Source organism: Pan paniscus, chromosome 5 (genome assembly GCF_029289425.2).
Source record: "Pan paniscus chromosome 5, NHGRI_mPanPan1-v2.0_pri, whole genome shotgun sequence".
NCBI lineage: Eukaryota > Metazoa > Chordata > Mammalia > Primates > Hominidae > Pan > Pan paniscus.
The window spans coordinates 139538375-140115090 of NC_073254.2; positions in this window are offsets into that span (position 1 = coordinate 139538375).

The following is a 576716-nucleotide window of genomic DNA, read 5'->3' on the forward strand; positions in this document are numbered from 1 at the left end:
TTTAAAGTGTGACATATCTGCGCTCTCTCTTGCCTTCCACCATGCCTTGCTTCCCCTTCACCTTCTGCCAAAATTGTAAGTTTCCTGAGGTCTCCACAGCCATGCAAAACTGTGAGTCAATTAAACCTCTTTCCTTTATAAATTAACCAGTCTTAGGTAGTATCTTTATAGCAGTGTGAAAACAGACTAATATAGTGGGTGAGTTAAGGAGGATAAAGGGAGACGTGAAATATTGAGGAGAGGAGACATCAGTGAATGTTTCAAAAATGTTCTTACAATATATAGCCATGAAAGATATTTTATTCTATCACACTTAAGAAACTGTACACACTAGATAAACAATAAATGACTGTTCAGTGACTGATCCCAATGACCTAGACATCCATAGGAGCTCAGCTGTGTAGGTAGTATTGTGCCCAATAGACAGTGCCACTATTGAGGTGAGAAGAATAAAGCTGGGGAAAGAGGAAAATAGCTTTGAAAAATGTACAATTTGTGTGTTTGAATTTAAGAAACTCAGCTGTCTCATCATTCTTTAAGGAGGATGATCAAATACAGTAAAATGATTGGGTTGGATAGGAAGAACTCTCAGGTACTCTTTTCTAAAATCAAACGATCCTATTATGCTAAGCATAACTGGCAAGTTCGATTATATGATCCCTCAAATTGCTAATTTCTTTTGTTTTGTTGTTATACTGAATGGATAAAGCATGTGTACATTTTAATATTTGTTGCAAGGAAATATGTTCAATCTTTCTAGAAAGTAATTTATAGTAAATATTTATTGTAGTAGTGGAGAGCTTACCACTTGAGAGGACTGGACAGAATCCTCTCTTTAGCAACAGCAGCAGTAATATTTATCAAGGGCTTTCTATCTGCCAGTCTCTGTCTTAGTTTACATGTATTAACTTATTTTTGCCTTGAAATAATCCTGGGACTTAGGCATTATTTCTTCTATTCTAGAGATGAGGAAGCTGAAGCATAAAAAGATTAGCCCAGATTACACAACTAGTCTATGATCAGACTAGAATTCAAACCAGGTAGATTCAAGCTTTTAACCACTATGCCAAATGCACATTATTATATCATTTAATACTCCTAGGACTGTGCCACATGAATTATTATTCCCTGATTTGCAGATGAAGAAATAGAGCCTCAGAGAGGATAAGTAATATACCTAAAAGCAGAAATCTCATAATTTTGGTGGATTCGGGATTCCATATAGGGTATATCTGACTTTAAAAATTCATGCACTTAATCATGAAGCTATAACATCAAGAATGGTAAAATGTTAAAGCACTTTGACCTAGCAATTTAACTTTTCTATACTGCGGGAGTAATCAGAATTTTTGGTAAATTTGAACATACAAAATATTACATACAAATTAAAATGTTTAAAGTATTCTAACTGATCATGGTTAAATAAACTATGTACATTCATATAATATTTTGGAATTATTGAAATGATATTTATAGAACATTTTTAATAATATGAAGAGTGTTCAGATTATAATGATAAATTGGAAGAAATCCAGGATATAAAATTAAATGGTTATTTTGTTGCAAATGTTTTCAAAATTGAGCAGAGAAAAAAGAATGGAAGAAAATACATCAAAATGTTAATGAATAATAAAAATATTAGAATGGTTGGGTTATGGACAATTTTAATTTTATTCAGAATTTTCCTTATCATAAAATTTTGTCTTAATAATTGAAGATCAGTGTTGAGTTTTCCGTTTTATATTTGCTTTGATATAAATTTCTCACAAAAGTGCAGTTGTTGAGAACAAATTTTTAAAAATATTTACCATTAATACTCTCCTAAGTATACCAAAAAAGCAAGTTATTTAAATTTGTCAGTACGGTATGTTTAGTAATTAAGTATAATTCTTCCTGTGAGGATCTCCTTGTGGAAGCAAATTAAATTTGGTATGTAACCTCTGCACTTTAATAACATTTGATCTACAGCTGACCAAATAGAAAGTGCAATCTCTTGTTGAGAGACAAAAGCTGAATTCTACCCTGTATCAATTATACATGTAAATTTACCTCACCAAGTCCTGCAGATGATGGGTCTTGCTTTAAACCCTAGTGATTGATGAAAGCAGACAAAACTTTCAGATTTCCTGTGTGAGTTAGAAGCATTGCCACCCCTTGTCCTGGATCCCCAGCCTGAGTTACAGAACACAGTTATAGGGAAACATCCCAAATTCCCAAACCGGCTGAATTGACTGAATTTCTGCTTACATTTTACTTTCATTTAGTGATTTTGGGTAGGTCACTTGCTTTTGAGAGTTTAGCACAAACACAAGATTTGTTTGAAGAATACTACTATGGAAAACAATATATTAGCAGAATTGGGCACTTTGAGGTTGGAATTGGGAAGAAAGTCTTTAGCACAAAGGACAAGACATAGAATAATTACTTTCTGTCCTGAATGGGCCTGGAGAGAAATATTGCTAGAGGAATGATCTGTAAGAAAGCAGACGAAGGAGGGAGAGGGAGGCCAGAGGAAGGCCCAGTGGCACCTCTGCTATCTGTATAATTATGACATTAAATTTCAGTCAGTCTACAGCACATTTCCTAAAATTAAAACAAAGTTTTTGATGACTGTTTTCAGAAATGAATCATACGGCATCTGGGGAAGTGCCTCTAGGGGTTTTAAACAAATCCTCTATTAGTCATGAGCAATAGGCTGAGTTATAAAACCACATCTGGAGAATTACATTTCAAAAGACTCATCCTTTTACCTTTTATGTTACCAGGTGCTGAGCCAGGTGTTCTACATAAATTATCTCATTTGTTTTTTCGGACAACATAATAAGGTAAGTATTATAAATCCCATTTTATAGATGAGGGAATGAAAGCTCAAACAGTTCAACAGTTGCTCAGTGTCACTCAACTCACACTGGGATTTGACAGGTGATCTGCTCAACTCCAACGTCCTCCAATGTCCTTGCCATCCTCCTGTAGCCCTCACAGGAAGGCAGGCATGGTATTTAAAGGTGCACAGAACACGAAAGGCACATGGCCATGAGCTCACAGAAGGTAGTGATTATATGGCCAGGAAATAGAGGACATGAAGTAAATATATGCAGTAGGATCTATTTTTAGTACTATTACATAACAAATAGGTGAAAATATTTGATAGACGTGTATGGGGATGAAGCTATCTGGAAATAATAACACAGAAGAATTTAGTAGGTTGGAAAGAAGTCCAGATTCTACCAGGTAAATAGGCAGATCTAGGAAAATTACAGATGTGGCTTAAGGACCTTATTACAGGCGTAATACCTTCTGATGGATGTAGTTTCAAGTGCATGCAGGTTTAAAATAATTTACATTCGATTACTTATGGATGGAAGTGAGTTTTGGGGAGGCAAAATGTATTTTGTTTCCTCTTGGGAGCCTTGTGCACTGTATCAAACAGCCTAAATTAAAATAATTTTAGTGGCCTGTGTGTGTTGATAAAATTACTATTTAAAGCAAACAGGCACCTTCAGTTTTTCAGAAGAGGAGGGAATTAGAGATAGAAAATCGGTAAGCTGTGACACCTGCACAGAATCCTTGTTTGAAATTCAGAAAGGGAATGAGCTACGTAAAAACTTGGTTTTTAAATTTTTTTAAAAAAGAGATGTGATATGTTACTGCTGTAGTCTAAATGAACAGAACAGGAAGCGTAATGAATTAACTAAATAATTTCCGTATAGTCTAGTTTCCAGGAATAAAAGAGACATTTAATTGGGATGTGCATAGCAAGGTGATTCAGACAGATGGGTATAGGAATGTAAGACAATGTAGACCAAAGATGACTCCTGTTTGGAGCTCCAAACTAGCTTGGCAGAGTCAGACAGGAACATTAGGGGGCTCTGAGTTAGCACCAGGTATAAATGGGAAAGTCAGTTACTTGCTACTCTTGAGAAAAGAATACTGAGGTCCTTGGGCTGTTGATGGGAAAGGCTGAGGCTGAGTATGTAGAGTTCAGATGCAGCCTACACTATTAACCTACCTTCTGGAGAATGGAATCTGGAAAGTACTTTGTGATTAGCAGCTTGTGCCAGGTGGTCCAGGCCAACAGAGGTGTATCAGTCAGAAACCACTCTAGCTAGTTAAGAGAAAGGATTAATTACAGTAATTATAATCACTAAATTGATTATAGAATCAGTGATAAAATAGTGGAAACAGAAAATTAAGCTTTCAGAGACCACTTCGAATTCATATCATGGAACTAGGTTATCAAAAGAGCTATTGCCTTTCCTATGATCAGTAAAGTTGTCATGATCAGGGAACAGCCATGATCTGGAAGACCAAGAGAAGCCATGGAGGTACAGCCTCATTTTCAGTTCCACCTTTCAGTTATTGTACAAGTGTTGGGGGAACTTAATCATATCTGGAGTCCTAGCCCAAGGCATGTACTCTGACTGCAGAAAAGTGCACAAAAGGAGGTTGCATGGGTCATGTGCCTGTTCACCACACCCAGCACAAGAAGCATTGTGTGTTTGGAGGGACATGCCTGCTGTGGGCCAGATAACTACCGGAGATGATGTTCCTTGTCTGTCACTTTTTGTTGTATTTTTTCTTGAAGGAAAATTCTCCATGCAAAACATAGACAAAAAACAAAAATAACTAAATTTTATGTTTTACAGTGTATGCAGCTAAATGATTAATTACATTTTCCTCATTTTTCTGGAAGAAAATATTTTGATATTGTGTTACTTTTAGGGAGAGTTATAGAAAGTGTAGGGCCAAGTGTATATTTTTCCTTTATAGGAATTAGTCTTCTACCCCAAATGCTATACTCCTCTTGAATAATACTGTAGATGCTGTTGTCCAAAGAGAATGTGTTCTGACCCAGGTCATGGAAACAGAGCCACTCACGAGCTGTTATTTCACTATTTTTAGTATTATTTTTTAAGACAGAGTCTCACTCTGTCACCCAGGCCGGAGTGCAGTGGCGCGATCTCGGCTCGCTGCAACCTCCGCTCCCGGGTTCAAGTGATTCTGCTGCCTCAGCCTCCTATGTAGCTGGGATTACAGGCGTGTACCACCATGCCCGGCTAATTTTTGCATTTTTATTAGAGACAGGGTTCCGCCATCTTGGCCAGGCTGGTCTGGAAGTCCTGACCTCAGATGATCCACCAGCCTTGGTCTCCCAAAGTGCTGGGATAACAGGCGTGAGCCACTGCGCCCAGCCAGCTGTGATGTTTTAGTAAAGGGAGGGGTGTTTCTGATGTAACCAGTAAGTTTCTCATTTTATATAGTTTCTACTTCTTTTCTTCCTGGAAAATTCTTAGGTACTAAGGTTGCAGGTGTTACCTGAAATATGTTTAAATGTGCAGAAAAACATGTATATTCTTTGTTTTGTTTTCTGAACCCTTGCCCATGGGGAGAAATCTTAAGTACTCCCTCATACATTTTGAGGTTAATATCTACGTTTTTAAAAATCATAATTACATATTGTTGCAAAAGATGTACTTTTGGTTATAATTACTGATATTTTAAAAGAAAACGGTTACATCACTCAAATATATCCAATAGAATCAAAGTTAGAAAAAAGGTATAAATTTAGAACAATTCTATGGAACTATCAAATGGTTTCAGATAATACTCAAAATCTCGGGTTTATCATATTTCTGTGCTCCTCTGCCCACGCCCTTGCTGAGATGTTGCTGGGTGGGTTATGTGTGTGTAGGAGGGAGAGGATTCACTCAACCTCCTGGCAGAGGGGAGGAGTCACTTCCCAGAGGACCAGTTGGTGAGAGGAGAAGAGAGAGCCTGACCCACTGCAGATATCTAACCTACTTTCCTCTGAATAGTACCAACAGTGCCAGAGACGGGGAAGTCAGGATATGGCTGGCTGTTTCACATTCTTTGCGTGTTCAAAAGAGGAAGACTTCTTTTTTTCCTCCTGTCGTATCCTTCTACCACAGAGCTCTATGCTTCATAGCTTAGCTATCATAATCTTCTCTCTTCTGGTAGTCTTCAACTTCTTTTATTTCAATAACCTCAAAATGATTTTCAAAATCTGTAAACCTCATCATACATTTTCAAGTTATTGTCTAAAATTTATCACTTTAACTTTAATAGTTACAAAGAATGTAATTTCTGGAGCATGGTAAGTATTGATATTTTTAAAGAAACCGTTAAAACGCTTTTTAAAATGTGTCCAATAGAATCTAAATATGATTGTAATTTGACCTGCTATTATCCAATTATAAAATATGAGCAAGTTCTTCCTTAACAATAATTTTACATTGTTTCTTTTTCTTCTAAAATTTTTATTTTCATTTAGTTTCTCTCCTAAGATTCTACCATACTCTTTAGGATAAAAATGCCTAATGTTTAGGGTAAAACATCCTATTGTTATAATATTATTAATATGTGTTATTATGGGCATATACTTCTATGATAACATATTTTATTTCTAATCAAATATGTAAATTGAAATTTATTTTATTTCCTGTAGCTTTAAGTCTCATTTCACTGTCTGTCTGGTTTTGGTATTGGTGTAATACTGCCCTCATAGAATGAGTTGGGAAGTGATTCCTCTTATGCTATTTTTTGGAAGTAGACCATTAGCTTTTAATAAAATTATTGAAATGACTGGATTTAAGTCTACCATTTTATTATTTGTTCTCTATCCCCTGAATTTTCTGTTTCTCAGCTATTTTCCCCCACTCCACTTCTTTCTACCATCTTTTGCATTATTTGAACATTGAATTTTTGGCTATACATCTTTGTATTATTTCTCAGTAATTGCTTTAGGTATTACAACATAAATACCTAACTTTTCATAGTCTAATATGGCTAATATTATACAACTTTATGTTAAATGTAGAAAACTTGCAACCATATAGCTCTTTAACCTGTTTGTCCTTCATGGTAAAATATCATATAACATCTCCATACATTGAAAATCCAGAGTAGAATGTTATAATTTTTGCTTTCAGCAGAACTTAAAAGAGAAAAAGTCTTTTAAATTATACATATATTTATCATTTCTGTTGTTCTTTATTTCTAAAGAGTCCAATAATCTTGTGGTATTATTCCCCTTCAATTTGAAGAATCTTGTTCTATCATTTCTTGTAGATAATATCTGCTGTGGATAGATTTTGTTAGATTTTTTTTTTCATTTGAGAATGTCATCCTTTCTCCATTTTTGATGGACATTTTTGCAGAATATGGAATTCTGGGTTGACTTTTATTCAGCAGTTTAAAGATGTTTTCCCACTGCATTCTGGCCCCCAATTATTTCTGATGGGAAACCCAGGGTAATTAAAATCATTGTTCCACTGTGTGTCATCGTTTTTTTTCTCTAGCTACTTTCAAGATTTTTTCTTTATGTTTGGTTTCAAAATTTAGATTATAATGAATCCAGGAATGATTTTTATTTTTGAGGTTATCTTGTTTGGCAGTAGTTAATAACTGTGAAGGGTCTGAGATTTTTACCTTACCTGCAAGCTAACAATTTCATGGATGCTGGTAGAAGATACAATACTCCTGGGTAAGAGACAAAGGACTTTATTATTCATGGCACTGCAGGCAGCATGAGCTTCATATACTCATTGGTTTACCTGCCTCCAAAGTCCCATAGTGTGATATGGAGTAGCCCAGGAAAACGCTGTATGCATAATAGAGTTGAATTATAGCTGAGGAAAGCCTGAAATTTGAGAGGGTACTGATAACAGATATACCCAACTTTTGCCTGAAAAAAGACATTATCTTTTATTATAATGGTCATGAAACAAATCTGCCCTGTGCCTCAGAGGGAGATACTGTCTCTATTACTCAAGGTTATTTGCTATACAGACATGCTTGAAAATATAATCTGAAATGAAAGCTGATATAAAATGTGCATAAATGCCATAGAGAATTGTTTTCCAATAAGGACATGCTGGACTTCTTGAATCTGTTAACATATATCTTTTTCCAATACTTACTAAATTTTTGGCCATGAGTGTTTTCAAGTAATCTACCTGAATCTTTTTCTCCTCTCCTTTTGGGATTCCAATGTCCTGTATGGAGACCTTTTGATAATGTCTCATGGGTCTCTAAGGCCTGCTAATTAAAAAATATAGTTTTATCTCTTTTCTTCAGATTAGATAATGATGGCAGCTGCAGCTCCAGATGGCCTGCTGCTGCCATCATGCCAGCTGCAGCAGGGAAGCACCACCAGGGTTGAGGAATCCATGGAGCTGGAAGGGAAAAGCAACATCCCTGCCTCTTCTGAGTTGGGGTGGGAGCTCCCCAGGTGCCACAGCAGCCACCCAAATTGTGGCTGCAGACTTAGGCCTCCCACTACATGGAGCAGGAAGAAGCTCCACCCACCAGAGCACAACTGCAGCCTCCCAAATTGCTCTTGGGGGCCGGGGAAGGCACCCCTGACCTTGCAGGCTTGGAAGTGCCTGCTCCCACTGCCTGGCTTCTCCCTGCTGTCATCCCTGGCTCTGATCTTGGAGCAAAGTTGGGGCCAGGCCAGGGCACCATGAATGGCAGCAGGAGGAGATAGATTCCTGAGCAGAAGGGGGCAGGTCCCTGTTGAGGACCCACCTTCAGGCCAGGGGGAGCCTGAAGGCTGGGAGCTGGGCTACCTGTCCTACAGACCAGAGTGGGAATTTGTAGTGCCTTTTCTGGGCTGCCCATGACTGTCAATGGGCCAATCAGTGTGTACTTCCTCACCACTGATGTCCATAAAAGCCTAAGGCTCAGCCAGAGCTGAATGGACAACAGGAGGACCAGTGGCAGAGAGGAGCTACTCTCTCTGCTGATAGCAGGAAATGTTGGGATGACCAACTACAGAGAGGAACTACCCACACTAGGGCCTCCTCTCTGCTGAGGTCTTCAGAGACTTGCAGAGATGTCTGGGCTACCAACTGCAGAGAGGAGCAACTCACTACAGGGCATCCTCTCTGCTAGGAGCTAGGAAGACAATGGGATCACCTGCCTGCAGAGAGGAGCAACCCATTCCAGGGCCTCCTCTTAGCTAGGAGCTGGGAAGACAATAGGATGACCTGCCTGCAGAGAGGAGCAACCCACTCCAGGGCCTCCTCTCTGCTAGGAGTTGAACACTTGTCAGGACACCTGGCTGTGGAAAGGAGCTACCCACTGTGGACCTCCTTTGAGCTATTCTGTTACTCAATGAAGCTCTTCTTCAATTTGCTCACCCCCAACTTGTCGGCATACTTCATTCTTCCTGGTTGCAGGACAAGAACTCAGGACCTGCTGAATGGTGGAGCTAAAAGAGCTGTAACACAAACAGAGCTGACACATGCCCCTTGCTTGCCACATTGTAGGTGAAGAGAAGGAGAGAAGAGCTGTGGCCCCTCATGGATACCAGACCTAGGAGCTTTCCAAGCCAGGGCTGTGACTCTCTCTTTGGGATCCTGTGGTACCTGGCATGTACAAGCTTCCAGGCACCACTGCATTCCCCGGTGCCAGCTGGGAAGCTGCTTTCAGTGTACCTGGTCCAGCCACAGCCTCGCAGAGAGCTGGTGTCCATGCTGGCACGTGGGGCACCTGACCAGCTGCAGCAGCCAGTGTGTCTGTGCAGCGGCTGGACCCTGCGCTTGCTCACACACCCCTCGCTGCTGCACACCTGACTCACCCTTGGCAGGTGTGGAACCCAGACCGGTAGTGTGAGCTGAGCACAATCTGCCAGGCTGAATGGGTGGAATGCGCCCAGTGGACCCTAGCAAAGCTTGTGCTAAGGTGCCACTGGCCAGAGGTTTCAGGCCAGAAAAGTGACACCCCAAAGATCCTTTAACAATAACTTCTATTGATTCATCTTTGAATGCACTGATTTCTTTCCTCTCTTGTTTCCAAACTTCTGCTGAGCCCATCTGGTAATTTTTTAAATTTCAGATATTGTTTTTTCAGTTCCAAAATGTCCATTCGGTTATTTTTTGTAGTATGCACTCCTCTAAGAACTCTTACCTTTCGTTCTTTTTAAATGTGTTATTCTTTAACTCACAGAGCATAACTATCACAGCTGCTTTAAAGCCTTTGCCTAATAGTTCCAACATCGAGTCATCTTGGGAATGGCATCTGTTTATTGTATCTTCCCTTGAGAATTGGTCAGACTTTCCTGGTTCTTGCCATGTTGAGTAATCTTGGCTTTTATCCTGGATGATGTGAATGTTATAATGTACAGTCTCTGGATCTGGTTATAATCCTCTGGGGAATGTTGATGAATAATCCTCTGGAGAAGGCAAACAACTTGCGTTGGTTAAGATCAAGTGTTCTGTCCAATCTTTTATGGCTGTGGTTTATATCTCAGTTCAGTTCTCAAAGCATTTTCAATGCTAGTTTGAGTGTGTGCCTGACATGAAAAACTCAGATGCTAGTCTGAGATATGGGCAGTGGTTTAAATCTCAGTTTATTTCTCAAAGCCTTACTGTGCTGGTTTGGGTTTGCCCCACACATGCACAGATGAGGAGTAAGCCTGAGCCTTATATAGATTTACAGATTTAGTAGATCTCCTTTTCTAGGTCTCAATATCCTGGGATTCCCTGACACTCTCCAGCATGCAGGACTTCCAGGCAGAAATATGGGGTTCTCCTAGAAGTTTTGTGGCTGCTGCCACTGCCAAACCACTCTATGACTGGAGTTCACCCTGGATACAAAGTTGTGAGAATGAACAACAACAAAAGAAAATATTGCCCAGTTTTCTTTTATCTCTGGCATCTGCCTGATTTGTTTGCTTTTCAGAACCTTCAGTAGTTTTTTTCAGCTGTTCTCAGTTAATTGACAACAAATTTCTAGTTCTAGTTCACTAGAGGAGTGAACTTTGGTGTTTATATCTGGTGCTGGTTCTGAAACAACTCCCACCCCTTAACTATTTTAATGTGCATAATAATTTTCTCTGTAAGCTTCATCCTGAGAAGAGTTTTTGGTCAGTTATAGAAAAAATGGTGATTATATCTTTGCTTTTCTTCTCTTTTCTGATTTCTTGTCTTATCTTATATTATCCCATCTTTCCCTAAAACACACAATACCCTTATGTTTTATGCTTTCTAGTGCCTGTGATTAAAAATCTTACCTAGGCCAGTTCTCATCTCTTTCTTAGTATTTTCACCACTCTGTTAAGAATCCCATTTTCTCAGTAATCTACTTGAACTTAGTTATCAGGTGAAGCACATTTGATAATCTAATTCTCTTGAAGGTGCTGTTGTCTGATAATGGTTATCGCTGCAGTCAGTGTTCCACTGAAATACTTTAAGGTATTTTTGGAAAATGACTTTGTATCAAATCTAAAGCCTCATCTCTGATACTAGAATTTTAAATTTCAGTATCAGATAATTATAGACATACTTTCATACAGAGTAAATCAGTAGTAAAATTTTACCCATATATAAGGGTAATCATGGTTGATTATTTATATGTGACAATTCTTATATTTATATTTTATAATAAAAACATGTATGATAATTTTTAAAAACCATGCTAGTAATAAAAGTGAATATATATTTTAGTAATGGTTTAAACTTTTAACTAATAATTTTTTGGTAATTTAGTTATATTTAGTAATTTTTAAAATTCAGCAATAAAATATAGAAATTCTCTCAGGAACAGCTGGGATTATTGTTTTGTTATTACTATCATGACACCCTTTAAGACATCATTAAATACTTTTACTAAATAAAAGGAAAATGGTAAATATAATGACCTGTGAAAAACAGATAAAAGTCTTAATTATGTTTTAAAAATTCTAAAAACAACAGATTTTTCTACCTTCTCCTCAAGTCACCCAAACCTACCTGAGTGAAATTTCTAGGATGTAAATCTAATGTTACAAGTTCTCTTTTTCATATTGCCTGGAAGTAATGTATGAAAACATTGGCCAATAGCATAGCATTTAGGCAAAATAATTGATAGTCCTTAAAATTTAGGTCAGACATCATCATCTGCTTTGTAGCTTTTTCCCTGCCTTTGCTCAGAAGAATGAAGCAATTCACTGTGTATATATCAAGAAAATATTTATCATATTGTGTGCTAACAGCTTGTTTAATTGGCAGTCTCTTTCATTGGATTATGACTTCTTTGAAGTAAAAAACTCTGTCTTCCTCAATTTTGCTTCTTTAGAGTAACAGTAAATCCTCATTTAATGTCTGTCCAAAAGGAGCATGAAAAGTAGAGAAGGAAGGATGAAAAGAAGGAAAGATCATGGATAGCACCAGGGTTATTATGGTCCAAAGGAGCCAGGCATGGAACAGCCAAATATAATTCAAGTGAGTGGTAAAAAGTACAGTTTGGAAATCTAGAGCCCAGGGTCCTATGACATGGCAAGAGGAAGCCAGTTTGTTTGTGTTTGCTCTGGGTTAGGAGGTAAAGCATTCATCCAATCAACAAGAGAGGCAAGGCAAGCAAAGAGAGAATCCACCATGACATGCCATGACCAACTGGATTGAGGTCCAGGTGGTTAGAGTTCAAGGCGAGCCAGATACTTACCACAGGAAACCATAAATGTGAAGAAACTCTGCTTTCAGGGGCATATTCTGACACAGTGGTTGAGGAGAAGGTGCGATGGCTGTTGGCATCCCTTCTTTGGTACCTTCTTTAAAAACAGCTTTGGAGATTTTATTTCATCCCTAGACTTGGGTTATTTGAAAGAGTCTCTCAGGAGTCTGCTTAAAACAGCAAAGTATGTATTAAATGTCCAATGTGAGCAGACAGCTATGCAAGATGCTAGGAGCTGTGCTAAGCAAAAGCTCAACAGACAAAGCATGTGCTTTAGGGAAAAATAATATGAGGTGTGTGTGTGTGAATTCAACTAGGCTGAAATAATGTGTTTCAAGCTTGGCCTGGTAGAAATTCATGTTGTGAAAAAGTCTTAAATTATATTGGGAGAGAAAATGCAACAAAGACTTGAAAATCAATGAAGGTTTAGAGGTTAGCGTAGGTGAAGCATTTTTCCCTTGTGCTTTACACTGTTTTCTTTTATCCATCAAGACATTGGGCTAGATTCTACCATATGATAAATAGAAATTTACTAACCCCATTTGGGAAACTAGTCATTCAATCAATTCAGTTAAATAAATATTTTCAAATACCTTCATGTGTCCAGTGTTGTGGCAAATGTGGAGGAGAAAAGAGAATTATTGGCATCATCTTGCTTTTGAAAATTTATTGGCAGAGGACAAATGAAGCAGTATGAAATAACAAGAAGAAGGCTTATCACAAAGATCTTGAATGAATTTAATGAAAAGCCATGAAGAGCACCGGTATACAAAGCTACTTCTTGCTTTCTCAGATTATCTGTTGCAGGGTTAGTCAAGGACTTGGATGACCATTGCGATGACTTTTGAATTGAGTTCCCTGCTTGATTTTGCTTCTGTTCCCCAGATTCCTTTCTTTCTCTTGAGTTCCTGGACAGTGCTGGGTAATTTGATATCATTGTCATGGCTTCTGTGCTGGTAATCTGGCTATGTCTCCCCCAGTGCTGGGCCTGTGAGACAGTCCTAGGGATGGCTGGGCTTCCTACCTTCTAACTGGCAGTAGGAAAGTAACAGAGCAGTCTGTAAGCACTGAGTGGATGCCTTTGAAACAGCTGTAATGGGCACCATTAAGAAGCAAATGTTTTTTTCAGCTTATATTAGGCGGTTATAATTGACTCTGTTTCTTTGGAGGTTGAGAAAACACATCTTTTTCTGCTCTAACGTCAGCTCTTATGGCCAACCCCAGATGATCTTATCTTGGGTGATCCCAGCTGTTGGTGTTTTAATTTCTCAGTAAATGTTATCGAAGAACTTAGAATACACTTTTTAGGAATGGTGTACTAGACCTTTGATTGCAAGAAACAAAGCTAGCTGAGTGAAAGGATATTTACTTAATATATAAACATGGAAATAAGCTGGGTCTTGTGAGAATGAAGTTGGAAACTGGAAAGCTTTAGGAATGGAGACAGATAATCCCTCTGCTTCTCTCTGCATTTCTGGCTTTTGCTTCTCTCAGCACATCTGCTTTAATCCCTTGTTTCACTGTGCACTTTGGCTTTTTCTAACTTAAACATTAGTTCATACAATGGTCAGGCAGGTCACCCCAGCTCCACCTCTATGTGACCTGTCAGTGGAAGTTCCTGCTATCTGACTCTAGCTTTGTAAGTCTTAGTTCAAAATGTCAGAGAAGGAGCTTTCCTGGAGACATGTGCCCACATACTGCTCAATCACTGTGGCCATAGGAGCAGAGTCATATGGTAAATATGTGGCCACCAAGCTCATCCCTACAGCCGATGTTGTGCTATAACAAATAATATGATACCAGCTGTGCAAGAATCCCCAGACCTACCTACAGAAGTGCATAGGAGTGAGATCCAGCCTTGGAGCAATCCTTCTTGCCCAAGTCAAGTCACCTTGCTAGCTCTTCCTGAAACAGGATGACTCACTGCCTTTCTAGATCCAGAGTTTGAGAGTTCTCTCTTTGTTCAAGGGGTTCAGGGGTCTAACTGCCAAATTTCCAAGTTACCTTTTTTTATTTTCTTAAAGAATATTTATGGATATGGGTCCTCATGTATAAGGAGTTCTGGTGGCCTGCCACCTGGATATCCCAAGGTTCTCTGGATGTGCTCAGCCTGCATTGGATATCAGCGTAACCCTGGTCACATACAGTTTAATAAATTGCATGTTGTTAAAAAAGGGGAAGAGATTAATATGGCTAAGTTGATATGGGAAAATATTTTCAGTGGCAGAAAATTCCCTTCTTTGATTGTTTCTTCCCCCATAGGCTTGAAAGAAAGTCAACTCTTTGGAGCAGACCAAAATCTGTCCTGAAAATTAGGGAGTAAATTTTATTTAATTCATTCAATGAACATTTGCCATTCCATGCATCAGACACTGTGTGAAGTCCTATGCCAATAGAGATGATGTTCCTGGATTTGTAATGGGCCTCTCTGTATGCAGGATGGGCTACACAATTTTGAGGGGCCCAAAATTAAATGAAAATGCAGGGTTCCTCCTTCGAAAATTATGAAGACTCTTCAAGTTGGTGATAGAGCATTAGATTAAGGGCAGGGCCTTTCTGAGTGTGAGACCCTGTGCGTTGTGCAACTTGCATGTGCACAAAACCATCCCTGGCTGTATGAGCATGGGCGTACTTTAACTATGTTCCTCACCATGCCATGAAGAAAATAGGGGACACTTTATTTCCTTCCTATGGAGTAGATATATGAGGTAGCCCCAATTATTCCTCTCCTTCTTCAGACTGTTTGCACCATAGGCAAAGAACAACAACAGCAACAGTAACTTCACAGTTTGTAATTATTTTAAACAGTAAAACTCATTGCTTTTAATTATAATCTATCATAATTTAGTTACAATATGGAATAATGAGTAGTCATTAGTTAATTATAAATATGTATTCCCTATAGCAGTTTTCATGTTAAATCTCCCTTTTTCTTGTTATTATGTAAAACTTTCAGGTGGTATGTTTATAAGCTCCTCTGTAATAGATTTTACATACAGTTAATTTTGGTTTAGTTTGTATCCTGGATTATAATAGTCTACAAAATAGCAACTCAATACATTTTAGCTGAGAAAGACAAAATTGACCGGTTGTGTTTCAAAGGGATACAGTGATTTATAATGCCTGAATTTGCGAATTTCAAGTCTTTATTATGCTAAACCAGAGGGAAGTGGTTTATTCTGAGGGGAAAATGGCAGATTTCTACAAGCTGTATAATGTACCTTAAAATAATTTAAGTAATAAGTTTCATCTCAGGATTTTCATTAACTCAAGCAGCATGTATTATAAAACACATCAGGTTGATGTATTATAAAAATTCTGAATTTTTTTTAAGAAAGAAGGGCTTATGTAAAATATTTAGATGAAAAAGTTTCTAAAGCGAGAATAAAGTGTCTTGGGAATTATTCATAAAAATTACAATAAAATTATCCTTTGTAGCATCAATATTTGGCCTGAAATTTAATACATAATCATATTGTGAAGGTCATTTTATTTTTCAAGGCTGGACTTCTGAACTGATCTATCTTCCCTTATGTATTCTTTATCCTGCTGTGATGCTCCTGTGGACCTGGGCTCTGCTCTCTGCAGGACTGTCTCACTCTCCCATTTGCAGATGCCATCATTTCAGGGGCAAGGAAAGGCTCCACATTAGATGCAGGCAGAAACTGAAGCTCTGGGTATTCCAGCCTGCCATCCACAGGCTTGTTTCACCCTGCTTGGTTCCCGCAGTGGTGGGAACTTGAGAAACAATACACTGAGAGTCCCTTTCCTACCATTGAGAACGATCTGTAAATCGTCTGTTAATTTGAGCTCATTGTCTGGTACATGAGAAAGATTCAGCTCTGGCTAAGCAGAGGTCTGCATCTTCCATTATTCTTGCAATCCCATTGGAAGTATGGCCAATCTGCTGTATAGATCTGCTTGATGGGCTCCTGCCTTCTGGTTCCTACTCTAATTTTTTCCTGGGACTGGATCCTAGGCCATGGGGTTGCCTGGTACTCAACCTGATTTCCAAGTTCCTGTCAGGTTCTTCTCTCTGCTTCAAGCATTTATTAGAGAGACTTGAGTATCTATCAAGTCTAATCTGACTCTGCCTGCCAGTTGACTGGACAACTCTTCCATTGACTGGACATTCTTCTGTGCTCGTTCCCCTGCCCCTTGGAATTAGATGTTGGTAATGTTGTAGCCTAACCAGACACATGCAAGCATTTGCAATGCTCCAGTGAGATTGCTGATCTCTTCCCATAGTGGCCTCACCTTATTGGTAGATTTCTCTCAGCTCCTACTCTATGCTGCTCTTAAAGGCTCCAGATTGTTACCAGGGCTTGGGCAACTATAACAGCAACCAGGAAATTGATTGAGATTAATCATTAGTTGCAGTGGCTTATCAAAGTGCCTTGGATGTGATCTGAGTTGAGTGGTTGTGACCGAATTGATCTCCTCTATTGACAAAATATAAAAAATATTCCATCTATTTGCAGAACAATTCTTGTGAGGTAACAAAGAAAAGAAAGTACCATTATATGAGCACTTAGCCTACCTTCACCCCTCCTGTGGGGTAAAAATCAAAGTGTGCCTGCTTTTCTTTTAGCCACAGAGGCTGATGATCCACGATCCTCTCTGGTTTAGTGGCTCCAAGAGACTAAGAAGTTCTAGAGTTGACATGGGCTTCTGTTCTTTTCTTTGGTGGCTCCCTGACTAAGAATTGGCTCCAGAGCTTGCTCCAGAACACTCAGGGGGAACTGAATTTCAACTCTCATTAGGCAATCCCCTGACTACTAAGGACCTACTACTCTCCTTTATCTCTCTCTTCTCCATTCTGAGCCTGCTCAGAAACAGAGATTTTCCCTGGACAAAGTTGCCTGGTAGTAAATGTAACAAAGAAGGGTCCTTTCAGCATCCACCATCTCCCCTCCGGGCCCTGGTTTTTTTGTTCCCTATACCCTCCAGGTTCCTTGTTTCATGTGAAGACCCATTTTCAGGTTCCATTTGGGAAGAAGTAGTACACTTTCATTGTAAAGTGTAAATAAATAATAGCTAGCTATTGTCTTATTTGTATTAGATATGTACATATGTATAAATGTGTATATCAAATATGATATTATCTATATGTATTGTACTTATGAACAAAAAAGACATGAATTATCTTTAATGCTAGGTGCATAAGTAAAACAATCATTTGAATGAAGTTAACAAATCAAAACCCAAATAGTGAGGATGAGGAAATTTGAAGTTGGGTGAGAAAATTTGACTGAAAACATAGGTTAAGAATACTAATGTAATTGAGAATTAATGTTCTCTCTGAGCTTTCTGATATCTGAGGGCAAAATGATGGTATGATTGGGTTCATAGATCTTATTTTGTCCTTGATCAAAGGAAACACATACGTTTAAAGGAGAGATAAAATGATAAAATATCTATAATCTCTATACTATGAGAAAAATTTAAACTCACAAATCCTCTTATGTAAGGGTTATGAATATATATTACACATTACTGAATGTTTATGAAATATATACATGGACTATACATAGTGTATATGTATGAATATACATATTTATAGAGGGTATATATATGACTATAATTTTTAAAATTTTATTAGGGAATAATTATTGAGCCCAAAAGGAGTGTGAAAGGATATTTAGGTGGTGTGCATTGTTCCTTATCTCCTCAGATCACACCACCAACACTACCCTTGGAGCCATGATTTTCTCTGCAAGAAGCAGAATGCTTCTCACCAAGTAGGAAGCACATTCCCATGATGCCCTTCTCCAGTACAGTGTCTAGGGGTTTCAGGACATGTCTAGTCCCAAAGCTGTACAAACAATTCAGTAACTTCTCAAGTTATGAGATTACCCTCTGGTGAAGTCACCTGGGCTTGAGGGTTGGTTTGGCACAGATCATTGTTAGTAGTTATTTGTCATTGGTCTTTTAGTGTATTACCTTTTTAGTGTAGATTTTATATTTCAGGTCAATCCTGGCAGCCAGATTGGCTGCTGTAATGAAGATGTGTGGATATATTTTCTATTCAGGGTTAGTGACATAACTGAATAGGCTTTCTTTGGGTTAAGAGTGACAAGTTAATCTTAGCAACTTTAAAATTATTTTCTGCTTGCTATATTAGAAGATATAAATACCTAAATGGGATTTTTTTTTGTTTATTCTTATTTTTCTTCCAATACTTAAGTAAAATGCCATTAGTAGGACTGATTTTCCGTTAGAAAACATTTTAATCTGTGCACGCATATATTCTTTCTAGAAAAAGAAAAACATCCATTCATGAGAGTTCAGGGATACGTGAAAATGAAGCAAATGAGGAAAGACCCATTCACATTCCTCCAAAAGGTAATAGAATATTAATACTGAAAGGAGTATCAGCTAATACATAGAGATAAAAATCAGTAGTATTCTGCCTACAGTTCTTTCATTTTAAAATAATATTTATGAAGAATTTGATAAAGATAATCAGCCATAAAGTAATGAATCAAAGTACTTAGACTTCTAGAAGTATTTGGCTTGGGGTAAATATGACTTAGCAATGGGTATTTCCTTGGTCCTGGAGAATGCCACTGTGCTCACAAATGGGAACACACAGCTCTGAAAAGCTAATCACACCTGCGATGTTGGTGGCTGTTTCTCTTAGAAATTCTTTCTGATGTCTATGTCATGTCCTCTTTCCAGATCTGCGGCTCACTGGAATCATGTTACTGGCTCCTGGTAGTCCCTGACTTTACCTGTTTGTTCCAGGAACTTGCTTTATGGCCATTTGTTCTGATGATCAGTTTGGACAATCAACCTTTATTCCTCCACCTCAGACAATATTCAACATCCTGTAATCATCATAGCGGTAAGTAAGTACTTATTTCTTCCCTCATAGACTGCTTTATTTTAAAACCATTTTTCAGATGGGGTCTTTCTTGGACAAGCAGAGGATGCTTGGAAGCATTCCTCGCATACATTGTGTTGGGTCATTCTTATCTTCATAACATATCTCAAATGTAGGCAAAATCTATAGGTGTCTAAACCTACCAGTGCTTCTTTTCATGTTTGATGCTCCCTTAAGAGGAGAATTAAATGGAGAACAGGAATATCTATCACATAATTAGGGATAAACTCTAAAGGGCAAATATTTCAGAGAGATACTAAATATGGGGTTGAATTCATCCTAGGTGTAAGTGACTGATACCTGATCTTTTCCCTAGTCATATGGGTGGTGATGAGTGGAGGCAGAAACAGACAGGTAACAAGGGAAATGAATGTGTTCAGAGGAAATCTGGGATAATGTGGAGAAAAAAATTTGGGATGGGTTGGGGAAGAGGCAAACCTGGAGACTGGGAAACTTCATAAATTTTACCTACCTCAAAATAGCCCCTGAAATCAGCTCTGCATAAAACTTAAAATAAGTTTTGGATTGCCATTCTGGTTACATGCCTCCTCTGGCCAAAATATTAATAATTGGAAGTTGATGAGACATGAAAATTTAGGTGGAAATCCCTAAAGATAAAAGTGTGTAAATGCTAATCATCATTCTACAATGCGATACAGGTACCCACTGATTCTTAATTCACGTCTCCCTCTCAGTGCCAACTTGCTTTTCCCCTGGTTTTTCTCATGTCATTAAATGGCACTTCTTTTATTCCAAGACTCAGGCTGAAAACTTTGTAGTCATCGTGATTCCTCTCTTTCCTTCAGATTATGGGGTCAGCATAAAATGCAAATTTGTTTCCATAGCTGATGGGCCCTTCAGGGTCTGGCTCCTGGTTAATCCCTGACCTTGTCTCCTTCCATCCTCCCCTTGCTCACCACACTCCAGTGCCATGGACTTTCTGCTGTTCTTGGCAGATATGTGCTCCACCTCAAGGCCTTTGCACATGCACTTCTCTCTGTGTTACTCTTTTCCTGGATATCCCTCTGGTTCACTCCAATCAGGTCTCTGCCCACATAGCATATTACAGAGGTCTTCCCTGGCTACTGTATCTTAATTAGCACCTCCCATTACTATCTGTTTATTTTGCCTTTTTTTAATTATAGCATTTACTATTACCTGACATAACATAGTATTACATGCCATGATGTTATGTATTTATACATGTATTGATGTATTGATCAATTGTGTCTCTCCCACTAAAAGGTGTTATATCAATTTTTCATATCTGTTATTTGTTTCTCTTTTGTAATCTCAAGATTTGTTGAATGAATAAGTAAATGAACAAGAGGTGATGTTTTTGGAAAGTAGCCATAATCTAGAACTATGTACATTAAAATGACTTTATGGTTCAGGCAAGGGTAAATAGCAGGCAACTACATAATTTTCAGGGTGCTAGGTGTGGAAGCCACTTACTTTTTAACCCTAGGTGCTGCCTGCTTTCCTTGGCCACCAAGTGGAGGTGTTACCATCTGGTAGGTCAGAGGTAAGAAACTATATCCTGGTGCCTCCCTGGGGAAACCCGTCCCCATGCAGAAGGAGATGACAATAAATCTAGGGAAGGTCTTTTTCAACTTCTTGAACCACAGTTTTTTTTTTTTTATGAACTAGATTACTGTCAGGTGCTTTTCTAAGGAAACTCACATCACAAACACTTAAAAATAACAGAAGTAAACCCAGCAGTGACAGTGACTATACATTCCTGAGGAACTTGGGGGAGGAAGGAGACAAGTTTCAAGCCAGAGTTTTGTGGTGACTAAGTATCCCATAACTTTGTCTGACAACCCTCCCAAACTGTGGGGGTGGCCTATGGGGACTGCTTCCAGTCTCGGCTACTTGGTACAATGGTATGAATACATTAACAATAGACAATATAGACAAATTACGTACTTGTATAAGGTAAAACTATATGATCCTTGTAAACAGAGAAGTTTCTCTTCTTTCTCAAGTAAAAGACAGACTTGAAATAGACCAATAAGTTGATAAAATGAACCAACAAGGGTATGGTGTATAGAATTTGTGGGGCCATGAGTGGCCAGACTCTTATTGTGAAAGCATGGAAGGTGTGAATTTCGGAGACATGGAAGGGCTCAGCGACAACAGCGAAAAAATAATTTAAAAAACACAATCCAGGAAGAATACAATTGAAATTTGAGCCAGTAGCTGTTTAATTATTTATAAAGGGGTCTTTTGCAGAAAATATGGAACTGCTATTTTCACTGCCTTGTTTTTGAAGTCCCCATGACAATCTATTCCTGTGAAACTCATACCCAACTTTCAGAGCAGTTCCTCGACTATGTGATGGTTGAACTTTGCAGCCTGGAATGTCCTTCATCTCCTTTTGTTATCTGTTATTTAGATTTCAAGGTAGGCACCTCCCCAACCCTTCTATAAAAACAAATGCTCTGTGTTCTTTTCTTCCATGGCGTTGTAACTTGTTTACACCATCACTGTGCCACATTGGCCCACAGTAGTGCTTTCAAGACCTGCTCCCCGATAGCCTGTGATTTTTCATCAAGGCAGTATTGCCTTATTCATTTGTCTTAGTTTGGCACAGAGTAGAATTGTTAGTGGATTTCACCTTCTCTACCAGTATTTTCATTGCTTCAGTTTTCTCCTATTATTTATTTATATATTTATTTTTAAATTTTAGATTCAAGGGGTACATGTGCAGGTTTGTTATATGGGATATATTGTATAATGCTGAAGTTTAGACTTCTATTGATGCCATCACCCAAGTAGTGAATATAGTACCTGATAGATAGTTTTTCAACGCTTGCTGCCTCTCTCCATCCTCCTTTTTGGAGTCTCCAGTGTCTATCATTCCCATTTTTGTGTCCATGTGTACTCAATGTTTAGCTCCCACTTACAAGTGAGAACATTTGGTATTTGGTTTTCTGTTTCTGCCTGAATTCACTTAGAATGATGGCCTTCGGCTGCATCCATGTTGCTACAAAGGACATAATTTTGTTCTTTTTTATGGCTGTGTAGTAGTCCCTGGCGTATATATACCACATTTTCTTTCCAATCCGTCATTGATGGGCACCATTCTGTTGTGGGAAGTCAGGGACCCTGAATGGAGGGACCAGCTGAAGCCATGGCAGAAGAACATAAATTGTGAGGATTTCATGGACATTTATTAGTTCCCCAAATTAATAGTTTTATAATTTCTTATGCCTGTCTTTACTGTAATCTCTGAACATAAATTGTGAAGATTTCATGGACACTTATCACTTCCCCAGTCAATACCCTTGTGATTTCCTATGCCTGTCTTTACTTTAATCTCTTAATCCCATCATCTTCGTAAGCTGAGGAGGATGTATGTCACCTCAAGACCCTCTGATGATTGCGTTAACTGCACAAATTGTTTGTAGAGCATGTGTGTTTGAACAATATGAAATCTGGGCACCTTGAAAAAAGAACAGGATAACAGCAATGTTCAGGGAACGAGGGAGATAACCTTAAACTCTGACTGCCGGTGAGCCGGGCGGAACAGAGCCATATTTCTCTTCTTTCAAAAGCAGATGGGAGAAATATTGCTGAATTCTTTTTCTCAGTGAGGAACATCCCTGAGAAAGAGAATGCGTCCCTGTGGGGAGGCCTCTGAAATGGCCGCTTCAGGGACAGCTGTCTTTTACGGTTGTAGCGGAGGGATGAAATAAGCCCTGGTCTCCCGTAGCGCTCCCAGGCTTATTAGGACTAGGAAATTCTCGCCTAATAAATTTTGGTCAGACCAGTTGTCTGCTCTCAAGCCCCGTCTCCTGATAAGATGTTATCAATGACAATGCATGCCTGAAACTTCATTAGCAATTTTAATTTCACCCCAGTCCTGTGGTCCTGTCATTTCTCCCTGCCTCCATTTACCTTGTGATATCTTATTACTTTGTGAACCATGTGATCTCTGTGACCCACACCCTATTCGTACACTCCCTCCCCTTTTGAAAATCACTAATAAAAACTTGCTGGTTTTACGGCTCAGGGGGCATCACAGAAACTGCCAACATGTGATGTCTCCCCTGGACACTCAGCTTTAAAATTTCTCTCTTTTGTATTCTGTCCCTTTATTTCTCAGACCGGTCGACACTTAGGGAAACTAGAAAAGAACCTACGTGAAATATCGGGGGTGAATTTTGCCCGATAGATTCCATGTCTTTGCTATTATGAATAATGCTGTGATAAATATACAAGAGCATGTGTCTTTTTGGTAAAATGTTTTATTTTCCTTTAGGTATATGCCCAATAATGGATTTCTTGGTGGTAAGGTAGTTCTATTTTCAGTTCTTTAAGAAATCTCCAAACTGCTTTCTACAGGTCACTCTCCCAATTTTAAAGTAATCCATGTCTCCACTAACATTGTGTTTGTATTTCTCCTGCTGCATTTGTCATAGTCTGTGCTGCCTTGGAACTACCTGAATTTATGTGGGACCCTCTTGAGGGCAAGAGCCAAGTCTGATCTTGTATTCTCTAACAGGCCTAGCGCAGTAGCTGGTCCTTAGTGAAGGCTCAAAAACAATTTCTACATTGTACTGAAGGAGCTATTGATGTAGTTGAAAACTTTTTTTTTTACTTAGGTAAGACATTGCCTGACTGTGATGGTTGTTAATCATTGGTTTAGGTAATATGATGTGTCATTTATTTTTTGAAGATTATGTAATTAAAAATGGAATAAGTTCATATCTTTGAAGGGGGAAGAATGGATATCATGACCTTACAACTTACTTCATTTTACATCCAAAATTTAGTAAATGTCTAATTTTAAAATGATATTTGTACTCTGCCTTAATAATTTCAAGCATGCTAACCTAAACATGCATGTGAAGTTCTATAGCAAATGGAAATTCAGAAATACCAAAGGCTATTACAACTACAAGAAGCTTGGCCACAAGAGACCATAGTACTTTTAAAATAAAAATCCTATAAGATCCAAAAGATTGAATTGCTAATAGTGGAATTTCAGGCACAGAGGAGGAAAAGGGTGGATTTCATGATAAGATTTGTTCAGCCTTTCAAATCATACCATGAATGATAAGTGTCTACTCATATTCTAGGCTGGTAAGAAGACAACCAATTATGCCATCATTTCCTTACATGATTGAAAGTAATTTCTTCAGATAAAGGGACTTATGATTAAACTATAAAAATGTAGAGCAATCTATGGAGTCTTTTCTGCATCCTTGCTTGCTCTATTGTTTTACTCACAGTAAGTCACTCAGCCAACCTTATTAGATGGTTGTGTGACGGATTTTGCTCCTCTATATAAGCAAATTTAATATTTTACTCTTTCCTTCATTCAAATGTTAGATATAATATTATAGCAGAGCAGCTTTTTCTCATTGGAAGAATGTGAAATACATGTTCTATGTGTTTGGGGCCAGTGGAGAATACTCTCCTATTTCTAATAAGATAAATCGTTCATTGAAGTAAAAGAAAAGTCGAGGAAAATCTCCCTTTAGGTATTCATTTTGAAAATCTTACTGAATCAATGTGGTTAAAATTTTTCACTTTATTTTATAGATCACATAAACATACTTCCCTCTTTTCTCCAAGCCCCATTTGTCACGTACCCGTTAAGATACTATATGCATTGTTAGTGATATCTAATAGGCAATATCTAATATTTCTGTTAGTGATATCTAAGGCAATCTCTAATATTTCTGTTAGTGATATCTAAGGCAATATCTAGTATTTCTGCTGAGGAGAAACAACATTGACATATTTTGTTAGTCCCTTCAAGTAGAAGCTTAAGAAATTTCAGTATTTGGGAATTTAATCAACCCTAAAACAGATATTCCTTGAGGCCTGTTTTATTTTAAGGGTAGTATTTTTGTTTTTGCACATAGTATATTCTAAATTAGCTGGCAGAGAAGATATTATAAAAATGGATTCATTTTGGAGTTGCACTGTGAGCTTCTTATTCTGTAGATGGCTCTGTTTATTAATCAATCCAAGTTCCATATTTTTACTATAAAAAGGATTGTGTTTCTTCAGAATTATGCTAACTTGTAACATAAATGCCTTTCTATGAGGCACCTGCCATAAAATAAAACTCCTCTAGGAAGAGCATAAGGATGGTGATGCTGAGTTATTCTGTATCTTCCAGGAAATCTCAAGAAGTATATGTTTCTCTGAAGGTCACATGCCTCATTGCTCTTGGAGAATAGGTTGACTTCAAGTTCATGTTCTTCTCTGTTACTGAAGTTGCATTTATTGGTCTTAGATTATCTGTCAAGAAGGATGGGAAGGAAAATTAAAATGCAAGCTCCAAGAGGGTACATGCTGTTTTGTTCATCATTTTCCAAGTGTCTAGCATAGCTTGAAGCATAAATAGGAATTTAATAAATGCTTATTGAATGAACGAAGATCAGTGGTTTTCAGGTTCATAATTTCATTCTTTATACAGGAGATTCTTTATGTTCATAATCTCATTCTTAATTACTTCACTAAATCACAGAGATTAAGAATAAGAGTTTTGGCATCAAGCAGGCCTGGATTAATTGTTGACTTTGGTTAAGTTACTAAATATTCCTTTAAACCTCAATCTCTTCTTCTGAAAAGGTGAAAAATAGGGTTGTGTATGTGAAGTGCTCTGAAGTATTTGGCACACAATGAATTCATGATAGATGGGCTTTATTATGAGTAGTAGATTTTACAGGACATTTGCTTGTATTTATGCATATGAAAATCTACTTCAACTAAATAAAAAGTATCTAAATAAAGTGAGAGATTTTTCTTTTTTTCTTACTTATTCTGTTACATAAAAATCGGCAGTCCCCGCCTGAGCTTAAACTGTATTTTATTCTTGAATTAATACTTCTCCATGTATGTCTGGAGAACTGAGTAAGGGTCTTGTCTGGGGATTATGTATAGTGTACAAAGCACAGAAGTGCTTCTTGGAAAAGGCCATTATAGCGGAAGTGAAATTTGAGGCATATTGCCTTGGTCAAAGTCAAAGGCAAAAGATTAGAGTATGATTTTCCAGTTGCTCAGCCAGCTCAAGATTGAGTGCTAGATTAAAACTCTTAAATAAGAGTGAGCAAATACTACTAAAAGCCAAAAGCAAACATTAAAAACACTATCGATTTCTCAGCAAAATCTCCATTAGTCTTTTAAAACATAAGACACCTTCAGCATCATTGGTTCTAGCAGTGTCTGCAGCTGCGGAGAAGGGTATGACTTGGGGAAATGGTACCATCAGAACACAGGATGCCTGGCCAGTCTGAAATAGCAACCTCAGTGGAGATATCTTTAGCCTCCCCAGCAGCACCGTCAGCATGGCCACTCTTATTTGTGTATCACCAGTGGCATTGATGACCCAAGTATTATCATGACAGTGATATGGTGCAACAAAAGTAGGAAATGTGGGTTGCCAGCCACATGGTAACCAAGAACACTAGTTCAGATGTATTAATACTAGGAACTTGTTAGGAATGGCACCTAACAAGTTTTGTGAAATTTGTGAAAAAGTTGAGGAAAAATTAAAGTTCCTGCATGATTGTAAGTAAATTCAAATAAAATAGAGTTTTGAGATTTTTAGTGTGCCCTTAGATTTTGCCTGTAGACTGTGACGTATGGTCCACTTTGAGAGGAAATAAGTCAATGTAAATTGTGGTCAAAAAAACCTTTAGATGATCTTGACTTGTTAAATATTCAGTGTTATATAAATTTCTGTGGGTACAAAGAAAGTGCATGATTATCATCCCTGAACAAAAATTGCTTTGGAAGAAAACAAGATTAATATTTCAGAGTTTTTAAAAACTAAATTTCTCATTTTGTTCTGTGGAATCAATTATAAAATTCCTACTAGAATTACTGAATAAAAATCTGATTGTCATAATCCCTAGTTTTAGAGGGAGAAAGGGAATTATAAGTCACCTACAATTAGTGTTGCTCTATATTCTCTTTGGGATCACCTTTATTAGATGATGCTCATGAAGTACGAGTGGATTAAAATTTGTTGGTTCTGCAGGAAGTGAAAAAAGTATGACATTATGCTGCATATTCCAAAGATGAAGAAATTAGTTTATAAATTAGTTGTTTAGGAGTTTGGATGCAAACAACAGAAACTGACTATGGTTAGTAGATATAAATTTTGTTTTTCTAAAGATATAATGTAGGTCACAGAATTGATAGAAAAATCTTGATATTACTCCTATGATCCTCTTGATAGAGCATTATCCTGTGTCAGTTAACTATTGCTGTGCAAAAGCCATCTAAAACTTAATGATTTAAAAAATAGGAGTTTTGTAATTGATCATGAGTTTATAAGTCAGATGGATGACTTTCTGATCTGCTCCAAACTTGGCTGACCTTGGCTAGGCTCACTCATGCATCTGTTGTCAGCAGGGGCATCTGACATGTTTAGGGGCTAACCGGCTAATGTCTGTAGTGATGGTGATAACTCAGCCATATGTCTTTCCAGTGAGCTAACTTAAGCTTTTTCTTATAGTAGCCATATACATATGTAGTTCTTATGGTAGGTGTATACATCTATATGTATGTAGCTACTGTAAGACTAGTGTGTATACACACACACATACACAGTCACACACATACACATGTATATTAACTCTTGAGATCGAGGTTCAAGATTGGCATACCATCACTTCCGCCACTTGGCCAAATTAAGTCAATGGAGAAAATAAAGTCTACCTCTTGCTGGGAGGGGCTCAAAGCTACATTGAGAATTGAATAGATAAAGATGAGGGCGACAGGGAAAGAACTGGGAACATTCTATTTAAGCCCACCTTTAGTTCCCTAATTCCAGGATCCCCAGATGACATCAAACTTGAATTCCAGAGATGAATGATCTTAATCAGGTTCAGATATGGCTCCTTAGATATAGCTCCTTTGATTCAGAGATGTATGAACTAAAAAGCAAGTTAGCTCTCTTTCCCTCAGCTAACATACAGTGGTGAGATAGGGACAGATAACTGCAAATGACACTTCCATCAAAAACAGGAAGCATGGGAGTCACTGGTTTGTAGCAGCTATGAAATCGAGCTGGAAACTTTTGCAGGTCCTCCTGTACTAGGAGCTGAGAATGCCCCTTAATTGGACATGGGTTTTTTTCCCTGGGAATATCTTCTCAGCCCACTTGTCTCTACTGCTTCTTAGAAGTGGTGGGTTGCAGTCCACTGGCTTTTCTCATTCTTTACCCTGTCATCCTTCCTTGTCCATCACCTCTTTGGCTGCTTCTGAAGAAACAGTTCACCTTTGCCAGCTAATATGATTTTTGAAACTGATTCTTTCCCATAGAAAGTTGAAGGCTAAAACCCTTTTGCAATTTGAACAATTTCAGTTCCTTTTAGTCCAAGCTGGTGGTATTTTCACATGTGTACTTCCTAAAAAATCTTCCTATGAATTGAATCAAAATCCATTCCTTCTGACAAAAGATAAGCATGCCTCTTTTGAGTTACTGCTACTTTGGGATGACTTCTGTGGAACCACAGTCTTAAGATTCCTGATGTCCTTTTGCCTATATGAGAAAACCTGTAAACCGCCTTAATTCTTTTTTAGGTTTTGACTCTTGGTTTAGTCTTTGTCCTCAGGCTGGGGACACTGGTAATGAGAAGTTCTATTTTCCAACTAGCCAAATTATGGCTCATTATATTCTCTCCAAATTCTACTTTCAAATTTGTCAGTGATTTCTTTACGTTATCTTTTTTTTCCACCTCTGTATAATATCACACACAGCTAGAACACTTTTAACATTTTTCCTGGAGATTTCTTTAGTCAAATCCAAAAGTTCACTACATACACTTTTCATCTTTCAAGTAAGGCAGGCAACTGTTCTGTCACCTGCTTCACTACCCCATAATACAGGCCACCACATTTTCATCCTCTAGTATTATTTTCTCACCATTTTTCTGACTTTTGCTAACAGTCTGCCCACTATTTTCCAGCCTCTGCTTCTTACCCAGTCCCCAAACCAATGGTGTCTTATGTGTTTTTAAGGCAGCATCCCATTTCAGGTATCAATTTTCTGTATTCTTTAGATATTGCTGCATAATAAATCACTCCAAAAAATAGTATGAAAAGCCCTGGCATTTTATTATTGGTCACAAGTCTATGGGTCTGCTCGGCAGTTTTGATCTTGGCTGGCCTTGCGCACATGTGCATCATTCAGTGCAATGGCTGAGTGAAAAAGGATGTCTGGAGGTTGGTTGCTGTTGGCTGATAGGGGTGACTTATTATTCAGCAGATGAGTCTGGAATTATTCTCATGATGCTGGACAGAGTTTCAGGAGAGAGAAAGTAGAAACATGAAAGGCTTTTGGATGTCCAGGCTTGGAAGTGGCACGCAGCCACTTTGGTCCATTCCAAGAGCCACATCGAATCATAGGGCCAAACTAGATTCAGGTGGGGAAATAGATTTTACTGCTTGATGAAAGAAACTTAAAAGTCACATTGCAGAGGCATGAATAAAGGAAAGGGTGAAGAATTTGGGCCATTTTTGACATCAATTCTGGCTCTTGGGGATCTATGGAGTCAATTCTATAAGTTGTTGGCTGATTCCTGGCTCTTCCTATCTTCTCTTGGAGGAAGTACAGCAATGCTCAGTGAATGCATTGGAGTGTGGCCGCATATGGGTTCCTTGCCTGCTGCTGATAGTAGTGGATAACTCCTAAAATACAATTTATCTCCATTGTTATAGCTAACAGCTCAGATCTTTGGGATTAGAGGACATCTTTGAAGTGCTTTGCCAACCCTACAACTTACTCCAAAAAATTATGCACCTAGCAAATTTAACCCAAGATATGGTTAGGCACAACCCCTTCAGGTGTTTTAGGGAGAATGTGGGCCAGATTTCATAGGATTACTGTTTTAGTGGTACAGTACTACCCCCTTATCTGTGATTTCACTTTCTGTGATTTCACCCACCTATGGGCAACTGCTCTCTGAAAATAGGTATGGTACAATAAGATAATTGAGAGAGAGAGAAGGAGAGACTACATTTGTGTGACTTTTATTATAATATATTGTTATAATTTTTCTAGTTTATTATTTGTTATTGTTATTAATCTCTTACTATGCCTAATTTTAAATTAAAATGTATCATAGGCATGTATGGATATAGGAAAAAGCATAGTATATATGGAGTTTGGTACTATCTGTGGTTTTAGGCATCCACTGTGGGGGTCTTAGGAAGCATTCCCGTGGATAAAGGGTTACTATTACTGTATTGTATTTTGGCATGTTAACTTAAGACTTTTTTCTCTTGTTTCTACTACTCACCTTTCTTATTCCTTTCTCCTCAGCTTTCTGTATGAGCTGGCTTCAGGGTGAGTGATTATTCAGAGCAAGAAAAGCATAAAATCGTTAGCATTTGAATTTCTGGGGAGACATTTGTACATCATCAAAAGCCATGATTCTGGCATAAACAAGAGGTTAGTCTGAACAGTTAGGCAGATTGTTGTGCCTTTGGGAATAAAGATAAATCAGTTGACCTAGGGTGGGAGTGAAGTTGAGAGAAGAGAAGAATAAAATTGGTTATTGTGAGTTCCTGGGAAAGGAATATACACCTGGCTTGTCTTTGGGGTTGAAGCCCTTTGTGTTAGCGGGGCAATAGAAATGTGAAACAAGTTTGGGGTTCTCCAAGAAGAGGGATCTATACCTTCCTCTCCAGGTTGCAATCAGGAGAAATTACAGGTCTCTCTGAAAAACCCTCGGTGTAGCATGGGGTCAGGACAGGAGTATGGCCCTAGTTGACAGAGATGTGTAATCTGATGGGTCCTATATCTCACTGTAGGGTGGGAAAGGCAGCTGGGAGTGTCTGAGGTTCCCTAGTGATGGACAAAAAAGCTGACTGACTTGCAGGCATCTTGCAGTGTTGGTCATGCCAGACACAGAACACCTGGACTGGGAGAATAGAGACCTTGAAAGGGTTCCAGATGACCACAGCAGATTGTATTACATGTCAGCTGAGATCCTGTGGTCTGAGCAGAACTATGGCACTCTCCCTTGTGAAATTAAGAAAACAGCCCCTCTCTCTGAACTATCTCTAGGAGAATTCTGTTTATCCAGATGAGACTGAGTAAAATCCAGAAAAGACAGAGTTTACTTTGAACTGGAAAGATGAATGTGTCTGTTATCATCATTAAAAAAGGAGTTTGAGAGTTAAGTATACTTATAGAAATACTTTAGTTCACTGATTCCAAGATGAACATTTTTTCACATCTTAACATATCTGAAATTGAGATACGGCTCAAAAATCCATGGTGTATCATAGTTTAGTTGGCAGTGATTTCTCTTTCTTAATAGTACACAAAATAACACTGCATCTTACAAATGATGGTGTCTTAAATTCTATGAAATACAGTATAATGGAATTTATATCTTTGCATACTTGGGATTTGTAAATCTCACTTTTTGCCAGTGAAAATGCTAGTAATTCAAGACCTGTAGCTCAGCTATTCTTGGCATTCCTAACTCTTCCTTTATTCACAGTGACACCTTTACTTTTAGTCCCACAAGCCTAGGGAATGACAGCTTAAGGTTGTGGGGGCACCTAAGATCGAAGGAGCTGGTCACAGCTGCTTGGAGCTGAATGCCACTTGGGGCTAGGGCAGCAATGGCATAGGGGTCACAGGCCTACTTCTGATCTATCTTTAACATTTTTGCATGTTGTCAAACTTTATTGAGGGACCCTCTGAGATTCACCTGCACATGCAGTTCTTCCCCACATTGGTAATTGCCATGGAGCCTCCCCTTCACCACTATGAGGAATCCCAGGATGCTCAGATCCTTGAACAATCCCGTGAAAATCTGCCTGAAAGCCAGCATCCTGTGGGGTATGGGAGTGGAATGAAATCTTCTTAACTTTCACCATGCACCATCTTTAAAGACAGGGCCCTCCAAGACTAAATAATCTGACAGCCTTTTCATTCTTTAGAATGAATGGACTATTCTCTGGCATAGTCCACTGCTGTAACAATTCCATTGTAAAGTAAACATACAATTCATTTTTTTTTCACGGCATTTACTCTACATACAAATTTCAGAACTTTGGCACCTAGTGTCATGATCTTAACATGGGCAGTGCCTGATTAACACTGGCTTGGATTCTCTTCTTAATTCCATCATTTCTCTCTGGTAATATCCCTAGAAATAATCTTTTCCAATAACACCAGAAATAAGCTTTTCCAGAAATAATCTATCTTTCTCCACAGTTCTGCATTCAAGGATGCAAAAGTATAGGTAATTCTCCGTGAGTCCATTTTCTCATACCCTCTGCATGAAATTTCCTTTAGAGATTAACCTCATAAATCCATTCCATATTGCAAATCTCAGCTTTCTGGTTCTGAACTTTATTCTCCTAGAGTGTCCATGGTGCTTTGATCATATTTTTCTCCACTACATTATTCTCCCATTGAAGAAGCATTCCTATTCCCATGACTACCCAAGCTGAATCTACCCCATTCCTTGACACCACCTTCTAATAGTGCAACTTCTATAGTGAAGTGTTCCTGGATCTGTTCTATGCTGTCACTTTATTTGGGCCTGGTCAGACACTGCTTGTATCTCAATAATCCAAGATATTGGTTCTCCCAAATATAACCCCTTTATCATACCCACAACATCTCAAAGAGAATGCAGGTATATCCATTGGCAGAAAAATAAAATTATGCCATTAGGTAATTATAAATACACAGGAAGCCTGAGGATGATGCAAGACATTACTTTTCCCATCAAGTCATCTTCAAATCCAGAGACTCTACCTCAGGTAGATGCCTAAAGTTCCTTTGTTTGTGGGAGCATGGCACCAGGTTCTTGAACTTCTCAGGGTTTCTCTCAGTGCCACTCTAGAAAGTTAATATAAGAGCCTTACCACGAAGAGCTGGAAGAAGATTTTCTTTTCTTTTCTTTCCCTTTTTTTTTTTTTTGTGATAGAGTCTCACCCTGTCACCCAGGCTGGAGTGCAATGCGCGATCTCGGCTCACTGCAAGCTCCGCCTCCTGGGTTCAAGCGACTCTCCTGCCCCAGCCTCCTGAGTAGCTGGGATTACAGGCATACACCACCACGCCCGGCTAATTTTTGTATTTTTAATGGAGATGGGGTTTCACCATGTTGGTCAGGCTGGTCTCGAACCCCTGACCCACGATCAGCCCACCTTGGCCTCCCAAAGTGCCAGGATTACAGGTGTGAGCCACCACGCCCAGCCAGAAGTGTTAAACCCTTCAAGTTTAAGTGAAGAATATGAAAAAAAAAAAAAAAAACTGTATTTGGAAAATGTTGACTTTATCTTCACATAACTCAATGGGCTCTTAGTCTAGCAGTCTCAGTATCTTTACTATGTTTTACCAAAGAGCTTCCCAAACCTCCTCAACATGACAAGAAGGATGTGTTCAGAAAAGGGTGATGAGAAAAGAAAATTCTATTCTAGAAAAATTAGTTTCATTTTCTTTATGATAATTATAGTTTCCCCCTTCCTCAGAAAAAAAGTTTCCAAGTCTTATAAGTTACCTTTCCTTTGTAACTTGTACTTTTTCTTCATTGATGTCTCCAAAGTAAATATGTTTGATTAGGTCATTGGGATTATATCATAAATTATCCAAGCTATAGAAAATTAGCTATGGCATTTTCCTATTACAAGAGTGCAAAAAAATTTAGTGAGTTTGAAAATAATGCTGTTTCTCCACATAGTTGAATTTTGCATAAATGTATTTTATTTTGGACCTCATAAAAGAGACTTAGCTACTGAGAAACCCAAAGTATCTTGTTCTTATAAAACTACTTCACCTATAAAGTGTGGTCTTGTAGCATGGACTTCAAGGATAATATTACAGTAAAATTTATTTCTTCTTATTTTTTTAAGACAGAGTTTCACTCTGGCACCAGGCTGGAGTGCAGTGGTGCAATCTTGGCTCACTGCAACCTTTGCCTCCTGGATTCAAGTGATTCTTGTGTCTCAGCCTCCTGAGTAGCTGGGACTACAGGAGTGGACCACCATGCCTAGCTTAATTTTATATTTTTGGTAGAGGCAGGGTTTAACCATGTTGACCAGGCTAGTCTCGAACTCCTGACCTCAAGTGATCTGCCCGCCTTGGCCTCCCAAAGTGCTGGGATGACAGGCATGAACCACCACTCCTGGCCATATTACAGTAAAATTTAGAGGCTATGTTAGCTGAAAGTAAGCAATATTTGTCTCAAATAAAATGGAAGAAAAAAGTTCTGGGATGCATATTGCTGGTGAAAGGGGATTGCTATAGTATTTCTACCAAATTTGGCAATGCATATTAAATCCTTAAATGTAGCCATAGCTCTTGACACAGCAATTCTTACCTTATGAGAATTTATCCTAAAGAAACCATTAAAAGTACACACAAAGTTTTACATATAAGGATATTCCTCACTGTATTATTTATAGCAGCTAAAATCTAGAAACAACATACATGTTTGACAAGAGGTATGGTAGATTGCAAATGGTCACAAATTCTTTGCAGTTGTCTCCCATAAAGAAGTGGAATCCATTTCCTCACCCCCTTGAATCTTAACTGACCTTGTGACTTGGTTTGACCAATAGAATGAGGCAAGAATGACATATAAATTCCAAGCACAGGCCTGAAGAGACTTTGCAGCTTCTGCTCTGTCTCTCAGAACCCTGCTACGACATGAACAAGCCAGGGCTAGCCTCCTTGAGGGTGAGAGACTTCAGGGCAAGTGAGGCCCAGCCATTTGAGCTGGCTCAGCAGGGCCCTGGCATGGGAGTAAGCCCAGCTAACATTACACGGAGCTACTGAGACATCTCAGGTGTGCTCAGCCCAAATCGCTGATCTACAGAATTGTGAGCAAATAAATAATTATCATTTTAAAGCTACTAAGTCTTAGGGTAGGTTGTTGTGCAGCAAAGACTAACTGATATGCAGAAGAATATTTTAGTTCAGTGTTTCCCACATTATGTTGTATAGCCCACTAGTATCTTATAAGATATTAATAGAAATCTTAAAATGGATTATATAAGACTAATATAATGGATATGCATTATCTAATGTAGAGATATAATAATGTGTAAGAATAGATTATATAATAATAATAAAATCATGAAAAAGGATACCATTGGTAGTCAAATAAGCATGGGAAAAATTTAAATTTACTACTGATATGGGGTTAAGGAGAAATTATTTAGGCAGACAGTGAGGATAAATAAGTCCTTGGTAAGGTTTTCCTTTTTATGAAAAGCAGCCCCCAAGTCATTTTCTTTTATAACAAGGAGTAGCTTGTAAAATCGAGCTGCAGACATAGACAAACAAGTTCAAAGCTTGCGTGGGTGAATGCTGGCAGTTGTACCAATAGGAAAAAGCCACTTGGGACTAGGCATGTTCAAAATGGTGGCTCCATTTTCCCTTCTTTTTGCAGGCCACGTGTACAGTAAGGAACAGAAAACGTAGTGCTGCCAAGTGGAAAGTCCATTTGCATAATAATATTAGGGTGGGGTGTCCAGCCTTCCCCACACGCTATGTAAACGTCACACCTGGTCCAGCCAATCTCTGGGCCCTATGTAACTCAGACACCGCCTCCTCAAGCCTGTCTATAAAATCCGGTGCACTCTGCTGCAGACCGGAATTCCCAGTCCGGCGTCCCTCTCTCTCGCAAGAGAGAGTCGTTCTCCTTTCTCTTTCTTTTGACTATTATATATCTTATCTGAAACTCACTACCTACGTGTGCTCCTTCCCTAATTTTCTTGGCGCGAGATAACGAACCTCGGGTATTTACCCTAGACAAAGATGCGGCTGCACTACTCTCTTTCAGTCTGGTCATGCACATTAACGTATTATAACTCTGAGAATTTCTTCGTAAAACACTTATTAACAGTGTTTGTCAGATTTATTAAGACTGCTCTCTTTTTTTGTGTAATATCCTCTAACATCACACCAGATGGTACTGTTTCAAGGAACACTGTATGGGTGAAGCAGTTTTTGTAAACTATTATTATTTACATAATAAAATACTTGGCACCATTAACAACATTATTTTGCAGCGTTTTTAATAAAGGTAAATATTCTTACAGTATATATAACGTGACTACATTTTGTGAAATATATTTTGTACTATATATTATATGTATTCTATACACTGAAAACAGTTTGCAAATATATTTTAATAGTAATGTATGCTGGATAGTAGAGTTATGAGTAATTTTAATTTTCATTTTAATAATCCTATCATTTCAAAATTTTCATAATTGCTATGTTCTTTAAAAAATTGTAAAAGATGATTTTTAAAAAATTACAATGGACCTTATGGACAATCTCCCAGCCACTACTGCTCCCTTCATCTCTTTACTTCATAGGCCACAAACAAAGGAGTGCACGCCCTCTGCAATGTACATACCCTTAGCATTCCATGAACTATTGCTTTTAATGAGGCTCACATGCCAACAACACTCCTTATTTTCTTCTTCTTCTTTAATAACGCTAAAGTAGTTAGTAATGCTAGTTAATTGGTCAGCTAAACATTGTGTGTGGGAATTTTGAAGAAATTGCAAATCATACCCTCTAGAAAATATACTGGACATCGAAATATTTTTACATAATTTGCTCTGTAATATTTAGTAATTGCAATCTCAGAATACTAAGCATATTGCACCTCTAATAGGATTTACTTTCTTTCAGCTCAGTTAATTACTTTGTTTTGTAGTTTGTTTAATCCCTGATTAATAAATTTCAAAACGCTAGATAAGCCATTCTAAAATAATGTCTGATTAACTATGCTTGTAAAATATCAGGGTGAGGGACTCCACGCACCTTCAAATCTGTGTTTCACAATGTTCACCCTTTTATTATTGTCTTCTCACATACTATATATTCAATAAGCTATTACTGAACAAAGTGTAATGTCTAAACTAATACTCTACACTATAAAATTGTATTACATATTATGCTATAATGCTGGAATTTTATGCTCCCATAAAATTGTTTTAGGAAATGATTTTGGGGTCCAAGCTTCAGGCCCTTTTTCTTCCAGCACATCTCATTTGAAAAGCAGTTTAGTTGGCATTTATTTTTCTTAAAGATCAAACATCATGAAACATGGTAGAATATTGATCACCTCCATTTACTATTTTCAGAATCCATTGTCTCTGTTGTGACAGGAAACTGTTAACACTGCATGGTTTGGTAGCTCACCAAGATTCATAGAAAGATTTTAGCAGAGGCCTCATGCAATGCACAGGATGGCATCCAGGGCACTTACAGGGAACTTCTTGGATTCCTCTCTGAACCCCAGTACGAGCTCAGATAGAGTATGACTTTTGTCAAAATTTTTATTCATTCCTAAATACAAACAATTTTGATGACTCTACAAGTTTCTCAACCTTTATTCTGCATACATGTCTACTGAATTTTACATTCATGGTCCAATTAAAAAATATTTGTAGAGCAAGTAAAACCATTCTAAAACAGTTGAGAGGAAGTAAAAACAACAAATAAAATAATAAAAAAAATCACACAGATCACATATTAGTATAATGTTTATACAAATTTTGTCTGAAACAGGACCTCAAAAGATGGCTTAGAACAAGGAAAAATGGTTACTCTCTTTATTAGAAAAATTCTAAAGGATATTTTATCTTTTTCTAGATGCCTACTCAACAAATAATATAAATTTAGACGAGAACATATTTCTACATACACTATTGAAGAAAAATCACGAATGCACATTATGTTACTTGTTTCTTAGAAATTAAAGAGATGTTGAACTTTATTAAAATTAAAACTTTTGTAGTTCAAAGGAGTTTATTAACAAGGGGAAAAGAACTTACAAAATTGGAGGAAATATTTGCAAATCATATATCTGATAAGTTACTGGTATGTGGAATATATAAAGAATTTCACAACTCAATTATAAAAGGACAAACAACCCAATTACAAAATGGGCAAAGGATCCGAATGGACATTTCTCCAAAAAGATATACAAATTACCAATAAACACATGGAAAGATGTTCAATGTTATTAGTCACCAAATAAATGAAAATCAAAACAACATGCACTACAATGGCTGTAATCGAAACGACATAATAACAAGTGATGGCAAGGATGTGAAGAAATTGGAACCTTCATACACCACTGGTGGGAATGTAAAATGGTATAGGCACTTTGGAAAACAGTCTGGCAGCTCTTCAAAAGAAGAAAAAGAGTTGTTATAAGACCCACTAATTCTTCCCTTAGGTATGTACTCAAAGAAATAAAAAAGTCTACAAAGAAAACCTGTACACAATTGTTTATAGCGCCTTATTCATTATGGCCCCAAAATGGAAGCAGCCCAAGTGTCCTTCAACTGATGAATGGATAAATAGAACTAGTATCTCTATACAATGGAATATTATTTAGCCATAAAAGGGAATGAAGTATTGATAAATGCTACACTGTGGATGAACCTTGAAAACATTATGCTAAGTGAAGAAGCCATTCATTAAATACTGGCTTTATATAATCCCATTTATGTGAAATGACTAAAATAGACAAATCTATTGAGTTAGAAAGTAGATTAGTGATTGCCTAGGGCTAGGGAGTTCAAGGGAAACAGAGAGTGACTGCTAATCTATATGGAGTTTTTTGGGGGGCATGATGAAATGTTTTAAGACTGATTGTGGTGTGCCTACTTCTGTGAATATACTAAAACCATAGAATTATGCTTTTTTTTTTTTTTTTTTTGACAGAGTCTCACTCTGTCACCCAGGCTGGAGTGCAGTGGCGCGATCTTAGCTCACTGCAATCTCCACCTCCCAGGTTCAAGCGATTCTCTGCCTAAGCCTCCCAGGTAGCTGGGATTACAGGTGCATGCCACCATGCCAGGCTTATTTTTGTATTTTTAGTAGAGACGGGGTTTTACCATGTTGGCCAGGCTGGTCTTGAATTCCTGGCCTCAAGTGATCCATCCACCTTGGATTCCCAAAGTGCTGGGATTATAGATGTGAGCCATCGTGCCCTGCCAAATTATACACTTTTAGTAAGTAAATTGCATGGTATGTGAATTATATCTCAAGAAAATTATTAAATTGTATCTCTATTAAAAATTGAAGCAAATACTTCTGGTTCTGCTGAAAAGCAGGATTTCTAGTTCCACCAAAAATTGATAGGTCCATTATTCCTCTCTTGTTCTCCTTACAACTAAATGTACTCTAGACGTAATTCAAAAAGCATAGAAATACTCTGAAGAGTGGAAATAAGAAGGTGAGCAACTGAGGTACCTCAGGACTTTAGGAATGACATGGCAGTGATATAGCTGGGTTTACTTATTGCCTCCCATACATCACAGACAGAGCATCACGGAAGCCTCCAATCCAGAAATGGCAAGAGACAAAATTGGCTCCAAAAACAGCTTTTCCTTTTAGGTAAGGGATAAAAAAATGTGGTCTAACAGCAGAAAACCAATTCGGCAATTCCCACCCTACTCCAGCCAAACATCAGTGGAAAAAACATCCTGTGCCTTCTACAGTTTCAACTTTGCCATATTGGGAGTTGATTTTCCACCATCCCTTCCGCCCCTTCACCCTGAAGAAGAAGGCAGCAATTCTGATTCCCCCATGGTGTGGTGTTAGTGGGACCAAGCTGGGAGCTGTTTTTCCATCTTCTGCCCAGCAGAAGCAGTCAGCAGTTATCTGATTCCCCTACTGATGGATTATTGGCAGAATGAAGGGGGGCAGCTGATCTTCTATCCTCCACCAGGGAGAAGCAGGCAGCCCTCTGATTCTCCTGCCGGGATAGCATTAGTGAGGCTGTGGGAAGTGGATCTTGTATTTTCACCTGGTAGAAGCACATGATGCTAAGATTCACCTTGTCAGGGTAGTGTCAACAGGGTCCAGTGGCATGCTGAACATATACTCCCACTCAGCAGTGACAAGACTTAAGGCAGTGTAAGGCAAGGCTAGTGAGGCAAGGCTAGTTGACAACACTAGGCTTTAAACACCTACTATCCCATGTTAACAGAACCCGGTGGGGAACTGATCCTACATCCATGAGGTGGAAGGAGGTGGAGGCAAGTAAGGTTAGTTGGCACCTTGATTTTCCATCATCTCCTTTGATTCAGTGGAGAGCTGTTTCTGACTCCATAATGCAGGAACAAAGAGGTGTGAGTCAGTCCTCTATTCTAGTGGCAGTGGAACTCAGATTAGAGGTGATCTTACAAATCCACTCAGAGCCAACAAGGCAGTGCAAGTCAGCGGTACACTTTTGCTGTCAGGGCCCAGAGGGAAGCTGATCATACACACCTACCCATCCATTATGTTACACCTAAAAAGAGGGACTGCCTGCTGAAAAAAATGATTCAATAGCATCCAGAGTGTCATAACATAATATACAGAAAGTCCAGAATATTATAGAAAGTTGTTATCATACCAAGAACTAGAAAAATAACAACATGAATGAAAGAAAAATCTATAGACACCAACACTGAGATTAATCATATATTAAAATTATCCAGCAAGGATTTTAAGTGGTTCATAATAAAAATATTTAAACAACCAGTTATTAATTTTTGAAACAAATGAAAAGATAGAAAATCTCAGCATAGAAATAGAAATTGTAAGAAAGAACCAAACAGAAATTTTAGAACTGACAAATATAAGAACTAGCGTAAAAGCTCTCTTGATAGCCACAGTAATACAGTGGAGATGAAAAGGACAGAATCAGTAAAATACAGATCAATAGAAATTACTCAATCTAAAAAACAGAAAGAAAACAGAATAACAACTCACTCCCCCAACCCCCCCAAAGCCCCCAGAATTTCGGAAGCTAGTGGGACAATAGCAATAAAGCAAGCATTCATTCTAAGCACATTTCCAGAAGGAGATGAGAGAGTGAACCTGAAAAATTTATTGAAGAAATAAAGGCTGAAAATCCCCCAAATTTGGCAAAAGACATAAATCTATGAAAAAAGAAGCTAAGAAAATACCAAATTAGATAAATCCCAAGAAATCTATGCCAAGCTACATCATATTTGTACTTCTGAAAACTGAAGACAAAAAGAAAAAAAAACTTGAAAACAGCCTGAGACAAGCAACACACTACTTATATGGGAGTATCAATTTGAATGACAGTGGATTTTTCATCTGATACCATGGAGGCCAGAAGTAAGTGGCATAATTTTTTTCAAGTACTAAAAGAAAATAAATATAATCCATGAATCCCATATTCAGGAAAAAATATTGTCAGAAATGGAGGAGAAGCAAAGACATTCTCAGTTGAAGGCAACCTAAGAAAATTTGTTGCCAGCAAATCTAACTTTAAAAATGACTGAATAAAGTTCTTTAAATAGAAAGAAGATGGTAACAGAGTAAGATTTGAAGGTTTTAAAAGGAAAGAAGAGTATCAGAATGTGTAAAAATAGAGACGAATATAATGCAGTGATCCCCAACCTTTTTGGCACCAGGGACCAGTTTTGTGGAAGACAAATTTTCCATAGACTGGGTTAGTGGGGGATGGTTTCAGGATGAAACTGTTCTGCCTCAGCTCATCAGGCATTTGATTCTCATAAGGAGTGCACAGCCTACATCCCTTGCATGTGCAGTTCACAGTAGACTTCATGCTCCTGTGAGAACCTAATGCTGCCGCTGATCTGACATGAGGCAGAGCTCAGGAGGTAACGCTTTCTCGCTTGCCACTCACCTCCTGCTGTGAGGCCTGGTTCCTAACAGGTGATGGAACTGGTACTGGTCTGCAGCCTGGGGGTTAGGGACCCCTGATATAATGGACTGTCCTACTTGTCATAAGTTTTTAAAATTATATTTGATAGTTGAAGAAAAAGTTATAACAGCAACTGATCTGGTATTCAATGTATGTAAAGGGAACTACTTAGGACAATCATATTTGAAAAATAGAGAGGAAAAAGGACCTAAATAGAAGTTTTCTACATTTCACTTGAAATGGTAAAATGTTGTGAAAATTTATGTATGTGTATTGTAATACCTAGAGCAACTACTGAGAAAGCTCTACAAAGTGATATTCTCAAAAACTATAAATAAATCAGGATGAAATCTTAAAATATATTCAAATAATTCACTGGAAGGTAAGAGAAGAGAAACAGAGGAAACAAACAGAAAACAAATGATATAATGGTAGAATGTAAGCCCTAACATGTTAATAATGACAGATATTGACTGAGGTTGTGTCCCCTGCACATTCATATGTTGAAGCTTTAATGTTATAGTATTTGGAGGTGAAGATGTTGGGAGGTGATGAGGTCATGAATATAGAGCTCTCTGATGGGATTAATATCCTCATAAGAAAAGGAAGGGAGCTAGTTCTTTCTCTCTCTCTGTCAAGTGAAAATACAAAATAATCGGGAACTTCAAGACTTTACTCAGCAATTGATAGAAATACTACACAGAAACTCAGCAAGGATATAGAATTGTACAATAAAATCAACCAAAAGGATTTATTTAACTTATATAGAATACATCATGCAATAATAGCACAATAAACATTTTCTTCAAATGCTCTTGGAACATTTACTAAGATAGACCATATACTATGCCATAAAACAAAATTTCACATATTTAAAAGAAATGAAATTATACAGTTTGTTCTCTGGTTATAGTAAAAGCAAACTAGAAATCAGTAACAGATAACAGGAAAGTCTCTACACGTGAATAAATTAAACAACAGAATTCTAAATAATCCATGAATCAAAGAGGAAATGGCAAAGTAAATAGAAAAATAGGTAAAATTGAATGAAAGTAAAATAAAATATATCAAAATATGTGGGATGTAACTAAGGCAGTGCTGATGAAAAAATTTATAGTTCTAAATGCTTACATTAGAAAAAAGGAAGGTCTGAAATGAATAATCTAAGTAGATAAATCTGAAAATTAGAAAAAGAAGAGCAAAATAAACCCAAAGCAAACAGAAAGATGAAATAACAAAGAGAAGAAATCAGTGAAATAAAAAACATGAAAACCATAGAGAAAACCAATGAAGATATTTCTAAATGACAAGAAAGACTCCAATAAAGTCAATAATTTCTAGCAAGACTGACAAAAATCCATATCAGGAATGAATAGGTGATATAATGACATGTCACACAGACACTAAAAGGATAACAAAATACTATGAATAATGTAATACTCATAACTTTGACAACATGGAAGAAATGGATGAAAAAAATCTCAAAAACACAAACTATGAAACTTCAACCAAGATGAAATAAGCAACCTAAATGATACTATCACCATCAAAGAAATTAAATTTGTAACTAAGAACTCCTGAAAAATAATTCACCAAAAATAGTTTCACTGGTGAATTCTATCTGGCTTTTAAAAATTAACACTAATTTGGCCAGGCGTGGTGGCTCACGGCTGTAATCCCAGCACTTTGGGAGGCTGAGGTGAGTGGATCACGAGGTCAGGAGTTAAAGACCAGCTTGGCCAAAATAATGAAACCCCGTCTCTACTAAAACTACAAAAATTAGCTGGGCGTGGTGGCAAGTGCCTGTAGTCTCAGCTACTCGGGAGACTGAGGCAGGAGAATTGCTTGAACCCAGGTGGCAGAGGTTGCAGTGAGCCAAGATCGTGCCACTGCACTCCAGCCTGGGCGACAGAGTGAGACTCCATCTCAGACAAAACAAAACAAAACAAAACACTAATTTTTTACACAATTTATTTCAGAAGATGAAATGAAAGAAAAATCTTCTCACTCATTTTATGAGGCTACTATTACCTGAATATTAAAAGCAGATAAAGACAGTATCAACCCCACCCTTCAAAAAGAAAGAAAAAAACTACAGACACAATATCTTCCATGAACTTAGACACAAAATCTTCAACAAAGTATTAGCAAATTAAATCATGTAATGTATAGGAGTAATGTCATTAAGGTCATCAAATGTTGCAGAGTGGGAAGTCCTAGACTCTCTTTTCCTCCACAAACACATCAATTCAACAACAATTCATGGACAAATTCCCTGTATAGGCAATTCAGAAAGTAATTGAAAGTCTCCTGCACCCTTGTCAAATGTGAAACTATACTCACCAAAGCTGATAGGGAAATTTGGGACACCCTCTTACCGGAATCCTTACCCCAGGCACACCACCATATGATTAGAAAGAGACTGCCAAACCCTCAGCTTTTCCGCAGAGAAAGAATTGGTTCATGCCTCTAGCACATTCAGGAGCTCAGAGTAGCTTGTCTTGCCAGCCACATGGGGGGAGAATAGAGATGGCTGTTTGGCCTTGTAGATTCTACAGTTCCTCCTTTCCCATCAGCACAGAGAGATCAGATGAAAAATCTCAGCTCTCAACTTCCTCCTGGGAGAGAAAGAGTTGATCCTTGTGTCCAGCGTTCTAACTTCTCTGGGGCTGCCCCAGAGAACTGGTATCTGTTTTGCCAGCCTTAGACCTCTAACAGGTGTTGTGCAGTCTAACTGCCTGGGGGAGAACAGAGACAGTGGCTTGGGTTGGTAGATGCCATAGTGCCTTCCCCTGACTCAGCACAGAGTGAGCAGACAAAAACCACAGTTATCTGCCTCTCTCTGTGGAGGAAAATAATTGATCTCAGTGAATGATGACACAACATTTCCAAGGGCTTCTCAAAGGATTGGCCTCTGACTTGCCTGACTTGAAGTGTTGAAGGGACCTGAAGTAGTCTAGCCATGCAGGGGAAAGTTAGAGGAGAAATGGAGATTTGTGCTGGCAGTCACCATAGACCCACTTCCTGGCTTAGCACATAGCAAGTGGGCAAAAATCCCCAGCATATAGCTTCTCCCTGGGGAGGAAAAGAGTTAGGCATAGCATCCAATGATCCAACTTTTCTGGGGGCTGCCAAAAGAACTAGCTTTAGTCTCACTTGGCCTGGTGCACTGTGAGGACCCAGAATACCCTAGACACCTGGGGTGTTAGAACAATGAAGCGGGTTGGACCAGCATGAAGGATTGAGAGGCTCCCAGAATCTCTGACTGGTGGGGGTCTTGTTCTCTATGAGGGCAATCTGTACAGTTTAGGAGAAAAGGTTGCTTTACCTAATGTACAGACACCAACACAGAGTGTCAAAGAAAATAAAAGTCAGGCAAAGATGTATCCAACAAAGGAACAAGATAGAACTCCAGAAACAGACACTAACAAAACAGAGGTATATGATTTACTTGTCAGAGAATTCAAAATAACAGTCATAAAGGTGCTCATGGAGGTCAAGAGAACAATGCATGACAAAGCAAGCATTTCAACAAAGAGATAGGAAATATAAAAAAGTACTAACAAGAAATCATAGAGCTGAAGAACATATAACTGAACTAAAAAATTCACTATAAGTGTTCAACAGCAGACTATATGAAGCAAGAGAATCAGGGAACTCAAAAAACAGGCCACTGTAAATAATTCAATCAAAGGAGCAAAAAGAAAAAAGCAATGAAAAATTGTGAAGAAAACCTAAGGGAATATGGGACACCATCAAGTGGACCAATATACATATTATAGAAGTATCAGGAGAAGAGATAAAGGACCAGAAAGCTTATCCAAAAAAAAATAATGTCTTAAGTTCTACAGGTAAGTTTCCAAATCTGGGGAAAATACACAGACATCCAGATCCAAGAATTCTAAAGGACACTAAATAAAATAAATCTATACCAGGACACATAATCAAATTGTTAAAGTCAGGCAAAGACAGAATTTTGAAAACAATTTTGTACCTTTATAAAGGTACAAAAGAACCTTTAAAAAACTGTCAGTGGGTTTTCCAGCAGAAACCTTGTAGTCTGGAAGTAAGAAGGATGATATATTCAAAGCACAGAAAGAACAAACTGCCAACCAAGAATACCGTGTCCTACAAAACTGTCTTAAAAAATAAAGGAGAGTTAAATACTTTCCCAGGCAAAGAAAAGCTGAGGGATTTCATCATTATTAGAACTGCTTTACAAGAAATGCTACAGAGAGTTCTTAAAGTTGAAAGACAAAAACACTAAATGGTAACACAATATCATAAGCATAAAAATTGTAAAGGTAAACAATTGTAAGTATTAGACAAATACAGGACACTGTATTACTGTAATGGTGTTGAGGAAATCACTTTTAATTCTAACATAAAAGTTAAAAGACAAAAGTATTAAAATACCTATAACTAAAATATGTTAAAGATATACAATATAAATAGATGTGAATTATGACAACTATGGCATAAAGTATATGTGTGGAGGGGGACAAGCTAAAGTGTAGTGTTATTGTGTGTGACATAAATTAAGTCGTTATCAGCTTTAAATGGATTTATGTCTAAGATATTTTATGTAAACCTCAAGGTAACCACATACATACACAAAAACCCATGCACACAGTTACACACACAGAAAACATAAAAGAACCAAAACATACCAATAGAAAAAACTCAACAAAATACAAAGAGAGACAGCAAGAGAGGAAAAGACAAAAGAATTACAAGAAATTGTCAATTAAGAATGCTATATCCCACAAAACTGTCTTAAAAAATAAAAGAGAGTTAAACACTTTCCCAGGCAAAGAAAAGCTGAGGGAGTTCATCACTATTAGACCTCCCTCACAAGAAATCCTACAGAGAGTGCTAACAGAAAACAACAATATGACAATAGTACATTCTTCCATATAAATAATTACTTTTAATAAAAATGAATTAAACTCTATAATAACAAGACATAGAATGGCTGAATGGATGAAAAAACAAGGCCTAACTATGTGCTGTTTATAAGAAACTCACCTTAGATTTAAGGACATACATAGGCTGAAAGTAAAGAGATGGAAAAGGATATTTCATAGAAATGGTAACCAAAAGAGAGCAGGGGTGGCTATATTGACATAAGACGAAATGGACTTTAAGACAAAAACTGCCACAAGAGGTTAAAAAATGATATTATATAATGATAAAAGGGCCAATCTACCAGGAAGATATAACAATTATATATGCACCCAATATCAGAACATCTAAATATATAAAGCAGACATTGACAGCACTGAATGGAAAATAGACATCAATATAATAATAGTAGACTTCAATAACCTACCTTCCGTAATTGATAGAACATTCAGACAGAAGATCAATAAGGAAACAGTGTAACTGAACACTATAAAACAAATGGACCTAACAGATTATACAGAACATTCTACCCAAAAGCTGAAGAATACACATTCTTCTCGAATGCACAGAGAACTTTTCCCAGGATAAATCACACATTAGGTCACAAAACAAAGCATAACAAATTTAAGAAGACTGAGATCAGATCAAGTATCTTTTCTGACCACAATAGAATGTAATAGGAAATCAATAGCAGAAAGAAAATTGGAAAATTCACAAATATGTGAAAATTAAACAACACACTCTTGTACAATCATTGGGTCAAAGAAGAAATAAAAAAAGAGTTTAGAAAATACCATAAGACAAATGAAAACAAAAACACAAAATACTAAAACTTAAGGAATACAACAAAGGCAGCACTAAGAGGAAAATTTATAGTGATAAAAGCCTGCATTAAACAGGAAGGAAGATCTCAAACAACCAACCTAACTTTATGCCTCAAGAAGGTACAAACAGAAAAATAAACTAAGCCCAAAGTTAGCAGAAAGAAAAAAATAACAAAAATTACAGCAGATATTAATAAAATAGAAAATAGAGAATAATAGAAAACAACAAATAAGTGTTGATTTTTCAAAAAATTAAACAAAACTGACAAACTTTTATTAATAGCTAGAATAACTGAAAAAGGTAAAAGACTCACATAAATAAAAAATAAAAAATGAAAGAAAAAACATTACAATTGATGCCACAAAAATAAAAAAGACCATAGAGAAAATTAAGAAAAATTGCATACTAACAAATTGGATAAATTGGAAAAAATGGATACATTTGAAAAAACATACAACCTGCCAAAACTGAATCATGAATAAATAGAAAGTGTGACCAACCTATAACTAATATGGAGATTGAATCAGTAATTAAAAACCTCCCAACAAATAAAATCTTCAGACCAGGTAGCTTTAATGGTAAATTCTACCAAATGTTTAAAGAATTAATTCTCAAACTCTTCTAAAATTCAAGAAAAGGGAATCTCATTTTATGAAGCCAGTGTTATCCAGATACCAAAGTAAGACAAAGATACCACAAGAAAAGAAGCAATAAGCCATATTCTTGATGAGTATAGATACAAAAATTCTCAACAAAATACTAGCAAATAAAATCTAACAGCACATTAAAAGGCTCATACACCAGGACCAAATGGAATTTACCCCTGGGATGCAAGGATTGTTCAACATGTAAAAATCAATTAATATAATATACCATGTTAATAGAGTGTTGTATAAAAAATCACATGACTGTCTTAGATGCAGAAAAAAACACTCCACAAAGTTCAACATCCTTTCAGGATTAAAAACTCTAAACAAACTAGGAATCAAAGGGAAGTTTCTAGACATTATAAGGCTATGTAAGAAAAAGTCAAAGATAACATCATACTCAGTTGTGACAAACTGAAAGCTTTTCCCCCCAAGATAAATAACAAGACAAATATGGCCAATCTCACTCCTTCTATTCAACATGGTACTGGAAGTCTTAGCCAGAGAAAATAGGCAAGAAAAAGAAAGAAAGGGCATCCAAATTGGAGAGGAAAAAGTAAAATTGTCCCTGTCTTGTTTGCAGATGACATAATGTTATATATAGAAAACTTTAAAGCTTCCACCAAAAGAACTGTTAGAACTAATAAATTTAGTAAATTGCAGGATACAAAGTCACTCACCATCAAAAATCAGTTGTGTTTCTGTACACTAAGGATGAGTGATTGGAAAAGAAAATTAGAATAAGGCTTTCATTTACAATAGCACCAAAAATAATAAATTACATAGTAATAAACTAAACTAAGTAGGCAGAAGACTTTTGTATTGAAAACTACAAAACATTGGTGAAAAAATTAAAGAAGACACAAAGAGAAAGGCATCTTGTATTCATAGATTGGAAGACTTGGTGTGGTTAAAACGTTCACACTACTAAAAGTGATCTACAGATGCAATGCAATCCCTATCAAAATCCCAAGGGCATTTTATACAGAAATAGAGACAAAGTTCTGAAATTCATATGGAATTACAAAAGATTACAAAAAGCCAAATTACTCTGTAGAAAGAAGGACAAAACTGGAGGCATCACATTTCTTGGTTTCAAACTATATTATGAAGCTCCAATAATCAAAACAGGATAATATGGGCATAAGACAGACTTCTGGACCAAAGGAACAGAATAGAGAGCGTAGAAATACATAAATGCATATAAGACCAAGTGATCTTTGACAAGGATGTCAAGAATACATTATGAGGGTCAGGCATGGTGGCTCATACCTAGAATTCCAGCACTTTGGGAGACTGAGGTGAGAGGACTGCTTGAGCCCAGGAGTTTGAGACCAACCTGGGAAACATAGTGAAACCTTTCTACAAAAAAAATAAAAATAATTAGCCAGGTGTGGTTGAATGTGTCTGTGGTCCCAGCTACTCGGGAAGCTGAGGTGGGAGGATCACTTGAGCCCAGGAGGTTGAGGCTTCAGTGAGCTGAGTTCATGACACTGCACTCCAGCCTAAGCAACACAGCGAGACCCTGCCTCAAAATAACTAACTAACTAAATAAAATAAAATAATAAAAAATAAAAACAATCAAACAATAAAAAAACACAACAAGGAAAAGAGAGTCTATTCAAAAAATGGTTTTGAGAAAACTGAATATCCACTTGCAAAAGAATGAAATTAGACCTTTATTTTACACCATAAACAAAAATCAACTCAAACTAAAGACTTAAAAGTAAGGCCTGAAATTGTAAAAGACATAGAACAAAACAGGGGAAAAGCTTTATGCATTGGTCTTGGCACTGATTTCATGAATATGACATCAAAAGCATAGGCAACAAAAGTAAAAATTGATGAGTGGGATTACATCAAACTAAAAAACCTTTTGCAGAACAAAGGAAATAATCAACAGAATGAAATAGTAATGTATGGAATGGGAGAAAATATTTGCTGACTATACCCGATTAACAAGTAATATCCAAAATATATGAGAAACTCCTAGAACTCGACAGCCAAAAAAACCCCTGGTAACTTGATTTAAAAATGGGCTAAGGACTTAAAAAGACATTTCTCCAAAGAAGACATGCAAACAGTCAGCAGGTATATGAAAAAAAATACTGTCACTAATTATCAGTGAAGGCAAATCAAAACCACAATGAGATATTACCTCATACCTCTCAAGACGTATATCATCAAAAAGAAAAAGATAAGTGTTAACAAAGGTGTGAAAATTGAAACTCTTTTACATTTGGGAATGCAAAATGGTGCAGCCAATATGAAAAACAGTAGTGATTCCTAAAATATTAGAAACAGAACTACTATATAATCCAGTGATTCCACTTCTGGGCAAAAACCACTTGTACCCCCAAGGCTATTGAAATAAAAATTTGAAATATAAAAATAAAAGAGTTGAAATCAAGATCTTGAAGAGACAGTAGCATACTTCCATGCTTATGGCAGCATTATTCACAACTGTCAAGATGTGGAAATGACCTACGTGTTCATCAATGGATTAATGGATAAAGAAAATGTGGTATCTGTACATATAATAAAGTATTATTCAATCTTTAGAAAGAATAGAAATTCTGCAATATGACACTATATGAATAAATTTTGAGGTTACTATGCTAAGTGAAATAAGTCAGTCACAGAAAGACAAATAATGCATGATTCCTCTTATATGTGAGTAGAGTGGTAGTTGTCAGGGTCTGGGCAGTTACTAATCAAGGAGCATAAAATTTCAGTTAAGCAAGATGAATAAGTTCTAGAGCTCTTCTATACAACATTATACCTATAGTCAACAATACTGCATTGCACACTTAAAAATTGAAGAGGGTTGATTTCATGTTAAATGCTCTTGCCACAATAAACTGAAATTAATAAGGTAAAAACAAAATGACAAAAAATAAAAAACTCAAATCTAATAATGGATAAAACTGACTATGTATTATGAACAAGTGGGATGTATTCTAGCAGTACAAGGCTAGGTGAATATTTGAAAATCAATCAGTATAATCTACCCTATCAATAAGCTAAAAAAAGAAAAATCACATGAATACATTAATTAATGCAGAAAATGTACTTGACAATATTTGATAAGCCCTCATATTAAAAACTTTCAGCATACAAGGAATGGATGGGGAACTTCCTTGTATTCATAAACGGTTTCTACAAAACACTTATAACTAACATCATACTTAATGATGAATAATGGAATGATTTCCTTCTAAGATCAAGATGAAAGCAAGGAAGCCCACCTTCACTTCAATAAAAGCCCACCTTCACCTCAATATGACAAGAAGAAGAAACGAAAGGCATACAGATTGGAAATGAACAAATAAATTAGTTTATATTTGTAAATGATATGATTATGTATGTAGCGATGGAATCAACATAAAATCTCCTGTTAGTAAGTTTGTTCAGTAAGTTCACTGTATATAAGAGATCAACTATATTTATACATACTAATAATGGTCACGTGAAACCAAAATTAAAAATATAATACCATTTATAATCACCCAAGAGAATATGACATATTAGGTATAAACTTAACAAAGCATGTATAATATCTGTATACTGAAAATTACAAAATGCTGATGAAAGAATAAAAGGACACCTAAATAAAGGTAGAGATTATATATATCATGTTCATGGATTGGAAGACTTCACGTAGTAAAGATGTTAATTTTTCCCAAATTTATCATAGGATTAATGAGATTCCTATCAAAATCCAAGCAAGTCTTTCTGTAGATACAGATAAGATTTTTCCAAAAGTTACGTGGAAAAGTACAGTCCCTAGTATAGCTAAATCAATCTTGAAATAGAAGAATAAATGGGAGAAATTATTCTACCCAATATTAAGGCCTACTATATAGCTACTGCAATCAAGACCACATGGTTTTTGTGAAGGGATAGACATCATTGGAAAATAATAGAGAATCCAGAACTGGATCTACACAAATACACCCAGCTGATTTTTTGATAAAGGTACAAAGCAATTAAATGGAGAAAAGATAGATTTTTCAACAAATGGTGCCACAGTAAGTGGACACCCACAAAAATAAACACAAAAGAAAACAAAATAAATAAAAAACCCTTAACATGAACCTCACACTTTCATGGATTTTTTTTTTTCAATTTTTGTATCAAGATTGGCCTAGTCTCGCAAAATGATTTGATTTCTTCCCTTCCCTTTCCTTCTCTTTTTAGAAATTATGTAAGGCTCTTGTTGTTTCTTCCTTAAAAATTTAATATAGTTCATCAAGAATGGTGGAAGCTTGGTTTTAGGCATTGTTAGATAGGTCTTTATTTGATTTGCTCTTGATTCTTAAGACATGCTTCATTTTTGTTTCAATGGAAAGTCACTCTAACTTGGCAAAATATGAACTCTAAAGTGTATCTATCTCTCTCGTGGGAAGCTGCAGAAATTTCTGCTCAGCTTTTTAAAACTCTCAGCTGTTGATAACCTCCCTGGGCTCTTTGGAGTCCTGTCTCACCATGTGTTCTGGAGTCAACCAAGGATTTGAGAGAAGTTTCTACACAGTTTTTGGTATTCACTGCCATGGGTCCCTCAATTTCCAGTCTCTGTCTTCCCCTAAATGTGTCTTCTGACTTCCCAGGGCAGCTTTATTTTTTTATTTATATTTCTGTCTTGGGCTGGGAAATGCCCCTAGGAAAAGCTGAACAAATATTATCTTACCTAACCTGTCCCTTTCTCTCAAGAATTGAATCCCTTCCAGTCTTAATCTGCTGTTGGCTGCTGCCTTTAATTACAGCAGATTAATCTACTGTAATCTGCTGATGTGCTGCCTTTACACAGTTGTACTTTGTCCTTCTTTTATAGCTTATGATTTTCTGGGCAAGAGGATCACTCTGATAACAAGCTGTTCCACCATTACCCTTAGTGAGGACATAGTAAACTTCATTTATGGTTAACATTACACTAGAGAATTTACTGATTTTTATCTTATTATTATTGTAAACATTATTGTCAACAATTTCACTTCCATTTCTTCATTTTAATTTTGTCTTTAGAAAATGGAATTGTTGTGCTTTTATTAATAGAAGTGTTTTGGCATCATTCTTACATGGTTGCAAACTGGATGCAGATTTATTAGAGGTATTTTATCCATTCATTTTTTTCCTTACTAAAAGTTAATCCATGGGTAAGATAAAAAAGAAACCACCAAAAATAAGAATCCCAGAACTCACAAGCATTTAATTCCTATGTCTATTAATTCACACCAGTAACTTGATGACTGTTAAATACTATTAACAGTACTTATAAATATTGCCCACCATGATCAAGAAGCTGGACGTGAAGATGTCAGCATGACAGATGATATGGGCTTTCATTTTTTTTTTGCCTTCTCACTTTGGCTTCATAATCCCATTGCTAGTCATGATTAGGGCCTTTTTGTCTTCAAGCTTCAATGAGCTGTGTTCATAAAGAAGCAGAACAATGGCAGAAGAATGAGGGGATAAATGAAGAGGCCATGGAGGAGGGAGTCTATTCTTGAACAATTATGAACTGTTCATGGGGAATGGTTGGATATATATATTAGTACTCTTGACTTTTGGCAACACATTTACTGAGAAAATAGCTCCTATTACTCTACAATGAGAGTGTCCAACATATTAACTGCTCACAGCTCCACTTCATGTTCTTTTCAAATTAATCTCCTCAAAGTCTTTCTTCAAGAATCCATTAGCAGGTCAGAAGGCCTAACATCAGTTTCATTCTCTATTATTCTTTTTCCTCCCATGGCTTTTTTTCCTCCCTTGCTTTGATTCTGTTTTTCTTCCTCCTTTTAGAGACTGTAAAATATCTCCAGGATATAATTTTTTCCTTGAAGTTAGAATCCAGAGTATTAGTAATTAGGTGCTTATGGTACTTAGTAATGACATTATTATCGTTTAGTAAAATGGTTGTTTGTAAGGTAAAAAGAACATTGTTAATAACTAACATAGATTTTTCTAAGTAATCTGGGGCATTGCTAGTATAAATCTAAATATAAATATTTTAGGTGGAGGAAAATATTTGCAGGAAATTCAAATTTTCAAACCACCACTCTTTCATCAGGCTTGTAATTTTCAGTAGGTGTGTTGAAAAGTTAATGTATGTAAGACTTGCCATTATAACTTATTCAGTTTAATACTAATGAGCAGTGTTTTTATCTACTTGAAAAACGGAACAGTATTTAAGTGTTCTTAAGGAGAAACGCTGCATTTCATTGTTTGTAAAACTTATAAGGCAGATCCTTTATTAATCTCCTTACAAAGTTTCCTATCTAATATTTCTCATCTTTTAATAAATATAAATAGGACTTTGAAAACTTTGTTAGGATAAAAGAAAGCTAGATAGTCACATGGACCTGGCCAAAAGTTTTAAACCATGAATTTTGGCCTAAAGAGAGAGTATACGTGGAAGACAAAACTCTAACCCAAACCTAGAATTATAGACTCAATAATAGACATGAATATCTATATATCCAAATAAAAAGAGTACCACCAAAGAGTCTATAGGGTAGATCCTTCACCTGTTTCTCTGTATCTTATCCTCTAGCTGCCTGGCAATGAAATAAACTTAAGTTAGATTTGGACTAAAAGACAAAATGCTTCCTCAGATAATTTTATTTGTATCTGAATATATTTGATTTCTTATCATTGCTTTATCTATTGTGAATTACTATTACACTTTTTTATATTGATGTGTACATATACAATTGTGGTATGTATCATTTTTAGAGTACTATAAATAACATAAGGACCAAGATATTGGAATGATGTAGCTGCAGCAGTGCTAAACCCATTAATTTACAATTTGATCCATTTACCTAAGTGGTTGCCTTCCTGCCTCAAAAGTCCTTGTGGATTTCTTTCAAAGCAGTACATTTGTGTGAAGAGGGCTACCCTTTCAGAGATTTTCTTTCATGAATGGTATGTGGGTAATTGCACTCTATTGCTAGACTCTCAAAGACAGCACAAAATGTTTGGTTTTCTAGCTACTAAATTTGAAGTGGTTTTTTTTTTAGATACATAGGTGAAACTTCTAGTTTTATGTAACAGTTAAAATTTGAAATTGTAATGAGGTGAAGAATTCTCCAGAAAGTCCTCACAAGAATGTCTCATGAGATAGGAGTGATACTAAGGGGAAGTGAGAAGGGATGATGTATCGGAAGAGCACAAAGTAAAGGGCACCTCCAGCGGCCCTGCAGCAGCTGGCAGGTGGAGAGTGGGTGGGAGCTGAAATCATCTTGGTCTCTTCCTGTTCTGGAAGTGATGCTCAGTAAATTAGGGAAAATGAGGAAGTGAGATGGAGAGGTAAAACACAGAAGGGCAGAGTGCTGGAAAATCTTGGTAATAACATTGAAAATTTTTCTGGATTGGTGGATGAGGCAATAGAGAATAATTGCAGTGCAAGAGAATGGAAGAGAAAAAAATGATTTTTATAACATTGCTGTGGGTTGTAAATTAAGTCTCAATTTTTATTTGATATGCAAGGAAAGACTGTGATTATTTCAAAATTACTTTTCATTGCTGTGCTGTGCTGCTTTGAATGTGACTTTGAGTTAAGCCTGAGCCACATGGGGTCCTAGATTTATTTTATTCACAAAATTCCTGGTTTCTAAGTGTGAAAAAGATACATTAAAAGCTGACTTATCTTTTAGAATAAGAGGTTCAAAACTGAGAATAGAAAGAACAACAGACTCCTTGAGTTCTAGCTCTGAGTCTTCCACCACGTGCCTGTAGGACTTACTTTGGGGAGTTTTAAACAGTTCTGGACCACGTTTTCTTAATTTGTAAAAGAAAAGATCACATGAGGCAATTGAAAGGTTAACTCTCAGCTCTGAAAGCTTGTGCTCCTTGAGTTAAAAATGTCAGCATGAGCAAATGCAATTATTGTATTGTTAATGGCTGTTAGCATGCTTATAAAACAATAATTTCAATAATAAAACATTATCCCTCAATGAGTCCTTTTTTCTAATCAGAAATTATCTATGTATTATTTAAGTATGTCTCATTTAATTTTGACAATAGTCTTACAAGGTGGAGGTTGTTATCCTCATTTTATAGTTGAGGAATGGAGACTTAGGAAATTTAAATTAGCTGAGACCAGAAGGTTTTAGCTAATTGGTACAAGAAGTGAGATTTGAAACAGGTCTGCCTGAGTCAGAGGTCAGGCTGACCAGCATCATGGGAATTTCCCAGCAATTCCCAGAACAGGGTTTCTCATGGAACTGTCACTGAGTCACCTGGAGCCCCATTGTGGCATCCAGGTTAACCTTCTCTAGCGCTGTAGCATTCGCTGAGTCAAGACCGGCTGCTGTTTCCTTCCTCCTCGAAAAAATCACTATCCATATTCAAGGTATGCCTACAGCTTCCAGTGTTCTGTGCAAGGTTAGCACCCAGCAACTCCTGGGTTCTATGTACAGAGGTGCAGAAGGGCATTCTTAAAAATGTCAGACTTTTTTTTTTTAAACTTCAGGGTTAAAGCATTTTGCTTGTGTCCATTACTACTCTTGAAAGATATTATTAGGGTTTCCCTATTATGATTTGCCCAGAATCACAGTACATATCAGGAAAAACAGTTCTGAGGGTCTGAGGGTGTGAAATATATACATATATATGTAGGTATATATTTTATATATGTATGTATATATATGCATGTACGTGTGTGTATGTGTATATATATACACACACATATGTGTATATATGTGTGTGTGTATGTGTGTGTGTGTGTATATATATATATATAAAAACAGAATCCTGCCCTGTCACCAGGCTGGCGTGCAGTGACATGATCTCGGCTCACTGCAACCTCTGCGTCCTGAGTGGCTGGGATTACAGGTGTGCGTCACCATGTGCAGCTAATTTTTGTGTTTTTAGTAGAGAGAGGGTTTTGCCATCTTTACCAGGCTGGGCTTTAACTGCTGACTTCAAGTGATCTGCCTGCCTTGGCCTCCCAAACTGCTGGGACCACAGGCATGAGGAACCGCACCTGACCTTTTTTTTTTTTTTTTGCCAAATACGATTTAAAACCAGTCCACAGGCCAGACAGGTTGTAAATAAACTATGATGGTCATCCTTCTCTCATCTGCCCCTTCTACCCTAAGGCAAACACATTCCTCCATTCTCTAGTTACAAAACCCAAGCTCCCATGCATTTCTAGGTCCTTCCCTGATGGGAAAGGGAGAATGATGTGTGAAGCTGTCTGCATTTATTTTAGCCAGCCAAAATGCCACCTTCCACCCAAATCAAATTTATGGAGGAGATATCTCAGCTGAGTCCTGGACACAAAGAGTTTGTTGTTTTGACATCTAAATCAGGCCATGTAAGTTTAGGGAATACATCACAGTCTTCTCCCACGTAAATTTTTATGCATAATTATGATCTTTCCACATAGAATTAATTGCTTTCTCTTCTGTAGTCTTATACTATATTTATTTATAACTCTATTATAATATGGATCCTACTTTTTTCTTGCATGACCATGATTTATGTATTTGCCTTATCTCTCCTTCCGGATTGTAAATTTCTTAAGGCCAGGTACCATATTTATAAACCTAAACTGAATATTTAAATCTTTAGAAAGATAGCTTAAATATTTATGATATGCTTCTATCATATATCTGTGAAACATCTAAAGTTAAGTTTTAAAGTTCAGAATAATGACTTTAACTTAGAATTCAAGGTTGGCTAAGATACTTTGAATTATTTCTTTATAGTAAACAGAATTTTAGGAAAGAAGATTATTAAGATATATAACATGTTCTTACCACTCAGCCAGGTCAGATCCTAACAGCAGGAGCAATTCTGTGAAATAGAAAAGAAAGGCATATTTCTTTTTCTACTGACAGATAATCTCACTCCACAAAGCCAGGATACTTTCTTATTCTGGTGCACAGAATGGTGTACCTACAGCCATTCTAGGCTTATGAAAGATGCAGTTATCATTTCTGTCTCAAATTCAGTCTCTAAAAGGATAAAGACATACAGGATAAATAACATACTTCAAGCAAAGTGAGACCATCACTTTATTAGAATATATATGTTGTTTAAAATTTTAAACTTTATTTACTTTGACTCAGTCAGAGATGATTAGTCTTATTGTCATTCCAAAGCACTTTGGAGTTATTTATCCTGTTATTTGTTGTTTGGAATATGTCATTTTCCTCTCGCTCCAGAAAAGATCAATGTATGAAGTTTTAGAAGTTTTGGCTGATAAATTCTGAAAGGTCAATAAAGTGACACTTACATTAGAGATCCTGACAATTAAGTTGTATCAGGAGTTCTCTCTCTCTCTCATCAATCATCTGTCTATCCATCCATCCATCCATCCATCCATCCATCCATCCATCCATCCACCTACGTATCTATCCATCCTTCAATTTATGTGCATTCTTAGTCCAAGAAGCTGCCTTAGATAACCAAATAATCCTCAAATTTTGCAAGCATAGTCTTCCTCCTTTCCTTCCTTGTTCCTCCTTCCTCGCCTCTCTTCCTTCTTTCATTCAATTTTTCTGTCCTTGAGTTCCTACTTTTGGCCAGGTACTGTATACAAAGGAAATAAAAACCTTAATAATATCAAGTTTGGAGGACTTTACAGCATAGCCATGATGCAAACTGGAAAACAAGCCATTTTACAAAACAATAAGATAAGCAGCTCTCATGGTTATCTTCAAGGTAAAATGAGAACAGAGGAAAAAAAGCAGGCACGAAAAAGAGATAACATTTGAGTTGAAATTTGAAAGATGAGTGAGTAGGAGTTTTTATACAGACATTTCAGGCACAGTAAATTATATATGCCAAGATATAGAGGAGGGGTGTGAGTCAACAGGGCATGTTCGAAGTATTAGAGACATTCAGTATTGCCTATGAGGCAAATTGTGTAGGAGGCATGGGGGATGGGATGTGGAGATGGTGACCTTGGATGTCATGCTAAGCAGTTTGTTCTTTATCCCAAAGGCTCAGGGAGCCCTTGGAAGATTTTAAGCAGGGAATGATAAACTCAGATTAGCATTTTAGATGGATGGCAGGGCAAGACTGGAGGAAAGGTACAGGAAAGTAAAGTTGGCCTTTCTCCTTATATCCTTATACATCATTATATTATCTCACTCCAGGTAAGACATGTTTGAGGGACTGAATAAGGGCAGTGGTAATGAGATGGAAAGCAGGGAAAGTTAAAGAGTTGCTTAGGAAATAAAGTTAACCTAAGTCAGTGATGGGATAAGGGGGAAAGCAAGAGAGACTGTATAGTTCTTTTTAGCCCTTACTGCATTCTGTATATTTCTCATTTGAATTGTTTTATTAAACATTGAACTTTGGCATTTCATATGCTCTCAAATAATCTATTGACCAGAATAACCTATGTGCATTAGTTGAAAAAGTTTTATTTTGAGCTCTACCATCAAATCATACATGGACTTCCACTAAATTTCCAATAGTTTAGATTTGGAGTGAGAGATTTTCTTTCAGAGATCTCTGGAGTACCTCATAGGTCTGTATTCCTGGTAGACTGCGCTGAGATGACTTGCTTTTTACAAGTTTTGCCCATCAGGTGGGTGGTCTCCAGCTAGCACTCTTAAACCTTTTGAGGTAGTCTTATTTATGAGCATGTAAACTCTTTTAAAAATATCTGATTTGTCAGAGCAAACACTCCAGGAAGCCTCTTGAGTTCTTGTGGTCTTTTCAGCATACCATAAAGATGTATGTTACCTCTGGCAAGATTAGAAAACATATTGGTTAATTGTCAGATATTCCGATTTGAAACAATTAGATCTATGAGATTCCTGTAATTATTAACACAAAACTTTTTGGCAGTTTTAAAATAATTTTTTTTGAGAAAATGCTGTAGTTGGCGTGATTCCTGTTTTTAACTTGTGTTTAACATTCTCCTTTTGTTCCATCCTGAATAGTTGGAGGAGTGCATGATTGAGCCTGTCAATTTGAAATATGGTTTTTAGATTTCAGGATATGGTAGAGATATTTTTTCCTCTTTTCTTCACATGAATGCAAGAGTTAAGTAGCTATTTTGGATGATATTTTTGTTCCCATTTTGTGAGACATTCCACTCAGAATATTCAACTCTTACTCATTCCAATAATAATAATAATAACAATAATAATGCTAGCTAAAGTTTATTGAAATATAGGTATATTTTGGTGCTACATAAATTTATGTTTTATATGATTTATCTCATATAAGCTTCACAATAAGACTATGAGTTAATGTTATTATAGTCATTTACAGATGAAGAAACTGAGGCATAGAAAGTTTGAGAAATTTCTTTAATGCTAAATAGCTAATACAAACAGAGCTGGGATTTGAAACCAGTCTGTCTGACTCTAGGATCTTAATCACTTTACTATATCAGACTCTCTATATTTTTTCTTAAATGTGGGTGTATATATACATAATCTTAGAAATAAACATTTTCAAGACTGGCCATCAGATAACTTCATCTTGCACTTTGTTTCTCGTGTTTCTAGCTAGGTGTGTAATTTTATAGCATCATTGATTTGCTTAAGGTAAAATTCTATTTGTTGAAAACAGTAACAAATGAATATACATGTGACAAACAGGTAGGGTTTTCCTTAGATAAATAGATTCAAGTTTTAACTTTTACAGGGTTTGGGCAGAAGAGTTCTAAAATGTGCATTCAACTTAGTGAGAACCTTTTAACAGTGACAAGTCTGATGTTTTCAACCTATAACCACAGCTCTGTTGAAAACCTCAGGCACTTTTTCACTTCAATTGGTAGTGCATAAAATAGTTTTAAAAGTAGGTGTCTTCTGACTGGGGGAATTGCAAATATCCATTTTTATTCAAAAACTTGAATTATAGGTTATATCTTACACATATGAGAAATATGGCTTAATTAAAAAAATTTCCTGAAGTATTCAAACTCAGAAAGTAGAGAATATCACTAAAATTCAGGAACATTAGGGATGGAAACTAGTTGGAAGGAAAATTGTGAAGTAGGCAGCTTGCTCTCTTGGTTGTCAGCTTTCCCAGTGCGCACCCTCTCCTTTTTGTCTGGGACAGCAAGTGTCTTTGGGCCTCACATCCACTAAGATTGTCTTCCTGATTCTTTGTAGGTCTGGCTTCCAAATGATTGAAAATAAGGGTATTGAAAGGGTAAGATACCCTTCCAATGATATTTTTGTTTTAAAGAAATAGAGATTTTACCTAAAAGGATGAATATATAACAAATTTTAGGCAGCAACCAGGAAATAAAGGTAGTTATTTATGCTCATGGGGCCTTCTGGTCCTTCTAAAAAGCACAGCAATATTTGTCTATATGTGGAGCTGGCCCTGTCTCTTTAGCTAATTCTTCATTAGTCAAATTAGTCAACCACATTCAAATGTCCAGTGTATACAAAGGAGATCATAGCAATGGTTCATGTCCTTTAATTTCAAACTAATGTGAGATAAAGGAACTAAAGATAATAAAAATTACAATTAACGCTTGTTTAATGTGTCACAGTTTGCAGAAAACACTTTTTATATGCATCATCTGATTTCATTATTTCCACTTTATAGACAATGACTTTAGAAAGAATCTGAGCCAGTCTCAAGTCATCTGCAAACTGAGAGCTTGAACCATTGTCACAGCCTCTTACGGTTCTTGGGACATGGTAGCTAAGTAAATATTGATTTTCTTTCTTATTTCTCACTTGCTTTCTGCCTTCTTGCCCCCATTAATTGTTCCCTTCCTTTCTTCTTTAAACCTGTCAACTCATCAATTCTCCCTCCCTATGATTTATATGAAATAAAAACCATATAAATGTGTAATATCGGTAGTATCACATAAATTTTTAATAATAATTTGTCAATAAAACTGTGTGTGAAAAAATAAGTGTGTGTGTGTACATATATATACATAGATATATACATATATACATGTATATATGTATGTATGTATACATACATATATACGTATATACATATGTACATATATGTATGTATATATGTGTATATATACATATGTACATATATGTATGTATATATGTGTATATATACATATATACATAGTTATATATGTGTATATACACATATATACATAGTTATATATGTATATATACACATATATACATAGTTATATATGTGTATATATGTGTATATATACACATATATACATAGTTATATATGTGTATATATACTATATATGTATATACACACACATATATATATAATCCTTAGCAAATATAAGTTTGTGATGAAAATTAATGAGGGAATGTATGGTGAATGAATGAGTACATCAACCAATTAGAGCAGTGGAGAAATCTAGGCAAATCGAGAGCTTGTCAGCTCAAGAGAAGTAATAGTGTGGGCATCTGGAAGACTTTCTGGCCTCCTCCCGTCTCTTAATGCATGCCTAGTCACTGTCTAGTGAAGATCTCATTTACTTTGTCCCTTAATGAGCCATTTACTCAAAGACAGCTTTCACAAAGCCTCTAATTTAGAACTGAGTTTCTTATATGTTTTAGTTGTGGGAAGTCATAAAAATTAGGGCAACATCTGTATAATCAGAAAATTGTCATTTTTGATCTTGCTCCTTCCCTCTGCCATATGCTTCATTGTGTTGTGGAGTCTGGAAGGCAGAGGCTGATGCTGTACATGTGTTGGACGGTAGGATGGTTTCATAGCTCATGGCCTGGTAAAAGTGACCTTGTAGGTTGGTCCTTCAGCATCATCATGTTGTCTCCATGTGAGGCACGGGGAGGGAGGAAGTGATGATAGGGGGGACTGGAAGGCCCAACACTATGGCTGGGAGTTGGACAGGAGACAGGTGAGAGTGTTGTATAGAGCAGAAAGCACAAAGAGGTGTGTCAAAGTTAGGCAGGCAGGACAATCAGACGTGTCACATGAAAGCCAAGAGGACACAGCAACAGAGACAGATAAAAGTTAGAACACCTGGGTTCAAGGCTCAGCCCCCCACAGCTCGTTTCCCATATGGACTCAAGCAAGTCCTTTTGTGTGTAATAAACCTCAATTTCCTTGAAAAGAAATACAAAAGGATATCGGTATCTTTGCTTCTTATCATGAAGATGGTCTCAAAATCAGAAGAAATAATGCAATCCACACTTGTTTACCAAGACCACTTGAAATATAAAATGGGATAGATCCCAAAGGAAAACGAGGGTGTCTTACCAGTAGAATTGGAAAAAGATACTGTGCAAGCAAAAACAAAAGGTGTTCACTAGTGGAGAGGACAGTAGGGATCTCTTTGTTAGATTTTCCTTATTAATAAAATAATAATGAAAGCAGTGGGTTAGCAAGTGTTCAAAAACTGGTTCCCCTCCTCCCTAAATACATACACTCACATACAATTATATAATTATATATTTATAGTATAAAGGATATGTAGCCCCAAATTTACAAATAATAATACAAAATATAATACTCTTTATTGGAAATCTCAAGTGGCCAAGTGATTCCCATAAAATGCTTTCATTGATTTTTGTCAAATTTTTATATCCATAGCCAACTTATGACTGCAATTGATGAATGAATGTAGTTCCAACAGGTATGTTGGTTCACATTTATATTTATGTTAATGATTAAGATGAAAGCAAAACAAAAAGCTTGTATGCTTGAACTTCATTTGTCTTTTAAAGATATGAGTGAGTTCTTTGCCAAATTAGCCTTCAAATAAAGATAACAGCCTTCAAATACAGGTATACCTCAGAGATATTATGGGCTCTGTTTCAGACCACTACAATAAAGTGAGTCACACAAATTTCTGGTTTCCCAGAGAACATAAAAGTTGTGTTTATACTACTGTAGCCTATTAAGGATGCATTAGCATTATGTATAATTAACAATGTCTGTACCCTAATTTAAAAATACTTTATTGCTAAAAAATGCTAGTGATTATCTGAGACTTCAGCTAGTCATAATTTTTTTTTGTTTTTTGAGATGGAGTCTCACTTTGTTGCCCAGGCTGGAGTGCAGTGGCGCAATCTTGGCTCACTGCAACCTCTGCCTCCTGGGTTCAAGCGATTCTCCTGCCTCAGCCTCCTGAGTAGCTGGGATTACAGGCGTTTGCCACCACATCTGTCTAATTTTGTATTTGTAGTAGAGACAGTGTTTCACCATGTTGGCAGGCTGGTCTTGAACTCCTGACCTCAAGTGATCCGCCCACCTTGGCCTCCCAAAGTGCTGGTATTACAGGTGTGAGCCACCGCACTCAGCCTAGTCATAATCTTTTTGCTGGGGGAGGGTCTTGCCTTGATGCTGAAGGGCGCTGACTGATCAGGGCGATGGTTGAAGTCATTGTGGCAATTTCTTAAGATAACAATGAAGTTTGCCACATTGACTGACTTTTCCTTTCACAGAATATTTCTCTGTAGTATGCGATGCTGTTTGATAGCATTTCACCCACAGTATAACTTCTTTCAAAATTGGAGTCTATCCTGTCATACCCTGCTACTGCTCTCCATCAACTAAGTTTATGGAATATTCTAAATCCTTTGTTGTCATTTCAATGATATTCATAGCATCTGCACCAGGAGTATATTCCATCTCAAGAAACCACTTTCTTTGCTCATCCACAAGAAGAAACTTATCTGTTCAAGTTTTTTATCATGAGATTGTAGCAATTCAGTCACATATTCAGGCCTCACTCTTATCTCTAGTTCTGTTGTTAATTCACCACATTTGCAATTACTTCCTCCTCTGAAGCCTTCAACTACTCAAAGTCATCCAGGAGGATTAAAATCAACTTCTTTCTGAGTCCTATTAATGTTGATATTTTAACTTCCTTCCATGAATCATGAATGTTCTTAATCTAGAATGATTAATACTTTCTAGAAGGTTTTCAATTTACTTTACCCAGATCCATTGGAGGAATCACCATCTCTGGCAGCTATAGTATAATGAAATATATTTTTAAATAATAAAATTTAAAAGTTAAAATGACTCCTTGATCCATCGGCTGCAGAATGGATGTTGTTTTAGCAGGCATGAAAACAATTGTCTTATACATCTGCATCAGAGCTCTTGGGTGACTATGTGCATTGTCAATGAGCAGTAATATTTTGAAAGGAATGTTTTTTCTGAGCAGTAGTTCTCAACAGTGGGCTTAAAAGATTCAGTAAGTTATGCTGTCAACAAATCGTTATCCAGGCTTCGTTGTTCCATTTACAGAACACAAGCAGAGTATAATAGATTTAGCATAATTCTTAAAGACCTACGATTTTCAGAATGGTAAAAGAACATTAGCTTTAACTTAAAGTCACCAGTTGCACTATTCCCTAACAAGAAAGTCAGCCTTTTCTTTGAAGCTTTGAAGCCAGCCATTTTCTCTCTAGCTATGCAAGTCCTAGATAACTTCTTCTTCCAATAGAAGGCTTTGTCTACATTGAAAATCTATTGTTGAGTATAGCTACCTTCATCAATCATCTTACCTAGATCTTCTGGATGACTTGCTGCAGCTTCTACACTAGCACTTGCTGCTTCACCTTGTGCTTTTAAGTTATGGAGACAGCTTCTTTCCTTCAACTTTATGAACCATCTTCTGCTAGCTTCATACTTTTCTTCTGCCACTTCCTCACTTCTCTCAGCCTTCATAAAATTAAAGAGATCTAGGACTTTGCTCTGAATTAGACTTTGGCATAAGAAACTGTTGTAGCTGGTTTAATCTTCTTTCCAGACCATTAAAACTTTCTCCGTATCATCAGTAAGGCTGTTTTGTTTTCTTATCATTCACATATTCACTAGAGTAGCAGTTTTTTTCCATTAAAAAATGTTATGGATACATAATAGTTGTACTTATGGGATACATGTGATATTTTGCTACAAGCATACATTGTGTAGTAATCAAATCTGGGTAATTGGGACATCCATTATCTTAAACATTTGTGATGAGAACATCCCAAATCTACTTTTCTAGCTATTCTAAAATATACAATACATTTATTTCTAGTTATAGTCACTCTATTGTTCATTGGAGCACTAGGTCAATTTTTTCTAACTGTATTTTTTAATCCATTAACCAGCCCCTCTTAAATCCCCTCTCCTTACTACCCTTCCCAATGTCTCATAACCACCATCCTATTCACTACCTCCATGAGATCAGTTTTTTTTGGCTCCCACATATGACATTTGTCTCTCTCTGCCTGGCTTATTTCATTTAACATAATGTTCTCATTCTCCATTTACATCCATGTTGTTGAAATGACAAGATTTTATTCTTTTAATGGCAGAGTAATATTCCATTGTGTGTATATATCACATTTTAAAAATTCATTCATTCATTGATGGGTACTTAGGTTGATTCCATTTCTTGACTATTATGAATAGTGCTGCAATAAACCTGGGAGTGCATATATCTCTTTGATATAATGATTTCTTTTCTTTTGGGTATATACTCAGTAGGGGGATTGCTGGATCATATGATAGCTCTATTTTTAGTTTTTTTGAGGAACTTCCATACTGTTCTCCACAGTGGTTATACTAATTTACCTTTTCACTGGCAGCATGTGTGCATTCCCCTTTCTCTGCATCCTCACCAACGTTTGTCATTTTTCTGTCTTTCTGATAATAGCCATTTCAACTGGGGTGAGATGATAGCTCATTGTGATTTCAATTCACATTTCCCTGATGGTTAGTAACATTGAACATTTTTTAATATACCTGTTGGCCATTCATAAGTCTTCTTTTGAGAAATTCTATTCAGATCTTTTGCCCATTTTTAATGAGATTATTTAATTTTTTTGCAATTGAGTTGTTTAAGTCCCTTATACATTCACACTGTTAATTCCCTTCAAGAAATTTGTATTTGCAGTCACAATTTGGCTAACAGTTTGGCACAAGAAGTCTAGCTTTCAGTCTGTCTCAGTTTTTGATATGCATTTCTCACTGAGCTCAATGATTTCCAGCTTTTAATATAAATTGAGAGATGCACAACTTCCTTTCACTCAAACGCTTAGAGGCCATTATAGGGTTATCAACTGGCATAATTTCAGTATTGTCGTGTCTAAGGGAGTAAGGAGGCACAAGGAGAAGGAGAAGGGGAATGGCCCATTGGGGGGCCAGTCAGAACACACACAACATTTATCAATTAAGTTCACCATCTAATATGGGTGTGGTTCATGGTGCCCCCCAAACAATTACAACAGCAACATCAAAGATCACTGATCACAGATCATTATAACAAAGATCACTGATTACAGATTACCATTGTTATTGTTTAATAACAATTAAAATTTTGAAATAGTGCAAGAATTACCAAAATGTGATACAGAGACACAAAATGAGTACATTTTGGAGAAATGGTGCTCATAGATGCTTGATGCAGTGTTGCTACAAACCTTTAATTTGTAAAAAATCCAATATCTACGAAGCACAATAAAGTGTAGTACAATAAAATTAAGCATGCTTGTACTGGAAAAACGTATTCTTATAATGTGATGGCTACAGAATGACATACCTTAAAGTTTAATCTGCTTTAGTAATATTTTCTATATCACTTTGTGCTGTAGACTGAATTGTGCCCCCTGAATATTTATATGTTGAAGCCCTAACCCCTGATGTAAATGCATTTGGAGATAGGGGCTATACAGAGGTAACAGATTAAGTTATGAGTGGGGCTGTATTACAAGACACATGAGAGCTTGCTCTCTCTCTCTCTGTGTCTCTCTCTCTCTATCATACAAGACTACCGTGAGAAGGTGCCATCTGCAAGCCAGGAAGAGAGCCCTTACCAGAAACCAAACCCTCCTGGACTTTGATCTTGGGTTTTCTAGCCTCTGGAAATGTGAGAAAATAAATTTCTGTTTTTTAAGCCACCCAGTCTATGGTCCTTTCTTTATCATTACTTTATGTAAGTAGATTAATTAATACACATTCTTAAGTCTAGTTCAGGTTTTGGCAAGTTATGATCCTCAGGACAAACCTGGCTCACCAAGGGTGAAATTCTGCCATACTAATTTATTTACATATATATGATATGTACATATATATGATATTTGATATATATATTTGATATATGGGATATATTTGATATATATTACATATATGTGATATTTACATATATTTACATATATATCTGATAACTTTTGTGAAACAATGGCAGAATTGACGAGTTGTGACAGATATTACATGGCCTTAAACACCTAAAGTATTTGCTATGTGGCCTTTTACAGAAAACATTTGCCAACCCTGGTGTAGGCAATCAAGACTTGTAAGTAGCATTTGCTGATTTCCTTGGTATAAATATTCACACTATGGCAGATTTCAAGCTGTCCATGTAATATCATTGAACAGAGTTGGGATGAGATGTGCAGTAGTAGTGTTTCCACCATAGTTAAAATAGATATAAATAACTTCAAAAGCACGTAATACTAATGTGTTCTAAAATAATTGGAAATTGATAACTTTAAGTATTTACCTTTGTTTTTAACATTATTAACTTGCAAGTTTGTATAATTTTTAATAATAGCTGTGTTTAACAAGTCGTTTGCAAAATTCCTACATAACTAACAATTGACTCTCGTGAGCCAATGTGAGCCAGTTTTAGCTCATCACAGCTCCCTTTAAATTCCAGGTAGTATTTAAATTTTCTTTTAGAGCTACATTGCAGTAGCCTTAAATCTTTATGTTTAGCATAGTCCATAACGTGGATTTTCTAAAACAGAAGAAAAAATATTAATTTAGAAATTTACTTTTGAGTGTTTTTTTAAAGGCACAAATTAGTTTCATATCTTTCTTCTAATTGTTTTCCAAACTTTCCTGATCATAAGTATCACTTGGAGTGCTTGTTAAAAAGATAAAGATGCCTGCCTGTGGAAAAGAAGGGATACAGGAAAAAAAAAATTTCTCTCACCAGGTTACCTAAGATAAAAATAATGGCAAAACTTTAAATCAATAAAAGTATGGGAAAAACTTTGAGACTATGTACTGTTAGTGGTAAATTGGAAAAACTCTTCGAAGGAGTGCTTCAAAATGTGAAATATTCATGGATTTGATTCAACAATTTCATCTCATTAATTTTTTTTTTTACTTTAAAGAGATAATGACACAAACTTGAACTCAATGAAGTGATTTTTTTTTTTTTTTTTTTGAGATGGAATCTTGCTCTGTCGCCATGCTAGAGTGCAGTGGCGCCATCTCGGCTCACTGCAACTTCCACCTCCTGGGGTCAAGTGATCCTCCTGCCTCAGCCTCCCAAGTAACTGGGACTGTAGCTAATTTTTTGTATTTGTAGTAGATATGGGGTTTCACCATATTGGCCAGGATGGTCTCGATCTCTTGACCTCATGATCCACCTGCCTCGACCTGCCAAAGTGCTGGGATTACAGGAGCAAGCCACCATGCCTGGCTGAAGTGATGTTTTAATGGAAAAAAATTGGAGCAAACTTTAATGCCAGTTCATAAGGCACATGTATACCAAAGAGCCATTCTGACAGGCAACTTACATTATAACATATACCTTTATTATAATGAAATAGAGTTTGCCTGTGGTTATTAACATTTCCAGGTAAAATCCAGGGCTGGCTGCTGAACTTTTACACTGGGAAGTTTAAAGGAGCAAACTAGTTGAAAGTGAATGGTGAGGACTTCAAAGAACAATATATTTTAACCTTGATTGTTGCTTATTTAGGGTGGTTTTTGGAAGGAAATGCTTGTAGAGATAATTGGTGTTATTGATCAATTCCAAATTATCCAATACTTTCTAGGATCCAATTTTGCTAATGTAAGTTTTACCATACTTTGCCTTATTTGCAGGCCTAGACCCCTCAAAAACCTCCAAAGTCAGTTAATCATACTACACTGGCCTCTTTTAAGCTAGGAATTTTATCCTTATAAATGTTTTAAATTCTAAACTGAATATGTACTATGTGTTCTCCCAAGATTGATCATATCTTTTTTAGCCCCCTTTTGTCCTGGCCTGACACTTAAGAGACAGTGATCTCTAAGTCCCTTGAGCAGACTTTTTCTATACTTATAGTGGACCCTTTTCCTCCACCAAATCATCTTATTAAGGAGAAGATTCGACCACTGATGTATTATCTACCTCATATTTTGTCTTTAAAGACTGAGTCCAAGTAGGTTAGAGGCCTGCTTCTTAGATTGGTAGTTTGGTGCCCTCGGTGCACATGGGATAAACATGCAAAGCTTTATTCTATGAAAAATGATAGTCGAATTGGTTTATATTACAACCAATAATCATTCATTACAGAGTGTATTACATATTTCTTTTGGATTTTATGGTAAACCAGGAGAATTCAAAGATATTTTGAAATTGTTGCTAATAGAACTTAGGGATCTTTCACAATTCCTAATCAACCCATCCTAACTGAGACTATAGTAGGTTCATGTTTTCACTCTTCTGTGCCATTAGGGAGTTCATGGAAGATTTAGAAACGTATTGGGTTGGAGGCCTGATTTCTGCTTTCTAGAGTGTTACACTATCCAGCTTGCTGTTGGATTCCTTTCCTTTATACTTGGCCAGCCCACCCATGTTGATGTATAGGCACACATGGACTTACTCCCTGATACCTTCTCATAGCCACAGAGCTTCCTTAAGATTCACCTGTCAGATCTGTTCAAGGTAGTGCTGATCCCTCATGTGAAGTGTGTTTTCATGCTTGCTTAGGGGCTTTACTGAGTTTTCAAGGCAGACATTGTCTGCACGGCTGGTGTCCTCCAGCTTTGATTAAAGTAATTCATATAATTCAAATGAACTAATGTGAACATAGGTACCCAACTCACATTATCTTCCCATTCTTGTTTCATGGATGCTAAAGAGCAACTTAAAGAGATAGGGGTTGTAGCAGTTGGAGGAACCAATAGAGGAAGCTGGCAGCATTTCTTCAGATATTCCTTCTCTGGAAACTGCTAAGTTTAGAGAGGACTTGAAGGGCACTAAAGTTCTTCCATGATTACAGATACCTGCAAGAGACTTAACCTGCCCATCTGTGACACCAGCACAGGCGACAGTCATATCCTCACTCTTATCACACCAGCAACAACTTTTTATTGATTTTTTTTCATGGTTCAGAGAGTAGAGTTTAACTGTTAGACTTATCTCTGTCTTTGTGTTGCTAGGCTATTTGGATTGGAAGTCATAGGAGCAGAAACTCTTGGTAATGTTGAAAAAAAGTTCCGTTAGCTTTCAAGTATTTCACTCAGTGGGTGAATCAAAAAATTATTTTGAATCTGAAGGTTACTCATGTAATAATTAAGATGACACATTTCAAACTCACCCTTCCTGACAAGTGTTTCTTTAAAGAGACACTGATGCCTCATAGAAAACTTGCAAGACATGACACATCAGCAGAAATTGTTTCTGTACAGAATGTTTTCCAAAGATTTTTTCCTGAGTAATCACTGGCATTTCCCCCCTTTTTTCTATAGTCTTTGCAAAACCTTCTGTTACTTCATGCTTCTTATTTTTTGTGCTGTTAGTAAAGGTTTCATTTTTTAAACAACTTCTAAAACCACAGTATAGGTAAAATTGGGTTTAAAATAAGTCAAATGCTCTGATTTGAATACTGATTAGGATAACACACACTCATCAATAAACATGGAGCCACAATGACCTCAGGAGGACAAGGAGCTTGTGATGTGCATCAGTTGTGTTTGGCAAATAGCTTTTACTTATGACTCTGAAGTCTGCTTAAATCCAGGTTCCCAAATGTAAAGGACATGAAGCTTCTACCTCAACTGCCAGCACTGCATCAGGCAAAGCTTCTATTTTTGTTAGGAAGTCAAGCAGCATAATAACAACATAGTCAGTTCTCTAGATCCTCTTTCTCGTCTTCCTACTCCAAATTGCTTTTTAGGGGTTTTAGGAGAGGTTTTCCATCCTGGACATGCACTTAGGGAGGTAATGAATCAGTATTCCTAAGCCATATTCTTGTTCTATTGCACAGATTTAAAAACAGAAGAAAAAAATCAAAATGCACTAATTTCCTGTGAGAGGAATAGGATGGTTTCATGCAGTATGACTAGATATTGATCCTGTAATAGGCTGATGAAGGGCAGCGGCTGGGAATTCAATGCAATTGATGTGATTGCTGCAGGAAGGGTCTATTTAGGTGCCCTGGAAAGGAGTTAGGGAGCATCTGATAGCACCAAGCGTTTCAGCCTCTGTTTGGGGAGCTCATGGGCACAACTTTTGTAGTGTGTCCCACTGGGCTTCGGTGGCGAACAGAATATAAGTCAGCTGGAAGCTTTCCCTCATCCTGGAAGCCCAGCTCCAACAGCCTAAGGCTATGTGCCTTGGACTAGGATGGATGCCAGCCCCAGGAGGAAGAGGAGTGGGTGTGCAGGTCAGAGTGGGCAGCTCCATTCTGCCCCATTGGTAACTGGAGCCCCAGGGGGGACACTAAATTTGTGCAGAGGAAAACCTTATCTAGAAATTTGTGCCTGCTGGGTGCTGCTCTCCCACTCATGTACCCAAACCCGGCATTTCTCTCTCGCCCCTTTCCTCTTCTTCCTAGTTGGTGTTACCTCTCTCATGAAAGCTAAGACTCAGAGCAGAAATTTTCCTTGTTTGTTGCTGGAGAAACCTTCCACGATGTGATAATTTCAGTACTAATTTGAAACTGAAAAAAAAATAATATGGTGGTTGGGAGGAGGTAAGGAAGAGGGCAGAAAGAGATTAAAGATTTAAAAAGAGATTAAAAAAGAGAGAAGCCACATGAAATCAGGAGAAATTCCTGAAAGCAGCAACCCTTTGAGGAATTTACAGCTCTACTGATGCCTATTTAGCCACCCATCTGAAAGATCCTGGCAGGTTAATAAGCTTTGACAACTGGCGGCTCTATCTCATTTTTTTTCACAGCTTTATGAAATACTCTACAGACCCCAGCTTATTGATAATTGATATTAATGTTGTAACAGCTGCCCTGGCTCACCTGGTGTGTTATCAAATGCTGTGTGCTCAGCCCTGCCATGTGCCATGCCCTTGAGCTGCTTCCTATTCTGCACACAGGCCTGACTAGCAGGAGCCATCCCACACCTTTTGCAGGTGTCTAGGGCAAAGCTGTCAGCACAGGTACCCTCATGTCACTTCCAAATTGGGATCCTGGTGATTCGTTCAGATTTGACACAATTTGGTAGATTTCAAGGTGTAAAATGTCCTGAAACACAGGTGCTGGGGAAAAGATGTGCTTTGTTTTAGTCCCAGGCAGCTTTTGGCTACATTCTCATGAAGGAAATAACTCATGGGAAAGTAGTTAAATGGGTTTGCCTCATTCAGAAAGGGAGAGGTGAGAATATCTTCTTTTAGCAAGTTCAGTAGGCACAGTTGGGACGCACAAAGTAATGCTTCACACTGTAAACACAGCCCTGAGAAGTACATTGACTTACTTCTAAATTTTAAGCATTCTCCAAGACTGAGTTTATGACTGAGTTCTTATGAAACAGCAAATTATATTGGATTTACTAAAAATCACTTAATAAAGAGTAGCTGTGGGGAGGAGACAGTCCTACTAGTGAATGATCTCAATATTGATTTCTGTTTGTGTTTCCTAATGGAAAATAGCTGCAGTGAAATGCAATAAACATTGATGGAGAAAGATCATTATAACTAGAGGGTGTTACGATAATAAATTAGTGATTATCCTATGATATCAACAGCAGCTGATAGAAGGTGGGCAGGCAAAGAGCAATGGCCAGTGGATTACAACTATTAGTGATCCCAGATGGGGTACCGGCAAGTTTGGAATCATCTTAATCTTTCTTGGTGACCTTTCTTTACTATGTGGCTTTTGTTATGGAAATTTGTTGCTTTGACATAGAAGTATGAAGACATTTATATGATACACAGAAGTCTGTACTGTGGTACAGTGAATAAAAGAGAATCTAGAGGCTGAAGCATACTCTGAAGGAAGATGGCAAAATGATGATATAATGCATTTGCTACTAGGGAGAGCTATGCCTCAGGAGAAATTTCTCTCCACGAATAGGCCTCTGTTCTTTCTTGCTCATGTGCTATAGTTCACTCTCTCATGGTGGAACATGAGGCAGTTCATCTCATAGTTGATTTCCTCATCTGTAGAATGGAAATAACCACATTTGCCTAACTCTTAGGGTAATTATGCAGTTCAGGTGAGGTAATAGGAGAAAATGCCTTTGAAAAATTATAAAGCCTCCTATAAATAACAGGGACTGCCTTACTCCTTTTGGCCACTATGACAAAAATATCTTAGACTAGGTAATTTATAAGCAATGGTAATTTATTGCTCTCAATTCTGGAGGCTCCCAAAGTCCAAGATCAAGTCTCCCAAATATTCAGTGTCTGGTGAGGGCCTGTTCCTCATAAATGGCACCTTCTCTGTGTCCCCACATGGCTAAGGGCAAGAAAGCTTTCTTGGACCTTTCTTATAAGGGCAGTAATCCCCTTCATGAGGGAGAGTCCTCTTGACTTAATTGCCTCCCAAAGTCCCCACCTTCCTGATACCATCACCTTGGTGATTAGGTTTCAATATATGAATTTTGGAGAGACACAAATATTCAGACCACAGCAGTGACCTGAGTTTGAAGATCTGTAATGTGTACATTACCTTGAATGTGCCCATCTGAAATGGGGTGAGGCAATATGAGAATGGGTGATGGATGTCTGTTTCCATTCTCAGCCCATAGCAAAGACAAAGAGTCATGAATAACAACATGCTGGATCCATTCACTAATCAATAGGTGAATGGTTTCCTGAAGTCTGGAGGGACTGATCATTGAAGAATGAATATAATTTTACCAGATATCTAGAGGAGGTGAGAAGGGGAAGGGCACTGGAGCACCTGTTCATATTTCTAAAAGCTTGGGGTGCTTCCTGCTATGAATAATTTCTCAAGCCTTTAGTAAAACTGACCCCTCCTACTTCTCTGTCCCATGTGTACCCTGTGTGAGATTTTTATAACAGAACTTATACCATATTTTAAAACGTACTATTTACATGTCTGAGGTGCTCTACTCAATTGAGATACTGAAAGTTGCAGAGTGTGATTTATTTTTAAATGGCTCATTTCTAGTATAATGCCTGGCATGTGGTGAGTGTCCAATATTTATTTCTTGAATAAATTCATAAATGAGGTCAAAGGCATGGGAGCCTAGAACACAAGATGTGAAGCTAGCATATTCATGAAACTGTAGTGCAGCAAGTCTAGTTTGTAGGCTACTTGGGTTGGGGAAAACAGAGTTACGAATAGGAACTCGTGGACAATCAGGTTAAAACGGGAAGATGGATCAGATTAAAAATTTATGTTTAAGGAGTTGAGGTTTAATTTTATGAACCTTAGAATCTATAAGAGTTATTAAGTAGGAGAGTAAGAAGATCAGAAAAGTCTGACAATGAGGAAGATGGATGGAAGGGAGAAAAACTAGAGGTGAAGAAACCAGTCAGGATACTATTCCAGTGGCCCTGGGAAAGATGATGGGATGATGAGTGTTTGAATGAGAGCAGTAACAGCTCTGAAGAAATAGGAAGGGAGAAGAAGGCATAGATTTGACAGCCATTTCAGGATGAAGCTGGTTAATTTCTGTAATACTTCCTCTTGATTGTCATCATACATGCCTATTGAAGCAAATTTGGTTCACACTGTGTTATGGGTTGAATTGTGTCCCCTACCCTACCCCTGCTCCCAAAGATATACTTAAGTCTTAATTCCCAGTACCTCCCAATGTGACCTTATGTGGAAACAGGGTCTTTAAGAGGTAATCAAGTTAAAATGATGTCATTAAAATGGGTCCCAATACAGTATGACTGGTGTTTATAAAAAAGGAAAATTTGAACACAGAGAAAGATATGCCCAAGGGAAGATAATGTGAAGACACATAGGGAGAAGATGGCTATTGGACTGCAGTGATGTGTCAAGGGCACATCCCTTGACAAGGGATGTCAAGGATTGCCACAAACACCAGAAGTTACAAGAGGCAAGGAAGGATTGCCATCGGAGGGAGCATGGCCCTGCCGAAACCTTGCTCTTGGACTTCTAGCCTCCAGGCTGTAAGACAAATTTTTGTTGTTTTAAGCCCCTCAGTTTTCGGTACTTTGTTACAGGAGCCCTAGGAAACTAATACATATACAATAGTATGTGAAACTAGGGAAAAAAACCTTAATACTAACTCACTGAAATAATTGCTATTAACATTTTGCTACATTTCCTTCAAATCTTTTTCAAGCCTCTATCAGGAGTAAATGAAAGTGCTCGATTTGCCACATTCTGTCTAGCACAGATCATCATATTTTGTGTTTATTTTGCTGATTTTATAGGTAAAAGTAATTTATGCCCTTTCCAACCGGGGCCTTTTGTATAAAAAATGTCAAAGTATTACAGAGGATGAAGATCCCACTTCTCATACCAGTCATTCATAATTCCATGCTTTTGTGTCAATTAATCTCAATATTTTAACACTTTCTTTCAGTTTCATGTAAATATTTTCACAATTGAGTTTGTTATATTTAAATAAATTGAATTTTACTTTTAAAAGGAAATATTAAATTATATTTACTTTCCCATGTCATGGAGACTTCAGAAACTTGCTATTCTATCATCTATTAGAATATTCTGTTAATAGATGTACCATGACATATTAAGCAATTACTTAATGGGGAGCATTCATGTTGTTCCTATAATAAATACCCTTTTACTTTACAGAAATGATCTACATTTCTGGTTATCTCCTTGGGACATTTCACAGAAGAGTGATTACCTGGTGAAAAGAAAATGAACAATGATAAGACTCTTGATACCTATTGCCACTTACTGCTTTCTGGTATTGTACCAATTTGTTCTCTCACAAGCAGTATATGAGGGAATCTATCTCGTCCAATATCATTAGATGCTTTCATTAAAAAAAAAACTTGGCTAATTTGACAGGAAAAAACCACTGTATATTATTGCTCTTTTAAGTAACAATCCTTTCATTAATGGTAAGTCTGAATATTTTCCTGTATCTTATTTAGATATTTTCATTTTCACTTTTTAATTTGTTCACATTCTTTGTACTGCAATTTTAATCTTTTTCTTATCAGTTTGTTTGACTTTATTATACATTTAAGATATCAACACGGCCAGGTGCGGTGGCTCAAGCCTGTAATCCCAGCACTTTGGGAGGCCGAGGCGGGCAGATCACGAGGTCAGGAGATCGAGACCACGGTGAAACCCCATCTCTACTAAAAATAAAAAAATTAGCCGGGCGTGGTGGTGGGCACCTGTAGTCCCAGCTACTCAGGAGGCTGAGGCAGGAGAATGGCGTGAACCCGGAAGGCGGAGCTTGCAGTGAGCCGAGATTGCGCCACTGCACTCCAGCCTGGGCGACAGAGCGAGACTCTGTCTCAAAAAAAAAAAAAAAAAAAAAAGATATCAACCCTTCGTAATATTGTTGCACATACACACACAATTTCCCTTTAATTCTTTCTTTTTTTTTTTTACACAAAGGAGTTAATGAATTTTAGAAAAAAAATTATTTTCTGTTTTTTTCCATGTATTCATGTCTCAAAGAAATGTAGTAGGGTCTCCTAGGTAACCTAAACTGGGATTCTGTTTCACTGTTTGTGGATCTTGTGAATGGTGCCATCTCATTTATGGAGCATGTGTTTATTAAAGCTGATATTTATTTTAGTTTGGGGAATTGGCTAGACAAAGAATGAGAAGGTTATCTTTGCAAGCTCATTGACTAGTCTAATAGAGAGAATGGAACACCACTGGTTTCCTCCCTGATCTTGAGCCCGAGTGGTAGTTCTAGGGAGTGAAGGGTGAGAAAGAGGATGGGGTAGATTTCTGAGAGGCACTGTGAGAACGGAGTGCCTGTAATGCTGCTTCTAGTTCAGGAAACAGCATGCAGCCTGAGGGGGGAGGAGGGCCCTGTCTTCACATGCATATGAAACCTGACATTCTCTGCTGTCTCAAAGTGTATGGCTTTAGGAAACCTGTGGGAGAGGATTCTAGGCAGCATCATTCATTTTCCGTGATTGGGCACCATCCACAGTGGCAATTATGAAGCACTTAAAGGTGGCACCATGGGCAGGCCTCACGTTCATAAGGAGACACTAATGCAGGGAAGAGCAAACCTTGAAGTTGGTTTGTGAGCACATGCGAGGCTCTCCCTTAGAAAATTATGGATACTGGGAGATCTATGTTCAGAGATTGTAAAGAGAAAAGGAACTTGGGTGATTGCACCTGCAGGTGGGTGAATCCCAGAACATTATTAACATTTAGAAAACCTTCCACAATTCAGATCAAGTTAATATTGAGAGATATTTTAAATGTGGATTGACAAGATTTAGTGACTGATTGGCCCCAACAGGTAAGAAAAGGCAGCTTCGCAGGACTGGCCATGCTGGAGTTTCTAGTTTGAGCAACTGGGTACATTCTTGCCTAAATCTTTTCTGTGGTTCCATGATATGTCCAGATAGAGGGTAAGAGAAAGGCCTTGGAACATAGTGAGTTGAGTTAGGAGAAAGATAGTACCAGAAGTACTTTTGGAAGTCATGGAATATGGTGAAAAGTTAAAGCCATGAAAATAAATTAGATCAATGATGGAGAATAACTTCTATTCATGCATTCATCTTGTCTTTTATTCCATGATTCATTCTTTGGCTTTTGCAGAAAAAAGTTTAAATCTGTGAAATGCAGAGCATTTAGAAGTCTTAGTTTCATTTCTGAGAGATGTTTCAGTGGAGTGAGCAGAGAGAAGCCAGATTGTAGTGGGCTGAGAAGCAAATGAGAAAAGAGGAACCGTGGGTACAGAATTTAGGGTTTGGAAGGAAAGGGAGGAAAGAGAGAATGTTGTAGTCAAAAATGGGAAGCAGAGCCTTGAAAGTGATTTGATTTTGGATGGGAAGAAGGAAAGGAGAAGGATGTATATTTCTTAGAGTGAGCATATGTACCAGGCATTGGGCTGAATGCTTTATGTACAGCATCTCATTTAATTATCCCCTAAAATCTTGTGAGGCATGGATTATTACTCCCATTTTGTAGAAGAGAAAATTGAGGTTAGAGAGGTTGCCCATGGTCACATATCTAGAAATTAATATCATAGCTAGAAAGATCTGTTGGCTTCATACCTCTCTCAGTGGATACAGAGAAAATGAAAGTTTAAGAATAAGGTGGCTAAACATGGTCACATTTCTAGAAATTAATATCATAGCTAGAAAGATCTATTGGCTTCATACTTCTCTCAGTGGATACAGAGAAAATGAAAGTCTAAGAATAAGGTGGCTGATTGATGGAGAGAAACCCTGGAAGATGTTGAAAGGGAGGGAATCCATATATGACATTACCTTGTGAGAAAACAGCAGGAGAGAAAAAAAATAAAGATAGAGTTAAATAAGGAGGAAAGAAAGTTTAGAAGAAAGAAATCGAAGAAATTTGTAATTTGATGGCCTCTATTTTTTAGTAGGATATTATGACATCTGTTGATAGATTTTGGAAGTGATTTCAGGGGATTTGGGATAAGATTAAAAGTTTGAAACAGCTGCATGGGGCACGGGGATAGGCCACAGAGTGGGAAAAGTGATAGAACTGCAGGCTATCACCAAAGGCCCTGAAGTTGAAACATGTTTAGAATAGGTCTTATTAGCATGTGCATGTGATTATTCATCAGCTCTGTCAGATGCAAGCAAGAATAGATATTTTAGTTCCTTTAGGAAATACTCCTAATTCATTCATCAGACACTTGTTGAGTACTAGAACCTGTGTTAAATGCTAGGGATATATGCACACATGAGTCAAAGGTCTTTTGTTAGAACACTGCCTGTGAAGGAAAGTTGACTTTAAAGTTACAATATCAAGCTTTAAGGATTGTGTTAAACAACATTGCAGTGGAAGAAGCTGTCTGGGAAGTAGGGAAAGTCCTCAGAGAGGCAATTATTTAAGGTGGGCCTTGAAAGCATTCTAAGAATCTCTTATTTCTAGGCCTACTTGACTTAATTATTATCTTGGATGACTTTCTCCTTTGTCCTGCAACAATCAAAGAGTTCCAAGTGAACTATTGGTTTCTGGCCGTTCCTTAACCAGCCCAAACATGCAAGGCTCTTCCTAAGTACACTTGGCCTTAAAAAGGTGAAGACTCTCCCTTCATTGACTCCTAGCTTAGAGACCTGCATTTAGTGTTCACTAGAAAGTATGAAATAGACCAGGTAAGACCTAACTTATGATGTGGAGGGCTAAAATTAAATAAAGCACTCACTGTGTTTAGGAAAGAGGGAGAATTCACTGAATACCCCAGGGTAACCCAGGAAACTGGAACACATTTCCCTCCACTCTCCTCTCGGTATTTTGCTCCTTAACAGGAGTCATCTGCTGCCTAAAGTAAATGCTATGTGATGGCTATTTGAGAGTAAGCTGGAGCGGGAAATGTGATTTTGCCTGAATGCTGGATAGCTAACGTCCTTCAGTGATTTTTATAGCCTTCAGTCAGTACGTTCCAGGCAGAGGCTGTAGAACTGTGGACAAACATTCCTCTCTAGGGCAGACAGGCAGAAAACATTCATTCTATCTCATAATAACAAAACATCCTTAAAAGGCGGCCTTGGAATGATGGAGGGAGGCGTTGAGTTGAATAGCTATTTCTTGCTTCCCTTAAACACAGTGCTAATATTCTTCTCAAAACTTTCTATATAAAGGCTATGGTATATTTTTCTTCCCTCTTTTCTCTGAGAATGAATATTTTCTAGAATATGCTTTAATGGTGAAACAGACTTCAAGCTTCTCATTTGCATTGTTGTGCTATGTTCTTTCATAGTTTCATGAACAATAACCTCCCACTTCTCCACAGGCTGATGGGATAATTTGCTCTGCTAAGAAGATGAAAATCAAAATGTAGAGATTTTTTTTTTAAAGAGTGTTGTTCAATGGAAAAGTTTCCAGCAGTGCAGGCAGTGAAGTTTTAGGTGTTTTAGATTATAGACTGGGATAAAAGATCTTCCAGTAAGGAAGACTATGTACATTGCATGTGATGGATTGTTTCAGACTTAAAATCTTTTAACAATACAGCTGTTTCTCCTGTGGTTTCCTGGCAGTGATACTGAGGGAAACAATATGTCTCCCAGGCTTGGTTTCAACTTTGCCTGCTACTGGAATAATGATGGCAAGGGAAGATTCCCTCTATTCTTCACTTATGATCTGGTGTTTCCTAAATTTCCTTTATGATTTACAGTCATGATGAAAAGGGAAAGTTAGACCATGGAAGACTGCCCTTGGGAGAAGAATTTAGCTCTGAGGGTCTTGTGCTTGAGTTTCAGGATTCTGACCAACTGCCTCTTCTTGGGTGCTCCCTCTTGGTGTCAGGGTTGAGAGCTGCAACATGCAATTCTATCTGCTCACACTGTCCTCTGAAAGCTACATCACAAGGCCAGTGGGAGCATAGAGAAAAATCTGTGGAATTTTGTGATGTCCTGCTTAGAAGTATTGTCCGTGTTCATAATACTGGGTAGGTAAAAGGCTGTTCTGTTCAGCTTTTGCCTCTGAGACTAGTGCAAAACAGATAAAGGGAGACCCTTGACTTGCTCCCGTCCTTAGTGACTGGTGGTAAGAAGACACTTGCCTTCATTTCTCTAACACAGTCATTGTTAACTTTTTTCAGGGGAAGAAATTATGATTCCCCAGGTGACATTTTTATTAGTGCTCACAGGAGAGTCTAGGCAACCCTAGGAAAGCATAATGCCAAGAACCAGTAATAAGGGATTATGCTTCAGATTAACTTTGGGTGTTCAAGGTTTGTTTTGCTTGAGTGACTGACTCATGTGGTACTCTAATGGGAGCATTCTGTAATCATTACTGTTGTGCTTTCTGTAGGAAATGCCATAATCTTAACAGATGCAATTCATATTTATGGAAATGTCTAATGCTTTCTTTGAGTTTCACTAAGCCCCACACTCTGTAACAGTGAAGTCAGCAGGTGAGCACAGGGCATAGCTGGCTTCTCATGCTGCAATTCTTCATTTCCAGTCCTCCCACCCCTGACTCCCTGGCAGAAATGCTGCAGTCAATTTGACACCTCAAAACACCCACTTAGAACACCAGAGGAGTAGAAGAGATGTAGATGAGACTGATGTGACAATACACATATGTCCTTCTGGAAAAAAAAGCTTCTTTAATACTTAATAACTGATTTTCTCCAGAATTCAACAAGGCTTCTGAGTGAATTAAATCTGTTGCCCAGAGATTTCAGTTAGAGTAGGCAAGGCTGTAGTAACAAATAGATTTCTGTTCTCTATTTCTCTTTCTTTGTGAAAGTTTTGAGGCTGTTATTGTTAGGTACATTAAAATTTTGTCTCTTTGATCAATTGAAATTTTTAGGTGAAATGACCCACTTTATCTCAAGAGAGCTTTGTGTCTTAGAATCTATTTTCTATTTGTATTTGTAGTTTATATAGCCAAACCATCTTTCTTTTGATTAGTTCTTATTAGACGCATCTTTCTCTTATCTTTTGTGATGTTTTCCTTTGTCGTTTAACATTCAAACTTTCTTCATTTATGTTTTAGCTGTGTCTTTCATTCAGTTTAAGATCTTCCTGATTCTTGGTAAGGTGAGTGATCTTTGACTGAAACCTGTACATTTTGGGTATTGTGAAATTCTGGGTATTATTTAAAACTTCTGTTTTAACAGGTCTTTTCTGGCAGTGTTCTGACAACGGAAGTAGGGGTGAGGTTGAGACAGCTTTGTTACTGCAGAGTGGGGAGTGAGAGTGGAATTTCAGGTTCCCCATTTGGCTTTTGTTTAACACTCAAGGATGGGTGTTCCTTGTTATTGCTGGGCAAGAGTGAGGGTTCTGGCTCCCTGTTACCCTACACTGGTACCTCCATGGCTGGGGGGTATAGGAGTGCCTTTTTACTACTCCCCACATCTAGGGAAATGGGTGATGGTGAAAATCTTGACTGTCTGCTAAGACTCACTTACACCATCCCAGTGGGGGTGGGAAAGGGTGCTTTGGTACTGTAGGTTGGGGATGGAATTCCAGGCTCCCCGTGTGGTTTCTGATGACACCACAGAGTGGGTGATTCCCTGTTTGTTGTTATCTGACACCACTCTTGCAGAGTGGGAGGCTGGAGTGCCATATTACCTTTATTATAGCCCAATAAGGGTGGAATTCTAGGCTCCCCACAAGTCCTTTGCTGGCATGGGTAGGGCCACAGTGTTTTCTGTAGTGTTTGTCTGGACTTGAACAGTTACTCTCTAAAAGTTTTCGCCCTGCTAGGCTGCTCCTTTCTTTGTCCTTTGGCTAGAGCAAGCGGTATTTTTGTTGTTGTTATTTGCACTTTTAGTGTTTTCCAATTGCTAGCTTCTTTGGCAAGAAATCTGAGATATATGAAAGAAAAAGAAAACCTAGGGAGCTCTCTATTGTGTTGTCCTGGGGTCTTGAGGTCCCTAGTTGTTCTGCCTTTTTCTTTCCACTGTATAGGATCATCTTATGCTTGTTTTATATTTAATGCCCAAACTTTTTAGTTGCACTTAGTAGGACAAGGAAGGGAAAGTAAGTCTACTCCATCTTCCTGGAAGAGAAAGTCTCCAACCTGCCTTTTATAAACAGCATTTAGCTTTTGTTTTTTCAAAATCCATTTTGAAGACGTGTGTTGTAAATGAAGCATTTAGTCCTTTTACATTTAATGTAATTACTGATGCAACTGTATATACTGTACTGTCTTATTTTGGGCTTTCTGTTTGTTGCCTCTCTTATGTGTTTCTCTTCCTCTTTGTATTTCCTAAGATTAATTTTTCTCCTTTGTTTTTCATCTACCTGTTTAGAAATTATATACTTCACTTCTATTATTTTTTGTAATGACAATATACATGCTTAACTTAACAAAAAAAGACCTTAGATGTGCTAATCCTATTCACCCTTCTCTTTGTTAATTTTTTTTTGGTGATTGTCTATTTTAATTGTCTTATTTACTGTATAACACATTGTTATTGTAGTTTCAAATAATTAATGTTTATTTGACTGTGTTCATCAGTTTCTGTGTACCTCATTTCTTCTTAGTGATCAGGCCATCCCTCTAGGATCACTTGCCTTCTTCCTGAAATGCATCCATCTATGTCTCACTCTGGACTCCAAGTAGACATATGTAATACTTTCTCATTTTAATTGTTTGTGTCTCTTAAGTTTTGTTTTCCACCACTTTATCTTTCTGTGCTACCTTTAGCCTGGGTAAATTCTTCACATCTGTCTGCCGGTTACAAGTTGTCTCTTTATCATTTATTTGCTGTTAAACCTATCCACTGTGTTTTGAAATTTCACTCATTTTATTTGGTTTCTAGAAATTATATTTGATTGGTTTTACATATGATTTTCCTATCATGCATATATTTGTTCTGGCTTAAAAAATTTTTAAACATATTAAACATAATCATTTCATGGTCTGTGTCTGTTGTCTGAATGAAGTCCTTTTGGATTTCATGTTCTTTCTGCCGGCTCTCAAGCATGGTGCCTCTTTTCCTTTTGTTTTTAGTTAATATTTGTGAGCTGATGATTTCTGTGAAATAAGGGCAATTTCTTTTGAGAAGATTTTTATTTGCTTTTGTCTGACAGCTAGGGGCAATTCCATTCCAGGTTAACTAATTTTAATTATTAATTTGAAGCTTTTCCAAACACTGAGGCAGTGTGCATTTGTTCTGTGGACATTTGCGAGGGTTTGGCTTGAGGTTCTAAATTCTCCATGCAGATTTTTCCCCCTCTATTTTGAGATAGGCAAATTTTCTTGAAGGCCTCTGGGGTTGAGGGGCAGAGTATTCTTTTTGGTTGCCTATTACACTTAAGGTTTACCTCTCTGGGGTTACAACTCCTAAAATCTCACGAGTCTAAAATTGAAGCTTAAATATACTTAGGCAAATGACCTCAGCACAAAATAAGGCTTCAGTATTCTGCTTACTTCGAGTTCTCGTTCTTAATTAGGATTTTTTTTTTCTGCTTGAGTTTTTTTTTTTTCATTCTAGCCAGCTCATTGTTCCTTTTAGAATGTTTAAAAATATTTATTATAGCTAGGATGATTGGTTATTTTCAACAAAAGATTGTTCCAGATGCTTAACTCAATGTATTACAAAAACAGCAGCAAAACCATATTTGAATCTGAACTATAGGAATTATATTGGCCGTATTTGAAGTATATTTGTATTGTTCTTTTCATTGGTTTGGATTTTTCTTTATTTTTTCCGTCTTAGCTTATGTTGATCCCTTCAGTTATTTTTCTTTTTCTTTTTATTTGTCTACTTAAAGCCCACCAATTCTAATACATAAATATTCTATGTATGTATTTCTTATGTCTGGGACTATGTCATAGTACCTGAAGAGCCAAGACAGTTATTTTTGTCTCTTTGATTCCCAAAAAATCTTTGATTCAAAATATATTTGGCTAAGGAGTGTCTTCCAGAAGGTTATAATAGTATTGTTTAAATAATATTGCTAAGCCGTGATAGCATTTACTTAAAAAAGTAATACAGCATTTAAGAAGATCAAAGTAAGTTGATTTAGTCTCCTCACTCAAGGAACTCTGAAAGAGTCGATTAAAATCTTAATTTGTAAATCTATAAAATCTGTTCATATGCAAACACTAGAAATATGTAGGTTTTACTTCACTATAAGATTTTATAGAGGCATGAGATTTGTTCAACAACCTGAAGTATGAGCCACTTAAACATAACTTAGATGCTTATGTTACTAGAAACTTGATATAACTTCTGAAAGGATGGTTATTCAAAAACTCATTCATCACTTAATGCCTAAAGTTCATTCATCATGAGTACTTTATGTAATTCTTAAAAAGAAAAAATAACTTTATCAGAGATTCAAATTTCTGCAAGGCACATTGTGATATGTCCATATGGTGCATTTTGCAACTAACAAAAGAAGAAGGAAATAATATCCTAATCTGTTTCATTCATTCATCTGCTCTCTTTATGTCACTCAGGAGATTTTCAACAGAAGAGCTTCAGTGATGGTGGAAGCTGCAAAAATAATGTCCAGAATGCATTATTGGATGCAAATTTTAGAGAAGAGAGAGGAGCCTAAATATTTCTTCCTGTTTTGCTCTGCATGGCTAGGTCTATGTTCCTATCAGAAAGGGAGAGAGGTTTTCTCATAATATTTTCTATAGGAAGAAACAAAACAGGGGTTTTATTTTTTGCAGTGGAATTCTCAGGTTAAAATACTAATTTAGAGTGTTTGGGGACAAACTCTTATAGAAAACGATATAGCTCAAAATATAGTAAGGCAATTGAATGAGCATAGTTCATCTAAACTAGCATGCCCATTAGAATATAATTCAAACCACATAGGAAATTTTAAATTATCAAATAGTCACATTAAAAAAGGTGAAAATAAACAGATAAAACTAACTTTTGTACTATATAATTTTTGCCCAATGTACACAAAATATTACTTCAGGATGTGAACAACATAAACTATTAGTGAGATATTTTACATTCTTTTTTTTTTGTACTTAGTCTTCAAAACGCAATGTGTATTTTACCCTTACAGCACATCTTAATACTAATATCAGAAATATTTTTCTGCATTTAGATTTCATAAAACATACAGCAGAAAAAGTAGATTTACATACCTGAGTTGTTCCAAAATTACTTAAAATTTCCCCAAAACTGAAAGCAATACCAGTTTTTTAATTTAAATCTCAATTAAAATTAAAATTAAATAAAATCAAAATTATACTAGCCACATTTGAAGCATTCAAGAGCCCCCTGAGCTAGAGGCTCCTTTATTGAACATTATAGCTCTGAGCCAGTGTTAGATCTGAGAAACGAAACCTTATTTAGTACATACAAAAGATGTTTAGACTAATGTTTTGATAATGACTTGGCAAACAATATAACTTATATAAAATTGCATAATTTATATCAAGTATATGACAATTCATGCAGCAATTTTTATGGTGATCTTGTCCTCAAGTCTAAAAGTTCTATGTCTAATTTTGGCAGGAGCATAGAGGCAGCCACTTGTTCTAGATTTGCTATTTTCAGGCTAATCAGAGTCAGAGCTCATAGCAACAACAAAGCGAAATCTATATTAGGTGTGGGGCCTGGGTCAGAACCTCGGAGGTCAGGGTCCAGGGTGGGGTGAGGCAGTGGCAAAGAAGCCACAGAGAAAAGGGGCTTGCCTTTCACCCCAGAAACACTAAGGCTCAGAATGGTGTTAACCCCTAATTTCTAACTAGCCTGCTACACTGTACTGTCAGGTCTGTGAAGCTAGCTGGTAGGCAACCCAGCAATCAGTATTGTTTATTAACAAATTGATTAATGAAACAAATAAACATATTGTACCTCCCAGGCTTCATGTTGGAGGTGACTTACCTAGAATCACCAGATAAGGTATTTTGATATTGCATCTCTGCAGATAAAATTTTGAATGACAGAAGAGAATACACATCTGCTAAAATTCCCAATTTGTTTAACCAAGGCTACATAACATAACCTCATGGAGTGGGGTTACTATATGGAGCAGCAGCAGAAGCAACATATTTTGCATAGCTTTTGCCTTGCCCCTTTTTTTACATGAGATATGCTGCAGCTGGTGATAATTTCTTCTCAGCTAAGATCTTGCCAAAGTGAAAATGAAGGTGGGTTTTTTATAAGCCACTGTTCTTTTTACTGGGGCTTATAAAACTATTTTAGAAGAATTACACTAACAATGTTGGCATTTCCATTTAAAAAATGTCTAAAAACATTAGCCAGTCATTTTCAGTTCTTGAACCAATCTAATGTCAACAAGTCCCCTTCCTTGCCAGGGCCCAGGTAACTCTGCATACATTCTGCTCTCTCAGTGAACTGGAAAGTCCATCTCCCCATAGATATGTTGCCCAATTTAGTTGATGTTGTTCCTCTCAGTAATTTCTCTTTATCCTTTGACTAGAATATGGAATGAAAATATGGGGAAAGAAGGTGGCAAAGAGCCTTAATTGACAAAGATCCCATTTCCATCACCTAGCAGAATGGGCACTCAAAATATAAAGTAAATTAAGCCATAAAAGAAAATTATTTCTCTTGAACACCTAAGATTGTTGACCTAAGATTAACCATACTTGTTACAAGTGGTAGCCTGTCCAGAATTTCTAAGAATCCTCATTGTCACCCATCTCTGAACCATAGACTTATTATAAACCTGAGTCCAAAGTCACCTAGAGGCAATGGATGTTATTCCGTGAGGGATTTCATGTGTGACAGATGAGGGGGACTTAGGGGGTCACTACAGATTTCAGTGAAAATTTTAGTATGAAATGTCCTAGATTTCCCTTTTAAAGGAATTCGTAGATATAGGAGAACTGGCAAAAAGAAGGAATGTAGAAGGTGATTTTTAAGGCTATCATGGACTCTGAATTTCTAAAATAGCTAAATCTCTTCCTGGCAAAAGAAGAATCCTTCTAGCAGTGTCAGCTAAACTGCTCCCCGCCGCCCATTGAATCTGCTGTAAGCATACCAGCCTGCATATATGGGGAGAGGCATTCATTTTATGATATGTTTTTTTCATTTCCAGAAATTATTTTTAAACGTGTTCTTCCTCCACTTAAAATAGAATTTGTAAAGCATTCACTGCCACAGGACAAAGCACCAAAACACAGAAAGGAAATTTGGGATTTTTAAAATCTAGGCTATTGAATGTCAAAAGTCAAGACTGCATAGTAGGTCCTGACCAAACAACAGATTCAGAATAATATGCATTTTATTAATAAGAACTGTTTTTCCCAACCTAAAATCTAGATACATTTTTCCAAATGAGAGGCAAGGGTAAGAGGCAAAGGTATCTGTAGGGCCATAAGACAATGTAGATTTTATTGGGTCCTTGTGAAGGGGCATCGTGTTGGCCTATCTTAAACAGTCCTGTGCATGAGATATATAATATGATGACAGTGGCTTGAACAGTGGTGGAAAAGGGTCGTATATGGACATGTTTTAACAAAATAGACAACCAAATTTGCATAAGGATTGAGCAAATGGTGTTAAAAAAAAAAAAAGAAAGGAGTCAAGGATGACCCTAAGGTTTTTGACTTGAGTTTTAGCAAGGAATTGTTAACATTTGTGCCACAGAAGGCTGCAGGCAGAAGCAGATATTTTGTTGCTGTTGTTTTATTCTTTTGGTGAGGGAGTGAAGATCAATGATTTAGTTCTAGGCAAGTTAAAAATGAGGTGGTCATGGCCGGGTGCGGTGGCTCACGCCTGTAATCCCAGCACTTTGGGAAGCCAAGGTGGGCGGATCATGAGGTCAGGTGATCGAGACCATCCTGGCTAACACGGTGAAACCCCCCGTCTCTACTAAAAAAAATACAAAAAATTGGCCAGGCATGGTGGTGGGTGCCTGTAGTCCCAGCTACTCGGGAGGCTGAGGCAGGAGAATGGCGTGAACTCGGGAGGCGGAGCTTGCAGTGAGCCGAGATTGCACCACTGCACTCCAGCCTGGGCCACAGAGTGAGACTCTGTCTCAAAATAAAAATAAAAATAAAAATAAAAATGAGGTGGTCATTAGGTATCCAAAGGGAGTTGTTGAGTAGGCAGTAGGCCAGGAGTCAACATAAAAATTTGAGAGTCACTGTCATATAGGTAGGGGGTAAAGCCCTGAGACTGGGTAAGGTAGCCAAGAAAGTGAATGTAAATAGAAAACAAAGAAGAACAAAGAAACACATCATGGGACCTTCCAAAATTCTGAGGTGTATGGAAGAAAAGGATCCAGTAAAGAGGATGGAGGAAGAGCAATCAGTGAGGTAACAGGAAAACCAGGAGTCCCCTGAGGGACATACTCACCCAACAACCCCCACACTCTAACACTTTTATGTTCTTGTGTAATCTTTATTACTTGAAAAGAAGCCATTTTATACATAGGAGGAGAAAAAAATGGAAAAATGTTGCCAGTCCTCCCTACCCTAGCCCCAAACACACTTTGCTGGTTTTCCATGAAAATACATGGATTTGTGGGCTGATTTTTTCTATATAAAACCCCCAGGTCTGATTCAGCATCTGCTCTTGGCAGATCAATCTTTCTGTTTGCTGCCTGCCTTCTCCATGAGTCACTGGCAGAATTTTTTGTGGCTTTAGGAGAGGCCTCTCATAATTCAAGTCCAAACGATGAATACCTCAATCTTTCTATATACTGGAATTGTCTCATGCTACCATTTCCAGACATTTTTACAGCTCTGCTTCTTGAACTGTTTCTCGTCATGAAGTTTCCTAAACACATCTCAAAAAAGGATCTCCCATTCTTAATGAATTTTCTGCTTCTAGAATAAACTTGATTTAGTTAAGACAGATAATGTTTCTCATTCTTTTTCCCTTGTAGTAACTTCTTGTTTAGGTACATTTGAATTCTACATATAAAGAGCACATGCTAACAAATTATTACTAAATCTATTGATTCAATATCTGAACGCAATATTTAAAAAATAAGATAGACTATTTAGAAAATAAATGAGGATTACAAGTCATGCCATTTTCTAGTATATTATGGAGGAACATTTTATCTGAATGAAAGAGTTCTTGAGCCCAATGGCTCAAGTGGATGCATCAGAAGCCTTAAAGGTAATCAAATGGATTCTGACACTTATGAAAAGTTGACTTCTAGAGAACAGAATGCCCTTTGCTGGCTCACTGATAAGGCAAAACTAGTAACTATCAAAAGCATTCCCTGCCTGTGCAATCCTTTGTATTTCCTCCATGCCTTATTTTGACCTTTTTGCCCCTAGGAAATAATACATTTAAGAGCTAACATCATTTTACAAAAGGACAGAGCCATTTCTCTTCTTTTTATGCACAAATTCAGTTACCAATATATTTAGAACACAAATAACTGACCCTGAAAATAGAAAAAAAATCTTTAAAAATCTTTCATAGTATTAACTATTTGTGTATTACACAGAAGTGTGTCTTTCAATGCATATAGCAATGTTGTCATTCATTTGAGCTCTGGAAGGAAAGGATTATGTCTCCTTCATGCGATTTGTAAAATACCTAAGCATCGTATTTTACCTCTACTTGAATTAAAATATAACTTAGTGATGACATTATGCTTGGATACATTAATGATATTTAATACTGCATTGAATAATAATGGGTATTTACCTGTCAAATGCAGACCATGTCTCTTTGTTTGATCGCCATTTCTACACAAGTTAATAATTAGGATGATTTTTCTATCTTTTCTTTGCAGAAATTGCCTTCAAGCCTTAGCTAAATCTTTAGCTGTATCTTGTGCACTGTGACATAGTCTATGGCACTGGAGTCTGAGCGTTATAGTATTTGCCAAGCAGACACAAAGGTTAATTGAAAATCTGTAATAGCTACAATACTACACGGACAAAATCCTCATAGCTATTTTCTTCATTTATAAAGGCTTGAGCCTGTCTTACCATTAATGTCAGAAGCACAAATGATTCCTCTGAATGGGATTTTAGAGCACAGCAATCTGCAAAGAGGAAAGAGTTGATGCATGTGGATTGCTTTCCAGGAGGTATGCAATTCCTTTCATAGGCTTACTTCAAAAATGCCTTCCTTACATTTGCTTACAACAGATAAATATGTACTAATAGTGGAGAAAGAAATCAATTGTAAGACTAATGTAAGGTATAAGTAAGTCACATTTAGGTTATCTTGCAGATCATCAACTTTTAATTAGGCCTTTCAGATGATGTTCTAAGATGAATATTCAATTTTGTATGTGAGAACAAAAGGTGCCGTGACCAAAAAAATAAATAAATAAATAAAACAACGAAAAACAAAACAAAAAAACAAACAACAGAACTAAACTGAGAGCTCACAAATCTTGAGCCTTAGTGTTTTCATGATGTTTTCTCACATAATACTCGGAGAATTCACCCTCTGGGTTGAGACGGTCAATTGAGACTTGAAAGGCTCTGATTTTGAGATTGTTTGCTTACTGACATTTGATCTTGGCTAAATCACAGAACCAGTTCTGCTTTATTTTCTCATGATAAAAGAAAGATGATCCTTGACACCTACTTAGCTCATGAGATGCCATTAGAGTACCTTTGATTAATGTGTTATTGAAGAACGTTTTTGATATCTTAAAAATCTAGGAAAAAGTCTCTATTATTGTTATGTTGTTGCTATTGAGTTTTTGTGTATATAGGAAGAATTTATGTTAGGTCTATACTTGACTCTATAATTCTTTGAAAATCACATGAACTACAATATACTCTTGGTTTTATAAAGAACAACTAATGTAGAATATATGAAGTCAGGAAGAATTGCTCCTTGTGGCAGTCCATTAATTAATCAAATATTTTTCTTATCCTTCTGCTGAAATTTGAAAAGTATTTGCTTCTTTTAAAATCCCTAACTAGTTCCTGTCATCAGTTTGAATTAAAGCCTTTAACTTCACAGTAGAGAAATTGCCATGTAAATACTTTAAGTTGTAAGTTACCATCTTAAGCCAACAAGTGATTATCCTTCACAGTAGAGCTACAAATGGTGTCTTAATTAATGAATATCTTAAGTGCCTTTCCCTGTTTCTGTGACCTAAAGGAAGAAGGCCTAAATAGATGAGATAATCTCTCAGAAAAGAAAAAAGGAAAACCAAATAAAATACATCTGAGAACTAATCTCAAGTGTGCTCAAGACAGTCTCTCAGTCATTCGATTCACCTTGCAGTTTGAAACATTGTAATGCTTTTGTGCTATTACTGCCCATTTTGAGTGTTTCCTAAGATTTCCATTTCTTTTGTTACGACTTTACTGCTGAGAATTGCTTTATTCTGTGATACTGAGATTATTTTTCATTGTGCTTTTCCTTACAACTTCATAACTGTAGAATTTGTTCCCCTCAGCAGAAACTAGTTCCTTGTTATTTTCCCATCTTCACTTATTTCCAATATACTAGTCAGCCAGGCAACCAGTAAAATGAAAGGCCTGTTGGCATCATTATGTGTGAGAATTTCTATGGGAAAGATTTTCTTTCACTCACTTTTTTTTTATGGTGCCTAAGATGAGGACATGAGGCAAAAAACTCAAATTGGATTTTTAAAAATAAAAATATAGGAAAAGGCACCAGCTCACAAACACAGGAGTCTAAAATGCCATCTTCATTCTCAGAACGGAGTATAGTTCTCAGATTGAATTCAAAGGTTCTTCTTTTTGGGGTCAACTCAGCTTAGAGAACAGAAGGCACCATATGGAACAGGCTCTAAATCAATTATACCAATCAGAGTTTGTAGTGGAATGGTTTAGAAATAATAAAAATCTAGATTAACTGAGACCCAGTTAACTGGAACTTTCAATTATCCATTTTTTAGTCTGCTTTTTCTCTTTTAGAAGAATAGCTAAGAGATGATTAAACAAACTTATAAAGTTAAAAATCCTTTCTTTTGTTATAGTGGAGGAAAATAAGGCCATGGCCTAATGATTACTACCCATTTTTCTGCCTAAATTCAAAGTTCTAGCAACTGTCTCTTATTAGAGATGTGTTAGAACAGGAAAACTCCTAATTTGAAGATATCAAAGATCATTATAAAGTCAGTCTACTTATCTATAATTTTACAGTTGTATCTGCTATACTGTACAAAAGGGACTAGACAAGGTGCCAAGACTGGATTGAAGGTCTACCACTATCTAAGTGGCACTGGGCAAGTGACTTCCCTCCTGTATCTATCAAAGTCCTCGTCTGTAGAATAAGGTTGGTCCTATCCCTTTCAAACACTAAAATTATTTTTTGAATCTGGTAAGCACTGATCTTCAGAACGGTCACCCCACGGCACTGCCAGATTCTCAACAAAGATGAGTGATCTTTTTGATTCACAATAGTTATAATGTATCATGTGCCAGGGAAATTGCATACATCATCCTTTTTACAGAGAAAACAGCTCAGAGAGGCTAGATAACTGAACCCATGTTCACCTTGCCAGTTACAGCATCAGAATTGGGATAAGGACCCAGAACTAAGTCTTTTTCACAAAATCAATAGATACATCCCAATGACTCTGTTGAATTTGAAATACTGAAATGGGAAATAAATATGAATGTAAACTGAAGATGTGCTGAAATACCCACTAAAATCCCATGAATTTGATCTGAAGTTTAGGGATTGCAGGAAATAGGGTAATTAATTCAACATAAATCAATGATACAATATAATGTGATAGGTTTTTAATAAACATTTATTCAGTTTCAAATATACAGTTATATAGTTTGAGCATCCAAATAGGTGTTACTGCTTCTAAATTATGATTACTTGCTTCATTGTTGTTTGGAATAGTCTTAGAGGATTTTATCTAAAGCCAACAACACATTTAAAAAAATGTACCAGTCTTAATGAAAAATTCTCATCTTTTGAAGATGGCTTATATTTTGAGTTGGTGAAATGTTGATAAATCCCTTAAGAGAAAAGGCTATATCTTCCTTGTGTTATGTCTCACCATGCCTATCCTAGTGTCTTTTACTTTATAGACAGCCAGTAAACAATTTTTAAAAATTTGATTTTTTTTTTTTTACCGTACTAAAGTGTGAGAACTTTGTAAAATTCTCACTTTTAATGGATTTATATGGCAGGGCAAGGAGAGTTGTTTAGGATAAGACATTATGTTTGTTATTTGGATTATATCCAGGAATATTCTTTTTTGTCTTTTTGAGAAGGAGTCTCCCTCTGTCGCCCAGGCTGGAGTGCAGTGGCGTGATCTCGGCTCACTGCAAGCTCCGCCTCCCGGCTTCACGCCATTCTCCTGCCTCAGCCTCCCCAGTAGCTGGGACTACAAGCGCCTGCCACCACGCCCGGCTAATTTTATTTTTGTATTTTTAGTGGACACAGGGTTTCACCGTGTTAGCCAGGATGTTCTCGATCTCCTGACCTTGTGATCCGCCCACTTCGGCCTCCCAAAGTGCTGGGATTACAGGCCAATATCCAGGAATATTCTTAAACCACTGTTAGCAACTACCAAAACTGAAGTACGTTTTGTCTGATATTTGTATCTGGATCCACAAAGGCAGGTTTCAGAGGCAAGAACAAATACTTGCCCCATAGAAAATGGGTTTCCTCAGCCTAAGTATGCAACAATGGATGAACAGATTTTGCAAATGTGATTTGTATACACAATGGAATCCTATTCGGCCTTTAAAAATCAGGAAATTCTGTCATTTGCAACAACATGGATGAACCTAGAGGACATTATGTTAAGTGAAACAAGCCAGGCACAGAGACATGAATACTGTATGTTCTCACTTACGTGTGGAAGCTAAAAAAAAGTCAAACTGATAGAAGCAGAGAGTAGAACAGTGGTTCCAGGGGTGGTAGGGGCAGGGGATTGGGGAGTTGCGTGGAATATGGAATATGTAGAAAGAGGAGATACTGGTCAACAAGTACAAATTTATAGTTAGGAGCAATAAGTTCTGGGGTTCTATTGCACAACAAAATGACTATAGTTAATTAAAATGTATTGTATATTAACAAAAGAAAATGGGTTTCCTTTTTATTGGAAACATGAAAATAATACATTTACTATTTATATAGTCTTTTAGGTCACAGATGCATAGTGGGCCTTCTCATTTTCCATGTGACTCATTAGATGAAAAGCGTGCAATAAAAAATTTAAATTAAAAATGGCTGTTTATGCCAGGAGGTTAGCTCACCTTGTGAAAATCCTAAGGATGACCTGAGGATGACTTGCCTTGTAAAAGCTGCACTTGTGGGTTCTACACCTGTTATGAATAGGCAGTGACTTTGTCTATCTGTGCTCAAATGTCATTCCCAGAAACAAGCTCATGTAGGCCACAGGACACCTGAGCAATTTAGACCTAGGCCTGAGGGACAAGACATTTTCTTTGATTTTACTTGATAACAGTCACTCCCCCTTTATTTTCTCGTGGGCAAAACAAACCCAATTGTATATTTTTTATGATGGTGTTTTAAACATTTCAAATTATTTATTGCAGGTCTGAAGGATTTTAAGCAAAGGTAGAACCCTCAGAGATCCCCATGATCCTAGAAGGACAAGAAGAATTTTTAGGGACAGAGGACACTATGTTATTTGCCACTAAAGGAGAATCACATGATTATTTTGCAAACTGAAAAGTCATATGCTCATATTTTTCCTCTGGAAGAGTCCAAGCATGGGTATAAGGCTCCCATTAAGGTTAATCTTTCTGAAACGGAGCTGGAAGGGTCAGAATTGCTGTGGCAGATAGGCAGATTCTGGGTGTTATTCCTCCTGCCTGTGAATCAGCACATTCTATTATGTTTGAAGGAATCACATTTTGCTGCTCCTGCAGTCTTGCAGCATTTCCAATTAAAAGTGCCTGCTCTACTGAATAGGTTTTGTAAGTTTTCAAAAGACACTTTTGTGTTTATTTTCCTTAATTTGTGTTTTTAAGGTCTTTTTTTTAAATATATTGCCTTTAGCAAAGTAGTAATATGGAATGCTTATGTATACTGCTGCCAAAGGGCTTATAGCAGGAGTATGTGGTTTCTTACACAAATAGATATGAAACATTTGTTGGAATCTAGGAAGTTTCACCTGGACCAAAGGCTTTTTGAGGGCAGTGTTTGGAGTGAAGGCATGTAGATTGGGATGAACGTCGATCTAAGACAGATTTTAATAAGGAATTGGAAATATTGAAGTACAATTCAGGAGAGAGTAGGAGCTGAAGCTGGAAGGAGTGAAATAAAAGGAAGCAGTAACAGATAAAGGAGAATCTGAAATGAGCAGAGTGGAACTGAAAAGGCCAAATTGTGGGGAGACTTGGGCACCTATCAGTGAATTGAGACATCTGGGGCTGACGAGATCTGACTCAGTCACTGCACTTATTTTCCCAGATGTTGGAATGGAACACAGGGACATTAAGGCATTTTCCCCAGATCATATGATTGAAGGATGATGGACCTGGGATTCAAAAGCAGGAGATCTGAAACAATTTTACTTTCACTGTAAAAAATGCATTTGGGATATGTGTCCTGCGTTATACCGTCTCTATTTTGATATGAAATTCCTCCATGATCATACTCTCATTTGTGCCCCTTACTGCCAGCAAAAAAAAACTTCATTAGCTATTTGTGTTTGATACGTCTCTTCATCTTGAAGAGAGTGTGGGTATTTTCTGCCTTCTACCTTTCCTGTGCCGGGGGATGATGGCCCTCTGGTGATGATCTCACCTTATGACTCAAATTCCTGCAACTCCTTTCTAAGAGTAATTAGCCTGGGACCTTGTTCCTAAGCTCAAACCCCAGGCTTTCCCTATCTCTCTGTCTCATTGCTGCATCAGCCTACTTCTGACAAGTAGAATATATTACCAAAGGTAGCAGAGGGAGCAATAATTTGAATACCTTAAAGAGAAGGAAATAACCTTATATGCAGGCAGAGGGGACTAAATTAATATTGGGGACCAGCACTATTTCCCTGAGAGATGATTTTTATTTGTTTAACAGTGTTTATGCATAAGAGTGTTATTTATAATAGTTTCCCTTAGAATACCCCTGAGTTCTCTTTCACCTTCTTAATCTATTTGTTTGATTATGTTGGCTTGGCAGGAGAAAGTGTTTGAACACAGTAATGTTCAAATATTCTTATTTGAAAAACAAGCCAGCAGAACAAACTATACCCGACTTGTGTTACTACATTCATAAATCTCCTTATTTTGAAAGTCATAATACGTTTATTACCACTGCCCCTTGATCTCACCCACTCCAAGCTTTTGCGAGAATATAAAGGTTACTATATGTTAGATACAAGAGAACGCAGTACTGTACATTTGTTTCACCAATTTATTGCCATAATATGAATAATATTAAAAGGAAATTGCTGGTCAACAATGGTGAATAGATTGCTAGAAAAACTCTTCAGTAGATAACAATTATAAACACTGAACAAAATGAACACACCACACACGCGTGCGCGCGCACACACACACACCCATTTAAAGGCATGGAGGGCAACCCTAAGCAGGCAGCAACTGAAGGTATTTCTGCCTTAAAAGAGGGCAAGTGCTTAGAGTGCAGTCCATATTTACAAGCATCTTTCTCCTGAGGACATCCCCCATTGAGTGTGGCCTGCAAAGAAGCCAGAACTCAAGGAGAAAGCTGCATTTTTCTCAGCTTGAGGTGTCAGTGGCAGAGTTTGGAAGTGCAAGAGAGACTGGTAATTAAAGAGGAAACTCCTGGAGTAAATGGAGCCCTCAAATCTTAATATAATTTCCCTAAAATACTTGGCTGAACCCTACAGAATGCTTTTAGAGGACTCCAAGCTCCAAGGAGCTCAGCAGAAAACCACAGATAGAGAGCAAAAAGGATTTATGAGGGATTTTAGCAGCTAGATGTCACAGAAAAGGTTGATGTTTGAATCCCACCAAATTAGAGCACCTTGGTAAAGTAAACCAAGCCTCCGCAAGTTCAAAGTGATAAGCCAGTAATCCCACTGCCTGTTTGAATACAAGTCAATACTCTTTACAAGACGAAAACAGAATTCAGTGTCTGAAATGTTTTATCTAAAATCTCCAATATATAATAGCAACGATAAGATATGCAAAGACATATATGATTCATTGTTGAGGGGAAAAAAAAGCAGTCCATAGAAACAGGCTCAATCATGACCAAGAATTTGGAATTAGAAGACAGGGACTTTGAAGTTGCTATTTTAAATACGATAAGGATCTAAAGAGGAGGTCATAATGGTTTAAGAGACAAGGAAATTCAAGTAGAAAAGCGTAATTGACAAAACTAACCAAATAGAAAATTAAAAACACAAAACCCACAATATCTGAAATAAAAAATTTACTGGATGGGCTTAATTGTAGAGTGGAGAGAGATAAAGAAAGGGTCACCACACTTGGAGATAGATCAGTGAAAATTATCAAATGTGAAAAACAGAGAGAAAAATTATTGAAAAATAATCCAAGGCTCTTCTAATCTGTGAGACAATATTAAACAGTCTCACATACTTGTAATTCAATTTCCGGAAAAAAAACAGAGGCTTTTCCCTAAAGGACACTCCCTTTTCTGGTTATCAGTAAGGCAGAACCCAAACTGCTACAGTCCAAGTTTGGCCAAAAACTTTAAAAATTTGTTGAAAAATATCAGTTTAGAAACAAGAATCTCAGCAATAATTTACATAGAATAAATACAAATAAAACTATATAGAGGCACATGTGGAATATTACTGAAAATAAATGAAAAAGAAAAACTCTTCAAAGCAATGAGAGATAAAAGACACATTGCCTATGGGTAAACAACTGTATGATTATGATTGGATTCTTATTAGAAACAATGGGGACTAGAAGCCAATGGAATGACATTTTTTAGGACCTTGATCAAATAGTATTTTTATTTTTAATTTTTTAATAATTTCAACTTTTATTTTAGATTTAGGGGGCACATGGGAAGGTTTGCTACATGGGTATATTGCGTAATGCTGAGGTTTGTGGTACAATTGATCTCATCACTCAAGTAATAAGCAGAGTACCTAAGAGTTAGTTGTTCAACACCCTCTACCCCCTCTAGTAGTCCCCAGTGTTTGTTGTTCCCATCTTTACGTCCACGTGTGCTCAGTGTTTAGCTTCCACTTATATATGAGAACATGCAGTATTTCATTATCTGTTCCTGCATTAATTCACTTAGGATAATGGCCTCCAGCTGCATCCCTGTTGCTGCAAAGACATGATTTCATTCTTTTTTATGACTGCATAGTATTCCATGGTGCATATGTACCACATTTTCTTTATCCAATCCACCGTTGATGGGCACCTAGGTTGATTCCATGTATTTGCTATTGTAAATAGTGCTGTGATGAACATACAAGTGCATGTGTTTTTTTGACAGGATGATTTATTTTCCTTTGGATATATACCCAGTAATGGGATTGCTGGGTTGAATGGTAATTATATTTTAAGTTCTTTGAGAAATCTCCAAACTGCTTTCTACAGTGGCTGAACTCATTTACAGTTCCACCCAAAGTGTATAAGTGTTCCCTTTCCTCTGCAGCCTTGCCAGCATCTGTTGTTTTTGACTTTTTAATAGTAGACGTGGAATGGCATTTTTAATGTACCTAAAAATGTCAATTCAGAATTCTATATCCAGTAGAAACACTTGTCAAAAATGAAGATGAAATCAAGATATTTTCAGATATATGGAAGCTGGGAAAATACATTGCCAGCAGATCTGCACTATGAGAAATGCTAAAGGAATTTCACGACAGGATACAAGATGCAACTGATCTACAGGAAGAAACAGCACAACTTAATAGTATATGCAACAAAAATACAAAAGGCTGTTATTCTCTTTTTACAATAAAACTGACTGTGTAGAGCAAAACCCATTACATTGTTTTGTGGAGTTACGTATATCTTATGTATGATAACAAAACCAGGGAATCAGGGTTGGGAGGAGGAATTATAAGGTTTAAAGTTTTTTTTTCATTTTCCACGATGTGGTATAATAACTCTAGGTAGACTATGGGGAACTGGGGATACATATTGTAATCCCTCAAGCAACAATTAAAAATAATACAGAGCGTTAGGGCTAAAAATCTCACGGATAAGATAAAGGGTACTATTTAAAAAATTCTGTTAACCCAGAAGGGCAGAAAAGAAGGAACAGAGAAAAAACAAATAAGACAAAAAGAAAGCAAATAGAAAAACAGTACAGTTAAAACCAACCATGTAAATAATTACATTAAATATAAGTTGATTAAATATTTGGATTAAAAGTCAGAGATTATCAGAATGGACAAAAAACAAAACCTAATAATATGTTCTATACAAGAGACATACGTTACATCTAGAAGCATAAATAAGTTTAGTCAAAGGATAAGAAAAGATATGCCATGTCACATTAAACATATTAAGATGAGAGTGGCTATTTAAGTATATCGGACAGAGTAGACTTCAAGATAAGAAATGTTACCAGAAATAGAGAAGAACATTTTACAATAACAGATTAATTCATCAGGAAGACAAAGGAACCCTTAATGTGTATGAGTCCAATACAGCTTAAAAATGCATAAAGCAAGAATGGACAGAACTAAAGAGTGAAATTGAAAATGTCAAATTATAACTAGAGATTTTAATGTATCTAAGTAACTGATAAAACAAATAGACAAATTGTAAAATGATAAATAACATTATCAACCAACACAACCTATTTGACACTTATAGAGCATTATATATAACAATGCAAAATAGTCATTCTTTACAATTGCAACATTCAATCGAATGTTCACTAAAATAGACCATCTTCTAGGTCATAAAACAAGCCTTAATATATTTTGAAAGATAAAAAATTATAGAATATGTTCTCTGTCCACAGAAAAATTAAATTAGCATTTCATAACAATAGATAGCTAGAAAAACCCTAAAGACTTGGAAAAAATCACTTCTAAATAAAACATGAGTCAAAATAGAAATCACAAGGGTAATTATAAAATATTTTAACCAGATGATAAGAAAAATACAATACATCAAAATTTTGAATGGAGCTAAAGAAGTTATTAAAGGGGAACTTATAGCTTTCAAAGCTTATAAAAGAAAAGAAAAAAGGCTTAAAATCAATGCTTCAAATTTCCTCTTGAAAAATATAAGAAGAAGAGCAGGTTAAACACAAAGTTCAAGAAGGAAACAATAGAGGTAAGAGTAAAATCAATGAAATAGAAAATGGAAAAATAATAGAGAAAAATCAAGAAAGTAAAAAGTTGCTTATTTGAAAACATTAATATTTATTACAGGTTAAATATCCCTTATCTGAAATGCTTGGGACCAGAACGATTTTGGATTTTTAAATATTTGCATATACATAATGAGATGTATTGGGGATGAGACCCAAATTTATTGCAGCTGAAGGGGCTGGGAAAGTCTTTTTTCCCCTGGGGATGTTGAATAAACTGTGTGTTTTGTACCTGCATTTTGACTGAGATTCATCACCTTAGGTCAGGTGTGGAATTTCCACTTGTGGCATCATGCACTCAAAAAGGTTTGGATTTTGGAGCATTTCAGAGTTCAGATTTTCAAATTAGGAATTCTCAACCTGTAAACCTCTAAATCAATGTATTAAGGAAAGAAACACATATTACCAATGGAAGTAATAAAAAAACAGGATGTCACTACAGATAGCATAGATATTAAAATATAATAAGGGAATATTATAAAGTTATGCCAATAAATTTAACAACTTAGATGAAGTAGACAAATTCTTTAAAAGCACAACATGCCAAAACCAACACAAGAAAAAAAAATCTGATAGCCCTTTAATGTTAAAGAAAAACAATGGATAATAAAATTCCCACAAAGAAAAATGCGGTTGACTCTTGAACAATACAGGTTTGAATTGTGTCAGTCCACTTGTACAAATATTTTCTTTTGCTTCTGTTACCAATGAGATAGCAATAACAACCGTTCCTCTTCCCCCTCTTCCTCAGGCTACTCAACATGAAGACAACAAAGACCTTGATGATGATCCACTTCCGCTTAATGAATAGTATATATATTTTTATTCCTTATGATTTTCTTAACAACGCTTTCTTTTCTTTATATTACTTTATTGTAAGAATACAGTAGGTAATACATATACCATATAAAAAGTGTTAATTAGCTGTTCATGTTGTTGGTAAGGCTTCCAGTCAATGGTAGGCTATTAGTAGTTAAGTTTTGGGGAGTCAAAAGTTATATGTGGATTTTCTACTGCATGAGGCAGGTGGCACCCCTAACCCCCACATTGTTTAAGAGTCAACTGTACAGGCCCAAATGTTTTCACTGCTGAGTTTTATAAAACATTTAAGAAAAAAGTAATATCAAACTTACCAAACTCTTTTGGAAAACTGAGTTGAGGACACTTCACAACTCATTTTATGAGGATACCACAACCTTGAGACTAAAACACGATAAAGATATTACCAAAAAATTATGGAACTAATATTGTGTATGGAAATTCCACAAAAGCCCTTGACAAAATATACCAAATTGACTCAAATGATGTATAAAGAAGATCATACATGATGATCAATGAGATTTATCCGAGGAGTATAAGATTAGTTTAACATTTAAAAATCAATTAATGTAATTTACATCTTGGCCAAATAAAAAAATAAAATTGAGTATCTCAAAATACACAGAACAAAGTATTTGATCAAATTAAACATCAATTCAGGAATTAGGAATAGAAGGGAATTCTCTTAATCAAATAAAAGACATCTACACAAAACTACAACTACAGCTAACTCCATACTTAATGGAAAAACCTGAAACATTTGATTTTAAAAATTGGGAACAAGTGTAGTTTTTCTGCTCTCACCTTTTTTGCTTAACATTGTACTGGAAGTTGTAGCCAGTGCAATAAGTAAAGAAAAAAATTAACAGTATACGGATTTTAAAGGAAGTTGTAAAAATGAATCTATTCACCAATTGTCCACATAGAACACCTTACCACGAAATCTACCAGAAAAAAAAAAAAGCCAAGCCCCAAACATACAAGCAAACAAAATATCAGCAAAAACAAAATACGATTACAACTTACAAATATGTTTAGCAAGTTCTCAGGATACATGGTCTATATAAATAATAAATTGTATTTCTATATATTAACTGCAAACAATTTAAAAATTCAATTTAAAAAATTTTATTTTCTAAAGAATCAATAAAAATAAACATGTTAGGAATAAATGTAACAAAGGGATATCTAAGGCCTCTTTACATTGAAATTTATAAAACTTTGCTGAGTGAAACTTAAGACACTTCAAATAAATAAAGGAGCCTTACCATATTCATGGATTGGAAGACTAATAGATTTAATATTATCTCTCTGAAAATCTCAGCCAACTTTTTAAATAGAAATGGACAAGTTGATTCCACAATTTATATGGAAATGACAAGAACTAAGAATAGCCAAAACAATTATGAAAAATAACAAAGTTGGAGGACTCAAAATACCGGATATTAACTCTTAATATAAGCTATTGTAATTAAGACAATATAGTACTGGAATAAAGATAGGTAAATGATCAATGTAACAGAACAGGGAGTCCAGAAATAGGTCCATAATTATACATTCAAGTGATTTTCAACAAAAGTACCAATGTAGTTTAATGGGGATGGGCCACGCTTTTATAGCCGTGGGGCTGGAGCAACTGGATACTTGTATCAAAACAAATAATCCATGATTACTGCTTCATAACCCACACAATAATTGATTTAAATTGGATCAAGGCTTAAAGGTAAAACTAAAACTATAACGGTTGTAGAAGAATACATAGACAAATATCTTCAACATCTTGTGCCAAACAAAGTTTCCTAGACAAAATAGAAGGTACTGAAGATGAAATTAAAAACTAATAAATTTTACCAAATTTTAAAAATGTTTGCTTGTCAAAATACATGCTAAGAAAGTAATGACAAGCCAGTACAATTGGGAGAAATAGTCTTAACACATATATCTACCATCTGGACTTGTATCCAGAATATATAAAGAACTCCTAAAACTCCATAATATATAAAAAAATTAAAAATGGGTAAGAGACTGGGATAATTTACAAAAGAAGATATACCAATGGTCAATGAGGGCATGCATAGATACTCAACATCATTAGATGACAGAGAGATGCAAATTAAATAATTTCATGCCCACCAGGATGGCTAAAATAAAGAAGACTAATAATTGAAAATGTCGGCAAGGATATAAATTAACTTGAATAGTCATTCAATGTGGGAGGGAGTGTAAAATAGTACAACCACTCTGTACAACTTCTGTGCCAGTCTCTTTGAAATAAATATATGACCCAGCAATTCCAATGCTAGGTATTTACCTAAGATAAATGAAAGCCTATGTCCAAAAAAAGAATTGTACAAAAATATTTACAGTGGCTTTATTCATAAAAGTCTCAAAATAGAAACAACCCAATGTCCCTTTGAGTATGCATAAACAAATGTCACAGTAATAAAATAGAGTACTACTCAGCAATAAAAAATGCTAACTGCTATATATGCAATGACATCTCAAAAAACTTTATGTTAAGTGAAAACATCAGTATTATATGAAAGGGTACATATGATATAATTCCACTCAAATGAAGTTCAAGAAGTAGCAAAACTAAGATATAATACAAATTAGAACAAATGGTTGGTTGTGGGGATTAACTGGTAGGGAGTGCATGAGAATTTTTTGGAGTGATGAAAATGCTTTATAGTCTTGATGCAGGTGTTAGTTACACAGCTGTGTGCATTTATCAAAACTAATTTTTTGTACACTGAAGATTCATGAATTTTACGATATATAAATTTTAAAAAGAAACTCTTAGTTTCCTGTATGCTAGAACCAGCTCTAGACCTGCATTTGATTAACTAGCTATCCAATCCTTATTTGTCTGTGTCCTGTCTGATGTTTATAGATCACACTTAGCACTTTGCTGAGGGCTTTTATATGCACTGTGTGGTTTAATCATCATGGCCTCATGAAGTAGGTGTTGTAGGAGCTTTTTCCATCTGACTGTCCACACCTGTTGCCTGACTTGGCCTCTATCACCTGATCCTATTTCTTGCACTGGTTTTACTTGGTTCACTCTAATTCTAAAGTCCGCTGAGGGCCAATCAGACAAAATTTGTTTTCCTTATCAGTTCAATCACAAGGAATGTCAAACTCCTTATTTAAGGGGCTTTCTCAATTGAATGCTGACTTTCTACTGTCCAAATCACTTCATCTTGCTCTGCCTCACCTTTTCTGTTTTTAATGAGGCAGAAATGCATCCTTACTGAATGTGTGTGTTGAGGAATACGGAAACAATGGCTTTCAATGGTGGGATGAAAAATTATATGATGCCGGGTGCGGTGGCTCACGCCTGTAATCCCAGCACTTTGGGAGGCCGAGGTGGGCGGATCACGAGGTCAGGAGATCAAGATCATCCTGGCTAACACGGTGAAACCCCGTCTTTAAGAAAAATACAAAAAAATTAGCCGGGCGTGGTGGTGGGCACTCGTAGTCCCAGCTCCTCGGAAGGCTGAGGCAGGAGAATGGTGTGAACCCGGGAGGCGGAGCTTGCAGTGAGGCGAGATCGCGCCGCTATACTCCAGCCTGGGCGACAGAGTGAGACTCTGTCTCAAAAAAAAAAAAAAAGAAAAAAAAAAAAAAGAAAAAAATTATGTGACTATCTATAGAAATTTCGAATATATACTTTTATTGTTTATTAATAATAATGACTTAGTTCATGCTCTTTAACACCAAATAGCACCAAATTTGTACAACCTAAATATCTAGTAAAAAGAAAAGACTGCCTTTACTGCTATATTTGTAGAAAATTCCAAAATGACTGCATGCTTTCGAAATGGACTACAGCTTGTTGGGGTGATTTCTCTAGAAGCCAAGTTTTAGGAAATCATTAAATAAAAGAAAGAGATTATAGCTGAGCAGCAAGATAGAAGCCTTGCAGCCAGCTCCACACGAATGGCTTCTGATACATAGAGGAAAATAGCAATTTCCCATCTCATTGAGGGGGGAAACAGGCAAGTGGTATTACATTCTCCTGTGCCTAATCAAGGGACCAAAACAGGAAAAGTTATGTATTCTCATCAGGAAAGCTGTTGGGTGGTGTGGTTGATGAGGGACAGATTATGACTTTCAAAAGAGGGAAATTTACAAATGTAGTAACACAAAGGTAGTGACAGATGCAGAATCAAAGAACCGCAGGGTAGAGGGAGGCTTTTTAGCTGTTGCTTATTAAAATACTGTGTGGGAAGTGAGAAACTTTTCATTCTACACCAACACATTCATCTAAGGGTATTTGTCTTTGTGATGCAAAGGAAGCAAAATCCTGTGATTCTTAAAATTTTCTACCAAAGGCCTGAACAGTAGATGAAATCACACATTTATTCAGGCATCTAAGGTGAGGGTAACAGAGGGACAGAGCAGAGCGTAAGAAAGCTTGGTGGAGGGAAAGGATAGAGTCTACAATGATCCTGTGCCAGTGGGAAAGTTTCTTGAAATCCTGTTTATCTTTAAAAAGTTACATAAATAGCAACACATTTAATATAATCCGATTATTATTAGATAATGCTTTAAATTATTCTCAAAGTTAACTTGTTACATTTGTCATGTGGATTATTTTTTGGTATCTTAGATTAGAAAACTGGATGAAGGTATTATCAATGGTCTTCATTTTCCTGCTAAGCTTTCCCATGCTTTAAGAGGACCATAAGAAGTCCACGTTGTTTCTTTTTCTACTATTTCCCTAATGTGCCCAACCTTGGACAGGTGGGGGTGATGGTTGGGAGGTGGGTGTGGTAGTGGTAAAGGTTGGAGGGCAGGCAAGCAATAGAGAGTGAGACCCAACTTCTTCCAGTTGTGGGTCCCTGACATCCATATTTTCCTTCCACTCATCAGTGCTGGCAAGTGAGCTGGTTGAGACAGCATGGAAATATAACTTTAAAATTTATTGCTTAATACTGATGTCATCCAAAATTATCGGAAGGAGCTATAGATCACCAGTCTCAGGATGCTTTCTCGAGCAACAGGCTCAAGTTAGCCTTTTATAGTATGTCATATTCCTTTTTTTTATGGCATCATTCTTTGTCTGAGACACAAATTCTTCCAAGAGTTCTCCCAGATGGCTCTTGAAGACATCATCCATAACTACATTTCATTTGCATCTATATTTATAATTCTAATGTGGGTAGCATAGGTGTGGATGCTATAGGCAGGGAAAGCAGCAACAGCACACACACAGAGAAGCTTTGCCTGAGCCTTTATGTCTATGTGATCATGTTCCATGATGATTTTGCTTCTCTTACTCTGTGATTTAAAAAATGAAAGTAATTTCACTATTCTCTCCTTTTCCTCTCTTTGTTTGGTCTTATTCCCTTGTTACGGCCTGCTTACAGATCTTCTTTCTCTCTTTCTTTCTCTGTGCTACCTCAAGGTCAGCATAATTTGATTTTTTTCCCCTGAATTTACTAAGTTAACTTCTATACTTGAACCTTGATGCTTTGTCTTTCTTGCTCTAATATATATTTTTCTTCTCTGATCAATATTTCCACACAATAGTCTTACGTGTGTTACAGCAGCAGCTATAATAATAATAATAACAATAATACTTTCTATTTGTGAACTTTGCAGGCACAGAGTACAGTACTTGTGTATATAATATTTAACAAATAAATGGATAATGATATTTAACAAATGGATAATGATAATAGCCAACACATATTGGGCATTTGTTGTATGCCAGACACTCATTACATATATTTATTTAATGTTTATAACTTTTTGAATTTACAGTAATTATTATCATAGATTGCAGATGAGGAAACAAACACAAGGAACTTAGCAATTTATAAAGGGTCAGAGTTCTCATAGCAGTAATTGTAGAGCTGGGATTTGAACATAAGTCAGTTTGATTAAATATATTTTGGGTCTGCCGCCATCAACACTAGTTCTAAGTGTATTATGATGGTGGCCATCTTGATTGTTCTCTTTTATAAGGCTTTGCTAAAATAGTCAACACTGAGTTCTGGTAATCAAGTATATTTTAATTTCCCTGTGGATTTCTCATTGTAGTATACCAATAGTCTAAAAATTAGAGCTCACTATTAGGAAACCTACTTATGTTAGTAGGCAAACAAATTATCAGTTCAGTGTTTACTTGAGTCTTCAAGTAAGAATGTATTCAGAGATTGATGATGCTATTGAATGTGCTGTCATAAAATCATTGACTTTTACACCTGAAAAGAATATTAGATAATGATGATAATAATAATAATAACAATAGTAGTAATGATAATAATACCTGTCAGGCATACCAAGTTTTCTATATTCTGGGTCTTTTGTGATGATCATTATATACATTGTTTCATTAAATTCTTAGAATGACACTATGAAGTAGGCTATCATTTTGCACTATGATGATTTTACCAGTGAGAAAATAGACTTGTTATAGTTAGATAACTTCCTAAGTGATAATTGGCCAAGCTAAGATTCAAATACTGCAGAGCTTGTGCTCTTAAACATTGTTATTTGTTACAGTTTATTATACCCACAAATTTTCACAAATGCTAAAGTTGATGTTTAGAGAAGTTACTTGGCTTTTGCAGACCCTAAAGCTAGTCAGCATCTGCATCAGTCTATTTTCACACTGTGATAAAGAACTGCCTGAGACTGGATAATTTAGAAAGAAAAGAGGTTTAATCAACTCACAGTTCTTCAGGCTTAACAGGAAGCTTGACTGGGAGGACTCAGGAAACTTACAATCATGGCAAAAGGTGATGGGGAAGCAAGCACCTTCTTCACATGGTGGTGGGAGGGAGAGAGAGAGCAAGGGGGAAAGTGCCATACACTTTTAAACCATCAGATCTTGTGAGAACTCACTATCATGAGAACAGCATGGAGGAAATCAGTCCCCCATGATCCAATCACCTCCCACCAGGTCCCTTCCCCAACATTGGGAATTACAATTCAACATGAGGTTTGGGTGGGGACATATAGCCAAACCATATCAGTGTCTACCACTGGCTTTTAGTTGAAGATTTTTCCCATTACTGGTCACATTTTCTTTCATGCCACTTTGCTTTTTCAACAAAGCTTCAACTATTACCATCTTCTTCAGTCATTCTTTCAACTAATCCAAAACTGAAGGTTAGGTTTATGCAGAGAATAAAGTATAATAGAGAATACATAGATGAATATGTCCTCTAAGATCTTATAAACTAATTATGATAGAGAAAAAAACTATATAAGCAGCTAATTATGCTTCAAAGAAAGAACTATACAATATATTAAAAATCCAAGCAGTCTTAAGTTGGACTTGGAAAAAGTATTCGGATGATGTGGAATTTGAAATGAGCCTTGAAGGAAGGGTAGGGAGTTTGAAGGTAGAGTATTCCATCCAGATAGTTATGGATGAGAGCCAGCTAGGTGCTGTGAGAGGCACAGAGGCAGTCCAAGAAACAATCTGTCATCATGAGGACGTAAATGCTACCTGATGAGGCAAGACTTACATATGTGGCATGAAAGTGCCCAGCATAGTGTTAAAGAGCTTGTAGAAGGTCAGAGACAGATAAATATTTGAGAGCCAGAGTAGCCAGGGAAGGTCTACACAGGGAGCAGAGCCTGAATTGAACTTTGAAACCTTGAAAGATAGGCAGTACTTTTATATGAGAAGAGGGGCAGTGCAGGCAAGGGGAGGGTCCCAGGTACAGTCAGGTAAGAGTGCATGAGGGTGTTGATGGCATAGTGAGCAGACACACAATAGTGTGTGTTTGTGTGTGTATGTTTAGGTGGGTACACACAGGTGATGGCTAAAGAATAACTGTGGCAGACCAGAAGCTGGGTAAGTGATGCCAGCAGGCAGTATGACAACATGTTAGCAAGTAGAGATGGGTGACCTAGTGCAGTGTTCTGTAGACTACAAAATAATGACAGGTCCTGGAGAAGGTTATATAGCCCTGAGTGATCGCAGCTTATGCATCCGTCATGTGAGTGCTGCTGGCTGAGTGTAATCTTGTTAACATCTTCATCTTTAAATAAGATTAGGAAAAATAGTCCATGGCAATACAAGTTGTTTATTTTTAAAGGCTATCTTCATTTTTTTAATAGAGAAAAAATAATATTGTTATGTGCAAAATCTAAACATACTGGAGAAGTCGGTATCAGCTTACATTACTTTTTCATCATTATTCATTCACACGGTCTCTAATACACTTGCATGAAAATTTAAATTAGATCACTAGTGATAACGATATTTGAATTCTGGCATACAAAAGTAGTGGAGTAGGAGAGACAGCAGAGAGACAAAACTGACTTAGGTTAAGAATCTGTTATGAGGAGTGTTAGGAGCTGACAACCTCCATCTGCCACACTGTTGGGATCTGCTTCAGCATTCACTTTGAGGCTATACTCCCATGAGCTGCTCCCAGCTGATGCTTGAGCATAGAGCCTGGCAATTTCTGCCCAATATGGGGCTTCTATATGTGTGATCTTTGCACTGGTGTTTCCCATTGGGTTGGCTGAAACTTTCTCAAAGCCCTACTGTGTCTGAGATGCTTCCTAATGAGTCCCCCTTCCTCCCCTCTCTCCTTTTGCAGGTATCAGCTTTGCATCTTGGCCTGAAGGCTTTCCCTGATTACTTCTACTTCCTATCCCCCCAATCAATCTCTTGCCCTTGAATTCTTTCTTGGTATCTGTTTGCTAGAGGACCCAAACTTACCCAGCATCTTTGTGATTATATAAATCAAATAAATAGAGCTATAGTTGAGAATAGAGGTCAGCAAACTTTTCCATAAAGGGGTAGCTAGTAAATATTTTAGGCCTGGTGGGCCACACATGGTCTCAGTCATATGTTATTCTTTATTTTTTCTTACAACCTCTAAAACTGTAAAAGCCATTTTTAACTTGTGGGCTGTAAAAAACTGGCAATAGTTTGCCTACTCCTGATATAGGGTATAAGGCATTTAATTTTAAAAGTATTTGCTTATTTTCTCCATGTTTCAATTTTACTAACTATAAAATAAAGCTAGATCTGCCCACTACGCTCGCAGGGACTTTCTTTTAGCTTTATCAGTGGCAGTGAATAATTTCAATCTGGCCTTCGAGTCTGAAGAAGGAGGAGACTGAGATGTGGTAGAAATTCAGGAAGTGGAGGGGGTGCCAATGGAAATATGTGGATCTAAGGCAGGTAGTCTCTGATGAAGAGAGAAAAATCATAGAAACAGAAAAAGTGAAATCATCAGAAGCCCTTCCTTCCAAAACTTCCATAAGCCAGCCATGCATGAGAACTTTGAATAAGAGGAAAGGCAGGGCGGAGGTAGAGAATAAGAATGGATGGAGAAAGAAAGGCAAGGAGACAATGAGAAGGGCAAGAAAAGGGAGAGAAGTAGAGGCTGTTATGTTATTTTATTTTATTTTTACATAACAAAATGGTTGAGAAAATATAGAAATAAAAATATCCAACCTCTGGGAGTGGAGTAGACAACCTAAAATTTGATTGAAAGGAGTAATTGTCCAGAAGTCATATTTTTCACTGCATAAAAGTAGCTCTCTGGGAAGACAGCAGTATGTAATGGAACCCTGATTAAAGTCAATTATAATAAACCCAAGGAACATATTCTTAATAATTCAGATTTGATGTCAATGTTAGCTTTCAGAAAACTGATGCTATTTTAATGACAGCCATTAGAAGAAAAAGGGATTTAGAGCACTTAATAGAACACTGTACAGAACAGTTCTGTTCATTCCCTCCAGGAAAATGTATCAGGATGTAGGAATCTTTGTTCTCTATTAAATGTCATAGGGGAAGGAACATAGGGTGTGGTTTTAGACTAGAGGATATAAGTATGAAATCAAACCAAAGCGAGGGTCTAAATGGTATTAACTCTGAAGCAGATGCCTGTTGTGCTTAATTACACCATTTCCTTTTTCTGGGTACTTAAGTTGGGGCAATACCTCTGAGTTTTAGCTAGTGAGATGAAGGCAGAAATGTCCCTTAAAACATTTCTTTTGACCTCTCTCTCCACTACTCTCTACTTCTGCAGTGATCTTGAAGGTCAAGCATTGCAGTTGCAATAGCTACAAGTTGAAGGAGGGCAGCCCTATCAATGCCATGCTATGTCCAAATGAGAAATAAATTGAAATTAGACTAAACCAATAATATTTTGTGGTTTATTTGCTACTTTAACAGAGGCTAGCCTATAGTGACCAGCAGAGATTCTGCAGGCATGAAGCCGTGGTCAATGACTTGCTACACGCAGAGCTCAGGAAAATATTTGAATGTTACATTTGGTAAGCCAGCGTGGTTAAAGGGGGACATACAGGGCCGCAAGAATGCCTTCTGTTGAAAAGCAGATTAAGAGGGAAGCAGATGTTGCTGGAGTCATTTCAAGGTTTCAGAATTTGTTTAAAGCAGAGCCCAAAGAATGATACCTGCCCAGATGAATTCAAGCAAGCCTTTCAAGGCTATCGGAAAAGAAAGAAAATCAGACCCGATGTACCATCGATAGCAACACTGAGGCAGCATCTGAGGCCAATTGCTGGTGCTGTTGGGTTCTGATTGAGATTCTGTTTCCTATTGTTTAAAAATTAGTGAATAGGGAAGGTTTTCCTGAAGAGAAATTATTGTAGAAAATAGAGAGTGGGTAATACAGAAAAGGTAGATAGCTGTGCATTGGAGGCCTGATACAGTCAGTTACCTGCTCTGATCTTTCCTGGCCCCTGCTAAAAATTGTAATGGGTCCTCTGTCTTCTCCCTAAAGCCCCATACATGTTTACCATACTGGATTATTTCCTGTTGCCCAAATGAATCTTCCATTCTCCTAGTTTAATGGCTTCACTTATCTTGGTTTCCCTGATGGACATGCTCTTCTTTCTCACTTTTTCCTGATGAAATCCCAGCTCTTTTTCAAGGCCTAGATCAAATGCCATCTTCTACACAAAGGATTTCCTGTTGATTCTAGTCTATCATTTTCTTCCTCCATTCTCTCATAGAACCACATAACTTTCTGATACCACTTTCCTTCTACTTGTACTGTAGTTATTTGTATTTATGTCTTTTCTCTCCAACTATTTTGTAAACTTCTTGATATCATGTTGAATTTATTTTTTTGTGTGCCACATAGTACAAATGAGAATTTCTGGTCTTAGCGTGTGATACATAAATGTTTAATTCAATTGAAGATAATTGAAGAATAAAAAGACTAATTTCTTTTGGCATTACTAGGTATGAAGACATATTAAATATGATAAATTAGCAGAATAGTGTTATAAAAAATGAAGTGAGATGAAGGGAAAAATTGGTAGCCAAACAGTTCTTAGTAAATATAAGGTGAGACAAATAATGAAATATTATAAATTAATGATGGTGGGATAGTTACTTTGATATTTCTTTAAAAAATAGGAAAAAGAAACAAAATTGGTTTAGATCTTATCTTATACTCTACCAAAACAAATTCCAGAGAGAAATACAGAAATAACAATAAAATAATCAAGCCAGAAAACATAGAAAAGATTAACATCTATTCTGTGTCTAGATTTGGAAGGACTTATAGCCTTAAAAGCACTGGAAGAAATCATAAAGAAAAAAATTGTAACAGACTTTAAAAACAAGTTCAAACAACTTTGGTACTTAAAAACAAACAATACAAACTATAATTTAAAGACAAGCTTCAACTCGGGGGTGGGGGAAAATATTTGCAAGGAATATCATTAAAAACAGAATTTATAACCCTAAAGTATAAAGAGCTTACATAAATTAGATGAACAATAGGACTACAACAGTACTTAAACTGATAATTGATAAAGAGAAAATAAAATGTTCAACCCATTAAAGAAATGCAAATTAAAAGAACAATGAGAACCAATTTTTGACCTATAGAAAATATTAAAGATTTAATGTACTGATTTTTAATGTGGGTCAGTGAGTCATTCATTTATATAATACTAATGGAAGTGAGAATGTTCTAGAAAGCAATTTAATAATACGTATCAATAGACTAAAATATTCATAACTACTTACTGATTAATTCCACTTTTAAGGATCAATACCTAAAGAAATTTTGCACATAATGATGTTTATAAAAGTGTTATTAAGAATGGTGAATATGAGCAAAAATCTACAGTATATATTCAGCATGAGGAAAATTAGTAAATTATAACATATTTAGAGAGAAAATTTTATGTAGTCTCTGAAAATAATTTTTATAAAGAGTTTTGAACGATGTGAATAATTTCTTATGATATGATATTGAACAAAAACATAAGATATAGTATACCTGTGTAAAATTTCATGCAGAGAAAAGTTTTTCAAAACATTTGTGCTGGTGTTGGCATAATACATGTATTTTTCTCTTTCATAATTTTCAGATTTTCTCAATAATCATGCAAAGATTTTTAGACAGAAAACTGTAAGCAAAATATACAAATTTTTAAGACTAATGACTTCAATACAAAACTGGGAAAGTAAGATGATAAAGGACCTACATGTACAAAATAGAATTTGAATTTCAGAGTATTTTCAAAGGCCTTTAAGAAGGTATGGCATTTAGAAGAACATTCAATTTGCATAGATTGAAGTAATTTTAATAAAGGGATCACTTATGAAACTACAAGAGATAGTTCATAATCCAAGGGCTACCAAAATGAGAAGCTGTTTCCACCCCTAGAGCTGAGGTGGCAATGAGATAGAGTGGTGACCAGAATCAGAAGAGGGTAGCTGTATGGAGAAGTTTGCCTAGCAGGGTCAACCAGTATGCAGAGATCAGAAGGGGAAGCAAGGGGCATAATGACCTCAATTTCACTTGCCTCCTACTTGCCAAGCTCCTGCAGATGCTCTCCATTGGGTGACCCCGACTGGAAGTTAGGGACCAAGGGGGCCTGTTGGTGCAGATCAGTTTCCCAAGGCACGTAGCAGAGTGGAGGGAAGAGAGGAGATCAGAATGATAAATGAAAATATGGCACAGATGCTGTGGGAAAAAAAGAAGAGCTTGTCATGAAGGATCTCATAATGCATTCTTTACAAACAAATTGTTGGTTAAAGTCAATATGAGTTGGGGAATTGATTAATTGAAGATCTTCCAATGGAAGAAGAAGCCTGATCAATAAGGTTTGTTGCATATGCTACACATAGCAAAAGATTTTTGGATACAGCTAATATTGTGGGGGAAATAAAACAGGCTATAGTAACAAACAATTTATAAACTCTCATTAAAATGAAAGCAGAATGGCAAAGACTCACCAATTTAGGGACAAAAATTTCGTGGAATAGCAAAAATGCTGTAGCTTACAGATAAATATGTGTTTGAATCAGGGAAAGAACTAAGAAGGTTAGGACAAATTGTAGTAAAGGGGATACAGAAACTGGTGAGGTGAAAATGATGGTAATTTGAAAAACTGGAATGTAGCAGAAGTTTATGTAAATTGCATACATTTTGGTATCTTTATGTAAAAAAGAACAAAAGTGGAAGTTTGGGAGGTGAAGTTTGAAGTTAAAAATCTATTATGGTTTTGTTATTTGTGATTATTTAAATCTAAATTTAATAACAAGTTTTGCAATCTCCCTGTCTGCTTTATCGAGTGTTAATGTTCAATGATACTGCATTCATTTGAAACACATTTTTCGTGAATTACTTAGGAATGTGGTCATGTTATAAAAAGCAGAATATGGTAGCTTGCCAAAGTTTTTGGATAATTGTTTTAATGGTCATAGTACAGTATCACTCTTGGCAAATAAAATGTGGCTGTTTTGGAAAGACAGCATTTCCTTCAAAGGTTAAAAATATATTGACAACCTCTGAGATTCAACAGGAACTCATCTTTAAGATAAGGCCCACATAAAAAGTTTAGATATTGCCTGATGGCAGAGAGATAAATGGTTGTCAGAAAATGAAAATGGCTCATTTTCTAAGTGTGAGTGGCAATTTTCCTATAACTCTGTCATATGGATAAAGTACATGCCTTTCTGAAGCAGCCTGGCTGAAGGGAAGGAAGGAATAGCCAGGATTAATGAGATAAATGAAAATAATATTTATTTTCTGAGGCACTCTATTAACATCTTCGAGTGGGTCTGCCAGAATCTTTCTCCCAATATCATTATATGAATGACATAGTTAAGACATTTATTAAGTTAACAGAAGGAGAGAATAGAGGTACGCTGCAGAAACATCTTTGGCAAAAATGAAGGGATCTGTTGCGACTCTGCATTTATCTGTTGCTCTTCTTTTGCCTAATTTTATCTCTGTGTGTTTGAAATGTGTTCACTGTACTTCCCTTCTATTTAGAGCTTGATAAAGGGAAGTTGAAAGGTATAATATGACATTTTTAACTCTTAAGAATAAAGATAACCTATGGCTTAGCTAAAATATTAATTTCACAGCAAAACTATTGCTTGTATCAGAGAGAGAAAGAGGAGAGGAGAGGAAGGGAGGGCAAAGGAGGGGAGGGCAAAGAAGGGGAGGAGAAGAGAGGAGAGATTTGCTAATATAAGTTGTGACCTAAAACTTAAAAAGCATTTTTAATTGGGCAGACATGGAGTATGTTTGCCTGTTTAATCTTTTTACTTGCTTGTGTATTGAAGAGTACTTTCAAATTTAGCTGAGTGTCCTCTACACATTCAGGAAAGTAATACTTACGGGAGATAGTCCTGTCAGATACATGTGTGATATATTTGTTAATATATAGTATAACACAAACTTGCATTATACTATAATTTCCCACTCACTTACCCTAAATGCTAACCCACTAATGTTAGTATGAGACCAGGCGTGAGGCAGTCTTGAACTTATATGCTACTTCCCTGTCTCAGTCATTTTATCTTGAAAGTACCCTACAACATCTACAGATATCTCATACAAAATACACCAATCAAAAGACCAACAGCATATGTGTGTACATTTTGCCTTGCCCAGTGTATCCTTTTGGATGTTTTTGGTTCAATCTTCAGATCTGCATAAGTATTGGAGGTTCTCAGGGGCCCAATAATCCCACTCTCTAGAGGCAAACTCTGTGATTAGTATTTATCTTTCCAGTCTTACTAGATGCACATTTAAATGTGTATATGTTCTATATTATGCATACCGAACTGTAATCTGCTTTTACTCATGTAATATGTGGCAAGTCAGTACCTAAAAATTATCTGATCCTTTCAAGTGGCTGCATGGTATTCTGTTGTATGGACCCACTCTAATTTATTTTAAAAATGATTGGTGAATTCTAGGTTGTTTCAGATATTAGTAATGAAATAACGACTTTATGAACCTCACAATGACACATACATTTGCATTTTTATTTATTCCATAGGATAAATCCAAAATGTGGAATTATTGAGACTACATACATTTAGATTGTTGGTGTGCTTTGCAACATTGCCATCAGAAAGCTTGTGCTATCTATATTCCGGGTATGAGAATTAATTTCTTCACACATTCGCTAGCATTGGAATCAATAGCTCTTCTTTATTTTTGCAGGAATAATAGATAAAAAGTGATTTTTTTTTGTTTTAATTGTTACATTTCAACTAGTAGAAAGGTTGATTAAAATTTTACTTTTTAGGCCAGGCGTTGTGGCTCATGCCTGTAATCCCAGCACTTTGGGAAGCCAAGGCAGAAAGATCACCTGAGGTCAGGAGTTCGAGAGCAGCCTGGTCAACATGGTGAAACTCGGTCTCTACTAAAAATACAAAAAAATTAGCTGGGTGTGGTGGCCAGCGTCTGTAATCCCAGCTACTCGGGAGGCTGAGGCAGGAGAATTGCTTGAACCCAAGAGGCGGAGGGTGCAGTGAGCCGAGATTGTACCACTGTACTCTAGCCTGGGCAACAGAGTGAGACTCCATCTCAAAAAAAAAAAAAATTACTTTTTAAAAGTTAAAATCCAAGCAGTTAACAAAAAAAGAAAAAGGGGGGGGTGGATTTTCTTTTTTCTTTTTTCCTAGAGTACACTCATTTTCCTCATTATTTGGGGCAGATGTTAAATGGTATCATTTTTCTCTCTCTCGTGCCACTTTACGAACCCTCGTGTTTGCCAGTGTTCCTCCTGTAATGTTGTGACCAGAGTTACTGATCCTTATTATAATCTGTGTGGACTCTTCCCTTTCTGAAAGAATGCACATCCCTTTGTGGGATTAACCGAGAAGGAAAGGTTCTCTGTCATCTGATGAGATTGATGCTAATCCTGACATGACTCACTGAGTGGAACCTATTTCTTTCTAACTTAATGGTGGTGATTTTTGCAGCTTTGAAAATAAATTCTATTTAATATTTGCCTGTGACTTAGGATTTTTTCCCCCGTGAACAATTTCCTTTGTACAGCAGCGTATATGATTATATGATTTCTGATTGTGTGAATTTCAGCTGGATCAGAGCATAAATGTCCAAACTCAATAGCCATTAGACATTGATAGTTGTTAAAACTTCTACCAGACACATTATTTCTCTGTGTGCTCAAGCATGGATTTCACAGTTTAACAGAAGACTTTTTCTGCATGTTATATTTAAGAAATCACATTGAATCTTATGAATATAGTAAAAAGAATGTGTTTAAGATTTAAAGCCTTGTGTCTTGTCATGTCAATGTTATAATAACATGTATTGGGGTAGTAAAAATGGCACTTTCTCTGGCTTTATATGAGACTGATATTATATATGTGCATGAAAGGAATTGATGAGAAATGGAACTGTGAAAAAAATTTTCATATCAGTTATACCTAAGACCATGAGAATATGATTATCTAGAATGTGAATTTTTGAGTTTTTAATCACACAGTGGTTTGTAAATTTAAGATCATAACATTAAGTAATTTTCTTCTTAGAACAAGGGTTATTTAATCTGGGAAATGAGGATAATATCATTCCCGTCCCACATATGAAACAATGTATTTATAATATAATAAATCTGTATTTGACAAGAAAGAAAATACGCATCCATTTCCTAATCCTTGTTATTACCTAAATCCTGTTTTTGCTGCTTATGTAAAATGTCAAGAATTTTATGTGGCTGTTCTTGATGCTTCATACTCATTGTCTAAGTAATCCAAGTACATAGTTTATGTGTCCAACTTCAAAAAGAGATCACCCTCTAAAGGGAGAAACATGGACATCACTGGGGAACAAAAAGTTCAGGAAAAAAATTCCTATTTTATGTTTTCATTTTGCCTTACATTCTTCTTTTCCACATTCCCAGTCTGATTTTTAATGCTGTGTCAAGTATATGTATTAAACCAATATCTGAGAGTTGACATTAAACACTTCAAAATAAAAACAATTTCTGCTTTACAGATGGTAAAATGGAATCCCTGTGAGGTTAAGTGCCTTTCTCAAGAATGTACATCTAGTAGGGAAGGAGCTGGGCCTGGAACCCAGAGCTCTTCTGTACCCAAACATTGTCCTCACCTAATCTTCCCTGCCTCCTTGGGCATTTTTTCTCATGTATCAGTGTTGTATAACCTGTGTATTTCATGAGTACTAGCTGGTATAGTAAAAAGAATGCTGCACTAAAAGTCAGAAATCTGGAGTTCTAGGTCAACATTTTTATCTTATTAGTTCTGTGATCTTAGGCTTTGATGTAAATTTTCCTGAACTTTCTGGAGAATGAGGCTGATAATAATATCTACTTTTCTAACCTATTTTGCAGGAATGATGTATGCACACAATACAAATTTTATGTATTGTGAAGCTTTCTGAGAAACTATTATTGTTCAAAATTTTCACCATGCCTCCCTATGGCAGGATTTATACTTCCTCTTTCCACTGATGTATGATTGGGCATGTGCTTTGCTCTGGCCAATAAAACATGAGCAGAATTGCTATGCTTTGTTATAAGCAGAGACTTTTGATTTCTTTTCCCTGACTCTATTTTCTTTTATTTCTGCTTGCAAACCAGGCAATTCTTTTCTGAGCTCATCTCTTTTTTGTAATTAGTTGCTAAACATAGCCAAGAGTAGCCCATATACAGTATTAAAAAGCTCCAACTTTTAAAAGACAAAACTGTAAAGGCCTTGAAGCCACATGAGCTAATTAAAACAAACAAAATGAGACAAAAGCAAGAGTATGGCCCTAAATTCCATTGTTAAAAATCTTCAAATTGACTGAGATGACACCTGCTAAGTTATTTCAGCTGGGTAAAATTTCCCAGGGAGAAAAGATCATAACTCTCTGACAGAAGCCTGATATGCTAAATCTAGTGTGGAGGTGTGTTCTAAAAGGAATTGCTGCTGTGGCTCTTGTCACATAGTGTGACTTGAATCAAATAGTCAATACATTATTATTATTATTTTGAGCTGGAGTCCTGCTCTGTTGCACAGGCTGGAGTGCAGTGGCACGATCTCTGTTCACTGTAACCTCTGCCTCCCGGGTTCAAGCGATTCTCTTGCCTCATCCTCCCTCAGCCTCAGCTGGGACTACAGGTGTGTGCCACCACGCCCGGCTAATTTTTTGTATTTTTGGTAGAGACGGGGGTTTTACTGTTTAGTCAGGATGGTCTCGATCTCCTGACTTCGTGATCCACCCACCTCAGCCTCCCAAAGTGCTGGGATTACAGGCGTGAGCCACTGCGCGCGGCTGATGTTGTGTTTTTATAGGCTAGTGTGACCCCAAACCCAATTAATCCTAAGTAAAAGAGACTCAAGTTTCAAAACTTAATATGACTACTGGGCCTATCGTCTTTTATGGGCAGACAACAGGATGTCAAATTTGCTCAGGTTCCAAGAAGGTCTTATGATCTAATGTCCTCCTTAGAAATAAAGGAGGATGAGGGAAAAAGAGTTCCCATAGGGCAGAACTCATGGCTATTGAGAACAATGGAATAGAGAGCTTCTCCCCCAGGTAGAAACAGAGCCTAATCAAGAAACATTTCCTACTGATTGGTCTGCTAGGGCTACCATAACAAAATACCATGGACTAGATGGCTTAAACAACAGAAATATATATTTTTCACAGTTTTGGAAGCTGGAAGTCTGAGATTAGGGTGCTAGCACAGTGATTTTCTGCTGAGGGCTCTCTTCCTGGCTTGTAGGCAGCCACCTTCTCACTGTGTATTCACCTGGCCTTTCCTTGGTGCATGTATGTGATATGTGTGTGTGTGCATGTGTGTGTGTGTGTGTGTGTGTGTGTGGCAGGGTGTGGGGGTCGGTGGGGTGGTAAGAGGCAAGTTCTCTTGTGTCTCTTCTTATAAGTACACTAAAGATGATATCTCTAAGGAAGGAGGTAAGGTTAAATGAGGCCATAATGGTGGGGCCTTGATCTGATAGGAATAAAATACAACTACACTGGGTGGGGGCAGGACTTCATGATATGAATTTTGGAGGGATACAAACATTCACTTCATAATACCTACCTTCAAGTTTGGCTACTTACAGTGCTTGAGAGCAGGGTTTTAGAATTGCTGTGAAACAATGGCTGGATGCATCTTTCATTCTTCTTGTTTCTGAATAGGAGTGCTTATTATGATGGGGAGTGGGGAAGGAAGGGCTGATAACTTGACTTTTTTGTTTTGGATCTTTGGACCAAGGGAAGCTACAGATAGACCTAATGTTGAAACTCTCATAAGAGTTTGAGTCTCATGCTTTGACAAGATGATGAATCTTTGAATTGCCTCCTTATGGAGATAGGAGGGGAATTATTCTGTTTTGTACATGGACAGAAGATGTTAAATATTTGTGAACAAGAGAGTAGAACTATGATATGACATGACACAATGTGTTTTCTGTCCTCCCTGCTGTGCCCCTTCTTGTGTGTCTTCCTGTGGAAAGATTATATATTCTAATCCCATTGATGTCAGATTTGGCAATAAGGCTTGTTTTGTGTGGCCAAGAAAATGTGAACAAAAGTGATTTTTGTCACTTTCAAGTGGCAACTTTAAGCTAGAGTGTGCTTCCCTGGGAGGTGAACAGCATTCTAGATAAAGGTTACTTTGTCAGTCTGAATGCTGTTAAGATAACACTGAGCAGAACCATAATAAGCATGTGGGACAGATGTGGGATAGAGAGTAAAAGTACAATGAAACAAAGCTTTTGTTGTGAGCCACTGAGATTTTCAGATTGTTTATTAGCACATTATAACCCAGCCTTGGCAAGCTGATAGCATCCTGTATGCATATAAGGAATTAATTTACATTAGGTGTATATTATATTTAATTCATGCGAAATGATCAAAGGATTAACTAGATACTCTTTTATTTAATTTGCTAGGATCTTGAGGGTAAAATTAAACTACAGAAAACCACATTTTCATATTGAGAAGTAGCCCAAAGCAGAGGTAAATAACTTATTTTGCTTCAGTGTTAGTATTATAAGATCCATTAAACTGTTTTAACACAAGTTTGGAATAACGTATTTTTTTTCCTTTTTCTTTCTTTCTTTCTTTTTTTTTTTTTGTGACGGAGTCTTGCTCTGTCGCCCTGGCTGGAGTGCAGTGGGATGACCTTGGCTGATTTTTGTATTTTTAGTAGAGACGGTGTTTTGCCATGTTAGCCCGGCTGGTCTCGAACTCCTGACCTCAGGTGGTCCACCCACCTTGGCCTCCTAAATTTGGAATAACATCTTAAAATGAAGAGCAGAGATTTTGGAAAATAATTAGTTCTTCCGATGAGTATGCCATGACTCTCCAGCTCCTTTACTTTATCGTGTTGGGGTATAGTGCACTATTTTGGCTTCCAGAGATGACAAACATGCTGATGCACCCAGTCCCATTTTATTGTAATAAATTTAAGATGACTTCAGCAACGTTTTCTATGAACTGGCCAAAGCTATTAAGAGGCTAAATCTGCTTTTTCCTAATTTAAATTCAATTGACGCTCCAGTCTGAGATCTCTAGCTTATCTGGTCTTCATTAAGAGCCTGTTAAACTATGGCAAAAGCATTACATTTTGGACATTTACACCATTACATATAATATTAATTGCCCAAGTGTACTAATTAGCTGATTAGAATAACTGTTCTTTGTATATATATCATTTTACTGACTCAAGAATCTGCATTTTGACTAGCATTAGGAATGGAGAAAAAAAGATTTTTTGTGTTGTAAAGGGAAGAGTCACCCAAGCATTCCATGATCATCAATATTCTTTTGAAAGTTACCTCAACTAAAATTCTTTTAGTCACATCTTGTCTTCAATCACTCAAAAGGACTTGAGTGCTCATTAGTAAGTTTCTCCAACCAATTTTTGGTGCTGGGCATAGTGTTGAAGGAGGGAAATGTAATGAACTTACTCAGCATTGCAGATAGGATCAATTGATCTTCCAGGCAGCAAATACTTGATCAGCTCTTCTCATACTTACCCACATCTTTATGTGGAGACGTCTGAAATCAGTGAACAGCAGCAACTTAGTAAGTAAGATACCAACAGAATGAGCTATAATTATAAAGACATTCTGTCTGCCTACATTAAGACCCAGAATAATTTGTGGGCATGAGGGCTCAAGCTAATTAACAAGACCGTTTTTTATTCTTCAATAATTCTAAAGTCATATACCCTCTATTATCAAGTGAATGCAGAATGAGATCTCAATGCAAATACTTAAGTTTGTAGATATAAAATACAAATATTTGCTTAAAGTTTATATAAGGTAAGAAAAAGAAAATTAAGATGGTTTTGTTATCAACACAGAATGATTCCAATGTATTACTTTGGTGCCCAGGACTACTAAGTGTAATGTGATCATTTGTAATAACTCACACTGGGAGATCTGAGTGGTGAGAAAGCTAAGTATTCTGGGAGTCAGACCACTGAAGTACTGCAATGAAAATATTTGAAAATAGGTGACTTCCTTTATGAAAATAGAAAATAAGGGCTATTTCTAGCATGAATAGTGTATTATCTGAAAAGTCTATGTCTTTGTTTTCTGAATATTGCCAATAGAAACGCTGATAAAACTCATGGAAATTTCCAAATATGGCCCCCAAACCTCTAATATTGTATGTTGCATACTTCCTTGTTTTGCTGTTTATTTATATTGTGCTTTATTTTCATTTTAAGCAGTTTATGCTTTCCAAATATTTGGGGAACGTAAATCCTTATTGTCAAATCTTCCTGCAGTGTAACAGGGATAATTTAATATTCTTGTTCATATTTATTCAATACCTAGTTTTCTCTAAGTGCTTATTCAGTTTTAACAATCAGCTTATGTGTTGGCAACAAATTTCTATTGAACATTCACTTGAGTAATTTCTTGCACAATGGCATGGCTAAGACTTTATTTATTTTTGTGCTCATTTTCAATGTTGATATCCCTTGCTGTGTAAATAAGACCATTGTTAAGGAAGACTACAATTTTTCATAGGTGTGTGTTGAAGAAAGTTTAAGTACTTACCATTGAAAGACACCATTAAGAGATTATTAACTAAGAAACTGATAGTCTGATGTTGCTAGTATAGGATGTAGTATATATATATTTAGTAAAGGGTATATTCATATAGGATATCATAAAAGATATCCAGTATTTAATCTAGTATAGGAGTCTGAGAAAATATTGAGAAAAAGATAATCAAATATGAAGATATTTCAAAATGGTCTTAACTTGATTCATAAATAATTTAGAATATATAGTAACATTAGAAATGATTGTGTGTAACAGAGTATAAACCTTTAGATCTGAGAGTCCTCAGAAATTACTTTGTTCATCTCCTAAGTATGAGAGATGAGGGAAAATGACCCAGATGCATCCAATGCCACAGTGCAAGGGAGTGACAGATTTGAGGTTTGAATAAAGGACTCAATGACTAATTAATGCTCTTCCACTTGAAAATGACTCCTTAGGTTCTTAAAAAATGATAACTTAGTAAATTTATTAGGAAAATATCAGGGCACAATCAGTGTTTCTTTTTCTTGTCATATCAGATGAGTATTGGTTGGCATTATGACCCAGCAAAATGGTGATTGTCCTTGAACTACATTCTAAAATTTGTCGTTTCAGAGAGAATTGGTGGAAATTAATATTTAATTGTCCAAAGACAGGTGTGATTTTCTGAAGTTCTTTTTATCTGGATTAACTCATCTTTTGTTTCTATGTGTAATGTCTTTTCGTCCATTTACTGAACAAAAGGCTTGGATAAAGAATATTATCAAAATCTTTTTATTCCATTATTTGTGATATGTGGGAATGCCTATTACAATAAAATGAGTGACAGTTATTTTTCAATATAACTTGCCTATGCTGACTCCCTACTCCATTGCAATATATGTCTATGTTAGGAGAACTTGATTAATATAGTTCCTATTATTTCTCCAACTCTTTATTCATTTTACTTAGGACGAATAAGGGTAGTTTATCTGATTTGAGAATTTGGGAAAAATAAGCTCATTTCTGCATCAGTTCCACCTTTTTTTTCTCTTCGGGGCTAGCTGGCCCAGGAAAAAAGGATTCTCCACCATGCCAGCCGGAGAGAGGAGAGCTTCTATTGTTTAGTGTTGCCTGTAACAAGGTGGTAAAATCTGCCTAATTCTTGGGTTTAGTTTGCAGGTTAGTCATGGTTCTTTAAACAACCTGTGTCCTCTAACTCAGTCTCATGGGTAATAAATGTATATTTTGATCTATCTTTCTTCCCTATCTAAGTTTTCAATTTGGCAAAAACGAGGGCCCTACTCAGATATCTCAACTAATGCTCCTGGCATAGACCAACAAAATCATAACTCACAAAAATATTATATCTTAAAATTAGCTTAAAAATATAGGGAGAAGTAAACTCCCATTTTCCCCCTTTTCAATCAATTATATTAGTGAACTCTTGAGTGAGTGAGCCTCTGAGGCTGGTTATATATGAAGAGACTTCACACTAGGACACCTTCTTGGTGCTGCAGTCCCTATCTGGTTCTGTATAATGAGATCCTTCATTTCCTACCTTCTGAAAGTCTATGCTGAGCCTTCTCTCTCTCTTGGGAATCTGTCAACCTTGTACATCCAGTATTGCATAGAATCCTGGCTATCTCACACCTGCAAGCTTCTCTCTGAAAAGAAGCTCACCATTTAATTTTTATTTAGTTCTATGTCCTTGTTTCTCTCCTTCCCCTAAAACTGTGTTCTCATTGGAGTTTCTCTCTCTTTGTCTCTCTGCCTTTCTCATACATTTCTATATTTCTTCCCTCAGATCTCCACCCTTGCATATAACATACACACATGTATCTATATCTCTGTATAGTATACATTATTCTTATGTTTTGTACTATAGAAAATAATGAGTGATTTGCAGTGAATAACTCACCCACTTTGCCATGTATATCTCTATTTCTGTAGAGATATATACCTGCTATTACTCTTTAGACTCAACGGAGAAGAGTTACTGAAACTGACAGCCTAGAGAAACTGACAGCCTACCTCACTTCACCCCCAATCTTTGAAGAGGGAAGTCAATAATACAAATGGAGAGCCCATTGCAATTTGCTAGACTGCAGTGCTCGGTGTTGAGGTATAGTTGCAAATTTGATTTTTTGAGAAGAAAATACGTGCTACTGAGAGTTTGATGAGCTTCAGTGAAGAGTCATTTTTTCTTCATCTGTTGCACCTTCTTTGTTCTGACTACAACTTTTGATATTTTATATCCTATAAATCTTCACTTGGAGTATAGTGAAAAGCAACATTTGAAATTTCTTTCTTTTGGAGCCATACTGTTAGAAAAGGAGAGATTTTACAAAAATTTAGAAAATGGTCAGTGCCTCATTTGGCGAAGCAGTATGAAGTGATACGAATTTTTTCTAGGATGCCGAAAGGCAGACCAAATTTAACAGTGTTGGAGGAATCTTGTTTATAAGGTCTTGAAATTCAGATCATCTATGGGGTCAAATTAAACTACTTAGCAAGTTTTAACTGCAACACTGGCATTACTCAGCTTCAAGGACAAGGACTAAAGTCAATTAAAGACTGAGGCAAAGTTCACTGCCAATCAACTGTGTTGAGAGGATGTCAAGTAAATTGCTCTGTGATGGGCTGAAGAAAGGCAACTTAGTGCAGGGTAACAGAGGACCTCTGCTAAGCAGACCTCAGTTCCAGTCTGTATTAGCTTCAAACATTTGAGAAGCAACTTAGATCAGGTTGATGTGAGGATAAGTGGGTGATCAAGAAAAATATCCAATTGATTGAGAGGTGAATGCAGAGCCTAAAGCCGTATGTGTCTTAATGGGGAGCAAGAGAGTTTTAAAAATTAATCTTTGGTTTCATTTAAAATATTAGTGCTAAAATATCAACAGGAAAAGAGCTATTGACTGTGTGCTGACATTTTGGGTCATAAAGGTACTGGAAGTAACACAAATATACCCTTCAAATGCTGATACAGTTGAGTGACATTTACATGGGAGAAAGACATTAAAACCATATTTTCCCCTCTCTTAAGGATATGCACCAAGGTTAGGGAATTAAATAATGGCTTTTTCTAAGGATTTTTTAATTTATAATGTCTAGTTTTGTTCCAGGGGCTTCTTGGGCATTAAGACTGATATCCAAGTTGACCCCAGGGCCTGAGGGCTTTCAGATCCTCTTTAATGATGTTAAAGCCCTCTCAGGGCAGTTTTGTGTAACCTTGTATCAACATTAACCAAAAGGGTAAGCTGAAACTGAGTCATATCTCAGAGCTGATGATGACAAACAATAGTGGTTCCAAAACTTTGTCATATTTTTGTTAATATTAGCCAAATTACAGAACAAACATTTCCTTATGCATGTAATTATTTCCTTTCAGGACAGAGGTCACATATAGCATCCTTGGAGTTCAAATAGCTTATATATAGGTTTTGTTTGTCCTTTTCAGTTTGACAAACATTGAGAATGTTTAAAAAGTTCTCCAGACCTTCAGATTCTTTTGAAAAATGAGAAGCCCTGGCACCACTCTTGCCACTTCCCTCATGGCAATGGCTTGATGAAGTTGAGTTGTGTTGCACATCCTAGCAGAGAAGCTACTTTCCTGGGTGATACCACTCCCTACCATGTGGTCCCATGTGTTAGACCAGCTGCCTTACTTCTTTACCTGAGTGGCCTTGTAGATATTTGAATTTGTGACCATGCTTTTGACAATGTAGCACTCACGACTGCCTGGTCTATCTTCAGATTGTCTCCTGTAGACCTTTTTGTCTATCTTGCCAGTAACATCAATTTCCTATATATTTGAAAAATAAAATACTAGGACAGATGAAAAAAAATCAATCCTTATTTCCCTCACCAGCAACTGTGTCAGACTTTGCCATCTTGACCATTCTTTATTTTAAAAATTTACAGCATCTGTCATATTGGTGTGGTGGGTGGTGGTGGAGAATGTGAGAAGATTAAATAAGAAGAAATTGGTATACTGACATTCTTCTTTGTGTAATATAAGATTAGCTAAATAAGTAAAAGTTAGGAAATAGGAATATTTACTTGGTGTAAAACAGTATTCATGTTGTCCTTTGGGTTTCTGTCTTGTATTCTAACAGTGCTTTGATATGTTGGTCTTTCTCTTGAGATCTAACTAACCTATGTCACTTTGCTGCCTTTCATCTCTCTGGCAATGTGTTACATTTAATGATTAAATTTCAGTGGATATATGTGTGAACACCTTAGGCAAGCTGCTCTATAGGGAAGGAAACTCTCCTAACAGTCTTATTTTTCTTTGACTTACCAAGTAGCAAAACTCCAACTTGCTGCTCTGGTTCAGTGAGTGGAATAAATTAGGGTTAGGTATATCGGTATTGAAATTCCAGTTCTGATGGCGACCCAGTGTTAAACTGATTCCAATTTATTGCCTGTACTACATTATTCTTATTTTTTGGTTTTTGGTTGAATTTTTAACATTCTGTTCAACCAGACATTGACCAACATGATCCTTAATGTATGGATGAGGAAGGAGTGTTAATTGCCCTTTCTTTTCATCTTAGAAACACATAAACACATACAGTGAGTATGAAAGCATCCTAATCTTATTGTCATATCTTTTAAAGAGTGCTTATACCTAATACTTCTTTACAAAAATTAACATGATTATAGAAGTTACCCCTCCCATTTAGACATTTTCTGGTCTGATTTCAAGATTTCAAATAACACCAAAACCTGAAGATGATAAGATAAAGTATACCCTCACACATTAGAAATTTGATTAGTTACTTGTTAATATTATATTTTGGAAAACAATGGTGGTATTTATTGAGTTTTACAATATGTACTGTAGGATGACTGGCAATGCAAATTGGGAGACTTGGTAGATGAAAATATCTTGATCATTTGCTTAAAACCCAAATTTACCCTACAGGGGAATAAAGCCGAAGACAGCATATTCCATGAGACATGAGTAAATCTCAGAGGAAAGCAAATAGTTTGCACAGTAAGAAACAGAATTTTTTTAAAGTACATTCCAAGGTTGGAGATGTATAAATACCTTGAACACGGAGACTAGTTTTATTCATCTGTGAATCTCCAGGGCTGAGCCCCGTGCTGATCTATGGGGAAGCACTCAGTAACTGTCAGGTGAATACCTTGAATATGGTGGTGTGGGGAATTAGGCTGCTACTAAGATTTCTAGGGACAGACAGGCCCCGTGGGAATGCTTGTCTCCCAAGGACCTACCACTAATAACAAGTGTCCTTCAGACAATGTAAAAATGATATGGAAACATGTTACTGTTGCTGTAATAAAATATGCTTGTTAATTTAAAGACCAGTTGAACTCAGTGTATTTTAAGAGACCCAGATAGAGGCAAGCCTTGAAAACTGCTGACTGAAGCAAAAACAACTAGAAACTGAAGATACAAAAATTATGTAAGAAAGAATAATGAATTGCTCGTTTTCTTTTTCTAGGATAAATTAATGCTGGAAGAACACAGAATTTTAGAGCTCTTGAATGTACGTTCTAGCATAGTGCAAATGAATGTTAGACATGACACTAAGGATAATACTGATTAAAGGCTTTGCACATCAGTGATAGAGTTCTTTATGATCTAGATTAGTGGCTTTCAAAGTTTTCTGAACACTAGGTATGTCCCCTTAGATAGATGCATATACATATAAGTGAAAAGAACATGATTATAGAGGGTTTCTCCCAAGTGGAGGCATTTTTTAGATTGATTTCAACATTTCAAATAAACTCATGATCACACTCATCCAGTTGCTCTGTGATAGTTCTTTTTCCTTCTCTTTTACTATTTTAACTTAAAAATAGGTTGGTTTCAATCCATTAAATTGATTTTATGACTCACTAATAGGTTGTTAAAACCTGTTAGTGAGTCATAACTTTCATAAGTTTGAAAATCACTGTAGTAGAGCCACCAAAAGCATAAGAAACTAAGTTGATACAAATGTTTGGCTTTGTTTATTTTTTCCTTAAAGCAGTGCTTACTAAACACCTTGAGAGTACTTAGTCATTCAGCCTTCCTTGGCTTATTTAGTTAATATGTGGTAATCATTGATAAGCACACCTGTGGGAGGCAGGATTCTAAGATGACCCCCAAGATTTCCCATCCCCTCCCCCGACTGATGTTCATACTTTGCAAAAATCTCTGGAATGGTGAATTGGATTTTTACTTTGGTGGTAAAAATAAAAGATTATGTTAATGGAATAGTTGATGCTAAGATACGGAGATTTATCTAGTGGCCTGAACAAGAAAGGAAATAAAAACTGAAGGGAATCACATAACACATTTAAAAGCAGAGAGTTTTCTCTGGCTAGTGGCAGAAGAAAAAGTCAGAGATTCAAAGCATGAGAAGAATTTGATGCTCCATTACTGACTTGAAGATGGTGGGTACCACAAGGCAAGGAACATGGGCCTTCTCTGAGAGCAGCTCTGACTGATAGCCAGCAAGGAAACAGGGACCTCAGTCTTACAAAGTCAAAGAATTAAATTCTGTCAAAAAATGAGAATAAGCTTAAAAATAGACTTTGTCTTATAACTTCAGGCAAAAAACCTTGTCTAACACATTGGTTTTAACCTTGTGAGTCCTTAGCTGTGAATCCAGTCAGGCTACATCAGAATTCTGACCTACAGAACTGTGAGCTAGTACATTTATGGTGGTATATGCTACAAGTTTGTGGTAGTTTGTTTTGAAGCAATAGAAAATTAATATACTGACAAAAGTACTTTGTCATTCTTGATCATAAAACATTCTATTTAGCACATTCTCCCTACAAGGCAAGAAAGTATTGAATACATTATAGAATATTATAAAGACCAGTATTAAACAAGGAAGATTTTCTTTATTCTTCAATCATTCTGCTTAATTGAGGGGTTGCTTTGTGAATATTTCTGTCAATAATAATTTTTTCCATTTAAAAAACATGCCTCAGAAGATTTAAATGTCAAATTTATACACTAGATACTGGCCTGAGTTTATACGTGAAGATGAAATACATAAAGAGTAGAAACTTGCTTAATGTGGCAAACCTACAAAATGTTGGAACTGGCTAGATCACAGATATTGGATTAATTTATTCTTTGATGCATACACTTACTCAATACTATTTATCATAAGAAACATTGTTCTAGGTCCACAGAATATTGTGGTGGTCAAAACAGAAAAAGCACTTCTCTAATGAGGCTTATATTCATGTTTGGACATTATACAATATTTTCTATAATATGGTTCTTTCAAGCTTTTTTAAAACTTGTGAAATATAACATGTATGTATATTTATGTACGTGTATATATAATATATATAATTATAATATAATATATAATATATAATTACTATATAATATATAGAATTATTACATAATATATAATTATAATATAATATATAATATATGTAATTATATTATATATGTTATATATAATTATTATATATAATGTTTTTGTATAATTATATATACATATTATATAATTTATATAATTATATACATATTATATAATTTATATAATTATATACATATTATATAATTTTTATGATTATATATACATATTATATATAAATAATATATAGTATAATTATTAGATAATATGTAATATATAATACAATATGTAATATATTATATATTATATAATACAATATATAATATATTATATATTATATAATACAATATATAATATATTATATATTATATAATACAATATATAATATATTATATATTATATAATACAATATATAATATATTATATATTATATAATACAATATATAATATATTATATATTATATAATACAATATATAATATATTATATATTATATAATACAATATATAATATATTATATATTATATAATACAATATATAATATATTATATATTATATAATACAATATATAATATATTATATATTATATAATACAATATATAATATATTATATATTATATAATACAATATATAATATATTATATATTATATAATACAATATATAATATATTATATATTATATAATACAATATATAATATATTATATATTATATAATACAATATATAATATATTATATATTATATAATACAATATATAATATATTATATATTATATAATACAATATATAATATATTATATATTATATAATACAATATATTATATAATACAATATATTATATATTATATAATACAATATATTATATAATACAATATATTATATATTATATAATACAATATATTATATAATACAATATATTATATATTATATATTATATAATATAATATATTATATATTATATAATACAATATATAATATGCAATATAATACAATATATAATATATAATATAATATATAATATGCAATATAATATAATATATAATATAATATAACATATATAATAGTGCACAAACTAAGGATGTACAGCTTAATGCTCTATAGCAAAGAAAACCTTGAGTAAACACCAAATACAGCAAAACATGATAGATAATACTCCAGGGCCCTTCATAGACCCAGTCACAAACACTAGCAATCATATCCCTGATGGTCACCCTTTTCTTGACTGTTTTGGCAAACTCTTCTTGGTTTTATTATCTTACTTTCCAAGCTGGCATTCCTAAATGTAATTTTTTAAAAACTTTATAAAAATAGACCATATAGTATGTATTCTTTTGTATCTGGGTCATGTCAACATGAAAAGTTTGTGAGATTTATCTATGTTACTGTGTTCATTTTCACTGCTGTGTAGCATTTATGTGAATATCACAATTTACTTGTCAATTTCATTTGCTAGGCCTTTGGGTTGTTTCCTGTTTTACTGTATGAACATTCTTATACCTGCCTTTTGTGTGTTTGTGTGCATGCATTTTTGTTATTTGCGCGGGAGTAGAATTGCTGGTCAGATGGCATGAGTTCAGCTTTAGTTGCAATTATAAACATATTTTCCCCACTAGTTTAATCAACAGATTCTAGAATGAGCCCCAATAAATTCCACTTCCTGGGGTCCATGCCTTTGTGTGATTTTCTTCCTTTCAGTGTGAGCAGAACCTGTGACTTCTAATCAATGGAATGTGGCAAATGTGAGGAAAAGTCACTCTCTTGATTAGATTACTTTATATAGCAAAGGTGAGAGGATGTCACCTTCATGATTGTTATATCAGATTGTATCTGAATAGACTGGAATAAGACACTCTTGTTGGCTTTCAAGAAGTATGGTGTCATGTTTCAAGAGGGCCTATAGACATGGTCATGTGGTAAGGAACTTTGGGCAGCCTCTATGAACTCTCAAGTGATCTCTAGCTGACAGCTAGCAATAAAAGGAAACCTCAATCGGTAAGAAAATAAGTATGTTTTTCGATGAATGATGTTTCAAATCTATTAATCTTTTCCCCTTTTCCCCTTATAGTTGTTGCTTTGTGTGTTTTCATCTTCCCTGAAATAATGAATATATTATTCTATGAGTTTTGTTATTTTAGCATATAATTTATATTCATAATGTAACCATAGTTTATTTTGTGTCAAGTGTATAATGGAGGTCATCTCTTTTTTTTCTTTATGGTATAAATATCTGATTGGCTGACAACAGACACATGAAAAAATGCTCATCATCTCTGGTCATTAGAGAAATGCAAATCGAAACCACAGTGAGATACCATCTCACACCAGTTAGAATGGTGATCATTAAAAGTCAGGAAACAACAGGTGCTGGAGAGGATGTGGAGAAATAGGAACACTTTTACACTGTTGGTGGGAGTGTAAACTAGTTCAACCATTGTGAAAGACAGTGTGGCGATTTCTCAAGGATCTAGAACTAGAAATACCATTTGACCCAGCAATCCCATTACTGGGTATATACCCAAAGGATTATAAATCATGCTACTATAAAGACACATGCACACCTATGTTTATTGCAGCACTGTTCACAATAGCAAAGACTTGGAACCAACCCAATGTCCATCATTGATAGACTGGATTAAGAAAATGTGGCACATATACACCATGGAATACTATTTAGCCATAAAAAAGGATGAGTTCATGTCCTTTGCAGGGACGTGGATGAAGCTGGAAACCATCATTCTGAGCAAACTATCACAAGGACAGAAAACCAAACACCGCATGTTCTCACTCTTAGGTGGGAATTGAACATTGAGAACACTTGGACACAGGGCGGGGAACATCACACACCGGGGCCTGTCATGGGGTGGGGAGAGGGGGGAGGGATAGCATTAAGAGAAATACCTAATGTAAATGATGAGTTAATGGGTGCAGCACACCAACATGGCACATGTATACATATGTAACAAATCTGCATGTTGTGCACATGTACCCTAGTGAGAGGTGACAGCATGCTGGCAGCCCTCGCTCACTCTTGGTGCCTCCTCGGCCTCAATGCCCACTCTGGCTGTGCTTGAGGAGCCCTTCAGCCCACCGCTGTACTGTGGGAGCCCCTCTCTGGGCTGGCTGAGGCTGGAGCTGGCTCCCTCTGCTTGCAGGGAGGTGTGGATGCAGTGGCGCGGGTGGGAACCGGGGCTGTGCACCACGCTCGCAGAGTTTCGGGTGGGCGTGGGCGCTGTGGGCCCAGTGCTTTGTGTCTAGCTAATCTAGTGGGGACTTGGAGAACTTTTGTGTCTAGCTCAGGGATTGTAAAGGCACCAGTCAGCACCCTGTCAAAACGGACCAATCAGCTCTCTGTAAAACAGACCAATCAGCTCTCTGTAAAATGGACCAATCAGCACGATGTGGGTGGGGCCAGATAAGGGAATAAAAGCACACTGCCCGAGCCAGCAGTGGCAACCCGCTCGGTCCCATTCTTCACTGTGGAAGCTTTGTTCTTCGGCTCTTTGCAATAAATCTTGCTCTGCTCACTCTTTGGGTCTGCACTGCCTTTATGAGCTGTAACACTCACTGCGAGGGTCTGCGGCTTCATTCTTGAAGTCAGTGAGACCAAGAACCTACCAATTCCGGACACACTAGAACTTAAAGTATAATAATAAAAAACAAAAACAAAAACAAAATATCTGATTGGCTGAGCACTGCCTGCATCTATTCCCACTGTCTGCAAAGCTATTTTATTATAAATTGACTGTAAATAGATAAGTGTGTGTTAGTGGTTCCCTGCTCCATTGTCTATTGTGATATTATCTTTTCTTTGTTTTTTTTTGTTTTTTTTTTTGAGACAGAGTCTCACTGTGTCCAGGCTGGAGTGCAGTGGCGCAATCTCGGCTCACTGCAACCTCCGCCTCCTAGGTTCAAGCGATTCTCCTGCCTCAGTCTCCCAAGTAGCTGGGACTACAGGCGCCTGCCACCATGCCCGGCTAATTTTTGTATTTTTAGTAGAGATGGGGTTTCACTATGTTGGCCAGGTTGGTCTTGAACTACTGACCTCGTGATCCGCCTGTCTCGGCCTCCCAAAGTGCTGGGATTACAGGCATGAGCCACCGCGCCTGGCCCTGTGATACTATCTTTTCAAATATTGCTTTGCTCCATTCATTCATGTGTTTTTTCCCCTTAAATTTCAGTTGCACGGGTAGATCTTTTCATTGTCTTTTATGTCTTTTATCCTTTCTCTATGTCTGTTGTCTCTTTGCGTTTAGCTTTAAATATATTATTTGTCTTATATTTAAGTTCACTGATTCTTCAGTTCTTTCTAATCTGCAGGCACATTGATCTGTTAAGTTCTTAATTGTGGCTATTTTATTGTATTGTTTCTTGTCTAGAATTTCCACTTGTTTTTTATGTTTTCTAGTTCTTTACTGAAATTCTCAGTCTTTTATCTCTTTATGTGAAGACACGTGTTTTAAAGCCTGTGGAGGACAGTGCCTTAATCTGTAGACTGTAAAGGTGTGTTTCTCTTGTATTTTATTCCTGCTGATTTTCTACCATACACATGGCTCCACATATGTACAAGATAATTTTTATTTTGAGGCTGACATTATGTTTGTAATATTGTATGAAGAAATAATTCAATGCTTAGAATGATGACATCTTCCTTTTGAGAGAATTTGTATTTATTTCTGCCTGGAGATCTAACACTCTGAAGGTTTGGAACCACTTGCTCTCAGAGATCACCTTAATACAGTTTCAGGAACTGGTAAGATTCAAAGTTAGGCTACAGTTCTTATGAGACCTATTTCCATTACTAATTTACCTTTATTCCTAGATTCTAGCCCTTTAGAGTCAAAATCCGCAGTGAGGTGAGTTCACTAAGAGATCCCACTTCATGGATCTGATCCTGGACTTCAATCACTGCTCCCTTATTCCCAAGAGACCATCCAAAGCTTTGCTCAGTCCCTTGGTCTCTCAGCTACTCCTTCTACAATCATTCAGTGCCCTCAGGGGGAAATTAGCACCAAACATAGACTCACTTTCCTGGGTCCCTGTACTTCTCCAGTTTGTGTTTTAAAAAGTTTTCGCTGGACCGGGCGCGGTGGCTCACACCTGTAGTCCCAGCACTTTGGGAGGCCGAGGCGGGTGGATCATGAGGTCAGGAGATTGAGACCATCCTGGCTAACACGATGAAACCCCGTCTCTACTAAAAAATACAAAAAATTAGCCAGGCATGGTGGCAGGCGCCTGTAGTCCCAGCTACTTGGGAGGCTGAGGCAGGAGAATGGCATGAACCGGTGAGGTGGAGCTTGCAGTGAGCCGAGATCGCGCCACTGCACTCTAGCCTGGGCGATAGAGCGAGACTTCGTCTCAAAAACAAGCAAACAAACAAACAAAACCCAAAAAGTTTTCGTTGTCTTTAATGCCTTCAAGCAGCCTTAAAAAATTTTGTCCAGTTTCTTTAGGTATTCCCAACTGGAGAGTTGGCTCAAATTACTTATCATTACCAGAATTAGATGTTTTCAAAGCTTTTAGTTTATTATTTATATCTTATTAAAATCAGTGATCATGAGAAAAACTTTTTTTTGAATAGCAGGATACATGTTGATATATGTTTTTGAGTTGAGTATCAGATTAGTCCCTTCTTAAGTGAGAATTTTTGAATTGGTTTTCCCTAGAAAAATATTATTTTTGAGATGATCTCTCTGCCAAACTAAAATAAACTATGTTGTTTACCCCACCAGTAGAACTTGTGAGCTACCTAAAGCTGTAGTCTTGACTTCCTTTTTTAGAGTATTGCATTAAGAAGAACTCTAGACAGATTGGTTGACATCCTTTTAATTACTACCCAATCACTTTGGGGATAGTAGTTGATCATTGAATTTGCATCTGCTGTATTTCCTTTGGAGATCATTCTATGTATATTATAATCTTGACATTGGGACATTAAAATTTAATTTTAATTTTTTCATAAATAAGCTCTTAATATATAACAGAAAATAATTTTATTTTGCTGAGGCATGAACTTGACTCATGTGCTCTTTGAGGCTGGTGTGGTGCTTGGGGAAAGTCAGCTGTTAGCCCGTGACTGGGCAAGCTGGCTACCTAGAACTCTCCTCTTACTTAGATATACTATGCAGATTTGTGCTTCTCTATAATGATATTTTAAAGTGTAAGGATAGTGAAAATTCCAGGAACTATCTAATCTAAATGTCAAGAGCCTAGTGTGTTTCATTTTAATTAGTAAAGAGAATGTGGTTTCCTCACTTAAGTTTTAAAATCTTACCACAGCTTTTGCAGACACACAGTTGGAATATTGGGTAGCAAAAACATCTTGAAGAAATGAGCCTGTAAACTGAAAATTGTATGAGAAACTCTATCCTAATCAGCTTTGGAAGCCAACCACATTAGGCCATTTGTAAACACATGCATCTTTATGTAGAAACATCTTGGCATTCTCTCTTTAATATATGAAAGTAAGAAGGAAATGACTTCCTATCATTCAAAATATGCATATTGAGATTTAGAAGGCAAAATAAATTCTGATCTTGGGCACTAATAGTTAAATTCTTAAAATAGATTTTGATAAGTTAGTTAAAAAAGCTCTTTACTAGTACAGTATAGTAAAATTGTTACCAAAGTATTGAGCTGTTTAATCTAATTTTCTTCTTTCTTGTGTAATTTCTGAGTTTTTATAGAAGGTTAATAAAAATCTTAGGGAATAGGGGTTTAGGGTTCATTGAATTTTCTGATTAATTGGTGCTCAAGCTTATAATATTTTTATGTTGATGGAAATAAAAAAATTGCATCCACTTGACTAACTTAGTAAAATAAACTGAACATAATTGAATTTCCTCTTTTGACTGTGACACTTACAATAAATGATTCATAGTGGTCATTCAGAGCACCAGAGTTTCCTGTGTTGTTTAGAAAACTGAACTCAGGGGAAATAATTTCCTCAAATTGTGTGATATTAGTGTGTCTCTTGTAATTTCACTTTGTCCTTTAGACTTGTAGACCAGAGAATGTAATGGCATGCAAATAATGGTTAATAGAGATAGGACATCCATGTATTGGGAATAAAGTTATTTGCATTAATTTGGGGAGGTGAAATATTCACTTTTAAGACAAGAACAAAATAATGAAGTTAAAATATTTAATTGTGTCTAAAACATAATTTACATCATTTGGTATTAGTGTAAATTTGGTGGCATTTTTGGCTTGTTAAATGACTGATGCTTAATAGGTAATTGGAGAAGCTATGGCAGCAATTTCCTGTAATAGCTTACAAGCTGTGTCTAATTTCTCCTTGGGGGAGAATTTCAATTGTGTATTGGTCCCCAAATATGGACAAATTTGGCTGCCAGTTCTTTCTTGAATTTGATATTCACTTTTCTGGTGAGCTTGCAGTTTTCATGTGTTTATCACAATATTTTTTTCTTCAACTTTTATTTTAAGTTCTGGGGTACATGAATCACATTTATTTTTTATGTGAAGAAATAACAAAATCCTTTGATATTTTCATAGCCAGGAATTAACATCTAGGTTTTAGAAAAATTAATGGCAAACATAAAAGCAAATGTCTTTGCTAGAAGTCTCTGAGTTCAGCTTTCAGTGCTAACAATCATCAGTATCATAATTATTCAATAAAGGGCTATTGGGAGCCTGCTGTTCTGCTGTGTGTCAGGCACAAGGATGAGCAGACTTTATGGATGCATTGTGGAGCGTGGTCAACAGGGCTGTGGATCTCATGAGTTTACATTTTATAATCAATGATACCATTTCCTACATGCATACATACATACACACAGGATTTCTATATTTCAAAAGCTTTTAGCATCTTACTTGAAATACAACTTCAAGTTTTGAACTTGAAGTTTAGAAATTTGCTAAGGTTCTTCATTATGTTACTGCTGTGTTGTCCAGTGTTGTGTGTGAGTTTTCTGGTCACTCAAAAGATTACTAATTTTCCTACCCTGTGTGACACATAGGAGATATCTAAGGTGACAGTGGGGGCTTTTCTTGTTTTCTTCTTTTAGTTCAGTATAGTGGCTAAGAACACAAGTATTGGACACTGTCCTAGTTCTGTCAAATTTTGAACAAATTAGCCCTTTGGAGCCTTAGCTTCTTCACCTCTAAAATGGGTAAAATGGGGGGGGTACTAAGATTTAACTCATAAGATTGTGAGAATTTATCAGTGATGACCCTTGTTGTTCTGGTGTTCTGATATTTCTTGTGCTTCTTACCAGATTACTTAGCGTCTGAACTTACCAGCTCAGGAGCTGTTTCATCAGCAGAAAAATCTGTGGTCAAAACCACTCTTCCCTGCACAATCTAATTTCGTTAACACAGAATATTTTTTAAAAAATATATTGTATTTAACAGAAGGAAAATTTTAAGGTTCAGTGAAAAACCAGCCAACCAAATGATTTCTGTTCAGGGATTCCAAAGTGGTAAAGAATGAAGGTCTTGGATATATAGATGGTAACAAGTTATAGTTATCACCCATTATATCAATTCTGCTGGTTTCCAAAACAAGAAATAGGTTGAACTATCTACCTGAAACAGTAACTATGGAATCCTCCTGGTATTTTCAGATTGTCCACTTGAAACATATGCCTGATTCTACCCCAACCTTTTTTAATCTGCTACTCATCTTGTTTTATACCCTACATCCTATCCTGTGTATGACCTCACACATGCTTCTTTGGCCTTTGGTTTGTTTGTTTTTGCAGCTGGTGTCCCTGTCCTTGTCTTTGGCTTCCCTCCCTCCTTTTTCACTATGCGATCCTCAATTGAATACACAGCATGGGCTTTTTCAGCACTAGCCCAGGGCTTCTCAAACCTTAGGCACACAAATCACCTTGCCGTCTTGTTAAAATTAGATTCTGATTCAGTAGGTCTGGATTAGAGCCCAAGATTCTGTATTTCTAACAAGTTTCCAGGAGCTCCTGATGCCATTGTTTCTGGGACCACACTTCCACTAGCAAGGCTCACTTCAGCTAGTGTATTGGTCCTCACTATCCACTGCAACCCAGTCTTAGCCCCTAATTGTAGCCATGCTGACTAGTCACAAACTGTGCTTCTGCTTATGGGATAATCTATTGAATGTGCATCTGATGTCTATAAAAATCAAACTGAATCCACCTTATATGACTTTCAAGGGGGCAGAGGAAGGACAATCTTTGAAGTCTTAGTCTACTGTGGAACTATCAGATCATTAAAAGTTACAGCTTTTATGACTTTTATGCAAATATAACTACAGTTCTTTAGCAACTGGCCATATATCTTAGAAATCAAATATATTACTATTCATTTGAAATATGCTAAGATAGAAGGACTAAAATTTTGTTCCTAGCCATTCTATTAGACCTGAATAATATAGTCAAGATGGAATTGCAGCTGTTGCAAGCCCACAATCATTGAAAAGATTGAGCATCTGAACCAAAAGAAACCTGTAACGCTCATGAGATTTCTGAGGATGCCTGTTTCCCTGTTGACGGTCATAGGAGGAAATGCATGCATTTGGAAATGTCATTGAAGTTGGAATCATGTTTTTGTTTTTCAAAATTACTTCAGTGAAAGAAAGAAATAATAATATTGTTTCTGGGACTGTAAAAGTTGTATTCATTGATTTTGGAGTCAACTTTATATCAGCTCAAGTTATCACAGACAATGCTAGGCTTTTGAGTGCCCGGTGTCCACTTACTTTCTCATTTAGGTAGGATGACTATTTTTGTTCCAAATTGCCATACTGCAATAAGGTAGTTTCTATGTAGATTCAGATGTTTGTTAATTAATATTTCATGAATTCACAAATATTCCATATCATTGCCCCAATTTATACCACCTTGTGGTTCAAGTTTATATGTTATAATACAACATAAGAGGACAAGTAAGTTAGGGGAAAATCTTATCTTTTTTGACCTTCACAGAAAAATTTAATATACATTTAAGAGACTGAAGTGTAACCAAGGCTTTAATTCTGCTTCACTTGTAACAGTTATTTTTCCACAAGCAGATTGCATTGTATATATATTACTGTCTGACCCAAGTTGCTGCTTCCAGGACTGTCATTTATTTGCTAGGTATTAAGTTTGCAAGAAAGCAATATAAAGCTGCTCTCAACCATTAGCTGGGGGAGAAAAAGCTATGAGTTTTACATCAGTGAATTTGGAAAGGGCAATATATTTAGTTACCTGTATGTGAGGTGATTATACAATTGCTCTATGTCTTTTTATGTAGTGATCAATTGAGAAGGCTTTAAAAGCTTATTTGAATTTATGACTGTTGCCTGGCCCTCCTCTGGCTTTATATTAAGCAAGGTAAACAGGGTGAATTCACCCATGTGGGCTCACTGTTTGACAACTTACTGGGGCTTACACTCATTGTTGCAGGCTCTGCAGTCACTCCACATGAAAATGCTCATTAACAAGATAACAAAGGCTTAGCTGTCCTCCAGGAACTTCTTCCTAATCAATGGCTTTGTGGCTGATCTCTTTAGAGCTCCACAGCCTGCAGACTAGAACATGCTCAGCAACCAGATTCCGATTCACAGGCACAGTAATTTGCAATGACATTCTGAACATGTCAGGTGAAGGGGTCAGCTTCCAGGGCTGTACACAGCTAAAAGTTATTCAACAAATTAATCTGAAGCATTGAGTTTTCTTTTTTCCTCTTATCTTATTCTAGAAAAGATATCAGACCCCAAAAAACAAATGTCTTTTATTTTACCCATGAGGAATGATATTAGTGTTTTATATAAAAATATATATATATAGATAAGGTTGTCATTTCTGTGGCCAAAAGCAAGAAGCACTAAGCATGCTTCTGTCCATTTTCTTAAGATATAGACTGAATCAACAAAGTCTTATACAATAGGATCTTATAGCCTCTAAAGTCTAATATATAGGTCTCTATTTAGAGCCCATGGCTCAGATGTAAAATAACTATAGGAATTATAAAGTGAAGTTATAAAGCTCCCTTTGTCACTATTCTAAATAAGAGACATTCATGTAGTGTCTCTGAACTAGAAGGATAGGTTAAACCCTGCTTGAAAGTAGGTTAAAAAATCTTCTGACCAAATAAGTAAAATTTTCTGGCCTATAAGATCCATATGCATTCTAAAATCTAATCTCAAATTATTCTATCTGGAATCATTCAAATTTTTTAAAAAAATCATAAATGGTAAATGATACTTAGCTTACTTCACATTTGAGGAAGTTATTCTATCAACAATAAGTGATTATTTTGAAATTTTATTGATTTATGTTCTATCAGTTTTTTCTTTAATGGCAGATATAATTTTTTTTTCTGCAGATTTTCTCTTTCTTGTAGGGAGTAGATGACCTTGTGGCTTGATTCTAATTTGTGAGCTAGTTCCTCTTTGTGAGGATTTTTGCTGTATTTGCAATTCTGGCTTTTCTTCATAATAGCAATCAAGGCTGGTTTGGGGAAGAAGGAGAAGACCTGGGATTTCCATCAAGAACACTTATCAGGTGCTCTTTTTTTTTTTTTACCACCTTTTCCATCCCAGAAAGATGTGTCATGAGAAGTAAAGAATTAAGAGTTTTCAACTGGCCGAAGGAGAAGGAACAGTCTCATTTACTGTGTTATATGGCATCATAAATCAGCAAGAATAATATCTGTGCGACTGTAATCTGGTATTAATTTGGACACTAAAAACTTAATGCTTTCCTGGCTAACCCTCAGAAATGTTGAAGGGCAATATGGGACAATGTTACTGGGGCACTCTGAGGCCTTCTGGAGGTACGTATTTGGGAATTTGGAGAGTCCCTCTGCAGATGGGTTTTGTTAGGTTTATGTATGATTACAAATGCCATCAATGAGTAATCCAGGGGCTAGGAAAATGGTGCATTGAGTGTCTTTAACAGTTCATCCTTCATTTTTTCTTAATGCTGATATCAAGTCTCTGCTCCACTCAGGTGTATAATAAATCCTGAAAACAAGAATGTTGAAATTTTTATGAAAAGTATAGGTTTACACTTTTCTTTATGGACAAATAGATTAACATTATTTGCCGAAAGAACCAAATCAACATTCCTTTCTGCCACTTCATTTATTTAGACTTGCCATGTGGGTGACTATTCCTGTCTGGATTATGTATTCTGGACTATGTACATAAGGCTCAATACAGACTTACTCTGAATATTGTCTATTCTTCTCATTGACTAAACTGATGCTATCAAGAGTGACATACTAATCCTATGAGGAAAATGTTTTGTGGAAGAAGAACTGACACTAATAGAATCTGTATAGTTTGATAAGAGTGCAAAAACATGTAAAATTAGTTTTGGCTGAGCCCGTAAGAAGAAGTTCCAAGTACCCTCACATTTCAAAGTGAGGCGCTAGACCCCCAGAAGAGGGCTTATAAAGTGGTAAGAACCATGGCTAGCCTCATCTGGGTGTGTGTGTGTGTGTGTGTATGTATATGACAGACACACATACACATACACATACACATACACAGAGACAGTTAGAGAGCACGCATCTTGAGACACAAGATGGCTACCCAGAGTCTGATCCCTGATCCATCTAGGGGAGGAAAGGGACTTTTGAGGGATATATGACACCCCACTTAGAAGGAGTTTGAGTGGAGGACTACTGCCCAAAACTATGGACTAAAGGGGAACTCCTTCCTGTCTAGAGGGAGGGTGAATACTTATGTCAGGGAACTGTAGGGGAGATATTTCCAGGGATAGAGGTGGCTGTGATTCTGAAGACTCCCTAGAAATGTCCAGGAGAGAGAGAACTTAAGGTAACTTAAGTAGGGCCAGTAGAAGACAATGCCACATGACATTGGTACCAGTCTTGGAAGATTTGTTTTCTTTATTTATTCATTTTTGTTTCCTTTCCTCCACATCCATAGGAATATCTGGAAGCTACAGCTATGGGGGGAGAATGGAAGGAATGGTTATGGGGGATGAGGAGCTAATGAGCAAAGAAACAGCCTACCCGTGCCTCCCTTTCCTGTTGTAGGATTCCTGCCTGCAGCAAGTCTAAATTGGGCAGAGATATTTTAGGTGTATCTGGGAAACAGAGTAAAGGCCAAAGTGATTGAAGACATATTGGGGAAGTTAAGAATGGTGTGAGGTGGGGTGAGAGAGGTTAGTAGGGGCACATCACGTAGGGCTTCATAAGCTAGAGCAAGGCAGGGAAACATCTAAGGGTTCTAAACAAGGAAGAAATATTTATGAAATTATCTCACTGATGTAGAGAATGGATTGAAGGAAAGCAAGAATGGAAACAAGGAGACCAATTCAAAAAGATTGCAAAGTCCAGATTGAAGATAACCATGACTTGGATGAGAGTAATAGGGATAGAAATAGAGGGAAGTAGTTGGATTCTGGATATAATTTGGAAGTAGTCAGTAACCTTAATGATGCTTTGATGTGGAGGTGAGGAAAAATGTTCTCAAGGATGTGTCCTAGAATTTTGCTGGAACAACTAGGTTGATGTTGCTACCGTCCATCAGTCCACCACTGAGGAGACTGGCTTTGCTTCTACCATAACAGAGTTACAATGAAAAACTGATCAAGGTTAAAAAGAAGCTTTTCATTGGTGCTATCACCAGAACTGTAATAAAATCAACATCTGACCTCAGAGGAGTGGTAGTATTAATTCCTTCACTGGCAGCAGTTTTGGCTGCAAATGGTTACTGAATTGGTGGCAGTTAACAAAGGTATTTGTGACACTGGGACAGTAGTGTGGATTCTAACAGTGGCAGAGTCACTGGAGGAGCTCTAGTGTTAGACATCAGAAATCATATGAACATTGACATCATTTTTGATGCCTGCAAGAGTAACTGAAAGAGCAGTGTTTATGGCTGACATAAGCTATGACAGTGGTCACAAGGCAGCATAGCTACCACTTTTGATGTTGGTTACAAGACGCATAAACAATAGAAACCTAAAGCAGGAAGGCAAGAAAATGATGGTAGCCAAGAGAAGTAATTACTTCTTGGTTTACATATGAAAAATTCTATGCTTTTTCCTAGAACATTTTCCAAAGGATTTATAGGATGCTTGAGTTCTCAAAGAACTAGTGGGAGAGGAATAGAAACATTTTGTTTTGTAGTTATGTACTTGAATAGCCTGCAAAATATAGATCACACACAAGTGTAGCAACTCTTAAAAGAGATAAAGTATATAAATGTGATGCTATATAAAAGCATTTGGGTATAATATAAATGGCTTAAAAATGAAAGCTATTAGGTATAAAAAATTATGGAGTGGCATCTAGAGATGTTATATGAAGTTTTGTGGGTGGGAGTGAACAAGCAATTTTGGTTGCAGTGGAGGTTTTCATTTTGAGCTGTGATTTTGGTATCTCTTCCCTTTGGAACATGAACTTTTAAAATGTCTCAACGGCTTCGGGGCACCTGGTTTTGCACTGAATTTTTGGGAGATAATTCACCATAAAATGGATGCTTGAAGCCAGATTTGGATTCGGAGCACTAGGAAATATAGCTTTAGTGGAGTCAAGGTTTCCCTAGGATGTGATTTAGTGGACTGGCCGTAAAGTTTGTTATAGTGTGGTTTCCTGGGACATATTCTCTTCCCAGCAGGGCTGTGACTCAACCTTTCAACCAACCAAATGGAGTGCGGGAAGAACAAGACTGTAAAAAAATAAACCTTTACCTGGACTTTGCAGGCATAATATTGTTATGACTAACAGAAATTGGTCCAAAGTGCCCCCTTTCCTTTTTTGCCATTAGGTTCTTTTCTGTTTTTTTTCCCCCCTGCTTTTCCCCTATTCCTGAAGGGTATAATTTCTTTGGTGAAACAGCGTGTGTGGGATTTTGAGAAATGCTTTAGAGTGAAGTGCTATCTATCAATCCAAAACACTACCAAAAGATTTATTTGTTGCCTGCCTGCTCCTCCCACCTCTCTCACCTCTTTGCTTCCTAACACATTTTTCTTCCATTTCCGTTTTTCTTCTCTCTGCAGCAGAGAAAGGCTGCCTACAGCTTTTCCCCAGAGCCATTCAGCAGAACAGTCTTAGAGAGGAGTTAATGTCTTCAATGTCTCCCCTGACAGGCACTAGATTTTTTTTTTTTTTTAAACTCTAGCATCACTGATCTCTGGCACCAAATAGCCACCACCCTTCTCCTCTGCCCCAAATAAGATATTCTTATCAATGTGATGGTGGATGGGCCAAGGGAACTGTTACCACTGTTACGAAGCCTGTTTTCACTTTTTCTTTTCTTTTTTTTTTTTCACAGAGGAGAAAGTTGCCTTGCTGCACATGTTTTTAGGAGGAATAAATAATGCTACTCACATGATTTAAGTTGGCAAAATAACTTACCTAGCAAATTTTAGCTGGTTCAGAAATGCTATTGAAGCCCAAATAGCCTAACTATAATAAGGGTGCATCTGTCTCAGTGAAAGACCATTGCATGTATTAGAAAATGAAATAATGTACAGAATCACCCTGATTTGCCCCCCCAAAATGCCCCTGCCCATTATGCATTAGTATGTAAATATCTACATCATGCTAGTCCCTTGTTGTCACATTGTTTGAACCATAGCAAAAGAACTGTCTTAAGGCTTTTGCTCAGAATAACGGAGTTCTTGTTTTTAGGTGCCATCTTGTCCAGATTCTTTATTTAGTCAATAGCGTTAGGATAGCCTCATTGATTGAAACTCTGACCTGATTATAACAATCAAAAAGTTTGGATGATTATCTAAAGCCTGTAGGAACTTAATCACATTGCTTTAGTTATGGAAATAATCCAGGTTTCCACAATCAGCTTTTCAAGCAAAATATCTGTAGATCTGGGATTGAAAAAAGACAATGTGATCCTTCTTTTTAAATAAGACCTTCCTTTTGGAACAGGCAGTGGAGAGTCTGTGTTTTAGCAGGTTTAGGCAGCATGAAATGGTGAGGTCCTTGCTGTGATCATTAGTGGTATTTCTGAATTTCTAAGAGTTAATATCAGATTGATTGTGATTGAGAATTTAAAATATCCAAATCATTTTAGCACAGCTAAGTAACTTTTTTTTTGCTTTAGGGTGTTATAAAAAACCATCTTAGAAACAATTGGATTCCATTTTAGAAGAAATGTGACTTCAAAATTCTAAAAGATTTAATTGATATTTTAACTAAGTGCTCAAGTTTTTAGTTAATGTTAATCCATCTTCTGTTGACAGGTGTGTGTCTCTAGTCTCTTTTTTATTTAAGGTCATTATTTGGCCCTGGATCTCACCCCCTCTGTCTGCCTGGGGTCACTTAGGGGCCAGCAAACTCTGGCCAGAGAGCCTGCTGGCACATTTTTTTGTCAGTAAAGTTTTATAGGAACATAGCTATACCCATTCGTTTACATACTGTTTGCTGCTTTTTTGGTTGAACAGTTGTGATAGAAACCTTGTGGTATGAATCTAAAATATTTACTATCTGGTCCTTTAAGAAAAAGTTTTCTAAGCCCTCCTTCAGTCTATAAATATACAAATATCTTTCTCATCCGCACCAACCCGTGACTCTGTATAGAGCTTCTACACCTATATAGCCTGTTTCACCTCCCTTCTATTCAAATTTCTCGAAAAGTACTCGCCACCCACTGATCTGTCTCCCACTCACTCTTCAACTCTAAACTCTTGCTTCTGCTCCTACTCTATTGTAACTGCTGTTGTTTAGATTAAAAGTGATTCCTTGATTATCAACTCCAATAGCCACATTTTTTGATCCCTTCTTCATAGTATTTGATGCCAGGATCATGGATTCTCATGTAGGACTCCCTATGCTCTTGGTTTCTGTGACAGTGTTGTTAAAGAAAAAAGTTTTCATGGCACTCATTAAAGACAAGTGTTAAAATTGGCTAAGGCTGACTATTCAGGGGGATGGCTACAATGGGGTTTTGTAGCAGGACAGAGTGATGGGACTCCAAATATGATAAGGAAAAGTGGGAATTTATAGCCAAGGAGCAGGAGCAGGATGGGTGTCAGTGGATGGAAAATTACTAAGAGGAAAACCAAAGCTAAAAGGATTCTGGCTAAACTGAGGATGATCACATACCAGCAGGATTTTTGCTAAAACTGGACGAAGCAGGTCTAGGATAGAGCCCAAAGTCGGGGCCTCCTCCAAAAGAGGACTCAGAGGAGCCCCAGTAAAGTTTGGTTAAGGAGAAACTCTCTGTTAATGTATTCTCCTGTTTCGCCTATGACTTCTGTGATATTCCACCTTGTGCTTCTTTAAGGCCACATCTCAACTGCTATGATGATTTCAGCACCCATCAGGTCTCACTTGGACAATTTAGCCAACTTCTAACTAGTTTTACCTTCCTGTCCTCTTTAAAATCTGTTCTCATATAAAGTGATCTACTTGAAACCTAACAATACTACCCTGTTTACAAAGCTTCAGTAATTACTATCGTTTATAAGAAAACTTTAAAGCTCTTTCACAGCGGCAATGAACAAGCCAGGCCTTAGGCTGCTGCCTTACCCACCATCTCCTTCTGAGGAGAATTGTCCGAGACTACTATTTTATAACCTGGATTATATGCTAGGAAGAGCAAAACACATTGTGAATACAGAGTGGGATAGAGAATGTCAAGTGAAGTAGTTCAGTATTTCACAGGGTGCCTAAGGGTGATGGGGGTAGAAAGTATGGAAGAACTCTGAGTTGTGGACAGATCATAAGAAAACTAGTATGCTGTACTAGAGAATTTGTATTATTCAATAGGTATCCATTGAGTAATTATAAGCCAATTAGCATTGTCAGTTTTATATTTAAGAAAATCCTTTCTTAAAATGGCACAATATTTCCAGAAAGCAGTTTTTGTAATATATGTTAAGATAATGAGTGGATTATAGGTCTGTGTCTTTTTTTTTTTAAGTAGGAGAGATTTGAACATATTTTTATACAGCTACTAAACAGGAAAAGGCTGAAATACAGGAGAAAGATGGGATAATTGGTGGAGTGATTTACCAGGGGGACAAAGGTTGAAGGATTAGCGTGGATGGAACAAGAGCTATCTCAATAAAGGAAAAAGGAAGAGTGGGAATATCTGTGATATCAGGAAGGGTAAATAAAATTGAGGCATTTCTCACGGGCCTTACTTAACTTATGAACTGGAAGCCATATGACCATCTGAGAATGATGAGAGAAATGGTGGCAGATGGTGTATAAATGAGGTGTTTGGACTAACAGTTGAGGAAAATGGGAGCTAGCGATAAATGTAGATGGGCAAAAAGATTATTTGGCAATGTTAAAGATCTTATAAGATGGGGAGTCATAAATTTATGGTGACCTCAGTAGAAAAGTCTTCTGCTAAAGTAATCAGCCAATCATAGTGGACTAGGAAAGTGGGAGGTGGCTGTTTGGTTAGACAGGTACAGGCCTGAAGTTTTGTTATGTGAAGAGGTCACAGAGGTGAAGCATATTGACAAATACCATTTTTGAAGTCCTGCATCTCAGAGTCTAAGGCTGGCTGCAGATGGAGTTTACTTTCACAGATTCAGAATTATGATTGGTACACAAAGCATCAGCCCATCATGTTAATGCTCTTCAGTGGTTCCTAATTGCTTTGCATGTTAATGCAATCTATCAGTAATCAGCTTTAATGTCCTCCAACTGTTAGCTCTCTTTTTCCTAGCAGTTGTGGATGTTTTAAAAGGGAGAATCTCAGGCAGAATTGAAATGAACTATGAAGAACACCCAGTTTATGGAGGCAGCCAGCTTGCCTAAGTCTGTATTCCTCGTTTTGTTCCTTTGAAAATATTTTCTCATTCTCAAGCTTCCTTTGTCCTCTTCTATCTCAGAACCTTTTGTTGTTCATTTATTCAGCCAATAAATATCTGAGTATTATGTATAAAACACAGTAATTAAAGTTTAGTGACATCATCTGAGCTGGAATGTTTAGTCTTAGTATTTTTGGACAGGAAAGAATTTGAGAAGTATGCTTGATTCTAACGTGTTGGGTGCTAGCAGGTCTAGCTGGGACTTTTTCAGAGCTAATGGGTAGTGCTATATGATAAGGGGCCAAAAACTCACAGAAAAAATAAGGTAACTGCATGAAACCAGCAAAGGCAAACATCTCTTACTTAGTGGGAAAAGACTCATTTGCACTTTCAGTCTCTCCTTCTCTGATACTATCTCTACTGTGTATTATAAGATATTGATGGCTAAGAAGATAGGGGTTTTAATCTATATAAAGCTTTCTTTATGTTTATTTATTTGTGCTTGACTTGAGATGGCATTTTCTTGCCTCTTCTCCCACCAGACTACTCCAGGAAGGTAATGACTGACATAGGGTACATGCTCAAATGTGTGTGTTGAATGAATGAATGAATCATGCTGACAGACATCATGAGCCTAGTAAAGTTTTCTAATCTGCAAGCCAAGACTGGGTTATGTTATAATCCAGAGAACCCAGTGAACCCTGGCTACTGATATGATTAACATAAATTTCCATAAACTCTTTTTCTGTGATGTTTATTTCAGACAGGTCAATCATTTTTGCAACCTCTCATGTGATTGGTTACTGCCTTCCCTACTTTCTGTCTGAAATATCTTCCAGGCAAGTTGCATCTGAAAAACTAATCTAAAGAATACAAATTGTCACAAGTTATTTCCTGCCTACCATTACAATCACTGCCAAAGGCTTCACCCATTTCTTCATGTTTTCTGTCTCCTCATTCCACAGTGCTATCAAGTTCTGGGAGAAACAGCATTGCCCGATAATGTGTTAATTATATTTTTATGCCTTGACAAATATCTGGGACCTGATAGCGTGGTTTCTTGTATCTGCTGAAATAAGAAAACAAACAAAACAAATAATAAAGTAAACAAACAAAAATAACCAAATGCTTCTATGTGCAGGTTCTTAGAATACATAAAAGTCACTGTCTGATGCCTATATCTGTAGCTATATCATGTCTTTAGATTTTTAAAATTATCTTTTTGAGACATAGCCCATACTGTTGCCCAGGCTGGAGTGCAGTGGTGCAATCTCAGCTCACTGCAATTTCTGCTTCCCAGATTCAGGCAATTCTTATGTCCTAGCCTCCGGAGTAGCTGGGATTACAGGCATGCACCACTGTAATTTTTGTATTTTTTAGTAGAGATGGGGTCTCACCATGTTGGCCAGGCTGGTCTTGAACTCTTGGCCTCAAGTAATCTGCCTACCTCGGCCTCCCAAAGTGCTGGGATTACAGGTATGAGCCATCGCGCCTGGCCTAGAGTTTTTTTTTTTTTTTTTTTTCTCTCAATAAATGTAAGTCTAGAATTCATTTACCTTCTAACTTTCCATAGTTTTTCACTAAGTGGGTATTGATAAATGTCATAGCCTGGGAAGGTAATTTTTCTTGAGAGCCTCATTTGGTTCTCATAATAAACCTATAAGTATTATCTTCATTTTGCAGGTAAGGAAGAGGTTCAGAGAGATTAAGTAAATTGATAATAGCAATGGTTGTTATTATTATCAGAGTAGCATTAAAATAGATGATAATAGAAACACCAGGCTAGGTAGGTAGTATTATCACCATTTTACAGATGAGCTAGTTTCAGTTCAGAGACAAAGTATTTTGCCCAAGGCCACTCAACTAGTACTAGATGTGACAGAGGCAAGTTTTTCAGCCTGGGTCAGTCTGACTTCAACGTGCGTGCTCTTCCAGGCTGACTGACTTGTTTAACTAAGGGCTTTTCTCTCAGCAGGGGACTGTTCAAGAGTTTGTACAGCTTCCCTGTAACAGAGAAATTACTGGATGAAATTGTATGCTGTCTTGTCCAATTATAAGACAATCAGTGTTGAGAACACCTTACAGGCTAAAAGTGAATGTTAACACTTCTGTTCTTTTACCAGTATAGTTTAGTCCTGTTCTTAGGAAAGTAAAACATGATAAGCAACAACAAATAAAAATCCTACTGCTGTTCACTGTCTTTGCCTTCTTCGTTCTTTTCTCCTTAGTTGGTGCCAAGGTAATCACCTAATACACAACCCCCAGGAGAATTATGCTGACAGGTCCTGATGGTCCACTACTGTGTTTTCATTGAAGCTGTGTAGTTACATCTTTGGTCAAATGGAGATAAGCTGTGAGAGATGCTGGATGGCATTTTTCAAAAGGGAGTGAAGATCACAGCAGCCACTTCTTGCTGACTATCAGGGGAAGGGAAAAGAAGGAAAATGAAATGAAAATGAAAAATAGTAGTTTTTTTCATATTGCCATATTAAGGTACTTTTCTAGCTGTGGTCTCTACACATTTAATCACATCCAACTAGCTGATGAAATAAAAGCTCTCCTCCCTTGGCCCCATGCTAATTATTCTTGCTAATTATTTTTTAATTATCTTTCTATCACTGCTTCTAGAGTAACTGTCATAATTTCCACCTCAGATGTTCCAGACATGACATACCTATAAATGTAGTATAAAGGATGGTGACTGGGTTGTGAATGCTTTCAAAGGAAACACAGAAGAGAAATCAAATCCAACCCCATCTTCTACCACATTAGCATGGGCGAGGCTTTCAAATTGCTTCTGTTAATTATTCATTATAGAAACACATACACACTAAACCCCTTAATTAGTTGAGGGTTCACATTACATAGTTCATATCTCCATATTTGCAGGGTGTCTGACAACATGTTGGACAAAGCAGTGCTCAAACAGCCTGTTAAATTGTCTGACCTAACCTGGGTAATTAAAACAGGAATAAGGTTGGATATTTGCCTTTGAGGTCCACCAAATAATATCTAACTCTTTTGCAGTAGAGCGAAGCCATTAGCCCTATGCTAAGCACTCAGTGTTGGGGGGGATATAAAATTATTTGGTTTCTGTTCTGTATTCTCAAGTAATTTATAATCTCAATAGAAAGGCAAAATGTACACATGTGACATTAAAAAATTTAAGGACTAAAGAAGTGGTGGACATTGTAGTGCATACCATTAGGACAAACTTTCTGTGAAGGACAATTGGATGGGAGGACATAGCCAAGCATGCAGAAGAATTTCAAGGGCTTGGTGGTGGCCACAGACATGGAGTAGTCAGTGGGAAGATGGCCTGATTGAAATGAAGACTATGTAAGAGAATACCAATAGATAAGATAAACAGCAGTACATATAAAATATAAGCTATGTAGTAATACAAATAGCAATACTTATAGCAATATGTATAGCTAATATATAGCATATATATCATATGAGGTGTTATACACGTACACAGGATATCATTGGTCAAGTTCCTTTTCGAAAGCCTGAAGTCCTGCAATACTCATAATACAGTTAGCTTTTCTTCTCTTATATGAGATTAACAAATTGTACCTAAAGTAAGTCCCATCAAGATCTGGGTGTTTGTTTCTCAGAAAGACAGATTTTTGTATTATCATCACAACTATATCACATGATAGTTATAAAGTCTCTTGCAAACTCTTTATCCAGAAATTGAGCCAGCCTGCAGTTTCATTAATGTGGCTATGAAAGATCTGGGAAGAACCTGTCCCTTAAAAACAATTCATATTGAATAATCAAGGTTGATTGGATAACCATCTCTTCCAATCATTTCTAAGACAGGTTATAAAGGTCTGTCCTCCCTACTCCATTAAAACAGGCAATGAATTGAAGTCAGAACCCTCAGTGTCTCCCCTCAAAGAGTTGGGTTATCTAGTTATGCTCAAATATATGAGAAAACAGATCATCTTTCAAGTGGAGTCTAAAACAATGCTATTATGTCTGAATGTGTTGAAATGACTGAACAGTAAAATAACACTTAGACTGGTTTTCAAATTTTTTTATGTTCCAAAAACCATTAAAAAGTCTTGTAGTTTTTTTAGAGACTGATATTCATTTAAACTGCCTCAACCCTACCCAAAATTTCAGATTATAGAGTCAGCATAGATCAATGTTCAGATTCAAGCTCTGTCATTTATCAGCCATTGGACAATTGATTTAATGCCTTTTAACCTTATTTAATAAATAAAACTTCTTGCAGAAGTCTTAGGAGAAAAGAAACTTGAGAAAATTTTGTCCTGGAAAGATCTGTCTGGTGGTATAAAGGGTATTAATCTTAGGTGCATACAAATTGGCCCTGGTTCTTAATCTAAAGGCTTCCAGAGAATTGTTTCTTAAAGCTTGGTTCATCAAATGCTAATAGTTTTTACCCATGTGAACAATACAAAAAAATGTTCTCAAAAATAAGAAGAGTAGGAAATTCAAGGTTAAACTAAGTGAAATAGCATTCTTCATTGCTGAACTTCTCAGAGTCTTAGATTTACCTATTTGGATGTCTATGGAGTAATAGGCAGAATTTCCCCAAACTACTTGCTGATTGACCTGTTTTTTATGGAGCACATTATGGAAGTAATGATTAAATGCCCCTTTCTTGCAGACTTTTCCACTGGAGAAAGTAGAGGCAAGCAGTCTGATGGCTGCTCTGTCTGAGCCACAGTAGCTGAAATTAATGGTTCCAGCATTGGACAAGCACTTGGGCCTCTAGCAAAGGAAGGAAAGACTGATCCACACTGCTCTGCCACATTACAGTGATGGTCCTGATAGCCAAGAGAACTGATGTGAATAAAAACATAAAAATGCTTACTTTTGTGGGTTAGGCATCTAGACTTTTCATATATATGGAAAATGAACTGGAAGGTGACACCTTTACTTTTATATTTCTGCATTGAGACAAATAAGAGAAGGAATAATAATCCAAATAAATCTGGACAAAGTTAGACAAGAAAAGGAAATGAAAATTATTGAGTGTCTGTACCTGTAGGCTGGTAGTATTATAAATAAAACACACAGCATGGGTGATGGAAAAAATTATGAGATATAAAGATTTGATGTATAAAAAAGGTCTTATTGCTGCAGGATAACAGAAAAATTTTAAACATTATTGTGCAATGTGTTTGCAAATAGAGTGATGAAGGACTATAAATGGGAGGATTATTGACTAATTTTCACATAAGAAGAATACATTTAAGAGAGAAAGTTAGGTTTTATGAAAGGTTTAAAAATAAAGCTGCTAGGAGTAGGTATATGTTACAGACCTCTAGGACAAAAGAGATAAGTCAAAGAAATATATGAAATGATAAGGGAGCAATGGAAGATAATAAGATTAGACTTAGTGCAGATTTCAAACTCCTTATTGTGATGTGTGATTTGTCAAACTTTTGAGACAAGGTTAAAGTGAGGGAAAAGGACATAATGGATTTTCTAAATGGTAGATCATAGGTTCTTTTAATTTGCAAAGTCACAACTGACAAGGGTTTCTCAAGCCAGTCTGGTTAGGGTGAAATTTTCAGTTCAGCTATAAATAGATTTCAAACACTGTCATATACAGGAGAAGTATAGATCAGTGCAAACTTTTATGGGGTGGCTTCTACCAAAAGAAAATATTCTTTGTACTATGCAAATGAATAGCAGTGAAAACTGCTCCAACACTTTCTGATGTTCCCCTCAACATTCAGTATTATTCCAAAGCAATATTAGCTGGGATTGGATAAAACTGGGTTACTCTGCTATTCCTGAATTCTTCATGGCAGCTGTCTCGCAGTTGAGTTCATACAATCTTAGGAAGTCCCTGCTTGAGCATCAGGGTCATGGTAAGTAAGTTTTCCTGCAGAGCCCCTGAAATGAAGGAAATAAAGGAATGAAATTAAAATAACCCTGTAAATAACTTATAAAGTAATAAATTAATCTTGGATGTCTATATGTGTGTCATTATGAGCATACTGTCGATTTTTACATACTCTTTACACAGAAAACCTTGTTTATTAACAATCCTATTCACCTAGGATTGGTCAAATCTTTCTGAATCCTAGGTAAATGGGAGCCAAATTGCAGCATGCTTCACAATGTGTTTCTTCCTCATCCTCCTTGAATTGTATTTCTGGCTTTGCTTTTTCCATAAAAGATCTAGTAATATCTTTCCATTCAAGATCTGAAAATATCTTGGCTCCGTGGCCCTGCAAGCTCCTTCTTCATTTGATTTAAGCTTTAGTATTATTGTGCAAGTGTGTCTGTCTTTCCTACTATTTTATAAGCTGCCTGTGCTAGCCTTTTGCCACTGCTAGCCTTTTGCTACTGCTAGTCCTTTTCATTTACTTCTGTTTATGCATGCACTTTCATTATACTGTGGAGTTAGAGATACCTCAATTAAGTTAGGAAAAGTTACAAGTTTTTCTTTTACCTCTTTCGTTAATTTTTTTCTAGCATAGAATTATGTGCTACTTTTTTGGGGCACCAATTTGCAGTTTTAATTAGGTTACCAATTTAATAATTTTCCCCCCAAAAATTTCAGTATTTGATTGCAAACCACACATATTCTTTGGCTGCTTAATATGGGCCAAGTATTTAGTAAAGTGCAAGAAGAAAATATCTTCCCTTTCAAACAACTCATAATCTAGTGGAGGAACTAGAGGTAGGCAGCTATGTAGGACTATAGGTTGAGGGCTATCATAGAGCTTTCTATTTGGTACTATGTGAGCCTAGATGAAAATGGCAAAGCAAAAAGAAGTCAGGGAACGCTGTATAATGAAGATGAGGTTTTAGTTGAGTCTTGAAGTTATAAATTATTAGAAAGGTTCTGTTTAGACTTCAGCTCTCCTGATAGCTGTGATCTTTTAGCTGTATCGGTTATATTTTTTATTTTGTAATATGTTAAATACAAAAGACTTAAGTTTAAAGACATCAAGCCTGCACAAAAAAGGGAGGTCATATATTTGTAATAGTAGGGTTTTTCAAATTCTGTCATTTATTTTCTTTTATTTTCCAGTATAAGAAAAGATAAATGGAAAAATAAAAATATTCTTGTTCATTTTCTAGTTGATATTTTATGGTCCATTAACTCTCTTTTCATTACCCTAAACTATCTTGTCTGGGGTTTTTTTTTTTTTAAAGTTAAGCAACTGATCAAACTTTCACTTTAGAAAACCCCAGCTATTGGCATTCTCCACACCATAACTTCACCAGAGCAGCTTAGCAGTGTTGGAGAAAGTGTGTAGAGGGAAGCATCTACATCAATGCTTAACAGTCTGTTTTTCTGGTTGCCTCATTCTCTTACTCTTACATAAAAATGTATTCTCATTTATTTTCACATATCCAATAGCTTTTACCTTGCTCTCCTTTGGCTTCGCATATCCTAAGCAGATTATATCTACCTCACAGATAAAACTGAATGATCAGATGGGACTGGCCTCATATCAGATCCTACACATCTGAGCTGTCCGCTACAGTTCCTCTAGCCTCTGGCTTTCTTGTTTTAGAGAATCTATTTAATCCTTGCACCATGGCTTTGGAATCTATCATTCCCACATTTTCAGGAAACTTATACCATGAATTATCGTTTGTTTCTTGAATTGTTTCAACCCTTTATCACTCAACCGAATGTGTCCCATTGTTTTTATAATATACTCAGAATACCTCAATAAAAATATGTCATAACAATTACTCTCCCCTGCTTGTAGCTATTGCCCTATCTCTCTTCTGTTCTCAGACAAACTGTTAAAACAACAACAGCAGGCTGGGCGCAACGGCTCTCACCTGTAATCCCAGCACTTTGGGAGGCCGAAGCGGGTGGACCACGAGGTCAGGAGATCGAGATCATCCTGGCTCACACAAGTGAAACCCTGTCTCTACTAAAAATACAAAAAATTAGCTGGGCGTGGTGGCGCGTTCCTGTAGTCCCAGCTACTCGGGAGGCTGAGGTAAGAGAATCGCTTGAACCCGGGAGGCGGAGGTTGCAGTGAGCAGAGATCCCGCCACTGCACTCCAGCCTGGGCGACAGAGTGAGACTCCGTCTCAAACAACAACAACAACAACAACAACAACAACAACAACACAACAGCAGCAGCAGCAAACTTATTTATACTAGTTTTTGCTCATTCCCTCATTTCCCACTCATTAACCTACCTGATAAACTTTGGCTCTGTGTCCCCACCCAAATCTAATGTTGAATTGTAATTCCCAATGTTGGGGGAGGGACCTGGTAGGAGGTGATTGGATCATGGGGGCAGATTTCCCCCACTTGCTGTTCTCATGATAGTGAGTGAGTTCTCCTGAAATCTGATGGTTTAAAAGTGAGTGGCACTTACCCCTTTGCTCTCTTTCTCTCCTGCCACCATGTGAAGATGTGCTTGCTTCCCTTTCGCCCTTCTGCCACAATTATAAGTTAGCTGAGGCTTCTCCAGCCATGCTTCCTATAAGGCCTGTGGAACCTTGAGCCAATGAAACCTCTTTTCTTTATAAATTACCCAGTCTCAGGTAGTTCTTTATAGCAATGTGAGAACAGACTAATATACTACCCTAATCTGGATCTGGCCCAATCACTCCATAGTGAAACAGCTTTTGGTAATGTTACCAACTTATTGCAATAGATTTTTTTTTTTGGTCCTTATCTCATGTAACTTCTCAGAAATATTCTATCCACCTGACAAATCTTTCCTTTTAGAAATGCTCTCCTTGGCCTCTATGACACAGCATTCTCCTGGTTCTTTCCCTAACTCTCTGGCTTTTGTTTATTTTCTCATCACAGACTTATATTCTTTCTTTAGTTGACAGAATCTGGAGTTCTTCAATGGTTAGTCCTAGACAGCTTCTTTCCTGCTATATTCTAAATGTTTGCTTCCCCACAAATTCATATGTTAAAATCCTAAACCCCAAGGTGATTGTCTTAGGAAGTAGGGTCTTTTGGGAAGTGATTAACTCACAGGATACTATTTTATTTGTGCCCTAATAAAATAGGCTGAAGGGAGCTCCTTTGCCCCTTCAACTATGTGAGGAAACAGCCAGATGGCCTTGTGTGTGAACCGGAACATGGACCTTACACAGACATTAATCTGCCAGTGCCTTAATCTTGATTTTTCCAACCTCTAGAACGTGAGAAATAAATATCTTTTATTTATAAGCCACTCAGTTCATGGTATTTTGTTATAGCAGTCCAAATGGACTATGACATCTTTTCACCTTATATTCTTTTTCCAGGCTGTTTCACTTATATCCATGACTGTTATTTTAACCTATATGCAGAAGACTCCTAAATTTTCTCTTTACTAAAAACATTACTGTCAATTCCAGATTCATATATCCAATTCTCATTTGACATCCCTCCAGGGAGCCTCAAACTCAACGTAATAAAAAATTGAATTCAATATTTACCCCCTTCTCAAAATCTGATCGTTTTCTCACAACACCAACACAATGAATGGTACCAACTTCCATTCCCTTGTTCAAGCTTGAGTTCTAAGGGCCATACTTTGACATCTCCATTCCATGGTGTATATGTACCACATTTTCTTTATCCAGCCTATCATTGATGGGTGTTTGGGTTGATTCCACGTCTTTGCTGTTGAATAGTGCTGCAATGAACATACATGTGCATGTATTTTTATAATAGAATGATTTATATTCCTTTGGGTATATACCCAATAATGAGATTGCTGAGTCAAATGGTATTTCTGTCTAGGTCTTTGAGGAACTGCCACACTGTCTTCCCCACTGGTTGAACTAATTTACATTCTCACCAACAGTGTAAAAGCACTCTTATTTCTCCACAGCCTTGCCAGCATCTGTTGTTTCTTGACTTTTTAATAATCACTGTTCTGACTAGCGTGAGATGGTATCTCACTGTGGTTTTGATTTGCATTCCTCTAATGATTAGTGATGTTGAGCTTTTTTTCATATGTTTGTTGGCCACATAAATGTCTTCTTTTGAGAAGTGTCTGTTCATGTCCTTTGCCGTTTTTTAATGGGGTTGTTTGATTTTTTTCTTGTGAATTTGTTTAAGTTCCTTATAGATTCTGGATATTAGACCTTTATCAGATGGATAGATTGCAAAGATTTTCTCCCATTCAGTAGGGTGTCTGTTCATTCTGATGACGTCTCTTTTGCTATGCAGAAGCTCTTTAGTTTAATTAGATCCCATTTGTCAATTTTTGCTTTTGTTGTAATTGCTTTTGATGTTTCCGTCATGAAATCTTTGCCTGTGCCTATGTCCTGAATGGTATTGCCTAGACTTTCTTCTGGGGTTTTTATAGTTTGGGGTTTTACATTTATGTCTTTGATCCATCTTGAGTTAATTTTTTATGAGATGTAAGGAAGGGGTCCAGTTTCAATTTTCTGCATATGGCTGGCCAGTTCTCCCAGCATCATTTTTTGTTTGCTTGAAAAATACAGTATTTATTATAATGACTAGAGTAGCAAGAAGAAAAAAAAACTAAGTGGAACTACATGTTTAGCAACAGAGCTGAATAATTATGAATATAAAAAATTGCTATTTGGAGAAAATATATTATGTTCATTGCTTAGAACAATGAATGATATATATGTAGGAAATATAGAAAAGTAAAATAGGTTAAGGTAATAAGGATATAGGCAATTACATTTTTATTTTAAATTTTATATAGACTTTTATTTTTCCTTACAAACTGGGGTAGTTAGGAAATCCAATAATAGCTACTTCGCTTTTATTTAAATAGGGGATCCTTTCCCTATTGCTTGTTTTTGTCAGGTATGTTGAAGATCAGATGATTGTAGATGTGCAGTCTTATTTCTGAGTTCCCTATTCTGTTCCATTTGTCTATGTGTTTGCTTTTTTGTCAGTACCATGATGTTTTGGTTACTGTAGCCTTGTAGTATAGTTTGAAGTCCAGTAGTGTGATGCCTCCAGCTTTTGTCATGTCCATATGAGATCTTTTTTGGTTCCATATGAATTTTTAAATAGTTTCTTCTAATTCCATGAAGAATGTAAATGGTAGTTTAATGGGAATAGCATTGAATCTATAAATTATGTTGGGCAGTATGGCTGTTTTCTTAATATTAATTCTTCCTATCTATGGGCATAGAATGTTTTTCCGTTTGTTTGTGTCCCCTCTGATTTCCTTGAATAGTGGTTTGTGGTTCTCCTTGAAGAGGTCTTTCACTTCCCTTGTTGGCTGTATTCCTAGGAATTTTATTCTCTTTGTAACAATTGAGAATGGGTGTTCATTCATGATTTGGCTCCTGCTTGCCTGTTGTTGGTGTATAGGAATGCTTGTGACTTTTGCACATTGATTTTGTATCCTGAGACTTTGCTGAAGTTGCTTATCAGCTTAAGAAGCTTTTGGGCTGAGATGAAGGGGTTTTCTAGATATAGAATTATGTCATCTGCAAACAAAGACAATTTGACTTCCTCTCTTCCTATTTGAATGCTCTTTATTTCTTTATCCTGATGGATTGCCCTGGCCAGAACTTCCAATACTATGTTGAATAGGAGTGGTGAGAGAGGGCATCCTTGTCTTATACCAGTTTTCAAGGGGAATGCTTCTAACTTTTCCACTTTCAGTATGATATTGGCTTTGGGTTTGTCAAAAATGGCTCTTAGTATTTTGAGGTGTGTTCCTTCAATACCTAGTTTACTGAAAGTTTTTAACATAAAGGGATGTTGAATTTTATCAAAGGCCTTTCTGCATCTATTGAGATAATCCTGTGGTTTTTGTCTTTAGATCTGTTTATGTGATGAATTATGTTTATTGATTTGTGTATGTTGAACTAGCCTTGCATCCCAGGGATGAAGCCAACTTGATCATGGTGGATAAGCTTTTTGATGTGTTGTTGTATCTGGTTTTCCAGTATTTTATTGAGAACATTTGCATCAATGTTCATCAGGGAAGAAAGGGTATCAGCTCTTCTTGTACTTCTGGTAGAATTCAGCTATAAATCCATCTTTTCCTGGGCTTTTTTTGGTTGGTAGACTATTTATTACTGCCTCAATTTCAGAACTTGTTATTTGTCTGTTCAGGGATTCAACTTGTTCTTGGTTGAGTCTTGGGAGGGTTTATGTGTCCAGGAATTTATCCATTTTGTCTAGATTTTCTAGTTTATTTGCAGAGCTGTTTATAGTATTCTCTGATGGTTGGTTGTATTTCTGTAGGGTCAGTGGTGATATCCCCTTTTTAATTTTTTTTTTCTTTTGAGATGGAGTTTCATTCTTGTTGCCCCAGGTGGAGTGCAATGGTGTGATCTTGGCTCACTGCAAACTCCACCTCCTGGGTTCAAGTGATTCTCCTGCCTCAGCCTCTCAAGTAGCTGGGATTACAGGCATGTGCCACTATGCCTGGCTAATTTTGTATTTCTAGTAGAGACTAGGTTTCACCATGTTGGTCAGGCTGGTCTCGAATTCCTGACCTCAGGTGATCCACCTGCCTCAGCCTCACAAAGTGCTGGGATTACAGGCATGAGCCACTGTGCCTGGCCCCCTTTATCATTTTTTATTGTGTCTATTTGGAGAATCCCCTTCTTAAAATCTTTTATGCACACCCATTTCTAATTTGTAATAAGAACTTTATTAAGATAAGTTTATGTAATATAAAATTGACCCTTCTAAAGTATATAATTCAGTGCTTTATAGAATAGTCACAGAATTTTGTAATCATCACTAGTATCTAATTTTAGAATATTTTCATCATCCCCAAAGAATCCTCCTACCCATTAATAGTCACTCTCCATTCTCTCAGCTCCCCTCAGCCCTGGACATCTACTTTTTGTCTCTATGTATTTGCCTACTCAGTACATTTCTTATAAATGAAATGATACAATTCCATTGCTTTTTGTATAAAGGCAAAACTCCCTAACTTTGGCTCTAAAACTGTACAAAGCCTGGCCCCTAATTCTGCTCAGGTCTTATCTCAAATTATGCTCTTCCATAGTGTCTGGATTCCCTTCATATTGGGCTTCTTTCCTCATTCCCCACTTTCCAGGCTTCCTCTGAGTAACAGCTTTTGCACATGTTGTTTCCTCTCTCCCTCTCTTATCATCTAGTAAACTCTGCCTCATTGTTCAACCAAAGCTCAAGTGTTCTGTTTTCAGAATAGCCTCCCCTAACTCCTCTGAGTATCTCCAATCTTCCAAGTACAGGGTCTGATAGCACCGATTACTTCTACTGTCCAGCACTGCCAGAGTTGTAATATCCATTTGCTTTTTGAATTATTCAAGCAATGTCTTTTTCCTCTGGTCCAGGCTCCATGAGATCAGGGACCACGTCACTTTTGTACACCATTGTAGCCCTAGAGTCTCACATATGGTAGTAGAAGCTGATTAATGTTTACTTAAATCAAATAAGTTTGGAATAAAAAGATTTACAGAAAATAGGTGCTGAAGTTGAGCTGATTTTAGAAAGAAGATGAAAATACAACAAGCACAGTATTTAGTAGTGGGAGGATGCAGCAAATGTTAATGGGGTTAATATTTCTGGCATCCTGGGATATACTGTTGCTTATCTTTCTGCACCTTCTTGCCTCTCCTTCCTCATCTATAAAATGAGGATTACATTTGCCTTTTTATGTCCCAGACTAATTAAAAGACTCAGATTAGTAATGTATTTGAATAAGGTTTTCAAACAAGTTATTAGAAAGTGTTCTATTGGCCAGGCATATTGGCTCATGCCTGTAATCCCAGCACTTTGGGAGGCTGAGGCAGATGGATCACAAGGTCAGGAGTTTGAGACCATCATGGCCAACACGGTGAAACCCTGTCTCTACTAAAAATACAAAAATTAGCCAGGCATCGTGGTGCATGCCTGTAGTCCCAGGTACTTGGGAAGCTGAGGCAGGAGGATTGGTTGAAACTGGAAGGCAGAGGCTGCAGTGAGCTGAGATCACTCCACTGTTTGCCATTGCACTCCAGCCTGGGTGAAAGCACAAAACTCTTATCTCAAAAAAAAAAAAAAAAAAAAAAAAAAGAAAATGTTCTATTAAATCACCAAGAAATGTATATTAAATAATCTGGTTATAGTGTATAAAACCAGATTATGTGAAAAAATTGGAAGAATGACAAAAATCTCCTCATTCTTGTCTGTAATATACATATTTGTTAGTTATGAAGATTAAATCTGTTTTTATGATTGAATGTGAAAGACACTTTGCAGTTTTATCAAAAAGAGGAGGAGTGATTTGATGTAAGGTAAGAAAGATGACATCTGTGACAACAGGGTTAGGTAGTAGCCAAAACCATGAAAGCTGGCAGAACTCCTTGAGAACATAGATACGATTGAATCACGAAGATGTTCAAGGTGAGTTTGCCGAGTAGGAGTGATGTAAAGTTTGTTTAGGAAGAAAAACGCAAGAGATGTCTATGGAAATGGGTGTTGCATTTGAAAATAACCATATTTTAGTTTCATATAGTTGATTAAATAAATTATACCACTTTAATTCAAGTATTTCTCTGAGTTCTGTGTATTCACTCATCAGTGGGTCATGTAGGATATTATGTGGAGACCAATCTCCTTAACACTAGGCAGAAGGAAGATCGGCTTTAACACTAAATACAGTGCCTGTATATAAGTGTGTTACATACATTTATGTGTGATTTCTATAGGCTTAGCATTTGATTTGGTTATTATATATGCCGAGGAGAAAAAGATCATTTATGAATGCTTAAATTCCTAATATTAGAAAATTTTAGGAGAGATAGGGCATTAGCCATCATTGTGTTACAATCCATGGAAGGTATGGCTTTTTATGGACTCACAGCTGGTTAGAGGCAGAAGCAGACCTAGAGCACAGGTATGGTATTTCTAATCATTGTTTTTTACTACTCACACTCTTCATTCCTAAATGAAGGAGATTTTCAGCAAAGAGAAGAAAAATGGTGGAATTGCAGCAAGTAAATATTCTTGGTGGACGAGGAAGATAAGTTATCTTATTGTTCCATTCCATTTGCAGCTATCTCCATTTTTAGCTGTACCACCAGAGTTTGACTTGTTTACATTCTCACCTGCAGACCAGTGTAAAGGGGCCCATAATCTAGTTCCAGCAACATTACCCTTTCAATTTAGGGCTACCATGAGTCAGTTGAGAATGTTAACCAGGAAAGATTTGGGATAAAGGGTTGGACAATCTATAAGAGTCTTTGGCAACCTTGTTCTTCTTTAATTCCAGTAAATGTCAACATGTATTAGCTAAAGAACCAAACAAAATATTAAGAGTGTATTGACCTAATGGTAACTGAGGAATAGATTATACTGTTCAAGGACAGTCAATATACCAGGTTTTAAATATTTGATCTGCTGTTGAACCATATCAGGAGGAACTTTAAAAAAAAATCAAGCATCAAGACACTATACAGTTTCTCTATTATTTTGATGTTTACTTATATATGATTTAGTGCCAAGTGTCTTTCCTATACATTTAATGCCTGCAGTAGATGTGCTTTATACATATGTTTATTCTGGAATGAGGACTGTAAGAATCTAGTCTTTGTGAAGGGATGGGACTGAAGATACATCCATGTTTGAGGTGATGAATATCCCAGTTACCCTGATTTGATCATTACCTCTTGTATACATATAAAAAATCACATATTCCCCCCAAATATGTACAACTATGATATGTCTACCCAAAAGGTTCTGTCAACAAAAAAGAAATAGAGTTTAAAAAATAAGTTTGGAAAAAATTTTGACTTTATGAAAATCCGTTGATAGCTGCAGAATGAGGGAAGCATTCAGAAGAGGATAATGGAAGAGAAGTGGTATTGCAGGAGTACACCTAAGATATGAAGGACAGAGATGATGGTAGTGTCAAATTATCTTGGTGTTTAGATTCCCATGGGCTATATTTTAAAAAGTAATGTAATTTTTTTTTGAATTTTAAATGTCAATATTTATATTGCACCAGAAATTGTATCTTTGGTAACCATTTAAACTTAATATAGAAAAAAATCAGAAGTCAATCGAGTGTTTGAAGATGTACAAAATTGTTCAGAATTATTCGGAGTCATAAGGCAAATAAGCATGAAGAGCAGTTTAAATAGTTAACCTTTAATTTTTTTTCCCAGTTTTGAATTCCTGTGATTCAAGACACCTGTGTTAGCATTTATTTAAAAATACACAAAGAAATTCTTAGGAGTTGGGAAATTTGTCTTTGTTTTCTTCTTTGAACTCATATTTCCATACTTCTCTTGTAAACTTTTACCCTAATGCAATATACTTTTGTATTTCTGAAAGTATTTTATTGGTCACCTATCATATATCTCTGCAACAAAAATATATGTAGAAATTAAAATTTAGTTATTTTTAGTTTTCTGACAATAAGGTTCTAAGTTTCTTCCATATTTAGTTTTATGAAAATTATTAGTAGTACATAATTGATCACAACAACATAATATAAATTTTGATAAATACTTATTAAAGGTAAAAAGTAAACCATACTGAAAATGAATCCCTTAATAAAAAGAACAGCCTATTCCTGGATAAATATTAATTATTATCAGGTTGAGGTGAGATTCAACATCAATTATATTCATATTTTTATATTTTATATATATGTAAGCATTGAGAAAGCTTGTTATCATAAATAAGTAGATAGAAATAGAAGGAGTTTTAGTAGAGCAATGTCATTCAATTCTTTGAACTCCTTCCAAGTTATGTGCCAAAAATCCTTCTAGTAATATATCATCAAAAATATTTTTAATTATCTGTCAGCTGACAATTCAATTAAGTTCTCTTCCATTTGGATCCTGATTTGTGAAATGATTTGTCACCCTGTTATTAGGGTTATTTTCTTGCTCAATTTATAGAAAGTATATTAAAAAGGCTTTGTTGAGATGTATTCAATAACTTTTATTAATTTTGGTACACATCTACTAACAAATGCAATAGTTTTGATTAAATGCTTTCTTTTCATGCACTTTAGATACACTATTGTCAAAATCTCAGGACTACAGGATTAATTTATGGAAAATATTTATCATTTGCCTATTTGGCAAAACCCATCATCATTTCAAACCAATCAGCCAAATAGATTTACTGTCTGTCAGAAAAATTCTGACTTCATTTCTTAATTCAAATACAGGTATTAATATGCATCTTCATGAAACCCTCTCACATGAGAGTTCTAAGAGAGAGAGTCATGACACAGAGACCTGATAAGACTTTATTGGTAGGATGAAATAAAGCAATTTTGGAGTTGTGTAAAAGATAAGCATCTTGGGTGAAAATGTCTTAGGATGCGTAAAACAAAAGTAAAGAGATATTAGTCCTAGTCGAGGATACCTCTAGATTTCCTAGAGGCTGGGCTCCCAAGGCTGACAAAAAAGAGATAGGCACATCATAAAACCAGATACTCTTGAAGGGAGATTAGGTCTTAGAAATAAGCATGTGACAATCTGAGGGTAAAATCACTAATTATTTTAAGGAAAAAAATAAAGGAAAGAGAAACAAAGAAATCAATGACACTTTACAGGAAATGTGATTAATTCAGGTTTTAAAGGACTCAAAAGTTGGAATGAGGAGGGCCTTGTTACATGCATTGAAAAAGTGGCAGAAGTCTGGAAGAACATCAAAACAGATGAAAGTGAGCAGAGAATTGTGAAAAAGACTGCTACAGAGGCACAAGATGAGCACGTTTCACTAGGTGCTTCATCTCTTGGATGAAAGATACAACTCAATTTGACCTTTTTTCTTCTATGTTCAAAAGCAGGAAAGTTACTTTTCCAGCCGAAAAAGTAGAATTGAAGTCTAAAATATGCTAATCTCTTTTACATGAAATCATCTTAATTTTAATTAAATTATCCTATAGTTTACTGAAAGGATTTACAAACACAATTGCAGAATTTCCATCAGTAATATTTAAGAAATAATAGTTAATATGAATGGTACCACACTAAGAGACTGACAATTTTCTAAAAAATGTATCATGTCCTAAAAATTGGGTGTTGATATACTTGATGACAATATTAGAAACTTTTTAGAACTAAAAACTATAATAGTTGACTTATGACCTCTTAAAAATGCTTCTTATCTCTCTCTTTTTCTCTCTCTTAGATCAGCCAGAATCTCCAGGTATAAAACACAGGGAACCAGATATCAGCTCAAGGAAGGACGAGTTTTCTTAAAATTTACAGTGGCCCAAATTTGGACCATCAGTAATAACTGCATGTTCTCAGTGTATGTAGTGGACTGAGGCCAAAGCAGAACCACCACCACAGCCTGAAGAGTCCTTTAAGAAATTCTCTTATTGGGCGGGGTTGGGATTAAGTGATCTCAAATTTCTGTTTTAATCCTGAGTTCCTAAAATTCTACACATCTGGCTTGGATGGATGGAATAGACCAGCTTACAAAACACAGATCCATTTCACTGTCTTCTAGGTTTCACCCATTATTGGTATGAGATGGCATGAGGTCTAGAGGAGTATGGAAGCTCATGTGAGCATCCTTACTGAGGGGAGAGGACTTGCTGTCTGCACACCCTGGGCTGTGTGGTTCTCAGAATGAGCCACCTGGAAGGTCGATCCAAGTACATGAAGATTGGATTTTCTGGTGTCCAGAGTAACCTCTTCACTTTGGGTCTCTGGCAGGCCCCTATTCCCTTTATGGATTTGGAGGCCAGGACACTTTCGGAAGTGCCTGAATCATTGACAAAATCTGTCCTTTTTTTCTTGTTTTCGCTTGATGCTACTATGTCTGTCCCTGACTTCTGCTGAAAAGCTAGTTATGCATTTCATTGATCATTCCTTGTGTGGATACCTGTATTGGCTTTATTAACAATGTGTTTATGGCCTTCGGTTTCTTCCTTATGGGAAAGAGGGACTCCAACTTCTCTCAACATTTAAATATATCGACGTTCTGCTGTATTCTGTCTCTCCTTCATGGTGAAAAAAAGGGGTGCTGAAGGGTTTGTAGGAATTCATTAGTTTTCCACAATAAAAATTGTTTGAAAATTGCAGGCCGTGGTAGAAGCAGGTATGGAGTTCCTTACAAGATAATTCTAAGAGGTGTGTGTGTGTGTGTGTGTGCATGTGCATGTTGAGATGAGTGGTTTCAGGCATCCATTGAAGTTACATTTTTGTGTGTGCTACAGATGTCACAGAGCAATCTCTTAGCTTCCTTTATTTACAAACCAGGAACTTCAGCTGTTTTATTAAAGACTGGATGTGAACGCTGAGGTGCTTTGCCAACACAGACATCAAAGGGACACAAGTGCACTTTTCCCATATGTTTTCGTTAGTTTTTCCCTGCATGTCTGATATCAGTCAGAGAGAGTGCTAGAATATAATACCTCACACCTTGAAGATTAAACACCTTCTCAGCTGGTATTTCTGTTTTGACTTCATTTGCTGCCACCTTATATCATAAGCACCTTGCACCATGTCATAGACACTGTTGGTTCTGTCTATGCAATGAGATTGTGTTTTTCAAAAGCGTTTTTTTCTGCAAGTAAGTAAACTCTGCCTGGTCTTTGATGTGAGCTTAGTCACTGAATGAATAGCTTTGTTGGACAATGAGATAAGATTATAATAGAGTCTATAATAATGATGCCAATCACAGATGGCAGGAAGGCTGTTATTCTTAGACTGTTGTATTTGTAAATCATGCTAGATTTCCCATGACAATCTAAAAATGCCACCTTGTTAGTGAATGAGGTTTATATTTTAAGTTCCCAAGAAAAATATTCCAGAAAGAACTTCCTACTCTTCTTTACTGTGTAATAAATAAGTTCCAGGAAGGACTCACATCATTGCAGAAATTACCCAGGGGGCATTTTTACTTCTTCACCTGACCCTGTAACAGGCAGGCAGTTGTCACATTCACTTATATGTAAAATGATTCTTACTTGTATTGAAGGTTATATATTTATTTTCTGTAGTTTTATTTTTACCTAAATTGGAAGCACATATTCTGTTATGGGCCAGGGAGTTGGAGTATGGAAGCTCAGGGGTTAGGGCACAGGCTTATTAGGAAGAAGCAGCAAGTCTAGGGACCAATTAGAGGTGAGGCATCAGAAATTACACTTGGAGGTAGGTATTAAAAGGAAAAAAAATAAAAGAAAGTGTTTCTAAACATTCTTAACTTCTTGGATTTTGTATCTTCTTAAGGGCAAAACACTAAGGCATAGAAAAATCAGAATTCATGTTTCGTTTGTGTTATACCTTCAGAAAAGTTTTATGTTTTTATCTCAGAAAGTGGCTTCTCAAATTTTGGTTTCAAAATTTTCTGTTTACTTCCAGGTCCCTTCTCTATACATCCCTGTGACTAAAAAGCAGAAGATGTGCCACTGTGTAGCTAGAATAGCAAAGGAACTGTGGAATGTTCCTCTGTAAAGAAATGACCTTTTTCAACCATGTTCCTATAGACGATGGTTTGAGTGCAGTGTCCTCTCCAGATTCAGTGTTAAAATCCTAACCTTCAAAGTGATAGAAGTAGGTGGTGGGGCCTTTGGGAGGGATTAGGTCACAGGGGCAAAGCCCTCATGATTGGGATTAGTGCCTTTATAATAGAGGCCCGAGAGAGAACTCACTACCCTTCCATTATATGAAGACACAGTGAGAAGGCACTGTCTATAAACCACAAAGCAGGCTCTCATTAGACATAGAATCTGCTGGTGCCTTGATCTTATACTTCCCAGCTTCCAGAGCTATGAGAAATAAAGTTCTATTGTTTATAAGCTATTCAGCTTATAGTATTTTGTTACAGCAGCATGAACAGACTAACACACTATGTAATAGCTGACTATGAGAATGAGAATCTAAAAGCTAGGAATGGTAGCTTTATAAACTACCACTTAAATGAGTACTAGCATTTAAAAGGAAATTTTAATGAGGTGCTAAAGAAACAATCATCGAATTTAGACTTAGAAAGAACATCAGATTATTTTGCTCAATCATTGCAGTTTAAAGATAAACAAAATGAACATCAGAGAAATTGCAAATTGTGTCACAAGTTTTGTTGAACAAGTAAAATCCTGGTCTCTTGTATGTCATTCCTGGACTTTCTTGAGTATACTTGATATCTCCTGTAATGTAACTGTTCATACTCAAATCTACCTATTTTGTAATAGATATAAGATTTTTTTCAAACCAAAAAATGTCTTTAATCACAAATTGTCAGTCGTAATGAGGTAGCAACTAAAATCTAATACATGACTATTTTTCTCTATCAAAAAAAGTTCTGAAAGATTAAACTCATATAAAAGAATAGCATATTATAAGATGATTTATTTTGTATTGTAATTTTTAATTGTAAAAACGTTCACAGCTATTCTCATGTATTTTTCATTAAAAAAACTTGCAAAGTAAGTGGCTATTAGCTGTGTTTTACAGATAAGAATCCTGAAGGTCAAAATTTAAAAGATACATTTAAGATCATAGGACTAAGTGTCATGCCCAGGTCTGGGTCTTCTGACTCAAAATCCTGTGTTCCTTTCACTGCCTCGTAGTTTGCTCTTTAATGGATAATTGACCACCCTCCTTTACTTCATTGGTTATCTCTTAAATTGCATTTCATTTCCGGAAATAATAATGAGAATCATAAAACCAAACAAATTGTAGTAGGGAATTTCTAAAATAATACTGCAACCGAGGAAACACATCTAGAAAGACTAATACGGGGAAGTGTACTCTTCTGGCAACTAGGAGGGACAGAGGCGTTGACATGCTGGAGTCAGCTCACACAGGCTCGCAAGAACTGACAAAGTTTCAGCAATTTTGCTGTTAAACTTAAATTATATAAACAAATTGAACATTATGTTAAAAACAAAGGTAATAAATACTCAAGGCTTGTCCTTTCATACTACATTTTACGCTTATCTATGCTATTGGAGTTATTTACATCTATTGTGTCTGTGTGTATTATACGTATGTCTTATAACGGTGTGCTGCTCTTCTCAGTGTGGTGTGGGTAGTTTGAAATGGATCATGATGGAAATATTAATACTATAAAAGTCATGAATGCTATAAATTATTGTTTTCTTCATTATCTAGACTTTAAAATTATGGACAAAATATTAACAATATGGATTAATCTTAAAATTGTATTGTGTTTGTAGCTGTTACATTGGAAGTAGCATATAAATGTAAGAAAATATTCTTCTAGTATTTGAAAACTCATATAATTTAGCAAAGTAGTTGTACACATCATCGAAAGCTGAGTGACAATGGGAAGTGACAATGAGTGGTGAACCCAAAATAACAAAGCAGACTGACTATTGATACATGGGATAATAGTCAATGGTTATAGTTCATAGAGAAAAGGTTAAATGATTATTTAAAAGGGAATAGGGGGCTGGGCACAGTGGCTCATGCCTGTAATCTCAGCACTTTGGGAGGCCAAGGTGGGCGGATCATTTCAGCTCAGGAGTTTGAGACCAGCCTGAGCAATATGGCAAGGCCCTATCTCTTAAAAATAAAATAAAAGGGGATAGGGTATGATATTTTAAGGAGAAAACCACAAATGTGGATCTCTTTGTTATCCATATATGAATATCTGCCTCTTGTACTGAGATCAGGATATACTTATAGTGAGATCTCTGTAACTTTCTGCTTAATGCAATTTCCTGTATTAGGTGATTGCTGATTTATTTATCTGAAGTAACTCTTTCCCTGAAAGCCCTAGATTACTAATGTTGTGCTCTTTTATTTTTTAAAATTTTACTGTCAACTTACTGTCTGATTGTTTTTCTAGATATTTATGTATGTTATATGATATATAACTATTTGCAATTAAAGTATAGAAATAATTTTTATTCACATGGAACATATTTGTCATGGAATATATCTTACTGAGTTTTAAAAGTAGTTTGCCAAATAATACAATAACATGTTTGTTTAAACATATGTATGCAAAGAAAAATATCTGGCATAAAAAGAATTTACCAAAAAATTAGTGTGATGATTAATCTGGGTGGTGAGTTTATGGCTTGTTTTTATTTTATTGTATTTGCTCATCTCTATGTTTCAATTTTTCTACAATGAGCATTTCATATCAATACGGAGTATTCCATACCAACATAACCAAAAATAAAACAAAATCTTCATTCTGATATTTCTGATGAAAACAATTGAGCAGAACAAATGGGATCTATCACATAAAAGTCACTCAGGAGCAATAGTGTGTGTCCTCTTGCTGCCTGGATGCCTCTCTAACCTTCTGCCTACCTGGCTGCCCTGAGTATCACAGTATCTTTGAGGAGATGATGGACTATTGCACCTCAAATCAATCAAATTCTTACCTGGATGAATTTTCTAAAAGATGGGAACAAAAATCTGAACAAAAATGGGAACATTAATCTTCCCATCCCCACAGGACTTTTCTAGAAGTTTCCAACTCTTATAATAAGCAGTCAAACAAAATAAATAAAATAAAAAGAGAATAAGAAATAACCTTGTGAAAGCTGTCAACACTTTTGTGGACGAAGTCTTTCATCTGGGCTCTTCAAGCAAATGTAACTCTAAGCTTTTTAATGATTATTCAGTATCCATGTGGTACTATCAGTGACAATGATAGGGATATAAAGTGCTCTCAGCATTACGTTTCTTATAGATAAATCTTGAAAAGTACAAGAAGTACTCATCAGATATTACCTGTGAGACACTCACACAAGTGAGAGCATAACCCAGGAATATAATCTGCCTGAGACAGCACTTAACTCCAGGTAAGAGATAAATGACATAACCAAGAATGCATATGGTTCTTGAGAAACTTTTATCATTCTCCTTTATTCGCACTTTTTTTTTTCAGAGAAAACAAGATCGCAGACTTCAAGTTTTTTTCTCATAGCTCCTATGGAGCACTCTGCAGTCAGCCATTGTGTTTATATTAATGAGAAGGTAGAGGAAGACTCTTGGGTTTATATCACTGTGAGATTATTAATTCCTTTAATATCCTTGTGATTTGCTGCATTTAGAAAATTGATAAATCATTTATGTTACACTGTTATGAAGCTTTAGGGGTAGTAGGCTAATTATTGGTCACATGCATAGGATAGCTTATTAACTGACATAAAGCCATGTATCTCAGAATGTAGGTCGTTTCCAAATGTAAGCAAATTATATGATTGTATAATTTTAATATAACAAATATTTTGATGACTTTTTATTGATTAGCAAAGAGGAAGTATAAATCCAAAATCATTGAAAATCTTGTCTTAGGTTTCTTTGCAGAAGTTTCTGCCCTTCTCATTCTCTTTTAATTTTTATTAATGTTTTGCTGATGAGCCAGTTGGAAATGGATTTTCAGTAGTGATGCAAGTTACTATTGAGAAGGCCAAAAGCAAGCATGGTCCATATTCTCTTCTTGTTCTTTTCCTCAGCTTACTTGCTTTGTTTTTCTGTTGCTTTCTTTGTATCTGCTTTTCTGTCTTTCTTTGATGGATTTTTGTTCTCCTCTGACTCTTCGACCCATTTATTTTTATTTTCTCAAGTGTCCCTCATGTGTACATCTTACTCTCCCTACTGCTTTTTCCCATGATGATTCTCATTCCCCGACTTCAACACCTCAAGGTGCTGTTTTCCCATTATCTCCTCCTTGCAGTGCCTAGTATCCCCCACCATCTCTCTTCTTTCTGACCTCCAAGTAATCATTTTGACACTTTTATCCCTGTGTGAATTTGAGACTCATTGGGGTTTGTCTCACATTGGCAGCAGAGGAGAGTTTTATTTAGGGCATGGGACATGAGGTGCAGTGAATGCCTCTCATCGACTGTTTAGCCGAGATCTGGCCTCTTGCGAGAACCAGGAATCAGTCAGAGTTCATGAGAGGGGAGTTTCGAGTGTAAAGGTCATGGTGATATATGAGGTCAGCTTTGGTAGGTTGGGTGATGCTGAAGGAGTGGACTATGTGCGGATTTGTAGGTCTTGGGCCCTATAGATGGGTTTTAATGCTGATGAACAAGATGCTGATTATAACAGGGCAAAGTTATAATCCCTGTCCACTCCATCATTCAATTTATGCTATATATTGTTGTCAAACTAATTCACCAAATTTGCTGCCTTAATCGCAATCTCTCGTCTCTTGAAACTTCTTCAGAAACTCCAGTTACTGTGCCACGCAACCCTCAACTCCTCAGGCATCTTAGTCAACACTAAATGAAAGCCTCAAGCATCTTAGTCAACACTAAATGAAAGCCCTGACCTCTCTCTGTGCCCCCATTTCAACTTTTCTTCCTTCTCCCACTCCCACTCTTTGCATATATTTATTTAACATTTTCTCCCAGACTCTCCTTCTTATTTTTAGAGAGACTCAGTCCAGCTTTTCCAGCAGGATGTACCTCATTTGTACAGCCCCACTCATTATCCCCAGGTTTTCAATGTCCTTGTTAAAGCTTAGCTTCAAGCTTATGTTTTTGTTACACATTTTAATCCCATTTTTTTCTCTTTAGTATATAAGCTCTGTGCATAAATTCTACACTGATTTTGCCTATGTCTAATAAACATTACCTTTTAATGAGGACATAACTTCGCTTTAAAATTTTTTTATGATTGAAACAATTGTAGTACTTCTGTGTGTAAATAACAGTACTACAGAAGACAATGATCTTAAAAGAATTTTATAATATCACGTTTAATTTTTAAGGAGTAAATATTCTTCCTACTCATGCTCCTTTTTCATAAAAAGTGTTGGGAATAATCACATTATTCTTTGGCTAGGCTTACATCCAAAGTCTTATTTTCCAGTCCTACTTTTAAGTGCCTCAAGGGAGTATCTTCAGGAGTGTTCTCTTGGTGGAATGGTACAATAGTCCTTGAGGTTTAGACCACTTGCCTCTCTCTAGGAGATGTCAGGGGCTCTTTTCATGTGTTTAAATGTCTTTTGTTTTTGTTCTGTACTATAATTTCCTGGCTCAGTTTTTGGACACTCTCTTTAAAGTCAAAATCAATGGGATATTTCAAGTACCCTAATGAATAGTTTTTAGGAAAAGCTGACGTTTTGGGCCCTTATTACACACGTAAATAGATATGTTTTCTGTAACTTCTATGTCCTTCTCATAGAGACTGAACAGCCACTGCTAAGTGTGCAGCTACCCATGTGACACTCACTGAAAACTAGCCACAGCTTGAGATCAGCCATCTACATTTGGCCAACCAGATTCCCTCTCCTAAAATTTGAAATTGGGACACAGGGATTCTCCCTTGTCTGTATTTGAATTTATAAAGGATGTTAAGCCAGAACTGGAAGCGAGCCATTGACTCACGTGTAAATGGATAGATAAATTTGGACAACATGGAAGGAAAACAATAGAGATACAAAGCTAGAAGCAGAGATAAGACCTTGTGGTGTGATAGGTAGAGACAAGAATAGGCAAAGAGCAAGAGAGGCAAAGAGAGACAGATACACACAGAAATGGGAGAGACATATAGAGACAGACTTAGGGAGAAGGAGAGAGAGAGGAGAGATGGAGAGAGAGAGAGGAGAAAGAGAGATAGAATAGTTGCCTCAAATCCTAACAACTTCGCAGTTCTTGATTCCAACATCCCTTCCCCTACTAAGACAACAGAGGTAGAGCCCCTTCCTTGGCTGAAGCCAGGTTGAATTGGTTCTATTCCTTGTATCCAAATGATTCTACCATAAGATAAAGCCTACCCCTAATCTATGCATGTCTAACTCAGAATAGCTTGCATCATAGCTGTTCCATGTTCCTACTGTCAATTATGGTTTCATAGGTTCTGTTTCTGCAGTTAACAAGTTGTCAAAGTTGGCAGTCAGTATCATATTAAATCAGCAATGAAGACTTTTTTGTTAAATGATATTGAAACATTGTCATCAATTTTTGTAACTTGTTGGCTGGGCGCTCACGCCTGTAATCCCAGCACTTTGGGAGGCCGAGGCAGGTGGATCAGTTGGGGTCAGGAGTTCGAGATCAGCCTGGCCAAAATGGTGAAACACGTCTTTACAAAAAACACAAAAATTAGCTGGGAGTGGTAGTGCATACCTGTAATCTCAGCTACCCGGGAGGCTGAGGCATAAGAATCACTTGGACCCGGGAGGCAGAGGTTGCAGTGAGCCAAGATAGTGTCACTGCACTCCAGCTTGGGCAACAGAGTGATACCCTGTCTCCAAAATAAATAAATAAATAAAAAATAAAAGTAACTTGTAGTGCTTTATTAAATTTATTGGTTAATCAAAATAATTCACCAGTGTGTAAAGAGAATTGTCTAAAAATAAGTAACATTAACAATGACAAAGACCCAAATGGTGGTCCATCAGGTTCCAAAGCATCTATGTGGGTGTGTTTTCCATTAAACTAACCTTACTAATTTGCTTTAAACCTAAGCAAATAAGCAAATTAAACAAATAATTACTTACATTGTCACACTAATTTAATATTTTAAAATATAATTTCATTGGTTTTGTCATTTTGCTATAATTTAACTTAAAAAATTGCTTAGGTATTTTCGCTGTATAAGAGCTATATATAGAAGGACTTTATACCCATTTTTATGTCAGTACATATATAAGTAATATTAGTAAAATAATTTAATATTTGTTTTTCTAATATTTTCCCTCAAAGAAGTTCCATACATTATTTGAATTTGAGAAACATTGAATTAAGAAGTTGTTTTTCTAAATGAAAGTTTATTATTTTTAATTCACTATACTTTTTCAATTTTTGGTAATATTCCCAGATTTATCCATGTGTACTTAATGTTTTCTTATCTTATGGTAGGCTTTTTTAAGGGTCAAATAAATTTAGATGAGTTTTATTTTGAGCAGTTATATATTTTCTGTCTGCATTTTTTTTCTCAGTAGATTTCAATCTCTTCTCCAAAAAGCAAGAGGTAGTTGGTCAATTTTGGTTCGAACGCTGTATTGGTGAGGCCAAGCTTGTGGTGTGAAGATAGGGAACTACGTCATTTCTCTGTGGTTTCTCACTGCCCACGGCTGCTGGCCAGAACTCCTGTGGATGCTGCACTAAGATTCATAGGAACACTGGATGCAAATAATCCATCTTAGCCTCATGTAATACAACTCACGTTGTTAAACCAAAAACATCATTTTTGCCTTTACAGCTGAGTACATCACTGGACTAAACAGAAAATGGATACAAATAGCAAAAGCAGAATAAGAAATCATCATACATAATTTAGAAAGAGGCAATACTTACTTTTAAATCCTCCCCAAGCCCCCATATAATTTTTCACTTAAGGTGTAAATTAACTTCTGGGGAAAAATATCTACAAGCTCTGAAAAAAAGTTTGAGGAGACTCAAAAATAGACGCACTTCCCTGTGGATCCTAGATAAATTTACCTTAACAGTTTGTCCCTGTACACACACACACACACGCACACGCACACGCACACACACAGAGTTGACCCTTGAGCAACACAGGTTTGAACTGTATGGGTTCACTTATAATGTGGATTTTCTTTTGCCTCTGCCACCCCTCAACAAAACCAACCTCTCCTCTTCCTCCTCCTTAGCCTATTCAATGTGAAGATAATGAAGATGAAGATCTTTATGATTGATGATCTACTTCCACTTAATGAATAGTAAATATATTTTCTCTTTCCGATTTTCTTTTCTCTAGTTTACTTTAAGAATACAGATTAACACTTTAAGATTAATACTTTAAGAATACAGATTTAATACATATAAGCTACAAAATATGTGTTAATCAATTGTTTATGTTCTCAATAAGACTTCTAGTCAAGAGTATCGATAAGGCTTCTGGTCAGGTTAGGTGTTTGGGGAGTCAAAAGTTTTATGCAGAGTTTTGACTGCACAGAGGGGTTGCTGCCTCTAATTCTCACATTGTTCAAAGACCAACTGTATATATTTCAAGGAATTGGCTATGTGATTGTGGGTTGGCAAATCTGAGGGCAGGCCCTCAGGCTGGAAACTCTGGGGCAAGAATTCATGCTGCAGTCTTGAATCAGAATTTCTTCTTCTTCAGAAACATCTTAGTTTTGTTCTTAAAGCCTTTCCAGTGATTGAATGAGGCCTACTCACATTATGGAGGATACTCTCCTTTACCTAAAGTCAATGGATTGTAGATGTTAACCAGATCTACAATAGACCTCCATAGCAACATCTAGATCACTATTTGTTTGAATAACTGGACGCTATAGCCTAGCCAAGTCGACACACAAAACTAACCATCATAGTTCCTAAATCTGATCAGAATCTTCCACATGCCCACAGGTAGTAGCTCAGTTTTCCTCTTATATGCTGTCATATTCCCCAAGAAAGGAATTTATATTTGCTTCAACTTCTGTACCCAAACATTCTTCTCATCACTCAGTGGCTCTTAGCCTCCATGCTGTAGTTGTCTTTAGATCTCAGGTGCTCTCCTGAAATTCCTGACCCTCTGATAAAGATATTCTTCCAGTGGTGCTGGTGACTCCTTGTTCTATGAAATCTCCTTTCCCCACAACCTATTCTGCACTCTCTTACCTCTGCTAGAACTTTGGCAAGTTATACTTTTTACCTCGTGTGGTGACTGTAACCTTTATTCCCATAGAATTTGAACTCTTTCTGGCTTTTAATTGAGGTCGTGTAGACTCCCATCAAACATAATTATGGATGTAATAAGAGGCACGCCAGTGAATCCAGTGGATTCCCCATATAACCTCCTTGTCCCTAATCTGTAGCAGCAACACAAGCACCCTTGGCCATAGGAATAGGTCACCCCAGTAGTACTAATAGCCACCTTTCTGCCTGTCAATTCAGTGGCATAAGAGCCCCAAATTAGTAGGAGGTAGATTTAGCTTCCAAAGTAATGGAATTGTGACTTTGTTCTCAGTTAGAAGTATTATTTTCTTAGGAACTCACAATTCCAAATTTTTGAAACCCAAGGGTAAAGGAACAAGACGCAAATTCTTCAGCATAGAGATTTTAGGCTTAAAATTGAGGGGACATGCCCACTTCCACTCTTTGGTTCCTGGACCTGGTTATGGTTGAAGTGGGGGGACATTATTATATATTGGTCACTTGTTTAAATACCCCAAACCCCTCCTCCTCAGCTTGTGCCAGAGCTGAGCCTTCAATAGGCCATCTGCTTCCAAATGATGGGACATGTGATAAGACTAATGAATTCCATGAGCATGACTATTGCTGCATTTGTTTCATTACAAAGCAACCTTCTTGGTTGAGGGTGATATTTTGTGGTATAATATGTCAGTAGATAAAGCATTCATTTAGTCCCTTAATAAGGACATGTATTAGTTTCCCAGAGACACTGTAACAAAGTACTATAAATGGGGTGGTTTAAAAGAACAGAAATTTTTTCTCACACAGTTCTGGAGGCTAGTAGTCTGAAGGTCAAGTGTTGGTAAGACCATGATCTCTCAAGGGTTTAGGAGAGAATCTCTTCCTTACTTCTAGCTTCTGATTTCAGTGGCAATCTTTGGAGTTCTTGATTTGCAGCTACAGAACTAAAAATCTTTGCCTCTGATGTCACGTGACACTCACCCCCCATGTCTTCATACCATCTTCTTATAAGGACACCAGTCAAATTGAATTAAGGGCCCACCCTACTCCAGTATGACTTTAACTAATTATATCTGCAATGACTGTATTTCCAAATAAGGTCACACTCTGAGATATTGAGGATTAGGACTTTAACATATGTTTTGAGAGACATAATTCAACCCATGACAGAATGAATGTTAGAAGAAACATTGTGAACTGGGAGGCCAATCCATATCTAGGATTCCTGAGGACAAAATCTCTATTCCCAGATAGAAGGGATCCAGCAGGGAGCTGGCTGGTACCTTTGGGGAATGGTTCCACATCAGACTCATCATTGGCTTCCATAATTGACAGACTTAGCACCTAGCAATTGTGATAGCCAAAGCAGCATTGGGGAGAGAAAAATCTATGTTGCTATTATTTAAATGTTTGTGTTACTTCCAAATGCATATCTTGAAACCTAATCCCCAATGTGAAAGTATTAAGGGGTAGGCCTTTGGGAGATGATGAGGTCAGGAGGGTGGAACTCTCACAAATGAGATTAGTTCCCTTATAAAAGAGGATTGAGGGAGCTTGTTTTCTCTTCAACATGTGAGGACACACAAGAAGGCACCACCATCAGGAAAGAGGCTCTCACCAGACACCGAATCTGCTGGCCAATTAATCTTAGACTACTCAGCCTCCAGAACTGTAAGAAATAAATTTCTGTTGTTTATAAACCACTTGCTTTATGATATTTTTTATAGCAGCCTAAATGAACTAAGACACTGATGTATAACCTGCAGGTTTACTACCACAGCCACTTAGAATGAGCACAGCATTTGCTGAGCAAGGAGGCTGAATGGCATCTACACTAAGGATCACCTCTATCAATATTAAGAGACTGTTCTGCAGTAGATGCCCTCTGGTAGGCTTTTATATATGATATGAATATTCTAATATTCCTGATACGGTTTGGCTGTGTGTCCTCACCCAAATCTCCTCTCGAATTGTATTCCCTATAATCCCCACATGTTGAGGGAGGAACCTGGTGGGAGGTGATTGGATGAGGGCAATTTCCCCTATGCTGTTCTTGTAATAGTGAGTGAGTTCTCACAAGATCTGATGGTTTTATAAGTGTTTGACAGTTCCTCCTTCCCACGATCTCTCTCTGGCTGCCATGTAAGATGTGCCTACTTCCCCTTCGGCCATGATTGTAAGTTTCCTGAGGCCTCCCCAGCCATTCTGAACTGTGAGTCAATTAAATCTCTTTCCTTTATAAATTCCCCAGTCTTGGGTATTTCTTTATAGCAGTGTGAAAACAGACTAATGCAATTCCATAACCATGTGGAGAAATCTGTCCACATGTCTTGTCCCCAGAACACCTTGCCACCAAATCTTGCTTTTCCAAGTCACTAATGAAATGGACATCCCATTAGCTTTTCCCTGGAGTCATTGTGGATCCATATGGTAGACCATCTATCCCTCCACAGAAAGTGGAAAAACAAATGTACTACCTGAAATTCTGTCCACTGGAAATATTTCCATTTCAGACTAAATTTCAGACTGCTCCAAGTGGGTCTAGAGTGTAGCAGCTGTTCATTTCTGGATGGAGTCAACATCTGTCAAACAGACAGGCAATTTTTCCTCCTTGCTAATAGTCATAGATAACTTCATAGCCATGGTTTGAGGAACTGCCTACACAGCAGTAGGAGTAGATACTTTGAAGTCTGATTCTGTTCAGAGGAGTTATTTGAGTTTTCTGGACACCCTTTGTCCCTGTTAGGTATATTCCATTCTTATTTAATAATTTGATGCTGCTGCACACATCTACTTTTAGGTTTTCTTTTGATCAGATGATATCCAATTCATGATGAGCAGCTCAGGTCATATAGTCTCCTGGTTGCTGTGCTCAGGGGTTATTATTTGGTTGTACCAAGATCCAGTAGCAAATTAGGAACAGCTTTAAAGTGGAAATAGTTGTTTGCAGAACAGAGTGTGAATTTACTCCAAAATATTAGGGTCTACATTATGTTTTTCCTATAGAGGCATATTGGGGGCTCCAAAGAGTGCCTCTATTTGTGACAGAATTCAAATACCATTTAGATATGCTAGCTTATGATGTCTAATTGATGGGACAGCTTTTACCACAACCTGGACCTATTGCTATCCCTCTTTTGCTCTAGGCAACATTCAAAACTGGTATCCTTGTGGATTACTCAGGAAATGGATAACAGCAGTGTTCCCAAATGTAGCATATGCTTCCTCTAAAGTCAAAAGACATGTTAAATGAGGTGCCTCATTCTTTATGGTAGGAAGTTCAAGGTGCAGTTAACTGCATTTCAGAGGGGATATCCCACATGATCTACAACAAAGGATTCCCAGAATCTTTGAATTTGGCAGAATCCCAAATCTTCGTGGTATTTGGGCAGAATTCCAAAGCTCTGTGGGTTTTATTTTCTACTCACTAAATCACAAGTGTCTTACTAAGGCATCTAGGTGCTTGCAACTTCCTGCTTATCAGGTCTAATTAATATAATGTCTTCACTGTAATGGATGAGATGTTTTCTGAGATTTCAATGTGGTCAAGATTTCTCTGGACTATATTATGACAGAGATCAGGAGAGCTGATATAGTCATGAGATAAGACACTGACGGTATACTTTTGTTCCTACTATTTAGATAAAGATGAATTACTTCTTGTTTGTCCCTAATTCAGATAGGGAACAAAACAAAATAAATTGAAATCATTTTCTAGGTCAATAACTCATCTCAGCAGCCAGCAGCCGTATTGGTGGTACCAATATTTCAGGGTCATTCTAAATTATCCATTTGGCTTTTGTATCAGCCAAACTAAAGAGCTAAGTGAGGATGGGATAGAAATCAAATCACCATTCCTGTTTCTTTCAATCCTTGATAGTAGCACTAGTTTCTGCAATTTTTCCCCCAGGGATATGATATTGCTTTCTGTTTATTATTTGACAGGGAAAATTCCAGGGGCTCCAGTGGGCTCTTCTCAACATAATGACATCAATGGCATCAGTCAGGAAACCGATGTGAGGATGTTTCTAGTTGCTAAGTATGATTATTTCAGGTAGTCAGCCAGGAACACAGAAAATAATGACTAGGAAGGGATGTAGCCCATCAACCACTCTAAGACAGATATAGGCCAAGACTCCATTTATTTTATGACTTTGTGCCCATACTAATTAGTGCTAAATTGGGGCAATAACTAATGGCTCCTAGGTAGTATCATTACTTTTCTTTCCTAGTTCACTCTCACCTTGTTAAATGGCCATGGGTTCTCGGGGAAGGCTCGGAGGAAGAATTACAGTGTATCCTTGTGTCTACATTTCAGGGTGATTCCTTAACAGAAGCTAGCCTCCATCTCAGAAGGCTCTGGGTTTATGAACGGGGTATGAGGTCATGAACTCCTACTATAGCACTTTGATTTGATGTATTGCCTACTAGAAGAAGAAATGGTCTGATAACATAGACCAAGTAGTATTTTAGAAGGCTGACAATCTGTTTCATTTGTAAGGTCCTCCTAAAAATGTTAGCCACAATAAAAAATTCCACGTGGGCCAAAACACTTGTATTACCATTCTGTCCTTGTGGTTTGTTGGGGGTAATTGTTCCAGTCTCATGCCCAAAACTGAGCACTGCCACCTGGCCTCTAACACTTCAAGACCCCATAATTCTCATTAAGATTAGAGAGCCCAAATTTTCGCAGCATCTCTGGTCTACAGAAAGTAGTCATCACAGAACCCTTAGGAGATGTGATTGCTTAATACCAAAGTATTCTTATTGCTTTGGAGAAGGAAGTATTCTTCAGCCTTTTTGTAGCTATAGTGATGGTGTGTTGGAATAAGTTACATAGAATGGATTCACTCCAGAATGTTCACCTCCCTATGCCTTTGGATGTTCCTCTTTGTGCCAGAGTAGTCCCAGCATCTCAACCTCATTATTGTAGGTCACCATTGAGCACAGGTTTCACCAAAGTGTTAGAGCCCATCCCAGATTCTTCCACTGACAAATTATATCTAGAATCTCAAGTGAGTTTTCTCATATTAATAAATTCTTCCTGAACTAATCTCATATTTTTCTCTCCTTGATGTAACCCCTTCGGAATAAATTTCTAAACACACTTTTCCAGTTGTCAATGTCCTAACACATCTCTGGTTTAGAATGTATCGCATCCTTGAGGATACCTTGCACTTCTCCTTGCTATGTAAGCAATGAGTGATGACTGGGGTTAACCTTGAGAATGAGAATCTCCTTGCAAGGTAAGTGCTGCTGATGAAGTCACTGAAAGTAGTTTTTGCAGACAGGTTGGAGGATTGCTTCAACTTCCAAAAAAGATTCACGGGCCTTTAAGAATTTAAGTTAAGGACCCCATCTCAAGTCTCTGGGGTCCTCTTTTTCCAACTAGTGGCTCATTATAACAAGTTTCTAAGGTTACAACTGGGTCCCTGTTTGCAATGTACTAGGACCCTGAGACTTGACATGGGCTAGTAACCCTAATTTTTTCATGAACTTTTGAAGCCCACTGAATTGATATATTTACCAACATTGAAACTCTGCTCATACCATCACATCTTGGTCCTGATCATCAATTGTGTTTGTTCTGAAGATATACAAGACAAGGGATACATTTAAAGCTGATTAGTTCTCCCTCATGCTTTGAGTTGAGTATTAAAGGCACTAAGCTGATATTTTTATTTTTGTAAGCTCTTTAACAGAGTGAGAAGCAGCCTGTAATCTTTATTACTATAGTGATCAAATGACACACACATAATCTTCCAAAGCATTGCTCTCCACTGATTACTCTATACGCCCTCTCCCCAAACCCCAGCAAGGAAATCGTCTGTATATTATAAAATAATATGTGTGGAATCCACACTAGAATTTTAACCTGAGGGACTGTTTCTTGAGGCTACTCCTGGTACCAATTAGTGCATTGCCAGGGGCCCAGCAGGAGACAGAAGGCACACTAATGGAATTCTGAGGAGAATTTAATGAATGTACTAGCTAGAGATATGTGGCATTTGGATTAGAAAACAAACAAGAGAAGCGGAGGGACCCCCCGACTGGCAACATCGAGGTGTTACCATTCCTAAACCTGAAGGGGTGGGGAACAGTTCACCAAAGCCCTGTGAGCCAAAGCCTCAGAGGAGGCACTGCCTGGCAGGAGCTGAAATCAGAGAGAGTCACATCCAATGTAAGAATCCTAGCATTAAAGCAGGCATGAGCAAGCCAATAACTGGCCTGACCTCTCTCTTCCTTCCTTCTGATTCCTTGTTAGGCTTTTCATTAGCCCATGCCATGCACTCTGTAGGGTTCAGCCTTTCAGGCATACACAGAGCACAGAGAGAATGGATCTGGGTCAGTGGAGAGTGGAGGGTGGCAAAGAGAATAATTTGCATGTTGTAGTGATGGTAGGAGCTGTCTATGCAGTAGTGGTGAATTCAAGGAGAGAGTCCTATTGCATTCGGGAATCCTTTTAGTATTGCTTCTCGTGGAGAATGTATTCTTTCAGGCTCATTGTATCTCAATAAGAAATCCCTTTCCACGCCATATCCTCCCTCGGTATGCCAGAAATTCTTTCCTGTGGGCCTCATGGTCCCCAGGCAAATCGGGATATATGACTAGAAACTGCTTAGGTGTCTTTAAGTATTCTGACGGCGAAGGTGATTATATATGGTTGTAGCATATGAAAGCCTCCAGAGAGATCGTTGCTAGTGCACCTGAGTTCAAGCCAAGAGATCCTGTTAGAAGGTGAAGTAAAAGAAAATTAAGGTGAGCATTACTTGGAAGCAAAATTAATTTATAATATGATGTGGCAGCAGAAAAGCTGAATGTTTTTTGAAGATCTTTATGAAGAAGAATTACAGCCCTAAATATTTCTTCCCACACAATTCAGTTACAATACTTCAGATATCACATCTGACTTTGAATGTCTGAGTAACAATAAGTTGCAGACATTTGGTGGATTAGTAGAAAGGAAAAGTGTACAATTAAATAAATGAAAAAAGTGTTACTGGTGAAGAAATACCTGCCTCCAAAACAGAGCGAAATAGATTGATCTCTGTGCCCCAAATTATAAAAGGTGTAATGTGTTTAAGACACATATTAAATGGTATGATAGAGACTACAGGGAAAATATAACTTGGGCATGAGAATGACTACTGACACTCGGGTATCAGTAATACAATGTTTTTGGTAATACACAGAAAATCAGTAATGCACAGAAGAAAAACTTGTAATACATAGATGTGTGGACGGGATGTTGATTGTAAACTGTAACTTGTTTAGTCACAGGTGTGCATTCCTTTCTATGATGTATTCCTTAACTCTGTGAATGTGAAAATTCAAACTGGGCATAGACCTGCAAAATGAGGAAACAGGAAATTTTACTTTCTATTTCCCATAAGTAGAACAAATTTAGCTGTGTTTTGCTAGAGGCAAGTTTGCTGAACTTGAATAACCTTTACATTGATTGCTATAGACATCTAGATATGATTGCAAAGCATTCTCTGTCATGTTGCAGTTTTACACAGTGTAGGTTTTTGGTCATTGTGTCAATCTACATTGCTTGCCTCAGACTATCTCTATTTGAGAAGCTCTTTTAAATAGAAAATGGCCTTTACTTGAGTTACTGGATTTCACATTGCTATGCTGAGGGGGAGGGCATGCAAACTTCGAAGCTAGTTGAACAAAGTTGCAAACTTTGAAGTTAGTTGATCTTGCTTTCTTCACTTACTAGCTGTGTGACATTGGGCACATTTTTAGCTCCTGTAAGCTTTGGCTTTCTTTTCTGTAACAGGGGATGATTAACGCTTATAGTTATGTTTTTAGGATTAAGGGGGATAATATATATAAAACATCCAACACGGCTGGCATTTAGGGAGACTCAATAAATAGAAGCTGCTGAAATTCTTCTTCTTCATTGTCTTCTTATTTCTCAATTAAGGAATCAATATGCTTTCCCTGTGGAGTAGAGTTGTGGTACTTCCAGGATAGGGAATGTTGGCAGGGCAGAGACTTGTCTCTGTTGCCAGAGTTAGACACTATTTACCTGAAGTAGCTTCTCCATTTCTTCTTCTCAGAATAGACTGATTCAGCACCCCCTGGAGACGTTAACTTCTTCCCTAATAAATGAAAAGTTTGAATCTGAAGTCAGGTAACATTTTGCCTTAAAGCATTGTCTTAAATGGATTTTTCTTTCCTGCTTTAAAGAAAGTTAGGAAAGATTTATTATAAATGCTCTCAGGAGGCCTTTTCCAAAATGCTTCCCCTTAAAGTGGTAGTCACAAAAATGAGCACTGAATGCTGCCTTGGAGATTTAAAAATCAACAGCAAAACCATTTTCTGCATGTCTCTTACTGAATTGGGGATGAGTTTGAATATGCTCAAAATTAACCTAAAACTTCACATTTGATTAAATTAAGATCCACATCTGAAGACATGGATAACAATTCATTTTTAATAGAAAGAACCAATTATAAAAAGGAGATATATTAGAAAGCTGATAAGCAAGCCAAATTATATTAGGTAGCTGTATAGTTACATCTTTAAGGCCAGTATCTCTTTAAGAGATAATTTCATCAGTATTTATTTAAATTACTTTATATATTACATTCGGCTGAAATAGCAATTCTGAGTTTAATTCAGATAACATAAATAAGTTTTGCTTTTATTCTTTGACATTTTATAAATCTTTGCAAATAATGTTAATTTTTTCTGGGGAATGGGGTGGGGATAAAAATGAAGAACATTAAATTTGCCTTTTCAGCTGCCTTTTTCTGTCTGTAGGCTCTGAGCGCATTTTGAATTTTTGAAGGAAGAAAAAAGCTCACAGTTTGCACACTTGCTTCATTTCTACTCCCTAACTGCTTAACAACCATTGAGAAGGATTGCTACCTATCTAGAGATCCTTCCTAAGTTGACCTTTTCTCTGAAACATAATAATAGCCTAATAGATGAGCAAATAAATGTTAGGAAATGTTAGCTCTCCTTGGTAGATGTGATCATTTATTTCCTTTTCCAGTTTTATAATATTTTATAATCAGTTAATACAGAATGGTAAACTGAGAAATATGCCGGACTTGGCATAAAAACTCCTAGATTCTATTCCTGGTAATTCAATTTATTTGACACTGTGTCTTGCACAAGTCACTTAGATTTTTCTGAACCTCAGTGTCTCTATCTATGAAATGGAAATATCAACTCCTGCCTATGATGAATGTAGTAAATTTGTTTGTCCTTAGCATCCATTTCCAGCTTCTTTGGTCTGACCTTCTTATTCTACAGAGGCTGGAGAGCTAAAAAAAAAATCCATACTTCCCAGGGTTCCTCAATGCTAAGGTTTGGAAGCAAATTGCGTCCTATCATTTAGAAGTATTTGTTCAAGCTTCAGAAAGTGGGGCTAATATGGAAGTCATATTCCTGCAGCTTTTGTTTTTTTCTTCTAGAAAATAGGTTGCAAAGCTATGGGGTTTTCCTTCAATTGTGTTCCAGCATTCATCTCTAGTTAGTAAAGGTGGCAGCAGAAGCAGTGGCAGCTTTCGCATTTCCAGGCCACAGCTATAGCAAAATGTTCTTGGCTTGACAATACCAGTGACGGCCTCTTGCTTTTTATCTTCCAATTTTGGCAAAATCTGCAGTCCTCCTAGTGGTTCAGTTGTGCAGTGTTTGGGGCTTGTTCCTGGAGACCCAGCTTAGAATGTGCTCTTCCCAAACTTCTAATTATTTTGTAAACATATATTTTATTGAATTAAACCCATTTTTCTTAACATACGTAAGTGTGTATATTTATGCTTTTGAATGTTAATACTTGGTCTTATTTTAAGATGCTTTGTTAAAATGCTATATGGACATAGGAATTACACACACACACACACACACACACACACACACACAGAACAAGATTTGCGACATTCTTTGTTTAGTAGATCTTTCTTTTCTTTTCTTTTTTTGTGATAGTGTCACTGTCACCCAGGCTGGAGTGCAGTGGCACATCGTGGTGATCACAGCTCACTGTAGCCTCAAACTCCTGGTCTCAAGCGATCCCCCTACTTCAGCCTCTTATTGTGACTAGTGGCATTTAACTGGAACATACCTTGTAATGTTTTCTGCTTACACCCTGGTAATGGGGTCAGGGCAGAGTGAATTGTGGTACAAGAGGGTGGCCTTATGCTTCTCAAGCAACTTAAGGTCTGGCTATGTAGGGGTACTTGGTCTTGAGTAATTTCCTTGCTCCTGGGCTCTATTCTTCATATCAACTGCCTTTGATTAGAATTTTCTGCAGCTCTTGTGAATTTCAAGAATCTCAAAGTCAGGGTACTGGGTTATTTCTTGCTTTCCCTTTTTTTCTTATAAGCAATGTCCTTTGGGAAACTAAGGTTAGAAGTTTGAAATTGTAAAGGATTGAGCCAATTCTTAACATCATTGGTTATTCTGAGACGCAATCCTGGTATATTTCCTGCAAGAAATCAAATTATTTAGTTGGAAAATATGATGATTCTTAAAACATAACAGGAAAGCTGTATGTGCTAAATCAGCACTCTGGGGTCTCAAAATTTCTGAGTTATGATTAGCTAATCTCATTATTACCACTCATTTAATAAAGCCACCTATAATATTTGCAACTTTGGATTTGTGGTGGGTATGGTAAGTAAATCATGATTTTTTTCCTTAACCTTGGGGAACTTAAGATTTTTAATCAGTGGACTGCTCTGCTCTGATCAAACACAATCAATTTTAAAGGAAAAGTGTTCCTAGTACTATTCTGAATTGATAAGCACTTACCAAAAAACAAATGTTAGTTTTACATTAGTAATGTATGCATATTTTATACTTCCTTATATCAAAATGATGCAAAAGAGGGTTTTGACTGCAACATATGGTAGGAATTAAATAATACCTGGTAACTGCCTTAACTGCCTGGTGGCTTTATTTTTTTATTTTTTTTGTTAATTTCTTTTTATTCTTTATTTTTCTATAGGTTATTGGTGTTTGGTTACATAAGTAAGTTCTTTAGTGGTGATTTGTCAGATTTTGGTGCACCCATCACCTAAGCAGTATACACTGCACCCTATTTGTAGTATTTTATCCCTCATTCCCCTTTCACCCTTTCCCCCAAGTCCCCAAAGTCTATTGTATCATTCTTATGCCTTTGCATCCTCATAGTTTAGCTCCCACATATCAGGGAGAACATACGATGTTTGGTTTTCCATTCCTGAGTTACTTCACTTAGAATAATAGTCTCCAATCTCATCCAGGTCACTGTTAATTCCTTTTTATGGCTGAGTAGTAATCCATTATATATTTTATATATATATATATATATATATATATATATATATACACACACACACACACACACACCTACTATATATACCTACTATATATATTGTATATATATACTATATATATATACACACTATATATATATTTATATATATACCTACCATATATATACCTACTATAGTATATACTATATATAATATACTATATATATATGTATACTACAGTTTCTTTATTCACTCATTGATTGATGGGCATTTGGGTTGGTTCCACAACTTTGCAATTGCAAATTGTGCTGCTATAAACATGTGTGTGCAAGTCTCTTTTTCGTATAATGACTTTTCCTCTGGGTAGATACCCAGTAATGGGATTGCTGGATCAAATGGTAATTCTACTTTTAGTTCTTTAAGGAATCTCCACACTGTTTTCCATAGTGGCTGTACTAGTTTACATTCCCACCAGAGGTGTTCCCTGATCACCACATCCATACCAATATCTACTGTTTTTTGAGTTTTTGATTATGACCATTCTTGCAGGAGTGAGGTGGTATCGCACTGTGGTTTTGATTTGCATTTCCCTGATCATTAGTGATGTTGAGCATTTTTTCATATGTTTGTTGGCCATTTGTATATCTTCTTTTGAGAATTGTCTATTCATGTCCTTAGCCCACTTTTTGATGGGATTGTTTGTTTTATTCTTACTGATTTGTTTGAGTTCGTTGTAGATTCTGGTTATTAGTCCTTGGTCAGATGTATAGATTGTGAAGATTTTCTCCCATTCTGTGGGTCATCTGTTTACTCTGTGGACTGTTCCTTTTGCTGTGCAAAAGCTCTTTAGTTTAAGTCCTAGCTATTTATCATTGCTTTTGGGTTCTTGGTCATGAAATCCTTGCCTAAGTCAATGTCTAGAATGGTTTTTCCAATGTTTTTGTCTAGAATTTTTACAGTTTCAGGTCTTAGATTTAAATCCTTCATCAATCTTGAGTCGATTTTTGTATAAGGTGAGAGATGAGGATCCAGTTTCATTTTCCTACATGTGGCTAGCCAATTATCCTAGCACCATTTGTTGAGAAGGGTGTCCTTTCCCCACTTTATGTTTTTGTTTGCTTTGTCGAAGATCAGTTGGCTGTGAGTATTTGGGTTCATTTCTGGGTTCTCTATTCTGCTCCATTGGTCTATGTGCCTATATTTATACCAGTACCATGCTGTTTTGGTGACTATGGTCTTATAGTATAGTTTGCAATCAGGTAGTGTGATGCCTCCAGATTTGTTTTTTTGCTTAGTCTTGCTTTGGGTATGTGGGCTCTTTTTTGGTTCCATATGAAGTTTAGAATTGTTTTTTCTAATTCTGTGAAGAATTATGGTGGTATTCTGATGGGGACTGCATTGAATTTGTAGATTGCTTTTGGCAGTATGGTCATTTTTCACAATATTGATTCTACCCATCCGTGAGGATGGGATGTGTTTCCATTAGTTTGTGTCATCTATGAGTTCTTTCAGGAGGGTTTTAGGAGGGTTTTTTAGTTTTCCTTGTATAGGTCTTTTGCCTCCTTGGTTAAGTATTCTTAAGTTTTTTATTTTCAGCTATTGTAAAAGGGGTTGACTTCTTGATTTGATTATCTGCATGGTTGCTGTTGGTGTATAGAAGAGCTACTGATTTGTGTACATTAATCTTGTGTCTAGAAACTTTGCTGAATTCTTTTGTCACTTCTAGGAGCTTTCTGGAAGAGTCTTTAGGGTTTTCTAAGTAAATGATCGTGTTGTCAGCGAACAGTGACAGTTTGACTTCTCTTTACCAATTTGGATGCCCTTTATTTCTTTCTCTTTCCTGATTGCTCTGGCTAGGACTTCCAGTACTATGTTGAAGAGGAGTGAGAGTGAGCATCCTTGACTTGTTCCGGTTCTCAGAAGGAATGCTTTCAACTTTTCCCCATTCAGTGTTATTTTCGCTGTGGGTTTGTCATAGATGGCTTTTATTGCATTAAGGTATGTCCCCTGTATGCCGATTTTGCTGAGAGTTTTATCGTAAAGTGATGCTGGATTTTGTCAAATGCTTTTTCTGCATCTATTGAGATGATGATGTGATTTTTGTTTTTAATTCTGGTTTATGTGGTGTTTTATTGACTTGCATATGTTAAACCATCCCTGCATCCCTGGTATGAAACTCACTTGTTCATGGTGGGTTATCTTTTGATATGTTGTTGGATTTGGTTAGCTAGTATTTTGTTAAGGATTTTAGTGTCTATGTCCATCAGAGATATTGGTCTGTAGTTTTCTTTTTTGACTGTGTCTTTTCATGGTTTTGGTATTAGGGTATGCTGGCTTCGTAGAATGAATTAGGGAGGGTTTCCTCTTTATCTTGTGGAATAGTGTCAAAAGATTTGTTACCAATTCTTTGAATGTCTTGTGGACTTCTGCTGTGAATCCATCTGGTCCTGGCCTTTTCTGTTTGTAATTTTTAAATTACCATTTCAATCTCACTGCTTGTAATTGGTCTGTTCAGGGTATCCAATTCTTCCTGATTTAAGCTAGGAGGGCTGTATTCTTCCAGGAATTTATCTATCTCTTCTAGGTTTTCTAGTTTATGTCTAAAGGTGTTCATAGTAGCCTTGAATGATCCTTTGTATTTCAGTGATGACAGATGTAAATCTCCTGTTTCATTTCTTAATGAGGTTATTTGGATTTTCTCTCTTCTTTTCTTGGTTAATCTTGCTAATGCACTATCAATTTTATTTATCTTTTCAAAGAATGAGCTTTTTGTTTCATTTATCTTTTGTATTTTTGTTTGTTTCAGTTTTATTTAGTGCTGCTCTGATCTTGGTTATTTCCTTTCATCTGCTGGGTTTGGGTTTGGTTTGTTCTTGTTTCTCTAGTTTCTTGAGATGTGACCTTAGAAGGTCAGTTTAGGTACTTAGGTACTTAGGGCTATGAGCTTTCCTCTTAGCACCACCTTTGCTGTATCCCAGAGGTTTTGATAGATTGCATCATTATTGTCATTCAGTTCGAAGAATTTTTTAATTTCCATCTTGATTTTTGTTTTTTCCCTAATGATCTTTCAGCAGCAGGTTATTTAATTTCCATGCATTTGCATGGTTTTGAGGATTCCTTTTAGAGTTGATTTACAGTTTTATTCCACTGTGTTCTGTAAGAGTGCTTGATATAATTTCAATTTTTTAAAATTTATTGAGGCAAATTTTGTGGCCAATCATATGGTCTATCTTGAAGAAACTTCCATGCACTATTGAATAAAGTGTGTATTCTGTGGTTGTTGGATAAAATGTTCTGTACATACCTGTTAAGTCCATTTGTTCCAAGGTATAGATTAAACCCATTGTTTCTTTGTTGACTTTCTGTCTTGATGACCTGTTTAGTGCTGTCAGTGGAATATTGAAGTCTGCCACTATTATTTTGTTGCTGTCTGTCTCAATTTTAGGTCTATTAGTAATTATTTTATAAATTTGGGAGATCCAGTGTTAGGTGCATATATATTTACGATTGTGATATCTTCCTGTTGGACAAGGCCTTTTACCATTATATGATGTCCCCCTTTGTCTCTTTTAACTGCTGTTGCTTTAAAGTTTGCTTTGTCTGACATAAGAATAGCTAACCCTGCTCACTTTTGGTGTCCATTTGTGTGAAATCCCTTTACCCCTTTGCTTTAGGTTTATGTGAGGTTTTGTGTGCTAGGTGAGTCTCCTGAAGACAGTAGATAGTTGGTTGGTGAGTTCTTATCCATTCTGCAGTTCTGTATCTTTTAATTGAAGTATTTAAGCCATTTACATTCAATGTCAGTATTGAGATGTGAGGTACCATTCCATTTATCGTGCTATTTGTTACCTGTGTACCTCTTTTTGTTGTTGTTGTTGTTGTTTTTGCTAATTAACTTGTATTTTTGTTTTATAGGTCCTGTGTGATTTATGCTTTAAAGATGTTCTGTTTTGATGTGTTCCCAGGATTTGTTTCAAGATTTAGAGCTCCTTTTAGCAGTTCTTGTCTTGGTGGCTTGGTAGTGGCAAATTCTCTTAGCCATTTGTTTGTCTGAAAAAGACTGTATCTTTCCTTCATACATAATGCTTAGTTTTACTGGATACAAAATTCTTGGCTGATAATTATTTTGTTTGAGGAGGCTAAAAATAGAGCCCCAATCATTTCTAGCTTATAGGGTTTCTGCTGAGAATTCTGCTGTTAATCTGATAGGCTTTCCTTTGTAGGTTACCTTGTGCTTTTGTCTCAGAGCTCTTAAGATTCTCTCCTTTGTTGTAACTTTAAATAACTTGATGACAATATGCCTAGACAACGATCTCTTTGTGATTAATTTCACAGGTGTTCTTTGTGCTTCTTGTATTTGGATGTGTACGTCTCTAGCAAGGCCGGGGAACTTTTCGTCGATTATTCCCCCAAATATGTTTTCCAAAATTTTAGATTTCTCTTCATCCTCAGGAACACCGATTATTCTTAGGTTTGGTCATTTAACATAATCCCAGACTTCTTGGAGGCTTTGTTCAGATTTTCATATTCTTTTTTCTTTGTCTGTGTTAGATTGGGTAAATTTGAAGGCCTAGTCTTCAAGCTCTGAATTTCTTTCTTCTACTTGTTCAGTTCTATTGCTGAGACTTTCCAGAGCATTTTGCATTTCTATAAGTCTGTTCAATGTTTCCTGAAGTTTTGATTGTTTTTTCTTTATGCAATTATTTACTTGAATATTTCTCCCTTTACTTCTTGTATCATTTTTTGAATTTCCTGGCATTGGACTTTGTTTTTCTCTGGTGCCTCCCCGATTATCTTAATTACTAACCTCCTGAATTCTTTTTCAGGTAAATCAGGGATTTCTTCTTGGTTTGGATCCATTGCTGGTGAGCTAGTGTGATTTTTTGGGGGTGTTTTGTCATATTACCAGAGTTGGCTTTCTGTGTGTGTGTGTGTGTGTGTGTGTGTATGTGTTTTTTCACATTTGGCTTGGCTCTGTCAGAGGGAAGGTCTGGGGCTGAAGGCTGTTTTTCAGATTCTTTTGCTCCATGGTGTGTTCCCTTGATGTAGTGCTCTCCCACTTTTCCTATGGATGTAGCTTCCTGGGAGCTGAGCTGCAGTGATTGTTATCTCTCTTCTGGGTTGGCCAGCCAGCAAGTCTGCCAGGCTCTGTGCTGGTACTGGGAGTTGTCTGCACAGAGTCCTGTGATGTGAACTGTCTATTGGTCTCTCAGCCATGGATACCAGCACCTGATCCAGTGAAGGTGGCAGTGGGGTGAAATGGACTCTGTAAGGGTTCTTAGCTTTGGTGGTTTAATGTTCTATTTTTGTGCTAGTTGGCCTCCTGCTAGGAGGTAGCGCTTTCCAGAGAGCATCAGCTTTGCTAATATGGAGAGGAACTGGGGTTGAGCAGGGCCCTAGAACTCCCAAGAGTATATGCCCTTTGTGTTCAGCTTCCAGGGTGGGTAGGGAAGGGCCGTCAGGTGGGGGTGGGGCTAGGCGTGTCTGAGCTCAGGCTCTGCTTTGGTGGGTCTTGCTATGGCTGCTGTCAGAGTTGGGGGTGAGTTTTCCAGGTCAACAGAGTTGTGTACCTAGGAGATTATTGCTGCCTTTGCTGAGTCATGCAGGTTGTCAGGGGAGTGGGGGAAAGCTGGCAGTCACAGGCTTCACCCAGCTCCCACACAATCTGAAGAGCTGGTCTCACTCCCACTGTGCCACCTCCAACAGCACAGAGTCTGTTTCCAGGCAGCAGGCAAGCAGGGCTTGAGAACTTTCCCCAGGCTACCCGCCTCCCAGCTGTGAAAGAAAAGGACTTTAGTTCTTCCCCCACCTGTGGAATCTGCAGGCTGGATTCATGCCCTCCAGCAAGTTCTGGCCAGGAGGCTTCTCACCTGGTTCAAATTGTTACAAAGTTCAGCTGGAGACTTCCTTCTCCCTGTGGCATTTTCCCCATACCTCTGGACACCCTCCTGAAGGATCCCTGTGGTGCCAGGCATGAATGGCCTGCTTGGGGACCCAACGAGTTCCCAGGACCCTTCCTGCTGCTTCTTCTACCCTTGTATTTTGCTTGGCTGTCTAAATTGACTCAGCTCCAGGTAAGGTCAGAAACTTCTGCAAACCTTCCGTTTCCCCAGTAGGGGTGTGTGTTCAGGAGCAGAGGATCTCCCTTTTCTACTTCCACAGTTTGGGCACTCACAGTATTTGGGGTGTCTCCCAGGTCATGCAGGATCACTCTGCTTCCTTCAGAGGGTCTGTGGGTCCTCTGGGGATTCATGGTTTGTTCTTGCAGTCATTCTGGAGCTAAAATTCACGATGCGAGCCTCCGCATGCCGCTCTGAGTCGGAGCTGCAATCTAGACCTGCCTCTCAATCCACCGTGATGATCTCCTTAATTGCTGCTGCTCACCTCCTGCTATGCAGCTCAGTTCCTAACAGGACACAGACTGGTACAGATCTGTGGCTTGGGGGTTGGGGACCCACAATTATGGAGGTTGAGAAGTTCCTAGGATCTGCAGACAGCAAGCTGGAGACCTGTGAGAGCCAGAGATGTAAATTCCAGTCTGAGTTCAAAGTCCTGAGAACCAGGAGAGTTGGTGGCAGTCTCAGAGAGTAGGAGAAAACTGATGTCCCAGCTTAACTGTCAGGCACAAAGAGAGCGTGAATTATTTCTTCCTCCATGTCTTTGTGCTATTTTGGGCCCCAGTGGCTTTAATATTTGGAGAAGTGAGCAGGATTTAGCTATATGAATTCTTTCTACTTTGCTAAATCAAACACATAATTGCACAAATTCAGATATAGTCTGTTTTTACTTCTAAAAAGTTTTTCAAAGCCAGGCTTAAGCCATGTATGAATAAGATAAACCTACGTCATTGAACAATCTTCTCAACCCTTTTGAAACATACATTGTTACCCATGTGAATTAGAAGATTGCCTGGACAGCTGTAAATTTAGAAAATCATGTTTTAAAATGTTTTTAGAATTTATCTATGAATGCAATAAATGTTGGGCAAGTTTGAAACATTTAACCTCTATTAATACTTAAATAATTATCATCTCCAGGCTAATTTTTATCACCATATATCTATAACTGTATATACATCTATTTTTATATTAACAATTTTATAAATGTGTGTGCAGTAGTCCTCTCTTATTCTCAGTTTTGCTTTCCTCACTTTCATTTTCTGCAGTTTCAGTTACCTGTGGTCAACTGTAGCCTGAAAACATTAAGTGGAATGTTTCAGAAATAAACAGTTCTTAAGTTTTAAATTGGATGTCATTCTGAGTAGGGTGATGACATTTAGCAGTTCTCACCTGGGACATGAATCTTCCGTTTGTCTACAGAATAGCCATAGTCGCTTAGAATCCATCTTGTTTATCAGACCAACTGTCTGGGTATCTCAGTGCTAAATTAAATTGCTTGACATAAGGTTTGCTGGAGGAGATCCAGAATTAGACATTAATTATTTTTAGAAATTAGGCTTTGTAACTATAAAATAGTTATATTATTCAAATGTATGTAGTGATTTTTTCAAAATGAGAGCATGCTATAGATGCACGTAATCTTTGCACATACATTAACATTGTCATATTTAATATACATCCAATACTTGTTCTAACTTATGAGAACTCAAACATTTTTCTTTTATAATTACTGCTTTTTATGTCATGTTTACATTTTTGCATCTATAATATAATGGTGTGTAATATAAAGTTGTATAATGTGTTACACTATATAAATATTTATCTCTATATGCCTATAGCACTTACATGGCTTTACTTTTAAATTTAATTTGTGATTCTTTTTAAATTTATTTTTGGGTAGAATAGAGCGGAACCTATCTGATTATTTTCTATATTGCTCAACAATTGTCCCAACTCCATCATTAAATTATTCTTTTCCTGTGTCAATTTAAGAAGCCATTTTTATCTTGTACCGAATTTTTATATATTTGTGTTGCTGTTCTCTCTTTTGAAGGTACCATACTTTCTTGATTATGATAAATTGAGACTATGCTTTAGAACCTGGAAGGATAAGTCCTTCCTCATTAGCCTTCCTTTTCATAGTTTTCCTGGGCACCTAGAGAACTTTAAGATAATTTTCATCAATTCACTGAAAAAATATTAGTATTCTGACTGAAATTGAATACATTCATAGCTTAATTTTGGGAAGAATTTGTCTTTATAAAGATGTGCCTTTCTCTCTCATAATATGTGTGTTTTCTACATATTCATTTTCCTTATATGTTTCTGAGTAAAATACTATAATTTTCTTCATATAGGTGATCTAATTTTCTGTGAAGTTAATTCCTTATTTTTATGTTTCTTGTTACTATTGTATGTTGCTTTAAGTTTTCTAATTTTGAAAACATTAATTTTTTGGCTTATATGTCCATTTCAATTATTTTATTTTCTATTTTTAATAGCTTCTTAGTTGGTTTCTTCATCTTTTTTGTAGGTATGTAAATATTTAGATTTTTCCTATATTTTTGTATTTTTCATTGTTCATATTGTATTTTCTTCTTTAATTGCATTGGCTATCTGATTCAGAATAATAATGTGTGCATTATTTGTGGGAAACATGATTATTATTTTTGGCATTGATGCCACTACCTGGTATTAATGGTCATGTATGCAATGTTTAAATAGGAAGTTGGCTAGAAGGGTTGTGATTGATTTTAATATATCAAGTCTTCCTATTCATGTTTTTAAGAGATTTTCCATTGGGAGTGGGTGTTAAATTTATTTAATGTCTTTTTTTCAATGTATTAAAATTATTTGAGATTTTCTTATTTAACTTAGTCATGATATTTATTTGATTAATAAATTCCCATATGTTACCTATGTATTCCTGGTATAAATACAAAGAATATTAATTTAAAAATTTACAGCTGGATTTGATTAGTTGATGTTTTATTTAGAGTTTTGATTCCTTCTATTCACTATTCACATTAGGGTAGATAGATACAGATATAGGCACAGATATAAAAATAATACATATAAATATATAAATATCAATATAATGTTTTAGTATTTAGACATAGTCTAGTTGAAAGCATGGCCACCATCAGCTCTTTAGACTCATTTCTGTATTGTTAAAAACGAACTGACTTTCTTTTTTTTTAATTCCTCTGCAAAACCCTTGAATAAAGATTCTCGTTGGCCACTTTGAGACCAACTCACTGTGGTTCATTATATGCTTGTGAATTGGAAGAAGAGCAGTTCCCTATTGAAGCAAGGATGCTGGACTATACTTTATATCTTTAATCTCTGTAACAATTTAATTGAATATTAATTGAATTTAAATGCTGATTTGTTTGTAGAAAACTTGAAACAGAAGCTTTGGAAATTTCTTTTTTTAAATGCAGGACCTCTGGGGTTGGAAAGTGATGGGAAAGTGGTGGATAGAATATTTCTTTGACAATGTTCTCAGTGTATTTCATTTTTTATTTCAGTTTCAATTTATTTCTTTGACAAGTTCTCACTTTATTTCATTTTTGGGGGATCTATTCATGTTTGAATTAATCATTAAAATATATTTTTAAATTCAGTTTTGTACATATCTCATATTTTAGATGTTATACTCTTTTCATATACAATATCATATGCTCATCTTTCTCTTTTTTGCCTAGTCTTATCAGCATTTTGCTTATTATACAAGTCTTAACAAAGAAGCATTTCCTGTATTTAGTGTTAATTCTACTATTTTCTGTTCCTCACTTATTAGTTTTTCTTTTTCTTAATAATTTATTACCTTACTTTACTCAGAATAGTAAATGTATCCTCCATACTTGGGAAGAGAATGCAGACTGTAGAGTACAGTGTATAATTTGTTTTACATATAGAATACGAATGTTGATGTATATACGTATACCATATTTTGATTCTAATACATATTTTGTTTTCACATTTTAATCTCTTCAGTAAAGATTTGCCTTACAAATGATAGTTTAATTGGCAGCATGTTTACCTCTCCTAGTAGAACATAGTAAATGTACATTTATAAATAGTGACATTTTTGATTTGGCGAAACATGTATCTGTTAAATTACTTATCAGTAATACTATCATAACTCTTTAAATATAAACTTATGTTTTTATATATATACCTGATGTGTATATGTTAGTCTCTCCATAATATTATATTTTTACCAATTTTATACTCACCTAAATTTTTTTCTGAATGCAAATAGTAGTTATTTTCAGATATTTAATGTGACAGAAACTATAGCATTCATATATGCATCTGATATGGTTTGGCTGTGTCTGCACCTAAATCTCAACTTGAGTTGTATCTCCTAGAATTCCCATGTGTTGTGGGAGGGACCCAACGGGAGATAATTGAATCATGGGGGCTGGTCTTTCCCGTGGTATTCTCATGATAGTGAATAAATCTCATGAGATCTGATGGGTTTATCAGGGGTTTCCGCTGTTGCTTCTTCCTCATTTTTCTCTTGCCACTGCCATGTAAGAAGTGCCTTTTGCCTCCTGTCATGATTCTGAGGCCTCCCCAGCCATATGGAACTATAAGTCCAATTAAACCTCTTTTTGTTCCCACTTTGGGGTATGTCTTTATCAGCAGCATGAAAGCGAACTAATACAGCCTTTTAAATTTTTAGCTATGATATGGAAGAAACTCTAACCAGTTAAGAGAGAGTTCAAATTAAAATTTCAATGGATAAGGTGAATTAGTTAAAAAAATAATTAACTGCACAGCTTGAAAAAAGTCACCATATAGTCGACTAAAAATTGCTGTAAATTTAGTTGTTTAGAAAAAAATTGAATTATTTTTGAATGAAATATACATTAAAACAAAGGATAAGATAAATTGATCTAAATTCAAATTTAGTAGAAGTGTTGGAGGCAAAATTGGAAGATATGTCACCAGTTGTCATTTAGTTCACTATAACATCACTTTCTCAATACGCAAATCATGCCAGGTACTGAGCTGGGCACTGATGGGGCTGAGAGGAAAAAGACAGCTTCCATGTTCTGAAGGAATTATTGTCTAATCCTACATGGGCAGGATCTAAACAATACTGGACCATTCTTTGACTTCTATTCTTATGGATTCAATATCAAAAGATATTGAATTATTCTTAGACTTAGTTATAGAACAGTAAATTAACTAAAATAGAATGTATAGTTTCCAGGCCACTGTAACCACTCCATGCTCCACAGAGCGATCATGCAAAATAAGAAATAAATATAAAAATATAACAAACTGAAAGTATACTTACACTGGAATATAAAACTTTTTGACCAGGTGTCACAAATGGCTACTGAGAATAATACACGGTTTCAGAACTTATAAGTTAGCATTTATAGAGCATCTGCTCTTGGGAGCCCTATTCTAGACTTCTCCCCTAGTCATCCACATCTTACAACTGCCTCATCATCCACCTTTTTTCCGACCAATAACCTAGATGTCATCTTTGATTCTTCTTATTTTCTCATGGCTTTCATACAAACCATGAATGAGTCCTACCTTCTGGCTCTACTTTCAAAATATATTCAAAATCTTGCCATTTTTAATCACCTTCACAGTTACTACCTCAATCCAAGGCACTACTACCTCCTGCCTGGTCCATTGCAATACCTCCCAACTTGTCTGTCAGCCTCCACTTTTACAATGCCCATTTCCCTCAAAGCAGCCAAAATAATAGTCTTGAAATACAAGATGGCTTACATGACATCCTTGCTCTAACTGTCTGTAAACTTCTTATTCCATAAATATAAAATTTAAATATCTTACCACAGTCTATATTGGCTGTACAGGATCTGGCCCTTTTGAACTCTATCTTATACGCATCTGTCCCTCATTCACTTAGCTCCAGCCACACCATTCTTCTGAGGTCTTCGAGCTCACAGGGCTCATCACCACCTCACAGCCATTGTACCTTTTGTTTTCTCTGCTTACAACATTCCTCCACCCAGATCTGCCAATACTTTCTTCAATACAATCAGGTATTTGCTTAAATGTTATTGGTAATTTCTTCTTAAATAGCCATCATCGTTATTTGTTTCTAACTCCTTAATCTGCTAATATGTTTTTATAACACTTTTTGCTAGCTAAAATTTTCATAGTTGTTTACTTGTTTTATCTTTACTCCAGCTCTACTCTCCACATACATATTCAATATAGCTCCATGGGGGCAGGAGACTTATCTCTCTGATTCTCTACTATATTTCTTAAATCTAGCAGAGTAACTGACACAGAGCAGGCACTCAAGAAATATTTGATGAGTGAGTGTGTGCATTGATTTGGTAAGAAAGAAGAATATGTGGTGATAAAAAGGAGTTAAGCAAAAGTCAAAATATGTGTTGTCAAGGAACTTCAGGTCTAATCAGAGGGGAAAAAAAAGACACCAGTGTAAAATAATATGAAGGACTGCAGATTGAATGCATAATACCCGAGTAAGGCAGAGCAAAGCAGGACATTTTATTATGTATATTACATGGGCCATCTGTCTCCCTCCTGTTTCTTTTGCATTTCTCCGTAATGCCTAATATGGTCTCTGCACATAAATGTTGACTATGACTAATTGATTATTTTTTAAAATATGCAAGTACAAGTAAAAAAATAATATTGAAAACAAAACTAAAGTGAAGGCTTGAAATAGCTTCAATTACCTGTGATTTAATTTTTCCATACTTAGTCACAAACAAGGATGAATATGTATTGGCTTTTGTTTAGCTGTTGGACATTCATCAAACCAGTTTTTTTTTTTTTTATGGCATGGTACCATCTTTTTAAGACACTAATAGCTAAACATAAATTTATTTAAAGTTTCAATTCCCAATGCTTTACACTTCCATGTCTGTGATTCTTATATATTTTAGGAAACTAGGTTACACAGTTTCCTTGAGAATCAACTTTGTTATAAATTGGCTATATTCTTAGGATGTAGATGAAGAACATACAATTTATTGAGTTGGTTATTGATTTAAAAAACTGTTGCTCATTGATTTGGGTAGGCTGGGGTTAAAAATGTAAATAAGATGCAGTCCCAGCTCTCAAGAAGCTTACATTGTACTGATTAATTCATCTGATGTTTTTAAACAATTGAGAATTAACGGATTCCCAACGCTGTCCCAGACATTAGGAATGTAATTGTGAAGAAGGCTGTCAAGGTCCCCACAGTCACAGTACTTAAGGTTTGGGAAATATGGTGCAAATGTCAACAAATGTGATTTTACATAAAGAGAAAGAATAGAACAGAATGAGTGCATTTAACAGAAGATGACAAATTTGAACCTTCAGGGAAAGCCTGCCCTAGGAGTGACATTGAGATTAGACTCCAAGTGTAAATCTGGGCAAAGGTGAGGGAAGGGGAGAGGAATGGGCATGCAAACAAATCCCCATAGTACAGTGCAGTTAAGGGCTTTAGTACAAGTAAGGAAGTGAGTATAGAATCTGATGGTTGCAATGAAAAAGGCAAGATAAACATTACTCTTTGGCATCAGCAAAGCTTTACCCAAGAGAAGATACTTCAGTTGCAGGAGTATGGATTTTCCAGAAGGATAAGGGAGTAAATTAGCAGTTGGAGGGAAGAGCATGTGCACCAGATGAAGATGCTAATACTGGAGGAGAAAGTGAACAAGTGGTGTGACTTAGCCTCACACAAAGTGGACTGGGGGTGTGAACGGATCTAGGGAGCCTGGCTGGTGGACTTTTGCTTTCCTATCTGCATGTCAGAGACTGTGACATTTAGAAAGATGATTAACACTTGGGAAGAGTACAAGACAGTGTTTGGCCCGCTGATCTGTCCCAAGAGCTGCCTAAGGCGAACTCATAGCATGACAAAGTGCAGTGCTGCAGACCAGGGATTTGCTCTTGCTTGGATGCCATGCTGGCTGAAAAATGCGCACAGTTGCAGGATAGAGAAATGGGCTTTATTGCTTTACACAACGGTGTCCTTGGCTCTGGACATGAAACAGAGAAGTGGGGCTAATAGGTTTCCAAAATGTTTGGGAAATGAACAAACTATGTTACATAAATGTAGATTACATTGGTGTATAAAAGTGTAGATTAGGTTGTGTTTTTTAAAAGCATAAGAAATAAACGGGGGCCGTTAATTTTCCCTTTAAGAAAGATATTTATGAAGATGGTTAATAATCTGTTCTGGACTGCTGAAGAAGCTAGATAATCTTCAGGGGATTTTTTTCCCCACAAATCAAAAAATGTGTATGTATTATGACATCCGGTTTTACACAAATACAGAAAAAATTGAGATGAGAGAGATTCATAGCAACGAGTTGAATTCTTTAAGGCAGACTTTTTAAAAAAGGGATCTGCGTTAGAGAGGGTTCTTATTGCAGAGGACTGTGATTTTCTTTATGGTGGCCTGAGAACATGGATTTACTTGGCTGTTATATACAATTGCTGCCTTCTGTGGCTTTCTAGGCAACAACATTTTTCATATACGCAAAAAGGAGGCAATTGGATTTGTGAAATGATGTGTTGTTCTGTGTGTTGTTGTTGTTTGATTAGCTGTATGAAAGCTGCCTTCTCATGAGAAGTCTTAATTGTAATAATTCCTTGGCAGAACTTAGTGGTGCCTTTTAGGCAATGCTACTATTTAAGGCTTTGCTTCTGCCCTAGCCAAGCAGATGTATTTGTTTATATGTCTGATCTAAACGGGAAGACAAAAGGGATTCTGCTCACAGCCTTGCACTTCCTCTAATACAAATAAAAAGGGAGGAGAGATGCAAGCAACTGGGGCTCATGGAAATGAGAGTGGAAACGAAGAAAAACCATGTAGGTGTGAATCAAACTGAGGCAGCTGTGCTTTCCTTTTAAGTGCTGCAACAGCTGTGTGGGGGCTGAAATGAAGCAGAGGGAGAGCTAGCTGGGGTGCTGGTTTGGGGTGGGTGGTCTCCTCTCTCTGTGTGCCTGAGAGAGAATGGATGTATAATTGTCCTGCCTGTGCAAAGATGCTACTGACAGGGCACTTTTCAATTCAGGTGCAGCTAAGCACATAGGCATGTCACTGTTGAAAGCTGTGACTGCACAAGGACTAACAGAGGCAGAGGCTGCTTCTCTCCAAACATAGATTAAAAGCTTTGAACAGTTGGAAAAGCTTTGAAAGTGGAGGACCTGCAAATTTAGAGCATATAGAATGGAAGAAATGAGACTGAATAATGAAGTGTTCCTTTAGGCGGTAAAATGAGGGTGGTGGGACAGGGACTCCAGGGGAGGCTCACACTCCAGAGGAGTAGGCTGGGTAATAGGGGTGGGATCTATGGATAGCAGTGGAAAATGAAGAGAGCATTACACTTTTTCTTGACTAAAACACTTGAAAAAGGTGTCATGAATTAAGATTTTTATCTTCTGCTACTTCTTAATTCCTTTCCTTTATACTTAATAATGTTATACAATAATGGAAACCTTAAGCAGAAAGCCAAATCCAACAATTACAGTACCAGCAATGACTTTGTAATTTTGTCTGCTGTTTCTACTCAGTGAAAGAAAGGATGCTATTAGTTGTAATAATTCCTTCAAAATATATTTATTGTTCTTTTAGTCATAGGTTAAGAAAACAGGTACAAAATTGCACACACACACACACACACACACACTCACACTCTTACAGAAAAAATGTACCTAGGAACTTTGTCTATCAAACTCATTTGATTCTAATTTTGGGTTCTTTATCAAATTCTGTTTGTTAAAACTCATTGTCACAGAAAATAGCTTTACCAAAGAGAATGAATAACACCAATTTTTGTGTGGCATTTCTCTCAGGGCACTGGCCCTATATGTTGAAAATGGCACTAGAAATCAACAGTGAATCATAGAATTAGAGTCAGCTAAGTTTGTTTTTCATTTTTAATTGGTTTGTTGGTTCGCTAACATTAGGGCCAGGGATTCTCCACTTTCATTCTAAATATTTAGTACTTATTGTGAACAGTAAGAAAGGTGGCAGTCCTCTGTGTCTCATTTGTCATTAGTCTGCAATTAAGCAGGGTCAAATGCTCAAAGATAAATACATATAACTTAGGCTTCTGAAAACTGTTTTTGAAAATGAACATATCTTGACAAGCAAAATACATGTTTGTGCATGGATTTCCATTGAATGTGTGCTGAGGTTCCTAAAATTGTATATACATTAGGGGTGTGTGTGTGTGTGTGTGCATGCGCTTAATTCTGGCAATGTTGGAAATTGAAATGGGGACTTGTTTAATTTAATATGAGGATCCTAAATACAGATTTTTAGGAGATGGTGTGAAATTGCACATTTATAAAATCCTATTTATTTCAGCAAAGAAAAATATTAACCTTATTTCTATTTTTCTTACTTAGTCTTCAGGTGAGAAAGGAGCAAAAGAATGAATAGCAGGAGGTGATAGGGTTAGGCTGTGTTAGCTTTTTGGTTTTCTGATGGGTGGGAGGGCACCAGTGCTCATCACTACAGCTCTGCCAAGGGATTGGCAGTAATATGAACCTGTATGTTTATTGAAAATAGTGTTTTTCTGAAGAGGATGTGTATTTAAAATATGCATTGCCATGGGCTCTCCAGTATTTGTTTTTAGTGTAAAGGTGCTTTCAAATATAGTAGGTGCTTTTCTGGTAAGCAAAGTATTCAAATATGTAAAGCATCTTGATCTTTGGCTAGCTGATGTGTTTACTAGCTATGTGAGTGGTTAATGTGTCAGGGGCTGTGAATAAATCAAAACTGTGTCTGGTTTCCTGTGATGGGAGCACCAGCACACTGCCTCTTTATGTGATCATTTTTATAGAGACCTCCTTATCACTTTAGAAATCTATATCTACTGATTCTTAGGCATAAGGGCAAGTTACCAGTCGCTTTAAATTGTAAAAGAAACAGTAAAAGAAACAAGGTAATTTTCCATCTTTGAGAACCTCCTGCATGCTGCTCTGTGGTAATTCCAGATGTCAGCATTTAGCACTGGGTAAAGTGGGCTTTCTCTTTTGGGATGTAAAAATATGGACAAGGAGAAGAGTAAACAGTGACTTGCACTAGGGCCTATTTTTATTTCTGAATTAAAACTGTATGGATTTTTATCACATGGAAAAGCTCTTTTCAATTTTTAAATCAAGTATTTTGAATGTTCTAAGTATGAACTGGACAGTTTGTCGAGATAGTAATAACCTGGTATACTTTGTTATATTCCTTTATTCATAGGAATATTTGTATGGTATTCCTTTATTCATAGGAATTGTCATATACAAAGATAACACTGCCTCCATGTTTCTCACTCCACCTTGAGTGGTATATTCAGGGTGAATTCAGTGGAGAGGTTTAAAATGTGGAATTTTTTTAGGCTGTCTATGAACTTGTTGATTTGATGTATTGGAAATAATAATTTAGCTCTTCATCTCAGTTCTGAACTTTTTCTATTTAGCTCAGAAAGCTGGTTCCATTTCATTTTCTTCTGTTCAACTAAGAATATAGATTTGGAAATTAACTGGGTACTCTGGGTTATTTCAAAGATCAAGAAAGAATTTTGTTTCCATTTCTCATGTGATATATACAGTTTGGAAGCAGGAAGATGATAACTGAATATGGTCATAACTAATTAAAATATTGTATTCAGGACTGGGATTAAATGTAGCTAAGGAGAAAAATACTACAGATGCTGGAAACCTGTAAGGCTTCTGAATTAGCTGAATCCCCAGTGAATCTTCATTATTGACTAGAGGTAATAGTATGGTATTCTCCTTCTTTGCAAGGCTTGAAAATTTATTGAATTGCCACTAAAAGCTTACAGAAGGTAAGGGAAACTTCCTAGAAGCAATTATGCTACATTTTGCCATTGAAGTTTTCTAAATTTTTCCCTTATGTGATAGGATTTTGAATGAAACTAAGGAAAACAAAATGTTAAAATAGACCATCATAGTCTTGTCTTGAATTAGTCCATACTCACAGGGTTTGAAAAGTGGCAGTTGAATATAGATGTCTCGGAATACAGCTTATCTGCCAAATGACAGATGGTTCAAAGCCAGAAGAGAAATGCTCCAGAAAATGTAGCCGAGGATAAGGCTGATTCTGGAGAGAACTGAGCAGCTGTTTAGTGGTTGTGCTATCACCGATCATTAGCATAGCCTCTTTTTCATTCCGCCACATTAATTTGTTATTATTTTCACTTTTGCGATGACTCAACTATGCCTTTTGTTAGAAAGGATGATATGTGCAGCAAGGTTCACTGAGTACAAATATTCTAAAACTATTATACTGAACTAAATATTTTCTTTTTGATGGAGGAGCATGAATGCTTTGTATCGCACATTAATTTAAAAAATTTTGAAAATGGATTTTTGTTGTACTTCATTATAATCTTGAGAGCATGTCATTTTGTCTTTCTATTAGAATTCAATTAAAAGAGGCTCCAGAGAAGAGAAGAACTTCATCATGTAGAGTTCATGAATTGTCATTTACGACCTTTCAAATCACCAAGTATCTAGTTTTTAATTTATTTGTTTAAGTCAACCTTATTGACATAAACGATAAAATGCACCATATTAAGTATGTGTCAATGGGTTTTGACAAATTCAGCCACCCCTGAACCCCGCTCCCATGTAAACACCACCACAATCAAGATATAGAATGTTTCCATCACCTTCAAATGTTTATGTTCCTTTCTATTTAATCAATCCCACTGGAGCCCCAAGGGATCACTGATCAGTTTCCTATACCTATATATTAGACTTGTCATTTTTTTAGAGTTTCATATTAAAGGAAATCATATAGAATGTACACTTTTGTGTGTAGCTTCTTTTGCTTAACAAAGTCTTTTTAAAGATGCACTTGGTGGTTGTGTGTTTCAATAGTTCATTCCTTTTTATTGATGCATAGTATTTCATTGTATGAATATGTCACAATTCACCTATTGAAATACATTTGCATTGTTTGGCCATTTTGAATAAAGTCATATTGAACGTTTGCTTATAGGTCTTCATATGGGCATATATTTTCATTTCTCTTGGTTGAATACCTTGAAGGGGAATTGTTGAGTTATATGGTAAATGTAAATTTAAATTTATAAAAACTGGGAAACTGTTTTCTAAAGAGGGTATACCATTTTACATTCCCTCTGGAAATATAGGTATGAGATTTCCAGTTGTTCTATACTCTTGCCAAGACATGGTATTAACAGTTTTTAAAAATGTTGCCATTGTAATGGCTATATAATATTATCTTATGGTTTTAATTTGCATCACACTGATGACTAAATATGGTAAGCATATTTTCGTATGTCATACATACATATATATGTATATGTATACACACACATATGTATATCTTTTTTTGTGGAGTGTCTGTACAGATCTTCTCCCGTTTTCTTATTGGCTTTTTTGTCTCATTGAATTGTGAAAGTTCTTTTTGTATTTTTGAAACAAGTCATTTTTCAGATATATGTATTGTGAATATTTTCTCTGAGTCTGAGCCTTGTCTTTTAATTTTCTTAATAGTGTTTTTTGAAGAGCACAAATTTTAAATTTCAATCAAGTTGGAATTTATTGTTGTTGTTTTTTCTTTGATGGTATTTTGTGTTGAGATACTGATCTCAGTTAATTCTAGCACCATTTGTTCCCAGTGATCCAAAATAGAAATGTTGTCATTCTTCATTTATCTCTTCTCTTTGTAGTCTATGTTGATTGCATCTTCTGAATCTCTCCAGGCTCCATCTACTTCTCTCCCTCTACTTCTCTCCCCCCTCACCTCCATTCATCTAGTCTAGACAATCATCTTCTATTGCCTGGTTTGCTGTAATAATGCTCTTGGGTGATCATTCAAAAATATTAACCTGATGACTATACTTTCTGCTTAAAACCCAGCAGTTGATCATCTTTGTTCTTAGAACAAATTATAAACTTTTAAATATAGTCCTTAATGATCTGGACCTAACTTACACTTCCAATTTCCTCTTTTCCTACTTTCTCCCTCTAATGTACCTCTGCTTACAATGTTCAACTTTTTAACCATGCTGAACTTTGATTATTTCTTCAAAGACTCTAGCTTTTTCTCAGTTTCATGTCCTTGGTCAAGCTATAGTCTACTCACTTTTTGTGAGTCTAGCTAGGCATCCTTTCCTCTGGGGTATTTCCCCTATGCCCAAGGCTGGATTATGTGGCCCTGACAGTGCTTTCCATTTAGTGGGGGCATACATAGACAAGTAATTATGTATTTTTAAGAAAGTGAGATAAGTACTATGGATAGAACCTTGTAAAGGAATTACTGTTAGTTGGGGAGTGTATTTTATGTTTCAAGTTATTCTTTCCAATGTGAAACCTTGCAGTTTTACCTGGGTACACTCTATACACTGCACTGTGAAATCAGGACAAGGATTCTTAACGGTTTTGAACAGACATTAATCAAGGCCAGTGGGCAAAGTGGGAAGAGGCCCGTAGGGGGCAGCAGAGGACCAGATACAACGAAAGTCATCGGCGGGGGCAAGTGCTTGTGCAGGGACCTCTGTAATTAGCCAGGGGGTTAAACCCTTTGCCCTTTTATCCTCCATAGTTAATAAGGATAAAAGCTAAAGGAGTTGAGGTGTAAAAACTCACAAACACAAGTGCCTATAGAGATGTGACAAGAAACATACTTCTGTGAATGTGACCAATGAAAGACAAAAGGTGATGAAGGTCAGTGGCCAAGTTGAGAGTACATGCTCTACCTGGAGGCATGCAAGTGAATTCAAAAGCGTGCAAATGAAACAGAGCTTTGCTAGACAATCCACATGTGATATCTCTGCACATGTGCTGTGAGTTGGTTGCTCTGGGATGCTATCTGAAGAGGGTGGGAATGGCGGACCATACCAAGCCAGAAAGGAACCCCTTTTGAAGATGGAAAGGGGGCAGGAAATGTCAGCTGAGTGAGAGCTAGAATCAGGACTCGAAAAAGATGGAAATGAGGATTTAGCTGAGGTCAATTATAGGGGAGTAAGTAAGGATGGTGGTCAATAGTGATGTGAGGGCTGAGGAAGAAGTGATGGAATTACTACTTATTGGGTACCTACTGTGTGTATCATCAAATACATATATGTTTGATGATACTATATATATATATGTGTGTATATATATAGTACTATATATGTGTATATATAGTGTATATATGTGTATATGTGTATATATAGTGTATATGTGTATATATAGTGTATATATATACACACATATATAGTACTATATATACACACATATATAACATATATAACATATATCTAACATATATAACATATATAACATATCTATAACATATATAACATATCTATAACATATATATAACATATCTATATAACATATCTATATAACATATATATATATCTTCTCTTAATTCTAATGACAACCCTTGGGAAGAATGAGTTATTTTCCTCATTTGCACATGAAAAAACTGTATCTCCTTATGCAAGTTCACACAGAACTCAGGCCTATCTAGCTCTAACTCCAAGTCTCTAAAGTAGGTGGGAGAATTGGTAAATCGAGGCTTGGTAATCAACCACAGGTTGGCAATAAGGTACTATTAGAGTTGTGGGCCAGTGCTTTTTAAGATTTAAAGTGCATCTGAATCCCCATGTAGGAATAAAGATTCTGACTTAGGAGGCATTGGACGAGGGTTGAGATTCTGTGTGTCTAATAAGCATTGGATGAGGCCTGAGATTCTGCGTGTCTAATAAGATAGATGATGTCCATGTTGCTGGCTCTGTAGATCTGTAGAAGCGAGGTTCCAGGCCAGGTTCAACTAGACCTGATATTGTTGCAATAGGTTTTATTGTACTCTCTAACTCAAAAGGCCAGAGTAGATTGAAGAAAGTAACTTTTATGGGGATGAGGGGCTTAATTGCACACAACCTAGTTTCTGAGCTGTGAGATCTTCTGTCAGAAGATCTGGATTTTAATCTGTCCTCCACTAATTCCTACCTGAGTGATTTTGAGCAAAGCAACTACCTTCTTGAAGAATTAGTTGCCTCATCTACATAATGAGAATAATAAAAGTATCTACTATGAAATGAATAGTAACACACTTTTGCAATGTTAGTATTTCGTACTGTCAAATGTGACTGATCAAGATCATGGCACAATTTTGAACATCATAATCATCATCATACTTTTATATTTACACTCTGTTGAGGATGGATATCTTGTAATATTATTAAACATATACTCTTACTTTTAAGTTTACTCTCACTTTCTAAACTTACTTTTCCTGGACAGTACTAGGTTAAGGCTCCCACTTGAAATATCTCTGGTCTAACCCAATGTCTTGAGCTTCTCCCATTTACTCTGAACTCCTCACTGCCATGTTGCCATAATTCCCTATATAAATAAATAAATATAGACATGTGCCTTGCAAATAATTCAAAGTGAGAACTAGAGAAGCCATGTCTTTGGCTGGGACTATCTTCATTTTTCTTATCTCTTGTAAAATTTAACTGTGGTATTTTGGAGATGACTCAATATTTGTGATAGAGGAGATTTTGATCTGTAAAGGATTGGAGATTGATGGTTTCCTGTGATTGACATCTTTTTGACTTCTTATACTCCCTCAAATCTCTAGATCTGGGTAGTGAACTTCATCACCTTTATATAGGGCTGTTTTTGAATTTGCATTTGAGTGACTTTTCTTGGATGCAGCTCGTTGGAGGGCCATGAAATACTGTTTATGGAGAAGGAAAATTAATATTGTGGTGACTGTATCTGGCAGATTTTTACATCTCCCCATTCATGTAATCATTTATATGAAACTTCCTTCAGTGGGCAACAACTCACAGTTGAGGGAATTTGTCTATAATAAACCACTTGGCTTATGTTACATCAAATTAGATCAGATCAATTTCCTTCATTCTTAATTCCTTCCATATCACATCAGAATGCTTCTTAAATGAGATGCCTGCAAACAGATCTGGATCCTTAAGGGAATGTCAAACTGCTTTTAGGAAAGAAGATTTCCTTTTTGTGAATGATCAATTGAGGAATGGCAGAAGGCAGAACTAGGTATAGGAAAATATTTGAGCAGAAAAATAAATATCTAAGATATACTATTTTAATTTGTTGCTAAGTCAATTTATATATTTTTGACTCTGAAAGCTTGTGAAGTCCTTATTTTAACTCTTAAGGAAAAGATGTTGCTGCTTCATAAAGAATATAGAGAACAATGTTAATTTATAAAAGAAATAAGAGTCTAAGTGAGCATTACAATATTGGAAGGCCTCCTGTGGGTATACCACTTTATAATACTGATTTCCCACAAGCATATATCAGCTCATATTAATGCGCATATAGATAGGTACACCATCTGTTAGGGAGTTAAATGCCAGAAAACATTTCTATGGGTTTTCTTGAATCATACTAATTCAGAGAGTGTCTATGATACTTGATAAACTTGCTGACCAAACAGGTAAGAAGAAGTTGTGTTTACCTCTTGACATAAGAGTTTTTTCCCTTTCAGACATTACTTGAAACTTTGCCATCCTGGAAATGTCTGTAGGATTTATTGACTTACATCCCATTTTGAATTTTTATTATTTTTCCATTCATCCTAATTTTTCCATTCATCTTTCTTGTGAATGTGTGTTCTTTCTCCGTATAATTAACAGACAATAAAAGCTAAGTGATGACTATAGGGGTTGAATGGCTGGAATGATTTTTCTCTGCTCAAAGAAATGAATGTACATAATCACCTGGGTAATCAAACAAAGTAAGAGAAAGAGAAAGACCAATTTATTTCAACTTATTTTCTCCAAGATAAAATTGGATAATACAATATACTGTGGTTGGATGCATAGAGTATCAAGTTACTTAGTAGTAATTAGAATTTTTATATCAAGTGTTGACCTGCACTCTATATGGATGGTTAAAGGAGAAAGACAACAAGAAAAACTTGTAGCTCAGTAACACATGAAATCCTTAGACTAGCAGAACTGTCAAGATCATGTTAAATATAAAAACAGATTTGAATAACTTTTTCAAACAGACAACTCAAATAACTCAGGAGAGGAGACAAATATTAAAATTCTATGGCTTGGGTCATATCTCATATCATAGACAGAGTGTTTGTGTGCTTTGTACCATGGCTACAAGTCATAGGAAAATCAGCAAGAAGAGAGGAATTCTTGTGGGATGTTTGAATCAATTCATGTCATATTTTAAGCACAACTTTTCCCCCCACTGGGTGAATATATAATGTCTATTTTCATGTGCAATAATAACTCGGCTGATATTTTTGGAAATCCTTTGTTGGTTTTATTTCTCTTTGTATTTTTATTTAGTTTACTTGTTTGTTTATTTATATATTTAATTTTTGTAGAGAAAGGATCTCACTATGTTGCCCAGTCTGGTCTTAACTTTTGGCTAAAAGCAATTTTCCTGCCTCAACCTCTCAAAGCGCTAGGATTAGAGGTGTGAGACACCATGCTCAGACTATTAATTTGTTTTTAAAGACATTAGACAGACACTGGACAGGTAATGTACCAGACTCTAAATATCCCCAAAGTGTAGATTTTTCTTTTTTAAAATTTAATATAAATAAATAAATTAATTAATATTTAAATTTGAGATTTGGGGATACATGTGCAGGTTTGTTACTTGGGTATATTGCATAATTCTGAGGTTTAGGGTATGAATGATTCCTTCACCAAGGTCCTGAGCATAATACCCAATAGGTAGTTTTTCATCCCTTGCTCCCCTCTTTCCCTTTCTACTCTAGTAGTCTCCAGTGCCTATTGTTCCCATCTTTATGTTCACATGTACCTGATGTTCAACCCCCTTATAAGTGAGAAGATGGCATTTGGTTTTCTTTTTTTTTTAATTATACTTTAAGTTTCAGGGTACATGTGCACAACGTGCAGGTTTGTTACATATGTATACATGTGCCATGTTGGTGTACTGCACCCATTAACTCATCATTTGCATTAGGTATATCTCCTAATGCTCTCCCTCCCCCCCACACCCCACAACAGGCCCCGGTGTGTGTTGTTCCCCTTCCTGTGTCCAAGCGTTCTTATTGTTTAATTCCCACCTATGAGTGAGAACATGCGGTGTTTGGTTTTTTGTCCTTGTGATAGTTTGCTGAGAATGGTGGTTTCCAGCTTCATCCATGTACCCACAAAGGACATGAACTCATCATTTTTTATGGCTGCATAGTATTCCATGGTGTATATGTGCCACATTTTCTTAATCCAGTCTATCATTGTTGGACATTTGGGTTGGTTCCAAGTCTTTGCTATTGTGAATAGTGCCGCAATAAACATACGTGTGCATGTGTCTTTATAGCAGCATGATTTATAATCCTTTGGGTATATACCCAGTAATGGGATGGCTGGGTCAAATGGTATTTCTAGTTCTAGATCCCTGAGGAATCGCCACACTGACTTTCACAATGGTTGAACTAGATTACAGTCCCACCAACAGTGTAAAATTGTTCCTATTTCTCCACATTCTCTCCAGCACCTGTTGTTTCCTGACTTTTTAATGGTCGCCATTCTAACTGGTGTGAGATGGTATCTCATTGTGGTTTTGATTTGCATTTCTCTGATGGCCAGTGATGATGAGCATTTTTTCATGTGTGTTTTGGCTGCATAAATGTCTTCTTTTGAGAAGTGTCTGTTCATATCCTTCACCCACATGTTGATGGGGTTGTTTTTTTCTTGTAAATTTGTTTGAGTTCTTTGTAGATTCTGGATATTAGCCCTTTGTCAGATGAGTAGATTGCAAAAATTTTCTCCCATTCTGTAGGTTGCCTGTTCACTCTGATGGTAGTTTCTTTTGCTGTGCAGAAGCTCTTTAGTTTAATTAGATCCCATTTGTCAATTTTGGCTTTTGTTGCCATTGCTTTTGGTGTTTTAGACATGAAGTCCTTGCCCATGCCTATGTCCTGAATGGTATTGCCTAGGTTTTCTTCTAGGGCTTTTATGGTTTTAGGTCTAACATTTAAGTCTTTAATCCATCTTGAATTTATTTTTGTATAAGGTATAGGGAAGGGATCCAGTTTCAGCTTTCTACATATGGCTAGCCAGTTTTCCCAGCACCATTTATTACATAGGGAATCCTTTCCCCATTTCTTGTTTTTCTCAGGTTTGTCAAAGATCAGATGGTTGTAGACGTGTGGCATTATTTCTGAGGGCTCTGTTCTGTTCCATTGGTCTATATCTCTGTTTTGGTACCAGTACCATGCTGTTTTGGTTACTGTAGCCTTGTAGTATAGTTTGAAGTCAGGTAGCATGATGCCTCCAGCTTTGTTCTTCTGGCTTAGGATTGACTTGGCAATGCAAGTTCTTCTTTGGTTCCATATGAACTTTAAAGTAGTTTTTTCCAGTTCTGTGAAGAACGTCATTGGTAGCTTGATGGGGATGGCATTGAATCTATAAATTACCTTGGGCAGTATGGCCATTTTCACGATATTGATTCTTCCTACCCATGAGCATGGAATGTTCTTCCATTTCTTTGTATCCTCTTCTATTTTGTTGAGCAGTGGCTTGTAGTTCTCCTTGAAGAGGTCCTTCACATCCCTTGTAAGTTGAATTCCTAGGTATTTTATTCTCTTTGAAGCAATTTTGAATGGGAGTTCACTCATGATTTGGCTCTCTGTTTGTCTATTATTGGTGTATAAGAATGCTTGTGATTTTTGCACATTGATTTTGTATCCTGAGACTTTGCTGAAGTTGCTTATCAGCTTAAGGAGATTTTGGGCTGAGACAATGGGGTTTTCTAGATATGCAATCATGTCATCTGCAAACAGGGACAATTTGACTTCCTCTTTCAATGTAATCCAGCATATAAACAGAACTAACGACAAAAACCACATGATTATCTCAATAGATGCAGAAAAGGCCTTTGACAAAATTCAACAGCCCTTCCTGCTAAAAAGTTTCAATAAATTAGGTATTGATGGGACGTATCTCAAAATAATAAGAGCTATTTATGACAAACCCACAGCCAATATCATACTGAGTGGGCAAAAACTGGAAGCATTCCCTTTGAAGACTGGCACAAGACAGGGATGCCCTCTCTCACCACTCCTATTCAACATATTGTTGGAAGTTCTGGCCAGGGCAATCAGTCAGGAGAAGGAAATAAAGTGTATTCAATGAGGAAAAGAGGCATTTGGTTTTCTGCTCTTGTGTTAATTTGCTTAGAATAGTCGCCTCCAGTTGCATCTATGTTGCAGCAAAGAACATGATTTCATTCTTCTTATGGCTACGTAGCGTTCCATGGTGTATATGTACCACATTTTCTTTATCCAACTAGCTGCTGGCATGGGCAACTGGGTTGATTCCATGTATTTGTTATTGTGAATCATGCTGCAATAAACATACAAGTGCAGATGACTTTTTGATAGCATAATTTAAATTTCTTTTGATATATATCCAGTAATGGGAATGCCGAGTCAAATAGTAATTTTGCTTGTATTTCTTTGATGAATCTCCCAACTGCTTTCCCCGAGGGTTTAACTAATTTGCACTCGCACCAACAGTGTACAAGTGTTCCCTTTTCTCCACAAGCTTGCCAACATCTGTTATTTTCTGACTGTTAATAATAGCGATTCCAACTGCTGTAAATGGTATGTCCTTGTGGTTTTGATTTGCATCTCTCTGATGATCAGTGACGTTGAGCATTTTTTTCATGTTTGTTGGCATTTTTATGTCTTCCTTTGAGAAGTGTCTGTTTATGTTATTTGCCCATTTTAAAAAATGGAGTTGTTTGTTTTGTTGTTGATTATTTATTTAAATTCCTTATAGATTCTGGATATTAGTCCTTTATTGGATGCATAGTTTGTGAATAGTTTTTCCCATTCTGTAGGTCATCTGTTTACTCTGTTGATAGTTTCTTTTGCTGTGCAGGAGCTCCTTAGTTTAATTATGTCTCAATTGTCAATTTTTGGTTCTGTTGCATTTGCTTCTGAGAGCTTAGTCATAAATTATTGGCCTAGGCCAATGTCTAGAAGAGTATTTTCTAGGTTTTCTTCTCGGATTTTAATATCTTGAGGTCTTACATTTAAATCTTTAATCCATCTTCAGTTAATTTTTTTATAAGGTGAGAGGTAGGCATCTAGATTTACTCTTCCCCATATGGTTAGCCAGTTTTCTCAGCACCATTTATTGAATAGGCTATTATCTTCCCATTGTTTACTTTTGTTGATGATCAATTGATTGTAGATGTGCAGCTTTATTTTGGGGACTCTATTCTGTTCCATTGGTTGATGTGTCTATTTTTGTACCAGTAACATGCTGTTTTTGGTTACCATGGCCTTGTAGTATATTGAAGTTGAATAATATGATGCTTCCAACTGTATTCTTTTTTTTTCAGAATTGGTTGGATATTTGGGCTCTTTGTTGGTTCAATATGAATTTTAGAATAGCTTTTTCTAGTTCTGTGAAATACGATATTGGTAGCATTGTATCTATAGATTTTCTTTGTCAGTATGGACAATTTAATGATGCTTTTCTTCCCATCCATGAGCGTGGAATGCTTTTCCACTTATTTGTGTTGTTTATGATATTTTTCAGCAGTGTTCTATGGCTCTCCTTGTAGCAAGATTTTATCTCCCTTGTTGGATGTATTCTTAGGTATTTTATTTTTTGTTGCCATTATAATGTGATTGTGTTCTTGATTTGACTCTCAACTTGATTGTTATTGGTAAACTGATTTTTGTACATTGATTTTATATCCTGAGACTTTGCTGAAGTTGTTTGTTAGGTCTAGGAGATTTTGGCAGACTTTTTAGGGTTTTGTAGGTATAGAGTCAGCAAAAAGATAATTTGACTTCCTCTTTGCCTATTTGGATGCTTTTTCTTTCTTTCTCTTGCTTGATTGCTCTGGCTAGGGCTTCCAGTACTATGTTGCATAGGACTGATGAGAGTGGTGACAGTGGACATCCTTGTATTTGTTCCAGTTCTTCAGGGGAATGTTTTCAACTTCCATTCCATATATTATTTGATGTTGGCTATGGTTTTGTCATAGATGATTCCTTATTTTGAGGTATATTTCTTTGATGCCTAACTTGTTGAGAGTTTTTGTCATGAAGAGATATTGAATATTATCAAACACGTTTTCTGCATCTATTGAGACGATCCTATGGTTTTTGTTTCTAATTCGGTTTATGTAGTGAATAACATTTATTGATGTGTAAGTTGAACCATCCTTGCATCCCAAAAGAAAGCCCATGTGATTGTGGTGAATCAAATTTTTGATGAACTACTGGATTCAGTTTGCTAGTATTTTATTGAGGATTTTGTGTCTGTATTTATCAGGGATATTGACTTGTAGTTAACTTTTTTGGTGTATGTCTTTGCCAGATTTTGTTAAGAGGATCATACTGGTTTTGGAGAATGAGTTAGGAAACAGTTTCTCCTCCTTGATTTTTTGGAGTCATTCCAGTGGGATTGGTACCAGCTTTGTAAGTCTACTAGAATTCAGCCATGAATCTATCTGGTCCTAGGCTCTTTTGATTGGTAGGTTTTTAATTACTGATTCAATTTTATTATTTATTGTTGGTTTGTTCAGGATTTCTGTTTCTTCTTGGTTCAGTCTTGGAAGGTTGTACGTTTCCAGGAATGTATTGATTTCCTTGAGATTTTCTAGTTTGTGTGCATAGAGATGTCTCTGAGGAACTTTTGTGCTTCTGTGGGATCAGTTGTGATGTCACCTTTGTCCTTTCTGTTTGTACTCATTTGGATCTTCTCTTTTTTTCCTTTGCTAATCTAACTAGTGGTTTATCAATCTTGTTTATCCTTTCAAAAAAGTAAATTTTATTTTTCTGTTCCTTTATGTGTTTTTTGGAGGTCTTAATTTTATTTAGCTCTGGTGTGATTTTACTTATTTCTTTTATCCTGCTAGCTTTGGGTTGTTTGTTTTTTCTAGTTCTTTCAGATGTAAGGTTAGGTTGTTAGTTTGAGATCTTTCTGTCTTCTTGATTTAGGTGTTTAGTGCTGTAAACTTTCCTCTTAACACTTCTTTTCTATATCCCACAGGTTTTGCTATGTTGTATCTCCATTTCCATATGTTTCAAAGAATTTTTTGATTTCTGTCTTAATTTCGTTATTTACCCAACAAAAGCCATTCAGAAGCAAGTTGTTTAGCTTCCATATGTTTGTTTGGTATTGTGAGTTCCTCATTGCGGTTTGAGAAGATGCTTGGTATGATTTTGATTATTATGAATTTATTGAGACTTGCTTTATGACTGAGCATATGGTCAATCTTAAAGTACGTGCCACATGCATATGAGAAAAATGTATATTCTGTAGTTGTTGGATAAAGTATTATTTAGATGTGATTAGGTCTGATTGGTAGAATGTTGAATTTAAGCCCAGAATTTATTTTTTAGTTTTCTGCTTTGATGATCTATTTAAAGCTCTCAGTGGGATGTTGAAGTCCTACACTATTATTGTGTGGCTGTCAAAGTCTTATTTTAGATCTAGAAGTGATTGTTTCATAAATCTGGGTGCTCCAGTATTTCCCTTTGTGGTTTCCTTGTCCCTTTTTTGGCTGGATAGTGGCTGCAACACATCAGTCCAACCTCAGGCTGAAGGTGAGTTGCATTCCAGTGTTAAACTCTTGAAATGATGCCTTGGGACTGGGACCAGAGAGGGTGGGGCATCACCTAGGCAAGCAGTGTGAGCAGAAAACTGTGAGGAGTGCGGGCCACTTGCATCTCAGCCTCAATAGCAGCTTGCAAGAAGGCAGCAATTACCCTCCTGGGAGTGTGCCTTTCTCCCTTCCTCTCCCTCCTTGGAGCAGTGCAATGGCTGCAGCCCTATATGTAGGTACCCAGTATTTTAAACAATGCATTTTAAATGAATGACAAAAACCACAGTTACTTTTGCACCAGCATAATATTTAGGCTAGTTAAGTCTTCTTTTGAATGAAATCCTTCATCATTATGTAATGTCCATTTGTCCCTTTTTTACTGTTGTTGGTTTAGTCTGTTTTACCTGATGTAAGAATAGCCATCCCTGCTGTTTTTTGTTTTCCCTTTGCATGACATATCTTTCTCCATCCCTTTACTTTGAGCCTATGGGTGTCATTATGTGTTAGATGTGTCTCTTGAAGACAGCAAAAGGAATGATCTTGTTTTCTTTATCCAATTTGCCACTCTATTTCTTCTTAGTGGAGCATTTAGACCATTTACATTCAAGGTTAAAATTGGTATGTGAGGTTTTATTGCTGTGATAGTGTTGTTAGGTAGTTGCTCTGTAGTCTCAATTATGTAGTTTCTTTATAAGGTCAGTGGGCTATGTGCTTGCATGTGCCTTTGTGGTAGCAAGTATCATTCTTTTATTTCGGTGTTTAGAATTCCCTTAAGCCTCTCTTATAGGACTGGTCTAGTGACGATGAATTTCTTCAGCAATTGTTTATCTGTGGAAGACTTTATTTCTCCTTCATTTATGAAGTTTAGATTGGTGGGATATTAAATTATTGGCTGGCATTTCTTTTCATCAGTGATGCTGCAAATGGGTCCCAGACTCTTCTACCTTCTAAGGTTTCTGCTGAGAAGTCTGTTGTTTGTCTAATGGGTTTCCCTTTATAGATAATATTACCCTTTTCTCTAGTTGCCTTTAAGATTTTTCCCTTTTGCGTTGACCTTGGATAGTCTGATGATTATCTGCCCTGGGGATCGTCTTCTTGCATAGTATCTTCCATGAGTTTTCTGGATTTCTTGTATCTGTATATTGACTTCTCTAGCAAGTTTGGGGAAATGTTCCAGAATTATATCCTCAAATATGTTTTCCAAGTTGCTTACTTTCTCTTCTTTCTTGGGAATTCCAATAAGTCACAGATTTGGTGGCTTTACATAATCTCATATTCTAGAAGTCTGTTCATTTATAAAATACTTTTTTCTGTATTTTTGTCTGTCTGGGTTGATTCAAAGGACTGTTTCTTTGAGCTCTGAGATTCTTTATTCTGCTTGGTCTAGTGTGTTATTAATGCTTTCAACTGTATTTTGAAATGTCTGCAGTGGGTGTTTCAATTCTTTATTTTATTTATTATTTACTTATTTATTATTATACTTTAAGTTCTGGGATACATGTGCAGAATGTGCAGATTTGTTACATAGGTATACATGTGCCATGGTGGCTTGCTGCACCCGTCAACCCATCATCTACATTAGGTACTTCTCCTAATGCTATCCCTCCCTTAGCCTCCCACCCCTCAACAGAACCTGGTGTGTGATGTTCCCCTCCCTGTGTCCATGTGTTCTCATTGTTCAACTCCCTCTTTTGAGTGAGAACATGCAGTGTTTGGTTTTCTGTTCCTGTGTTAGTTTGCTGAGAATGATAGTTTCCAGCTTCATCTGTGTCCTGCAGAGGACATGAACTCATCCATTTTTATGGCTGGATAGTATTCCATGGTGTATATGTGCCACATTTTCTTTATCCAGTCTATTACTGATGGGCATTTGGGTTGGTTCCAAGTCTGCTTTTGTGAATAGTGCTGCAATAAATATACATGTGCATGTGTCTTCCAGTAGAATGATTTATAATCCTTTGGGTATATACCCAGTAATGAGATTGCTGGGTCAAATTGTATTTCTGGTTCTAGATCCTTGAGGAATCACCACACTGTCTTCCACAATGGTTGAACTAATTACACTCCCACCAACAGTATAAAAGCATTCCTATTTCTCCACATCCTCTCCAGCATCTGCTGTTTCCTGACTTTTTATTTATTTATTTATTTATTTATTTGAGATGGAGTCTCGCTCTGTCACCCAGGCTGAAGTGCAGTGGCACGATCTCGGCTCACCGCAAGCTCCGCTTCCCAGGTTCATGCCATTCTCCTGCCTCAGCCTTCCGAGTAGCTGGGACTACAGGGGCCCGCCACCATACCCAGCTAATTTTTTTGCATTTTTAGTAGAGACGAGGTTTCACCGTGTTAGCCAGGATGGTCTTGATCTCCTGACCTCATGATCCGCCCGCCTCGGCCTCCCAAAGTTCTGGGATTACAGGCATGAGCCACCGTGCCCAGCCCAGTTTCCTGACTTTTTAATGATCACCATTCTAACTGGCACAAGGAGATGGTATCTCATTGTAATTTTGATTTGCATTTCTGTAATGACCAGTGATGATGAGCTTTTTTTCATATGTTTATTGGCTGCATAAATGTCTTATTTTGAGAAGTGTCTGTTCATATCCTTCATTCACTTTTTGATGGGGTTGTTTTTTTCTTGTAAATTTGTTTAAGTTTCTTGTAGATTCTGGATATTAGCCCTTTGTCAGATGGATAGAATGCAAAAATTATCTCCCATTCTGTAGGTTGCCTGTTCACTCTGATGATAGTTTCTTTTGCTGTGCACAAGCTCTTTAGTTTAATTAGATCCCATTTGTCAATTTTGGCTTTTGTTGCCATTGCTTTTGGTGTTTTAGTTATGAAGTCTTTGCCCATGCCTATGTCCTGCATGGTTTAGAAAAAAAAAAAAAGCAGTGTTTATAGGGAAATTTATAGCACTAAATGCCTACAGGAGAAAGTGGGAGAGATCTAAAATAGACATGCTAACATCACAATTAAAAGAGAAGCAAGAGGAAACAAATTCAAAAGCTAGCAGAAGACAAGAAGTAACTAAGATCAGAGCAGAACTGAAGGAGATAGAGACATGAAAAACCCTTCAAAAACTCAATGAATCCAGGAGCTGATTTTTTGGAAAGATTAACACAATAGACCTCTAGCCAGACTAATAAAGAAGAAAAGATAGAAGAATCAAGTAGACACAATAAAAAATGATAAAGGGGATATCACCACTGATCCCACAGAAATACAAACTACCATCAGAGAATACTATAAACACCTCTACGCAAATAAACTAGAAAATCTAGATGAAATGGATAAATTCCTGGACACATACACCCTCCCAAGTCTAAACCATAAATAATTTGAATCCCTGAATAGACCAATAACAAGTTCTGAAATTTAGGCAGTAATTAATAGCCTACCAACCATAAAAAGCCCAGAACCAGACAGATTCATAGCCGAATTCTACGAGAGGTAAAAAGAGGAGCTGGTACTCTTCCTTCGGAAACTATTCCAAACAATAGAAAAAGAGGGAATTCTTCCTAACTCGTTTTATGAGGCCAGCATCATCCTGATACCAAAACCTGGCAGAGACACAACAAAAAAGGAACATTTCAGGCCAATATCCCTGATGAAAATCAATGTGAAAATCCTGAATAAAATACTAGCAGAGTGACTCCAGCCGCACATCAAAAAGTTTATCTCCATGATGAAGTCAGCTTCATCCCTGCGATGCAAGGCTGGTTCAACATACACAAATCAAAAAACGTAATCCATCACATAAACAGAACCAACAACAAAAACCACATGATTATCTCAATAGATGCAGAAAAGGCCTTCGACAAAATTCAACAGCCCTTCATGCTAAAAACTCTCAATAAACTAGGTAATGATGGAACATATCTCAAAATAGTAAGAGCTATTTATGACAAACCCACAGCCAATATCATACTGAATGGGCAAAAGCTGGAAGCATTCCCTTTGAAAACCGGCACAAGACAAGGATGCCCTCTCTCACCACTCCTATTCAACATAGTATTAGAAGTTCTGGCCAGGGCAATCAGGCAAGAGAAAGAAATAAAGGGCATTCAAATAGGAAGAGAGGAAGTCAAATTGTCTCTGTTTGCAGATGACATGATTGTATATTTAGAAAACCCCATCATCTCAGCCCCAAATCTCCTTAAGCTGATAAGCAGCTTCAGCAAAGTTTCAGGATACAAAATCAATGTGCAAAAATCACAAGCATTCCTGTACACCAATAATAAACAAAGAGTCAAATCATGAGTGAACTTCCATTCACAATTGCTATAAAGAGAATAAAATACCTAGGAATCCAACTTACAAGGGATGTGAAGGACCTCTTCAAGAAGAACTACCAACCACTGCTCAGGGAAATAAGAGAGGACATGAACAAATGGAAAAACATTTCATGCTCATGGATAGGAAGAATCAATATCGTGAAAATGGCCATACTGCCCAAAGTAATTTATAGATTCAATGCTATTCTCCTCAAGCTACCTTGACTTTCTTCACAGAATTAGACCATTTCCATTCTTAAAGTTCTGTTAGGTTCTTTCTCAATATATGTCTTCTTTCAAATCTTGGATTGTTTTTCTGGCTTGTGTTGGATTTCAGCTTCCTCTTGGATCTCATTGAGTTACTTTTGAATCCATATTCTGAATTCTACAACTGTCCTTTCAGATATTTCATTCTTGTTAGGATTCATTGCTTGGGAGCTAGTGGGATCCTTTGCAGGTGATGAGTCACTCTGGCTTTTTGTATTGCTGGAGTTCTTGTGCTGGTTCCTTTTCATCTGAGAGAGCTGATATCTGTAGCTGTTGTTGTTGTTGTTCTTCTTCTTGTCTTCTTTGAATTTGTTATTGTTTAGATGCGGCTTCTTGATGTTCTTATTCTTTTTTCCTTTGGGGGTATGACTGCAATGTGTATTGTGTACAATTAAGTGGCTTAGATTCTGGGTGCTTTTAAGGTGCCAAGGCTACTTGATTGCAAATAGTTTTGTACAGTGGCTCTCTCAGTTGTTGCTTGTTGTGGTGATGTAATTTTGTTTGGCAATATCATTCAGGCTTCAGTCCAGTAGGTGTGGCTTATAAGTAAGAGCTAGCAGGTAGGACCATGGGCAGAGGCAATAGAGTATTGCAGAAACCACTCTACTGCAGCATTCATTTGCCTTCAATTGGGATGGAACAGCTGGAGAAGCCTCAGTTGGGGTGGAACAGCTGGAGAAGCCTCAGTTGTGGGCCCATCCTCTCTGGGCCCGACAAGAAGAGTCACTGCTAAGTCTATGACAGTGTACTAAGGTTGGGGTGGGGGGCAAGAGCTAACCCTCTCTATGTCTATTCCCAGGGTTTGGTGCTGCTGCCTTCAGTGGCTGGAGATATGTTCATGTTTCCTTTGACTCAAAGTGGGCTTTGATGGGTTATGCTTTCCTCTCCCTTAGGGGCTGACTGTACTGAGTGTTAGATCTCCAGGGGAGTGGGTTCGCCTCCCTTCCACTCATCAGGGCTGATGGGGCACTCTCCTGCAACTGACCAAGGGAGCAGGCTGAGGCACTCAGCAGTGGCATAACCAGAGTGGTTCCAGGTTGCAAAGTTATCCCTGGCTGCGACTCTTGCCCCTCAGGAGACACCTCAGCCTCAGCTACTTTCCTCCTGCTCTGGTCTTGTGGTGGGAGAGAGCCTAATTCTGACACCTACTGCTGGGACACTCTCCACATTTACCACTCAATTCTGGCTGTGGGTGCTCTTCTTCCATTCCAGAGCAAGTGCTTCAGTCTCTGGCTTGAGAACAAAGTGCCTGCCTTGGCTACCACTGCCACGTTGCCAGACAGTGTCTCTAAACTCTCAAAATGGTGCCAACTGTGGGCTTGTGACCAGAGAGGGCAGGGCTTCTATCAGGTTGACATCGTATCATGGGCAAGAAGCTGTCGGGATTATGGTCTACTCAAGTCTTGGTCTCACTGCAGCCCATAATAGGGCATTGGGTATTGTCCTGGGTATGCATAGAAGGCCCTGGATTCCCTGTCCCTCTGGCTAGGTGGGGGCTACAGCTGTGTCAGCCCAAATTCAAGCTGAGGGTGGGGCACAGCCTGGCATTGTACTCTCAAAATGATGCCTTGGGCCTGCATCCAGGGAGGGTGGAGCACTGCCCAGGCAAGCAGCACGGACAAGAAGCTGTGGAGAGTGCAGTTCACTGGCATCTCAGTCTCACAGCAGTCTGTTGCAAATCAGTGGGTATTGCTTATGTTAAATATGTGTATGATGGCCTGGTTTCCCCGACCCTTTTTTGGCTGGGCAGTGGCTGCAGCACATCAGTCTAAGCTCAGGCTGAAGGTGGGGTGCATTCCATTGTTAAACTCTTGAAATGATGCCTTAGGACTGGAACCAGAGGGTGTGGGGAATCATCTAGGCAAGAAGTGTGAGCAAGAAACTGTAAGGAGTGCAGGCCACTTGTATCTCAGCCTGAACGGCAGCTTGTAAGAAGGTAGCAATTACCCTCCCGGGGGTGTGCCTCCCTCCCTCCCTCTCCCTCCTTGGAGCAGTGCAGTGGTTATAGCCCTATGTGTAGGTACCCAGTATCTGGGCTCTCAAAATGGCTCCCAGCTGAGGCTGCTCCAGGCTTGGATGCCTGTGAGATTTTGTGTGGGTTCCCTTTCTGGAGCAACAGCTCTGTGCAAACTTCAGGCAGCTCTGTACAACAGGGATGAGGATCCAGTGGATAGAGGGTTTCTCCCATGACCTAGATCATTAAAGCCTGTTTTGGAGCTTTAGGGATTTCTCTCTTATTGTTCTCCCCCATCTAGGAGCCTCTCCTGGCTCCTATTCAGTCCCCAGCTGGGCAAGATGCCTTGAATCCTCTACTTAGTTACTTCTGGTACTTCCCTTCTCTTTGATGAATTCAAGCATTCTCTCCTAGATGATCTGTTCTGAATGTTTCTACTTACTATTCTAGCTCTTCTCTGTGGAGGAGACACACACCACTTGTGTCTAGTCAGCCACTTTGATCCCTTCCAAATTCAGATTTTTCTTTGTTGTGGAAGTGTCTGATAAAGCCTGGAGCCTGATAGCGTGCTTATCATATGATAGACATTCAGTTACTATTTGGTGATGATGATGGATTTTAGGTCAAATATATCTTGAGAGCTAGAGTCTTTTTGTGAACAAGAGTAATAAAAAGAACAAATTATTAAACATTTATTTTAGGCAAGATGCTAAACATTCTGTATGGATTTAAAAAAAGGCATTGTTAAACTAACCCTAGGAGACAGATATTATTTTCCCTATCTCAGAGATGGAAACAAACTAAAATGAAAAAAAGAAGAAACAGAGTTAGAGGTATTGACCAATATTTTAGTTAGAAACTGGACTGCTTGAGTCCTGCTTTGAAGCAAGATATTTTTACCCTAGAGTTCCTCCTCTTAACCAACCACTACATTATTCTGCCTTTGCCATGTGATGCTCCAAAGTTGTGCTAATAACCATCCAATTTAAGGGAAGCACTGAATTCAGTAAAGAAGTCTATCATAGAAAGTACACACTTTTGGACCAATTTGGTATGGTAACAGGAAGTCTTGATTTTTATAGAAGATGGCTTGTTAGATACCAGTTTAATTAGCCAACTTCCTCTTGGGTCTCAATGTACTTGTTATCTCCATCTACTCTGTGACTGACCCTGATAATTGTTTGTCTCCTGCAGCTGGCAATGCGCCTTAACGAAATAGCTATGTAGTAAGTGAGTTGCTGTCTACATGTTTTATGCCAAAAAATGAATGGAGTATGCCAAGAAGTGACAAGTGTGAGAGGGCAGATAAGTTTATTTAGCCATAATGTACATGACATGTAAAATATTAAAATATATAAATGTATATGCTTAGACTCATTATCTTTCATATTCTGTCTCTTCTTTATAAAACTGAATACAAATAGTTCTTAGAAGCCTATTGCAGAACAGGGCAATTCTTTTTTTTTTTTTCCTTCAACTTTTATTTTAAGTTCCAGGATACATGTGCAGGATGTGCAGGTTTGTTACATAGGTAAACGTGTGCCATGGTGGTTTGCTGCATAGATCAACCCATCACCTAGCTATTAAGCCCAGCATCCATTAGCTATTCTTCCTGATGCTCTTCCTTTCCCCCACCCCTTGACAGACCCCAGTGTGTGTTTTTTCCCAGCATGTGTACATGTGTTCTCATTGTTCATCTCTCGCTTATAAGTGAGAACATGTGGTGTTTGGTTTTCTAGAACAGAGAAATTCTATTCTAGGGCCAAGAGGTAGCACAGGGCTCATTTCAAGATGCAGCAGAGGCTTGCTCTATTGTCTACCTGGAGCAGGGAGTAGATTTCCCAAATGCATAACTTGAAAACTCCCAGAGTTTTCTTCAACAGAGGTATTATATGACTTCCAGAAGTTAAAGACCATGCTTGTCAGCCAGGAGGTATATACCTTGAATTATTTCTTATACATTAAAATTATTTCTCATAGGTTAAAAATATTTAGAGCTGCTATGCAGATAAATAGAATAATGCCATTTTCCTTACAAAAAAAGGTCGATAAAGTAATTATCAGAATTCTTTATTTTTAGTTTGTTTCTAGCCAAGTAGGGATCAAGCTCTTTATTTTAGAATACCCAAACAAGTATCCCCAAACTTGTATGACATTTCTGCTTTTATAGTCTGGAAATACTCCAGCAGATTTGACATTCACCAAAATTATTCCATTCTATTTTTTCACCTAATTTATATATTTTGTTATATTTATTCCTGTACAATTAATGCTCCCTAAATTGGAAGTTTATTGTTGCAATCTTGCCTTTATTCTCTTATTTTCATTATTTTAGTTTACAAATTAGTTGCATACATGTGTTAGCAGTTTAGTTATGATTATTGTGACAAGTGTCAGAGTATTGTTGTTTTTAAAATCACTCTGAAATTTTTATCTTATCTTTTCTTAGTCAAATTTTGCATAGATGCAAAACCATCCTAACTCTAATAAGATTGAAATCAGCCATATTTTGCAGAACAATTTCAGCTTTTGTGCTGTTTTAAATTTTATTTATCTTTTATGTTACAATAATATCTGATTTTTCTAAGAGGCAGAAAAAGTGTATATATTTTTCTCCAACAGTAGTTGCCTTCCAAGCCTCTTTTTTTTTTTTAACAAGTTTTCAGCATAAGTGTCAAGCTAAATCATTTTTTACTTCAGAACTCTAGTGTTCTGTATATTAGAGGTAACCTCCATTATATTATAAGCTATTCTTCAGTAACGGCTTCTCCTTCTGAAAAGGATCTATCTCTTTACTGCTTAGTGCCCACTGGTAAATTTTACTTGGTTGTGGATGAAGAACTGGGAAAACCAATTATCTCAGCCTTGCACATTTCCCCAGTCAGGGATCAGTCATGTGCTTTAATCATGGTGTCATGTAATGCCCAAGCTGTTTCTGGCTTTGCACTGAATTGCCACAAGTGTCTATCATACTTCGTCTACTCTTGAAAATAGATCCACATCTCTTCAGTTTTATTGCCTGATTCATGGGCATATATTTTGCATTGGCGATAGTGTAGTGTGATGAAAGAAACATTAAAAATTCAGTGTCAGAAGGTCTGATTTCAGTGCTGGCTCTACCAATCATTAAACATTTGATGTTGGGCACATTGCTGATCCTGAGCAGTTGAGTTTCAGAAGCTTCAATGATAAAATGTGGTTTATTAAAACAACAATTTTAAAAATTTAAGGATTTTCACAATTTAAGCTTATATTTGTATATGATGAGTTTTATTACATATTTATAAGGTTATATATAATTATATGTAAATATAGTTTTAATTATATATTATAAATTATATGTTACATTTTACACATTACACATTACAGTATGTGTTATATGTTATGTATGCAAAAATATGTTTTTCCTTTTGGTTTTATTTCAAAATGATGTGCTTTATCCCAGATGAATCAGTGTATTCATTCCTTTGTCTTTTTTAGTTTCAGACATTACTTCTTTTTTGCTCTCAAAGCATGGCAGGGGACTTCAGCAGTCTCTTGTTTAAATAGTTGCTCACCCTAGCATACTGGTTGATCTTAGAGAACATGGATTGTAATGTGTACCAATTCCCAATACTTAGGAGGCTCCCTAGACCTAGGAAGTGTTTGTTTCAGGTTCAAAATATTTCAAGGACAGTCTCTAGTCATTGTGTTTAATAGAGTCTGCAATCTAAGTCTAAATGTCATACTACTGGATGACCAAAATATCCTAGTAGCCCTAGAATGGGAAAATTAATTATGTCTAGCCTGTCAGCAAAGGTTCCACATTATAGCAAGCTCTAGTAGTTAAGTAAGATTATGTTAGTCAGTCACAGCTGGGGTAAACATAGATTCTAAGAAGAAAGAATAGTATAAGCAAATAGAGAGAGATGGAAAATTTCTATGAAGTGTTTGAGAAATGGTGAGAAGTCCAATTTTTAAATTTTTATAAATTTAAGTATATTTTATAAATTTAATATAAAGAATAATATTCTTTATAAAAAGAGGAAAAGAATAAGAAAATAGCTTAAAAGGATCAGATTGTAAAAGGTATGTTTTGGGTGTTCAAAGCTGGGTTAAATCCAAAGCATCAGGGTCAGAATTTTTTTAAATTACTCTGAGATTCTTTATTCATAATAAAAATATCATGATGATATTTTGTTTTATTTATTAATTATTTGACCCCCACAGAGATAATCTTTGCATACACAAACACAAATGCTAGCAAAGATTATGATGAAGTATTAAAACTGGGAAAACTGGGTGATACATATTTGAACATAAAATTCCTCTAAAATATATTTATAAAAACCTGGTAGAGTTGATTGATAGTAGGATAAATTTTAGACCTATAGCCAACCCAACTTGGGGTTCAGCCTCATAAACTTTATTATATTTAGTTCCTTTATGCTTTCTACTATATTTAAGATGAATATTTTGGAGCTAGATGTGATATAACGATTTCAACTCCATTCCCCTCCCTCACAACAGCCTTACTGTCTACCTTGGAGACTAGAATCTGGCCCTGGTGATCATTTGTACTCACATTTGGACGTTGAATTTCACAGGTTGAGAAGTCTAAGGTGAAGTAAGAGCCTTTTAAATCTTACAGGTATTATGTAAATAGAAGTCTTTATATAATCCATGATTAGAAAAAAATTCAAGGAAGCAAAATGGAAGATGATGGAAAAACAGAGACTAGAGCTATGAGGACAAGTTAGATGTCAAGAAAAGGTTGTTGAAGAATTGAATTAGAGCAATGAGGATTTGATGTAGAGTGTATGATACTTGAGTGATTGTTAGGGAGTGAGAAATTGGAGAAGTTGAAGAAAATTCTGAAGTGTCTTGTGTGGGTACCTGGTTAATGGTGATACTGTTAACTGGTAGAGAAGAAAGAACAAGCTGAAACAATATGTTGAGAAAATGAAATGGGTAAGGTGAATTAAATGGTTGAGGAAAGTGGCAAAGGTTTAGAATATCCTCTTTAGGTAAAATAACTGGTAGCAATAATAGCAAAAGGGATGAATAAAAATTATATTTAACCTCAGTAATGTCACAGCTAAGATTGACAAACAGGGATTGGCTGGGCACATTACAAGGTGGCTGGGCTACATGATTCTCTAGTGAAATGTAAGATTGGATGGCACATACCACTTAGTAACGAATGAAAGACTATTGTGAATGACAGGGTTTGCCAATGAAGCGGCTCAGATTCCAGTTCGAAGTGAAGATAATCAGAGTAACTCTGCAACATCTGCACAGTTAGAAATAGAGAAAGATGATTCAAATCATATACTCAGCAGTAGATAGAGGCATCTACTGAAAAGAAAACCTGCTGCTTTATTTCAAAAATGCATTCCCAAAGACTAATACATACTTTAATGTATTGGTGCCTACACATCCTGAATATAGAATTATATTTTATGTTATTTTAATTGCACCCCTCTTTTGTATATCTTAATAGAATTAGTGAATGAATCCAGGAATATTGCATCTTTAGGAAACTAATGGTCAGTGGTGTGTTTTGATCAATATCCAATAGGGATTGAATGTGGGAAAATGATTTTATGAAAATATCCCTTTATCTTTTAGTGGCCTGTTCATTCAATTTTTATCCTAATGTTGCAGTGAGTTATTTTGCTTTTCTTATTTAACAGCTAACAGCAATGGCCACAAAACTTTTGCCTACCTCATTTGATTAGAGAATTTCAGTCGTTGGAAATAACACTCAAAATCCTAAGGAAATTGAACACTCAAACAAAGGATTTTAGCAAAGCAATTTTACTTCTGCGCAGAGGGGTGCTTCTCCTTGGCCAGTCGCCATGAGAGCACACCTGTACAAAGGGGTACAAGAACCTTTATTCCTGATGCAAGTCCTGTCCCTGTGCCCTTTCCCCATTGGGTCAGGCTGCACAATCTAAACTAGTCCCAGTTGGCTAAACATTTGAACTTTCTTTAGATAAGGTGGGCACGTAAAGGAGAGAGGGGAAAGGAGAAGGCATGTTTGCAAGGAGCTAGAGAGCGTCTTCTTTCCAAATAAGGAAAGGAATGTGAGCTGGTGCTGATAACACCTGGTATTGTGGCGTGTCTAGGCATGTAACAAAGGTAGAAAGAAACAAAGAGAAGAAAAAGAGAAAAAGTGGGGTACTATGAATTAAAGAATAAAGGATTGATCCAGCTATTTGAAGAGAAACCTCATCATATCTCACAGCTTTCTCCTTCTTCTTTGTTTTTATAACTCTTTCTCTTCAAACCTTTTTAGCATAATTTGGCTCCGTTGTTCTACTTGGTCTTCTAGCAGGAAAAGCTCATTTGGATAAGGGGAAGGAGGGTGGTAAGAGGTTTTAGTGAGAGCTGTTTCAATGAGCTTTTGTATTAGTCCTTGGGCACAGGGTATGATGCAACATCCTACAAGAATAAGCAGCCTTATTCCGATGGCAAGAGAGATGAGGATTGAGGACATAAGTCTTTTCCATCTACCGAACCAATTTCCTATTAAATTTGTGAAGGGATCGTTTAGTCCAGAATTTTTGGATAGCTCATTTGATAAGGCGGTAAGACCTTGTAATGCTTTAGTTATGGTCCTGCCGGGAGCAGTATTATTAGGGATATAGGTACAGCATTGGGTCCTGATCATGACACAAACTCTACCTTCCTTTGCTAATATCATGTCTAATGCTATGGTATTTTCCTAGGCCATTTGAAGGGTAGGCCCTAATTGTTTACCTATCCTTTTAATAGCAACTCTAGTATAATTAATACATTGTTGCCGATTGTAATAAATGTAATTTATCTAATTCACATTTTTATTTATAGTTAACCACTAGAAGAATGTGGATTCAAATCCGGCAGTTATTCAACTTTGAGCCTTAAATTCATTTGGCTCTCCTTGTGGGACTTCAATGGCATTTATATAAACATGAGAATCAAAGGACTCAACGAAGGCCTCTCTTGTTTGACGATGTTTGATTCTTATCCTTTCTGGTTGGTAAAATGCCAGGGTGAAAGGGATGGCCAATTGAATCAGAGCACAAATTCCGCTCCAGTTACTTGGCAGAGTGTCCAGTATTGGTCCACCACAATATCACCACACATCCACTCGAGGATGGCTAAGGGCAGACTGATGGGTAAGCGCTTGGAAGGGCCTAAGCTCAGTGCATCCCGTTAAGGCTCCTAGAAACGCCAAGTTCTCCTTGTCATGAGAGACACGAAGTAAATTGGCATTGGGAGATGGACGCTGGATGGCCCTCGGGGGCTGACCTGCAGGGTGTTGAACTTCAGGGAACAGCAGAAAAAGAGCTTGGCATGATTTGTTCCCTCAGGCTGAGGGGTTTTGGAAGAGAGCTACCATATGGTTCATGCCTGGTCGGCTGGAAGACCATCCAAGTGGAAAGGGGACAATCTGGGTCTCTGGTCTACTGTGCGCACAAACGTAGCATTCACTTTTGTTTAAAGTGCAGACGGAATATTTAATCTATTCCAGCCAAACATTTACATCTTGATATCCTGTCTTTACAGCTATGGTTTGCCTTAAGTTTTCTACCTCCACAACCATTACCTTGGTTGGGTCATTTTGTAGATGGGAGGAGGACTTTGGACTCGCTATACTTGGGGAGAGCGTTGGGTTCCATGTGTCTCTCAGACTCTGGGTCTGAATTTCTTTATTATTAACTAGTGGTTTAACTAACTTTAGAGAGAAGGTGCCTGTAGGGTATTGTCTGGCAACGTCTGCTCCTAACCTATACCGTTCAAATATAGAGGGTTCTTGGGCCATTGTCTGGGATTATCTATAATCAGCAATAAGGGGTTACAGTGCAATGGCTTACAATTTGGTGGGGTGGGACCACGGACTAGTTGGAGTTTTTGTTTTAGTCCTTGTAACTTATTTGAAACAGGGGGCCTAGCTGCCCACCCTTTGTACTTAGTGGTCCACCAAACATCTGCATAGTCACTACAGGAACTTTTTAAAGCTCCATACTTAGTTGGCTCTTTGTGGTATGGACATAGATAGTTATCAACATGGGATAGCTTCCTTTAAGCTTGCTCATCTCCACACGGGATGACTGGACAGGCATCGAACTGAAGGGTTAAATGATGGCTGGCCTGAACTACATTGACGACAAGAAGAACTTCTGTTGAGAAGAAAAAAGAAAATAAACAGTGATTATTAGGCTCTTTTTAGAGTTAGTTTGGTGGGGGTGAGCCTTGCAGTGACAGTCTATGATTCTGGAGGTGGCGGCGTCTTTTTGACTCGGGTGTGATGAATCCATCCTCTTTCAGCTGTCTGGACTGCAGTCTCAGTAGTTAGGAGCACTAGGTAGGGTCCTTCCCAATCTGGTTCGGGTTTCCTTTCCTTTCACCGTTTGATGAGGAGGACATGTTCTCCAGGCTGATGCTAATGTGCTGGAAACTCCAGGGGTGGTGCCTGTGCTAGGAGACCTTTAGTCTTAAGGAAGAGGAGGTAGAGGATAGACGAAGTATATAATTTTTGAGGAACTGATCTTTTGTTTAAAATGTAGGGATGTCAGCAGTGGAATATAAGTAGGGCAATCTGTAGAGCATATCATAAGGGGAAAGGCCAATGTCTCTCCGAGGGGCGGTCCAGATTCTTAACAAAGCAAAAGGGAAGACATTTAGTCCATGGCAATCAAGTTTCTACAACTAACTTAGTTAAGTAGTTTTTTAGAGTCTGATTCATCTGCTCTACTCTTCCTGAGGAGGATGGATGCCAAGGGATGTGGTACTCCTAATTTATATCTAATACTTAGGCTAACTTCTTAATGACATTTGCAGTGAAATGGGTTCTATTATCTGAATCAATATTTTCTATTAGTCCAAATCTGGGTACGATATTTTCAATTAATGCCTTAACTACATTATTGGCAGTTGCACTTGAGAATGGGATAGCCTCTACCTAGTGGGTAAAGTGGTCTATTATTACTAATAAGTATTTTAAATGACTAATTGGGGGCATTTCAGTATAAACAATCTGAACACTTTGAAATGGTCTCATCCCTGGATTCCTTCCTCCAAAGGGTGATTTCCTCAGAATCTGCTTATTAGTCTTTTTACATATGAGGTGACTATCCGTAACTTGTTTGGCCAGGGTGTAAATTCCTATACACCCGTAAACCTGGAGAACTGCATCGCACATTGCTTGGGGTCCTCAGTGGGTCCTTTGATGTAATTCAGACAAGACCTCCTTGATGAGAGGTTTTGACAACATCTCCTTTTGATCTAGTAATATCTATTTCCTTTCTGTGTTCTTTTTAGCTCCTATTCTTATTAACTTCCCTTTTTCAATGGGAGAGAAAATGGGGGTTGCGGTAAGAGAAGGAAGGCATGGGGTTAAAGAAAAACAAGCATTTTGGAAGAAATGGAAACTTGCTTTCCTATCTGATCTGTGAGATTATTTTCTTTACTTGTGAAAGACAAGTCCTTTTGATGCCTTGGGACATATACATTCGCTATCTCTTCTGGCAATTGGAGATTGTTGAGGACACGAACAATTAATTCTCTATGAACTAAATCTTGGCTTCTACTAATGATAAGACCTCTCTCCGTCCAAATTTTCCTAAATGTGTTTGCCACCTTAAAGGCATACTAGAGTCAGTATAGATAATTCCTTCTTGGTTTTATAAATGTTCTAAAGCTTGGCTGAGTGCAAACAATTCACACGTCTGGACAGACCAACTATTAGGCAGTCTTCCTGATTCTACTTCTTCAAGCGTTTCTCCATCAATTTCTGAAAAACTATTATGTCTTTTCCTTTCAATTAGCTGGGAGGACCTATCTATGAATAAGTGCTGCCCTGTCTTGAAGGGAGTTTCTCCTAAGTCTCCTAACTTTTATATGGTAATCAATCAAATCTAAGCATGCGTGCTCTTTTTTTTAGGTTTGGATCCTCTGTTAAGAAGCCTGCTGGATTAAGTGAATTATCAGTAGTTAATATTAAATCATCTTTCTTCAGTAGGATAGAGTGACTGGGTCTAAGACCTTTGACAAGAAGGCCATGGCTGTTGACGGCCTCCATGCTCCTGGATAAGCACTCCTAGAGTTACCTTGTTATTTACATTAACAAAAAGGTGAAATGGCTTTTCTATGGAGGGTAGAGTTAGAACAGGGGCAGTTACGAGCATCTCTTTTAATTCCTCAATTTGCTGGATATCCTCAGAAGTCCACAAGAGACGATCAGGCTTCCACTGGGCAAGTTCCTCATAAAGAAGTTTACTTTTTAATGCATATGAGTCAATCCATAAATGGCAATATCTAACTAGTCCTAAAAATGTCCTGAGTTCTTGTTTAATTTGAGGCAGGGGTAGGGAAACAATTCCTTCCACTCTTTCAGGTCCTATTCTTCATTTACATGCACTGATTAGGTAATCTAAGAATTTAACTTCAGGTTCTACATACTGAAGTTTCCTTTTTGAGACCTGAAACCCCTCACATTGCAAGTGATTGAGAATGTGTGTAGAGAAGTCACCTACTTCCTTTACATCTTTACTAAATATAAGAAGATCATCCATGTACTGAAGCAGGAATATTTGCTTAGGGACTGTGACTTTCTCTAGTACTTGTTCTAGAATCTGACCATAGAGTTTGGGGGATTCTGTGAACCTTTGGGGCAAGACTGTTCATCGATATTGTTGTCTCCACCCTGAATGGGGGACTTCTTACTCAAAAGCAAATACATCTTGGCTATCCTCAGCCAAGGGGCATGCCCAGAAGGCATCCTTTAAATCTATCACTGTAAACCACAGAATTTTGCTAAGAATGGTGTAAGGGTTAGGAACAATGGGGTGAGGGGTCTGGACTATTTGATTAATAGCTCTAAGGTCTTGCACTAATCGATATGACCTATCTGATTTTGTGACAGGCAGAATTGGGATATTGTAAGGAGACATGCAGGGTTCAAGAAGCCTATCTTTAATGAGACCTTCAATTACAGGCTTTTAGCCCTACTCTGCTCTCTAAAGGAATGGGGTATTGCTTTCTCCTTACAATTTCCTCAGGAGTTTTTAGTTTGACAAGTATTGGAGGGCAAGTGACACAGGTGAGGGGGTGGCCTGAAATGGCTGGGGAGTAAACTGAAACTGCAGCTGGAGGGACAGAAACCGGAGGAGTGGGATCAGGGACAACCAGAAGAGTGACGCAAGCAGGGGAGGGACCTGAAACGGAAATGGGAGCCGGAGGGGCGGGATCAGGGGCTGCCAGAAGAGTGACACAAACAGGGGAGGGACCTGAAATGAAAAAGGGGACCGGAGGGGTGCGACTGGGGCCACTGAACAGGGAAAGATGATCTAGAGGGTCCCAGGTGTTAGTGGGTGTGGGTTGTCTAGACATGGGGACTCTTTCCCTTCCAGAGGGGTTGGCTTCTGGCTTTCTCCTCCTGGAGTCTAAAGGGTGAAGAAGGACAGGTCCCTGCTGCCAACAGAGGGCGTAATCGATTTCTTCCTTGGAGACAGGGCTCTTATCATTAACATGCTCGATTAAGAGCTGACAAATCTGCTCCTCATTAGACCTAAATTTTGGCCAGAAAAGTGAGGGTTTAAGATGGATTCTCAAACCCAAATAAAACAACAATATTTTATCATCTGCTGTTTTTGTTGATACCTGGTTCTCTCATTATCTTTCCAATACTTTAGCATAGGCCCCAATGGGCTATCAGAGGGACTTTCATCACTCTCTTGACTCTTTAAAGTTTTCCTGTCTTACTTGAATGTTCCTCATCTTAGGGGTTAGGGGGGGCTTCAACCTCTCCTGTTAGAGTTGTCTACACCCCTCTTTCTAGAGGCTCACTGAGGCTTTAAGAGGGGGTTCAGTCTCTTGTGTTAGAGGTATCTTACCCCCTCTCTTTCTGGAGGCTTACTGAGGCTTTAAGAGGGGGTTCAACCTCTTGTGTTAGAGGTGTCTTACCCCCCCCTTTCTGGAGGCTTACTGAGGCTTTAAGAGGGGGTTCAACCTCTTGTGTTAGAGGTATCTTACCCCCCTCCTCTTTCTAGAGGCTCAACCCCTCCCGTTAGGGGTTTCCTGCATATCCTATAGCTCACCCCCCTGGAGGCTCCTTGCACTCTTCTTTTTTTTTTTGTCTACTCTGACTGTTCCTGCCCCTAGTTGATAGATGGCAGCATGAAACTGCAGAGAAGATTCACTCACTCCACACAACCATAATGCTTAGTCCCATTTACACACTGTCAACCTTCAAATTATCCCGACCACCAGGGAAATACTTTGTCGTCTTTGTGAAGTCTTCTACCTTATTCTCTGCACAAGAATTACCTGGTTTCTTATTGTTATGGTCTTGCAAGCCTCTCTTCCCTGCTTTGCTGAGAACCCAGATTTATTCATCACAACGGGTGGGCCCTGATCCGCCTCACCCCCGGGCCACCATAACTAGACAGTGGGATGAATCCCTCTTAGGTAAGGTGACCAAAGACCCCCTTCCCAAAGGAGAATATTTGCCCCACACTGGGCGCCAGAATTGTTGGAAATAACACTCAAAATCCTAAGGAAATTGAACACTCAAACAAAAGATTCTTAGCAAAGCAATTTTACTTCTGCGCAGAAGGGTGCTTCTCCTTGGCCAGTCGCCGTGAGAGCACACCTGAACAAAGGGGTATGAAAGCCTTTATTCCTGGCACAAGTCCTGCCCCTGTGCCCTTTCCCCATTGGCTGGGGTCAGGCCACACAATGTAAACTAGTCCCGGTTGGCTAAACATTTGAACTTTCTTTAGATAAGGTGGGCAGGTAAAGGAGAGAGGGGAAAGGGGAAGGGGTGTCTGCAAGGAGCTAGAGAGCTAGTCTTCTTTCCAAATAAGGAAAGGAATGTGAGCTGGTGCTGATAATGCCTGGTAGTGTTGCATATCTGGGCATGTAACAAAGGTAGAAAGAAAGAAGGAGGAGAAAAAGGGAAAAAGGGGCAGTACTATGAATTAAAGAATAAAGGATCGTTCAGGCTATTGGAGGAGAAACTTCATCATATCCCACACAGTTTTTCCCATTTTTCATTTCTATGTGTGTGTACCTAATACACAGAAGACAATCTGCTTTTAAGTAACAGATTACTTTAAATATTTTCCTACAAGTCTGTCAACTTTTTGTTTCAATAAACTTGTTTTACAATCTTAATTTTAAAATTAAGATGTAGATTTAAATTAACTGGTTACATTTTAGTGTCACCGCCCTGAAGGGCTACTGACTTCCTAGGGAGCAGAGGACAGCACACTTTGTGTTCAGCAGCAATGTGCTTTGGGTAAGGGCTCTGTCTAATTTTTCATTCAGGGCTCTCTCTGCATGTTTGAGTTTAAGACCACCTCCAACCCTGTACCCTGCAATTCTCTGTTTTTTCATTAACATTCAGGATGTGCCACTTTGTTTTCATCAAGACCAATTTGACTTGACCCATTTTAGGTAGAACTTTTCCTAAAATTTTAATAAAATTCTTTTAATGGCAAGTTGGTGGTAGAGGTGGGGTGATAGTCTCCTTTTCTCAGTTTCTAAAATGATGGCCTAAGACAAAACTTTAAGGCAATCTAGGAGGAAGTTTAAAAAAATATTATTCCTTCTCTAGGATTTATAGTCTTTGGAGAGGCTCCAGCCATCCTGTCAGTCCTTTTCTTTCCAAGAATTGCCATTGGTAAGAAGATCATCTTCCCCTAAATTAAGGGCCAAACCCACAGAAGCCTGTTATGGACCATGGAATGATCTCAAGACCGTTTCAGTTAGGTACTACTGAAAACCATATACTATTCTGGAATGATGAAACTCCGTTTTAATATCAATTGACTCATTTAATAGAAACGTTCACAGGGAATACACCAAATGGAAAAAGTTTTTACATTTCCTTTCCAATGGGATTATCAGTTTCATGTCCCAATTAAATACGTTTTCTATTTGATCATGGCTGGTCTAAGCAGGTACTTCTGACATTTGGCTACAAGGGAGTGAAGGAAAACTGTGTGTGTAATTTTTCTCCTTTGTTCTGTGTTCGCCCTTAATCTAAGGCTCTTAATCCCTTGGTGAGGGTAGAGGAAGTGCTTTTTTGAGTTAACTCTTTTCTCATGTCCAGCATCAAAGTCTTTTCTATCTCAAATATCTCTTACCAAGGATATTTGGCATCCACAATCAGCTCCCTCAGTTGGGTGGTCAAATGTTTTTCTCATCTGTGCCTATTAGGATTTGGAGTCTTTGTGCACATTTTCACTTCCACATCCACATACATGGCTATTAGGAGAGTTCAGGCGATTGCTCTGACACAGGTAAAGGACAGAAAATTCTTTATAAATTGTAAGCAAAGAGCTTAAGAATTTAATTGCATGAAGGTAGCTACACAAAAGAGGAAACACTACTATACTCAAATTTGAGGGACAAACATGCCTTACCTTCAGCTCTCTCTGAACAACTTCAATTAGTGATCAAGATGAGGTCCCCTTCTGGATTCTTTGAGATGTTCAGCTCTTCTAATGTAAGAGAATCTGAAACCCTCCAGTCCTTACTGTCTACAATGTAGAAACTGGTTATGTGACTGCTACTGACCAGATGGACATAATTCCTAATACAAAGACCGGGTGAATGGAAGGTCATTTTTCCAACTACATTGCTCCTAACAGACCCAGACTTCAGTCCTTCAGTCGTGCTGAGGTCTTGGATCAATCTATTCATGTCATAGACTTGCCTGCATATAACACATTTTTCTGTATAAGTTTATTAGAATGAATTCACCTCAATTTTTATAGAATTTTATTTTCATGTTTGGGTTACAACAGAGACAAAAGTAAAAATCTATAGGTATTAAAGATATCTGGGACTAAACTCTATCTTATATGTGTAAAGGCCTTATAATTTTTAAATAATAATAGCACATACCCTGGATTTGTGTTGTTGCTGCTTTGACTTGTGATTTTGTTTGGGATTCTGATATTTCTTCACTATAATTTTATATGTTTTGGTAAATGGATTATTTACAATTTATAATGATGAAGACAATAAGATCTTGTGTGCTCACAAGTAGCAGTAAGCTGTCTTGACTGAATTAAGAACCTTTTTATTCTGGCAAAAGTTATATAGTTCTCATTATATTTTAAATTTTACTTCTAATACTTAACTTTAAGAATCTTGAGGGTAGAATTTGTGTCTTATTCTTCTTTGTCCTCTATAGTGTTTAACATATTGTCAGCACAAACCATATCTTCTTTTCTAGATTTTCCCTCTGATTGACATTCACCATTTTTCATGGCCACATATAAATATTACTACTAAAAATATCAATAAAGAACATTTACCTAAAACTTGCTATATGTCAAGCACTACGTAAAGCCTGTTACGTGGGTTATTTCAAAACATGGTTATACACATTAATCTCTCATTTTGTGGATGAGTACTATGAGACACAGGTGGATAAAGTAACTTTGCAAGGCTACACAGCTACTGAGAATGAGTCAGCGAATATGCCTGCCGGAACCACACTTTTCAATTACTACAGTACACTATAGTTTTACCCAATTTAGTCCAGAGTTTCTCTTATGGAGAAAAATGTTCTTTTGGGGGGATTTCTTAATGGGCTTTTTGGTTTGTCCATTTAGTCAATTTGGTTAACAAATACATGTATTGAGCATAACATGGCAGTTTGATATAGAAATAAACTAGTCAAAATGCCCCCATACCTTCAAAGAGCCTTCATTCCATGGGAAGACAGGAAATAAATAGTCACTAATAAATATGCAAGTCATCAGAGAGTGATAAGTGCTATACAGAAAAAGAAATCAAGGTGAGAAGGAATAAAATTGTTTAGGGAAAAGGGGACTATTTGATCTTTTACATAGTATGAACAAGGAAACCCTCTTTGATAAGGTGAAATTTGAGTAGAGACTTGAAAGCTGTGAAGTGAAGACCTGCAGATACCCGGAGAAAAAAGTGCGTCTGGCCGAGGGAATAATTGTGAGGAGGCAGCACGAAAAGCCTCCAGAAGGAAACAATAGGAGGTTAGGTCAGAAAGTATCAAGGAAGGGCACAGACTATGCAAGGTCTTGAAAGGGCTTGGCTTTTACTCCAAGAAGGAGATGGAAAGTACTTGGAAGTATGTGAGCAGAGGAAAGTCATGATTTGACTTATATTTTAGAAAGATCAGTCAGGATTCTGTGTTGCTAGCAAACTAGAGAAGACAATAATGGAAGCTAGTTAGGGCGTACTAGTTAGTTGGCTACTGCAATCATCCAAGTGAGAGAGAGTGGAAGCTTAGACCAGGTGGTAGAGATGGACATGGTAAGAGGGGATCAGATTCTGGTCATTTTAAAGGTAGAGTTGCAGGATTTACTATTATTAGTGTTATGATTTATTTGTTTACTCATTAGATGTGGAATATGAAAGAAAAAGATAAATTTAGGTTTGGCTTCACGTTTTTTCTTATCAAACTAAAGAAGAGAGTTGTCATTTACTGACATAGAGAAGACAGAGAAATGAGTAGAATCAGAGAAAATCAAAAGTTGGATTAAGCCAAAATGAGTTTCAAGGAGAGTCTGGATGGGAGAGTCAGAGCACAACAGGCACTAATACTACTTTAAGATGAGAGACGGACGAAAGTGAGTTTTAAATTGATTGCTGTTTGGTTTTGTACGCTACCTCTGTAGGCATCCAGCTTCATGAGTATTTTAGGAGAAAAAAATGAGGACTATGTCCAGATAAAACTGGAGAGATTTAGTGAAATGGCTGTGAATAGTGATGAGATAGAACTAGGCAATGAAAGAAAAAGCCAGAAAAAGGAATTCATAGTTACATTTTTAAGTAGACCTAAGTAATATCTTTGGTGTTAATTTTTTTCTTAATAAATATAGATTCTTAAATTAACCTGTCTTATATGTGTATATTACTACTACAAATTTCCTTAATTTTTTAAAAAAGGAGATATAAGATATCTGTAATACTCTCATTTTAAATATGCTGCTCTATGAAATTAAATATGTATGTATGTATAGATAGCATATACATATATACATATGTTTACCTCTGAGGTAAAGATACAAAATATTTTCAGATATCAAGAAGTGTATATTTTGTACCTTTCCAATCAATTTACCTCCTCCTCTCCCAAGAGTATGTATACTGTTGGATATGGCTTCTATTGTTCAAAATGAAGTCTATCAAGAATTCATTATTTTTATCACAGTGTAGTATTCCGTTGCATGCTGATCCAATAATTATTTGTTCATTCTCCTGTTAATGGGCATTTAGGTTGTTTCCAGTTTTTGGCTCTTATGAATAATGCTCTTAGGTACTTTTTGTACATGTCTCTTGAAGGATGTATGCATTCATTTTTATTGGATATATACATAAAGATATGTTGCCTGGGCTATGCAGTAGGCATATGATTAACTTTAGTAGGTATAGACAAAACTTTTCCAAAGTGTATTTGTACAAATTTTACTAGTTTACATAATTAGTGGCAATGTCAGAGAATTGCCATTGCTCTAGATTTTGGCCAAAGCTTAGTATTGACAAATTTTTTAAAATTCTAGTCTTTCTGTTGGGTATGTGTTTTGTCTAGATTTTAATTAATTTTCATTTCATGAATGGATAATGATGTTGAGCATCTTTTAATGCTTTTACTGATTATTTGGATATCCTTATTTGTGAGGTAGTTTTTGAAGCCTTTCCTTTTAAGAGTTGGGTTATTTAACTTTTCTTATTAATTTTTAAGTTTTTAAGTATACTGTAGACATAAACCATTTGTCACTTACACGCTTTGTGAATATATTCTTCCACTGTGTGCTTGTCTTTTTGCCCTCAATATAGATCTTTTGATGAACAATTCTTAATTTTAATGAAGTCCCTGTATAATTTTTAAATGATTAGAGTCTTTAGTTTTCTGTTTAACAAATCCTTTAATTCCAAAAGCTTTATTGTTTTCTCTTCTATATTTAAGTCATTAAGTCTATTAGATTAATAATCTAGAATTTGTTTTTGCGTATGGCATGAGATACAGATCAGTACTCATCGTTTGAACATGGATTTACAGTGTCTCCAGCATTTTTGAAAAGATGGTTATTTCTTTGTTAAATGTCAGCAGCATCTTTATGACAAATCATATTGGTCTATTTGTCTAAGTACCAATAACACATTGTAATAATTAGCTTTATAGTAATTTATGGTAATTCTTAAAATTTGGTAACCTCCTTTAATATTGTTCTTATTTTCAAGAATATCTTGGATAGATTCTATATTTTTCATATAAATTTAAAAATCAACTTCTCAATTTCCTTAGGAAAAAATCCTGCCAGAATTTTGTTTGAGGTTATGGTTGGGATTGCACTGAATCTGTAATTCAATCTGGGGAAAACTGATATCTTTATTTAGTTTTCTTATCCATGAACATCACATACCTCTAGTTTTTCAAGAATTTATCTCAGTACTATTTGTAGTTTGAAGTGTATAATTTTGGTACATCTTTGTTAAGTTTACTTGTTGGTATTAGATGTTTTTAATGTAATATAAACGATATTTAACATTTTTTTCTCAAGAAAAAATGTTTTGTTACCACTATAATAATGATTATTTTTTGTGTATTGATTTGACTACAGAGACATTTCTAAATTCACTTATCAATTTTAATTCTTTGTAGTTTCCTTTGGGGTTTTTAAATGTATAATTATGTCATCTGGGATTAAAGATGTTTTCTTCTTCCTTTCTAATATTTCTATCATTTATTTTCTTGTCTTCCTCCACTGACTAGTACTTCCAGTACAACACTGAATGGAATTAGTGATAGTAAACATGTTTTTCTTATTCCTAAACTCAGGGGATAAATGTTGAATAGATCACCATTAAATATTCTGTTAGTATAATACTTTTTATAGATATTCTATCAGATTAAAACAATTTTTATACTCAGTTGGGTAAGATTTTTTTGCTATAAATAGCACTTAAATTTTTATCAAATACTTTTTGCACCTATTTAAAATATCCTGAGTTTTTCATTCATTTAGTTAATGTGGCAAATTACATTGATAGATTTCTTAAATGTTAAACTGACCTTCTATTCCTAGAATAAACTCCCATGTTATAATGTATTCTAGGTCATAATATCTTTTTTAAAAAATAATATATATATATATATATATATATATCACTGAATTCTATTTGCCAACATTTTGCTGAGGATTTTTGCAGTAATGTTTAGGAGACATGGTAGCCAATAATTCTTTCTTATAGTGCCCTTTTTGTGTTTTGGTGTTTAGAGTTATGCTGGCCTCATAAAACATATTAGGAATTGTTGTCTTTCCATATTCTCTGAAATAATTTAATAAGTTTAGTTCTATTTTTTTTTTCTGTTTGGTAGAATTCATCAATAAAGCCATTTAGACTGGATTTTTTTTTTGTTTTATTTTGGTAGAATGGTTTATAGCCTTCAAATTCTCTATTTGTTTTTCTATTAGTTTTGACCATTGAAGCAAACTTATCAAATTTATGGGCATAAAGTTTAAAAAAAAAATAGCCTGAAAAGCTTAGCTGATTTCCTTCCCCTACTAGAGTCTGTCTGCCTATGTAAAGCCTGATTATCTGTTTATGTTAATCTTGGCAAGTGCCTTCAGGGAAGAAATGGCAGATGAAGGTTTTTCTGTCTGAGATTTTAGTATGTTTGGTCCTTTTTGCTTCATCAGTTCTGGAATGACTATAAGAATATGATTTTTAAAATAATTTATCTTTTTAAAAAATTGCTGCAGCAGAAGAAAAAATGACCAGCCTCATCTAATACCTGTATCTTGAAATTGAAGTTCCTCAGTGTTAATTTAAATAAAACGATACACTCAAGCATATGTTTAAAGGAGAAATTATTAGTCTTTTCATTTTATCTCTTTTATGTGAGAGAAGAAATGATTGGCACTCATCCCCTGATGATTTGACAAGGAGATTCCATCAGAATTACAGATTTTGTAGTATAAATTAAATTTAAATTTCACTGTAAATTAGTTCAGCCACTGTGGAAAGCAGTGGCAGTTTCTCAAATAACTAAAAACAGAATTACCATTTGATCCATCAATCCCAGTATTGATTATATACCTAGAGGAATATAAATAGTTCTACCATAATTTACCATGAAGACACATAAAGACACATAAACACGTATGTTCACTGCAGCACTATTCAAAATAGCAAAGACATGGAATCAACCTAAATACCCAACAATGATAGACTGTATTAAAAAAAGTGGTACATATATAACATGGAATACTATGTAGCCATAAAAAAGAGCAAGATTATGTTCTTCGCAGCAACAAGGATGGAATTGGAGGCATTATCCTTAGCAAACTAATGCAGGAACAGAAAACCAAATACAACATGTTCTTAGTTATGAGTGGAAGCTAAATAATGAGAACACGTGGACACAAAGAGGAGAATAACAGACACTGGAGCCTTCTTAAAGATGGAGGATGGGAGGGAGGGAGAGGATCAGAAAAATACCTATCAGGTACTATGTTTATTAGCTGGGTGATGAAATAATCTGTATAACAAACACCTGTGACACTAGTTTACCTATATAACTACCCTTCACATGTGCCACTGAATGTAAAATAAATAAAAATAAATAATAACCATTCTGACTTGTGTGGGATGGTATCTCATATTAATACTTGTAAGAACAGTTTGTGATACCTGAAGTATTTGCTTTACTCAGTAGCTTTAAGGTACAAGAATTTAAAAAAAAACTCTTATAGAAAAAATTTTCACCAGCAATTATAAAGTCCTGTAGTTATTGTCTGCTTAGTGGAGTAGGCCGTGTATCAGTTTCATAATCTGAAGAAGGGCCTGTATTTTTCAAAAGTAAAAGCTATAACTTTATAAACTCTACGAAAAAAAAGTCATGACTGAGATGCTCCAAATTAACTTCTCCCCTCAAATTAAGGGAAGAAAATAGGAGAGGAGGATTAATAAGAAAGTCAAATATCAGAAATGTAATATTTTGCATCTGTACCATGAATACATACTCTGAAATATTGGAGAGGGATTTATTCTTAACTTTTTTTTAGTTCTGTCAATGAATCAGAAGTTTTGGATTTATTGAATAGTGGGTTTGAATAAATGCAGCAACTAATTTTAGTGAGTTTCCTTAAATGTTGAGTCTTTCACCAATTGCCACTGTCTCATTTTCTTTAGTCTCTCTAATTTGACTTCATTCCTTATTGTAAGGAGTTTTCGATATTGTCTATACAGGTCTAAAAAAAAACAAACACTTTTGTCTTCCTGAAGTAAAATGTTTGCCTCCTATATCTATGGAGTCACAGGAAATTGTTTGTGTTCACAGGTAAGCTTCCATAATACCTCACTTAATTTGCATCAGATTCTTTTAGTGGAGCACATTAACTTTCCTTTCTAAAGATTCCATTGAACTTACATTCATTCATTCATTCAAGTAGAAATGTTTGTGTAAGTGTTACATGGGCAATCATTGACTAGACTTTCCACTGGCATCAGTTCCATTTAATCCAGTATATGTATCTATTAATTAAGATCTCCCTTAAATAGTACTTAGAAGAATGCTACTAGACAAAAAGCTGCAGCAAAAGACTGTTCTGAGGCAGGATGTTGATTTCCTGCTTTACTGGTCTCTAAGGAAAAGGAGAATCCTACTTGAAATGTTGACCCATTATAAATATAAGGGTCAAAATATGTTTTGTTATAATTTGTGATTTTAAATATTGTATGTGTTGGAAGTGGGAAGGGGTGAAGTGGGGAATGAAAGTTATCAAGCTTTGAGTCCCCTTATTTCAGGGAGGATCACTCTAACTAGAATAAAATCCTTGAAGACAGGAAGAGTGTTTTAAAAACAACTATATGTCTGAGTGGTTGGGGACAAATAGTAGGAACTTACTATTTTTTCCAATTATGTATTATAATTTGTCAGTCTGCCAACTTACCCAAAGATAGTTCATATCTGCAGGGGGTGGGGAGAGATAGTTGATATGTTTTGTTTACACTCTAAAAATTTAGACATTATAAAGAGAGAAAGAATGTTTACAATATGCTCTTTAGACCTTTAAATCTTTTTTGACAACAAAGGGAAAGGCAGCCACCAAAACGAATAGCTGTGCTCGGGTGAGCAAGCACACCATGACTATGTATGGCTTCCTTCTGTGCCTTTCCTATGCGTCCTCATTGATAAATCACAAGTGATTCTTGCTCTATGTTGGTGAAAGGATGGAAAAAAAACCAATACGTATTTATTTTAAAAAGTCAATGATGAGTTTTTTTTTTTTTTCAAGTTTAGAGGTAACACTTGAGTTCATTTAAGTTTGACTCCTTTCACCTCTCTCTCTTTTTTTTTTTTTTTTTTTTTTTTTTTTTAGAGACCTCTCTACTTTTAATACAAGGTTTTCTGCTGTCATTTTCTTGGTGTTTGAAGTTGAGGTTTCCTGACCCCTGAGACTGCTCTCCTATCAGCATTAGTCAGACGTGGCTCCCGCGGCTCTGTCATGGCACCCTGGAGTTTCCGGGACACTTGTTGCACTAGATGTATTTGTTTCCCTTTCGGGTCTCTGGCTGTGCAGAGAGGGGCAGCTCCTGTCAGAGATTTGTGACTGGATTGCCTGGGTGCTGTCACGTTTCCTGGTTACCCTGTCTAGGGATGCAGATTCAGAAGGAACTGTGCAACACTGGAACTTTTTTGGGGTGAGAAGTTGGTAGACAAACATGAATCATCAGAGGATTTAATGCATCAGAGACAAAAATAAGTAGACAATAAATAACTCTTTTTTATTTTATTTTTTTTTGAGACGGAGTCTCATTCTGTCATCCAGGCTGGAGTGCAGTGGCGTGATCTCGGCTCACTGCAACCTCCGCCACCCAGATTCAAGGGATTCTTCTGCCTCAGCCTCCCGAGTAGCTGGGACCACAGGCGCCCACCACCACGCCCGGCTAATTTTTAAATATTTTTTTAGTAGAGACAGGCTTCACCATGTTGGCCATGCTGGTCTGGAACTCCTGACCTCGTGATCCACCCACCACGGCCTCCCAAAGTGCTGGGATTACAGGCGTAAGCCACCATGCCCAGCCGACAATAAATAACTCTTTTAGCTTCTCACCTAAGGAGCATTTACGTGACTGTATGAATTAGTAATTGGTGAAACATTTCTTGAGCACCCATATATGAGTCCGTACTCATGCAGCTATAAAGAACTGCCTGAGACTGTGGAATTTATAAAGGAAAGAGGTTTAATTGACTCACAGTTCTGCAGTGCTGGGGGGCCTCAGGAAACTTACAATCATGGCAGAAGGCAAAGGAGAAGCAGGCACCTTCTCCACAGGGCAGCAGGACGGAGTGAGTGCAAGCAGAGGAAATGCCAGACGCCTATAAAGCCATCAGATCTCATGAGACTCACTCACTATCACGAGAACAGCATGGGGGAAACTGTTCCCATGATTCAGTTACCTCCACCTGGTCCCACCCTTGACATATGGGGATTATTACAGTTCAAGGTGAGATTTGGGTGGGAACACAGAGCCAACCGTACTAACCTAACATACACAAGATAAAGCTCTACTGAAAGATATGAAAAGAATAAGATATAAATTCTTTGCTTAAGGAACTTACAGTCTTCTAGTGGAAATAAAAAGTATATGATTGATAGTATTCTGGGGTATAAACTGCTATACGAAGGGTCTATTGGAGTTTAGACAAAAAAATCATCAGGAGCATCAGTGACGTCTTTATAACCTTACAATTTCCTTGAGTTTTTTTTTCCTCCATTAGATTATTCAATGGCAGTAACATGGGAGTTAAGTCAGATGGACTTGAAGAAGATAATTTTTTTTTTCACTCATGTAACTGAAAAATCCAGTGGTAGAAGAAATGGCTTGCAGGCATAACTTGATAGGGGCTCTGCCTACACTTTCTTGTAATTCTTAATTCTTTTTTTTTTTTTTGAGACGGAGTCTCACTCTGTTGCCCAGGCTGGAGTTCAGTGGCTGGATCTTGGCTCACTGCAATCTCTGCCTCCTGGGTTCATGCAATTCTCCTGCCTTGGCCTCCTGAGTAGCTGGGATTACAGGTGTATGCCAGCATGCCTGGCTAATTTTTGTATTTTTAGTAGAGATGGGGTTTTGCCATGTTGGCCAGGCTGGTCTCAAACTCCAGACCTTAGGTGACCTGCCCGCCTCAGCCTCCCAAAGTGGTAATTCTTTTATATTCTTATGAAGAATAAATAATTCAGTTATTATAAATTGAATGTGTGTGTCTCCACTTCCAGGCACACGTTAAAATTCGAACCCTTAAGATAATGGCATTGGGGATGAAACATTTGGGAGGTAAATGAATCATAAGATTGGAGTGCTCATGAATAGGGTTATTGCCCTGATAAAGACATTACAGGGAGCTCCCTCACCCCTTCCCCCAAAGTGAGGACACAGTGAGAAGTCACCATCTTTGAACAAGGAAGCAGAAAATAAGGTTTAAGTGTCCATTCTTTTTTGGTGCCCCAGGCACCAAATTTGCCAGCATGTTGATCTTGGACCTCCCAGCCACAGAACTGTGAGAAATAAATGTTTATTGTGTAAGCTACCAAGTTGATAAAAAAAAATTTGTAATAGAATCCCAAATGGACAGAAATGACAATAAGTGAAAACACTTTACACACAAAGTAAGTAGTTAGTAAATGATAAAAAGTTTATCATCAATATTATTAGTATTATAGGTATGAATATATTTAGGGTAAAAACTTAATATTTATGGCTATCTTACTTCCTGTGCCACTGCTCAGTTAACATTTAATAAACTATTAAAATCCATGTGGTAGTGCAGAAGTTTCAAAATTTTTGAAATCATAAAAAATTTATATTTAAAAAATACTAAAAACCCTTTATTGATTTACATTGTGTTAATAATATCTACATTAAATGCATCTGCATATATTTATTATGTAGAGGATGAGTATACATATTTTCAATAACACTCTTAATAATTATGTCATAATTCTTAGGAGTCATCTTGATAATATAATAAGTAAATATTTTGATAGTAAGACTGGAGGTAAAGGTTATAGGATTTTTATTTAGTTTTTTAAGTGGTTCATGCCATAGTAAAATAAGAGAAACATCTTGAATTTCCTCCTTCTAAGTGGTAATACTTCTGATCCTGCTTGGAAATTTGGAAACTTGCTGTATTTAAGAATAATTTGGAGAGATAAGAGAGGGGAACTGGATTCTGAGATACCATCTACAAACAAACCTAGAAAGAAAGCAAATCATATCATGGTATCACTGAAAGCCTAATTCACTTATATAACATTCCATTTTAAAGTAATTTCCAATTTAAATATTTCCAATTTTAATTCAAAATAATTCAAGATCAAATGTATGATCCACCACAGCTTTGTGTTTCCGGACCAGCCATCTCCACATCTCTATTCCGAGATTTCATTTTGTGTAACTCAGGTTGGGCTAAGTGACTAACTTGTACAGCCTTTAATTCTGTGATTTGACATTCCCAATATGTCATTTAATGTATGACTTTCCCAGGATGTCATGCCATTGGTAGAGTCTTGTAAATAACTGGCATGGACTCCAGAAATTCTAGCTTCTGAAATTCTTCCATCCTTTTCCTTTCTGTTCACTTTAACTGCCATTACCTTCAATAACATCCCATCTTCCAGGCCAGGCATGGTGGCTCATGCCTATAATCGCAGAACTTTGGGAGGCTGAGGAGGGCAAATCACCTGAGGTCAGGAGTTTGAGACCAGACTGACCAACATGGTGAAACCCTGTCTCTACTAAAAATACAAAAATTAGCCAGGTGTGGTGGTGCAGTTCTGTAGTCCCGGTTACTCGGAGGCTGAGGCATGAGAATCACTGGAACCCAGGAGGAAGAGGTTGCAGTGAACGGAGACTTTGGACTATTTGCCTAATGCTGATTCTGTTAACTGCTCCTCAGCTAGTAACTGCAGTCTCGACTGGAGGTGCTAGTTCTAGTGTTGACCTAATGCAGAATCCAGGACAGCACCCAGAATCCAGGACACCAGGTGCATGGAACTGCAGCATCAATCAGGCTTTGTTCCTTTGATAAGTGATATTAATACTTATTATTGTTATAGTAGCAACAATACTTTCTATTTCTAGGCTGCTTTATAATTTATAAAGTACTTTCCCAAATATCCTTCTAAAGCACTGTGATTACATGAAAAAAAGATATTATTTTCTTTATCCTACAGGCTATAAAAACAAAATTTGAGAAGTAGGTATCCTACTCAATCAAGATAGTATAAGTTAATAAATGGTAGACTTAGGAATCCAACCTGGGTTTTAATATATATGATGTTTTAAATTTATCACTCTTCAAGTACTTATGTACATTTGCAAAGAAGCACTACTTGATTTTTGTTCCCTCTACCATGACTTAACTGGCTTCGTGTGTGTGTGTGCGTGTCTGTGTTAGTGGTGTTGAATTTAGAAAGAAAAAGTACCAATGAGACTTGTCTAGGTCATAAGTTGGAGTTAGTGGAGCTATGTGGGTTTCATTGTATAGATTTTGGAGTCTCTATCTAAATAATTTTACAGTTTAGGACATAAACCAAATGTTTAAAGCAAACAAAATTAAAGAAGAAAGAGACAGCAATGCCTACTTGCAACATGTATTTAACACATTTTACTTTCAGGAAAGTAACACCGAAAAGAGTAACTTCAGGAACAAAAATAGGGGAAAGCCCTTTTTCCAATCACAATTAATATCTAGCTGAAACACAAGGTCAAAGGAGGCAACTGCTCCAGGTCTAGAGGGGTGGGGGACTCTATTTGTCTTATCTGTATAGTCTCTTACAACTTACAAACTACTTCCCATATTTTATTTATGTACTTATTATAATCTGTCTAGCATATATTATGATATAATCTCCATGTTACAAAGTAGAAACTGAGCCCTAAATTTAGTGATTTTACCAGGGTAATATTTAATGGAACAGATTGATGCAGAGGAAAAGCTCATATTATTCCTTAAATCATCTAAATCCTAAGCCACATTCTCAGTTCTTGACCTATGAGATTTTCGAAGTTTAGGTTTCTTCTGTTTACTTTTGGAAATAGGGTTTAAGTGTCCATTCTTTATGTGAAAAAATTTTGGAGGAAGGGTGTGCTTTCTTCTGCAAACAGTTGGCTACGTGACAAAATTTTAGCCTGAAAATGATCAACTATATGCTATCATTTCTAAGAAACATCTAAAGACAAGTTGATATTATAAATAAAATTGTTCACTTGTGCCCAGTTAAACAAAATTAAGCTTATATAGGATAGATGGGAGGTAGGAGTGTATAGAATAGACGATGTAATTTAGAAAAATATTAGACATTTCCTTGATGAATTCCCAGAAAACTTTGATTTGCCTCATGTGGCCAGTACGTTTTCTTCATTCATGCTCTTTCAACCACGATGAGTTTTGAACTAGATTTGGATTGCAGTTTTTAACCTTGTTGTATTGCTCTTCTCTATTGTCAAATTGTCCTCTTTTTCAAACATTAGAAACCTATGCCCCTGTTTATAAACCTATAATATATAACACTGTTCTTTAACGTAATTTAAAATTAATTTAGGTCTCCTAATACTAAAAATTCCCAAGCAGACAAATAACTCTGTATGGGGATGAAGATTCAGAGACCTGCTCTGATGGACTCTAAAGGCTCCTGACACTTCCCAGGAGTGGGAGTAATGTTAACAGTAAAGAGGGAGAAGGGGTTAACTACAAAAATTTTTGCAATAATATAAGAAGGATTTGTTCTTTTATTTTATTTTAGGGGGTGAAGAAAAGACTTTCTCAACCTTGGAAAAGTCTGTTTTCTTGACGTAGGTTTGGAAGATTTTATTGCATGCTCCCATGATTCTAGAGTACCTCAAGACATCAGTATGTTTCCTGATAGTCTTAAGTTGGAACAATATAGGGTTCTTAATGGCTGTACAAAAGTCATTTGTGCCACAGGAAACAGACATTTGGGAAGATGAGGAAAAGGGATAATTAGGTTTGAGGAAGGAAGAAAAAGGGATTTCAATAGTTTGTATTTTAGAAAGGTGTAAAACTACAATGGTGTAAAGAGCAGGATTCTGTAAGGAGGAGGATGAACCCAATGTGATAAGGAATTCAGGGCAGCAGGGAGATTGGTTTACAACATCAGGGGTTGGAGTAGAGGTTCATGAATAGCCTCCCTTTGGCCTCAGTACTTATCTCTCCTGTTGCAGTGAATGAGGAATGGATGTCATAATCAACAGTGATTAAGCAAGCTGCCCTTTTCTGTAGGCCCTGAAGCACTACCGCTTGGGCTGACCCAGGAATCTTTTCTCCTGGACTTTGTGCATGGGACCATGAGTACCTCCTCTTCAAGTAGCAGAAGTGCTGAAAGCTACTGTTTTCTATCATTATCTGCTACCATCACTCCCCTGTTCAGGGGAATGATGCTGTGTTAAACTAAGTTATTATGTAAAAGCCTTATGCTGCTGTGCTGATAATTAGGAATCCCCAACTTTATGTGGCCTAGTGTAACCAAGTAGGCTTGCTGGCATTTAGTGGTGAGATACATTTGCTTTAGGAAAAAGGCACATTTAAGGTGAATTTGGGTGCTGGCTAATATCTTTTGACAGGTAAGTTTCTTATGTGATACGTTAACTGTGTCTTTGTGAGAGGTGAAGCCGGCTGGGCTTCTGGGTCAGGTGGGGACTTGGGGAACTCCTCTGTCTAGCTAAAGGATTGTAAACACACCAATCAGTGCTCTGTGTCTAGATAAAGGTTTGTAAATGCACCAATCAGCACTCTGTAAAAATGGACCAATCAGCACTCTGTAAAATGGACCAATCAGCGCTATGTAAAATGGACCAATCAGCAGGATGTGGGCGGGGCCAAATAAGGGAATAAAAGCTGGCCACCTGAGCCAGCAGTGTTAACCCGTTTGGGTCCCCTTCCTCACTGTGGTAGCTTAGTTCTTTTGCTCTTCACTCTTTGCAATAAATCTTGCTGCTGATTACTATTTGGGTCTGCACTACCTTTATGAGCAGTAATGCTCACTGCAAAGGTCTGCAGCTTCACTCCTGAAGCCAGCAAGACCACGAACCCACCGGGAGGAATGAACAACTCCGGACACGCCACCTTTAAGAGCTATAACACTCACTGCAAAGGTCTGTGGCTTCACTCCTGAAGTCAGCAAGAAGGAAGAAATTCCAGGCACATCTGAACATCTGAAGGAACAAACTCCAGACACACCATCTTTAATTGTAACACTCACTGCGAATGTCTGCGGCTTTGTTCTTGAAGTCAGCCAGACCAAGCGCCCACCAGAAGGAACCAATTCTGGTCACATTTGCACTTGATAACCAACTCCAATTTGGGAATTACAGGGACAGTTGAAGTAACTAAAAAGTATAGGTTGGCATAATACCTAATTTCTTTAAAAATGATCTACTTAGAGCTACTCATCTCTATATAAAATAGTGTATCAGTTTTTTAGAAAGTTGAAGACAATATAAGCTTAAGCAGGTTATATTTGTTGATGGAGATGACAAGTGTATAGATGCCCATATTATAAGGCAGACTAGTAAGTATCGAAAGGAAGATGCAAACAAAATGTCATGGAAATGCTTAGAAAAGCAATAAATCAGGAAAAACTTCAGGCAGGTGATATTATTTCAGACGAGCATTGAGAAGCAGTGATCTGAGAAGGAACTTACCATTATAAGTTGATAATAATAACTTTAAAAAACTTGGGTGTAGGAAATGGCAGAGTGGCCTAGAAGAGCAGAAAATCGTTTACTTATTCTAGAGTTGGAAATATCAGCTTTGTGTATATGTATTTACCAAATGAAGTTTGAGGCTTAATCTCTTTACATGTCTTTTATCTTTGTTTGCTTCCATGCTTAAAGACTTAGGCCTTAGGCAAGCTTAGGCCTGCCTTTAACTTGGGTAGAATAGTAAGAGGAGAACAAAAGAATCAGCGCAAATCCATCTGCACTCTGGGAAAAATAATTCGAAATACATGGGCCACTTATGATATATATTATATTACATTATTATGTATGTTACATGTTTAAAAGTAAATACTTCCAGGCTGAGCGTGGTGGCTCACGCCTGTAATCACAGCACTTTGGGAGGCTGAGGCAGGTGGATCACAAGGTGAGGAGTACAAGACCAGCCTGGCCAAGATGGTGAAACCTCGTCTCTACTAAAAATACAAAAATTAGCCGGGCTGGGTGGCAGGTGCCTGTAATTCCAGCTACTCAGGAGGCTGAGGCAGGAGAATCACTTGAACCCAGGTGGCAGAGGTTGGAGTGAGCCAAGATTGTGCCAGTGCACACTCTAGCCTGGGCGATAGGGTGAGACTCGGTCTTAAAACAAGCAAACAAACAAACAAAACTAAGTACTTCTGAACACTGCCTACAAAGTAATAATGTGGAATGTTGGGAGATGAAACAATTTGTCTCTGTCTTTCTAACTCTTCAGGTTTGGAATTCACTTGAGCATAAGGTACATATGAGAGAATATTAGGAGTTAAGATTGGAATTTATGTAGGTGAGACAAATATTGTGGAATTTGAGTGTTTTCAATAAAGCAGTAATAATCACTAAAAATTGTTTATCTTGGTTGTAATATACTTGCACATTAGGATATGCAAAGATCAATAGGAGAGAATCAATAGACTCTGAAGACTTACAGTCTCCCAAGGGAAATAAACATATAAATAATGATAATTAAAGACAGTGTGATATATGGGAATATCAGAGAGAAATCCTTACTCTCGTTCCAGTGTGAATAAAATATTTTCTTGCTTTCATTTATTTGACCCTGCCTAGCCCTTTGGTAACTGAATGATAACATAATGGAAGTATTTTGATAGCTGAGGAACACAGTAAAAATTTTCCAGAATGGATTTGAAACTAAGAGAAACTGTAGAACTGAGACCAGTGAAGAGGTTATTGCAAAAGTCTAGGGAAGATTCTCAAATTATTTTTCAAGTAGCCATCCATGAAAAATTCCAACAAAGATCTAGGAAAAAGTGATTTTTGCAGTGTAAATGGGATGGTATCAAAGTGGTGCTACTGATGATTTAATTGAATTTTTGGTGAAGAGCTGAAGTATACAATCTGAGCTTTAATGACCTAGAATCAATTCCTCCTGAACATACATATAAAAAGGAAAAAGAGCAGCCTTCTCAGTGTGGTGTCTGGGCATCTGAATTCAACAGACTGATTGCATAGTAACAACCTAGAGAAATGAGGTTTCAAGTTCAATCTCTTTACATGTCTTTTATCTTTGATTGGTTCCATGCTTAAAGACTGATTCCCAAGCACAGGCACCTGTCATTAACGTGGGTAGCAAAAGTAAGAGAACATAAAACATCAGCACAAATCCATTTGCACTCTGGGAAAAATAATTCCAAGTTCATGGACCAGTTGTGTTCTATTAATTTCCAGAGGACATCCTGATGACTAGAACTCTCAGTAGAAATACTACATCTTCATTTCATATTGGGTCACAGGACCCAGAATATCAGTATAAATTTTTATTGTGTTCATCAATTGTGAAAATACCTCCATATATGTTGTCCTTCAGTTACCATGGACCAAGGAGCTGAGCAGACTCAAATAAATGAAGACAAGAAAATATTTATTTCATACCTAGATTGTAGTAGAAATTTCTCTTTGATACTTTCAATATATCATACCCTGTCTTTCATTACAGTTATGTATGTGTCTATTTCGCTTAGCAGTCTGAATCCTCCAAGTGCAGAGATTCTAACCTATTCGTCTTTGCATCCCCTGAAATATTTAGCATAGTATTTTTCAAAGCGTTGATTTTCAAGAAATGTTTGCTGATAGTGACAGAATTAAATACACACATTATTTAGTCATCTGTTAAATTTGGCAAAGATGCACAGATACTGTTTTCTCTCTCTAGAAGAAGTTAATATGACCAGCATGTCCTAAGAACTTTTTATGTGTTACATCATTTAATACTCACAATGATTCTGTGAGATAAGCATTATTATTATCCTAATTTTACCAATATGGAAACTGAGATATAAGGAGATTAAACGGTTTCCCTAAGAGGCTTGACATATTTAATTGCCATCACAAACAACTCTGGAAGTTCATCAGGGCAAGTATCATCTATGTATTATTGGAGAAGAAACTAAAGCTCAGAGATGAGATTTCCCCAGGGACACAGAGCTCATAACTAGAAGGGCTTGCACAAGAATCATACTCTCATGCTTCTGATTCAATTGGTTTCTTCATTTGTGATCTGGGGATAATAATACCTACATTGCTCTCTTATGGGAATAATCAAAGTAAAGCACGTTATCACAAAACATATACTGAACGAATGTTTTCTTCTCAAGCGTTATTATACCATGCTACATTTTTATTACATGATGACTAACATCAACAGCATCTCTCAAAACAAAAGCAAGCTTCTCTCTCAAGATATGGTTTAGAATTCTGTAATAGTTCCACTTGGGTAAAGCTTTATTTTTCTTTATCATGCTATCTATATTTTTCTTCCCCTATCTGATCAAACTTAAGTATCAATGATTCCATTTGATCATTGCTTACATTGAAAATCGAAATCTAAATTGTTAAAAGAGCATTTCTAATTCCTCATACGTGTCTTGCCTTTATTATGTTCTGAACTTAACATTTATAGTAATTGGTTGTAGTTAATTTTTGCAATACTGTGATGCTTCAGCATCTATTTTGAATACAGGAGGCAGCCTCATACTGGAAGCAGAGCTCATACCGGAAGAAATGCTCAGCCACTCTTGATGCAGTTTCCAGTTTTACACCACACCTAAGTGATTCAAGCCTGTGACCAGACATAAGAACTTAAAAGACATCTCTCCCTAGGAGGCCTTCAGTTTTCCCTCCTCTTTTTTTAAACAGACCATTCAGGCATTTGCCTGTGAACTTACAGTGACTCACACCCTATTCCTCTTTATATACTGTTAGTTGCCATGGGCTTCTCTCTCTGTCTGTCTCTCTCTCTGCCTGACTCTTTATTCTTGCCTCGCATGACCTGGGGACAGAGGACTGCCCTTCTGACTCATTATCTCATTATGCCCTCCATGCTCAGGATCTCTAAGTAAAAATCTTTGAAGTTGTTTCCTATTGTGGTGGTGTAGTAAATCTGCGCCTTCCATCTGAAGAATGAGGAACTGTTTCAGGCCATTTCCCAACCTGACAACAGGGAGAACAAAAGGCCAGACCCCTAGCACCCAGAGCCAGGCATAAACTGGACATGGGTCAGACAAGAGCCACAAGGGCATCTGTCAGTATAAAGTTTCCTGTGTAAGGAAGCCCCCATGGTAGTGGTTGGACAACTAGCCGTTAGGCCATTTGCCAGGTGAAAAAGGTATCCCAAGAGAGGCATACTGTAAACACCCATGCCCAGCTCCCCTCCATTTTCCATTAGGGGAGGGTTGCTAGTCTCTCTGGTTCTGGAACCCCAATTTTACTGGGAGCTCTCAAAACACTAATATACCTTCCATAATTAATTTTGTTGATATAGTACTCAGATAGTTTGCTTTCATTGTTTTTATACTTGGTCATCAAGTTACTAAACTCTTTAAAACTTTATTTAAACTTTATTCTAGCTTTTTCAGGTTTATCTATGAAATGTCACCAACCTTCTCTAGAGTATCATCTTTCAATCTTTGGCAACTACTGGAGACAAATCTTGAAATTCTGATGGAATAATGGGTTTGTTGAATGTTTTTGAGATCATTGACCATAAAAAAAGCTCCAGAAATAAGTGCAAATTTTCTCTTAAAAAGGTTAATAGTACGGGCAATAGCATATTTTCTGAGAGTTATTATAAAGAGAGGATAGTGTCCTATTAATTTCGTTAATGTGTAATTGCTCAAAATTTCCTTGGCTTAATCACTCTAAGACTGCTTCTTTACTTACAAAATAAAGATGCATGCATTTATTCATTTTTCTTCAATAAATATTTGTAGAGTGTTTTATATATACCAGCCATCACACAATCATTAGATAATACTAATGAATATAACAAAAACACTATTAATAGAAATAACAACCCTTTATACAGCTTTTTATGGAATTAAATCATATGATTTATGTGGCAGTGCATAGCACAGGTACACCATATAATTTCAGATTATATTATGTGTACATTTTAATTTGCTATTAAAGGGATTTCACTCAGAGCCATTTACAATTTAAGTGAATTCTTGCCTTAGGTTTTAATTTTTTTCAGACAGGCATGGTAATTATACATACCTATGCTTCTTGAAATACAAGATACCTGTAGGTTTTAATTCAATGCATTAACTCAGTGCTTCATGCATCTTCAAAACCTGCACTGTATCAGGACCAACAGTAAATAAGCATGTTGTCAAATGTATATGCAAATCTAACTGAAAGAAAAGAAAAAAAAAACACTTTAGAAGTTTTAATTTTATTTCTTTAACTTGCTGTTCTTATTTAGTAGATCTTCAATTGTATAACTTTTACTTTAAGTGCTCCTGTAACTTTGGAGATTTTTTTTTCCATTGTTAACTACTCAGATTCCTTATCATTTAGCACATATTTTAATTTTTTCAAATTACTAAAATACTTTCACTCCTTTGAAGATTTATACAAATATTATGTATCTTATGATCTTTGGGATAATCTGTATAAGGAGTATAGTCAAAAATTTCAAATGATTTTTGGGCTGGGATCTTAAGCATAAAATATTGGACAAATATTGGCTATTCAACATCATTTGTTAGTGGTTGCTAGTTTTATGTTATTATGTACTTCAATGTGAAAGCTTGGTTAATTTTTTTTTCCTGATTTGTGTTGAAGTTACAAATAAATTACAAGGCAAATGTGGTATTTTATTAATAAAATGGAATTATTACTCAACCTTCAAAAAATGAGATTTATCCTTGTGCCATAACATGGAAAAGTGGCCATTATAGATTGTGAAGTGAAAATAATAAATTTTGGAATACTATATACAGTATTTTCCAATTTGTTTAAAATTAGGCATTAAAAATATGTGGAAGTACATATAAAACTTGTTTCTCTCTATAGAGAGAACTGAATCTGCAGTCTATGCAGGAGGCTTACTTCTGTGATTTTATTTTTTACCTTGTGTAGGCATATCTTTGTAAATTATAAGAAACTTAAAAAACATAACATGAAGCTTATAAAAAGTAAGAACCACAATAAAATATATTGTATACTTCATTAATTGATTCTTCCTTTTTTTTTTTTTTTTTTACTTATGACTTTAGAACTAATAGATCCAATAGATTTTTGGCTCTTGGAGGTTACCTAGTCCAATTTCCAATGGCTCCCACTGAAATTGAGGTTGAGTGAGCAGCCTAAAATTATTCAGGTTAATGGCTGAGTAAGGACTGGAACCTTGGTTAGGTAGAACTTAAAATTTCAGGGTGCATGGTCCCCTACTGTCTCTCTTCCTTCTTTCAACTTCAGTTTTGATGTCTAGCTAATGTCTATTTAAGGAGATATTATGTCTAGTCATATGTTTCAGTAGAGCTCCTTTTGTAAATAAAGAAGAAAATACAACCCAGAAGACACTGCTGTACCTGCACAAAGGATGAAGAGCTGAAGAGCTTGTAGATATTGAAAGAAAGAAGTTACTTTGGAAGTTACATGGTCATTTGAGAAATTTGGAAGGTCAAGTGATGTGATATGTGATGTATGTTATATAAAATAAAAATTTACATATGAAAGTAGGGCCTAGAGAACTGTGCCAGATTCCGATTAATCGGTAAAAGTTGAGAGTGGCCTTAGCAGCTGACACTTCTGTTGGCCAACATTGTCATCATGATCGGTTGAGCTCAGTATCTTTCTTTTCCAGTTTTACCCAATTCCTATGGGCATATGAGTGCTATTTTTCGTCTGATGTTTAAAAACACACTGATGGCACATCTTCTTTCAAAATCTCTTGCCCTGAAAACTAAGAGAGAAAAGATTCATTCCTAGTGCACCTGGCCATTCTTTATCAAAAAAAATCATCCAGAAATAAATAAATTAGCTCTAAAATATAAAATTATAACCTTACACATAGATGTCATATTGTTTTAGTCTTCCTGATACCAGCAACAAGTTGAACAAATGCTTTAATTCTCATATGGTTTATTTTGGTACTGTAAAAACTACAGAAACACATGCGTGTGTATTCACTCACACACACAAACACACAAACATTGCACTATATAGAGACCATTGAGATTAAAAACACTTTGTGATTGAGTTGAAACAGTCAGAAAGACATCAGCAACAGAGGGGTCCCATCCTGTCTACTCTATCTTGGCTCTGAAGCTCCAGATATGACTGCATAGCAGCTTTCCCCACGTCACTGCTGAAGTCACAGGTTTGAGTTTCAATCTTCAAAAATGAAACAATTTCACTCAAAGAAAGGATTTCTCATGAATCACCATTGCTGAATAAGATTTTGCCTTAAACTGTATTTACAATTATATTAAATTTGTAGAGACATACCAAACCTAATAAACTCCTATGGTTATACTTTCATATAACTATAAAACTAAAGAAATTTGGAAATCATAAGTAAAGAATCCTAATATGAGTACCAAACCAATAAACACTAACGCTTCATTTTAAGGTGACTGAAGCCTAAAGATGTCACTTTGTTGAAAATATTGCTGTGGTTGTAGAAGTGCATGGTGCAGATTGTCAGTGTTAAATTCAATTTAATCATGTTCTCCCACCTTGTGCTATGACATCAAATGGTGCAAATGCTAACTTTTGCATTGATTCACCTATTTTATCACTGGCCTTCAACCCAAGTAGTGCTTCTTGCTGCCACTTGGACTGTGAACACAAACACTAATGAGGGCACATGTATTATTTGGTAGCAGATTCCAGATGACTAAATGTGCTTATTTTAATTCTTTCAGGCTCCAATAGAAGTGAAAGACCCAAATTAGAGAAAAATAAGCTCGTTTATGTCTTTAATCTATCTTGAGTTAATTTTTGTACAAGGTAAGAGGTAAGGGTCAGTTTCCTTCTTCTGCATATGCTTAGCCAGTTTTCCCTGCACCATTTATTGCACAGAAAATCATTTCCTTGTTGTGCAGTTGTGCCAGTAATTAATTGATTGTAGGTGTGCAGCTTTATTTCAGTGGCCTCTATTCTATTCCATTGGCTATGTGTCTATTTTTGAATGAGTACGATGTTGTTTTGGTTACTGTAGCCTTGCAGTATAGTTTGAAGTCAAGTAATATGATACCTCTGGCATTATTCTTTTTACTTAGGATTCCCTTGGCTATTCTGGCTTCTTTTTAGTTCATATGAATCTTGGAATAGTTTTTTTTTCTAATTCTGTGAAAAATGAAGTTGGTAATTTGACAGGAATAATGTTGAGGCTGTAGTTTGCTTTAAGAAAACCTAGGAAATATTCTTCTTCATAAACTGTTGGCCTAGGCAAACAGTTTATGATGATGACCCCCAAAACAAATACAACAAAATAAAAAAAGAGTAATGGGACTTAAACTAAGGAGCTACTGCACAGCAAAAGAAACTATCAACAGAATAAACAGACAACTTACAGAATGGGAGAAAATATTTGCAAACTATGGATCTGACAAAGGACTGAAAGTCAGAAAATAACGGATGGTGAGGTTGTGGAGAAAAGGGAATGCTTACACACTGTTGGTGAGAATGGAAATTGGTTTAGCCCCTGTGGAAAGCAGTTTGGAGATTTCTCAAAGAACTAAAAACAGAATTACCATTTGACTCAACAACACCATTACTGGGTATGTGCCCAAAGGAAAATAAATTGTTCTACCAAAAAACACCGGCAGTCATAGGTTCATTGCAGCACTATTTGCAATAGAAAAGACAGAATCAACCCAGGTGACCATCAGCTGCAGATTGGATAAAGAAAATGTGGTACATATACACCTTGGAAGAATATGTAGCCATAAAAAACAATGGAATCATGTCCTATGCAGCAACATGGATGCAGCTGGAAGCCATTATCCTAAGTATAATACATTAGCACAGAAACAGAAAACTAAATATTGCATGTTTTTACTTATAAGTAAGAGCTAAATGCAGACACAAAGATGGGAACAATGGACACTAAGGACCCCAAGAGAAGGGAAGGAAGTAAAGGGTTTGAAAACTACCAATCAGGTACTATGTTCACTATTTAGACAGTGGAATCATTAGAAGCCCACAACTCGGCATCACGCAATATACCCATATAACAAACCTGCACATGTACCCCCCGAATCTAAAATAAAAATATAATAGAGTAACCTCAAGATTTTGACTGTATTTGATAATTTTTCTCTAGACAAATAAATGATACAGTGATCAATAGAAAATTATAGCATTTTTATGTTTTTATGCATCATTCATGTCTTAACCACTTTCAGTTAGCTGTTAAATTAATGCAAATATGAGCTTGATTTCACAACTTGTCAGAAAAGTTTTTAGCAGTTTTATATTGGATATTGAGAATTTGTCATTAACATGTTCTCCTAAACTCCATCTTCTTCCATCAATGCATATAATATATAGAATATAGTCCAGTCACTAATAATAGGACAGCAGTAGTAATTAAATATTTCAAGGTCTAGATTGTTTATGAGTTTAAATTGAAATAAAAATTGGTATACTACCCAATGTCCTCTTTGTCTACCATTTTGTATGTTTGCAGCTTGGTATCATAATGATACGAGCTACATTTGATTATTTCTAACCTTCCCTATTACTCTGAATATTTCAAGTTTGTATTATGAACAGAAACCCATTTGAGTCACTAATTTATTAACTAAATATAACTTGAATCAGTAATTTATTATCTAAATATATTAATTCCAGTTTTACCTTTACTCATATCATCACAATAACCTCTTAGTGGCTGCTTACTAATTTTTTTAAATATTATCTTATCATCTGAACAGCCAAGTGCTTAGAAATATACAGATGGACCTGATATTAAAGATGATATATACCTACCCTTTACGGTTTTGTGCATGGCAATGGAAATTATCTTCTACTTTTGGTCTTATTATTTTGATAAATAATAACATTATTTTTATTTCACATTAAGCAGTGTTACAACTATACACCTGCAGTCTGTGGCATAATACAGTTGCCTGCCTGCCTTCCTGCCTTCCTTCCTTCCTTCCTTCCTTCCCTCCTTCATTCCTTCCTTCCTTCCTTCCTTCCCTCCCTCCCTCCTTTCTTTCTCTTTCTCTCTCTCTCTTTCTCTCTCTTTCTTTTCTTTCTTTCTTTCTTTGCTTCCTCCCTCCCTCCCTCCCTCCCTTCCTTCCTTCTTTCTCTCTTTCTCTTTCTTTCTTTCTCTCTCTTTCTTTCTCTCTCTCTCTTTTCTTTTCTTTTCTTTCCAAGACAGGGTCTCACTCTCTCTCCCAGGCTGGATTGCAGTTGTGTGATCATGGCTCACTGCAACCTCGACCACCCTGAGCTTACATAATCCTCCCACCTCAGCCTCCAGAGTATCTCAGACTACAGGTACATACCACCATGCCTGGCTAATTTTTTGTATTTTTCATAGAGATGAGGTTTTCCCATTTTGCCCAGGTTGGTCTTGAACTCTTAGGCTCAAGTGATCCACCCACCTCGACCTCCCAAACTGCTGGAATTACAGGCATGAGCCAATGCAACTGACCCATTTGCATTTATTTCTGTAGCCAGGTAACATAGTTGAGTAAGTCAGTTAATATGAATAAAATAAACAATAAATATATAGGTTTTTCCTAAAATCTTAGTCAAGCCCAGTTTCATAGGTCATCCAGGGCACCTGACATGGGTCAAACTAATTTGTTAACTCTGGAAAAAAAGTTATCATGATGAGCTCACTCTGTATAGGTAAAATATTTTTAGGAAAGATCACTTGAAGATCACTCGTAGGTACTCAAGCCTGCAAAATTGTACTTTTATAGAGGCAAACCATGGACAGTACTTTCCCTCTTTAATGGAGTCTCCTATCTTGGTAATCAATAAATGTATAAGATAATTACTAAAATAAGATTCTTGATTTTTTGTAATGTAAGTTCTTGATAAGATCCAAAATACCATGATTTTCCACTTTTAAAAGCAACTACCAGATTTAGAGGCATTCTTTTTTTTTCTTTAATTTCCTGTGCTATTATTTTCCCACCCTGAATTCTGTTTTGAAGCTCTTAGCAGCTTTTTTCCGAGTGAGAGGTTTTCACGCCCAACAGGAAACAACCACCACCAAATAAGTATATATTGTCATTTCAGTTACTTGATTCCATGTCCAGCATCTCGGGTCACCTGGGGAGAGACCTCTGGTAACCTCACATTTTGCAAAATGAACATTAGGGTGAATTTGCGATATATTTTTGTGTTTTATTAATTATATTCTTGTTTCCCCCACAATTTTGTCTTCTATTTTTGTCATGGTATCTCTCAAGTCTTCCTGTTGTATTTCTACAAGATAGCTCTTGCTCTTAATTGCACAGTCCCAGCGTGTGTGTTTGTCTGTGTCTGTTTGCATTCTTACATGCCTGCACTTTTACAAAGAGTGAGTTTTTGCCTGTCAAAGGGCTCTATGTTAACAGCTCCTTCTTGAGCCAAAGGAAAATTAGAGTTGGATTTAAGGCCTTATAATCAGAGGAGAGCCTGTGCACTTCTCCAGCTGACTTGGGTTCTATCGACTTGACCTTTGTAGGAGAAAGTTCCTGGAAAAAAAAAATGAGATGCTGCTCTGTCTTTCACTCTCAAGTAATTGAAAGCCCCAAATGGGAATAAGGAGCTGGAGAGATATAAGGCATACATTCCCTGGACATCTAAGTGCACAATTTTCTTGTCATCACAATATATCACTGTGTACATTATGCTGACAAACTCCACATTTCTTGGTCTCTCTTCAACCTTTTTGATTGGCTATCAATAAGCAAAGGGAATGAGAAAGGCTCCCTTGAATTTCCGTAGCTACAGACAACCCTCTATTTAGATCTGGCATTGTCTTTGAAGACAAAGTGATGAATTCAAGCATTACAGTGTCTTGCATCTCAAACATTCCGGTAAGTTTCGTTCTTTGCTCTGTTCAAAGCACCCATATTTTGTGTCTATTGTTGTGCTACATTAAGGAGTCTCAGTGCGTTTTCTCTCTGCATTTCCTTCACTTGTCCGTGCCAACCTTTCTTCTGCTTCATCTTCTTTTGTTAAGCTTTGTTTTATTTCTGAGATTGAATTCTCAACTTTATAAAGACGAGGTGGCCTCACACTTATTTTTCTTTATTTTCTCTTGAGAGTGGCCACAGCAGGGCATTTTTGCTGTGCTATACTTGGCAACTGAGTTCTGTATGGCAGATGAGTTGTTTTCTAATTGCATCGTATCTAGTAGCTATCTAGTTTTGTCTTCAGTAGGAGAACTCAAAAACTATGGTTTTGAAAGTTAATTCAGGGCTATTTATTTTGAGTTATGTTGCCTTTTGCTGTGATATCTCTTGGAGACTGACGTTTTACTAAAATGTAGATTAAGTTCACACAACACATTTTATTATGTCTCTATATACAGCTAGCATTAAAGACCTGAAGCATAAGCATATGACCCAAACCCTTGCCTACAAGGGATCTTGCAATCTAGTTGGGTGAATAAATATAAGGATTTTTTAAAATCTAAAAATACCAGTGAGGCTCTGTTTTTAAAAAGGCATGATACAGGAGTGACCTCACATGTGCTAAATGCATTGTGTAAGATTAGCTCTGCCCTCATGTGATAAGTGAGACTATAGTTATGCAATTTTGATCTTATGAAACTATAATGATTATAAATTTCAGATGGCCTGTAGGAGGAGAAAAGGAGATAATTATAAGTTCATAATCAGAAAAAGCTTGGGACTAGAACTGGTCCTAGGAACTAAAGTGACTATGAAGCTGAAAAGCAGGAGAGACAAAAATAGAGATGAGAGGGTGGAGTGCGGGTGGAGGTTCTACAAGAGAAGATTAGATAGTATATCCTGGATGGAACTCAGGACCCTGGGAATAGATCCAAATCAAGTTCATCTTACCTTTAAGGGCAGCTTGCTCCGTCTATCATAAGTGCAGGAGTGGAAAGAGCATACACCAAATTGGCTTTAGAGACCTGAGTTTGTATCATGGCTCTGCTACTTCTTAGCTATGTGACCATGACCTATGTTTTCTCAGCTGTGAAACTGGAGAAATAACTACTTTGCAGTAAAGTCATAAAGATTAGACCTCCTGATAGGATGCCAGGCACACAGAGGAGGCTAAGTGGTGGCTATAATGCATGCTGTAGCTCAGGTAGGGGAACTGGGTCATGTGTGTTGTAGAGCCTATTCTTAAAGCCAATCTTTCGCTAAGGGTTTGTGTTTTAGTATTTTGCATTTTAAGATTTTTGATTTTTCATATGTTGACCTTCTTTTCTATTGCCATTACTTTCTAAATGATGTTACAACTTAAAAAGTGGGGAAAATGTTCTTAGCTGAACTAAAGAGAAAAATAATTTGTTGTCAGAACAAGAGAGTGAAGCCATTTTAGAGGTCAGGTGTAGGGGGCAGGGGTGTGGCATCAGCTATCTGGATAAAAATGAGGAATTAAGAGAATAGCAGATAACACTAGTACACAGAGTAGTAAAGTAAGATTGGTGATGATTTTCAATCCACCTCTACTTGGGCTATTTATTCCCTTAGTCTTAATTTTTTCTTTCTGTCTGATGTTCTTTGGAAAAAATCAGAGTGTGGCAAGTTGGTCTTGCTCGTAGGGGTGCTAGAAGAAGTTACACTTACCCAATGCATTGGATATTAGATATACTCAAGATAACTGTCAGGTCAAGTGGTGTGAAGACAGGGAAGATTTTGGAGCCAGTAATCGGGAATATAATGGGGGAAGGAAGAGAAGCCAGAAAACAAAGACTAAAGTAGTGGTTCTTAACTCTGGCTGTATATTACAGCACATATGGTCCTTTGGAAAAACACTGAAGCTGGTGCCCCACATTCAGAGATTCAGATATAATCAGAGATTCAGATGTAATAGGTCTGGATGAAGCTTGGGCATTGCTATTTCTCCAAATCTTTCTAGATTATTCCAAAGCACAGGCAAGACTAAAAATTAATGTAAACTAAGAGTAAGGGTCCCTAGTAGATCTTTTTCATATATGATGCGAAGCCCAGGTTCGTAAAATTAAGGGAATAAAAGCAAGTCCTTAATGTACACACACACACATACACACACACACTCACACACACAGACACACACTTCAAGTAAAAACTAATCCTCATGCTGTTCCAGATCTTTGTAGGATGATGTGTGGATAGGCAAACTAAGAAGTAGACTTCTTTTTTCCCAAAGAAATAAGAAAATATACACTGTAGCTTTTTAATCTGGTTAAATTATTAAGTTGAAATCTTATAACTGGTAGGGAGTTACATGTAATTATACTCTATTTTGCGAAAAAAGTAGCTATTTCTTCAGTCTCCATAAAAATGGACTATTGGTAGGAAGATAAAGCAAAGAATAAGGCAAAAAGTTTCTGGGACTTAGCACTCAGAAGACTGAATTAGAGAGAGACCAGGAGTCTGGGAAAGTGGGTTACATTCAACTGGGCAGACGTGGAAGAGAGTGCGAAGGGCAGACGTGGAAGAGTGCGAAAGGCATCCTCACCCAGCTGAATACACAGTATATCACAGTGTTGCTTCTAAAACTGGGGAATCAGGGAGTTGACCAGGAACAAAGCAGGGCCATCATGACTGAAGGAAGAAAAACAAATGGAAAGCTAAACTATGTAAGCATCCAGGGAGTCTGTGAGATTAAGCAGTAAGTGCTTAGAAATGTAGCAGCAATAGTAAGTAATAATGCTATAGAAAGTATCATTATAGTTATTTAGATGCAAGCAGTTAAGTGAAATTAGGATGTCAGTTCCCAGCTGTTAGGACAGAGATTACAGGAAGATTCTGATGAGCCTGCACATTAAATAGTTAAAAATGCTTCAAGAAATGTAACAAAGAGGCAGTTTCAAAATATTATACATACCAGAGAGTAAACAGTCAATGATGGTGTGATCCAAACAGAAAAAAAAAGAGGCAGCTTAAATTCAGAGTTAAAGAGCGACAGCTCAAATAGGGCCAGACTCTGTTAAAAAAAAAAATGAAAAAAGAATTGACATTTGTATTTCAAGTAGTAGAAATGTATAGACTCCTATAGTAATATATTAGATACTTATGAAATGATTATAGCACTTTTGCCACTGCTTGTTTTGATTATTCATTCATTTTGAGCACCTACTATGTTCGAGGCACTGATTTATCCCTATTCTAGGCTTTGGAACTTCCCATCCTCCTTTTTTAAAATTAGAAGCAATATACTGACTTGAATATTCAGATTATCTACTCTTTTATTTTTTCAATCCAATCATTATCTATGATCTATTAGTTTTTAATGAATGTCAAAGTGTATATGTTGTTGGGTAGAGTAGTCTGTGTGTCAGGTGATCCTCCTCCCTTAGTCTTTATGCAGGTCTAGGAGTATGATATGCATTCTCCTACCAGCTATAGTTGTCTCTGAGTTTTATTTTGGCCTTTGGTAATCTTGCATAATTAGCATTTGTACTGATACCTCTACATCTCTGCCCATCTCCACCCTGCCACCCCAGTGTCTGCATGGTTTACTTCTGGTCTGAATTATGCATTGTGCATTTACCTTTCCCTTATTGTAGTTTTCTTAGCTTTGACAGATCATCTCCTACTGACCCCAATTTAAAGTCATATTACTAGTTAACTCTGGTAGAATTTAATGTTCTGTGTCTGACTGAGGCAATATATTTATTATAAAGCTGCTGATGGCATAACTTTACAGATCTTCAGGTCGTCCTTGGAACTACTTCAGCACAACTCATGACCCAAAGGAGTTAATATTGTGTGTGTGTGTGTGTGTGTTTTAATGCCATTGCCATAAGATGTACTTCAGCAATCGTGTTCCATGTTTTTAACTGTCTCCTTAAATCTTACTAAACAATGATGATTCTCAACTCGTAATGTTTATCTCAGAAGAAATGGCCTTTCTATAATATGGAATTCTTTGATAGAATAATGGGGACTAATGATCACAATAAATAGAAATAAATATAGCCAACATTTATTGAATGCTTACCATGTGCCAGCATGTTTTATCTCATTTAATTATCATGAAATGATATATGAAGCATATACTATTTAAGATAAGTAATGTTCCTCAGGTGATACAGCTAGTATGTAAAACTGTGTTGTAGGCACAAAAGTTAGAGAACCACTACCTAGGTATACATTCAAGTATTGCAAATGAGAGAGAAAATTATTTTTTTCAGAAGAAAATCTACATTTAATTAAAACTTGTTTGGTTTTGACACCTCCAAATGATCTCTACTTTTAATTTAAATTTAAAATAATTATTAATCTAAAAATATTAATAATTTGCTATTATCTGTACTATATGCACAATTTTATTTTATAAACTCGTTAGATAGAACCCTGGTGTAGACATTTACATATAACAAATAATCTATTGTCTTAGGAAAACATGTGTAATCTACAATGTCATGTTTTGTATATTTATTACACATTGCTTAATATTCTTAATAGAATGGAGACCCACAAACTCAACTTGAACTTTTGGAATGATGGTGTAGTTTTATATAACTCAGCAGAGTATCAGTATTTGATGGTAAAGAGCATAAAAGTAATAGGTTTAATATTTGCCATGACATTTTAATAAAATGTAATTTTCCTGGAAATATAACTTCTTTATTAAAGTTATTTGAAATGGAGAAATATGACTTTCCTCATACATGTTGAGAACACATATTCTGCATGACTTCATGCCATGTATTGTAAACTCTCTACAAAGGTGTGTATTTGAGAATTTCCAGTTCTCAAGATTACAGCCAGAGTATTCTGAAACTTTTCCAAAGGCTGTGACATAGTTCTTCTAAAGTGACCTTCTTTGACAGAAGCATCATTTTGTGTTTTTTTTGTTTGTTTGTTTTGGAGACTGAGTCTTGCTCTGTCGCCCAGGCTGGAGTGCAGTGGTGCAATCTCGGCTCACTGCAACCTCTGCTTCCCAGGTTCAAGCAATTCTTCTGCCTCAGCCTCCCAACTAGCTGGGATTACAGGTGCACGCTGCCACGCCCGGCCATTTTTTTTTTTTGTATTTTTAGTAGAGATGGGGTTTCACCGTGTTGCCCAGGCTGGTTTCGCACTCCTGAGCTCAGGCAATGCACCCGCCTAGGCCTCCCAAAGTGTTAGGATTACAGGTGAGAGCCACCACGCCTGGCCAGATCATTTTAATGTTGATTAGAGTTAGGTATTTTATGTTTTACTTCTTTCAGTGATTTGAAAGCTATTGTCATAAGTATTTTTAATATAGTTGCTGCCTCCTCATCCATTTCTGGGCCTAACATAAGTTTTTGAAATCCAATCATACCCCATCACCTTTGGCCTAGTTAAAACCTCCCCTCCCTTTGTGGGTTGTTTGTGATACAGCCCTCTTGTTCCTCTTCCCACTAACTCAAAACACAGCACACCTACAGCTGCTGACCGTGATAAAAATCCAATGATCAACAACAGAGTCATGTAAATAAGTTCCCTCCCACACGTGTTTTCTTTAAAGTAGCAAATCCACAACTCCCGCAGGAAAGCCTAAGGAATAATGCCCATGGAGGACTGTAATAAAGGCGTAGTCCCACAGAGTCTCTCTCTTTCTCTGTCTCTTGACCCCCACTCGCTGGCTGAGCTCCCTGTCACCTGAACTTCCCATAGGCCTCCTGTTGGCACTCTTATCTCTGGGACATGTAAGTAATATTTTTTTATATACATTTTGATTTTCTCTCCTCGTTGTTTGTCATCTGACTGATAGAGCCAAACCTAACTTTACTCCTGTCAGGGGTCTCTTAGAGAGTGAATATCTTGGCTTATAGCTACTCTTGACAGAGAGACTTTAAGATCAAATTAGAAAGAAACCATAACAATAAAATAACAACAGCTGCTTTTCTTTTTTTTTAGTAATTTGAGTTTTATTTATACTTTATAAGAGTCTTACAAATGATAGATTCTACGTGATTATTAAAGTACACTTAATTCGTAGTGGTCAGATGACAGACTATGAGATCAAAGAATAAAAGAAATGGCAGTAATAAGCAAATGCTAATTACACAGATTATATGGATACATCTTGGATGTCAATGAAAAATGAAAAACTATCAGGTCCATACCAATGCAATAATGACATATTTAGTAAGACTTGGAACAAGCTAGGAGACTGAGTATATTTATCTTCTTTTACTTCTGCTCCAAATTTCTTGAGCTGAAAAGAAAGATCTATAAACAAATACCAATACTTCAATACACTAATAAATAAAATAGATTCCATAGTTATATTAGATATTCTAAGGGATTCACAAAAGGCATAAATTAGCCTGAATTATAGCAAAAAAGAACAAAATGACTAAAGGTCCCTGTTGGAGGAAACTGCTCCAGAGGAAGGATTACTTTTAGGGGAATGGCCTTCTCAGAAGTGGATGCTGGAGGAATCGTAATGATAAATAGCTGTGGAATGGTGTTTACAACAGTTAGGGTTGTTGATTCTTCCTTTTTCCTATGCTTGTGCTAAACCTTAGGCACCAAAGGTATTTGCACTGAGACTAAAGCAATGAATGTTTGTATGAGATTCAGAAAGTTATGAGCAAGAGTGGATAGCCACTGAGCCGCATAAGTGAAAAGAAACTATCCCCCAGACTGAAAAAAATACCAAAACTCAAGTGCAGTAAATCATGTCCCTTTCCCAAAATCATCACAGACAGGCTACAATGAGCAGAACAGTATCCACACAAGTCCATGGGGAATCTCACATGCAAAGATGAGCAAGCACTCAGTAATCACCAAGGTTTGATTGAAACCAACAGCATGAAATGGTGGCATCAAAATCAATACAGAGGGAATGAGAAACAGGGTTAGTGTAGCAAACAGGATAATATTTTACATTAAGTGTACTGAATAATTTTAGATAAATTTGGAAGGACTTTGCATCCAGAAAATTCTTGGAAATTAAATATGATAGCTGAAATGTAAAAATGCCCCCCAAATGGAATGAATTTGGTTAAAGATAGACTAGAAAATAACAAAAAGATTTTCACAGGATGCAATGCAGAAGGACAAAAGGTTTAAAAACACAGAGTAAAATTGGGACAGAAAGAATAAATTAAGATGTTCAAACATGTATTGTTAATAAATAAGGTGCAGAGAACAAAGGTAAAGAAAAAATCAAAAGAGTAATGAAAGATTGTTTCAAAGGACTGAGAAAGATACTTTTTGCTTTTGGTGAAAGGATTCACTGAGCATGCAATAAAACGAATGAAAAAAATCAGATTCTGACAAAGTGTGGCAAAATGTCAAAATATTAAGGATAAAAATAAACCCAAAAGATGTTTACAGAGAGAAAACCGGTTTCTTGCAAAGCAAGATTGCTTGCTGTTATGGTACGATGAAGGAGATTTCTAAAATAAAAAAGAAAACTATAAGCTAATGTCATTAACAATCACATACAAAACTTTAAAAAAAAACTAGTAAGTAGAATTTAGCAATATTGAAAAAGAACATTATGGCTAATAGCATATACATCTTATAAATGCAAAAATAATTCAATTTAGGAAATTTATAACAGTGATGTACTGCATTACATTTTACTGAGAAGAAAAGTTCATGGTCAGTCTGGAAAAAGTTGAAAAGAAAATAGAACACAATATTTGATGTAAATTTCTAGCAAAATAAATGCACTTAGTCTGATAAGAGATGGGCTTAAGGTAAAGTATACCTATCAGAGACTCATGGAAAATATAATTATGATATGAGGTTAGAAATAATTCCATTAAAGTTAAGAACAGAACAAATATGCCAATTATCATAACTACTATTCAATATACATTGGACTTAGTTAATGATATAAGACAAGCAAAGAAACTAAAAAATTTAGTTTCTCAAGTATCTCCCTGTATTTCTACTCAATATTTCTGTAAACTTAAAGCTTCTCTAAAAATGGTTGATTGCACCAGCACTTTGGGAAGCCAAGGTGGGTGGATCACTTGAGGTCTGGAGTTCAAGACCAGCATGGCCAACACAGTGAAACCCTGTCTCTACTAAAAATACAAAAATTAGCTGGGCGTGGTGGCACACACCTGTAATCCCAGTTACTCGGGAGGCTGAGTCAGGAGAATCACTTGAACCCAGGAGGCAGAGGTTTCAGTGAGCCGAGATCGCACCACTGCACTTCAGCCTGGGTGACAGAGAGAAACTCCTTCTCAAAAAAAAAAAAAAAAAAAAAAAGAGGTGATTGCAAAATAAATACATTAGACATTGTTAAATGGTTATCAGAGTGTTTTTACTAATTTAAATTCCCACTGTCAGTGATTGGTATTCCCATTACTTCAAATTATTAACAACATTTGGTATTGCCAGTCTATAATTTTGGACGAATTGGTATATGTAGTGTTAGCTCATTGGGGCTTTAACTTGCATTCTCCCACTCACTGGTGACTTATAGTATTTTTCAACATTTGTTTAGTCACAAGTCAAATGTTCTTTTTATTATATGCCTATTAAAGTATCCTGCCTACTTTTAAAGTTTACATTACTTGTATTTTTTCTTATTAATTTGTAAAAGTTCTTTATAGTGTCCTGGATACTACATTTATTGTATGTATTGCATATTATTGATTATATGTATTGCAAATATCCTGTCCTATCTTGATGCTTGTCTTTGCACTCAATGTTATAATTTGATGAACAGGAGTTTTTTTCTTAAGTGAAAGCCAGTTTATTAAGAAAGTAAAGGAATAAACAATAGTTACTCCATAGAGCAGTTAGGAGTTCTTAATTTTAAGTTTAATGTAGTCTTTTCCTTTATAATTAGTATATTTTGTGTCCTGTTTAAGAAATATTTATCTATTGCAAAGTCATAAAAATGTTCTCTAGCTTCATCACTTAGAAGTGTCACTATATTACTTGTCATATTTACATCTACAACCTACTCAGAATTAATTAATGTTAGTGGTGTAAAGAACCACCAAGTTTTTTTATATGTAAATCCAGCAACTCAACATCATTTATTGAAGGATGTGCCTTACACATTGCAGTGAGGAGCTATTTTTGCCATAAATGAAGAACTCACATCTACACTGGAAAGGTTCTGGATTGGGAACTTTTTCTGCATTTTGTTCTATTTCATTGGTATATTTATCTTTCTTTACTCCAGTACGAAAGTTCTAAATTGCTAAAGTTTTTAAATTGTTTTTCTTATTAACTAGTGGGATAAATTCTCTTACTTTATTCTTTCTTAAGATTGTCTTGGCTATTCTTTGGCCTTTGCATCTCCATATACATTTTAGAAACAGCTTGTAATTTCCTGTAACAAATCTCTTCATATTTTGATAGGTTTTCTGTTAAATCTATAGATATATTTGAAAATATTTGACATGTTTATTATATTGAGTCATCTGATCACTGAACATGTATACTACGATTTCTAATTTATTTAGTTTTTATCAATTTCTCTTGATGAGTTTATATTTTGTGGGTGGAGATTTTGCATATCTTTTAATTTATTACTTGGAATTTTATGTTTTTTTATGTAATAAACTAGTGAACAAGTTTAGTTTTCTGTTTTTTGATATATGTGGAAAATACAAATGTAAATGTTTTATATATAGTTAAAAAGAATGTGGGTTTTGTATTCATTGAATTCAAAGTATTATACATCCAATCATTAATAATTTTTAAAGTGGTGCTGGTTATTGCACATATTAAGGTGAATCTTAAGATGATGCTAAGAAAAACAGCCTTTACAGAGGCTTACGTTTTATATTAAAAATTTGTTTTATTTATTCTTTTTTTTTTTTTTTTTGCAAAGATATGCTTTCTTGTTTTTTGCTTTCAGAGCCTAAGGTGATGTTCTGTTCCTGCATGGGCATTAGATTCTAGCTGCAGTATGCTGCACATGTGTAGGGTTCCAGGGAGCCAACAGATCATTATGGGGCCTGTTCATACCTTAGGGCTCTGGGTTGAAGTTCCCTCTTAATTTATGACACTTTTTTGTTGTGCTTTATTCCATTTGGTCTTGGCTATGTATTAACTTTTGTTTTTTGCATTGTATCTAGGATCCCTTCGTTTGAGGTAGGATATAGAATCGCATCCACTCTGATGTGTTGCCAGCAGTGTTCTCCATGTATGCACTTCTTTCTTTTCTTTTTTCTTTTTCTTTTCTTTTATTTAATTTTATTGACATATATTAAATGTATATATTTTGGGGTACTTGTGATAATTTGATACACTGTTATTAAATCAAGGTAATTGGGATATCCATCACCTTAAATACTTATCTTTATGCTGGAGACATTCAAATTATTCTTTTCTAGGTATTATGAAATGTACAATTGATTAATGTTAACTATAGTCATCTTACCAATCTATTGAACATCTGATCTTATTTCTTCTAAGGGTATATTTGTACCCATTACTTCTCTTTTTCTTTTTAAAAGTCCACATAACATGATTTTTTTTCAGGAGTGAAAAAAAATCTTTCACAATTACAATCTTTGTTCCTATCTATGCCAAGTTCATTAAAATGCATTCTGTTGTCAACAATTTGTATTTTATTTTAATTTATTAAAATTAAAATATGAGTCTTTTGTCTAAGTATACTACATATGTAATTTAAGCTAGCTCAAAGAGAGGAGTGTCAAGTAAATCAAGTGGTGGCATTTTCCATAGTATGACTAATATTTGTGTTGTATATTTATCTGCACATATTTTTAATGTAAAGTATTATCAGAAGAGAGGACTGAACCAATTCTTCAGGCCTATGATTTTTTTTAGCTCAGGACTTTTTCTTTGGTGGGTATGAAAATTTTTGTAGGGGCAGAAAATGATTTTGTTCTTCATAATTTCAACTTCTGAAAAGTTAGGGTTATATATCAAATATATTAGTTTTGTTCATAACCTATTATAAATTTATCATCCAAAAATTTATAGAAAGTTGTATTTTTGGGTTGTTCCACCAGTTAAAGGAATACATTTCATGAGCTTACTGCCTGCTGTGTAAATTAGCACTTTACTTTCTTTGTTTTATAACTACAGCTTTTAGGCTACCTGGGATGCCCTTTAATTCTGCTATTACAGAATTTGGTGAACAAGATTGTAGTGGATGAACATGGTTTTTAGATTCTGACCATGTGAGGAAACTGCCATATGACTGTTCAAAGAATATGATTATATTGCATTATAAGTCTATATTTAAACTGCTGAAAAAAAGGTATGATTGAAATTTTTATTTTCTGCCAGAAAACATCCAGTTTTGAAAACCAAAATAAAATTAGGCAGAGCTGTTTCAACTGTGAAATGTATTTACTGAACCCAATGGCTGGGAGAAGCAGGATCAGAGAGAAGAGCTAGAAGAAGCGAATATGACATATGGTTGGAAGCAAGAGGTCCTTCGTGTAGCCTGTCAAGGTCTTCTTAAGTGGTCAAAATCTGTAATGAGAATAAGAATGATGATAGAAATACATATTTTCTTAGCATTTGATTTTTCATTGTATCTGCCCCACAAATCACCAACAATGGATCAAATTGCCCTATTTATTCCAATATCTTGAATACTGAATATTTCCTGAGAAAATACCACACTTTTGAGTATTTTATGCCACCTTAAACTGATGAACTCCAATCTTAGTTGTCCCTCAGTGCTACCCAACTTTCTTATCACTGTCCACAATAAGCTCTGCCTCCATTTCTCTCTGTAATCATGCTACTTCCTCACCCCTACTCTCAGAATATTGCTTTCTGCTTGGGGACCAGGAGCTTCTGCTCTGCTTTGTCAAGTTTTGTGTTTCCTTCCATTCTTTTCTCCTTCTGTCTGGACACCATTTAATATGTATTTCTATTCCAATTCAAAATATCATCTGTTGGAAAGATGCCGCATGCAAATTCTAGTTACAGAGAACCATCATCTCCCTCCTGCTCTCATTTGCTTCTGCATCTAATTTAGATTCCATATTTCATTTTTAGGATTGCCTCTTATGAATACTCTCAATAACTTTTCTCCTCCTGTCTTCTCCAGTCACAGGCACTTGTAAAAGATCTAACGTAATTTGTTCCAACTCTGTCTTCTCCATGCCCTTAACAGGACAACTGAAACTTCTGGGGGAAAAAAAATCAGCAACCTGGAATAACTGGTTTTACTTTAATTACCATAAACCTGAACAACACTTAATAATGCCCAGCAATACTTTCAGGTTTCCATGATAAATCTGCTTTTCCATTCTTTGAGAGAATTATTTAAAAATGTTTCTTTTCCTCTTAACCTTCCTGAACCTTATGTACTCCCCGAAGTGTAAACTGATAGCCTTCTTCATACCTCATCAATTAAATACATGCAGATGGCAAGTGCTTCATTCTCCCATCTCTAAGTCAAACTTATCTGCATCTTCATCCATCCTCTCTCGTATTTTCTTCATTTATATTTGAAAAATTGTCCTTGTTCCTATGAAGGTCCAATTCTTTCACTTGAACTCTCATGCTCTAGTATTTCCCATTTTAATTACAAACTCCCTTCTTTGACTTCACATCCTCCACTTTGCTGCTATCCTATTTTTCTGCTGTTTTCCAAGGCAAAGCTGTATACCCGAGTCCTCTTTGTATTTGCTCTTCAACCCACTCCAATTTGGCTTCTTCCCATACTGCTCCACTGCTGTAGTGTGGCAATCACAAATTGTCATATTTTGAAACCTAAAGGATAATCAACTATCTTCATCTTACTCGATTAGGGACATTTAACTCAGCTGACTGTTGTGCAAAAACTTTCCTTTTGGGGCCTCTCTGAAACTACAGTTGACCCTTGAACAATGCAAGGGTTAGGGGAACCAAGCCCTTGCGCAGTAAAAAATCCATGCGTAACTTCTGACTCCTCCAAAACCTAACTACTATACCCTGCTGCAGACCAAAAGCCTGTGCATAATATACACAGTTGATTAACACAAGTTCTGTGTGTTTTATATTTTATATACTGTATTCTTTAAAGTAAGCTATAATACAGAAAACGTTATTAAGAAAATCTTAAGGAAGAAAAATATATTTACTATTCATGAAGTGGAGGTGGATCATCATAAAGGTCTTCATCCTCACCGTCTTCATGTGGTTGAGGAGGAGGAGAAAGAGAAGGGGTTGGTCTTACTGTTTCAGGGGTGGCAGAAGCAAAAGAAAATCCAAATGTAAGTGGATTCACACAGTTCAAACCCATGTTGTTCAAGGGACAACTGTACTTTTACTTGAAACTACCTTCACCTGAAGCTACTTTCTAAGTTCTTCTCATCTGGCCACTTTTTTCAGTCTTTTTAATTGTATCCTCCACTTATCTTCATCTCTAAATGTTTGGTTGCTCCAGGGCCTCCATAGGCTTCCTTCTTTCTGTCCTCTCCTTAAGTGACCAAGTCTAATGTCACAATTTGAAATACAATCTATAACTAATAACTCTGACTTGTGTATCTTAAACCCTGGTTTCCATTCTGACTTGTAGACTCAAATATTCAACTACCTCTTTGACATTCTCCCTTGGATGTCAGTCATCCTAAGCTTAATTTATCCAAATGTTATTTCATACTTCCCACACTCCAAAAACAATTTCTTTATGAATTTCCCAGTTATAATTAAAGACAATATGTTTTACACAGTTTTTACACCAGAAACAGGCAACTCTTCCTTAATTCTACTCTCTAATTTATCCTCTTCATTCAACCTGTCAGCAATTCTTGTTGATGGAAACATCTACTACTTTCATGTTTATGATATTGGTGGTATCCTCCTAGATGTGCCCCCTTGTGCATATGCAACCTGTGCAATCATGCTGGTTGGTCCTTGTTGTACTCATTAAAATGTATCTCAAAATTGATTACTCCCTTACGTTTACTGCCACCATGATTTTTCACTTGGACTACTGATGTTGCTTTCCAGTTGGACCTGCTATGTTTCCTTCATTTCATTTCACATGCAATTGTCAGCATGATCTTTTAAAAATATAAAGTGTGTCATATTGCATTCTTGATTAAATGGTTTAATTGATTTTGAGAATCCTTATAAACTCCCATATGATCTGACTCCTACTATCAGACCTCATCATGACCACTGTCTCTTTGCGGGTCTCTTTCCAAGTTCCTTTCTGCTTTAAATCTTCTGTTCTCTTTACCTAGAATATTATTTCCTGGGTGTCTCAACATGCCTAAATGCCTTTTCTTTTTCAATTGTGAGCCCACAAATTACTGCCTCCGAGAGGTAGTTCCTGCTCAACCAATCTAAAAAATTAGCCAGGCGTGGTGGCAGGCGCCTGTAGTCCCAGCTACTTGGGAGGCTGAAGCAGGAGAATGGCGTGAACCCGGGAGGCGGAGCTTGCAGTAAGCCGAGATCGCGCCACTGCACTCCAGCCTGGGCGACAGAGCAAGACTCCGTCTCAAAAAAGAAAGAATTACCCCCTCCTACTCACAGGCTTCTCTGCTGTAGGAAAGTGACTATTTCCTTCATAGCATTTATCACAATCTCTTATTAATGCAAACATCACAGACTTTTTTGTTTATTTACTTGTTTATCTTCTGTCATCGTGTGAGATTCATAATATGGGGAAATTATTTTGTTTACCTTCTATCCTTAGCTCCTAGGATAGTGTCTAGGATAGAGGCTTGTCAAATATTTTTTAAATCAATTATTTTGTTCAGTGGATCTATGACATTGTGCATCCGTCACAGAAGTATTATTATCTCTTTTTAAAAAATTTAGACTCAGCAAAATTAGATCACTTGTCCAAGGATATATTACTGGATCATGACTGACTCAGATTTCAGGGAGTGAAAGGCTGTTTCCCCTGGGCTGCGTTTGATAATACGATTTCCAGAATGGTTGAGGGAAATCATGTTAAGACCTTGTAGAACTATCCACTATTTGTTTGACATAAATGACTAGAGCAAAAATCAGAAAAACTGTTCCTTTGGACACATAGCACCATGAAGAAAAACATAATATCTGCTTTTGATGAAGCATAGGAGATGGTGCAGGGCATTGACAAATCACCTGGCTTATATTAGGCAGGGTATCATTTAGCTGTAGCAAGCTCTGTAAGAAAAAACCAATGAAGGAATTGGTGGGGAGGGATAGATAGATGGTGGTATAAGATAAGTGACAACTGGCTATGCCGTGAGGTCATGTAGATAGCAATAGAAAAGATAAGGCCATTTGGGGACAGTACTGGGAGGCAAGCGAACCTAAGAGGTTCTGGCAAGTACTTAATAGTAGAAAATTAGTTATCATAAGCAGGAACAACCCACAAACTTGTAAATCCAAGCAGTAAATCAGAGTTTGAGTTAAGATTTCCTTGAAGCTCTGGAGAAAGGAACTCTGGTGCCACTGAAAGCTGATTTAGAAAATAAAATGAATCAAAATTTCAAATATCAATAAGTTAAATGAATATAATGGAAACAGTAATAGACAATAGAGCTGAGACCCCCAATCCTTTGGCAGAGGGAGTTTGGCTGTTGTGAGAACCCTGATTTGCATAGGAAAGCAGATACAGCCCCTGTTGCCAAGAGATCCTAATAAAGTATATTAGGGACACAAAATTATTCCTTCTGGCCACAGCTGTTAGAAGAAAATAGAACGTAGTGGTCTTAGTAATATCAATGCATTCATTCTCACTTTAAACAAATGTCATCTTTATGGTAAGTTTTCCTAGTAATGTTTCTTACCTATTCTGTTATTTTTGTAATTACTTTTGTGTAGTAAAACCAAAGATGATTGACAGTTACTGATTTTAGTGTCATCACCAATCAGTATTTTAGGATCTCTTGGCCACTTGATACATTCCTCTCATAGTAGCAATTTCCCAAAATCACATGTATAAAGTTCTGTAAAATCATGTATAAACTGACAGAAAACTGCAGATCATATTACTTTGTCTTCCCAAAACTCTTCCTCCCCTTTTGTTTGTTCTCCTAAAGTAGACTCTTAACTGTCTTTGCTGCCTAGGAAGGTTAATTTCATGTGTCAACTCAGTTGGCTATAATGCCCAGTTGTTTAGTCAAACACTTCAAACACTTGTCTAGATGTTGCTGTTAAGATGTTTGTAGATGTCATTAAGATTTACAATCAATTGTCTTTAAATGACAAAGATTACCCTCCATAATGTGTGTGGGTCTCATCTGATCAATTGAAGGCCTTAAGAGAAAAAACAGATTTCCTGGAGAAAAAGGAATTCTACTTCAAGACTGAAGCATAGAAATTCAGCCTGAGTTTCTAGCTTGCTAGCTTTCCTAGTGTATTTTGGACATGCCATTCCCCTTAATTGCATGAACAGATTCCTTAAAATAAATAAATGTGTGTGTGTGTGGGTGTGTGTGTGTGTGTGTACACACACATATATCCAATTGCCAATTGGTTTTATTTCTCTAGAGAACCCTGATTGCTATGCTACTCTTGTGCGGATATTGCTAGGCACTTATGTTCACTTGGACTTTTGTTTCAGGAATAAATGCATTACATATGTCTATAAAAGTAAATGTTTTCTCTGTTGGTTTTTAATAACTTTATTGAAGAAATTTTTTTTTTTTTTTTTTTTGAGACAAAGTCTCACTCTGTCACCCAGGCTGGAGTGCAGTGGCACGATCTCGGCTCACTGCAACCTCCGCCTCCTGGGTTCAAGCAATTCCCTACCTCAGTCTCCCGAGTAGCTGGGAATACAGGCACCCGCCACCACGCCTGGCTAATTTTTGTATTTTTAGTAGAGACGGGGTTTCACCATCTTGGCCAGGCTTGTCTTGAACTCCTGACCTAGTGATCTACCTGCCTAGGCCTCCCAAAGTGCTGGGATTACAGGCGTGAGCTACCGCACCACCGGGCCAACAATTTAAACAGATAGTAACACTACAATGTATCAACCTCTTTGAGAAGCAGTCTATAGTACATTTTTGATAACTTTCTGGGATTGTAACTAATGACATTGTCTAAATTGTGCCCAAAAGTTTACATTATTTTTTTCTTACAGCTTAATTATCCTCTATGATCCACACTAAAGTATTTTGAAGAATAACAAAGCTCTCCAAGGGTCTTAATACAGGTATAGTGCAACAAGTCACGTGTTTAATGAATACTGGATCATAATGGATAGCTCATTACTAACTGTATGGGTTTACATGGTTTTTTTACTCATATTGAAACTCACTTGCCATTTTATTTTTTCACACACACACAGAGCATGATAGTTTTGCAAATTGTCTTTATTGGGGTGATATTTTACTATCTTCTGCAAACCAAAGAAATGTATTTATACCGTTTTATTGTGAGTACTCATGAAATTCTGATCCCTTGCGGAGCCAATAGCTTGAACTCTATTATCTGGAAGAACTACTGTTTTCTTCTCATTGATATCTCATTAAAACTCAATTGTCTTTCTATGACCAAACAATCATGTCTCTAAATTCCTGATGTGCTGAAATTACATTTTTATTGACGTGGTCTACTCAACTTTACAACCATCTTTTGAGCACCCAACAAATGTTAATTGCCTAGATAACCATTGAGTATACAGAGATAAAAAGGAACTCAGAATAAGATCAAAGTCTAGTTGTTAAATATTTTCTAAACTAAATAAATCACATTTACTTGTTTTTAACATGCTTATTTTATATCTTGAAGTAGTCAGACCTGATTTCTTGCCATGTTACTTCTCCTTTTAAGTTTATGCCTGCTTCAGCATACTCCGAATTTACATTTGTTATGAATTCAATCAGCTTTCCTGGCATGAAAGTAAGATTCATTGGTCTGTGGCTCCTTGGTAGCTTCTGAAATTCTTATTGATAGAGGTATCATTAGTGTTTCAATGGGTTTTCTGCATAACAAATAGTCTGATTTAAGAAGCAAGTAAACTGATGATTTTTCAAAGGCATAAAGAAGATATTTTGTTTCCCCAATAGGGAAGGGTTGTTTATTAGTTCAGACAAACAGTTTTCACTAACACTGGTGTTAATGTTATAAAAGCCAAACAGCGTGTTTTAAGTGGCTTTCAAATATTAAAGAAAAATTTTAAAGGAAGCATTAAGTAACGTGAAGATATGTAATATGATACACTAACTGTAATATGCACCTGTGATTCAGACATGTAATATATTTATATATAATTTATTTACAAGGCATAATTCACCAATAGTAATAATGATTTTGACCTAAAAAATTAAATAATGGATTAAGGTAAGAAAACAATCTAGCTTGAACAAGGTTTTGTACATTAATAAAATAGAAACATAAGCAAGAAAGAGTAATAGAGAAAATACATTGTGCTTTAATGCACATAACTGAGATGTAGTGGGATGATTCTTATAATGAATGTCAAAATTAATAGGTGCAGTATGCGTGGGACAGATAAAAGAAAAGAAGGGTGGCAGTTTGTGCCAAAAACATTTACTAAGCAATTGAGAGTTCTTTAGAAATAGGCAAAAGGCGAAAATAGTTTGAATAAGCCCTTTAAGCAAAGAAAAGTAAGTGCTACCCAAAAACCTTGTATTGAATTGAATTCACATATCGGTTTTGTGGACTGGTTTTCTCAAGAGGTGTCTTTTCTGATTTCCTGCTACTTTTTGGAGCTCTGGAAAGGACTGGGTGCAATAGTCAACTGACCATCTCTTATTTTACTATTTGAAGAGAGGCCCATGTAACAGTGGAAGGATTCTCAGGCTATTTTACCATCCTGTGCAGTTTCCAGTATGTGCCCACCTTTGGTTATGTTAATCAGGTTGGGATCAAGCTGCTTCTGGCTTTCATCACTTATCTTTCAAATACTCAAATTTATTCTTCCAGCAGATTGTTCTCTCCCAAACCTTTAACTTACCTCATTGATCAGACTGTCTGCCTGCCTTAGCTCATGCACTTTTGTATGTCTGAACTATACTAAGCTTTTAATTGCACTTTTAAAAATCCTATTCTCCCTTCAAATACTCACTATCTGTATCCTCCCTTGTGAACTTCTCTGTAACCTCCATTTCCCCCAGCCATACTAACTGTTCTGTTTTCCCTGGTCTCATAAAATTAATGTCTGGATTACTCATCGGTTATTAACCTGGGTCTTAGAAAGCAGCAGGCTAAGAAAGCAGATTGGGGACCAAGAATTGAAACTGGGTATCCATAAAATATAGAGATAAAACTAGGGAAGTAAACAAAAATAAAACAGAGAGAGAGAAAGAGAGAGGAAGTTCAAAGTATATATAAACAACCAAAAGGTCAGTAGGATTTAAAGAAGAATGTCAGTGTAGCTATCAAAAGTCCAAGGAGAGATTGTCTAAGACAATCTCAGCTTTTCATTTCTTCAATTAGCTTTAAAAAATTAGTTTCCAGTGAGTTATAGTTCATACTTTGTGTGTGTGTGTGTGTGTGTGTGTGTGTGTGTGTGTGTGTGTGTGTGACTTGTTGCATTGTACCTGTATTAAGACCCTTGGAGAGCTTTGTCATTCTTCAAAATACTTTAGTGTGGGTCACAGAGGATAATTAAGCTGTAAGAAAAAAATAAATGTAAACTTTTGGGCACAGTTTAGACAATGTCATTAGTTATAATCCCAGAAAGTTATCAAAAATGTACTATAGACTGCTTCTCAAAGAGGATGATACATTGTAGTGTTACTATCTGTTTAAGTTGTCTGCAGGGCGCAGCAGCTCACGCCTGTAATCCCAGCACTTTGGGAGGCCTTAGGCAGGTGGATCACTAGGTCAGGAGTTCAAGACAAGCCTGGCCAAGATGGTGAAACCCCGTCTCTACTAAAAATACAAAAATTAGCCAGGCGTGGTGGCGGACGCCTGTATTCCCAGCTACTTGGGAGGCTGAGGTAGGAAAATAAAGAGTGTTAACTCTTTATTTAATTTAGTTTGGTTAATTAATTAATTAATTAATTATTTTATTATTATACTTTAAGTTTTAGGGTATGTGTGCACAACATGCAGGTTTGTTACATATGTATACATGTGCCATGTTGGTGTGCTGCACCCATTAACTCGTCATTTAGCATTAGGTATATCTCCTAATGCTATCCCTCTCACCTCCACCCACCCCACGACAGTCCCCGGTGTGTGATGTTCCCCTTCCTGTGTCCATGTGTTCTCATTGTTCAATTCCCACCTATGAGTGAGAACATGCAGTGTTTGGTTTTTATACTTTTTGCTGCCACAAAGCACCCAACACTAGCAGTTTACTTAGTAGGTGATCAATACATTTTTGAGTGAATGCATGAATGAGTAAATCAAGTGATTCCTCCCATATTTGCAGAAGAATGTTTAGCATTCAGGATAACTGAATGGAAAGCTTATTCAGTTCTCATTGAGAACCTAAGCTTGCTGATGTGTTTATTTGCAGGGAGATTTTTCAAAGAATCATAAACATTAGAGCTTGAATAAGATCAAGCTGTCATCAAATCCTTTCATTCTACTAATAAAGACTTGTTCAGGGCTAGTGATGGAGAAATGCATAAAAGTATCCATGACAAGCCCCCCCTTAAGTTCCTAATGAAAAATGATAATTTAACATAATCAGGGAAAGATGTTTTTATTAACTCAGATCAACAAATAGTCACAAGTACATTTTTGGTGCCCCCTAAAAAAGCATTGTGCTAGGTGCTGGGATGTGAAGGAAACATACACAAAACCCACTATCAAACAGGCAATATTATAATTCTTAAACAAGAAAGTGGTAGGCTTTATGTTTGTTTCCTATGACATTTTAATTGAATTTCTATAGCTTCGATACTTTTTATCAGTATAAGTACCTTCAGCAAGGGTAGTTAAGTTTTGGATGACCTAACCATGGAGACTTATCATTTATATCATGGGGATATTGGATCAGGAAAGGACAGGATTTTAATTCTGCCCGTGAATATCATTCTGCATTTTCTAGATACATGCTGCTTCTAGTGTGCTGTTTAGAGAAGTGCACCTGAGCTTCTGTTTGTTTTATTTAAATGTGTGTCTTATCTGTGTCTTGTAGATCTTCCATGTGGTTTCATGCACCATGATAGTAATTTCTACTATTTCCTTCTTAGGATTCTATTCTTCACCGTTTTCTTTATTATGAAATTTTTCAAACATACAAAATGTTTTGAAATTATAATATCATCAGTCACTAATGTAAAGGTTAGAGCATTAAAAATATATTTAAATTTCTGTGTTTGCCCTCAAAGACTAATAGAAAACACAACAGAAAAACAAGAGCTAAAGTCAACCGCTGCTAAGAACCATTGTAGTAACAAGCATCAGACATTACTGAGGCCTAATTTGTCTTTGTTACTGGGGCTATAGGAAGAATTTGTATATACCTTCTGGCTTATTTTAATCTAATTTTGTGGGATATATCTATAAGAGGTCTATTAAAAATTCAAGTATGTGAAATAGGTTTCACATAATGCTTCAGCAGTGATAGATTGATAATAGTTGTTTGGAGAGCTGTGTTAAAAAGACTCTACCCAATGACTTAGCCAGAAAGAGTATCAAGAATGACTAGTGATGTCTGTCATGGGTACAACAGGAGGAAATAAAACACTCGTACTGTGTTTGGGTGATATGTCATTGTCTAAGAGCCTCGTAAGTGGTATAGGCACTGAAGCCCAAAGTGACACACTAGAATAGTCAACATGGAAGAGGTAACATGTGAGCTGGGTCTTGAAAAAAGAGGAGGTCCTTAAATTAACTAAGAGTTGATTTAAGTGCATAGAAAGAGGATAAGCAGAGATGAAAATATGGCAATATATGTGATATTTTAGGGATTCTAAGCAGACTTTTAAAGGTAGAATAGGAAAAAAAACATGGTGAACTGTGTAAAATAGAATGGCCTTTCATCTGATTTTCTGCTTACACTCAAAGACTGAGCATGAAATAATTACATGGCAGATATTCCCATATCCCAAATTAAAATATTAGGCCACCTTAGCACGATTTGCAAATACGTTATCTCAGAACTGGTTTTGACAACCTTAATCCTCCCTCCACACATAGCCTTTACAAGAGGTTATAAAAGCTAGCAAAGAGTTGGAATTTAGAGAGTATCCCCTCATGAGGATGCAGGGGCTTGCTGCGTCCTCTCCTCTCCTCAAATGCCAGGGGCTTCAATCAGAAAGCTTGGTGTGAGACAGAGCATACCTCTGGATGGTATCATCCAAGCTGTGTCTCATTCAGACATGACTGTCTGTCCCTCCTGGAGATCCTGTAAGCTGTTTGAGGGCCACAGAGGACAAGTGTTATAAACACACCTGAGAAATGTAAAGATGAGAGGCTAAGTCTAGAGTTCCTTTCTCTGACTGTAGAAAAACATTGTATTGACTGTATTTGTTTAACTTGCATTTCCACGAATTACTAAGTATGAAGTTTGTGTAAGTATTTCCCAAGGGCCAATAATGGTCTAGATGAGCGACATCTAGCCTAGCATTCTCTTAGATCCTATCTAAGAAGCCCACGTGGGTAGGTGAAGAGACCTAGGCAGAAACAGGTGGAAGATGCACTGGAAAATTTTCAGGAGTAAAGGAAGACTGAAATAGCCATTTTGAGGAGGTGCATTCACCTCATAAATACAAATGCAGGTGATTTTTTGTGTGTGTGATGATGGGAAGAGTGGTCTCTGGAGAATGCTGCACACTCCATGTATTGGTTAGAATTCTTCATTGTAAGGTTAAGCAGACAGGAATAAATTATAAGTTATGATTTAGTTACACACCCTTGATTGTTCTAGGAAACCAGTTTTGAATAATACAAAACTAGGACCATAAAGCAGTGACGGCAAATACCCAACCTCATCACAGAAATGATTTTTGTATCAGAAAAAACTATTGCTGTCTCGCAGAGATAATTTATATTTTATAATGTTGGACCAAATGCCCGAACTTCTACCAGAACCATCCTGAAGAATCAAAGGTCTCTGCTTATGAGAAGAACCCATCTCTCCACTCATGGCTGCTACCTGCTGTTGCTTTTTCCCTGGCTAGCAAGGAACTTAAGGCATGTCTAGCATCCTACGTGCAAATTAATGGTAATGCAGCTGTTTACTGTTCTGGTCTGGGTAGTGTAGGAAGGAAATTCAAAAAAGTTGGTGTAGGCATTGAGCAAGTGAAGTATGTGGTAGCAGTGAAGTATCTACCACATACTTCACTTGCTCAGTGCCTACACCAACGTCTTTCTTGAAGTATGTGGTAGCAGTACCTACCATATATATATATTGGTGTGAGACAGAGCATACTTCTGGATGGTATCATTCAAGCCGTGTCTCATTCAGACATGACTGTCTGTCTCTCCTGGAGATTCTGTAAGCTGTTTGTGGGCCACAGAGGACAAGTGTTATAAACACATCTGAGAAATGTAAAGATGAGAGGCTATATACCATATATATTGACATCTTTATTATTTCTAAATATGTCTATTACTAGTAATAGTCCTTGATCTGAACTCTATTTTGTTTGATAGTAATATAGTTAATTCAGCTGTTTTGTGATTAGTTTTTGCATGGTGTTTTTTTCATCATTTAGCTTTTAAAATGTGTCTTTATATTTAGAGTAATAGACTTCACCTATACATATTAATGCTAATGTACTATATACTATGTCTGTATGATCTATCTGTTTCTCCTCTCTCCCTCCTCCCTTCTGTCTCCAAATGGGCATTCTCTACATTTTATTTGGAGTCTTGGAAACTTTTATATTTAATGGAATTGGTTGAGTTTAAATCTATTATATTGTTATTTGATTTCTATTTGTCCCTTCTGTTCTTTTTCTCTTTGCTTGCACTCTCTTTTTGATGAATTTTTTATTTTTTAGTATTCTATTTTATCTTTACTATTGGTTTTTAGCTCTTGCTTTTGTTTTATTTTACATTTTAGGGATTGATCTAGGGTTCCAATATGCGTCTTAACTTATCACAGTCTACCTCAAATAACATTGTACTACTTACATATAACTTAAGAATCTTAAAAGAGCACAGATTCATTTCCTGCTCCTGTCCTTTAAATGGTATTATGAAAAAATTTTCTTTTACATATGTTATAAACCCTACAATATATTGTCATTATTTTTTTATTTAAAGAGTAAATTTATCTTTTTGTTTTTGAACTAATTTTAGACTAACAGAAATGTTGCAAAAAATAGTGTAGAGATTTCCTATATATTTATTTCCCAGCTTCTCCTAGTGTTAACATTCAACATGACATGGTGCAATTCTCAAGACTGCGTATGTAACATTTATATGATACTATAACTAAATGACAAATCTTATTAGAATTTTGCCAGTTTAAAAAACTGTAAAACGAGAAAGACTTTATATTAGTCAACATACCAGTCACTTCTGGTGCTTTTTATTCCCTTGTATAGTTACAAATTTCTACTTGATATTTTTTTCTGCCTGAAGAACTTCCTTTATCATTCCTTACAGTGCAAATCTGCTAGTAATAATTTTTCTCAGCATTTCTTTGTCTAAAAGATTTTTAAGATTTTTAAAATTGATTTTTAAAATGATATTTTCACTGGATATAGACTTCTAGGTTGACAGATTTTTTTTCCTTTGAGTCCTTTTAAGATATTACTCCATTATCTTCTAGTTTTCATTTCTGAGCGTATGTGCATGAAGTATGTAATCACTCTTTCCTTGTTCCTCTTATGTACTGTGCCTTTTGCCTTTTAAGAGTTTCTTTTTATTATTGGTTTTCAGCAATTTAATTATGATGCCTGTTGGTGTGCTTTTCTTCATGTTTATTATGCTTGGGGTTTATTTAATCCCTTAAACCTGGGATGTAAAAATTTGAACATTTCAGCAATTATTTCTTCAAAACTTTTTTCCTGGCATCTCCCTTTTCCTTCTCTCCTGGGACTTCAAATTTCTAGTTATAATTTCCCCCACAGGTCACAAAAAACTCGGTTCCTTTTTTGAGTATTTATTATTTATGTTTTATTTTGAAAAGTTTTCTTCACTAGGTATTTGAATTTACTGATATTTGTTTCTGCAATATTTAATGGCTATTAATCCCATTCACTGAGTTTTTCATTTCAGAAGTTATGTTTCATATCCAGAAATTCTATGTGATTTAAAAAAGATATTCCATTTCCCTCATTATTTTATTCATGGTTTCCTTTAGATTCCATCACCTAATTTCATCGTCTTTTTTATTGCTGGATCTGAGTTTATTGACTGGTAGTTAGGAATTTCATTTTTCATATTTTTCTGCCTTTTTTATATCTAGTAATTTTACTAGATGCTGTACCTGTGAATTTTTCATTGCTATTGATGGATTTTGTTTTCTTCTTTTAAAGGGTGTTGAATTTTGTTCTGGAAGACAATGTTATATGGAAATAATTTTTTTCATTTATTTAGGTTAGTTTTGAAGATATTTAGAATATATTTGAAATAGTCTTTTATCTAAGAATTGTTCAGTCCCACTGCTAAGGTGTGGACTTCTGTATCTCTGCTTCATACTTTAGGAGTTAACTTGAACTCTATTCTGGCTGAAGGGAGCGTGAATATTTCCCAGCCTTATATGAGCTCTGGAAATTAAACCTACAGTTTCCAGTTATTGTTTTCTCAGTCTTATTTAATTTCATCATGTGTGAGCACAAATTAATATTTATCAATATACTTAAGAGCAAACCTAGGCAGATTTTTGTATCCTTTTTCCTGTATTGCTCCCTGTCTTCTGGAAATTTGCCCTACAATATAAATCTCTTTTATATTTCCAAACTCTGATCTTTGTCTCCTCAACCAAGTATGATTGTTTCATCTCCTTGTTCATAAAGTGCTTCCAGAGAGAAAGCAATTGTTTTATTCCCCTAAAAATCTCAATCCTGTATCGTAAAGACATCATACAATGTCTAAAATGTTTTTCTTTTTTACCTTTATGGAAAAGCTTTATATTTCTTTATTTATGGTGGGCCATTTAGTATGGCCCCAGTCCATGATGGACAGAATAAGATGTTCATTGGATAATTTTATACAGCGGAGTAACATGACGTATCTTGCATTTTTAAAGTGTCATTCTAGCTGCTTTCTAGAGAATAGATTTTTGAAGATCAATGTGATTGTAGAGAGGTCTTTTATAAGGCTGTTACAGTTTCACAAGAGTGTGATGATGATTTTAGGATGTATTTTGCAAGAAGTGATTGGCTATATTTAGTTTGTATTTGTGAGATGAGACTGATAGTTTTTTGATGACTTGGATGAGGTGGGGGTGGTAGGAGAGGAATCAAGAGAAAAATCAAGAATGATCTCTAAGTTTTGTTATGAGCAACTGGGTGAGTAGGGATGTAAGGATAGGAGTATGTTTTAAGGGAGCAGGAGAGTCAAGACTTTTTTGTACAATTTAACTTTAGCAACCCTGTCAGGAATCCAAATTAGATTCAGAAGTAAATTTTCTGGAAGATAAGGAGTTAACAGTTTTGGAGATTTTGATATACTGACATTCTTTGTGAGTTTTCTTTCAATAACAGCTTTATTAAGATACAATTTACATACCATACATTCATAAAGTGCACCATTCAGTGATTTTCAGCATATTCTATTCACACAGTTGTACAACCATCACTACTATCTAATTCCAGAACATTGTTATCATTCCAAAAAGAAACCCCATATCCAATAGCAGTCACTCTGCATACAATATGTGGCTTTTTGTGTCTGACTTCTTTCAACTAGTATAATGTTTTCAAGGTTCATCCATGTTGTAAGCATAGACCAGAACTTCATTTCTTTTTATGTGTGACTGACATTCCATTGTATGAATATACCACATTTTGTTTATTCATTCATCAGTTGGTGAACATTAGGTTATTTTCATTTTTTGACTCTTATGAGTAATGCAGCTGTGAACATTTATGTACAAGTTTTTGTGTGGATAAATGTTTTCAGTTCTCTTGAGTATATACTTAAGAGTGAAATTGTCAGGTCACACGGTAATGTCGTGTGTAACTTTTCGAGGAATTGCCAAAGTGTTTTCCAAAGTGTCTGCACTATTTTACATTCCTACCAGTAATGTGTGAGGGTTCCAATTTCTCTGCATTCTCACGAATAGTTATTATCTATCTATTTGATTACAGCTATTCCCGTGGGTGTGAAGAAGTATCTTACTGTGGTATTGACTTGCATTTTACTGATGGCTAATAATGTTGAGCATCTTTCCATGGTCATGCATATTGACCATTTTTATATTTTCTTTGAAGAACTGTTTATTCAAATTCTTTGTCCAGTATTTGTATTTTTTTAAGTGGTTGAGTTGTGAGTGTTCTTAAATCTGGATATGAGTCTGTAATGAGGCATATAATTTGCAAATATTTTCTTCCATTTTTGAGGTTGTCGTTCACTTTCTTTTAAAAAAATTATTTTTTGATTAATTTTTTTTATTCCGATAGGTTTTTTGAGAACAGGTAGTGTTTGATTACATGAATAAGTTCTTTAGCCTTGATTTCTGAGAGTTTGGTGCACTCATCACCTGAGCAGTGTACACTGTATCCATTGTGTAGTCTTTTATCCCTCAACCCCCTCCCACCCTTTCTCCTGAGTCCCCACAGTCCATTGTATTATTCTTATGCCTTTGCATCCTCACAGCTTAGCTCCCACTTATTAGTAAAAACATACAATGTTTTTATGAGCTACTTCACTTAGAATAATGGCCTCCAATTGCATCCAGGTTGTGGCAAATGCCATTATTTTATTCCCTTTTATGGCTGAGTAGTATTCCATGGTATATATACTACAATTTCTTTATCTACTCATTGATTGATGGGCATGTGGGCTGGTTCCATATTTTTGCAATTGTGAATTATGTACAAGTATCTTTTTCGTATAATGGCTTCTTTTCCTTTGTGTAGATACCCAGTAGCGGGATTGCTGGATCAAATGGTAGTTCTACTTTTTGTTCTTTCAGTAATCTCCACACTGTTTTCCACAGTGGTTGTACTAGTTCACATTCCCACCAGCACTGTAAAAGTGTTCTCTTTTAACCACATTCACACCAACATCTATTATTTTTTGATTTTTTGATTATGGCCATTCTTGCAGGAGTAAAGTGGTATTTCACTGTGGTTTTGATTTGCATTTCCCTTATCATTAGTGATGTTGAGCATTTTTTCATATGTTTGTTGGTCATTATTATATCTTCTTTTGAGAATTGTCTATTCATGTCCTTAGCTCACTTTTTGATGGGACTTTTTTTTATTTTCTTGCTGATTTGTTTCAGTTCCTTGTAGACTCTGAATATTAATCCTTTGTCAAATGTGTAGACTGCAAAGATTTTGTCCCACTCTGTGGGTTGTCTTTTTGCTCTGCTGATTGTTTCTTATGCTGTGTAGAAGTTTTTTTTGTTTAAGTCCCATCTATTTATCTTTGTTTTTGTTACATTTGCTTTTGCGTTCTTGGCCATGAAATCTTTGCCTAAGCCAATGTCTAGAAGGATTTTTCCAATGTTATCTTTGATTCAGCTTGAGTTAATATTTGTATAAGGTGAGAGATGAGGATCCATTTTTATTGTTCTGCATGTGGCTTGCCAATTATCCCAACAACGTTTGTCGAGTATGGTGTGCTTTCCCCACTTTATGTTTTTAAGTTTATGTGAGTCCTCAGAAACACAGCAGATAAAGACATAAAGACAGCAGATACCTGGTTGGCAAATTCTTATTCATTCTGCCATTCTGTATCTTTTATGTGGAGCTTTTAGGCCATTTAGATTCAATGTTAGTATTGAGATATGAAGTACTCTTCTATTCATTGTGCTGTTTGTTGCCTGAATACCTTGTGTTTTATTCATTGTGTCACTGTTATATATGTCCTGTGAGATTTATGCTGTAAGGAGATTCTATTTTGGTATATTTTAAGGCTTTGCTTCAAGATTTCAAGCTCCTTTTAGCAGTTCTTAAAGTGAAGACTTGGTAATGGCGAATTCTCTCAGCATTTGTTTGTCTGAAAAAGACTACCTTTCATTCATTTATGAACCTTAATTTCACTGGATACAAAATTCTTGGCTAATAATTCCTTTGTTTAAGGAGGCTAAAGATAGTGCCTTTAGCCTCCTGTAGGGTTTCTGCTGAGAAATCTGCTGTTAATCTGATAGGTTTTCCTTTATAGGTCACCTGAGGCATTTGCCTCATAGCTCTTAAGATTCTTTTCTTCATCTTGACTTTAGATAACCTGATGACTATGTACCTAGGCGATGAATCTCCCAGGTGTTCTTTGAGCTTCTTGTATTTCATTGTCTAGATTTCTAGTAAGGACAGGAAAATTTTCCTTGATTATTCCCTCAGATATGTTTTCCAAACTTTTATGTTTCTCTTCTTCCCCAGGAATACCAGTTCTTCCTAGGTTTGGTCGTTTAACATAATCCCAAACTTCTTGAATGCTTTGTTCATTTTTTAATATTCTTTTTTCTTTGTCTTTGTTGGACTGGGCTAATTTGAAGGCCTTGTCTTTGAGCTCTGAAGTTCTTTCTTCCACTTGTTCTATTCTATTGCGAAGGCTTTCCAGTATATTTTGCATTTCTCTAAGTGTGTCCTTCATTTCCAGAGTTGTGATTGTTTTTCCTTTATGCTATCTATTTCACTGAAGATTTTTCCCTTCATATCTTGTTTTCCTTTTTTTTTTTTTTAGATGGAGTCTCTTGCTCTGTCACCAGGCTGGAATGCAGTGGTGCAATCTTGGCTCACTGCAACCTCTGCCTCCAGGGTTCTCCTGGCTCAGCCTCCTGAGTAGCTGGGATTGCAGTCGTGCGCCACCATGCCCAGCTAATTTTTGTAGTTTTAGTAGAGATGGAGTTTCACCATGTTGGCCAGGATGGTCTCGATCACCTGACCTCATGATCTGCCCACCTTGGCCTCTCAAAGTGCTGGGATTACAGGCGTGAACCATGCACCCAGCCATCTTGTATTATTATTATTTTTTATTTCATTAAGTTGGACTTCACCTTTCTCTGGTGCCTCCTTGATTAGCTTAATAATCAACCTTCTGAATTGTTTTTCTGGAAATTCAGAGATTTCTTCTTGATTTGGATCTATTGCTGGTGAACTAGTTTTGATCCTTCGGGGCTGTTAAAGAACCTTGTTTTGTCATATTACAAGAATTGTTCTTCTAGTTTCTTCCCATTTGGGTAGACCGTGTGAGAGGAAAGATCTGGGGCTCAGGTGCTGGTGTTCAGATTCTTTTGTCCCATGGGGTATTCCCTTGATGTGGTTCTCTCCCCCTTCCCCCAGGATGTGGCTTCCTGAGAGCCAAACTGCAGTGATTCTTTTTTCTCTTCTGGATCTAGCCACCCTGCAGAGCTACTAGGCTCTGGGCTGGTACTGGGGAGTGTCTGCACAGAGTCCTGTGATGTGAACTGTCTTCAGGTCTCTCAGCCATGGGTACTAGCACCTGCTCTGGTGGAGGTGGCAAGCAAGTGAAGTGGACTCTGTGAGGGTCTGTAGTTGTAGTTTTGTTTATTGCACTAGTTTTGTGTTGATTGCCTCCAACCAGGAGGTGGTGTTTTCAAGAGATCATTAGCTGTGGTAGTATAGGGAGGATCAGGTGGTGGGTGGGGCTCGAGAGCTCCCAAGAGATTATGTCCTTTGTCTTTGGCTCTCAGGGTGGGTAGAGAAAAACCATCAGGTGGGGGCAGGGTTAGGCATGTCTGAGCTCAGACTCTCCTTGGGTGGGGCTTGCTGTGGCTGCTGTGGTGGATGGGGGTGTGGTTCTTAGGCCAATGGAGTTATGTTCCCAGGGAGATTATGACTACCTCTGCTGCGTCATGCAGGTAGCCAGAAAAGTGAGGGAAAACTGGCAGTTACAGGTCTCACTCAGCTCCCGCACAGCCCAAAGGGCTGTTCTCACTCCCACCGTGGCCCTCCCTGAAACAGCACCAAGTTTGTTTCCAGACAGCGGCTGAGCAGGGCTGAGAGCTTTCCTCAGGCTACCAGCCTTCCAGCTGATAAAGCAAGCAGGGCTTCCAGGTTTCATGTCTCCCTGCCTGCCACAGCTTCTGTGCTTTGTCTGCACTCCCAATTCACCCCTTCCTCTGGGTTCTGTCCAGGAAACTTCATGCTTGGTCAAAATTGTTACAAAGTTCAGCTGGAAGTTTCCTTCTCCCTGCGTTTTTTTCCCAGTTCCTCTGGCAGCCCTCCCCAAGGACTCCTGTGAGACAAAGTCAGAAATGACTTCCCTGGGGACTGAGAGAGACAACAGGGCTCTTCTCGCTGCTTCTTCTACCCCTGTATTTTGCTCAGCTCTCTGAAGTTATCTCAGTTCCAGGTAAGGTCAAAACCCTCCTCCTGTGATCTATACCTTCAGGTTCCCCAGTGAGAGTATGTGTTCAGGGGCGGATGATCCTCCTCACACTTTCACACTTTGGGCATTCATGGTTTTTTGGCTGTCACCCAGGGCCTGAAGCAGCACTCCACTTCTTTCAAAGGGTCTGTAGATTCTCTCAGCTTTCCTTGTATGTTCCTGAGGTAGTTATTGGCACAGACGTTCATGATGTGAGTCTCCACATGCTGCTCTGTCTGGCTGAGTGGGAGCCACAAGTTAGTCTTGCCTCCTATTCATCCTCTCCCGCAATGACCTGTGAATTTTCAAGTAGAGGATAGAGTGTACTGTGTTTTCTGGTGTGTCCTCAGAACCTCATTTCTAAGAAGCGTCTTGTGGAACCAGTGTTATGTGAAATATATTTTGGAAAATTTGGCCTGGGCAAGGGGAAGCCAGTGAATGTTTTAAGGAGGGTGACATGGTCCAAAATATTTTATAGGGCCTTCTCTTGGCAGGAATATGATTTGATGAGAAAGAGGCTAGAGGCCCAGAGAACAGATGGGAGCTCATTGGCATCAGCACTTGGACATTTGAGGGTGAGGGCCCAGATGTGCGATGACAGTGGGATCAAAGTAAATATGTAGATGTGAGAGGGAGTGTGAAGAATAAGAAGTCATCAGCAAATGATAATTGTTTTCTAAACAGAGATAACCCAGATGGAAAATTTAAACAAAAGAATATGTATAGGTGCTATTTAATGAGCATTTGTTATATGACTGAATACACACACACACACGCTCCATAGGTTAAGACAAATGAATTAATTTATCCAAGATGGCATGGATAAAATTAGAATAGCAAAGGTTTGAATTCAACTAATTTCGAAGGCCAAATTAGTGCCTCTGTGCTAATCTCTTGTAAGAAGAATAAGAAAAGATTATACCAAGTGGTGTTATAATTAAGATTTGATGGGCCGTAGAGTTGAAATTTAAAAAGTGAGCAATTAAAAATACTTATCGTGAGATATACATGTAACATAAAAATCTTCTGCAATAGGAAGTAGATGAAGTAATTTAAACATGACACTTGAACCTTAAGGAATTTTGGCAGTAAAAATATATGATATATAATAAGACGTTATATGAGATATAATTAGAATATGATACAAAGTTCTATAGTATAAATTAGAGACTACAAGCATAACTAAAAGCCCTTTTCTCCCAAAATTTTACTTCTAAGAGTTGTGGCTGCTGAAATTAGACCAACTTTTGACAATAAAGTAATGAGTCAAATGAAAAATATATAAATAACCAGCTGTGACTCACCTTAGTAGACCTGGTGTACCATAGAGGTAAAAGCAAACAATTATGATACAGGTGTCCTACACAGTGAATGTTTTTTTCTGTATTAGTTGAACAAATAATACCTTGCTAAAATATGTTAGGGACTATATAAATTACTTCATTTACATTATTTTCTGTAGGTGAAGGTGAGTATATTATGCTCATTTTACTCATGAAGAAAGTACAATTTAGAGGTTAACTCATCAAAGATCCACAACCAATTGTCTGCAGAGTTGGAATGGGACTTGGATTTGTGTGAGTTTCATGTTTGTTTACTTCACATTTGAAGAAACATTAACCTTTCTCTATACTGCTTTGTGATTTTTTAAAAAATAGTTCTTCAATGTCATATAAATATATCCAAAAGTTATCGGTTATTTCAGACTTCTTACAATTCCACTTCCTTTGTGAAACTTTTCCTGAGTTAAAAGATTCATCTTTCTTACCAAATAGTGATTATTCTCCCTGCAGGTAGAAAGCATAAATGCTAATTCATGAGCCTTGTATTTTGTATGTCTTGATTTGCTGTTTAACTACATTTATTCATCAAAGTAGTCTTAAAAAGTAATTCTCAAATGGACATTAGGATGGGGTTTAGACCATTTAAAACCTTTATAATGGGTTTTAGGATGTGTTTTAGACCATTTAAAACCTTTATAATAATGTGCAAGATGAAACAGATATGGCAAAATGGGGTTACATAGTCAGAAACAGCCTCCAGAATTAGAAAATTTGGTTCAATGATGTGATAAGGGATGGAAATTAAAAATAAATAAAGACTTTCATGGATATTATTGTAAATTAAAGTGACACAAACACTGGTAAGTGCAAACATATCTGAACATGGTATTTTCATGACAAAAGAAATATGGACAAAGAACAAGAAGATGAATTCTGTATGGATAAAAGGAGGCTTGTATATCTCAGAAATATAATTAAAAACAAGATGTTTAGAGGAAAAAAAATAACCTGGAAATGATATCATCAAAAATACCTATGGTAATAAAGAAAAACAAATTGGAAATGTGGCTGAAATGTGGTGGCACACAGGAATACTGTTATGGTTTGCACCATCTATGGAAGCATCCCATTACCAAGGAGAAGGGAGCTGTGCCTGTTCATAGTTCTGAGACATGATAACAGTTGGAATCATAAATAATACTTCTATTTGGAGGAATATTATTACCAGGAAATTATAGTCAAAATGGAAGAAATATGGAGACGTGCAATAATAGTGGTTAGGAACTGCCAGAATTGCTTCTAGAAGAGATGATTCAAAGAATTAAATAGCTTGGTATTTAACTCCTAGCAACTAGGAGTTCACGAGTGTTTAAAATCACATGGAGATTGTTAACCCTAAAGAGACAGACATGTCAATTATTAAGGGCTATAATTAAAAGCAATTTAGTAAGATTAGGAAAGAGAGAATTGAGGCAACAGTCATAAGACCCATTTGAATACTGAATGAGTGTGCCTAGGATTACATCCTAGCTTCTTAGTTTGCAATATGGGCTTCCATTATTTTGAGCATTTCTAAACATCTCATGTGTTCTTTTTTCCCGCTGTGATTCCCTTTCCTCCTTATAGATTTTATCTCTCTCGTTTGAACCATAAGTTCTGTGTTCCTTTGTGTCAATACATTTTATGGATCTTCTGTGGATTCCTGCCCACTTAAAAATACTGGTTTTTAAAATTTATGTGGCAGCCTTGAGCTAGCATTCATTTTGCAAGCACTGAAAGCAATCTTTTCTTCACAAATTTACCTTTCTTTAATCCATGGGTATGTTATATTTTCAGGTGCTATGCAATACATTTCTGTAACCAGAATTTCTCAGTGTTCTAATAAAAGCTATAAAAAAGGTGTGACTATCAGTAACTCATTTAAAATGATTTATCACAGCATTGTGATTCAGTTAAATATTTCCTGGCAAACAAGTTTCCCTTAATGTGAACTTTAAGTGAGCTTGGCTTTGAGTTATGTATACAGTGAAAGCAGCAAAATATGAGTCATAGAAGAATGTAAATTGGGGGACAATATTTTTATATTGTGAAATAGCTACTTTCTTTAAAAGAGTGACATCACTTCTTTAAAGTTCTGTCATTTAAGTTTTATCAAGAAGTAAGTATAAGAAGAAAAAATTGAGAGATCTTTGGAAAAACAAATGCCATCTGTCCTCAGTGTTACAGACATAGGTCTCAAAAGCAGATGAAAATGTGAGCAGTCTACACATCAGAGCTCAAGGAAGGCCAAAGTACTTTTACTGATGCCTGTGTTCATAGCTCTTAAACCCCCTTAGAAGGAATGTTCTCTTAATTAAAAATAAAAATAGTCTGTGTTCTTTACAAAGTCTGATATTATTTCCAGGATGTCTGAACAATGATGTAGGAAAATCCATCTTACAACTACAACAGAGAAATATATTTTAATTGCTCTTATGCTTTGGAAAGAATATTAAATTTGTATCTTGGGAAATTATTTCTCTTTCCTCTTTTCTTCATCCTTTCTCTTTCCCTTTCTGTGTCACTGAATACTACTAGGTGCGAGATATTAAGTTGTTTATGGCCAAGTGAAATATTGCAGCCTATAAGAGTCATAAGAAAGGTGAAGGATTGGCCTTTCTTTGGTTCAGATGATAAGCCTGACACACATATGGTGCTCATGGCCTTTTCTGCGATTGGAAACAAACACTGTGTTTAATTCCTTGTTCTAGAGCTTCCTTTTGCTGCTTGTAGTAAGTACTGTAGAGATTTACCCTTTGTGTTTGGTATAAATTATCTCAAGAGAGTACTGTGTACCTCAAAGTCCTCTAGAGTCTGATTGTAGGGTAATATACAAAATGACAACCAATTGTTCCTGGTTTTACAGAAAAATTTCTTCTCTAACCTGTACAGATACTTCTTATCTCTAGATTCCTGTCCACTTCAAAAGAAACAAGTAGGTTGAACATGTGCCTTGAGACCTTTGCTCAGTATTGCTTAGTAAGAAAGCCCATAATTGTTGCTCACCTCTGACTTACCATTTTTAGTGTAAAATATGAGAAACACATTAGAAGCCTGAAAATATAGCTCTTGACCTAGCTTTATTATTTTGCTAGGGCTGTGATGCTGGGAAAGAAGAAAGGAATTAAAAGGAGCCCATTTATATTACATGTGTGCCATGATTACATATCTTTCTTAGTGAATCTCTAAGTGAAATGGAAATCTGGATTGAATAACAGCAGTAATATATATATATATATATATAAAGAGGAACAATTCCCAACAGTGTACTGTATTAAGGTGCTGACCCAGGACTTAGAAGCCAAAAAGTGTCAGTCCCCAGTCCTTCTCTTTTGTCAAACCAAGTTTAATATATACATTTGTTCATCATACATACACACACAAGTGTATATATGTGCACACTTGCATATGTATATTTATATTATATAATGAATTATATATAGTTTATTTAAAAATTGACAATTGTAGAAAAATCAGAAAGTTAGAAAAATGAATAGTATTGCTATAACTGAGAGACAATGGGAAAATTACTGTTAGTATCTTTCTGTTTATTTTTCAGACTTTTATTTATTGTAGTTATCATCCCATATTTTATATCTTGTTTCTTATTTAAAATTTCAAATTATAACAACCATTTCATGTGCCTCTATAAACTCTTTATAGGTATCATTTAAATATATCCTAAGAGTTCACAAAGTGGATAATTTCATAGTTTATTTAACCATTTTTATTTAACCATTTCCCATATTTGGGGCATTTAATTTTTCTCTCTCTTCTCCTAGTTCTCTTTTATCTAAATTTTTTTTTGCTTTGCCCCCTTCCTTTTCTTTCTCTATTATTCTTTTTTCTTCTCATTTTAACAGGAACTCTGTATCAAAACTGAGATGTGGCTGGAGCTTTAAGATAGGTGACATTCCTTACTTAAGGGGAATATTTATATCCACTAATTTTCAATTTTGAGGGACCTCATAAAGGGTAGAAAACCATGATGGCAACAACATCCCTCCAAAAAAAAAACCACCCTTGAATCGTGTTTATATATATGTATGTATGTATATGCATATGTGCATGCCTGTTTGTGTGTGAGTATGCATGTGTATTTGTGTGTACGTGTGTGTTTATGTTTTTGTTGTGTAGATCTGTATGTGTGTGCAAGTGTGTATCTATGAATACATCTGTGATTTGTGTGATAGATTGGAGGTGTGGGGATGTCTAAAGCCTGCTCAACAAACTAGGCTTGAAAATGAAATGAGTATCTCTATCAAACTGAATGTCTAATATGTATTTGCAATTCAGCTGCCTCGGCAACATGGCCTCATGGTTTTTGGATTTAATGGGACAGCTGGTGTCAACAACTTTTTCCATCCAGATGCTCTGTGATCTGTGTGCTTTGAAGGAAAGGAGAGGAAGTGCTGTGTGTTTCAACTGAAGGACTCTATTGGTAATTCTTTGATATCCAGGTAATACTCTCAAAATCTGCCATGTAACTCCACATTGACATTAGTTTCCTGGCTTCAAGAGGGGACTGAGAAGGAGCTGCAGTATTACTGGTGAGCACTGGTGATGGAAAAAGTGCAGGGCCCACCGCTCAGGACAAGGGAGGCCAGCCAAGCAATAAAGGCAGAGAAAAACCTCACAGTGACAACTCTGAGTAATCGGGAGGCAAATGCAAGCTCTACTTTTGTACTTAAACAAGTATTTTTGAAGAGGTCAGAGCTAGCATGGTTTAGGTATTTGGATTGAAATGTCAATATTAATGGGACTTCATTGATAGATTTGAGGAATATTGGGTCACCTGACTAAAACCACAGTGACCAATCTTTGTTTATCATGGTCCCCCTGCACAATATTTCTAATTGTTTTCTTAAAGCTAGATCCCCAGATGATGAGTTACCCAGTTTTTCAATTTGGGTTTGCCCCCCAAACAAACCCTAAGGCAAGTATTTGTGTGCAAGGAGTTTATTTGGAAGATCCTAGCATGCCCAAGTGAGGAATTGGAAAAACTGAAATGGAGAAAAAAGAAAAACCAATGAAAGGTACTTTAATAAGTGGATTACTCCCATGGGCAACAGGGACTGAAACCTACTAGGGACACTTTGAGAAACCATATGCAACACACTCAGAATCAGTCTACAAAGATTGGCAAGCTGAGGCATTGATATGTTTGTTAGTATCTCCTTTCTTTGGAGGTTGCTCCAGGTTTATTAACTCCAGAAAATGGCTACTTGTGGCTGAGCAGAATGAAAAGAGAGGTGATACATTTGAGATGTAAACTTGTCAGAGGGCTGAAAATTCTATGTGACCATTACCAAAGCACACAAGTGGGATGAGGGGTAAGGGATGGAGCATTGGCAGCATCAGCTACACTGAGTTTACCACGTCTGTATTTCAATATACTGTTCTTGTGAATATGTGCCATATATTTAGGATTGTTATTCTTTTGCTTTCTTTCAACTAGGAATCACAAAGTATCTAGATATATAAGATAGACAATACCTCTAAAGCTTTTTTCAATCTCTATGTCATAGTTCTGTTAAGCAACCAAAGCATGTGGGCCATTCTGCTTTGAAGGTCTGCTGGAATGTGTATTTCTCCTTGGAAAGAATAAATATTGAGGCACAAAGAGGCTTGAAATGTGGAAGAGGAATGTACTACCATAGCAGCCTCACTCTGAGGGTGGCCTAAATTGACTTGGCATTTTGGCTCATAGCTTTGAAAATTCCCTTTATTTCTACCCCAAATTCAAGTTGTCGGATGTCAGTACCCATTTATTTATATAGCGTTTTGTTTTCACTTTCCAGTTCTCCCTCATTCTACTTGTAATAAATCAACCTAGAAATATTTTTGACCTTTCCTGTGTCCTATCATTATTCTTTTAGTTAAGATTTTTGAAAAAAAAAATGAAAGAAGGAAAAAAAATAGTAGTTTACTGTTCTTCACCAAGCAGTCACACCTCAGCACATAAAAATCTGGCTTCCATTTCCACCACTTCCCAAGGAATGTTCTCATCATATTCAATAAACTTATAAAGCCAAGTTTAATCAGCACTTTTTGTTTTTTTCTGTTGGGAATTACTGATTGCTCTTCTGAGATCGAGACTATTATGTGCTACATAATGAACATTCTCTATTTGTACAATGTGCAGTGCTCAAATTAAAAGCTAAGTTTATCATCTCCCAAACTAGCCATACCTCCTTATCCTGCCCAAAATTTGTCCTTTGTATTAGATGTTTTGCCTTGGTGACTAGCATCACCATCTACCTACAACCTAAGTCAAAAAGTTGGAGTCATTTCAGACAATTATCCAACAGTTATTTTCTCCTTTCAAGGCTACACAGTAAATCATAAAACACTATTTCTTTGACACTGGACCTATTTAATCTTGGAAATTTCTGGTTTCCTTCAAGTTCTTCCTGAACTTTTCCTGGTATTTCCAGTGAGTGTCTCATAGTTATTTCAAGAACTTGACACTCCTTTGAGATCAATCTGTTATTAGCTTCTTATTCCCCCCAGTGCAATTGAGGTTTAATAGATAAATGAAAATTATATATATTTACATGGCATAAAATGATGTTTTGATTTACATTGTTAAATGATTACCACAAGCTAACTAAGATATCCATCATCTCAGGTAGTTACCGTTTGTTGTTGTTTTTTTTTTGTGTGTGCTGAGAACATTTAAGATCTACTGCCTTAGGAAATTCCAAGTATACAATGCAGTATTATTAAGTACAGTCACTATGATTTAGATTACATCTCCAGCACTAACTCATCCTGAAAAACTGAAACTTTCTACCCTTTGACCAACATTTCTCCAATCCCCACACCCACCAGCCCCTGGCAAACACCATTCTACTCTCTGCTTTTATGAATTTGATTTTTAGATTCCACATATAAGTGGGATCATGTGATGTTTGTCTTTTTGTGCCTGGCTTATTTCTCTTAGCATAAGGTCCTCCAGATTTATCCATATTGTCGCAAATGAAAAGATTTCTTCTATCTTTAAGGCTGGATAATGTTGTTATCCAAATTCATCTGTCAATGGACACAGGTTGATGTCATATTTTGGCTATTGTGAAGAACGCTACAATGCACATGTGAGTGCAGATATCTCTTCAATATACCAATGTTATTTTCTTCGGATATATACTTAAAAATGGGATTATTGGATCACACCATAGCTCCATTTTAATTTTTTGAAGAACCTATATACTCTTTCCCATAATGGTTGCACCAATTTACCTTACCACTAATAGTTATGCCAGTGCTCCCTTTTCTCCACTTCCTTGCCAACAGTTATTGTTCATCTTTTTGATAGTAGTCATTTTAACAGGTGTCAGCTGATAACTCATTGTGCTTTTGATTTGCATTCCATGCTGATTAGTGACGTTAGCATTTTTTTCCATATATCTGTTAACTATTCTGTATAATGTCTTTTGAGAATATCTATTTAGGTCCTTTGCCCATTTAAAAAACTGGGTTATTTGTTTTCTTGCTATTGAGTTGAGCTTCTTAATATATTTTAGATGTTAACATCTTGCAAATATTTTTTCCCACTCTATAGGCCATTTTTTCACTCTATTGTCTCCTTTGCCATGCAAAAACTTTTTGGTTTGATGCTATCCTATTTGCCTATTTTTGCTTATGTTGCCTGTGTTTTTGAAGTCATATTCAAAAAAATCATTGCACATATTAAGTAGCATAGTTTTTCACGCTGTTTTCTTTTTAGCAGATTTATAGTTTCATGTCTTTGATTCATTTTGAGTTGATTTTTGCATATAGTGTGAGATAATGATTGAAAATCATCCTTCCAAGGGACAAGATCCAGTTTTCCCAACAACACTTATAGAAGAGACTATCCTTTCTGCATTGTATATCCTTGGCAACTTTGTTGAAGATAAATTTACCATAAATGCATGGACTTATTTCTGGGTTCTGTTATGTTTCATTGGTCTGTAGGTCATTTTTTATGCCAATACCATACTTTTTTGATCACTATAGCTTTGTAGGATAGTTTGAAATCAAGTAGTGTGATGCACTCAGCTATGTTCTACTTGCTCAAGTTTGCATTTGGGATCTTTTATGGTTCTATATAAGTTTTAGAATCATTTTTCTATTTCTGTGAATAAAGGCACTGGAATTTATGTAGGGATTACACTGACTGGGCTTAGTATCATTGGATAAGGAGTTAACGTCTAAAATATATTAAGAAACTCGATAGCAAAAAAACAAAAAAACAAAAAAAAAACCCAGTTTTTTAAAATGGGGAAAGGACCTAAATAGACATGTCTCAAAAGACATTATATAGAATAGCCAACAGATATATGAAAAAATGCTTAATATCACTAATCAGCATGGAATGCAATTAAAAATTACAGTGAGTTATCACCTCACATGTGTTAGAATGACTACTATCAAAAAGATGAAAGATAATTGTTGGCAAGGAAGTGGGGAGAAGTGAACACTGGCATACTATTGGTGATAATGTAAATTGTTGCAACCATTATGGGAAACAGTATGTAGATTCTGGAAAACAATAGAATAGAGCTATGATATGATCCAGTAGTAGTGTCTTAGTATCGTAGTAGTATGGACTTATAAAACTCCTTTTAAGGTTTCCTGTAAGGCAGGTCTAGGGGTAATAAACTACCTCAGGTTCTGTTTATCTGGAAAAGTCCTTATTTCTTGTGTATTTCTGAAAATCAGACTCACTGGGTATAAATCTTTATTGGCCATTTTTTTTCTTTCAGCACTTTGGATATATTATCCCACTCTCTCCTAGTGTACAAGGTTTCTGCTGAGTTCCCTTTTATGTGATGAATTGCTTTTCTCTTGCTGCTTTTAAAATTATTTTTCTTTGATTTCCAAGAATTTTATTACAATGTTTTTTTGATAAAGATCTTCACACATTCAGTCTATTTGGGGTTCTTTGGGCTTCATGGATCTAGGAGTTCAGTTTCCTCTCTAGATTTGGGAAGATGACATTATGTCTTTAAGTAAACTCTCTGTCCCTTTCTCCTTCACTGTTCCTTCTGAAATTTCCATAATCCATGTGCTAGTTTTCTTGATGGTGTCTCAAAGCCATAAGCCTTTCTTCAATGTTTTTCACTCATTTTTATTTTTGTTCCTCTGACTGGGTACATTAAATAACCTGTATTTGAGCTTGCTGATTCTTTCTTCTGTTTAATTGAATCTGCTGTCGAAGCCCTCTGTGGAATTTTTCAGTGCTGTCAATGTATTCTTTAGCGCCAGAATTTCTGTTAGGTTCTTCTTAATGGTTTCTGTCTCTTTTTTGAACTTCTCATTTGTTCATTTATTTATTTCCTGATTTTATTTAGTTGTCTATCTTTTGTAGCTCACTGAGAAAATAATTTTGAATTTCTTTGGCAGGCAATTTGTAGATCTTCATTTCTTTGGGATTGGTTATTGATGCTTTATTTTGTTCCTTTGGTGGTGTCATATTTCCCTGATTATTTTTGATCCTTGAATTGCCCTTTCGAAGTAGACACCTCTTCCAGTCTTTACATACTGGCTTTAACAGGAAAAGCACTTCAGCACTCAATCTGCTTAGATATTCTAGGCAGGGCATCCAGTGTAGTCCTCGGATCAGTTGTTCGTGTGTGTGGGTCTGTGAGAGCAGGCCTTAAGCCTGGGTCCACATGGGCCAACCTGACACATAGGTGGGCTTTGAACCCCAGTCTAGGGCTGCCAGCCTGGGGTTGGGGTGAACCTGGCTGGATTCTGGGTCTTTGGAAATGGATCTGGTCCTGAGTCTGTGGCAGTTGACCTGGTCCTGGCATTCACTGGGGTGGGCCTGGCATCTGGGTCAATGGGGGAACATGTGGATCCTGGGTCCATGGGGTGGGCTTAGAGCCTGGTTCCATTTGAGCCTGCCTTATCCTGTGGTTGGCTTAAAGGCTGGGCTTGTGGGTTGGCCTGATGCTAGGGCGGGCCTAGATTCTGTGTCCACAGGGGCCAGCCTGGAACCTGGGGCCACAGAGGCCAGCCTTGCACCAGGATCCACTGGGGCAAGTCTGGTGCTAGGGTCTGAGGCAAAGTTGTGTGCTCATTCTACTCCCTCCTTCACCCTACAGAGTGTATCCCTCCTCCCTCTCTGTTTCCCAGGCTTAGGGGAGGAGTGACATAGGTAATGAAAAGCTATCCTTGCTACCTTCTTCAATTCTTCATTTTAAAAAATTTCTGTCTTCCATCCAGATGCTGTAATTTCTCATCTGGATTCTTTAGCTCTTATAAAAGCATTTTTTTTGCATGAATAGTTGTTTTAAATTGATGTTTCCAAGAGAGGATAGGAGCTGAAAAATTCTGTTCCATCGTTGCCTTAGTATATTTTGAGCTGTTATAACAGAATGCCACAGACTGGATGATTTATAATAAACAGAATTTTTTTTGGCCCACAGTTCTGGAGGTCAGTAAGTCCAATATCAAGGTGCCAGCATCAGGTGAGTTCCTTCTTGCTCCATCATAACGTGGCATAAAGCATCATGACAAAAGGGCAAAGTGAGAGAGAGAGAGAGAGAGATAAAAGGGGACTGAATTCATTCTTTTATAAGAAAGCCATTCCCATGATAATAAATCCACTCCATGCAATAATGGCATTAATCCACTTATGAGGGCCAAGCCTCATGGCCTGATCACCTCTTAAAGGTATTACCTTTTAATACTGTTACAAATGACAATTAAATTTCAGGTGAGTTTGGGAGAGGACAAACATTCAAACCATAGTGGCTATTTTGCTGATGTCAGCTGGTGTCTTTTCCTTATATCTTCAATTGCTTCTGACATTAATAGTAAATTATGCCAGCAATATCATATTACAGAAGTCCCCCAGAGCCACTGCTACTGCCTTATAAAAATGTTCTACTTCTGATGTTCTACTACTGATGTTCTGATGTTCTACTACTTCTGATGTTCATGTTATTTGCATTAAGATGGTGGAAACCCAAAACAAAATGTACTAAGAATGCTGGTGCTTGGTGTCTAGGACACTAGAGATACCATGATTGCTGTTAAAGTTCATTATTGCCACTGCATGCCTGATGATTGCTGTATAAGCAAAGTCTTTCAAGTTATTAATTCTCTTCAAAATATTTCCTGGTTATTTATTTAATTAGACCTTTGACAGACTTAGGGGAACCTGTCTTTCAAATAAGCCCAGATACAGCTGAATCCTAGGACAAACAGAACTTAGGCTTAAGGTTGAAACTCTGCTACATTTTTTTTCCAGTAAAATACTTGAAATTTCTTTACGTGCCATACCTGAGAATCCCAACTCGGAATAATAGAAATATAAAAGTTTTTTGTCTTGGGCCACTCCACCATTTCTTCTGGGACAGACTCTCAGACACAGAGATAGGCTACAGATGTGGCACCTTCTGGTACACTAGGGAAGTAGAAGGAAATCAATACCTTGGCAGTATTTCATGTACTTCCCACAACTGGTAATGACAGATTATTTCCAGGGGGGAGAGTTTTGACTTACATCACCTATACCTCTTGTAGCCAGCAGTGAGACTTCCACTCACCACTGAGAACTTACTTGAAGAAGTAGCATGTGCAGAAGATACTATCCATGTCTTGCATCCTATACATATGGGATGACTTAGCTGCTCAGGCTAGGCTGTCAATCATTATTTTCCAATCATTTTATGCACCAGTCCGTGCTAGGTTTCCTGAGAGATCAGACACAGATTTAGAGCCTAAATGAACTTTTCTCCTCACCTTTATACTCACCAATTGGTCCAGGCATGAGGAGATTACAGTTCCTAGTGATTATTCTGTTGGATTCACTTTGTAATATGTTACACTAACTAATTGGACAGAGCCCAAATGATCTTCCTCTAGCTGGGGAATAACTGCCTATTACTGACGTTGATAATCTTCTGCCATCTCCCACAGGCATTATGGCCAGCACACTCCCTGTGAATTTGTACCACCACCCCTTATCTCATCTATGCTTCTGCTCACAGCACTGCACTGGAGCCAGGGGATGGATACCTGGCACTTGTATGTCCTATGAAGAAAGAGAGGAGGATACATTGCTTCCCTATGTATCCTTAAGGGATAGACGAGAGGAAAAGTTAAGTAATAGATAAACAATCAATGATACCTAATTGGTTTCCCAATCAATTAGTACTTACTGTGTTGGATTTGTTCACTTTCAGCCATAGTTACACCTTGAATTTCTGTATTTCCAAAGTGAGCTCTTTTTTCCTAAGGAATTTCCTCAATTTTTTCATGTAAGTAGGCTTCTGAGGAGTCTATTTCACTGATTTTTGTGATATATTTAATCATTCCAGGACTACAAAATTTAAGCTGAATTTAAATTATTCATAATATAACAATCTCTCTTCCTCTGTCTCTCTTTCTTTCTATATCTTTCATTACATATATGTAATAAAATATTTTCATTATATATCTGTATATCTTTTATAGAAATCTTTTCATTATATATTTCATATATATTCATGTATCTTTCATACATTATATATATTCACATATATATCTTTCATATATATTCATATATGTTTCATATATTATGCATATTCATATATATCTTTCATATTTCTATATTTTTTTTATTACATTTCTAGTCTCACTCCTCAAGTCCTCAAGGTCAGATACTAATTCCTAGAGCATGGTGATGAAATTCCAGGCTAGATAGACCTAAGTTCAAATCATAGTTCAGCTGCTTACTAATTATGTGGGCCTTGACAAGTTACTTATCTTTTTTAAGTTGACTAATATTTAAAGTAAAGATAAGAACTTTTTTAAGTTGACTAATATTTAAAGTAAAAATAAGAACACGACCTGACTTGTAGGGTGGTAGTGGAACTGAGTAAGCTAATGCATATAAAATCATTAAGAATAGAATCCAGCATATAATGTGTGCTTCATAAATGTTAGTTACTGTGATTGTTGTTATTTTTGCCTGGATTATAGCAGAATTGTCTTAACGGGTCTCCTAATGTTTATTTGGAGCTCTCTAGTTCATTCTCCACACTGCTGTCAGAGTAATCTTTCCAAAAATTAACTGTGATTGTGCCATTCCTCTGCTTAAAACCAATTGATTTTCATAGGTTTATCGTAATATTTAGATGCCTTAGCCTGGCATGCAGGCCCATTGTAATCTCCTGCTGTCTCTTTAGTTTTGTCTCCTACCGGTCTTTCCCAAATTTTCATTGCTCTTAGCATAAACAAATACTTAAATTTTTCTGAAAGCAGCATGCTCTTTTGTTTCTCCTGGATGTTGTGTATATTAACTCCTATTCATAGAACACCTTTGTCCTCATTTTCCTCTGTTTAATTTCTACTCATTTTTCAAAACCCTGTAAAAGTATCACAGCCCCTAAGAAATCCTCTAATTCCCTGAATTTGACTGAGGGGACCTCATTCTCTGCTTTGCTAGGCACTTGTCCACAGTCTGTCTTAACACTTTTCATATGGTGCAATTATCTCTTTCTTATCCGTGGACCCTTTTATATTGAAAGTTCTCCAAGGACAAACAGCATGTGTTATCTTATGTCTTCAATGCTTATAAGCTGCCTTGGAAACAATAGGTACATGTTTGCTGAATAAATGCCTGGTAGAAGAAGTGAGTGTATGAATGGACAACAAAATATGAGTGGGAGGAGAGGCACAGTGATAGACAAAGGAAGGCCAAAAGCTTTCCCTTCCTAGTTGAATTCCATTTTGCACTGCTAGGAGGGTGATGTGGAACTTGGAGAAAAGCTCTTGTCAGGGCTTTTCTAGGATCTTGGGAAGTATATGAGAAAAGCAGTTTGGGATTCTCAGACATTGCTGGGATAGGTTTGTATTTGGGTTGAGCTGTGGAAAGTATTTAATGGTCTGAAATTGCCCTTTCCTCAGGCTATGGTAAATAGCTGGGTTACTTATTTGTACTCAAGAACTCCTTAGAACAAATCTCAAATATCTAATATGTTGACATTTCTGTAATTTTATTTCATTCTGTAAGCTTTGTGGGGTCATAGATTCTCTTTTTTGTCCCTATGGCAAGTAAATGACTATGATGGCCTACTACATTTTTATTTATAAAATGATAGCCACATTACATAATATAGTGGTAGTGAAGAAAAATGTGGCTAAAATTTGAACTAAATTTTTATGAAAAGAAACTTTATTTTTTATTTGTTTATTTATTTTTTTTTAGACAGAGTCTTGCTCTGTCACCCAGGCTAGAGTGCAGTGGCACCATCTCAGCTCACTGCAACCTCTGCCTCCCAGGTTCAAGCAATTCTCCTGTCTCACCTCCTGAGTAGCCAAGATTACACACATGCCACCAGGCCCAGGTAATTGTTTTTTTCTTTTGTGTTTTTAGTAGAGTCAGTGTTTCACCATGTTGGCCAGGCTGGTTTCAAACTCCCGACCTTCAGTGATCCCTGTTTTGGCCTCCCAAAGTGCTGGGATTATAGGCATGAGCTACTGCGCCTGGCCTGAAAAGAGACTTTAAATTCATATTTGTGTTAAGGTTGTTTAGATAATCCAGTATTGTTTTTCTTCCAACAAAATATTCTCATAGTGCATAGTTTATTTATAAAAGTGCAAACAAGTACTAGAGACTGTGTAATTCAGTAGGTAAAATTCTTTATCTCTATTAAGTAAATGTGGTTTTAAAGCCTTTATTAGATGCAGAATTTCCCATGGTCATATTTGACCTAATAACCACATTTAAAAAAAAAAACTTTAAGACTCTCCAACAATAAAAAATAATTTTCTATATGGCAGTATTATCTGAAAGGACTTAAACTATTTTATGCCTTCACAATAAATATACTGTAGTATTTCACAGTCTCTTCTGGTGAAATTCAATTATTGGGTTTTTAATAAACTACATCATCAGTAAATTGAAAAAATGGTTTAAGGCAAAAACATTTTGAAACAACTTCATAAACATTTGAAACCATAAAATTTTAAACATTCAAAGCTTATAAATAGAATTTTACAGGAAGTCAATTTGGCTTCTTACACTTTTTAGAATGAGATATTTGTTGCTAGTCTTAATAACCATAAAAATATTTCAAATGACCTCTACTTTAAATTGGAATAATTTATGCTTATATAATGACATTAAATAATAAATCATGATGAATTCAGAGGACACTATATAGACAATTTCCAAATTACAGATGAGTTATTCTCCCAAAGTTCTTTTGTGTATTTATTGAAGGGGACTTGGGGAATGCAATAATTAAAGGAGTAGTTGAGTTCCCAGACCAACAAATAGAAGTTACTTCCAAAGGAAGTAGAGTACTAAATCTTATGACACTTAATTACCACCACCTCACCGGGAATATGCATTAAGAATTTTGGCTGGGATTTCAGGAATACATCTTATTTTGTTGCAGTAGGAGTTAGAATTATTAATTCTAAATCACAGGCTTCGCATAGCTTCAGTAACCACATGTCTTGGATTTTTTGAATTGGCTCTAGTATCATGTGATGTTAGATCAACCACTCTATAGCTTGAGCTCCACAATATAGTGACCATGTTGGTTCAACATCCCAGCTTGTGCTCAGAATATAGCAAAGAATAAGACAGACATTATCCCCACCTTCATAGACTCTTCTGTATAATGAAGGAGACACACAATTAAAATATATTTAATATGAAAAATTATTACCATTAAAACAAAATGTTACGAAGAGAATGAACAAGATACTAGGTAAGCAGAAAAGGGGAACTTACTATTGTTATGGTTTGAACAGGTCAGGAGATATGTCCATGAAGTGGAGCCAACAGGAAGGACTGGAAGGAGTTATCTAGGCCAAAAGATGGGGGGTGGAGGCCACATAGCATCATTAAAGATGCTGAATAACAAGGTGCAGTATATCAGATGAATGGAGAGATAATCAAGGTTACTGGATTACAGCAAACTAACAATGTGACAGTGGGTGAGACTGGAAAGGAAATCAGGGACCAGATGATAGAAGGCCTTTCTTGGATGCCTTACTAATGATATTGGACTGTATACAAAGGGCAATGGGAAGTCATTGGAGGGATTTAGCAGGGAAATGTCTTGATTAAATTCATAGATCATGTCAATTAATTCTGAACAGAACTGAATTGTCTGGAAAAAAGCAGCAGTAAAATCTAAAGGCAAATGCTACAGTGTGGGGAGTGCTCTCTGATTCCTTCAGGCCCCTAGCTGCCGCACAGCAGGAATTTTTGGCAGTAATGACTCTTTGCATCTACTTTGGTTGGCAGTTCTTATGTGACAGCTGGCATGGCCAGCTTCATTTGTATGTGACCATTGCCTTTTAGCTGTCTAGTTCAACCATGTACTCAAGTAGGGTGGCCAACAATTCGAGCTTTTCCAGGACTGAGGGATTCCTAAGGATGTGGAACTTTCAGAGCTAAAATCAGCATAGTGGCAGACAAATCAGGATGGCCAGCTGACAAACAAGAATCATTTTTACCTTACCTCTTGACAAGCAAGAATCATTTTTTTTTACAGATTTTTTACAATTAGTCATTCAGCCTATTTATGTAAAATCCTGATGGTAGTAGAAAACATTATTTTTCATGATAGTTCATTCCATTATTACACTTATTTAAAAATTTATTTTTTGTTAATTATAAAATTAATTCAAACCGAGCACAGACCTTATAGGTAGAGAAGTAAGAATAATTTGAAATCAGTCCTATTCCATTTTTTCACATTTGATGAGCTCTAATTTCTGTAATTAAAATAATTTTTTGAGTCAAAATTTATTTCCTCATAGGTATAACACATTCATTGGTTTATTTCTCAGGCCATACAGAACAATGTCTCTGATATACCTGAGAGCTTCTCCCTTCAAGTATTTGACTAGAGGCATGTTGTTCTGTACTGGATCTCTGATCCTCCTCAGACCACCTTCACCTGGGAGCTTCAACCACACATAAAACAGTATATATGTTTGCTTTCTCTTATGTAGAATGTATCTGTGTTTATACATATTAATATATACAAATATGAATATACAGTTTCAGATGTATTCTTTTTCATGTCTAAGAATAGTAACCATATAAATAGACATGTTTTAGTAGAGTCTTCAATGTTTTTTAAAATATTAAAAAATAGATTTTTTTAAAGCTTCACTCTATTGCCAAATGTATATCTTAGTTTGTCTTTTAATTGGCAGACAATGTTATAGATGTTCTAAAGATATTTTGAATGACTGTAAGTCTATAGTTTCTGACCATGTAGTAAGGTACCTGAGGTAGAATTTAGAATTACTGCCCATTTTAAGAGTGTGTACTTTAGTTTCCAGATATCAAAGTAAACACAAACTTCTTTTGTGGTTCATTCAAATGAAAACGTTTTGCACACCACGTATTCATTAAATTTCAGTTGTAAAAATAGGTCTTTAAGTTGGTTATGGTGGCTCACGCCTGTAATTCCAACACTTTGGGAGGTTAAGTGGAAGGATTGTTTGAGCTCTAGAGTTTGAGACTAGCCTAGGCAATATAATGAGACCCCATCTCTACAAAAAATTTAAAAAATTAGCCAGGTGTGGAGGTGTATGCCTGTAGTCCTAGCTACTTACGGGGCTGAGGTGGGAGGATGGCTTGAGATGGAGAAATCGAGGCTGCAGCAAGCTGTGATTGTGCCATTGCACTTCAGCCTGGGTGACAGAGCAAGACTTTGTCAAAAAAAGAAGAAAATAAAGAAAAGAAAAGAAAAGAAAAGAAGGTCCTTAAGACACACTGTTATGTGGAATTTGATTCCTTATTCCTTTTCTTCCTCCTGTGTGTATCACACCCTCACCTTTCATTAGCATTTTGAACACAGAACAAGGATCAGAGCAGTCTTTTACTTTTTAGCATTACATTTTAAGTGGAGGAAGATAGAGCTAGTAGTTATAATTAGGATTCTAGATTATTCACACATTTTCTCTTTCCCTTTTGCATGAAAAATTGAAGGCTACTTAAATGTTAAAAAAAAAAAAAGCAGAAGGTATTATGTGAATTACTCCGGTACTGGTTTAATCATGGGTGCAAATTTCAGGTAGATAATCTAAGGCTCAATAAGCAGAATCATGACTTTGAGCCCCAGATGTTGATTTCACTTCGGAAATTAATCAGGGTTGTTTGGCTTCTCCCTTAAATAAAAATTTCCTCATAATTACTTAATATTTGAGAAAGTTTTGAGCTATTTTGTAGAAAGGTCCTTTACATTATCATTTTTTGTTCTGAAGAAATCACCAAGTTTCATAGAGATTATCTGAAGGAACTTACATGAAATCATTGGTGAAAAAAATAGTAAAGGGAACCATCTCGTGCTATCGTTGAATCTTAAAGACTGTTTACTTAAAAACAATCAATTTAAAGCCGAGTACCATGAAGCTATACATGCAAAAAATGACTTGTTTGGGATTGTATGGCTAATAGTTATGAAATTGGAACTATGACATGGGTAGGTTTTCCTAACTGCAATCTTAGTGTTCTGCTGGTTGCATTAACTACGCAGATTTCCCCGACTTTGAGCAACGTTGTCATTTAGGAATTTGACTTCATTTAGGCTAGTGGTTTTTAGGGGTGGGATGGGGTGAGAATGAGGATGGAGATTATTAGAATCACCCAGAGAATTTCTTCAACATAAATTTCAATGGCCTGCTTAATCTAGGCTCCTCATTAGCAATGTCTTCCCCCACCCACCACCAGACATATACCATTTTAATACACTTTCAGGGTAGAGAAAAAAGATGTAATTTTAAAAAGCTCTCTAGGCAATTCTGATATAAACTCCCTGCCCAGGATTGAGAACATTGCTCTAGGCAAATATCATATTATCATGGACTTGGAAAAAAAAACAATAACATAAAGCCTTGGTTTAAAGATGAGTTTCAACTTATGAAAAGAGTATGAATAGTCTAAGAAGTTTATGATTTTATATTCATACTTTTTTCCTTTTGTCACTTTTATCTATTTATAGAAGAGCACTGTTAGAAATGAAAAGTCAGAAAATCTTTAAATAATTGAATGTCAATATTTAAAAACAAATCAGCCATGATCTTCTCAGGTCAATATGCTCTTCTAAGCAGAAATTTCCATAATTCTGGGTCACAGCTAACCCACTGGGAGGCCAGGCTTCTTTTGACTACTGGGTACTTCTACGTCGCCCACTTTGTTAGAATGTTGAGAACACTTGATCCTACATTCCCCATCCCTTTGACTGGTGTTCTTCAGGGGCACCCTTTTAACCTTTGACTAATATTTAATGAGGAACTCAGAGTCAGAATTGTGTGCATGTTTCACACATTCCCAGCAGTACATGGGTCCTCAGCCTGTGTGGGTCATTAAAGACTCCCCTTTCAGGGCTTCTGGCTTCTCTTAACACTAAGCCTCTGAAAGCATCTGCAGCCTCACAGTCACAGCCTCAAAGCTACGGTATCCACTTCAGAATTCTGAGACCGTTTCGGCCCACTGTTTATTACCAGTACTCAAAACTCAGGTTATCTATTTTTCTCTCTTATACCCACTATTTCCTCTCCCCCAATTCATTTGCCCATTCATCTCTTCCTTTCATTAGAAATAATCTCTACGCTATTCTTAGGCTGTTGAGAAAATCCTTCTTTTTCCTCCTGTTTGCTTCAAATGGAACCTATAACACACCTCCTAGAGCAATCCCGCGTTGAGGCTGCTCATGTAGTCTCTACTAACATACGTGTATGGATCTTGGAAGTAAGAGCAGTATTCTCTTTGCTCCCCAATGCTTCCCCCCTCCTACATTCTAATGTAAGAGTTTTTTCTATTTTGATGTTTATGCTGTTAGAGCATCCATCCTATAACTTGGCTTGTCCAGATCACTTTCATATATTCATGGCGAATATTCGCTCATAGACTCTCTCTCCACTTTAATTCTTGAGACTGAACTTCTTTTATAAAGGTAAAAACTTACGAAATTCAATAAACACTTTTCTGTTTTCACTTATTTGACCTCCCTGAAGCATGTACTCTCACTTAAACACTAGGACCTTGTCTCAGGGGTCCTAGTAGGGCCCATTATACCACCTTACAGCCATGAGAAGAAATGCCTGTAAAATAAAAAAATTGTATTAAATTTTATATGAGTTCAATCCATTTTATCCTTGTAAGTATCATGTGAGGTGTTCAAGGCAGGTATTGTTGTAACCACTTTTTAAAAGAGAGAAAATGGGGTACAAAGAAAAGGAGTAGATTTTCCTGAGTTGCACTAGTAGAAGCTGACAGAATGAGGACTAGCATCTAGGTCCCCCTTCTAATGCTCCTTCCACTATGTCAAGATATTTTAGTGAAAGATTAATAAGGATATAGAAAATGCCCTAATAGATGGATTTTAAATTTAAATTCTTATTGGTATTTGTGACTCAGTAGCATATGATGGAAACAACTATTAAAGTAGAAATGCTGATGTCGATTTCCTAGATAAACTTGCTTTCAGAATATTGTTTCAGAGCTTATTTAAATGAACTTAGATTGAGTGACATGACTTTCCTTCTGTAATTTCTATGTGTTTTGGTATAAAAGAACTACTCTGTGAAACTTGCAATTAAAAGAAAGAAGAAGAATATTTTTATGTAACCTCTGTAGCAGAAGAATCTTAATAGTGAGCAATAAAATGTTGAAATGAGATATATTTTAATTAGGTAATAATATCAAGCTTTGTTTATTAACTACTCTGAAGGTTCTAATGAGCTGTGAATTTCTGAGGGCTCTTTGGCAGGAAAATGAGAACATTTAACAATTTCTCAAACTAATCTCATTATGGAGAAGTCAGCCTTGCACATGCTTATTTAAAAATGAAGGAGAAATGGAAAACTTCTCTGGCTCCTTATACTACACCATGAATACAGCTTCCTTTGTTCTTTTATATATCTGAAAAATACTATTTGTATATCTAAAAATTAATAGGCCAAGTGTACTGTCCCAGAATGAGCATAATCAAGCTGAATTAACTTTCAGCAGGGCAGAGTTTCATAAAGATTTTCTGAGCATGAGGTCTTATCAAATCTCTTTATGTCCTCACATTACTCAGAAGAAGTGTGCTGTAGCTCAGCTGTAGTCCCCTACATCATTAGGGAGTTGTGAAAATATCCTTGTCACTGTTAGCTCTAAGATATGCAGAAACAGGAGGGGACCAGGTCACTACAAGTTGCAAAGCTAGTAGACATGATTTCAGTCCAAGTGGGTCTGGATCTGAAGCCTGTAGCCTTTTTGCTAAAAAATTGAAATTAGTATCAGTTCATCCTGATTACACTGCATTGCCACATGATTACTAAAATTAATTATTCAAATGTAATTTCATTGGTATGTTTTTGGGGTCAACAAACTCCAAATTTTGAAAGGTAAGTAAATAGCTATTTATTCTCTTGCCAGGTAGGCTGCTGAGATACACCTTTATGTAAAGATTTTTTTTTTCTGGTGATTTATTGCTGATAGGTATGGCAATGAAAAAAAAAGAACCTTGTATTTTTGGCCTCTTCCTTCAGTTGAATGTTTATCTCTAAGAAAACTGCATGTTGCAAAATAAATATCCTATTATTTTTCAATTTAAGCCTTTTTTTTTTAAACTGGGAATAACACAAATTTTATTAGAAGTCAAAAAAGCTATTTAACTTGTAATCTTAGAAAAATAGTTTCACAATTTTAAGGCATATATAATAAAATAATATTTGTGATGCTGATGATTCAGATATTTTATAGGACCACACTAGTCTTAACCATTATCCTGAAAAAATGTAATAGATTATTTGTCTTGTCATTTATTTTAAGGTGGTTTCAACTGACACAATTTACAACATTTTGCTAGAATTTTATCATTAGAAGATCATTGGAAGATAGATTTCTCATGGAATGTTTCTCTATAAATAGTTTCCAAGATTATAGAGTAAAACTTGTAACTAAATTTACCCATAAGCACACTTAATATTGTTAGCTAATCACCTGTGGGACCAGTCTAGACTGAATTTGAATTTTCCCTCAAGCAGTGGTGGCCGTGTTATTGGCTGCTTACCTATTAGTACAAGTTGTGCTTATTAAATGTATGATTTAGATTCTGGTGAAAGATATAACTTTTCTAATTTCTTTTCTTTGGTATAGCTATCTAGAGTCTATTTGTACTGAATCAGAATTTTAAGAAGCTAAGGTAGAATAAGGAGATGTCTAACTCTATAAGCAAGCTGATGTTAAAGATGTTAATGATATACCAGTGGATTATTCACTCTCAAGGAGGCTTTACTCTCAAAGCTAGAACAACCAAATACTGTACATACAGTATGTGCCCTAGATATTATGCACTGATAGTAACATATTAACATTAATCCATTGTAGTCACTCCATATTACTCAGTTGTTTTATCAGTTTGGCTCCAGGTGTAATCCAGCTTGTGTTAAGATTAATTCTGTTAGTGTTTTTTTTCAAGGTCATATCAATAAGCATAATTTTTTAAAAGAAAGTTGTAGGCTTCTTGGACTCAAGTCTGCTATTTAGAGGAACCATAGCCAAGAATATCCTAGAAGCATGGAAAGTTTATTAAATTATTATTAGCTTTTGTTATTGTATAAAAATCAGCATGGATCAAATTATAATACTTCAGCATAGATTTCAGGATTTTTTTTCTTTACAAAGCCTAGAAAATAAGCAATTCTAAATAAGTAAGTAATAAATATTTCCAATAGGTTAGCTTACATTTGAATCTTGTATAAAATTGAGTTGTTCCAATCCCTTTTATTTAACATATAGCAACTCCTCAGAGACCTAAGGACAGAAATACCATTCGACTCAGCAATTCCTCAAAGGATAAATAATTCTATTATAAAGACGTATGCATGCATATGTTCATTGCAGCACTGTTCACAATAGCAAAGACATGGAATCAACCTAAATGTCCATTAGTGATAGACTGGATAAAGAAAATATGGTATATGCACACCATAGAATACTATGCAACCATAAAAAGAATGAGATCATGCCCTTTCCAGGGACATGGGTGGAGCTGGAGGCCATTATCCTTAGCAAACTAACACAGGAACAGAAAACCAAATACTACATGTTCTCACCTAGAAGTGGTAGCTAAATGATGTAACCACATGGACACATGGAGGAGAACAACACACACTGGGGCTTTTCAGAGGGTGGAGGGTTGGAGGAGGGAAAGGTTGGAGGAGAGGAATAGGAAAAACAACTAATGGACGCTAGGCTTAATATCTGGGTGATGAAATAATCTGTACAACAAATCCCTGTGACATAAGTTTACCTATGTGACAAACCTGCACATGTACTCCTGAGCTTAAAGTAAAAGTTAAAAAAAACTAAATATTTTCTAGTTTAAAAAATTAAATCATGTTTTTCCTGCCATAAACATGGCATGAGCATCACATTCTTCACCAATGATTTTGCTTTATTATTGGACACCAGTAATATGCGCAGAAAACCATTAACTTAAATAATTACAGTTGGAAAGTTAAGTTCAATATTAACAATGCTAAGTCTGAAAAGTTTGATTTTGGTGGACCTTTTTCAAGGTTTGTATCTTAAATATAAAATAACCCTGTCTCTCTGATGATTTTGTTCAGTTTCCAGTGCATGTTGCTGCTAACTCACCGTACAGAGCCCACTGGGGGGCCATGCTGCTCAAACCACATAAGGCACACTATAATACTGAATTTCTCCTATGGGTGATATGGATGACTAACACCACCTTCTCTTTTGATCCTTTCAGTTTCACTTTGAAAAATCTTCACGTACATAAAATTTGCCATAATAGTACAGTGACAACTCACGTACACTTACCTTGATTCATCAGTTGTTGACAGTTTACCATACTAGCTTTATATATTTCTTGAAAAATGTCATTTTTTCCTTTATTTCTCCCTTGTTGCCTTCCTCCTTCCCCCCTCCCTTCCTTTCTTCTTGCCTTCCTTCCTTCTTTACTATTACTTTCTCTCATTTTTTTCTATTTATCCTATCTTATTTTTAGAACCACTTACAAAGTAGTTTCAGAAGCTTACCAAACTCATTAACTAACATACTTTAACGTGTATTTCACCTAAGAACAAACATTTCAGATCACTGATCAGACAGTTCAATGATGACCTCAGGATATTTAGGAATTTTTACTAATTGTTTCATTAATGTAGCTCCCTCCCCTCACATATTACATTTATCCATTTCTCTTTAGTATATTTTAATTTAGAATTGTTTACCAGCTGTTTTGTGTCTTTCATGGCATTGATATTTTTAAAAAGTCCAGGTTAGTTGTTTTGCAGAATATGCTTCAATTCAGATTTTTCTGTTTCTTTATCTATTCTTAAAACACCGCATGTTCTCACTTATGAGTGGGAACTGAACAATGAGAACTCATTGACACAGGAAGGGGAACAACACACATTTAGGCCTGGTTGAGGGGGGCTTGGGGGAGGGAGAGCATCAGGAAAAATAGCTAATGCATGCTGGGCTTAATACCTAGATGATGGGTTGATAGGTGCAGCAAACCACCATGGCACGTGTTTACCTATGTAACAAACCTGCACATCCTGCACATGTACCCTGGAACTTAAAATAAAATAAACCAATAAAATCCTTAAAAAAGTACGACAGTAGGCCAGGCGTGGTGGCTCAAGCCTGTCATCCCAGCACTTCAGGAGGCCGAGGCGGGCAGATCACGAGGTCAGGAGATTGAGACCATCCTGGCTAACATGGTAAAACCCCATCTCTACTAAAAATACAAAAAAATTAGCCAGGCGTGGTGGCGGGCACCTAGTCCCAGCTACTTGGGAGGCTGAGGCAAGAGAATGGTGTGAACCCAGGAGGCGGAGCTTACAGTGAGCTGAGATAGCACCACTGCACTCCAGCCCAGGCAACAGAGCGAGACTCCGTCTCAAAAAGGTAAGACAGTAATACAATCTCTGCTATGATTTATGGTATGCATTTTCTACAATCTATCCAAAGCATGTAAAATGTTGGAAGTAGGAAGATTTTCAGAATTATTAGTATGAGAGCATATGTCAACTCTCTACTTTTGTCATTGACTTTGAGGAAATTTGTAGATTTTAAATGTTTTTTGAAAATATTTAGTTCATTCTCTATCACTACTTTTGGATGAGAAATGATCCCAAGTATTGATAACATCTGCTTCTCTTGGTCATAAGAACTTGGATACAGAAATATGAAAATCAGGACACTGGCCATTGTTTAAAAATAAAATGTAAATCAATTCACAATCAAACAATAATTTATTATATTATTAAAAGTATCTATGAATATTTGTTAAATGCCAGATAGATAAGCCAGAAAAATTTAAAGTACTTATTTCTAGTGATTTATAATAGGTGGGAGAAAAGACACAGACACACATACAAAGTACTCAAATAAGTATGAATAAAGAGATTAAAAAACAGGACAGATAACTTCTTATGCTGCCTAGAGAGGAATGAAGTGGGGGTAGGGCTGGAGTATCAAGACAAGCTTTATGATTGAGATGGAACTTGAGGTATGGAAGCACGTCAGTGTGGTGGTAACACACTCAAGTTTGAATTACTCAGGCTTAGGTTTGAATTCGAATATGTAATATTTGGGCTGGGCATGGTGGCTCATGTCTGCAATCCCAGCACTTCAAGAGGGTGAGGTGGGAGGATCGCTTGAGGCCAGAAGTTCGAGATCAGCCTTGGCAACATAGCTGCCCCCCAAAAATGAAAAATAAAAAAATATATCTGGGTGTAGTGGTGTGCGCCTGTAGTCTCAGTTACTCAGGAGGCTGAGGCAAGAGGATCGCTTGAGCCCAGGAGATTGAGGCTGCAGTAAGCTGTGAACATGTCACTTACTGCACTCCAGCCTGGGTGAAAGAGCAAGACCTGTCACAAACAAAAACAAAAACTAAAAACAAAACGACAACAACAAATGTGTCACATTTGGTAAAATACAATTTATGATTTATAGCTTACTCTTCTGTCTGTTCTCTAAATTGAAACTTAAATACCTATCTTGCAATGTTGTGAGTACTAATGAGATAATGAACATGTGTAACCCAAATTAAGTAATAGATGGTAGCTGGAATTACTACTTAAATATGAGTGGTAGTTTGCTCCATACAGAAGTAGACACAAAAGAATAGAAAAGCGTGGCGTGAACAGTGTGCTGGAGAAAAGGGTGTCTTCCATTTGGTCGGCAAGCCTGTTAGGAGATTTCACACTACAAAATTTGGCCTTGGATTTTGTAGAATTATGTTTGCTAACCAAAGAAGAGAGACTGTAATCTATCAAACTGTTGCAGAATTTTGGAAAGGAGGTGTCAATATAAGATCTATGTTTTAGAAAAATCTATCGGGGCAGTGTGATATAGTCACTGGATCTTAAGAGGCCATAGATAACTTGAATACTGTATGTGCCCATATAAAATATAAGGAGTTACAGACTTTTGAGTCATCTAATCACCATCCTGGGGCAGACATCTATGAGTCACTGGGCTTCAGGAATAAAATATTGGAATTTCTATTTATTTTTACTTCACCTTTTAAGTTTCTTTTTATATATTTAAAAATGTACATTATGCATTAGTAAAATAAAACAAGCACATCACTTATAAATAAATAAATGCACATATGTTGTGAGTACACACACTGGATTCTTTTTACCAAGAAGCAAGCAACCCAAAATATTTTGAGACTTCCACTCCAGAGGGTCTTGGAATAGTTAGAGTGCTTCTGACCTGGAAATAGGAAAATCAATTAGTATAGTGTTTCAGTAGTCCTGATACATTTTACTGAAGATTTGATCTTGGTTACTAACACTGGAATAAAGAAAGGAGATACATTTGAAAGACTGTAAAATAAATTCATAATGGGAAGCTTGCAAGCCATAATATCATCATGGATATTTTTGTTTGTCAAGGATATGAAAGGGAGTTGTCAGAGATCAGCAAAGTAATGACTGAGAATACACCAGTGATAGGCAATCCTAGGGAATAGGGATTTACTTCAAAGACAAACTCAAGTTCTTTGATGCAAGGTTGCCTAATTGGATTATGAAATTAGTTGACAAATAAGAAAGTAAGGAAGTACAATCATGTGTATTTAGTTTTCTGTTTAGATGTAGTTCTATGTGGAAAAGGTGATTAGAGTAGAATGTTGACCTTCTTACATGAATTCAAAGGTAATAACTCAATTAAAATGATTAACATATGAGTTAGATATAAGACTGTAGGGAGGATAAGTTACATCCTTTAATGATAATGGAGACAATGGGCTAAGGTTAATTTGCGGAAATGCCCTTACATACTGTATCTGAAGGGATGAAATTTTGCTGAGCAACAAGTTGCTAAGCTGATCAAGGAACTAAAGCTTTTCTTCAAAAAAGCAAATATGAATTAAGGTACATATTTATTTCTTTTATAAAATGACAGTAATATGTAATCCTCAGTCTTGTCAGTGTAGATGTATTCCTCTTTGATTTTATCCTATTCTGTTAAACTTGGAGGGTTGACTGATTCTTCTTACAAAATAGAAGGAGTATGATTAATTGTAAATCATGATTGTATTTATTTGTTTTCTTTATGCCAATGTGATTGGAGCAAATCAAGACTTAAAAGGTTATACTGTACATAACAGAGCAGAATTTTTTAGAAAATTTCTACCCATTCACTAATTAATTCAGTCAATTTTTCAATTGGTCATTCATTTATGAAATATTTATTGTATATAATCTGTGAAATAAGAATTGTAGTATGGCTGTGAAGAGTGTCAACAAGACAGAAAAGGCTTCTTACTTTATGGAATTTAAATCTTCATGGGAAAGACAGACAATAAGTAAGCAAATATATAAATAGGATTAATTATAGATTATGATAACTAATACTGTGAAGTTTATAAACAATTGATATGGCTGAGAGTACTTGGAGGGAGGTGTGGTTTCTTTAGACAGAATGAACAGGAAAGACCTGTGAAGGCAGGTCACATTTGAGAATTGAAAGATGAGAAGGAGTCATATCTATCTCCCCATATTTCTACTCTTTATGGAAACTGAAATACCTTCATTTGCTATTATGGTTTTCCTTCTGTCCTCCAAGCGAAAATAAATAAAACTAAAATAAAATATCCCTCTCCCAATCAACCCATGATGAATCTCTACTCAATATATAACTGTAGCTCCTTCAGATTCAGAAATCTCTGGTTACTCCTTTCTGCCTTTTTCCAGGTGTATTCTCCAGTTACTGCCATATCCTTTCTGGTATAGTTCAACTTAATGTCTCCTGCTACCCCCTATCTTTATCTTTTCCACAGTTCAGCCCAGCTTGACAAAGGGCCTAGAGCTGAATAGCTCAGTATGAAACTAAAGAGATTTCCTAAGTTGTTAGGGTGAGGGAAAAGGTGTAAGACTTACATTTTAATAAAGTTTTTGACTGTGTTATAATTTACCCTTTATCAAAAAGGACTATAATGTATACTTTGACACCCAGCATCCCTTTTCATGTAAATCTCAATCTTTTGAAGTTCTATTCCTTCTACTGGGTTTGTGCGTTTGTGTTTCTGTTGCTTTTGCCCTTGTTCTTTCTGATTCAAACTGATTGTGCTCAGTTTCTATGCAATCAGAGAGGATAATTGATGTTTTCATTGATTACTTTTTTTCTGAGGTATTATATGCCAACAAATGTTTGACCTTGCCATTCACTGAAACAAACATAGATGTTGCTACCTCCCAAAGTTCTTAGATGACTTAGGTTTGTTAAAGTATCTTTTCCTACATCTAGGTTCTGATGTGATTCAGGAAATTAGTAGTGCTAAATGGCCAGAGATGCCATCAATCATCAATCCCTATGAATAGAATATAAGTTAGGAGACATAATCCATACACTGGCACCAGGTTGGTTCTGAAAATCTCTTTATAGCAAGTGAATAAATGTTTCTATCCGTGTCCATGAGGACCTGTTCATTTAAGGATTCTTTCTTTTTATGTTTTCTTTCCTATATCAGCTTTCCTGGCCCCCATGGCTGCCCTGACACCTCTATCCAGAAGCCTTCTATTTGCGTTTATCCCTGAGGGCTGCCACAGGAACCTACTTTTCCTCCTCTGTAGTTACATTCACTGGCCTTGAGGGTACAGGTGGCCTCTTACGATTCTGGAAAAAAGTCTTAAGTTTGAATGGAAACTTTCGGCTTTAAATATATCTTGTACTGACTTGATCCAGACATTCCTCTTTCGCAAACTCTCCTCTGGGTGATATGGTTTGGCTGTGTCCCCACCCAAATCTCATCTTGAATTGTAATCGCCATAATCCTCATGTGTCGTGGAAGGGAACTGGTGGGAGGTAATTGAATCATGGGGGTGGTTTCCCCCATGTTGTTCTTGTGATAGCGGGTGAATTCTCATGAGATCTGATTGTTTTATAAATGTCTGGCATCTCACCTGCTGACACTCACTCTCTCTCTCCTGCCACCTAGTAAAGAGGTATCTTCCCCTCTGATTGTAAGTTTCTTGAGGACCCCCCCAGCCATGCAAAACTGTGAGTCAGTTAAACCTCTTTTCTTTTTAAATTACCCAATCTCAGATATCTCTTCATAGCAGCATGAGAATGGTCTAATACATTGGTGCAACTGTGTGATGTGCTATTAAAGACCCTGGATCTCAACACTGTGCAGAAAACTTCTTGCCCTTCTCTTACACATGTTTATAAATTGATCCTGTAAACTCCCTGTCTTGCTCTGCATTCTTTTTATGACGAACAGGCATTCAGTCATGGATATGGAAGCCTACAGCTCTGAATCCTGAAATTATTCTTAATGCAAAGCCTACATTATCTATCATTACCCCTTTTAATCTCTGTTAATTTTCAGCACCTTAGAATTGTCACTGTTGTAGTATTTCAGTAACACATTCCTTTTTCCAGCCTTGAATTTAATTTATGAAAACTACTCCAGTTTCTTCAGGGAAGAATTTTTTCAGCCCTCTGAGGTCTCCAAGCACCAGTGAATCAGATCTTAGCCTGTGGGTCCAGGAAAGGACCCTAAAACAATTCAATTGTGCCTGCCACAGACCTCTTCTTTTTTATAGAAAAGACTCAAATGTTTCAATAAATTATGTGTGTGTAGATGTGGCTTAAATACTAATTTCTATCCTGTAATCTCATGAGAGGTTTCTTAGACTTTCACAGTCTGGCAATCTCACATAGTTCTAAGGCTCTCTATTCCATTTGATATATCCAGTTACAGATCAGGCACTCTTCTAGTGTCAGAGTAATTTTTATAGTTTGCTTCTTATCTTACTGTGGTAATCCAATTATGGCTTGTACCTGCTCTGGCTTGTCTGTCAAATTCAGCAACCTGACTGTCATGATGAAAGTGGCAGTCTTGGCTCATCAGAGGTGCAGCTTTAAGTCTTTTTTTTTTTTTCATGACTTTAAAAGTCATCACAACATGTTGTGGCATTAAAAAAAGATGTTTGTTCTAAAGAAGCTAAAGAGAAATTCTGTATTTTGGGGGTACTCAGAGTTGGAGTAGGTAATTATATTGTATATTAGGTAGTATAATACCTAAATACTTCTTCCTCAAAGTCCCATTTCTCATCAAAGCTGCCCAAATCTCAACTTCCCTGTTTGCTTATCTTCTCTCTACCTTGCAAATAAAAATCAGAAACACACTAATCTCTTCCCTCACAACTCCTTCCTTACTGTAGCTCAGCTCCTCCAATATTGATTCTTGTTACTTATACCCCTTATTCAGTTACCACTAAAAATCTCTTTTCCATATCTCCATAAACTTTTTTTAACTTCAGTCAATTTAACCATTTTCTGATTTTCCTAATTTCCTTTCCAAGCCCGATAGCCTCCTCCTGGCTGAAGTGTGTTCAAAGGATCAAAGACAGTAGTGCCTTAGGCTGTGGATCCTTACAATTTGATCTTTTTTTGACTTTATCATATTAATACAAATTTCTTAACTCTAAAATAACTTACAAATATTTAAAAAAATGATACCGAGATGCACTCAAGTCACTAATGAAAACTCTTGGCACTCAGCCCTTAATAGACTTCCTAATTTCCTTCTTAACATATGTAAAGCAGATCAAATTAAACACTCTTGACATTTAAACTCCTAAAACAAAACAAGAAGCCAATTTATACTTCACTCAGAATAAGAAAAAAAAAAGTCCCAGATGTAGCCTGTCTCCCTCCCCTTTAGCCCTGCAGCAGGGTCTTATGGATGAGACACTTCACAGGAAAAGATCAAAGCAGGCTGCTGTGTTCACTGGATGTAACACATGGTAGAGGCCAGGTTAGTGAGGTTGTCACATTCTGGTCTTAAAGGTGGCTTGAGGGTGAACCTGAGTCCAGTTGGTAACTATCCTATGTAAGAGCAGGACTCAATCTCAGCAAGCACCTCCAATATAAATACAACTCCTTCTCTGTATTATTCCTGAGATCTTATGATCTAATGATCATTTTTATAACATCAGAGATAGAAAAACGTCTTGTACAAGCCAATATGTAAGTACTTTGGCCCTCTAACTCCAGAATATTTTCTTAATCAAGATTGTCTCATTAATCCTTTATAAACCAGAAATAAAACTCTAAGCCCCCAAACTGACTAAATGGACCCCTATCTCAGCCAAGAGGATTCCCAAGAAACCTGAAAAACAAGTTCAGGCCATGACAGGAAGCAGGGATCAGACATGCCTCATTATACCCTCTCTGATTCAGAGTTTAGACACAACTGACCCACATTAACATTAAAACAGAGATTTTAAGACTGACAAACCAGACTTTTTGTAGCAGTAAGATGCCAAATTCCAACCTGACTCTAGTATAACATCACATGACAGATAAAGAAGAAAATCAGAATATTTTACTTAGAATATAGTTCTTTGCCATATTTTGAAATGGCTCTTTGCATATGTAAAGAATCTCTATTAAGATAACTAGATCCTCCCTCTTTCAGACCCTCCCAATCCTGAAGAGGTTAACTAAGAGCCTGGTACCTTCTAAGGTCTGATAAGATACATTTACTATCTGTTCTCTTTGAAGCCTGCTACCTGGAAGTTTCTATATAACAAGAACCTTGGCTTGCACAACTCCCTTTATAGTCACCTCAAGAATTTCTTTCTGCTAACTTCAACTTTAGGCAAAACTTAACTCTTAACCATTTGGTAATTTGGAAATCTCTGAATTCACCTATGATCTGAAATTACTCCCCTCTCCCTGCTTAAAGATGTCCCACCTTTCCAGTCCAAACCCATGTGTACTTCACATGTATTGATTGATATGTTTCCCTAAAATGTATAAAACCAAGATGTCACCCCACCACCTCGGGCACATGTTCTCAGGATCTCTTGAGGCTGTGTCATGGGTCGTGGCCCTCACAGTTGGCTCGGAATAAATATCTTCAAACATTTTACAGAGTTTCGCTTCTTTATGGTCAACACTTCTATTATACCTATATTGATATAAGTTACCTTACTTTACTACCCCATTTAGTTTGGTTAGTACAGGACCATTGGTTGCATATTGACACAGGATATCCAAGACACAAATTTTCAGTGATTGGTTGTTTCAGGTACATTGTCATTTTTATGGTTTTATATTTAGAAGAGAACGTGTTAGTGACAAAATTTATAAAAAAGATATCACACCCAAGACATATAATAGTCATACAAAGAAAGATGAACATGGTAAGGATGATTTATGTGATAAAATATATTTTAACCAAAATTAAGGTGTATCACAAATAATTAAAATCAATATTTTGAAAGACTTGTCAGATTTGGTTTTACCAGGCATAATTGTAGAACCTCAGAAAGGAAGGGAGTGAAATAGTCATGTGAACATCCACTAGTTAAGAGCTATAACACTGAATAACATTTAAAATAAACAAAACAACTACATGAAGACAGTGGAAAGCATTTTAAAAAACCCCAGAAGCTAGGAGACAGTTAAACTCATAAAACTACAACTGGAATGGGTAAGAAGTTTGAGTCTGTTGCTTCCTGACTTGAGTGTGTCATCCTCCCCCAGGGCAAAACTGTCTAAATTGGCAACAGGCTAAATGTGCCAGAGATCAAAGTTCAAAACCGGAAAAACAACTAAAAATTTATAGGAGAAATCCTGAACAGTATGAGAAGCAAGGAGACCCAAATTCTGAACATAAACTGTCCACATATTTGTCAGAAAGCTAAATAACTTAAGTATAGGGGAGCCCTCAGGAGGCATGATGGGAAATCAGCCAGAGACCAGAGATAAATATATCCTTGAAACATGGGGTGTCACAGAATCAGATCTTTGAATTTGATAATTTTCATAACTGGCTGTATTCCTGAACCATGCCCAGTTCAGTCAGCAGAAAGTTTGAAGTGTCAGCGTACACAGCCCAAAGTCAACAGAGCACTTGAAAATTAAGAGATACCCTGGAAGCAAGGGAAAACAGGAAGCATAAGCCCCATATCTGCTTAAATCTTCAGCTTACTGACAAATTTTTCAGGCATGAGGTGGTCCACAGAAAGCTAGGAAAAAAACACACCAGTGGGAAGGCATTAGAATAAAGTATCCATATTAGCAGCTGCATACTGCCAGATCCGGAGGGTGGTTGAGTGGAGCAAGTGGAGTGGAAGACTAGGGGGTGGCAACAGAGTTTGCAATTTGATTCCACACAAATTAACTGTCTACTGAAACAGAAGAGGATAATTCTTAGGAGAACATGATAAAATTTTGAGTCACTACAATATATTATCTGCAGAATCTGGGTTTTCAACCAGAAATCAAGTGTCAAAAAAATAGCTATATGTGAAAAATAACCGGGAAAATAAAAGCAGTCAATATAAACTGAATCCAAAAAACCTAGATATTGGATTAGGCAGATCGAGCCTTCAAAGCATATAATTATTTTAAAAGAATTAAAAGAAAATATTTTCAAAGTACTAAATAAAAATATGACCTTAATGAACAAACAGATGGGACAGAGAAATGACAATTAACTAAAACATATAAATTAGAGTGGAAAAGTAGAATTAATGAAATTTTAAAAATGAGTTGATGGTTTCAACATCAGATTGCAGATGACATAAGAAAGAATTGGTGAGCTTGAAGATAGATCAATAGAAACTATAAAATTTAAAGAAGAAATAGAAAAATGAATAAAGAAAAATAAAGTGAATCTTAAGATCTGTGGGAAAATATGAAGTGGTCATATGAAATGGTACAACATATATATAATTTAAATCCTAAAAAGAGAGACAAGAAAGGAAAAAAAAAGCAAAAAAAAAAAGGAAAAAAAAGATGCAAGACAGTTCAAATTTGATGGAAAACATTAACCTACTAATCCAAGAAGTTCAAAGAACTTCATGCAAGTTAAACACAAAAAAATAAACCCGCAGACACATCATCATCAAATTACTACAAGCAGCCAAGCATGGTGGCCCATGCCTGTAATCCCAGCACTTTGGAAGCTGAGGTGGGAAGATCACTTGAGGCCAGGAGTTCGCTACCAGCCTGGCCAACATGGCAAAACTCCACCTCTACTAAAAATACGAAAGTTAGCTGGGTGTGGTGGCACACACCTATAATCCCAGCTACTCAGGAGGCTCAGGCAAGAGAATCACTTGAACATGGAAGGCGGAGGTTGCAGTGAGCCAATATTGCACCACTGCTCTCCAGCCTTGGTGACAGAGTGTGACTCTGTCTGAAAAAGAAAAAAAATTGCTAAAAGCTAAAATAAGTAGAAAATCTTGAAAGCACCTAGAGAAAAATAACACATTAGCTATTAGGGAAAAAGGTAAGATTCATGCTTGACTTCTCATCAGATTATGAAAGCCCAAAGACATTAGAAAAGTGTATTTAAAATGCAGAAGGAAAATAAAATCAACCTATATCCAGTGAAGCTATCCTTCAAAATAAAAATGGAATAATAAATTCAGATTAAAAAGATTAGAGAATATATTGCCATTAGATCTCTATTATGAAGAACAATGACTAAAGAAAGTTAATTCATATTTGAAGAGAAATAATACTAGATAGCAATGTGGATCTATAGGAATGACACAGTCACAGAAGACTACATACTATATGATTCACTTATGTAAATTTATATTTCTATCAATCATACAGTATGGCTGAAAAGCCATAGCTATAAAACTTAACTAATGAAAGTTAGTCAATAGCTTGTAGTGGCATGTAGTGAGCCATAGAAAGGGCAAAGACATAGTGATGGAAAGCACATCAATGAGCCAGAGTAGAGTGAGAATTGATGATAAAGGAACATGAGGAAAACGTCAGTGATAAAAATGTTGAATTTGGTGATAGTTACATAAGTGTATACATTTGTCAAAACTCATTCAATTGTGCAGTTAAAATTAGATAAGTTTAATTTTACATAAATGACAGAAAACATAGGACCTAAATCAGAAAGAGCCTTACTAGGTCACTGGCTAAAACCTGATGAGCAAGGTTCTATTATAATATGTAAATATATATATATTTAATGTATATGTATATGTAAATATTTTAGTAAGTTGAATTTTGCATTATTTATACAACATACATATATCATTAGACATTTTTTAAATAAGGTAATATGATTTGAAATATTTATCTTGCAATATCCATTTAAACCTGAGCATAATGGTTTGCTACACAAAATTATGTTAATACCAGCTAATAGAACTTCGTTGATAGCCTATAGTAGCATTTAGTGAGGAGGATGGACTTTGGTGCTAGATACACATGGATTTGAATCCCACTTCTCTCCTTAATTGCTGTTTTATCTTGGATAAATTATTCAACTTCTCTGAGTTTCAGTTGACTCAGTTGTTGAATAAAAATGCTACTATCTGTTTCATAGGGATGTTATAAGGATAAGATGAAAAAAGGTATGTAAATTGCTTAGTGCAGTGCCTAGCACAGAGTTTTTATGCAATAAATATTACCTATTTCATTATTTGTTGTACCAGAATATTTTAATCAATGTATAAAATAGTTTAGTTGAAGCAATGAATTACCACAATGGTTACTGGTAAATAATAAAATAATATTATGCCCCTAGAAAAATACTTATGAATAAGGGAGAATAATCAGAAACAGATTAAATAAAAATACACTGGCATTGGAAGAATGTATTTGATTCATATGAATCTTTTTATTTAGGGTCCTCAGCAATAGTTTCTATCCCTTTTCTAACAATCTACTTTCCTAAAAAGGTCTATTTAACTTTGCATCTCTCTCCCTCTCTCTTTCTCTCTCTCTCTCCCTCTCTCTCACTTTCTCTCTCTTCTATTTTCTCTCTTTTTCCTGGCATATATTCATTTCCTCCCTATATCAATTTCTTTGTTTCTCTTAGCTGCATGTTTTTCTTCATTCGCCTGAGTGTGTAGGTAAGCCTTTTCCTTTGTTGGATTTGTGGTAATTTTCTAATATATTCCTCCTCTTACAGTTCATTCTCTGATTTTTTCAAAACACTCTTCCAGAATTGTCCTAAGGTGATGTGTAAACTGTGAAAACCTCATATTCACATACACCTTACACTTCACTCTAAAGGTCAAGGTAACATTTACCTGAGAAGAAGTGAAAATAACATCCACGTAAATGTTGGAAGGGAAAATCACCTGGCAATAAAGACTTGGTTGAGGCATCCTCTTAGGAGACAGGTCCATTGTGAAAAAAAATTAATAAAATAAAAAGTGGTCTTTGGGGATCTTGGAAAAAAGCTGGGCAACATTGGAAAGAAAATGGTTAGAGTTCAAAACAAGAAGCCTGAAGTAATAAATTCACTCACAAATGATTATAGACGAGGACTCAAGGGAGGAGAAGAATGTGCTATTCGAACACTGAAGATTGTGGATTCCATGGAACACTGGCAAAGAGTAATCAGTTTTTCATTCATGGGTGACCTGGAGATATTTACTGATGGAAAGAGTGAGTTGGATGACTTTGAGGAGAATGGTTTATCTTGAGGCTGAAAAGGGTTTAGATTTAAAGTCTTTGCAGGAAAAAAACACACTTGTACTTTCCAGCTCTCTGGTGTTCAAGAGAATGAGGCAGAGCTAGATAAATGAAAAGGAGAGAGACAGAACTCAAGAGAATGAGACAGAGCTAAATAAATGAAAAGCAGAGAGACAGAGTTCAAGAGAATGAGACAGAGCGAAATAAATGAAGAGAAAAGAGGAGAAATGAAAGTATCCTACATTTTGAAGGCTAAAGATGGATAGACAATGAATTATTAAGGAAAAACAAACCTGTATAATAGGTTTGGGCTAGATAAATAATAAGTGAAAACAAATATACATTCAGAAGATACTTTAAATTTTTTTTTAATATGCTATAGACTAATAGAGTAATGTTGGACTGAATGTGTGGTTTGTGCAGTAAAGTTTCCTCACTTGGGGTAGTGTGTACTAACAATTGCTGACTATCTACCTCATGCCTCTTCTGACAAACTTTTAGTTTCACATCTTATTTGTCTACTGCAATATAGTACCGTCTAGAACAAAACATATTTCAATCCTATTTTTTCTTTTCCCGTTACAGTCAACCCTGTCTGAAAGAAAATGAGATTTTTACTTTTCCTAAAAGTAAAATAGACTGCTTTAAGATTAACAGCAGCCTTGCCTCTGTCTGAAACTAACTCTTGCAACTGACCTAGAGAATGTGCAGAAAACAAAAGCAAGCAAACAAACATAATACCTGCAATTGTTCAGAACAAGATCAATGAAAAATTTTAACATTTTCTTGAAGGGAAAGGATTAAATCAACATTTAAAGGGTGCTCTTTTCCTGTCTTCTCTTTTTCTACCTATCATCTTTCCTTAAGAATAGCCTAAAGCTTTCTCATACTCGAGAAAACAGATACAAGAAATTTATTTTCTTTCTCAAATCCAATAGCTTTGTCCCTCTGGTTTCTACATTTTCCGCTGTCTGTCTCTGTATTAGTATCCCCCTACTGCATTAAACTCCACCCTGGCTAGAGGATCATTTCTCATCCAAGAACAAAACACTGTTTTTACTATCTTACTTTTTGATTGATACAACCCCATCGGCTATTTCCCTCGTCTCCCATTTGTTTGTCTTCTCTTCCCCTCATCCTCCTTCAGTGTTTGAACCATTAGTCAACATTTTTCTTCATTCTACCAATTCTGAAAAAAGTGTTGTTTGAAAACTTCTTTCTCCCCTATGATTCTACTATTTTTATTAATGTTTGCATTTCAGCCCAAGATTAAACAACTCTCTAAGCACTGATAAAATATCAGAGATCTGCAGTTAGAACCAACTTATGACCTTAAGAAATACCTGCCATAATGGAAAAGGACAAGATGAGTTAAAGGAAGGTTTTAATAATAAATACAATGGGACCCACGGCCAGTTGGAGACAAAATTGCAAAGCATATAAAGTTTACCTTTCTTCTGTCCCCTCCACCATTTCCTGCCCTCAGAGTCTGTGTGTGTTCCCACACCATAAGATTCTTGTTTACCGGAGTCACCATATATGCCAGCACTTCCTGGTCTGTGTCTCTGGTTTATATATGACCCCTCTGGTTACCTCCATGAAACTCATCTCTGCAGTATAAATGGCACAGGCAAAGTGTTAGAAATTGATTGCAATCCACTTTAACAAGTTTACATTGAAATGTCAATGATGGATAGCTCAGCATAAGGTGCTAGGGATATTTTCATTTTAAAAGATGAAAACATTAGAACCTAGATAACTTTCTGATTTTCAGGTAGAATTATGGACTTAAGTTATAACTAGCCAGGAGACATGTTAGTTAGTAGGAGATAGAGGGAACTTCCTGCTCCTGAATTACACTACTACATGTCTACTGATAAGCAAGATCAGGGATATTAAAATCCCAAATGACAACAACAACAATAAAATGTTGAGTGCCAGTGCAACACTACAGGGAGTTTATAAATAAAGCAAAAATAAACCCACAAAGACAGTTCTATTTTGGGTAGCACAGAAAGATAAGAATAGAGGCAAGATGAATATGTAAGATGCACGTATACCAAGCAGCAGGCACACATAACGTAATGATTGCTGTTTCCCAACTCTCAGAAGCCTGCCTGACTGAAAACTGATCACTCATTGCTCTCCTGGGCTTTTTCCTTTCTTAGCAGCTCTGCAGTGTTGTCCCTGTGAGTTCTGTACCAAAGTGAGGTGATGGTCTCAAGCAGGCTAAGAAAGTTTTGTTATTTTATTTCCTCCATCCCTTTCTTTTTTTCTTCCTTCTCTTCTCTGCCTTTACAAAGAAAAATGTTAAAAAAGGAGGGGTGGTGGAGGGGAGGATGTGAGGTTTTGATGAAGAATTCTGAATCTGTTTGGAAGAGGGTCATGGAAATCCTCTGACTGGGATAGGTGTGGGTACAATAAGGCTGTGCTGAGCATACTGAGCTAGTTTAATTGAGCTTGTTCAGTATTGGTGGAAACATTCTTTTTTCTTTTAATTTGTTTCTGCCTTGTTAATCTATTTCTGATTTCTCCAAACTATACACATGGAGGTATGCTATCTTCCTTCTGTCCTCGGGGAAGGAAAAGGGCGTGCTGTTTGCAAGTTAAGCCTGTGCTCCTGTGTGTCACGACCGTTTTGGAGAGTCATTTCAGGTTAGTGGTGTTTGCAAAGTTTTCTTGTCTCTGAAACCTACTCAGTGTCTCTAGAGTCTCCTGCTGAAAGAGGAAAACACCGTAACACATCATAGTGGGCTGCTTATTAGAAAACACAACTCTCCTAGCAAATGACTTTTCTATGAAGTATAATAAATCATACACTTGGTAATAAGTAGAAAGTGTTAGCCGTTGGAACGATCCTTTTCCTCTTGTCAAGATTAGGGCAATTAGATAGTCCATATGGATTTTCAAATTAAATATCTGCTCTGATTATGCTGCTTTAAAATATTTTATTTGAAGTAATAGATTGTTTGGTTATAAAGGCTGATATTTGTAGTGTACCAGGCTTCTTAAAAGAGCAAATTTTACTTCTCTATTTTTTAAATTTGTGAGTCAAAGACTTGGATTTAATTCATTATGTTCTCCCTCAAAGATCTACCCTGCCTCTACCAGTTATTATAAGTCCAACCAAATACATTATAACTCCAAATTTAACCTTTCCCTGTTAAATGTGTTTAACTTCCCTGTTAAATGTGTTTAACCTGTTTGTAAGATATTTTAGTTGCTCATGACTGTTTTATATGCATTCTATATAAACAAGGAATTAAAAATGAAATGCTTTCAGCTCATGGTACTGTGAACATTTTTACCCTACTTTTCCTTATTGAGTAACGTTTCGTACTGCTTTTACTGCATCAACATAGTTGAAATTCAGATACAGAAATACTCATACTACCAGATTTAAACTTTGATTCCACTGGGGACTTCATTAGTAGGTGTCTTCTTCAGTTCAAAGGCAGCACTTGAGAGTTTTAAGACCCTCTAGTTTACTAATTAGCTTACCCCAAGGGCTGTTTTTAACATCGCTCAAACCTTTTTAACTTTTATTGATATGGGCATTTGCACATAACTGTTTTCAGTTTAATGTGTCCAGATCTCTAGTCACATTCAGGGACAAGTACTTTAGAACAAGTTGGAAATCCTGTTTAATGATTTTTTTTTGTCATATTTATGTATATTTGCTTATGAGCAAATAATTTGTTTCGACTTACCTTTTATCTGACTAAGCATATTCTCTTTGTTGCTATTCCCTTAAGCCTTTAGATTACATAAATAAACTACATAATTACATAGATTAACTACATAAAGGTAAATTCATCATGAATTGGTAAATTGTGAAGTTAATCCCACCTAGTGGGAACTAATAAAAATAGAAAACTGACATTAATCTGTATTTATCAGAAGATATTCTAGGGATTAGTGTGCTCTCATGGCAGGTAAATATGTGATTAGTTTTATAAATGCAGCTGCCTTATTCTGTTTTCTGTAAATGATTACAATAAAATGTTTTATTTAAATTATTTTATATGAAGTTATGGCCAAGTTTTATCAGGAATCAGGAAAAAGCAACTGACATTAATTTATTGTTGACATTAAATTTACACTATAATACCACATAAGATGATTTCAAACCTTCTCATCAACTCCACTGAAACCACCAGAGTCCAACTGCAATAGTGTCATAACCACTCTTGGCTCCCTATAGTCCATCCCCTCATGCCACACACCATCATCCCCACCCCCATTATTCTCAGGGCTACAGCAAATTTTTTATGAATTAAGTTTGGCTGTGTCCTTCCCTTATTTAAAATTCCTCAATATTTTCTAATTACATTTAGGAAAAAGAGCCATCATTGTTAATATATTTTTAAATCAACTTCACTTTGGCTTGAGGTTGCCTCTGTACCTTGAGTTACTATGTGGCAAACTGCAACCTAACTTAGTATTTAAACAAGGCAAAATCTAATTTAGAAGTATAACTAAATAAGTATAAACAAAATCTAATTTGAAGTATAATTTAGAAGTCAAAGAAGATCTTCCTTCTCTAATGTGTGTGTAAATATATAACATTTAATTATATGTTTCTTTGTGTAACTTAGTTTAATATTTGTCTTCCACATAATAATGCAGGCTCTATGAAGACAGAGGTCATTGTCTCTCTTATTAACTTCTGCATGTGAATACTTAGAATACTGTCACATAATTTATCAATACCTGTTTGTTGCTTCAATAAGTGAATAAAATATGGTATTGGATTTTTTGAGTTATTTTCAAATTTATTTAGTCTTCTTAGTGGTCTAGTCTTTAATGCAAAAATTAGCTTTCTTTTATAACCAAAATCTCTTCGTTATTCTATTTCACATGAAAAAAAATTCTGAGCATCCTTGGAGGGAACGTACACTAGCGAGTATTTATATGCATGACATATGGTTGGCAGAGAATACTGCATTTAACCCGTGAACTGATGAGTAATATTTGTGTTATGTTCTACATATATGACACAATAAATATGTGATACAAAAGAATCTAATCCTCAGCTGAAAAGGACATTCAGACCTTGAAGTTTACTTGTCTCTTTAGACAATTCCAGGTTGTTGAAATAATGCAATTCAGTGTAGTTGTGAAATCTTTCTATGAAGAAAAACCCATGGCTTTCTTCTACAAAAGATTTTTTATATTTTTCTCTTATAAAATACTTTTATACCTAGTCTACATGTTTCTATTTAGTAGTGTTAGAATGGAGCTAATCACAAGTTTCTGAATTTATGTTCTCTCAGTTATGATGATAAAGTCATAAGATTAATTTCCTTGCATGGCTCCTTAAGTAACTTGGAAAATATTTTCTGAGGGTGGGATTTTAAAATAGTGTCTAAATGATACAAGTTGCAATAAATTGCTTTGAAAGAAAAAAATCATTTAGGCATGTACGCTTACATGTTTCTTAGAAAGCACTGGTTCCAAGTTCTGTTTCAATGGAATTTCTATACATTTAACGAAATAAAATATTCTGGAATCAAAGAGCAATTCTTGATGACTAAGAATAATATTTTTTTCCAGATTTGTTAGGTTCTATGGTGTTGATCAAATTTTTTTCCAAAGCAATACATTATAAGGATATGATTGGTTACACTTTCTTATTCAAAATTCTGACTATGTGATATTGCCAGGCAGCTTCCTTTTTCACATAGATTAGTTTGATTCTACCAATCCCTTTCCGAGCAAATTGCCTATTGCATTTCATACCCATTCACTTGCCTTATGGATTGCATTTGTGGTTGATAGTCTATTAAATTACTGTGCAGATTGGATTCAGGCCAGTGGTTAAAATATTTCTATTAGACTGCAACAGCATACGTGTATCTCTTACAAATTCACATAACTTTCTCATCGTTCTCAGTGTTTGATTCTGTCCAGAGAGGTTGAATTGGGTGCGACTCAATTTCACAGGTGCACATCAGCCAGCGGTTTTTCTGAGCTGAGTGTTTGATAACAGAGAGCAGTACCCATAGTCAGTGCAGAGGTTTGTGCATCATGACCAGCTTGCTATCAAAAGAGCCTTATGTCTCACATAAGTTACATGTTGTCAATAGAGAAATTTCCCTTTACTTTAATTATTAACTCCAAGAAATGTACATTTTTATTATTTATTATGGGTATTTGTAATGTGATTATTTCATCTGTGCCTTTTGTTGACCTTTTGAAAAAGGTAGCATGTGTTTGTTCCCTACCTTATTTAGACTAAAAACATCTGTCCCTACTTCATGACAAATAGCAGTCATGCTATCATTTTAAGAATCAAGAAACAGCTATGGATCAGTTTCAAGGATCAGTTTTATTTAGAAGTGACATATTTAACTCTGTTTATGCTTGCTTTTATTTTTGATTTCCTGAAAATCGCATGCGTTTTCTGAAAATGTCTGATAGAAACAGTAAGATGACGTCTTCCTTCTGTTATTTAATTGGCAAACAATATTTGCTCTTGGGATTCCTCATGCTGTGATACTGAACTGACTCTCTTAAATTTGACCTGTAATTCTCAGGGGATTGTAGAGACGTAGTAATGAAGTATGACAAAAGTTTCTGGGTTGGTACTATCAATCACTAATTATTATTTTGAAACTTTGAGAAGGCCATGAAGTTAGTGAGAGCTTGTTATTCAGGGTGAATAATGTATCATAGTTGACTCCTTCCTCATTTGGCTGTTCTTGGATTCCATTTAGCGTTTGGCCTTCCCTTCCAAGGTGTGATGGTTAATTTTATGTGTCAGCTAGACTTGTCTAAGATATGGCCAGATAGCTGGTAAAAGATTATTTCTGGGTGTGTCTGTGAGGGTGTTTTCAGAAGAGATTAGCATTTGAACCAGTGGACTGAGAAAAGAAGATCTTCCTTCTCTAATGTGTGTGCGCATCATACAATTCGTTGAGGACACTAATAGAACAAAAGGGAGAGGAAAGGAAGATTTATTTTCTCTATTCTTGGTCTGGGACATTCATCTTCTCTTGCCCTTGGACATTGGAGCTTCTGATTCTCAGGCTTTTAGACTCTGAGACTTTGCAGTCCAACTACATTAGGAAATTGTCTTAAGGCAGATGCCTTAAGGTAAATGGAAAATGAAGACATTGGTCTGAGTTTATCAGAGAAAGTATTTTGTGGCAATAGATTTTAAGCATTTTTAATAATGATCCAAGAGACTTATTTTTTCAGTTTGAGTTAGTGAAAATTCTATGATTTTCTTTCAAGGAAAGTCTAAAATTTCTTTTCCCGTGTCCCAGGGGAAGAAGAGAAGTCAGTATTAGTTTATACATATTATTTTAAAATGGGCTTTATTCAATGTACTTTATGGATCTATAATTTTGAAAAATGGCTTTCATTCCATTTTCACACCTAAAACATATTTATAAATTAGGGGATTTTTTTGGTTGGTATTTCTGGAATCAAACCTAATTTATATCCATCCTAAATCAAATATATTTTATACTCAGAATGAGAATATTTGCCCTGAAATCTTACAGTACTCACTAGTCTTTTTTTAAAAAGCATATTAGTCTAGCAATCTAATTTAGGCAATGCCTGTTGAACAGAGTCAACTAACTCCAGTTTTGGTATAAAAATGCAGAATTAAGTATAAAATGAGCATACACAGTTAAAAATGGCAGGTAATATATTGTCCTGTGACCACATGTTCTTTAATGTAATCATAGTCAGGACCTTAGGCTTTTTGTAAAATGATCTAACTTTGGAGAATATACTTTATCAAGAGAAAGAAGGTGCTGTGTTTGAGAAATGAATTGTTTTTTCAGTGTCCTGAATCTGTTGTTAATACATTGAAAGGTGATCTTTCTTTAGCATTGCCTCCAGTGTAATCAACTGAGGCATGTGAATGATGAATACCCACTAATTGTCCACTTACAAGTGACAAATAGTATACACATTATAAGTCTTGGCAAGAAAATAAGTCTCATCCATTCAAATTTTACCAATGAAGATGTGTAAAGAAGAAAACAAAACCCTGTACTGAAGAAATGCTACAGCTGCAAATATTTGACTGACACTTGAATTTGCCATTTTATTTTGGTATTTCTTATCTATTAATTCAAAAATATTTATAGAGATCTATTTATTTGAGGCCCTGTCTGAGGTGATGAAGAATGCAAAAAAGATCTTTCTGATTCTATTATTTTTCTTACAGCCAATCAAGGAGTTATATGCTGTCATTTAAAGCAGCTTGAAATAATATTCTACAGATACCTAGGAATATCCTATATTAAATTTATTTCTGATTTTATTCAAATATCTAACAAATTTTTCTTTCTTATGTTCACCTTGATTTCCAAATGAAGGGGAGTTAGCAGACTTGGAAAACTGCAAGAGGAGAAGAGTAAGAGGACTCTCAAAGCATTAAGATTCTATTGAAGCAAATGTGAATGTTTATTAATTGTCACATTCTTTTGAAGCCTTGAAGCCCAGTAGCAAAAAGCATACGTGTTGACTATGATTAAAATTTCATGGCACCATTGAACCGGATAAGAAAAGGACCTAAGGTGGGAGAGCTACACTCATGAGGTATATGGAGGAAAAAGAATAAAATCTAATATTGTTAAATGTGAATAATATCTGTTTTTAACAAAGGATGGTAATAATAATAGTGATAATAAGGACAATAATAGTAGCAGTTAATATTTTTTAAGTTCTTATGTTATCATTCTAAGTCCTTTACATGTATTATCTCAGCTAATTCATATAATAACTATGTAACTACTATTAGTGTCATAATATGAACAGAGAAGCAAACTTAGGCACAAGTCAATTGAGTATCCTCCAAAGATCGTCCATTTATTAAGTGTTCTGAGACTAAATCATTCTGCCTTTGAAGGAGAAGAATGCATTTGAATGTTTCCATACCACTTCAAAAAGCAAAACTTGCTTTGAAGAATAGTTTATTCTTTCTAGAGAACCATTTACTATTACTTTGGAAAAAAACAACATGTGTTTAATACCAATAATTTGTAAGACTCTAGATTTTATGTTAGAATAATTTATAGACTGTATGCCAAGGAGCTGAACAAAGGAGATGTTAAATTTATCAATCCCCTAAAAACTGGTGACTGAATGAGGTATGATTCCTGTCTCACTTTGAGTTACATTGATCTAAGATGCCTTTTGTGCCATAAGAACTCACCACAGAGTTCTCTTCTAAAGCACAAAAGCATATCACTACAGCATAGGTTTGATTTATGCAGGATGATGTAGAATAAAGAAAATTGCATTGAGATTTCTGTGACCTGATTTCTAATCTTGGCTCTGCTGATATGATCATGTGCAAGTCACTACGTCTCCCTAGCCCTTAGTTTAGTCATCTATAAAAGGAAGGGGTTAATTAGAGATTTCTAAGGCCTACCCCTAGCTTTAAAATGTTATGACTCCATGATTCCTTCTCTTAAACACAATAGAAGCCAGTGAAAAATCAAAAGAGGATTATCTTCCATAACTTCTCACCCTTTTAATAAGTTTGGAAATTGCATTGAGGATATCAGAACAACTAGTAGTAATGTATTTGGAATGTTTCAGTTCTGTCAGCTTTTTTTGTGAATGAATCAGGTTAAAACATTTATTTTTAACATACGGATTTACCTATAAATGCTTTCAATATGAAATCACTTAATTTAGTTGATTAACAGGAACTCACTAAAAATCAACAATTTAATCATTTGTTGTGTATCTAAGGCACAACAACATGTACTAAGTGATAAAAAGATGAATCAAGCCTGTTATAAATGCATAATAACTGCCAATTACTGGGCACTGCCAACATTCTAATTGTTTTGTAGGTATTAGGTTACTGATTCTCAACAGCATCTCTGTACCAGTCACACTGGCCTTATAGAACAAATGAGTGACCTGAGATATTAGAGCTTGTAAGAGGTGAAGGTGAGAATGGAACCCCTGTCTGGCTGTAAATCTTGTGTTCTGTTTATTATAACACATTGCCTCTCCTAAATAGCTGAAGATCAGTTTTCCCTCCTTCATCATCAGGGGTCCTGAGACATCATTGATGAATTCAGCCTAATTACTGTCATGTATAATTACAGTTTTTATGGTAAAATTTAAAAGTAAATTTATCAAAACAGCCATATAAAGGTTATGATCTGAGGAGTATTATTTTAGGTTGAAGGAGAGATCAGTCAAGGAGAGTCAGTCATTCATTTCCAGACAGCTGGCTTCATGAATTCCTCCTACTCGCCTTAGTGTGAGTCCATCTGTGTCTGTTGAGATGACTGTTTTAAATCTCCCATTTTCCAGGTCAACTGTTATATCACAATCCAAAGGAAGTTGTCTGACTCCATAATGTGACTTAGCAGAGAGCATCATGAAATATTCTGTGAGACACATATGGTTTGAAGGTTGTAGGATGAATATCACTGTGAGATTTTGGATCCAATGATATTGAAAAAAACCTGTTTTTCTCAATTCCATGTGTTTTCAAAGATTAGAACAAGAATGTTTGGTTTCCAAGCTGGCTATAAAAAAGTGATTGCCTGATGTTCTCCAACTTAACCAAATCATGCAACAAAAATGAAAAAGCCCAGAAGTAAAACAATTTCATAAATTGCACCTATGGGGAAATTTGTACCTAAAGGAAAGGACTCAATTCTCCTTACTTAAATTAGCTGTTAATGCAACCTTAATAAACATCTTTCCCACTGATATCACTGAGGAGGCTGCTTGAATACAGATCAGAAACAAAGCACTGCTTTCTTATTATTTCCTTCAAAATAGTAATGAAATTAAATAAACTCACCAGTTTTGTTTGTTTGTTTCTATTGGGAAAATACATTTTTTGAATAATACTGTTACAGTTCAGTTTCAGAAAGGAAGCAATCATTTTGTTTAGAATTATCATAAATCTATGCTAGTTGCATAGGATATTCTCAATTTTGGTCAAAATGGAGTCCTCAAGCCATTTAACTGACACTGTCGGCTGTTACAGGAGGGGAACTACTTGAGCAAAAGGCCCAGTGGATTTGAGCCAAGTTCCAGAAGAGCAATGAGAATATCATACCCTCTCAGGAGGTGAGAGCCATTCAGAGGAAGGCTAAAAACTTAGGCTGCCCAGCTCCTTTTCTGATACAGGATATAGTCTTGGAAAAACCTGCGTTCTCTGTTAATATTCTGATTCTCTATTTAATATGTAGTTTTTGAACTTCGAATCCTGATTAAACTAGTAAATCTGTTAATGAAAGGCTACGGGATATACAGCATCCTGGTACATTTGTTACAAAAAAAAAATGCTTTGAAAGAAAAAATTGTTACCAGCTAGAAAAGCATATAAACAGTCTATAAACCATTATGAAAGTTATCTCCCTTAGCCCTTTCAGGAGTAATTTCTACACCTGCTCAACCTCTTCACACTGTTAGGCTAAGAGAACACAATGTATATCATCATCGTGTTCACTCAGAGATGAATCATGTAAAATTGAGCAGGTTGCTGAGTGGGTCAGGACATGATGCATTTCTTTTAGGCCTGTTGCTTTATTTCCTTCAGAGCCTTTTTATTTGAACAAATTGCTGCTCTGTAAGGTGGATTTAAGGAATTAAGATGATTGAAGCTGCATAATCAGACTAAGGTCAGATTTAAGGAAATTACCTTTTCTTCTTGCTGAAGTCTAGATTAATGAGGAAAGACACACTATTCCCATTACATTATTAGAATACCTAGGCAGATCCTTATCCTGGTTTCTGTATTCCAATTTCAAGCTTGCTTCGCCTTTTAAAACTCCCTTAGCCATTTTAACTCTTCATATTCAAAAGATAACCCCAAAAGTTACTTCACAAATAATTAGGGATATTCAATGAGAAGATTCTCAGCTACCTATAGCGACCATATCCTAAAGCTCCTTTCATTTGGCCTCAAGAGTGAGGTGCACTTCCAACCAAATCCTATTCTCCTGCCTCCTCCAGGACTCTGCTCTGCCATCTGCCCTCTTTCTGTTTTGGATCTTCTTTCTCTCCTCTAGTTCCAGCCTCTCTTTCTGCACTGGCTTTCTCCTTCAGCGTGCGCAGATGATTCATATGATACAGTCACATGTTCCAGAGCCACATCCAGAGACAAAACAAAAGAAAAACAAAAGGAAAGCTTTTTTCTTTGACTCTGGATCTGCCTCTAGCTATACTTTATTTCTCTTTTCTTTTTCTAAACCAAGCAGTTTGGATGAATTGCCTGAACATGCTGCCTCATTTTTATATGGTTGTTAACTTCATTAAGCTATAATGCAGCATGGTGCATAGATCTTAAGTATACAGTTTGATGGGATTTGACTAATTTATACACTTAAATAACCACTACTCCATTCAAGATATAAAGCATTTCCATCATCCCTGGAAGTTTCCTCATGCCCCTTTTCAGTAAATCTTTGGCCTGCTTTTCTCCGCACTTGTCTGATTTCTATACAGGTACATTATATATTCCCTGTCTTTTTTTTTGTCTTCAAGTTTTTCCAACAACCTCGAACTTAGAAACTTTTCGTAAACACAGTGCAAAAAAACGTTTTCACGAACGATTTAAAATTGCCAACCTGTTACCCCCTCAAATCTGAATATTTTAGTGTGTTTTTCCTCCAGCAAAGACGTTTTCCTACTGGACCACAAAGCAGTTATCAGAATCCGGACATTAGCACTGAAGCAACACTAACAACTAATTCTCAGGATCCGATTAATTTTCACCCATAAATGTCCCTCATTGCAAGAGGAACCAGTTCAGAATCACACACTGCATTCAGTTATAGGTCTTGTTAGCCTCCTTTAATCTGGAACCAGTCCTCGGTCTTTCCAGACTTTCCTTACAGTGGCATCTTTGAAAAGTACAGGTCAAATATTTTATAAATTGTTTTGCAAATTTATTTGGCATTTTCTCATGAGTAGATTCAAGTTACACATTATAGGTAAGACAATCCCAGGAGTGATATTGTGTTCTTCTCATTGCATCCTGTCAGGTGGCTTTGACATTAATTTGTCCCTTTATTAATAATGCTCACAATGATCACTTAATTAAGATGCCACCTTTCAGGCTTTTCCACTGTAAATTACTCTTGGTCCCTTTGCAATTAGTAAATATTTCATGGGGGTGGTAATTTAAATCTATGTAAATATCTCATTTCTTACCAAATTTTTAGATTACATGTGTTTGTCTGTTCTTGCACTACTATGAAGAAATACCTGAGTCTGTGTAATTTATAAAGAAAAAAAGTTTAATTGGCTCACGGTTCCACAGGCTATACAGGAAGCATGATGCTGGTGTCTGCTCAGCTTCTGGGGAGAACTCAGGAAACTTACAATCATGGCAGAAGGCAAAGAGGAAGCAAGTGCATCTTACATGGCTGGAGCAAGATCGTGAGAGAGTGGGGAGGGGCTGCACACTTTTAAACAACCAAATCTCATTGTTTTGCCACAACACCATCAAGGAGAATGATGTTAAACCATGAGAAACCACCCCTAGACCCACCAGGCCCTACCTCCAACACTGGGGATTACAGTTTGACAGGAGATTTGGGTGGGGACACAGATCCAAGCCATATCATTACATATTTCTTTATTTCTATTTGTATAAACTCTGGTTTTCTATTTTATTAAATAAATTAAAATCCATTACTATTATTGTCTATTCTGATACTCAAATTAGCAAAGATTTGACCAGGGCCAGCTCCTTTGTGCTGGCTTCTTTGTCCTCTTGACATGTCTTTACTCTTTGATACTTATTTTATGGCATAACGGAAGATTCAGACTCAACTCTTAGTTTTTTTGCCCCAAGCCTGGAATCAAATATTTCTACTAGGAACCTTGGTTCTTTTAAAAGGAAAATGTTTTTTGGTATGCAAAATCTGGTTACACTCATGACTATGTATGCAACACTGCTTCCAGGCTCTCTCAATGGATAGGACTAGGGAATATATGCAAGTTCACAAACACACACACACACACACTCACTTGCATCTATATTTATAACTCTCTCCATATATACTGGAAACCATAAGTTCACACTGAAATTTCCAATTCCAATCTAACACCACAGAGTTCATTCTAGTTTTCTCTATTTCTAGATTTGTAACTCCCTTCTCTGACAGTGAAAAACAGGCTCCCATTATTCTAAATATTTTTACTTATTTGATGAATTTTCCTGTATGTAACTGATCTCATTCCTGCCACTGCCCTCTTCCCCCAAGAATATCCTTCTGCTATGGTATAGCAAAGATTATGTGCTGGAAACTTAATGCCCAATGCAATAGTGTTGAGAGATGGGATGTTTATGAGGTGATTAAGTCATGAGGGCTCTTCCCTCATGAATGAATTAATGCTGATATAATGAGAATGGGTTCTTGAGAAGAAGGATGAGTCTGGTCTCCTTCCTCTCGTTCTTTCCCTCTGTTGCCTTTCTATCTTCTGCTATGGGATGACACAGCATGAAGGCCCTCCCCATATGCCAGTGCCATGCTCTTGGACTTTCCAGTCTTCAGAATTTTAAGCCAAATAAACTTATACTGTTTATAAATTATTCAGTGTGTGGCATTCTGTTATATCAACACAAAATGAATGGAGATACCTCCTTAACACCACTCACACTCTGATAAATCTGTGCCAGGCTACCACTACCATGTGCTTTTCAGCACAATAGGGCTCTGAGATCCCATGCAAGGCACTTCCTCCACCAGCAGGGTCCCCTTCTTACCTCAGCTTGACCTCCTTTATCCTGTGCTGGCTGCTGTCACCCTTCCTGAGTGGATACTTTCCTTCTTTTGCCTGTACCCTGACACTTTGTGCTGGGCCTCCGTGCTGGGGTAGAACACTTCTTCTCTTTGCCTGGGCCCACTAAACCCATGATCAGCCATCTTCCCTAATTCCTGACATGGGTGTTCTCTTTCCCTTTCTTGACCTTGACACTCTGAACCTCGGTGTTCCTCACGCCCTTAGTGTACTGTAGCTGTCTTCCCATCACTATCCTCACCCCACAGAGGCTCTGACACACTGCACTAGCCCATTGCAGTCTAACCCCACCCAATCCTTAGGCTGATGCCTTTCTTGCTTGACCCTAATGAGAAGATTTTGGATTAAGTTGTTCAGAAAGGGAAAGGAAAGGAAGGGAACTGTTATTGACAAAGTTGTTCTCCCCTCTTCCACACACACCCCCCCAGTTCATATGTTGAAGCCCTAACCCCCAATGTGACTGTATGGAGATAGGGCCTTTGAAAAGATAATGAAGGTTAAATAAGGCCATTAGGGTGGGCCCTAATCCAATAGGACTGGTGTCCTTATAGAACAGGAAGAGACATTAGGGAAGTTCATTTAGAGAAAAAAAGGCCATGTGAAGGCACAGTGAGAAGGTGGCCTTCTGCAAGCCAAGGAGAGAGGCCTCAGGAGAAACCAAGTCTGTTGACATCTTGATCTTGGACTCCCAGCATCCAGACTGTGAGAAATAAATTTATGTTGTTCAAGTCACTCAGGCTGCATTTTGTTATAGCAGCCCTAGTGGATTAATATATGAAGATAAAAGAAAGAGCTGCTTCTATTTTTTACTTTATGTTGCAAGCTAATTCAGTCCTCATGATGGTATTGGATCTACTTTTGTTAAGGTCATGGAGAATTTTCAAATCTAAGTGAAATATTTTAAATCTCCAGTTAGGAAGAACTATAGCATTGAGCACTGTTGATTACTCCTTCCTTCTTAAATCCATGACCATATTGATCAAATAGAGCTTGTCATTTTGGTATCAAATATACTAGTTCTTCAAGAAGCACATACTGTCTCCACCACTTCTGTCTAATATGAAACCACCACTTGCACTTTTGGCTTCCCAGATTAAGGAGATTATTTTTAACTGGTTAAATTAGTTCTGGTTATTAGGCGTTAAATATGGGCATTAGCGGCATTAAAAAAGAGGTATCTAGGATCCCATAAGAAAGATTTGTGGCTCATACTACTTATTTTCATCTTGCCTTGTAATCAGTCCCCACAAATTCGCATAATTTTTCTTGCATGCAAGGCATCTTCTTATGAAATGAGACCGTATTTGTGACTTTCAAAATTCTTCCACATTGTCTCTGATAGTGTACATGTGCAAACAATGGGAAATGCTCTCATGTCTCTGGTTGTCTTTGTAGTGGCCACTGGCAGGGAAGCCAGGAAGTTACTGCTGCAAAGAGAAATAGGCTCTTAATTACTTATGGAACTTAAATAAGTAAGACTTAGCAGCAGCTCTCTTTAAAACTGCCTAATTAGGTGCACTGGTCTGTCTGCTGGCAAATTAGGAGGCCCCATGTGTTATTCCTAGGCTGCAGTTTTGAAGACACATGGGTCTCAGGCCAATGCCTGGTAGGAAAATGCTTTTATCTCTTTCAGAACAAAGCAATATTCCACAGAATGTCAGCCCAGTTCATCTTACTGGTATTGTCCGTGGATGTTTTCATGTACATGTTTCATGTACATGTACATTTATTGAGTCAAATAAACCTCAATATATATATTTTTATTATACCTACTTTCTTTCTTAAAATCTCTAGCTGAATTAATGTCAGCAATTTATCCAGCTGTACAAATTTTGGAATCCTTTTCTCTCTCTTCTTCCACATCCAGTCCATAACTATGTCTCACTGACTTTGCTCTGTAATGTATCTCCTCTCAGTCAACTGCTCTCTGCACCCACTGTTAGAAGCTTTAGTTCAGAGCTCCACGCTTTCACTGTTGGACTACTGAAATGCCTTACTAGCTGTTTTCTTAGAGGAGATCTCATAGTCTAGTAGGAAACAGTTATTATCCAGATATTTAATTTGTTGTATATATATATTTTGTTGGAGGTGGAAGATAACCCTTGTCAACTCCATAATCCAATCAATATCTTCCACCATCCCTGCAACATCACAACATAACATTTAGACACCCAAGAATACAAAAATATGAATGTTGAAAACATGTTACCTAAATTGCTTTGTTTTGTGATAACCTAAGAACACTTTTTTTCATCAAGATAGAATCTAAAAATACAAAATACCGTATTATAAACAGTACTACTACTACCAAGTTCAGTTATTTATTTGCCCACAATATGCCACCTCTACTCCCTACCCCCCTACCCCCCACAGTGGCTCATCTGAACTTTATATAGAATGCATAGAATAATTGTATATGCTTTGAAGGGATTTTCATAGAGCAGGGTTATCTGCATTTTGGTGTCTCCTGGCATGGATTTGAGTGTCTTTACCTTTTGGTCAGGCACGTCTATGCTTAGGTCTCTGCCTGCCTTTCTGCTGGATGAATATTGGCACAGATGTGAAATCTGGAGAGGACTGAGGCATGCATTAAAGGTGAATAAAAGTAGTCATGAGTTCTGAGTAAGAACAGATGATCAAGCAAAAAGAGCTCTCTGAAGATTAAATGAGGTTATACATATATGGAGAGAGATCTGTGTTCAGTGCTGGACTCATAGTAGAAAGTCAGTGTTAAAAGAATTGCTGAATAGATGTTAGAGGTGTCAAGGATTGCCTTGAATGTTGGATGGTTTGTGAGTCTGGCAGGGTTGACAAGACGTGATACCTTGGGCTGGCTTAAGGGACTGTCATTGTGCAGTCATGCATTCTTTGTGTCTAGCAGTGTTTAATTCATATTATACTCTGGTTAAATATGTTTGCATATTTAAATTGTTTATTGGATGTATGGGAAATTTACTAATTATTTGGCATTATTTTTTCATTGACTGGATGTTAGGTATGCTGTTGATTTTTTTAGAAGGCAATGTATTAATATATCTTTACTATCTCTTTGATATGATAATTTCCTAGTATGGACAGAAAACTATGAACCATGCACTGTTATTCCCACCTGAGAGATATGCCCTTTTGGTATGACAATGATCATAGTGGATCTTTGGCCTGTTTTCAGATTTTCCGTATCAGGTGTTTATTTTCACCTGCAGTCAGCCTTAGGATTTAACTAAGTTTCCAAGGTACCTGTAGCATAGTTATTCCTGGCAGCCTAAAACACTCATGCTTTTGCTCCCTTTCCCAGTATATTTTGGCAAGTGTTGAAGAGCAGCACGGAAAGAAGAGTTTGGGCCCCCTTTTTGATCTAGATGAAGTGGAGGCATTGTTGTCAAAGGCCCTACAACTTGTTCATATGCACCTATCACTTTATGACACTTAAACCCTAAGGCAAGGAAGAAAGTAGCTTCCCTGCAGATTTCTCAGCATCTGAGCAGATGGGTGTGATCTTAAGCAGCCAACATTGCCCATATGTTCCTAATGTTGAAAGGAGGATTCTGAGCCAAGAATGACTGCAAAAGCCTGTCTCATCATACCTTCTCTCTCAGGTGGCAGCAATAAATATGGTCCCCAGTAGGATTAATTAAATAAAATGGAAAGCACTGTTGAACATTATGGGATGAAATGGAAGATACTGTATGGAAGGAAGTCCAGTGGTGATTTGATCTCAGTGGGAAATGTTGGAGAAAATTCCTAACAAAATTTTCATTAGGACATCATCAAATTGGTCAGCATGTGTTTGCAACTATGAGTTAGTTAGTACAGAAGCTGTAAGCCATAAAAAACACATGTGACCAAGCTTCAGGCCTACAGAAGCAGATATTAAATACAATGTTTGTTAAATATCAGCTTTTTTTTCTGGTACATTATGAAGTGTACTCAATATTAAAAGACGCTTACTATACCTGAAGATTTTTTTTCCCTAGAATGTTTCAAATAGTAATTTCTTTCTGTAGCTCTCAGTGACTCTATATGCTTATCAAATAGCACAGACTAGAACCCAGTCTCTCCTTTTGAAAGTTATGATCTATGATGACACACTTTTGTGTATTACCACACCATTGAATATCTGTGGAGGTAGAACACACCACTAGGCTTTCTTTGATAGTAATTTTTTTTTTTTTTTTTGAGACAGAGTTTTGTTCTTGTTGCCCAGGCTGGAGTGCAATGGCGTGGTCTTGGCTCACTGCAACCTTCACCTCCCAGCTTTAAGCAATTCTCCTGCCTCAGCCTCCTGAGTAGCTGGGATTACAGGCACCCACCACCACACCCAGCTAATTTTTTTTTTTGGTCTTTTTAGTAGAGATGGGGTTTCACCATGTTGGCCAGGCCAGTCTCGAATTCCCAACCTCAGGTGATCCAACTGCCTCAGCCTCCCAAAGTGCTAGGATTATAGGCGTGAGCCACTGCACCCTGCTGATAGTAACATTTTTACACATTAGTTGAGTAAGAATAAAATACTTTTTCATAGGGGCAAAAAATAAAGTGTTTGTTAATAATTATAATATTCCCACAGGAGAAACATAATGCAGAGAGGTTTATTTCAATTTCAATTGTAAAAATTAGAAACATAATCATTACAAAGTAAAATTTATTTCTTATATTTATCTGGATATATTCATATAAATGTATAGTTTAAATAAATTTTTGTTTTCTAAATGTAACATGCTACCAATGTTGTTGATGCTGTGTTTCAATTAATCTTAAGCAAATAGATACTCTGGCTTCTCTTATATAGGGAAAAGAAAAAATTGAATGACAGGTCCCAGTTTTTCAAAAAATTGATTTCCTCTATAAAATATAAAATTAAGTGCTAGTTAAACATGAATATTAGTACTTATGGACTATACATACAGTGAGTCAAAATATTGCAGCTGTACATAACACTGAACCATAGCCATTACTATCAATTTTCTCCTCTGTATTGCAAAGAAGCTGGCCAAGAGTTTGAGGCTCACTCAGTTCAACAAAAATACTTAATGAGGGGTTTCTTGCTGCTGGATAAGAAAGTACCACTTTCTGTTTATCCCAGAGCACCTCAGATGATCAGTACTCAAGATCATAGAAGTCTAAATGAGTACAACTTAATGTGAAGTTTTGTTCATATCTAGATCAGAGTTTGGAGAAGGTGGAAAGATACTGGGTGCTGTGATTTGAATTTTTCCCCAAAATTCAGGTACTTAAATTTAATCACCACTGTAACAGTATTAAGATGTGAGGCAATAAGATTAAGTCAGGAAGGTATTTGATTAAGAGGGGATTAGGGCCCTTATAGAAGGACTTGAAGGAGCAGGTTCATTCCCTTTCCTTACTTCCAGCATGTGAGGACATAGCACTCATCCCCTCCAGAGCATGCAACAACAGGGTACCATCTTGGAAGCAGAGAACAACACCAGACACTGAACCATTCATTCAGTTCCTAGATCTTAGACTTCCCAGCCTCCAGAACTGTGAAAAATACATTTCTATTACTTATAGATTACTCAGTTTGAGGTAATTTGTTATAGCAGCACAATTAGACTATGAAAGAAATTGATACCAAGAGTGGGATGTTGCTATAACAAATACCTGAAAAGGTAGAAGTGGCATTGGAACTGGATAATGGATAGAGGCTAGACTACAAAGGGTTATTCTGCTGAGGGCTCAGAATCATAGAGGTAGGAAAAGCATGAATCTTCTTAGGGATTACTTAGGTGATTGTGATCAGAATGTTGATAGAAATATGGATGATAAAGGGCAATTCTGATGAGGTCTTAAATGGAAGTGAGGGACAAGGTATTGGAACTAGAGGAAAGGCCATCCTTGTTATAAAGTGACAAAGAACTTGGATAAATTGTGTTTATGTACTTGTGTTTTGTAAAAGGTGGAATTTAAGAGCAATGAACTAAGATTTTGCAGAAGAAATTTCTGTAAAGTGTTCAGGGTGCTGCACAGATTCTCTTGACTGCTTATAGTAGCCTGTGAAAAGGGAGAAATGTATTCAAGATGAAATTAATAACCAAAAAGGAAGCAGAACTGAAGTAGCTGGAAAATTCTCAGCCTGGCCAGGTTGTAAAGAATGAAATGCTATGTTTAGAATAGAACACCGAAAGTATAGCCAAGTGACTGATAAGATTAGTATGGATAGAAGGAAGCCAGATGCTATTCATCAGAACAATGGAAGAATGACCCTGAAGGCATTAGGGAGATTTTCAAGGCTGTTATTCCCATTGCAGGCCCAGAGTGCTTATGTCCTTGAGGGCAGAATGGTTTCAAGAGATGGGCCCAGGGTGCCTGTAGAAACTTGGTTCTCACTGCCCAGGGCTGTTTCAAGTTTCTGTTTCATATAAACTGGCTGGGTGATCCTTGGCTGCCTCAGCTATGGCTCATGCAGGCCCACGTGTGGCTTGGACTGGCCCTCTAAAGGGCACAAGTAGTAAGCATTGGCAGTGTCTGTGTGGTAGTAATTCTGCAAGTGTGCAGAGTACAAGAGCTGTGAGGGTATGGCTATCTCCACCTAGACTTCAAATGATTCCATAGAGAGACTTGGGGCACAGGCAGAGAATGGCTACACATGTATGGTTGCCACAGAGAGCCCCTACTAGGTCATTGCCAAGCAGAGCAGTGAAGTTGGAGCCACCACAGAGAGGCCCTGCTAGGGCAATGGTTAGTGGAATTGTAGACCCAGGGCCACCTCCCAGACCTCAGATCTATAGAGGCAGCAGCATGCAATACCAGTCTGGGAGAGCCTGAAAACACCTGACTCCAATGCCTGAGAACTGTTGTGTGGTTTATGCCCAGTGAAGACATGGGGGCAGAGCTCTCTGGAGCTTTGGGGACCCAACACTGACCCCTTTGTATCCAGAAATAGGACATGGAGAAAAAATTATTCTCATGCCTCAAGATTTAATGTTGTTTACCTTGTTGGGTTTTGGACTTGGTACATGTTACTCCTTTTTTCTTTTCTATTTCTCCTTTTCAGAATGGGAATATTTATCCCATGCTTGTCCCACCACTGTATTTTGAAAGCACATATTTTTGTTTTCTTCAGGCTCACAGCTGGAGGGCAATTTGCCTCAGGATGAATCATACCTTGAGTATTACCCATATCTAATTTAGATTATCTATAGATAAGACTTGGACTTAGACTTTAAAGTTAATGTTGGAAAGAGTTTAGATTTTTGGGGCTACTGAGATGGGATACATGTATTTTGCCTGTGAAAAAGACATAAATTTTGGGAATGAGGGGGCAGAATTCTATGATCTGAATCTCCTTCAAAATTCATGTGTTCAAACTTAATCACCAATATATTAGGTTTGTGCAAAGGCGATTGTGGTTTTTGCCATTAAAAAATCACAATCACCTTTGCACCAACCTAATAGATTATTAAGCAGTGGCACCTTTGGGAGGTGATTAAGTTCAAAGAGTGGAGTCATTATGTACTGATTTGGAGCTCTTATAAAAGGGCTTGAGGAAGTGTTCCTTTCTGTTCCATTCACCATGTGAGGACAGCATTTGTCAGCCCAGAGGATGTAGCAATAAGGTGTCATTTTGGAAGCAGAGTAATCCTCACCAGACACCAAACCTGTCAGTGCCTTAATCTTGGTCTTCTCAGCCCCCAGAGCTGTGAGAAATAAATACCTATTATTTATTAACTACCTAATCTTTAGGTATTTTGTTATTTTGTTACTGTGGCACAAATGGACTAAGACACAACTAGGCTCTGCATCTTTCTCTGGTATTTGCTGGATACATGCTCCTGAATTTCCATTCTTAATCTTTAAAACAAGGGACAGTGGCTGGGTGTGGTGGCTCACCTCTGTAATCCTAGCACTTTGTGAGGTCAAGGTAGATGGATCATTTGAGGCTAGGAGTTCAAGACCAGCCTGGCCAACATGCTGAAACCGTCTCTCTACTAAAAATACAAAAATTAGCCAGGTGTGGTGGCAGGCACCTGTAATCCCAGCTACTTGGGAGGCTGAGGCAGAAGAATCACTTGAACCTGGGAGGCGGTGGTTGCAGTGAGCTGAGATTGCACCACTGCACTCCAGCCTGGGCAACAAAATGAGACTCCATCTCAAAACAAACAAACAAAAAACAAAACAAAATAAAATAATAAAATAAGAGACAGCAATATCAACTCTACCTAGTGAAAAGTTGTTGAGAGAGTATAAGTCTGAAAGTTTTTTGTGAATTCTGAAGTGTGGCCTCATTGTCATACACATTGTTGTTATGTGACATAGTAAGCAGTTGGGCATGACTTTCAAGTTTCTATCTGGGGTAGCATCTTTGATGCCCTACATTATTTGCTTGAAAGCTCATTACGTTAGCCTTCTTATAACATTGTATGAATGGCTGTGATGAATACATTGAACTATACCTATAAAACCACTTGCATGCTGATCTGCTAATTTGGTTCAAGCTACACTGATATTTCTGATAACCTTTATGGTACAGCAACACTTCCAAGCCCTTTTGTCAACTTGGTTAACCATCTCAGCTTTGAATAGTTAAATAAATATATGTGTGGGCAGAAGGATTTAAAGGTTGCAGTGGCCTTTAAAGGTCACTTCTAGGCCAGGTCCAAGAGTTGCAAAAGTAACTTTGTGTTTGGTAAGTGAAGTAAAATCTTAATAGTGAGGTAAAATGAACGTAAAGTTTCCTAGTATTAATACTTTGTGTTTGGAACTGCATGCTCATTTGCTTCAGCATTTATCTGATTGCACAGGTGCAATGCTTTCTGTGTCAGCAGGACTGAGGTAAGGTGAGTATGCACTTAGGTGCTTTGGTTATGCCATTTATGCACAAGGTTTTATTAATTCCATTTCATATAAACCTGATTTTGTTCTCTCTCTGTTTTTCTTTCTCTCCATCTCACACATACGTATACTCTTTCACATAGTATATTCTATGCACTTTAACTATAGAAAGGTCATTAGATTTGTATGCTCAGAAATTCACTCAGCTTGGTTGAAATGGGTAAAATAGGATTGACTACCAGTGCTAGTGAACGACCAAATTAGCTTTTGCTATCTCCATCTTTTACTTTGTAAATCATCTACAATTTACATTAAAAGTGTTACATTTGTCCTGGAAAGTTCATTCCATAAATCAGTGTTACCACCTGATTGGTCAAACAAAATAATATAAAATGTCTACTTAATTTGAGCATATATGAATAAATGGAGGAGAGAATGATAAGGATGATGGAAACAGGTAAAAAAGAAGAAAAAACAAAAAATGAGAAAGTAAAGATTGAAAGAGAATACAGAGAGAATGAAAAGGGCATTGAGCAGGAAGATAGATTGTAATTAGAGAAGTGAGAGATGAAGGGGAGGACTCAGAGCCTTTCCCCCTTCTTTGTAGTTTGGTACGGCCAGTGACCCTAAACTGTTCCAAATGGCATCGTGATATTCTCCTTTTCTTTTTTTTTTTTTTTTGAGATGGAGTCTCGCTGTGCCGCCCAGGCTGGAGTTCAGTGGTGCAATCTCAGCTCACTGCAAGCTCCGCCTCCCGGATTCATGTCATTCTCCTGCCTCAGCCTCCCGAGTAGCTGGGACTACAGGCGCCCGCCACCACGCCCAGCTAATTTTTGGTATTTTTAGTAGAGACGGGGTTTCACTGTGTTAGCCAGGATGGTCTCGATCTCCTGACCTCATGATCCGCCCACCTCTGCCTCCCAAAGCGCTGGGATTACAGGCGTGAGCCACCGCGCCCGGCCGATATTCTCCTTTTCATGAATCCTTGTCCATGTCCTCAGAAGTTCTACCTTAGGCATAGCCTTATTCATGTCTTCCTCATTCCACTGTGGCTTAGGGATTCCTCCGTCCTGCCGTCACTTCCTGTCATCCCACCTAAGGAGAATGAAGCCTGTATTACTCTGCTTAGGCTGCCATTACAAAATACTATTGACTGGGTGGTTTAAGCAGCAGAAATTTAGTTTTGCAGAGTTTTGGAGGCTAGAAGTCCCAGATCAAGGTGCCAGATGATTCAGTTCCTTGGGAGGTCTCTTTTCCTGGATTACAGATAGCTACCTTTTTGCTCTATCCTCACACAGCCTTTCTTTTCTGTTCATTGTGGTGGAGGGGTATCTCTCTGTCTCTCCTCCCTCCTCTTCCTCCTCCTCCTCCTTCTCCTCCTTCTCTTCCTCCTCCTTCTCCTCCTCCTCCTTCTCCTCCTCCTCCTTCTCCTCCTCCTCCTCCTCCAGTTTTATTAGATTGAGACCTCACTTTATGACCATATTTAACCTCAATTATCTCCTAAAAGTCCTACCTCCAAATATAGTCACATTAAAGTTTAGAGCTTCAACATCTGAATTTGGGGACAGCGTGTACAATTAAGTCCACAGCAAAGCCTCTTTCTGTGTTGCCACAGAAAAAGGGGAGACCCACATTCTACCATCACAGAAATCAGAAATAGGTCACAAAAATACTCTGCTGTCTTTTAACTTTTCCATTTCCTACAAGCACAGTTCATTGTTTAAAATATGCATCTTCAAACCTTCAAGCAAGACACAGTCACAGTGTGTCTTCCAAGATATGGAGATTTATTAATACATGAAAATAACTCAAAATGTCAAATAAAAGTGCCTTGAAATCTAGGTCCTTTTATGTAGCTGATGTTTAGACAGCTTCTTCCGTTACTGGAGCCCACTTGGTTGCTGGCCACTCATCCTTGTCCACTCCAGTAGCTTTCCTGTGACTGAGTATGTGCTTGAGTGCTTCTCATTACAAGCAAGCCACTCTAATGTTTATGTTCATTGCTGGCCTGGCCTCTGACTCTTCTTTTCCTAAAATATTAAGATTTGCTACTTCTCCCTTCCTTCCTAGGGATCCTATCTGGCATCAACAAATCTTTGAGGCACTTTTTTCCAGATTTAGGTACTTTCCTAATATAAGCAACATATCTACTTTTTAAAAGTTATTTATCAAATTTTGAAATTTCAGAAGTTTCAGGTATTTATTTATTTTTGTAAACAGTTGGCACATTTCCTAACTTGGTTTATAGTTCTCAGATCCCCTAAATGGCAATTAAGTTTCTGATATTCCTTTCCAGAAGCAAACACACACTATTAATAAAACAGAGTATGTGTTTGTTTATATGTCCTATTGCCTCTATCCTCAGAAGTTGGAGACTTCTGAAGATACAGGCAATAGCATATATAAACACACACAAAAAAGCCAGGACATCTCCTGTGTTGGTATTGTGTATTATTATTATCTATATATTCTTTAGTTGGTATTATCTATATATTATTTAGATGGGTTTCAGTCAGTGAATAAGGTTCCTACTGGATGCCCAAAACGTCAGCGGGCATTCAGGTGAAGGCCCAAATTCTGGCATATTTGTTGCCTTTTGCTTTAGCCATTCACATAGCTCCTAGTGGAAAAACCTAGGTCTATAGTTGTGATTTCTGAGACTCCGTGTAGGAGCTGCAGGAAGTCTGAATGGAAGGCTGAGTTGTGAAAACACTCAGGCCCAGGGCTGAGATTTCTCATCAGCAGATATACCAAGAATCCAGCCTGGTGCTTTTCAGCCCTCAGCAAAATGCCTGCATTCCTTTAATCCTAGTGATGACATATGAGTAATCACTCATTAACACCAAGAACATTTGCTGTTTCTCTGTTGGCACTGTGAGGGCGACAACTAACAGGCTTTTCTCCCTTGATATAAGAACCCATGAAGAAATGCAGAATAGTCAATTAAGTTGCCATTAAAAAGAAATCATTCTTTGTGGTAATCTTTGTAAAGGTTTCCTATATCTGTCTAGAAAGTTTAGGTTTGAAAGCACTTGGAAGGTCAAGAAAACAATTAGTACATGTTGAGTTTGAGTGTGTGTGTGTGTGTGTGTGTGTGTGTGTGTGTGTGTGTTCTGAGACAAGGTCTTGCTCTGTTGCCCAGGCTGGAGTGTAGTGCCATGATCATAGCTCACTGCAGCCTTGAACTCCTGGGCTCAAGTGATCCTCTCATCTCAATTTCCCAAATATCTGGGACTCACAAGGGCACACAACAGCACCCAGCTTATTATTATAATTTGTAACTCTTTTTTTTGTAGACACGAGGGTCTTGCTTTATTGCCCAGGCTGATCTCGAACTCCTGTCCTCAAGTGCTCATGCACTCCTTCTGAGTGGGCCTCCCAAAGTGTTGGGATTACAGGTGTCACTGGGCCCATGTTAATTGTTTATTGTTTGTCCAACACATGAAGTATGCAATATATTTTCCATATGAATGTAATGACATACACACGATTGAGGTTTAAAATCCATTCTTTCTGTTTATGCACATATGATTTAAAAAATATTTCTCCCTTGTGACAAAGGGCATAAGATACATACGTGGAGGTCAGTCTAAAGCAAGGAACAGACATTTATAATCTGTATGGAAACTTAACTAATGGTTATAGCATTCAAAAATGATGACCCACTTTTCCAGATAATCATCTCAATCTCAAATTAAGGAAAGAAATCCTGTTCTGATACTGTTCTTCACTTGAATGTGTTTCTTGTCAAAGTGTCAGAGGTTTTATTTCTTTTCTCTTTATGGCCTTAGCCAGGATACAGTACTGATATGAGGCATTTGTTTTAATAACCTGGTAAAAGTTAATGCACTGTATAATAGACTCTGAATGGGTTTGTCTTGAGCAGTCCTCATTCACTTGCAGATAGGACATGTGATTTGCAGAGACAGTACTGAAAGGAACTGTGTTGGGTTGAGATCTGATGGTGTCTTTTTAGCCAGTCACAGCAATGTTTTCTGTTTTAACTTTTCTCAAGTGGCAGTAGCCACTGAAAGTATTAGAGAGAGAGAGACGTGGTGACATTTCAAATTTTGGTTGTCATATTTCGCCGTTGGTGAACCTTACTTTTTTGCAAAATATACTTATCTCCTCTTTCCTAAGGGTTAACCGCAGAAGATTCTAAATTGATTCAACTCTCTACTCCCAACCTCTCAGGTACAGTCTAATTTACACACTACATTACAGCATTTCTCATTTCATCCTCTTTGGTAGGACATTCTGAGGGAAATTTTTGAGTAAGGCCTATTATCCTTTTTACCATTCTATCTATCACTGGTCATTCCACCCTCCCAATAACCCCTGCTACCACAGGGTTATTGCTACACCCCTACACCCCTACCACATGCTAGTTTCTCAGGGAATGCTCTTCCCTAGAACTTCTGGATTCTTCTCCTTTCTCGGTAAATGACCCCTGTTTCCTTGATTCCAGGCCCTGTCCACAGCTGCATGGCAGCAATAGGCTTAATCAAAGAGAGCAACTTCAGTTAATGGAGAACCAAGCTGATTTTTTTCCCTCTCCTGGGTGATCTGCTGCGTTTAATGCCTTGACTCAGTAAAAAGCACTTGTCTCAGAAGGCCCCTGTGGAATGTAGAAATTAGAGCTGGTAGGAAAGGTATTTTTCTTTCCCATAGGCCTAATTAGTTTCTACAAATACTACTCAATAGAGAGAGATCAGAAGGAGGCAAGCCAGCCCCCACAGTGAGGACTGAGACGTTTTCTGCTGCTGGATGAGGGGATAACACTAAAGATTGTATGATTGCCAATGTTGCTGCACCATTTTCTTTCTCCAAAAACTTTTACACACTTAAAAAATATTGAAACAGCTTAGAACATGTTTTATTATTATTTTGGTTGGGGGAAGAAAGAGATAGGTATAGGAATTTTATTGAACTGTGTAATTTAAAATTATAGTTTTTTATGTTAATAAAAATAATGACGGATTTAGTTTATATAAAGCATGTAATGAAATCTGTTAACTGTTAAATTTTACTGTTAAATTTTCACTTTCAGTTCCTTCCTCTCCTATACACACACACATATATACACACATGAGAAAAAAAAAATTTCACAGAATAAACAGGACTCTTACAATATAATCAGAAAACTTCCCACCCTTCCCCCCTCCCCCGTACTTCCACACCAGGTTATTCAAAATCCTGTGGTCCTGAGTAAAATCTTTAGCAGACTTTCTGTCAATTCTTAGATAATAAGAAGTATTCACAAGAAAATTTATCTCAAGGCAATTAGTTTCATAACTGAAATGTCATGTCGTATTTTCTTTTTTGACTGTAACCTCTTTCCTTCTGTAATTCGGACTTGGTTCCCATGGGAAATCTTCATTGGGAAAGATGAGGAAGGCAATTTTGCATCTCTTTCTTCATTTTGCTCTCCAGTCCTCTCACCCTCCTCTGAGATTAGCAACCTCATCCATATGATGTCCTTTTCATGGCTGTCACAGAGGTCCTGGTGTAAGCTCAAGGGCACAAATGTTTTTCAATCTCTGATGCTTCAGATCTATTAACATCCCACTGGCCAAAGGAAAAGAAAACAAAGCCAATGAGGCAGAAGATCTTTCAATGGAAGTAAGGGTAGCTGGGGGGACAGTAAATAGTTCTGAAAAGTAATTCCGTATACTATCACTGGGTAGCTCCTCCCCTTCAGCCTGAGCTTCACAATGAAATTAGGTGGAGCAAAACTGACCGAGGAGCCAACTTCACCTGGTCCACAGCTTAAGACAGAACTGTCCAGCTGACCCCAAACTGACCTCTAGCTGGCCTGCAGATGTGTGAGAACAATTGCTTATTTTGTGTGCTACTGATTTTGTAGTTACTTGTTATGCAACAATAGATGCCTGATAATGGCAAGACCCACAGCAACCCAGGCCAACTCATTCTCCTATGACCCAGATCTGGTTTACAGGAAATATATACCTTTGCCCCACTCTGGGATTGTTGTTATGTCTCAAATACAGCCCTCTACTCTATGCTGATAAACTGCTTTGGCCAGTTTTAGACTCATTATAATTATTCAGGTGCAAATCTGTGCCTTGAATTTCTCAGTCACACATCAAGCTTTCTGAGTGGTCTTCCTGAGAACATCCTCATAAAAGGCTTGAGGAGAAGGGGAAGAACCTTCTACCAGTCCCTATGCTGGAGGACAGTTCAATAAAACTCCTACACTGCTGCTAGTTGTTGTTGGGACTCAGATGAAATGAGTACACATCTGAGGTTCAAAAAACTGATATTGGTCACTCCTTTTGCACCTCTGTGACTGCCTTGAGAATGTGGGACTATTTGCTATTTATGGTTTTGAAACTTTAGTCAGAACTGATACAGAACGATTCCCATTTTCTATCCTGTTACACATACAAAAAAATCACATGTGCATGCACATACATAATGAGATCATGGTTTACAGATTGTTTTGCAGCTGACTTTTCATTTAATATGTTATGGGTATTTTCTGCCATTAAAAATTTATACTGCACACAGCCAGGTGCGGTGGCTCACACCTGTAATCCCAGCACTTTGGGAGGCCAAGGCGGATGGGTCACCTGAGAGTTCAAGACCAGCCTGGCCAACATGGTGAAACTCTGTCTTTACTCAAAATACAAAAATTAGCTGGGCATGGCACCTGTAGTCCCTCCTCCTTGGGAGGCTGAGGCAGAAAAATCGCTTGAACCTGGGAAGTGGAGGTTGCAGTGAGCCGAGATTGCGCCACTGCACTCCAGTTTGGGTGACAGAGTGAGACCCCATATAAAAAAAAATTATACTACATCATTTTTAATTAGTTCACAATTTATCATACAGTATCCTATTCTGCACTTGGGTCATTTTTTCTCTTGTTTTTTTTTCTATTATATTATACACTGTAATAAACATACTATAACTTCACAGAAATTCTTAGTGCCATATATCCAGTGGACTAAAGCTTAAATTTAATTCTTACCATATCTTGTCTCTATTTCCATGTACTTTATTCATAACAGCTTTGGTATTTAAAAATTTTCTGTCTTTACCTTTCTATGTATAGAGATTATGATTTTAACTTTTCTTACATATTTGCTATCAGTGAGAATAGAGCTTGTTTTATAGTCTAGTGTCTTATTTTCCTTAAGTCAAGCCAATTGAGAGTAAATTAAAAACAATAAGTGTTTTCACAATGTGCTATATTTTAATGAAGCAATCACTTTCTTAGATATATCCATTAATCAGGTGTCTAGTGGGTACACAGCATTGTTCTTGGTGCAGAAGAGAATAAAGAATAATTCTGTTACTGTCTGTAGCACTAAAGGTCTAACTTCTTAGCCGACAATATAGATACACACAAAAATAAATAAATAGTAAGATAATTATACAAGAAGTATATAATGGAACCGTATGAGGTACTAACATTCATTTAAGTTATCACTGTGGCTGAGGTACTATGATATATATATAGTGTGACCTCTAATTCAGATTAGAGATTTGAATCATTGTTTTGCCATTTATAAAATGGGTGACCTCTTTCAGGAGCCTTATATTTTTAAGGTTCAGGAATTTTGTCATTAAGAAGGGGCTAACAGTGCCATCCTAAAAGACTTGTGAATTTGACATGTTGTGCCTTGAAGTATAGGAACAAAATATATTGAGGCAATTATAATTATATTTGAGCAGAGTTAGAAAACCAAATCAGATTTGTAAGACCACACCAAATTGTTATTCGATATTATTGAGGTAGTTCAATGTCCTCAAACTTATGTGTACAAAGTAGCCTTGTAAGTATAAAAAAAATTCTTCACTCACTAGGACTAATTTTGTGTTCCATATACATAAATCTTATGCTATCACGATTTTGGTGTTTTTTCTCAAGGTGAGCATATATAAACAAGAATCAAGGCTTTTTTTCAGAAATAGTTTACACAATATCTTATGAATAAATAAAATTTTTCATAATATTCTGAAGTTCATTACTTAAAAATAAATCACCCCATCTTAATGGGTACCAGTGTACACCTACACCATGTGGTTTCAGTCTATTTACAAGTTATAGAAAGAGTGATAAACATAACATCTCCCTAAATATATGCAGAGATATTGACCTCAACTGTCAGGCAATAGACATGAAATTGTTTTCAGTATCCCATGTGTGAGCCTGAATAATTTCATACAGTGTCTATAATAGATTGTAAACTTTTATATTTCAGCACTTTGAAAAATTTTTGCATAATTATAGAATTGAGTTTTGCTAGACCATCATATTGTAGAGCGCTCTTTTATTCCAATTGTTGAGACTGATGTAAAGAAATTTGAGTTAGCAAACTTGTTTTCATGAAGCTGAAACTTTCAGGCTCATTAATCATGTAGTGGTGTTTTGTGTTTTTTTTTCCAAGGTGAATGACACTAAATAGGGTAATTATTATAAAGACCCTTATTCATGTAGGATTTTTTGTTTGTTTATTTCTAATATGCGTATTATGATATTTAGCAAAGATTTTAACCACAGGAGGGATGGTAGTCACTTTTGTCATTTTCCAGACTGTTTCCTGGACAGCGAGAGCACAAAGGAAATGCACTTACCTTTATATATTCATGACATTTCATCCATTGACTTTCACACAGTTTCAAATGAGATTTAGAACATTCCACTCACTACATTCAACCTGAGGTCAACACACTGGGACTTAAGAGAATTTTGTTATTTTGTAACCATTTTATCTCCATACCTCTATATACTGTACTGACCTTTTATAATAAATGAATATGACAAAAGTGCAGTTGGCTGAAATCTACCAATTACCTCTTCATCTACAATGATGATCTCCTGTGTTCATGATTTGTTAACTTGGGAGTTTAGAAAATGATGTGAATTGATACTCCTTTGCATATAATTCTGTATGTATGTTGTTGTGGAGGTGGAGAAAGCAATTAAATACTATTACAGTCTATGCTAGTTGTGATGCAGTGGAAATGTGTTAGTCTGATTTGATTTTTAGACTTTAGGAAGGCATTTCTACAAATTCAGAGAAAATTATGATTTTATGTTTCAAAAGCTTGAACAGGATTTTTTCTTTTATTTCCAGAGTTTATTCTTTTAAAACATTTTTTAAAAATTGTAGATTCCCTGGGTACTTGTGCAGGTTTGTTACATGGGTATATTGTGTAATGCTGAAGTTTGTGCCTCTAATGATCCTGTCACTCCAGTAGTGAATATAGTACTCGATAAGTAGTTTTATAAGCCTTGCCTCTCTCTCTCCCTTCCCTCTTTTGGAATCCCCAGTACTAATTGTTTCCATCTTTATGTCTGTGTACCCAATGTTTAGCTTCCACTTATAAGTGAGAACAAGCAGTATTTGGTTTTCTGTTTCTGTGTTAATATGCTTAGAATAATGGCCTCCAGCTACATCCATGTTGTTGCAAAGGACATTATTTTGTTCTTTTTTATGGCTGCATGTATTCCATGGTGTGTATGTACCACACTTTCTTTATCTAATCTATCATCGATAGGCACCTGGGTTGATACCACGAGTTTGCTATCGTGAATAGGGCTGTGATAAACATGTGAGTGCAGGTGTGTTTTTGGTAGAAAGATGTATTTCCCATTGGGTATATACTCAGTAATGGGATTGCTGGGTCGAATGGTAATTCTGTCTTTAGTTTTTTTGAGAAATCTCCAAACTGCTTTCTACAAAAGCAGAATTCATTTGCATTTCCACCAGTGTATAAGTGTTCCTTTTTCTCTGCAACTTCTCCAACATTTGCTATTTTTTGACTTCTTAGTAATATCCATTCGACTGATATCTCATTGTGGTTTTGAATTGCATCTCTCTGATGATCAGTGATGCTGAGCATTTTTTTACATTTTTTGGCCACTTGTATGTCTTCTTTCTAGAAGTGTCTTGAACATTGATTTTTCTGTTTAGATTTAGAAGAGAAAGGCAGGCCTAGGCATGATGTTTGGGGCTAGATGTGAAAAATGTTTTTTAAAAATGAAATACAGTAAATAAGTCTCATTTATTTGCCTGCAGCATTTCTCTGTTGGAGAGAATAAGCCTTACACTCAAAAGGCTAGAAAATTTTTTGATAATAGAGAAATGAAGTCAAGTTATTGAGGAGAAGGCAAATGTGCAAATGACTGCTGTAAATGACTTTGACTTTTCTTAACTAGATTAATTGCATTCTAGTGTCCTGAAGGAACTTATAGATGAAAAACAAACATAAAAGATGAAAAAATTATAGAGCAAGATACAAGGAATGGAAGATTGGACATCAGAAACTTATTCATACTTTCAAATGAAGTAAAAAATATATATCTATAAACATTAGATATATGGCTATAATCATAGAATATAACGTTATAATATAAACAGATATAAACATTAGAGAACATATAAACATTAGAGAATGGCTATAATCATAGAAAAGTTTCTAGAATGAATAATTAAAAGGATGAATTATGAGTACTTAGTACAAGTTGCTGTGATCAATGGGAGGAGCCAAAATGAGTTTATATATGGCATATTGTGGCAGATATTGTAGTTTGGCTTATAATAACCTTTTTTTACCATCTCACTTCTTGTTGTTCTATATCACAGAGGCTCGGAAGTTAAATATATTATTTTTAGCCTCTTTTACAACTCAGGGTGGACATTTCACACATTTCTGACCTATGAGATACAGGTAAAATTTGTTGCCACTGCTCTTCTGCCCTTTATCTTTCTTATTTCTTATTGCTGAGATAAGATGTAAGAATTGGAGGTATACTATCTATCTTTGATCATGCAGTTATAAATCATCAAGCTAAGGATGAATGTAATTTAACAAATCTATACTGATAGTAATAAAACTCTGGGATGTAGTTTCAGATACTATAACTGAAAATGTATACAATGGAGAGATATGGCTTAAGAGAAGTACACTGGAAAATACCTAATTTTTAGTTGATAGTAAACTTAATTCAAAGCAACATATGGTGTGAATTTACCTACAAAATTATAGTTCATGCTCTCGCTACACTAAATGTAATCGTTTTACATTCCACAATTATCTGACCATTTCTAGACCAAGCTAAAGGGCAGTGGAAGATGTCATGATGGCCTGAAACTATGACTGACGATAACTGATTATTTAGCTTATGGAAGAGGAGATTTAGGGAGCATGTGACTGTGGAGTTTAAATATTAAAAGGTCATAATTCAGAAGGGGAAGTAGACTTAATTTTAATGGCTCTAAAGTATAGAACTATGACTGGAGGCTAGAATTTATGAGACATTTTACCATAGGTTAGTAAAAGTTGAAATAAACTAGGTAAGCAAGTAGTTTATAATTTCTTAAAATATGCAAGTAGAAGTTGGATGTCCACTTGAAACAGATGTTGTAAGAATATTGTATTTGATAGGGTTTGAAATATATAGCTTCTAAGGTCCTTATCAATTATTGGATCCTTATCAGTTATATGCCTCGATGGTTTTATAACACTGATCTCCGAACCCTAAAGAGCAATATTTGGTTTTGTAGGTGTTTACAATTAATCACATTTGTAGATGTGGTAATGGTTCTAGCAGTCAATAAACCTACTTCAGTATATACATATTTGTTTTAGCTTAAAATTTTGGCTGACATGGTAAGTTGATTCCCACTGTTTATGTTTTACCATTTTCCAAAATAAAAGATTACACATTTAAAGCTATTGGGCAAAAAGTTAACTGTTTGAGCTGTTAAGTTTGTTGCATGACTGTACCTTAAAGGCCAAGATTATATAATGTAATTTATACTAAATAGAAAAGCAAAAGGAAACACTTTTGGCAATAATATGTACCTTTGAATACTTCATCAGTGGTCTTAATGGTGCATCAGTTAAGAAAGAGACTGGATAGATGAGGTGAGGCTGAAAGTCTCAGAACAACTTTAGTAGATACCCTAGATTGACTCTTTAAATTCAATTCTGTCCTCATTAGAGTGGGAAAGATTGAAAAGCTGAAGGCTGCATTTCCCAGATTCCACTGTGTCAGGGATTCTGGAGGCAAAATATTCTCACCACTTAGATTCATCTGTGTGATTATCAGAGAGTGGAAAGGAACCAAAGGGCATCTTTTGATCTGCATTTAACTGTTTTCCCTGGCAGATATGGTTATGGAATCAGTGGGTTTCCTGCAGCAATATTTAGGGCCCATTCTATGGACTCCTAGGAGTCCTGTGGCAGGGGCATGCCAGTGCAGCTAATGATTCCATCTAGCTCCAGAAGCATCCCCAGGGTTAGTAACTCTGTATAATTTTTGTGAGTTATTCCTGGAGGCTCAGGCTTTGATTTGCTGCTTCAACCGTTCTAATATTTTGAGAGTTCTTAATTCTGTTTATAATCTTTTCCTGCTGAACATATCTGGAATGTTTTCTGCATTGGACCATGATGATTATTCATAACTAAATACAAAATAAAAATGACTAGGCAGTAGTTGTGGTGCTTCCTGGCATGTTATAAATGATTCAGCTACACTAAGATTTCCACAACTGTGTCCTGACTACATCATGGTACATCATCTTTACCTCAGAACCTTGGCACATGTTCCCCCTGGGTCTAAAATATGATATTCCAAGTTCTTAGCTCGACCATCTCCATGTTATCTTTTAAGTCTCAGCTAAAGTATTCCTCAATATAGACTCAACTTTGACTTTGACCTCTAACCCTTACCTCTAATTTCTGGGATCTCCTAGTGTCCCACACTGCCCACTTCTTGCCTTGATCATAGGACCCCTGTCTTGCTACCCAAAGGCTTGTCTTTGCCCCCACACTGAGCTTTTTGAGTGTCAGTGCTAAATCTTTTATCTTTAGACCTAGCACAGTATCAGACAAATTGAAAACAGTTTATAATGTTCATTACATGAATTTATGCATAATTAATGCACAGCTGAGTGGAATATAAAAAAGACACAATAATATTCATGATTTTGAACTCCTTTGCACAGTTGATGCTCAAATGTTTTAGAAATCTTGAGGAAATGTATGTTGCAATATTTAAGAAAGAAGAATCATAATGTTCGCAACTTCAAATGATTCAGATGAAAATATATAACAAATATGGTAGAATAACAAAAATTATATCTAGGTAAAGGTCTCATGGGTGTTTATGGTGTTATTCCACTTTTCTTCATATTTGGAAATTTCTGTAATAAGTTGAGACAATATGAAAATATAACAAAGGAAAAATATGAATATATGTGTGTTTATATATCACACACACAGACATACATATGTACACAAACTTTCTCCAACAAATTTGATAAAACCTACATGCAATATTCATAAGATTTGTGTTTTGGGGTGTGTGTGTGCACGTGTGTGTGTGCATGTGTGTATATGTGGTGGAAAGGAATGTTAAATAAAACTCAGAAAAACTCAGGTGAAGGACATAAAGGAGTTTTGTTACAAAGGGAATTTTTAAAATAAACATATGTAAATGCAATCAAAAAATCATTATTCTATGTTACATTTTGCTGCGGGAAGTCAGGGACCCCGAATGGAGGGACCAGCTGAAGCCATGGCAGAAGAACGTGGATTGTGAAGACTTCATGGACATTTATTAGTTCCCCAAATTAATACTTTTATAATTTCTAATGCCTGTCTTTACCGCAACCTCTGAACATAAATTGTGAAGATTTCATGGACACTCATCACTTCCCCAATCAATACCCTTGTGATTTCCTATGCCTGTCTTTAATCTCTTAATCCTGTCACCTTTGTAAACTGAGGAGGATGTATGTCGCCTCAGGACCCTGTGATGATTGCATTAACTGCACAAATTGTTTGTAGAGCATGTGTGTTTGAACAATATGAAATCTGGGCACCTTGAAAAAAGAACAGGATAACAGCAATGTTCAGGGAACAAGAGAGATAACCTTAAACTCTGACTGCCGGTGACCTGGGCGGAACAGAGCCATATTTCTCTTCTTTCACAAGCAAATGGGAGAAATATTGCTGAATTCTTTTTCTCAGCAAGGAACATCCCTGAGAAAGAGAATGCGTCCCTGAGAGTAGGCCTCTGAAATGGCCACTTCAGGGGCGGCCATCTTTTATGGTTGCAGCTGTAGGGATGAAATAAGCCCCAGTCTCCCATAGTGCTCCCAGGCTTATTAGGACGAGGAAATTCCCGCCTAATAAATTTTGGTGAGACCATTGTTGCTCTCAAACCCTGTGTCCTGATAAGACGTTATCAATGACAATGCATGCTCGAAACTCCATTAGCAATTTTAATTTCGCCCCAGTCCTGTGGTCCTGTGATCTCGCCCTGCCTCCATTTGCCTTGTGATATTCTATTACCTTGTGAAGCACGTGATCTCTGTGACCCACACCCTATTCATACACTCCCTCCCCTTTTGAAAATCACTAATAAAAACTTGCTGGTTTTGCGGCTCAGGGGGCATCATGGAACCTGCCGACATGTGATGTCTTCCCAGGACACCCAGCTTTAAAATTTCTCTCTTTTGAACTCTGTCCCTTTATTTCTCAGACTGGCCGACACTTAGGGAAAATAGAAAAGAACCCACGTGAAATATCGGGGGTGAATTTCACCCGATATCTGGCTGAATTTCCCCCGATAACATTTGTTGTAGATGCTCATCACAATGCAGAATGAAGGTTGTGTATTGGCCACAGTCTAACCAAATGTCTGCAAAGCTCTTTTAAATCTATTTGAAACATGTAAGTTATCTAAAACTTACATATTTGGCCTTCTGAAAAGCCCAGTGATCTGGAAACTCATATTCATGTGAGGATGAAGTGCCTAGGGATGTGTAGTGGTTGTTACCTTGACATAGTGACATGTTGTCAGTTCAGCATCCCTTCAGTCCAGTTCTCTCTTCTCACTCCAGCTTCTCTCAAACTCAGACCAAGTATCTGTTGCCCTTTCATCATAGTGTGTGTGACTGTTGATTGTTTTTCCCTTGTACTCTGTAAAAGATGGGGAGGTGAAGTGTGGGAAACCAGGCAGTTGGAGAGGGCCACATGAAATATAGGGAAATATATTTTGGTGGAAATGAATGATATCCTTATGTGTTTAATATGCAAAAGTGTCTTTTAAAAAATACCACCTGGACAATACAATTCATTCAAATTGTCTGCCTGACTTTTGCAGGGATTTGAATTGACAATCCTAGAAAAAGAGAGAAAAAAATCCTTTTCAATAACAAATGTTACATGTTCTATTCCATATTGTTATTTAAAGGCTAAAGTAAAGATGAACGTATTATGTGACAGACACTATTTGAAATGCTTTAGATGTTTTCAGTCAGTCCTCATGGCAACTCAAGAATCTAAGAATGGTTACTAGCTTTATTTTAGAGTGGAGGAAACTAAGCCATCGAGTATAGTATTTTGGTGGTTAAGTAAATCACCCAAGGCTCACCATTCCAAGTTCAAGGAAAGATTCAGTTCCTTTGATCATAGAGGCTATGCTCTAAATCACTATGCTATAGAATGCATGCTTACAATAGAATTTCTCTTTACTTCTCTCTTTTTTTTGCAAACTCCGCCTTCTGGGTTCAAGTGATTCCCCTGTCTTAGCCTCCCGAGTAGGTGGGACTACAGGCATGTGCCACCATGCCCAGCTAATTTTTGTATTTTTAGAGAGACAGAGTTTCACCATGTTGGCCAGGATGGTCTCAATCTCTTGACCTCGTGATCCACCCGCCTCGGCCTCTGAAAGTGCTGGGACCACAAGTGTGAGGCACTGCACCCAGCCGCTCGCTTTAATTTTCTAACTAAAATATATTTTAAAAGAGTACAGTACCTCCTAGGGCACTTCTAATGCACTGACAGTTTCTGGACTTAGAGCCTAAAGATACACAGAAATTTGTCTGAATACCAGACCTTGCAGTTAGAAGAATTGACTATTCTATGATTGAATTATCTGATCCAAAATTAGTATTCATTCCTGTCTGTTTAAAGAATTAGTAATCATTAAGTAATTTGTGCCCCTGAGGGAAAAAGGCTATACTCTAAAGAAAAAAGCTATACTCTAAAGAAAAAGCAGTCCCCCAAATATCTTATGGGTATTTCCCTTCTTCAAAATGAAGCCTTGAACAAAATGTTTATCAATTCTCACTCCATCTTTCTCATATATCCAAATGTGTTTGATTGGAAAGTGAACATCAGAATTTTTTGAACAGAGCTGTTTTAACTTGTGGAATTCTAGGGCAAACTTCACTCTGTTTACTCAATCCTCTTTGATAAAGATGCTTTTTTGGAGAAGAAGAAAATATTTCCTTACATTGTCTGATCAAGCTTTTTAATTGGTGCCCATGAAGTAAATTCTCATGACAACTCTCATCATTTGAGAATAAAATAGACCCTTCTACCTCTGCTAATTTAGAAACTGCTATTACCACCATATTTCTAGAAATATTTTCTTTTCCACCAGATAGGAAATTACATGTCAATTTTAAAATACCAGCGTACATATTTTTAGTCAAATCTAGCTTTACATGACACTTCATTGAAGTAAGAAATGTAAGACAAAAAGAGGCTTATATCTCCTTTGCATGTCAAGTATGAAATCATTACTTGAATCATTTCAGATGAAAATCACCCCATGGCAGACACAATTAAAACAATAGCACTTAATTCATAAGTTTCACACCATTTATTTGAGAGAAAAGATTGTGGAAAGAGAGAGTCAGACATTGGACCTTTTAATGGCATGTATTGCCAAGAGGCGAAATATCATAGCAGTGAGGGAATTATATTTTCGAGGCTACAGAGTAAAGTCTATAATATCAATTATACTCCCAATGAGCGGAAGTTAGGTTATGCTAAATTTTAAAGCCAGTGACCTGTCCTAGATTTTCCTAAAATTGCTTTCCATTGTATAATATCGCTACATTCATATTGCACAGAATTTTATATTTAACAAATGAAGTATTACGTCCAAGGCTAGATGTTGGATATTCAGTTCTCACAAGCATTGCAGTGTAGTCACTGTGTATACTACATTTTTAGACTAGGTGTTACTTGAAGTTTCAGACTGCAGCAGGGAAGTTAACATTCAGGAGCTTTCTTAGTAGAAATAAAGGTAATTCATCCCTGTTGTGAATAGCAAGGTTTTTTTTCTTTCTTTTAGAGGGAGTAAAGATATACCTCATTTAATTGCGCTTCACTTTATTGCACTTTGCTGATACTGTGTTTTTTTACAAATTGAAGGTTTGTGGCAACCCTGCATAAAGCAAGTCTATCGGGGCCATTTTTCCAACAGCATATGTTTACTTTCTGTTTCTGTGTCATGTTTTGGTAAGTGTTGCAATATTTCAAACTTTTCTTATTATTTATCTGTTATGGTGATCTGTGATCAGTGATCTTTGATGTTACTATTGTAATTGTTCTGGGGCACCTTGAACTATACCCATATGAGACAATGAACTTAATTGATAAATATGCATGTTCTGACTGTTCCACCTGCCAGCCATTTTCCTGTCTCTCTCCCTCTCCTCAGGCCTCAATACTCCCTAAAACACAACAATATTGAAATTGGGCCAATTAATAATCCTACAATGGCCTCGAAGTGTTCAAGTGAAAGGAAGAGTCACATATCTTTCATGTTAAATCAAAAGCTAGAAATGATTAAGATTAGTGAAGAAGTCATGTCAAAAGTTGAGATAGGCTGAAAGATAGGCCTCTTGTGCAAACAGTTAGCCAACACTATGTATGCAAAGAAAAAGTTCTTAAAGAAAATTAAAAGTGCTTCTCCAATGATAAGAAAACAAAACTTAAGCCTTACTGCTGAGATGGAGAAAGTTTTAGTGGTCTGAGTAGAAAATCAAAACAGCCACAATATTCCCTTAACCTAAAGCCTAATCCATAGCAATGCTGTAGCTCTCTTCAATTTTATGAAGACTGAGGGAGGTGAGGAAGCTGCAGAAGAAAAGTTGGGAATTAACAGAGGTTGGTTCATGAGGTTTAAGGACAGAAGCCATCTTCATAACATAAAAGTTCAAGTGAAGCAGCAAATGCTGATGGAGTTGCTGCAGCAAGTTATCCAGAATATCTGGCTAAGATCATTGATGAAGATGGCTATGCTAAACAACAGATTTGCAATGTACACAAAAGAGCTTTCTTTTGGAAGAAGATGCCATCTAGAATTTTCATAGCTAAAGAGAAGTCAATGTCTGGCTTCAAAGTTTCAAAGTACAGCCTGATTCTTTTGTTAGGGGTTAATGCAGCTGGTAACTTGAAGTTGAAGACCATGCTCATTTTCCATTCCAAAAATCCTAGGCCCCTCAAGAATTATGCTAAATCCACTCTGCCTGTGCTCTATAAATGGAACAAAGTCCGGATGGTTGTTCCTCTGTTGATACCATGGTTTAATGAATACTTTAATCCCACTGTTGAGAATTACTCCTCAGAAAAAATACTCCTTTCAAAATATTACTGCTCATTGATAATGTTCTTGGTCACCCAAGAGCTCTAATGGAGATGTACAAGTAGATTAATGCTTTTATCATGCCTGCTGACATAATATTATTCTGCAGCCCATGGATCAACAAGTAATTTCAACTTACAAGTATTATTTAAGAAATGCATTTCTGGTGGCAGGCACCTGTAGTCCAGCTACTTGGGAGGCTGAGGCCGGAGAATGGCATGAACCCAGGAGGCGGAGCTTGCAGTGAGCCGAGACCGCGTCACTGCACTCCAACCTGGGTGACAGAGCGAGACTCTGTCTGGAAAAAAAAAAAAAAAAGAAATGCATTTCATAAGGCTTTATATACCTGTCACAGATAGTGATTCCTCTAATAGATCTAGGCAAAATAAATTGAAAATCTTCTGAAACGCATTCACCATTCTAGATGCCATTAAGAACATTTGTGATACATGAGAGGATACCAAAATACCAATATTGACACAAGTTTAGAAGTTGATTCCAACCCACATGAATGACTTTGAGGGGTCATTCCTTCAATGAAGGAAGTACCTTTGAAGGGTACTTCCTTTGGTGGTACCTTGAAAGGTACTTCCTTCTGTGAAGGAAGTAACTGCAGATGTAATGGAAATAGCAAGAGAACTAGAATTAGAAGTGGAGGCTGAAGATAAGCCTGAATTGCTGCAATCTCATGATCTAACTTGAATGGATGGGGGGTTGCTTCTTATAAATGAGCAAATAAAGTGGTTTATTGAGATGGAATCTACTCCTGACAAATATTCTGTGGATTGTTGAAATGATAACAAAGAATTTAAAATATTTATTAAACTTACTTGATAAAGCAGTGGCAGAGTTTAAGAGAATTGACTCCAATTTTGACAAAAAGTTGTACTGTCTAAAATGTTATCAAACAATATTACATACTGCAGAAGAATCTTTTGTAAAAAAGGGTCAATTGATGCAGTAAACTTCATGGTCTTATTTTAAGAAATTGCCACAGCTAGTTCAACCTTCAGCAACCACCACCCCGATCAGTCAGCAGCCATCAACACTGAGGCAAAACCCTCCACCAGCAAAAAGATTATGACTTGCTGAGGGCACAGATTATAGTATTTTTTTTTAGCAATAATGTATTTGAAATTAAGGTATGTATACTGTTTTTTTAGACATAAGGCTATTGCACACTCAGTATACTACAGTATGGCATTAATATAACTTTTATAGGCACTGGGAAACAAAAACATTTGTATGACTTTGTTTATTGTGATATTCGCTTTATTGTGGTGGTCTGCAACTGGACCTCCAACATCTCAAAGGTATGCTTGTATTCAATATTCAATGTCAGTTTTTTCTGGAAGGGGGAGGCACATTTTAAATGCTGCAGTACATTTATTAATTTAGAATCTGCTATGAAATATTTTTATGATTAATATATGTAATCACAATTGTGGGATATATTACTGTTTTTAAAGAACAAATTTTAAGTGTCAAATATTTTTCCCAGGCTTGAACATTTATATTGGTACACAGAAATAATTCACTAGTATCTCAGTATGTCATTAAGAACAACTGAAAGGAAAGACTGTTTTGGCCCCCATCCCTGTTGACTTAGTTATTGATATAGCAAAATATCTCATTATCGAGTATTCATGTCCAGCACTGCAAAGATTACCTTTTCTTTGAACCTCCTCCTGCTTTTGCTTCTGTTTCTTCATCAACTATTCCTATTCCCTTTTCCTGACCCATATATTCCAATTAATTGCTAAATCTAGACCATTCTCTCTCCTATCATCTTTTTTCCTTAGTTCAGGACTGAGGTATCTCTCATCTAGACCACTGCCACAGTAGGTGGTTCTTATTCCTTTGATTATAGAAGGATGGCATGGAAATAATAAGATTCATAGGAATAAAGAAATACATGTTCCCCATTACAGTAAATGACACGTAATTCTAGGACTTGAGATATCTTTAAGGATCATATAGAAGGAAAACCCAGCAAAACACAGGGGGAATAAGTGTATGCTTTTGAGAGAAGCATAAGCCAGATTCACCTTCCTGTTCTGCTACTTCCTATGTAATTTTTAGCCATTTATTTACATTTTGTCAGCCTTGGTTTTCCTGTTTTTAAGGTATAATAAAACTTATAAATAGTAGTCATGTCATTTAAGTAAAAATAATTGATAAGATATCCATACAATAGGTCTCCAGGAGAAAGGAGGTCTACCATTCTTAAAAAAATCACTCCTTTTCCATATTATGTTCTGAAATATATATATATCCACTCATAGCAAACAAACAAACAAACCCAAAACACAACTCATACAAATATTTATATAGTTTTTTAACAAGTATTCTAAGGAACAGCTTGCATCTTATCATTCTCGTGTTAAAATATGATTATCATATATAAATAAACAATATACTTCCTCAGGAGAGCAGCTTCAAATTCAGAATTTGGTAACTGATTTGAGAGTTTTTCCTGCTGTCTAACCTGTATTCCTTATGTTTCAATATCAACCATATTTCTTTTGCTTCATATTTCTTAAGAATGAAGCAAGTACTAAAGTGCAGGTTTCCCTGAAGTAGAATTAATTTATCTTCTGTATTTGCTTTCTCCTTCAGGAGTTATCTTGTGATGACTGAGCAAAACATTATTTTATGGTCTTGCAACATTTGCATTCGTTAGCACTCCATTATAGATAAATATAGTCTTTGCCTCTAAAGTGAAGTAAATGAAAAATAATGTAAGCTCCCATGATGGATCAGGTCAAGGCCTTAATCTAAGTTTCCTTCAGCAACTTGCCTTCTATACTGTAAAATTTCTTGTGGCATGGTAAAATGTTTCATATTTCATGATTTTTGGTATCTCCAAAATCCCTATATCCTAGGGTGCTACATCATTGAAACTTGCAGTTGCTTGTTGTTTAGATTTTTTTTTTCTTTTTTTTTTTTTAGTAGGAGTCTCACTCTTTCACCCAGGCTGGAATGCAGTGGCGCGATCTCGGCTCACTGCAAGCTCCGCCTCCCAGGTTCACGCCATTCTCCTGCCTCAGCCTCCCGAGTAGCTGGGACTACAGGCGCCTGCCACCACGCCCAGCTAATTTTTTTTTTTTTTGTATTTTTAGTAGAGACAGAGTTTCATCGTGTTAGCCAGGATGGTCACGATCTCCTGACCTCGTGATCCGCCCACTTTGGCTTCCCAAAGTGCTGGGATTACAGGCGTGAGCCACCGCGTCTGGCCTAGATTTTTTTTCTTTTAATTTGTTGGGTGAGTTAAAGAAAAGTAAGATGAGCTACACACTTGCCTTTTAGTATGATTCATCCAAATAAATTCCCCATGTCTTTTAATTCCTTAGAGGTCTAGTTTGTGCTTTTGGAATTTACATCCTGTGGCTTTTTTCTTTTGGCATATTCTTTTGGTATTCTTTCTTGAGAAGTATCAGATCTTTCCAGGTCCCCTTTTGCATTTGGATAAGATCTCTGCAGAAATCTAAGTCTCTAGAAAGAAGATTAATAGAAAAGAACACAGTCATAATGTAATCTCAGCTGGTGGGGAGGAGAAGGATTGTTTTTTCTTTCCTTTGTATTGGTCAAGAACTAACTAGTATGCAAGCTGGTGTTGAAACGGTAGTATACTACCGAAATGATTTTCAAAATGAGAATTTCCGTTTGTTCAATTCTTTTTCCTCGTTTCTATGTGTGTCTTCTGTTGTCTTTTGTTTAATTTAACCTTGGTTCTTTATTAAGAAAACAATCATCACTATGGAAAGCATGCATGCTCATTTCACATCTTTTAGTGCTTGAAAAACATTAACATATCCATTTCTCTTCTAAATAGAACCTTCTGAAATAACTTGGGCAGAATTTGTGTGAATGGAAACTCATTTGTTTTAATTACACAACCAGTGCAAAAGAAGTTCTAACATGTTCTTTTATAATTCTTTGCATCCTGTATAAGAACACACATCCTATACAGACACTCTCATTTTTCAATTACAAGAGGATAATAGTTCCGTTTTCAAATTTCATTGGTCTCTTGATTCTTTCTTCACTGTAAATTTCTTTCAGTTTATTTTGACAAAAGATTTATTAATTCTCACCTTTTTATTGATATCATTCTTCACAATCCTACTACTGACTATTGTTATCTTAAAGCCTGTGACCCTTCCAGTTCTAATTAAGAAAATTAAACATGTTTTATCAGCTTGAGCTAGTCCAAGAAAGTTACAGAATAATTCAGTTTTACAAATCTTTTCTCACAGCCACATACATATAGGTTGAGAGTCCTGATGATCAAGCACAGACTGGGCTCTCTGGGGGCTCAGAATCCAGTGGAATAGATAGACCAGTAAATTGGCAATTAAAATGTATGCTGGTAAGAAGGGTTAGGGCATCCCTGTTTCCTCCTCGTAGCTGCACTCATGCTGGGACCAATCATCACCCACCCCTGGGCCTTATTTTTAGGACAACTTTTCCTTTTATTTATTGCCTTCTTCATACTGAGCCTTCCAAAGTTTATGGGAGCTGAGGAGACTCATGTTGATATCTGATGAATTCTCGGGGAACTGAGGCATGTCTTATTCTCAGTACTTAGTATAGTACCTGGCACAGAGTAAGCTCTCAGTAGAAGTTTGTTTACTGAATCACTGGATCTTGACAGCATTAGTAATGAATAGCTGCATTCAGAGAAGCCTCTAGGCCAAACTCTTAGCAGGATAGTATTCGGTTGGCTCCTCTATTTTTCTTTCTGTCATCACACACTCTGACTTTTTATGTAACAGGTATAGTGTGATAGAATCTAGTCATCTGGGACTTCCCAATTCCTACCTATCCCACTGACCTTCATCTTTTTTTTTTTTTTTTTCAGATGTGACTTCTCAGGTTGTGTCTATTTGAATCTTTTATTCAGAGACCTTCAGAGATATTCTGGCAAATACTTATATTTTGATAGTTAACGGTAGTACTTAGCCCATTAATTTAAAATTTTCAGGCAATATATTTTTCAGGGCTAATAGAAGATATATATTTAAGTATTTAAACTCTAAAAGACAACCTCAGCAGCATTATTACCATCAACTCAATATTTAACATTTACTGAATGTATTCTGTTTGGTAAAACTATATCAACTGTGTGACATTCATTACCTTGTATATTCTTCACAATATTTCTATAAGAAAAGTGAAGCTCCAAGAGATTATAACACATGTTCCAGTTAACATGGACAGAAAGTGTTAGAGGTGGAATTGGAACATATGTTACCTGACTAAAGATTCTGCATGCACCACTACTATGTTATGTCACCAGACCCCACTCATCCACCTTGCCTACTCTTCTGGGTATGCTATGGTAGCACTTTCTCTAATTTTTTATAATTTTAAAGCAAATCAGTTGTGTTTCCAATTGACTGGCTTGACCTTCAGCAGTAGTTCTTACTGAAAATATGTATGCCATTAAAGTAATTCACAAAGCTCTTGGGCATTTTTGGACATAAGCACTTGCATGCCTTTTGGTAGAATATCATTTCTTTATTAAAATTCTATTAAGATGACAGAGAAAAAAAAAGTAAGTTAGTTACACTCATCTTGGCAATGACTTATCCTGAGAGAAAGCTCAGCATGTTAGGTCTCCAGATGCTTTATGAAATTGAAAGAAAAAAAATAGCCCTCATTGATCTTCTTACTGTAAGATATCAGATTTAGTATAAAGCTTTCCTTCCTTCTTTATGACAATTGGCAAGAACTATCTGTATCCTACTTTACTGTTTACATAGCTTTACACAACTAGAATTAGAGTCAAGATTTATAGGCAGAAAAAGTGACAACTCTTATAGATAACTATTCCTCTATCCCTCCAACAAAGCAGCAAGGGTATAGAAATTGAAATTGAAACATACTCAAGTCCTTTAGGAGGCCTGTGCTTTAAGTCTCAAGAGACACTAAAGGATTTCTGAAGCAGGGAAGCCATTTTGTAAATCTGATGTTTCTATTAGTTGTGATTTTCTTTAAATAGTCTCCCGTTTAATTTTCTCTCTTCTGCATGAGCAGTAATTCAGTGACAACTTTTTCAATCCACATAGGTATATTTAGGCATGCTGAGGAATAAAGCTGCTTTTGGCTCATAGCGTAGGCTTCTATCCAGTGCCCCGAACTGCTTTCAGAATTTACTTTTCCATTAATAAGTCCTTTCACATCATGGAAACCATGCAGGGGGTTTGTAGAGAGAGTTTTTTTTTTTTTAATGAAAGAGTCTGAGTCTAGCATAGCTATGAAGGACTAGATAAATGAACTGAAACCAGTAGCTACATGAGACATTTGGTAAAGTAAATCAACACAGCGGGGATTCCCTCTTCTCAATTGATCTCAAACTTATTTGAGAATTTTTTCTTTTATCCATCAACATTTTTTCAAATATATTCTTCAACGTTGCTCTCTGTTTGTAGTAGAAAGCCTGTCTTCTGTTAAGTGTGTTTATTTTCACTGTATCCTCTGTGTTTTCAAGAGAAGGTTGGAGAGAAGCAAGGCAGAGGCATATTGAGAAAAAGTCTCCAGATCAATTTTGAGTGAAAAATAAGGATAAAATGAGAATGAAGAAATCCAAGGTTTTTCCTAGTTTGTTTCTTACTTTCATTCATTAATTCATTCATCCTGGTCAGTCAGTGAGTCAGTCAGTCAACAGATATTTATTTGGTGCCCACTATGTGTCAGGAACTCTTGAAGACACTGAGGGGGCAGATAAAGAAGGCAAGACTGGCCACTGTCCCTGGAAAGCTTAAAGTTGTGCCTTTATTGCTAACTGTCTGGATGCTTTTAAAAAAGTAAGTTAATCTCTCTCGACTTCAGTTTCCTCATATGTAAATGAGATGGCTTATTAGATGACCTGATTCTAGGATTCCAGGGCTTAATTAGCTATTACACCCTGATATGACCAACTCAAATCTAAAATTTGAATAAAATAAAAAGGAATTTCTGTTCCCACAATATCCTCTCATTCCCAGCCCTTACACTTCCAAGGAGAGTTTAAAATGTTTGATACTAATGTATTCAGGTTTTACTACAGGGATACTTTCACATATTTAACTTAAATTCCACATTTTTTATGTTCTATTTTTTCACTGGCTGGTCAACATTATTTGCTTAAGGCTTAGGAGTAGGAGTAGCAATAACTTCCTTTTGAAAAGGAATTTTTGTCACTGTAAGCCACAATAAAGAGAGGTAACATGTCTTGATCACCTACCCTGTGCCAGGCCTGCAGCTTGGCATTTATAACCAATGTTCCACTTAATCCTAATGGTAAAATAATTAGCTGAAATCCTTTAACAAACAAGGGATGAAACCAGTATTTGAGCCCAGGTCCTCTATTTCTAGAGCCAGCATTTTTAACCATTATTGTATATTCAAGTGGGGAAAGAGACTCAGAGGAGGTGATATTTTGGGAATGAGTGACCAACTATTCTGGTGTGCCAAGGACTGTGCTGGTATTAGTATGGGAGGACTTGCATACTGGGAAAGCCCAAGCAAGCTGGGGAGAAAGAGTCCTTAGTTATTAGATTGGTGCAAAACTGATTTTGGTTTTTGTCATTACTTTTAATGTTTAGAATGGAAATAACTGAACACATTTAAGAGTATCCATCCTCTGAGGCTTAGAAAAATTTTAATGACTACTTTACAGAAATGTGTTTTGCATTGTGATATTTTGAAATAAAATTTTTCATTTTAATGATAAAGAGGCATAAATCACCCTTATATAGTTTAAATAAATAATGTACTTTGTTTTATAACAGCAAAATTTCAGGAGGTAATAAAATGGTAAAATCAAAAAAATTCTCCTATACTCGTCTCAAAGTCTCCATTTAAGACTCTAAAAAGCCATCTTAAAAATAATTTTTAAAGTAAAATTTTCAAAGAGAATAATGATATCAGAACACTGGAGAAATGTAACCAGAATATAAAAAAATTAAATATATTCAAAGGAAATTGAATAAAAAATAGTAACTCAAGAAAGAGAAAAAATAAATTTCAAATAGAGATGTATTAATCATGGCTCAGTTTGCATGATGCTGAACATCTGAACAGTATTTGAGAATTTTTGTCAAATATTTAAATGAATAATTAGCACATAAAGTTATGCTTTTGAAAATTGCTTTGAAGCTATCAGTTTTATAGTAATGCTTGGCATTTTCAAGTTTTAGTCTTTAATTTAAACATTTTTTAAAATCAACTTTTACTTTAGATACAGTGAGTACACGTGCAGGTTTGTTACATGGGGATATTGAGTGATGCTGAGATTTGGGATATGAATGATCCCATTACCCAGGTAGTGAGGATAATACCTGATAGGCAGTTTTTCAGCCCTGGTCTGCTTCCTTCCCTCTCCCCTCTTTCCAAGTTAGATTCTGTTGTCTAATTGCTCTTGCTAGGAACTACGATGCTGTATTGAATAAAGTGGTAAATGTTGACATCCTTGTCTTATTCCAGATCTTGGTAAGAAGACTTTCCATTTCTCCCCATTCAGTATGATATTAGTTGCAATCTTGATATATTTGGCTTGTATCTGGTTTTTTTAATGCTCAATTTGTTGAGGGTTTTTATTATAAAACAGTGTTGAATTTTATTAAATGCTTTTTCAGCATCTATTTGAATGATTGTATGGTGTTTGTCCTTGATTATGTTGATGTGATGTATCATGTTTATTGGGTATTTTGAACATCCTTGCATTTCTGTGATGAATCCCACATGATCTTGGTGAATTATCTTTTTAAAGTGTTTTTGAGTTGTATTTTCTAGTATTTTGTTGGGTATTTTTGTATTTATGTTCATCAGGCATGTAAGCTAGTAGTTTTCTTTTTCTGTGTCTTTGGTATTGCTATCAGGGTAATGCTGGCCTTATAGAATGAGTTTGGAAGTATTCCTTCCTCTTCAATTTCCTTTTGAAGAGTTCGATTATAATTGACATTCATTCTTTAAATGTTTAATAGAATTCAGCAGTGAATCCATCAAGTCCTGGGCTTCTCTTTAGTGGGAGACATTTTATTATTGCTTCAATCTCACTACTTATTACTGATTTGTTCAAGTTTTCTATTTCTTCATGGTTCAATCTTGGTAGGTTGTAAATGTCCAGGAATGTAACCATTTCTTCTCAATTTTTAAATTTATTGGTGCACAGTGGTTCATAATATTCTCTACAATATTTTGTACTTCCGTGATATCAGCTGTAATATTTTCTTTTTAGATCTGATTTTATTTATATGCGTATTCTCTCTTTTTTTCTTAGCGTAGCTAAAGGTTTGTCAATTTTGTGTTTTTTAAAAAGCAAATATTTTTTGTTGATGTTTTGTATTTTTTTGTTTCAATTTCTTGTCTGCCTTTTATTATTTCTTTCCCTCTATTAGGTTTGGGTTTAGTCTGTTCTTGTTTTTGTAGTTCCTTTAGGTTCATCATTCAGTTTTTATTTGGAGTGTTTCTATTTTTTTACTGTAGGCATTTATTGTTATAAACTTCTCTTTTAGTACTGCTTTTGCTGTATGCCATAAATTCTGCTATGGTGTGTTTCCATTTTTATTGGTTTCAAGACATTTTCCATTTTCTTCTTAATTATTTCATTGATCCATTGGTCATTCAGCAGCATGTTGTTTAATTTCCATGTATTTGTACAATTTCCAAAGTTTATTTCCTTACTTATTTTTGGTATTATTTCATTATGGTCAGAAATAATACTTAATATAGTTTTGACTTTTAAAAATTTGTTGAGACATGTTTTGTGGCCTCATTTATGGCCTATTCTGAAGAATATTCCATGTACTAACAATAAATGTTTATTCTTCAGCAGTTAGATGAAATCTGTAAATATCTGTTAGGTCCATTTTGTCTAGAGTGTAGTTTAACTCCACTATTTCTTTGTTGATTTTCTACCTGGATGTTCTGTCGATTGCTGAAAGTGAGTTATTGAAGTCCTCTACTATTCTTATATTGCAGCCCTGCTCTCTCTTTAGATCTATTCATATTTGTTTTATATATTTGAATGCCTCAGTGTTAGGTACATATAGATTTACTATTGCTATATCTCTTTCCTCATTGACCCATTCATCATTATAGATAATAACCTTATTTGTCTCCTTTTACAGTTTCTAACCAAAAATTCATTTTATCTAATAGAAGTATAACTACTATTGTTTATTTTGTTTTCTTGGTTTCTCTGCATGGAATATCTTTTTCCATCCCTTTCAGTTTATGTGTGACTTTATAAGTAAAGTAAGTTTCTTGTAGGCAGCATACATGTGAGTCCCTTTTTTATTTATTTAGCCACACTGTCTTTCAAGTGGAGATTTAGCCCATTTACATGTAGTGTTATTATTGATAGGTAAAGACTTATACTGCCATTTTATTACTTGTTTTCTAGTTGTTTTGTAACTTCTCACTTCTTTTCTTCCTATCTTACTGTCTTCATTTGGGATTAAGATATTTTCTTGGTGGTATATTTTAATTCCTTCATTTGTATTTCTAGTGTATCTATTCTTGGTTTGTGCTTTGTGGTTACTATGAGCTTAAAAAACATCATATAGTTATAAAACACATTTAAAACTGAAGCAAACTTAACTTTTATTGCATAAAAATGAAACAAATAACCTCTCCCCCAAAATTTTGTACAAATTAATTGCCTTCTTCCTTCACATTTTGAATTTTTGATGTCATGATTTTCATTTTTTAAATTGCCTATCTCTTATCAAATTGTTTTAGTTTTTAGTATTGCTAATAGTTTTGTCTTTTAGTCTTCTTACTAAACTTATAGGTGATTGAAACACCATGATTACAATATTCATATGATAATCATGTTAGTAATTTTTTCTTTCAGTTGGAAGAACTCCCTTTAGCATTTACTGTATGACAGGTCTGGCTGTGATAAATTTCCTCAGCTTTTGTTTGACTTGGAGAGTGTTTTTTTCTCTCCTTCATTTCTGAAGAATAGCTTTTCTGAGTAGCACATTATTCTTGGTTGGCATTTTCTTCCCTTCATTAATCTTTGTAAATCATCTCACTCCCTCTTGGCCTGTAAGATTTCTGCTGAGAAGTCTGCTTCCAGCTGTATTTGCTCTTTCTTATATATTATTTAATTCTTTCCTCTTGCTTCTTTCTATAGCCTGTCTTTATCTTTGACCATTGAGAGTTTGATTATAATATTTAATAAGAATATTAAATGTTTTTATTTGGGTTGAATATAATTGGTGATCTTTTAACTTCCTGTACCTGGAGAGATTATCTATATCTCTCTCCAGGTTTAGAAAGTTTTTTGTTATTATTTCTTTGGATAAGCTTTGTACTCTTTTGCCTCACTCAGTTTTTTCTTTAACTCCAATAACCCAAATATTAGCCATATAGGGTTTCATAGATCCCATAAACTTTGCTTATTCCTTTGCATTCTTTTTTTAAAAAAACTTTTTCTCTTCTGTCTGTATTTTCAAATAGTCTCCTTTAAACTCACTGATTCTTTCTTCTATTTGATTTATTCTGCCATTGATGATCTCTATTGTATTTTTCATTTCATTTATGGTATTTTTCTGCTCCAGAATTTCTGTTTTATTTTTTAAAAATCATTTCTCTCTGCTAAATTTCTCTGTTAAATGTTTGAATTGGTTCTCTGTGCTCTCTTGAAGTTTGCTCGGCTTCCTTAAGACACATATTTTTAATTATTTTTCTAAGAGATTATACATCTCCATTACTTTAGGGTTGATCTCTGGTATCTTATTTTGTTTGCCTGAAGAGGTTGTATTTCTGATCTTCCTGATGCTTGTGAAAGTGCAACAATGTCCATTCATTGAAGGATTAGGTATTTATTTTGGTCTTCAGAGTCTGGCTTTGTTTTTACTTTTTCTTCTTCAAAGGGTTTTCCAGAGATTCTAAAGCAACTGACCATTGTGTTCCCTGAGCCTGTGACCACTGCAGCCATATTAGCACTAGAGGATGTTCTAATCAGGCTTGCTGTGAGTCTCATGAAGATACCAAGGTTGTAATGGCTTCCTTGTCTTCATGAACATGGGGAAAACCCAAGGAGGGTACTATGTGGGAATGCTGGCCAGAAACTTCAGCTCAGAAATCTATCCTGATGGTCCACATAGACATGCCTCACAGAATGTCTCTGCACAGATAGGATGGGTTCCCAACAGCAGTGAGAGGGGCTAGAGCTAAGACTGGGCCCCCTTGGGATATGTGGTGGGAAAGAGGCTGGAGAGCCTGGTCTTAGCTCAGTGAATTTCATGTTGTCCTGCAAGTTCCTGCACAGATCGGATAGTTACAAACTGTAGAAAAGGGATGAGAGCTGTTACTGAGCTACATTGGGATATTCTGTGGGATGGAGGTTGGTGGACCTGTCACATTGTTTCAGATGGGCTTGTGTCTTCCAACAGACTTCCACACAGACATGTTAGTTCCCCAACTGCAGCAGTAGTGGCTAAAGTTGAGACTGGACTCCCCTAGAATCTGCTGTGAGACAGAGGCTGGAGAGCTTGATCTTAGTCCAGAGGTGTATGTTCTTGGACAGATAAGATAGTTCCTTAACTGTGGCAGGAGAGTCCAGAGCTGAGACAGGCCCACTCAGGATTTGTTGAGGGAAAGAAGCTGGATAGATTGTTCTTGTTAGCTCAGGCTGGCATGTGTCTCCCAGCAGGTCTCAGCACAAATGGGAAAGCTTCCCAACTGTAGTGGGAAGGGTTGGAGCTGAGACTTGCACCCCCAAGATCCACCATGGGGCTGAGGCTGGAAAGCCTGGTCTTGTTGGCTCAGAGGGTTTTACATCTCCCCACAAGATCCTGCAGAGCCAGAATAGTTCCCTGATTGCAGCAGGATGTACCAGAACTGGGACTGGTCTCCCTTGAGATCTGCTGTAGAATGGAGGCTGAAGAACTTGATCATTGGCTAAGAGGAGTGTACTTCTCCCAGCAATACACTGAAGGCTCCTAAAGAGAGAATTTTGACTGCAGATGGATGCAGAATTCTTGTCATGGGGGATATGAATGGGTCACCTTTTATTCTGCTATTTTGGTGACATCACTCCCTGGATCTCTTTTCTATTTACGCTAAGTCTGTTGGTGATCTCTTCCAGTTCCATTGCTTATAAATTAACTCTATGCTGTATCAGGGGAACCAGCCCCCAATATTTCAATGTAGGTTCTTTCTATTTTCCACAAGTGTCAGCCAGCTGAGAAATAAAGAGAAAGAGTACAAAGAGAGGAATTTTACACCTGGGCCTCTGGGGGTGACATCACGTATCGGTAGGACCGTGATGCCCCCCTGAGCCACAAAACCAACAGGTTTTTATTAAGGGTTTCAAAAGGGGAGGGGGTGCAAGAAGAGGGTGGAGGTCACAAGATCACATGCTTCAAAGGGCAAAAAGGAGAACAAAGATCACAAGGCAAAGGGCAAAAGCAAAGATCACAAGACAAAGGGCAAAAGAAGAGTTACTGATAAGGGTCTATGTTCAGCAGTGCAGGTATTGTCTTGATAAACATCTTAAACAACAGAAAAGAGGATTCAAGAGCAGAGAACTGGTCTGACCTCAAATTTGCGAGGGTGGAATTTCCCAATCCTAGTAAGCCTGAGGGTACTGCAGGAGACCAGGGTGTATTTCAGTCCTTATCTCAACCACATAAGACAGACACTCCCAGAGCGGCCATTTATAGACCTCCCCCCAGGAATGGATTCCTTCCCCAGGTTATTAATTATTAATATTCCTTGCTGGGAAAAGAATTTAGCAATATCTTTCCTACTTGCACATCCATTTATAGGATCTCTGAAAGAAGAAAAACATGGCTCTAGTTTGCTCAACCCGACAGGCAGTCAGACCTTATGGTTGTCTTCCCTTGTTCCCTGAAAATGCTGTTATTTTGTTCTTTTTCAAGGTGCACTGATTTCATATTGTTCAAATGCACATGTTTTATAATCAGTTTGTACAGTTAACACAATAGTGGTCCTGAGGTGATATACCTCCTCAGTTTAGGAAGATAACAGGATTAAGAGATTAAAGACAGGCATAAAAATTATAAAAGTATTAATTTTGGGAACTGATAAATGTCCATATTAAAATGAAATCTTCACAATTTATATTCAGAGATTGAAGTAAAGGCAGGTGTAAGAAATTATAAAAGTATTATTTGGAAACTGATAAATATCCATGCAATCTTCACAATTTATGTTCCTCTGCTGCGGCTCCAGCCGGTCTCTCCGATCAGGGTCCCCGACTTCCTGCAACAATGCTGAATACACCCACATTTCTTTTTCAAGCCTGAATTTATTTCCTGACCCCAGTCTCATGTATTCAACTCCTTAAATAACATCTCTACTTGGATATCTTTAAAAGTTTCTTAAATCTAATACATCCAAAACTGGGCCCAGACTGCCATCCCCTAATTTTTCTTCTCCTACAGGGCTGTTCTCTACCACCTAGGGATTGGCAATTTCATCCTTCTAGTTCCTTAGGCCAGATACCTTAGAGTCATCCTTGACCTCTTTCTGTTCCCTGCATCTACATCATCTCTGTCAGCAAATCTTGGCAGTTCACCTTTGCCGTATAACCACTCATGACAGACTTCTTTGCTATCAAACCCTAGTCTAATACCAATATTTCTCATTTGAATTATTGCAATACCTCCCTAACTAGCCTCCATTCTTACTCTTGGTAATGGCAAACAAAATTATGTTTTAAAGAGATGTGAGAGCCTGTCACTTTCATGTTCAAATCCCTTCTCATACTGAGAAAAAGCCAAGAGTATTACAGCAGCCTATTATCACACACAGTCTGAATTTTTTCATTCTTCTTTTCTCTGTTTTTATCTCCTACAACTCTTCCCCAGGCTCCCTGTCCTTGAACTGCCTAGGTCAAGCTCCTACCTCAGGACCTGTGCACTTGCTTTACTCTGGGCTTGAAATGGTCTTCTCAAAGACATCTGCACAACTCCTTCTCTTTTTTCTTTAGTTTCTTATATCAAAGTTACATTCTTGATGTGGCCTTTCCTGACAACTTTATTTATCATTATGCTTATGTACTTCCTCAGCACCAGCACTGCCTACCTTCTCTGCTTTATTTTTATTTATTTTATTTATGTTGTACCCATAGTCTAAACTGGACCATCAATATCAGCACTATAATTTTATTAACAATGGCAGTGTTATCCAAAGTCATAGGATGGTGGATGTAATCTGAGAAGATGTTGACATTTAAGTAGGGTCCTGTTCTGTCTTTAGCAATTAGTCCAGTTCATCATCGCATCATATGACCAAAATATTTCCCAGAATAAGGCCACTACAGTTTGCAGGCCTCCATTTGATACTGTCAAATTCTCAAAACAGGAATGGTCTCAGCAATATATGGCTTCACCTTTTCAGGCTTCTGGTATAATTGAGCTAAGAGACCATATCATGTCTTACTCTGAGTCTCTTTCAAGGCATTAATGTTATATTCAGTTTCCTTCATTGCATAATCCATTTATTCATTTATGTACCTTCAACTACTATTCCTCCTTCTCTTAAAGTCAGATTTTACCCTATTGGAAGGTACATTAGGATCAGCTACTGTGCTGGACTGCAGGCAGCAGTACTAGTGTAGTAAGTGCCTCTCTGTCAGCCCACTCCCATCCATATAGGGCAGACTGGGTACAGAATATGTGGGCTATCTTACCCACTAAGACATACAGCTGTGTTCACCATCAACTCTAGTTTTTCCAGATGGGGTGAGTACGGTTCACCCCATCAGGACCTTGGGAACTGTGACACTAAGGTTTAAAGCTATATTTGCACTTTCTTGCTTCCAGCAAGGATCATTCCAGCTCCGGCACTTACCATTGAAGTTTAAGCTTTGGGACCACTGCATTAGGTTAAAAAAACAAGGTAATATGGAGATTTAAAAAGTTGAGGTGATATGGGGAAAATTGTATAGTTATGTCAGCATTCTCCCTTGCCCCCTGTTCCTTGGGTCCAACATAAAAGTGGAAGAATCTGTCCAGTGGGGTCTCTCCCTTGCTTGCCTCCCCATGTTGAATGTAAGCACACATTAGTGAAGATGTGTAAACCAGTCCTTCATTCCTGAAACAACCCATGTTTCAATTGTTCTTTCTAATTCGTTGTCAAACCATTCTTCCAAGGATGTCATTTCTCTGCCCATTATTGTTGCCAATGTAAAGTGTATTTTGTAGTCTGTAAAAATGTGACTTGGTGGTCCAAACTGGTGCAATATCTTCTGTTCTGGCTCTTTTGTAGTACTGTCAATATTTGCATCTACTAGCAGGTAAGCAAATCTTAGTCCAGAGTAAGTGTCTCTTCTTATTAGGACACATTTGTAGCCTCATGGAGCTAATGATATCAGTCTAACTTTCCAGTTAATTGCAAGGCCTTATTCCTCCCAGGGAGTCTTCCCCATAGCCATCTACAGTCTCTGTATCACTTGTTGCTAAACAGAACAGTTATTCTTGGCATTTTACGCATTAGAGTGCAATTCTAATGCAAATTCTACAAAAAGAATATGTCTAGATTCAGTCCATCTCTGCGTTGTTGTGGTACCTCCATTATTCCCTCTTATTTCATGGACCCAGGTGGCCACCTCAGTCAAGCACAACAGGAAATCTGTTAATCATTTCTGACCACCTTTCCATTCTGGAAGGGGGCTCCTTTGATGGGCATCAACATGGCTTAATGTAATGAACACCTCAAATTACATAGTGATGTCTACAGGGCCATGCACCATATTGGTATCACTTTAATAGGCTATTTTTTCATTGGCCTGTTACCTGACCCTATGGCCAGACTTTGGACAAAACAAAAATGTAGGGGCAAACCGCTCAATTCATCCCATCAAGCTTATTTTTTCTACCTTCTTCTATCAGAATTATAACCTTCCAAACAGGATGTTGTCCATTTACCTTGAGACTGCCATCTCTAAACCAAGAAGTTCCTTTTTTGGTCAGCCAAGAGCTATTTGTGGTCACCAGTCAAGTAGCAATAGGATCTGGTTACCATTCAGGTGGTTCCACAGTCTTAGGAAAAAAGACGCTGTCTGCTTGTTAGTACCTTCTTGTGTTGTTCTAGTAGCATTTTCTTATATAATTCATTTCATTTGTCTTTTAGAACTCTTCTGGAATTTGCCCTTCTTATTAGAACATTTATCTGACACCACTCAATATATTTTAGGCATTCAGTCTTCAAAATTATTTTTTGCCTTTCATCTACAGGGCAGTGTCAATCAAAGGCCAATATTTAGCTACTAATTGCCTCTTACATTGACATTTTCTGGCCTGAAATCCCAGTAGTTGTGGCTAGGTGCTGCTAATAGGATTTTGCAGTAGTCACCATCTATGTTTACCTTAGACTACTGTACAGATAATTTGCTGGTATCAGCATTCCAACTTCTATTCTATGCTGTTTAAAATTAATGACTTGTATGGGCTCTGAAAATCTTATTGGCTCTTATTTAGTACAGCCATGCATCACTCAAAGACAGAAATATATTTTGAAGATGTTTTGTTGGGCGATTTTATCCTTATTTAAACATCTTAGAGTGTACTCACACAAAACTAGATGATATAGCCTACCACACACCTAGGCTATATGGTCTAGTGTATTGTTCCAAGGTTGTGACCATGTACAGCATGTTACTCTATTGAATACTGCAGGCAATTGTAATACAATGCTAATAATTTGTGTATCTAATTACATCTAAACATAAAAAGTTACAATAAAAATGTGGTATAAAAGATAAAAAATGGTACAACTGTATAGGGCACTTGGTGGCATGAATGGAGTTTGCAGGACAAGGAGGTGCTCTGGATGAGTCAGTGAGTGAGTGATGAGTGGATGGGAAGGCCTAGGACATTACCATATACTGCTATAGACTTTATAAACACTGTATACATAGGCAACACTAAATTTATTTTAAAATATTTTATTTGTTCAATAATACATTAACCTTAGATTACTATAACTTTTTAGCTTAATAAATTTAAATTTTTCGAATTTTATGACTCTTGTAATAGCTTAAAACATATTGTACTACTGTAAAAGTTATATTCTTTATGTTTTATTCTATAAACATTTCTCTATTTTTACATTTTTATTTATTTTTACTTTTTACACTTTTTTGTTGTTGTTACAAGTTAGACATGTAGCCTCGGCCTACAGAGGGTCAGGATCATTGATATCACCATCTTCCATCTCCACTTCTTGTCCCACTGGAAGGTCTTCAGAGGCAGTAACACACATGGAGCTCTCGTCTCCTATGATAACAATGCCTTCTTCTAAAATACCTCCTGAAGAGCCTGCCTGAGGCTGTTAGAAAGTTTACTTTTTTTTAATAAGTAGAAGAAGTATACTCTAAAATAATGATAAAATGTATATTATAGTAAATCCTAGGAAATAAGAATTTTTCAGCTTCACTAAAATCTTACGGGACTATTGCCATATAGGTAGTCCATTGTTACCTGAAACATTGTTATGTGACCCATAACTGTATATTCAATTAATATGGCCTGAAGGGTGAATTTATGTGCATTCTGTTTTGTGATACTGGGTATGGAACATGTTCCCCTGTCAGATATAATATATTTATTTCTGTAATCACCCCAAGCTTATGATATATTCAGGTAGAGGAGATGCTACCACTTCACATAAAGTCTGCTCAAATATTCCAATATTCATTCAATTTTTCTCCATAATATCTCAACCCTTGCATTTCTATATTCTCTAAATTCAATTGTAGCCCCTGGTAGTGCTTCAACAATGGGTTTAGTATCTCAGTGCATGGGGGTCCCATGTCAAGTAGTCCCAGAAACATGTTTTCTCTATACCCTCAGCATTTTACCCACTCATCTACACAAAGCATTGAGTCTCCAGTAGGGGACTCAATCTTTGCAGTGATGATATTTCTTCTCGGATCATCACCTAGATAATTCAAAGTCCTTGTTTCTTAAATTCATCCAAACTAGGTGAATAAAAGGCTTTTTTTTGGTGGACCAACAGGGGCTCCCACTTGTCAATCCATCCTCTGAGCGTGGTTGGTCTGAGCGTGGGGGCCAACAGGGGCTCTTACTGGTCAATCCAACCCCTGAGTGTGCTGCATTAAGATCTTTGTTTTCACCCCATCAATGTCTACTTTATTCAACTCATTTAAAAATAACTGCTTAAAGATTTTCATCCTACTGGGATGAGTTCCTTAACTCTCCCCTATCTCTTTCCTCTATGTTTTGCCCTCATGCATGCTTGATTTATTTACCCCATTTTAAAATAACTGTTTAATTATTTCCACTCTGGTGGATTGAATTCCTTGATTCTCCTTTTTGCTTTTTCCTATTATCTTGGGACTCAGTCTAAACCTTCTTCATTATTTGTTGTTTCAGCATAACTTTTCATTTTGGAAATGGCTCTGAAGCTAGCAGTTCTGCCTCAGGCCAGCCAGAATCTAAACTTGATCTAGTATCAGGTTCTCCTCCAAAACATTGCTATAGTGGGTGCTCTGAGACTAGAGGCCATAGTTCCTAGGTGCTAGGAAAAGGAGCAAATGGGGGAAAATATAGAAGAAAATATTAAAAGGACATACAGTGAGGAAATAATATAAAAACAGAGTTGTAATGTGTAAATAATCAGAACTCAAAAGCATTAACAATATAATACACAGACATGAAGAAACGCTGACCGTCTGTTCTCTATAGCATATATGCAAGAAATTAAAGGACAACAATAAAGCCTAAAACATTGAGATACTGGCCCACAAGTTCCTGGCAAACAATACTTGTCAGCTTTCTGTGTAAAAAAAATGTGTCTTCAGTGCTGAATGCAAATTGAATAATGTATTTGTTTTCAATTATACTGTTTGTTTAGATATTAGGTTAAGTGCAAGGTTGAAGATAAGATACAACTAGATGATTCTTGAGCAAAATTTTTTTTGTTTTGTTTCAAGTTTCAGATTAGGAAGATATTGATTATATGGAATATCAGGAAACTTAACTGGCTAGAGTGAATTTTCTGTCGTTGTATTATATACTGTGTTGAATATACAACAGCATAAAAAATGTTGTCGTAAGTCCTAAATGATTAATTCTTAGCTATTTCTTAAATACGAGTTTTTGGTAACTGCTAATTTTTTCTGCTTTATTGTGATATGAGACAAATACAAATTATATATATTTAAAGTGTAAAACATAATGATGTGATATATGTGTGTGTCGTGAAGTGATTAATCAAGTTAATGAACATATCTATCACCTCACATCATTAACACTTGTGTGTTTGTGTGTAGTGAGAATACTTAAGATCTAATCTGTAGTTCCTGCTAATTTTTAAAAATTAGGTAAGATTTTAAAAATCTAGAGAATAATATAAACCATTGCATACACCACAGGTATCTTCAGAAAAGAGAGCATTTTCTAGGGTTTCTGCATATGACTGTATAGGTCATGGTATATTTACTTGTGAGGGTGGTATTTGTACAGACTACCATGAGGTGGCTCCCCTGAAGTTGCACACCAGGCTGACACATTTGTAATGTCTGCTACAGAATTTTTAAAAGAAATAAAACATACAATTGAAGCACTTATTTTTACCTTTCCTTAACCCTATTCCTCCTAAAAATAGAAAAATAAGTCTAAGGTTCATGCATATTTTTCCTCATAGTATTTTTACATTTTTAAAATGCTTGTTTTTAAAAGAAAAAAAGATAATGAGTAGAAGGAATTGAAATCCTTCTATTAATAGTGTTTGTCACTCTTATTAGCAAATGGTTGTAATTAAAGCATTATATCCACCTACTTTAAGAGCAAATTTAACAGAAAAATATCTAGGACAAATTTTCCCAAGCGTGGTTACTAATGCATGAGCACTATTTGGATAACTTGTTCTAAATGTAGAATTCCAGACTGTACTCCCTGTGCCCATATCCTAAAACCTAATGCCAGAGAAGCTCTTCAGGTGATTCTCACATTCAGTAAACTTAAGGAACTCATGATCTAAGATGAAATAGTCATGTGACTGTAGGCTATCTAATTTCATACCTACAACTAAAAGCCCTTATTATGGTTTGAATATGTGATAAGTATATCCATAATGATAATTAGTAGCAGCTAAAACATGTAAACGATGTTAGTCTGTTTTATGCCCAAGGAAGTTTATCTTTTATTGAAAGATAATTTTATGCACTACTAAAAAAAACCCTACCAATTAAGTCAGAAAAAATTGCTTTCTTATCACTTAAATTTGTATATTGATTGAAATAGCTCTTATTGACTTGAAATAGAAAACATGCAACCTGTTCTCATGATCTGAATCCTTTAGAAGCTTTATTATTTATAGCATAATTTTGAGTCATGTTGATTCTAGCAGAATTTTTTTATTTGATAAGACTTCAGCCTCATATTTGCATCAGTTGAATCACATGCCACTGGAAGAAGTTATGCAGCTCCTGTTCAAAGTTAGAAGTTTCTCACAAATCAATGTTTGATGACTTAATAATCACATGACTGTTCAACACATGAATCACATGACTTAGTCACTCCAAATTCTCAGGGCTTTGAGATGGCTTTCAATTATTTGGGTGATTTGCCAGTATTTTTCTTGCAATAGTGGTACGTGATACTAAGTAGATTTCTTGCAAAAGTAGCCTTAATTCTCCATTGTTTTCTTTTTTCTTTCTTTCTTTTTTTTTTTTTTTCAAGATGGAGTCTAGCTCTGTAGCCCAGGCTGGAGTGCAGTGGTGCAATCTCGGCTCACTACAAACTCTGCCTCCTGGCTTCAAGCGATTCTCCTGCCTCAGCCTCCTGAGTAGCTGGGATTACAGGTGCCTGACATCACGCCCAGCTAATTTTTGTATTTTTAGTAGAGACAGGGTTTCACTATGTTGGCCAGGCTGGTCTCGAACTCCTGACCTCGTGATCTGCCCACCTCAGCCTCCCAAAGTGCTGGGATTACAAGCATGAGCCACCGTGCCCGGCCAATTCTCCATTGCTTTCTAAATGCATACTACTTACAGTGTGACATTTCAGCCCCTTCTATCAAGGGAAGGGGCCTGCTTCACCACCCCTTGTGTCTGCATTGGCCTTGTCACTTGCTTGAACTAAAAAAAAATGTGGTAGAAGTAGCAGTGTACCAATTTGGAGCCTAGTCCTCAAGAGAAGTTGGACATGTTTCTTTAGTCATTTTAAACATCTCCTGTCGTGTGAACAAGCCCAGCCTAGCCTGCTGGAAGAGGAGAGACTGTGTGGACCAGAGCATTTCATTCCTCCAATGAAGTATGAAACTTGAAGTATTTACTTCAAGTTGATGCTCTGACTGTTTTGTTTCTGAGCATTTCTGTGTAAAATGACATTTCATTTTGAAGCAGAATCAGAATGTAATCTCTGTGAAACTAATTAAATTCCACACATGAACTAGCTAGCAATAGTACCTATACTCAAAGTGGTAACAATATAAACAGTTGTGATAAGTTTGTACATATAAGGCAATGAGTATATCATGGCTGGCCCCTGCCTAATAGTGCTTTTAAGATGCTTCAGATATCAGAGATTAATACTAAGTGTGCCCACTTCTTGCACATGCACCCTCTGTTGTAGGATAGTTTGTTCCATTACACTAAATTAACATATTGAGGAGTTAATGAATTTTCATTTAATACACATGTAATCTCTAATCTGACCTGTATTACAACATTTTGCCAATTCATTTTGACTTTTAATTCTTATATTTTTGAGCACGCAGAATATTTAAGGATATATAAAAATTAAAAAGCATATATATTCTCCTTTCTTGCTTTCCCATTTTTTTAATGTTAGAAAGTCTTCTATTCAGAAATTTAATAAATATTTACTTCTATTTTAAAAATATTTGTTTATAAATTAATACACATAATACATAATAGTTAGAAAATTTGTGGAATGTAGAAAAATCACAAAAGAGAAAATATAATCATTCAGAATCTCACTCTAGAACTATTAATATTTATAATTATTTTAACCTTCTTGGTTTATATATATATTCTTTATATTATCAACGTTTGTGAATAATTAATCACATTCTTATCTCCCTTTGAGTTTGGAACAAATTGTGAAATAATCTAAGAATTTGAAAAATGAAAGTTATGTTATCAGGTCTGTTGTTGAAAACTTTGTAGACTGTAGCTGGACTTCTGACCAGCATCGAACTATTTATGATTTAATCTTATACATAAATTTTTTAACCTAATTGCAGGCAGAGCACAGATGAAATGTCTCATGGAGGGTAGGACCAGAGACAGGCCTGAAAAGACAAAAAGGAAGATCCCTTTTCTAAAAACCCACCAGATTAATGACTTAGAGGAATGGGGTAGATAGCAGAAAGAAGTGATAAAACTACTTCAAAAAGAAGAGAAGTTTATATTCAGTGAATCCTGGAAAAAAATCTGGAAGATCATGACACCAGTTTCTGTTATAAAGATTGTGCACGCTTTTGTGAAATCTCTTCCCCTACCCATTTCAGAGTCTATTAAAAACATTTCCTAATTTTAAGCTCTTACTCAATAGCTTAAACTGCTTATTATGGCAATATATGGCTATCCCACAGTATGCTTAAATAATTACCAAATGTTGGACATTAAGTTTGTTTCCAAGATTTTGTTAATATCAATTAGAGTGTGCTAAATATACTTGAAGAAAAGTCCTTGCATATGTAATATCATATATATATGCAATATATGTAAAATTGAATATATAATCATATATATTTATGTAGTTTTTAGAAATATGTTCCTGAGGTGCTATTCAACTCTGTTTCTTATGTGAACTGCCATTTTTTTTATATTAAGGAAGTCTAACAGTTCAAAACACTTTGAGGATGTCACTCTTTCTGATACCAACATAACATATATTTCCAGTTTGATAGATAATTCATCATATATTAATTTTGATTTTCTTTTACTTTTGCTTTGAAATAGAGCTGAATATTTTTTCTGTTCATTTGCTATTTGAGTTTCTTTTATAAATGTCAGGTTATATCTTTTGTTTACTTTTTTATTGGTGTTTTTATTATTCATTTGAAAGAATTCTTCACATATAAAATTTAGTAACTCTTTGAATGTGTGTTTCAATACGTAATGGTATTTTGAAGTACAGAAGTTCTAACACAATATTTTTTATTCTCATTGTTCTGTATCTTTATGGTTCTTACTTTTGGTGTCAAACTAGAAAGAACTTTCCTCTTTTAGATAAAATAATTTTTTTTCTAAACTGTTTTTGGTTCTCATAGATTTTATTTTGGTACTTTAACTCTTAAAAGTTACTAGAAAACTTTTGAGAGAAAAAGTTAACAATTTGACCCATTTCCCCCTATTCATCAAAAGTATACTTTAAAACATTATTTATGTTATGTTAACTAATCCTCAATAATTTTGAAAACCACATTTTATCACATTTTAAATAATTGTTAGCTTAAACTGCTTATATTGTTATAACTGGATTTTCTGTGCTCTTTCATTGACTTGTGTATCTATTTATAATATTTATAGTTATTTATACTGAATACCAAAATTTTGGTAAGTGTCTAATTTTCCTACTACTCATTACTTTCATTAAAAATATATTTCCTTCACTGAATTACCAATGATTTTTTAAAATCTAAAGACACATAATCACATCATTAATCTGGAAGTTTGATTTGAGTTGCATTACATGTAAATAAGTGTGGAGAAGAAGAGGAATTTCATATAAATAGAATCATACACTACCTGCCTTTTGTGTATTGCTTCTTTCATTTAGCATAATGTTTTCAAGGTTCATCCACATTGCAGCATTTATTGGTACTTCATATCCTCTTATGGTTGAATTCATTTTCTATTGTTTATGTGTACCACATTTTGTTTATCTGTTCATCCATTGATAGAAACTCGGTTCATTTCCACCTTCTGGCTATTTTGAATATTGCTGCCATGAACATTCATATACAAATGTCTGTTTGAGTACTTGTTTTCCGCTCACTGTATTGTAACTGAAGTCCTCCCCTACTCTAGGTTCATAAACATAATGGCAGATAAGATATTCCAGTATACTTACAGTATGTAGAGTTTTGCTCTATGTACATCTTTAATCTGAAATTTATTTTCCCTGTGTGATGATAAAGGGATTATATTTTTATTTTTAAAGAAATTAATAGGCAAGTACCTCAACCTTGTTATTGAACAGTGTCCTTTTCTACTGAAACGAAATCTGTTTCTATTTCCATCTTATACTGTGGTTTAGGGTTCTATTCTGCTCTACCAACTTTTTCCCTTCTTATTCAAAACTGTTATCCTATTTTCTTCACCTATTTGGATAATCACAGATATTTAATGGACATGCTGAACTTTATTTTGGCGACAGTGTTGTGAAAAATTAGTCTACATGGTTCCCCAAATGTTCAAAGAACTATACAGTCTCTTGGTTTCTGTCAATTTCAGATTGATCTTTGTAATTTAAGCACCAGATTGTGATTAAAATAATTTTCCTTTTTTTTTTTTTTTCCTTGAGACAGAGTCTTGCTTTGTTGCCCAGGCTGGCTGGGGATTGCAGTGGCGTGATCTTGGCTCACTGAGACCTCTGCCTCCCAGGTTCAAGCAATTCTCCTGCCTCAGCCGCCTTGAGTAGCTGGGACTACCGGTGCAGGAAACCATGCCAGGCTAATTTTTGTATTTTTAGTAGAGATGGGGTTTCACCATGTTGGTCAGGATGGTCTCGATCTCCTGAACTCGTGATCCACCCGCCTCGGCCTCCCAAAGTGCTGGGATTACAGGCGTGAGCCACCGCACCCGGCCAATTTTCCATTTTACATTCAACCCTTACACAATAATTTCTTAGTAAAGAATCCTTACCAAATTCTTTTTAAAAAATCATTTCAACTTTTATTTGAGATGGGCACCTAGGTTGATTCCATGTGTTTGCTATTGTGAATAGTCCTGCGATGAACACAGGCATACGTGTGTCTTTTTGGTAGAATGATTTATTTTTGGGGATATATACCCAGTAATGGGATTGCTGGGTCAGTTGTTAGTTCTGTTTTAAGTTCTTTGAGGAATTTCCAGACTGCTTTCCACAGTGGCTGAACTAATTTACACTCCCACCAGCATTCCCTTTTCTCTGCAGACTCTTCAGCACTTGTTGTTTTTTGACTTTCTGGTAATAGCCCTTCTGACTGATGTGAGATGGCATCTCATTGTGGTTTTGACTTGTATTTTTCTGATGATTAGTAATGTTGAACATTTTTTCATAAGCTTGTTAACTGTTGGTATGTCTTCTTTTGAGGAGTGTCTGTTTATATATTTTGCCCACTTTTTAATGGAGCTATTTGTTGTTGTTGTTGTTGTTGTTGTTGTTTTTTGCTTCTTAAATTACTTAAGTTCCTTATAGATGCTGCATATTAGACCTTTGTCAGATGCATAGTTTGTGAATATTTTCTCCCATCCTGTAGGTTGTTTGTTTAATCTGTTGCTAGTTTATTTTGCTGTGCAGAAGCTTTTTGGTTTAATTAGCTATCACTTGTCAGTTTTTATTTTTGTTCCAATTGCTTTTGAGAATGAAGTCATAATTTATTTCCCGAGGTTGATATCCAGAATGGTGTTTCTTAGGTTTTCCTCTAGGATTCTTATAGTTTGAAGTTTTATGCTTAAATCTTTAATCTATCTTGAGTTAATTTTTGTGTACAGTGAAAGGTAGGGGTCCAGTTCCATTTTTCTGCATGTAGATAGCAAGCTATCCCAATGGCATTTATTATATAGGACCCATTTCCCCCATTGCTTATTTTTCTTGACTTTTTCAAAGATAAGATGGCTGTAGTTGTGTGGCTTTATTTTTGGGTTCTCTATTCTGTTCCTTTAGTCTATGTGTCTGTTTTTGTACCAGTATCATGCAGTTTTGATTACTGTAGCCTTACAGTATAGTTTCAAGTTGGGTAATGTGATGGCTCCAGCTTTCCTCTTTTTGCTTAGGATTACTTTGACTATTCAAGTTATTTTTTGGTTCCATATGAATTTTAGAATAGCTTTCCTAATTCTGTGGAAAAGGATGTTAGTAGTTTTATAGGAATAACATTGAATCTGTAGAGAACTTTGGGCAGTATTGCCATTTTAGTGATACTGATTCTTCCATGAACATGGAATGAATTCCCTGAATGTTGGCTTGTCTGGAAAATTATTTCTCCTTTGCCTTATGCAGCTCAGTTTTGTGGGATATGTAATTATTTTTTGGAATTTCTTTTCTTTGAGAATGCTTAAAATAGGCTCCTATCCTCTTCTAGCTTGTAAGTTTTCTGCTGAGGAACCTGCTGTTAGCTTTGTGAAGTTCCCTTTTTATGTGATCTGATCTTTTTCTCCAGCTGCCTTTAAGATTTTTTTCATTAATATTGACCTTGAATATCTGGCTACTATATACCTTGGTCATGTTTATTTTGCATAACATCTAACAGGTGTGCTCTGGATTTCTTGTATGTGGATGTCTACTCTTTTGCAAGATTAGGGAGATTTTCTTGAGCTACTCTTTTGCAAGATTAGGGAGATTTTCTTGAGCTATTCCTTCCAATATGTTATTCAGGTTGTTACTTTTTTCTCTCTCTCAGAAATGCCAAGAATTCATAGGCTTTGTTGCTTATGCAATCCCATATTTCTTTAAGACTTTGTTCATTTTTGTATGACTGGAATAGTTCAAAAGACTGGTCTTCAAGTTCTAAAATTCTTTTTCTTGGTCCAGTGTATTGATAAAGCTTCCAATTATATTTTGAAATCCCTGAAGTAACTTTTTTTCAATTCCAGAAACTCTGATTGATTTCTTTTTAAGATGTGTATCTCTTTCTTCATTTTCTGGATTGATTTAGAGATTTCTTTGTGTTGATTCTCAACATTATCTTGGATCTTATTTAGCTTCCTTGCAATCCATGCTTTGAATTCTTTATCTGTCATTTCTCAGTTTCCATTTTCATTAGGGACCATTGTGGAGAGTCAATGTGATGCTTCAGTGTTGTCACTACATTCTCATTTTTCATGGTGCCAGAATTCTTGCCCTGGTTCCTTCTTATCTGGAGATCCTGGCACTTCTAATTTTTGTAATTATTTTCACGTGGGCAGAATTCAATCTTTCTCTCTCTGTCCTTTAGACAAGTTTCTGCTGTGTCACCCAGGCTGGAATGCAGTGATGTGATTATGCCTTACTATAGCCTCCACATCTTGGGTTCAACTGGTCCTCCCACCCCAGCTTCCCTAGTAGCTGAGACTACAGGTATACACCACCATGCCTGCCTATTTTTTGGTGGGGGAGCAGGGGAGAGGCAAAATTTTACTTTTTCCCAGGCTGGTCTTGAACTCCTGGGCTCAAGAGATTCTCCAACCTCAGCCTCAAAAAGTGCTCAGATTACAGGTGTGAGCCACTTTATAATGTCATTTTTTTCTTTCCCTTTCCCTTTCCCCTTCTTCCTAGTGAGTGTGAAAGTAGCAAATGTTAGGTTGGGTATTTTGGCTTTGCTTCTACAGCCCTATGCACTTCTGTCAGCAGGTTTTATACTGGGCTGTGTTCTTTGACTTACAAACCAGTAGATGGTGCATATGGGTAACAGCCAGCTGTGGATAACCTGGCTGGGTATATAATTCATCCTTGTTTACTGGAAGATGCTCTCTGTTGTCCCAAGCAATGGGCTGACCATGGAGTTCACAGTGGTCTGAGCTCCCTGCTAAATCCCGGGCAGCAGGGGGCAGAATGGTTAGAGACAGACTGGGCAGGCCCACCTATAGTTCCCCTGATGGCAGGCACAAGCACTAATGCCAGGGGAGAATCCAGTGAGTGGTCACCCAGCACCCAGAGGTATGCCTAGGTGTGTGGCTAGGAAGCCACACAATCTCAGGAAGCAGGCTGCAGCAATTGGCAATGACACATGCAGACCGGTTCCAGGCATCAAACTGGTCCTGGCTGCAAGTCTCATCTCCCAAAAGAAATTTCAAGCATAGCAACTCTTCTCCCACACTGAGGAGAGCACAGTTCCAGTACCTACTGCTGACGTACTTTACATAATTCTGGCTGTGGAAGCCTCTATGCTTCTCCAGAACAAGTGCTCCAATCTCTGCTCCAAGGCAAAAATGCCTGCACAGCTATGCTTCCGAGTTGCCATAACTTTGTATGCACCTGGATTTAAAATGCGATCCTGCTCTCAGTCCCAGGTCTGGAAAATTGCCTGTAACTTCTTTCTCTCTCAGAGCCTCCAAGCCTTTCCCCAAGTTAGGTCTGGAGTTTGGGAGAAATAAAGTGCTCTCTCTTGGCCTGGGTTGTTGGATCCACAGTGGGAAGGTGAGTCACAGAGGGAGGCTCTCTGCCTCTCACATACTCGAACTTTACTAACTTTTATGAGCCACACACCATACAAAGGAGGATCTAGGGTGTCCTTCACGATTCTGATAGGTTTCCATCTTCCTTCTTGAATTAAAGCTCAGAGAGTTGACCTCTGTGCACTGTCTTGCTATTTCCAAGTGGCTGAGGCATGCTAAAAAACTCTGATTTGCCATCTTGGGAAAAACAAAACAAATCAAAAGAGAAGAAAAACAAAGAGACTTTACTAATTTTTGCATCAGTTTTGTATAACCCAAATTATTTTCTTGTTTGAAAATGTCCACTTTTTTTTGCTTTTAAAATTAATCAATTTGTGGTAACGTTTCTTTTTTCTTTTCTTTTTTTTTTTGTTTTTTGAGACAGAGCCTTGCTCTGTCATCTAGGCTGGAGTGCAGTGGCACAATCTCAGCTCACCGCAACCTCTGCCTCGCGGGTGCAAGCAATTCTCCTGCCTCAGCCTCCCAAGTAGCTGGGACTACAGGTGCCCACCACTACGCCCGGCTAATTTTTCGTATTTTTAGTAGAGACGGGGTTTCACCATGTTGGCCAGGATGGTCTTGATCTCCTGACCACGATCCGCCTGCCTCAGCCTCCCAAAGTGCTGGGATTACAGGCGTGAGCCACCTCACCTGGCCAATTTGTGGTAATGTTTGTTAACCCACTTATCTGAAAATAATGCTTCTTCTGAATTCTTGCTTAAAATTGTTTCTGTTAAAATTTTACGCTTTTATTCTTTGTCTTCTTGTTTACAGTGTTGCCAATGACAACACTGTGGTCCATCTGATTATAATTTTTTGCATGTAATCTTTTATCCTCCAGTTTTCTCTGGAAGCTGTTTAGTATTTTGTCTACATGTTTGTTCTGTTTTTTAATGTAGAATTTGTTTTTGCTATTATTTTTCTTACTTTGCTTCTAAAATGCAGGCCCTTTTGGATATAAATCATATGTTTTTGATGTCCGTGAAATTTTCCTTTTTGTTTCCTTGAACATTCCTTTTCCCATATTATCTGTATTCTCTCCTTTTGTAAATCTTATCAGGTGGATGCTGTAACTTTTAGAGCATCACAAAGTGGTTACTAACAGCCTAAACACCTCTTGCAGACATAGCTTTCCTAGCCTGTACAATGTTTTGAAAATAATTATTCAGATATATTAAAATTGGTAGATTTTATCTAAAAATATAGATTGCTTACTTTTTTTGCAAAGTGGAAGAGCTGGTAAACTGAACTTGCATTTATGAATGAAAACAATTGTCAAAAAGTAAGTAGTTGCTTCTGCTTTTAGATGGGATATACGTGCTCCAGATTGCCACTGTCCTTTGTGTGCCCTTTGGTCTTCCTGACCCTAAACCCAAGTGTCGGTTGCTATGCATCACCATGCTTGTGCTATTTTTTTTTTCCAGTTGGAGACAGACATCCTTCAATTGTGTATCTTTCAAAGTGTTCACAAGAAAGAGAAAAAGCACAGTTTGTTTCCAAAAAGAACAATTATTTCTTAAAACTATTTTTTTTACATATTTATACTGTTAACAAAATGTTGGAAGGTGCCTATACACACACACACACACACACACACACACACACACACACTAAAAACAAAGCTTATCATGAATCTATGGAAAGATTCGTGATAAAAATCTTAATGAACTAAAATATGAACTAAAATTTCCACAGGCTTAATTTTTGAATGCATATAAAATAAGTTATGTTGTTATGTTACTATGAATTCGTTACAAAATTGCCCAGATGGCATTTTTATTACAGATGGTAGTTTTATAAAAGAGTATCCATTGGAGGCAATAGAAATTATATGTCCTCAACAGAAACAGACATTGAAAATGTAAGTAACACTGGAGATATGGCTAAGAATTTACAGGCTGTGCTGGGAGAAAAAAATAAGTCATTTGTGGCATTGTGTTTTGTAGCTGATGATAACACAGCTATAAATAATGCCAACCGTTTATTTATTTATTTATATTTATATTTATTTATTTATTTATTCGAGACGGAGTCTCACTCTGTCACCCAGGCTGGAGTGCAATGACGTGGTCCTGGCGTACTGCAGCCTCTGCCTCCTGGTTCAAGTGATTCTCCTGCCTCAGTCTCCCAAGTAGCTGGGACTACAGGCTCATGCCACCACACCTGGCTAATTTTTGTATTTTTAGTAGAGCCGGGGTTTTGCCATGTTGGCCACGCTAGTCTCAAACTCCTGACCTCATGATCCGCCCGCCTTGGCCTCCCAAAGTGCTGGGATTACAGGCATGAGCCACGATGCCTGGCCAATGCCAACCATTTAAATGTATCTACTTATCATCACTGACATTTTTTGTATGTTTAAATAATATTTGGAGATGGTAGCCATGACAGGCCCCAAATTACTTAATTTTTAGTGTTGAGAAAACTTTAAAGCAAATTGATCAAAATTAACTAGTGTATTTATAGATAATACTTAACTGGTGATCAATGTTAGACTTTTTTAAAAAGATAACATTTTGCAGATATGGAATTTATGTTTTTACATTACATTATTTTCCAAAAATAGTTTTGTCAAAAAAAAGTTTGAGAACAGAACATATAATAAACTGAAATTCTTCTTAAAATTTTAAAAGTCTTTATATTTCAGAGTAAATCCAAGTCCTTCCCATGACTTACACACAACAAAGTCAATGCCATTCAGCCCCCACCCCCAACAGACTACTTTGACCTCATCTTCTAATGCTCTCCCCTTTGCTTTATCCATTTTGGACATTTTACGGGCCAGATGTACAACAGCTCTGTGCCTTAGAGCCATTGTACTTGCTCTTCCCTCTGCTTTCAAAATTCTCTCACAAAGAGTTGAAGGACTGGATCCTTCACTCCATTTGGATATTTCCCAGTTTATTTCTCAGTGGTGTCTTCTCTAGCCAGTGTATTTAACACAGAATCCCCCATCCCTGCCACCTGCTAAACCACACCTTATATTGATTTTCTGCTTTTCTTTTTCTTCACAGCTATACATCTTATTGTCCATATAATTTATTTTCTGCTCCCATCCTCCCAACACACTCAAACCCACATATATGCTTGGAAAGTAAATTCCATGAGGACAGGGCATATTGTTTTTGTATTCTGTTTCATTTGTTTGTTTGTTTTATTTTCAATCCCAGAGTTTAGAAAAGTGTCTCTAACATCAAAGGTTCTTAATAACTATTTGTTGGATGACTAAATGAACCAAGAGAATTTGGTATGTTTTTAGATCTAAAACCTTAGTCTGCTCAAGGTTTTGCTGAGCTGACGAGACACACAATAAGAAATTATTTAGCTTGGCAAGGATATAGAGTTAAAGAAAATTTTATGCTATTGAAAGAAATCAACATATTCATATCATCCACAGCAAAATTCTTACCCCAGATCACCCAGCAAATGTTGAATTACGTAACTGACCTTTTGGTTGACATTATCCCACATAGTTAAAATATTCTTCCAAATATAATTTCTCTGCAATTGTGTGCACATGCATTCATATAAGTGTATAAATCAATTTTATTGCCCTGGCAAATAAATATACAGTCATGTGTCACTTATGGTGCAGATACATTTGGAGAAATCTATCATTAGGTGATTTTGTCCTTGTACAAACATTATAGAGTGTTTTTACATACACCTAGAAGGTGTAGCCTACTACACATCTAGACTATATGGTATAGCCCATGGCTTCTAGGCTATAAACCTGTACAGCATGTTACTGTACTGAATACTGTAGGCAATTGTAACACAATGGTAAGTATTTGTATATCTAAAAACATCTAACCATAAAAAGGAACAGTAAAAATGTGGTATAAAAGATAAACAATGATACACCTGTATAGGGCACTTACCATGAAGGGTACTTGCAGGACAGGAAGTTGGTTTCGGTGACTGAGTGATGTGTGAACATGAAGGCCAAGGACATTACTATACATGAGTGTAGACTTTATAAACACTGTACATTTAGGCTATATTAAATTAATTCAAAATATTTTTTTCTTTAAAATAAATTAATCTTAGCTTATTGTACTCTTTCACTTTATAAACTTTTATTTTTTTAAACTCTTTTGTAATACCATTTGGCTTAAAATATAAATACATTTATACAGTTGTACAAAAAGGTATTCCTTATATTTTATTCTATAAGCTTTTCTCATTTTAACTTTTTGTTTTACACTTCTTTTGTTAAAAACTGAGGTAAAAACACACACATTAGATTCTACACAGGGTCAGGATCATCAATATCACTGTCTTCCACATCCACCTCTTGTCCCCCTGGAAGGTCTCCAGGAGCAAGAACATGCGTGGGGCTGTCATCTCCTATGATAACGGTGCCTTCTTCTGAAATGTCTCCTGAAGGACCTGCGTGAGGCTGTTTTATACTTAAATTTTTATAACAAGATGAAGCAGTATGCTCCAAAATAATGATAAAAAGTTTAGTAAATACGGAAACCAATAACAATCATTTGTTATCATTATCAAGTATTATGTACTGTACATAACTATACATGTTATACTTTTATACAACTGGCAGCACATAGGTTTGTTTAGACCAGCATCACTATGAACATGCAAATAATGTGTTGCCCTATATTGTTATAACTACTACATTACTAGGTGACAGGAATTTTTCAGCTCCATTATAATCTTATGGGAATACCACTGTATGTGTGATCTGTCATTGACTGAAACAATGTTAGGTGGTATGTGCCCTTATATGGGAAACTCATTTGGCTCATTTGTCTATGCTGACATTTTTTTCTTAAATGAACATGATTTCCTAAAATATTTTTCCGATAATGTACTGTAAATACTGAATTCAAAAATGTGTTTCTGATATAAACCATTACGTAGTGGAACTATTATTGAGTTTGCCTTTCTCCATCAAACCTGATAGTGGCAACAAAGATTTAGGAAAAGATGTTATTGAATTACAGTGCATATGGTAATGTAAAACAAATATGACAACAACAGAATACCAGCATTTTACCAATATCTTAGAATTACTTTAAGATATTAAAAAGATTCTGTTCATGTTTTTGATAATGAATGATATGAAATATTGCTCCTAGGTAAGAGTATAAGCCCAAATTCTCTGTTACATATGTATTTTCCAAAAACCAAAATTCATTATCGAAATTTTGGGGCAGAGGAAAATATTCCGGCTCTCCTGTTCTGTACAGAGGGAGTAACACAGTACAAAAATATATATTAATGTATATTTAATGTCTGTGTTTTCAATGACAGGTTTAATTAGTAACTTAAGTCCTATATGCTTCTGTTATGAAACATACTTACAAATAAGATAGCCCAGTTTATTTTATTTTATTTTATTACTTCCTAATTGCTAAAGGCATTAAGGCTAGCTTCCCTAAGCTGAGGTGTGGGGAGTGTGCATTGGACTGAATCTTCCTAAATTACATAACGTGGAGAGCTTTTGCTGTGGGGACAAATGACTCTTTGAGACTTTCTAGTTCTTCGCAAAAAGATTCTGTGATTTCACTGGAGAAAAACTCTACAGGTTTTCTTTTTGGTTGTTTTTTTGTTTTCTTTTGTTTTGCTTTCAAAATTTTCCCTGTATGGTTGAAAGAGATGAAATTCTGTGCACAGGGGATCCTTTTTATTTTGTGCAAGTTTTTTCTTTTTGTACTTTGTTTTTTAGCTTCTTGACACTGTTCTTTGACTTCATTTTTTTCCCTTCCTTTCTGATAGGTTTACAGTTATATTATCCTATTTTAAGTCTAGTCATTTGATTTTTATCTATTTTTCTCATCCTCTTTACTCTTAATTTTTTAAATAAATTGATTTGGAGATATCTTGAAAGATACAATTATACTTGATATATTTGTTTACAGTAACTGTTTTTCTAAGTGACTTTTAACAAATCATTTGATACTTAAGATAAAAATTCTCATTCCTTTATATATTAAACTTTAACATATACCTTACATTTGTTTTCTATTATAATTGATTTCATCATTCATCTGAATTTTTATCACATAAAATATCATTAAATCTTCTAAATATATGGAATATTTGACAATGGTGTTTATTATTTTATTCTTAAATTAGTTTCATAGCCATTTTAATGTATTCATTCTTCCTTATGGTATTTTAAATCACTTGATCAATTTGAGAATATCTCCTTCGAGATTTTGCTGGAAATTTCATTGTCCATATATTAGGAAAAAATTCTGCTATTATAATATTTATATTTCACTTTAGAACTATATACTTTTCTTTTATTTACATTTTCTTTCATTCCACAGTAAAGAGTTCACGGCATTCTTTAAGCAACTCTTACACATTTCTAATTGTTAGCCTGATTTAATTCCATACATATAAATTATATATGTGTGTGTATATATACACACACACACACACATTTTCCTTAAAATGTAAAATGTAAAAATTTGCCAAGATACTTCCATTTTCTTTTTCTTTTTTAATTATACTTTAAGTTCTAGGGTACATGCGCACAATGTGCAGGTTTGTTACATATGTATACATGTGCCATGTTGGTGTGCTGCACCCATTAACTCGTCATTTACATTAGGTATATCTCCTAATGCTTTCCCTCCCCCCTCCCCCCACCCCACGATAGGCCCTGGTGTGTGATGTTCCCCTTCCTGTGTCCAAGTGTTCATTTATTTTAGATCTTATGAACTATTTTCGAGCTGCATGTTTAGTTCTTTTCATGTTTTTAAATTGTGATAGATTTTATTTCCCATAAATTTGCTTATAGATTTAGCTTAATTTATTGGGATTTTTTTTCTGCTAGAATCTCTATATTTGAAAAAGAAAAAAATTCTTCTCCTTTCTCTATATCTGTTAAATCTTCTTAGCATTGCCATATCTTTGTTCTTTTATTTTTTTTTCTTCTGAAATTTGAAAGAACATTGATGCTGGTCATTTTATGACATTAAAAAATTAATAGTTAATTTTCTGGGTAATGCCTGATCTTTAAATTCTTTTTACAGTAGGTTTTAATTAACCTATTAGATTTTCATGATCTTAAAATTATTTTTTATCTTGCTCTTTTATTTTACCTTTCACATTAGCTAACTGCCTTCATCTGGACTACTTATAATATTTTAATATTGGCTTATAATTGCATTTATTTCTGACTTGTTTGAAGACTTGAGGCAGATATTTGAAAAATATTCATTTCTTATGCTAGATTATTTTCAAGAGATTAGTTCTCATCTGGAATAATAATGCTACTTTTTTTTGCACTACACTCTTTAATAGTTTCCAGACTAGTTTAATTATTCATATGTGAAAGAAGATAAGTGTTATATCGAGCATTTGTTAAAAATAGGTTGCTATAATTGTTTTTAGAGCCTCTTCATGTACTTGGGTGATGATAGACTCTTACCATGGCAAAGTGAGTTTAGATGTGTATAGCGTATAGTTCAGTGTAAAGATGTGTATAGTGTATAGTTCAGTTTCTGGTAACTGTAGGCTTTCATATTACATTGTTCTGCTGAAGTAATAATTTTTTTCTCTTTCTTGCTTACATTAAAAAAAGTTTCTGAGAATTAATTCTCAAGAAAGGCAAGCAGAGTTTTTTATTTCTCTCTAGATGTGGAACCAGATTAAAGCAAATTTTGCAGTGCAAAATTTAAGGGGTGCCAAAAAACAGGAATCAAGACAAATATTTATAGGTAAATGTAAATATGTAAATAACATATATATGTGAATACATTGAATTATGTTTAAGTGGTGCGATATATTTTAAAATATTTTAAAAATTAAATTGTCAAGTAATGGCCATGTGTGACTCCTGCTTTTACAAATAACATTTTATTTGAACAAGAACTGGGAATAGGGTGTGGCAGGTGAGTCAGGGTCATAAAATGAGGGTCACATCCTGGCTTTAGTTACAATTTTGATATTCTTCTCATCATGAATTTTTTGCATTTAAAAAATATTACTAATATATTCTCTCTTTATTACTGAGCTTTATATGCCCCCCCTTAAATTTTGTGCTCAGGGTGAGTGCCTAATTCACCTAACCCTTGTTCCAGCTCCACTCTTAAGAATTTTATTCCTAATACATATATCTGGGTTCTGCCTTCAGCTGAATATTTAAATAAAGCTATCCAGCAGATCCTATCACTTCTTCCCGTTCCTCTCTCCAGTCCCACCCCCACCCCAACCCCATCTCCACTGAGAATGGCTGAATAAAATAATTTTCATTCTTGAGAATCTACAAAGTGTTTAGTCCTTCTACAGGAACTCCATGAAGTGTTTTCTTGGTTTCTTTTCATAAGGTACACATTCTTTTAGTGAGCACTGCCATATGCTATATTAATTTCTCTGTTTCTGTCTGATGCATGAGCAAATATCTAAATCATATAAAAGGGAAACTGATAGAGTAGCTACGTATATTAGTCTGTTTGGACTTCTATAAGAACATAACAGACTGGGTGGCCTGAGATGGCTTAAATGACTGTTAAGCAATAGACATTTATTTCTCACAGTTATAGAGGCTAAGAAGTCCTACATAAACTTGCCAGCTGATTCAGTTCCTTCTGAGGGCCCTCTTCCTGGCTCACAGATAGCTGCCTTCTTGCTGTGTTCTCACATGGCTGAGAGAAAGCTCTGGTTTATCTTCCTTTTCTTATAAGGTCACTAATCCCACCATGGGGGCCCCACCCTCATGACCTCATCTAAAACTAATTACCTCCCACAGGTCCCATCTCCAAATGCCATTATATTGGGGTCAGGGCTTAAATATGTACATTTTCAGAGGACACAATTCATATTAGTATGTGACTGGTGGCTTTAAAATGTGATTCTTAGAGTCTAGCCTGGTGATGATTATGGAATAAACTTTATTTTCGGTGTATACCCTAAACATTTAAGATAGACGGAGATTGTCCTAGTTTTTTCTTGCCTCCTGATTATTTCATTCCTTTTTATTAGGGGAAAACTCTGCAACCTGGCTTGGCTACTTAATCTAACGTTATAAGTACTAGTTAGTTGAGTTTACTTCTTTGGCAAAAGGTTGACTGGTATTCTTACTCAAAGGTGCTATTGCAGCATTTGACTTTTGTTGGTTAAATCTTCAGAGAAAATGTATCAGAATCTGGCACGTGTCACCTTGTTGCCACTTTTACCTGAAAGGATAATTTTTGTCTATTTATTATATGTTACTTCCCAGAGCTATTCATTTGCTTACTCTCTTTCTTCTTTCATGGCACATATGGAAAGTTTTGACTATGTATCTCAAATTTCAGTCTTAATTACTCAATGGATGTTTTGGTCAATTTCTTGACAATGAAGGACTAGAGAATCTTAGAGTATCACTCAGTTTTAACATTAGTTTACCATTACAGTCTTCTTTCTATGTATTATTACTATTGCAAGTGAGGATCTCAATCATATAATTTTCGTATTTGTAAAATTGGAAACAGTTATAATGAAGAATATTGTCTGATCTCTAGTGATAGTGCAACATTGTTCCACCTGTGTGACCTAGAGTTACCCACTGAGCCACTTTCACCCTCAGGTTATGCAAATGTGTGGTGAGGATGCTCTCATTGCTCTGTATGCCAAATAATGTTTGATGGTTTCATAGTGAAACAACAGGACTTCCAATTCAAAATAATTTTTGGAATATAGTTTTTAATACACAACCATTCCCAAACTTTAGTTCAATCTTACTTCCTATTTCAGAAAAAGTAGACTAAAACTTTCAGTCTCCTACAAAATCAGTCCCCCAATTCAAAGATGCATAAATTCTACAAAATTGAAAACAAAAAGTGTCATTATCGACCCTTTGTATATTGATCTGTGTGGTGTCATACTATTTCTATCTGTTATTCTCCATCATATTTTTATTTTACAGACTTTAGTGAGTTTAGATGAGTTTTAGTTTCATAGCAAAATTGCAAAGAAGAAATAGAGATTTCCCATATTCCCCTTACCTTCACACATGCACAGTCTCCCTTATTATCAACATCCCCCACCAGAATGGCACATTTTTTACATTTTAGGGACCTACACTGACACATCATGATCACCCAAAGTCCATAATTTACATTAGGTTCACTCTTGGTGTTGTACACTCTATGGTTTTGGACAAATGTATAATGAATTGTATCACAATATATAAATTTATGGGCTCTGACAAATGTACAATAACATGTATCCATTATTATAATGTACAGAATAATTTCACTGCCATAAAACATTTTTTATGCTTCATCTACTCATTCCTTCATTGCTCATAATCTCTGGCAACCACTGATCTTTTTATTGTCTCCATAGTTTTGCCTTTTCCAGAATGTTTTATAGTTGGAATCCTACAATATGTGGTTTTTCATATTAGCTTCTTTTGCTTAGTAACATGCATTGAAGTTTCCTCTAAAAGTCTTTTCAAGGTTTGATAGCTCATTTCTTTTTAGTGTTGAATAATATTCCATTGTCATGGAGTAACACAGTTTATTTATCCATTCACCCACTAAAGGACATCTTGGTTAGCAATTATGAATAAAGCTGATATAAACATCCATGTGCAGGTTTCTGTGTGGACATAAGGTGGATATCAAGTAGTGCGAGTGTTGAATTGTATGGTAAGAGTATGTTTAGTCTTGCAAGAAACTGCCAAACTGCTTTCCAGCACCACCGTACAATTTTGCATTCCCACCAGCAATGCATAAAGGTTCCTGTTACTCCACATCCTTGCCAGAATTTTGTGTCACTGTTCTGAATTTTTGTTATTCTAATAGGTGTGTAGTGGTTTGTGTCATATTTTAATACTTAAGCAGGAACTGAAGCGCCCAGGAAACCGTAGACTGTGAGAAATAACAGATTTACAGGGGTTCAATAAGTTGAGGAAACCATAATTTCACAAGTGAAGTGTTACAAATGAACAGCAAAAAATTTCACAGCAATACTTATTTTGAATAACAGCATAAACGATCTTATCTAATATAACTGGACCCACTAATTAGTTTGCAATTTTTTTGTTTGCATAAAACAGTAAAGGTACATAGACATAAATTGTAATTTAAATATTTCATTGTAATTAATTATAAAATAAAACACATACATAAATATACATTTAATAAGATTAAATTTTCTCTTGTTTAAAAGACAAATGATTTTCACATCATAGGTCCTTCACTTATTTATCATAATATTAGTGACTGCAGATTTAATCCTTTCTAAATGTAACAATAAAATATGTGGAGGACATCTTCGACTTCTAAAAATTCAATTTTTAAAATTCTGGACTTGATTGTGCTTTCATTATAATAATCAATATACCAAGCTTTTCTTGGAAAAGTGATTTTATGCTAATGCCACAGTATAAACAATGTCTTTACTGGAGAAGAATTTTGATTACGTTCAGATCTAGATATTGGTCTTAAATTTATCTTTCCCAAAACATAAGTCAAACTTCTGTCTAAGTTATTTCTTTAAGTATTCTAACATTTCTTCAATTAGGCTGCATGAGGGGTTATAAATAAGTCCTTTATTTTGCTTTCTTTATAATCCTCAAAATTGGTCTGGAAGCCATATTATCTAGGTTTAAAGTTTTTTCAGTTAAGAATTCCATTGTGTTTTTATTTATCATGCATTTTCAGAAAAATGAAACTTTAAATCAGAGTCAATTCATGTAAGTTTTTATGACTCTTAATATACTTGTATAGAATAATTTGTATCTTATTACATTTTATAATTTTTTGAATAGCCAATAATAAGAGGCAACAGCTTTTGAAGTCCAGTTGTATTGTCCTAGGCAACTAGTGTGGTTTTTTCATTAATGTTTTTCCTATCTTCTTATGTATGTTCTACTTTTTGCGGGGACCAAATTATATATATAACTTGGAGCTATTTTATTAATATAGCAGAGATGCTCTGAAGTCAATATTTTCTTGGTAAAATTTTAAAATAATATTATAAATTTTGAGCAACAGGTTTATTAGTGGATAATTTGGCCACTGTCATGCTCAGTATATAAATATTGTAAGGATTTTTCTCCCTAAATTCAAACCATCTATCATTTGCTGTAATTTTTTTGTGTTTCAAGTCTTTTCATGGAGGAAAGAAGCCTTTCTTAATATTGGTCTTCAAAGTAGAATTTAACTTCTTTTTTTTTTTTCATAAACCACCCCATAACACAACCTTTAGCATTTCCAATTTTATTTCCTTTTTGGGGGAATGATTACTTTGAAGTCAGAATTTTCGACTGCAGAGATGTTTTTTCCCGGTGATTTTGTAGTTGAGCACCCATATCTAATTCAGTAGCAAGAAGAATAGTCTTTCAAGAAAAATATCTCTACAGGAAACTAAAAGAAGAATATCTAGAAAAATATAGCTATGTAACTGTTAAAATGAGCTTTTGCTCATTATTAAGTTAGCTAACTTCCTTAATGGTATTTAAGAAGATATACCATTTAGATATTAAGAACATAAATCCTAAGAACAAAAATAACTTGGAGAAAGGGTAAAGTGCTCATATAAAGTGAAGCTCAATTTGAAAAAATAGTTGGAAACAAACAAAAAAACCATAGTAGTAAAGGCAGTCAATATGAAACCTAAGACTCTCAAAAAGTTGGAATGTGAATATAGAAGATGCATTTGTGAAATGTTCCTGAAAAAGAATGTGGAAAGAAGATTAGCTATATGATAAACAGAAGAGAGATACTATATTGACAATAACTTTTTCTGAAAGCAGAGACCAGCACAGATGAAACAGATGGGATAATTTAATACATATTGAGTGGAAATATTCTGAACTAAAGAATAAAATGCTATGTATGCAAATTGAAAAGTTTACAACTATATACTAGGAAAAATCAATGTCAAGTCCCAAAATGGAGATTCTACATTACAGTGGACCAAGCAAATATTACATGATACCAACAAAGGCAGAAGAAAAACCCTATCTCTAGACTTCTTCATTATTAGAAGATGTTTTGAAACATGAGATTCAGGAGAGGGATTAAAATTGGCCAGCTAAGAAAACTTCCTATAAATCTATAGTAATTTAAAAATCATGGAAGAAAATCAGCACCAAAGTCTATTAACCCATTCACATAAATACATGCATTTAGTAAACAATAAATATGATCTCTTAAATCACTAGAAAAGATGTTGGAATAACTGATTAACCAAAATGAGTACTAGAAGAAAACATAATTTATAATTTCATAAACTTGGATTATGGAAGGATTTGAAGTTACAAATAATTCCACAAGAAACTATAAAAAGCTATATAATCTACTATGTTAAATATAGTAAAACTTCCTAGAAGGTAAAAGAAAATATAAAGAAACAACTAAAAATATAGTACATATGCCAAGCAAAAAGGCAATAATGAAAATTACATATAAATCAATATGTAAAAGACAAATGCTCTAATAGAGAAAGACGAAAGGATATGAACAGTCAGTATACACCTATATTAAGTCAAAACATGTAAAAATTTCAATCTCATTGCTAAATATATAAAACTAAAAATTATAGCTTAGGATTTTGTTGACATCAGCAACATGGTGGTATAGGAGGCCCTGGGCTTCACTCCCCCACACAGAAAGATCAGCTAGCTACTATCCACGGACAAAAATACGTTGGTGAAAACCCTCAAATATGGGAAGAAGCCTGAGTGTCCTGCATGTTCCACAGAACTGAATAAAAATTAACACAGAAAGGATGGACATATGCTCTTGCTTTGACCATATTGCCCCTTCCCCTACCTCAAGTTGGCACAGCACCACAAAGAAGATTCCTTAGGGCCCACAGTTTCTACAGTGGGAAAAGAGGAACAGGAAGGTGGACTTCCAGCTTCCCTAGAATTCCAAGATGCTTCACAGCTTACTCTGTTGTCCTCTCACAAGGAATGTAGGAATGCAGGGCTAGACTGACTAGTGGGGGTGGGGATGGGGCAGTTAGACAGAAACAAAGCAAGAAGGCAGAGCCTATAGTGACCCTTGCACAGATTTTGGTGATAGCTCCTTATCCCTGCCAGTGGTGATGCATGATCACAGGTACCAGCTAACAGCATACCTCCCCAACAAAGCTGAGCTAGCTGTTTCCAGCAGAGGTGGGAAGAGTTAATTGCCTTGCATCCCTAGATGACCAGCTTCCAGGCCCAGCCTCAGACACTAACCTAGAGAGCCCTGCTCAGGGAAGGAGAAGACCCCAGAGTGAACTTTCACAAAAAGAAGGCAGAACACCTAGGCCAATGGAACAGGACAGAAAACCTAAAAATGAACCCACGCATCTATGGTCAATTGATTTTCAACAGAGGAGCTATGAATATACAGAGAGAAAGGATTTTTTTTTTCAATAAATAGTGTTGGGAAAACTGGATATTCATATGCAAAATAATAAAATTGGACCCTTATCTCACACCATATGCAAAAATCAACTCAAAATGTATTTAAGACTGGAATATGATATCTAAAACTGTAAAACTGTTAGAAGGAAACATAGGAGAAAATCTACACAACAATGGCCTGGGCAATGAATTTTAGATGTGATCCCAAAAGTGCAAGCAACAAAATTAAAAAATAGACAAATGAGATTACATCAAAATTGAAAGCTTCACTACACAACAAAAGAAACAATTAACAGAGTGAAGAGATAACCTATGGATTTAGGAAAATATAATTGTAAGCCATATATGTCTGATAAGAGATTAAATCCAAAATAAATAAGGAGCTCAAATATCTCTAGAAAAAGAAAACCAATAATCCAGTTAAGAAATGACCTGACATAAGAAGAGACCTGAACAGACATTTCTCAAAGAAGAAATATGAATGGCTAACAGATACATGAAAAAATGGTCAATATCACTAATCATTAGAGAGATGCAAATTAAAGCCACAATAAGATATTGCCTCATACCTGTTAGAATGGCTATTATCAAAAAGACAGTAAGAAAACAAATGTTGGTGAGGATGTAGAGAAAAGGAAACACTTTACACTGTTAGTGGAAATGTAAATTAATACAGTAATTATGGAAAACAGCAGGGAGCTTCCTCAAAAAACTAAAAAAAAAAAAAAAATTCTATATGATCCTACAATCCCACTTCTAGATATTTAACCAAAAGATTTGAAATCAGTATGTCAGAGATATCTGCACTCTCATGTTCATTGAAGCAGTATTCACAATAGCTAAGTTATAGATTCAACCTAAGTGTCTGTCAACAGATGAATGGATAAAGAAAATGTGAGGTATATTAACAATGAAAGGTTATTCAGCCTTTAAAAAAAAAGAAATTCTATTACTTGGGACAACATGGATGGAATGGGGGAGCATTATCCTAAATGAAATAAGCCGAACACAGAAAGACAGATACCACATGTTCTCACTTATATGTGGAATCTAAAACATTTAAATTCACAGAAGCAGAGAGTGGTATGGTAGGAATATTATCAGAGGCTGGGGAAAGAGAGGGAATGGAGAGATAGTATGAGTACAAAGCCTAAATTAGGAGGGATAAGTTTGATTATTTTTTTGAGATCTGTTGCAGAGAGTGATGAATATAGCTAAAATTAGTACTATACATTTTAATATCTCTAAGAGTAAATTAGAAATGTTCTCATCACAAAAAATGTAAAATATTTGAGGTGATTCATATATTAATTGGTTTGATTAAATCATTCCACATGGTATTAAAAATCATAACATCACTTTGTACTCCTTAAATGTCTAAAACTATAATGTAATACATAATTTTAAAAAACAAACAAAAAACACAATGGTTTCCACTTTCTGCCTATATGGAAGTACCCAATGTTTCTGAGGCTTTTTGCCAGTATGAACTTTTATACTTTCTTTGGATCTTTGAATGAGCACAAAATTTTTGGAAGATTGGTAGTAAGTGTTATTAGATTTACAAGTACACTTTGGCCCAGTGAATCTAATTCCAGGAATTTGCTTTAAGGAAACATTTTAATAAGAGTATAATGTTACATATTTAAGAATATTTATTGTAGCATTGCTAGAGATAGCAATCTATATAGTTCTGTAGTTCTAGTTAAATATACCATGAGATTACCTTCAAGTGAAATATTATCCAACTATTTAAAATGTAAATTTGAATGTAAGTTTTTTGATATGGGAAGATGATTACAAGACAACTTTTAATGTAACAAAAAATGTGCAAATCTCTATAAAATTTAACTTCATTTTTGAACAGTATTATATGTGTCTAAATGCATAGAAAAACTTACAAAGTAAAAACAGTAGCATTTTCAGTAAAATTTTACTTTTAATTTTTACTTTTATATTTTTTCATATTGCTTCCATATTTTTCTACTGAAATATGCATTTTTTTGAACACGTATTATTTGTACAACCAAAAAATTGAAAGGATTTTCAAAATGTTAAATTATAAGACAAATGTGAATGGATCATAACATTCACATTGGAAAGGTTTTTCCCAAATTTAGGATGTAACTCTAGAATTGAGCAGCAATAGCTGTGACATTTTCAGAAGCTCAGAAATCTGAGCTGGCCCCCAATAAAGAACACCATCTGGCTATGGCTTTGTTAGAGGTTTTCTTTTCGATTACATTTTCTGTCATTTTTGCATAAAAATGCTTCTCTCAGTGCATTTCAAGCACGTGTTTGGAAGGTTCTATGTTGGGTTGCATTCAGCCCATTTAGCCGTATTGTGCAGGCATTTAGTAGTAAGCTTTAGGCACTTAGGCAGGTGTGTTTTTGACTTAAATACTAAAAGAGATGAGGTGATATGAACAGGGCAGGCAGCTTGATTGTCATGACCTAAGGCCTGGAACACATCCCTGGAAACAGACAGAATACTGCTGAACATGAGGAAGTGTCTTTTTTACTCTCTTTCTTTGGCTAGCTGATTGCCTGTGTGAATGTGCAATCAGATATTTCAATTCCTATTCTGCAGGTCTGGTTTGGCTTTTGTAAGACAGCTTTAAGATATAATATTTTGGCCATATATGTCTGAATTCATTGCTGAGCTAACAATATATAAATGTGGGGTTTTTTTCTTTCAGCATTTGACATTTCGCATTACTCATTAAGAGAACTGATATAAGGCAGAGGTCGTTTATAATAGCGGAAAACAATTTCTGCTATTATAAAGAGCAGAATTTCTGCCAAAATTCTAGTAAGACTGCCACCCATTTTGAAATAGGAAAGCATTCATTTTACAGCACACAAGTAAGTGATGAATATATGCAGGACTTTTCCACACCAAAATGCTTTATGTGGAAGCTGTTACTTTGAAATTCAGCTGCTATGAGACTTTCCTCCACTTTTTGGATTGAACGAATATGACACACTTTCACAGAATTCACTCTAGGAATGTTAATAGTCTTTCTATGTGACCATTATGTGCTTTCTAATGCTTTTCTGTAACAATGTCATCAGGAACCTCTATTTTCCTACCTTACATATTTCAGTCAGTAGTGCAACAATCTATTGCTCAAAAGTTGTCATAATAACTTCCTACATTAGTATCCTGGTTAAGCTTTTATACAAGCATCAATAATTACTATAGCTAAGGCCAAATACTTGCTGATTGACACGATGGTATTTAATTAGAGTCAACTGGGTCAGCAGGGTACTTAATAGCGCCAGTTACCCACCATCATCATCCTTATGCTTGGAATGAGAAAAAAAAGTGATTCGAAAGAGAGAAGTAAGGGGTAGTTTAAGGGGAATCTGGCAGAAATCTTAAAAAATACATTTTGAAAAGGAATTTGAAGGCAGCACATTTTGCTCAGATTCGTCATAGTCAAAGAGTCAAAGAGTTTTTATGGAAAACCTTCAAGTGGAATGGGCATTTGTGCGGTGTGGTGTTCTACTTTGCGTTAGATGTTGTGGCCTTTGTAAATCCATTACTGGCATCAAATGGCAGAAAAATGTCTGTCTCACATTGTGTAGAGGAAAAATTATTAGTGAAACATTTTGATATTACTTTAGGGTGCATTTGCAAGAGGAAAGTAAATAATCTTAGTTTTAGTTGTGCTTTATTGAGCAGAGCAGAGGGTGAAATCATTGGCATGGTGGTTTACTGGGCTTACGGGAAAAAGGGAAAATGTGTTGCAGGGGTAGCATAGGCAGTACATTTGTCATCACTCTTTCTTCCTATTTCCCGCTAACAACTATTCAGAAGCAAAGATAATAGAAATGGAATTGGGACCTTGAAAGATGACTAACTGTAGAACTCACAGTTTATGTCCAATGGAAATCACAGGACTTGGTAGGCCTGCTTGCAAATTGTGAGGCTACTTCTAAGCATGGTGGAATGAAATAGGCAGGAAAGGTGACACTGGCTACAATTTAAGGTTTTCTCTAGTTATGCCTACACATATGGTGTGGTTGATTCCATGGCAAATTTACAGGTAGTATTTTATTATGATTTTCTAGAATTCATATTTTTAAAATACCTCTTTTTATTCTCCATCCAAACACCTCTTTTTGATTTAGTTGCCCTGCTATTTATGTACAAGAAACAACTGACAAGAGACATGGTAAGCTGTCATTTTGGAGTACAGAAATGGGATGTTAATAGAGTCTTCTTTCCTGTCATTTTATTTGTTTCTTAATTAAATGTGTGTGTATGTGCACATGTGTGTATAGATATATGATTGCTTTGTAATTCAAAGGTAAGAGTGTGAAGGGCAAAAATACTTTTATTCTTCTAGATTTCATCTGGGCATGCGTATTTTTATACAACAAATGCCCACAAAAGTCTAACAAACTTAGTGTCTTAAAACAAAACACGTTTATTATGTCCCGATTCTGTAGGTCTGTAGTCCTGGAATGACAAGACTGGGTCCTCTGCCCAGAGTCTCACAAGGCTGAAATTAAACAGCTGGTAAAGCCGTATTCTTTTTTGGAGCTCAGGGTTCTCTTCCACATTCATGTGGGTTTGGCAGAATTTAGTTCCTTGCAGTTGTAGGGTTGTAGGTTCCCACTGTTCTTGTTGGCTGTTGGCCAGGGGCTGCTTTCAGCTCCTAGAAGCCACACAATTCCCTAATCTTTGGCCTCTCCACATCACAGGACTTCTTGTCTTCAAGGCCAACAGGAAAATCTCATTCATGCTTTCAATGGCTCCATTTTTAAAGGTTCCTGTCTGATTAAGTCAGGCCAACCTAGATAATAGTATTTTGATGAAATCAGAATCAAATGGTTTGCTGCCTTACTCTGCAAAATCTCTTTGCCATATTATATGTCGCAATCATGCCCATTCTCAACAGGAGGAAATTACACAGAATGTGTATACCAGGGGGATGTGAATCTTAGGAGCCACCTTAGAATTCTGCCTATTATAGCATGGTTTTGAAAACTCCACAAAAATCTAGGATGGGAAGACTAGAGAAGGAGCTGTGAGTCTGTATGTCCAGATTTAGTGGATTTTATTAAAATAAATCAACACCAAAAAGAAAGCTTTGGGGTCCAAGTAATTTTTTGACGGGTTGTCAGTGAGAAATGTACAATTCATGAAAACAGACAGAAATTTCAGGATTAGATAGGAAGCAAAAGCAATCAATCAAACAAACAAAATATATTCTAGAGTTGTTTAAAACAATATATTCAATCCACCCTGGCATAAAAAAACCTGCTATATTTTAAAATGGTTATCTTTTTACTTTTTTCATTTTAAACCATCAGACATTATTTGATTAATAACTATAATGACCAGCTTGTTCTCTTTTTAAACATATCATGATAAACTTATCACATGATATCTTGTATTCACAGGGAAGACAAACATTTTAATGATAGTGTTGAAAAGATTAGACATACATACCCAAAAATGACATTGCCCAATTTGTATTTCAAGTAACTTGTCTATACAGAAAAGATGGGAACAGAGGTGGGGTGGGAGCTATATGAAAGGAGGAATTGCCAAATTTAATTGATTTTTTTCTCTTCTTGTATGTAGAGCAAGTTGGCATTCACTTAATAATTATACTTTCTTCTTTCAACAGTAAGTCACCTTGCAGTCCATTATTCTGTAGTTTAAATAATTCCAATTCAGTTAAGTTCCCCCTGTAAAGCCTGTTGTCCAACTATTTAATAGCTTTCATTTCTTCTCCTCTAAATTTATGTTTTTCTAGATGACTTTAAAACATTAGAATGTCAGCATTACGGTATAGTCTATTAGACATATGGAAGTTTTGTAATGCCTTGATAATTATGAATTGTAGATTACATATGTATTCTTATTGTTAATCTAAAAATGAAAAGGTAGGCCTTGGATAAGAATATGACCACTTAATCTCACTTTTTCATTTTTTAATTTCCACTGGAAATATCTCGAGGCATATAATTGAATACATGTCTAGTAGGAAGGTCATTTCACATACTGTGGAAGAAGTAGCTGAGAAATTACCTTGGAATTATTCACTGCATTAGTGAGAGACTCTTGATGTTAAAGTGGTCTTCTGGGATCTCTTCAAGTCACTGTATTATTCTTTATTTCATGAGATCCTGCTAGATTACTTAATAAACATCATTACTTTTGTGCACTCAAAGATTTGTGGAAAATGTTAATGCAGATTCCAAAATTGAGAGATATATTCACAGAGAGTAGCTAATGTACAGATAGTTTATGGTACCACTGAATTGAAACATTCACTAATTCATTTTCTTTTTAAAAAAAGCCTACATTGCATGGTTTTTGACATTACTCTACATGGTTATTAGTATGTTTGCATGATGGATATTAGGTTCCATTAAGAAACAATGCTCTGTCTACATTAAAATTTTTTTAAAAAGTAGCATGAAGCCAACTTGTGTTTCAAATCAAGAATAAGACACTCAGAAATAAATTTATGTATAAATTATATCGCAAATAAGAGAATAACCATTGGCTGAATGTTTATAATGGTATGAGGAATGCAGATCTGAAAATAACAGTTTTTTTGGCAGGTATGAAGTATCCCAAGCTAAGTAAGAAAAGAAATCCAAAATGAGTCTAATTGTACTTTGTGTGAGCAGAGATTGACAGACTAGCTTCACCTAGATTCTAAAATGTGATAAATAAAAACCCTTGATGAAAGGCTTAGTCAGGGACTAGTGGAAAAGCCCTGCTGCAGAATTTGAGTTTTAATGACAAATACATAATGTAGAGTTGAATAAAAGGGTTTTTATCTGGCCATGTCTTAATTTAGGAGGCTGTCTTTTTCATGCAAGAGCCAAATTACATTGAAAATGGCCCAGTAAAGCATCTTTGTTGGCAAGGTAAAAAATCCTACAATACATTCCTCTTAAATGATTTTGAGGTGATAGTCACCTTTTAAGGATAAATAGTGTTTGCGTGCAAGGTAAAAAGCGATGGTAAGAGAAAAGACTTCCAGGTGTAGAAACCAAGGATTTTACTTCTCCCAAATGGGAGAAAAATATTTATGATTGTTCTGCAAATAGACACAGAAGTTGCATCTCACTTTTTCATAACACTAACTTGAGGAATATAGAGTAGTTTTTAAGTTTTATGTATATAAACATTAGACTTCTGAAATCATCGTGGACTTATTTAGCCCTTTAATATCTATTGATTGCTTGCATGTAAAAGAAACTATAGCAGATCATTTATTTAAGATAAATTTCAGGTACTTAGCTTTAATTTGACATACTTACTTAGAATATAGTTAGGCATACTTAGAACATACTTACTGTGAATATAACACTTACTGGGTTTGTTGACAAAAGAGCTCACAGAATATGTCTCATTCAGTAAACACCAAGATGCTGAAGAGAGTAGAAAATAAAACCAAAAGTGAAATAAATTTGGAAATGTAGTGACGCTGGAGAACTGTGCTTATGAAATATTACATGGAGAACCATTTCCATAGAGATACCAATTTTGAAATGCATTGTGTTTTCATGAATTGTTCAATATGTACACTGTAATTTCCTGTTGGTGTGAGTAGTACATAATATGGAATTTTTAATTTCTAAATGCAATTATCAATGACTACTGTATCATATCATGTTATGAAAATGTTATAAGTTCACTTACGATGTACCAATATTCTTCTTATATGTACAGAATGCTGAAAAGCTTCAAAAATAATACGTGTAAAAGAATTGTTTACTTGTTAAAATAAGAGGCAAAGCCATAAACTTGCAATAGATAAGGAGATGATAAATATTAAATAATAATTGGGGGAGCAAAAAAGAGTTTAGATCGGAAGGTGTTTGGCATCCTAAGTGAACAATTTTTCACAAGGGGGTCATTTTTGAAATTCCTTAGCTGCCTTTAGTTCACCCAAGCAGAGAATCTGCATGAATGTGAACTTTGAAACAACATAACATTTTAAAAGTTATATAATAAATTTTTAAAAATTTATTTTACTTAACATTATATTATGAAATGATACTCTGTAGTTTATATTACTGTACTGTGGATCTTTATTATAAGGACTTGTGTCTTCTGATTTTTGTATATCCTTACAACTAACAGGAAAATAGCTTGTACATGGTAATGATACGGGAGCAGGGAAGGGAAGTGCTGGGTAGAGAATGGCAGATCCCTGGTGAGGGCTCCATCCCCGGGCCTATGCTCAGGGACCTACATAAGGACAGGCATTTCTGTTTTCTTGCCCAAATGTTGCATTTCCCAAGACCGCCCTGGCCCACCACGCACCCCCATTGTGTGCCTATAAGAACCCCAAGACCCTAGTGGGCACGCACACAAGTGGCTGGACGTCAAGAGGAACACACCAGCGGAAGGAGACACAAGTGGGTGGATATTGAGAGAAATGCACCTCGTAAGAGCACACCAACAGATGCTGGTTGGCAGGCAGGCAGGCAATTGACTAGCGGAAGAACGTGGAGTTTGGCTGGGGCCGTGCGAAGAGAGCCCAGCCGTTGAGCAGCCGGACTCCAGGGGAAAACCACCTTCCTATTCCATCTCCTTTCTGGCTCCCTCATCTGCTGAGAGGCACTTCCGCTCAGTAAAACCTTGCACTCATTCCGCAAGCCCATGTGTGATTCGATTCTTCCAGTATACCAACGCAAGAAACCCTGGGATACAGAAAGCCCTCCGTCCTTGTGGTAAGGCAGGGGGTCTAATTGAGCTGACTAACCCAAACAGCCTAAAGAGTGCAAAACTAAAAGAGCGCCCTGTAACACACGCCCTCTGGGGCTCAGGAGCTGTAAACATTCACCCCTAGATGCTACCATGGGGTCTGAGCCCCACACCCTGCTTGTCTGCATGCGCCCCCTAGGGGTTTGAGCAGTGTGGCATTGAGGAAGCCACACCCCCGTCGCATGCCCTGCAAGAAGGACAAGGGAACTTTTCTCCATTTCAGTAACATTTAAGTAAACAAACTGATTAAATAAAACGTTGCTTTTCATAGTAGGTCCACAGTTATATATTTATTTATTTTATTATTATTATTTTTTTGAGCCAGGGCCTCACTCTGCCAGCAGGGTGGCGCGTGGTGCCCAATCTTGGCTCACTGCAGCCTCAAACTCCTGTGCTCAGGTGATCCTCCCACCTCAACCTCCCATGTAGCTGGGATCACAGGCATGTGCCACCACACTGGGCTAATTTTTTGTATACATAGGGTTTTGTCATGTTGCCCAGGCTAGTCTTGAACTCTCCCACCTAGGCCTCCCAACATGCTGGGACTACAGACGTGAGCCACTGTGCCCAGCCAAATGCTACATTTAAAAACAAATACAACTGAGTTGTGGTGGCTCACTCCTGAAATTCCAGAACTTTGGGAGGCAGAAGTGGGCTGATGGCTTGAGGCCAGGAGTTCCAGACCAGCCTGGGCATCATGATGAAACCCCATGTCTACCAAAAGATACAAAAATTAGCCAGGCTTGGTGGTGCGTGGCTGTGGTCCCAGCTACTCAGCAAGAGGATTGCATGAACCTAGGAGGTAAAGGGATCACATGAACCTAGGAGGTAAAGGGTGCAGTAAGCTGAGATTGCACCACTGCTCTCCAGCCTGGGTAACAGAATGAGACCCTATTTCAAAAACTAAACTAAACAAACAAAAAACAAGTACAAGGCTTTTTGGAGGAATGACTGGGCAGTTAATATACAAGATGAGACTTGAGCATCTTATACTGTCAGAAAGTAAGAAAGTAAAAAACAGCAAACCAATAATTAGGTGGATATGCTAAAAGAATGCAAGAACTAACAGAAAGAGCTCCAAATGGCCAAAGCGGGAACAATTTCAGCAAAAAATGATTAGTATTGGGTTAAAGGCCCAAATACAAGATAAATATCCATGAGGTCATATGAATATAGATAAGTGATTAAATAAACAAGTAAATGAGAGAGAAGAGACAAATCCCTCTTGCAGAAAAATTTCAAATAGTTTATGTAGATACTTTGCCCTCAGGAAGGGAGTGTATAATTCCTTGATTTTTAAGTGTGGGCTGTACATTGTGACTTCCTTCCAAAAAGTACAGTGTTTAAAAATGAAGAAAAATAAGAGTAATTTTACAGTGCAGGAACTTGACAAACCCAATTTCAGCCAAGTGATTAAGATCAACAACCACGCTGAAAAGTCATATTGACAGCATGTATCCTTGTTATTATGGGATAAAAATGGTAATTTGCTAATGTGGTCTTTCCTACAAAACCTGTAACCTCAGTCTAATCATGAGTAAAATATCAGACAAATATCAATTGAGAGACATTTTATAAAATGCTTGACCAGTAATCCTCAAAGCTGTCAAGGTCACCGACAGTAAAGTCTGAGAAACTGCCACAACCAAGAGAAGTGTAAAGAGGCATGATGACTAAATGTAATAAGGTATCTCAGATGCAATCCTGGAGCAGAAAAAAAGACATGATATTGATCTATGTGGTACATTTGAGGTTTGACTGCAAGAGGGATATTAGGCTCCATTAAAATAAAGCACTCTATCTACCTAAGTAGATGCCTAAGTATGTAGGTAACAACACAGCAACAAGCAAAAATTATATATAGCTAGGATCACTGTATTGACAAAACCTGGCAAAGATACTTCATACAAAAACTACTGAAACCAATTTCCTTCATAAATATAGATGCAATAATTTGTATTAAAATACTAGCGTATCAAAAAAATACAAAAAAGGATAATGTATTATGACCAAGTAATGTTTATTCCAGGAATGCAAAGTTGGTTCAACATTCAAATTTCTAATTCAAAATTCTAGTCAATTTAATTCACCACATCAAAAGACTAAACAAAGTGACATAATCATTTCAATGGAGGCAGAACATATATTGGACAGATTTCAACATTTATCTATAATAAAACCTCTTAACAAAATATGAATAACAATGTATTTTTTAAACTTGATCAAACTAACCTAACCAACATCATACTAAATGCTGAAAGTTGGATACTTTTTCCCAAAGTTCAAAACCCAGGCAATAATGTTCAATCTTATCAGGTGTAGTGAACATTTTACTGTAAGTTCCAGCCAGTGCAATAAGGTAAGGCAAGAAAATAAATAAATTAAATATAGATTGGAGATAATGTGATAATGAAGACTAGCTGAAGCAATCTATAATAAAAGGTACTAGAACTAATATGAGTTTGGTTACGTCATATTTTTGTGATTAAAGTTTAAAAATCTATATTATTTACTGTATATAAATAGAAATTAAAATTGTGTCATTTACAATAAGATTGATAAGAAAGAAATACTTAGAGATGAACATAAACATGTTTAATACTGTACACTGAAACTACAAAATATTGCTAACAGAAAATTAAAGAAAACAAAATAGAGAGATATTCCATATTTATGGATTGGAACACTCAAAACTAATAAGATGCAAATTGTCTTCCAAATTGATCCATAGATTTAAGCCATTCCTAGTAAAAATGCCAGCAGACTATTTTGATAGAAATAGACAAGCTGAATTTACATGAAAATGCAAATAACCGAACATAGCCAAACCAACTTGGAAAAGAAGAACGTGTTTGGAAGACTTTCACAACCTGACTTCAAGACTAACTGTAACATGCATGATTTTTCTGTAAAGATAGATGTACACATCAATGAAATAGAATAAAGTTCAGGAAAAAGGCCAACAAACAAATGGTAATTGATTTTGGCCAAAATGCCATGGTGATATACTAGGAAAAAGGTAGTCTTTTCCGCTGGGCGCAGTGGCTCACGCCTGTAATCCCAGCATTTTGGGAGGCCGAGGCGGGTGGATCACAAGGTCACAAGATGGAGACCATCCTGACTAACACGGTGAAATCCCGTCTTTACTAGGGGTGCAAGGGATTATCTGGGCATGGTGGTGGGCACCTGTGGTCCCAGCTGCTTGGGAGGCTGAGGCAGGAGAATGGCCTGAACCCAGGAGGCAGAGCTTGTGGTGAGCTGAGATCATGCCACTACACTCCAACCTGGGCGACAGAGCGAGACTCTGTCTCAAAAAAAAAAAAAAAAAAAAAAAAAAAGTAGTCTTTTCAAGAAATGATGCTATAATACTTGAAACTCTGTTTATGATAAAAACAATTTTTTCACTTTTACCTCACTCCATATATAAAAGTCATCTTGAAATGAATCAGAGATGTAAACATAAGAGCTAATATTACAAAATCTCTTGGGGAAAAAACAAGCAAATCGTTGTGATTTTGTTGGGGGGAATGATTTTTTAATATACGGCACAGAAACATAAACCATAAACAAAAATAGTTAAATTGAAAGTCATTGAACTTAAAAAAAACTTTTCTTCTAAAGTCATGGCTAGAATAATGAACCTGTAATCACAGACTGGAAAAATATACTTGCATCACATTTATTTTATGAAGTACTTGTATCTGAAATATAAAGTGTATGATAACTTATTAAGAAAAAGACAATGCAATTAAAAAGTCAATATTTTTAAACAGACTCTTCGTAAGAGATTATCAAGTGGAAAATCAGTAGATAAAAATGTGCTTAGCATCATTATTCACTGAGGAAATGTAAATAAGTCACACTGAGGTAACATAGATCCCTACTATACTAACCCAGTTTAAAAGACTGACAAGAATAGGTGTTAGTGAGATAGTGGGACAAGTGGAACTCTGAAATATTCCTCATATAAATGCAAAATGGTTCAGCTGCTTTGGAAATAGGTTGGCAGGTTCCTATAGAGCTAACCAGACACTTTTCATATAATCTAGTCAATCTACTCTTGGTTATATATTCAAGGAAATAGAAAACATATCCACACAAAGACTGAAACTGCATAAATTTTTTATAGCAGTTTTATCCATAATATCAAAAACCTGGACACAACTGAAATGCCCATCAACTGATAAATGCAGAAATATTTACTGTATAGTGGGCATACAGTAAATAGAGATGCCAGGCTGTGTATTACAATTTCATTATTCTAACCATGACTTTAGAAGAAAAGTTTTTTTTTTAAGTTGAATGAGTTCCAATTTATCTATTTCTGTTTATGGTTTGTGCTTCTGTTCCCTATATAAAAATATACCAAAATATATATGATAAAAAACTGTTCGGTATTTAGAAGGAACAAATTACTGATACACATGACAGCATGGATGAATCTCAAAAACTTTATGCTAAGTAAAATAATCCAATAATAATAGACTATATACTGTATGAGTCCAATTATATGAAATTTTAGAAAGGGTAAACCATTAAAACAGAAAGGAAATCAGTTGTTGCCAGGGTCCAGGGTTAATGGGTAAGGGATTGATGCAAATAGATGTAAGGAATATTCTGGAGGTCAGAGCATTTTAATATTTTTATTTGTCAAAATTTTTACAATTGATTCTTCAAGTAAGTAAATTATATGGAAACTATACCTCCTTAAACTGACTAAAGTGTAATTGAGACACCCACATGCAAGAAACTGAATGTACACATAGAACTCCCATTTTTTGCAAAAAATAATTTAAAATGAATCATAGACCTAAATATATAATGAAAAATTAAAAACTAGAAAATCTAGATGATTTGAGTATAGCAATGGCTTTTTGAATGCAATATCAAAGATATGATTTATGAAATAAATAATGGATAATTTGGGCTTCATTAAAATTAAAAAATTCTGCTCTTCAAAAGACAGTCAAAAGAATGAGAAGACAAGCCACAGACTGAGGAAAAAAAATTGCAAAAAATATATCTGATAAAACACTGTTATCCAAAATAGGCAAAGAACTCTTAAAGCTCAACAGTATCAAAACAAACTATTAATACCTGATTTAAAAATGAGCAAAAAATTTGAACAGACACCTCATCAAAGATGACTTAGAGATGACAAATAAGCATATGAATAGACGTTCAACATCACATTTTATTAGGAAATTCCAAATTAAAGCAACAATAAGATGCTACTGCCTACCTATTAGAATGATCAAAATTGAAAACACTGAGGAGAACAAATGCTGACAAGGATGTAGGGCAACAAGAAGTCTCATTTACTGCTGTTGGAAATCCAAAATGATACAGCCGCTTCGGAAGGGAGATCGGCAGTTTCTTACAAGACTAAACATAGTCTTAACATATGATCTAGCAATCATGATCCCTGGTATTTACCCAAAGGAGTTGAAAATTTGTGTTCACACAAAAATCTGCACATGGATATTTACAGGAGCTTTATTCATAATTGCCAAAGCTTGAAAGCAACCAAGATGTCCTTCAGTAGGTGAATGAATAAATACACTGTGTTACATCCTGAAAAGGAAATATTATTCAGTAATAATATTACTAAAAAGCAATAAGCTATGAAGCAATGAAAAGACATGGAGGAGCCTTAAATGCATATAACTAAGCAAAAGAAGGTAATATGAAATACCTACATATTGTATGATTCCAACTATATAACATTCTGGAAAATGCAAAACGACAGATACAATAAAAAGATCAGTGGTTACTAGGGATTAGGGGTGATGGATGGATGAATAGGTGGAGCACATAATTTTTTTATGGCCATGAAACTATTGTGTGTATTATAATTATGGATACATGTCATTATGCATTTTTCAAAACTCATAAATTGTATAACACCAAAAATAAGCCCTAATGTAAACTATGGATTTTGGGTAACAACATGTTCATGTAGGCTCATCAGTTGTAACATATGTACCACTCTGGTGGTGGATGTTGATAGCCAGGGAGGTTAAATATGTGTGGGAACAGGGAGTGTATGGGAATTTTCTATACTGCCTACTTAATTTTTCTATGTAATAAAAACTGCTCTAAAAATAAAGTCTATTAAGATAAGAAAATATATAATAGATTAAAAAAACTAGCAAAGTAACTTAGGCTTTATAATATTTGTGGAAATAAAATATATGTCAATGATATCAAGAATGATACAAAGTGAGAGATGAAAATGAGAGATGTACCCTCATAAGGGTCTTTCAGTATGTATGAAGTAATATAATGTTACTTTAGGGCAGACTGTGATAGTTAAAGGGGCAAGTTGTAATGCTAAAGCAACCATTTAAAAAAATAAAGATGTATTTTAAATACCAAGTAGTAGAGAAAAAAATGAAATATATAGCATAGGCAGTTAATCTATGAAAACTTAGTAAAAGAGGAAAAGAAAAAAAACTACAGCAGAAATTGAGATCAAATGGCAAGATTGTAGATTTAATGCAAACACATGCACACACATAAACACACATATTAACATATGTATGTGTGTGTGTATATATATGCATATATACAGAAGTATAAAGGGCTAGGTAAAATATTTTAGAACCCAAAACACTAACCATAAAAAAGGTAATATAGAGTTCATTAAAATTAAAATCTCTATTTTTTAAAAGGAAAGGACATGAACAGACATTTTTCAAAAGAAGACATACACGAGGCCAACAATCATATGAAAAAATCCTCAACATCACTGATCATTAGAGAAATGCAAATCAAAACCACAATGAGATATATCTCACACTAGTCAGAATGGCTGTTATTAAAAAGTCAAAAATAATTGATGCTGGTGAGATTGCAGAGAAAAAGAAACACTTATACACCGTTGGCAAGAGTGGAGATTAGTTCAACTATTGTGGAAGACAATGTGGCCATTCCTCAAACACCTAAAGATAGAAATACCATTTGATCCAGCAATCCCATTACTGGGTATATACCCAAAGGAATATAAATCATTCTATTATAAAGACACGTGCATGTGTATGTTCACTGAAGCACTATTCACAATAGCAAAGACATGGAATCAACCTAAATGCCCATCAATGATAGATTGGATAAACAAAGTGTTGTACATATACACCATGGAATACTATGCAGCCATAAAAAATGAGATCATGTCTGCTGGGACGTGGTTGGACCTAGAGGCTATTACACTTAGCAAACTAACACAGGAACAGAAAACCAAATACCGCATCTTCTCACTTGTAAGTGGGAGCTAAATGATGAGAACACATGGACACGTAGGAACGACAGAAACTGGGGCCTATAGGAGGGTGGAGGGTGAAAGGAGGAAGAAGATCAGGAAAAATAACTAATAGGTACTAGGCTTAATACCTGGGTGATGAAATAATCTGTCCAACAAAACCCCATGACACACATTTACCTATGTAACGAACCTGCACAGATACCCCTGTATATTTTATTTTAAGATAACTTAAAAAAAAAGTTAAAAAACAAATTAGGCTACAGTATGAGAAAATACTTGCAACATTTTTTTGACAAAGATTTTGTATGTGGTACATATAGATAACTCTTATAAATCAACCCGTTTTAATGAGGTTTGCCATTGTAACAAATGATGCCCATATTTCAATGGTTTAGCGCATTTTAAGTTAGTTTCTTGCTCATCTACTGTATCAGATACAGTCAATTCTCCAGAGAAACATAACCAATAGGAACTTGTATACATATATATGAATTTTTTAAATAAGGAATTGGCTCATGCAAGTATGAAGGCTGAGAAGTCCCAAGATGTGTAGTTGGCAAGCTGTAGACCCAGGAATAGCATAATTCCAGTTTGAGTCTGAAGGTATGAGACCCAGGAGAGTGAATAATGCAGTTGCAGTCTGAAGCCCTACAGGCTTGAAACCCAGGAAGAGCTGATGCTTCGATTCATGTCTAACAGCAGGGAAATGCCTGTGATCCACATAAAGGCAGTCAAGCAGGAGGAATTCCCTCTTACTCCTGAGAAAGTCAGTCTTTTTGTTCCATCCAGATGTTCAACTGATAGGATGAGGCTCACCCTCATTAGGGATGGCAATGTGCATTACTCAGTCTATGAATTCAGGTGTTAATCTCATTCAGACACACCCTCGCAGACACACCCAGAGCAATGTTTGACCGAATGTCTGGGCACCCCATGGCCTTTTGCCCAGTTAAATTGACATATAAAACTAGACATTATGCACAGCCACAGCAGCTCTACTTCTGTGTGTCCTTCTATTCTGGGTTCCAGGCTAAAGGCGCAGGCCCTTTCCAAGATTTACTACTGCTAAGGCAGAGAGAAAAGGCAAGAGAATCAGAAAAACCATACCATCGCTGATAAAGCCTTTGCTCAGAAATTGAATACTGGCTACTCTTCCCACATTTTATTTGCTAAAACAAATCACATGACTACGCTGATGTAAATAGGTGGGAAAATAGAATTAAACCACAGAAATATACTACTAGTCACATGAAAATAAGTGCACATAATCTTCCTAAGGGAGGCAGCATAATTGGGAACTATAATTCATTCCATTACATTATCTTCAAGGACTAAGATTAAACTGTCCTATAATTTTCAGGTTTAAAATAAAATCACCTTAACAGCCAGCAATCTTTATCCACTTTATTAATTTGGCAAAGACCTGAAATAATAAAAAGTACAATAAAATTGTCAAAAATCATTTATTGACAAAAAATCATGGCAACATCATTTTGAACATACAATAGAATCAACAGATGCAAAATATGGTTCTTGAAATATTCTTTGTTGTAATTTTTATATGATTCATTAATACTAAGTGAATGAAACATTGTACTACTTAGTTCTTTTACCACAATTGACACCTAGAAATGTCCTCCATTGGAAAATGTTACATGAGATCCACTTCTAAGGCATGTTGATTGAGTTAGCTTTGCATTTTAATATGTGAAGAGACAAGCTTTTTGTTTTCTTTCATTACTTTTCCCTTTTTTTTCTTTAGAGCAATGGAGTTCTTCAAACACTCAGACACACACACACACCACACAGTTTTAGTAAGGTATGGTGTTGCATAACTTCAAATTTAAGTTTCCAGCATCTTTTTCCCCTAAGTATGGCCCTGTGACTATGGAATGCAAGTAGAATAAATATGTACTATTGTCAACATACAGCCTTAAAATGAATGCTGATTTGCTTCTCTGTTTCTGCCTCCTTATTATCTAGAAAATGAAGATTATACTAGCCAAAGACATTAGACCTAGAAAGAAAAGGTGAGAAAGGCTCTTAATAAGGATGTCAGGGTCTTTATCCATGACCTGAGTTTCTGGATGTTCTTATGGAGCAGACTTGCCTTCCTAACCTGGACTGCTCTCTCCCTCCGGATTATTTTGTGAGAGAGTGAAGAAAAAAAAATACTATCTAACTTGAGCTTCTGTATTTTTGAGTTTCTTTTACAGCAGCTTAGCCTATGCCTAAGAAATACGTAGACAGATGTAGACTCCAGAGTTATGTGAGACTTAAAACTGGTTAAGTGAATAAAATCTACCAAATGGTCAAGACTAGTATCAGTAGGTCTTGGCAATTGGCTGTTTATCTAACCTCTCCTACTAGATTTATTGGCTCTATATGCCTCTTAGTGGCCTCTGAGACGTCTAACCCAGGTCATAAAGTAATTATCCCAAACAGATTTAATCAAATACTCTCAAAATGAATAATTTTTTAAAGTCAAAGTTTAGATTCTTTAATTATAAAAGAGAAACTTGAGTTAATTCCTTCACCTTTTAGTCAAGACATGGGCAGTTCAGTTTGATCACATTTGACTCTTGACCCAAAACCTAATTTTCCTAGACTTTCGCATTATTGTGCATGTGTTATATTAGTTATTATTACTATGGGACCCTAGAGAAGTGGTTGAATGCATAGGGGTTCCTTAAAATAAGAAACATTCACTTGTTTGATTTCACAAGGCTCAGGGAATCTGATTTTATGATTTCCTGGGAAATGTCATCCATGATTTTTGAACAAAGCCAGTGTCCCAGCAATTCATTTTCTACCTTCCATGAAGATTAAACAATAGGAATTTCTGCCTTTGAATTATTAGAATTATTTGAATTATTTGTTTGTTATGCTAATTCTTCAGTATTTCTATAAACCCATTTATCAGTATATTGAAACCTCTTTCCCTTTTCTAACAACAGTAGGATTATTTTTAAGAATATTTGGGTCATATTTGGTTTCAAGAGAAAATATATTTGCTTTTCTCTCCAAACCAAGGGCTGCTATTGTCATCAACACAATGTAACATTGAAGCCGTATCTCAGGTAAGACTCCTAAGAGAGAATTTAAAACCAGGGAAGGAGGGAAAAAAAAGGAAAATGAAAGTGGTGTTTCATCATTTCCAAAGTTTCTTTGACCTTTGAGGGAAATGAATGGCACTGAAAGAAGTCGTAATGAACACTGGCTCCAGTGTTGTGACATTTCTATTACCTCATTGTTTGATAATTTCTTTCTACCCTGGTCAAATGATGTCTATAGTTTGCTTTTTCCATTTTTTACCTTATGATTTATCCAGTGTGATTGAAGACTCAGTCTGTTAACTGTAACTGTATTTTTATTATCCTTGTCTAAGGATGGCTTTATGATTATGAGTTCCCTCTGAGTCTGCTCTAAATTCTTTGTTGCTAGCATTCTACAGCATTACTTTAAGTCATAATGTCTTACAGTACACTGCTGAATATATTGTTGTACAAACAGTGCAGGAATTTATTTCTTTCTCTCCTCAGATTTTAATTCAGCAATCAACTGTCTTGGTGAGGAGTTTACTCAGTACAGGGCACAAAGGAGATAAGATCCCATAGTCAAATATGGCTGGTGAGAAACTTTCACGGAAACAGAAATATTACACATTCATAGCTTCTCTGCACAGTAAACTCCCAGAATTTTCATTTGTTTTGTAAATGTAAAGATAAACATGAAGGCTATCTTAAAATATATTGAACCATGGATACCATAATGGGATGTGAATATGGAGCTGTCAAGTTATGCTTATAAATAATGCTATTTCCTAGACAATTTTATTTTAGAGATTTGTACATATTTTTTCCTGAGTAAATATGTGGATTAGGCCAAGATATGTCAATATGTCAATAAAAGTTCTGCAGAAATGTCTTATGGATACGAATACATTATCTGATAAAAATTCATATGTAGCTGTTTGCTCATGGCTGAAGATATAGATAGGCCAAAGATCATTGAAGAGGAAACAAATCCTATGCATTTGGGTTCTTCAGCAGACTGTTCACATACCTAATACACCAAAACAGCACATAATAGTTTTTTTCTTAATCCACAATTGTGTTTATTATGAGCAAGAAGTATAATGGCATTGCAGAGATAATTTTGACCTCAGCAGAACTGTGGTGTAAACCTATTTGTCATTTTGCTGGTACCGGGAAGAGTGTCCATTACCTCTCCCTGTCTTAAGTATATCTACAAAATTGGCATGTGCAGATAACTATTCCAAACAAGAATATCCTCATTCCTACACTTTGCTGGGAAGCTGCCTAGTACAGTCCTTAAGAACATATCCTCCGAGGTCATACAGCTTATTAGGATTTAAATACTGGCTTTGCCAAATTTTCTGGCTATATGAGCTTAGGATTATTTTCAGAACAGAACAGGGATGATAATGGTACCTGCCTCACAAGTGTTGTAGTGATTCAAGAGATAAAATGTATTATGCATTTGGCACATATTGAAGGAGGAATGATGGTGCCTAGATTATGGTTGCTGTTGCCAGTGATGTTACATCTATAGTAGAGCAATACATTCCGGCTTCCCTTACACTATTGTATACATCCAGACCTGTTTTAAATACCATTGGCAGAATATTATCACTTTCTTTTTACATTTGGGAGTATTTGCTGTGCATATATCTAGTGTGGGCTCTCTCTGTTGGTTGGCCAAGAGACTGGTGGCCCTGTATTTATAAACCTTGAGGCCCATTTACCTTTCAGAATTGTTAGAATTAGGCATTAATGATTCACTGACTGAAAAGAAAAGAGAAAAAAGATTACTTTCTGAATCTTAGAAAAGGGCAATCCCACTTAGTACGCATTATGTATCTAGGCATAGAGGAGGTGTTATTGTAAATAGTGAATATAACTGGATTTCCTACATCTAATTTGAAAATGGAATCTTTCAAACTATAATGTTGAATCAAAGCATTGTGCAGATTACTGAAATAAGCTATTAAAAATACCATAAAATGAAAAGAACAAGTAATATGAAAAATTAAAATAATTGCTTATTTCATTTGTATATTTTAAAAAGTGCAGAGCCTCCAAAGCAAGCAGAAAAGTCAGCCTCAGCAAGGACAAAATTAACTTCATAATAAGGTTTCATTTTTCACATCAGGCTGAAAGCTTCCAAATAAATCTAAGAAGAGTTTAAACTGTGATTTTATAACTATCAGAAGAAGTGGATAAAGTTACTTGAGAAAGCGTCTAGCTGGGATATTGGAGAGAAGCAGATTAATAATGTATGCTAACTGCTTTGTACTTAATTAGTGAGAAAACTGAAGTTTCAAGTTACTCTTATCTCATGAGAACATTGCTTTATCTAAACATAAGATGGTGTCAGTGCTTTACATTGTCAAAAATGTAGATACTTATCCACTTTTAGAAAAAAATTGTCTAGGTAATACATGCACAGTGTATGAAATTTAAAATGTGCTAAAAAGTATACAGTGCAATTCATATCTCTTCATAAGTCCATCTACTCATTTCCTCCCAAAGGAAAACTGGTCTTAATTTTGCTCTATCTCGTTGAATACATTTTAGCTCTTCCTCTGGTATGATACCAGGCCATGGGTCCAAGACTTGTGGTTTCAGCTGTGCGATATTTGAAACTGGAATCAAGATTTTCTATCTCAACAACCAACATTGGGAAGTAGAGACCCTCCCCTGACATGACAGAGTTGTGTAAGACTTGCAGTTAACCAGAACAGATTGCCTTTTTACAGGGATATACTGTAGCCAATTGTCAGAGAAGCTTGGGTTTTCCAACTTCTTGGGAGGCCAACCTGCAAAGTATCAATCTTGAATCTTATCTCTCAGTCTTTGCTGTGAAATAAAAATTTTTAATATAATGCCTCTCATTCCATTTTCCATCTAGTGAGCTGCCAGTAACTATATCTTAAGCCTGAACTCAAATACCATGAACTGTACTTGACTTGTGATCAACTCAATATTAGGAATTATCCCTTCAAATATATTATTTTGGTAAATCATAGATTATATCTATCATATTATTTTCCATATATACTACCTACATCTACTTACACTTTATTAATTACACTGATCTGTCTATATACACTCCCTTGGTGATCTCATCCAGTTTCATGACTTTAAATTCCATCTAATATTATGCTTGATTAATCCATTTCAAAATGAGAATTACCTCTCTGATTCTGAAATTTGACTTATCCAGCTGGATTTTATCAGTGGAGAGCTTTGTTGGCGCTCCAAAGTAAACTCTAGAGGTCGCTATTTTTGCAAGTACATCAAGGACTTAATGTCTCTTTTTGAAGAAAATAATTTTTTCTGCTGGTATCATATTTGGGGTTAATGAATTCTTTCCACTTAATTATTTCAATAGATGTCATTATATTTATTTTTAAATCATCTTATTGATTTACAAACCATTCCTTTGTATTATGTTGACCTTAGATATAACATTCACGCATTCATGGATTCTGTGACATCTACCCCAATGTTTGTTTTCTAAATGTAAGGATTCAGATCTTTCCATTTTCTTCTTATAAGATATACTGACTATTTTCCAGTCTCGTTCATCATCTACATGTCTTTATTAATCTTTATATAAGTTTTTTTTTCCATCTTGGAATGTAGTAGAGTTTCTTTGCCAGGCATAGGCTTTTGTTTTAATGATAAAAAAAGATAAAATATGTTTCCCTTCAGTTTGTATGATTGTTTTAATAATATCTAACAATTTGTACTTTTACTGGATCCAGCTGATTCCAGGAGAAAGATATATAACAAAGCTTCCTCAATAATTTCTTCTATTATATATATATGTGTACATATATATATATATACACATATGTTGATGAAAACATGTGTGGCACATATACAGTCATGTTCCTCATATGATGTTTTGGCCAACCATGGACCACATATATGACTGTGGTCTCATAAGATTATAGTACCATATTTTTACTGAACCTCTTTTATGTTTAGATATGTTTAGATACATAAATACTACTATGTGGCAATTGCCTGCAGTATTCAATACAGTAACATGCTGTATGGGTTTGTAGCCTAGGAGCAATAGGCTATACCATATAGCCCAGGTATGTAGTAAGTGAACTCATCTAGGTTTGTGTAAGTACACTATGATGTTCACACAATGATGACATCATTTAACAATGTATTTATCAGAACATATCCCCATCATTAAAGAATGCATGGCTTTGTAAGTATACATTCATAAATATATGTGTGTATATATGTATGCTATGTATATCAGCTTCTTTGAGATATACTTCCTATACCATAATTAATCCACCGAAAATGTACAATTCTATGGTTTCTAGTATATTCACAGAGTTGTGCAACCATCACCAAAGTCAAATTTAAGAAAAATGGAGAACTCTTTAGAAGTCATTCCCCATTTTTTCTTAACCCCCAACTCCAAGTCCTAGGCAACCACAAATCTTCTTGCATCTCTAATTATTTCCCTATTCCAGACATTTCCTAAAAGTGAAATCATACAATATATAGTCTTTTGTGACTACTTTATTTCATTAACATAATGTTTGTAAGTTTCATTTATGTCTTAGTATGTACCATACTTCATACATTGTTATTGCTGAATAAAATTTCATTGTATGAATATGCCACACTTTGTTTGTCCATTCTCTGTTGATAAACCTTAGGTTTGTTTCCACATTTTCGATATTATGAATACCACTTTTATGAATATTCATGTACAATTTTTGTGGGAACATAAATTTTTATTCCTCTTTGGAATATACCTAGAAGTGAAATCTTGAGGTCATATGGTAACTCTGCGTATAACCTTTTGAAAAATTGTCAGACTATTTTCCAAAGTGGCTGCACTATGTTACATTCCCATCAATAATGAGTATATGAGGATTCAAATTTCTCCACATTCTTTTCCACACTTTTTTATGTCCACATATAATTTTTTATTATCTCTTTGTTTTGATAAAAGCCATCCTAGTGGGTATGCAGTGACATCTTATTATGGTTTTGACTTATTGGATTGGTGCAAAGACATTGCGGTTTTTGCCATTGAAAGTGGCCGATGATTTTGAACATCTTTTCATGTGCTTATCGGTCATTAGTATATCTTCCTTTGGGAAATGTCTATTTAAATACTTTTCCTATTTTAAAATTTGTTTATTTTTCTTTTTATTATTGAGTTTGAGATTTCTTCATACATTCTAGATATAATAATATTTATTTAAATTTTCTAAATACAAGTTTCTTATCTGATACATGACTTGAGAACATTTTTTCCATTTTGTGTATTGTCTTTTTATTTTCCTGATGCTATCCTTTGAAACACAGTTTTTAATTTTGAGAAGTCCAATTTATTTACTTTTTCATTTGTCACTTTTGGGTGTTTTATTAAGGTTTATGACTAAAGGCCATAAAGATTTGCTCACATATACATACATATTTTAAGATTTCTTTACTTTTAGCTCTTGTGTTTAGGTCTAAAATTTATTTTGAGTTAATTTTTATAGGTGATATGAGGAAGAGGTCCAATTTTATTTTATTTGTATCTTTTTTTTTTTTTTCTTAATTAAGATGGCGTTTTGCTCTGTCACCTAGGCTGGAGTGCAGTGGCGTGATCTCAGCTCACTGCAACTTCCACCTCCAAGGTTCAAGTGATTCTCCTACCTCATCCTCTGGAGTAGCTGGGATTACAGGTGCGTGCCACTGCGCCCGGCTAATTTTGTATTTTAAGTAGAGATGGGGTTTCACCATATTGGCCAGGCTGGTCTGGAACTCCTGACCTCCGGTGATCTGCCTGCCTTGGCCTCCAAAGTGCTGGGATTACAGGCATCAGCCAGTGCACCTGGCCTTTTTTGGTATCTTAATATGCAGTTGTCCCAGCACCATTTGTTGAAAAGCCTATTACCACTCCTCCGCTACCCCTCACTGAATTTTCTGGGGACTTGTTGAACATGAATTTACCATAAATTTGAGTGTTTGCTTCTGAACTCTAATTCTGTTGAATTGACCTATATGTTTGTCTTTACATGTTACTTAGTGTAGCTTTGTAGTAAGTTTTAAAATGGGGAAAATGTAAATTGTCAAACTTTGTTCCTTTTTTTCGGTATTACTTTGGCGTTTCATGATCCTTTGAAATTTCATACGAATTTTTATGATCAGTTTTTCATTTCTGCAAGATCACCATTTGGATTTTGATAGGAATTGTATTGAATTTATATATCAATTTGGAAGGTAATGTCATCTTAATAATATTGGTAATGTCGTCTTAATAATATGTCCTGATCCATAAACATGGGATTTCTTTCTTTTTATTTAGGTCTCCTTTAATTTATTTCCGCAATATTCTGTAGTTTTCAAAGTATATGTCTTGCACTTCTTTTGCTAAATTGATTTTTAAGTATATTTTTATGTTACTTTAAATTGTATTGCTTCTTGAATTTCACTTTTGGTGGGTACAATTAATTAATGTACATTGCTCTATACCCTGCAAAATTGCTGAATTTGTTTATCTCTAAAAATAGCTTTTAAATGGCTTCATTAGGATATTCTTTATATAAGATCATGTTACCTGAGAATAAAAATAGATTTACTTCTTCCCTTCCTGGTTAGATGATTTTTATTTTGTTTTCTTGAATAATTGCCCTGGCTAGAACCTCTAGCACAGTGCTGAGTAGAACTAACGAGAGCAGGCATCCTTGTTTCTGATCTTAGGGGACCAGCATTCAGTTTTTCACTATTGTGTATGGCATTCATGTGGGTTTTTGTAGATGCCTTTATCAGATAGAAGAAGTTATTTTCTATTGACTAATTTGATGTGGATTTTTATCATTAAATGATGTTGGATTTTATAAAATACTTTTGTTTGTATCTATTGAGATAATTATTTGGCTTTTGTCCTTTATTCTATTGATATGACATATCAATAAATATATAATCTTTTATTATGTGCATATATTATAATTATTAAATACTCATGATGGATTAAACATTTTTCAATAATAAATTCCTATTTTTCCTCTAGTATCTTTTTTGTTTGAAGTTTATTTTGTCTGACATTAGAATAGCCATTTTAGCTTTCATAAAGTTTTCGGTTGCAGGATATATTTTTCTCTTTCCTTTTATGTTCAATCTGTTTGTATCTTTGATTCTACAGTGTGTCTCCTGTAAGATAGCATAGTCAAATTCCATCTTTTTTTTTTTTTTTTTGAGACAGTCTCGCTTTGACGCCCAGGCTAGAGTGCAGTGGTGCGATCTCGGCTCACTGCAACATCCGCCTACCAGGTTCAAGCGATTCTCCTATCTCAGCCTCCCGAGTAGCTGGGATTACAGGCACATGCCGCCACACCTGGCTAATTTTTTGTTTTAGTAGAGACGAGGTTTCACCATGTACCCCAGGCTGGTCTCGAACTCCTGAGCTCAGGCAATCCACCCACCTCCACCTCCCAAAGTGCTAGGATAACAGGCGAGAGCCACTGTGCCCGGCCAAATCCCATTTTTTTAATATCCAGTCTGACAGTCTCTGCTTTGGATTGGGTTGTTTAATCCACTAAAATGTAATTTTATTATCAATAGAGTTGAATTTATCTCCACTCATTACTCTTTGTTTTCTATATATCTCATTTTATTTTTCTTCTACTACTCATTCTTTATTTTTTTTTGCATTGTGAATATTTTCTAGTGTAATGTTTTAATTAAGAATTTTCCCAACTTTTTGAGTAATTATTATTATTATTATTATTTTTTTTTTTTTGAGACGGAGTCTCACTCTGTCGCCCAGGCTGGAGTGCAGTGGTGCAGTCTTGGCTCACTGCAAGCTCCGCCTCCTGGGTTTACGCCATTCTCTTGCCTCACCCTCCCAAGTAGCTGGGACTACAGGCGCCTGCCACCTCGCCCGGCTAATTTTTTGTATTTTTAGTAGAGACAGGGTTTCACCGTGTTAGCCAGGATGGTCTTGATCTCCTGACCTCGTGATCTGCCCGCCTCGACTTCTCAAAGTGCTGGATTACAGGCGTGAGCCACTGCGCCTGGCCATTTTTGAGTAATTATTATTATTGGTTGCTTTAAGATTTACCTTATATCTTTTAATTTAATTGAATCTACTTAAGATATATGCTAATTTAATTCCAGTAATATATAGAAACATTACTCTTATATAGCTGTATTTCTTCTTACCTTGTTTTGCGCTATTATAGTTACATATATTACATACATATTTTTTCACAAACAAAGCATGATATTGTTATAACTATTACTTTATATAATTTATATGTTTATGTTCTGTGAGTCTTTACAGTGAAAAATTGAAACTGAGTGTACTTTTGAGAATCCCCCTATATTAGTTTGCTAGGGATGCCATAATAAAATATCACAGACTGAGTTGTTTAAACAAATGAAATTTATTTTCTCACAGTTCTGGAAGCTGGAAGTTCAAGATCAAGGTGACAAAGGTGTTTTCTCTCCTGAGGCTTCTCTCCTTGGCTTGCAGATGGCCATCTTCTTGCTGTGTCCTCACACAGCCTTTTCTCTCTGATTGTACTTCCCTGGTGTCTCTTCCTTTTCATATAAGGGCACCAGTCATATTGGATTAGGAACCCCTATGACCTCATTTAACCTTAATTACCTCCATAAAGGACCTATCTCCAAAGACAGTCACATTGGTGGTTAGGACTACAACATATAAATTTTGGAGGAGCACGGTTCAGTCCATAACACCCCAAACTTAGTGTCATAAGTGAGGATAGTCATGTGTAAACTCTTCTTTTTAACTTTAGGCTTAGACCCTAACTCTTTGCAGAAGGGGTCAGAGGTTTGGGGAAGATTTGACAGCCTGGCAGACTGTGCCCTTAATCTTGTAGTTTGGTTAATTCCCAGGTTGTATCAAGTCCAGCTATTAGGCTACTCTAATTGCTGGCTGATTGCTCTATTCTTTCTGATAATGCCTTGGGGCATAGATTGCTTTGTAGTCTGATCAAATTAAATTTGGGCTCCTTTGCAGGGGTAGTTTTTGAGGTCAGTCTTTGTGTTTTGTTCTAATCCAAGGAGGGCTCTTCTTAGTTATCTCTTTTCCTGGTTTTCTTTAGTAAACTATTGGCCTACAGTTAAGTTTATTGCTTTCATGTGGCTGCCGTCTTTCTCCTAATTGCTTACCACCAAAATCTCCATAGGGCACCTTAGACTTAAACTTCTCCACACTTTGTTCCAAGTAAACTTAGTTACTTTGGAGAGAACTTAGAGTTCTTTGTTTTTATGGCCTGCCTCTACCCCTGGGCAAAATCTCTGAGTCACTATTTCAGAGCTGGGGGTGGGGAAAAAGGCTCACTGCTTTGGGAGTGACACTTCTGCTTTATGACAGAGGCATTAGTTCCTAGTCTTCTTGGCTGCATCTCTCTGTGTGGATCTTCTATTCTGCAAGTAAGTTGAGCAAGAACATTCAGAGCTCCAGTATTCTCAGTGTGCTGTGCCTGGAGAAGACCCCTCACCCCACAAGTGGGGACTGTGTTGAAGAACGGAACCCTCAATTTCTCAGATAAACTTAGCTGAATTTATTCTCCACAACAGTAGAGGTTGGGATAATATGGGGCAGGCGGGTGGTGGGGAGGGCAAGGAAGTGCTGGGTAAAGAAAGGCGCAGTCCATGGCCAGGGTTCCACCCTCGGGCCTGTGCCCACAGACCTAAGTGAGGACAGGCACTCCTTTTTTCACACCCAAATGTGGCATTTTCCCAGACCACTCTGGCCCACCACACCCTCCATCCTGTTTCTATGCAAACCCCAAGACCCTAGTGGACACACACGGGTGGCTGGATGTCAAGAAGAACAGAAGAGTGGAAGAGCACACCGACAGGCACCAGCAGATGCCAACAGGCCATTCACAGTGAGAGGACATCAAATTTGGCTGGGGGTGGTAGGAGGAGAGTCCGGTGCTGGGCGGCCTGACTCCAGGGGAAGATCACCTTCCCACTCCATCCCCCTTCTGACCTCCGCATCCACCTCGCTGAGAGCTACCGCCATTCATTAAAACTTTGCACCCATCCTCCAAGCCCACATGTGATCTGATTTTTCTGGTACACCAAGGCAAAAACCTGGTATACAGAAAGCCCTCTGTCCTTCTGATAAGACAGAGGGTCTAATTGAGCTGATTAACATAAGCCACCTGCAGACGGCAAAACTGAAAGAGCACTGTGTAACACACGCCCATTGGGGCTTCTGGAGCTGTGAACATTCACCCCTAGATGCTCCTGTGTGTTCAGAGCCTGAAAACGCTCCCCATGACCTGCCAGTCTGCATGCTCCCTCTAGGGGTTTGAGCAGAGGGGCACTGAAGAAGTGAGTCACACCCCTGTCACAAGCCCTATGGGGGGATAAAGGAATTCCTCCCGTTTCAGTGAGAGAGATAAGCAATGCTGGTAGTGTGCCCCTTTCTGGTGGCACTGTAGTAGTTTTGGCTGAGGGCTGGTGAGAGAGTGAACTCCATCTTCTTGGCCATACCAACCCAGAGCGGAACTTGCATCATGCTGAGGTTGTATTGGCAGGAAGGAGTAGGTCATGGCTTCACTGCTGCAGACTCTTGATGTTCTTGTTCACATTTAGTCAATTTTCTTGAATAAATGATTTTGTATTTGCTATTTTCCCTTAGAATAATTTCTAGTCTTTAAATGATTGCTATAATTGTTCTTTTGTTGTTGTTATTTTTATTTTGAATGATTTTTCAACAGTTACGATTGTTTTGCTGAGGAGTGGGTCTGTGGAGCTCCTCACACAGCTATTTCAGAATGTAAGGATATTGGTACTTTAGGCTTCAGGGCAACCTGGCAGGTATGTGCTGGGTGGTGAGATTTGACCTGTCATTTCTAGCTCATATTATTTTTATCCCAGTGTCTAAGCAAATATTATCAGTTTCTGTGGATGTCCTAAGAAAAAGCTTAGGGAGAACTGAATTATGACTATTCCCAAATATCTTTCAGGTGTTGTAAATGATATTGGAGAAACATTTATTTTTTCAGCTATTGCTAGTATTTGCATTCCTTATATAACTCAAAATTCTATCATTTGGGATTTACTTGTCTTTTTGTGTTGCTCTTTTCCATAACATTTAATTTAAATTGCTTTGTCCTTAATCCCTCATATTGGAAAAATCATAGTCTTTTCCTTCCATCATCCTGATGTCCTTGAAATGCCTGGAAGTCTATCTAAACTTTTCTAATAGATTCCATTTTTTATTTCAGTTTTTTTTTTTTTTGCTTCAACTGATTTTCTTTCTTCTTATTTTAATTTTTTCTTCTGTCTATTGTTTACACTGCTTTTCCTATTTTGGAGATTGTTCTTATTTTTCATCACATTATTTTTAACCCAAAGCTATTAATGTGTGTGTTACATTAGAAAATGTCTCCTTCCTGCCACCAAGTTATCCACATTCTAACTACTGGCACCTATGGATGTGTTACCTTACATGGTAAAAGCCACTTTTCATAAGTCATTAAATTAAGAAGCTGGGGATGAGGAAAATATGTTAGGTTATCAGGGTGGGTCCAGTGTAATCACAAGAGTCCTGGTAAGAGAGACGGAATGATTAGAATTTGTAGTAGGAAAGGCAATATGACGATGGAAGCAGAGATTGGGATAATGCAACTACAAGTGAAAGAATGCAGCCGGACGTGGTGGCTCACACCTGTAATACCAGCACTTAGGAGGCCAAGGAGGAGGAATCACATGCAGTCAGGAGTTCGAGACCATGCTGGCCAACAAGGTGAAACCCTGTCTGTACTAAAAATACAAAAAATTAGCCGGGTGTGGTGGTGCACACCTGTAATCCCAGCTATTCAATAGGCTGAGGCAGGAGAATTGCTTGAACCTGGGAGGTGGACATTGCAGTGAGGTGAGATAGCACCATTGCACTCCAGACTGACCAAGAAGAGTGAAACTCTGTCTAAAAAAAAAAAAAAAGAAAAGAAAAGAAAAGAGAAGAAAGAATGCCAGTAGCCTCTAGAAAAAGTAGAAGCAAGAACAAATCTTTCCCTAGAACTTCCAGAAAAAGGTAGCCTTGCTGACAACCACGATTTGAGCCCCACAACACTTGTATCAGACATTTGACTTCCATAACTATAAGACAATAATTTGTGTTTTTTAATCCACTAAATTTGTGGTAATTTGTTAGAACAGCAAAAAGAAAATGTAGCGCGGTAGATTTTCCTGCTGGTCTGAGTTATGGGTCTTTGGAGCATCTCATAGTTCAGGCAGCAATGTACATTTGAATGTCATTAGACATCTCTTTCCTCAAGTTGATTGCTGTCCCCCCAAAATATTGACATCCTTGCTCTAAGACCTTCTACTTGATACTTTCCAGGCTTTACTTTATTTTGAGAGACTTTTCTATCCATGCCTCATTCTTTTTCTAGTTCTTCTCCTAACTACTAGAGGAAATGCCTAAAGTCTTGATAATTTTTAATTCAGACTTATTTAGCAATGTATTTGAAATACAATCCACTTACATTGTGGATTCTAAGCCAACAGTAGCCGTCCACCATTAAGATTATATTTATCCCCTCACAGGTAAAGGCACAGATGCCTTCTTAATTTTTTACTGCAAAGATCAAGCTTTTATTTCCAATAAAATATAAATAAATTACTATTTCCTTTCTGTTATTAAAACTCACTTGCCTCATTTCTGCTCACTTTTTCAGATGTCTAATGTCTTTTTTTCTTTTTTTTTTCTTTTTTTTGAGACGGAGTCTTGCTCTGTCACCCAAGCTAGAGTACAGTGGCACAATCTTGGCTCACTGCAACCTCTGCCTCCCAGGTCCAAGTGCTTCTCCTGCCTCAGCCTCCCGAGTAGCTGGAACCACAGGCGCCCACCACCATGTCCAGCAAATTTTTGTATTTTTAGTGGAGACAAGGTTTCACCATATTGGCCAAGCTGGTCTCGAACTTCTGACCTTGTGATCCACCCACCTCGGCCTCCCAAAGTGCTGGGATTACAGGCGTGAGCCACCGCACCCGGCCTGTCTAATGTCTTTTTCACAATCTATTTTGTAAGATTTTTAGTGTGAGTTTATTCAATGAGAATTTTAATCATTCATATTTTATTCTTTATCTTTAAACCTTGGTAGTCTATGCATCATTCTAATAATCCTTTTACATTAACAGGCACAATTTTTATAAAAAATTATAGTTTAATTATTCAATTAAAATTATTTATTAATTTTGAACTTATACTATGTACACACCCTTGTATAAGTGGTTTACCCACGTCATATCATTTAATGGTCAAAAAATAATTTATTAGGTAGATATCATTTTTTCCCATTTTATTGGTGGGTAAAATATCAGCTTTTCTAAAATAGAATAATTTTTCTCCATAATGCTTCTATTATATAATTTTTAGGCCATAATTAATATATTTATTACCTTTTGGTTCTAAAGAAGATGAGAAAAACAAATATACATTAATCATTATGTCCTATTTCTCTTTTATTTCATCTTCTACCTCAAGTCTTTTAAATGTTATTTAACAATTGTAATTGCCTGAGGCAGCTTGAAATATGTAAAATAAACAATGTGAATATGTAAACTAATACAAATTTGCTTCAGTTTTCTGGGTGGAGTAAATTTTTCTTTCAAGAAAGATACTTATTCCAACTGAATTTACTCTGTAGAGTACTTCAGTAGTGATTAGGAAAGCCTCTGAAGTTTTCCTACCTCAAATATAATATAAAATAACAAATATAATCCCTAGAAGTGCTGCAGGCCAAGTAATAGGAATACATTTCTAACGTTAATTTGAGGTAAGACAAAACACAAGTGTACATGAATTCCCAAAGCCTAGTTATAGGTATTAGTTACTTAATGTTTTCAAAAAAGTTAATGGCATAGAAACAAATTTTTTTTACTCTGAAGGCTGCTAATGGTTACAATTAGATTTTGCAATAGACGGGTGGAGCAAAGAGATGAAATCATTTGTGTGTGTGTGTGTGTGTGTGCACGCTCATATTAGCATTGTGAATTTTTAAGCAGGCAAATGCCTATTATTCTCTTAACTAAATGCTTCTTCACAGAGAGAAAATGTATAGATATACCGTTCACATTGATTAAACGAAGGTCAACAAATTCTAGAAAATAACACAGAAAAATGAAAACACAGTAGGAATCAAATACAGGGAAAAAGTAATAATGTTTAATTTATTGATAAAAATATGGCCTATAAATCTGAAAATTTTCTATTTGAATTTCTATTAAATACATAATTTTAAGATTATAACCCAATAATTAATTTTTCTTGGTAATACTAACTAGCTTTATTAAATTGAAATTTGTCCTTGAGAAATTGGTCTAGGTCATGCGTGTTCTTTATCTTAATATATCACTGCCAGGGATCTACAGTTAGCCTTAACTTTATATCCATTTGTCATTTGTTATCAGTGCCAAAACACTACATAATTTTTTAAAAAGATAGCATCGACTTTGGTGGAGGTCTGTGTATTCTTGAAGCTTCCAGTTAATTAATTAATAAGAGCAACTGTGACCCTTTAGATGATGTTCAAATTTTATCATCTTCTGTTCTGGATGAGAATGTGGCACTATGGCTGCCATCAATGGAAGTCTCAGGACAGTGGACAGGAGCTGGGATAAAAGGTTATGTGTTGTGGTAGCTGATGAGAAAGAGTCGATTAAACATTCTTGGGCAACAAAGGCATCATATGCACGGAAAGAATTTCAGTTTTACTACCCTGCTTTATTTGTTCTACAAGATTTAAAGATCCCCTTCTATCTGGAAAACTTTCATGACTCCTCCTATCTAATTTATTATTCTTTCTCTTCTTTTATAATGTGTTGAGTTTATGGTGATCTTAGCACTTAATGTAGAATACCATAACTGTGATTTTACTTGTGTGATTATCTCCTTAGACTGTGAGCTCCCTAAGGGATAGGATTGTGTTGGATTCTTTTTGAATCTGAATGTCTCAAATGGTACCTAGCCCCTATAAGACATTTAAACTATTTTTAGATGAATAAATAAATAGACGAACTAAAAGTGAAAACTTTCAATTTCTGTGCTATTTGGGCTTGCATGTGTAACTAAATTTTTAATAAAGAAAAATAAAACAGGTAAATTAGAGGTTATTTTCAAAACTCTTCAGAAGAGTCACTGAATCAACTTGGAAGCCAGAATGTTTCCAGATAATAGTATAATAGAAATGCAACTTTGGGGAAAGATAGAATATAGGGAATGGCTCACCCTTGATATATTAATAAGCACTTTGGATTCATGATGCCACTTAAAGTACGCTTAGAATACTCATTTTATTAATAGCTGCTATGGTTTTCATGCGTGTGCCTTTCCAAAATTCAAATGTTGGAATGTAGTGCTGTAGACCACTAGAACTTACTACTTCTAGCTTTAATTTTACATCTGTTAACTAAGCTCTCCCTACCTCCCTACCCTTTGCAGCCTCTAGCAACCACCATTCTACTCTCTACCACTATGTGATCAAATTTTAGCTTCCACATATGAGTAAGAACATGTGGTATTCATCTTCCCATGCCTGGCTTATTCCCCTTAACACAATGTTTTCCAATCTCATCTGTTTTGCCAAGGATGACAGAATTTTATTCTTTTTATGGCAGAATATTATTTTGATATAAAAGTGAATGAAATACTGATATACACCACATTGTGGATGAACCTCCTAAATATTATGCTAATAAAGGAAGTTATACATAAATGATCCCCTATTATATGATTGAGCAAAGGACTAATTTGCTCAAGCGAACTGTAGGCTAGAGAACTAACAAGAGAAAATGAGAGAAAAGCCACAATGAGGTACCATTTCATACCCACTAGGAAGAATATAATAAAAAAAAAGGTGGGGGGATAACAAGTGTTGATGAAAATGTGGAAAAATTAGAACCCTCATATATTGCTGGTGGAAATGGTTCAATCTCTGTGGAAAACAGTTTTGTGGTTCCTCAAGAAGTTAAAAATAGAATTCCCATATAACTCTGCAATTCCATCCCTAGGCACAAACCAAAAAGAATTTTGAAAACGAGTATTCAAACAAGTATATGTACACACCTGTGCATAGCAGAATAAGCCATAATAGCCAAAAGGTGAAAACGGCCAAAATTTCCATCAACAGATGAATACATAAACAAATTATGGCACTGCATATACATACAATGGAATATTATTTTGATATAAAAGTGAATGAAATACTGATATACCCACACTGTGGATGAACCCCCCAAATATTATGCCAAAGAAGGAAGTTAGACACAAAATGTCCCATGTATATGATTCCATTCATAAAATACTCACAATAGATCGTTCCATATAGACATTGTAGACTGGTGTTTTCTAGGGAATAAGGGAAGTGGGGAATGAGAAGAAACTGCTTAGTGGGTAAGGGGTTACTTTACAGTGATAGAAATGCTTTGGAACTGAAGTTGGTTGCAGAGCCTTGAGAGTGTACTAAATGCACTGAATTATTCTCTCTAAAATGGTTTGTTTTGTGCTTATGTGAATTTTACCTCAACATTTATTTTTTAAAAATATTGATAGATATTTATTTATATATTTATGCAAATGAGTTTAAGAAGTGGGGTGGTAGCACACAGAATTTGGATAAGATCTCAAACTTAATTTTAAGAGTAAATAGATTTCTTTTATAACTAAGTTTCTTAATCATAGGAATGATAAATGTAGGATTTGAAAGTAAGGTTAAACTGCTCTAAATATGAACAGCAATGCCAAAGACAGTTTGTTTTAATTATAATAACAATAACAATAATAACAAACAACTGGAAAATGCATCTTCAAAGGTTCAATTCCACTAACAATGACCAAAACAATAACATGTTCAATCCTCTGTATCTGCTTTACATTGCTTTGGAAAGGGCTTCAAGTTTTCACTTTCCTTTTAAGAAATACTGTTGAATTGCTTGACTAAAATAAAAATGATGTTTTTCTATAAAAGAAATAACTTTCTTGCTGCTTTTTTCTAAATTTACTTCATATACAATCTTAGAAATAACATATCTTATCCTAATCTGCCAGCCCCCTCTTCATTATACAGCTATCACCATAATAACCCTCAAGGAATGATTTAACTTCATAATTATAAGGACTCAAAGAATGATTAGAACAATGTTTTCCTTCTCTCTCATTTCCTCTTGTTAATTTTCTAGCCTGCAATCCGCCTTTCTTTTAATGTTCACTGTCGGGGCCCAATAATGCCCTCTGGTAGAAGCAGGATGAGGAGTTTACTCATGCTGCAGAATGATGAATGTTTCTTCACAGCAGTGGGATGCACAAGCATATTGAATTGATTGTTGGCTTGCTTTCCCCATTTCCTTTTAAAATTTGTTGTTTAAAAATCTGTAATGACAAATATTAATTTTGACTTTTTGGAAAATATCAATAGCTATTTTCAGAGTTCATCTGTAGAGCAATAGTGACTGGGCATACTTTACACGTATCTTCCATTTCACATATCTTCCATTTATATAATTGAATGTAAATGTACATTGTGGTTTTATGGACATGTAAATTCATTGACATTTTATCCCAGAGATTGAATTTAAAACAGTGGATTTTGTATTTGTCTGCTTTTCTCCCCCACTACTGGTCCTACTTAATTGGGGAGAAACTTTTGATTCTGGAAGATTGGAAAATAAATTAAGGTGCAAATAAGGATGCAATTGAGGAGGAAATGTAAATACATTTTAAAGATGGGGTCAAATCACGCTAAAGAAAATTGAGATTTTAAAGTGGCTAAGATGAGAAAATACAATCTATTAAATAAATGCTTTTTGAAAAGTTAGTTATTGATTTGTATCAAAAATAATGTTAAACCCCAACTTAACCCTATACCAAAAATTGAAGATGCTCAAGTGTCTTAAATATAGAAAAGATATGACAGTGCTTGATTGGAATATGAGAAAATAGTTTTATAATGATAGACATATAGGCTTATTACTTAATTTTTAGAACTGTAAACTTTGGATTTGGCAATATAAAATTTTAAATCAGTATAGTAAAATATAAAAGATGGAATATAAGATGCAGGTTTGGAATAAATATCTGTAGAATATTTATTAAATAAATAAATTATCATTCATTATATATGAATTCCTTTCTATACAAAATCCCCAAACAATGTAAGAGCAAAGCATACAGAGCATCTTAATGAAAAATTTATGGTAGGCCACACAAATGGCCAATAAGTACCTGAAAAATGCTCAGACTAATTGAAAATGAGTGAAAAAGAAATTGTTTTACATCAATCAATACTATTTGTTACATATTATATTGGAAAAATTAAAGGATGGATGATATTTAGTATTGAACATGAATGGAAATTAAGACAGGAAAATAAACAAATCATTTTTTGAGGTCTACTTATGCATAACTAAATTTCAAATAGACTTAACCTTTTATTAGAAATTCCTTTCAAAGCATTCAAACAAAAGAAAAGGTTGTACACCATGTGCCCAACTATGATCTGTAAAAGAGTATCAGGGTAACACATTTTAAGAGAATTTTTTTTTTTTTCAATAAAGATGGTGTCTCACTATTGTCGCCCAGGCTGGAGTGCAATGGCACAATCTCAGCTCCCTGCAACCTCTGCCTCCTGGTTTCAAGTGAAACTCCTGCCTCAGCCTCCTGAGTAGTTGGGATTACAAGTGCCTGTCACTACGCCTGGCTAATTTCTGTATTTTTAATAGAGATGGGGTTTCACCAAGTTGGCCAGGCTGGTCTCCAACTTCTGATCTCAAGTGATCCTCCCGCCTCACCCTCCCAAATGCTGGGATTAGAGATATAAGCCACTGCACCTGGGCAAGAGAAATTTTTAAAAGCCATGAACATGTTCATCTGTAGAAGAATGTTTGATTGAACCATGGTACATCTGCATTAGGGAATATCCTGTGCCCTTTACAAAAAATGAAGTAGATTTGTGATAATGTGGCAGTATATTCATGAATTTTTGTTCCGTGAAGAAATATATATAGATTTTAATTTGTAAAAGATATTTATAGTATGATTTTTTTTGTTTAAAAAATCCATATGATGGTGTATATAGAATATGTACTAAACTGCATAGAGAAAAGGCCTGGATGGTTATTCAAATATTTTATCTGATGAACAGAAAAGAATGTATTGAGGAATAGTGAAGCTGACATTTAAATTTTACCTCATACACTCTGAGATTGTTTGATGTTAATGGAATTGTAATAATTTTAAATATGACAAGTGGAGAGGAGAAATACAAGAGATATGTTTGAGTTTTACTTGTGTTTGATTTTTAAATTGAGATTTTAGATTTTTCATAAATTAGGTGTTCTAGGACAAACTCTCCTAAACATTTAGTTGGCCTTAATAGCTATAGCAATTAAAATGAAATCACTTTTCAAATTAACCTTTCGATGACATTACAGATTGAAATAAGATGAGTTTATTCTAACAAGGCTTTAAGGCATGTCCTTTGCATATGTGTTTCTACGAGAGAGCTCAAAATTGCAAGGTGTCTAAATCAGAATGGCCATGAGGGAATATGGACCTACACATCTTCTGAAATGTTGGAGAAATTATAAAAACCAAACAGAAATTACTCACCTTGTGAAAAAGTAATCTTCACGTGTTACAGATTTCCTTGGATCTTGAAAATAACTTTATTGCATTTCACCTTGCCTGAACTTGTAACTCACAACACATTCTTCTTTTTTTTTTTTTGAATGCTATGAAAACTACTCACTCTAATGTTAAAGCAAATCTTTGGTATCTGTACATGGTTTTCATTTATGTGTTTTTGCTAACAAGTAGACCATAATAAGGGATTTGTCATTTTGGCTGCCTTTTCTAGCCTTTAATATGAAATAGCATATATTCAAAATAATTTTTAGTGAAATAATTTAATTATACTCAAGTTAAAAAATGTGCTTTCCTAATGTTATATGAACAGGGACTTTAAATATATTTTTAAATAGTTTACAATCATTGTTTTGAAATGAGTGTTTAAAAAAGTATGCTTAATCCTTGCCTTTTATTTTCCTTATAATTAGTTGATTGCTATTTTTTTAAAATCTTAACTACTGAATTTCACAATAAAAATATAACAATCTTTAAAACTTATAGACAATACTAGTGTGTCTCAGCAGAATAGAAACGTATCTGAATATGTTATAAATTCTCTACTGAAGGGGCCACTTAAATAAAACATTTTATTCATGCATTTATTCATTTTATTCATACTGTTTTCTTCATATGTTTATCTTGGTGAATCAGAATAAATAAGAGAGAAGAGACTGATTTATTACAGAGAACCGTCCAAAGATGATGTTGTCTTTTTTTTTTTTACTGGTACAAAAGTCAAGTAGGCATGATACTATTCTTTAATCAGTTACTTGGGCATATTGTCATGTGTTTTGTAGATGGAATAGTTTGTTAAAACATAGAAGTTATAGAGATATCCTCCTTATTCTTCCCACTTTTCACTCTTTTTGTTTTTCCTAATCTTTAGAACTCTTTTTCAAAAAATTTAGACAATTCTAAATTAGTTACTGTTACTAAAGAATTTCCCTGACGTTAAAGGAAATGTTCATTTATGCACCTAAAAGTTATAATGTATGATAATCTGGTTTGGGCAGAATTATAGGCATTTGACATCCCTTTAGTTTTTGTGAATCTTTCTAGAATAATATGAATGCAACAGCTTTTCTGATAATGCTCCTATCTACAATAGATGTTATTTTATAGCAGATTATATTTAGTTTATCTATTGCAAATATAGCCTATCTTAGATAGATTGCACTGTGCTGTTGTGAGTTTCTCCCTGTGCTATTCCAGCTGTCTTCTTGAATTTCTGAAATATTAATAACCAGCATTTGGCATAAGGTAATTTACATGAAAAAACACATTGTATGAATTGTATTATTTTCACTCCTTCCATGTTATGCCACTCAACCTATATGGTTATGGCCTGCTTTTCTGAATTGAAGAGTAATTGCAAAGTGGTTATAAGGTCATTTTGTAAATAAGATACAAGGCATTGGTAATGTGCATATTCTGACTTCAATTTGATATCTTTCGGTAAACTTGTAGCCTCAGTGTTGACATATTAATAGGGAACGTGTTGATATGGTTCTCTTTCAAGCTCTAGTTTGATGATTAGCTATTACTTATGACTTAGAAAAACCTGTGTAAAACAAACAAACAACAATAGAAGAAACTATATTGTGGCATGTTTTTAAGTAAAAGTTAATAGAGTCAAAGTAAGGAATATTACATATGTGGCATTTTATGCAAGTAGGAAACAGTCTCATTGGGACTTCCAAAACATTAAAGAGAAAAAAATCACAGCTTTGCAAAATACTCTGTATTTATATCACTTTTCAGAGGCCTAATGAAACATTTTACATATTATATGGTGTACTCTTTAAGGGAATTACAAAAATTGCTACTTTTTTAAAAAAAAGATGTTCCACTAAAAGAAGATATTAAAAATGATTTCAGATGATGTAGGACTCCTGGCTGGGCAGATGGATTCTACCAGATAGTTTTTGATGAAAATATGGTCAATATTAAGAATAAATTTTCAGATATGTTAGGAATTTGTATAAGCTAGATTGCTCCATATGGATAGATTTATATTATAAAGTTTAAGAAGAATTACCAATTGCAGTCAGGTAAACTAAACTTTAGAAACATTAAACAATTTCAAAATTTTAGTCCAAGCTCATTAAATGATTCCTGCACCTTTTCTAGTGCCCTTTACTAATAATGACAAAGGGGGCAATCATTTATTTTGCCAGTGACTGGGGCCTTGAAACAATTGAGTCCATGCTAATAAGCTAGGAACCTTATTTCTCTAACCATGGAACAAAACACATGTATAGAGGGTAAATTTATTCCTGTTATCATGACTTCCCAGTTAAATCCCAGCTCCAGTATCTGCACAGTTAATGTTAACTCAAAACTGTTTTTATTACTTAGCCACCAATGTGGTCATCATTTTCCAATCTCGAATGAATGTTTTCACCTCACCTTGAAATATAAATATTATTATATGTAATATAAATATATCAAACATATTGGGTGCATTAGTGACTAAGAAAGTTTTCCTTCTTTTTTTTTTTAACAAGTAAACTTAAACGTGTTTATCTGGTGGATTGTATTTGTGAGTGTATGTAGAACATATGTGGCTTGAACACGTGTTATTTCCTTTCTCCTAATCTATTTGAAGTATGCAACATCATCCTAAAGAGAGTTTCTATGAAGGCAAAGTTAATCTGAATTTTAACTTTTCTCTCCATGACTTTGATCCTTATAGCACAATTGACTTCAACAGTAGTTTCGAGATAAACTTACAGTGTTAAAACCCTTCTTCATGGTGACCCTATCAAATCTCTTGCAGTTTCTCAGGGCTCCTGTGCTTTCTCCGGCTCTTCACACTTTGCATATTATATTTCCTGTGTCTGAATTACCCTTTTCATATGGTTAACTCTCACTTATCTTTTAATACTCTGCTTTTAGCATTATATTAATAAATTCCCCAACTACTTTAAATGGGTCTTATGTGGGAGGTAATAGCAGGCTTCTTCCACAGCACTGAGTTACATTTTCCTATGATTTAAGGGAAGGACCATACCTTTTTTTTTTTTTTTTTTTTTGAGTCCTGGACACTTAGGAAGAGCTCGGGTAGATAATTGTAATTTAATTAATTACTTGATTATCCATTAACATAGCAAATATTTACGCACTATTTAGATCTGTGGTTTAAATATTTGCAATTGAAGTTTATATACACATATAAATAGCCCTTTTCACTCAACTGCTGCTGCAAATCAGAAAGCATGGGATATTCTCATGCATGGAATTCATAAGTTTATTTTAGTCAAAGAAATTTAACGTAAGCCATTTTCTTATTATAATTTTTCCATAATCGCAAGATTTATATATTTTTTGTAGCTGCAGAATGATACAATAGTACTTAATCATTCATATTATTGCTATCTTACGGTATAGGATTTAGGGTATTATCTGTGAAACTTCATATACATTAATTCACTGGCATCAAATACTGAATACTAACTTGGCTTATTTCCCTATCATTTCTTCCCACTTCACAGTAGGCCCAGTCAGGTGGTTGCTACATTAACTTCTCCACAAAACTGCCTTTCAAATAAATCTCTCTTAATATTGTCCTTACATATAATTCTTTATTTTTTATGTATTGATTTGAAGTAATTTTGTTTATCACATTTTCTTGCATCTGGCATTTATTAAAATTGTTTTGAGAATATATTAAATGTCAGGTATAGTTCCAGGCACTTGGAATATGACAGTGAACTGCCACACTTTCCTTGCCTTCAAGAATCTTAGCATTTCAGGAGGAAGACCAAATGAGTCCAGGAAAGTTTTTGTCCTTACCCTGTTTACCTCCTTCCAACTGTTTGCAAACCAAAACTTTTGATTTGCATGTAAGAAAATGAACATTTCTGGTTTGTTCTCAAATCTGCAGCTACAGGGGTCTTCTTCTCCATTTCATCCAGAGTATCTGCTTGGCCTCCACCATGTCTGACGTCTATTTTACTTATTTTCAGTTCAGCTCTTTATTTCATTGAAAAATGACATTGAACCATACATTGTACCTTTTCTCTGATAGTCTATTCTGGAAAGTTATATTGTTGTTGGCCAACGGAATCAGCGTTAAACAATTCACACCATTTTAAAAAATATTTTAAGTTGATAGAAGGGAAGAAAAGTAGCTCTAAACTAATGAAAATCTAAATTGTTCTGTAATAAATGAATTGATGAGAACTGATCCTATTTGGGATAACAAGATTATTGAATTTTAAATTAGGGGAAGCTAATGAATAAATTAATTATTTGACATGACAACTAACTTCTGGTTCTTTCACAATTCAGGAAAATGTCTCTCATCATATAACTTGGCTTCCTTTGTTTATGGGAAAGTTCTGTGTCCCAAATTCCATTCTATGACTTAGGGAATGTTTGAGATCCCCTCTGGTAGTTCAAATTGTGTTTCAATGGCACAACAAGGTAGTAAAACATCTTGTCTTGTAAATCATTGCAAAATTTGTGGCTAATGGTCACAGAAGGGGAAAGATATCTTTGAAGTATTGCAAATCAGATTCTCACAGTGTTCAAAATGAATCCTAAGATTATGAAACCATAGCACTACATCAAACTTGAATAAGGAAATAAAATATTTATTGAAAAATAGGAAAACCTACTCACTTTAACTGAGAAGAGGTCTTTGTGTCATTTTTTCTCCTTCATCTTTTTCTTCTTTATTCCATAATTCCTACTGACTTATTCTGGCTTGGTTTCAGAATGAATAGAGGAGAATAATAAAGAAAGTATGGTTTACTTCATCTTTTCCAGTGTTGCTATTGCAAACCAGAGCCAGAAATGATATTCCTTCTTGCTCAATTTTCAAAAACAAATCATAACATTATAGAAATTATTATATAAATGCTTATATCTTATAAGGAACTTATTTAATCCTTACAAGAGTCCCATGAATGATCACATTTTACAGATGAGAAAATTGAGGACTAGAGCACATTGTAATTTTTCCAAGATCAAAGCTATAATTGTAACTATGAATTTACTAGTTGCAGGCTTTTACATTTCTGGTTTCATAAAGGGGATTATACTCAATAAACATAGCTACTTAATGCCCAACTACAAAAATTCAGAGGTTAGAGGTTTTCATGTTCTTGCAAAGTATTAGACACTATGTGCTGTGACAGTCTCAAGCAGAGCAATATTCCAAAGAACTCTCAGTTTCAGAGCAGAGAGGCACACATTGATTTTACGGCAAGGCAGAACAGACTATGCCAAAATATAGAAGTCATAGTCATTTATGAGAAAGGCACTTAGGAAAGTTTATGGGCTCAAGTGAGGCTTCCTGGGGACAGTGACACCAGAGCTAGGTTTTGAGGGATGGGTAGGTAGTGATGAGAAGAACATGGATTGGATCAAAGAAGTGAAAGGTGACATCCAGTGACGCTACAATGCTGTTGTCACTTCTAATCTTATAATGAGTGCAAGGTCAAGGCAATCACAAGAGAACAGATAGAAACTGCCATGTTTGGTTTTGCTTTGGATTGACTGGAGAAGGCAAGGTTAATTAAATGGGGAACATACTTTTCTTTTTTTTCTTCTTCTTTTTTTTTTTTTGCCTGATCCAACCCTTTGACTCTTAAAATATCCAATGATATCCAATGATGAAATATCCAATGATTATTGTAGAGGTGAACACTCTTCCCTTGAGGAAATAGCCTCACTGTTGATAGCTTTAGTCAAAATCACATAATTTCACTCTGCGAAGGAATATAATGCAGGGTTTACAGGTCAGACTTAAAAAACCAGAATGCTTGGATTGAAATCCTGACTTTAACTATTGTCTTTTAGCAAGAATCTTTACCTCTTTTTGCCTCTGTGTTCTCATTTATAAAATGGGCATACTACTTAATGCCTAGACATAGAATTTTGTATTTATGGAATGAGAGAAACATGAAAAGTACAATGTCTAGTACATTGTCAGCACTCAATAAATATTAGCTTATTTGCTATTCAGTTGCAAAACTACATGGGACTCAACTCAAATATTCAAGCAAATAGAATCTTTATCTAAACTGGGACATGAAAAGTCTTGGAAACACAGATGCATTAGCTTGAATTTGGATATGGCTTATTTGGAGATTAATGTAAATCCAAAGAAAAATGTTCAAGAGAGTATGGGCAACTCACATTCTATCTGGATGTTAATAGTTAGCATTCCAACATTGGATATGGCAGGATGGTAGAGTTGTTCAGGCTATAGCAGAACATGTCAGAACAATGTTTGTGTAATAACCAAGGGTAGTAGTGGTGGTTGGCAGGGATGGGCATAAATTTAACGGGACCCTAACAGGAATAATAAGAATATAGGGAAGCCTCTTCTAGGATATTAACTAGATCAAGTCTCAGTGGGAACCAGAGCCAAATCAGATACAAAAGCATCATGCTATACTATTGACTGTGAAGTCACTAAAGCATATAGAAGTTTTCAGCCTAATGAACACAAGGGTATACATTGTACCATGAGGTCCATGAAACTCAGAACCTAATAGGATAAATGAAAAATGAATATCTTGGATTGGCTTGCTCACTCCAGGTATACCAGTTGCCTTGGGTAAGAAATATACCTTCTAATTCTCTGTTATCTCAAATATAACACAAGCTTAGTAATATGTATTTTACAAGGTTGCTGTAAGTATGAGAAAAGATAATGTATTAAAAATGATGCAAATTTTGAAGCATAGTAACACAAATTTTGTTGTGGTTATTGTGTTATTTTTATTCCTTTGTATCTCTTGAGGGTTCATTCTTATTCTACATGTCTCTTCAGAGGAGAATCTTGTGAAGATTTTCTATGTTCTAAAGTGTTTTTTTCTTAATATATCTGGGAAACCTCTTGCTTTTAACCTTACTTTACATACATTTTATTTACTCCAGCAGAATGTTTTTAACCCTCCAAACATCTTCTCTTACTTGGGAACTGTCCTCTCTAATGTAGATTATGTAGCTATTTGAGAAGTATTTATAAGCTTCAGTGTGAGTTAGAAGCACTGTTAGGGCAGTGTGCTTGTGTTGGGGAAAAAAATTAAAAGCTGGGGACTGACTACTTATTTTTCAATTGGAATTGCAATGTCAGAATCACTGTGGTAAGAGTTTGTTTTGCCTTAACTGAATGAAGTCACCTATTCATATTCACCTATTTATATTTACTAAGGTAATTAATTTTCATTTATTTCAACTCAGAAGACCTTCCATTCTTTTAAGCTCAGCAAAAGGTTTAAATTTACTTTGGATCCTGCTGTAATTAGAAAATTTATCTTTGAATAATAAGCAATATACTAATCATGGAAGACTTTATTCTTACAGGATAATCATTTCATGACCTCCAAGTTGAAAGCTCACTTAAGCTAAAAGCATTGATGGTAAATTTTTATTTAGTTGTTTTCCTCTGTGTAAATACTTCACAACTAACATCCTTTGGTGGATGGCTTTATTAATGTACAAAACTGGTTCAGACTCTTGATTAAATTCTACTGACCTGAGGATAAAAATAAACCATTGTCTTTCCATGAACCACATTTACCTATTTATTCAGCGGCACTCACACTTTTTTAACATTCTATGGGGTATTATTTGTAAGCTAAACATCATGTTATAAAATGTAGCCTTTACTTTTCATTATTGTCTGAATTCTTATCTGGAAAAATTGAACATTCTCATCTGATCTATGCATATAAAGTCATGACCAATAAATGTGAAGGAAGAAATGTGCATGGTTGACATGTTAGCACCCTCAAAATACAAAGAATTATATTGAAACAGCAGCCTTTGACCTTTTCCCCCAATGATATACATATTTTATTTTTGGATACATATCCCCAACTTGCTTTCCCAAAAAGCAGCTTTAATTCACACTCTCACCAGCAGATTTTATTGTGCTGGTTTCCACAGATTTTTTTGAGCAGTGGGTGTGCTCAGTCTTTAAAACCTTTTCAAATCTGAGTTATAAACGATAAATCTCAATGTTGCATTTATTTGTTTTTAAAGCAAATATTATGAATGAGACTATGTATTTACCACCATGTTTATTCATTAATAAGTTTTCTTACACTGTGATTTCCTTACTTATAACTTTTGCCTATTTTTCTTTTGGGGTGTTAGTCTCTTACCTATCTTTTTTATTAGGCCATTTCTACACTTTAATAGGTAATTGTGTTTCATAACTTATTACATGTTCAGCAGGATTTCACTTTTAAAGCAAAAGATCTGGCTAGGTATGTGATGGTTAGGTTCTTTCAGAGTTGTGAGTTCTTTACAAAAGAACATTCTCAAAATTCTGGCTTGGGACATTTGAATATTTTTTTCCCATATGCAACATAGCAACATATGGTTACATGGTCTCTCATTGATCAGGAATTTTAAGTACTGTGACAGGTTTTTGATTCTTTGATTTGTTTTTTAGTTTTTGGTTTTTTTAAGTGCAGGTATACACAAGTGGATAATTTATAATTTTTGGTTAATGAAAGAGTCTCATCATTGGTTCACACATACTCTGTTTTTGTTTAAGTAGAGATTTATTTACTTATTTATTGTTAAAAATGCACTGAGCAATGATGAAGTCACTCCTATAAATGAAAACTAGAACTTGACAATTATCTCTAATTTTCTCCCTCCATTCCATTCACCTGCCTCTGGCTACTCAAGGCAATCAGCACTCTAAATACACTACTTCTCGTTTTTATATAGTCATTTACCAATATACATCCTTAAATGTATATTCTTTGGTTGTAGTTATGTTTAAAAAAAACTTTAGACAAATTAAATATAACAGAATCTATTAGAGCAAAGAACAACCCATGAATTGAACAGTACTGAGAACCAGAAGAGGTTTAGAGAGCTCTGCTCAGCAATATGAGGAGTGCGCTTTAACAGGCCAAATACAGACGCAAATTACAGAAACCACCTGATTAGCTGCAAGTAGGCATCTGGCCTTTTGAGTGTGGTATAACGAGCTGGTTGCTTGTGATTGGATGAAACATAGCTGCTTGTGATTGGATGAAACTTGGCTGTTTGTTATACTTCTAAATTAGGTTTCAGTTTCTTTATGGTTTGGCTGTGTTCCCACTCAAATCTCATCTCAAATTGTTATCTCCATAATTCCCACCTGTGGAGGGAGGGACCTTGTGGGAGGTGATTGGATCCTGGGGAGTGGTTTCCCCGAAGCTGTTCTCGTGATAGTGAGTTCTCACGACATCTGATGGTTTTATAAACAGCAGTCCCCGACGGGCTTTTCTGTTTCCTACCGCGTTGTGAAGGAGATTCTTGCTGCTTCTTCGCTTTCTGCCATGATTGCAAGTTTCCTCCGGCCTCCCCAGCCATGTGGAACTGTGAGTAAATTAAACCTCTTTCCTTTATAAATTACCCAGTCTCAGGTAGTATCTTTACAGCAGTGTGAGAATGGACTGATACAATTAGGTTGCAGTTTTCTACATAGGGGCTCAAGGGGTGTAGGCTGACTCAGGCCAAATTTGATTTAACAGTTGCTTGTAACTTTATGAAATATTATCGTTATACTATATGTAATACTTAGGGGAATGTGTTTTTTACTTACCTTTTGTTTTAAAGATTCATTTAATTTTTTTGTGTCTAGGTAATTTAAAAAATCAGTCTTTTATAGTGACAAGAGTATTCTGTTCTTCCAAATGTTACTCACTTTGATACTGAGATTTAAAAAAAAAACAGCAGTCATTATAAGTTCAGAGAATCACTGACAGGATGTCATCACAATAAGAACTGCTTTTTTATTTGGTCGTAGTGATTTTACTTGTTTCCTCAAACTCATGAGAGTAGCCTTTATTTTGCTTATTATTAGTTTTATTCAAATAAAAGAGCTGGCTAAAATTGAGAGACTAAAATAAAGAATAATTTTCCCAACCAACTCTTTTAATCATGCTGCCCAGAAACCCCTCTCTGTTTATGTAGACTGCATTGCTACTTCACACAAGCAAGGTTATAATTATTAGAAACACCTTTATAGTGTTAAACTTACGTAATTAGCCTTACACTAGGCATATTTTTTCTCACATTTACTTTAAGCAAACTATGTTTTAAAAATCTATTAAAATCTGACACATATGGGACTTTGAGTCCGTTTATTTGCTTAATTTAATTGGTTCTAATTAGGAAGTGAGCACCAATTAGAGAGGTATTAATTGATTGTGAGACATCTGTATCTCAGAAGTAGAAGTATAACTATAGTGCTGATTATCTTTTTTTATCCTTCCCATGACAGCCATAATACCAAGTTTTCTAATGAGAAATAATCTTAATAATCACATAGTCCAGTGGTTTTCAATTCTTCCTGTATATTAGAAATACTGGGGAGTCATTACCCTGCCAGAATTATATTTATAATAATCAGAAACTGGAACAATGCAAATTACTATCAATAAGTTAATAATTCTGTGATATAATAAAGTGGACTATTACCCACCAATGAAAATCAGCATATTGAGTAAGAGAAGCTAGACACAATAAAATACATACTGTATGACTCCATTTATACAAAGGTCTAGAGTAGGTCAAATTAACCTATTATGGGAGGAATGAGAAGATTAGCTGTTTGGGGGCAAGAGAAGGGAGTATTAACTGTTTAAAAGCAAAGGGGAATTTTCAGAGAAGATAATATTCCAAGTATTTTCTAACATTTTATTATGAAAACTTTCAAATACACAGCAAAGCTGAGGGAATTTTACAGTAAATATCCATGCCCAAGATTCTACCATTAACATTCTACTATGATCCTTTTGTTACAAAAGTATCCATTTATCCATAAATTTATCCATCCTTTGATGCATCAATTATTTTTGTGTATCTCAAAGTAACTATATTAACTATATTAATATAGTTACCATTTGTTTACCATTTATTACCATTTAGTACCATCAGCAAGCATATCATTAACTAGAGTTCAATACTTTAGTTTTTATCCTTTTGAGTAATATTTACATGCAACGAAATGCCTGAATGTTGTTTATATTTACAGAGTTTCGACAAATGAATACACCTGTGTAATCCAAACTCCCATGAATATATACAACATTCCTATTATCACAGAAAATTTCTTTATGCTCTTTCTTGGTATTGGCACTGTCAATACCCCCAGAGGCAATCATTGTTCTGGCTTGTTTGCACAATAGATTATTTTGCTTGTTCTATAATTTCATACTTATGTAATAATACAATATAAAATTGTTTGTGTCAAGCTTCTTTTATCTTCTTGAGATTAATTCATGTTGATATGTGCATTTGCAATCTATTTATTTTTAATGTTGAGAAATAGACCATTGCATGAATATATCAGCATTTATATATACTCCTATTCATGGACACTTGAAATGTTTCACGTTTGTGCTGCTATAAATACAGCTTCTTTGATCATTTTTGTACAAGTCTTTTTTTGTGAATGTATGTTTTAATTTTTATTGGAAAAATATCTATAAGTAGGAGTGTTGGTCACATCACTGGCACATGTTTAATTTTATAAGAAACTGGCAGACTTATTTTCAAAAAATTTGTCTTTTAAAATCTTTCCACTAACAATGTGTGTGAGTTTCAGTTGCCCAAGAATCCCCAGAATATGTAGTTTTATCAGTCTTTTTAACTTTGTGTATTCTGTTGGGAATGTAGTGGCATTTCGTCGTGATTATAATTTTCATTTCCCTAGTAATAATTTGAGTACTTTTTTTTCCGTGTGATCATTGGTTGTTTGTATATCTTTATCCGTTTTGTTAATTTTTTACTGGATTATTAATCTTTTTTATTCAGTTGTAGAAATATTTTACATATTACACAATTGCTTTTTTGGATGTATGTTATGGAATATTTTCTCCCTGTTACTTAATTATTCATTTAATATCATTTTATGACCAGACATTTTTAATGAGTTTATCAATTTTTTACTTTCATAGTTATTGTTTTCTGTGCATTTCTAAGAAATGTTTATATATTTCTGATTCGTGAAAATATTCTTTAAGGTTTTATTCTAAAAGCCTTATGTATTAGGTTTAGAACTATAGTCTATCTTGCAATAATTTTCTGTGTGATGTGAGGTAGGAGTCAAGGTTCATTTTCTTCACATGGGTATACTGTTTTCTCTGCATCATTTGTGGAAATTCTCTTTTCTCGTTGGATAACTTTGGTGACTTTAAAAAAATCAAATGACAATAGAAATATTCTATTTCTAGAGTTTCTAAGTCTTGGAATCAGGTAATACAAATTTTCCAATATCGTTATTTAACATTGCTTTTGATATTCTGTATCTAAATTTTGATATATTTTGTAAAAATATTTGAATATGTACAGAATCATAGTATCAATGAAGAGAGATAAATTGACTTCTTTTCCTGTTTGGATGCCTTTTATTTCTTTATCTTGCCTGATTGCTCTGGCTAGGACTTCCAATACTATGTTGAATAGCAGTGGTAAGAGTAGGCATTATTGTCTTGTTAGAGTTCTTAAGGAGAATGCTTCAGGCTTATGTTAAGTATGATGTTGGTTGTGGGTTTGTCATAGATGACTCTTATTATGAAGGTCTAATATCCAGAATCCACAGGGAACCTAAACAATTCAACAAGCAAAACATAACTATTGAAAAGTGGGCAACACACATGAACAGACACTTAAAAGAAGACATATAAATGGCCAACAAACATATGAAAAAATACTTAACATTATTAATCAGAGGAATGCAAAACAAAACCACAACGATAAAAAGCCAAAAATAGGCCAGGCACAGTGGCTCACGCCTGTAATCCCAGCACTTTGGGAGGCTGAGACGGGCGGATCACGAGGTCAGGAGATCGAGACCATCCTGGCTAACACAGTGAAACCCGTCTCTACTAAAAAAAAAAAAAAAAAAAAAAAAATTAGCCAGTCGTGGTGGTGGGCGCCTGTAGTCCCAGCTACTTGGGAGGCTGAGGCAGGAGAATGGCATGAACCTGGGAGGCGGAGCTTGCAGTGAGCCGAGATCGCGACAGTGCACTACAGCCTGGGCGACAGAGGGAGACTCGTCTCAAAAAAAAAAAAAAAAAAAAAAAAGCCAAAAATAACAGATGTTGATGAAGATGAAGAGTAAAGGGAACGTTTATTTCTGATGGGACTGTATGCTTTTGTAGTTGTTCTCTGGTTATTTAGGGAATGTAAATTAGTTCAGCCACTGTTGGAAGCAGTTTGGAGATTTCTCAAAGGGCTTGAAATAGAACTACAATTCGACCCAGAAATCCCATTAGTGGGTATATACCAAAAGGAACATTGTTCTACCAAAGATATACCTGCACGTGTATGTTCAACCCAGCACTATTCACAATAGCAAAGACGAGGTATCAACCCAGTTGACCATTAATTGGTCGTTAATATTAGTTGATTGAATAAGGAAAATGTGATATATATGTATATATCTCACATATAATATATACACCGTGTATATATGTGATATATATATCATTGTGATAAATGTGATCTATATATATCACACACATATATATGTATTTATGTGTGTGTGTATATATTACCATGGAATACTACACAGCTATAAAAAAAATCATGTCCCTTTGCAGCAACATGGATGCAACCAGAGGCCATTATTCTAAATGACTTGATTCAGGAACAAAAAACCAAATATCACATATTTTCACTCATAAGTAGGAAGTAAGCATTAGATGCACATGGACATAAAGATGGGAATAATAGACACTGGGGACAAGTAGAGATAGGAGAGAAGGAGGCAGGCAAGGGATGAAAAACTACCGATCGCGTAGTATACTCACTACATAGGTAATGGGATCATTTGTATCACAAATCCTAGCATTACGCAATATATCCATGTAACAAACCTGCATATGTACCCCCTGAATTTAAAATAACAGATGACATTTTACGTTAAAGTTTGTCAATTATTTCAAATTTTTTGGGGGGATTGCATTGAATCTGCAGATTACTTTTTGCAGAATTGATATCTTAACCATATTGAAACTTCCAATCAATCCACATATTTAGCTTTTAAATTTCATTTATCAAAATTTGTAGTGTTTGGAATATAGGTATTGCGCATCATTTGTTACCCTTGTTAAGCATGTTTTTTGGAACCTATTGTAAATCAATTTATTTTAAAATTTTATTCTGCAATTTCTGCTGGCAGTATATATAAAAATACAATGACTTCTGTATATTAATATTGTACCCTGTGGCATTACTTAATTTATGTATGCTTAGTAGTTTTTATACTACACAGGAATTTTACATACAAAATTATGTGCCAATAGACGGTTTCATTTATTTTAGATTTCTAACTTTTATTTTTTCTCTGTTTCTTATTTCAATGGCTTTTACCTACAGCGTGATATTGAGTAGGAGGGGTAAGAATGAGCATCCTTGTTTTTTTACCAATTATTGTGGGAAAGTATTCAATAGTTTACCTTCATATGTGATGCCAGCTGTTTTCTCTAAATGTTCTTTACCAATTTGCTGATAATTTTAAAATTATAAATCGGTATTGATTGTTTTATATATAATCTTTGCATCTTTTGAATTAATCATATGGTTTTTCTCCTTTATTCCTTTGTAATAATGATTTGCATTAATAGATTTTTGAATGCTATACCAATCTTGCATTCCTGGCACATCCACTAACTTTTCCTCATTATCTATCTGTTTATATATTGCTGACTTTCATTTGCTTGTATTTTAGTAATAGTTTTCTTGTTTCTATTCATGAGGGACATGAGTACATATTACAATTTTTATATTTTTGTCAAGTTTTGTAGTAGGATTATGCAAGCTTTATAATAAATGGGAATTATATCCTCTCAATTTCTAAAATAATATGTATCAGATTGCTGTTTTTTTTTCTTAAGTATCTGATAACATTTACAAGTGAAGTGATCTGTGCCTTGGGTTTTCTTTGTGGAAAGGTTCTTCATATTCTATCTCTTCCTGTCTGTCTGTCTCTCTGTCATTCTTTGTATATATCTATCTACGCATATACACATGTAATTATAAAGGGCTATTCTGATAGACTGTTTTATATTGTGCTACTTTTTCTTGGTAAGTTGTACTTTTCAAGGAATTTGTTCATCTTATCTATGTTGTTAAATACATTGGCATACATTGTGTTATATCACAATGATAACATCTACATTGATAAACCCTGTTGTATTTCTGATGTTGGTATCTTGTACTTTTCTCCTTTATTAATCAATATCTCAAAATATTTCTTCATTATCTTCAGCTTTTCTATTAGCCAGATTTTGGCTTTGATAATTTTCTTGATTGTTTATTTTATATTTGATTTTCTGCTCACTTATTTATTCTTTCCTTTAAGTAACTTGCACTTACTTTAGTCTTTTTCTTTTTTAGCTTCTTAAGGTGAAACCTTAGATCATTGAGTTCAGAGTTTTCTTGTTTGAAATACAAGCATTAAAGCTGAAAATTTCCCTTGAAACATTTCTTTGGCTGTATAACACAAGTTTTTATATGTCTATTATTCAGTTTGAAACATTTTCTAATTTCCATTGGGCTTTTTCTTTCACATGTAAATTATTTAGAGGCATATTTAATTTTTCAATATTTTGTGGTTTGTGGATGTATTACTGTTATTGATTTCTAAATGTAATTACATATTGAATAACCTTACTGTGACTACTGTAACAAATTATGACAAACTCGATATCTTAAAACAACACAAATATGTAACAATACTCTGGGTATCATCCATCTTGGGGGAAAATTCCTCTTCTATGGACTTCCGAAAGTAGAAGACAAGTTATCTGCCTCCAAGATACAATGGTTAGAGAGACATGGGATAACAATTGTAGGAATTACTGTTCCTAAAGGGAGAAAACGGAAGAAAGGAATAATCAGTTTCGAGAAATTTTGAAATCTAACTAGACAAATTCCATTATGTTTCAAAGCCAGGATTAACTCTCTGTCGTTTGAGACTCCATGCCTAAGCCCAAGATTCTGCCCTTGAAGGTGTTCTTCCTTTTTCTGGAAAGAGAGTGCATATTTGCAGCTGAGTAGTTTTATCAGCCTGTTTCCTGTCTGTAAAATTTTGGGAGACCAACAACTTTTTTATTTTGCCTCCATCTCAATCCAAGCTAGTAATGTTTCTGGTGACATAACATTATCATTTAGGTATATGATCTGTCTTTAACATAGCATGTACACCTGGAAGAAATGTGTGTTCTGCAGTTATCTGGTTTAGTGGTCTATAAATATCAATTAGATTAAATAAGATAATCAAAGTTGTTGATTATCTTATTTAGATCATCTGTATCTAATTTGTATCTGCATCTAATATGTATCATTTGTATTTCTAGTTTTAGTTTGTTTTTGTGGGTACATAGTAGGTGTATATATTTATGGATGTTTTATGCAGACATGCAATGTAAAATAATTAAATCAGGGACAATGGGGGTATCCATCCCCTCAAGCTTCTATCCTTTGTATTAAGAACAATTCAATTATATCCTTTTAGTTATTTAAAAATGTACGATTATTTCTGACTATAGTCACCCTGTTGTGCTATCAAATAGTAGGTATTATTCTTTCTAACTATTTTTGTACCCATTAACCATCCCCAACACTGGCCCAGCCACCCACTATGCCTCCCAGCCTCTGGCAACCATCCTTCTACTCCCTATGCCCATGAATTCAATTGTTTTGATATTTAATTCCCACACATAAGTGAGAAAATATGATGTTTGTCTTTCTGTGCCTGGCTTATTTCACTTAACACAATGATCTCCGGTTCCATCCATGTTGAAAATAACAGGATCTCATTCTTCTTATGACTGAATAGTACTCGTTGTGTTTATGTACCACATTTTCTTTATCCATTCATCTGTTGAGAGACACTTAGGTTGCTTCCAAATCTTAGCTATTGTAAATACTGCTGCAACAAACATAGGAGTGCAGGTACCTCTTCAATATACTGATTTCCTTTCTTTTGTGTATATACCCAGCAGTGGGATTGCTGGATCATATGGTAGCCCTATTTTTAGTTTCTTGAGGAACCTCCAGACTTTTCTCTGTAGTAGTTATACAAATTTACATTCCCGCTAATAGTGTACAAGGGTTCCCTTTTCTCCACATCCTTGACAACATTTATTGCCTGTCTTCTGGATATAAGCCATTTTAACTGTGGTGAAATATTTCTCATTGTAGTTTTAATTTGCATTTCTCTGATCAATGATGTTCAGCACTTTTTCATATGCCTGTTTGCCACTTGTATGTGTTTTGAAAAATGTCTATTCAAGGCTTTGCTTATTGATCAGATTATTGGATTTTTTTCTTGTAGAGTTTCTTGAGATCTTTATATATTCTGGTTATTAATCCCTTGTCAGGGGTAGTTTGCAAATATTTTCTTCCATTCTGTGAGTTGACTCACTTTGTTGATTGTATTCTTTGCTGTGCAGAAGCTTTTTAACTTGATGTGATCCCATTTGTCTATTTTTGTTTTGGTTGCCTATGCTTCTGGGACATTGTTCAAGAATTTTTTGCCCAGACCAATGTCTTGGAGATTTTTGCCAATGTTTACTGGTAGTTTATACTTTGAAGTTTTAGATTTAAGTCTTTAATCAACTTTGATTTTATTTTTGTACATGGCAAAAGATAGGGGTCTAGTTCTATTCTTCTGCATATGGATATCCAGTTTTCCCAGCACTGTTTATTGAAGAGACTGTCTTTTACCCAGTGTATGTTATTGGCACATTTGTGGTAACTCTCTAGATAAAGAAAAGCTGAGCACATTCATCACCATCAGATCAGTTGTACAAGAAATGATAAAGGGAATTCCATAAGCTGAAAGAAAATTAGCAACATGAAAAAATATGAAAGTATAACAATGACTGGTAAAACTAAGAAGTCAAATTCAAAATACTATAATAATGTAATGGTATATAAACTTTTATTCTTAGTATGAATGTTAAAAGACAAAGCTACTAAAAATAATAGCTGGCTGTAATAATTTTTAAGGGATACACAATAGAAGAACATATAAATTGTGATGTCAAACATAAGATGTGACAGTAAAAAGTTTTAATGCAATCAAAGTCAAGTTATCAATTTAAATTAGCCTGTTTTAAATATACAATATTTTATGTAAACATCATGCTAACCACAAAACAAAAGCCTATAGTAAATACGCAAAAATAAAAGGTAAGGAATCGAAGCATATCACTAGAGAAAATTACCTAATCCAAAAGGAAGCCATCAAGAAAAAGTAAAAAAGGATCTATACAACATTTAGAAAACAATTAAAAAATGACAGTAGTAAACTATAATTACCTTGAGTGTAAATGGATTAAATTCTCCAATAAAAAGTAGATAAATAGATATAAAAAAGTCCCAACTCTATACTACTTATAAAATTCTCGCCTCACCTTTAATCACACACATAGACTGAAAGTGAAGGAATGAAAAAAGATTTCATGCAAATGGAAACCAAAAGAGCAGAAATATCTATACTAGATAAGGTAGACTACATCAAAAATTGTAAAAGACAAAGAAGGTCACTCTATAATAATGAGGTCAACTTATCAAGAGGACATAACAATTCTAAATACAAATGTACTCAACATCACAGCTCCTAAATATATAAAGCAAATATTAATATATATGAATGGAGAAAATACAAGGAAACTTCACTATCCAACTTCCAAAAATGGTTATTCTTCAGAAAGAAAATCTACAGGAAAACATCAGACTGAAAGTACACTTTAAGGGGACCAAAGAGATATATAGATATCAGCTACCTATATACCTGTTCAGTCTCTTTAAAGTGTAGTTTAACTGATTTTTTAATGGATATATACATATCAGTGGAGACATATATAACTTATGGATATAGAACATTTCATCCAACATTAGCAGAATACATGTTCTTAAGGGCACATGAAACATTCTTCGGGATAGATTGCAGGGTAGGCCACAAAACAGGCCTTAACAAATTAAAAAATATTAAAATTATACTACATATCTTTTTTGACCACAATGGTATGATACTATAAATAATTTTTAAAATTTCATAAAATTTCCAAATAAATGGAAATTTAAAAGTCGTGATCTTTAACACTGAACGATTCAAAGAGAAAATTAAAAGGGAAATTAAAAAATATCTTGAGACAGTGAACACACAACATGCCAAAACTTATGGGATTCAGCAAAAGGAGTTCTTTTAAGGTAGAAGTTTATATCAATAAATACCTATGTCAGAAAAAGAACATTATTAACAACTTAACATTATTTCTCAAATTACTAGAAAAATGAACACACTAAGACCAAAGTCAGTAAAAGAAAGAAAATAATAAAAATCTGAGCAAAAATAAAAAAAATAGACTTGAAAACATTAGAAAAGATTGCTGAAACCAAGAGTTGCTATTTTGAAAAAATAAAATCAACAAACCTTTAGCTAGAGTAAGAAAAATGAGAAAACTTATGGGCAGGGACTTCATGTCTAAAACACCAAAAGCAATGGCAACAAAAGCCAAAGTTGACAAATGGGATCTATTAAAACTAAAGAGCTTCTGCATAGCAAAAGAAATTGCCGACAGAGTGAACAGGTAACCTACAGAATGGGAGAAAATTTTTGCAATCTACTCATCTGACAAAGGGCTAATATCCAGAATCTATAAAGAACTCAAATTTACAAGAAAAAACAAACAACCCCATCAAAAAGTGGGCAAAGGATATGAACAGACACTTCTCAAAAGAAGACATTTATGCAGCAAAAAGACACATGAAAAAATGCTCATCATCACTGGCCATCAGAGAAATGCAAATCAAAACCACAATGAGATACGATCTCACACCAGTTAGAATGGCGATCATTAAAAAGTCAGGAAACAATAGGTGCTGGAGAGGATGTGGAGAAATAGGAACACTTTTACACTGTTGGTGGGACTGTAAACTAGTTCAACCATTGTGGAAGACAGTGTGGCGATTCCTCAGGGATCTAGAACTAGAAATACCATTTGACCCAGCCATCCCGTTACTGGGTATATACCCAAAGGAATATAAATCATGCTGCTATAAAGACACATGCACACGTATGTTTATTGTGGCACTACTCACAACAGCAAAGACTTGGAACCAACCCAAATGTCCAACAATGATAGACTGGATTAAGAAAATGTGGCACATATACACCGTGGAATACTATGCAGCCATAAAAAATGATGGGTTCATGTCCTTTGTAGGGACATGGATGAAGCTGGAAACCATCATTCTCAGCAAACTCATCACAAGGACAAAAAACCAAACACCGCATGTTCTCACTCATAGGTGGGAATTGAACAATGAGAACACTTGGACACAGAAAGGGGAACATCACACATTGGGGCCTGTTGTGGGATAGAGGGAGCAGGGAGGGATAGCATTAGGAGATATACCTAATGTAAATGAGGAGTTAATGGGTGCAGCACACCAACATGACACATATATACATATGTAACAAACCTGCACATTGTGCACATGTACCCTAGAACTTAGAGTATAATAAAAAAATATATATGTAAAGAAAAATGAGAAAACTTAAAAATCAGAAATGAAGGTGGAGACATTACAATTGATACCACAGAAATACAAAAGATCCTAAGATTGTTAGAAACAATTATATACCAACAAACTGTATAACCTAGAAGTAATGTGTAACTTTCTAGACACAAATATCCTACCAAGATGGAATCATGAAAGAGTAAACCTGAACAGACCAATAATACATAAAGACATTGAATCAACAAAGTTTTCCATCAAAGAAAACCCTAAGGCATGATGGCTTCGTTAATGAACTCTACCAAAGATTGAAAGAAGAATTAATGCCAAGCCTTCTCAAATGCTTCTGATCATTAAAGATGAGGAATGTATTAGTCAATTTTCACGCTGTTGATAAAGACATACCTGAGACTGGGAAGAAAAATAGCTTTAACGGAGTCACAGTTCCAAGTGGCTGGGGAGGCATCAGAATCATAGTGGAAGGCAAAAGGCACTTCTTACATGGCAGCAGCAAGAGAAAATGAGACAGAAGTGAAAGTGGAAATCCCTTGTAAAACCATCAGATCTCGTGAGACTTATTCACTACCATGAGACAAGATGGGAGAAACCACCCCGGTGATTCAACTATCTCCCACCAGTTTCCTCCCACAACACATGGGAATTATGGGGGCTATATTCAAGATATTTGGATGGGGACAAAGAGACAAACCATATTGTTCCACCCCTAGCCCCTGCCAAATCTCATGTCCTCACATTTTAAAACCAATCATGCTTTCTCAACAGGTGCCCCAAAGTCTTAAAACTCTTTTCACCATTAACTCAAAAAGTCCACAGTCCAAAGTCTTATCCAAAATAAGGCAAGTCCCTTCCACCTATGAGCCTGTAAAATCAAAAGGAAGTTAATTACATCCTAGATACAATGGGGTTACAGGCATTGGGTAAATACAGCAATTCCAAATGGAAGAAATTGTCCAAAACAAAGGGGCTACAGGCCTCATGCAAGTCCAAAATCCAGCAAGGCAGTCAAATCTTAAAGCTCCAAAATGACCTCCTTTGACTCCATGTCTCGCATCTGGGTCACACTGATACAAGAGGTGGGTTCCCATGGTCTTGGGCAGCTTCGCCCCTGTGCCTTTGCAGGGTACAGCTTCCTTCCCAGCTGCTTTCACTGGCAGGTGTTGAGTGTCTGTGGCTTTTCCAGGCACATGATGCAAGCTGTCGGTAGCACTACCATTCTGGAGCTTGGAGGATGGTGCACTCTTCTCACAGCTCCACTAGACAGCGCCCCAGTGGGGATTCTGTGTGGGGGTGCCCACCCCATATTTCCCTCCTGCACTGCGCTAGCAGAGGTTCTTTATGAGAGTCCCACCCCTGCAGCAAACTTCTGCATGGACATCCAGGCGTTTCTGTACATCTTCTGAAATCTAGGCAGAGGTTTGCAAACCTTAATTTTTGACTTTTGCACTTGCTCAGGACCAACACCACATGGAAGCTGCCAAGGCTTGGGGTTTGCACCCTCTGAAGTCATGGTCTAAGCTGTGTCTTGGACCCTTTTAGTCATGGATGGAGCATCTGGGACACATGGCACCAAGTCCCTAGACTGCACATAGCAGTGGGACCTTGGGCCTGGCCCATGACACCATTTTTTTTCCCTAGGCCGCTGGGTCTGTAATGGGGGTGGTTGCCCTGAAGGTCTCCCATGTCCTGGATAAATTTTCCCCATTGTCTTGGTGATTAACATGCAGCTCCTTGTTACTTACGTAAATTTCTGTAGCCAGGTTGAATTTCCTCTCAGAAAATGGGATTTTCTTTTCTATCACATTGTCAGGCTGCAAATTTTTTTGAACTTTTATGCTCTGTTTCCCTTTTAAAACTGAATGCCTTTAACAGCACCCAAGTCATATTTTGAATGCTTTGCTGCTTAGAAATTTATTTTACCAGACACCCTAAATCATCTCGCTCAAGTTTAAAATTCCACAAATCTCTAGGGCAGGGGCAAAATGCTGCCATTCTCTTTGCTAAAACATAGCAAGAGTCACATTTGCTCCAGTTCCCAACAAGTTCCTCATCTCCATCTGAGACCATCTCAGCCTGATTTCATTGTCCATATCATTATCAGCATTTTGGTGAAAGCCATTTATCAAGTCTCTAGGAAGTTCCAAACTTTCCCACATTTTTCTGACTTCTGAGCCCTCCAAACTGTTCCAAACTCTGCCTGTTACCCAATTCCAAAGTTGCTTCCACATTTTCAGCAGCACCACATTTCTGGTGCCAATTTACTGTATTAGTCCACTTTCATGCTGCTGATAAAGACATACCTGAGACTGGGAAGAAAAATAGGTTTAATGGACTCACAGTTCCATGTGGCTGGGAAGGCCTCACAATCATAGTGGAAGGTAAAAGGCACTTCTTACATGGCAGCAGCAAGAGAGATTGAGACAGAAGCAAATGAGGAAACCCTTTTTAAAACAATCAGATCTTGTGAGACTTATTCACTAGGACAAGAACAGTATGGGGGAACCGCCCCCCACCATGATTCAATTATCCCCCGACCTGGTCCCTCTCACAATATATGGGAATTATGGGAGTACAACTCAAGATGAGATTTGGGTGGGGACACAGAACAAGACCATATAAAGGAAATAATTTTAAAATCATTTTATGAGGCCAACATTACCCTGATACCAAAGTCAGATATGTATAAGAAGAGAATATTACAGGCCAATGTTCCTCATGAATATAGATGCAAAAGTCCTCAACAAAATACTAGCAAAACAAATTTAAAAGCACATTAAAAAATCGTTCACTATGATAAAGTGGTATTTATCCCAGAAATGCAAGGATAATTCAACATACACAAATCTAATTTACCACATTAAGTGAATGCAGGATAAAAACTATATGATTATCTCAATCAATAGATGCAGAAAAAGCATTGACAAAATTGAACACTCTTGATAAAAACTCTCAACCAATGAGGTGTAAAAGGAATTTATCTTAGCACAATATTGATCACATAAGACAAACCCACAGCTTACATCACACTGAACAGTAAAATATTGAAAGCTTTTCCTTTAAGATTGGGAATAAGACAGTGGTGCCCACTCCTGCCACATCTATTCAACATTGTACTGTACATCAATGTACAATGTACTCAACATTGTATTCAACATTGTACTGTACATCCTAGACAGATAAATTTGGCAAGAGAAAGAAGCAAAAGGAATCTAAATTGGAAAAGAAGGTAAATTGTTTCTGTTTGCAGATGACGTGTTTTTGTATATAGAAAACCCTAAAGATTTCACCAAAAAACTGTTAGAACTAATAAATGAAGTTAGTAAATTTGCAGGATACTAAGTGAATGTACAAAAATCATTAGCATTTCTATATAATAATAAACCATCCAAGAAATAAATCAAGAAAACTCTTGCATTTAAAATGACATCCAAATATAAAATAAAATGCTTAGGAATAAGTTTGACCAAGGAGGTAAAAACTTGTACGTGGAAAACTATAAAACATTGAAAGAAACTGAAGAAGAAAAGTAAATGGAAAGATATTGTGTGTTCATAGACAAGAAGAATTAATAGTTAAAATGTTTATATTACCCAAGTAATTTAAAAATTCCATGCAATCCATATCAAAATTTCAATGACATATTCCACAAAAAAGGAAAAACAATTTTAAAATTTATATGGAACTACGAATGACTGCTAATAGCCAAAGCAATCCTGAACAAGAACAAATTTGAAGGCCTCACACTACCAGATGTCAAAATATACTACAAAGCTATAATAATCAAAACAATCCCATGCTGACATAAAAACAAACACATAGACTAATGGAATAGACTAGATAGCCCAGAACTAAAACCACACATTTACATTCCATTTCTTTTTGACAAAGAAGCCGATAACACACAATAGGGAAAGGAGTCTCTTCAATAAATGGTGTTAGGAAAACTGAAAATCCACATGCAAAAAATAAAATCAGACCCTCATTCCACACTATATCCAAAAATCTACTCAAAATAGATTAAAGATTTAAATGTAAGACTAAAAAGTCTAAAACTACTACAAGTAAACGTACGGGAAAAGCTCTATGACATTGTGCCAGGCTATAATTTTTTGGCTATGACCCCAAAGCATAAGTGACAAAAGCAAGAATAGACAAGTGAGATTTCATCAAACTGAAAAAAACGTTTGCACAGAAAAGGAAACAAAGTGAAGAGAAAACCTATAGAGTGCAAGAAACTATTTGCTAAGAACACATCTGATAAGAGGTTAATATTCAGAAGATGTAAGGAACTCAACTGAATAGCAGGAAAACAACCCAATTAAAAATAGGCAGAGGATCTCTGAGTAAACATTTCTGAAAAGACATACAAATGTTCAACAGATTTATGAAAAATGCTCAATATCACAAATCATTGGGGAAATTCAAATTAAAATCACAATAACATATAACCTAATACCTTCTGGGATGGCAATTACAAAAAATACAAAAAGGTAACACTTGGTGAAGATATAGAGTAAAGGCAACTCTTTCACACTGTTGGGAATATGAATTAGTAGAGCCATTATGAAAGACAATATAAAGTTTCTCCAAAAAAAACCCCTAAAAACAAGAACTACCATATGATCCAGCAATTTCACTTCTGAGTATGTTCACAAAGAAAATGAAATTGCTATGTCAAATAGATACCTGTATGCCTGTGTTCATTGCAGCATTAGCCACAATAGCCATCATACGGAATCAACCTAAGTGTCCATCAACAGGTGAATAGTTAAAGAAAATGTGGTGTATATATACACAATGAAATACTATTCAGCCTAAAAGAAAAGAAAATTCTGTCATTTGTGACAACATGGATGAACCTGTAGGACATTTTATTAGAAATAAGCCATGTACAGAAAGACAAATACTTATGATCTCACTTATGTGTAGAATCTAAAAATTTGAAATCATAAAAATAGTAGAATGGTGTTTACTAGGGTCTGCTGAGGGTGAGGTGGATGTAGGCAGATTTTGGTCAAAAAATACAAAGTTTTAGGAAGAATAATTTCAATAGATCCATTGTACAACATGGGAACTATAGTTAATAACTATTATATCTTTAGAAAATCAATAAGAATAAATTATAAGTGTTCTCACCACAAAAAATAAGTATGTGAGGTAATGTTAATTAGCTTGATTTAGCTGTTCTACAAGGCAAATATATTTCAAATGCTATAAATATATTTTATTTGTTAAATACATTTAAAAGTGTTTTTAAAGAAGAGATGTAATATGGTACTGTGGTTGGCTTTACTGTGAATCACATTTACAAAGATATATTATAAATTTTTTTGGTTTAATTAAAAATAGTGATATAATACTTTGAGAGGCTGGGTAGGGACGGTTGAGTTGTAAGACTGTTTAATCCTTATCCATCCCTATTTTATTTACTAAAGTAATTAAAAAGTATATACCTGATTATATTAATGAGCAATGCAAATACTTTTTAAAACTGTAGTGCTAATTAAAATAATTTGAGTCAAAAGTGGTTTCTGAGTAAAGAGACAAAAGGTTTGGACAAGTGGGAGCAGTAAATTTTTTTTAATGTAACCTGTTTAGTACTATTTCATTTTTAAATCATGTACATTTATTCAATAAGTGAAGTGTGTATTTCTGAACACATATATATACAGTTATTCCTTGAACATAGGTTTGAACTATGTGAGTCCACTCATACATAGATTTGTTTTCTGCCTGTGCCACCTCCCCTCAGATTACTCAACATGAAGACCACTAGTTTGAAGACCTTTGTAATGATCCACTTCGACTTAATGAATAGTAAATGTATTTTCTCTTATCATTTTCTTTCTTCAGCTTACTTTTTTGTAAGAATACAACAAATAATGCATATAACATAAAATATTTGTTAATCAACTTTGTTATTGGTAAGGCTTCTATTCAACAGTAACCAACTGTTAAGGTTTTGGGAAGTCAAAAGTTACATGCAAATTTTCAACTGTGCAGGGGTCTGCATCTCTAATCCCTGTTTTGTTCAAGGGTCCACTGTACATACATACATATACACATATAGATGTATATATGTATGTTTGTGAATACTAAAATATATATGAAAAATGCATCTGTGGGTTTGAATGAAATTACCCAAGGTGTGGTATAAAAACAGAATTTTATTTTGCTGTGAAGAACTCTTTAATTAGATCCCATTTGTCAATTTTTGCTTTTTGTTGTAATTGCTTTTGGCAATTTCAACATAAAATCATTGCACATGTCTATGTCCTGAATGGTATTGCTTAGATTTTCTTCTAGGGTTTTTATAGTTTTGGGTTTTACATTCAAGTCTTTAATTTCTTGAGTTAATTCTTGTATAAGGTGTAAGGAAAGGTTTAGTTTCAATTTTCTGCATATGGCTAACCAGTTCTTCCAGCACCATTTATTAAATAGGGAATCCTTTCCCCCCTTGCTTGTTTTTGTCAGGTTTGTCAAGGATCAGATGGTTGTAGATGTCCGGTTTTATTTCTGAGCTCTCTATTTTGTTTCATTGGTCTATGTGCCTATTTTTGTATCAGTACAATGTTGTTTTGGTTCCTCTAGCCTTGTAGTAGAGTTTGAAGTTGGGTAGTGTGATGCATCTAGCTTTGTTCTTTTGCTTAGGATTGTACTGGCTATATGAGCTCTTTTTTGATTCCATATGAATTTTTAAATAGTTTCTTCTAATTCTATGAAGAATGCCAATGGTAGTTTAATGAGAATAGCATTGAATCTATACATTTCTTTGGGCAGTATGGACATTTTCATGATATTGATTCTTCCTATGAAGCATGGAATGTTTTCCATCTGTTTGTGTATTCTCTGATTTCCTTGACCAGTGGTTTGTAGTTCTTGAAGAGGTTCTTCACTTTCCTTGTTGCTGTATTCCTAGGTATTTTATTCTCTTTGTGGCAATTGTGAATGGGAGTCATTCATGATTTGGCTCTCTGCTTGTCTGTTTTTGGTGTATAGGAATGCTTGTGATTTCCGTATATTGATTTTGCACAGCAAAATAAATTATCAGAGGAAACAGACAACCTATAGAATGGGAGAAAGTTTTTGAAATCTATCCATCTGACAAAGGTCTAATATCCAGAATGTACAAGGAACTTAAGCAAATTTACAAGAGAAAACAAATCAACCCCATTAAAAAGTGGGCAAAGGACATTAACAGACACTTCTCAAAAGCAGACATACATGCGGCCAAGAAACATATGACAAAAAGCTCAACATCACTGATCATTAGAGAAATGCAAATCAAAACCACAGTGAGATGCCATGTCACACAGTCAGAATGGCAATTATTAAAAAGTCAAGAAACAACAGATGCTGGCAAGGTTGCAGAGAAATAGGAACACTTTTACAGTGTTGGTGGGAATGTAAATTAGTTCAACCATTGTGGAAGACAGTGTAGTGATTCCTCAAAGATTTAGAACTGGAAATACCATCTGATCCAGCAATCACATTGTTGGGTGTATACCCAAATGAATGTAAATCATTCTATTGTAAATATACAAGCACATATATGTTCATTGCAGCACTATTCACAATAGCAAAGACATGAAATCAACCCAAAGGCCCATCAATGATAGACTGCATAAAGAAAATGTGGCACATATACACCATGGAATACTGTACAGCCATAAAAAGGAACAGGATCATGTTCTTTGCAGGGACATGGATGAAGCTAGAAGCCATTATCCTCAGAAAACTAAAGCAGGAACAGAAAACCAAACACTGCATGTTCCCAATAGGTGGGAGCTGAATAAGTACACATGGACACAGGGAGGGGAACAACACACACTGGGGCTTGTGTGGGGAGTGCATCAGGAAAAATAGCTAATTCATGCCAGGCTTAATACCTAGGAGGTGAGTGATAGGTGCAGCAAACCACCATGGCACACATTTACCTATGTAACGAACCTGCACATCCTGCACATGTACCGTGGAACTTAAAAGTAAAAACAAACAAAATCCACAGAGAAAAATGTCTTTCATTATAATCTCAAAGGATTACTTGACTCCTCCAAACAAATAAACTAGTGATTTGTGACAGTAGGTGCAAGTTAACATCCTTTGGCCAAATCTATCCTTCAGATATGTTTTCTTTGGTTACAAAGTGTTTTAAGAGTTTTGCATTTATATACATTTTGTCTGACAATGCATTGTTCAATTTAGCACAGCCCTTCACACTTTCTAGCTTTCAACATCTGGCTTACTTTACACAAGAAACTTCCCTGCCTCATTCCAGAGGCATTTGATTTGTAATTCCTGGGCAAGTGAATACTATGGGGATGGGGAGACAAGGAAATGTCCATAGGAACCTGGGGACAGGGTAAAGGAGATAAAAGTTTCAAAACAGAGTAGATAATTCAATGGTAAAATTAGGCAACTAAAACTCATAATTGGAATTATCACAGACTCTAAGCTAGGTTAGCCACCTTTTTACTTTCAGTGCTAACCCCTGCTAATCTTTTGGGGGTGTTAGCTGATGCTATATATCAAATCCAGTTGAGCTCATTAAATATAATTACACATAGAGAACATTTACCGCAGTCATGCAAATTATAAAGATATACACACACCTGTGTTCTATAAATGATTTGTTTTATCTATAATATGGTGAAATTATGGTACATTGTAATGAAGAAATGCAAGGCTTTCCCTAATAGTCTCAGTTTTCGAACTAAAAAACCACTCTAGCTCTATCATACTTTTAATGTAATACTGTCAGTGATGTTGTATTTTAATATTTGCCACCTAGATAAATGAAAATGGCTACAAATTATTATTTTAAATTGTCACAGATGTTTTCTGATTTATCTTTGGAGAAAGTTAATTTTTGTTTTTGGAAAAATTATTGTCTTTATTATGCAGAATTACAGCCAAAATTCTTTTCTAAAATGGAAGCATTTAAATTAGTGAGGAGATAGATCACTTTGCATAATATATATTGTTATCTTCTTTCTTGCCAGGGTTTTATTTTAACAGATTATATCTAATTGGAAAAATCTGAGCCAGATCCTGGAGGAGTCAGTGAGCAGGAGAAGGGCCTAAGCTGTACAAATGAGGAGCCAGGTCAACAGCCAATAGAAATGCCAGATAGCAACAACTTGTGTAAGGCCACAGACCATGGATAGGCAATACACAGCTTTTTGGCTTATTTTTGTCAGTGTAACACATTGCTACCATGCCATGTGTGTGTGTGTGTGTGTGTGTGTGTGTACACGTGTATATATGTGTGTATATATGTGTATGTGTGCGTGTATATATATACACACATATATACACACACATATATGCACATATATAAATTGCTACAATGCCATATATATGCATATAAGTGTATATGTATACACACATGTTTACTTAAAGTAATTAAGACAGGGATATACATTCTTGGTGAAAACCCTACAAGTATGCGTCTAGTAATTTCAGACTAGTTAACTTAGACCAATTTGTAAGATAAAATTTTGTTTTGAGAGTAAAATATGATTTTTCTTTTCTTGCAAAGTGTCGAAGCAAAGACTATGGATTGGAAATGCTCCACTCTTTGCTTAGAAGAGCAACCCATATAGGGTTTTGGGTGCTTGAGTTATGGAAAATTAGAGGCTATGTTCATTTTCATTTGTTCTTATGAGGAAAAATAAAGGGGAGAATTTTGAGACTGGATTTTTAGCAAGATGTGTCTGTGGCTAAAAGTTTATCGAGATGGTACTTGAATGGATAAGAGAATTTCACTGGGCATGGGGCAACTTTCTAGGGGCCTTAACAAACCATTTGTTCAGGGATTCACAAGACTGAAGTCAAGATATCAGCCAGCTATATGCTCATCTGGACACAACTAGAGAAAGGACACTTCCAAGCTCCCTCAAGTTGGCATTATTCAGTTTCTTGTTTTTGTTGTACTAATGTCCCTGTTTTCTTTGTGGCTGTCAGAGACTGCTGTCAACTCCTAGGAGATGCCCTTAGGGCCCTTGTCACATGGTCTTTCTACAGGCAGTTCACAGTGTGGAAACTGGCTTCTTCAAGGCCAGCAAGAGAAAATTTCTTGTGCTGAAATTCTTTCTTCAGGAAGAACCTAGTCTCTTTTAATGGTTCATCTAATGATTTCGTGCCCACCCAGGATAATCTGTCTTCTGAGTGGCTGAAAATCAACTAATTTGGAACCTATGGCCTTCTAACTGACAAGTCAGTCTAACTTAGTAAGTCAAAAGAAAAAAATGATTAATGAAATACAATGAACAATACAACTTTTTTGTTCTAACCCTTCAAAATACTTTTAAAAATAATATAAAGAGTATTTCTACTATAGCTATCACTCAAGTGTTACAGTGGGATATAATAATTATCATGCTAATCAATTTACTTCTAAAAGGGGGAACATTCCACTTAAACTTGAATTGAATGGCAACATACTTATACATTGTATTTATGCAATGTAAAAATTAAAGCCACTACTTAATGGTTACTAATCAGTGACCAATAAAATAGTATTCAGGGCAAAGAAACTGAATTAAGTAAAAACATATGACCGTTAGTGACTCAAAAAGATAATATTCATCAGTTACGTAACCATGTTGTATTAGTGTGTTCTCTCATTGCTATAAGAAAATACCTGGCCAGGCGCGGTGGCTCACGCTTGTAATCCCAGCGCTTTGGGAGGCCAAGGTGGGCAGATCACTTGAGGATATTAGTTCAAGACCAGCCTGGGCAACATGGTGAAACCCCATCTCTACTAAAAATACAAAAAATTAGTTGGGCGTGGTGGTGGCCACCTCTAATCCCAGCTACTCAGGAGGCTGAGGCAGGAAAATCCCAGGAGATGGAGGTTGCCGTCAGCTGAGATCATGTCATTGCAATCCAGCCTGGGCAACAAGAGTGAAACTGTCTCAATTAAAAAAAAAAATACCTGAGACTGGGCAGTTTATAAAGAGAGGTTTAATTGGCTCATGATTCTGCAGGCTATACAGGAAGCATAGTGGCTTCTGCTTCTGGGGAGGCCTCATGAAGCTTCCAATCATGGCAGAGGGTGAAGTGGGAGCAAGGCAACTTACATGGTGGAAACAGGAGGAAGGGCAGGGAGGTGCTACACACTTTTGAAAAACTAGATTTTGCAAGAACTCACTATCATGAGAAGGGCACCAAGGGGATGGTGCTAAACCATTCATGAAGGATCTGCCCCCATCATCGAACCACCCCCCACTAGGCCCCACCTCCAACCTTAGGGATTACAATTACTGTGAGATTTGGTGGGGATCCAGACCCAAACCATATCACATGTACGTAATAAATGCAGAGGCGAATGTTAGGGTAAGGAGCATGTATAATTTTGCCTTGCCTGTCTCAACAGTTGAGACATTTTTGAAAGTGTTTCTAACCTTGACGCTATTTTATAAAGATATATTTTCTTTTCTAGATTTCAATTTTTTCTTTTATTTCCTTGAGTATACTTTATTCCTCAAACTCCGTAACAATTGCTATGTTCCAGGATTCCAGTCTCTGATTTTCCCTTTTGCCTTCAACTGTTTTACTGGCAATTCCACCTATTTCTACATCTCCATTTGCCCAATCAATTACTCATTATCTCACCAATTCACCTCTTCACCAGATCTGCTCGTGTCATGAGGCACTGTAAGCTTTGAGACCCACACTACTGGGGGCACTCAACCAGATTTAGTGCATATGTAAGATTAAATGACAAAGAGGAATTGAGCTTGCAGATAGAGTTAAAATTACTAATCAAATGAAATGACCTTAATATAGGGATACTATTCTGGATTATGTGGGTGGGCCCAATGTAAACACAAGGGGCTTTAAGGTATAAGAGGAAGATGAAGGAAGAGAGATAAATTGATACAGAGAACTATAGAGAAGGAATCAGAGCAAGATGGCTGGATAGGAGCCTGCAGCTATCATCTCCCCAACGAGAACACCAAATCAAACAACTATCTACACAAGAAAGCACCTTCATGAGAACCACAAATCAGCTTGGGTACCAAGTTGGTTACAGTGGAACAGAGCAACAAGAAGGCTTCTGGGGTCCCTGATTCCAGGCCCTGGCTCCTGGATGGCAGTTTTGCACTTACCCTGAGCCAGAGGGGAGCCTACTGTCCTGAAAGGAGAGGCTTGAGACTGGCCACATTCACCAAAGCAGATTGAAGACCCTTTAGGCCTTGAGTGAACATCAGTGGTGGCTCCTGAATGACAAATGAGTCAATGAAGAAATTAAGAAATTAATTTATTGAAACAAATGAAAATATAAACATGACTTACTGATACCTATGTAATATAGTGAAAGCATCAGTAAGAGGAAAGTTTATAGCAATAAGCACCTACATCAAAAGAGCAGAAAAACGTCAAATAAACAGAGTAATGCTGCATATTACACAACTTAAATAGCAAGAGCAAACTAAACCCAAAATTAATATAGCAAAAAATATAATGAAGATCAGAGCAGAAATAAATGAAATTGAAATAAAAAAACACTTAAATGAAAAGTGGTTACTTTGAAAAGATAAAATTGACAAACCTTTAGCTTGACTAAGAAAAAAAGAGAACTAAATAAAATCAAAGATGAAAAAGGAGGGATTACAATTGATTCCACAGAAATTCAAAGGATCATTAGTGACTATGAGCAACTATTTGCCAATACATTGGAAAACCTAGAAGAAATGGATAAATTCTTAGACACATACAGCTTGCCAAAAGTGAACTCTCATACACTGCTGGTGGGAATGTAAATTAGTAAAACCATTATGGAGAAGAGTTTGGAGGTTCTTAAAAAAAACTAAGATCCGTATGATCCAGCAATCCCACTACTAAGTATACACTCAAAAGAAAGGAAATCATTATATTGAAGAGATAACTGCACTCCCATGTTTATTGCAGCACTATTCACAATAGCCAAGATTTGGAAGGAAGCTAAGTGTTCATCAGCAGATGAGTGGATAAAGAAAATGTGGTACATGTACATAGTGTAGTACTATTCGGCCATAAAAAAGAATGAGATCCTGTCATATGCAACAACATGGATAGAACTGGAGGTCCTTATATTAAGTGAAATAAGCCAGGTACAGCAATACAAACCTCACATGTTCTCACTTATTTGTGGGAGTTAAAAAATTCTAAGCAATTGAAATCATGGAGATGAAGAGTAGAATGATGATTACTATAGGCTGGGAAGGGTAGTGAGGAGATGGGAAGGTAGGGGACAGTTGGAATGGTTAATGGGTACAAAAATATAGTTAGAAAGAATAAGATCTAGCATTTGATAGCACAACAGAATGACTACAGTCAACAATAATTTGTTGTGCATTTTAAAATGATGAAAAGATTATTGCATTTTTTGTAACACGAAGAAAGGATAAATGCTTGAGGTAATGGATACCACATTTATGATGTGATTATTACACATTGTATGCCTGTACCGAAATATGTACCCCATAAATATATACAGTTACTCTGTACCCACAAAAATTAAAAAAATAAAAAATAAAGTTAGATTGTGATGATGGTGTCACAACCACGTGGATATACAAAACACAAGGAATCATATAGTTGAATGTGTGAATTATATGGTATATAACTGATAATAAAGCTCTTTTAAAAAATCTTTTGATAAAATAGAGCTATAGTGAGACTCAATGTTGTGGGCTTTGAAGAAGGAAGGTGTGTCTATGTGCTAAGGAATGTACTCAGTCTCCAGAAGCTAGAAAAGTCAAGGAAAGATTCTTTACTAGAGTCTCCAGAAGGCAACCTAGTCTGCTGATACCTTGACTTTAGCCCAGTGATACTTGTGCTAGACTTCTGAAAAACAAAACTGTAAGATAGTTGTGTTGTTTTAAGCTACTAAGTTCGTGGTCATTTATTATGGCACAATAGAAGACTAATAAACTCCCCTTGCAGTTCTGCCCTTTTTGCTCCCATTGATCCTTCCTGGCTCTGGCCAACGTTGGTTTCTCTTCCATGTTTCCCTCCAGTTATTCTTCCAGTTATTGTCTACAATTATTGCTTCCAGTTATTCTTGTCTACAATCAGCAAACTTACCTTCTCTAATTCTTTTCTTTATTTCATCTCCTTATTTTAAATGATTCTGAATTACCAATGCTTGGGTTAAACCAAAGACTAATTACTGACTATATAAGCTTTTTACAACAATTCTTTCATGTGACTGAATATGCATCCAGATTTCAGAATAACTGCTCTGTCTGAAAACTGGGTCTCCCCTCAATACTATTTTTAAAGTCTTCTTCCTTTGGAAGCTCTTTCTGAAGTAACAGGAGCTGTTAATATTTTGGTAATTAAGTATTGCTGCTTCCAAAACATTTTAAAAAATAATTTCTTCAGTGAAGCTGATGCCAGTATGCTTTATGTCTTTTTTTCCTCTTTCCTCTTTTGCTGTCTTCTATTTCTAGGTCCTTACCTAAATTAATTTCAATTTTGAAACCTATAATTTTCTTTTCATTCTAACTCCTGGCATAATTCTAAGATACTTCAATATCACCACCTGAGGAATATATTATTCTCCCTTTTTGAATCAAGGCTGCCAGGGAATGATTCTCAAACAGGGAAGGGAAGAGTATGTCGAGATTAATCATTGTAGACATTGCTTCGTGGTCCGCTGGGCAGCCAAAGTGGTGGAAAAAAATGATTGTTCTGTATATTTGATCACCATTTCCTTCCTATCAATTATGTGCTCTTTATCTTTTGCCATGATTTTGTTATTTCACCCTTCATCCTGAAAACAGTATGTTCTTTAGATCACTGGCATTCCCTGTTCCATAGACCACGTGTGTGTTCTCAGAGGGTTCAGTAACTCATGGAGTGGCATTACATTTTATTTCATCTAAAGTTTCTTTTTTGGTGTAGTCAAAGGCATATTCTACATTTCTATAGGAGCTGCCGTTCAGATTCAGAGAAGTGATTGCCCAAGTTGAGGTAAGATTCAGCAATTCCAGGGGAAAGCAGGTCAGGGAAGAGGGACATAGTCCGTAGGTTTCTGAGCACTGTTGCTGCACATGTTGGTTTAACAACATGCAACCTCCAAAGTCTCATTCATGGTCAGCTGGGTCAATAGTTGCTGCAATGAAAATCTTCCATCTCTATTATTTCCAGATTTTTCTCCATTTACCTAAAGAAATTTTCCATTAGTTCACAAAGGTGGCCAGCTTTTCTGGATATGACTTAAACATACTTTGACAATCCAAATTTTAAAAAAATGCTCTTGACCTCTCAGCTTTCTTTACGTGTGGCTCCATGCTTGCCATCTCTTTTTAGGCTAGGCTTTCCATCTATCCTCCATTTCTATTCATTTATTTTAAAGATATTTAAATAATTTGTCATAATACAGAACTGTTGTGTCAGCCTGGGGCTTGTGTTCTTAACTGACATCTTTTTATTTATTCAACTTTGCTCTGTATCTTAAGAACAAGAAAGTGTTTTTGTTTGTGGTATGTGGATGACACTTTGTTTATGCAAGAGTTTCCTAATTGTGAAAGCTTTCTCTTCTCATTTAATTTTTTGTTTTATTGTGACAAGGCTTGGACGCCTTCTATTACTGGGACATCATTTTCTCAGAATTCCAAGGAACATTAACTGAGAAGATAATGTAACACAAAAAATGATCTTTTAAAAATATATTAGATAAAGATTGAAAAACTAGTCATAGATTGTTCAGTCATCCAGGGCTGTACAGATATGAGACCAATGTGAAACTATAAGGTGATTGTATGAATTAGTAAAACAGTACACTGACCTTGAGGGTTAAGTCAAAAGGAGTGTAAAGGAGATGGATAAATCTCAACCACACAAAGATTTTGAGCCAAGCCATACTAATTAAAATAGTTGCTACTAGAGAGAATATGAAACACTGTATGAGACATATGGAGTGAGCAGTTTCTCCATGAAATTAACTGAAAGCTCTTTGGTGAGAAAAGCTGATTCTAGATATGTAAAGCTGTTTTGCAGATGTTATATTAAAATTCTAGCATCCCCATTTGAGCAGCTGCTAACTTGCCTTTGACATAATAAATGCAGTCCTTCAAAACTTATATTCAACTTATAGGTGCTGCTGACAAGTACAATTACCCACAAGTTGTTAGTATTCTTAGTTCCCATAAATGGGCATTGACAGTGTTGCAAGTTAGTTTTGCAGTGTTTCAGACCCGGAGATATTATGTTTGGTGTGCAAAATTTATATTGAATGCTTTGCAAGTGAATTTGCTAAGCGTTAGTTCCATGCCATGAAACTCACCAGGTTTCCATGCAACACAGAAGTATAAAGAAATTATTAATGTATTGGCCAACAATAATAAAGATTAACAACAACAAACAACAAAAAAACAATGAGTTCACTAAGAAGATCAGGTAATAGGAAATATTAACACAATTATAATTTACAGATATTTTCTTTCTTATGTTTATCTTTTAAACTTATTATTATTATCGTTTCCTTCAGTACACACTAGTTTGGTGAGACTTGGAGAAAGGCCAGGAATAAGCCCGAATTCAAGAAACAATTCCAGGATTAACAGATACGTGGATAATAGAGAATTGACAAAAGATCATGCCTATTTTACCATTGAGAAACTGGTTGGTTAACTTGGGTTGCAAACTGAAAACAGATTTATACTAAAATGGCAGGTGTCTCCAGATCTTAAATGCAGATCTCTATCTCTGAGCTAATCTGCCTCTAATCTTCAGTGGCATTCCTCTGAATTTTTCTCCCTCAAATAATCTATACATTATTAAATTTTGTTTATACTGCCATTTTAAGAAACACATTTTAAAACTTTAAACATGGGGAATTTTTTCTTTCTTTTTTTATTATACTTTAAGTTGTAGGGTACATGTGCACATTGTACAGGTTTGTTACATATGTATCCATGTGCCATGTTGGTGTGCTGCACCCATTAACTCATCACTTACATTAGGTATATCTCCTAATGCTATCCCTCCCCCATCTCCCCACCCCACAATTTACAGATATTTTCAAGGAAAATATCATGTTTTCTCCCTATAGTTAGTATTTTTTACTTACAATCCTGACATATGTAACATAGTTGTTAAGAAACATGTTCACACCCAGGTTAACATTTACTATTCTGTTATTTTCTAATTATATTTGTCTTTTCCTACAACTTCTCATATTAATGAATTAAGAAAACAAATTTCTATCTGTAGCAATTACATAAATTTCCTGTAAATAAGTGCTAGTAAAAAGTAAAAACAAAAATAGGGAAAATCATGGAATAATAAAGTAACTGTCTTGTGGATACCAGATTTTCATTAAGCCTATTTCAGCAAAAAGGGACTACTAATGGGGTTTTTTCATGGTTGTAAAATATTTAGTCAACATTGAGGAAAATACTCTTCCAAAACTAGGTTTTCTTATATCCTAGATATACTACTCTTTTGTTTGAGATACAACATTAAAGAAAAACAAAACAAAAAACTTATAAGCAGTTTTAGGAGGGATAATTGGTATTCAAGGATAATACGAAATTGGCCTATTTGATCTGCCAAGTAGGCCAAGTGAATCAAGTGAATTGCCCATATTACTACCCAACATGGGTCAAGTGAGAGCTTGCTTTATTGTTTTCTGTATGTGGTTCTCAATATAATGTTTCTGACTATAGCAGCTTTGAGGACAATATAATTATCTCATCCTTTGGGAGATAGTGCCTACAAGAAAAAGTGTAATCCAGATATGTGAGTACTATATATATATATATTTTTTTTCTTTTGCAATTACCTGTGGAAGCATTTGTTTTAGAAAAAAAGAGCTCACCAGGAGCTCATGAATTTAGATTTTTAATATCTAATGTTGAAAGTTCTTTAATAATTTCGTTTACCTGGTATCTACATGTATTGGCATCTAAACTGACTTAAACATTTTTAGGTCCATATTTATTAAGGGAAGCTCACAGTGTAGATAGTACTGAGATTAATATAGTCCTTTAAAATGCTGTCATAGGAAGATATTACAGAAAATAAGCACATACCATTTCATGCTCTTTAAACAGGCACAATTTTAGGGGTATGTCTATATATATACACATAAGTCATAAGCTTAGCATAAGTCATATATATATATATATATATATATATATATATGACTTATGCTAAGCTCCATGAATACAGGTACTTTGCCCTTGTGCTCACCACTGAATACTTAGAGCTTATAGAACTTGACAAATTTAGATTTTCTGACATGGCATTGGTTTTCATTGAATTTTTAGGAAATGCATTCACCATCTCAAGACTTTTTGTCATGCGTTTTGGAAACTCCGTCCAGCATAAATACAAATTAACATTTCACTGAAGTATTTGTTTTATTGTCTGAATTAGACTCTGCCACAAGGAAAGCCTTTTATTTGAAGATGCTCCTAAAGGAGTGGATGGTTTTCCTGTTTGTGGTAGTTAATATTTAGTGTCAACTTGATTGAAGAATGCAAAGTATTGTTCCTGGGTGTGTCTGTGAAGGTGTTGCCAAAGGAGATTAACACTTGAGTCAGTGGACTGGGAGAAGAAGACCCAGTCTCAATCTGGGTGGGCACCATCTAATCAGCTGCCAGTGTGGCTAAAATAAAAGCAGACAGAGGAACATGGAAGGACTAGACTTGCTGAGTCCTCCAGTCTTCATCTTTCTTCTGTGCTGGATGCTTCCTGCCCTCAAACACTGGACCCCAAGTTCTTCAGCTTTTGGACTCTTGGACTTACACCACTGATTTTCCAAGGGCTCTTGGGTCTGTGGCCACAGATTGAGGGCTGCACCATTGCCTTCCCTACTTTTGAGGTTTTGGGACTTGGACTGGCTTCCTTGCTCCTCAGCTTGCAGACAGCCTATTGTGGGACTTCACTTTGTGATTGTGTGAGTCAGTACTCCTTAATAAACTCCCATTCATACATACATCTATACTATTAGTTCTGTCTCTCTAAAGAACCTTGACTAATACACCATTTTATGGACCGCTGGGTATCACTCTGATAATGCTTATTCTCAGCTCTTATTACTATATAAAGCTCATTACGCACATATTCGTTTTCATGTAAATCTTTTTTTTTGCAGTTATGCCATGTGATTATAAAAAATGCCTCCTCTAAGAAATATTATCTAGTTATTATCTACTATTTACCAGTGCTTCATCCCAACACCTGTCATGATTTATGGGACTTCTATAGCTATGAAGATTAATCTTGTAACTTTCATGCCACATATCCCTAACTTTCAATTTTTTTTTTTTTTTTTTTTTTTGAGATGGAGTTTTGCTCTTGTTGCCCAGGCTGGAGTGCAATGGCGCGATCTCGGCTCACTGCAACCTCCACCTCCCAGGTTCAAGCGATTCTCCTGCCTCAGCCTCCCGAGTAGCTGGAATTACAGGCACCTGCCACCACACCCAGCTAATTTTTGTGTTTTTAGTGGAGATGGGGTTTCACCATATTGTCCAGGCTGGTCTTGAACTCCTGACCTTAGGTGATCTGCCCTCCTCGGCCTCCCAAAGTGCTAGGGTTACATGCATGAGCCACCGTGCCTGGCCTTAACTTTTTCAACTTTAACAAACTTCACTTCCACAAAATTCTGCCTCCTGTGTTCATGTTTACGTGCCAGTCTTTGACACCATCCAGGATTTCATCGATTTTTGAAATTATAAACTATAGCACTCATAGAACTTCTTACATAGTGTAGAGGTTGCAATTTTCTAATTACTCAATTAAATTACTATAAAATCTCAGAAAGGATGAAAATTCATAATGATACTAAAAACAAAGACTGGTGGAGGTAATCAAAGACACAGATGAAAGGAGAGGGAATGTATCATGAAGTTAAAACTGGAGTGAGAACACCCTACCCATACTTTCCACTTAGCAAGCCTAGCTTTTATCTTATGAAGAAAATGCCAACTGCTAAAAGGCAAAAAGACACATTACACTTTTTCACATGTGAGCAGATAGAAGTAGAAATGAGTAGGCCTATTATTTCCAGAAGGATCTGTGTGTTTTAATTCTGAATACCATTAAAAATAGAAAACAGATATTTTATACCATTTTTCCTGTTTACAGCAGCATTTATGTCCAAAAGTTTGTCCTTCTTGAATCTTATATTCATTGTCTTTAATGATGCAGAATGTTTTCCTTTTTGGCTGTACATGTACTCTGTTTTTCATTTTTGAGCATGTGGAAATCTAAGACTGTTTTCACCATAAAGAGAGGGTGCCTTTTTTTCATTCCTTTTACTATCTGTGCTGGAATTTTCCTCTACTCTTAACCACTTGAAGTACTAATTGATGTGTAAAGTGTCTAACCCCATTTCTGGAATACAGCTTCTTGTGTATACTAAGTAAGCCTCTTTATATGATATGGCACCTCCTTAACTTCTCCCTGGTATGAATAGATTGTTTTTTCCATAAGAGTTTTAAGCAGTCTGAATTTGCTATTTTATGTTTTATAATGTGCTTACTAGAAGGAACAGTAAAATTACCACCCCTAACTACACTATTCAACTCCTGTAACTTTTACCATTTGACTTGAGTCTTCATCCACATGAAAGGACTGAGAATTGCAGTCCTAAAAAAGTTAATGAAAAGAATGGGGGTATGAACTTGCTCTAGCTGTGCTAGAAATCACTTTTACACAGTCTCTGCTCTCCCCTCAGGCAGTCAGTGGTCCAGGTCTGTGAAGCAATAAGAGTATAACATAACGGTTAATGGTACAGGCTTCTGAGTATGATTATTGTGCTATTGCATATGAGTCCTAATAGAACTAGTGACCTAATTACTTGATTTATGAACTTGCCTGAGTCTCTGAATCCATTAGACCTTTTCATTGCCTAATGCATGAAATGTCTATGATAATATACATAAGAATATAAGATAGTGTATGTATTGCACTTTGGCCATTAGGCCAAGGATGTACACTTGACCTGTGGTGGGATTATAAGAATCTTCGAGAATATTAGACTTAGTTATCAATGACATGGTAGTTTTTCTCCACTGTGGCAAGAACTGTAACATGGAAACTATGGTATAATTGTACCATAATTTGTATGTAATGCATACAAAAATACAATTAGAGAAAAGAGAGAAGATCTAGTGTTCAAAAAATCAGTAGAATGACTACAGTAAATAATAATCTATTATACATTTCAAAATAGCTTGTAGAGAATAATTTGAGTGTTTTCACTGTAAAGATAAATGTGTAAGGTGGTGGATATTCCCAACTACCCTGTTTATTAAACATTATATAAATGTATCAAAATATCACATGAATTCCCCAAATTTGCACAATAACTATTATATATCAATACAAAAGAATAGGTTAAGATAGTTGATGATGACAGATCTCAAAATAGTGATAACCTCTGGGGAAGTACTAACTGGGAATGAGCACAAGGTAACATTCTTGAGTTCTAGAAATGTTCTGTACCTTAACTTGTAGTTGTTTCATGGGTTTGTGTATGTGTGCAAATAAAATGACATTGAGTTGTACACTTGATATAAACTATATTATTTTTATCTACTTAAAAAGAGAATAATCAGATGTGCAGAGCGAAGACAACGTAAGAGACTGAAAAAGCATCTTGACAGTTTTCTAGGTCCTGGCTCCAGTCACCCTGTGATCCCTGGCAGATCCCCATCTTTGGGTTCTGTGAGATAGATGTGTTTTTTAATGACAAATTTATCCTAGTTCTATTACAATTATATGTGGAAAACTAGCTCCAATTTGCTTCTATCCCTTGAGAACAATCCATGGTAACTAACACATCTATCTTTTTTGTGCATCTGAGTTCTAGACACACAATTCTTTTTATATTACCCTGTGTTCTTGTATTCCTCTGAATATTTGCTTGCAATGCAAAATGAACAACCAAAGAGTACTATCTAATGCTCTTTATTCATTTATATACTCATTGAAATTGTATTTCCTTTGTTGTTTAGATGAACTAGCTCACTCATGAAGTCTTCCTCACCCATGAAGTTTTCCCTAGTTCCTCAGTTGAATTAACTGCCCTTCCGCTATGTACCCATGGACGTATGTACCTACTCTGTGGAAGTTATTTAATTTTGTGTCACATTGTAATTACTTAGACTTGCTAGTTTCTGACTCCTTGAAGGACAGGACCATTTATTTTTATTCACTTTGATGTTCCCTTTGAACCTAATACATTTGCATATAATATGTATTCAATAAAACATATATGCGAATGATTATATAAGAAAATCCATTGGCACAACCCTTTAATCATCACTTTCATCACATCTAGTCAGAGTTAGTTGAAGCCTAACTATATTTTGTGTGTGTGCGTGTGTGTGTGCACACAATAGTATATCACAGAAGAGCAAGTAAATATCTGTAGTTGAGTGATGAGGAAAAAAGCAAGTTAAAAATCAAAGCAGCAAGTTTCATTCAAGCAACTGTAAGTGGTATTCCAGGAACATAAAGCATAAAGTTTGATGAGGGTAGTAATGATAGATGAGGAGGGCAAAATAGCCATGAGCCAGGTAAAAGGGGGCCTTTTATAACGCAGTAAAGAGAAAACAAATTGCCAAATTTATGGAATGTAAATTAAGTCATTTGCAGGTATATTTACTTTTCCAGGTCACTGAAAGAACATTGAGTGAATGTGGCTATAATTTTAAAGATAATGCCTTAATGGCCAGAAAGACTAATTTGGTTCTGTGGCATCTAGATAAGGTGATCTACTTTTAGTAGCACAGATTGATTCAAAATTAAAGAGGCTTTTAAACACTCTGAATTAATTGCTTTAATTTTTTATGTCTGAGTATAGATGTGCTATATCCACTGTTGAATTTCAGTCCCTGGTCATCATCCTCTGGGCCCGAACCCTAAGTTCAAAGGTACTCAACTGGACAGAAAGAACTATTTTTCATGTAATGCATAATTATGATAATTATGTAAATGTATGCGTTCCTAAAAGTTTAGTAAGCTGCAAAATAAGACAGGATTATGCAATGAGAAGTTTATTTACTTGTCTTTCTACTTTATTAATCTTTCTTATCTAAATGAAAATATACAGAGAAAATTGCTGCTCCTTGTTTCTCCTCAAAGTTGTGTTGAAAGCAAACTTTTCATTAGAAATGCTGAAGTTATTTTATTTCTCATTGAGGATAATGAATACAGAACTTAAACGGTTACTGCATAGTGTAAAATAAGAATAACTTAGCATAATATAAAGTTTTGTCATTTTTGTGACTTCTGGGCCATTGATATTAAGATATTACTGCTGAAACAGTGACTCTGCCTTGGAGCTAAAGGACCTGGGTTCATGACTGAAGAGGTTGGAAGGTCAGAATAGTCTATTATATATAGTTTTTTTCCTGTTTACTTCTCAGGAAACTTTTTAAACTTTAAATGGTCTGTCAAACATGTATATTTTGTGATCATCACATTTAAAATGTGTAAGATAATACATCCGTAGAGTACATTTTATAGTTGATCCCTAAAGTAAATTTTACATATCAACTAATAGTATGACAAATAATACAGACAACTATATAGATATCTGTAAATATATGCATATTTATAAAATATTTATAAATTCATAAAAATTATATATATACACATTCCAGACAGAAACCCATGAAAATTCTGAGATTTCAGTATTTTGAATACATCTATAGTATCATCAATATCACTATATTTTATGAACTTTTTCTATTTTCTATATCATGAATTAAAAAAGTGTTATTTCTCATTTTGACGTAGCTTGTCAAGCAAGAGGTAAGATTCAGCTGTTTTATAAAACCAGGTACACATTAATTAATGAAATTTGAAATTTATTTCTATACAGTCTTAAATAAAGATTGCATGTATGTCAAAAGTGTTGCCTACATTTGTATGTGTGTTTGTGTGTTTGGGGGCTTTTTCTTTTTTTTTTGCAGGTGGTAGAAAACTGACTCAAAATAGCTTAAGAAAAAAATGAGACTGCATAGGCTAAGGGCAGGGATACAGGTGTGATGCATGGATGTCCCAGAGATTTTAGTGCCTTCTGGGAGCTCTGTGGTTAATATTTTATTTTATCTGAGTGTTGAAGTCATTTTTCATTACTGCCAAGGATTTCCTTTACTTGGCATGAAGCAAAACCTGCCAAAATGTCAGATACTCAAACATCAGAATGCTCACTGTCTTATAGAAACATGGTGTCTCTGGTCCAAGTTAAAAGTTTATCTTGGAAAGGGAAATCATCAGAGTTGAGTAAGGAAAGCATAAGCTACCTAGGCAATCAATATAGAAAGAAGTTTAATTTAGGAAGGTAGAGGTTTATAAAACCTTTGCAATTCAGGAAAAAAATTAGAAAACCGAATTTTAGGAAATTTAGAAGAGCCAGAATCATAGAAAATCTATTACCTGTGATTTCTGCTTCCTGTAAGCACTTAGTTGGATTCTTCTCAGAAAGATGTCCAGAAATTGCTGGCAAAAATCTATGTCTGCTCTCTCTCAATACCAATGCACCTACATGTGGCTGTCTCCAGGTAATAACAATGCATCTTTGCCTTCTACTCTCTGAATAATTTGCAAATATCCCTCTTTGTCAAAATACAACTGAGGTTCTACTGGCAAGGGGATTTAGAAATTGCAGTTTTCAGGTTTTGTGCCCCTGTAATACAGAAAATTTAGAATGGTGGGGCATTATTGAATATCAGCAAACAATCTCAAGCACAAGCCTTATCTTTCAATATTTGACATCTAAAAACACAGTTCCTATAATATTTTCAACTAAAATATATTAGTGATAACAAGATGTAAATACTCCTTGTATAGAAAAAGATAAATTCCACCTTCTTCCCAAAGTGTGGAGACACAATGCCTTTTGTTCTCCCTGATTAATTCCTGGATGATTTTGACTTCTTATTCAGTCACAATCACTCTTTGGTCTCATGTAAATTGATGACAATTTAAATGTTAACCATAACCAGTTTATGTTAAAATAAATATGAGAGGAAGGTGAGAGTGAAAATAAAATCAGTTAATGTATTTAGAAATAATCTATATGACAAGTTACAGAATAAAATATATGCATAGTTTTTCATTACTGTATTAGTCCATTCTCATGCTGCTGTAAAGAACTGCCCAAGATGGGGTAATTTGTAAAGGAAAGCTGTTTAATTGACTTACCCTTCCACATTGTTGGAGAGACCTCAAGAAACCTACAATCATGGCAGAAGGCAAAAGAGAAACAGGCACCTTCTTCACAGGGCGGCAGGACAGAGTGAATACAAGCAGGGGAAATGCCACATGCTTATAAAACCATTCTTTCTCATGAGACTCACTCACTATCACGAGAACAGCCCAGGGGAAACTACCCCCAAGATTCAATTACCTCCACCTGGTCCCACCCTTGACATGTGAGGATTATGGGGATTACAATTCAAGATGAGATTTCGGGTGGGGACACAGCCAAACATGTCACTCCTGTTTCTGAAACGAGGCATAAGACTATAGTTGGCATTTATAATATCCTTCCTCTAATAAACATTTCTTCTTCCCTTTGCCCTTAGCTAGAAACTAAGCTGGTTGTGGTGGTTTATCTTGATAAGGTAACTCAAAATTCATTTCTAAAATATCTGATCAACTTGAAGTCTTTCTTCTACATCACACTGAAGAAATTCTGGTATATCAGCTTACTTTAATAATGTACCACTGGCAATACGTTAACCAACCAAGCAAATTGTGAATGCTATTCTCAGCTGCTCAAGCATATCTATTACATTCTGACTCTCTAGGAAATGTTCTTTCTCATAACTAATAAATTTGGACAAATTCAATATTCTACCTCCTTGATCTAATACCTTTAAAATCCGTCTCTTCACAAGGTTTCTGTAAATAGGTATTGAAAAATCTTTCAATTTATGCACCTCCTCCTGGGACATACTTAAACTTGCCCTCTTGAGTTGGCTAGAATTTGACTCTATAGTTAAGAGGAATTAGCTTCCTTATGAGGCAGTTCACTCAGATGAGATAATTATAGGCTCCTCAGAAGGTGAAGTCAGTGAAAGAAAGCATACTTATGTCAGGGCAGTCTCAGTAAGATTTTAGACTGTAAAGTGTTCATATTAATGAGAATCTGATCAACTGTTTTAATTTCAACACTGAGGGAACCATTCTTTCTTAATTAATGTCTCAACATTAATGATACATGCTTAATGAGGCTGTGAATTTAGCCTACATTGTAATTCAGCAACTCACAGGATCAACTTTTGTGTCTGGTTTTCAGAAACACTTGCCTGCTACTACATGAGGAAAGTGATTATTTCAGGGCAGTCTTAGGAACTCTCTGGTTGTCAGGCCATACCTTCACCTGAGAACTTCAGCTCTAGACTTAAATTTCTTCTACAAACTTTCCATTACAGTGTGACTCAGCAATCCTGTATCTACAATCCTTATTTTCATTATTTCCGTCATAATGTTCTATTGCAGCAGTCTTTCAACACCATTTTAATTACCAGTTTATATCAAACAATGGCCAGTCTAAATTTAAACTTTTGTTTTTGCCACCACATACCAATGTTTCACATCTACTGATAATGAGGTCATTGCTACTTTCAAATCTAACTAGGTCAGATAACTAGCCCCAGATTCTTATATCTATAGTTGTTTCTTTCAAATAATTTCTGGTAGCAAGTGTTGATTGGGTTGGGCTCAGTTTTGAAACTAAAGTCATTTTAGTTATATAGAATGAAATGATGTTTAGTACAGGGTGTAAGAAGCTTCTAGACAGTTTGTAGCCTTGGAAGCAAATGTGAGGAAGACCATTTAAAAAAATTTTGGTTGTTTTTAGGTAATAGAAAAATTGTCAGCAATGGTCATAGCTTCCATCAACAATGAAGCTATTACTTCTCAAGAGACACCCAAAACCTTCAAAAGAAAGAAAGAAAAAAAAGAACACTATCCATTTCTGTTTATTGCTGCCAATTTTTTTTTTTTTTGGTCTTCTATCTTCCACAAATAGTCCTAGTGCTTCTCCTGGTGAAATATATCGGGACTCTAGTCACAGGAGAGTCTAGGAAAGTGTAGCTTCAAGCTTTTACATTCTTGTGAGCCAAAGATGATCTACGAAAGATGAAGATAGTACTGAGTATTAACAAGCAATATGCAGAGTATCAGAAATGTTCTATTTTTCCTTGTACCTATAAAAATGACATAGAAGACATCATTATTGATAGAACATTGAAAGCCTTAGCTCTAAGTTCAACAACAACAAAAAGATGCAAGCAATCATCATGCCCATTCATCATTTTACTAAGTTCTAGCTAGAAAACAAAGCAAGAAAAAATATCAATTTTTTGCCTGCAAAAAAGGAAAGGAAGAAACTTATGCATGCTTTAATAGACTATATGTGTCTGTAAATAATACAAAATAATTTATAGTTAAATGCTTAAAATTCTTTTAGTGCTTAGCAAGGTAGAGGATACAAAACAAATATACAAGAATCAATAACATTTTCTTAAATTCACAAGAAAGTAGCTTAAGATATTGAAGATACTATTTATAAGACTATCAAACTACAAAGTAGATAGGAAAAAATCTAGCAAAATATTTAAGATATTTTTGAAAACTTTAGGGCATTATTGAAAGATATTACAGGATATCTATGCAAATTATGCATGACTTAAAACTATGATTGTATATATATATTTGGATTTGTGTCTAATATTTTATTTACAATTTTTGTATTGATATCTAAAAGTGAGATTTGTTTTAGATGTTGGCATCAATGTCTTGAGATTCATAAAATTAAGTCCTCTTTTTTTCTATATTCTCTAACAATTTAAATGGAACTAGAATCTATTTCTTCAAATTTCTCAGAAAAATTCTTTTTAAACCATGGAATGCTAGCAAATGTAAAGGCAAACTCAAACACCTGCAGGGGTTAGACAAAGAATCAACATGCACCTTAATTTGAGATTAAAGAAGTATTTTCAACATAACATAGGCCAACTTAAAGGTGTATGGGCTTGATGTAGCCTATGGGCAGCCACTGTAGAACCCTATACAATAAGCCTTTTTTTAAAAAAATTATTTTACCTTAAGTTCTGTGATACATGTGCAGAACAAAGAAGAGTTTTATGTAACACACAAAATGGACAGAGGCTTAGTATCCAAAAATTATGAAAACTATTACAAATCCATAAGAAAAAATATAAAGTATAATAGAAAATCAGGCAAAAGAGATGAACAGGCACTATCCAAAATAAGATATCCAATGGCTAAATGTAAGAAAAAAATTTAGTACTATTAACAAGGTGAATACAAACAAAATAAAAATGAACTGCCATTATACAAACTCCAGATTTTTTTTTTTGTAAAACAACAATAAACCTAACATTAGCAAGAGTTGACAAATATGTAAAGCAAGTTGAATACAAATATACTGCTGAGTGGAGTGTAAATAGGAACCACCACTTTGGAAAAAGCGTGTGCTTTTACTTTCTAGAGTTGAAGAAGCACGTGCACTATAATCCAAAGACTGCATTTCAGTTAAAGTACCCTGGAGAACTCTCATACCTATGCAGAAAGACACAGGTAAGATGTTGAGAGCTATGCTGTGATGTTTTAGTTCCCACATATATTTTATAAGTATTATTTTTATCTACTCAGTATCTCATAAAAATATTCTTTAAAAATTCTTGGGGGCTATCTTTCGTTGTGCTTTCTTCAGATCAGTGATAGTGGTTAGAAAATAAGATGAGTTTTATTCACATCAAGATTGGAAGGAACACTTTCTAGACTAGTGAGTGTTGTTCTAAAGCATACGATTAAGGCAGAAAAAAAAGAATAGAAATGAAACTACCCTTACTTTACAATGAAATGGTAAAAGTTAGAAGTGAGTGCAGAAGAAAGAATCGTGGAAACATAAAATAGTCCATAAATGAGGAATATCAATATGCATATGATAATGATCCACACCAAGTATGTCAAACTGTGGTATTAATTCTATACCACACCAGCTATGTAATTAATTTGTATACCTGACTGAAACTCTTGAGAAGGATATTGAGATGTGTAGTTCCTCAGCACAAAAGATGCTGTTGAATTCTTAATATCATCTATGGATTCAGTAGGATAGAATGATGGCAAAAGTGCTTCACAAATTTGTCTGTATATTATTTATATACTTGCTTAAAATTATCCAAAATTTTTACAAAAGCATTCTCTAAGCCACTTTAAATTGAAAAACTACATAATTGCACAATTTACAGAATTCATGAAAGTAATTCAATTACTGAGGAGTAATACAACAGTTCTAAGGCAACCATTCTCTTGAAATCCTGATAGGTATATACAATTTGATGTATTGTACTATGGCTTTTAAGATAATAGATGCAACAGGGAGTTGCACAGGGTTCTACCTTACATTGATACTCAATATAGGCTGAAGGCATTAGACCAAGAGCAAATCAGTAAAAGTGATTTTTGCCTGCAAACAATACCATAGGTTCAGGTACCCATCTCTCTGTTGATTTATAGTTCGAATCAGAAATAAAATTATGTTTTATTAATATTATTCACTAAATATTGCTTTTCTCACTTTACAGTTTTAAGAATTTGAAATGTATTTTATGAATACAAAGAATTTATCTCAGACACTTGAAAAGGGGTGGGGGTTAGGTTTATATACCCTTGAAAGTTGAGGAGTTGCTGGTCTTTTACCTTAACATGGAAGTAAATTGGTAGTCTAAATGCAAGTTGGGACAAAATTATTCTTAAACATTGATTTTATTGTGCTCCAGTGTACAGATGTATGAGTAATGGAGCCCCTAGAAATCAACTTAATGTAGGATTACACACTATGATTTTTTCCTTTAAAAATATGACTGACTTTGCTTATCGTCATCAAATAAGCATTTTCTTTAAAGAAACAAGACAGGTGGGGGCCTGTGAAGTCTTTTCCTATTTATCAAACTCCTATACCTTTCTTAGACTTTTACTTATCTTTTAAAATTATTAGAAATGTACTTTATTTTTGGAACAGTTTTAGATAAACAGAAAATTCAGCAAACAATACAGAGTTTCTATATATACCCCCACATATAGTTTCGCCGTATTAACATCTTACGTTACCATGGTGCATTTGGTACAATTAATGAATTAATATGAGCACATTATTTTCAACTAAAGTGCATGATTCATTCAGATTTCCTTAGTTTTGATGTTCTGTCCTTTTTCTGCTAAGGGGTTCTATCCATGATACCACGATGCAGTTAATAATTATGGCTCCTTAGATTCCTCTTGCTTGTGACAGTTTCTTTGTTTTTGGTGACTTAACAGATTTGAGAATTACTGATCAAGTTTATTACAGGAGTGAAATTTGTCTGATGCTTATTCTCATTGTTAAGCTGATGTCATGGGCTTTTGAGATTACCAAGGTAAGGTGCCATTTTCAAACATTATACATGACTTCTAATGTTGACCACACTGTACCTTTTCTAAGGAAGACACTACATACAACCTATACTTAAGAAGTGATGAATTATGCTCCTCTTTTAAGGGTGGAGTATCTAAATAATTAATTTGAGGTTTTTCTGCATGGGATATTTGCCTCTTCTCCCTCATTTATTAATATAGTGAGTCAGTCATTGATATTAGCATGGACTCATGAACATTTATTTTATACTTTGGGTTCTAATTCAATGCTGTTTTATTTTGTTGCTCAATTTTTTTCAGCTTCCATTTGAGCTTTTTCAGTTGAATTCTATACTACTTTGATAAGCCCTCATCACTTTTCTAAGGCTCACTACCTTCTGGAATTAAATGATGCTCCAGGCTCATCTTGTGTATTCCTTGTCCCAATCTCAGAATCAGCTATTTCTCCAAAGAGCCATGATTGTTTTCATTAGAGAATAATATTAGAAACCAAGATTTGGGAGCTAGATGTGCTCCTTATTACTGGGTGTCATTTCTTTTATGCCCACTTATCTGCCAGAGCAAAAATGTGAATATACTAATATACTAACCCTTGTATACACACAGAGAGATATATGTGTGTATAAATATATTTATTTATATAGCCATTTGTATCTATAATAAATAAAACATTAAATCTCATTGATGTCCAAAACTTTAATTCATTACCACATGAATCATTCTAGCCTCCTCTGTTTGCTTACCTGTATAGTCCCATTCCAACAGTGAGAAACCTGGTTCCTACCATCTGCTGATCATTTACTTGTTTAATTACACTATAAATTTATAGAAGCATCAGAATTGTTATGCCAAACTCCCATAAGAAATACTTTTATCAACTAGAATACTGTGCTTATGTGGAATTCCTTTTACTTTTAGTCTATAGATTCCATTAATTTCAAAGTTACTTAGGTTATTATCTTATTCCTTATCCCCTTCAGTGAGGTTTTTAAATACATTTTTAATATAGTTAGACTCTCTTGTCACAATCTGCATATTTTTCCTTAGAGCACTCATCTTCCTAAATGAACATAAAAATACACTTTGTGCTATAAACGTCTATAGGTTTTGACAGATGCAAAATGTCATGTATTCACCATATCAGTATCATACAGAATGTTTCACTGCCCTAAAAATTCTGTGTATTCACTTCCCCTATCATCCTGAAAACCTGGCAAATGATTATATTTTTGCTCTTTCTAGAAATTTGCCTTTTTCAAGATGTCATATAATTGTAATCATAAAGGATATTGTCTCCTCAGACTGATTTCTGTCACTTAGCAATGTGCTTTCAGGATTTCTCTATGTCTTTTTTGTGGCTTCATAGCTCATCTTATCACTAAATAATATTTCATTGTGTAAATATACCACAGTTGTTTATCCAGTCACCTATTTAAGGACACCTTAGTTGCTTTCAGTTTTTGGTGACTATGAACAAGCAGTTATAAACAATTTCTGGAGGTTTTGTGTAGATATAATTTTTCAACTCAGGTAAATTCCTAGAAGAGTGATTATTGGATCATATGGTAGGACTATGTCTAGCTTATGCCAAACTATCTTCCAAAGTGGCTGTATCATTTTAATTCCTACCAGCAATGAGTGAGATTCCTGTTGCTCCACATCCTCATCATATCTAAGTGTAGTTTTGATGTTTGTTTGTCCCAGTGGATTGTGTTTCATGGTGTCTTTCAGTATGCTTTGTAATTTTTTGTTGAAAGATGAGCATAATGTATCATGCCTTGGAAGGTGAACAAACCTTTAGTGTGAGGATTTAAATTAATCGGCTAGGCACTGTGCTGAGTGATTGTTTGCTGTAGCTGTAGATGACAGAAGCTTTGGGTTTTTCAGATGTCCTGTCTTTTTTTTTTTTTTTTTAACACTTTTTAGTTTTCTTAAGTAGTCTTTCTTAAACAGTCTGTGTTTTGTATCTCTATCAACTATAATCCACTGCTTTTATAGAGGAACTTTGTTGATGTAGTGGCAAGATACAGGGTAAAGGAACATTCTATAACATTATAATTAAATCTCAGTCTTTTGATGAGCCTGAGCTCCTGGGCTCTGACTTTCAGAAGTATTTTGTAGTGTGTCCCCATCCCATCAGGTGAGTCAAGGAGGCTAGAAGGACCTGGATTTGGCTGATTGCCCTTTCCTTAAGTTATATAAGGCTCTGGTGGAGTTATTTCTTTTCAACAGCAGGACTGTTTTGGGGGATGTTCTGGGAAATTTTGAAATGGTTACATTACTCTTTCTTCTGCTGGAAACAGGAGGATATTTTTCTCAGATCCTTACCGTGATAACCTGTTAGTTTCCTAGAGGTAAAACTCATGAATGCATTGCATCCCCTTTAAGGACTGAGCCCCTACGAGTTTCTTGCTCTCAAGCTCCTCATTTCTTAACCTCCAGCAATTCACTAACATTGCCATTTCAGTGTTCCTACCTGTCAATTATTCTATGGGCTTCTGCTTCAAGTTAAGTTGATCTTGGCTCTAATTTTCTATATTTGCCTATCTCTTCAGGTTTTGGGGTGGCACTTTTCCCTGTTATTTCAATTCTCTGATCTGATGGGTTTAATAAAAGTCATTGATTTTCAGTTTGTTCAACCTTTTTTTTTTCTTGTAAAAGATGGAAGTTACAAATTCCAAGCTTTTTATTTGTTGGAACTGAAACCAGAAGTCTTCTGCTTAATTTCCTTTGATAGCATCATGTCACAATACCACTTCTAGCTATGCATACTGTCAAAATTAGAGATTTGTTAGTAAATGAGAAAGGAAAGGTTAACATTGGGTAGGCAACTAACTAATAGAGATAAATTTTTTTCTTTTTTTCTTTTTTTTTTTTTTTTGTTGAGATAGAGTCTTGCTTTGTCACCAGGCTGCAGTGCAGTGGTGCAATCTTGGCTGACTGCAACCTCCGACTCCCTAGTTCAGGTGATTCTCCTGCCTCAGCCTCCCAAGTAGCTGGGATTACAGGCACACGCCATCACGCCCAGCTAATTTTTGTATTTTTAGTAGAGACGGGGTTTCACTGTGTTGGCCAGGATGGTCTCAATCTCCTGACCTCGTGATCCGCCTGCCTTGGCCTCCCAAAGTGCTGGGATTACAGGCGCGAGCCACTGTGCCCGGCCATAGCGATAATTTCATTTACTAAAAGTAAAATAGCTTCAAAGAGAGAAAGTTTTCATTCTGTTAAGTTATGCTATCTTCTAAAGGGAAAGTTCTTTAAAGTTGATTCTTAATGCGAAATATTTGAGTTTGATTCAATTTCTTACAATTATGAAATTATATTTTCTCTACTAGCTCAAATCTTAGTTATGACATTTAAAATTCACATTAATATTATTTTAATTGAGAGTTCTGACAACTTTGAAAAATGTCTGATAATATTTGTTAAAAAATTGAAAACAGAAGAATACTATATATACCAACAATGATGAATAGTTATCAAAATAACTAATTTTGTATTGAACTTTATTGGTGTGCATTTTTAGATTCATACGCTAAGTGAGTCATCCACACCTTGTTTAGAATCACATCTATTACTGTTTGTTGGGTAAGATATTAATTTATTTAGTTTTTCTCTAACTACTTTAGTGATCTTACCACATCTGTTTCTTCCTTTATAACCGAGGAAGCTACAGATAAACAGAATATAAACCTAGGCTAAGGTTTAAGGTAAGCAACATTTTATAGTTTTTAAAACAATATATTTAACCTTCTCTTTCTAAATAGCAAATAGAAAGCTAACCCCAAGAGTCATCACTTTGAATCAGCCTGAGAAGTTTCATTTTGCAATGGAAGAAATTAAACAGTTTTGAAAGCTTATTCTCTTTTGGTTTCTAAGTGCTAACGCGTGTTAGTACATTTATTATACAAACCACTGATAGAGATATTGTTATTTAAAAATGGAGGGAAAAATGATTGGAACTTGACTATGTCTACACAACTAATCAGTGACAGAATATAAATTCAATTTTTCTTTTCCAGAGTCGCTTCTCTCAAGCTCCTCATTGTAATAATTTCTATCTATAAATATGTCTAAGATTTTAAAAAGAAATAATTGTTGAATTTTCAGTTGAAATTTTGGCATGTATTAAACAAAGATGATCACATACATTTCATTTTTAATCTGCTCATTTATTAAAAGGTATTATGCTCCAACAAAGTGTAAACATGTATTAAGCATTGGTGAGTCAACTCTGTTTACTGTCCTCATGAGTAAAGTTCAATGAGATAGAAATTGATATTAGTTGAATTAATGCACAACAAATACTTGCAAAGTAAAATGAAATTATTATAAATTTTCCACAAAAACTGAATGAGAGAAAATCATGGTGGTGTAAAAAAAATACAGATGGTAAATTAATATTTGCATGGCCAATATGTACAAACTCAGTTATAACATGAACATGTTTGGAGGATCTAATGTAAAGCGTGGGTGGTGATGGGTGTGTTAATTAATTTGTGATAATTATTACATAATATGTATATCAAATCAGCACATGGTACACCTTGAATACATTCAATCTGTGCTAATTAAATATTTTAAAATAAAAAGGAAAAAGTATACATATATAAATTAAAAGATTTTCATGGAATGGTGAAAGTCATGGAAGACTTCTTCAAGGAACTAACGTTAGAAGATGAATAATGGGTAGAAGACAACTTTATTTAAAAGAAAGGATATATGTGAAGACTGTGTCCAGAAATAAACATAACTAGGGAACAGACAGCAGGCCACAGTGATACTTGGGTATAGTGAGAAGGGCAATGGATGCTTGTGAGTTCTTTTAATATCCAGTTTTTAAATTCTTTGCAATGACTAATTCAACAGTATCCTGTATTACCTAATGTAATTAAACCAGATATTAGAAACATAAGAGTTAGAAAGCAGGAAGCAAAACCATTTGCAGGCAATATATTAGTACAGTATGCTTAAAATGTTTACAGAATCAGTGATAAAATTAACTCAAACAAGAGAATTAAATAAGGGTATAGATTATAAACTTAGTATGAAGAATGAATAGCCTTCATATACACAAACAATAACCAGAAAATGCAATGTTCAAATAGCTCTGTTTAATATAGGAAAAAAATCCTAGAATACATATGAATAAACTTAAGAAAAACTATTTAAAATCAATAAGGGAAAATGTTAAAACATGCTTGAAAGCCACAGACATACACTTGAACAATTCTAAAGGCATCCCTTGTTCTTAGACATGATGACCCAACATCATATAGATTTCAATTCTCCCTAAAGATTAAATATTTCATGCTATTCCACAAAAATTATCTATTAAATTTCTGTGCGGAAACTGTAGTTGATACCTCACTTCATATGGTAAAATATTCAGAAATCAGTAAAATACTGAAAATAAAACCCGTAACTGGGAAATTGCACAAATTCAGAATTAAAACTGCTATGTGTAGGTACATGAATAGAAAGATAGTCCAGTAGAAATACCCTTAAATATTTATTAGATTGTAAAGAGACATCTCAAATCACTGGGGCATCTTTTTAATAAATATTGTTGTTGGCTTACTGATTGAATATCCATTGGAATAAAAATTTGATTAACCTCTTACAAGAAATATTTCCAAATGGATTAGAGATCTACATGTAATAACACTATGTAAGTACTAGAAGAAGACAGAAGTGAATTATTCTATAACATAAAGGACAAGGTTTTTAAACTATGGCTCAAAACCTAGATGCAATCAAAGAAAAGACAGACAAATTCAACTACACACACACACACACACACACGCATGGCAAAACAAAACAAGCAAAATCACAATCAAATGGTAAACTGAGAGAAAAAAATTGCAACATATATTGCAAGTGGCTAAAATCTCTGTGATATAAAAAAGTTGAGAAAAAGGAGACTATAGCCCACCAGGAAAAATAAGTAAAAAAATAAAAACATACAGTTCATTTAATAACAGAAAAAAATTGCTTTAAACATTTAAAAGTGCTTCCCACTCATAAGACAGAAACTCAACTAACAGTTTAGTAAATATTAAAACTCCTAACAATTTATTCTTTTGACTGAGCTGAGTAGACATTCTATAGCATTGCTGTTGGGAATGTAAACTGATAACAAATTATTGCAATCCTTATGTAGGAGTATTTTCCAACCTCAAAAATGAAATGTTTACATGTGCTTATATTTTAGATCAGCAAGCCCACCTCGTGAAATTTAACCTGAAGATATAATTCCAACAATTATACACATACACAAAAATACACATGTACATAGTTATTCATTGCAACATTATTTGTATTTGTGAAGAAGAGCAAAGAAATAAAAACAATAGAAGGCAAAATGATCAGGGCAAGTGACAACAATGTATAAAATATATCAATAAAATTATGTAATGTCAATAGTGATGAAGTAGTGTTAACTGTCAGAGAAAGTTGAGAGACTGAACATACAAACAGACAATGTCTGGATCATGCAGAACTCTGACCTACAATCTGCAACAACCTTCCAAGGACACCAACCTCTTTATCTACAATAAACAACCCAGGAAACCAGCCTTATAAGTCAGACTTGAAGGCAGACTACCATTTCTAGTGACAATTCAGGAAACTAAGAAATTCTTAGTTTTGAACAATCAGTTCAAAATGGCCAGGACTTGATTAATAACTAACAACTTCACTATTTTTTGTTCCCAGTTCCAACTGAAGACAAATCAGATAAAGCCAAATATGCATCCCTAATTAATCACATAAGATATCCCACTTCTGGTTAGCTTGCCTAAAACATCCCTGGGCCAACACCCTTCAATCAGGGTTTACTTCAAGTCTTTCCTCTTTCCCAGTACAAAGCTTTTTCACTCCTCTGCCTGTTTTGGAATCTCTGCCAAAATGCAAGTGATGGTGTCTGGCTGCTATAGAATAAATAATCTTTGTTTTTCTCATTTGACTAGTCTTTATTTCCACAGTGCTAAAACCCATGCATTAAATATTGGGAGTTGTTATACCAGAAAATAAACTAGAAGTATTAGTTACTTCAGAACATGAAAGAGTGTAGGATAGGGTAAAATTGAATATGTAATTGAGGATTTCAATCTTCAAATTCCTCCCTTAAGCATTCATACAGAAAACAAGATTGATAGAAAACATTGAGATTTAATAGTGAAATAACCAATATTCTTTTCTAGCTCTGTTTCTGGAACACCAGCAACTAGGCTTATACTACTCAGCTAGAAAGATTGCTGTATTATGGATTGGAATCCAACAACCTCAAAAGAAAAAGTTCAGAATATGAAAACTTTGAGATCCATAACTGCCAAGCCTCTATGCAATCAGCCTACAGTAAAGCTTTGAGTTGGGCAAGCACTGTTTCTACAACCAGAACATCCAAGCAAAATTTTAGTGCCACTGTCTCAAAGATGAATGGACAAGTATCGCCAGCAATTTGAGGAAGGTTTTCAACATGAAATATGGATACAAACATACAAAAAACTAAAACGAATTCACAGGCAGAAGAATCCACAGAAAAAAACAACTAACAACAATCTAGGTAATAACTTCCGAGAAATAAAAGCTATTACACATGTGAAACAAGAGCAAGATATTTTTAAAAATGCATGTTCTTGGCAATAAAAGAAATATGTTAGTAGAAATAAACATTGCAATATATAGAGTCTTTTTTTTTTTTCAAGACGGCTGACTAGGAACATTGGATGCTAGTTCTCAGAATGAAAATCAAAGTTGAACGTGAATGATCATGATCTGAATAGAAGGCTGAGGTGAGAGAGACAGGAGCTGTCAGAGAGCCCATGGGAATAAAGCTGGGGTGCAGAAAAGGAAAGCAGCAAGAGTCTGGCAGAGATTAATCCCCGATCAACTCAGAGTCCCAAGGGAAGGGTATATGAGGGATATGTCTCTGCTTTCCTCTGCCCTGTCACAAACTACTGGCTGCCAAATTGTCAGTGAGCCCATCTGCCATTGCAAATCCAGGCAAGCTGTTGGTGGCGATTTGGGAACTTCTCAAGAAAAGAGCACTGGGTGGCCAGCTCCTACAGGGGTACCCCATGCCTGAACTGAGATGACAGGTGCCATACTGGTCGTGCATCCATTGTGGGCCACTGGCCTCACTGGGTTACCTTAGCCCTTGCATCACAACATCATCAAATCCTCCACAAACATACCACAGACCTGCTCTGACTTGGCAATTACAGGGGACTGGCATGTGCCTGGGTATCTGTGGAATCCCCAGAGATCTAGTCTTTGGCAGGGGTCACCACATGGGAAGGAAGGAGAGCAGCCTGCTAAAGCCCCACCTTGGGACAAAGGAAATGCAGGTGCAGTGCTAATTGCTGAAGTCAGTGGTGTGGGTGGTCAGAAACAAACCTGGAAAAGGAGTAATCTCCCGCACCCCCTATCCACTGTTGTGGATGCAACAGAGGATTTCTCTGCTGGGGGCTGGCACGAGTGCACTTTCCAGTACCTTTCATGGTGGCTGAAACCTTGTTGAAAGTGAGACCACATCACCTGGGCTTGCACAAAGGGCGAGACCCATCTTCCCCTCCCTAGAAGAGTGGCAGTGTCCCAGCAATGGAGGGCAAAGAAGCCACAGGCTCTGGAGCTGGTAGGAGGTAGCAGGGATGTTGTTCTGCCAGGAGCCCTTTGTGGCAGCTACTAGAGGAGCATTTCTGTACATCTTAGTTGCTTGCATTGCAGCTGGGAGCCAAAAGACACTGTCGATAGAAACTGAAGATTGTGGAACCTGCCTGCAATGAGGGCATGATAGGGAAGTGGATCACGTTCCTACCTGCCTAGGACAAGGAGCTGGTACAGGGACTCTGCACCCCGCCCCCATCCCTCAACCCCCATCAGGTAAGTGCCTTCAGTCATCATCAGTCTACCCAAAGGCTAGTTGGCGCTTTCTCTTAAGCGCCTCCTACTGGACTGGAGACTGAACTGCACCACCAAGTGAAAATCTTGCTGTCAGAAGGGGTTAGTGCTAGTGTTTGAGAGAAGCTTCCTGAGATCTCCTCACTCCTAGCCCTACAGAAGATAGTGTGTTGGCTCATATGCCCAATACACCGTGATAGCAAGCAGCATTTGAAAAAGCCACTGAACCAAACTAAACTTCATAAGCAAATGAGAAATCGTCTTTTCCAGACAAGACTATAAAGAGTCTTGTTTAAAACAGACTTTAAACCAACAACGCTGAAAATGGAAAAGAATGCATTACATAATGATAGAGGATTCAATTCACCCAGAAGACTTAACTATCATTAATATATGTGCACCCACCATTGAAGTACCCAGGTTCATAAAACAAGTACTTCTAGACCTTTAAAAATACTTAGCCATACGATAATGGTAGAGACCTCAACACCCTACTGGCAACATTAGACAGATCATTGAGGCAGAAAATTAACAAATTCTGGGCTTAAATTTTATGCTTGACCAATTAGATCTAATAGACATCTACAAAATACTCCACCCATCAACTATAGAATGTACAGTCTTTTCATCTTCACATGGAGAATTCTCTTAGATCGACCACATGCTTGGCCATAGAGTAGTTTCAATAAATTTCAAAAAAATTGAAATCATACCAGCTGTACTCTTGAACCACAGTGGGGTAAAAATAGAAATCTGTAGCAAAAGGATGTCTCAAAACCTCACAATTACAGTGAAAGTAAACAACTTGTTCCTAATTGATTCTTAGGTAAACAACAAAATTAAGGCAGAATAAAAACTCTTTGAAATAAATGAAAACAGAGACATAACATACCAAAAGTTCTGGGATGCAGCAAAAGCAGTGTTATGAGGAAAGTTTATAGCATTAATCATACCTCTAAAAGTTAGAAAAATCTCAGTAAATGACCTAATATTGAACTTAGAGGAACTAGGAAAACAGAAACAAACTAATTCCAAAGCTAGCAGAAGAAAGAAATAACTATAATCAGAGCAGAACTGAATAAAATTGAGAACAAAAAATTCATGCAAAGAATCAACCAAACCGTAAGTTGGCTCTTTTAAATGGTAATATCAATAGACTGATAGCTAAATTAAAGAAAACAAGATCAAAACAACCACATTTAGAAACAACAGTGACATAAGCAACCCACAGAAATACAAAATATCTCCAGAGACTGTTATGAACACTTCTATGCACACAAACTAGAAACTCTACAGAAAATGAATAAATTCCTGGAAACATACAACCTCCAAATATTTAATCAGAAAGAAATTGGAATCCTGAACAGACCAATATTGATTGCTGAAACTGAATCAGTAACAAAAAACATACCAAACCAAAAAAGCTCCAGGCAAGATAGATTCACAGCCAAATCCTATCAGACATACTAAAAAGAGTGGATACCAATTATACTAAAATAATACCAATAATCAAGGCAGATGGACTCCTCCCAAATTCATTCTGTGAAGCCAGTATCACCCTGATACCAAAACCTGGTAAAGACACAGCGAAAAAAGAAAACTACAGGCCAATATCCTTGATGAACATAGATGTAAAAATCCTCAACAAAATACCAGAAAACAAAATCCAGCAGCACATCAAAAAGTAAATTCACCATGATCAAGTAGCCTTCATTATTGAGATGCAAAATGGTTCAACATATGCAAATCAATAAATGTGATTTACTACCTAAACAGAATTAAAAACAAAAACCATATCATCATCTCAATTGATGTGGAAAAGGCTTTCAGTAAAATGCAACATTGCTTCTTGATAAAAATCCTGAACAAACTAGGAATCAAAGGAACATACCACAAAATAATAAGTCATCTATGGCAAATTCAGAGCCAACATCATACTGAATGGGCAAAGCTGGAAGCATTCTCCTTGAGAACTGTAACACGATAAGGATGACCAGTCTTGTCAGTCCTATTCAGCATGGTACTGGAAGTTTTAGCTAGCAACCAGGCAAGTGAAAAAAAATAAAAGGCATCCATTAGAAAAAGAAGAAGTCAAACTGTCTCTTTTTGCTGATGATATAATTCTGTTACCTAGAAAACTCCACAGACCCTGCAAAAAGACTCCTGAAACTGATAAAATACCTCAGTAAAGTTTCAGGATACAAATCAAAGAACAAAAATTCGCATTTTATACAATATTATTGTTCAAGCTAAGAGCCAAATCAAGAATGTAATCCCATTTACAATAGCCACAAAATATTAAAAATGCCTAGGAAAATATTTACCCAAGAAGGAAAGACCTCTACCGGGAGAACTACAAAACACTGATGAAATAAACTGTAGATGATGCAACCAAATGAAAAATCTCATGCTCATGGATGGAATAATGAATATTGTTAAAATGACTATATGGCCCAAAGCAATCTATAGATTCAATGCAATTCCTATCAAATTAACAAAGTCATTTTTTCACAGAATTAGATAATTCAATTCTAAAATATATATGGAACAACAACAAAAAAAGAGGCCCAAGTAGTCCAGAGCATCCTAAGCAAAATTAAGAACCTGGAGGCATCACATTACCTCACTTCAAACTATACTACAAGGCTATAGTAACCAAAACAGCATGGTGACGGTGGAAAAATAGACATATAGTCATATGTTTGGCTATGTCCCCACCAAAATCTCATCTTGAATTATAATCCCCATAATCTCCATGTGTCAAGGGAGGGAACCGGTGGGAGGTGATTGGATCATGGGAGGCGGTTTTCTCCGTACTGTTCTTGTGGTAGTGGTATAGTGAGTGAGTTCTCATGAAATCTGATGGTGTTATAAAACAGTTTTCCCTGCTCTTGTTAGCTCTCTTTCCTGCCACCATGTGAAGAAAGTCTTTGCTTCCCCTTTGCCTTCTGCCATGATTTTAAATTTCCTGACACATCCCTAGCCATGCAGAACTGTGAGTCAATTAAACCTCTTTTCTTTATAAATTACCCATTCTCAGGCAGTTCTTTATAGCAGTGTAAAAAGGGACTAATTCACGTACATCAATGGAACAAAACAGAACCCATTATGAAAGCCACATACCTACAACCTACTGACCTTTGACAAAGCTGACAAAGACAAACAATGGGGAAAAGACACTCTATTCAAATGGTGCTGGGGAAATTGGATAGATATATGCAGAACAATGAAACTGGACACATACCCCTCAAAATATGTAAAAATTTTTCAAGATGAATTAAAGATTTAAATGTAAGACTTGAAACTATAAAAATCCTAGAAGAAAGCCTTGGTAAAACTCTTCTGGATGTTGGCCTAGGCAAAAAATTTATAACTAAGACCTCAAAAGCAATTGCAACAGAAATAAAAATAGACAAATAAGAAGTAAAGAGCTTCTGCATAGCCAAATAAACTATCAACACAGTAGACAATTGTATTAGTCCACTTGTATTGCCATAAATGAATACCTGAGGCTGGGTAATTTATAAGTAAAAGAGGTTTATTTGGCTCACGGTTCTGCAGGCTGTACAGGCATGGCACCAGCATATACTTCTGGTGAGGCCTCAGGAAGCTTTTGGTGAAGCTTCCTGGTGATAGAAAGTGAAGAGGGGGCGGGCATGCCACATGGTGACAGACGGGGCAAGAGAGAGAGCAGGGAGGTCCCAGACTCTTTTTTCACAATCATATCTCATGGTAACTCATTATCACAGAGAGAGGGCACCACGCTATTATGAGAGATCCACCCCCGTGACCCAAACAACTCCCACTAGGCCCCACCTTCAACACTGGGTCACATTTCAACATGAAATTTGGAAGGGAAAAACATTCAAACTATATCAACAACCTACAGGACGGGAGAAAACATTTGCAAACCATGCATCCAATAAAGGACTAATATCCAGAGTCTGTAAGGAACTTAAGCAATCAACAAGCAAAAAACAACCACATTAAAAAATGGGCAAAGACGAGTGCAGTGGCTCACGCCTGTAATCCCAGAACTTTGGGAGGCTGAGGTGGGTGGATCACAGGGTCGTCAAGAGATCGAGACCATCCTGGCCAACATGGTGAAACCCCGGCTCTACTAAAAATACAAAAATTAGCGGGGTGTGGTGGCGGGTGCCTGTAGTCCCAGCTACTCGGGAGGCTGAGGCAGGAGAATTGCTTGAACCCAGGAGGTGGAGGTTGTAGTGAGCTAAGATGGTGCCATTGCACCCCAGCCTGGCGACAGAGCAAGACTCCGTCTCAAAAAAAAAAAAAAAAAAAAAAAAAAAGGCAAACACTTCCAGACACTTCTCAAAAAGATAGATACAAGTGACCCACAAAATGCTCAACATTCAGTATCAGAAGAAAATATAAATTAAAACCACAATGAGATACCATCGCATACCAATCAGAATAAGTATTACTAAAAATGTGAAACGTAATAGATATTGGTGAAGATATGGAGAAGAGAATGCTCATATATTATTGGTGGGAATGTAAATTAGTTTAACCCCTTTGGAAAGCAGTATGGAGATTTCTCAAGAAACTAAAAACAGAACTACCATTTGACCCAACAGTCTGACTACTGGGTATTTACCCAAAGGAAAAGAAATCATTTTATCAAAAAGACACCTGCCCTCACATGTTTATTGCAGCACAGTTCACAATAACAAGGTCATGGAATCAACCTAAGTGTCCAATAGTAGTAGATTGGATAAAGAAACTGTAGTACATATACAACATGTAATACTATGCAGCCATAAAATATGAAATCATGTCCTTCGCAGGAACATGGATGGAGCCGGAAGCCATTAACCTAAATGAAGTCACTCAGAAACAGAAAATCAAATACAGCATAGTCTCACTTATAAGTAGGAGCTAAACGATGGGTACACATGGGACATTCTGAAAATAGTAGACTTTGGCGACTCCAAAAGGTAGGGGTGTAGGATAAGGGAAAAATTGCCTGTGTGCATAATGTTCACTATTTGGGTGATGGTTCACCAGGAACCCAAACCTCACCATTACACAGTATATACTCCTTTACAGAAACCTACATATGTGCCCTCTGAATCTAAAATAAAATAACATAAAGAATGTTTAGGTTTTAGACTGAAGAACATATTTCAGATAGCAACTACAACTTAATTGGAAGTACTGTTTAACTGATTGTATTAGTCCATTCTCATGCTGCTAATACAGACATACATGGGATTGGATAATTTATAAAGGAAGTTTAATGGACTCTCAATTCCACCTGGCTGGGAAAACCTCACAATCATGGTGGAAGACGAAGGTAGAGCAAAGGGAATTCTTACATGGCGGTGGGCAAGAGAGCATGTGCAAGGGAACTCCCCTTCATAGAACCATGAGCTCCACCGGGCACGGTGTCCCACGTCTGTAATCCCAGCAGTTTGGGAGGCCGAAGCGGGCAGATCACGAGGTCAGGAGATGCAGACCATCCTGGCTAACACGGCGAAACTCCGTCTCCACTAAAAATACAAAAACAAAATTGGCTGGGCATGGCGGCGGGCGCCTGTAGTCCCAGCTACTCGGGAGGCTGAGGTGGGAGAATGGCGTGAACCCAGGAGGTGGAGCTTGCAGCGAGCTGAGATCGCGCCACTGCACTTCAGCCTGGGCAACAGAGTGAGACTCCATCTCAAAACAAAACAAACAAACAAAAACCCATGAGCTATTGTGAGGCTTATTCACTGTCACGAGAACAGCAAAGGAAAAATCTGTTCCCATGATTCAATTACTTCCCACTAGGTTCCTTCCACAAAATATGGGGATTATTACAATTCAAGGTGAGATTTGGGTGGGGACATAGGGCCAAACCATATCATTGATGCAACACCTGAATAATGTGAGTTACAGAATGTTAGAATGATTGAAATAATACAAGAAGTGTTCTCCAAACTAAAGGATTTTGGATTGAAAGTACCCATGTAGAACCCTACACAGTGATATCATAAAAAATATACCACGGTGTATATTGTGACTTTTTTAGATTTTAGGAACAATGAAAAGTACCTAATATTCAGAGAGAGAGCGAGAGAGAGAGAGAGAGGAAAATGAGAAGCAGGAAGCAAACAAGTTGCATACAAATATTTGGAAATGAAAATGACAACACCATTGGAATCTAGACGATAGTGGGGCAAAACCTGCAATGTTATGAGGGTAAAACATTATAATATTATACCAAGGCAAATTATTAATCAAGTGTTTGGAGAAAATAAATACTTTGTCAGATATGCAAAGTCTCAAAAAAATTAACTCCTGGTCACTTTTCCTCAGGAAGTACCAGAGTATGGGCCTTGTTCATGGATAGAAAAAGGTAGAATATTGTTAAAAATATTCTTCTTCTTAACTAAAATGCGGTAAATATTTACTTTCAAATCCTTATGATATATTTCATGGAACTTCAGAAGCTAATCCTTAAATAAATGGAACGTGTAAATAGACAAAATCTCTCAGATAAAAAATTGAGAGGGTATGCTATAACAAATATAAAAATTTGTCATAATGAAAGATGATTTAAATACTACAACATTGCTATAGAAATATATAAGCAAGCCAATGGAATGATGTAGATATCTCAGGAACAGGGCTCTATATATATTGAACTTAGAATATGATAAATCTTGCATTAGGTGTTAGTAGGAAAAATGGCGCAGGTGACACAGAGAACGTCAAAATTCTTTGCTTGCATATCCCCTCAAGTACATTTTAAAAATATAACCTCTGTATCATTCTCATTTAGAAAACTTGTAACTTCTATATACTTAAATATTGAGAGCTTAATAACTATGCCAGATTATTATATACTGCAGCAAGTTTGTAAAATATGCCCAGTGGGATGTAAATATCTACAAATGATGTCTAGCAGCATCCATTTAGTACATTCATGAACATGCTCTTTTAACATTCTAAAATGTTACATCTTCCAGTTTTTGAAATAACATTTCTATTCCACTTTCCTTGCAGAATTTTCTCCAAATTTAATACATTTTATGCTTAAAAGTTACATATTTATTTTTCTTCAGTGAAATACATATAATATTGACATTTTAACATGTTTTATTTATGATGTTACAAATCTAAGTGTTCAAATATTCTCTAGATTTTAACTCACTTTTATTAACTTCTCATTGAAATATTGCACAAGTCCATGTGTAAATATTCACAAATAATAAATGTATATTGGAAACATTTTCCCATTATGAAATCATGTTCACAGATCAAGAAAGTGAATGTGATCAGCAATCAAAAAATATCTCTCTCCCTCTTAATGCTTCTCCTAAAAATGACATTATTCTGATTCCTAATATTTAAGATTAGCTTTGCCAACTTTTGCTTTCATATAAATGGAATCATATGTTACTAATAAGTGCTTAGGGCCAGGTACAGTGGCGGTGGCTCATACCTGTAATCCCAGCACTTTGGGAGGCTGAGGTGGGCGGATCACTTGAGGTCAGGAGTTTGAGAGCAGACTGGCCAACATGGTGAAACCTCATCTTTACTCAAAATACAAAAATTAGCCTGGCGTGTTGGCGCACGCCTGTAGTCAGCTACTGGGGAGGCTGAGGCAGGAAAATAGCTTGAACCTGGGAGGCAGAGGTTGCAGTGAACTGAGATAGTGCCACTGCACTCCAGCCGGGGCGACAGAGTGAGACTCTGTCTCAAAAAAATAAAAAAATTTAAAAAGTGCTTATTGCTGCTTGGCTTCTTTTGCTCGATATTGTGCTTGTGAGCGACGTTCCCATTGTTGCATGTAGCAACTGGCCATTTTTTCTCAATGCTATGCTTGACTATGTGCCTGTAGCATGATTGAGTTATCTGCTCTTCCTCTGCTTTGCTCCCTCTATTAAGGTGTAGCCCTCTAGGGTTTCCAATGGAGTTAATGAGGTCTTTATCAGGGTACCTCTCTTTGATGGGCCTTGAACTCCAAGTTTTGTCTTCTTGGCACTATAAAATGCAGAAAATATCCATTCGATTACCAGGAGTTTTGCCTAGCTTTTTATCTTTTATCCTGTGCAGTTCAAGAATAAGGCAATTGCCCTAAGGTAAAAGCCAATATAATGTTAAGTTTCTTTTTCTGTGCCACATTTCTGAAAAGAATATAACTGCTTGACCACCCCTCTTTTCTCCAAGTTCCAACTGTTGTTGTATCCATAGTTTTTATTTTCCTTTTCCTCCAGCTCTATAAAATTGATAAAATGCCTACTAATTTCTCAGCATGTATTAGTGGTGGTTCCTAGTGGGACTATCTTTAAAGACATATAACAAGAATAAGTAAGTGGCCTGAGGGAAGAAGAACCTGCAGAATTTGCACACTTCCCTGTACCCTTTCTCCTCAGGATATTGACTCCTTGAGTGCTGTTTCCTTTGGGACCTCTCTATTATCTTCTAATAATTTTGTTGTGGTGGTGATGGCTCTTTGTTTTTTGCATTTTATCTAGCTATTCCAGTGTTTCTCAGCGGTAGATTTGACTATTACAATTACTTTATCATTGCCCTGTAGATAATTTTACTATCATTTAAGTAAACTTTTTATTAAAGCATAACATCCAAATAGAAAATTCCAAAAATACAGCCAGATAGACCCACGTATTTTTTAAAGTGAACATATCCTTGTACTAAGAACCCACATTTTCAAAAACATAATAATATACTAACACCCGTGTCCCTGCTCAAATAACTCTCTACAACCACCCAAAGGTATCTATTCTAACTTCTAACACCCTAAATTCATTTTCATTGTTGTTGACCATCATAAATAAGAAACATCCATGAACTTTTCTTTTGTGATAGTCTCACTTTGCTTAACATTGTTTTTCAGACACTTGTGGTATTTTTGACAATGTTGACATCCCTTATTTTGTTAAGGTGGTGAATTGATTGATTTACCAGTTATACCACCTCTGCATTCCTAGAATAACACTTGGTTATTATATTTGGCCATAATATGTTATCTAGTAGTGATTTTCTGATATTGTTTTAATAATTTTGTATCTATGATAATGAGCATTTTTTGTATTCATGCTTAATGTAATATTTCATATTTCAAATTTCAATTTTTTTGTTTATGTATACATTTTACTACGTGTTTTCCATTTGAACTGCCTCTATTATATTCTTTTCATTAGTTCTTTCCTTTTTCATGAGTCATATATACTTATTGCATTTTCTCCTTTATTAAAGTTTAGTTTTACATTATTTTCCTACTTGTTTAATGACTACCATAGGATTTACAACACATATCTGTGTGGTTTATTATCATTTGAAAAAATGAACACCTTTTTTTCTCTCCCCCAATAATAGGGACTTTAAAACAATTTATTATCATCCATGTACCTCACTATTGCCTTTTGTTTTATTGTTTTGTGCATTTTAATTCTATGTATGTATGAAATACCACAAGAAAATAGTATTATAATTTTCTCTCTCTCATACACACACTCCCACATGCTCACCAGTTCTCCTGCTCTTTATAGCTTCTTTCTTTTCCTTGTTTCCATCTGAAATTATTCTCAACCTACTGAAAGAATACTATTTGATCTTTTTTAAGGCACATCTAGTGGTGATGAATTCTTCCAGGTTTTATTTGTTTGAAAATATTTTTATTTTCTAAGTTGGTAATAATTTTTCAGCATATGTCTTGATTCTGTTGAGATGCTGTTATCTGTATATTTCAACTTTTGTAGTTCTATTGAGTATAATGTAGCTTTATTCTTTAGACACTTTTAAGATTTTCTCTGGTGTTGAGGTTCAGCCATTTTACTGAAGTAACTAGGTTTGGTTTCTTTTGTGTGTTTTTTTTTTCCTTAGGGTTTTCAGAGCATCTTGAATATATGTGCTATTATTTTTCATCAACTCTTTCCATTGAATTCTCTTCCTTCTTTTTTCTTTTGCTCTTCTAAAACTTCATCTGAATATGAAATCTTTTTACCATGTCCCTTATGACCCTTGTTCTTTTATATAATTTTCATTTTCTTCTCTATGCTTTAGTTCACTTACTTTCTCTTGGCTTATTTATATTGTTCACCAATCCTGTTTCCTATGATTTCAAATCTCTTATTATGCACATTGGTTTTTTATTTCTGTTATTGAATTTTGAAGTCTAGATTTCCCATTTGATTCTTTTTCTTTCAGTTATAATTTTTAGGTAAAAATTCTTCATCTTTTAATATATTCTTTCATCTTTTATTAAAATCTAAATCATAATTATTTTAAAGTCCTGTGAACATACTCCAATAAATGAATCACATGTAGGTTGTCTTCTACTTTCTATTTTCTTGGTGTTTTCAGTTATATTTTCCTATCTTTTGACAAGTATGTTTGTTGATTGAATCATGGGCATTGCGTGTAAAGATTTTAGGTGTTCTTGATGATATGTCCTTCCTTCAAATAAAATTTGCCTTTTCCTCTGGTAGGAATATAAAATGGGTGTCATTAATCTGATCAGAAACTTAGCTGAGTCAAATTGTTTTTGCAGATTTACTATTACTCCATCTACCTCTGGTTTCCTCCCATTTTAAAACAAAATACCCAAGTGTGTAATTGAGAGACCAGTTCTCATGGGCATTCATCCTATTGGTATGACTTGAACTAAAATTCTTTTCTGTTTAACACATCAAAACAGTAAAATCTCAACTGTACTCATGTAACTTTTCTTCTTAGCTTTTTTCTTCCTTACTTATGCAGCTTCTGAATCCTTCATACATCTCCATTAAAAAACCTGTTTCATTCAAACTCAGTTCTCTGGCCATTGCTTCCTGTTAAGACCTGATGTCTTAAGTCTCTAGTTTTGTTCCTCAACTCCTGAAAAACCACAAAAGCTCTTCTGATTTCTCTGTCCTCAGCAGTGTTCCTCTGTCCAGGAAATACTAAGGTTTTCAGCCTCTTGTCTTGCATCTAGTAGGAGAAAATACCAAAGGGAAAATGCAACTGCCCTATGTCAGCTCATTTCTTCCCAGCTCTTCCTTCTCTAGAATGTGACTCTTTTATTCCTGATTGCTTCATTAGTTATCTGATAACTTCAGACAAATGTTTATTACTATTATTGTTGTTGTTGTTGTTTAACATACTTTGTCTAGTTCGTAGATGGAACATTGGTCTTTTGCAGGCTACTTCATCATACCTGAAGGTGGATATCTAACTTCATATTTCGTAGGGTAACTATGATGGGTGTAAAATTATAAGCTTTTATAAGGGTATAAAATTATAGCTTTATAAGCTATTTTATTTAAACACTTTAAAGATAACATTCCAATTTCTGCAGGAACCCATTGTTTCTGTGGAAAATCATCTGTAATTCTAATTTTTACTTGCTAAATTTGAAGGTAACCATTCTTTATTTCTCTGCTTTCTTTCAAAGCAGTTCACCAAAGTGAAACCAAATAATCTCTTCTTACATCAAATTGACTATAACTATAGGCACACAGTCACACTAATCTGTAGATGAGGATAACACATAGTTTTTAAGATAGTTTTATTGCATTTCTCTTCTTTATTCTACGCAGTGAGAATGGATTTTAATATATAAAGATTTATTTCTTATTCAAAATATCATTAAATAAATAAATGCTTATAAAGTTGAGAGGGGAAAAGAGAAAATTAAAGAAATATATTAATTTTTTGAGGTGAATACTATAATATACCATATGTTTATATAAAAAAGTTGTTAAATGAATTATTTTAAAAATAAAATTCCACAATATTAAGTGATTTTTCAACAGAGAAATAATCCATAGCATGAATGCATCTATAGTATACAATATATACATATACATATATATTTACAATTTTACTACTATATGGTAAAAATGAAGATTGAGGAAGCAGAGAGAAGAATTATGAGAATCTGATTTTTTTTTTCTGTGCATATATCAGCACTGTGACAGTGGAGATGAAGTGCAGTAGATGGGACTGAAATATATTGGGAGGTTTTATCTGCAGCAGTGCTTTTCAAAATATCTGTGATGCGGGACCATTTTAAAAAAATCATCAATCATTTAAGGCAGTATTTTTTAAGATAAAAGTAAATTACTAAGAAAGGAAATGACAAAGCAAAAAATATAATCTCATTTTTTATTATTAGGTTCAACCGACATAAAATCATTTTGTTAAATGCTATAGACATTTTTAAATATTTGCTATGTATTTCTCTTCTTTTCTCAACCAAAACTGCTACCAAATATTTTGTGGACCACACATTTAGTAGCGCTGATCTAGAGTATGTGAAGAATGAAATAGAAAAGGACATATTACTTTCAGGCTGTTACTTCTGTACTAATATTAACACAATTCTATGTTAGTACTTCTATAGTATTGGTATTGGCTTTATAGCTTGAACAACTGAATGAGTGTTTTAAGCATTTATTAATATTGATAAGGCTTCAAAATAATTATTTTGACAAGCAACAAATTCAGTTTAGTATGTAGCACATTAGGTTTGAAATGCTCTTGAGCATTCAAGATTAATATTTTATGTAGACACTTACCTTGTAAATCTCTCTCAGTTTCTTTGAAGCTGAGATTATGTGGGATTTTATTTCTTCTTTTAATAATTTTGAATAGTATACGTTTAAAGTCATTGTATAACTGAAAATATTATTGTGTATTTCTCCTGCTTGAAAGTGAACCTTTTTAAATTTCTAATTTCAATTTTTGTTGGTACATAGTAGGTGTATATGTGAAGTACATGAGATATTTTGATACAGGTGTACAAGATGAAATAAGCACAACATAGAGAATGGAGTAGCCAGTCCCTCAAGCACTTATCCTTCGAATTACAAACAATCCAATTATACTTATTTAATTATTTAAAAATATACAATTAAATTATTATTGACTATAGTCACCCTGTTGTGCTATCAAATAGTAGGTCTTATTCCTTTTTTCTAAATATATTTTGTACCCATTAACCATTCCCACCTCCTCCCACCCCCCAACTACCCTTCCTAGCCTCTCTGTCTCCATGAGTCTGATTGTTTTAAAATTTAAATCCCACAAATATGTGAGAACATGTGATATTTGTCTTTCTATGCCTGGCTTATTTCACTTAGCATAATTACCTTCAGTTTCATCTATGTTGTTGCAAAGACAGGATCTCATTCTTTTTTAATGTCTGAATAGTACTCCATTGTGTATATGTACTACATTTTCCTTTTCCATTCATCTGTTGATGGACATTTAGGTAGCTTTCAAATTTTGGCTATTGTGAACAGTGCTGCAACAAACATGGGAAAGAAGGTATCTCTTTGATATACTAAGTTTCTTTTGTTTGGGTATATACCCATCAGAGGGATTGCTGAATGATATAGTAGCTCAATTTTTATTTTTTTGAGGAATCTCCAAACGGTTTTCTATAGTGATTTTACTAATTTACATTCCCACCAATACTGTACAAGGGTTCTCTTTTCTCCACATCCTCTCCAGCTATTATGAGTGGGGTTACTATTTAAATTTCTTTTTCAGATTGTTAACTGTTGGCATATAGAAAGGCTACTCATTTTTGTATGTTGACTTTGTATCCTGCAACTTTACTGAATTTGTTTATCAGTTCCCATAGTTTTCTGGTGGAGTCTTTAGGTTTTTCCAAATATAAGAACATATCATCTGCAAACAAGGAGAGTTTAACTTCTTCCTTTTCAATTTGTATGTCCTTATTTCTTACTCTTGTCCTTTTGCTCTCACTAGGACTTCCAGTACTATGTTGAATAACAGTGCTGAAAGTGTGAATGCTTGTGGTATTCCAAATCTTAGAGGAAAGTCTTTAAGATTTTTCCCATTCGGTATGATACCAGCTGTGGGTTGTCATATATGGCTTTTATAATGTTGAGGTATGTTCCTTCTATTCCCGGTTTTTTGACCATTTTTTTTTTCATGAAGGGATGTTGAATTTTATCAATGCTTTTTCAGCATCAATTGAAATGATAGTAATGTTTTTGTCTTTCATTCATTTCATTCTGTTAATATGATGTATCATATTCTGTTAATATGATGTATCACACTGATTGATTTGTATATATTGGGCCATCCTTGCCTCCCAGGGATAAATCCAATTTGGTCATGATGAATGATCTTTTTTTAAATATATATATAACTTTTATTTTAGGTTTGGGGGTACACATGCAGGTTTGTTTTGTAGGTAAACTGTGTGTCACGAGGGTTTGTGATCTTGTTTTGTCAAAAGTTAGGTTAAAATTAATTGTGTTTTCAAGCTCTTGCTCATTTTCTTTTAAAATCCAGTATGGTCATTTCAGCACCAAATTTATACTTGTTTCTTTGTAAACATAGTCTTTAGTTTTCTACATATCTCTTAAAGATTTTGTAACTTTTAAATTTTCTTTTGCTTTTCTAAAGCTTTATGAGAATGTGGATAAGTATTCCTGTTTACTAAAATTTATTCCGCATAGCAATTGGAGAGCACTTACAATTTATTCAGTTTTAGAATATGTTCTTTAGGTGAGCGACGCAGAAGACGGGTGATTTCTGCATTTCCATCTGAGGTACCGGGTTCATCTCACTAGGGAGTGCCAGACAGTGGGCGCAGGTCAGTGGGTGCGCGCACCGAAGCAGGGCGAGGCATTGCCTCACCTGGGAAGCGCAAGGGGTCAGGGAGTTCCCTTTCCGAGTCAAAGAAAGGGGTGACGGAGGCACCTGGAAAATCGGGTCACTCCCACCCGAATATTGCGCTTTTCAGACCGGCTTAAAAAACGGCGCACCACGAGACTATATCCCACACCTGGCTCGGAGGGTCCTACGCCCACGGAGTCTCGCTGATTGCTAGCACAGCAGTCTGAGATCAAACTGCAAGGCGGCAGCGAGGCTGGGGGAGGGGCGCCCGCCATTGCCCAGGCTTGCTTAGGTAAACAAAGCAGCCAGGAAGCTCGAACTGGGTGGAGCCCACCACAGCTCAAGGAGGCCTGCCTGCCTCTGTAGGCTCCACCTCTGGGGGCAGGGCACAGACAAACAAAAAGACAGCAGTAACCTCTGCAGACTTAAATGTCCCTGTCTGACAGCTTTGAAGAGAGCAGTGGTTCTCCCAGCACGCAGCTGGAGATCTGAGAACGGGCAGACTGCCTCCTCAAGTGGGTCCCTGACCCCTGACCCCCGAGCAGCCTAACTGGGAGGTACCCCCCAGCAGGGGCACACTGACACCTCACACGGCAGGGTATTCCAACAGACCTGCAGCTGAGGGTCCTGTCTGTTAGAAGGAAAACTAACAAACAGAAAGGACATCCACACCGAAAACCCATCTGTACATCACCATCATCAAAGACCAAAAGTAGATAAAACCACAAAGATGGGGAAAAAACAGAACAGAAAAACTGGAAACTCTAAAACGCAGAGCGCCTCTCCTCCTCCAAAGGAACGCAGTTCCTCACCAGCAACGGAACAAAGCTGGATGGAGAATGATTTTGACGAGCTGAGAGAAGAAGGCTTCAGACGATCAAATTACTCTGAGCTACGGGAGGATATTCAAACCAAAGGCAAAGAAGTTGAAAACTTTGAAAAAAATTTAGACGAATGTATAACTAGAATAACCAATACAGAGAAGTGCTTAAAGGAGCTGATGGAGCTGAAAACCAAGGCTCGAGAACTACGTGAAGAATGCAGAAGCCTCAGGAGCCGATGCGATCAACTGGAAGAAAGGGTATCAGCAATGGAAGATGAAATGAATGAAATGAAGCGAGAAGGGAAGTTTAGAGAAAAAAGAATAAAAAGAAATGAGCAAAGCCTCCAAGAAATATGGGACTATGTGAAAAGACCAAATCTACGTCTGATTGGTGTACCTGAAAGTGATGCGGAGAATGAAGCCAAGTTGGAAAACACTCTGCAGGATATTATCCAGGAGAACTTCCCCAATCTAGCAAGGCAGGCCAACGTTCAGATTCAGGAAATACAGAGAACGCCACAAAGATACTCCTCAAGAAGAGCAACTCCAAGACACATAATTGTCAGATTCACCAAAGTTGAAATGAAGGAAAAAATGTTAAGGGCAGCCAGAGAGAAAGGTCGGGTTACCCTCAAAGGGAAGCCCATCAGACTAACAGCGGATCTCTCGGCAGAAACCCTACAAGCCAGAAGAGAGTGGGGGCCAATATTCAACATTCTTAAAGAAAAGAATTTTCAACCCAGAATTTCATATCCAGCCAAACTAAGCTTCATAAGTGAAGGAGAAATAAAATACTTTACAGACAAGCAAATGCTGAGAGATTTTGTCACCACCAGGCCTGCCCTAAAAGAGCTCCTGAAGGAAGCACTAAACATGGAAAGGAACAACCGGTACCAGCCGCTGCAAAATCATGACAAAATGTAAAGACCATCGAGACTAGGAAGAAACTGCATCAACTAACGAGCAAAATCACCAGCTAACATCATAATGACACAATCAAATTCACACATAACAATATTAACTTTAAATGTAAATGGACTAAATTCTCCAATTAAAAGACACAGACTGGCAAGTTGGATAAAGAGTCAAGACCCATCAGTGTGCTGTATTCAGGAAACCCATCTCACGTGCAGAGACACACATAGGCTCAAAATAAAAGGATGGAGGAAGATCTACCAAGCAAATGGAAAACAAAAAAAGGCAGGGGTTGCAATCCTAGTCTCTGATAAAACAGACTTTAAACCAACAAAGATCAAAAGAGACAAAGAAGGCCATTACATAATGGTAAAGGGATCAATTGAACAAGAGGAGCTAACTATCCTAAATATATATGCACCCAATACAGGAGCACCCAGATTCATAAAGCAAGTCCTGAGTGACCTACAAAGAGACTTAGACTCCCACACATTAATAATGGGAGACTTTAACACCCCACTGTCAACATTAGACAGATCAACGAGATAGAAGGTCAACAAGGATACCCAGGAATTGAACTCAGCTCTGCACCAAGCTGACCTAATAGACATCTACAGAACTCTCCACCCCAAATCAACAGAATATACATTTTTTTCAGCACCACACCACACCTATTCCAAAATTGACCACATACTTGGAAGTAAAGCTCTCCTCAGCAAATGTAAAAGAACAGAAATTGTAACAAACTATCTCTCAGACCACAGTGCAATCAAACTAGAACTCAGGATTAAGAATCTCACTCAAAGCCACTCAACTACATGGAAACTGAACAACCTGCTCCTGAATGACTACTGGGTACATAACGAAATGAAGGCAGAAATAAAGATGTTCTTTGAAACCAACGAGAACAAAGACACAACATACCAGAATCTCTGGGACGCATTCAAAGCAGTGTGTAGAGGGAAATTTATAGCACTAAATGCCCACAAGAGAAAGCAGGAAAGATCCAAAATTGACACCCTAACATCACAATTAAAAGAACTAGAAAAGCAAGAGCAAACACATTCAAAAGCGAGCAGAAGGCAAGAAATAACTAAAATCCGAGCAGAACTGAAGGAAATAGAGACACAAAAAACCCTTCAAAAAATCAATGAATCCAGGAGCTGGTTTTTTGAAAGGATCAACAAAATTGATAGACTGCTAGCAAGACTAATAAAGAAAAAAAGAGAGAAGAATCAAATAGACACAATAAAAAATGATAAAGGGGATATCACCACCAATCCCACAGAAATACAAACTACCATCAGAGAATACTACAAACACCTCTATGCAAATAAACTAGAAAATCTAGAAGAAATGGATACATTCCTCAACACATACACTCTCCCAAGACTAAACCAGGAAGAAGTTGAATCTCTGAATAGACCAATAACAGGAGCTGAAATTGTGGCAATAATCAATAGTTTACCAACCAAAAAGAGTCCAGGACCAGATGGATTCACAGCCGAATTCTACCAGAGGTACAAGGAGGAACTGGTACCATTCCTTCTGAAACTATTCCAATCAATAGAAAAAGAGGGAATCCTCCCTAACTCATTTTATGAGGCCAGCATCATTCTGATACCAAAGCCGGGCAGAGACACAACCAAAAAAGAGAATTTTAGACCAATATCCTTGATGAACATTGATGCAAAAATCCTCAATAAAATACTGGCAAACCGAATCCAGCAGCACATCAAAAAGCTTATCCACCATGATCAAGTGGGCTTCATCCCTGGGATGCAAGGCTGGTTCAATATACGCAAATCAATAAATGTAATCCAGCATATAAACAGAGCCAAAGACAAAAACCACATGATTATCTCAATAGATGCAGAAAAAGCCTTTGACAAAATTCAACAACCCTTCATGCTAAAAACTCTCAATAAATTAGGTATTGATGGGACGTATCTCAAAATAATAAGAGCTATCTATGACAAACCCACAGCCAATATCATACTGAATGGGCAAAAACTGGAAGCATTCCCTTTGAAAACTGGCACAAGACAGGGATGCCCTCTCTCACCGCTCCTATTCAACATAGTGTTGGAAGTTCTGGCCAGGGCAATCAGGCAGGAGAAGGAAATAAAGGGTATTCAATTAGGAAAAGAGGAAGTCAAATTGTCCCTGTTTGCAGATGACATGATTGGATTGTTTATCTAGAAAACCCCATCGTCTCAGCCCAAAATCTCCTTAAGCTGATAAGCAACTTCAGCAAAGTCTCAGGATACAAAATCAATGTACAAAAATCACAAGCATTCCTATACACCAACAACAGACAAACAGAGAGCCAAATCATGAGTGAACTCCCATTCACAATTGCTTCAAAGAGAATAAAATACCTAGGAATCCAACTTACAAGGGATGTGAAGGACCTCTTCAAGGAGAACTACAAACCACTGCTCAAGGAAATAAAAGAGGATACAAACAAATGGAAGAACATTCCATGCTCATGGGTAGGAAGAATCAATATCGTGAAAATGGCCATACTGCCCAAGGTAATTTACAGATTCAATGCCATCCCCATCAAGCTACCAATGACTTTCTTCACAGAATTGGAAAAAACTACTTTAAAGTTCATATGGAACCAAAAAAGAGCCCGCATCGCCAAGTCAATCCTAAGCCAAAAGAACAAAGCTGGAGGCATCACACTACCTGACTTCAAACTATACTACAAGGCTACAGTAACCAAAACAGCATGGTACTGGTACCAAAACAGAGATATAGATCAATGGAACAGAACAGAGCCCTCAGAAATAACGCCACTTACCTACAACTATCTGATCTTTGACAAACCTGAGAAAAACAAGCAATGGGGAAAGGATTCCCTATTTAATAAATGGTGCTGGGAAAACTGGCTAGCCATATGTAGAAAGCTGAAACTGGATCCCTTCCTTACACCTTATACAAAAATCAATTCAAGATGGATTAAAGATTTAAACGTTAGACCTAAAACCATAAAAACCCTAGAAGAAAACCTAGGCATTACCATTCAGGACATAGGCGTGGGCAAGGATTTCATGTCCAAAACACCAAAAGCAATGGCAACAAAAGACAAAATTGACAAATGGGATCTAATTAAACTAAAGAGCTTCTGCACAGCAAAAGAAACTACCATCAGAGTGAACAGGCAACCTACAACATGGGAGAAAATTTTCGCAACCTACTCATCTGACAAAGGGCTAATATCCAGAATCTACAATGAACTCAAACAAATTTACAAGAAAAAAACAAACAACCCCATCAAAAAGTGGGCGAGGGACATGAACAGACACTTCTCAAAAGAAGACATTTATGCAGCCAAAAAACACATGAAAAAATGCTCATCATCACTGGCCATCAGAGAAGTGCAAATCAAAACCACTATGAGATATCATCTCACACCAGTTAGAATGGCAATCATTAAAAAGTCAGGAAACAACAGGTGCTGGAGAGGATGTGGAGAAATAGGAACACTTTTACACTGTTGGTGGGACTGTAAACTAGTTCAACCATTGTGGAAGTCAGTGTGGCGATTCCTCAGGGATCTAGAACTAGAAATACCATTTGACCCAGCCATCCCATTACTGGGTATATACCCAAATGACTATAAATCATGCTGCTATAAAGACACATGCACACGTATGTTTATTGCGGCATTATTCACAATAGCAAAGACTTGGAACCAACCCAAATGTCCAACAATGATAGACTGGATTAAGAAAATGTGGCACATATACACCATGGAATACTATGCAGCCATAAAAAATGATGAGTTCATGTCCTTTGTAGGGACATGGATGAAACTGGAAACCATCATTCTCAGTAAACTATCGCAAGAACAAAAAACCAAACACCGCATATTCTCACTCATAGGTGGGAATTGAACAATGAGATCACATGGACACAGGAAGGGGAATATCACACTCTGGGGACTGTGGTGGGGAAGGGGGAGGGGGGAGGGATAGCATTGGGAGATATACCTAATGCTAGATGATGAGTTAGTGGGTGCAGCGCACCAGCATGGCACATGTATACATATGTAACTAACCTGCACAATGTGCACATGTACCCTAAAACTTAAAGTATAAAAAAAAAAAGTATATGTTCTTTATTTCTGTGGTTATTTTCCCCACCAAACTCCAAACTCTCTGCTTACTCTTTTTGAGAAAGTATTGGAAATATTGAATTTTATTTCATGTACTTGAATCTTTATTCATCTTGATACCTTTAAGATAGAAATGAATCTCTTTTTTTGATCTTCTGGCTCCATAATTGGCTCTTCATCAATATTCACTCAGCAAATCAATCCCTACATTGCTTTTACTTATATCTCAGTAATCAAAAGTTGTCTTTAAAAATATATCTGTTTAGTTATATTTTATGCATGTACATTTTTCTGCATTTTCTCTCAGGATAATGACTGTATTTGTTCTAATGGTGGGATGTTAATTCTTGTTGAATTTGTTGCCTCACTGTCTTGGTAGTTTTAGTTTTCTCGTCACCTTTTATTTGAGAAAACCCGTTTGGCCTTTTTAAAAATAAATATATAGCCTACCTTAATGAATAACAACCAGCCATCTTGCTTCTCCTACTCCATTGTAAATTTTACTTCTTTGATTTGTTGATAGGTATTACTGTTAAACTCAAGTATGTTGGGAGAATAAGAGGATTTACTGATCTAAGTGTTGTCAATTTAATACTAAATTAATTATCCAGGTAAATGTCAAAGGAATTCCAACTACTTGTATCAGTAATGCTATGATTCAACACTATATTCTTTTCTGTACAATACACACTTAGTCTTTGTAGTGCAAATAAACTTATTGTCCATCATTAGTTTTTTTTTTTCTATTTTTGTTGATTTTTCTCTAATCATTTTTGTTGTCTGAAGCTTGTCTTCTAGCGCATTCTTCAAGAAATATTCATGGGAACAACATTTCCTACTTTCTTTCATATTGATAACACTTCATCTGTGACCTTTACTTTTGAAGATCTGTTGGTAAATCTAATATCTCTAGTTCATATTTTCTTTACATGGATGTCTTAGATATTTCACTACACATTCCACTAGCCTAAATAATTGAAGTTTCAAAGTCTGATGATGTGTTTTGCTGTCCCATACTATGTCCTTTGAGTGGGTATTTTTTTTTTTTTTTGCTTGACTCAAGATCTTTTATTTAATGTCTATTAATTTTATGAGAATATGTTTCAGTGTAGATAATCCAGTTAATTTTCTAAAGGAACATGATATTTCCTTCCAATAAGTCATTTTAATTATTTCTGCTTAATTAAGAATGTTTCCTAGAACTATAATTTTTAGTAGCTTTTCCTCTACTCTTGCTTTGATTTTCTTCATTAAAGACCCCTATTAAGTACATGATGGATCTTCTTTGTCATCTGAATGCTTCATTTTTCCTTTGTATGTCTTTCTGAAATTATTTTCTTCCTTTTTTTAAAAGGGATTATTAAGGTATAATCACATAGAAGAACAAATATATCATAGATGTAAAACTAGATAAATTGTCATGATCTGAACATACCTATGTATCTCACACACAGGTCAAAAAATAGAACGCTAACACTACCATAGAAGTCGTTTCCTACCTTTTTTACATCTCTATTGCCCCAAAGAGCTAACTGCTGTCATGACTGATAACAACTTGGTTGTGTCTCTTCTGAGTTTTTCATAAATAGAATCTCCACACAGACACCGAGGCCATTTTCTTTTTTTTTTAAGTGTTTTATGACGTAAAATTTTAAATTATATCCTGGCATGTCAGCACCTTCAGGATCTTTACTATTTATATCATTACCAAAACTATGCTTTTTTTCTCTATCTTGTTTGTTCTCCACTTGAAGTTTTATTTGTGTTGAGGTCCACTATAAAAAATACCCTGAATGTATGTTTTTAAATAGATTGTAAAATAATTGATACAATTTGTATTATTTGAATTAGTTTAGTTGTTTCAAATTGTAAGTATAATGAAGGGGATTTTTTTCTGATATGAAATAAAATTAACTTATTCTTCCTAACAATACCTCTTATGATATAGAGTTTGTTGTATGTATGAGTTTGAAATCTCAGATAAAACTAAATATGATCTCATTGTAGTTGAATAATGAAACTTGTTTTTGGAAGATGTAATTAATGAAACCATTATTAACATAATGTTATAAATTGATATTAGATAAAATATCAATTTATAACATCAACTAAGAAACCTGTTTATGTTTAACACCAAACAACAATTACCATAAAACCTGTGGAAATTTTTTTCACTTCTTTTTGATAAGATTTAATATAATAGTTTTCTCTTACCTTATGAGTTATGACATGTGAAAATATTTTATGAATGGCAAATATTTATACAAATATTAAGTATTATGGCTACATTTAAACTATAATGAATTATGAATTGATTTTATATAGGTAAGCTAAATAAAATTAGCTGATGTGTATTTCTAAGTGAAAATTTTCCTTACTGGAAAATTAAATTTTCAAGTATAATTTCCCTATATGTAACACATTCAATACAAATTAGCGTATGTTTAAGGAGTTGTCTAATAAAAATTCAGTTTTTATTCCTTCACAGCTAATGAGGACTGCAAACCTGAGTAATAAGTTGACAATGTATGTTCATTCAACAAACGTTTTTGGACAGTTTCCCCATTACAAGAATTATTTTAGAAATTCAAACAGAAAAAAGACATAGCTTGCAATTTAGTTTTGGAAGGATATATATGGACATGGTAGGAACAGTAATGACCATGCTACTATGAGCATTTCATTAGGCTAGGATTCTTATATCGTTTAATTCTTGCAATCATCTATGATGAAAAGTTTAAGTATTTTATTGGTGAAGAAACTGATGCTCAGACAGTTTTTTGACTAACCCAAAGTTTGACATACAGTAAGCACAAACTGAAGTTGGAATTTGTGCTTTTCTTTTTTTAATCCTCGAGTTCTTTATATCACATCCCACATTTGTTGGCAGATAAATTTTAGTGTACTTATGTGAGAGTGTTTTCTAAATATATAATTAATTACAAGTTGGGAGTTGTTTTTTTTTAAGTTCCAAGGTTAACTGATAACCTTTAAGAACCACCATGCATTGGGACTCAGAGAAAATGTTAGTCTGTCTGCATTTTCATAGAATTAGTATGGTTAATAAATCCTGGCAAATCATTCATAAGTGATTAAGTTACAATGCAGTATTTGACAGCATTATGATTTTGTTTTTAGTTACCTATTTCCATTCTGTATTAAAATGTGCTAGTGCATTTTTAAAGAACAATACATTTTCCTATTTCTGCTTATACATGAGCATTTTATAGCCAAATCAAATAACTCCCACTATTTCTAATGGCAATGTTAGGACTTAAATGATGAGAATCATTTGTTAGATTAAAGTGAATTTACTTCAGATTCCAATTATTTCTAGTGGTCGTAAATCTTTCAGTTTACCTTAAGGGCTCAAGAAACTCCTTCAATGTTTTTGTAAAGGAAAATTGTGCCTTAATGGGAAATGTTATTCTAGATGGGATCCTGCAGCAATCATGATGTGCTATCATTACAGAGATTGATTCTGCTGGAAAGATATAATTCCTAAAGTATCTTTGATGTAACCTTATGTTCCACGTTACAAAAGGAGATAAATTAGCCTTTCTAAGCCGTGACAAATATATGATCATCTGAAATCCAAGATTAAGTCTAAATAGGTTAAAAACAGAAAATACTAGCACATTAAGATCTCTTCTTACAGTTTAAAATTGTGGCATAGTGTCCAAACATATGGATACTTCTTGGTCCATTATCAGAGTCAAAACTATGAAATAGGAGGCCTCCAGATATTATCTTATTAATTTGCCTTTTTATAGGGGAATTATTTTATTTTTCAGATATCTTAATTTTTTAGAACCAAAGCCCACATTTTTAAAGAAAAATATATAACTATGTTTCTCAAGAGTAATGTATGGATGCCATTTAAATAAAAGCTACTCTATTCTGAGAGTTTTTAAATTATTTTTATTGTAATATTTTTAAATTTATAAAAACATAGGCTGTAAATTCTTACAGCTATAAACTATACAACCAAAGGCAAATTTGTAAATTGAATACAAGAAAAACAAAAAACCATTCTAATCAAAAGCATTAATTTTATGTAATGCCATTTGCTGAAATTGCATTGTTGCTCAGTGTTCCTTAGGTACCAATGCTATTGCACAGGTCCTTGTGAACTTAACATGTCTATATTACCTCACAAGATCTGAAAAGTGAATTATTCTACCATTTTCCCCTAGTTGAACTACTGTAAGACATTTACTTATACATTGTGTTCTGATATAATTTGGTCTTTACATAGCAGTGATAAATATGGTATACACATAATTCTGTTTTTATTTCCATTATTTTACTACAATTAAAGTCATCATTTGGCACCAAAAAATATAAGCAAAAACATAGTAGTAGGCATTGAAACTGAATAGCAAGTAATGAGTATTATCCAAATTGTTTTAAAATTATTTATTTACTTATATTTAATTCACAATAATTGTATATATTTGTGGGCATGATGTTATGTTTTGATCTACATACATTGTAGAAAGAGTCAATCAAACTAATATATCTATCACCTCACCAACATTATTTCTTTGTGGTGAAAATGTTAAAAATACAAATATTTTAAAATTAAATTTGGCTTTTCTAGTAGTTTATTGTTATTATAATAATAAAACAAACAAACAAACAAACAATAAAACCAAGAGATGCTGACCTAGGTTAACAGGCATGGAAGAGTAGAGATGACATATCAAACAACTTATCAGCCTAAGGGAACTAGTGTATTTCAAATGAATTTAAGAGACATGACTCTCTAATCATCTTGGCAATATATCTCTGGTCCTCCATGATTAATTCTGAGGTTCCTTCTAGATTAATTAACATCTTAATTTTCAGAATATTTCTGTACTCTTTAAGCTGCAAACATCAGGCACATCAACTGTGTATATGCTATCCTTGAAATTTATACTCTAAAAAGCAGTTCCAGGTATCAATACAATGGGGGAATTTAATCGTCCTTCCTAGGTGGGTTATTTTAATTTCCACAAAATGTATGCTTTATCTGTACATTTTGGAAGCTATATGTATTACAAATATCTTCTATCAGTTCATGATTCTTTGTCAATTTCTTTGTGGTATCTTTTGAAAAATATACTTTTAAATTTAAAATTATTTAAATTTAAATTTTTCATTTACAAAATTTTAGTCAATTTGACCAATTGTGTGTGTGTGTCCTATTTAATATATCCTTCCCTACTTCCTGTTCAAAAATTTTTTTTACATTTATGACAGATTAAAGATTTATTTCCACATTTAAGTTCTTAATCCATTTGTAAATAATTTTTATTTGAGGAATCTGTTATGGGCTGAATTGTTGCCCCACAAAATTTATATGTTGAAACCTTAACCCCCATTACCTCAGAATATGATTATCTTTGGAGATAAGGTTTTCAAAGAGGTAATTAATTTAAGATCATTAGGGTGGGTCCTAATCCAATATGACCAGTGACCTTAAAAAAAGAGGACATTCAGATAGAAACATCAGGGATGAGCACACACAAGGGAAAGACCATGCCAGGACACTGTGAGAAGGTGACCACCTGCTAGCTAAGGGGAGGGGTTTCAGAAGAAACCAAACCTGCTGACACCTCAGTTTGGTCTTTTAGCTTTCCAAATTCTGAAAAATAAATTTCTGCTGTTTAAGCCTCACAGTCTGTGGTATTTCATTAAGCAGCTATGGCAAACTAATAGACTATCACATTTTGTTTTCCACAAATGCAAGCAACCATTACAGGGGCATTTTTTAGTCTCTTCTCTTCCCACTGCTCTGCAGTACAACTTCTGTTCATGTATCAAGTTTGCATTTATGCGTGGATCTTTTTTTTAGGATCTCTATTCCATTTGGTTACTCAGTCTGGCCCATTCTACACTATTGTATCTACTGCAGCTTGAAAGTATAACTTGATAGAGCAAATACACTTACATATCATTACCTTAATCACCATGATTCCTTTTAAATTTAATATTTTTTTGAATTCATAGCCCAAGGTCTTAGTAAGGCAAGGAAAACAACAGGTAAGACTCTCAAGAACTACAAATAGTGAAGTGCCAAGAAAGAACAAATAAATTTGAGAAGAAAAGTCAAAGTAATTGAAATGTTAGAAATGGAAACTATAATGGATTAAATTATTTTAAAAACCTCATTGGGTGGCTTAAACAATGAAAATACAGGTGAATGGACATGTGGTAAGCTGTTAGATGTATCTAAAGTAATTCAACATGCCACACAGAAAGATGGAAAAATTTATATGAAAGAAATGGTAAGAGCTACATGAGAGAATATTAAAGTTTAACAGGTGTCATAGAATCACAGACAGAGAAACAGAAAATGGGTGCCTAATATTTGAAAGAAAATTGCTACAAGTTTTTCGTAGATAAGATATAAATTCACAGGTCCAGGATTTGTTAGATATCACTAGAAGCGCTAAGAAAAATCAATCTGAGCCCAAACATGTTAGAGTATAAATATAGAACACAAAGGTAGAAAGAAAATGAAAATCTTTTATGCAGTCAGAAGAAAGGAGAAAAAAAAGAATGACAATTAGACAATAATAGAATTCTCAATTGCAGCAATAGAGGGCAGAAGAAAAATCTTCAAATTGTTGAGAAAAAAGTTATTAACAATCTACCTTTAGATTCCTACATATAGTACCTTTCAAGAAAAATTATGAATAAAAATGTCACCAAAACGGCCAGCACAAAGGTAATCCTTTAGGATACATTTCAAAAAGAAGAAAAATAATCTGAGATTAAAGCTCTGTGTTACCAGAAAGAATGATCAGCAAATCATATGATAAATGGGTATGTGAGCTGCTGACTATGTGATCTTCCTCTGTAGGAGTCCTGCAGCCCTAAATTTGGTGAGCTTTCCTCCAGACAAGTTTGCTGCTGCTTCTGCCTGTCTCCAGCGGCACCTACTGTCTGGAAACAGCCTCAGGACTCTTCAACTTTGTGCCTCAATAAAGGCATCTGGTTTCAATCAGTGCTCAGACACACCTGAGGGCAGCTTTGCCTGTGGCACCCACCCACAGGGAACCACAGTCTTCCCATTTGCCTCTTGCTCCTGGCTTCCAGCTTTGTTCCTAGGGTAGCATGTTTGTTTTGTTTTCTTTGAGTGTGTCTGTGTGTGTTTGAGGGGCATATTTATGTCGGGGTGGGTGGGGCGTGATGTGGTGTTATGATTACCTAAGGGTCTTCCTCTACTCTCATGTGGGCTAAAACTGGATGTTCTGCCCGTATGTGTGCTAGGGGGGCACCAAGAGCATCTGATTGGCCATGATGCTGGTCGCAGCCATTTAATACTTTCTTATCCTCTATAGATGACAAATGCAGCTTTTGTAGCTGTGAAGATACAATATATCTGAGGCAAAGCAGGGTTGACTTGTTTTGTTTCGTAGAAGTAGGGACATTTCATTCTCCTCATTTTTAAATGTCATGAAAATCTTTGCAAACATAAAAAACCTTGCAAACAACAATATGTAACAGAAACAAAAGCAATGACCAACAGTAGTTTAGAAAGTTATAAAGAAACAGAGGCTTTTTTTTGTCTTAATAACAATTCTCAAGGACTGCTAATTACCTCTTACATTGTTTTCCTGATTTCTTTGACCTGAATTTTGTTGTAGCATTTATTGCTAGAGTAAAGCAATGTTTTTTGCCCCTCCATCTATTCCATTTACTTTAGTTTATTACTTGCCGTTTTTAGTTATTAGATTGGAAGGGTCTGCTTAGTTCACATGTGTCTGTCTCTTTATATCTTTATCCATCTGGCAGTGGTAACTTAAAAGATTTTGAACTTTGGAACCTTATTAGAAGAGATATACTAAATATTTATATGCAGAAATACACTAAAAAAGTTTAATTCATTATGACACATGTAGTTAATAAATAATAATTTCTAAAATTCTCTTCCTATATTTTTAGAATAATAATAATGAACAAAACTGCTGTTTTGCTTTCCCCATTTAGAATGACTGCTCCCACGTAGAACTCCAGGTGGCCTTGTCCCTGTGGCATGTTAATTATTATGTAAGAATTGCTATGTTACATTTCTCCAAAAGAAAGTTATGGTCTGAGGACCATAAATGAGCGCACTAGGGTCTAAGATATTCCAGGAACTTTACAACTTGTCCTCTTATTTTTGATTTAGAAGGTCAGTTTTATGTATTCTGGGATCACCAGTGAACTAAGTTCTTTTGATTTTTTTTCATAAGTTTTGCTGATTTGTGTATATTTATTTGACGTTGTATTCTCCAGTATGGAAATATTTTCCTAATATCAGTATATATTTATTTTTGTGTGAGAACTACTGAAATGTGATAAATATAAATCATTGCTTTTTGTGGGACTATCTTATTTTACCAAAGTAACTAGCTATAGTAATTTCATCTGCAGCAAGTCAGAATTTTGTTTATATGAACTTGCTTGCTAAAGGCTACGAGAGTGGCCTAGAATAGCTTTTGCTATTATACTTACCATGAATACTGTAGCATGAGCCTTTCTGCCAAATTTCTTGTCTTTTAGAAGCATTGGTTAAGAAGCTTTGGTGAGGAGTGGCTTTACTGTTTTCATATTGTAAGTCATATGAATCACTCTCCTGTTTACAAATTATGAAGTATATGAAGTACAAAAGCTCATTAATACAAGTGTTTTGTTTTGTTTTGGTTTATATTGCCATTTATGATTGGATTTTCTAAAGAAATTTTAGGTTTGCAGCAAAATTGATCAGAAAGGGTTCCTGTTTACCTGCCGCTGTCATACATACACAACCCCCCACTATCAACATCTCCCACCAGAGTGGTACATGTGTTGTAAATGATAAACATACACTGACGCATCATCATCTCCCAAAGTTTGTAGTTTACATTAGGATTTACTGTTTTAGCAGTGTACATTCTGTGGCTTTGGACAAATGTATAATGAATAATATCATAGAGAGTATTTTCACTGCCCTAAAAATCCTCTATGCTCTGCCTATTGAGTCTCTTCCCACCCCAAGTCCCTGGCAATCATTGATCTTTTTACTGTTTCATTGTTTTGTCTTTTCCAGAATGTCATACATTTAGAATTACAGCACTTAGCCTTTTCAGATTTTCTTCTTGCACTTAGTATTATTTATTTAAGTTTCCTTTATGCTTTCTCATAGACATTTCTTTTTGGAAGTGAATAAATAGTATTTCATTGTCTGGGTGTATAAGGTTTTTTGGTCCATTTACCTACTGAAAAACATCTCTGTTACTTCTAAGCTGCAGCAATTGAATGAATGAGGCTGCTATAAATATCCAAGTGCAGGTTTTTGTGCAGACATAAGCTTTCAACTCCTTTGGAGAGTGATTGTTGGATTATGTGGACAGAGTACGTTCAGTTTGTGAAAAACTGACAAATTGTCTGCAAAGTGGTTGTACAATTTTATATTCACATCAGCAGTGAATTTGCCTGTTGCTCCACATCCTCACCAGCGTTTGATGTCAACAGTGTCCCAGATTTTGGCCACTATAATAGATGTATAGTATTATCTCATCATTCTTAATTTGAGTCCCTGATAACAAATGATGTGGAGTATCTTCACATGCTTATTTTCCATCAGTGTATCACTTTTGTAAGGTGTCTATTTAGGTCTTATGCACATGAAAATAATCAGGTTTTTCATTTTCTTATTGTTGAGTTTTAAAAGATTGTCGTATGTTTTGAGTGACAGTCCTTTGAGTGACAGATGTGTCTTTGCAAATATTTTATCCCTGTCTGTGGCTTATCTTCTCATTCTCTTGAATATGTCATTTGCAAAGAAGTTTTTAATTTTAATAAAGTCCAGGTTATCACTCATGTTTTCCAATGGGTCATGCTTTTAGTCAGTATCTAAAAAGTCATCTTCATAACCAAGTTCTTTCATATGTTTTCCTATGCAATTTTCCAGTTTTATAGTTTTACATTTTACATTTAAGTCTTTGATCCATTTTTAATTTGTTTGTGTGACAAGTAAAAAGTCAGTCTATATATGTATGTGTATGTGTGTGCGTGTATATATATATACATAGCATATATATATATACACACACAGCATATATATATATATATATATATATATATATATAGCATATGGATGTCTAGTTGTTCCAGAAACATTTGTTGAAAAGACTATTTTTTTCTCCATTGTATTGCCTTTGCTTCCTTGTCAAGGATTGATTGACTATATGTGGTTCTAGTTCTAGGCTGTCTATTCTGTAAATTGTTCTATTTGCCAATTCTTTTGTCAATACTACACCATCTTGGTTATTGTAGCTTTACCGTTAGTCTTAAGGTCAACTAGTGTCAGTCCTCCGACTTTGCTGTTCTCTTCACTGTTGTGTTGGCTATTCTGAGTCTTTTGCCTCTCCACACAAATTTTAGAATGCATTTGTTAATATCCACAAAATAACTTGGGATTTTGTTTGAGATTGCATTGATCTATAAATTATAAAGGAATGACATTTTGACAATATTGCATCTTCCTATCCATGAACATGGAATATCTTTCCATTCTTCTTTGATTTCTTTCATTAGAGGTTTGTTATTTTTATCATTCAGATCTAATGCATGTTTTGTCATATCAGATTTATATTAAATATTTCATTTTAGGAGTTGTTAATGTAAATGGTATTGTGTTTTTAATTTTTAACCCATTGGTATATTGCTGGTCTGTAGGAAAGTGATTGATGTTTATATATTAATCTCATTTCTCATAACTTTAATCACCTGTTAGTCTTAGAAGATTTTTATTGATTTTTTTCAGATATGCTGTATAGATGACCATGTCATCTTGGAGCAACTATAGCTTTATTTCTTCCTTTCCAATGTGTTAATTTTTATATCCTTTTATTTTCTTATTGCATCAGGTAGGACTCCCAATACAATGTTGAAAAGCAGTAATGAAGAGAGATCTTCTTCCTTATTACTAATCCTGGCAAGAAAACTTCTAGTGTCTCACCACTAAGCATTTTGTTAGCTGTAGTTTTTTTTTTTTTTTTAATCAAGTTAAGGAAGTTTCCCTCTATTCCTAATTTGTTCAGTGTTATTATTTTTTTTTTTATCCTGAATGGATGTTGAATTTTGTCAAATGCTTTTTCTGGATCACTTGAAAACATTATGTGATTTTTCTTTTTCTTTTTTTATAGAGACAGAGTCTTGCTCTGTCACCCAGGCTGGAGTGCATTGGCACGATCTTGGCTCACTGCAACATCCATCTCCTGGGTTCAAATGATTCTCCTGCCTCAGCCTCCCCAGCAGCTGGGATTACAGGCACCTGCCACGAGCCTGGATTTTTTTTTCTTTTTTTTCTTTTTTATTTTCAGTAGAGACAGGGTTTTATCATGTTGGCCAGGATGGCCTCAAACTCTTAACCTTAAGTGATCTGCCCACCTTGGCCTCCCAAAGTGCTGTGATTACAGGCATGAGCCACTGTATCTGGCCTGATGTTTCTTCTTTAGTGTGTTGATTACAATAGTTGATTTTGGAATATTGAATCAAACTTGCATGTATGAGATAAATCTCCACTTGGTTGTGGTGTGTAATTCTTTGAATATGTTATTAGATTTTATTTGCTAATATATGGTTGAGGATTTTTGCATCTATGAGAGATATTAGTCTATAATTTTTATCTTTTTTTTTCTTCTATGTTTTTGTCTGGTTTTAGTATTGGGGTAATGCCAGCTTCATAGAATGAATTAGGAAGTATTCCTTCTGCTTCTGCTTCTATATTCTGGAAGAGATTAGTGTCCATGGGACATGAGATTAATGTCCATGGGATTTTTACTGATGCCCCCTCTTTCCTTTGTCTTTCTTTTTTCCTCAGTTAGCCTTGCTAGAGGCTTAGTGATTTTATTGATCTTGTCAAAGAACTAGTTTTTGGTTTTGTTAATTTTCTCTATCAATTTTCTGTTTTCAGTTTCATTAACTTATCCTTTATTTGTTGTTATTTCTCTTCTCTTCTTACTTTGGACTTTATTTGCTATCCTTTTTCTAGTTGCCTAAGGTGAAAGCTTAGATTATTGATTTTAGATCTTTCTTCTTTTCTAATGAATGCATTCAATGTGATAAATTTCTAAGCACTGGTTTTGTGGCAGTTTGTGTTACTTTTGGCGGACTATCCTTGAGGAATATTACCTTGATTCTAAAAAGTTCATTTGCAAAGTTAAGCCTATTTTTCAGCAGTTGCAGATTTGCATGTGTATACTTATGTGATAACTACTGCTAGAAACAGTGATAACAATCACGTTGAGTTACAAATTAAGAAAATAGTTTAAGACATGTCTAACATGATGATTCAGCTTATACTAACACTTGCAAATTAAACAAGATTATACTGTAGATGCTACTGTCAATTGCTAATTTTTTCACAGGAGTTCTTGTTTGTTTGCTGGCTATGGAACCAGATCAAAGTGGATTTCTGCTACTCTTAAGAGTTATACAGTCCAAACATGCAAGGGTAAGGGTATTTATGTATAAAAGTGCTTCTCTGATTTTTATGAAGTTTCAGAAAAATCCTTTCTCGAGCATTCTGACATCACCTACTGAAGTGACACCATTTTTTTATGGAAGAGTGGTGTGTCTATGCCAAATTTTATAAAATACATTCTCACCTTCTTAAAATCATACGGAAGAGGAAGTGAGCATAGCCTGGCGGGGAACAGGGACAGCTTCTGCTTTTCTCCTTTAACACATACTCCTGGTGTGTGATTGCATCAATATTATTTTTTAAAGGCAAAATGTTGGCATAAAGGTTTAAAGAATCACCTGGGGAGTTTGTGAAAATACTGTTTTTTTTTTTTTTTTTTTGGCCCAGCTCCAGGTCAATTAAATGAAAATCTCTATGGGTGAGGACTTAGGAGTCATTACATACAAACTCCAGAGTAATTCTAAAGTGCAGTTAGTTGAAGAGCACTTCATTATAAGAATTAGTATAAAAGTAGCAGTCTGTTTAAAACTCAGTTGAAATTCTTGGTTAGTTTTTTGAGATGCTTATAAAGATTATTAAAAGTTTGGACATATTTATATGCTGCTTTCCTACCAATCGATGACATAGGTCTCCCCAATTTTTTCCTGTCCTGCCCTCAAACTTACTCCACCTGATGTAAGAAACTGACTCTGCTTCTCCAAAAAAAAAAATAGTATATGATCCAAGGAATATTCTGGTTCGTATAGTGCTGTGGGTCTTTTGAGTTCTTTTGGCTTGTAACCTTAAGTGATTTAATGTGAAGTTAACACATTAGTCTGTCCAGGGTAAATGGAAGTAAAATGGAAGTAGTGCTTATTGGTTGCAAGTGTAATTACTAATGAGCACAGGTAAATCTGGCAGAGATTGAAAAACACATTTTTATTCTCTAACTTATAAAATTATCCTAAAGTTACCTGGAGTCTTTCTTTGTACAGAATTTACTACTGTTAATTTCATATATGCTGGGTATGTCTCATATTATTTCCTATCACAGCAAGTAATGTGTAATGTCTATTTAAGGTGACAATATAAAAATATGAGGAAAGTAAGTCTCACAAGCATAGCAGATCTTGGCATGAAAATTATAACATCTTCATTGACAAGAGATGTGACTGACTAGTCAAAGAGGATGCCAATTTTAATATGAAACGAAATGAAATGAAAGTCTAAAAGAAAGTATAAAGGACATAATATATAGATGAGGTTTTATCTCATTAAGAAATGTCTATCTTTTATTCTTAGCAAAAGAGATGATTGTTCTACTGGGCCTATTTTGAATTATTGATTTTATTCATTACAGGTTTTCTTGTGTTTATCTTTCACCCTCAATTAAGGTTTAAGCCTCTGAAAAAGTCTTCAAAGCTTATTGCTGTTGTTTGAGAACATTTTCCCCCAGGTATATTTTCTTTACTTTGAAACATTTTTTTTCTATGACTTCTGAATATAAAGCAAAAGTAAATGGGCACACAAGAGAAAATATGAATACTGGACTAATTATATACCTGTGTATTTTGTGAAGTTGACACTATTCAATAACCTAAAACCTAATGAACTTTTCCCATGATTGAAACTTTCAATTATTCACTCATGGTTACATTGGTACTTAAACATTTCAGTTATTGCCACAGCTTATTAGAATGTAAATGAAGACCAAAGATTGAATTAGCAAATCAAGACCTGATTAAGTCAGGATTAGTTTACACAGATTTTCTTGCAGATGTCAGTTTCTCCTCTCAGGCACTAACGATATACATCACATCAAAGCAACTCTATTACTCACGAAATCTTCATCTGGGCTTTTAGCAGTACTAGATGTGCATGTACATGGATTCATAATACGGACAGTTCTGCCAGTTGCTACTAGTCAACAAGAGATTCAAAGTTTGTATAAATAATGTTCCTGGAATAAAGGCTTGTTAATGTTTTATTGCAGTTTCATTGTTTCTAACACTTCTCATTAGTACTGTCACATTTGCTTCCCAGAATAAACTCGCCACACTGCAGTTCACCAAACTGGGGTTGTATGACTATATTGGAGAGAACTTAATGAATTGGTCAAGCTCTTTCAGATGACTAGCCTAGGTTAATTAACTTTTCCAAGTAAAACAAACATTTAAAACTAAAAACAGTATTTTTAATTAGTATCTTTGTATCTTTTCTTTTTTTTATCATACTTTAAGTTCTAGGGTGCATGTGCACAACGTGCAGGTTTGTTACATATGTATACATGTGCCATGTTGGTGTGCTGCACCCATTAACTTGTCATCTACATTAGGTATATCTCCTAATGCTATCCCTTCCCCCTGCCCCCTCCCCATGACAGGCCCCAGTGTGTGGTGTTCCCCACCCTGTGTCCAAGTGTTCTCATTGTTGAATTTCCACCTATGAGTGAGAACATGTGGTGTTTGGTTTTCTGTCCTTGCGATAGTTTGCTCAGAATGATGGTTTCCAGCTTCATCCATGTCCCTACAAAGGACATGAACTCATCCTTTTTTATGGCTGCATAGTGTTCCATGATGTATATGTGCCACATTTTCTTAATCCAGTCTATCATTGTTGGACCTTTGGGTTGGTTCCAAGTCTTTGCTATTGTGAATAGTGCCGCAGTAAACATACGTGTGCATGTGTCTTTATAGCAGCATGATTTATAATCCTTTGGGTATATACCCAGTAATGGGATGGCTGGGTCAAATGGTGTTTCTAGTTCTAGATCCTTGAGGAATCGCCACACTGTCTTCCACAATGGTTGAACTAGTTTATAGTCCCACCAACAGTGTAAAAGTGTTCCTGTTTCTCCACATCCTCTCCAGCACCGGTTGTTTCCTGACTTTTTAATGATTGCCATTCTAACTGGTGTGAGATGGTATCTCATTGTGGTTTTGATTTGCATTTCTCTGATGGCCAGTGATGATGAGCATTTTTTCATGTGTCTCTTGGCTGCATAAATGTCTTCTTTTGAGAAGTGTCTGTTCATATCCTTCGCCCAATTTTTGATGGGATTGTTTGTTTTTTTCTTGTAAATTTGTTTAAGTTCTTTGTAGATTCTGGATATTAGCCCTTTGTCAGATGGGTAGATCACCGATCCCACAGAGATACAAACTACCATCAGAGAATACTATAAACACCTCTATGCAAATAAACTAGAAAATCTAGAAGAAATGGATAAATTTCTGGACACATATACCCTCCCAAGACTAAACCAGGAAGAAGTTGAATCCCTGTATAGACCATTAACAGGCTCTGAAATTGAGGCAATAATTAATAGCCTACCAACCAAAAAAACGTCCAGGACCAGATGGATTCACAGCCAAATTCTACTAGAGGTATAAAGAGGAGCTGATACCATTCCTTCTGAAACTATTCCAATCAATAGAGAAAGAGGAAATCCTCCCTAACTCATTTTATGAGGCCAGCATCATCCTGATACCAAAGCTTGGCAGAGACACAACAAAAAAGAGAATTTTAGACCAATATCCCTGATGAACATCAACGCAAAAATCCTGAATAAAATACTGGCAAACCGAATCCAGCAGCACATCAAAAAGCTTATCCACCATGATTAAGCTGGCTTCATCCCTGGGATGCAAGGCTGGTTCAACATACGCAAATCAATAAACGTAATCCATCATATAAACAGAACCAAAGACAAAAACCACATGATTATCTCAATAGATGCAAAAAAGGCCTTCGGCAAAATTCAACAGCTCTTCATGCTAAAACCTCTCAATAAATTAGGTATTGATGGGACATATCTCAAAATAATAAGAGCTATTTATGACAGACCTACAGCCAATATCATACTGAATGGGCAAAAACTGGAAGCATTCCCTTTGAAAACTGGCACAAGACAGGCATGCCCTCTCTCACCACTCCTATTCAACACAGTGTTGGAAGTGCTGGCCATGGCAATTAGGACTGTTTGAAGATTTTATGGTGTGTAACTCTTCTTGCTTCAATCTCTCAATATGAGTATTTTCTTTATATTACTTCAGGTGTTAAATTGGTAATTAATTTTCAATTGACCTTACAGACATAATGTTTGACATAGAAATGGACTCAACTAAATATTGATTTTCAATGATTTCATGAATTGTTAGAAATAACATAAAGGAATAATCCCTCCTCTTATTCTGAATCAATAAAACCTTTGTTGATAGCTGCTTCATAGCCTTGATTGAGAATCACTGGCCTGTTTACACTGGCTGGGTCTATGAAGAGTCTTACCCTGGGTTTGAAGGGAGGGAGGTAACTTGGGCTATATCCTAGATCTTTTGAAGAGAAAAGGATGCATTTCTCAAAAAACTAGAGTAATTGATATAGGACTTGAGCTTTATAAATTGGGATGGTAGGAAGAAAATAATTTAGGTTATACATTATATCACCAAAAAATATTTTGCTCCTACTTATCCCAATTGGAGAGTTTTTTTTTAGTGGGTTGAAGATCATTCATTTATAGTTTCCTCATTTTCAAAATTTGACACCTTAGCCTTAAGATAATATGAACACATAAGAATTAAATATTTAAAAAGTGATAAAGCTAGAATTTGACCCTAGATGATGAAATGTAAGAGCTGCTGTCATGCATATACTTGTTTTAAGCATATACCAGTCGTAATCTGCTCCAGTATTTACATTTACCCAAATGTATCTATTTTTTAAATTTAAATTAATTCTTGTGATATTTCTTGGTAAAACACAGAAATGAGTGAGAAAAAAGGTAAATAAGTCTAATTTTTAAGAAACAAGATAAACATTAACATTTTCTATTTTCTTTTAGTCTCTAGTCTACATTCTATATGTAGTTAAAATAACATAATAATTTTCTAACATGCATTGTTAATAAACATGATTTCAAAAACATTTGTATATTACTGAAAACCTACATAAAATAACTTCTATGTTAATAAGATATTCTGCTTACCTAAAACAGTATCAATACATGTTCATCAAAAAATACAAAACACAATAAACAGCAAAACTAATGTGGCACTTACATTGTGCCAGGTAGAATAATAAGAGTTTCACTTGTGTTAGCTAAACTGTAATAAAAACTCTAAGCTTTTAGCTACTGTAACGTAATATTTCTAGATAGTATAAATACATGAATTTATAACAAGTTAAAAGCTTTCACTTCCCAGAAATAAATTCTCTTGTTTATATCATGTATAGTATTCAACATAGTATATCTATATATGTATACATATATAGAGAGAGAGAGAGATGAAATAAATGGATTTAATTAACTCCCATTTGTTGATGTATAGGTAGTTTCTATTATATAATGAATGCTGTGATGAAAAAACTTGTGGCTTAACATATTTCGGATTTCATATTTGTGTCTGTGTCTCTCAATGTGGGATGTGCATTTGAGGAAATACAAGGGTGTGCCAAGATGCTCTCAGAGACATGGAATACACGTTACATTTTTGTGAAGTTTAACTTACTCAAAGGTCTAGTTAAAAATGCTGAATTTTTAAAAACGTATCTATTCAACTCAAAAAGTTTTTACTGAGTGCCTATTATATCCCAAGAAGTTTTTAGAAGTCAAGTGAACCAGACATATTTTATGCATCCCTCAAACTCTCTTGGCTTCAAGTGACTCCTGAGTTTCCTTCTTACTTTTTTTTTCTGTTATATGCCGTCTATTCTATGTAATTATAGTCTGAAATAATTTGACATTTCTTTCCAAATGCATACAAAGAAAATAAATTTAATACCTTTATATTATTGTTTGCAATCTCGTATTATAAGGTAAAAATTCTAGAAAGAAAGGCACAATGTGCTATTAAGAAATAGGAAATCTGTCTAGCAGGAAATACAGCTGTGTTAAACCTAGAGCACAATCAGAGAGAATAGGGTATGTCACTCCTTCTGTAATGTCACACAGTGAGAGGTGCTGGTCAGCTGCATTAAACATGCTACAATGTTAGATTCATCTGTACATCTAAAGAGGTCAAAGCAGCTATCTTCATAAATTGTTGAAATTGTCACTGTGCAAACAGTATTTTTAAAAATTTGATTACAGAAAATTAAATGGTGATACTCCTGAATGCATTTAAATCATGTCACAGTTATACTTAATCAAATGTTATTTACAAACACCATTAAATGATGTTTCATTCCGTTTCTCAACTCAGCGAGTTCTCAGATATAAAATTACAAAATTTTCTAGTTTGTGTTTTTGATACTATTCTAATTAGTTTCTACATTTTTAACTGAGGTATAAAATACATACAATAATGAGAACACATAAGTGTAGAGCTCAATATTTCAAAAACTGAAAACAACCATATAATGGGCATTCATATCACGAAACAGAACGTTCTTCAATTTGAACTCAAGCAAAAGTGCCCCATGCCTACAAAATCCTTCCTTGTCATGAATCTATAAAAAAACCATTCCCAGGGTTCAGAGAGGAAATAGCTGCCTATGCTTCAAGGGCTCCACATTCTGGCATTTTGGACTGTCAGGTCCAAGTTATTTTTCAGTCCTCTGATGCTTATTAAAATATATTTACCTAGGAATTTTCTAGTTGTTGGCATTGGGACTGTTAGCATGTGGTAAACTGCTATATTCTATTTGGTGTAATAAACTCTCATTCTTCATTGTCTTTAAAGACAGCACTCCAATTACAACTTACTGTTTCATAATAAGGAGCTGGCAAAATCAATCTAACAGTTGTCAGATAGTCAAATATTGGCTTTATTACTGGGTAATTGGAGTGAGACTAGATAAATGTTGTATATCTTTGGAAATAAAAGTGTAAGAAATAACTGCATGAGTCTACTACATTATATAGATGTTTAAAATAAAATCAGGAATATTTCAAAGAAAATAATTTTAATTGATAAATATTTTGGCTTAAGTATAAGTACAAAAGCCCCAATAAAAAGGGGAACATTCTATAGGCTGTCTGTTTACTCTGTTGATAGTTTCTTTTACTTTGCAAAAGTTCTTTAGTTTAATTAGGGCCCTCTTTTCAATTTTTGCTTTTGTTGCAATTGCTTTTGAGGACTTACTCATAAATTCTTTGCCGAGAATAATATCAAGAAGGGTACTTCCTAGATATTCCTCTGGATTTTTATAGTTTGAGATCTTACATTTAAATCTATCATCTATCTTGTGTTAATTTTTGTGTGTGGTGAAAGGTAAGGGTCTATTTTTATTCTTCTGCATAGGTCTGGCTAGTTATTCCAGCACCATTTATTCAAAAATTATGCATCTGACAAAGGTCTAATATCCAGAATCTGTAAGAAACTTAAATCAACAAGCAAAACACAAATAACCACATTAAAAAATGGGCTAAGGGCATGAACAGGCACTTCTCAAAAGAAGACATACAAGTGGCCACAAAAATATGACACAAAAATGCTCATAATTACTGGTCATCAGAGAAATGCAAATCAAAACCAACCACAAGGAGATACCATCTCACACCAGTCAGAATAGTTATTATTAAAACATCCAAAAGCAACAGTTGCTGGTGAGGATGCAGAGAAAATGGAATGCTTATACACTGTTGGTGGGAATGTAAATTAGTTCAGCAACTATGGAAAGTGGTTTGGAGATTTCTCAAAGACCTTAAAACAGAACTACCATTCAATACAGCAATCCTATTACTGGGTATGTACCCAAAGGAAAATAGATCATTATGCCAAAAAGATACATGCACTCATGTCTTACACGATCACAGCATTATTCATAATAGCAAAGACATGGAATCAACCTAAGTGTTGATCAGTGGTGCAATGGATACAGAAAATATACACCAAGGAGTACTACATGGCTATAAAAAAAGAATAAAATCATGTCCTTTGCAGTGACATGGATGGAACTGGAGGCCATAATCCCAAGCAAATTAACACAGGAACAGAAAATCAAATGCTCTCACTTACAAGTGGGAATGAAACATTGAGCACCCATGGGTACAAACATGGGAACAGTGGACACTGGGACTTCTAGTGGGTGGGAGGCAGAGAGAGAGCAGATGGGTCAAAAAATTACCTATTTGGCATTACGCTCACTACCTGGTTGCAATACACCCATCTAATAAACCTGCATATATACACCTGGCATCTAAAATTAAGTTGAAATTTAAAAAGTAAATAAGAAGGGTAGCAAAAAAGGCAAATGCATGAATTTCTCTCTCTTTCCAATTACTGTATATAGACAGGCTTCCATGATAGGTGAACATATTAGGGGAATCCATATAGTAAGTGTGTTCAAGCTGTTTTGAACTAAGAAGTAAAATTACACTGAAAAATAAAATATATGCACCTAAAAAACAGATTTTAGTCATCAAAAAATCTGTGTTTGAACATCTAGTTGAAAGAATTACAATAATTTGTATTCTCAGTGTGTAGCTGGATGATAGAGAAGATGCTAATATTTTGGCAAATTAATTAGTTTTATCTTCTAAATGTATACTTATGTTTGTAAGCACTCAGTGATACTTTTATTTAAAAAATGGCTTTTGTAAGCAAGACACTGATTAGCAAAACATAAGAAGTATAAAAATTCAAAGATTTTTCAAGCACAGCATTAGCAGTTAATTTTGGAATTAAAGCGTTATCTACAACATGCAAGAATATTGTATTGAATAGATAAGTTTTTGATCAGAATTTAAAAATCAGAATGTGTGTGTTGTGTGTGTTGTATGTTATATTACAGATCATTTGGTGATTCTTTAGAGCTTATTGTACCTCCTAACAAGCTAAAGTAGCATTTGGTTTAGCTTGATATGTCTCTGTTTTTTTTTTTTTTTTTTTTTTCTTAAGAAGATAGCATTAGGAGAAATACCTAATGTAAATGACGAGTTGATGGGTGCAGCAAACCAACATGGCACATGCATACCTATGTAACAAACCTGCACGTAGTGCACATGCACCCTAGAACTTAAAGTATAAAAAAAAAAGAATATCACAGATATGAGTAAAAATAAGAAACTGAGGCCAGACATGTTTGATTGATTTACCATGGAAACCTGCAAATAAACTCTCTAAAGAGAATAAATTCTATCCAAAACATAGGATAGGGTAATGGGGGGAGGGTGTCATTTGGAGGTAAGAAAGACTTTGGGATCTTGCAAAAGAGATCATGTTTGGGGAAGAGTTGTGCTGTATTTAAAAGGAATAATAAAAATAGAATTGTTGTGCATTTTCCTGAGAATACTGACAGGAATTCTCTGGTTCTTTGTGAAAGGGAATATTTTTAAAATGGATTTTCATTTAATTTTTTGTTCCAGAGTACTGTGAAAATACTAGTGGCACCTACTGCTAAAATTCTTAAAACAGCAAATACCACACTTTTTTTTCATGGCAGCCAGAGTTTTATACAAAAGTAAACAACTCAACGAATCAAACCTGATGGGCTTTGGAACACACTTGCAAAGTCAGAGCCATTCATCAGAGACTGCTTTGTGATCAGAATCAGAAACTATTAGGGACTTACTAGAAAAACAGAGTTAGGCAGGACTATATGCTTTCTCTAAAATGAGAAAAATCAATTTTCAAAAAAATTCCCCATGAAATTACAAACTATAGATCAATTTTATTCACATTCATAAACACTTCAATTCTTAAGATGTTAAGAGTACTTTCTAGATGAAGATATTAAGCAGTTGTCAAATAAGCTTTTATAAGTAAAATCATTGCCCTGCTACCCTGGCTGAAGTGAGTCATTGAAGGTTTGGCTATCAGAAACAAGTATTTAAAATTTCTGGAACCACTGATATGGATTCTTTGCCACTAGGATCTGGAGAAACCAACTGGAATATTATGCTTATGTCAGAAAAAAAGTGGATTTGGGTTCTTGTTCTAAAAGATAAGAAAACATTTCATGTATGGATTGGGACAATCATATAGAAGGCTGATGGTATTAGTTATTTCTGTACTATCAAAACCAAAACTTGTGTTTGTGTTTTGATTGTGGGCTGCATCACTGCTGTAGAAAGTACATAAAGCTGGTTGGAGTGTTTCTCAGAAAATTATATTGAGTTTAGGAAAGCATTCTAGAAGAAAAACAGAAATGAGTTGGGCGTGGTGGCTCACGCCTCTAATCCCAGCACTTTGGGAGGCTGAAGCGGGTGGATCACCTGAGGTCAGGAACTCTAGACTGGCCTCACCAATATGGTGAAACCCCGTCTCTACTGAAAATGCAAAAATTAGCTGGGCATGGTGGCACATACCTGTAATTCCAGCTACTCAGGCGGCTGAGACAGGAGAATGGCTTGAACCCAGGAGGCGGAGGTTGTGGTGAGCAGAGATTGTGCCACTGCACTCCATCCTGGTGACAGGGCGAAACTATCTCAAAAAAAAAAAAAAAGAAAAAAGAAAAAAGAAAGAAAAAGAAAATTGTCACATAATTCAGAATGATATATAATTCAGATTTGAAGGAATTCAGTAGTCCACCAACAAGGATAATAGAATGAGTCTTGGCACACCAAAAGCCCTACAAGGTCAGCAGGGTGGAGGAGGCCACTGAAGACATAACTGTCTACCCTAATGGTCTTTGGTTACCTAGAGCCTGGGATGTTAATGTTAACATAGGCATTGAACCAATGTAAGGTGGATATTAATAACCGAGAAGATAAAATAACACCAGAATATTTGAAGAACTATAGCTGTAATGGAATTGCCCACTAAAAATTTTACTGAAGAGAAGAAGGAGTGCTTTTTTTGTGGATTTGGATTTCAAATTCACACCACCTGCTTGGTGTGGGTAATTCCAAGCTGAGAAATTAATTGAAAATTGTGTTTTGGCACACGACAGAAGCTAACACAAATCTTTCAAAAAGAATATATCCTCAACATGATGCTCAAAAAATTTCCATATTAAAAAAGCCAGCTTAAAAATGCCACTTTTGGCCGGGCGCGGTGGCTCACGCCTGTAATCCCAGCACTTTGGGAGGCCGAGATGGACGGATCACGAGGTCAGGAGATCGAGACCATCCTGGCTAAAACGGTGAAACCCCGTCTCTACTAAAAATACAAAAAATAATTAGCCGGGCGTGGTGTGGGGCGCCTGTAGTTCCAGATACTCTGGAGGCTGAGGCAGGAGAATGGCGTGAACCCGGGAGGCGGAGCTTGCAGTGAGCCGAGATCGCGCCACTGCACTCCAGCCTGGGCGACAAAACAAAACAAAACAAAACAAACAAAAAAAAAAAAATCCACTTTTGGCTACCATGAAACAGCTTGTATGAGACTAAACCCCAGTTGTCTGAAAGTACCAGAGAACATACAAGGTAGCAGGATTTGAGTACAAAGAATCTCAAAGGAAAATGCATGGTAGAGAAAATAACATTTTCTGCCACTTTTCAACTTTGATGTATTCACTAATTACAATATGGTGCTGCTCCAACTGACTGAGCCAAAAGAGGCACCTCAGCTTCCGCTAGCCTCACTGTCTCACTGTCCTAGAGAGACAAACATTGGAAGGTAGCACTTCTTAGGCAGGCAACAATTGACAAAAGCACTGGGAAAAAGGAAACTTGAGAGAAGAGAGCTGACATTCTACAGTGCTCTTCCTCTCTCAAAGCACTTGCTGAAGGTTGTAACAAGAGGATAAAAGACTAAGCAGTTAGTCAGTTTTATTGAGCTGGAGACACACACAAAAATATCACTTAGGGATCACCAAGAGAGAGGCCTAGTATAAACACTTGGCTTGCAGTTGAGATCCCAGAAAGGCTTTCAGTTGAGATATTCAATGAGTAATGTATATTATAAATAGATCAGCCCCCACAGAGATGGATACGTGGCCTAATAACTTCAGTCTCTGATTGAAACAAGAAGAATTGCTCCTATTCTAACTGCCTGGCAAAACAAATGAATCGTTTCTTAAGGAGAATCACATGTAGGTCATCTACCTTACTTTATATGTAATAGCCAGCATGAAAAAAAAATCAAGACAGAAATAAATACCTATAAATGAAGACAAAAAGACAAGAGACACAAACCCATATGTGATTCTGATCCTAAAGCAATTCAACATAAAATTATAAATAATTTTGTAAATTATGTTCTAGAGAATAGATGGCAAGTTGGAGAATTTCACCAGAAGCTTAAATCTGTATCTATAAAAAATACAAATTCTGAAACTGAAATACAGAATACTTTATGTTAATCATTCAAAATATAGTATTAATATTACCAGATTAGACACAGCAGAGAAGAGGTGGGACTTGAAAATATGGACTAAAGCAAAAAGTGATTAAAAATATATGAATTCTATAGACATGGGGAAAATATTCAAAATATGTATAATTAGAACTACAGATGAGGCAGAGAAAGACTATATGGCAGAAGCTGTATTTGAGAAATTACTAACCAATGAATTCCCAAGAGTTAAAATATTATGAAGCCACAAAATTAGAAAGTTTTGCAAACCTAAAACAAGTCCAGTGAAACCCACATCTGGACAAGCAAGGGTAAGATTTTGTAAACCAAATATAAAATTTTATAAACAGCAAAGAAAATGTAATATTAATTTTAAAGATGCAATAATAATTTGATAGCTACAATTTTAACAGAAAAAGTAAAAAATCTTTGATATTATTTTTTGTTTTTATTGTGATAAAATACATATAAAATTCATCGTTTTAACCATTTTAAAGTGTACAATTCAGTGGTATTTAGTACATTCACAGCTACCACCACTATTTAGCTCCAGAACATTTTTATCAACCCAAAAGGAAACTCTCTACCCATTAAGCAGTCACTTCTTATTTTCCTACACCCTGGCAAACACTTATCTGCTTTCTGTGTCTATGGATTTGCCTATTAGGGATATTTTATAGGACAGAATCATACAATATATGGCCTTTTATGTGTGGTTTCTTTCACTTAGAATAATGTTTCCAAAGTTCGGCCATGTTGTGGCATGTATCAAAGGTTCCTTTTTATGGTCAAATACTATTCAGTTGGTACTGAAAGAGCAAACAGAAAGTAACTGGCAAGGTATAATTCTATATGCAATAGAATTGTCCTGTAAAAATAAACCAAAAGATTTTTTTTCAAACAAACAGGAACCAAGAGAATTTTTCACAAGCATACTCCCATTAATAGAGATACAGATAAATATTGTCCAGATAAATTTGTGTTCTGCATTGCATGGGGAAACGCATTTGAAAACTATAAAAAACAAAATAGTAAAACAGATTAATAAATATACATTAATACTTATTGATTAAAATTAATATTATAAATAATATTTTTGGAGTTTAAAATAAACATAAAATTAAATGTCAAAATAACCAAAATGGCATAGAATAGTAAATGCAGTTACAGTGATCTAAGATCTGGTATTTACAGAAAAATGGTAAAAGTGATCATTTGTATTAGATTGTGATACATTGAACATACATAATATAATCACTATGATAACCCTTAAAATAATAAAAGGAAATTTTTAAATAGAAAATTAACATGGAGAAAAGAGAGAATATGAAAAGGTACTTGCTTAATCTAAAAGCAAACAAGAAAGGGAACAAGGCTAAGTGAATGAATGAATGAATGAACAGATTAAAGGAATAGAAAAAAGGGGCAAATATAAATAGTAAATGATAAAATTGAAAACAAATATTATATTTTAAAAATTTGAATATATACAGAAACCAAGTCATCTTATTAAAAAATGATAGTTGGGTCCAGGCACGGTTGCTCACACCTGTAATCCCAACACTTTGGGAGCCCAAGGTGGGTGGATTACCTGAGGTCAGGAGTTCGAGGCCAGCCTGGTCAACGTGGTGAAACCCTGTCTCAAAATACAAAAATTATTTTGAGACCAGGCATGGTGGCATATGCCTGTAATTCCAGCTACTTGGGAGGCTGAGGCAGGAGAATTGCTTGAGCCTAGGAGACGGAGGTTGCAATGAGCTGAGATCGTGCCACTGCACTCCAGCCTGGCCATCAGAGTGAGACACTGCCTCCAAAAATAAAAAATAAAAAAGATAGTTGGAATGGATGAAATATAATTCATCCATATACTGATTATATTAACAGTAAGCAACACAACTTAAATAGGATAGAGAAATACTGAAAATAAAAGGATACAAAAAGTATACCATAAAAACACTAACCAATAGAACATGAAAGTCACTATCCATATTAATATCCAAGTCCATATTTAGTAAAATGGACTATTACACATTTCATAATAGACATCTCATAGGAATCCACTAGGAAGGTGTAACATAGATTCAGAAGAGATGAATAAAAACATATCAAATATTAAAGAAGAAATAGCAATTCCACATTCATGGTAGAAGAATTTAAACTACTGTCTTACTAGCTCAAAGTAAAGGACAAATAAAAAACAAGAACACAGACTACCCCCCAAAAAACAAAAAAATAAATATTTTGACTATGGTGATTAACAAATTCAAATATGTATGTATATGAATGCTTATGTATATGTATGTATAGATTTAGTAAATGTAAAGAGACTACTCCAATGAAAAAATATAGATACGTATTTTGTATGTATATCTAGAATAATCAGTAGATAGGTGTAGAGGTAGGTAGATATAGATAGATATCACTGTTCATAAACATACATATAGATTATGTAGATTTTTTCAGAGACCAAGAGAATTTGGTTTCTGTGCATGCATTTGCTTTCTGTGCATATGTATACATGCATAGACATTGCGGAGGAAAAGTTAAATATTAAAATTGAACTCAATTGAACGTGGACACAAACAATGGTCACCAAGTCCCAGAACAGGTTGTGTGAGCCCCTTGAGGTGTTCATCCAGTGCCGTTTTGGAGAAATCTCTATTTCAATCTATTCCTATACATTAGTTATTGAAAAACAATAGACACTTACAAAAACAAGTTGACCTTTTTGTGTTCCTTGAGCCCAGTCGTGAACAGACCTCGTGACTGGGCCTCATGCCAAACAACTTGTTACAAAAAGAGCTAGGGTCCCAGACTGCGCTGAAGCTTCATGAGACCTTTCCTCATCTGTGCACGGATGGGTGGCCAACTCTGGAGCCCAGGCTCTTGCTTCCCAGTCTGGTGGTGAATCCTCCATAGTCTGGTGAGTGTTAAGTATCTTTTCCCTTCTCCCCTTCCCATTGCAATTTGCTTATTGTATCAATCTGTTTATTATATCATTTTCTTATTGTTATATCATTTGCTTATTATATCTGCATTGCCATTTGCATGGGATAAAGATTGTTTACCCCTAAGGTATTTTGTGTGTGTCTTTTCTTCTCCCCTCGCACATTTTCCATACAGAACAGACATGTATACATATATATAGGTATAGATAGATATAGGTTCATATATAGATATGGGTATCTCCACTCACTGAATTCAATTCTTTACAAGCACACATTTAATATTTATAAAAATTAATCATATGCTTGCCACATAAGCAAGATTAAATCCCAAAGCATTTAAATAATATAGCATATGATGTCTGAATATACTAAAAGCTAAAAATAAATAACAGTATGACAACTAGAAAACCCAAAAGTATTTGCAAATTACCCAGTATAATTATAAACAACCTGTAGGTCAAAGTAGAATGCACAATGGAAATTAGAAAATGAATCCTGCTGAATAACAATACAAATATGGCACAACAGCATATGATGAGTGCCTCCAAAGAAGTGCTTATAATAAAATTCAGAGTATTAAACACTATAAAAAGAGTGGCTGAAAAAAATGGATTATTTACACGTTTCAAAAGTTGGAAATAGTATTCACTTAGGATGTTTGACGGAACTATTATAGAAAACAAAAGAGTAAGTCCAGTGCAAGTATTGTATTAAGAATGTATTCCCACATGTTATAATAATAAAAGAAGCAGAAGCAAAAATTATAGAAAGTCTAAGAAACAAACTATGACAAATTTGACCATATGAACATATATAGACTCCTGCAAGAGTAGGGGTATGGGTAGAGATAAGATTTTGGGTTCTAATGGAAGTCACAACAAATTTCAAAGCATTGAAATTTTAAAAAGTCTGTTCTCAATTTAGAGAGGAAATATTTTAAAAATCAATAACCAAAAGAAAACTAGAAAATTTCAAACTACTTGGAAATGAAGCAGTACAATTCTCAACAGTACATGGCTCAAAGGAAAAACAACAATGGGAATCAGAAAATATTATTTACTTTAGGATATGGAAAATATATCCAAACTTGTAGAATGTTGCTAAAACAGTGCTTAGCTTTACTTAGCCTTAAGTTTCTATATTAAAAAATAAGAAAAGGTGAAAATTAGTGATCTCTCACTAATTGGTTCACTAATTATCAAGCTGATAATTATCAAGATGCTAGAACAAAAGGAAAGCATAAAATATGAAGAAAGTAGATGGAAGTGAAGAGTAAAGATAAAAACAGAAATCAATGAAATAAACAAATGGACAACAGAGAAAACAAGCTAAAATTTAATCCTTTAAAGGATTAACAAAATCAATAAATAACTGAAAGCCTAAAAAAAGAATATACAAATAACTGGTTTCAGGATAAAAATGTAATACCAGTACAGATATTATAGAGATTAGAAAGAAAATACAGAAAAATATTATGATCTATTTATACCAATAAATTTGGTTAGATTAAATGGGCACAATTCTTGCAAAACATAACGTATGGAAACTACACGAAAAGAAAAACACAATCTAAATATTCCAATGGCAGTTAAAGAAATTTAATTTGTGATTTAAACCCTTCCCACCAAGATAACTCCAGGTCAAGGTGGCTTTTGCTTTTATATCTTACAAATATTTGAGGAAAATTGATATAAATATATAAAGTATTTTAGAGAGTTGAAAAATAAGACTCATTACTCAACTTTCAGGATTATTTTGGTCTCAAAACCTGGCAAGGGTAGGCCGGGCGCGGTGGCTCAAGCCTGTAATCCCAGCACTTTGAGAGGCCGAGGCAGGCGGATCACGAGGTCAGGAGATTGAGACCATCCTGGCTAACACGGTGAAACCCCATCTCTACTAAAAATACAAAAACATTACCGGGCGTGGTGGCGGGCGCCTGTAGTCCCAGCTACTCGGGAGGCTGAGGCAGGAGAATGGCATGAACCCGGGAGGCGGAGCTTGCAGTGAGCCGAGATCGCGTCACTGCACTCCAGCCTGAGCGACACAGCGAGAATCCCATCTCAAAAAAAAAAAAAAAGAAAAAAAGAAACAAAACAAAACAAAACCTGGCAAGGGTCTTACCAGTGGGGAAAATTATACACCAAGATCTATTTCACATGCATGCAAAAATGTTAAACAATATGTCAAGAATTTAAGCAACAAGCTTGCTTGCTCAGTAAGTCTAGGATATGAGGAAGAGTTTGTTATTTGGAAACACTCTCTTGAGATTTAAAAGGTAATGGCTGACAAGATTTTCAGGAGATGGTACGACCTTGCCATGAGAATGGTTCCTAGAAGAATAGAAAAAGCAATGATCCGTGGTAAGTGATGTCAAAATGCCGTCACTGCTGAAGATGACTTTGAAGGAAGGGATTAAAAGGCTCTGTAAAGTGAGCAGGAATGGATATACTATGTCTATTATGAAGTATTCCAAAGGAAGGACCTGGGGATATGCCAGTTACCAAGGCCATAAGGAATACATTGGTGAGAAGCACCAGAATCCAGGTCTGCTCTGTAGATCAGAGTGGACAGTGGAAAGGCCATTGTTGATCTATGAGCACTGACAAGGATGATGGAACCCCAAAGCAATAAGAAGTAGCGACTGTCCAACACCAGATGGATGTGATTTTATTGTGTGGTGAATTCAGAGTGGCAACCAAAGGGCCTCAGATAATTCTGGAGATGGTTAATTGAATAAAGTGTTTCTATGGGTAAAACAGATAGGCAACCAACAAGGGAATCACTGAACATTTACAATGATAAGAAATGAAAGGTGGATGATCCAGAGGCTGAAGGCAGTCGGCACAATACAAAGTTATGCTACTTGGGAGGCTGAGGTGGGAAAATTCCTTAGGCCGAGTTCAAGGCCAGCCTGGGCAACATAATGAGACCCCCCCCATCTATATTAATAATAATGATAAATATAAGAATCATGAGCCTTTGACTAATTTCCAATCCCTGACCCCAGTGTCTCAACAGGATTCGGATATCTAGGAAGAAGGACTCTAAGGTTTCATCTTTCCCAAAACAGATTTACATCCTAGACCTGGGTAACCATACACTGGGGAAAGGGAGATACCTAATTATTTTGGGTACTTTTTGACATAGGGACAAAGGTGACATTGAATCCTGGAGGTGTGAAGCATTATCGTAGCCTCCTTGGTAGAACACTGGCATATAGGTCTAGGTAATAAAAAGAAAACTGGTCAAGGCCCATCTCATAGTGGATTCACTGTCTCTGTGGTATCTAAGACCAATTATATTGATTAATACAATAAATATCTTCATTTTCACATTATATTATCATCTTTGTGAACTCATGTGCCTTGGAATTAGTCCACTAACAGTATCAAGTAAATTTTGGCACACAAACTTCATCACAGATAAAAAAAATATTGTCTCATATCATTTTAGCAGAACAGGGTATTCTGGGCTCTTGTTGCAAAATATTGCATCATGTTAAAGACTAAGGGAGAATATCACATTTCTTATTTTTTTTGTCTACAGAAATATATTTATTGAGTTTTTAAGAGACATTCTAAAATTTATAAGAATAAAAGGGTCAAGAGTAGTTGAAATTTTCCCTTAGAAGAGTATCAATATAGGTATATATATGTCCTACGCATTATCAATTTATTACTATTATAATATTTAGTCACATACCCATACTATGCAATGCAATTTTCTACATTTTTTGCATATATAAACAAATTTGGTCTTGTTAAATATTCAAATTACCTTTTGTAGAAATTAAGTACCATGTCTACAGTCACACTGCTGACAGTGCAGAGCCAACAATTCAATCCACAATACTTGGTTGCTCTTAACTATTGTCTATATTGAAAAATTAAGTTAGTGCTAAGGGTAGATAAATAAAACAGTGGAACAAAATATCACAAAACACAAATACACATATCAATTGGAACTGCAGATCAATTCTGAAAGAATTAATTACATAAATTATATTGAAACTATTATTCATATAAAAGAAAATATAATTTTATTTCTTGAAATCATATATTAAAACCTACTCCAGGTACATTAAGAATTAAATGTAAAAAATAAAACAAATATTTAGAAGATAATATAAAAACTATCTTTATGGCTTGGGGTAAATAAATATTTATTAAACAATAAAGTAGGGCAAATTATAAAGCAAATGCCTATTGTAACTATAGTACATTAAAATTAAAAATGATTTATATAATGTTACCATAAAGTAGCAAAATAATTCAAGAACAAGGAATAACAATGATTATGTTTGAAAATATAATTTATACTTTATAAAGACATAAATCAAACATTTAAAACTATTTAATATAAAAATAAACCAAATATATGAACAGGTATTTTGCTAAAGAGCAAACAACTGGCAAATGTGTATAAACATGCTCAATCTTCTTAATAATTAGAAAAACACATATTTAAGCCACAATGAAATATTTAGTCCCATTAGACTGGAAATTATTTTAAGTCTTATTGTACAGGAGTTCAGAAGGACATAATGTCAGGTGTTTTGATCAATGATAATATTCATAGGTTGCAAATGAGAAAGAAAATGGCTACAAACTGTTTTGAAAACCCCATTTGATATTATCATGTAAAACTGAATGTGCACATCCTAGGAGTATTTTGAATTCAGCTCCTAGAAGTGTACTTTAATGAATGTCTTGTGTATGTGCACCATATGATATATAAAATAATCTTCATATCATCATTGTAATAATACAAAATTGAAAATTATCTCAATATTAAGAAAAAAATGAAAAAGTCAATTGTGGTATAATTATAAAATATAAAATATATAAAATATAAAAAGTGGAAAAAGAATGAACTAATATATTAAGATATAAAAGAAAGTTTTAAAAGAATACACACAAAGTGATATTAAACCTGTATAATGTAGAAACATAGAAAATTATAATACATATTTTAGAAATGTATAAAATATAGTAAATTATGAAGGAATAATTGCAGTGTTTATTTCTTAAGCTCTGTGGTGGATAAACGAGTATTCTGTATGTCTGTTTGTATGTCTAAACTATATAAGTATATTTAAAAATACGTTTGAAACAAGAGTGGTTAACTTTCTTAAGGTTCCTAACAAGCTGTTGTGCTAAAATTGAATCCCAAACAGCCTTACTTCTTACTGTAAGTTATTTGCTTTGTTTTGCTTTGTGAAAAATGTGTTTTTTAAGACAATTTTTAGAGTATTTTTCATTTTGAAGCAAAATTATGGAGATTTCCCATATAACTCTGCCGCCATATATGCAACATGTTTTAGCCCTCCCCATTATCAACATCCTCCATCAGAGTGATACACCTGATATAGCTGATGTAC